Source organism: Oncorhynchus nerka, linkage group LG15, assembly GCF_034236695.1.
Source record: "Oncorhynchus nerka isolate Pitt River linkage group LG15, Oner_Uvic_2.0, whole genome shotgun sequence".
NCBI classification, from domain to species: Eukaryota; Metazoa; Chordata; class Actinopteri; order Salmoniformes; family Salmonidae; genus Oncorhynchus; species Oncorhynchus nerka.
In genome coordinates, this window is record NC_088410.1 from 35,458,183 (window position 1) to 35,960,712 (window position 502,530).

Consider the following 502,530-nt stretch of genomic DNA (forward strand, 5'->3'; position numbering starts at 1 on the left):
TCCTTTTTATCACCCTCCTAATGCATCTATGATGGCAACCTTCTCCACCACCCAGTTCTCTCTGTATACCAGCAGACCCTACGCCAATACCTTCCCTCCAGGTTGGGGTTATCCCCCTGGCCTTATGCCCCCTAGCTTTATGCCCCCTGGTATTAGGCCCCCTGGTACCATGCCCCCTGGTATTAGGCCCCCTGGTACCATGCCCCCTAGTATTATGCCCCCTAGTATTATGCCCCCTGGTATTATGCCCCCTAGTATTATGCCCCCTAGTATTATGCCCCCTGGTATTATGCCCCCTAGTATTATTTCCCCTTTTACCATGCCCCTGGTACCAAGCCTCCTTTCCCATACCCCCCCCCTGGGTATCCACCCTACCTCAGCGCCCCACCACATTACTCTAATAGCACAGCAGCCTCAAGCCAGACATACGCATACACACAGGCTGCTAGAAACCTCCAGCTCTCATCTACTCAGCCTGCCAGTAACCACCAGTTAGCATATATCCCACTCCCATACAACCAGCCCTCTGGCACCCTCCAGCAGCTAAACACCAAGTCCACTGGCAACCTGCTCCAGCTCATGAACCTCCAACTCCCAAACAGCAAGCCTGCTAGCACCCGCCAGCTTACTTACATTCAGCCAGCTAGCAACCCCCAGGTCAAATCTATCCAGCCTGGTGGGACCCGGCAGCTTACATACATTCAGCCCACTAGCAACCCCCAGGTCACATCTACCAAGCCCGCTAGCACCCGCCAGCTTACATACATCCAGCCTGCTAGCAATCCCCAGGTCACATCTACCCAGCCCGATAGCGAACTCAAGTTCACAAGCACGGCTGTACTGACGCCAGCACTGAAAGTGTTGACCCCAGGCCCCATCTCCTTGAACAAGGCCCAACAATTGAAGGAGCTGTCACCCCCCCGCTGTCTGCATTACGTTAAGACGGTGGTGCCCAAGGGCAGCAAACGCCGCATGAGACGGTCAAGATTCACGAGAAACAGGCAGGCGCTTGAAGAAAGGTGTAATAAATACAAGAAAGAGGTTCTGAGAAAGAGGAGAATATATCGAGATCTCCAAGGGAAGAGAGATGGACTGATTGCAAGAGCTGCAGCGAAAGTGGCCGCTCAGTTGGCTGCAAAGTATCCCAGGGCCCTCGCTGAAGCGGAGGCAGAGAGCGATGTTGAAGGGGAGAAAAAAACAATGCCTGAAGAAGTGATTAAGGGGAAACTAAAGAAGAAGGTTTGTAATTACTTCTGGAAGTACATTATTACCATTGGTACGATAGACCGTGGCTTACTTCTATGCTGTTCTCACTTTGTCATTGTTGCTTGTGCCTTTTTACTAATGATATTATTCACCATTCAGTCATATTTTTATTGACAATGCGAGTGTGTACCCGTTCTCAGCTTGAAGAGTTCAACCTGAAGATGAAGCGGAAATCGACGCAACAAACACCAACATAAACTCAAAGGCAGTTTGTTGTAAGTAAAAGCAGTAGAAATACTCTATTTATTTCATCAAAGAATCCGTATTCTGGCGTGTTTACTAGACTTTGGTGAAATTTGTAAAGTTGAGTTTTTTCTTAACTTAATGACCCTGGAATATTTGATTTGGGTCAGTTATGCAGTGATTCTCTTATCAAATCAAGAAAGCATGACTGTTTTTCTATAATAGCGAGTCATTTGTCTCAACTCTTCCTCTTTTCTGCAGATCTTCACTTGGCATCATGAGCTCATCTCCCACTAGAATAGAACCTGCTGCTGACCCATCCAGACCCTATGGACATTAGTTGGCTTACATTGTTACCTATCATCCATTTATTGATTTGTAATGATGCTAACAAAGGATTTGTTATCTTTGAGCCACATCCTTTAAGGCAACATATTGAAGAATCTTTTTCAGTGTATATTCAGATTGGATTTATATGTAGTAGCATGGGTACGGTCAGGGGCTTTTCTTGAAAACGTGATCTGACTTGCAAAAATGATTCCCTATATAGGCATTTAGCTTTAATTAGGGCCTGGAGATTTTCCTAGGCTGGTTATTTGGTCAGGAAAAACTCTTAACCCATTTCTGTGGATCCTCTCTCACTGTGTATATATACAAATAAAGAGTTATTTTATTTATTTATTTTTCTTAAAAAGTAACTTCAAAATGGAAGTCATGCTGATGATCTAAACTATGCTCCACACTCCGTCCTGTTGGTGGCAGTATTGGAATTTGAATCATAACAAGGTGGGAAAAAAATCTTCAGAAGCAGGTACAGCAGAAAAATAAAATAGTCTTTGTCCTTGGCTAGCTAGATCGTTGCTTTTGTACTAGGTATTATATTCATTTTTATGCAATTGCGTGGAACTTGTTTGACGCCTCAAAATCTAAAATGACATGGCGAACATAATGAGATGGTACCCTCTTTAAGGCCTAAGACGAGCGCGGGTGAGGTTGCAGACGAGGTAAACATTTTTTTTTATAGCTACTGCTTGCACTTTATTTTTAAGAATATGGTAATGTGTTTTGTTATGATAAAAACAGTTATTGGGCTATATGCTTATGTCACGCTCACAGCATGTTCTGAAAAATAGCATAGCTACAAGCTAACGTGAGCTACCTAGCTTAGTAGAAGAGGTTCCGCCTCAGATTCATGCAGCTTTAGTATTCTGATCATAGTTAGCATTTATGGCTGGCATTTGAAGCCAGCAATCGCGTTCCTCACGCGCTAGGAACGAATTTCATCAAGTTACAATGAGAAAGTGCCAGTCGGTCCCAAAACACAAGTTTAATGGAGACTTGTAGGAGGACTGCGTATGACGTCGCCCACTGTATGCGATTTCGTTAGCCTGATTGCATCCAGACTGAGAAGTCCCCAGACCACGTCCTGAAGTGTCAGCAAGATCTGAACACAATCAGCACAAAGCCACTTCTGTGCGTGTAGACCAGTCTTCTCTGTGATATCTTCATATTCTGATAGCCAGGGGCGCAACTTTGGTTTTAGAAGTGAGGGGGGACATAACCTGGAGGGGGGACTGGGGGACCTCCCTCAATTTTTTGGGGACATCAAACAAATTTCCTGCATTTGTACACAATCTAATATGACCCTTTTGGCATAATTTTGTGGTCACTTACTGTAAATAATAATATATGTTTGCAAACGCTTCTTTATGAGTGTGGATGCTACAATGATTATGGATAAACCTGAATGAATTGTGAATAATGATGAGTGAGAAAGTTATAGAGGCACACATCATACCCCTCCCCAAAAATGTCTAGCCTCCCATGTTATTGTAATGGTGAGAGGTTAGCATGTCTTGGGGGTATGATATTTGTGCGTCTAACTTTCTCTCTCATAATTATTCATGATTCATTTAGAATGATCCGTAATCATGGTAGCATCCACATTAATGTAGAAGCTTTTAGAAACTAATTATATTCTTATTTACAATAAAAGTGACTCCAAATAGACATAATACATAATTTACCATTAATTTCTATTGGGCACAAAATAATCTGAAATGCAACCAAAACAAACAGCAAATGTATCCAACAAATTTGTAGACTCGCAACCTTGATGTTGTCATTACATGCTATGAATGTGGGGACCAAATACTTCACTTTTTACTACTTTAATACACATACAAGTGAATTTTGTCCCAATACTTCGGTCCCCTAAAATGGGGACTTTGTACAAAAAGTGCTGTCATTTCTAAACAGTCCACCCGATATGGATGAAAATAAACTCAAATTAATGCTGACAGTCTGCACTTCATAGTCATTGTTTGATTTCAATTCCAAACTTTGAGGATAGAGCCAAAATAAGATTTACATTTACATTTAAGTCATTTAGCAGACGCTCTTATCCAGAGCGACTTACAAATTGGTGCGTTCCCCTTAAGACATCCAGTGGAACAGCCACTTTACAATAGTGCATCTAAATCTAGTAAGGGGGGGGGGGGGTGAAAAGGATTACTTTATCCTATCCTAGGTATTCCTGAAAGAGGTGGGGTTTCAGGTGTCTCCGGAAGGTGGTGATTGACTCCGCTGTCCTGGCGTCGTGAGGGAGTTTGTGACTGGGCTGCGCGGGAACTGTACTTCCTCAGTGGTAGGGAGGCGAGCAGGCCAGAGGTGGATGAACGCAGTGCCCTTGTTTGGGTGTAGGGCCTGATCAGAGACTGGAGGTACTGAGGTGCCGTTCCCCTCACAGCTCCGTAGGCAAGCACCATGGTCTTGTAGCGGATGCGAGCTTCAACTGGAAGCCAGTGGAGAGAGCGGAGGAGCGGGGTGACGTGAGAGAACTTGGGAAGGTTGAACACCAGACGGGCTGCGGCGTTCTGGATGAGTTGTAGGGGTTTAATGGCACAGGCAGGGAGCCCAGCCAACAGCGAGTTGCAGTAATCCAGACGGGAGATGACAAGTGCCTGGATTAGGACCTGCGCCGCTTCCTGTGTGAGGCAGGGTCGTACTCTGCGGATGTTGTAGAGCATGAACCTACAGGAACGGGCCACCGCCTTGATGTTAGTTGAGAACGACAGGGTGTTGTCCAGGATCACGCCAAGGTTCTTAGCGCTCTGGGAGGAGGACACAATGGAGTTGTCAACCGTGATGGCGAGATCATGGAACGGGCAGTCCTTCCCCGGGAGGAAGAGCAGCTCCGTCTTGCCGAGGTTCAGCTTGAGGTGGTGATCCGTCATCCACACTGATATGTCTGCCAGACATGCAGAGATGCGATTCGCCACCTGGTCATCAGAAGGGGGAAAGGAGAAGATTAATTGTGTGTCGTCTGCATAGCAATGATAGGAGAGACCATGTGAGGTTATGACAGAGCCAAGTGACTTGGTGTATAGCGAGAATAGGAGAGGGCCTAGAACAGAGCCCTGGGGGATGCCAGTGGTGAGAGCGCGTGGTGATAAAATGCTTCACTGTCCCAATAATTACTGAGGGCACTGTAATTCATATCATAGGCCTAATAGTACTGTAGAGCTCTTTTTACTTGCACACAATATAGCTGGATCGCCCCGTCTTGTCCCTAGGGGTCCAACGCCCTGCAGTGCCCCAACCCATCACACCCCACTCAGCTTTAGGATCTTAGTGAAACATTTATTATTGTTTTCAGGTGTGTTAGGCCAAGGTCAGAATGACAACCAACAATACGGCTGACCCCTGGGCCAGGACTGAGCAGCCCAGCAGCTAGGGATTGCCTAAATAGGTATCTCCCCTGACGTGGGCATGTTTTCATGCATACAGTATTCCATATAAGGCATCCAGACCTTATGAAAGTTGCACACTATACCGTTAATCTTTAAATTTCTGCCATCCTTTGTGATATTGTCGGAGGATAACCAACCTTACAATTAATAGCAATGCATTTCTTAGCCACTATAAATGCTAGGTTACATAGTTTCTTCTGATATCAGTCTCCAGTATCAACATTTCCAAGCAAACAAAAACAGGGAGAAAGGAGAATCTGTAGATATGCTGAGATAAAATAACATACTCTTTGCCAGAATTCAGCCAACCTTCACAAGAGCATAACATTTAAGTTCACCTTACCGCACCACAGACTGGTCTTCCCTGGTTTCTTGATCCTGTTGAGACCCCTGTCACAATCTGATCCTGCTCAAATGAGGCATTACAAATATTACCTTTGTGTACATTTATACATTATTATCCAAGAATAGAACCAATGGTTCAATAATTGAAATTACCATTATTCCCAGATCCTAGACTGTAGCTTTACACTTCTGTCATGTAGTTACGCCAGATCAATAACGTTACATTGCTATACGGACTCTAATAAACTCATATTGCACTGTCAAAACAAATGTCTAAATGTTGGTCTTCAATACGTTTGGCCGCTTGTTTCATCTAGTGTGATTGAGGCAAAAATAATAGCTGAAGTTAGTGAGCTAGCATCAGACAACTTTTGGCTAGCTCTAATGGTACATCAACTGGCAAAAACTAGCCAAGTTAATTTACTTCTGTTGAAACAGGACAAAACAAAGGCTACAAAACATTTCCATACACACAACAGCTGTTAAATACTGCTACCTGACAGATACTGAGATGGCTGGCTATAGCTGAACTGGCTGTGGTAACTACTAGCTAGCCACTGTAGCACTTTAGACAGAAATTCAGTTGAGAGGGGATGAAACATTAGCTAATGCAAAGTCAGTTAGCTACACTACTAGCTCAGCACTGGGAATACATATTTTTTTCCCGTTAATAAGTCAAATAGCAGTTACCTTGCATCAGTCAAATAAAGAGTAGACAGTTTCTGCTCTGCTTGCTTTTACAACTCAAAGAAAAAGCACAACACACAGCTCCTGCCTCTGTTCATGTCTCCCGTGACGGTCCTATAAGCCAGCCTTTCAGAAGCTTTTCCTTCATGCAGCCTGTCCGCACGCTCTGTGGTGTCGGCGCGGTCCTAAATCCAGCCGGCTGATACCACCAAAGAGCCTACCCGACCTCTCTGAGGCATCTGCATGGTCCTAAAGCACACTGATACTGTGTTTTGTATCACAGCAATAACAAAATTGGGGGGAGCAATGACAAAAATGCAATTTCAGAATGTCCCGCCGTCCCCAGTGGAAGTTGCACCCCTGCTGATACTATAAGTCGCATGTAAGTGTCAAGTGTAGACACGACCTGGTGTCTACACTTGATACTTACATGCAACTTCTGCTACGGTATCAGAATACGGAAATCGCATTGAAAAGACCGGTCTAGATGCACAAAAGTCGGTATGTGGTCTGATTGTGTTCAGATCTAGCCTGGTATGGCAATAGCACTGCCCTCGATCGCATGGCGCCAAAGAGGGTGGCGCGGACAGTCCAGTACATCACTGAGGCCAAGCTCCCTGCCATCCAGGACATCTACACTATATATACAGTACAGTTACATTCTAGATGATTCTGTGCTTCCAACTTAGTGGTAACAGTTTAGGGAAGGCCCTTTCCTGTTTCAGCGTGACAATGCCCCCGTGCCCAAAGTGAGGTCCATACAGAAATGGTTTGTCGAGATTGGTGCGGAAGGACTTGACTGGCCTGCACAGAGCCCTGACCTCAACCCCATCGAACACATTTGGGATGAATTGGAACGTCGACTACGAACCAGGCCTAATCGCCCAACATCAGTGTGCGACCTCACTAATGCTCTTGTGGCTGAATGGAAGGAAGTCCCCGCAGCAATGTTCCAACATCTAGTGCAGGGGTGTCAAAGTCAAATGGACGGAGGGCCAAATAAAAAAATCAGCTACAAGACGAGGGCCGGACTGTTCGAATGTTCATTGAAATTTTTTAAAATGACGCATATAGTCTAGTGAACCTAATTGAACCTACTGAAAACCTAACAAATATATTACAATATGATCAGATAAATAAAGCAATATTTTCTTATGGCTCTGTCAGTAATCTTTAATTTTCAACAGACACAAAAGACAAATTTCCTTTATATAAATATCCCCATAACATGAACATTAAATGAAAGAAACCGGTATTCAAGGCACCATCAGTAGACTATATTTTCTATTTTAGCAAAAGTGGGCTAAATTTACTTCAAAGAAAAAACAATAATAGCAATTTTCTATCATCCACTCAACTGAAATATTTTTAAAATATAATTGGATTGAAATACAAAAAAATAAAGTGCAAAAATCTATTAATCAAAAACAACACTTTGTTTAAGGAGAAGTAACATGCAGTGAAAACAAATATTAAATTTTAACTTTTAAACTTGAACTGAGTAAAAACTCTAAATATGTGATTGCACAGTAATGTTCACTTGTTTGAGGTTGAGGGTGATACTTGGTGGTGTCCCATCTTTTCCACAAGTTCATCAATGTTCGGGGTAAGGCTCTGAGCTGAAGAAATCCTCAGAATTGAGTGGAGGTGTTCAGCAGTAAGTCGACTTCTGTGTGATGTTTTGTTCAGGTTCATCAAAGAAAACAGTTGTTCACACAGGTATGTGCTGCCAAACATAGACAACGTTTGAGCAGCTGGGGCATTGTGCCGGGGAGGAAACGGGCGAACTCCGCAGCACCCACTGCCGCATATTTTGCCCTCAGTGCATCATTGCATTGGAGGTCAATCAACTCCATTTGGAGGTTTGGTGGTGAGCTTTCCACGTCAACAGCAAATGGGTTACCGAGCAGTTCCAACCTGCTTTTTTGTGCTTCAAAGTCAGCAAATCGGCGTCGAAAGTCAGCGGCAAGCATACCTATTTTATCAGCCAACTGTGTGCTCGGGAACGCACTGGTAGAGAGCTTCTCTTTCATGGTCTGGCAGCTGGGAAAGTGGCTCAAATTTTCTTTCCGCATCTGCGTCTCCCACAGAGTCAGTTTGGTTTTAAATGCCTTCACTGTACTGTACATATCAGAGATGACACGATCCCGACCCTGCAGCTGCAAGTTTATTGCATTCAGATGACTCGTAATGTCACACAGAAAAGCCATTTCACACAGAAACATTTCGTCTCGGAGTTGTGTTGTGTCTTTCCCTTTGCTGTCCAAGAACAGACAAATCTCCTCACGAAGCTCGAAACATCTTTGAAGCACCTTTCCCTGGCTTAGCCATCGCACCTCTGTGTGATAAGGCAAATCACCATGCTCCGTTTCTAACTCCGTCAGAAATGCCTTGAACTGGCGGTGATTCAAACCTTTGGCTCTGATAAAGTTAACTGTGCGCGTGATGATGCTCATTACATGCTCCATTTTCAAGGCTTTACCGCACAACGCTTCCTGGTGTATGATACAATGATAAGCTGTCAGCTCACCTGTCGCGTTTTCCTCTTGCATCTTTTCCCGTATCTTCGCCACCAGTCCGCTCCTGTGTCCACACATCGCAGGTGCTCCGTCGGTTGTCAAACCCACGAGTTTTCCCAAGGCAGCTCCATCTCATTTACACATCTTGACACCTCTTCATACAAATCATGCCCGTAGTTGTGCCATGCATAGGACGTAAAGCCAAAAACTCCTCTGTCACGCTTAGGTTGGAGTCCACTCCGCGGATGAAAATTGACAACTGGGCAATGTCAGAAATGTCGGTGCTCTCATCCACAGCCAAGGAATATGCAATAAAATCTTTTCCCTTTTTCACAAGCTGCTCTTTTAGATTGATGGACAACTGGTCTACTCTCTCGGCAATGGTGTTTCTGCTCAGACTCACATTTAAAAAGAGTTGCCTTTTTTCTGGGCAAACTTCGTCACAAACTTTAATCATGCAGTTTTTGATGAAATCCCCCTCCGTAAATGGCCGGGCTGATTTAGCGATCTCTTCTGCCAAAATAAAACTGGCCTTGACAGCAGCCTGGCCTTGTGATTTGGCTTTTTGAACAGAGCCTGTCGAGATTTGAGGCCTCGTTTTAATTCCTCTGCCTTTTGTAGCCTTTGTTCCATGTCCATATTCTTGTTTTTGTCCGCGTGTTTCGTTTCATAATGTACCTTCGTGAACATATACTCCGACTCCCACCTTGTTTGAAACCCCCGGTTCTCAGTATCCACCTTCCGTTTTGCCATTTTTGATGGGTATCTGAAAGTTAATTTTACTGTGATGCTGACGACTGCTGTGCCAATAAATATTGAAATGAAGCAGCCTACTGCTCGGTGCGTCACCTTTGCATTGTGGGAAATGTAGTATTGGTGCGTGTAAAAGATCTGCGGGCTGCCGGCTTGCTGCGGGCCGGTTCTAATAATAAATCAAGATCATCCCAGGGGCCGTAAAAAACCTTCTTGCGGGCCGGATGTGGCCCGCGGGCCTTGACTCTGACATATGTGATCTAGTGGAAAGATGTTTTCTATCTATTCCCGGGCATTATCAGCTCATTGTTATGGATGTATCCAAATGAACGTCAATAGAAAACAGCTACTTTGCTGTTATTCTGCCTGCAGAGGTAGTGACTGTGTTAGCCGCAAGAAAGTGATAGGAATGTTGCCAGAGAGCATGGCAACAGAACATAAAGAACAAACGACTGGGTCGTGTCCAAAAGATGACAAAGCATGAATTTGTTTATATAAATGAAAATATCAACCTTTTTTTCTACCTGTAAATGTGTGCTTAGTATTGTTTCTTTGGCAACTGTGGTATAAGCTGGATAAACTGCTGTTATTCTGGCAGCAGAGGTAATGAATGACTGTGTAGCTGTAGCAAGTTGGCTGGCTAGCTAGCAGCAAGCATGGGGTAAGAACAGAACATTAAGAACGAACGAGTGGGTCGCGTCTGTAAATATCAAACTAATCGAACGACTGGGTCGCATCTCTAGCAAACCAAAAGATGAGAAAGTATGAATTTGCTTATGAAAATATCAGCGAAAGATATGTATTTGTACCGGTAAATGTGTGCTTTCATATTTATTTTTTTGGCAACTGTGGTATAAGCTGGATAAACGTCTCCGTTCTGTACATTACCTTGGAAAAAGGGACCACCTCGTCCCGCTGGATCGTCCGTTATTTCCAAGGTAATTTACAGAACATCAGCGTTTATCCCTTACATGTACCACGGCTAGGACAACGCATTTATTTTTACTCTCCTAATTACATTGTTAAACAGTTTATAATAGCAATAAGGCAGGCACCTCTGGGGTTTATTCTATATGGCCAATATACCACGTCTAAGGGCTGTATCCAGGCACTCCGCATTGCATCGTGCATATAACAGCCCTTAGCCGCGGTACTGTGCATTTGGAAAGTATTCAGAACTCTTGACTTTTTCCACATTTTGTTACATTACAGCCTTACATGCTGACCATACCGCTCACGTGTGCGAGCTTTGCAAAATAAATGTACACATACATGTTATTCAATCATTGCACCCACACTGCTCGCGCGATTCAGCGAGCGTCTGCGTGGCCAGGCGCTAAAATAGAAATAGGTTCTATTTGTGACGTTCAATGCGTTGCAAAGTCCGGCCTCGCCCATCTCCTCATTGGTTTTTAGGAGCATATACCCACGTGAGTGATTGAAAGATGAACTGACATCCACACTCCAGTCGGTTATAGTAATGCACTGTAAAGTTAGTTGCCAACCACCATATAAAGTCCAAAGAAGTAAAAAAGAAGCTTGAGGAAGGAGGAGAGATGACGAGAAAGGAGTTCAGTTTACCGTTTTATCTGTGGATTAATTGTCGGAGTAGAGGACCTTGTGCATTTCAGGTAAAATAACAACCCAATGTTTATATCCCAGGACAAATGAGCTAGCAACAGCAAGCTTTGATATTTCAACCTGCGTGTCCTGATCGTGTCTGGTGTGGGGTACAAAATCAACATGCGCCCAATTGTGCATGCAGGCGCACGCGTGTGTCCGGTTTGGTCAGCATGTTATTCTAAAATTGTTAAATACAATTTCCTCATCAATGTACACACAATACCCAATAATGACAAAGCAAAAACAGGTTTTTATCAATTTTTCCAAAAAATAAATCAAATAAAAACACCTTATTTACATAAGTATTCACACCCTTTGCTATGGGACTCAAAATCGAGCTCAGGTGCATCCTTTTTCCATTGATCATCCTTGAGATGTTTCTGCAACTTGATTGGAGTCCACTTGTGGTAAATTCAATTGATTGGACATGATTTTGGAAGGCACACATCTGTCTTTGTAAGGTCCCACAGACAGTGCATGTCAGAGCAAAAACCAAGCCATGATGTTGATGGAATTTTCCGTAGAGCTCCAAGACAGGATTGAATCAAGGCACAGATCTGGGGAAGGGTGCCAAAAAATATCACCACCAAGGCCCTTCTCCAGCTCTAGGAAGAGTCTTGGTGCTTGGTGCTTCCAAACTTCTTTGAGAATGATGGAGGCTACTGTGTTCTATTCCTTCTGCCTCATGGCTTGGTTTTTGCTCTGACATGCACTGTCACTGTGGGACCTTATACAGACAGGTGTGTGCCTCTTCAAATCATGTTGAATCAATTCAATTAACCACAGGTTGTCTCCATTCAAGTTGTAGAAACACCTCAAGGATGATCAATGGAAACAGGATGCACCTGAGCTCAATGTCAATTATTTATTTATATATATTTTATACATTTGCAAAAAAAATTCTAAAAACCGGTTTTCACTTTGTCTTTATGGAATATTGTGTGTAGATTGATGATGTTTTATTTAATCAATTTTAGAATAAGGCTGTAACGTAACAAAATGTGGAAAAGGTCAAGGAGTCTGAATACTTTCCAAATGCACTGTACGTATAAAGCTATGATGATACAATTTTATAAATGCCAAAAGATAATTTGGTCGTTCGACATGGTGGGATCTTTTTATGTCAGTAAATGTATTTCACAAGAAATGGCGGTGGAAACGCTATTGATCTAATAACCATCATATTAAACTTGTAGTCACACGATGATACTGTGTGTGGTCCTGCCACTATGACTTGGGAAACCATACAGTTTATTAGACTACAGCTGAGTTATGAAGAACTGCACAGTGTGATGAAAGTGAATGGTAGTTCTGAGCAATTAGTGCTTTTTGAGGTAGGTTTCGGATTGATTAGTAAAAAATAACCGTTTTCGATTTAAGTTTTGATGATTTTTAAAATAAATTCACTATGCATTATGTGGGTTGAATGCTCTAACATAGAATAAAACAACTAATTAATCGTAGTGACTGCCAATTACTGCTTATCAGTTATTAACCAACATTTACTCATATTACTTTAATAAAATATTTCAGTTGTGTATATTACATTTGTTTTATTTGATGACTATTATTTCATTCCAAGTCATCTCATCTCTATAGAGCTGCTGCCTTTGCCGTCTGACAAAATCACTATTTTGTAGTTCAAAGTCAATAAGGAATGACTGCTGAATACCAACTATCAATCATTTAGATCATGCACTTTCAGTTAGAGATACGGTGCAAAGCAATAGCTGCTCTATATCCCCTTGCGATGGCGCATTCTTCTGCCTCTTCTGTAAAAGAAACACACCGGACCAGTAGATGCACAATGAATTGTGGTCATTGTAATTAATTGCCATGTTTTATGCGATAAACTATGATGAATATTGGCCCTGTTGGAAACTAAAACTCCCTACCGCATTGCACAGTTCAGACTGGATCTGATTTATCTCTAGAGAAACTGCTATGTGTTCATTGAGCTCACAGAAAAAAACGGAATAAAATGGAATTCAAATAATTGAACCGACATTGGTCAATTAGTTGTTGTTTAAAAAACAAAATATTGTAGTTTAAAAACAGAAAACAACAGACATTGCTCAGCACTAGTGCATGGTGATCTTGATGCTCCTTTCCAATAAATATTGAAGGTCTTATTAATAAATAAATAAATATATATATATATATTTAACTTTTATTTAACCAGGTAGGCTAGTTGAGATCAAGTTCTCATTTACAACTGCAACCGTGCCAAGATAAAGCAAAGCAGTTTGACACATACAACAACACAGAGTTACACATGGAATAAACAAACATACAATAGAAAAAAGTCTATATACAGTGAGTGCAAATGAGGTAAGATAAGGGAGGTAGGGCAATAAATAGACCATGGTGGCGAGGTAATTACAATATAGCAATTAAACACTGGAGTGATAGATGTGCAGAAGATGAATGTGCAAGTAGAGATACTGGGGTGCAAAAGAGCAAGATTAATAAATAAATACAGTATGGTGATGAGGTAGTTGGATGGGCTATTTACAGATGGGCTATGACAGCTGATGCTTAAAGTTGGGGAGGGAGATAAGAGCCTCTAGCTTCAGTGATTTTTGCAGTTCGTTCCAGTCATTGGCAGCAGAGAACTGGAAGGAAAGGCGGCCAAAGGAGGAATTGGCTTTGGGGGTGACCAGTGAAATATACCTGCTGGAGCGCGTGCTACGAATGGGTGCTGCTATGGTGACCAGTGAGCTGAGATAAGGCGGGGCTTTACCTAGTAAAGACTGGAGCCAATGGGTTTACCTAGTAAAGACTGGAGCCAATGGGTTTGGCGACGAGTATTTTATTTTTACCTTTATTTAACTAGGAAAGTCAGTTAGGAACAAATTCTTATTTTCAATGACAGCCTAGGAACAGTGGGTTAACTGCCTGTCCAGGGGCAGAACGACAGATTTGTACCTTGTCAGCTCGGGGGTTTGAACTTGCAACCTTCCGGTTCCTAGTCCAATGCTCTAACCACTAGACTACCCTGAGGGCCAGCCAACGAGAGCGTACAGGTCGCAGTGGTGGGTAGTATATGGGGCTTTGGTGACAAAACGGATGGCACTGTGATAGACTGCATCCAATTTGTTTAATAGAGTGTTGGAGGCTATTTTGTAAATGACAATGCCGAAGTCGAGGAACGGTAGGATGGTCAGTTTTACGAGGATATGTTTGGCAGCATGAGTGAAGGATACTTTTGTGAAATAGGAAGCCGATTCTAAGATGCTTAATGTGAGTCTGGAAGGAGAGTTTACAGTCTAACCAGACACCTAGGTATTTGTAGTTGTCCACATATTCTAAGTCAGAATGTCCAGAGTAGTGATGCTGGACGGGCGGGCAGGTGCGGGCAGTGATCAGTTGTAGAGCATGCATTTAGTTTTACTTGCATTTAAGAGCAGTTGGAGGCCGCGGAAGGAGAGTTGTATGGCAATGAAGCTCGTCTGGAAGTTTGTTAACACAGTGTCCAAAGAAGGGCCAGAAGTATACAGAATTGTGTCGTCTGCGTAGAGATGGATCAGAGAATCACAGGCAGCAAGAGCGACATCATTTATGTATACAGAGAAGAGAGTCAGCCCAAGAATTGAACCCTGTGGCACCCCCATAGAGACTGCCAGAGGTCTGGACAACAGGCCCTCTGATTTGACACACTGAACTCTATCAGAGAAGTAGTTGGTGAACCAGGCGAGGCAGTCATTTGAGAAACCAAGGCTGTTGAGTCTGCGGTGATTGACAGAGTCGAAAGCCTTGGCCAGGTCGATGAATACGGCTGCACAGTATTGTCTCTTATCGATGGCAGTTATAGTGGAGAAGGTGTGGTGGGATTCAAAATGGTCGGTGATCTGTTTGTTAACTTTGCTTTCGAAGACCTTAGAAAGGCAGGATAGGATAGATATAGGTCTGTAGCAGTTTGGGTCTAGAGTGTCACCCCCTTTGAAGAGGGGGATGACCGCGGCAATCTCAGATGATACGAAAGAGAGGCTGAACAAGTGACATGATGATCGATGCTTGACTGCCATTTGACAAATAACAAATATTCTTGTTCTTATCCATAATAATCTCATCATGTAGACTAGTTTACCAGCACAACCTACCTGCACTGTATCTGCGAGCTGTTAGCTGGAGCACATGTGCCAATACTAGTGTAAGCACATTTGCTATTTTACACAACAGTTTTTGTGCCAAAACTATCTGTAGAGTTGAACATGCGATAGAATTCAGTTCATGAAAACTTAGCGAAAAGGTACTTTTTGTGCACACACTGATTTCTATCACACCACTGGTGGAAAACACCACTGGTTGGAAAATGCGCATATTTTCTTTATCCAGATTCTAGAATATTTGCATAAATCTGTCTCCAAATGGATGGAAACCTAGCTAGTGACTGCCATTATTGAAGTTGTTTGTGGTGATGTCAAAATTAGGGTTGTACAAAACAGTCATCAGCGATTGGATAATTTCTAACCAGAGTATCAACGGCAATAACGAATTTTAAAAACCCAACTGATCGGTTTCTGGGACCAATCGGAACGGTTAGAATGAGATTGCGTTCTAGAAATTGTCGGGGAGGTACTCGGATCCAGACGGTTGTCACTAGTTACCACAACCACAAAGTCATAAACCCTGCCTATTTCTGAAATGTCTTTAAACCAAACCCTAACCACACTGATAATCTCATGCCTAACCTTAAATTAAGACCAAACAGCTTGTTTTTGTTTTCTTGAATGTTTACGATATAGCCAATTTTGACTTTGTGGCTGTGGTAACTAGTGTCAACCAATCCAGACTCATTGCAGATAAATGCATTCACATCCTTGGGCATAGCATTTGGCCGGAGCAAGGAGTTTGGGTAGCCAGGCAACCTAGCACGACAGTACACAACAACATGTAGCATACATTAAGCTCACCAATGTCTTCTTACATTTTTATTTTATGCTGCAGTGAACCTGAAGAGTCATCCCAGCTCAGACACGCTGGAAGATAACATGCCAAATGGAACCAGAGAGTTACAGTCTGGTGCTTCCTCTGCTATGAGCTACATTATGGATCCCTCTGCCAGAGACTGGAGCAAAGGCTCATTGAGGGGTAGCAGTGGTCCCTTCTCCCCAGACACAGATGGGGACGTTGATGGAGACCCTGTGCAGCCCAGTGTGGACCTGGAACTAGCTCGTAAGAAGAAGGAGCTGGAGGTCATAGAGGAGAAGATAGCTCGCAAGAAAGCTGTTCTTGCTACACGACAGCTTAAACACGGAGCTAAGGACATGCCTAAAAAACAGACTGCATCCACAACAGTGAAGGGCATCGCTAAACAGACCAAGATAAACAATACAATATTCAAAACATACAACCAGGTCACCGACAAGTCGTCACGCGTATGCCTACCTCTTAAACGGAGGGTGCTGGACATTCTACGTAAGTTCAGAAGAACACCGGTAAGGCACCTACTGCGTAAGGTATGTACCTATTAGTTCTGTATTTATTAATCAGGGTTGGGGTCAATTCTGAATTTAGTTGCTAATTGGTCTTTCATTTCCATAAAATGTTGGGATTTGAATTGAATGGGCCACACACCACAGGAAGCAGAATTTAATTTGAATTAAAGGGATAGTTTTGGTCAAATTCCCCTTGCTTTCAGTTGTCTGTAGAATTTAATTCAATGAAATTCAAATAGATAATTTATTCCATACATCGTTATGTTCATGTTGACATCATGTATGGTGACCAATACTGTTTGACATGTTGTAGCCCTACAAGCTCGCCGTCATGTATACAGTTAATAACGTGTAAGTACATTTATTTAACGTTCCGTCTTGGGGCATTCGGTCTTGGGGCGTTTCAAGTTAAGTCACACTGAAATGACTACCTGTTTTAGCAGCACGTGTCTGACGTTGAAGATATATCCATAGTCTGAAGATCGTTCTTATTAAATTGGCATCCCTCACATTACCTGTGCACAAGAAAGTATTCAAATCAAACATGTACACTACCATTCAAAAGTTTCGGGTCACTTAGAAATGTCCTTGTTTTTGAAAGAAAAGCACTTTTTTAAAAATCCATTTAAAATAACATCAAATTGATCAGAAATACAGTGTAGACATTGTTAATGTTGTAAATGACTATTGTAGCTGGAAACGGCTGATTTTTAATGGAATATCTACATAGGCGTACTGAGGCCCATTATCAGCAACCATCACTACTGTGGCTAATTGATCATTAGAAAACCCTTTTGAAAACCCAGCGCAAACTGGCTCTATGCAGAATAGAAAGAGGAGTTTATTGTCAGTTTCTTGCCATTTATTGGCAGTTTCTTGCTATTCTTGGAATAGCCTTCATTTCTCAGAACAAGAATATACTGACAAGTTTCAGGAAAAAGTTTTGTTTCTGGCATTTTGAGGCTGTAATCGAACCCACAAATGCTGATGCTCCAGATACTCAACTTGTCTAAAGCAGGCCAGTTTTACTGCTTCTTTAATCAGAACCACAGTTTTCAGCTGTTCTAACATAATTGCAAAAGGGTTTTCTAATGATCCCGTAGCCTTTTAAAATGATAAACTTGAATTAGCTAACACAACGTGCCATTGGAACACAGGAGTGATGGTTGCTGATGAATTGGCCTCTGTACGCCTATGTCGATATTCCATTAAAAATCAGCCATTTCCAGCTACAATAGTCATTTACAATATTAACAATGTCTACACTGTATTTCTGATCAATTCGATGTTATTTTAATGGGCAAAGGGACATTTCAAAGTGACCCCAAACTTTTGAGCTGTAGGGTATGTCAATGTTTACGCGAACAGACTCTGTTCTACTTCCTGCCTGTTGTAGCATGGCACCCTTATTGTGAGGATGATTAGCTAGGACAAACGGGTGTGAAACACAGACAGGTGTGCACGCAAAGCAATAACACAACATGGAATCCATGTTTGAGTTTGATTTGGAAGGGAAGCATCTATCAATTGAACTGAATTATTTCCCAATCAGAACCGTCTACGACCACGGAAATATCCTTCAACATGGGAAAAGTGTCACCAAACAGGCACAGTCTAGGGTTGGGAAATAAGACGCAAGGTGGGTAAGGGCTATACTGCTAAACCCCTGGGCTAAATGTTTTTTAAACATTTAATTCCTAAAACATGTTATAATTACAGTGGTCTGGAGATATTTATAGATTATTTTGTAGGTTGTCTCCCTTATACACTGAGCAAAAATATAAACAGAACATGTAAAGTGTTGGTCCCATGTTTCATGAGATGAAATAAAAGATCCCAGAAATGTTCTATATGCACAAAAATCATATTTCTCTACAATGTTGTACACACATTTGTTTACATCCCTGTTAGCGAGCATTTCCCCTTTGCCAAGATAATCCATCTACCTGACATGTGTGGCATATCAAGAAGCTGATTTAACAGCATGATCATTACACAGGTGCACCTTGTACTGGGAGCAATAAAAGGCCACTCTAAAATGTGGAGTTTTGTCACACAATGCAATGCCACAGATGTCTCATGTTTTGAGGGAGTGTGCAATTGGCATTCTGAATGCAGGAATGTCCACTAGAGTTGTTGCCAGATAATTTAATTTTAATTTCTCTACCAAATTTGAGAGAATTTGGCAGTATGTCCAACTGGCCTCACAACCACAGACAACGTGTATGGCGTTGTGTGGGCTAGCGGTTTGCTGATGTCAACATTGTGAACAGAGTGCTCCATGGTGGCGGTGGGGTTATGGTATGGGCAGGCATAAGCTACGGACAATGAACCCAATTGCATTTTATTGATGACAATTTGAATGCACAGAGATACCGTGACGAGATCCTGAGGTCCATTGTCGTGCCATTCATCCACCGCCATCACCTCTTGCTTCAGCATGAAAATGCACGGCCCATGTCGCAAGGATCTATACACAATTCCTGGAAGCTGAAAATGTCCTAGTTTTTCCATGGCCTGCATACTCACCAGACATGTCACCCAGTGAGCATGTTTGGAATGCTCTGGATCAACATGTAAGACAGCATGTTCCATTTCCCACCAATATCCAGGAACCTCACACAGTCATTGTTGACAAGTGGGACAACATTTCACAGGCCACAATCAACACCCTGATCAACTCTATGCAAAGGAGATGTGTTGAACTGCATGAAGCAAATGGTGGTCACACCAGATACTGACTGGTTATCTGATTTATGCCTCTACCTTTTTTTAAAGGGATCTGCATATCTGTATTCCCAGTTATGTGAAATTCATAGATAAGGGTATAATGAATTTATTTCAATTGACTGATTTCCTTATATGAACTGTTACTCTGTAGAATCTTTTAAATTGTTGCATGTTGTTTATATTTTTGTTCAGCACAATTCACTTTACGTGTTATTAAATGTAATTATAGAAAAACATAAATTTCTCAGAATTCATTCGATCAAACACTCCATGACAAAAATACAAACAAAATACTGTTTGACATTGAGTTATAATCAAACTAGCGTTTTAAAATGGTATCTGTTTTCTTTAGCCAGAGGTGGCAAATAATTTTGGCAAAGTATTTGTCAATGGATTGTCAATCATTTTGTCAATGATTGGCATATATTCATGTCTCAGTTGAATTTCTTTGATTTGAATTCAATTCTACTTCCTTTATTTCAAATTCTGCTTCCTGTGGGGTGTGACCAATTCAAATTTCAATGAATGTCTTGAATATAATTTTTATCCTGAATTAACCCTGTTATGAATAGATATTTCCTGATAGATCAAAAAGAAGTTGATGCTTAATAGTAAATATTTACAAAAAAGCATTTGTGCAAAAAACTTCCAGAATTAATCAAGGCGTGTTGTGGAAAAAAGTAAAACACCTTTTTTGTTTACGGCTTATGCGTAGCAAGAATATTACATAAAACGAACACTCAGGATGACTACCAGATCTTTCTTGGTGTTTGGATTCTGATGTTTCTACTACATGGACTTAATAGTTAATGTAAGAACCAGGTTTTTCTACTGCTAAGAGGTAAATAAAAACTGACCTTGGATCACAATCCAGGGGCAACTTCCTTACACATACTAAAATGGTCCTTTTAGTATGTGGTCCTTTGTAGATCAGTAGGTAGAGCGTGGCGCTTGTAACGCCAGGGTACTAGGTTTGATTCCTGGGACCACGCATATGTCAAATGTAGGCACGCATGACTGTAAATCGCTTTTGGATTAAACGTCCGCTAAATGGCATATGTTATATTAAAATATTCTCTCTCTTCCTCCGGGATACCCCTGCCAAGACGAAGAAACAAAACAAGATGCGAGCATTGGAGCTGATGATTAGCGCTCCCCTAGAAAATGAAGAGGCCCATCCTCTGAGACTGAGAGTGAAGGTTTTAATGAACCAGCGACGCTCTCCCAACAATGAGGTATGTAGCCATCGCAAAAGTATCATAAGAAGCAGGTCAAGAAAACCATGGACCCCGATTAATACAATTGATTTCTGCGATTGACACCCATCCCACATACGCTCGATATTAAGTGTCTACCTACTTGTACGATTCATAATCTCTTTTTGTGTTCTTATAGGCCTACAGTGCTGTCTAGAATGTCATGGATATATTAGTGTCCGTCAACCACCTGCGTGGAAATGTTGTTATCGTTTCAGATGCATCAATTGCTACCTCTCATGCTAACAGTCATTGAGATGGACTTGTAGCATAGCTAGTCAGATAACAGCCAATCATTGCTGAATGAGTAATTATGAGTAAAATGCAGTTGACAGAATGCAACCAAATACAGTGCCCTCCATAATTATTGGGACAGTGAAGCATTTTGATCTTACTTTGTGTCTGTCTACTCCACAGGTTTGGATTTAAAAACAAACAATTAATGGTAAATCATGTATTGTGTCATTTTGGAGTCACTTTTATTGTAAACAAGAATAGAATAAGTTTCTAAACACTTCTCCATTAATGTGGATCCTACCATGATTACAGATAATCCTGAATGAATCGTGAATAATTCTGAGTGAAAAAGTTAGATACACAAATATCATACCCACAAGACTAACCTCCCGTTATTGTAATGGTGAGAGGTTAGCATGTCTTGGGGGTATGATATATTTGTGCGTCTAACTTTCTCACTCATCATTATTCACGATTCATTCAGGATTATCCGTAATCATGGTAGGAGCCACATTAATGCAGAAGTATTTAGAAACATTTTCTATTCTTATTTTCAATAAAAGTGACTCCAAAATTACATTATTTACCATTCATTTCTATAGGGCAAAAAATTATCTGAAACAACCAAAACAAACAACAGATGAATATAGCAAGCCCATGATAACACGAAGGTAGTGTGAAATGCACACATAAACGATACGTAAATTAAGTTTGATGGGCCGTCTTGATGATGCAAGCAGATCATACACTTTTTGTTTGTTTATAGCTGAAGTGGATAGATATTCATTGATATTTCCTCATGTCTCCTGTTAGGTGGTTCCTGATGATAAACAGCATAATCCAACCATTCAGAGGCCAGTTCATTCACTCAGGACACAGGAGAAAGACATAGCAGCCACAGGCTTCCAGCGCTTCCTCAATGTCCTCAATGAAGGTGTGGACCTCAACAAGCTCTCAAAGATCGTCAACGAAGAAAATGAGCTACTCATTGTGGGCGAGGAGCTACCACAAGTTTGGCCGACTCTGCTCGAGGGTCATGTTGACTACAGCAGTAGGTCCAAGTCTTCTCCATTTGAGGAGAAGAAGGTGAGGCTTGAGGATGAGCAGCGGTACGAGCAGATGCAGACCCTGCTGGAGATCGTTGGGCTGGACTTGGGGGTTGAGGAGTTGGGTCGGCTGACAGACAGGACCAATGATAGGCTGTATGGGAAGATGGGAGACTTGAAAAGAAAGGAGAATGAGAAGGGAGAAGAGAAAAAGGAGAGCGAGCCTTCATTTAAACATCTCAGTACTTCCTCATTACCATCAGACAGTGCCAGCCCCCTTCTAAACCAGCACTCAAACATGACCGTTGAATACAGCAGCTCTAGTAACAGGGTATGTGACATAGAGAGGGACAGATCTGAGAGGGACAGATCTGAGAGGGACAGATCTGAGAGGGACAGATCTGAGAGGGACCGGCACCGACACTCTGGTACCAGAGACAAGGACAGAGACAGGGAGGAGGATATAGTCAGAGAAATGGAGATATCTGAGAGAGATGGGCACAGAGAGGACAGAGCCAGAGAAGGGGACAGTCCTACGAGAGAGAGATCCAGGCAAAGATGCTCTAGTACCAGAGACAAGGACAGAGTCAGAGAAAGGGACAGATCTGAGAGAAACCGAAAGGGAGACTGGCACAGACACTCTAGTACCAGAGAGAGAGACAATGACATACCGGTAGTCAGAGAAACAAACAGATCAGAAAGGAACAGAGATAAAGACGGGGGCAGAGACCCAGAGAAGGACTGGGACGGAGGCCAAGAGAGAGACCGGGACAGATCTAGGAGAGATGGGGGCAGATACAGATCTGAGAGAGACGGGGACAGAGACCCAGAGAAAGGCAGGGACGGAGGCCGAGAGAGAGACCGGGACAAATACAGATCTGAGAGAGACAGAAACCGAGCGATAGACAAGGATATAGAAAGGTGGCTGCAAAGGACCAAAGACGGAGACAAACGTTCTAGGACCAGTGACTGGGACAGCGAGAGCGACTGGAACAGCCACTGTAGTACTAGAGACTGGGACAGGGAGAGATCTGAGAGGGATAGGTATGGGGATGAGTCCAGGGAAAGCTCCATTGAGCTCTACTCATACTCCATGGACCCTGTATTCCCTGTTTCTCATCCCCATGCATCTATGATGGCAAACTACTCCCCCACCCAGTACTCTCAGTATATGACGTACCACAGCAGCCCCTACACCATGGCCTTCCCTCCAGGGTGGGGTTATCCCCCTGGCACCATGCCCCCTGGCACCATGCCCCCTGGCACCATGCCCCCTGGTATTATGCCCCCTGGTATTATGCCGCCTGGTAACATGCCGCCTGGTACCATGCTTCCTGGTGTTATGCTCCCTGTTACCATGCCACCTGGAATCATGCCAGCTGGTGCCATGCTGCCTATTAACAAGCCCCGCCTACCTAACCCCCCTGGGTATCCACCCAACACCAACTTCCCCCCATATTACTCTAATGGCACAACAGCCTTAAACCAGACATACACCAAGCCTGCTAGCAACCTCCAGCTCTCATCTACCCAGCCTGCTAGCAACCTCCAGCTCTCATCTACCCAGCCTGCTAGCAACCTCCAGCTCTCATCTACCAAGCCTGCTAGCAACCTCCAGCTCTCATCTACCCAGCCTGCTAGCAACCTCCAGCTCTCATCTACCCAGCCTGCTAGCAACCTCCAGCTCACATCTACCCAGCCTGCCGGCACTGCAGCAGTCTTGCCCCTCCTACGTAACCCCCCCATTTGTCACAAGAAACTAGCTCCCTGGTATAATGAAAATAACAAAGCCCTGAGGCGAGTTTCCCGACAAATGGAACGGAAATGGCGCTCCACCAATTTGGAAGTCTTCCGACTAGCTTGGGAAGACAGTAAAGCGCAATATCGAAAAGCCCTCAATGCCGCTCGATTAGCCTACTTTTCCAAACAGATTGAGGAGAATAAAAACAATCCAAAATGTATTTTTGATACTGTTGACAAGCTAACTAAAAAGCAGCATTCTCCAAGTGAGGATGGCCTTCACTTCACCTAAGCAGTTACATCCTGCCTGGTTGGCCCTGTCTGGGGGTATCTTCGGACTGGGCCACATTGTCTAAGCACTGGGTTCTGTCTAAGCCCTTTGTGACATTTACTGATGAAAAAGGGCTTTATAAATAAATTCATTTGATTGGTTGGTCTTAACTCAGAGATACACATACACCCAGCCCTCTGGCAACTGCAAGGAAAAGAGACAGAAGCATCCAGAAGCCGTAGCGAAAGTGAAAAGAATAAACATGGAAGAGACAGAAATATGCAGAAGATGTAGTGAACGTATCCTGTCAGATGGTGACAAAGAACTCCCCCTCTGAACCAGGGTGAATGAAGAAAGCAAAGGTATTTTCATGAAGAGTTATCACAATCATCAAAGGAAGCGTATGTGTAAGAGGAAGAGGCGGAATGAGGCTCACCAGCACAAAATAAAGTGATTGCTTGCAGAAGCAGCAGGGAAAGTGGCTCCTCGGGTGGCTGTAAAGGATTTCCCCTTTGGAGAGGAGCCCAAGATCCAGAAGGAGTAACAATGATCGATGGGGAGAAACTACATGCTGACACTGTAGAAGAAGTGGTCCCTAAGAAGCTAGATTTGTAATGACACTAGCAAAGGATTTGTTATAGTTTAACCTCATCCTTCAAAGTTTCATGTTGAAGCTATTTTCAGTGTAATGTTTTGTATTGTATGTGGTATGGGTAGGGCCAGTGATCTTTCTTTACTATTATATCTGCTCAGCAAACGCATTTTCTCTCCCGTTATAAACCAAATCATAAGGGCGTAGAGTTTACTTGATCTGGTCATGTGGTTAGGAAAGACCCTGGCCCTGGGCATAGTACATGTGTGTCAATGCAATGAAAAGACCATTGATGACATGCTTGCAAGTTCTCATGCCTGATAGCAAGAAAACTGCCCGTGTTTCATTCCCCCACTTCAATCTATAGATCATCTTTTACTTTGTATATATTTAATTGAATAAAAGATTGTCTAATATTGTAAGTGTGGAGTATGTCAAAGTAATTTAACCAAGGCATTAAGCTTCACATTTCTTTTCAGGCATAACTTTCATTGGTTTGGAATTAGAAAATGCCATGCTCTTCGCACTCCGTTCTATTGGTGGCAGTATAGATCCTTTGAAGCGGAAATCATAGAACAATAGACTATGTAGACAGGAAACGAGTTTGTTGGTTGACCAGTTGCCTTTATAACAAATTTAACCTAATCTATACCATTTATATGAAAGTCAAAGCACTCCGATTTTTAAGAGAGTCTGGTATGCTAGTTGTTTGACACCACAAGATCCAGAATGAGACGGTGAACACAAATACCTGCGCGAGGGTAGCATCGAGGTAAACAACCATTAGCTATAGTCAATGTTTGCAACCACTTATTGTGGAAAATGTGCAATGTGGCAATTTCATGAATTTGTCGATATTCTCACATGCTTCCATTTACAGACGTTAGCTAGCAAGGTATATGCCAGCCTGCTTTGAAAGTTACATTACAAACTAGCTAGGTAGTTAACATTTGCTAACGTTAGCTGGCTAACGCTTGCACATTTCAGCTGACATTCAGAACAATAACGTACAAGCAAGCGAAGTTATTATAGAAGACAAATGCAACTACATACAGTTGAAGTCGGAAGTTAACATTCGCCTTAGCCAAATACATTTAAACTGTGTTTTTCTCAATTCCTGACATTTAAGCCTCATAAAAAAAATCCCCGTTTTAGGCCAGTTAGGATCACCACTATTTTAAGAATGTGAAATGTCAGAATAATAGTAGCGAGTATGATTTATTTCAGCTTTTATTTATTTCATCACATTCCCAGTGGGTCAGAAGTTTACATATTACAATTAGCATTTGGTAGCATTGCCTTTAAATTGTTTAACTTGGGTCAAATGTTAATAATTTTAGGTAGCCTTCCACAAGCTTCCCCCAATAAGTTGGGTGAATTTTAGCCCATTCCTCCTGACAGCGCTGGTGTAACTGAGTCAGGTTTGTAGGCCTCCTTGCGCGTACGCGCTTTTTCAGTTCTGCCCACAAATGGTCTATAGGACTGAGATCAGAGCTTTGTGATGGCCACTCCAATACCTTAACTTTGTTGTCCTTAAGCTATTTTGCCACAACTTTGGAAGTATGCTTGGGGTCATTGTCCATTTGGAAAACCTATTTGCGACCAAGCTTTAACTTCCTGACTGATGTCTGGAGATGGTGCTTCAATATATCCACATCATTTTCTTCCTCGTGATGCAATCTACTTTGTGAAGTGTACCACGCCCTCCTGCAGCAAAGCAACCTCACAACATGATGCTGCCACCCCCGTGCTTCACAGTTGGGATGATGTTCTTTGGCTTGCAAGCCTCCCCTTTTTCCTCCAAACAGAATGATGGTGATTATGGCCAAACAGTTCTATTTTTGTTTCATCAGACCAGAGGACATTTCTCCAAAAAGTACTTTCTTTGTCCCCAGGTGCAGTTGCAAACCGTAGTCTGGTGGTTTTGTAGCAGTGGCTTCTTCCTTGCTGAGCGGCCTTTCAGGTTATGTCGATATAGGACTTGTTTTACTGTGGCTATATATACTTTTGTACCAGTTTTCTCCAGCACCTTCACACGGTCCTTTGCTGCTGTTCTGGGATTGATTTGCACTTTTCGCACCAAAGTACGTTCATCTCTAGGAGACAGGACGTGTCTCATTCCTGAGCAGTATGACGGCTGCGTGGTCCCTTGGTGTTTATACTTGCGTACTATTGTTTGTACAGATGAACATGGTGCTTTCAGGCGTTTGGAAATTGCTCCCAAGGATGAACCAGACTTGTGGATGCCTACAATTTCTTTTCTGAGGTCTTGGCTGATTTCTTTAGATTTTCCCATGATGTCAAGCAAACAGGCACTGAGTTTGAAGGTAGGCCTTGAAATACATCCACAGGTACACCTCTAATTGACTCAAATGATGTCAATTACCCTATCAGAAGCTTCTAAAGCCATGACATAATTTTCTGGAATTTTCCAAGCTGTTTAAAGGCACAGTCAATTTAGTGTATGTAAACTTCTGACCCACTGGAATTGTGATACAGTGAAATAATCTGTCTGTAAACAATTGTTGGAAAAATGACTCGTCATGCACAGAGTCGATGTCCTAACAGACGTGCCAAAACTATAGTTTATTAACAAGAAATTTGTGAGGTGGATGAAAAACGAGTTTTAATGACTCCAACCTAAGTGTAAGTAAATTTCCAACTTCAACTGTATATATTGGAACGTAACTTGTTTGTTTAGAAGCCTGTTAATTCGTTTGAGTCCTTAGTGATGTCTTGCCTTAAACGTGCATTTATGGGCAAATAACATCTAATACATCCATAATCAACAGCAAACATGTTTATATTCATCACATACTTAACGTTAGTGTTTATATAGTTGTCACCCAGACACACAGTACAGTTCACCACCTCTTTATTCTCTGCAGTGAACCTGGAGTATCAGCCCAGCTCAGGCACCTTGGCAGAATGGATCCAGAGAAGCACAGTCACCAGAGGGAGTATAGAGAACCAAAGGCATGCAGTCAGAGGGAGTATGAAGAACCAGAGAGGTACAGTCGGCGGAGGGAGTACGGAGGACCGAGCTCGGGACAATGGGACGATAGCTTTGAGAAGAGAGGCAATGGCCAAGCTATGCCCCGAGAGCCCTACAGTGAATACTCCAGCATGAGGCGAACTAGAGAAGGTGGGAAGGAGTATGGTGCTTCCTCTGCTATGAGCTACATCATGTACCCATCATCCAGAGACTGGAGCAAAGGCTCATTGAGGGGTAGCAGTGGTCCCTTCTCCCCAGACACAGATAGGGACATTGATGGAGATCCTGTGGTGCTCAGTGTGGAGGACCTGGAACTCGCTCGTAAGAAGGAGGAGTTGAAGGTCATAGAGGAAAAGATAGCTCGCAAGAAAGCTGTTCTTGCTCTGCAAAAAGTTAAACGCAGAGCTAAGGACATGCCTGAAACACAGGCTGCATCCGCAACAGCGAAGGGCATGTCTAAACAGAGGAAGGTAAACGATACAACATTCCAAAGATACAGTAATGTCGCGGACCATTCGTCACGCATATGCCTACCTCTTAAACGGAGGGTGCTGGACATTCTGAGTAAGCTCAGAAGAACACCGGTACGGTACCTACTGCATAAGGTATGTACCTATTAGTTCTGTATTTATTAATCAGGGTTGGGTTCAATTCTGAATTGGTAATTGGTCATTAATTCCCATAAGTTTTGGATTTGAATTGGTCACACCCCACAGGAAGCAGAATTAAAGGGATAGTTCATGCAAAAATCTAGATTTGGGTTGAATTCCCCTTAATTTTTTCTCTATATCGTTATGTTCATGTTGACATCATGTATGGTGACCAATACTGTTGTAGCCCTACAAGCTCGCCGTCATGTATACAGTTAATAACGTGTAAGTACATTTATTTAACGTTCCGTCTTGTGGCATTCAGTCTTCGGGCGTTCAAGTTAAGTCACGCTGAAATTACTATTAATCAAAGATGGATTTCAATGTTTGCTCAAATGTTTGCTCGCACACACTCCATTTCTACTTCCTGTCTGTTGCAGCACGTCGCCCGTTTTGCGAGGCTGATTAGTTAAGCCAAACAGGTGGGAAACACAGAGGTGTGCGTGCAAAGCAATAACAGAAATTGGAATCCATGTTTGATTTGGAAGGAAGGGGGGTAGAATCCATCAATTGAATTATTGTCTGGGCACTGCTCGGCGAATCAACCGTCTACCAACCACGGAAAGTCCCTCCGACGTGGGAAAAGTGTCACTAAACAGGCACAGTCTAGGGTCGGGAAATAAGACGCAAGGTGGGTAAGGGCTATACTGCTAGACCCCTGGGCTGAACATGTTCTTCAAACACTTCCTTTTTTTAAACTCATCCTCCTAAAACGAGTTATAATTATAGTGGTCTGGAGATATTCAAAGCTAGTTATGTAGGTTGTCTCTAATTATGAATCATTCACTTTACGTCTTATTCAATGTAATGATAGAAAAACATACATTTCTCAGAATGCATTAGATTAAACACTCCAGAATGGAAGTGAACATTTCATGACAAAAATACAAACAAAATACTGTTTGACATCATTGAGTTATAATCAAACTAACATTTAAAATGGTATCTGTATTCTTTAGTAAGAGGTCTCAGGTGATTTTGACAAAGTATTTGTCAAAGGTTTTGAGACGCATATGTCTAAGTTTAATTTATTTTAAATTCTGCTTATAAACAATTTGAATTCAAATTTCAATTAATGGGTTGAATTTCATAAAATTCTGAGTCGACCTCAACACTGTTATGAATACATTTTCCTTGATGGATCCAAAAGAAGTTGATGATGGATTGTAAACAATGCCAAAAAAGCCTTTGTGCCAATAATCAAGGTACTAGCGTGTAGCGTAAAACATTTAAAAGCCTTTATTGTTTGTCTCATGCATAGCAAAAATAAGAAATCCACCAATGCGTTGTGACTACAACAGCCTTCATCAGGATGACCGTCAGATCTTTCCTGATGTTTGGATTCTGATGATTTTCTACTACATGGACTTAGCAGCAGACCCCCTTTTCTCCAAACACAGTTCTAAGATCATTTACCCAAAGCCATTAACAGTCTGGGGTAAATAAAAACTGACCTTGGATAACTATTCAGAGACAACTGCATTACACATTTTTTATTTATTTATTTTTTATTTCACCTTTATTTAACCAGGTAAGCAAGTTGAGAAGAAGTTCTCATTTACAATTGCGACCTGGCCAAGATAAAGCAAAGCAGTTCGACACATACAACGACACAGAGTTACACATGGAGTAAAACAAACATACAGTCAATAATACAGTAAAAAAAAAACAAGTCTATATACAATGTGAGCAAATTAGGTGAGAAGGGAGGTAAAGGCAAAAAAGGCCATGGTGGCAAAGTAAATACAATATAGCAAGTAAAACACTGGAATGGTAGTTTGCTACTAAAATATTGTCTCTATTTTCCTCTAGGATACCCCTGCCAAGCTGAAGAAACAAAACAAGATGCGAGCATTGGAGCTGATGATTAGCGCTCCCCTAGAAAATGAAGAGGCCCATCCTCTGAGACTGAGAGTGAAGGGTTTAATGAACCAACGACGCTCTCCCAACAATGAGGTATGATGCCATCACAAAACATAGAGATGGGCAAAAGTATCATAAGGAAGTTAAGAAAACCATGGCCCCCGATTAATGCAATTGATTTCTCCCATTGACACCCATTCCAAATACGCAGGATATGAAGTGCCTACTTACTTGTACGCTTCATAATATTTTTTCTGTTCTTATAAGTATAGTTTTTTTCTTAAATGTCATGGCTATATTAGTGTTATCCCTGTCAGCCACCTGATGCATCAATTGCTACCTAGCATGCGAACAGTCATTTAGATGGACTTGTAGCATAGCTAGCCAGCTAAAAGCCAATCATTGCAGAATGACTCATTCTGAGTAAAATGCATTTGACAAAATGCAACCAAATACATTTGTTGTGACAATCAGATGAACATAGCAAGCCCATGATAACACAAAGGTAGTGTGAAATGCACACATAAGCGATATGTAAGTAAATGAAGCAACATTTGAAGGCGCGGTGCTGAGCGATTTAGTGCTTTTTTGGATTTTAAACATTAAATGCATTGGGGGTTGAATGCTCTAACAGAGTAAAACAATGAATAAAAGTACCATAATGGTTGTGACTGCCAATTACTGCTTATCACTTATTAACCGTTTATTCACAATACTTTAATTTAATAAAATATTTCAGTTGTGTATATTACATTTGTTTTATTTGATGACTATTTCATTCCAAGTCATCTCATCTCTATCGAGCTGCTGCCTATGCTGTCTTACAAAATCGCTATTTTGTAGTTCTTCAAAGTAAATACTTTGAATAGGCATACTTTTATGACTGCTGAATACCAACTAGATCATGTATTTTCAGGTAGAGATAGCTCACAGAGCAACAGCTGCTCTCTATATCACCTCGCAATTGTGCATTCTTCTCTCTTCAGTAGCAGGCATAAAAGAAAGACCGGACAAGTAGATGTGCAATGGATTATGGTCATTGTAGTTAATTACCACATTTTATGCGCTAAACCATGTATAATATTGGCCTGTTGGAAACTACAATTCCCTACTACATCGCACAGTTCAGGCTGGATCTGATATCTTGAGAAATTGTGCGCATTGAGAAAAAAACTGAACGAAATGGTATTCAAATAATTGAACATAATCAACATTTTGGTTAATCGCCCAGCACTAGTTTGTTAATATTTCTTCATGTTTCCTGTTAGGTGGTCGCTAATGATAAACAACATAATCCAACCATTCAGAGGCCAGTTCACTCACTCAGGACACAGGAGAAAGACATAGCAGCCACAGGCTTCCAGCGCTTCCTCAATGTCCTCAATGAAGGTGTGGACCTCAACAAGCTCTCAAAGATCGTCAACGACGAAAATGAGCAACTCATTGTGGGCGAGGAGCTACCACAAGTTTGGCCGACTCTGCTCGAGGGTCATGTTGACTACAGCAGTAGGTCCAAGTCTTCTCCATTTGAGCGGATGCAGACCCTGCTGGAGATTGTTGGGCTGGACTTGGGGGTTGAGGAGTTGGGTCGGCTGACAGACAGGACCAATGATAGGCTATATGGAAAGATGGGAGACTTGAAAAGGGACAGAGCCAGAGAAGGGGAAAGTCCTGCGAGAGAGAGATGCAGGCAAAGATGCTCTAGTACCAGAGAAAAGGACAGAGTCAGAGAAAGAGACAGATCTGAGAGAAACCGAAAGGGAGACGGGCACAGACACTCTAGTTCCAGAGAGAGAGACAAGGACACACCGGTAGTCAGAGAAACAAACAGATCAGAAAGGAACAGAGATAAAGACGGGGACAGAGACCCAGAGAAGGACTGGGACGGAGGCCGAGAGAGAGACCGGGACAGATCTAGGAGAGACTGGGGCAGATACAGATCTGAGAGAGACGGGGACAGAGACCCAGAGAAAAGCAGAGACGGAGGCCGAGAGAAAGACCGGGACAGATACAGATCTGAGAGAGACAGAAAACGAGAGATAGCCAAGGATGTAGACAGGTGGCTGCAAAGGACCAGAAACGGAGACAAACGTTCTAGGACCAGAGACTGGGACAGAGAGAGATCTGAGAGGGATAGGTATGGGGATGAGTCCAGGGAAAGCTCCATTGAGCTCTACTCATACTCCATGGACCCTGTATTCCCTGTTTCTCATCCCCATGCATCTATGATGGCTACCTACTCCACCACCCAGTACTCTCAGTATATGGCATACCACAGCAGCCCCTACACCATGGCCTTCCCTCCAGGGTGGGGTTATCCCGCTGGTACCATGCCCGCTGGTATTATGCCCCTGGTATCATGCCCCTGGTACCATGCTTCCTGGAATCATGCCAGCTGGTGCCATGCTGCCTAGTAACAAGCCCCGCCTACCTAACCCCCTGGGTATCCACCCAACACCAACTTTCCCCATATTACTCTAATGGCACAACAGCCTTAAACCAGACATACACCAAGCCTGCTAGCAACCTCCAGCTCTCATCTACCCAGCCTGCTAGCAACCTCCAGCTCTCATCTACCCAGCCTGCTAGCAACCTCCAGCTCTCATCTACCCAGCCTGCTAGCAACCTCCAGCTCTCATCTACCCAACCTACTAGCAACCTCCAGCTCTCATCTACCCAACCTACTAGCAACCTACAGCTCACATCTACCCAGCCTGCTACTAGCAACCTCCAGCTCACATCTACCCAGCCTGCCGGCACTGCAGCAGTCTTGCCCCTCCTACGTAACCCCCATTTGTCACAAGAAACTAGCTCCCTGGTATAATGAAAATAACAAAGCCCTGAGGCGAGTTTCCCGACAAATGGAACGGAAATGGCGCTCCACCAATTTGGAAGTCTTCCGACTAGCTTGGGAAGACAGTAAAGCGCAATATCGAAAAGCCCTCAATGCCACTCGATTAGCCTACTTTTCCAAACAGATTGAGGAGAATAAAAACAATCCAAAATGTATTTTTGATACTGTTGACAAGCTAACTAAAAAGCAGCATTCTCCAAGTGAGGATGGCCTTCACTTCACCTAAGCAGTTACATCCTGCCTGGTTGGCCCTGTCTGGGGGTATCTTCGGACTGGGCCACATTGTCTAAGCACTGGGTTCTGTCTAAGCCCTTTGTGACATTTACTGATGAAAAAGGGCTTTATAAATAAATTCATTTGATTGGTTGGTCTTAACTCAGAGATACACATACACCCAGCCCTCTGGCAACTGCAAGGAAAAGAGACAGAAGCATCCAGAAGCCGTAGCGAAAGTGAAAAGAATAAACATGGAAGAGACAGAAATATGCAGAAGATGTAGTGAAAGTATCCTGTCAGATGGTGACAAAGAACTCCCCCTCTGAACCAGGGTGAATGAAGAAAGCAAAGGTATTTTCATGAAGAGTTATCACAATCATCAAAGGAAGCGTATGTGTAAGAGGAATTGGCTTTTGAAGAGGCGGAATGAGGCTCACCAGCACAAAATAAAGTGATTGCTTGCAGAAGCAGCAGGGAAAGTGGCTCCTCGGGTGGCTGTAAAGGATTTCCCCTTTGGAGAGGAGCCCAAGATCCAGAAGGAGTAACAATGATCGATGGGGAGAAACTACATGCTGACACTGTAGAAGAAGTGGTCCCTAAGAAGCTAGATTTGTAATGACACTAGCAAAGGATTTGTTATAGTTTATCCTCATCCTTCAAAGTTTCATGTTGAAGCTATTTTCAGTGTAATGTTTTGTATTGTATGTGGTATGGGTAGGGCCAGTGATCTTTCTTTACTATTATATCTGCTCAGCAAACGCATTTTCTCTCCCGTTATAAACCAAATCATAAGGGCGTAGAGTTTACTTGATCTGGTCATGTGGTTAGGAAAGACCCCTGGCCCTGGGCATAGTACATGTGTGTCAATGCAATGAAAAGACCATTGATGACATGCTTGCAAGTTCTCATGCCTGATAGCAAGAAAACTGCCCGTGTTTCATTCCCCCACTTCAGTCTATAGATCATCTTTTACTTTGTATATATTTAATTGAATAAAAGATTGTCTAATATTGTAAGTGTGGAGTATGTCAAAGTAATTTAACCAAGGCATTAAGCTTCACGTTTCTTTTCAGGCATAACTTTCATTGGTTTGGAATTAGAAAATGCCATGCTCTTCGCACTCCGTTCTATTGGTGGCAGTATAGATCCTTTGAAGCGGAAATCATAGAACAATAGACTATGTAGACAGGAAACGAGTTTGTTGGTTGACCAGTTGCCTTTATAACAAATTTAACCTAATCTATACCATTTATATGAAAGTCAAAGCACTCCGATTTTTAAGAGAGTCTGGTATGCTAGTTGTTTGACACCACAAGATCCAGAATGAGACGGTGAACACAAATACCTGCGCGAGGGTAGCATCGAGGTAAACAACCATTAGCTATAGTCAATGTTTGCAACCACTTATTGTGGAAAATGTGCAATGTGGCAATTTCATGAATTTGTCGATATTCTCACATGCTTGCATTTACAGACGTTAGCTAGCAAGGTATATGCCAGCCTGCTTTGAAAGTTACATTACAAACTAGCTAGGTAGTTAACATTTGCTAACGTTAGCTGGCTAACGCTTGCACATTTCAGCTGACATTCAGAACAATAACGTACAAGCAAGCGAAGTTATTATAGAAGACAAATGCAACTACATACAGTTGAAGTCGGAAGTTAACATTCGCCTTAGCCAAATACATTTAAACTGTGTTTTTCTCAATTCCTGACATTTAAGCCTCATAAAAAAAAATCCCCGTTTTAGGCCAGTTAGGATCACCACTATTTTAAGAATGTGAAATGTCAGAATAATAGTAGCGAGTATGATTTATTTCAGCTTTTATTTATTTCATCACATTCCCAGTGGGTCAGAAGTTTACATATTACAATTAGCATTTGGTAGCATTGCCTTTAAATTGTTTAACTTGGGTCAAATGTTAATAATTTTAGGTAGCCTTCCACAAGCTTCCCCCAATAAGTTGGGTGAATTTTAGCCCATTCCTCCTGACAGCGCTGGTGTAACTGAGTCAGGTTTGTAGGCCTCCTTGCGCGCGTACGCGCTTTTTCAGTTCTGCCCACAAATGGTCTATAGGACTGAGATCAGAGCTTTGTGATGGCCACTCCAATACCTTAACTTTGTTGTCCTTAAGCTATTTTGCCACAACTTTGGAAGTATGCTTGGGGTCATTGTCCATTTGGAAAACCTATTTGCGACCAAGCTTTAACTTCCTGACTGATGTCTGGAGATGGTGCTTCAATATATCCACATCATTTTCTTCCTCGTGATGCAATCTACTTTGTGAAGTGTACCACGCCCTCCTGCAGCAAAGCAACCTCACAACATGATGCTGCCACCCCCGTGCTTCACAGTTGGGATGATGTTCTTTGGCTTGCAAGCCTCTCCCTTTTTCCTCCAAACAGAATGATGGTGATTATGGCCAAACAGTTCTATTTTTGTTTCATCAGACCAGAGGACATTTCTCCAAAAAGTACTTTCTTTGTCCCCAGGTGCAGTTGCAAACCGTAGTCTGGTGGTTTTGTAGCAGTGGCTTCTTCCTTGCTGAGCGGCCTTTCAGGTTATGTCGATATAGGACTTGTTTTACTGTGGCTATATATACTTTTGTACCAGTTTTCTCCAGCACCTTCACACGGTCCTTTGCTGCTGTTCTGGGATTGATTTGCACTTTTCGCACCAAAGTACGTTCATCTCTAGGAGACAGGACGTGTCTCATTCCTGAGCAGTATGACGGCTGCGTGGTCCCTTGGTGTTTATACTTGCGTACTATTGTTTGTACAGATGAACATGGTGCTTTCAGGCGTTTGGAAATTGCTCCCAAGGATGAACCAGACTTGTGGATGCCTACAATTTCTTTTCTGAGGTCTTGGCTGATTTCTTTAGATTTTCCCATGATGTCAAGCAAACAGGCACTGAGTTTGAAGGTAGGCCTTGAAATACATCCACAGGTACACCTCTAATTGACTCAAATGATGTCAATTACCCTATCAGAAGCTTCTAAAGCCATGACATAATTTTCTGGAATTTTCCAAGCTGTTTAAAGGCACAGTCAATTTAGTGTATGTAAACTTCTGACCCACTGGAATTGTGATACAGTGAAATAATCTGTCTGTAAACAATTGTTGGAAAAATGACTCGTCATGCACAGAGTCGATGTCCTAACAGACGTGCCAAAACTATAGTTTATTAACAAGAAATTTGTGAGGTGGATGAAAAACGAGTTTTAATGACTCCAACCTAAGTGTAAGTAAATTTCCAACTTCAACTGTATATATTGGAACGTAACTTGTTTGTTTAGAAGCCTGTTAATTCGTTTGAGTCCTTAGTGATGTCTTGCCTTAAACGTGCATTTATGGGCAAATAACATCTAATACATCCATAATCAACAGCAAACATGTTTATATTCATCACATACTTAACGTTAGTGTTTATATAGTTGACACACAGTACAGTTCACCACCTCTTTATTCTCTGCAGTGAACCTGGAGTATCAGCCCAGCTCAGGCACCTTGGCAGAATGGATCCAGAGAAGCACAGTCACCAGAGGGAGTATAGAGAACCAAAGGCATGCAGTCAGAGGGAGTATGAAGAACCAGAGAGGTACAGTCGGCGGAGGGAGTACGGAGGACCGAGCTCGGGACAATGGGACGATAGCTTTGAGAAGAGAGGCAATGGCCAAGCTATGCCCCGAGAGCCCTACAGTGAATACTCCAGCATGAGGCGAACTAGAGAAGGTGGGAAGGAGTATGGTGCTTCCTCTGCTATGAGCTACATCATGTACCCATCATCCAGAGACTGGAGCAAAGGCTCATTGAGGGTAGCAGTGGTCCCTTCTCCCCAGACACAGATAGGGACATTGATGGAGATCCTGTGGTGCTCAGTGTGGAGGACCTGGAACTCGCTCGTAAGAAGGAGGAGTTGAAGGTCATAGAGGAAAAGATAGCTCGCAAGAAAGCTGTTCTTGCTCTGCAAAAAGTTAAACGCAGAGCTAAGGACATGCCTGAAACACAGGCTGCATCCGCAACAGCGAAGGGCATGTCTAAACAGAGGAAGGTAAACGATACAACATTCCAAAGATACAGTAATGTCGCGGACCATTCGTCACGCATATGCCTACCTCTTAAACGGAGGGTGCTGGACATTCTGAGTAAGCTCAGAAGAACACCGGTACGGTACCTACTGCATAAGGTATGTACCTATTAGTTCTGTATTTATTAATCAGGGTTGGGTTCAATTCTGAATTGGTAATTGGTCATTAATTCCCATAAGTTTTGGATTTGAATTGGTCACACCCCACAGGAAGCAGAATTAAAGGGATAGTTCATGCAAAAATCTAGATTTGGGTTGAATTCCCCTTAATTTTTTCTCTATATCGTTATGTTCATGTTGACATCATGTATGGTGACCAATACTGTTGTAGCCCTACAAGCTCGCCGTCATGTATACAGTTAATAACGTGTAAGTACATTTATTTAACGTTCCGTCTTGTGGCATTCAGTCTTCGGGCGTTCAAGTTAAGTCACGCTGAAATTACTATTAATCAAAGATGGATTTCAATGTTTGCTCAAATGTTTGCTCGCACACACTCCATTTCTACTTCCTGTCTGTTGCAGCACGTCGCCCGTTTTGCGAGGCTGATTAGTTAAGCCAAACAGGTGGGAAACACAGAGGTGTGCGTGCAAAGCAATAACAGAAATTGGAATCCATGTTTGATTTGGAAGGAAGGGGGGTAGAATCCATCAATTGAATTATTGTCTGGGCACTGCTCGGCGAATCAACCGTCTACCAACCACGGAAAGTCCCTCCGACGTGGGAAAAGTGTCACTAAACAGGCACAGTCTAGGGTCGGGAAATAAGACGCAAGGTGGGTAAGGGCTATACTGCTAGACCCCTGGGCTGAACATGTTCTTCAAACACTTCCTTTTTTTAAACTCATCCTCCTAAAACGAGTTATAATTATAGTGGTCTGGAGATATTCAAAGCTAGTTATGTAGGTTGTCTCTAATTATGAATCATTCACTTTACGTCTTATTCAATGTAATGATAGAAAAACATACATTTCTCAGAATGCATTAGATTAAACACTCCAGAATGGAAGTGAACATTTCATGACAAAAATACAAACAAAATACTGTTTGACATCATTGAGTTATAATCAAACTAACATTTAAAATGGTATCTGTATTCTTTAGTAAGAGGTCTCAGGTGATTTTGACAAAGTATTTGTCAAAGGTTTTGAGATGCATATGTCTAAGTTTAATTTATTTTAAATTCTGCTTATAAACAATTTGAATTCAAATTTCAATTAATGGGTTGAATTTCATAAAATTCTGAGTCGACCTCAACACTGTTATGAATACATTTTCCTTGATGGATCCAAAAGAAGTTGATGATGGATTGTAAACAATGCCAAAAAAGCCTTTGTGCCAATAATCAAGGTACTAGCGTGTAGCGTAAAACATTTAAAAGCCTTTATTGTTTGTCTCATGCATAGCAAAAATAAGAAATCCACCAATGCGTTGTGACTACAACAGCCTTCATCAGGATGACCATCAGATCTTTCCTGATGTTTGGATTCTGATGATTTTCTACTACATGGACTTAGCAGCAGACCCCCTTTTCTCCAAACACAGTTCTAAGATCATTTACCCAAAGCCATTAAGAGTCTGGGGTAAATAAAAACTGACCTTGGATAACTATTCAGAGACAACTGCATTACACATACTAAAATATTGTCTCTATTTTCCTCTAGGATACCCCTGCCAAGCTGAAGAAACAAAACAAGATGCGAGCATTGGAGCTGATGATTAGCGCTCCCCTAGAAAATGAAGAGGCCCATCCTCTGAGACTGAGAGTGAAGGGTTTAATGAACCAACGACGCTCTCCCAACAATGAGGTATGATGCCATCACAAAACATAGAGATGGGCAAAAGTATCATAAGGAAGTTAAGAAAACCATGGCCCCCGATTAATGCAATTGATTTCTCCCATTGACACCCATTCCAAATACGCAGGATATGAAGTGCCTACTTACTTGTACGCTTCATAATATTTTTTCTGTTCTTATAAGTATAGTTTTTTTCTTAAATGTCATGGCTATATTAGTGTTATCCCTGTCAGCCACCTGATGCATCAATTGCTACCTAGCATGCGAACAGTCATTTAGATGGACTTGTAGCATAGCTAGCCAGCTAAAAGCCAATCATTGCAGAATGACTCATTCTGAGTAAAATGCATTTGACAAAATGCAACCAAATACATTTGTTGTGACAATCAGATGAACATAGCTAGCCCATGATAACACAAAGGTAGTGTGAAATGCACACATAAGCGATATGTAAGTAAATGAAGCAACATTTGAAGGCGCGGTGCTGAGCGATTTAGTGCTTTTTGGATTTTAAACATTAAATGCATTGGGGTTGAATGCTCTAACAGAGTAAAACAATGAATAAAAGTACCATAATGGTTGTGACTGCCAATTACTGCTTATCACTTATTAACCGTTTATTCACAATACTTTAATTTAATAAAATATTTCAGTTGTGTATATTACATTTGTTTTATTTGATGACTATTTCATTCCAAGTCATCTCATCTCTATCGAGCTGCTGCCTATGCTGTCTTACAAAATCGCTTATTTTGTAGTTCTTCAAAGTAAATACTTTGAATAGGCATACTTTTATGACTGCTGAATACCAACTAGATCATGTATTTTCAGGTAGAGATAGCTCACAGAGCAACAGCTGCTCTCTATATCACCTCGCAATTGTGCATTCTTCTCTCTTCAGTAGCAGGCATAAAAGAAAGACCGGACAAGTAGATGTGCAATGGATTATGGTCATTGTAGTTAATTACCACATTTTATGCGCTAAACCATGTATAATATTGGCCTGTTGGAAACTACAATTCCCTACTACATCGCACAGTTCAGGCTGGATCTGATATCTTGAGAAATTGTGCGCATTGAGAAAAAAACTGAACGAAATGGTATTCAAATAATTGAACATAATCAACATTTTGGTTAATCGCCCAGCACTAGTTTGTTAATATTTCTTCATGTTTCCTGTTAGGTGGTCGCTAATGATAAACAACATAATCCAACCATTCAGAGGCCAGTTCACTCACTCAGGACACAGGAGAAAGACATAGCAGCCACAGGCTTCCAGCGCTTCCTCAATGTCCTCAATGAAGGTGTGGACCTCAACAAGCTCTCAAAGATCGTCAACGACGAAAATGAGCAACTCATTGTGGGCGAGGAGCTACCACAAGTTTGGCCGACTCTGCTCGAGGGTCATGTTGACTACAGCAGTAGGTCCAAGTCTTCTCCATTTGAGGAGAAGAAGGTGAGGCTTGAGGATGAGCAGCGGTACGAGCGGATGCAGACCCTGCTGGAGATTGTTGGGCTGGACTTGGGGGTTGAGGAGTTGGGTCGGCTGACAGACAGGACCAATGATAGGCTATATGGAAAGATGGGAGACTTGAAAAGGGACAGAGCCAGAGAAGGGGAAAGTCCTGCGAGAGAGAGATGCAGGCAAAGATGCTCTAGTACCAGAGAAAAGGACAGAGTCAGAGAAAGAGACAGATCTGAGAGAAACCGAAAGGGAGACGGGCACAGACACTCTAGTTCCAGAGAGAGAGACAAGGACACACCGGTAGTCAGAGAAACAAACAGATCAGAAAGGAACAGAGATAAAGACTGGGACAGAGACCCAGAGAAGGACTGGGACGGAGGCCGAGAGAGAGACCGGGACAGATCTAGGAGAGACTGGGGCAGATACAGATCTGAGAGAGACGGGGACAGAGACCCAGAGAAAAGCAGAGACGGAGGCCGAGAGAAAGACCGGGACAGATACAGATCTGAGAGAGACAGAAAACGAGAGATAGCCAAGGATGTAGACAGGTGGCTGCAAAGGACCAGAAACGGAGACAAACGTTCTAGGACCAGAGACTGGGACAGAGAGAGATCTGAGAGGGATAGGTATGGGGATGAGTCCAGGGAAAGCTCCATTGAGCTCTACTCATACTCCATGGACCCTGTATTCCCTGTTTCTCATCCCCATGCATCTATGATGGCTACCTACTCCACCACCCAGTACTCTCAGTATATGGCATACCACAGCAGCCCCTACACCATGGCCTTCCCTCCAGGGTGGGGTTATCCCGCTGGTACCATGCCCGCTGGTATTATGCCCCTGGTATCATGCCCCCTGGTACCATGCTTCCTGGAATCATGCCAGCTGGTGCCATGCTGCCTAGTAACAAGCCCCGCCAACCTAACCCCCCTGGGTATCCACCCTACACCAACTTCCCCCCATATTACTCTAATGGTACCACAGCCTTAAACCAGACATACACATACACCCAGCCTGCCAGCACTCGAGCAGTCTTAAGTCAGAGATGCACATACATCCAACCCACTAGAAACCGCAGGAAAAAGACACAGAAGCATGCCCGAGGGAAAGTGTCCTGTCAGATGGTGACAAAGAAGTCCCCCACGGTTTTGACCACTCAGATAGCGACAAAGAAGTCCCCCCCCGAACAAGGGTCCAAGATTAAAGCAAAGGGGAGAAACAATATATTCTTCACAGGTATATTCATGAAGAGTTATCACAGTCATCTAAGGAAGTTCCAGTATTATTTGAAACGGCTTGCGAAGAGGAGGAATAAGGTTCACCAGCGCAAAAGAAAGCGATTGCTTGCAGAAGCAGCAGGGAAAGTGGCCCCTCAATTCCCCTTTGAACCGGAGCCCAAGAAAGACGGGGAGAAACTACATGCTGACACTTCTGAAGAAGTGGTTCCTCAGGAAGCTGCAAATAATTTGGAGACACCATCTGAAACAGGGCCTAAGAAAGAACCAGAAGGCGAGAAACTACATGCTGACACTGCTGAAGAAGTGGTCCCTCAGGAAGCTGCAAAGAATGTGGAGACACCATCTGAAACAGGGCCTAAGAAAGAACCAGAAGGTGAGAAACTACATGCTGATGCTGCAGAGAAAGTGGCTCCTCAGGTGACTGCAATGGACACTGCGGCCCCCTCTGAAATGGGCCCCAAGAAAAAAAAGTTGTATCCAGGTATCTTCATGAAGATTCTAATGAGACGTCTAAAGAGGCATCAGTGCAAGATAAAAGGGAAGAAGAAGCATTTTGCAAAAAGGAGGGAAAAGGCTTTCCAGTACAAAGGGAAGAGACCATTGGTAGACACTAAGGAAAAAGTGCCTCTTCTAGAGGCTGCAAAGGACTCTGGGAACCCCTCTGAACCACCCCTCTGGCCCAAGAAAAAGAAAAAAAAGAAAACACTAGAGGAAAAAGGAGGTATATACTACCCAGGGATATTCATAAGGGTACACAGAACCTATTTGACAAGGGGGAAACTGGCAAAGGCAAAAGCAGCTGCTGAAGGCACTGAGGCCATTTCTGAACCAGCACCCACGATTGAAGGGGGGGGAGGAATGACAGAAGGGGAGGAACTGCTTGCAGACACATTAGAGAAAGGGGTTCCTCAAGTGGCTACAAATGACTCTGGGCTTCCCCCTGAACCAGGGCCCAACAAAGAACCAGAAAGAGAGGAAGAAACTATGTTAGAAGAGGAGAAACTGCTTGCAGATCATGTGGCGAAAGTGTCTGTAAAGGGCCCTCAGGTCCTCTTGGAACCAAAGGCTGAGAAAGACCGAGAAGGAGAGGACGATGCAATTATAGATGGTGAGAAACTGCTAGCAGACCCTTTGGAGAAAGTGGCTATAACGGGCCCTGGCTTGCTCTCTGAACCAGAGGCTGAGAAGGAGACAAGGGGAGACAAGGGGAGAAACAACCAGTGGCATGAGAATTAATGAAGGTTGGTGCTTTAAAAAAAAAAATGTTTTAAACTTTTGTATTGCATTGTAATTGTTGGAATTAATGTCTTTGGTATGGAAGTGAAGTTCTCCCTTGGGTAATCTGAATGAATCTTAGTGAAAACCTGGGTATGTTGGCCTTTTGTCTATCTATAACTTAGTGTTCACCATTCATCCACATTTTTGTCCTTGTTACGGCAAAAAGCCTTTTAATGACATTGAATTTCTTAAATGTTCCTCAGCTTGAAGAGTTCAACCTGAAGATGGGCACGCCTAACACAGCCTCAAAGGATGGCTAACTGTTGTAAGTAAAAGCACCAGAAATACATCTGTTTCAAGAGAACGGTTGTATTCTATAGCGGGTCATTAGTCTCAACTATTTCTCTATTCTGCAGATCTTCACTTGGCATCATGAGCTCATCTCCCACTAGAATAGAACCTGCTGCTGACCCATCCAGACCCTATGGACATCAGTTGGCTTACATTCTTACCTATCAACCATTTAATAGATTTGTAATCACTAAAAAATGATTTGTTAAAGTTTAGCCTCATCCTTAAATGCTTCGTATTGAATTTATTTTCAGTGTAATTTATTGATATTTTGTGTGGGGTATGGGTAGGGTCTAGCACATTCATATATGCTAAGTACCTTTAGCGCCTATTGATGATAGTATCTTCTGGCCGGGGGAGTTTAATTAAGAGCCCCGACCCTTGCACTAAACGTTAACACGCATCGCTTGCGGCCTGATTTTGGAACTTAAGGAACTATCTTTCATATCAGCGTTGGACAAAAATGCACATTTATTGGGTTAGGGTTCCCACACAGCCATATTTCCATGTTACAGTGCTTGTTTACAGAAAACGGATGGAAGACTGAGTCGACTACCTTTGCTAATTACCGATCTGCATCTCCAAAACCCTGTGTGTAAACGGAAGATGGACGCCACAAACTCGTTGTCACTGAAAGATACTGTCGGCTGCAACTGTTAAAACCGGTTTTATAAACTGGGTGGTTTGAGGCCTGAATTCTGATTGGCTGAAAGCCATGGTATATCAGACCATATACCATGGGTATGACTAAACATTTAGTTTTACTGCTCTAATTACATTGGTAACCAGTTTATAATAGCAATAAGGCTCCTCTGGGGTTTGTGATGTAGGGCCAATATACCACGGCTAAGGGCTGTGTCCAGGCACTCCGTGTTGCGTCGTGCTTAAGAACAGTCCTTAGCCCTGGTATATTGGCCATATACCACAACTCCTCGGGCCTTATTGCTTAAATAACAGAGTAAGTGTACATTTTGCATATGAAAGTAGATGGCTTGATGTTTCTAGAACCGTACTGCAATTAGATGGAGTATTTGGCTGCCAGAGACAATTTACCTGTTCTAAACCAAATAAGGGTGTGGAGTTTATTTGGTCTGGTCATGTGGTCAAGAGAAATTCCTGGCCCTAGATATAGTACATGTGTATCAATCCGATGAAAATGCTATTGACGGCATTATGTTTGTAAGTTGTAAATGTAAATGTAAATGTCATGCCTGATAGCTAAAAGTAAGAACTGCCCATGTTTCATTCCCCAGTGCAGTCAGCCCTCCTATTTCTATAGATCTTTCACTTTGTAAATATGTAATTGAATAAAATATTCGGTCTATTGTAAGTGTGTAGTGTATCATATTTCAAATTAACTTCAACCCATTGAGCTTCACATTCCTTTTCAGGGACAACTTCCATTGGTTTTGTATTAGACAATTCCATGCACTTTCGCATTCTGCCCTATTGGTGGCAGTATTGGATTTTTGATCCTATGAAGCTATAATAATTTAACTAGAAGCCGGGGCCTGGAAACGAGTTTATTGTTTGATCAGTTGCCGTTCTAACAAATGTAACTATATACAATAGTATTTCCAAGTCAAAGCACTCAGAATTTTCTGACTCTGGTTGTGTGCATGCAAGTTGTTTGAACCCTCAAGATCCAGAATGAGACGGCGAACACAAAGGCCTGCGCGAGGGTAGCAGAAGGGGCAGACTGGAGGTAAACAACAATTACAAGCAATGCTTGCGCCTTAAGTGGCCACGTGACTATTTCGATTTGGCTATTTTAGATATTTGTTTATATTCCCCTACCTGTCATGCTTACATTTACACTATTTAGCTAGCAAGCTATATGTGGGCCTGCACTGAAAATTACATCACTAACTAGTGCATTTCAGCTGACATTCAAAACAATATCTTACAAGTGGGTTAGCATTATATAAGTCAAATGCAACTACCTATATATTGGAACTTGTTTGTTAGAAGCCTGTTAATTAGTTTGAGTCATTATGTCTTGCCTTGAACATGCATATCTGGGCAAAGAACATCAAATACACTGCTCAAAAAAATAAAGGGAACACTTAAACAACACAATGTAACTCCAAGTCAATCACACTTCTGTGAAATCAAACTGTCCACTTAGGAAGCAACACTGATTGACAATAAATTTCACATGCTGTTGTGCAAATGGAATAGACAACAGGTGGAAATTATAGGCAATTAGCAAGACACCCCCAATAAAGGAGTGGTTCTGCATGTGATAACCACAGACCACTTCTCAGTTCCTATGCTTTCTGGCTGATGTTTTGGTCACTTTTGAATGCTGGCGGTGCTTTCACTCTAGTGGTAGCATGAGACTGAGTCTACAACCCACACAAATGGCTCAGGTAGTGCAGCTCATCCAGGATGGCACATCAATGCGAGCAGTGGCAAGAAGGTTTGCTGTGTCTGTCAGCGTAGTGTCCAGAGCATGGAGGCGCTACCAGGAGACAGGCCAGTACATCAGGAGACGTGGAGGAGGGCAACAACCCAGCAGCAGGACCGCTACCTCCGCCTTTGTGCAAGGAGGAGCAGGAGGAGCACTGCCAGAGCCCTGCAAAATTACCTCCAGCAGGCCACAAATGTGCATGTGTCTGCTCAAACGGTCAGAAACAGACTCCATGAGGGCCCGACGTCCACAGAGAACCAGAGAACACCAATATTGGCAAATTCGCCACTGGCACCCTGTGCTCTTCACAGATGAAAGCAGGTTCACACTGAGCACATGTGACAGTCTGGAGACGCCATGGAGAACGTTCTGTTGCCTGCAACATCCTCCAGCATGACCGGTTTGGCGGTGGGTCAGTCATGGTGTGGGGTGGCATTTCTTTGGGGGGCCGCACAGCCCTCCATGTGCTCGCCAGAGGTAGCCTGACTGCCATTAGGTACCGAGATGAGATCCTCAGACCCCTTGTGAGACCATATGCTGGTGCGGTTGGCCCTGGGTTCCTCCTAATGCAAGACAATGCTAGACCTCATGTGGCTGGAGTGTGTCAGCAGTTCCTGCAAGAGGAAGGCATTGATGCTATGGACTGGCCCGCCCGTTCCCCAGACCTGAATCCAATTGAGCACATCTGGGACATCATGTCTCGCTCCATCCACCAATGCCACGTTGCACCACAGACTGTCCAGGAGTTGGCGGATGCTTTAGTCCAGGTGTGGGAGGAGATCCCTCAGGAGACCATCCGCCACCTCATCAGGAGCATGCCCAGGCATTGTAGGGAGGTCATACAGGCACGTGGAGGCCACACACACTACTAAGCCTCATTTGGACTTGTTTTAAGGACATTACATCAATGTTGGATCAGCCTGTAGTGTTGTTTTCCACTTTAATTTTGAGTGTGACTCCAAATCCAGACTTCCATGGGTTGATATATTTGATTACCATTGATAATTTTTGTGTGATTTTGTTGTCAGCACAATCAACTATGTAAAGAAAAAGTATTTAATAAGAATATTTCATTCATTCAGATCTAGGATGTGTTATTTTAGTGTTCCCTTTATTTTTTTGAGCAGTGTACATCATCAACGACAGACATGTTTATATTCATAACATACTTAATGTTATAGTTGTCACCCAGACACACAGTACAGTTCACCACCTCTATTCTCTGCAGTGAACCTGGAGTATCAGCCCAGCTCAGGCACCTTGGCAGAATGGATCCAGAGACATGCAGCCACCAGAGGGAGTATGGAGAACCAGGGACATGCAGTCACCAGAGGGAGTATGGAGAACCAGAGACATGCAGTCACCAGAGGGAGTATGGAGAACCAGAGACATGCAGTCACCAGAGGGAGTATGAAGAACCAGAGACATGCAGTCACCAGAGGGAGTATGAAGAACCAGAGACATGCAGTCACCAGAGGGAGTATGAAGAACCAGAGACATGCAGTCACCAGAGGGAGTATGAAGAACCAGAGACATGCAGTCACCAGAGGGATAATGGCGAACCAGAGACATGCAGTCACCAGAGGGATAATGGAGAACCAGAGACATGCAGTCAGCGGATGGAGTATGGAGAACCAGAGACATGCAGTCAGCGGATGGAGTATGGAGAACCAGAGACATGCAGTCACCAGAGGGATAATGGAGAACCAGAGACATGCAGTCACCAGAGGGAGAATGGAGAACCAGAGACATGCAGTCAGCAGATGGAGTATGGAGAACCAGAGGCATGCAGTCACCAGAGGGAGTATAGAGAACCAGAGACATGTAGTCAGCGGATGGAGTATGAAGAACCAGAGACATACAGTCACCAGAGGGAGTATGAAGAACCAGAGACATGCAGTCACCAGAGGGATAATGGAGAACCAGAGACATGCAGTCACCAGAGGGATAATGAAGAACCAGAGACATGCAGTCACCAGAGGGATAATGGAGAACCAGAGACATGCAGTCACCAGAGGGATAATGGAGAACCAGAGACATGCAGTCACCAGAGGGAGTATGAAGAACCAGAGACATGCAGTCACCAGAGGGATAATGGAGAACCAGAGACATGCAGTCACCAGAGGGATAATGGAGAACCAGAGACATGCAGTCACCAGAGGGATAATGAAGAACCAGAGACATGCAGTCACCAGAGGGATAATGGAGAACCAGAGACATGCAGTCACCAGAGGGAGTATGAAGAACCAGAGACATGCAGTCACCAGAGGGATAATGGAGAACCAGAGACATGCAGTCACCAGAGGGATAATGGAGAACCAGAGACATGCAGTCACCAGAGGGAGTATGAAGAACCAGAGACATGCAGTCACCAGAGGGAGTATGAAGAACCAGAGACATGCAGTCACCAGAGGGAGTATGAAGAACCAGAGACATGCAGTCACCAGAGGGAGTATGGAGAACCAGAGACATGCAGTCACCAGAGGGAGTATGAAGAACCAGAGACATGTAGTCACCAGAGGGAGTATGGAGAACCAGAGACATGCAGTCAGCGGATGGAGTATGGAGAACCAGAGACATGCAGTCACCAGAGGGATAATGGAGAACCAGAGACATGCAGTCACCAGAGGGAGAATGGAGAACCAGAGACATGCAGTCAGCAGTCACCAGAGGGAGAATGGAGAACCAGAGACATGCACAGCAGATGGAGTATGGAGAACCAGAGGCATGCAGTCACCAGAGAACCAGGGCAGTATAGAGAACCAGAGACATGTAGTCAGCGGATGGAGTATGAAGAACCAGAGACATACAGTCACCAGAGGGAGTATGAAGAACCAGAGACATGCAGTCACCAGAGGGATAATGGAGAACCAGAGACATGCAGTCACCAGAGGGATAATGAAGAACCAGAGACATGCAGTCACCAGAGGGATAATGGAGAACCAGAGACATGCAGTCACCAGAGGGATAATGGAGAACCAGAGACATGCAGTCACCAGAGGGAGTATGAAGAACCAGAGACATGCAGTCACCAGAGGGATAATGGAGAACCAGAGACATGCAGTCACCAGAGGGATAATGGAGAACCAGAGACATGCAGTCACCAGAGGGATAATGAAGAACCAGAGACATGCAGTCACCAGAGGGATAATGGAGAACCAGAGACATGCAGTCACCAGAGGGAGTATGAAGAACCAGAGACATGCAGTCACCAGAGGGATAATGGAGAACCAGAGACATGCAGTCACCAGAGGGATAATGGAGAACCAGAGACATGCAGTCACCAGAGGGATAATGGAGAACCAGAGACATGCAGTCACCAGAGGGAGTATGAAGAACCAGAGACATGCAGTCACCAGAGGGAGTATGAAGAACCAGAGACATGCAGTCACCAGAGGGAGTATGAAGAACCAGAGACATGCAGTCACCAGAGGGAGTATGGAGAACCAGAGACATGCAGTCACCAGAGGGAGTATGAAGAACCAGAGACATGCAGTCACCAGAGGGAGTATGAAGAACCAGAGACATGCAGTCACCAGAGGGATAATGGAGAACCAGAGACATGCAGTCACCAGAGGGATAATGGAGAACCAGAGACATGCAGTCACCAGAGGGATAATGGAGAACCAGAGACATGCTGTCACCAGAGGGAGTATGAAGAACCAGAGACATGCAGTCACCGGAGGGAGTATAGAGAACCAGAGACATGCAGTCAGCGGATGGAGTATGGAGAACCAGAGACATGCAGTCACCAGAGGGATAATGGAGAACCAGAGACATGCAGTCACCAGAGGGATAATGGAGAACCAGAGACATGCAGTCACCAGAGGGAGTATGAAGAACCAGAGACATGCAGTCACCAGAGGGAGTATGAAGAACCAGAGACATGCAGTCACCAGAGGGATAATGGAGAACCAGAGACATGCCAGAGGGATAATGGAGAACCAGAGACATGCAGTCACCAGAGGGATAATGGAGAACCAGAGACATGCTGTCACCAGAGGGAGTATGAAGAACCAGAGACATGCAGTCACCAGAGGGAGTATAGAGAACCAGAGACATGCAGTCAGCGGATGGAGTATGGAGAACCAGAGACATGCAGTCACCAGAGGGATAATGGAGAACCAGAGACATGCAGTCACCAGAGGGATAATGGAGAACCAGAGACATGCAGTCAGCGGATGGAGTATGGAGAACCAGAGACATGCAGTCAGCGGATGGAGTATGGAGAACCAGAGACATGCAGTCAGCGGATGGAGTATGGAGAACCAGAGACATGCAGTCACCAGAGGGAGAATGGAGAACCAGAGACATGCAGTCAGCGGATGGAGTATGGAGAACCAGAGGCATGCAGTCACCAGAGGGAGTATAGAGAACCAGAGACATGCAGTCACCAGAGGAAGAATGGAGAACCAGAGACATGCAGTCACCAGAGGGAGAATGGAGAACCAGAGACATGCAGTCAGCGGATGGAGTATGGAGAACCAGAGACATGCAGTCACCAGAGGGAGAATGGAGAACCAGAGACATGCAGTCAGCGGATGGAGTATGGAGAACCAGAGACATGCAGTCACCAGAGGGAGTATAGAGAACCAGAGACATACAGCCACCAGAGGGAGAATGGAGAACCAGAGACATGCAGTCAGAGGAGGGAGTATTTAGAACCAAGCTCAGGGCAATGGGACAATGGCCTTGAGAAGAGAGACAATGGCCAGGTTATGCCCCTAGAGCCCTACAGTGAATACTGCAGCATGAGGAGCACTAGAGAAGATGGGGAGGAGTATGGTGCTACCTCTGCTATGAGCCACATCATGGACCCATCATCCAGAGACTGGAGCGAAGGCTCATTGAGGGGTAGCAGTGGTCCCTTCTCCCCAGACACAGATGGGGACATTGATTGAGATCCTGTGGAGCTCAGTGGGGATTACCTGGAGCTCCTTCGTAAGAGGATGGAGCCGGACATCATAGAGGAACAGATTGCCGGCAAAAAAAGCTGCTCTTGCTATGGAAACGTTTGGGCCTGAATCAAAGGCCATCTGTAAACAGAAGACGAAGTACAAGGAAATGTTAACACTTTTTTCCAATAAGGATGTTACTCCTAAAGCTAGGGTGAATAGCATTTTGAGAAAGCGGGCATGGACCAATGGATGTCGCTCAAAGGTATGTGCTTGTTACATCTGTATTTATGAATAGATTTATTTCCTGAAGTTTGGATGAACTGTTCTGTTCCATTACATAGACTAAGGAGAGGCAGTAGAATAACCCTCAAGTGCAGATCTAGAATCAGTTACCCATAAACCTGTCCCATTCACCATTTAAAGGTAAAAAAAAATACTAAACTGACCTTAGATCAGTATTCAGGGACAACGTAGGCTTGATCAGCATCATACATCTTCAAATTATTTCTTAATTCTTTATTGTGTGTCCCTTTCAGGAAATGTGTCTTACATCGCAAACTCAACAGCACAACTTCACCACATATACATAAATACATTAGGAATGTGCTTATTTCCCTTTCAAGATGATTCAATAGGTGTCTAGATACATGGGCTCTGATATGATACGGGAACGATATGTTTTAGTTTGAAATGATTCGGTTTGGTTAGAGAATTAATAGATTTGGTTTGATACACTCATTTGTTGCACTGACACGTTCATTTTCCATTCTAAATTCAGATATGCTACTGATGAAGCTCATGAGCTGGGCCTCTCTGAGCTGTGTGTGTGTAAATTATATACAGTGCCTTCGGAAAGTATTCAGACCCCTTGACTTTTCCCACATTTTGTTAGTTCGATTTTTTTAAATTATTACTTTTTTTCCCCCTTATCAATCTACACATACTACCCCATAAGGACAAGCAAAAACAGGTTTTTATGCATTTGTTTTAATGCAAATTAATAATAAAAATAATAAAGAAATTATACTTGCATACAGTGGGGCAAAAAAGTATTTAGTCAGCCACCAATTGTGCAAGTTCTCCCACTTAAAAATATGAGAGAGGCCTGTAATTTTCATCATAGGTACACTTCAACTATGACAGACAAAATGAGAAAAAAAATCCAGAAAATCACATTGTAGGATTTTTAATGAATTTATTTGCAAATGATGGTGGAAAATAAGTATTTGGTCAATAACAAAAGTTTCTCAATAATTTGTTATATACCCTTTGTTGGCAATGACAGAGGTCAAAGGAATTTATCGAAAAAAAGGACCATTTGTAATGTAACTGGGACATTTTGGAGTGCCAACAGAAGATTTTCAAAGGTAAGGCATATATTATATCACTATTTATGACTTTTGTGTCGCAACTCCCTGGCTGAAAATGATTTGTTATGCATTTGTGTGCTGGGCGCTGTCCTCAGATAATAGCATGGTTTGCTTTCGCTGTAAAGCCTTCTTGAAATCTGACACCTTGGCTGGATTAACAACAAGTTAAGCTTTATTTTGATGTATTGCACTTGTGATTTCACGAAAGTTTAATATTTATAGTAATTTGAATTTGGCGCTCTGCCATTTCACTGGATGTTGGCCAGGTGGGATGCTACACTCCCACATATCCATAAGAAGTAGCTTTAACTTCCTGACTGATGTTGCTTCGAGAGGTCGACCGATTATGATTTTTCAATACCGATTATTAAAAGCCGATTTTTATTTATTTATTTAATTTGTAATAATGACAATTACAACAATACTGAATTAACACTTATTTTAACTTAATATAATACATCAATAAAATCAATTTAGCCTCAAATAAATGAAACATGTTCAATTTGGTTTAAATAATGCAAAAACAAAGTGTTGTAGTAGAAAGGAAAAGTGCAATATGTGCCTTGTAAGAAAGCTAACGTTTAAGTTCCTTGCTCAGAACATATGAAAGCTGGTGGTTCCTTTTAACATGAGTCTTCAATATTCCCAGGTAAGAAGTTTTAGGTTGTAGTTATTATAGGACTATTTCCCACTATACCATTTGTATTTCATTAACCTTTGACTATTGGATGTTCTTATAGGCACTTTAGCATTGCCAGTGTAACAGTATGGCTTCCGTCCCTCTCCTCGCTCCTCCCTGGGCTCGAACCAGGAACACAACGACAACAGCCACCCTCGAAGCAGCGTTACCCATGCAGAGCAAGGGGAACAACCACTCCAAGTCTCAGAACAAGTTACGTTTGAAACGCCTGACAGTTGTCATATAAAGAAGCTGATTAAACAGCATGATCATTACACAGGTGCATCTTGTGCAGAGGACAATGAAAGGACACTTTAAAATGTACAGTTTTGTCACACAACACAATGCCACAGATGTCTGAAGTTTTGAGGGAGCGTGCAGACTGCAGGAATGTCCACCAGAGCTGTTGCCAGAGAATTTAGCAGTACGTCCAACCGGCCTCACAACCGCAGACAACGTGGGGGGTGCTGTGGAGCATTTTTGTCTGTAATAAAGCCCTTTTGTGGGGAAAAAAATCTTTCTGATTGCCTGGGCCTGGCTGTGGGTGGGCCTGGCTGCCAAGTGGGTGGGCCTGTGCCCTCTGAGGCCCACCCATGGCTACACCCCTGCCCAGTCATGTGAAATCCATAAGTTAGGGCCTAATGAATTTATTTCAATTGACTTATTTCCTTATATGAACTCTTAGAAATTGTTGCATGGTGCTATTACATTTTTGTTCAGTATAGTAATACTACCCTAGGATTTGTCTTCTGGCCATATCCTTTGAGGATTCATATTGAAGCTTTTTTCAGTGTACTGTATGTTCAGATTGCTTTTATGTTATTATGGCATGGGCAGTACCAGGAGGTTGTTTTAGTTATAAAAGCCAGGAAACTGACTATTTTTATAGAACCTGTCCTGTTTCACTTTGTATCTCAGGACTAAGAGTGGAGTAAAGTATAATTTCTACGTAATGGGGCTAATATTTTTTTTAATCAAGAATTAAGTTATGGCGAGACAAAACACATTTGAACTTAATAGAAAATGTGTGGCAGTCATCTTTGTAAGTTCATGTACAGTATATTTGTGTGCATTCTGTGTTCCCCTGTTTTCAGGAAGAGATGCAGTCTGAAGCACATGACATTCTCAGATTTTCCACAACTCAAGAAGACAAATACAAGATTGTATTGTAAGTACATGTTTTTTTGCAGATTTAAAAAAATAAACCCAACAATTATTGCAAATATACAGCACTTGTTCTGTTAAACAAAACCAAGTAAAACACACCAAATAAATTACACAAATAGCCAAGTTGCATCTCCAGCAGTCATTTGGAGTGACGTATCCCATATAACTTGGTGAATAGGAGAGCTGTGCGTGTGTGTTGTGTGCATATATATGCGAGTGTGTGTGTATGTCTATAACCCTAATTTAAAGCTCATCCCTCTCCTCTCCTTCACAGAGGCAGGCTTCCCTCTGGCTATTCATGTAGGGCCTGCAGCCCAGAGTCCAGACTGTGTTGAACAGGGTGTCAGCTACCGTCTCACAGGCTAGAAGGTAAAGAGGGACATGGGGATGAGCGATAATTACTGGCCTATTTAAACATCTTTAGCAAAATATCAATAGGCCTGATGAAAGTGCAATAAAGTTCAGGTATAGGACTGTAGGTGTAATCTGTGGCTCTGTATGAAAGTGTACAAGCTGTCAAATCTTAGATTTTTCCTTAATTCCTTGCACCCCCTCAAAGTTCATTGGAGAAAGTTTGAGGGGAGGGACATTGGCGCCTCTTGCACTGGACTCTGAGAGGGAGTTGAGGAATCAAGGGCTTGACGGCTTCTACACTTTTCAGACTGTGGAACTTTCCATGTACACTGCATCAGGTTGACTGACCTTCGACCTTTGACATGAAGCCTAGGCTCTTCTTGAGGTCAGAGCAGATGCTGTGGAGACACCAGCGGAACTTGGAGTCGCAGCGGTACTTGTTGGAGCCGCAGGTGTCGTAACACATATCCAGCTGGTTGCAGCACTTAGTCATGGCAGGGATACCCAGATCAACCTTGATGGAACAGGACAAGTGTGGTGAGTGTGTGTGCATGCGTGCTATGATGGTGTTATACACTGAGTGTACAAAACATTAAGAAAACCTTCCTAATATTGAGTTGCACCACCTTTTGCCCTCAAAACAGCATCCATTTGTCGGGCATGGACTCCACAAGGTGTCGAAAGCGTTCCACGGGGATGCTGGCCCATGATGACTCCAATGCTCAAGTTGGCTGGATGTCCTTTGGGTGGTGGACTATTCTTGATACACACAGGAAACTGTTGAGCGTTTAAAAACCCGGCAGCATTGCAGTTCTTGACGCACTCAAACCAGTGCGCCAGGCACTTAGTACCATACCCTGTTCAAAGGCACTTAAATATTTTGTCTTGCCCATTCGCGGTCTGAATAGCACATAAACAATCCATAGCTCAATTGTCTTGAGGCACCTGTCTCTTCCCCTTCATCTACATTGATTAAAGTGGATTTAACAAGTGACAATAAGGGATCATAGCGTTCACTTGGTCAGTGTTCCTAATGTTTTGTACACTCAGTGTATGTGCACTGTTCAATCTGTATATTATTGGAGTTGTATGACCAATGTACTATTTTGATTTGCATTCTATAAAAATACTTGATTGTTGAAATGTTTCACTGAGCATTAAAGTGTGTGTGTGTGTGTGTGTGTGTGTTTCCAATCATCTATATATACATACACTATTGGGTACCGGAAGGCCTAGGAAGTAGGAGCTGCATCCGTTGGGCTCCTGCATCTGGTAGTCAGGGCGAGGAAGAGCAGCTTTACCTGAGGTAGAAAGAATGTTAGAGTTCAATTCAAGAAATGCCATGAGGAATATTTGAATTCCACTTATGTTTTTAAATTCCAAGAGGAAAATGGGAACTGGAATTTCCGTTTACTTCATAAATGGACTGAATTGACTTGAAATGGAAGGGAACCCAACCTTGATCGCCATTCACACTTGATTGACCAACTCAGCAAAGGTAGCCCACTGGGCACAGATGTCAATTCACCTCAAGTCTAATCCACATTGGTTCAACGTAATTTCATTGACATGATGTTGATTCAACCAGTGTGTGCCCAATGGTTGGATGTCCGTAAATTATGTCAGACAACAGACGTTGTTGTGGAAGATTATCAGTTCATAAATGGTGGTAACCAAAACAGGGTCCATGGTCAACACAGGTAAAGTCCATGGACATATGATATCAATGGTGAAGACTACAGCCTAGCTGTGAATCGCTGACTATTTCACACTTTACCTCAGCCAGCTATCTCTCCTTGCTCATAGTCCACTGACTAAGGTGCATTATCAGATGTGAGGTGATAAAGGTTATTAGTAATGTAAAATTAATTCCTAGTATAAACTCTCCCTAATCAGTTATACGGTATTCTTGCATTTAACAGTTTGAATGGCTTTAACATGAGGATATGTTAAGACTTCAGAAAATCTTAATGTCTATGTTTATCTCCATTGTGTACCATCTCCCTAATCTATAATGGATCTCTACCTGCTGGATAATCATTACACAATTTGAATTTAGGATCACATGGAAGCGGTCTGTACAAAACAGATTATCTCGGCTAACTAATCACAAGCCTGGTCTAGATCTAGATGGACTTGTTTAGCTAACTATTCTGACTATCGTTGGCATGCCACACATATGATACATGTATGATAGGCTAGCCAGAGGAGTTGGTCATGTTCTTACCATATCGACAGCGGTACTGGCACACTCCATCGCGTCCGCCCATAAGCTCCAGCATGGAGTCAAAGTATCCATTCACGGCTTCAAAGCCTCCCCTAACGGAGTTCAGTCCCCACTCGTCCTCATCCTCTGCCTGGGAGGGGTCGACAGGGGCCTGGCTTGGGTCCACTGGTGCAGGTTCCTCAGCGTCCTGGGAGAGGGTCCCCTGGATGGAGAGGCCCAAAACCAGAAGGAGAGCAAGGGAGGCCCAGTGTGTCATATTGAGGTTCAGAGAAGCGAAGGGACAGCTAGGGACACAGCGTTGATGATCCACAGAGTTCAGCTGGAGGAATGAGAGAAGCACAAACACACAGAGAGAGGGAACGAGACAACTCACTCTGTCACGTCAACCGGCACCCAGACCTGGACTTTGAGCTAGACACCGGGACAGCCTCCACTGTGGAGGAACGAAGGTCAGCTCCTATCTAGATTGTATTTATGTTTTAAAGGTGCCCAAGGTGTGCTATATTTATCTGTTAGTAATGTTAATGTGCTTCATTGTAATCATATTGGTCTCAGTGTTTTGACTATGGTCCTATAAAGACTGATGATCTGTCACCAATTTTGACTATAACAATAGACTGGTGATTGTGGCATGAAACAGTCAACCTACTAATTGTACTTCACACATGATGGTTAGAAAAATAATCAATGCACTGCATTACTAGACATGACTTATTCAACAAATTCAAAGATAACATAGGCAAAGCTTGGCCCAGAGACCTAATGGTGTCATGAATACGACTGATAATTATCTTTCAACATGTTCTCGTGCTGTAGAACGTGCACTTCGGTAAGTACTACTTCCGAAGGAACGCAATGGCACGTTGGCGGCGACGTAGTGCACACGTGCTCGGAAGTAAGCAAGGAAAACGTAATGTCGTTCTCTGGTGAATTGTTTGTTTGGTGATAGCACTGGTTTCGTAATCAAAATTATATTTTGGGAGTACTTGTCATGGAAACATGTTTGTGCTGTTCGCTCATCTAACAAGACGAACCGTTTGCAAGTGAAGTGCGCGAGCGTCAAGATAGAGGGGTGCAGGTGCACGTTAGCAAGCTACTGCAGTATATCACTATGACCTAGACACATTTTGTAGTGGTCATGAATGAATAACCACTCATTTTTATTTTCAGGAGACGAGTAGGCCTACCTGACACAACAGTGTATGTCAACAACATGGCATTCACCAGCCTTTTTTCAAGTCTTCCAAACAAAGAATTTGACACGGCGCCTTGTGAGCCGAGAGAGAGGTAAGCTACTATAATATACAAGTAGTCATTATTTCTACTGTCTCTCTTATACTATGCTGGATTAATGTAACTAGTTAACTAACATAGTCATGTGTTTCAGCTTTGAATTGGAGTACATAGCCAACTGTGACAATTGATTGTATCCAATTTTTCTCAGATTTCAAAGGGATGAAAGGCAACTGGAACCAGTTAAACTGGAGGTGAACGAAAGGGATGCCCAGTCCAGAAAGTGGCCATTGCAAAGGTGTCAGCAGAGTGGCCCCAGGAAGAGGAAAAAGGGGGACCAACAGGTGAATGTGTCATGTACTAAACAGATGCTGAATAGGCAAATTCAGAATGGATAAGTTTTTTGCTAAACATTGACATAAGCCTAACTAACATATGCCTATCTTGCGTTTGTGCAGTGCTTTGTACTACTAGGCGAATTGCATACCACATACCTGTGGAGCGATACTCTCCTGTAGATTTTCGCTCCTATCCCAGTTGTAACCAACCTGATTCAGTTTATCAACCAGATAATTATTAGATTGAGCTGCGCCAGATTACGGTTGAGGTGACAACCTACAGGACGGTAGCTCTCCAGGAACGTGGTTGGCGAGCCCTACTGTAGATTAAAAAGTTGGTATAGAAATAGGCCACAAACCATTACCATTTGGTATTGGCCCTTTCCTTTTGATTTTGTGTTATAACGTTACCCTTTTTGTATTTTTCTGCAGGAGCAGTGTGGTCAGGCCAAGAAAAATAAGCTCCGTAAATGCCCATCACAATCTTATAAAGACTTTGACTCTGTGGCCCGAGACTACAACATAGTGAAGTGTGATTTCGAGCAACCAGGCTTTGACTTCAGTAGAGACCTGGACTTCTACAGTGATAGCAAGGAGGGTGCATCCCCAGGTCATGCTACAGAGAAGGGTGGGTTTTTATGGATTAACTCTTTACTATTAGCAATGCATTCAGACTTTAAAAGGTGTATAGGATATTAATTTCATTTAACTGTTTCCACAGATCCTGATCAGATCAAGGATGTTCAAGGTGTAAACGAGAAGAAAGGACGGGAGCAGAAGAAGCAGCGACGGGAGCCTCAGCAGCAGAGACTTGACAACGAGGCAGAGGGGCAAACTCTGCCAGGAGGGGTGGGGATTTTACCGGAATAGGTGGACACGGAACTAACCAGCCCAGAGACTTCTCCAACAGGGGCGGCGGCGGTTCCAACAGGGGCGGCGGCGGTTCCAACAGGGGCGGCGGCGGTTCCAACAGGGGCGGCGGCGGTTCCAACAGGGGCGGAGAGTGGAGCAATAGAGGCCAGGGCTGTGACAAGAGGGGCGATTTTCTCAGAAGAAGTGATTGGTCAAAGCGAGGCACTGACCGGTCACTTCGAGGTGGACGACAGTTCCCAAATGATGTACGTTTAACACTGGTAATTCAAAATGAAATCATGCATATTTCCTTGTCAATATCCATAGAAATGTCATTTGTAGCTTTACGATGTGCTCGATTCCCAAGTCAGTGATTTCAGTCTTATGTACATTTTCACAGCTGATTCCAACATCTTCCAGGAAACTTTGACTGGAAAGGGGAAGAAGAACATGACAAAGGAATTCAAAGACCAGAATGCTTTGGAGATTGACGGAAGGTTAATCTGTCGACATTTCCTCAGGGGAAAGTGCATAAAGGCAGGTTTCTGTAATTTATGATTAGAAATTGTAACAATATTAATGGGCACTTGTCATTGAACCTAAACCCAATATATTCAAATGATAGTCAGGTATGTTTATGTTGACTTCTTTTACAGTAAATACTGTCACTGGCCTGACCATTTTTATAGAGACCCCAACTTATTTTGTTTTGCAGGGTGATGACTGCCAGCTAGAACATGCTCTGGATGTCAACTACTCGATCAACGAAGTGTGTAAATTCTACGTCCAGGGATCCTGCATGCACAATATCCTTTTCTCAGCTTATTCTAAATGTCCCTTATGTAGTGGTTGCCACTGTGTGGGTAAGGGGGGGGGAATGACTACTGTTTTTAGTACCGTTTCCTTGTGTATCTGTCCTACCTCTTGTTATATTTTGTGAAAAACTTCAAATTTGATCACAAAATACTAACTTAACAACAAAATGGCTGCCGTAGGGGTAGCTGCAGATGTTTTGTCTTTATTTCCTTAACCAAGTACCCACAGAGTTTCCCCTGCAAGTTCTTCCATACTTACGAGAAGTGCTACCAAGGAGACCAGTGCAGGTTTTCCCATGAACCCCTGACTGAGCTAACCAAACAGCTACTGGAGGCAGTCAGTAACTGTCTACCCTGAGAGACACTCCTGCTCTTACACAGACTGACATATTTGTGCTCCCTGTTACCATTATCTACTAACTAGGGCTTATGTCTCCTATGCAGGCATTGAAGAGGGACAAGGACATTGAGGAACTGGCTAAAAACGACAAGCCAATCAGCATGGAGGAGCCAGTGGCCACAAAGGAGTCGGCGACAGCTGAGGAGACAAAGCCTGTCATTGACATATTCCTGAATCCCCTAAGGTTAAGAATACGAGTGCACGCGCACATGTTTCTTTTACTGTCCTTGTGGGGACCGAAAATGTATTGTCATTCATTTTCCCTAACCCTTAATCCTAATTGTAACCCTAAACTTATAATAGCTTAAGTCCTCATCGGAACCTGAGAAATGTTCCCACGAAGGAGTATTGTCCTTCTTTTACTAGCCCACACACCACAGTAGTGTATTAGAATAGTAAGCATAGTAAGCCCCCCGCACCACAGTGGTGTATTAGAATAGTAAGCCCCCCGCACCACAGTGGTGTATTAGCATAGTAGTGTATGTATGTGGTTGAGCGTTACATTTTACACTTGATAGTAAATCAACGTTATTCACTAGTGTTTTATTGATTGGCTACATTTGTCTGGATTTCAGGCCAAACTTTTACAACAGCTCATGCACCTCTGAGCCACATGCTGAGGAAAGTACCACCGTGTATCAGAATGAAGTGTCAGCTGAGGTCGTGGAGAAGGAAATTGCCCCTCCTACAGCGTCCGTTTGGTCTCCTGATCCTCCCCCAAACTCTGGCTTTAAGGAACAGGTTTCTTATTCAGTTGAGGCTGTGCTTGGGTCCCATAGGCCCCTGGATAAACCCTTCCGTAGCTTCTTTGCAGCCTCTATCAGCCAGACCTCACAGACCCAACCAGATCCCCCCACAACTACATTAGTTCCTCCAGACTCTATCCACCCTCGTGATCCACCCCTAAACTCTACATGCAGCAAGAGAAATGTTCCTTATTCAGTCGAAGCTGTGCTTGGATTCCAGAAGCCTGAAGAAAAGCCCTTCACACTCCCCACACAGATCCAATCAGATCCCCCCCAGCACTACATTCGTTTCTCCAGACCCAATTAGTTTGTTTGATCCTCGTCTGAATAAGAGGCAGGCTTCTTATTCAGTTGAGGCTTTCTCTACGGCCCAGAAGCCAGTGAAAAACCCCTTTTGCAGTCTCTTTGCAGGGACGATTAGCCAGACCTCCACTACACCTCTCATACAGAACTCTGCTAATTCGCCCATCAACAACCCAGGATGTAAGGGACTAGCTTCTTATTCAGTTAAGGCTGTTCTAAAGTCCCACAAGCCTATGGATAACCCCGTCCGCAGCCTCGTTGCAGGCCCCATCACCCAGTTCTCTCGCCACCCTGATATACAGACCCAACTAGATCGTCCTAGCACTACATTAAATCCTCCAGACTCCATTCGGCCCCCTGATCCTCCTTCAGTCTATAAGAGGCCAGCTTACTATTCAGCTAAAGCTGTGCTTGGATCTCCTAAACCTTTGAAACCATCCTTCAGCAGCCTCTTTGCAGGCCCCATCAGCCAGACATCTCCCCAACCTCCCACACAGACCCAACCAGATTCCCCTAGCGCTACATTTGGTCCTTCAGATTCTGTTCCTCCTGCAGGCTGTAAAAGGCCGGCTTCGTATTATGTTACGGCTGTGCTTGAGCCCGAGAAGCCTGTGGAAAACCCCTTCTGCAGCCTTTTTGCAGGAATCATCAGCCAGACTACTCTCGACCCTCCCTCACACTCCCAAAACTCCCCAGGTTGTAAGGCACCAGCTTCTAACAAGCCCATGGAAAAACCCTTCCTTAGCCTCTTTGCAGGCCCCATCAGCCAGACAACCCTCCCTGACCTTCCCAGACAGATGAAACCAAATCCCCCCAGAACTGCAATTGGTCCCCCAGACCCCATTCGGTCTTCTGAGCCTCTCCCAGTCTGCAAGAGACGGACATTCTCAGTTGAGGCTGTCAGTGAGTCCCAGAAGTCCATGGAAAAACCATTCCGTAGCCTCTTTGCCGGCCCCCTCAAACAGACCTCCACTTCCGGCCATCCAACACAGACCCAACCAGATCCCCCTAGAAATTTCACTGGTTGTAATAGACCATCTTCTGATTCAGTTGAGGCTATGCTTGAGACTCAGAAGCCAGTGGGAAAACCCTTTCGCAGCCTCTTTGAAGGCCCCATCAGCCAGACAACCCTCCCTGACCCTCCAACACAGACCCGGCCTTATCCCCCAATAGTCGAGCCTAAACCGGAGGTGCCAGACCCAACACCGCTCACCGGTAAGGGCCTGCTTTACTCAATACAATACTTTAAATGTCCCTTTGCGGGAAATGCAACTATATTACTGACATTTCATCACCACTTCTTGTCCTCCAGAGCCATCCACAACCCATTCTGTTCTGAGGACCCTCTTCCTACGCCTGAGCCCATGCCGCCATGAGGGGGAGCAGGCGATCAGTAACAGCTGCAAAGATCCAGGTACAGTCGGACACATCATGCTACAAGTAGTGCATTTGTATTGTAAGTTTGCATAGTATTTTATTTCACCTTTATTTAACCAGGTAGGCCAGTTGAGAACAAGTTCTCATTTACAACTGCGACCTGGCCAAGATAAAACAAAGTGTGACACAAACAACAACACCGAGTTACACATGGGATAAACAAACGTACAGTCAATAACACAGTAGAAAACTATATGCCGCGTGTGCAAATTAGGTAAGATTAGGGAGGTAAAGGCAATAAATAGGCCGTAGTGGCGAAGTAATTACAGTTCAGCAATTCAACACGGGAGTGATAGATGTGCAGATTATGAATGTGTAAGCAGAGATACTGGGGTGCAAAGGAGCACAAAAATAACAATATGGGGATGAGGTACTTGAATGGGCTGTGTACAGGTGTAATGATCTGTAAGCTGCTCTGACAGCTGATGCCTAAAGTTAGTGAAGGAGAAATGGGTCTCCAGCTTCAGTGATTTTTGCAATTCGTTCCAGTCATTGGCAGCTGGAAGGAAAGGCGGCCAAAAGAGGAATTGGCTTTGGGGGTGACCAGTGAAATATACCTGCTGGAGCACGTGCTACGGGTGGGTGCTGCTATGGTGACCAGTGAGCTGAGATAAGGCGGGGCTTTACCTAGCGAAGACTTGTAGATGACCTGAAGCCAGTGGGTTTGGCGACAGGTCGCAGTGGTGGGTAGTATATGGGGCTTTGGTGACAAAACAGATGGCACTGTGATAGACTGCATACAATTTGCTGAGTAGAGTGTTGGAGGCTGTTTTGTAAATGACATCGCCGAAGTCAAGGATCGGTAGGATAGTCGGTTTTACGAGGGGATGCTTTGTTGAGAAATAGGAGGCCGATTCTAGATTGAATTTTGGATTGGAAATGCTTAATGTGAGTCTGGAAGGAGAGTTTACAGTCTAACTAGACACCTAGGTATTTGTAGTTGTCCACATATTCTAAGTCAGAACCGTCTAGAGTAGTGATGCTAGACGGGCGGGCAGGTGCGAGCAGCGATCGGTTGAAGAGCATGCATTTAGTTTTACTTACATTTTAAGAGCAGTTGGCGCCCGCGGAAGGAGAGTTGTATGGCAATGAAGCTCATCTGGAGGTTTGTTAACACAGTGTCCAAAGAAGGGACAGAAGTGTTCAGAATGGTGTCGTCTGAGTAGAGGTGGATCAGAGAATCATCAGCAGCAAGAGTGACATCATTGATGTATACAGAGATGAGTCGGCCCAAGAATTGAACCCTGTGGCACCCCATAGAGACTGCCAGAGGTCCGGTCAACAGGCCCTCCGATTTGACACACTGAACTCTATCTGAGAAGTGGTTGGTGAACCAGGCGAGGCAGTCATTTGAGAAACCAAGGCTGTTGAGTCTGCCGATAAGAATGTGGTGATTGACAGTCGAAAGCCTTGGCCGGGTCGACGAATACGGCTGCACAGTATTGTCTCTTATCGATGGAGGTTATGATATCGTTTAGGACCTTGAGCGTGGCTGAGGTGCACCCACGACCAGCTCTGAAACCAGATTGCATAGCGGTAAGGTACGGTGGGATTTGAAATGGTCGGTGATCTGTTTAACTTTGCTTTCAAAGACCTTAGAAAGGTAGGATAGATATAGCTCTGTAACAGTTTGGATCTAGTGTCTCCCCCTTTGAAGAGGGGGGGATGACCGCGGCAGCTTTCCAATCTTTGGGGATCTCAGACGATACGAAAAAGGTTGAACAGGCTAATAGGGGTTGCAATTGCGGTGGATAATTTTAGAGAGGGTCCAGATTGTCTAGCCCAGCTGATTTGTAGGGGTCCAGAATTTGCAGCTCTCAGAGATCTGGATTTGGGTGAAGGAGAAATTGGTGAGGCTTGGGCAAGTTGCTGTGGTGGGTGCAGAGCTGTTGACTGGGGTAGGGGTAGCCAAGTGGAAAGCATGGCCAGCTGTAGAAAAATGCTTATTGAAATTCTCAATTATCGTGGATTTATCGGTGGTGACAGTGTTTCCTAGCATCAGTGCAGTGGGCAGCTGGGAGGAGGTGCTCTTATTCGCCATGGACTTTAGTGTCCCAGAACCTTTTGGAGTTTGTGCAACAGGATGCACATTTCTGTTTGAAAAAGCTAGCCTTTGATTTCCTAACTGCCTGTGTATATTGGTTCCTAACTTCCCTGAAAAGTTGCATATGGCGGGGGCTATTCAATGCTAATGCTGTACGCCACAGGATGTTTTTGTGGTGGTTAAGGGCAGTCAGGTCTGGAGTGAGCCAAGGGCTATATCTGTTCCTGGTTCAATTTTTTTTTTAATGGGGCATGCTTATTTAAGATGGTGAGGAAAGCACTTTTAAAGAATAACCAGGCATCCTCTACTGACGGAATGAGGTCAATATCCTTCCAGGATACCCGGGCCAGGTTGATTTAGAAAGGCCTGCTCGCTGAAGTGTTTTAGGGAGTGTTTGACAGTGATGAAGGGCTCCATGCTAACTGTTGCTTGCTTCGGGACAGAGACGTTAGCCAGGAGTAGCCACTCTGATAGCAGCTAGCTAGCCGCGATGATCCAGTGTAAAGGTTCAGAGCTTGCGGTAGGAATTCCGGAGATGTGGGAGAGAATAAGCAGTCCGATATGCTCTGGGTTGAATCGCACTGTGCAGACTGGCAGGAGTTGACCGGGCTGAGGTTAGCTGATGACCGCTAGCAGTGGCTAACTGACTACTAGCTAGTAACTAGTTAACTAGCTAGCTTCTGTTGGGGGTTCTGGTTCTAAAGTATAGAAAATAGTAGATCCATACCACATTGGGTGAGGTGGGCTGCAGGAGAGTATGTTGAAATTGAGGTAAAGAAATATTTAAAATATATACAAAAATAATGTGTATATATACGTACATGACAAGACATCTGACTGCTACGCCATCTTGGATGAGACGTGATGTTTTTTATACTTATTTTCTCTCACCTACTTCTGGCTAAAATATTTAATTTTTTTAACTCTTGGTGTGAATCAAAATATATTCAGGATTGTGTCCGTTACCGTTGGAAGTGTGTCAGATCTTGTGACACCTTTCAGGAGGCGATGGCCTGTGTTCCAGTGAAGACAAAATCACCAGAGGATCTACTTCCACAGGACAGCAGAGGCAGAGCCAGGAGGTGGTTGAGGAGCCGGAGAGTGAGCGCGAGGAGTGCCTTCTGAGGGATGAGCTGTTGGTGATTCCATTAGAACCATTAGTGCCTTACGTGCCACTTGGTGACCCTTGCCAGGCTGATATCACCCTACCACGGTCCACCTTCGCCCGGGACGTGGTGTGGTCCTTTGAAGACCTTTCCCCTCTTCCTCCCCCCTCACTCAATCACCAGCCGTCTGTCCCTCTGGCCTCCCCCTCTACTGAGAGAACATCAGGTCCTGCTGTTGGACTGTCCAGCCCTGCAGGACTCAGGCCACAGCCTTCCCCACAGGACTCCAACTCTCAGGAGGCTGCAGGAGAGCATCTCATTCCCTCCAGGAATTCAGGTAGGAGTCGGGTCCAGGTGGATACCCCCGGCGTTCATAACCTTCCAATCCAAGCGATGGTACGGATCACTCAACGTAACACTGATGTACAACCACAGCGACTGTCTGGACAAATGAGGGGCAAAAGTGACAACGTGGGTGACAAAAAAACGCTGAAAGACCTTTTTAAGACTTTTGACCCCACATCTTCTCCCTTCAGACAGTAACTGCATTTGAACTATGGCTCATATTGTATGCACTGTCGGTCAATGGACTACACATCAAGACTTACACAAACACTTGACCTTCATATGAATGCTCTAGTGTATTTTCCTGCTAACAGATCAGAACAGTAATTCATTGCAAAAATGATAGTGTAAAAATGCAAGAGAACAATTACACGCGCGCGCACACAACCCTCCTTAACTCCATTTGATAAAATGTGTTCCTCCCATTGATATCATTACTTAGCAACAGCTAATGTTACTGATGAATTGTCAGCCTAGTCTGTCTTGGTGAGAATTGTTTAGGGATTTTCTTAGATGAGGCATGTTGATGTTTTTTTACAGAATAAAATTTACATTATTGATTATTTAAGGTTAAAAAAACGAATGGCATTTAATTTTTATTAAAGCAGAAAGTAACATATTGGAACAATTAGTTAACTAGTAACAACTAACCGTTGCCCTCTTCCTCCACTCTTGCTGACTACATTTCCTCTTATTTGATGAGTGAACAATGGAATGTTATTACACTCAACTGATTCTTATTCTCATGTGGAAAATGTAATTATTTAAACTAATTCTGCACCAGTTCTGCTCTGCATGTAGTGCTTCTCTTTTCTTATAGTAAGGTACAGTGCTGCGAAAAAGTACTTTGATGCATCTGGTGGACAGAAGGCATAAACTCTTTGCATTCAGGCGGAAGTCATTAATTGTTAAAGGAGCAGTCCGCAATGCTATGTTGGGGGAGCCGCACTAGGCTGCGGTGCGTTCTGTGTACCACGTGCGGTCGATATTTAACTCCTGTGTTGGTTTACCGTGCAGCGGTACAAATGGAAGTACACACATACTCCGAATAGCTAGTTGAAAAGCAAAGCGTATGCATCTGGTGGTCATTAGGCTTCTAAGGCTGAACCAGCAGAGTTGCTGTATTGTATGCACTTTAGAATTTTTTAATTACAGTATATAGCCCCCGTCACTTTATCACATTTAAGTCTCACAGCCTTGGATTTTGATGCATTTGATTGGGAACTTTTATTTGTGACTAATGTAACTCATTCAGAGTCCCAGTTGGCCTCACAGTAGCTTCCCTCAGTGCCTTTCCTGTCCGGCAGCTAAGTTTAGAGTGGGGGCCTGATCTAGGGTGTGTCGTGGTAGTTTATTTTTTCCAATCGGACTGCACTGAGCTCAAGGGACTTTCAGTGACGTTGAAATGGTTGTGTACCCTTCCCCAGATTTGTGCTTCTCTATCTCTGACTTGCTCTTTCTTTTGAAAGTCTATCATACTGTGGGACCATACAGAGAGAGGGGTATTTATCCTTACAGATGAATTTAAGGTGGGTGATCTATACATTTCTTACACAGGTGGAGTCCAACACATTGTGACTTGTTGAGGAAATGTATTGCACCAGAGCAAATTTAGGCTTTCAATTACAAAGGGTATGAATACCTTTTTTTAATCTGATTTCCACCATCTCACACATTGCACCTGGGCTGCCACCATGAAGACATTACAAAAGGCACATAACTAAAGTATTGATCATTTTGATCATCTCAAAGCACAAGTAATAAATCCAGCACAATTTATTTATTTTTTATTTGTACCTTTTATTTAACTAGGCAAGTCAGTTAAAAACACATCTTTACTATGACGGAAAAAAGAACCAAAACGTTGGCGTCCACCCCCACCCAGCCAACATGTTGTGCAATAATTTGGGAGCCTGGCGCACGGTGGCTGGACTGTCATACAGCTCTATGATTAGGATAGGACTATTCAAAACTTATTGTACACTTTTTATTTGCATTTTTTTTACACCTTCCAAAATGTCATGGATTGATTTTGGTAACTTTCAGGATGAATCAAACCACTGTTTTTATTCATCAATATATATTGTGCCTAAAGGCTCTAAAGCAGTTTTTTTATAACCCAAAAATGTCCCTAAATATACCAGTTGGTGCTGTAATAGAGATGAATATGCATATTTACATGGCTATTTTTCATTGATCCATATATTCTGAACACGTTCTCTATGTATTCTAGTCTGTCGACAAATTCTAATTAAAGCTATACTGTATTTAAAGGGATGGCTTAAGATAAATGTTTTGAAAACCCTATTGAATGACAACTCCACAAGGAAATCTGTTGGCCAGCAAGTGGGAAGGTTTTCAGCTGTTTAATTAAATTAAGTGTGCCCAAGGAAACCAGGCCTCCAAAGCCTATTGCATACCTGTATAAGTAAAGTCTGTATACCAACTACTGAGAGTTGCGTAGAAAAGGCACTCGTTTCCTAATATTTGAGTCAGGCCCCTTAGAGAATGTATGCCCTTTTCAGTATAATGGTTTGATTAATCCTGAAAGTTGCCATTCAGTAGTTCAATCCATTAAATATTAGATAAGTGTACTGAAAACCTTATTGAATGTGAATCTGTTGGCCAACAAGTGGAAGGGTTTTGGGTGGTTGAATTACATATATTCAGTGTGCATAAGGAAGCAACATAAGGTAAGTCTGAATCGCTCTTTTTTTGCTTAGACTACTACTCCTTTAGCCTGCATCTGACTGACACATCCTGTTTCTCTTTTGGTCCCTCCCCTACCCCCTCATTGCTAGTGTGGAAGCCATTTTTTTTACTGTCTGAATGTCAACAAGGAGAGGTTTTGACTCCACTCCTCCGCTCTCGGGCTTTGGCTGCTTCTCCAAAGCATTAGCATAGACATTGTTAGCCTTAGCAGCGTCATCTTGCTCACTCTATTCCCCCTCATTCTCGTCATAATCAGGGCTTTTTCTCTGGAAGCATCCCATCTGAGTGGAAAGGGAAAAACAATGTTGAACAGTTCAACAAAGGGTTGTTCCTTTACATTGCAGACACAAAGGTTCTGTCGCATCATCGCTACTCACCTTATACATGGCCATTGTGACGATGAGCAGGAGAAAGAGTCCTACTCCAACTCCTGTCCCTAGTATCAGCTCTCTTTGTGGATGAATGATGATCTCAGCCTGGACATCAATCTGGAGGAATACATTTTGAGATCATGAGTGACGATGGAACAAGCATTTTAAAAACAATTCTTATACAGTAAATCAGTTTAATTCCACAAACGGAATTACCTGTGTTTGGTGGAAGCCTGTAGAGTTATCCTAATGAGCAAAGAAATATATACAAAATTGATGCTTTTGTCAATCTTTGCTCAAGAAATATTTGTATCTTTGAAGAAAAGTTTTTGACAGGAAACTTACCCCTGGGTCACTCGCTGTCTGGGCATATCGTTTTTTGTCATAGCTGAGTTTGACTAAACTGATGAAGTTGACTGTTTCTCTGTCCCCAGTGAATTTCTTTGGCAATGACAAGCTCTGTAGAGTGAGATATTGTTAGTCAAACTACATTAAATAAAATGGTGTGCCTTGCTTAAATTCTTTAAAAGCATTTTGTGGTAATAGTAGAAGTGTTCTGATTTAAATAGCAGAGAAGTTAGACAAATGTAGAGCTTCGTCTAACTTGTTGGGAAAGTGGTCAACTCCAGATGTTTCGAAGTTCAAACTAAAAGTAGTGCTTATTAGAACAGCTGTGCGATTTCAGATTTAAATAGCAGAGACGTAGTAGACCCATATGTTTATCATGTCTAAGTTGTGGTATAAAATGCTCGGAAAGTGGTCAATGTCAATTTGTAAAAGTTGACAAACTAACAAAGCTGCATCATTTGATGTTCTGATGTTAGATTTGAAAAGCAGATAAGTAGACCAAGATGTCATACCCTATACACTTTGGGGAAAATAGCTGATTTGTCAGCTAATAAGCCAGGCAAATGACACATTCCCACGTCATACTTCCGTGTTCCTGGTCTTTTGCAGGGGCTTCAAGTTTATAATCATAAAATCAGATGCCTTTTATGACGTTTTTGCGAGGAAGACTATTGCGCTACGATTTTGCCGATTTGAAGACCAGTCAAAAACCCTACAAAAGTTCAAAAACTACTAGGCTACTTGCATGGCGTAGTCAACAGTGAGAAGTTAATGGATGAAGTTGATGCGGTTATTAAGAAATCCGAATCTAGATTTGTATAATAGAATGTTGGAATTCATGGGAGTTTAACAATGGAACCTTTAGAATGTTGAAGAAATCCCATGGAAGTGGATGGAGGACAAAAAGCTCAATAGTTTAAAAGTATAATTTTATATATATCAATAAGTCCACACTGCACATTTTAAAGTTTGAATGGCGTTTCTAGCTTTAAATGGTGTAGCGTGCTAAAGAATAACTATGACAAAGATTTAAAAGTGAGATGTTTGCTGTCTGTCTCATTCATTATTAGCATGTTACTCTGTACCATTATTTGTTGAAGTTGGCTGTATACAGACCTTTGCATGTTGATCGAGGTCCTTGAAGGAAACATTTCCAGACAGCACAAATGTAACTGTCAAAAACTTCTCCAAAAGGAAACTTTCACACTCGATGGACTTGCAGTATTTTTCTGGAGAGCAGTACTGTAAACACAGCCAGAAGCAAAATGTGTGTTTCAGTAACATGATTGGATCGGTGACCAACAATGTCAAGAGTGAGTGGCATATTTGAATACTCACCTCTGTTGTTGAATTGATAACCTTTCCACATTGAGTGTGGTTCTTCAAAGAAAAAGAAAGGAAACTTGTATTAGGCTGTTTCCTATTGAAAGAAATAGTGGCAGTGAAACGTCAGCATTTTCGTAGGAAATGTGAACAGTTTACCTGTAAGACAGATATTTCGTAGTCCTTCATTTCAAATCTGTGCTCAAGCTTAGTTGGGAAAGTGAATGTGACTGTGACTGGTACAGACTTAAATCCCAAGTTCTGCACCTGTAAACAGTGGGACATTTAATCACTCAATGATACTAACAATAACATTTGTATAGAGATTTTATACAAAGGCATTTTGTTACAAAACATAAACCTTAACTCCCAAATGAGCAAGGCTAGAGCGACAGAGACATGAAAATGTTTTTTTTTTAGTATAAAAAGATCTAGCTCATTACACCCACACCGTGTGAATCACAATTTCAAGATCAGTCACAGCAATAGCAGCTGATTGTTTACCTCATATACATTCACCAGTCTTTTAGGTGATGTGTCCTCCAGAGTAAAGTTCATGTAAGTGGTGGAGTCTTGGGGAAGGCTTCAACAACAAAGATATCTCACCTTGATTATATTCAATTCACTTGATGGAGTCATTCTCAAACAAAATGTCAAGTATAGGCTTGTAAAGACTTACGCTTTTGCTACCAGGTCAACTGCAAATTGAACAGGGATGGTCCGGGTTAGGGAACTATTGGTTGAGTTTCCATTGTCGCTGTAAATAAAGCAAAGGTAAATGCATTTTTTGTGTACATTAATGGAATGCTATGAAGTCCTTCAGCTAATTGAGAAGAAGGTATTGAGGTTGTACAAACCTAGTTCGTTTTAATCAATGTATGTTCAATACTTTGACTGCATGGGGAAATGTGTGTTTACTGGACTGATTCTCTCACACAATTCACATTGTGGAAGCATATTTTCTACCTCAGGCCAATGACGGTCATTTCCATTGTGTCGTTCCAGTTGTATGTATTCAAAATATGGAATTTACTGGTGAACACTGCCTGAAAAAGAAAATGGCATCGTTGACAGTCAGACTTGATTTGAAATTGAATCATAACTGGAAGTGGAAAGGAAGTAGAAGGCATGCCTTCAGAGAGTATTCATACCTGTTGACTTATTCCACATTTTGTTACAGCCTGAATTAAAAATGGATTAAATAAAAGCTCACCCATCTACATACAATACCCCATAATGACATAGTAAAAACATGATTTTAGGTTTATTTTTGCAAATTTATTGAAAATGAAATAGAGAGCTCATTTACATAAGTATTCACACCCCTGAGTCAATAGTTTGTAAAAGCACCTTTAGCAGTGACTACTTCCGTGAGTCTTTCTGGGTAAGTCTAAGAGATTTCCACACCTGGATTGTGCAACATTTTCCCATTTATTACAATAATCCTTCAAGCTCTGTCAAATTTATTGTTGATCATTAGTAGAAAACCACTTTCAGGTCTTGCCGTAGATTTAAATCAAAATGGTAACTCACTCAGGAATATTCACTGTCGTCTTGGTAAGCAACTCCAGTGTATATTTGGCCTTGTGTTTTAGGTTATTGTCCTGCTGACAGGTGAATTAATCTCTGTGTCTGGCGGAAAACAGACTGAACCATGTTTTCCTCTAGGACTTTTCCTGTACTTAGCTACATTTAATTTTTTTATCCTGAAAAACTCCACAGTTCTTAACGATTACAAATATACCCATAACATGATGCAGTCACTACTATGCTTTTTCTCGGTCTCTTCTTCACGCAAATGACGGATTTGGGCCTGTTCCCGGGAAAGCAGTATATCCTTCACGTCGGACTCTTTTTAAAGGAAAAAGGTTCTTCCAGTTTGTGGTGAGTAATCGCTGTTCTGAGTTTAGATACTGTGGAGTGCACCAAACACTCTGGTAGTGCAGAGACCTTGATAACGTACAGCCAGTTTGATCTCGAGGCCCACTGAGATGAAACCAAGGAAAAGGGGAATCAGGGGAGGTGTATGACTACAAAACAAGAGGAAATAATCTCTATCTCCCATCCATTATCATGGGAAACGTCCGCTCTGCTTGTAATCAAGACGGAGGAACTATCAGCAACGACTTCATATGTGAGATTACGTCGGCAAACAAGTCTGGTATGGTTTACGGAAACTTTGCTAACGGAGGTCATACCTGATTCCCATGTAGAGGTGGTTTCACAATAATCAGAGCTGACGAGCTCTGTACTTTCGGGGTCAAGTAGGGCGGAGGCGTCTGTCTGTAAACAATCAATGGTGTCACACTAACCATGTCACAGTGAAGAGGGTCTGTTTCCCTCATGTGGAGATATTAGCAGTGGGCTGCTGATCCTACTATTTACCAAGAGCGTTCCCTAGCGTCATAGTGATTGTCTACATCCCGCCGTCTGCACATTTTTAACTGACCACAAAAACTATCCACAAAGTCACCACATTACCTACTCAATCGATCACCTGACTCGGTTGTTATCTCTGGAGATTTCAACCACTGTTTGCAACACTTCCTACCTTCAAACAGTATGTTAAAGTTCCAACTCATCTGGACAAGACCATTGACATTCTCTACACCAACGTGAAAGATGCCTACTGCTAGACTGCTCTGCCTCCACTGGACAATCTGACAACTACCTCGTCCAGCTGCTACCAAAGTACCGCCCACTAGTCCAGAGGTAACGCGTCACTCAGGCGGTGATTCACGAATGGACACCTGAAACTGGAGAGGCGCTACAGAGCTGCTTTGAAGGTACAGATTAGAGTCCATTTATAGATGACTGGGAGGAGGATCTTAAAATGGGCTCTGAATGCATAACGGACTATGTTATCTTCTCTACTGACAATATTGTGCAAGGCAAAACATGAATACATACTGACATTAGAACGCAAGCAAATAACATGAAGGATATATGGTATGGTAGGAATAAAACCGTTAACAGTAACTACAGAGTGATGAGGTAAGAGTTTTTTTTAAACGTTTTATTTTTACCAGATTCAATCGATAAGTATGATTTATCAGCGGAGCAACAGCAGATAGGGGAGGTGCTGGACTCTGATCTGGGAAGCACTGAGCCCACGAGCATCTCGAAGAAACAAGTGGTGAGGCAGCTGAAGAGGATCAATCCCAGTAAGTCAGCAGGGCCTGATGGGGTTAAAGCCAGAGTACTCAAGGTGTGTGCTAATCAACTGGCTTTCATACTGCAGCATATTTTCAACCTGTCCCTAACACGCTCAGATATTCCTACTAAAATGGAAAACATCCCGCATAGAGCCCATCTCAAAAAAATGACGAGGGACTGCACTGAAAGACTTAAGACCCCAGTGGCTTGTTCTGCTATGTCTCCACTAGAGTATATGAGCACCTGAAGAAGCCTGGCTGTGTAGCGAGAACAATGTTCTTTGACTTCTCCAGTGCTTTCAATACCATACAACCCCACATTTTGTCCCAAAATGACATTCACGTAAACCCACACACAATCAAATGGATTGTGAACTACCTGACCAATAGACCACAGTTCGTTAGACTGAACCAGGCAGTATCAGATCGGATATGTACAAACATGGGGAGCCCACAGGGGACTGTCCTGTCACCTTTTGTGTTTACCCTTTACACAAATGACTTCTCACACAATGAACTGAACCATTCTCTGACTCTGCTATAGTAAACTGTGTCATGAGAGGAGGCAATGGTCTTCACAGGGATACAACTGAGTCCTTTTGAAGTGGTGTGAGGCCAATTACGTGGACCTGAATGTACTGAAGACCGAGGAGCTAGTGGTAGATTTGAGGAAAAATACATGTTTTTAAGCCCATTTCTATTAATGGTGAAGAGATTGGCACCGTTGACTCTTATAAGTACTTAGGTGTAACAGTGGACAACAAATTGAACTGGAAGGAGAATTCTCAGTGGCTACAAAAAAGCACAATCCAGAATGTACTTTATTAAGGAAGCTTTGGACTTTTAAAGTATGTGACGAAATGCTTTATGTTCTATAGCAATGTCGTGGCGAGTGTAGCGACCTATGCCATTGCGTGCTGGACAGGGAATTTAGCTAAGGAGAACACAAACAAGCTTGACAAAGTCATTAAGAAAGACAGTGCTACAATTGGCAGCAGGCTGGAATCAATGGAGGACATGTTCATAAAAAAGCTGCACGTGACACACACCCACTCCACCAGGGCTCTAATGCAACACAGGAGCAGCTTCAGTAGCAGGTTAAGCCTGCCCAGATGTTCCACAGAGGTTTAGATGGTCATTTTTACAGACAGCCATGAGGCTTTTTAATGACTAATTGGTTAACGGTTATGAGGTCTTACTTTTCCTATTGGAAAATGTTGTTGCCAGTTTTTTTTTCTCTCCCAAAGTAGGATAAAACAGCACTTGAATCAGATTATTATTTTAGGGATAGTATGGTGCATGTGCCTTTTTATGTCAATGTTTTTTTTTATCATGTTGGTCATTGTTTCTTGTCCTGTCACTTTAAGTCATTGATGCATGCTGGGATAAAACAATTTCCCAAGTTGAGATGAATAAAGTAATGCTCTACTCATCATTGCACACAGTGAGTCCATGCAATGTGTGACTTATTAAGCCCATTTTTATTTCTGAACTTATTTAAGCTTAACAAAGGGGTTCAACTGAGTCAAGAAATTTCAGCTTTTCATTTAAAAAAAATAATTTGTAAAAATGTCAAACATAATTCCACTGACATTATGGGGTATTGTGTGTAGGCCAGTGATAAACAAAAACACTCAATTTAATCTATTTTAAATTCAGGCTGTAACAACAACAGTGTGCAAAGCGTCAAGGAGTCTGAATATTTTCTGAAGGCACTGTATCGCTCAAATCAAAGCTGTCACTCAATAAGACATTGAGTTATGCTTTTAGCTCCGAGTCTTTATCATTTAAGAACATTTTAAAGCTTTACCAGTGTATTCACAGTTGAACATTATTTACTGGTATATCTAAGTAATCACTCACGGTAGTTTTACTACGGTAGACAGGTATGCTGACACTGCATGTAGTTCTGTCCATTTCACCTTCCAGACCACCACAGCTGAACACCGTTCTCCTTGTAGACTATGGAATACAGACAATATGTAAGGTGTGTAAATAATCACTGACAGTCTAAAATAAACAAGTATGCATGTTAAAAATAAACCAATTTACGGAACTAATCAATTCAACACTTAAAGATGCACTACGCATAAATCGCTATATGTATGTTTTTGGGCGACCCGACCAAATTCACATACAAATGGAGTTATAGATCTGTCACTCTCATTGAAAGCAAGTCTGAGAAGGGGTAGATCTGTTCTATGTCCTCTATTTCTGTTGGATTCAAGCTTCAAATATACTTTTTCATTTTACCATACGAGAACATATTGATTACTCTCCATACACTCTACAGGAATTTGGTGGATGGAAAGTTACTGAGTGAGACAAGGGGGAGTGCATAAATGTAATATTCTGTTCAAAGATATTGAATATCAATGTTCCTACAGAGAGAAGCAAAAGCAACAGTCTAGCTTCAATTCCTGATGAGGCAGGCCAGCTGCAGAACTAAGGAAGACTGATGAATTTGGCTCGAGGTCAAGTCAACAGATGAAGTGAGAAGAAACCTCTGGAAGGGGAGCCAAAGGGGCCGACCACAGCGACCCTCCTAATACAGTCCTATCGCACACACATACACTTCCATGCCCACGAAGGTTTGAGCATCAGGCAGGGCCATGACTACACCAGTGAGAGGAACCAATTCCTGCCTAGATGTAAAAGGGGTAGACCCTAGCTAGTAGGAGGTTATAAATATATATGATTGTGTAATCATACCGTGTCTTTGCAGCTGTATGACCCAGGGGGTTTATTTATTTTTTATTTTATTTCACCTTTATTTAACCAGGTAGGCAAGTTGAGAACAAGTTCTCATTTACAATTGCGATCTGGCCAAGATAAAGCAAAGCAGTTCGACACATACAACGACACAGAGTTACACATGGAGTAAAACAAACATACAGTCAATAATACAGTATAAACAAGTCTATATACACGATATGAGCAAATAAGGTGAGATAAGGGAGGTAAAGGGGGAAAAAAAGGCCATGGTGGCAAAGTAAATACAATATAGCAAGTAAAACACTGGAATGGTGGATTTGCAGTGGAATAATGTGCAAAGTAGAAATAAAAATAATGGGGTGCAAAGGAACAAAATAATAATAATAAATAAATACAGTAGGGAAAGAGGTAGTTCTTTGGGCTAAATTATAGGTGGGCTATGTACAGGTGCAGTAATCTGTGAGCTGCTCTGACAGTTGGTGCTTAAAGCTAGTGAGGGAGATAAGTGTTTCCAGTTTCAGAGATTTTTGTAGTTCGTTCCAGTCATTGGCAGCAGAGAACTGGAAGGAGAGGCGGCCAAAGAAAGAATTGGTTTTGGGGGTGACTGGAGAGATATACCTGCTGGAGCGCGTGCTACAGGTGGGTGATGCTATGGTGACCAGCGAGCTGAGATAAGGGGGGACTTTACCTAGCAGGGTCTTATAGATGACATGGAAACAGTGGGTTTGGCGACGAGTATGAAGCGAGGGCCAGCCAACGAGAGCGTACAGGTCGCAATGGTGGGTAGTATATGGGGCTTTGGTGACAAAACGGATTGCACTGTGATAGACTGCATCCAATTTGTTGAGTAGGGTATTGGAGGCTATTTTGGAAATGACATTGCCGAAGTCGAGGATTGGTAGGATGGTCAGTTTTACAAGGGTATGTTTGGCAGCATGAGTGAAGGATGCTTTGTTGCGAAATAGGAAGCCAATTCTAGATTTAACTTTGGATTGGAGATGTTTGATGTGGGTCTGGAAGGAGAGTTTACAGTCTAACCAGACACCTAGGTATTTGTAGTTGTCCACGTATTCTAAGTCAGAGCCGTCCAGAGTAGTGATGTTGGACAGGCGGGTTGAAGAGCATGCATTTAGTTTTACTTGTATTTAAGAGCAATTGGAGGCCACGGAAGGAGAGTTGTATGGCATTGAAGCTTGCCTGGAGGGTTGTTAACAGTGTCCAAAGAAGGGCCAGAAGTATACAGAATGGTGTCGTCTGCGTAGAGGTGGATCAGAGACTCACCAGCAGCAAGAGCGACATCATTGATGTATACAGAGAAGAGAGTCGGTCCAAGAATTGAACCCTGTGGCACCCCCATAGAGACTGCCAGAGGTCCGGACAGCAGACCCTCCGATTTGACACACTGAACTCTATCAGAGAGGTAGTTGGTGAACCACGCGAGGCAATCATTTGAGAAACCAAGGCTGTCGAGTCTGCCGATGAGGATGTGGTGATTGACAGAGTCGAAAGCCTTGGCCAGATCAATGAATACGGCTGCACAGTAATGTTTCTTATCAATGGCGGTTAAGATATCGTTTAGGAGCTCTGAAACCAGATTGCATAGCAGAGAAGGTATGGTGAGATTCGAAATGGTCGGTAATCTGTTTGTTCACTTGGCTTTCGAAGACCTTAGAAAGGCAGGGTAGGATAGATATAGGTTTGTAGCAGTTTGGGTCAAGAGTGTCCCCCCCCTTTGAAGAGGGGGATGACCGCAGCTGCTTTCCAATCTTTGGGAATCTCAGACGACACGAAAGAGAGGTTGAACAGGCTAGTAATAGGGGTGGCAACCATTTCGGCAGATAATTTGAGAAAGAAAGGGTCCAGATTGTCTAGCCCGGCTGATTTGTGGGTGAATGAACTTGGTTTATGTTTTTTTTTAGTCGTCCATATTACTTTTTACTCTGTAAGGAACCTAAAACTGCTTCCAGTTACGTTTTGTGTTTGTGTCTTACTTTCGGTTTTGTACACCAGCTTCAAACAGCTGAAAATACAATATTGTTTTGGAAAATATATTTCACAGCTGTTTAGATGGTACAATGATTCTCTACACTATACTTGCTTGTTTTGTCACAAACTTAAGCTAACTATTACAATTTTAGTAACCAGGAAAGGGTGGAGTGATTTCTGCATTGTGCACCTTTTAATATTTTATGAATAATTAGCACATGTAGGGAACATTTAAATGTTTGGCGGCAAACTGATGTTTGAATCAACGTTCTTCTATCCTGGTTCTGCAGACCCACAAGATGAGCAAGGAAAGCTTTTGTTCCAGCCCAGGAGGAACACCCCTGATTAAACTAATCATCTAACCCTTGATTGGCTGAACATGTTTTGGGTCTCCAGGTTTGAATAACACTGGTTTAGACGAGATCAAGAAGAAAACATCAGAATGAATTACACAATAGATGGAGGGGTGTCGGTATTACCTTCAGAAGATGCATCGTGGAGAATGAGAGGCCAGGAGGGTAGAGGAGGGTTAGACTGGTGTTATAGGAGTCATCCCCGTGATTGGACAGTCTTATAGTCACATTAAAGTAACTCTGGTCCACCACTAATAAAGTTGATGTGCTGATAAGAGAGACAAGACCGTACAGTCTGAAAATGTGCTTTTTTTGATGAGCAGTCAGTAATCATTATAGTTACAAACAAGTTCCTTTATATGGCCTCTGTTTATCAGACACTTACATGAAGTTGAAGTCCACCTCAAGCTCTGCCAAACAGGCTTCATTTTCTTTGCAGTTCTTTTCAAAGGGCACCTATGATGAATTCAAGACAATGTGTTTAGATGACCTGTTTTCACAGGTCTTTGGCTAAATTACAATACTCAGTCCACAGTCAATGCTAGTACTGTTGATCATTGTAAGTGAACAGGTTTTAGTCAGACCCAGAACGTATCCTCGTACCTCAACCACAGCCTTTGTAGGACTGTCAGTATTCAGAATGGCAGTACAACCCTCTTGTTGGCTTTGAGATTGAGAAAAATTAAGTTGGATGATTATGGGCGATAATGTGTCAATTACGCATTGCTGGAAGAAAAGAAAATGTGGCATTCATTTCCCTATCCATAGTCCTGAAAAACCCTCATTCTTCTCACCACTGAATACGATCAATACACAATAACAATTCAATAAGAATTCAGCAACCTAACAAGTAAATGTTACTCATTAAATCCCCTCCTTACGAGAGACATTATGGTTGTTGTATTGTTGCATAGCTACAGTTTCTCATTGATCCTACTGTCATGTAGACTGAGTGGTTGAAGCAGGTCCGCTCCTTTCTCAGCTCCACAGTAGAGAGAAGTCTTCTGGCTCCTTTGTTCGTGTCATTGTAAAAGGCTCGGCTCCTCTGTCTCACTGGATCCACATCCAGCGTGTAGGAGACGTTCATCCCTGCACTCAGCGCCCCTGGAAAAGTACACAATAAATCTTAAATGGCCTCCTTATCAGGGAGAGAAGTTCAGAACCTCATGGTTGCCTGCTGATGGGACAGCATTGAAGTAGAAAGCAGAGATGGAGTCAAGACCTTAACTCTCGAGTCCCAGATCCTCACCAAGGAACAACCTTTGGCACCTTAATTGGGGAGGACGGGCTTGTGGTAATGGCTGGAGCGGAATATGGTTTCTAAGTGTTTGATGCCATTCTGTATGCTCCGTTCCAGCCATTATTATGAGCCGTCCTCCCGTCAGCAGCCTCCACCGGTCTTCAGACTGGAAAGACACCAAGACCCACTTATTGTATAGAGTGATTTAGCTATGCAACGAGGCTCTGACCTAGACCACCAAGGCCACAATTACACTATATATACAAAAGTATGTTGACACCCCTTCAAAGTAGTGGATTCAGCTATTTCAGCCACACCCATTGCTGACAGGTGTATAAAATTGAGCACACAGCCATGCAATCTCCATAAACAAACATTGTAAGTAGAAGATGAGACTGAAAAGCTGTGACTTTCAACATACCACCTTTCCAACAAGTCATCAAATTTCTGCCCTGCTAGAGCTGCACCGGACAACTGTAAGTGCTGTTATTGTGAAGTGGAAACGTCTAAGAGCAACAACAGCTCAGCCACGAAGTGGTAGGCCACACAAACTCACAGAATGGCATCGCTGAGTGCTGAACTGCATAAAACTTGTCTGTCCTCTGTTGCAACACTCACTACAGAGTTCCAAACTGCCTCTTGAAGCAACGTCAGCACAAGAACTGTTCGTTGGGAGCTTCATAAAATGGGTTTCCATGGACGAGCAGCCAGACACAAGCCTAAGATCACCAAGCGCAATGCCAAGCATCGGCTGGAGTGGTGTAAAGCTTGCCAGGATAACACTACCGGCCTGAATGCATAGTGCCAACTGTAAAGTTTGGTGTAGGAGGAACAATGCTTTAGGGCTGTTTTTCATGGTTCAGGCTAGGCCCCTTAGTTCCAGTGCCAGAAAATCTTAACACTACAGCATACAATTACATTCTAGACAAATCTGTGCTTTCAATGTTTTGGCAACAGTTTGGGGAAGGCCCTTTCCTGTTTCAGCATGACAATGCCCCTGTGCACAAAGTGAGGTCCATACAGAAATGGTTTGTTGAGATCGGTGTGGAAGAACTTGACTGGCAGGCACAGAACCCTGACCTCAACACCATTGAACACCTTTGGGATGAATTAGAATGCCGACTGCAAGCCAGGTCTAATCGCCCATCAATGCCCATCCTCACCAATGCTCGTGGCTGAATGGAAGCAAGTCCCCGCAGCAATGTTCCAATATCTAGTGGAAAGCCTTCGCAGAAGAGTGGAGGCTATAGCAGCAAATGGAGGACCAACTTCATATTAATGCCCATGATTTTGGAAGGAGATGTTCGATGAGCAGGTGTCCACATACTTTTGATCACTCAATTTATGTTGGAAAGCACAAAGCCATCAGTATTCCAAAAGTTCTGAGAGTTCTTACCAGCTTTACTCTTTGTTGCCTCTGCCATGTTAAAGCAGGCTGTCAAAGTCACCACAGGGGAAATGGTCTCTTTTGCCAGACAGTCAAAGTTATCAGTGCTGATCTCCGAGGGATGGAAGTGGAGATGAGCAGAGATGCTGAGGACCGGTCTGGACCTGTTAGCGATCGAGGGTAAAGACAGTGATGTTAGCCTACATTGTACGATGTTGGGTAGCACCGGCCACACCTCATTGAGCGCAGCCCCCATTCAGTGCAGATCCCACACTAGTGGGATATTTTTTACTGTCCGTTTTAAACCAGCTGTCTTTTCTTATCTTTTTTTTGGACTCGTACCTCAAGACGACAACTGCGCCACGCGTTCCTACTACGATGTCAGTCAGTCCATCCTCACCCAGGTCCATCTTCCCATCAATCGTCTGGCCAAAGAACTGGAGCTTAGATCTCATCATCGCAGCTGAGATGCGCTGCAGTAAGAAGACAAACATTTCATGAAAAGGCCTTGATATTGATATCCCAGGAGGGATGTCTGTTTTCTTTGATCATGAGCCTTTTTGAACGATTTCCATCTTCGTCTGTCTCACCTGGCTGAATTCAGGGCGGATCCCCTTTAGCTTTTCACCCAGGTAGATGTACACAGCCCCCCTGTGATCATCTTCAAGTGGAGCGCCCACAGCTACATCCTTCAGCCCATCTCCATTCAGGTCTGTGAGAGAGGAGATGGAGGAGCCGAATCTACCCTGTGCCATCACTGAAACATTCATCTCCATCCTCAGTTCCTGCTAATAAACGAGAGATCACATGAAGATAAATCCATATTACATTGTCTTTTTGTGCAGTGTTATTGAAGAGGATGGATATTTATGTCCAAATGAATCAATATCGGCTTCCAGATCACTTTGTCCCTGATGAACATTTTCAACCACAAATTGCAGCATTTGAACCTGTTGTTCAGAGATTCACAGTTCAGCCCACCTTATCAGTCAGTGTGTAGACGTAGATCCTGCCCTCTCTCGGTGGTTGGTGAAACATTGGTGCACCCACCAGGAGGAAGTCTGTGTTGCCGTCTGAGTCTATGTCCACAGAACACAGCTCTGCCCCAAAGTAGGAGCCCATCTGAGAAAATCCAAACTTACATTCATACAAAAATGGTTTTGAAATGTTTTAAGAAGTCTTCTGGTTTTTGAATGGAACTCATTAGTAAACATAAAAAGTGATATCATGTGTTCCTCTATACTATCGGAGGAGTGAATCAACCGTTGAAGTAACCACAAAAAGCTGGTTTCATGCTGTCCCTATTGTATAACTTGATTGATATACAACACTGCTTACAGAAATAGCTCATGTTTACCAACCTGTTCTCCAGACAATCTTTGTGCCACAGTCCAGTTGTTGTTAACCTTGTTGAAAAGTAGGATCCGTCCCATGTGTTCAGATCTTGGTGCTCCGGTAAAATATAGAAGGTTCTCGTTCTTCTTCCCAACAGCTACAGAGTATCCTATAAGAACAATAAAGAACTGTAGGTACATTGTAACTCCACTCCCTTCTCTGAAACATCTGAACTAATGGAGCCTTGAAAAAAGTTGTTTGTTCAAATCAAATCGTATTCATCACATGCACCAAATACAACAGTGAAATGCTTACTTACGAGCCCCTAACCAACAATGCAGTTTAAAAAAAATATGGATAAGAATAAGTAATAAAAGTAACAAGTAATTAAAGAGCAGCAGTAAAATAACAATAGCGAGACTATATACAGGGGGGTACCGGTACATTCAATGTGTGGGGGCACCGGTTAGTTGAGGTAATATGTTCATGTAGGTAGAGGTATTAAAGTGACTATGCATAGATAATAACAACAGAGAGTAGCAGCGATGTAAAAGAGGGCGGAGGGGGAGGCAATGCAAATATTCTGGGTAGCCATTTGATTAGGTGATCAGGAGTCTTATGGCTTGGGGGTAGAAGCTGTTTAGAAGCCTCTTGGACCTAGACTTGGCGCTCTGGTACCGCTTGCCGTGCCGTAGCAGAGAGAACAGTCTATGATTTGGGTGGCTGGAGTCTTTGACATCTTTTAGGGCCTTCCTTGGCCCCAGTGACGTACTGGGCTGTTCGCACTACCCTCTGTACTGCCTTGCGGTCGGAGGCCAAGCAGTTGCCATACCAGGCAGTGATGCAACCAGTCATGCTCTCGATGGTGCAGCTGTTCAAATTCCCTTTTGAGCAATATTTCTTTTTTTAGCTTAAAACTTATTTTGGCTAGGCCAAATTTCCGCCTGAATGACGTGCCCAAAGTAAACTGCCTGTTGCTCAGGGCCTAAAGCCAGGATATGCATATAATTGGTACCATTGGAAAGAAAACACTTTGAAATTTGTAGAAATGTTAACATAATGTAGGAGAATATAACACAATAGATATGGTAGGAGAAAATCCAAAGAAAAACCAACCAGAATACTTTTATTTTTGAGAGTCCATGCTCTTACAATAGAAAGTATAGGGGCATACTCAATTCTAGCTCCCAGGATGCAATTCCTATAGCTTCCACAGGGTGCTAGCAGTTCAAGGTTTTAGGCTTGTAACTTCCAAAATTAATAAGAAATATCAGTTTTAGTACAGGGACAGTCTTGGAAATTCGTGTATGCGCGCTCGATGAAAACAGAACGCACATGCTAAAAAAGTTTACTATTGAACATACTTCTTTACGTAAGAAATATTATAGTTTGATTACATTTTAGGGTATCTGAGGAGTAAATAGAAACTTATTTGGGGGTAGATTTTCAGATTTCTTTCTCTACATGTGGAACGAGTGGATTACTCAAATCGATGGCGACAACTAAACTGACTTTTTGGGATGTAAAGAAGAATTTTATCTAACAAAACGACACTACATATCTGGGACCCGTTGGATGACAAATCTGAGGAAGATTTTCAAAAAGTAAGTGAATATTTATTCGCTATTTGTGAATTTATGAAACCTGTGCCGGTGGAAAAATATTTTGATGTGAGGCGCCGTCCTCAAACAATCGCATGGCATGCTTTCGCTGTAATGGCTACTGTAAATCGGACAGTGCAGTTAGATTAACAAGAATTTAAGCTTTCAACCGATATACGACACTTGTATGTACCTAAATGTTTAATATCCATAATTTTTATGATTATTTATTTGAATTGCATGCCCTCCAGTTTCACCAGAGGTTGTCTGGCTAGCGGGACACCTAGCCCTAAGTTAATGTTCCATTACCCATATAGGAGTCTTTGTCCAATGTGGGGTCCTGAATTTCCCTTTCCTCTGATCTCTGACCCTCAGTCTCAAAGAGGGATCCACGCCAGTTGTTTGATCCCACTGAGCCCAAAACCAAGGTGTCCTGTAGAAGAAATAAAACAATGGGTCATATTTTTCATAAATAAGCATTAGTTGCAATGGTGGTCAGTACATTTATTTTAAAAAACAAGATGATAAAACATACTGGACATACTATCGTGTATCTCACCTTATTAACGTAGACAGCACTGAACCCACTCTGAGACATCTCTTTCGTCAAGTTTCCAGCCAGAGCAGTCTTGGAACCTAGAATATAGGAACACTGACATTAATTGCGATACATTGATACTTCTACTGTGGAATGTTTTGAGTAAGGTGTATATTTCAGGAGGTGACCAGTATTTCCAATTCAGTTTTTTTTTAATGAATAACAACTCTCAGTTGACAGGGACTTTGCTGTAAAATAAGTCAGTACTAAGGGATTTCAACTGAATCTGGAGTTGTACCTTCAATGTTGAAGATCTTTTTTTGTAAGTTGTCTAGGATTCCTTTTAGTCCGTTGTAGTCCTGGATGAGGAAAGTGTTGTTCTCTTTTGGCTCTGATGCTAGTGACTTTAGTTTCGTCAAATCGACATTCTTGACCTGCCAAGAAATATATCACTTGAGGACAGGAATTATAGTGAAGTCTAATTTCCTTTTCAATATGCATGATATTTAAACATTCACATCGTAACTGGAAAGTTGGACTGGACTCTTGAAACTACTAATAACAATAATAATAATAATAATAATAACAGTATTTGTATAGCGCTTTTTAATACAAGTAACAAAGTGCTTCACATCATTCAAAAGAAAAGAAAAGTAATAAACAGGAGTGTCATAAGGTGAAAGCACCAATTTGTAAGTCGCTCTGGATAAGAGCGTCTGCTAAATGACTTAAATGTAAATGTAAGGAGAATAAAAATACAAATTCCACCTGGACCTTGGAATGGCCAACAGTGCCCTGTCAGAGGATCTCAGGCTGCATCCAGGCTCATAGGGAGATAAAATATCTAAGAAATGGAATGGGGCTTAACCAAGCCTTAAAGATGGAATCCTTAGTTCTCCTTCCACCAAAGGCAAACGCAAAGCCTAGACTCAAGACTAGACAATGACAGCTCTCGTGCCTGCACAAATGATGTCACAGAACACACCTGACTAACCAGAAACACCTGTCAATCCAATCCCAATACTTTTGTTACCCTGAAATATAGGAACTACAGTATGAATAGAAAGTGTTGTCATTTCTAAATGACACAGCCAATATTTACACAAAAACCCTCAAATTGAAGTTGATAATCTATACTTTAACCTCATAGTAACTGTTTCATTACAAATCCAAACTTTTGGAGTATAGAGCTAAAATTTAAAAAATGCTTCACTATCCCAATAATTACGGAAGGCAATGTATTTTGATATCGTAAAGGCGGGTCTGGACAACCTTCACATGCAGCTCGAGGTCAGGTGGGGGCCAAATAAAATAACCTCAGATTTCTTATTGTTGAGCCGGATAAATTGTCAAGCATTTGATGTCAACAAGACACTTGTGAATGGTAGCTACACTAGGTTGGTCACTGGGTCTGATTGGAAAACAAAGCTGCGTGTCATCTGCATAGCAGTGAAACTGAATGTTAGGATTGCGGATGATGTCACCAAGGGGAAGCATGTACAAGGGGTGAAAAATGGGGCCTAGAGTTGATCCCTGAGGAACACCATAGTGAATAGGTGTTGGGGATTATACTGAACCACCCATGTTCACTGAAAAATTCTACATAACTGTGAGTCACAGTAATCTCTTATGCACTCTAAGATATCTTGGTACATAATTGGTCTATAATATAAATCTGAGTTAGCCCACAATTATAGTGAATTATTATTTGATTTTGAATAGCCTAGTAATAGGGAATTTAGTATATTTTCAAAATTAACAGGCAGACACATCACCTTTAGCTACAGAATAGCTCACAGTGTGTGCAGAGAGGGGCATCAACAGTTTAATGAAATATGTTTCGTTGTGAAAACATACTATCGATGTTCAAGAACAGATTTCACTTGATTTCCAAAATTAAGTACTGGGTAGCTGCAGGAACAGGGTTAAAGAGCATACAGAGTTTGGGAGGAATATCACCTGTCGCGCAGTGAAATAGCCGAAGTAGCCTGACCAATGCCAGTGAAAAATGTACCAGCCGGAAAGTGGCCTCCATTCGCTATTCGAGTGCATTGGGATGGTTCGAGTGCATATTTTTTGTCTTGCCCTTGTTCCTGGGCCATTCTAAATCAAAACTAATTTGACATATTAGTAAATAAAATCTGTAATTGATGGAGCGAAAATATGATCATATGATAAGAGAACAGTGTGTGCAGCCTGAGACAAGGAACAGAGCGAAAGTTTGACTTTCTCGAATCATCAATAGCCTATAGTCACATCATGTAGCCCATATATCTTTTGATTTCTAAGGCATTCCAAGGTTTGTATCATTCACAACTAAAGTTACCAAATAACTATACATCTAGTTTATAGGACATGTTTCAGATGATCACTTTTAAGCTCGATATAGCCACTTCATATGTGCACTCTCACTCTGGAATGGGAAAAATATCCTTTCTATTTCATTTGCTAACTTGAATTATATTCTACTTTCCATAAAATCATATAATATAAAATAATGGCAAGGGACATAAACATATCTTGTCTGCTAAATCAGGGTAGATAAATAGTTTGATCTTGCATCTTTAATCACAACATTGTAATTTCTCATCAGATCCTTCATTATCTCATAGAATACTTGACGTTATCAGGCTTTCCTTTTACGTTCAGCATTTATTTTAAAAAACTTTTTAAGGGTAACGAGTGTGGTCATCCAACCAAGGTGAGACTCTGGCAGACAGTTTATCCTTGGTTTTAACTGGTGTCGCTGAGCCTAACGTAGCCTGACATACCGTATGTAATTGAACCTGTTCAGCAAATCATCAGTGTGATGTCACACAACAGGATCATTAGCAGAGGATTAAAAAGCATTGGTAAATTTACTAGCAATTGTAGAAGGGAACAGACACATTTTTAGATGGGGGAGAAAGCATTTTAAAACCAATACTGAGATGGTCAGAGACACACATCAATAGTTTCCAAGTTATCAATATTCAGACCATAGGACAGCAGGAGATCAAGAGTATGGCCTTTGTTGTGTGTTGGCCCTGTGGCATGTAGCACAAAGTTAAAGGATTCTAACAGGTGAAATATGCACTATGCAGAAATCGCTCTGCCATTTCTAATAGTTCGCTTCATTTCAGTTTGTGACAAAACGCGGAAGTAAAGTGTAGAGAATCATTGTACCATCCAAACCGCTGTGAAATATATTTTCCATTAACAAATATATTGTATTTTCAGCTGTTTGAAGCTGGTGTACAAAACTGAAAGTAAAAGACACTAAATCGAAACATAAAAACGGAAAGCATAAAAATAGCGCACATAGAACAGATCAACCAGATCTACCGCTTCTTAGACTTGCTTTCAATGAGAATGACAGATCTATAAACACACATTTCTATGTGAAATTGATTGGGTCGCCCAAAAAGGTACATACATTGCAGCTTTAAAAAACTCCCCAGCTTGTGTATTATTTGGGGAAAACACATGAATGTAAGCAGCATACATTGAAATCATACATTAAAAGCACTAACACTGGTAAACACTGGTGATCAACTAGTCGAAACGACCATATGCCAATATACAGTGGGGCAAAGAAGTATTTAGTCAGCCACCAATTGTGCAAGTTCTCCCACTTAAAAAGATGAGAGGCCTGTAATTTTCATCATAGGTACACTTCAACTATGACAGACAAAATGAGGAAATAAAATCCAGAAACTCACATTGTAGGATTTTTTATGAATTTATTTGCAAATTATGGTGGAAAATAAGTATTTGGTCACCTACAAACAAGCAAGATTTCCAGCTCTCACAGACCTGCAACTTCTTCTTTAAGAGGCTCCTCTGTCCTCCACTCGTTACCTGTATTAATGGCACCTATTTGAACTTGTTATCAGTATAAAAGACACCTGTCCACAACCTCAAACAGTCACACTCCAAACTCCACTATGGCCAAGACCAAAGAGCTGTCAAAGGACATCAGAAACAAGAGCCCCTCGATCTGGGGCTCCACGCAAGATCTCACCCCGTGGGGTCAAAATGATCACAAGAACGGTGAGCAAAAATCCAAGAACCACACGGGGGACCTAGTGAATGACCTGCAGAGAGCTGGGATCAAAGTAATAAAGCCTACCATCAGTAACACACTACGCCGCCAGGGACTCAAATCCTGCAGTGCCAGACGTGGACACTGCTTAAGCCAGTACATGTCCAGGCCTGTCTGAAGTTTGCTAGAGAGCATTTGGATGATCCAGAAGAACATTGGGAGAATGTCATATGGTCAGATGAAACCAAAATATAACTTTTTGGTAAAAACTCAACTCGTGTTTGGAGGAAAGAATGCTGAGTTGCATCCAAAGAACACCATACCTAATGTGAAGCATGGGGGTGGAACCATCATGCTTTGGGGCTGTTTTTCTGCAAAGGGACCAGGACGACTGATCCTTGTAAAGGAAAGAATGAATGGGGCCATGTATCGTGAGATTTTGAGTGAAAACCTCCTTCCATCAGCAAGGGCATTGAAGATGAAACGTGGCTGGGTCTTTCAGCATGACAATGATCCCAAACACACCGCCCGGGCAACGAAGGAGTGGCTTCGTAAGAAGCATTTCAAGGTCCTGGAGTGGCCTAGCCAGTCTCCAGATCTCAACCCCATAGAAAATCTTTGGAGGGAGTTGAAAGTCTGTGTTGCCCAGCAACAGCCCCTAAACATCACTGCTCTAGAGGAGATCTGCATGGAGGAATCGGCCAAAATACCAGCAAGAGTGTGTGAAAACCTTGTGAAGACTTACAGAAAACGTTTGACCTCTGTCATTGCCAACAAAGGGTATATAACAAAGTATTGAGATAAACTTTTGTTATTGACCAAATACTTATTTTCCACCATAATTTGCAAATAAATGTATTAAAAATCCTACAATGTGATTTTCTGGGATTTTGTTCCTCATTTTGTCTGTCATAGTTGAAGTGTACCTATGATGAAAATTACAGGCCTCTCTCATCTTTTTAAGTGGGAGAACTTCCACAATTGGTGGCTGACTAAATCCTTTTTTGCCCCACTGTATTTGCACCTCTGTGAACTTTAAGTGAAATGATTTGAAAATGTACCTCAATCTAGGGATGGAAGGTAAATCGAGAATTGACGGTAAATTGATCAGATAAAAACACTGCTGCTTTAGCATTAGCTAACTAGCATGAGGATGAATGAGGCAGTTTAATAAAAAACTTGCTGTATTTCAATCTTCTTCATTCACCGTAGATTGTTGTGGGATAAGTACTGTAGCACTACAGCGACATCTTCCATCCCTGGATTGAGGTACGTTTTCAAACCATTTCACTTGAAGTTCACAGAGATGCAAATATATTGGCCTTTGGTCGTTTCAACTAGGAGGAGCGCATGCCTCCTCGTCAAAATGTATTGGCTAGTGATCAACCAGCTGTAGTTATTGTAATAAAACCAGTTTCAAATTAATTTAGTCATACAATTGTGTGGTGTCGTGTTGGGGGGATACAGACTCTCCCCTTTTAAGGACTTACCCCAATAACGAAACGGATGATGTTTTTGTCATCACTTCTGTTGATAGAGTTAAACCTTTTATCAGTATCACTGGGCTCTCCATCTGTTATTATGACCAGTACTTTAGTTGCATCTGCGGTGGCGCCGGCGGCTTGGTTTTCAAAAATGTTTTTCCTGAATTAGATGTATACAAACAACAGATCAAGCTATCTTTCTTACACCACAATCCCCGTTCATCAAGTAAAACTGATTAATAATGATCAACTGTGACCTACAAAAGAAAGTCTATCGCCTGATGTGTGTTGGTTAGACTAGACATGTGCTTTTCTTTCCAAAGATTAGTCAAGGCTCTCCCCTCTTGGTAGTCATTGAAGTTGAAAACTGTCCTGGCTATTGATGAGAACTGAACCGCTGCAAACTGTGGTTTAAAAAAAGAGGAAAAGTTGACTATTACTGATTTCATTCCATACTTTCCATGCAGCGACATTCATGGGTATTGCACATACACTCTTAGAATTAGTGGTGACTTGAGGAACCCTGAAGATCCTCAAGGAACCCCTGAGGTTCTACAAGGAACCATTGCTAGTCAATGGTTCATATTTGCACCTTCAGTTAGTTGAGGGATTATTGGAGGAACGGTTAATGGTTCAATGTAGCATTGGGCTCCTGGAGGAACCCTGGAGTGGAGGCGTGGCTTAGTAGTCGTGTGGCTTTAACATATATATTTTTTGGGTCACCCGTTAGAGTAAATGTCATTCCTATTCATCTGATCTGTTGTATTGTAATCCCATGTTAAGGTTTAAGACCGACAGTTTTGTACCTTCATCAATAGAGGCATATGAGATCCTCAAGAGCCTATGCCACTCCCGAGGTTAGAATAGTTGCCACATTACTATACTGTATGTTAACATAAATGTAAATATTCTTAATATTATATTAGAATAAATATGTATAAATATTCAAGTTTATTTTTTTGCAGTGTACAAACATTTACGCTAATGGGTGGCCAAAAATAAGCATCCGAAAGCGACACCTCCAATAAGCCACTCCTACAATCTGATAGGCTGCCACCTCTACAATATATTATTAGAAAGGTTCAAAATGTAACTCCTCCCATCACAAAAAGGTTCCAGTTTGAAACTTTACACAGGGGCTCCTTGAAGACCCTTTTCAGAGGCGTTCCTCAAGGAACCTGTTTGAACTGGAAAGGTTCTGCCGGTGTGGCAACCCAGAAGCTTCTTCTAAGAGTGTAGATAAACAGATGTATGTTCAGCAACCTCACAAGCATGATTCAAGTTATTACATTTAAAGGGAAGTTTACCTTGATTGAGGAGTTTTTTAGGGTTGTCATGATATTGTTTATGAAACCTTTGTTCTTATCAAATTCCTCCGTTGTCATGCTTCCTGATCCGTCAAAGAGGAAAACGAGGTCGACTATTTTCTTAGTACATTCTGTAAGAGAAAGTGAATTACATAAATGTATATGATGGATAACACTCACAACAATCTTTACATATTCAGGAATCTAAATCTTATCATTCACAATTAATATTTTGTGACCTAATCCTAATGTAATTTAACATGACATGAATAAACAGTCAATGTATACCTAAAACCCTTGGGTTATGTTATTATTATCAACAATTGTCTTCAAGTTTCGCCGTTATACCTTGGAAGGCAGGTGTGAAGTTCGAGGTGATCTGGAGCTGGCTGTTGAACTGATAACAGATACTGTTCAGATAGGAGTTCCCATCACACTCGTGTGCCAGACCAGGGCTGCAGGCCTGAATGAGGAGAATAAATCATTGTAAATGTGATAAAATAATGGGTTGTCTGATGGACCTCAGATGTCTCCAAAGACAGTTGGATTTAAACAGGCAGCCCAATTCTGATATTTTTCACACTAATTGGTATTCTGTCCAATCACATCAGATATTTTTCAGAGCTGATCTGATTGTTCAAAATAACAATTAGTGAAATCAAGATCACAATTGGGCTGCCAATGTCAACACAGCCAAACACATGTATTACACATACTCACATTGAGTATTTGAAAACAAGAACATGGTGGTTATCTTACAGTGAATGTTGGAGGAGAAGTAGATTGTCCAGCCATAGACAGTCCAATGTACTTGATTGTGTCAGTTTCTGTTGGAAGGCAAAAGGCAGACTTGCAGAATCAACTAGTGTTTCTCATTTTCAAGACCTTGTTGACATTTCAGCAATATTTTAATACTCTGACAAATATCTATTAGCCATGGTTACCGTGAATAGGTGTTACATGTTCTAATAATTTGTAACCACCTTTCTAAATTGCAGTCCAGTAAGTACAGTATAGTGTAACATCAACTTCCATCTCTACCTTGAGGAGTGTAACAGTCTGTACAGTCTGTTCTGTCTAGAGCACATCTACAGATTCCACCAGATCCGTTCTTCTGATATGGAGCACTGACCATTACCCTGTGGGTGAGAAATAACAGTATAGATTGGTTGATTTAGATGAGCCTGTGTCACTACTTATATATACATTCAGTTTATTATGTACACCCTTTATCTCTAGAACAGCCTGAATTCTTCGAGTCATGGATTCTACAAGGTGTCGGAAACGTTTGTTACTCAATTGGTACCATGGGACCTGACGTGTGCCAGGAAACCATTCCCCACACCAGTACACCACCTCCACCAGCCTGTACAGTTGATACCAGGCAGGATGGATCCATGGACTTATGCTGCTTACGACAAATCCTGATTCTACCATCAGGATGAAGCAACAGGAACCGTGATTCATCAGACCGGGCAATGTTTTTCCACTCCTCAATTGTCCAGTGTTGGTGAGCATGTGCCCACTGGAGCCGCTTCTTCTTGTTTTTAGCTGATAGGACTGGAACCTGGTGTGGTCGTCTGCTGCAATAGCCCTTTGTCTTAATGACAGCTTTGAACACTCTTGGTATTCTCTCAACAAGAATGTTGAAAGTTTCTTCAAGTGCAGTCGCAAAACCCATCAAGCGCTATGATGAAACTGGCTCTCATGAGAACCGCCACAGGAAAGGAGAGGATAAGTTCATTAGAGGATAAGCTGCAGAGGATAAGTTCATTAGAGTTAACTGCACCTCAGATTGCAGACCAAATAAATGTTTCACTGAGTTCAAGGTGGAAATCTGTCCTTCGGTCTGATTAGTCCAAATTTGAGATGTTTAGTTCCAACCACCGTGTCTTTGTGAAGGGATGAGTAGGTGAAGGGATGATCTCTGCATGTGTGGTTCCCACTGGAAGCATGGAGGAGGAGGTGTGATGGTGTGGGGGTGCTTTGCTGGTGACACCGTTTGTGATGTATTTAGAATTCAAGGCACACTTAACCAGCATGGCTACCACAGCATTCTGCAGTGATACGCCATTCCATCTGATTTGGGCTTAGTGGGACTATCATTTGTTTTCCAACAGGATAATGACCCAAAACACACCTCCAGGCTGTGTAAGGGCTATTTGACCAAGAAGGAGAGTGATGGAGTGCTGCATCAGATGACCTGGCCTCCACAATCACCCAATCTCAACCCAATTGAGATGGCTTGGGATGAGTTGGACCGCAGAGTGAAGGAAAAGCAGCCAACAAGTGCTCAGCATGTGTGGGAACTCCTTTAAGACTGATGGAAAAGCATTCCCCATGAAGCTGGTTGAGAATGCCAAGAGTGTGCAGAGCTGTCATCAAGGCAAAGGGTGTCTACTTTGAAGAATCTAAAATCTAAAATCTTTGATTTGTTTAATACTTTTTTGGTTACTACATGATTTATGTGTTATTTCATAGTTTTAATGTCATCACTATTATTCTACATAAGGTGAATGCACCAATTTGTAAGTCGCTCTGGATAAGAGCATCTGCTAAATTACTTAAATGTAAATGTAATTCTACAATGTAGAAAATAGTTGAACAAATAAAGAAAACCCCTTGAATAAGTAGATGTGTCCAAATGTGTGATTGGTACTGTATATAGTGCATGTTTGCAGACATAGGTGCATTTTTCTGGTTATTTTTGTTTCCTCAGGTGTGTAATACTGTTTTGCAGATTAAGTTTGTAACATAATGCATTGCATTTCTCACTACTATGATAACAGTAACACTTGCCCTTTCTTCTTGCCAGATATGAATTGCAGGACTTTGTATCCAAAGAAATCCTTTTCCTCCCCCTTGTAGATTTTTGGGTTTGCTTCATCAATGTTGAAAGCCATTGAAGAGACAGCTGGCGAAGAAGGGTAGAGAAGCACAATCAGATGATTAGCTAGGTGTCCATCCAATTGGTGACAGATTTTCATGCGAATACTCTAAAACCTCCATAAAAACAATATGCACTCTTTCACACCAGAGATCAAATTGACTTGTTGAGGATAAAAGTATATGCGCAATTTTTTTTTTTTATGAGCATGTCACCAGAATAAAACCCTCGATATTTATTGGAAATGATCACCAAGCTCATCTTGCACTTTCACCACCCTGTGAAGTTCATCGTAATTTATTTATTCAGTAGACTAATAAAATGCATGCTTTCCCGGTGAGTCCTAGTGGGAGGACAACACAGCATGTTATTGCATGACTCGATATGATTATTATGTCAATATTTCTCTCATGATTAATTTTACTGAGTCGAAGAAGATCCCACCTTATCTAGTTTCCATCAGGCCTGTCATCTTAGATATCAGATCTTCCATACAACATGGGAAATTGGCATAATTTACCATGTAATATGTTAGACTTATTTTCACTGAGCATTATCTATCAACAATTGAATATATATTTATACATAATCCACACCAGTATCTACAGCAGGAGTTGCGTGAACTAATTAATTATCACTGTCTGTCCTGTAACCTAAGTTCGCAGTGTATCAGTGCAGAAATATAGACTATCAATTTATCATTAAAAAAAAAAAATTGCTCAAAATAAGTGACCAAACTTTAATGCTATTACTGGGACTCGCATTGAGCTAGGCAACTCATCTAAGAGCTATTAGGAAAAGAGAGAGCCCAGTGGAGCTGATGCCAGTGGAGATGCGTGAATTGTGCAGGACAGGAACAGTGAAGATCGAGAGATGTGTAAATGAGAAATTAGGGTAATTAATATACAAATCTACAATTCGTAGGCCTATGCTGCCATACCACCTGACCTGACCTGTGCAAGACAGAGGCAAATAATATCCATTAGAGACAGATTTTAATATCATATAGGCCTTCATAATATAGGCCTACTATCACATATTGCATTTATTTTGAGTAACAGACATGTACAACAAAATGTACAATGTGAACCCAGAGGATATCACTTGAAAGTATTAAAACGCTCGTTTCCAAAGTGATCATCAATGGTAAAAACAATAACACATATAATGAATAAAAGGCCAGATAAAATTACAAACAACAATATATACATTCATTTATATTGACATCCTAAAAACTGTCACTATTAACTGCAGTTTTCCTTAGCCTTAAGAATCATACCATATTCATTTCTACATTAAAACATTGCATTGCACATCATAACTATCATTGAAATAAATACACCTGACCAGCAGTAGGGGGCACAAGGGGCAGTGGAGGGGTTTCTCTTACTTAGACAACCTCGTCCAAATGAAAACCTTTTCCTGCTTTTTAAAGCTATTTCTACTTTTTTTTTGCTTGATCTCCAAGGGGAGGCTATTCCATAGACAAATGCCTGTATAAAAAAGTGTTCCTCGCAGTACTGTTTACTCTTGGGATTTTACAAGACATAACACTAGCTCTGTTATTATAACTGTGCTGTTAAAGACCATATCAATGTTTTTTTTTCATATAACCTGGTGCAATCATTTAAGATGTCAAACATATGATTAATTTTAAATTGGTCCACTCTGGACTCCAAAGGCAACAAGCCCACCTCCTGGAACTCCTGTACCCCTATGTGGGTCCTAGGGTGGACATTCAGCATATACCTGATAACATTATTTTGCATGACCTGCATTCTCTTTTTTGTTTTTATTGATAGCCCACTATACCAAGCAGAGCAGGCACAATTAAAATGACACTGAATCAAGATTGGGACAAGCAGCTTCTTAACTTTGATCCTAAAATATCTGGTGTTACGATATAAAAATGTCAATTTGTTCACCATTTTAGAAATATTTTTGCAGAAATCAGGTCTCCGGAAAGGGATTGATCTAGTTTAAGATTCAATCTTCTTGACCTTTATCTCGTCAGCCCTAAGCTGTCTACGTTTTGTTCCAAACAAAATCGATAAAGTTTTTCCCAAATGTAGCAACAATTTGTTGTCAGTCAACCAATCTCTAACGAAATGCAATTCCTTACTCAGGGTCTCCTCTATGTAAACTGTATCCTTCCTTGATACAACTATTGCTGTCATCAATCAGCGTAAAAGCATGAGTTTCCACTTTACAGTATCTGGCATATCATTAACGTATGTAAGAAATAAGAGAGGCCCTAAAATTGATCTCTGCGGTACAGGATATTTCTTTGGCCTTTGACAGAACATCACCAACATTGCATACTTGTGTTCTGTTGGTCAGATAAGACCTAAATGAATTCACTGCTACATCATTTAGACCCATGAATTTCAGTTTCATCAGAATATCATGGTCCACGGTGTCACCTGAATGTCTAAGGGGAGAATTGATGGGCGAGGGAGCGGCCGACCTGTGATCCCCTGGCTCTTCGCCCAGTGCCTCAGGCCCCATGTGACTTGCTGGGGTTCTGTCTTTTGTCATGCGACCCCTTTGGCCATCAGGGTTCTGAGTAGGTGCTGGCTCAGCAATCCGAAGGTCAACCCTGTTACGACGGTACAGTGATCCATTCACTTCGACCAAGTAGGAGCGTGGTGCCACTTTCTGTACACAGGATCCGAGTCTCCAGAGGCCTGTCCGGTCCCCTGTTAGTGGCTTCATTCGCACCGTTTCACCCACCCTGAGCTCAGGTAAGTCTTTTGCTGATTTGTCGTAGATGAACTTGGAGACCTGTCTTCTGTGACGTAGCTTCACCGGCACGTCTGTCACCACACATGGCTCCAGGAGAGTGCTGGCTACTGGCAGAGCTGCTTTTAAGCGCCGTTCCATGAGGCGCTGTGCCGGACTGCTATCCATGCCTTCTGTCGGGGTATTGCGCCACTGAAGGATTGCTTTCCAGGCATCTTTGCCCTCTCGCAGAGCCTTTTTGCAGAGGTTCCCTGCGATCTTTACTGCAGACTCCGCCTTCCCATTAGCTTTTGGGTGTCGTGGTGATGAAGTGACGTGCTCGAATTCCCATCCTGCAGCAAATTTTCGGAACTCAACTCCGGAGAATTGAGGTCCATTGTCTGAAATCTGGCTGGCCATAGCGGGCAAACTGAGCCTTGCAGCGTTTGATCGTTGTCTCTGCTGAGAGGTCGGGGAGGAGGTCAATCTCCCAAAAGTCTGAGTAATGATCGACTACCAGCAGAAAGTCTTTGCCACTGTGCTGGAAGAGATCTAGACTTACTATCTGCCAGGGGCACATCGGTAGCTCGTGGGACATCATCGTCTCTCTCTGTTGCTCAATGGCATATTCATTGCAGATTGTGCATTTACTGACATAGTCTTTGATTTCACTCTGCATTCCTGGCCAATACAGTGTGTCACGTGCTTGTCTGTAACAGGCCTCACCTCCTATGTGACTTGAGTGCACACGTGCCAACATCTCAGGGCGCAGAGACCGGGGAATAACGACTCTCTGACTCTTGAATATTACTACGTTTTGAACACTGAGCTCCTCTTTGACTGGCCAATATTCTCTGACGGCTAAAGCAGTTTCTTCCCTGCAGTCGGGCCAGCCCATCAGAATCACAGACCTCAATGCCTGGAGTTGCCCTTCCCCGTCTGTGTGCTGTCTGATTTGTATAAGGCGCTGGTCCGTAACATTGAGGTAGTCAGCTTGGTTGATGTGTTCAACATCCACTTGCTCTGTTTGTAAGCTGCACACTGCGTGTTGTTCATGCATGGAGTGTGTGTGAGTGCCTGATGCAGTAGCCCTGCTGAGCGTGTCACTCACATAAATCTCTGGCCCTGGCTTATACACCACCTTGAGGTTGTAGTTTTGTAGGGCCAGTAGCATGCTCTGCAGTTGTTTTGGGGCATTCAGGAGAGGCTTGCTGAATATAGCAATAAGGGGCTTGTGATCTGTCTCTGCGGTAATATTGTCGCGCCTGTACAGGTAGTGGTGGAAGCGTTGGCATGCAAACACAATGCTGAGGCACTCCTTCTCTATTTGGGCATAGTTCTGCTCTGTTGGGGTGAGTGCCCTAGAGGCGAATGCCACAGGCTGGCCCTCCTACATGAGGCAACAGCCAAGTCCATACTGGCTTGAGTCACTCTGAATCGTGACAGGTTTTGACACATTGTAGTATGGCAGTACAGGTGTCTGGGTGACCAGTTGTTTTATTTCCCTCACCGCTGCGTCATGTTTTGGGAGCCAATGCCAGATGGTGCCCTTGTCCATGAGCCTCCTCAGTGGCTCACACACTTCAGAGAGCCGCGGTAGGAATTTGGCCAGGTAGGTGACGAATACGACGAAGCACTGCACTCCCTTCACGTCAGATGGGTGGGGCATTTCCAAGACAGCCTTCACTTTTTCAGGATCCGCCTTCAATCCGGTGGAGGACAAGATGTGCCCATGAAAGCAGACCTCTGGCACTTTAAACTGAAGCTTTTTTATGCTTAGCCTTAGCTTGACCTGTCTGCATCTGACCATCAGGGCCAGCAGCTTGGCGTCATGGTCACATTCTGCCTCCTCATCACTGTCCCCACAGCCCACTACGAGGATGTCATCTTCTATGGGTTCCACGCCACTGAGTCCCATCAACAGCTCATGCTGTTTCCGCTGATACACCTCTGGAGCCACGGAGACACCAAACGGAAGCTTCAACCACCTCTTCCTGCCCCAGGGTGTCCAAAAGGTGGTCATGTAGCTGCTGGGCTCGTCGAGCTTGCACTGCAGGAAGGCATCTCTGGCATCCACAAGCGTGAAGACTCTGGCCTTTGGGAGCTTGTAAAGAGCATCCTCCAACGTGGGCATAATGTAATGTGAACGTCGCAGAGCCCGGTTGAGGTATTTAGGATCAATGCATATCCGTAGTGTGTCTGGTTTCTTGACGATAACCATATCCAGTCTGTAGGCTCGGTGACGGATATGATGTGGCCATCTGCTTCATATTTGTCAAGCTGAGCCTTCGTAGCTGCTTTCATGGCTACTGGTACATTGCGGGGTGCACACTGGACAGGCTGGATTGCTGCGTCCAACTCAAGGTGGACTTCACCGGGGCATGTAGAACCTGACAATAATGGCTGTTGACTAGCCTCAACTATTTCAAACTCAAGGGTGTATTTCTGGCCACGTAAAACACACTCTGTCACAAACAGGCCTAAAGAGGTCATGAACTGGCCTGAATACAGTTTCAGCTTGGTGCTACTCTGTGTGAGTTTGTCTCTGGGCGCGAGCCTCCTTTTGTCTTTAAGGCTCATAACGTTGCATGTGGCCCCTGAATCTAGCTGGCATTGCTGTGGTTTATTATTATGTAGCAGAGTGACAAACCACTTTTGTCCTTTTGCCCTCACTGCCCCTATGCACTCGCTAGCATATACATCCTCTGTGCTGTCGTTCCCTTCATCTGTGTTTGTTTCCATGGAGTGCACTTTACCCTCCTTTCTCTTGCTTTTCATGCAGACCCTTGCGAAGTGATTAGCTGTACCACAGGATTTGCATATTTTTCCATAGGCTGGGCAGTGTTCTTTTCCTAGTCCATGAGAAATGCCACAATATCGGCATGTATTGGGGTTGTCTACTGCAGAGTTGGCTGTAGTATTAGCATTAGCTGTGGCAAAGGGGAATTTCTTTACTGGCTGCCTGAATGTAGCATTGACATTGTCCATATGTTGCCTTTCTAGCTCCATGGACCTTGTCATATATCAGTAAGCTCTGCTGCACGGCATGTCTCCACTGCCAAGGCCAGCGTCAGGTCACGTTCTCTCAGCAAACGTCTGCGGGTGCCCTCATCAGTTATGCCAAGCACAATCGTATCTCTGATCAGTTCATCTCTTAAAGCACCATAGTCACACGTAGCTGCCTTTTCCCTTAACCTAGTGACAAAGCTGTCAATGGACTCCCCGTCCTCCTGTTTGCAACGACCGAAAACATAACGCTCGTAGATGACGTTCTTTGCTGGCTTAAAGTAATGTTCAAGAGCATCAAGAATAGCTATAGCGTTACCTTGCTGAGCTGCTGTTAGGTGCAGGTTGTGTTTGTATACGTGTCGGCATTCAGTTCCTATTGTAGTCCTCAAAGTGGCAGCCACTACCTCATCTTCCTTTTCCAGAAGTCCCGTTGCTAGCGCATAGTCCTCCCATTCACCTCTAAACGTATCCCAGTTCGTGCTCCAATCCCCGCTGAGCTTCATAACGGCGGGAGGGGGAATGTTCGCTGCCATGTCTAACCGGTGCTAACAACACTGAAGCGAACTACCAAACTCACTCTAAGCTAAGGCCAATTCCGGGCGAAATTTTACACAAATAAGCATTTGTTTGTAAACCAGAGTAGGTGACTCTAATTTGCGGAAAGCATGGTTAGTTATCCCACTTCTGACACCATGTTTGAATGTTAAATGACGAGACAGAGGCTTTGATGTGAGTAACCAGTCTTGTTCAGGACATCACAACACATCCGGGTATCTCAAGCACCCCGGTAAAACACAAGAGTTGCAGTAATGAACATTTACCAACAGATGGCATCACTGTGCCATCTTACACCCATAACAGTATTCCTAAAGTTGATTAAAAACGAATCTCTCAACAACTTTGGATAACGTGCTGTGAATCGACACAGGCCTGTAGTTTCCTACATTTGTTTTACTGCTCTTCTTGTGGAGCGGAACACACGGGCTGTTTCGAGATCATTGGAAAATGTACCACTACTAATATAAAGGTTTACAATATGCGTTATCATTTTAGCAGTGACACAAGCACTATGCTTTATGAATCTTGCAGGAAGGTTGTCCAGCTCAGTTGCTTTGTCTGTGCTCATTAAGCATAGTAGATTGGAAACAAGCTAAGTGTTACTTTGAGAGTTTACAGCTTAATCATGTGACAAGGGTTGGATATCTCCACACTTTATGTGAACAAAGCAAATAACGAATGTCTCAAGCCACCGCTTTTGAATTCTTCCTTACCTCAGTTTGGCCATAGTTTTGTTTAGCTTGCTTTGTGGTGTTTGGGCCACGCGATGTGTGTACTTCGCCACAGAGTAACAGATTGAAAGTAAAAAGCAGCTTGTTGGTGTTGACAGCGGTTATGGTTTTCAACAATGCCTAGGTTTTTATTAGCCAACATGTTTAGGAAAGGAGAAGTGTGATTTGCTCGTGTGTTTGAAATGCACTGGTGGCATTAAATGCTGGGTCCTTTTGACGGGTATGTTTGTGAGTTTGCTTATTCTCTCTATGTTCATTCTGAACGTTTCCTAAAGTAAATTCATGCATTTCTGTTGTTGTGCATTGTGATAAGACTGTTATCAACTTGGCTGAGCGCTTGGTCTCTGGCCATGGGACTGATATTGTCACTCCCACCGCGGAGACGCACAAAACAGCTAATCGCTGGGCTGGCACATCATCTGGATGACACAGGTGAGCATTAACGTGTCTCCATTTTACCCGGGTTTCTCCCAAATCGTTACAAGATACAATATCGGTGGCGCCGATGTGTTCTGAATTACATTTAGGCTAACAGTTGGTTAAAGACGTTCTTGCCCTGGGCCCCATCATTGTTTAATCCAGCCCAAATAAATGGCGCTGGTCCAGTGTGTGTTGAAACCATTGTTAATGCTTTGCTTATTGGTTATGTGGTACATTGCCACAGAACCATGTTGGTGGATGATTTGTTGCATATATTATATATATGCTAACTAGAAATATAGCATCAAAAACAGTGCCCTCCTTTGAAGAAAAAAAATGACCCGCAGCTGATCATAGTCTGGTGCAGGCGTTGGTGTAAACAAGGTTCAGTCTGTAATATGTGCACATGGCTGAGAAGGTGCACAAACGTATTTTGAGGAATCCTAATTTCAACATTCTTGACTGAACATAGGTTATAGGCTACTGTTGTTCAGCCAGAACTGCCATCAAAAGTGAATGTAGCTGTAACATTGTAAGTAACTTCTTTATGACTTTTTCACCATGAAAAATGTGTGATAAATGGCCAATAGTAAATGCTTATCATTGACTCTCTCAAAAACATGAATGCATTATAAAGTGTTATCTCGGTTTAAAAAATGAAGTGGTTCCAACCAACTATTGTTCCAACCAACTATTGCCTCAAAACCAAAAAAAGCTTTTTGGTGGAAGTGGGTTACCGTTATTGACGTAAAAGCACAAATAAAGATATGACAAGTTCTGTGTATTAAATTTAGAGCGTTATATTTTATTGGGAGCCCCATTAGCCCATGCAAATGACTACATTAGGCACCTTCCTTTCACATAAATGATCCCTGTGCAAGTTAAGTATCCATCTTGAAAACATATCCTCCACTACTTCAACTATACTTATTGATTACAATGGTGTGAAAGGTTCAACATATTTCACACTGAGGAAAAGCTCACATTTTTTTTTACTGTAATAATAAATATATAGTAATGAAAGTAATTGACTTGTTTTTACTAGTTGAGCTGATGATAATATTAAGCTGAGTGAAATCCTGTTAGTCAGTACTTACCTATGGCTCCCATCCAGGTGAGCAGGGAGAGGGGTCCCTGCCTGGACATCTTCTCCTTCACTTTGTTCACTAGCATGCAGTGAGGAAAATATTGCAACACTCAACCTTTGCAAATGAAAGTGACTTGTCTTCCTGTACTTTGTTTCCTGTGTGCCTCTTCTTATAAGAGGTGTCTCCACCCCCAAAAGTATCTGCGGTAGTTCATTATCATTTGGTTGAGAATGGGGATTTTTTAATTTTTTATTTCACCTTTATTTAACCAGGTAGACTAGTTGAGAACAAGTTCTCATGTGCAACTGCGACCTGGCCAAGATAAAGCAAAGCAGTGTGGCACAGACAACAACGCAGAGTTACACATGGAGTAAACAATAAACAAGCCAATAACACAATAAACAAGTCAATGACACAGTACAAAAAAAGAAAGTATATATACAGTGTGTGCAAAAGGCATGAGGAGGTAGGCAGTAAATAGGCCATAGGAGCGAATAATTACAATTTAGCAGATTAACACTGGAGTGATAAATGAGCAGATGATGATGGTGGATGTACATTGCCTTCAGAAATTATTAACCCCCCTGGACTTTTTTCACATTTTATTGAACAGCCTGTATTTAAAATGTATTAAATAGAGTTTGTTTTTTTCACTGGCCTACACACAATACTCCATAATGAGTATGGTTACATGTACACAATCATCTGATTACTGTGGATATTCAGATTAAAATAATAGTTTGATGAAAACATTTACATGCTTTGCAAGAATAAGAATTTCCTAATAATCATGTTAAAATAGACGCATCTGAAATCAGGCTTCCTGATGGCACTCTGATAAATGCAGAATATTGCCAATCCAAATAAATTTTCTTCCACAGCGACCATGTTATTTTTGGGAAGCATATTTGATTATGAATTCGAACATATAAAGTTAATGAGAAAATGTATTAAAAAGGAAAAGATTAAATGTCTTGAGTCAATAAGTATTCAACCCCTTTGTTATGGCAAGCCTACTCCCAGTCACAACAACGATACAAGCGTCATTCCTAACTCAGTTGCCGGAGAAGAAAGAAACTGCTCAGGGATTTCAGCACAACTTTAAAACAGTTACAGAGTTTAATGGCTGTGATTCCAAAACATGCATCCTGTTTGCAACACGGCACTAAAGTAATACCTCAAAAGATGTGGCAAATCAATTAACTTTTTGTCCTGAATACAAAGTGCTATATTTGGGGCAAATCTAATACAACACATTACTGCGTACCACTCTCCATATTTTCAAGCATAGTGGTGGCTGCATCATGTTATGGTTATGTTTGTAATCATTAAGGTCTGGGGAATTTTTCAGTATAAAAGAAATGTACAAATTGGAGCAAGTACGGGCAAAATCCTAGATGAAAACCTGGTTCAGTCTGCTTTCCATCAGACACTGGGAGATGGATTCACCTTTCAGCAGGACAATAACCTAAAACACAAGGCCACATCTACACTGGAGTTGCTTACCAAGAAGACAGTGAATGTTCCTGAGTGGCTGGGTTACTGTTTTGACTTAAAAGATCCGAAAATGGTTGTTGATCATTGGTAGACAACCAATTTGACAGAGCTTGAAGAATTTACAAAAGAATAATGGGAAAATTTTGCACAATCCAGGTGTGGAAAGCTCTTTAGAAACATACCCAGAAAGACTCACAGTTGTAATCACTACCAAAGGTTATTCTAACATGTATTGACTCAGAATTGAATACTTTTCTAATCAAGATATATTAGTGTTTACATTTTCCATTCATGTTTTACAAATGTTCAAATTTCCCTTCCACTTTGACATTATAATGTATATTGTTGTAGATCGTTGACAACAAATGACAGTTAAAACCATTTGAATCCCACTTTGTAACAATGAAATGTGGAAAAAGTCATGGGGTGTTAACACTTTCTGAAGGCACTGTACATGTTTTTTGCTCATTCCTCTTTTGCATGATTGGTATTGGTACATTCCCCCAGCTCCTTCTTTTACACTTCCCCAGTGAGAATACCTAAGTATCAAATGTGAGAAAACTGAGAAGAAAAGCAGCACAGACTACATACTACACCCAATCTATAACAATGTCTTATTTGAGTCAGAACAGGTGGCTGGAAGGGATGTTTTGAATGAGGCAACAACAAACATATGAGAAAGATTAGAGACACAGGACAGGAGTGCTTCTGTGGTTTATAATTCATCCACAAGGTGCTCTTTGATCATGGGATAAAATACTATAGAACAAAAATAAGTTGACGCTAGATAGTAAACAATACCCGAGAAGCATTTGTCCAAACAAACTTCCAAAAGGCACTCATGTCGTGGAAAATGTTTAAAGCCTTGTGGCTTATGCATGGCAAGAATTTTACATTTGTTTGACACTGACACGTACAGTGTGAACTGTTGCTGCGTTTCTATACCCTCATGTTGCTCTAATCAGTTAAGTAGAGCATGATAGCTCAGCACACAAATAGCCTGTGAGAAGATGAGTTTAGGTACCTTTTTAACCACAATGCTCTTTGGCTATGTAGAGACATCCGTTTGATACTGTACTGTGTGAACTGTTGCTGCATTTCAATACCCTCATGTTTGCTGTTTGTGCAGTTTTGTAATTTGTATTTGATGTGTCTGTCTTTGTAATTACAGGCCTCATTAAGGTTAAATATAAAATACAAGGAATAATACAAGAAATCTTACATAAGTGTTGATAAACCCGTTGTGTGTTTGATCTGTCAGCGCACAGCTTATTGCAGTGTGTTGATAAACCCGTTGTGTGTTTGATCTGTCAGCGCACAGCTTATTGCAGTGTGTTGATAAACCCGTTGTGTGTTTGATCTGTCAGCGCACAGCTTATTGCAGTGTGTTGATAAACCCGTTGTGTGTTTGATCTGTCAGCGCACAGCTTATTGCAGTGTGTTGATAAACCCGTTGTGTGTTTGATCTGTCAGTGCACAGCTTATTGCAGTGTGTTGATAAACCCGTTGTGTGTTTGATCTGTCAGTGCACAGCTTATTGCAGTGTGTTGCATAGTGAAAAATTTATGATAACGTCTGTTGATTGCAACATTCCCCTTCTGGTTGCGTCTACACACCATCTAGATGTTTTGTTTGTGTCGTCTCTTTCTTCCTGCCTCCTCTTCGACCCAAGCCCAGGTAATTTGTTGCTATTTTTGTGTTGGTTTTCCTCATAGTTGCTTATTTTAACATCTTTGTGTTTTTAGAAAAGTGCTATAAAATCTTACGTATTAAACTAAAAGCCTCATTTCTGCAATTGCAGAACTGTAGTTTCATTTCATTTCATTTCGCCCTACATTTCTACTGATCTGGTTATAAATAACAGAACTAAGTAGTGCCACTCTGTATCTGTTACTTCTGTATTCTTTATGGGATCCAGACACTTAAGGTATAGTCTATTTCCTGTCATTTCTAGTCTTTTGGTTTCATAATTGATATCAAAAACAGGTTTTCTCTTATAGGTCAAGCAGCCTGTAGACCATAGAATTTGATCAAGGTGATCTGGCCACCGAATGAAACCACCATTCTACCCAACATTTGATCACTGAACTTTACTCAAAACTTTCCCTTTACCCGTTGCTATTTGTGGCAAGTTTCATCATAATAACAGTACAAAAAACATTATAGTCTCTGAACCAGCTTGGAATATTGTTTTGATTGGTTGATTTTTATCCTGTCTTTCCTGTGGCCTGTTGGGTTAAAGGCTAATTATCTGTGCAACTTTAAGCTAGCTTATTAGCGTAAAGGAAAAAAAAATCAATGCCAATAACATTTGAATTTACAATGAGCGTCCTTTTGTGCAAATCAATGAATATCAGTACTTCATTGTTTGTGTTGATTTATTTCCCCCCTCCACCCCCCACTCTTTCCCCTGTTTGAAGGAGAACTTTTTGTTGCTGCGCCACATCCACTCCAACTTAATGTGATACAGAAATACTACTGCATTGACAGACACTAGTTTGACAATGAGACAAGATGCTGAGGACACACAAATATTTACAAACAAATAAACAGCATATCAACCCATCTGAGGAGATTTACATCCAATGAAGGGAGTAGTACACAGTGTTGTATGAGATCTTCAGTTTCTTGGTCATTTCTCGCGTGGAATAGACTTCAATTCTCAGAACAAGAATAGGCTGACGAGTTTCAGAAGGAAGTGCATTGTTTCTGGACATTTTGAGCCTGTAATCAAACCCACAAATGCTGATGCTCCAGATACTCAACTATTCTAAAGAAGGCCAGTTTTATTACTTCTTTAATCAGGACAACAGTTTTCAGCTGTGCTAACATAATTGCAAAAGGGTTTTCTAATGATCAATTAGCCTTTTAAAATAAACCTGGATTAGCTAACACATCATGCCATTAGAACACGGTTGCTGATAATGGGCCTATGTAGATATAACATTAAATCAGCCATTTCTAGCTACAATAGTCATTTACAATATTAACAATGTCTACACTGTATTTCTGATCAATTTTATGTTATTTTAATGGATAAAAATGTGTTTCTTTCAAAGACAAGGACATTTCTAAGTGACCCCAACTTTTGAACGGTATTGTACATTTATAATAACAAATCCATCACAGATGGGACTTGCACAGACTAGGCTGCCGATCATACATCCTCGATTTTGCACTTCTTGATGTGTTGTTTTCTTTTTGGTGTTGTTGCCAGGGCTACAATGACAGCTGTGTCCATGGTAACAACAGAAACAATTAATTTAGACCCAAAACAGGTGTCTATTTGCTGAAATGTGCGCCATTGCCCGGCTATTAAAAGGGACTGGGGCTTTTTTGAGGTTTACTTTAAATATAAGTACTGTAATTAAGTGCATGTATTGTCAAAAGTGGATCACTTCAATAAATGGATCACTAATCATTTTAAACAATGCCACTTTAAATAATGGCACTTTAATAATGTTTACATATCTTACATTACTCATATCACATATATATATATAGTGTATTTTATACCATCTACTGCACCTTGCCTATGCCACTCGGCCATCGCTCATCCATATATTTACATGTACATATTCTCATTCACCCTTTAGATTAGTGTGTATTAGGTAGTTGTTGGGGAATTGTTAGATTACTTGTTAGATTTGTGTGTATTAAGTAGTTGTTGGGAATTGTTAGAAGTAAACAGCGGCTTTGAGAATGATGATTGCATGCAATGATGACGCAAAAAATGACTAGGTATCCCCCCCCCTTACCCGCGTCACTGTCCATTTCTTGTTTTTAAAGGATGAGAGAAGTGCTACACCTGGTGGAGAGATTGTAAGACAGAAATAGTTGCTTTATGCATGCTGTACGTTACGACATGACACGTCACGATGTAATGGAGGGTCCGTTTTTTTCAACTTTTCCCCAATACTATAGAGCCATTACCATGTCGATCAACGCTTGAATAGAAACCTAGTTCACACCCCCGATTTTGAAGTCAACACAGTCGCTACAGTCCCATTATTTTTTTTTGTCGCCTCGTTTGAATGTGGCAGTTGCGCACATTTGTATGGAATGGGGTGAGTTTACGTTACCCCAGTTATCACTCCTTTCATCAGCGCCCTTTTGAGAGCGAAACAATGAGCTTTTCTTGCCCCCATTTGTTTTACTCTTTTGGTGTTTCATACTGGAGAGGGAATGCAAAACAACGACGCTGGACAGAGTGGAATCAGGTGTATCAAAAAGGCAGTTTATTGGTCAAAGTTATCTTGTCCTGCCGTTTATCGTGCACGGACCTAAGGAATGTGACTCTTGTGAGGAGTCAGAATAATTAGGCTGCTCAGCCAGAGTTTACAGCAGAATGTATACACAGAATAGTGTAGGTGGAGTCTCGTCGTGTTGGTCTTCTGACTGGTCCTGAAGAGTTGGAGGCGGGCCTTGCTCTAGCCAGAGCGGGCCCCATTGGTGCACAGAAAAGTCCTTTGCTCTTGGCACCCGACCAGTAGGGGGGGATATAGTGTGTGTGTACATTGCTCATGAAATGTATGTGTGTCAAGGAAACGTGGATATTGGTAATGTCTGCTTTAGGCCCAGGTGTTTCCTGTCTTTGCAGGAGTGCATGCAGGGTTCAATGTCAGTGAGATAGCTTGGCACTTCTAAACTCGTTAGTGTTGCAGGCTGCTCTTTGTAGTTTACAGGGGAGTATATTTGCGTGATGGCAGCTGTGTGTCCTTCGGATAATCATGTTATTGCACACGGGCTCTAGACTTGACTGAGGACACTGGGCCCAGAGTTATCTGAGGGCATCCGGTTTAACCAGAGCTTTGGTCTGCTAGTAACGCTTCATATTAGATTATTTATATAACAAATCCCCCTCTTCACATCTTATTAGATGTGAACAATAGAAATAAAACATGAAGCAACCAAACAATTTGGTAGGAACCAAATTTTTTGAGTCCCCCTCTTCACGTCTTTTAAGACGCGAAAACTATAGAATTAGAATATGAAGCAAAACAAATTAACCATGTGAGAGTCCTAGGGTTACTCCAAATATCAGTAGGAATATCACAAATAAGGGACCAGATATCCCCAGCCTCACCCAGAGAGGGAGAAATGTCCCTCTAACTGGGCGAGGTTCCTTTTTCAGGGGAGGCGGAGTTTGATTCCGCATCACCTGAGTAAGGAGTGTCTTCATTTGGAATCGAATTTAGGCCGCTCAAATCAGCTCTGATTTCAGTCAGTGTTCTAGAAGGAATTGGGGCTGGAGTGCAATGTGTAAGGTGGTGCCAAGGTGCGCCTGATTTACCTTTGACCTGGACTGAGTGTGAAGTAACCTCCTTCACTTCGTACGGTCCAGTCCACCTGGGTTCCAGCCACTTTCTCTTGTGGACTTTAACCCTCACCCAGTCACCAACCTTTACCTTCAGTGGTGGCGTGTCCCCCGGCAGCTTTCCCTCCTGGACCTTGTGAACCTGGGTAGAGAGTGCTGCAGAGAGAACCGTCAGTTTTTTCACATAATTAGACATTATAATTTGTTGTACATCAAGGGCGGGCATTTGACCTCCCTCCCTTGGTGGACCAGGCATGACTCTACCAGTCATTATCTCATGAGGAGAGAGATGGGTGCCTGCTCCTGGTGAGGCTCTCATGGCCATCAACACCAGAGGCAGGACTTCAACCCATGTCAACTTCGTACCTGCACATACTTTAGCTATCTTAGCTTTCAGCTTTTGGTTTAACATTCCACCAGATTTTGGGACCGGGAGTAGTACACAGAACCAAATCTGTGTGTTATGCCAAATCTTGTGAGCCATTTGTCAAATATGATTTGTCTTGGGATGCCATACCTGGGTATTAGTTTGGTTTGTAGCCACTTAACGACTGACCTAGCATCCTCCTTCGCTGTTGGTATTGCTTCTACCCATTTGGAGAACCTATCTATCATAACTAGGAGATAGCGTTTATCTTTAGAATACATTGTCGGGCCCATGTCGGTGTAATCTATACTAATATCCTGAAAACATGCATTATGTAATGGGTATGAGCCCATTGGTGTTTTGATATGGTTTCTTTAGGTTGTGGCTGCCACATATGTTGCATTCGTTACAAAATAAATCATCGTCATAAAATAAGTCAGTCATATTTTTTATGTGAGGGTGCCACGAGATGTGCGAGGCCTTTTGGAGGGTCTTTAGTTTGCCTTCGTGTGTGGGGCCATGCGCTTCTCGTAAAAGTTCTGGGTCCATCAGTGTGGACTGCTTCATGGGCATAGGCTGAGTCTGTATAGATATTCACAGTCTTTCCTTTTCCTCTGATGAGGGCCTGCGTCAATCCGATGATTTCAGCTAATTGGGCAGGTGCTGGTTGAGGGATGATGGCTGATTCAAGGGTAACGTGTGATCTTGCTGTTGCTACTGCATGTGGTTAGATCCTGGGTGGTTGTATGCTGGCTGTTGCTGAGGTGCTGGTTGGTTGTAGTGTGGAGGAGGGGGGTCCTCCTCTTCCTCTCCCTCTTCCTGGTGCTCCTGCACGTCCTCTTCCTCTCCATTGTTGTTGCTGCGGGGAGAGTGGTTTCCTGCAATCTCTGGCAAAGTGACCGGGAATTCCGCAGTTATAACACTGGTAGTTTCCCCCTCTGTATGGTTCAGTGTAGGGGCCCCGTTGAGCCTGTTGTTGCTGTTGCAGGGTATACTGCTGTGGGGGAGGGTATTAGGGTGGTGGGGCCCGCCATCCAAGGTCAGCTGCTGTCATGAGGGCTTACATAGTTCCGTGTTCCGTGGCTCTTGCTAGAAGTGCTTTCATGTCTCCTAGGCAGAGTTGCAGGCCTGACGTAAGTGTCTGCAGTTGAAGTAGCCCCGCTGAGGCTCCTCCATGTAGGCTAGGCATCTGTTCCATCAGGGTTGTTAAATCGGTCATTTTCCAGGGCTGGTCCTGCATCTTAGTCACGTTTGGACCTCCCCTTGGAGCTGGGGTGAGCACCATGTCCATTTCTTCTTCATTTTCGGTATCCATGCTCTTATGACTGTCCTCTCTTGCCGTCTGATGGAAGTGGTTAGAATCCAATCCTGTGAGGTGTTCAGTGGTTTCAGAGGTGAGAGAGTTCACAGAGGAGCATTGCGGTCTCCGTTCCTGGGGGAGGCCTCCTGCGCCTGGAGTCCCGGTTTCGAGCTGTTCACATACAATATGGCCACCCGTTATCCCCAGTGTCATTTCCCCTTTTAGCTCCCCTTGTCGTACTCTCAGAACTGGAGCCTGTATTGCGGGAGGTGCCCTGGGTAGGAGTGGGTTGTTACCGTGGAGTGGGTTGTGTGACGGGCTCCGGTGATTTTGTCTCTTTGAGTATGGCGGGGGCTGAACTGCCTCCATTGACAATTTTGGATGTAGTGAGGGAGAAGCGGCACAAAATAATTACGTAAACTGCTAAGGTAATTATTAACGCGGTTAGGCAAGATGTAACTGAGGCAGTGATTATCTGAAAAAGGTCTTATATGGCTTCCTAATTCCTGTTCTAGCTCATCTGGTAATGTCTGAAATGTGTCCTTTAGGTTTCAATCATTCCTGTACTACGTCCTGTGTAATATGTGTTTATTTCTGTCTTTGTATACTTAGCCCGTCCTTGGTCGAAACCAAGGATGTATTCGCGGTGCCGGGACAGACTCAACTCTTGTACCCCACCCTCGTATTCAAAGGTTCTATCGGTATGTGATTATAAATACGTGTGTGTTCTTTTTTTCTTTTTTTTATGTGTTCAGTGTTTTATTCAGGTTTTATCTAGAAATGATTCACTGATTTCCATTTGGAACGATGTATCAGTGAATTAGGCAATTCTATAACAATTGTCGGAATAATTCTAGTACTTTAGGAAATATGAAAAGATAGACAACTAAAAACATTGTTCAGCGAATTATTTAAATACTTTCTGTAAATAATTCAGTAACTTCCTTTATGAACTTATATCAGTAAATTTGAGCGATTCTATAGCAATTGTCAGAATAATTCTATCTCTTTAGGAAATATGGATAGAATAGAAAAACTAAAAATCAGTGTGTATAGCTCGGCGGCTTGTCAATCAAAGTCTGTACCCAGCTCGGCGGCTTATTTAAATACTTTCTAGAAACAATTCAGTAATTTCCTTTTGGAACAATATATTAGCGCATTTAGGCGATTCTATAACAATTGTCAGAATAATTTTATCTCCTGGGGAATACCAACAGCAGAAGAGGGAAAAAAGAAACCATCAATATTTTAGCACCGAGGCTGGGTTAATTCACCGCTCGGCGACTGATCAGTATTTTGGCTCACCGACCTTCAATATTACACCGTTTATGTATTCAGAGTATGGCAATCATTCCCCAACAAATGTTTTCTCTGAATTGGGCACAACAAAATCGCGGAACGTCAAAACTGGTTATATTATGTTATAGTGTTATGTGCAATGGGCTCATCATTCCCGATCTCTGTCTTGTGGAACGCTAAACTTACATATACTATGTCTATTCAACTACACCTCTAACATAACCAATTAAACAGTCTACAACTTATTCAATAGGATCTTTTACATGCATTAACTACACCTCTAAACACAACCAATTAAACAGTATAGCACTTATTTATTAGGATCTTTTACATGCATTAACTACACCTCTAAACACAACCAATTAAACAGTATAGCACTTATTTAATAGGATCTTTTACATGCATTAACTACACCTCTAAACACAACCAATTAAACAGTATAGCACTTATTTATTAGGATCTTTTACATGCATTAACTACACCTCTAAACACAACCAATTAAACAGTATAGCACTTATTTAATAGGATCTTTTACATGCAGATTCAGTCGATCTCACAATAGGCCAATTAATAAAATAATAAAAATAAAAATAATTTAAACGAGCAAAACAAGATCTCCTCGACCAATGCCTTAGGTTCTTATGTAAAAAAAAAAAATTGGCAACGATTCATACTCACGTCAGTACTTTCTGATCAAAATTTGGTTTAGACTATAATACAATATGCAGATTTCGATTTAACAGGCTCTGCTCAACTTTTAAGTAGAGCGCTCCGATCAGATTTCCTGAGGCAAGACGAATGGCTGATTGTCTCTTGGACAGGTCACACTTCCGTCTGATTTTGAGCCGTCATCAGTTTCGTCCTCTCACACCAATTTATCATAGATCGAATCCAGGAATAACCATCCTCATGCTACCATTTTGTTGGTGTTTCATACTGGAGAGGGAATGCAAAACAACGACGCTGGACAGAGTGGAATCAGGTGTATCAAAAAGGCAGTTTATTGGTCAAAGTTATCTTGTCCTGCCGTTTATCGTGCACGGACCTAAGGAATGTGACTCTTGTGAGGAGTCAGAATAATTAGGCTGCTCAGCCAGAGTTTACAGCAGAATGTATACACAGAATAATGTAGGTGGAGTCTCGTCGTGTTGGTCTTCTGACTGGTCCTGAAGAGTTGGAGGCGGGCCTTGCTCTAGCCAGAGCGGGCCCCATTGGTGCACAGAAAAGTCCTTTGCTCTTGGCACCCGACCAGTAGGGGGGGATAGAGTGTGTGTGTACAGTGCTCATGAAATGTATGTGTGTCAAGGAAACGTGGATATTGGTAATGTCTGCTTTAGGCCCAGGTGTTTCCTGTCTTTGCAGGAGTGCATGCAGGGTTCAATGTCAGTGAGATAGCTTGGCACTTCTAAGCTCGTTATTGTTGCAGGCTGCTCTTTGTAGTTTACAGGGGAGTATATTTGCGTGATGGCAGCTGTGTGTCCTTCGGATAATCATGTTATTGCACACAGGCTCTAGACTTGACTGAGGACACTGGGCCCAGAGTTATCTGAGGGCATCCGGTTTAACCAGAGCTTTGGTCTGCTAGTAACGCTTCATATTAGATTATTTATATAACAACTCTGAGCGCCTTCTCCCTCTGACCAGCAGAAACACAAACCATTATCACTAGCCCACTTCTGGTTACCTTCACCGATTCCACATTACCCAACTATTGTTTCACCCACAGTGAAACCACAAATGGATCAGCCATAAGGCAAGAGTCAATTGTTTTCCATAAACTTCACTCCTACTGTCACAGACTCATCTTTATCCTGATCCTAGGTGCATACCTCGGTCTCCGATACCTACCACCTCCGATAATTCACCCTCATTCACTTCAATTTCTCGTCCTTCAGCTTCCTCTGCTTACACATTTTTCCCTTCTTTAACAAACCATTTCCCTTTTTTACACCATTCTTATCCGACTCAAGCTCACCCTCTTCTTCCCTCTCTCTCTTAGACCTTCTCTCCCTCTCCATTTCCCTCCACTCCTCCTCCGTTTTCCAAGTACACCTCTCCTATTGATAATACTGCACTACTCCTAACCACCATCTCGTTCCCGCCTTGTCCAGTGACTCCATTTCCGTCCTCTCCCTCTGCTAGGCTGCGGTTGCGTTGCTAGCCCACGGGCTCGTCTCAGGTCTACATGGGTGCGTTCCAGGTGGTCTTCATTGCTTCATCATTTCTGTTTCTATTATAATGGATCGTTAACATAACAGATTAGCATAATTGGTTCAGATTATTTGATGATTTATTGGCCTCTACTTTTATATTTTACAAATCCCAAATCACTATTGCAGGGCTGACCAACTCTGTTCCTGTTCCTGGAGAGCTACCATCCTGTAGGTTTTCGCTCCAAACCCAGCAGGTTTTCGTTCCAAACCCAACTAACGTGATTCAGTTTATCAACCAGTTAGTTAGGCGTGCTAGATAAGGGTCTGAACAAAAATCTACACTCCCATTCAAACACAAAATCCTATACTGGATTTCTTCAGACTGCCAAGACAAGATTTGGATGGATGGCCACGTGAGGCTAGTGTTGAACATATCACCTAACCACAAACTGGTGGTGTTCCTGCCTGATTACGTTGAAGACGTTGCATTGCATCAACCAATGGTTGTGCCACGTCATCGACTATCGGGCATTACATTCCTATATCATAAGATGTGGTTAGCTGATATGTTAAACATCTATCCAAGCTTCCGGACGTCCTAGACGACCAATTCTCATAGCTTTTAGCCGTACCCTTATCCTACTCCTCCTCTGTTCCTCTGGTGATGTAGAGGTGAATCCAGGCCCTGCAGTGCCTAGCTCCACTCCTATTCCCCAGGCGTTCTCTTTTGATGACTTCTGTAACCGTAATAGCCTTGGTTTCACGCATGTTAACATTAGAAGCCTCCTCCCTAAGCTTGTTTTATTCACTGCTTTAGCACACTCTGCCAACCTGGATGTCCTAGCCGTGTCTGAATCCTGGCTTAGGAAGACCACCAAAAACTCTGAAACCTCCATCCCTAACTACAACATTTTCAGACAAGATAGAACTGCCACAGGGGGCGGTGTTGCAATCTACTGCAGAGATCTGTCCTACTATCCAGGTCTGTACCCAAACAATTTGAACTTCTACTTTTAAAAATCCAACTCTCTAAAAACAAGTCTCTCACCGTTGCCACCTGCTATAGACCACCCTCTGCCCCCAGCTGTGCTCTGGACACCATATGTGAACTGATTGCCCCCCCCATCTATCTTCAGAGCTCGTGCTGCTAGGTGACCTAAACTGGAACATGCTTAACACCCCAGCCATCCTACAATCTAAGCTTGATGCCCTCAATCTCACACAAATTATCAATGAACCTACCAGGTACCACCCCAAAGCTGTAAACACGGGCACCCTCATAGATAATAGATATCATCCTAACCAACTTGCCCTCTAAATCCACCTCTGCTGTTTTCAACCAAGATCTCAGCAATCACTGCCTCATGGCCTGCATCCATAATGGGTCAGCGGTCAAGCGACCTGCACTCATCACTGTCAAACGCTCCCTGAAACACTTCAGCGAGCAGGCCTTTCTAATCGACCTGGCCCGGGTATCCTGGAAGGATATTGACCTCATCCCTTCAGTAGAGGATGCCTGGTTGTTCTTTAAAAGTGCTTTCCTCACCATCTTAAATAAGCATGCTAAGAACAAGATAGAGCACACAAAAACACTTTCAAGCATTCATAGATGACCAGCAGGCATTAGAGGGTGCAAACATTTCAAGACTCTAGGGTCAGATGGCTTTCATGTTTCTGTTTACCTTCCCACCCATGGGCCAGACTACACTCAATCATAGGACTGACAGAAGAGAAAAGTCTTGAAGGTTGAGGCTGAGTCTGATTCTCTCACTTCGGCAAACCATTCCATAAAGAGGAGCTCTGTAGAAGAAAGCCTTGTCTCCAGCTATTGAAGCCCTGCTTCCAATTCATCTGATTGAATTAGCATACCTGGTACCATCAGTGACCTGAAATGTAAAGTACAATCAGAAACCATAATGAGCATTACAATGGGTGATGATGATTAATTAAGGGACTAGGACAAAAAAAACTGTTTCTTAATACTATTAGGGCCACTATATGCAACTACAAAGAATACTTTTTTAACAGAATAAATTATAAAGAAAAAAATGTATTCATTACCTGACAGTCAGCATCATGGGCATAGGCATGAACGGCTGGCACTGCAAATGTGGTGTTTACCATCAGATCGGGACTGTTTTTCTAAATGTCCAAATAATTTAGTGTAGGAGCAGTTAATTTTGTGCATTTTTGTGTAAAATACTACCTATGATTACAAAGCAGGTATGGAGCAATCCGTTTCAAGCCATTCATAAAACCGTATCAAGCCGTTCATAAAACCGTATCAAGCCGTTCATAAAAACCGTATCAATTAATGTTAAATTAATTTGATTAAAGCAGAAAGTAACATACTAGAACACTTAGCCAGTAAACTAGTAACAACTTACCCTTTCTCTCTACCTCCACTCTTGCTGACTACATTTCCTGTTATTCGATGAGTGAACAATGGAATGTTATTACACTCAACTGGTTCTTGTTCCCATGTGTAAAATTATATACAAAAAAATAGCATGTTTTTGTTCTCCCTCCTTATAGTAAGGTATATTATGTTGAGCCGTTTCAGGATTTGGCTGTGATTAGTATTAAACGTTAGTTCATAGTTTTTGTTTCTTTTGCATGTTAATTGATTTTATCATATGATCATGAATTTTTCTCAAATAGGTATTTAAAGTAACTCAAAAGTACATTGGTGTGCAATTCACAAATACACTAGATCTTGACTATACAGTACTTCCTCTGTATACCCTACCCACTTAAATTTTAAATAAAACAAGTCAAATGTACAACTGAAAGTAGAGGTTTTTTTGCCTTCAGAAAGTATTCACACCCCTTTACTTTTTCCACGTGTTACATAATGGTGTAAAAATGTGCTTAACAAATCTCATAATAAGTTGTATGGACTCATTCTGTGTTCAACCACAAAGACCAGGGAGATTTTTCAATGACTCATAATGAAGGGCACCGATTGGTACATGTGTAAAAATGATAAAAGCAGACGCTGAATTTCCCTTTGAGCATGGTGAAGTTTTTAATTAGGCTTTGGATGGTGTATCAAGTCACTACAAAGACACATGCGTCCTTCCTAACTCAGTTGCCGTAGAGGAAGGAAACTGCTCAGGGATTTCATCATGAGGGCAATGGTGATTTTAAAACAGTTACAGTTTAATTATTAATGGTTGTGATATGAGGGAATTGAGGATGGATCAACAATATTTTAGTTACTCCACAATACTAACCTAAATGACAGAGTGAAAAGAAGGAAGCCTGTACAGAAAAAAAATATCAAAACATGCATCCTGTTTGAAATATAATGCAGATAAGTAATACTGCAAAAAATCCAACAACATCACTGACTACCACTCGTAATATTTTCAAGAAATGGTGGTGGCTGCATCATGTTATGGGTATGCATTACTGAGCTCTCCGGTTATGCCATTTTACTGCCAATGTTTGTCTATGGAGATTGCATGGCGGTGGGTTTGATTTTATACACCTGTCAGCACCGGGTGTGACTGAAATAGCCGAATCCACTCATTTGAAGGGGTGTGCATATACTTTTGTAAATATAGTGTACATCTTACAGAATAATGTGAAACGCATGAAACAATAAAGCTCTTTGCCAATGTACATTTCTCTAGTAAGAACATAGCACTTTAAATAATGACATTACAGCAATAATACAAAGATAAATTATTTTTTACCTTGACATGAACATTGAAAAAGTATATAATATGTATAATACTGAATCACTTTGGTCACGTCTAATCAAACATCAATGTCCATGAAACATCTACACTACCGTTCAAAGTTTGGGGTCACTTAGAAATGTCCTTGTTTTTGAAGGCCAGCATCCCGGACTCGCCTCTTCACTGTTGACGTTGAGACTGGTGTTTTGCGGGTACTATTTAATGAAGCTGCCAGTTGAGGACTTCTGTTTCTCAAATTAGACACTCTAATGTACTTGTCCTCTTGCTCAGTTGTGCACTGGGGCCTCCCACTCTTAATATTCTGGTTAGAGACAGTTTGCGCTGTTCTGTGAAGGGAGTACTACACAGCGCTGTACGAGATCTTCAGTTTCTTGGCAATTTCTCACATGGAATAGCCTTAATTTCTCAGAACAAGAATAGACTGACAAGTTTCAGAAGAAAGTTATTTGTTTCTGGCCATTTTGAGCCTGTAATCGAACTCACAAATGCTGATGCTCCAGATACTCAACTACTCTAAAGAAGGACAGTTTTAATGCTTCTTTAATTAGCACAACAGTTTTCAGCTGTTCTAACATAATTGCAAAAGGGTTTTCTAATGATCAATTAGCCTTTTAAAATGACAAACTTGGATTAGCTAACACAAACGTGCCATTGGAACACAGGGCTGACGGTTGCTGATAATGGGCCTCTGTACGCCTATGTAGATATTCCATAAACAATCTGTTGTTTCCAGCTACAATAGTAATTTACAACATTAACAATGTCTACACTGAATTTCTGATCAATTTGATGTTATTTTAATGGACAAAAAATTTGGTTTTCTTTCAAAACTAGGACATTTCTAAGTGACCCCAAACTTTTGAACGGTAATGTATTTTTTAAAAAAAAATGTATTTCAAACTTAATCACATATTGAGTGATATGCGTGGTTCTGTGGTCAAGACAGACTATATTAATCTAACAATTATTCTCTGAGTTTTTTTTTGCTTGGACCTCTACTCCTTTCTCTAACCTGCTACGCCAATTATCTTAACCTGCTGCGTAAGTTCTCCTAACCTGCTATGAAATAGTCCCTTGCATATGGAAGTGGCATTAAGAGTTTCTCTACTCCATCAGCCTGCTTCTGACTCTGACACATCCTGTTCTTCTTTTGGTCCCTCCCCTACCGCCTCACAAGTGGGGAAGCCATTGTTTTCTGTTTGACTGTCGTCAAGGAGAGAATTTGACTCCACTGCTCTACTCTCAGGCTCACTCTCAGGCTCTAGCTTTTTCTCTGTTATAGGCTGAACAGCGTCATCTTGCTCCCTCTGTTCCCCTTCATTCTCATCTTCCAGTGCATTATCAACAAGCCTTTTTCTCTTGAAACATCCCAGCTGAGTAGAAAGGAAAAACAATGTGAAGAATATGAATCAAAGTGTTGGTCCTTTACAATGCAGAAGTAAAGGTTCCGTCGCATCATTGAAACTCACCATATACATGGCCATTGTGATGATGATCAGGAGAAAGAGTCCTACTCCAACTCCTGTCCCTAGTATCAGCTCTATTTGTGGATGAATGATGATCTCAGCCTGGACATCAATCTGGAGGAATACATTTTGAGATCATGAGTGACGATGGAACAAGCATTTTAAAAACAATTCTTATACAGTAAATCAGTTTAATTCCACAAACGGAATTACCTGTGTTTGGTGGAAGCCTGTAGAGTTATCCTAATGAGCAAAGAAATATATACAAAATTGATGCTTTTGTCAATCTTTGCTCAAGAAATATTTGTATCTTTGTTGAAGAAAAGTTTTCGACAGGAAACTTACCCCTGGGTCACTCGCTGTCTGGGCATATCGTTTTTTGTCATAGCTGAGTTTGACTAAACTGATGAAGTTGACTGTTTCTCTGTCCCCAGTGAATTTCTTTGGCAATGACAAGCTCTGTAGAGTGAGATATTGTTAGTCAAACTACATTAAATAAAATGGTGTGCCTTGCTTCAATTCTTTAAAAGCATTTTGTGGTAGTAGAAGAAGTGTTCTGATTTCAGATTTAAATAGCAGAGAAGTTAGACAAAAACATAGAGCTTCGTCTAACTAGTTGGGAAAGTGGTCAAAACGGCAGATGTGTCAAAGTTCAAACTAAAAGTAGTGCTTATTAGAACAGCTGTGTGTTTTCAGATTTAAATAGCAGAGAAGTAGTAGACCCATAGGTAATAATGTCTAAGTTGTGGTATAAAATGCTCGGAAAATGGTCAAAATGTCAGTTGTTTGTAAAAGTGTGTGCAGTCAATGCAGTAACTAACAAAGCTGCATCATTTGATAGGTAGATATCTGTTCTGATTATAGATTTGAAAAGCAGAGAAGTAGACCAAGATGTCACACCCTCTTAAGTGTTTGTCTAAGTTGTTGGGAAAGTAGCCGATTTGTCAGTTAATAAGCCAGGCAAGTGACGCGTTCCTACGTCATACTTCCGTGTTCCTGGTCTTTTGCAGGGGGCTTCAAGTTTATATCATAAAATCAGATGCCTTTTATGATGTTTTTGCGATGAAGACTATTGCAGTATGATTTTGCACATTGAAGACCACTGAAAAGCCTTCAGAAGTTCAACAACTACTAGGCTACTTGCCACGTCTCTTGCATTGCGTAGTCAACAGTGGGAAGTTAACTTAACGAATGAAGTTGATGCGGTTATTAAGATATCTGTATCTCTCGATTTGTGTAATAAAGTCTTGGAATTCATGGGAGTCTAACAATGGAACCTTTAGAATGTTGAAGAAATCCCATGGAAGTGGATGGAGGACAAAAAGCTCAATAGTTTAAAAAGTATAATATGTATCAATAGGTTGTATGCAAGCACATTGGTCCTTACCACTCTGCACCTTTAAAAGTTTGAATGGCGTTTCAAGCTTAAATGGTGTAGCGTGCTAAAGAATAACTATGACAAAGATTTAAAAGTGAGATGTTTGCTGTCTGTCTCATTCATTATTAGCATGTTACTCTGTACCATTATTTGTTGAAGTTGGCTGTATACAGACCTTTGCATGTTGATCGAGGTCCTTGAAGGAAACATTTCCAGACAGCACAAATGTAACTGTCAAAAACTTCTCCAAAAGGAAACTTTCACACTCGATGGACTTGCAGTATTTTTCTGGAGAGCAGTACTGTAAACACAGCCAGAAGCTAAATGTGTGTTTCAGTAACATTATTTACTACACTGAGTTGTAACCTGATTGGATCGGTGACCAACAATGTCAAGAGTGAGTGCCATATTTGAATACTCACCTCTGTTGTTGAATTGATAACCTTTCCACATTGAGTGTGGTTCTTCAAAGAAAAAGAAAGGAAACTTGTATTAGGCTGTTTCCTATTGAAAGAAATAGTGGCAGTGAAACGTCAGCATTTTCGTAGGAAATGTGAACAGTTTTACCTGTAAGACAGATATTTCGTAGTCCTTCATTTCAAATCTGTGCTCAAGCTTAGTTGGGAAAGTGAAGGTGACTGTGACTGGTACAGACTTAAATCCCAAGTTCTGCACCTGTAAACAGTGACACAATTCAATCAACCAACCTAACAATAACATTTATATTGAGATTTTATACAAAGGCATTTGTCACAGAACATGTAACAAAACATATACCTAAGCCCCCAAAAGAGCAAGCCTTGGGCAACAGAGACAGTGGAGGCGACTGAGTGGATGGCTCATAATATCGTCTGGAACGGAGCAAATGGAATGGCATCGAAGACATGGAAACCATGTGTTTGACGTATTTGATACCATTCCACTGATTCCGCTCCAGCCAATAGCCACAAGCCCGTCCTCCCCAATTAAGGTGCCACCATCCTCCAGTGGACAGAGAATATGTTTATATGCACACTAATAATTCAATATTAAACTAACAATGGCAATGCTCAGTTTAGCATTAGTCATGTGAACACCTTTCTCTGATGATCTTACTAGGTGTAAGGTCATGAGCAAATTAAGCATGAGCAAGGTCATAAGCAACAACAAACAAATGTGCATACAAACTTTATACTCTGAGTGTACAAAACATTAAGGACACCTGCTCTTTCCATGATATAGACTGACCAGGTGAATCCAGGTGACAGCTATGATCCCTTATTGATGTCACTTGTTAAATCCACTTCAATCAGTGTAGATGAACGGGAGGAGACAGGTTAAAGGATTTTTAAACCTTGAGACAATTGAGATATGGATTGTGTATGTGCCATTCAGAGAGTGAATAGGCAAGACAAAAGATTAAAGTGCCTTTGAATGGGGTATTGTAGTAGGTGTCACGTGCACCGGTTTGTGTCAAGAACGGCAAGACTGCTGGGTTTTTCACACACTACAGGTTTCTGTGTGTATCAAAAATGGTCCACCACCCAAAGGACATCCATCTAACTTGACACAACTGCGGGAAGCATTAGAGTCAACATGGGCCAGCATCCCTGTGGAATGCTTTCGACACCTTGTAGAGTCCATGCCATAACGAATTGAGGAAGGTGTCTCTCATATTTTGCACACGCAGAATAAATGTTTAAATTTTAAATTTTATTTCACCTTTATTTAACCAGGTAGGCAAGTTGAGAACAAGTTCTCATTTACAATTGCGACCTGGCCAAGATAAAGCAAAGCAGTTTGACACATACAACGACACAGAGTTACACATGGAGTAAAACAAACATACAGTCAATAATACAGTAGAAACAAGTCTATATACGATGTGAGCAAATGAGGTGAGATAAGGGAGGTAAAGGCAAAAAAGGCCATGGTGGCGAAGTAAATACAATATAGCAAGTAAAACACTGGAATGGTAGATTTGCAGTGGAATAATGTGCAAAGTAGAAATAAAAATAATGGGGTGCAAAGGAGCAAAATAAATAAATAAATAAAATAAATACAGTAGGGAAAGAGGTAGTTGTTTGGGCTAAATTATAGGTGGGCTATGTACAGGTGCCGTAATCTGTGAGCTGCTCTGACAGCTGGTGCTTAAAGCTAGTGAGGGAGATAAGTGTTTCCAGTTTCAGATATTTTTGTAGTTCGTTCCGGTCATTGGCAGCAGAGAACTGGAAGGAGAGGCGGCCACAGAAAGAATTGGTTTTGGGTGTGACCAGAGAGATATACCTGCTGGAGCGCGTGCTACAGGTGGGTGATGCTATGGTGACCAGCGAGCTGAGATAAGGGGGGACTTTACCTAGCAGGGTCTTGTAGATGACATGGAGCCAGTGGGTTTGGCGACGAGTATGAAGCGAGGGCCAGCCAACGAGAGCGTACAGGTCGCAATGGTGGGTAGTATATGGGGCTTTGGTGACAAAACAGATGGCACTGTGATAGACTGCATCCAATTTGTTGAGTAGGGTATTGGAGGCTATTTTGTAAATGACATCGCCAAAGTCGAGAATTGGTAGGATGGTCAGTTTTACAAGGGTATGTTTGGCAGCATGAGTGAAGGATGCTTTGTTTTTGCGAAATAGGAAGCCAATTCTAGATTTAACTTTGGATTGGAGATGTTTGATGTGGGTCTGGAAGGAGAGTCTAACCAGACACCTAGGTATTTGTAGTTGTCCACGTATTCTAAGTCAGAGCAGTCCAGAGTAGTGATGTTGGACAGGAGGACAGGTGCAGGCAGCGATCAGTTGAAGAGCATGCATTTAGTTTTACTTGTATTTAAGAGCAATTGGAGGCCACGGAAGGAGAGTTGTATGGCATTGAAGCTTGCCTGGAGGGTGAACCAGGCGAGGCAATCATTTGAGAAACCAAGGCTGTCGAGTCTGCCGATGAGGATGTGGTGATTGACAGAGTCGAAAGCCTTGGCCAGATCAATGAATACGGCTGCACAGTAATGTTTCTTATCGATGGCGGTTAAGATATCGTTTAGGACCTTGAGCGTGGCTGAGGTGCACCCATGACCAGCTCTGAAACCAGATTGCATAGCAGAGAGGGTATGGTGAGATTCAAAATGGTCGGTAATCTGTTTGTTGACTTGGCTTTCAAAGGGTAGGATATATATAGGTCTGTAGCACTTTGGGTCAAGAGTATCCCCCCCTTTGAAGAGGGAGATGACCGCAGCGGCTTTCCAATCTTTGGGAATCTCAGACGACACGAAAGAGAGGTTGAACAGGCTAGTAATAGGGGTGGCAACAATTTTGGCAGATAATTTTTAGTAAGAAAGGGTCCAGATTGTCTAGCCCGGCTGATTTGTAGGGGTCCAGATTTTGCAGCTCTTTCAGAACATCAGCTGACTGGATTTGGGAGAAGGAGAAATGGGGAAGGCTTGGGCGAGTTGCTGTGGGGGGTGCAGTGCTGTTGACCGGGGTAGGGGTAGCCAGGTGGAAAGCATGGCCAGCCGTAGAAAAATGCTTATTGCTTATGCTTCCCAAACATGATATGATCACTGGGATAGAACGTATTTGTGACAGAAGTCCCACCAGGTAGCCTTATATTCAGCTGTCCATGTAAAATGGATTGTAAGGGAAATTGTTATTTTTGCAATGCATTTAAACGTTTTAATCAAACTATTATATTAATCAGAGTATTCACACTAATTGGATTATTGAATGTATTTAAAACGGCTTGAGTAACAGTAAAAGTATGTTTTGTTTTTAGAGTGTAAAGCATCAGAAAAAATGTCCCTCACGTAGAGTGAATCACAATTTCAAGATCAGTCACAGCAATAGCAGCTGATTGTTTACCTCATATACATTCACCAGTCTTTTAGGTGATGTGTCCTCCAGAGTAAAGTTCATGTAAGTGGTGGAGTCTTGGGGAAGGCTTCAACAACAACAAAAAGATATATAAGTCACCTTGATTATATTCAATTAACTTGATGGAGTCATTCTCAAACAAAATGTCAAGTATAGGCTTGTAAAGACTTACGCTTTTGCTACCAGGTCAACTGCAAATTGAACAGGGATGGTCCGGGTTAGGGAACTATTGGTTGAGTTTCCATTGTCGCTGTAAACAAAAGCAAAGGTAAATGCATTTTTTGTGTACATTAATGGAATGCTATGAAGTCCTTCAGCTAATTGAGTAGAAGGTATTGCGGTTGTATTAAACTAGATCTTAGTTTTAAGCAATGTTTTGTTCAATACTTCGACAACATGGGGAAATGAAGGGCGTTTCCTGGACTGATTCTAATCTCTCGTCTAGCTGCTGCTCTAACATGTTCACACTGAAAGCAGATTTCTACCTCAGTCCAATGACGGTCATCTCCATTGTGTCCTTCCAGTCGTATGTATTCAAAATATGGAATTTACTGGTGAACACAGCCTGAAAAGGAAGATGGCATCGTTGAGAAGAAAAAATAAAGACGTTACTGATTTGTCACATCTTTATCATCTAAGGACAACATTTTAAAAGCTTTAGCAGTGTAGTCACAGTTGAGCATTATTTACTGGTATATACATTAAGTAATCACTCACTGTAGTTTTACTACGGTAGACAGGGAGGCTGACACTGCATGTAGTTCTGTCCATTTCATCTTCCAGACCACCACAGCTGAACACCGTTCTCCTTGTGGACTATGGAATACAGACACCATTTCAAGTGTGTAAATAATTCCAGTTTGTACATCTGAGTCACTGACATAGTGTAAAATAAACAAACAAGCTTGTTAACAGCTTAAGGAATTAATACATTCAACACTTAATATGTTGCAAAATTGTATGAATAATTAGCACATGTAGGGAACATTTAAATGTTTGGCGGGCAAACTGATGTTTGAATCAACGTTCTTCTATCCTGGTTCTGCAGACCCACAAGATGAGCAAGGAAAGCTTTGGTTCCAGCCCAGGAGGAACACCCCTGATTAAACTAATCATCTAACCCTTGATTGGCTGAACATGTTTTGGGTCTCCAGGTTTGAATAACACTGGTTTAGACGAGATCAAGAAGAAAACATCAGAATGAATTACACAATAGATGGAGGGGTGTCGGTATTACCTTCAGAAGATGCATCATGGAGAATGAGAGGCCAGGAGGGTAGAGGAGGGTTAGACTGGTGTTATAGGAGTCATCCCCGTGATTGGACAGTCTTATAGTCACATTAAAGTAACTCTGGTCCTCCACTAATAAAGTTGATGTGCTGATAAGAGAGACAAGACCGTACAGTCAGAAAACATGCTTTTTTTGATGAGCAGTCAGTAATTATTATAGTTACAAACAAGTTACTTTATATGGCCTCTGTTTATCAGACACTTACATGAAGTTGAAGTCCACCTCAAGCTCTGCCAAACAGGCTTCATTTTCTTTGCAGTTCTTTTCAAAGGGCACCTATGATGAATTCAAGACAATGTGTTTAGATGACCTGTTTTCACAGGTCTTTGGCTAAATTACAATACTCAGTACGTATCCTCGTACCTCAACCACAGCCTTTGTAGGACTGTCAGTATTCAGAATGGCAGTACAACCCTCTTGTTGGCTTTGAGATTGAAAAAATGTAAGTTGGATGATTATGGGCGATAATGTGTCAATCACGCATTGCTGGAAGAAAAGAAAATGTGGCATTCATTTCCCTATCCATAGTCCTGAACAACCCTTATTCTTTTCATCACTGAATAAGACAATAACAATTCAATAAGAATTCAGCAACCTAACAAGTTAATGTTACTTATTAAATCCCCTCCTTACGAGAGACATTATGGTTGTTGTATTGTTGCATAGCTACAGTTTCTCATTGATCCTACTGTCATGTAGACTGAGTGGTTGAAGCAGGTCCGCTCCTTTCTCAGCTCCACAGTAGAGAGAAGTCTTCTGGCTCCTTTGTTCGTGTCATTGTAAAAGGCCCGGCTCCTCTGTCTCACTGGATCCACATCCAGCGTGTAGGAGACGTTCATCCCTGCACTCAGCACCACTGGAAAGGTACACAAGAGTCTGAAATGGCTTCCTTATCAGGGAGAGAAGTTCTGAACCTCATGGTTGCCTGCTTATGAACACCATTAAAGTAGAAGGCAGAGATGGAGTCAAGACCTTAACTCTTGTGACCCAGATCCAGACCGAGGTCCAACCTTTCGATACACTTGAACTTCATCTGGGTCTTCACCACAGGACGGTGGCACCTTAATTTGGGAGGACGGGCTTGTGGTAATGCCTGGAGCGGAATGGGTGGAATGGTATCAAACATGGTTTCTATGTGTTTGATGCCATTCCATTTGCTCTGTTCCAGACATTATTATGAGCCGCCCTTCCCTCAGCAGCCTCCACTAGTCTTCAGACTAGGAAGAGACCCAGACCCACGTATTGAGGTCAGTAATTTAGCTATGCACCGAGGCTCCGGCCTAGACCACCAAGGCCATTATGTGGTCTCAGATCATGATTTATGTTGGAAAGCACAAAGCCATCAGTGTTCCTAATGTGCTGAGATTTCTTACCAGCTTTACTCTTTGTTGCCTCTGCCATGTTAAAGCAGGCTGTCAGAGTCACCACAGGGGAAATGGTCTCTTTTGCCAGACAGTCAAAGTTATCAGTGCTGACCTCCGAGGGATGGAAGTGGAGATGAGCAGAGACGCTGAGGACCGGTCGGGACCTGTGAGGGATTGAGATAAAGACAGTGATATTAGCCTACATTGTACGATGTTGGGTAGCACCGCCCACACCTCATTGAGCGCAGTCCCCATTCAGTGCAGATCCCACACTAGTGGGATATTTTTTTCTGTTCTTTTAAATCAGCTGTCTTTTCTTATCCTTTTTTTGGACTCGTACCTCAAGACGACAACTGCGCCACGCGTTCCTACTACGATATCAGTCAGTCCATCCTCACCCAGGTCCATCTTCCCATCAATCGTCTGGCCAAAGAACTGGAGCTTAGATCTCATCATCGCAGCTGAGATGCGCTGCAGTAAGAAGACAAACATTTCATGAAAAGGCCTTGATATTGATATCCCAGGAGGGATGTCTGTTTTCTTTGATCATGAGCCTTTTTGAACGATTTCAATCTTCGTCTGTCTCACCTGGCTGAATTCAGGGCGGATCCCCTTTAGCTTTTCACCCAGGTAGATGTACACAGCCCCCTGTGATCATCTTCAAGTGGAGCGCCCACAGCTACATCCTTCAGCCCATCTCCATTCAGGTCTGTGAGAGAGGAGATGGAGGAGCCGAATCTACCCTGTGCCATCACTGAAACATTCATCTCCATCCTCAGTTCCAGCTAATAAAGGAGAGATCACATGAAGATAAATCCATATTACATTGTCTTTTTGTGCAGTGTTATTGAAGAGGATGGATATTTATGTCCAAATGAATCAATATCGGCCTCCAGATCACGTTGTCCCTGATGAACATTTTCAACCACAAATTGCAGCATTTGAACCTGTTGTTCAGAGATTCACAGTTCAGCCCACCTTATCAGTCAGTGTGTAGACGTAGATCCTGCCCTCTCTCGGTGGTTGGTGAAACATTGGTGCACCCACCAGGAGGAAGTCTGTGTTGCCGTCTGAGTCTATGTCCACAGAACACAGCTCTGCCCCAAAGTAGGAGCCCATCTGAGAAAATCCAAACTTACATTCATACAAAAATGGTTTTGAAATGTTTTAAGAAGTCTTCTGGTTTTTGAATGGAACTCATTAGTAAACATAAAAAGTGATATCATGTGTTCCTCTATACTATCGGAGGAGTGAATCAACTGTTGAAGTAACCACAAAAAGCTGGTTTCATGCTGTCCCTATTGTATAACTTGATTGATATACAACACTGCTTACAGAAATAGCTAATGTTTACCAACCTGTTCTCCAGACAAGCTTTGTGCCACAGTCCAGTTGTTGTTAACCTTGTTGAAAAGTAGGATCCGTCCCATGTGTTCAGATCTTGGTGCTCCGGTAAAATATAGAAGGTTCTCGTTCTTCTTCCCAACAGCTACAGAGTATCCTATAAGAACAATAAAGAACTGTAGGTACATTGTAACTCCACTCCCTTCTCTGAAACATCTGAACTAATGGAGCCTTGAAAAAAGTTGTTTGTTCAAATTCACTTTTGAGCAATATATTTTTTTGAGCTTAATGTTCCATTACCCATATAGGAATCTTTGTCCAATGTGGGGTCCTGAATTTCCCTTTCCTCGGATCTCAGACCCTCAGTCTCAAAGAGAGATCCACGCCAGTCGTTTGACCCCACTGAGCCCAGAACCAAGGTATCCTGTAGAGGAAATAAAACATTGGGTCATATTGTATGACATTTTTTAAATAAGCATTCATTAACTATATATTGTGTCTTCAAACTAGTTGCAATGGTGGTCATTACATTTATAAATGAGTATTTAAGCATTTACAAGGATTTGTAGTAAAACGTTGTCGTAAACATTTTAAAACAATTTATACATATTACAAATGAACATTTAAGATGATAAAACATACTGGACATACTATCGTGTATCTCACCTTATTAACGTAGACAGCACTGAACCCACTCTGAGACATCTCTTTCGTCAAGTTTCCAGCCAGAGCAGTCTTGGAACCTAGAATATAGGAACACTGATATAACTAGCGATACATTAATACTTCTACTGTGAAATGTATTGAGTAAGGTGTTATAACCAGAAATAAATACCATCAGGAGGTGACCAGTATTTCCACTTCAGTTTTTTTAATATATATTTTTTTACAAATAGCAAATCTCGATTGACAGCTACTTTTTATTTGACCTTTGTCCAGACCTGTAAAGTTAGGTCCGCTTGGGGATTTGAACTTGCAACCTTCCAGGTACTAGTCCAACGCTCTAACCACTAGGCTACCCTGCCACCCCACTTTGCTGTAAAATAAGTCAGTACTAAGGGATTTCAACTGAATCTGGAGTTGTACCTTCAATGTTGAAGATCTTTTTTTGTAAGTTGTCTAGGATTCCTTTTAGTCCGTTGTAGTCCTGGATGAGGAAAGTGTTGTTCTCTTTTGGCTCTGATGCTAGTGACTTTAGTTTCGTCAAATCGACATTCTTGACCTGCCAAGAAATATATCACTTGAGGACAGGAATTATAGTGAAGTCTAATTTCCTTTTCAATATGCATGATATTTAAACATTCACATCGTAACTGGAAAGTTGGACTGGACTCTTGAAACTACTAATAACAATAATAATAATAATAATAAACAGTATTTGTATAGCGCTTTTTAATACAAGTAACAAAGTGCTTCACATCATTCAAAAGAAAAGAAAAGTAATAAACAGGAGGAAGGAGAATAAAAATACAAATTCCACCTGGACCTTGGAATGGCCAACAGTGCCCTGTCAGAGGATCTCAGGCTGCATCCAGGCTCATAGGGAGATAAAATATCTAAGAAATGGAATGGGGCTTAACCAAGCCTTAAAGATGGAATCCTTAGTTCTCCTTCCACCAAAGGCAAACGCAAAGCCTAGACTCAAGACTAGACAATGACAGCTCTCTTGTGCCTGCACAAATGATGTCACAGAACACACCTGACTAACCAGAAACACCTGTCAATCCAATCCCAATACTTTTGTTACCCTGAAATATAGGAACTACAGTATGTATAGAAAGTGTTGTCATTTCTAAATGACACAGCCAATATTTACACAAAAACCCTCAAATTGAAGTTGATAATCTATACTTTAACCTCATAGTAACTGTTTCATTACAAATCCAAACTTTTGGAGTATAGAGTTAAACTTTAAAAAATGCTTCACTATCCCAATAATTACGGAAAGCAATGTATTTCTTAGATGATATCGTAAAGGCGGGTCTGGACAACCTTCACATGCAGCTCGAGGTCAGGTGGGGGCCAAATAAAATAACCTCAGATTTCTTATTGTTGAGCCGGATAAATTGGATGTTGTTTCCAAGTCTAACACAACGAAATGGACAGCACTTTCTAAGGTGATGATTAATTGTCTGCTAAATCAGGGTAGAGAAGTAGTTTGCTCTTGCATCTTTAACCACAACATTGTAATTTCTCATCAGATCCTTCATTATCTCAAAGAATACTTGAGGCTTTCCTTTTACGTTCAGCATTTATTTTTTTAAACTTTTTACATTTAAGATATAAAACTTTTTGAATAACCTTTTAAGGGTAACGAGTGTGGTCATCTAACCAAGGTGAGACTCTGGCAGACACTTTATCCTTGGTTTTAACTGGTGTCGCTGAGCCTAACGTAGCCTGACATACCGTATGTAATTGAACCTGTTCAGCAAATCATCAGTGTGATGTCACACAACAGGATCATTAGCAGAGGATTAAAAAGCATTGGTAAATTTACTAGCAGTTGTAGAGGTATTGATGGGAGTGGGAACAGACACATTTTTAGATGGGGGAGAAAGCATTTTAAAACCAATACTGAGATGGTCAGAGACACATCAATAGTTTCCAAGTTATCAATATTCAGACCATAGGACAGCAGGAGATCAAGAGTATGGCCTTTGTTGTGTGTTGGCCCTGTGGCATGTAGCACAAAGTTAAAGGATTCTAACAGGTGAAATATGCACTATGCAGAAATCGCTCTGCCATTTCTAATAGTTCGCTTCATTTCAGTTTGTGACAAAACGTGGAAGTAAAGTGTAGAGAATCATTGTACCATCCAAACCACTGTGAAATATATTTTCCATTAACAAATATATTGTATTTTCAGCTGTTTGAAGCTGGTGTACAAAACTGAAAGTAAAAGACACTAAATCGAAACATAAAAACGGGAAGCATAAAAATAGCGCACATAGAACAGATCAACCAGATCTACCGCTTCTTAGACTTGCTTTCAATGAGAATGACAGATCTATAAACACACATTTCTATGTGAAATTGATTGGGTCGCCCAAAAAGGTACATACATTGCAGCTTTAAAAAACTCCCCAGCTTGTGTATTATTTGGGGAAAACACATGAATGTAAGCAGCATACATTGAAATCATACATTAAAAGCACCAACACTGGTGATCAACTAGTCGAAACGACCATTTGCCAATATATTTGCACCTCTGTGAACTTTAAGTGAAATGATTTGAAAATGTACCTCAATCTAGGGATGGAAGGTAAATCGAGAAATGACGGTAAATTGATCAGATAAAAACACTGCTGCTTTAGCATTAGCTAACTAGCATGAGGATGAATGAGGCAGTTTAATAAAAAACTTGCTGTATTTCAATCTTCTTCATTCACCGTAGATTGTTGTGGGATAAGTACTGTAGCACTACAGCGACATCTTCCATCCCTCGATTGAGGTGCGTTTTCAAACCATTTCACTTGAAGTTCACAGAGATGCAAATATATTGGCCTTTGGTCGTTTCAACTAGGAGGAGCGCATGCCTCCTCGTCAAAATGTATTGGCTAGTGATCAACCAGCTGTAGTTATTGTAATAAAACCAGTTTCAAATTCATTTAGTCATACAATTGTGTGGTGTCGTGTTGGGGGGATACAGACTCTCCCCTTTTAAGGACTTACCCCAATAACGAAACGGATGATGTTTTTGTCATCACTTCTGTTGATAGAGTTAAACCTTTTATCAGTATCACTGGGATCTCCATCTGTTATTATGACCAGTACTTTAGTTGCATCTGCGGTGGCGCCGGCGGCTTGGTTTTCAAAAATGTTTTTCCTGAATTAGATGTATACAAACAACAGATCAAGCTATCTTTCTTACACCACAATCCCCGTTCATCAAGTAAAACTGATTAATAATGTTCAATTGTGACCTACAAAAGAAAGTCTATCGCCTGATGTGTGTTGGTTAGATTAGACATGTGCTTTTCTTTCCAAAGATTAGTCAAGGCTCTCCCCTCTTGGTAGTCATTGAAGTTGAAAACTGTCCTGGCTATTGATGAGAACTGAACCGCTGCAAACTGTGGTTTAAAAAAAGAGGAAAAGTTGACTATTACTGATTTCATTCCATGCAGCGACATTCATGGGTATTGCACATACACTCTTAGAATTAGTGGTGACTCGAGGAACCCTGAAGATCCTCAAGGAACCCCTGAGGTTCTACAAGGAACCATTGCTAGTCAATAGTTCATATTTACACCTTTGGTTAGTTGAGGGCTTCTTGGAGGAACGGTTAATGGTTCAATGTAGCATTGGGCTCCTGGAGGAACCCAGGAGTGGAGGCGTGGCTTAGTAATTGTGTGGCATTAAGATAATGTATATATTTTTTAGGCCACCCATTATTAGAGTAAATTTCACTCCTGTTTATCTGTTCTGCTGTATTATCATCACTTGTGATGATGAAACCCAAATATCTTTGTAGCATCAATGAGGCTTACAGAGGTGTTCCTCAAGAGCCTATGCTCTTCCAAAGTGGGAATAGTTGCCACTTCATTACTATATGTAAACAGAATAGATAATATTATTTACATTATATTCAAATATATAATATGTATAATTATTCAAGAATTTAGGTTTGCATTGTGAAACTTAACATGATGAACAGGAATGACATTTATGCTTACGGGTGGTCAAAAAGTCTGAAAGTCACACCTCTAATAAGCCATGCCTCCAATCTGATTGGAGGCATGGAGGTTCCTCAAGGAACCTGTTTGAACTGGAAAGGTTCTGCCGGGGTGGCAACCCAAAAGCTTCTTCTAGGCACCTTTACTTCTAAGAGTGTAGATAAACAGATGTATGTTCAGCAACCTCACAAGCATGATTCAAGTTATTACATTTAAAGGGAAGTTTACCTTGATTGAGGAGTTTTTTAGGGTTGTCATGATATTGTCTATGAAACCTTTGTTCTTATCAAATTCCTCCGTTGTCATGCTTCCTGATCCGTCAAAGAGGAAAACGAGGTCGACTATTTTCTTAGTACATTCTGTAAGAGAAAGTGAATTACATAAATGTATATGATGGATAACACTCACAACAATCTTTACATATTCAGGAATCCAAATCTTATCATTCACAATTAATATTTTGTGACCTAATCCTAATGTAATTTAACATGACATGAATAAACAGTCAATGTATACCTAAAACCCTTGGGTTATGTTATTATTATCAACAATTGTCTTCAAGTTTCGCCGTTATACCTTGGAAGGCAGGTGTGAAGTTCGAGGTGATCTGGAGCTGGCTGTTGAACTGATAACAGATACTGTTCAGATAGGAGTTCCCATCACACTCGTGTGCCAGACCAGGGCTGCAGGCCTGAATGAGGAGAATAAATCATTGTAAATGTGATAAAATAATGGGTTGTCTGATGGACCTCAGATGTCTCCAAAGACAGTTACAGGAATTTGCCATGATCATTTTTAGATAGCTGAGGTATTGTTTTATGACTCAAGTGAAGCAAGTCATTCAAGTTTATACAGGCAGCCCAATTCTGATATGTTTTTTTACACTAATTGGTGGAGCTGATCTGATTGGTCAACAGACCAATTAGTAAAGAAAAATTCCGAAATAGACTGCCTATGTAAATGCTGCCAAACATACAGTATATATTACATATATACAGTACACTCACATGGAGTATTTGAAAACAAGAACATGGTGGTTATCTTACAGTGAATGTTGGAGGAGAAGTAGATTGTCCAGCCATAGACAGTCCAATGTACTTGATTGTGTCAGTTTCTGTTGGAAGGCAAAAGGCAGACTTGCAGAATCAACTAGTGTTTCTCATTTTCAGGACCTTGTTGACATTTCAGCAATATTTTAATACTCTGACAAATATCGATTAGCCATGGTTACCGTGAATAGGTGTTACATGTTCTAATAATTCGTATAATTAATCATTTTGTTAAGGTAACCACCTTTCTAAATTGCAGTCCAGTAAGTACAGTATAGTGTATCATCAACTTCCATCTCTACCTTGAGGAGTGTAACAGTCTGTACAGTCTGTTCTGTCTAGAGCACATCTACAGATTCCACCAGATCCGTTCTTCTGATATGGAGCACTGACCATTACCCTGTGGGTGAAAGGTTAGTTTTGTCGATTTAGATGAGACTGTATCCACTTCTTGTATATATGACAAACATTAGATCAAGAATGGTTGCATAACGTTTCTGACAATGTGGTAAATGACTTTTGTATATCTGCTTTCGTTTGGTTACTAAGGTCAGAGTAGCAGCTGCATGTTGAAGGAGGAAAGCAGGATGTTGTCAGAGGTGTGATATGATGAAACACAAGTCAGAATTTCCATTCCATCAACGTATGCATAACTAATTCACTGATGCACTTTAGTCGTGGGCATTGGATGCAGCTCACATCATTTAAGAAACTAAATAAGAATAGAATATGTTTCTAAACACTTCCACATTCATGTGGATGCTACCATGATAACGGATAATCCTCAATGAATCTTGAATAATAATGAGTGAGAAAGTTACAGAGGCATAAATATCATAACCCCTAAACAATGCTAACCTGGTGAGAGTTAAGCATGTCTTGGGGTATGATATTTGTACGTATAACTTTCTCATTATTCACGATTCATTGAGGATTATCTCTTATCATGGTAGCATACACATTAATGTAGAAGTGTTTAGAAACATATTCTATTCTCATTTACAATAAAAGTGACTCCAAAATGACACAATACATTATTGACCATTAATTTCTATTGGACACAAAATAATCTGAAACACAACCAAAACAAACAGCAAATGCATCCAACAAGTTTGTAGAGTCACAGCTTGATGAAATCCTTGTGTTCTAGGAATATGGGACCAAGTACTAACATTTTTACTACTTTAATACACATACGGTGCATTCGGAAAGTATTCAGACCCCTTGACTTTTTCCACATTTTGTTACGTTACAGCTCCCGAGTGGCGCAGCAGTCTAGGCCACTGCATCTCAGTGCTAGAGGCGTCACTACAGACACCCTGGCTCAAATCCAGACTGTATCACAACCGGCCGTGATTGGGAGTTCCATAGGGCGGCGCACAATTGGCAGTGTCGTCCAGTAGGCCGGTGTAGGCCGTCATTGTAAATATGAATTTGTTCTTAACTGACTTGCCTAGTTAAATACATATATTTTTAAAGCCTTATTCTAAAATGGATGAAATCAATTTTTCCCCTCATCAATCTACTCACAATTCCCATAATGACAATGCAAAAACAGGTTTTTAGAAAAGTTTGCCAATTTATTAAAAATATAAAATGTAAAGATCACATTTTACATATGTATTCAGACCCTTTACTCATTACTGTGTTGAAGCACCTTTGGCAGCAATTACAACCTTGAGTCTTCTTGGGTATGATGCTGCAAGCTTGGCACACCCGTATTCAAGTTTTTCCCATTCTTCTCTGAAGAGCCAATCGGTTGAGATGGGTTGGGGAGTGTCGCTGCACAGCTATTTTCAGGTCTCTCCAGAGATATTAGATCAAATTCAAGTCCGGGCTCTGGCTGCGCCACTCAAGGACATTCAGAGACTTGTCCCAAAGCTACTCCTGTGTTGTCTTGGCTGTGTTCTTAGGGTTGTTGTCCTGTTGGATGGTGAACCTTCACCACAGTCTGAGGTCCTGAGCACTCTGGAGCAGGTTTTCTTCAAGGATCTCTCTGTACTTTTCTCCGTTCATCTTCCCCTCGAATCTGAGTCTCTCGGTCCCTGCAGCTGAAAAACATCCCCATTGCATGATGCTGCTGCTGCCACCAAGCTTTGCCGTAGGGATGGTGCCAGATTTCCTCCAGACGCGAGGCTTGGCATTCAGGCCAAAGAGTTCAATCTTGGTTTCATCAGACCAGAGAATCTTGTTTCTCATGGTCTTGAGAGTCTTTAGCTGCCTTTTGGCAAACTCCATGTGCTGTCATGTGCCTTTTACTGAGGAGTGGCTTCAGTCTAGCCACTCTAATATAAAGGCCTGATTGGTGGAGTGCTGCAGAGATGAAACTCTAAAGCTCTGTCAGAGTGACCATTGGGTTCTTGGTCACCTCCCTGACCAAGGCCCTTCTCCCCCGATTGGTCAGTTTGGCCTGGCAGCCAGGTCTAGGAAGAGTATTGGTGGTTCCAAACTTCTTCCATTTAAGAATGATGAAGGCCACTGTGTTCTTGGGGACCTTTAATGCTGCATAATTCTTTGGTAACCTTCCCCAGATCTGTGCCTCGACACAATCCTGTCTCAGAGCTATACGGACAATTCCTTCAACCTCATGGCTTGGTTTTTGCTCTGAAATGCACTGTCAACTGTAGTACCTTATATAGACAGGTGTGTGCCTTTCCAAATCATGTCCAATCGATTGAATTTACCACAGGTGGACCACAATCAAGTTCTCGAAACATCTGAAGGATGATCAATGGAAACACGATGCACCTGAGCTACATTTTGAGTGTCATAGCAAAGGGTCTGAATACTAACGTAAATAAGGTATTCCTGTTTTTTATTTTTAATAAATGTGCAAAAATGTCTAAAAACCTGTTTGTCTTTGTCATTATGGGGTATTGTGTGCAGATTGATGAAGAGTATTTTTTTTAATCCATTTTAGAATAAAGCTGTAACGTAGCAAAATGTGTAAAAATGCATTGCAAATGCATTGAATAAGTGAATTTGTCGCAACATTTTTGGTCCCCTAAAAAGGCGGGACTATGTACAAAAAGTGCTGTAGTTTCTAATTGCTTCCCCAGACATGGACGAAGATACACTCAAATTAAAGCTGCCGGTCTGTACACTAACCCCATAGTCATTGTATAATGACAGAGCTAAAACAACAAAAAATGTGTGACTGTCCCAAAACTTTTGGAGCTTACAGAGACATTTATATTTCTAAATACATTGCTATGGATATACAGTTGTAGTCTGAAGTTTACAAACACTTAGCTTGAAGTCATTAAAACTCGTTTTTCAACCACTCCACAAATTTCTTGTTAACAAACTATAGTTTTGGCAAGTCGGTTAGGACATCTACTTTGTGCATGACAAGTAATTTGACCAACAATTGTTTACAGACAGATTATTTCACTTATTTACATTTACATTTAAGTCATTTAGCAGATGCTCTTATCCAGAGCGACTTACAAATTGGTGCGTTCACCTTAAGACATCCAGTGGAACAGCCACTTTACAATAGTGCATCTAAATCTTTTAAGGGGGGTGAGAAGGATTACTTTATCCTATCCTAGGTAAACTCCATACACTAACTTATAATTCATTGTATCACAATTCCAGTGGGTTAGAAGTTTACATACACTAAGTTGACTGTGCTTTTAAACAGCTTGTAAAATTACAGAAAATGATGTCATGGCTTTGGAAACTTCTGATAGGCTAATTGCCATCATTTGAGTCAACTGGAGGTGTACATGTGGATGTATTTCAAGGCCTACCTTCAAACTCAGTGCCTCTTTGCTTGACATCATGGGAAAATCAATAGAAATTAGCCAAGACCTCAGATTTATTTTTTTTGACCTCCACAAGTCTGGTTCATCCATGGGAGCAATTTGCAAATGCCTGAAGGTACCACGTTCATCTGTACAAACAATAGTACGCAAGTATAAACACCATGGGACCATGCAGCCGTCATACCGCTCAGGAAGGAGATGCGTTCTGTCTCCTAGAGATGAACGTACTTTGGTAAGAAAGGTGCAAATCAATCCCAGAACAACAACAAAGAACCCTGTGAAGATGCTGGAGGAAACAGGTACAAAAGTATCTATATCCACAGTAAAACAAGTACTAGATCGGCATAACCTGAAAGGTCACTCAGCAAGGAAGAAGCCACTGCTCCAAAACCGCCATAAAAAAGCCAGACTACGGTTTGCAACTGCACATAGGGACTAAGATCGTACTTTTTGGGGAAATGTCCTCTGGTCTGATGAAACAAAAATAGAACTGTTTGGCCATAATGAACATCGTTATGTTTGGAGGAAAAAGGGGAGACTTGCAGCCGAAGAACACCATCCCAACCGTGAAGCACGGGGGTGGCAGCATCATGTTGTGGGGGTGCTTTGCTGCAGGAGGGACCGCTGCACTTCACAAAATAGATGGCATCATGAGAAGGAAAATTATGTGGATATATTGAAGCAACATCTCAAGACATCAGTCAGGAAGTTCAAGCTTGGTCGCAGATGGTTTTTCCAAATGAACAATGACCCCAAGCATACTTCCAAAAGTTGTGGCAAAATGGCTTAAGGACAACAGAGTCAAGGTATTGGAGTGGCCATCACAAAGACCTGACCTCAATCATATAGAAAATGTGTGGGCAGAACTGAAAAAGTGTGTGTGAGCAAGGAAGCCTACAAACCTGACTCCGTTACACCAGCTCTGTCAGGAAGAATGGGCCAAAATTCACCTAACTTATTGTGGGAAGCTTGTGGAAGATTACCTGAAATATTTGACCCAAGTTAAACAATTTAAAGGCAATGCTACCAAATACTCATTGAGTGTATGTAAACTTCTGACCCATTGGGAATGTGATGAAAGAAATAAAAGCTGAAATAAATCATTCTCTCTGCTATTATTCTGACATTTCACATTCTTAAAATAAAGAGGTGATCCTAACTGACCTAAGACAGGGACATTTTACTAGGATTAAATGTCAGGAATTGTGAAAAACTGAGTTTAAATGTATTTGGCTAAGGTGTATGTAAACTTCTGACTTCAACTGTATATAGTGCATCTTTGCAGACACAGGTGCATTTTTCTGGTCATTTTTGTTTCCTCAGGTGTGTGATACTGTTTTGCAGATGAAGTTTGTAACATAATATTTAGCATTTTTCACTATGATGATAACAATAACACTTGCCCTTTGTCTTGGCCAGATATGAATTGCAGGACTTTGTAACCAAAGAAATCCTTTTCCTCCCCCTTGTAGATTTTGGGGTTTGCTTCATCGATGTTGAAAGCCATTGAAGAGACAGCTGGCGAAGAAAAGAAAGAAGGGTACAATCGGATGACAGACACAACTATTAGGGTTAGATGCATAAAAATGATATTCGTAAATATGAACTGTTTAGTAGGCCTAATTCACGGTGTACAATAAAATACATCATTTAAAACAGCATTTCACACAAATCGTAGATATCCAATCTTCCCTACAACACAGGAAATTGGCATTATTTCATATTTTAGATTGTGGTCAATGAAAACCAGTGCTGGCGCTATGTGGGCAAGATTTGGATACAGATTTGGACACAGATTTGGATACAGTTATTTATTGATATAAATATTACTGCACCAGAGCTACATGCTCTAGCCAGTCAAACTTCCCGCCAGTTCATTGCCAACCCTGTAGCTTATTTTATCCTCAGGAAGCAAGAGCAAGCTGCTTCTCCATATTAGCTCAAAAAATTGCTCAAAAATAAGTCACCAAACTATATATTGCTATTCCTGGGACTTGCATTGAGCTAGGCAACTCGTACAAGAGCTATTATCAATAGACAGAGGGAGGGGAAGAGGGAAAGGCCAGTGGAGCTGATGCCAGCGGAGAAGTGTGAATTGTGAAAGATGGGAACAGTGATGACAGAGATGTGTTACAAATTCGGGTAATTCATATATTAATCAATCATTCGCAGGCCTATGCTGTCATACCCCCTGACCTGTGCTATGCAATACCGGGTCATAGAATATCCACCAGAGACAGATTTAAATATCATATATGCCTTCACAATAAAGGTCTACTATCACATAGCTGTATCTCTCCCCCTTCAAACTTTCCTTGTCAATTAATTTGGTAGGCTACATTGTTTTAGCATTATCTAAGGCCTAGGTTTTTAATAGCCAACGTTGTTAGGAAAGGAGAAGTGTGATTTGCTTGTGTGTTTGAAATGCACTGGTGGCTTTAAATGTTGGGTCCTTTTGACGGGTATGTTTGTGAGTTTGCTTATTCTCTCTATGTCCATTCAGAACTTTTCCTAACGTAAATTCATGCATTTCTGTTGTTGTGCATTGTGACGAGACTGTAGTTATCAATTTGGCCGAGCGCTTGGCCTCTGGCCATGGTCCTGTTGTTGTCGCTCCCACCGCGGAGACGCACAAAACAGCTAATCGCTGGGCTGGCACATCATCTGGATGACACAGGTGAGCATTAACGAGTCTCCATTTTACCTGGGCTTCTCCCAATCGTTACAACATACCACTACATGTGGCTCCACTGTGTTCTGAATTACATTTAGGCTAACAGTTGGTTAAAGATGTTCTTGCCCATCATTGTTTAATCCAGCCCAAATAAATGGCGCTGGTCCAGTGTATGTTGAAACCTATATTGTTAATGCTTTGCTTATTGGTTATGTGGTGCATTGCCACAGAACCATGTTGGTGGATGATTTGTTGCATATATTATATATATGCTAACTAGAAATATAGCATCAAAAACAGTGCCCCCAGCTGATCATAGTCTGGTGTAGACGTTGGTGTAAACAAGGTTCAGTCTGTAATATGTGCACATGGCTGAGAAGGTGCACAAACGTATTTTGAGGAATCCTAATTTCAACATTCTTGACTGAACATAGGTTATAGGCTACTGTTGTTCAGCCAGAACTGCCATCATCAAACGTGAATGTTTGTAAATAACTTCTTTGACTTTTTCACCATGAAAAATGTGTGATAAATGGCCAATAGTTCATGCTTATCATTGACTGTCTCAAAACCATGAATCGACAATAAAGTTGTATCTAGGTTTAAAAGATTAAGTGACCTACAGTTCCAACCAACTACTGCCTCGAATTGAAAAATGGGGAAGTCGGTTACCGTTATTGACGTGAAACCACAAATACAGATACTGTATGACTAGTTCTACTTTCTAAAAAGCCCCCAAAATAATGACAATGGAGCATCTAACAAGTAAATAACATTTAGAGCATTAGATTTGATTGGGATCCCCATTAGCCGATGGAAATGGCAACATTAGGCACTTTTCTTTTACATAAATGATCCTTGTGCAAGTTAAGCATCCACTTTGAAAACATATCCTCCTCTACAATACTTCAAGTGTGTCTATTGATTACAATGGCGTGAACAGTTCAACATGGTAAGACTAAGATTGAGTCAGGAATAGCAAATCTAAAACTAAACTACAATTTAAAACGTGTAGTATTGAAAGTAATTGACTTGTTTTTACTAGTTGAGCTGATGATAATATTAAGCTGAGTGAAATCCTGTTAGTCAGTACTTACCTATGGCTCCCATCCAGGTGAGCAGGGAGAGGGGTCCCTGCCTGGACATCTTTTCTCCTTCACTTTGTTCACTAGCATGCAGTGAGGAAAATATTGCAACACTCAACCTTTGCAAATGAAAGTGACTTGTCTTCCTGTACTTTGTTTCATGCGTGCCTCTTCTTATACGAGGCGTCTCCACCCTCCAAAAGGAGCTGCGGTGGATCACTATCTTCTTATACGAGGCGTCTCCACCCCCAAAAGGAGCTGCGGTGGATCACTATCTTCTTATACGAGGCGTCTCCACCCTCCAAAAGGAGCTGCGGTGGATCACTATCTTCTTATACGAGGCGTCTCCACCCCCAAAAGGAGCTGCGGTGGATCACTATCATTTGGGTGAGAAAGTGGATGTACATTTTTTTTTGCAATTTGCTATTTTGGATGGTTGGTATTGGTACTTTGCCCTGTCCCCTTCTTTTATACTTCCCCAGTGAGAATAACTTCTAAGTATCAAAATGTGAGAACCCTGTCAAGGAAACCGGTATCGAGTACATACTACAGAGGCAACAACAAACACATGAGAAAGCTTATTTGGCAATTCAGATGAGTTTCATTTTATTTCACATATGATTCTAGTTAGAGTTTTATTGATTGTGTTTGAAATCACATAGGCCTAGTAACAGAACCAGAAAGGTTACTTTGTCAAACCTCAGACACTCTTGGATACCAGTTTGATTGAGATTCTCCTTGCTTCAATTTCACATAATAATTTGAATCAAATGTTGTCCCAATTGCCACATGTACATTTGCTCTAATACAATAAATAGTTAGTTAGTTTCTAAAAGTCTGTCAGAGGAAGGGTGTTGGTAATTGTTCTAACCACAGTGCTCTTCGGCTTTGCAGTGACGTCAGTTTGACACTTGCACTTACAGTGTGAAATGTTTCAACTCCCTCATGTTTGCTGTTTGTGCTGTTTTGCATGTCATCATATATTTGATGTGTGTATCTTTGTAATCACAGGCCTCATTTGCAAAAGAGACATTGGTCACAATATGACTCCCTGTCAAAATAAGGTTAAATATAAGAAATATGATACAAGAAATCTTACATTAGTGTTGGGAACCCCCTACAGTGAGGGAAAAAAGTATTTGATCCCCTGCTGATTTTGTACGTTTGCCCACTGACAAAGAAATGATCAGTCTATAATTTTAATGGTAGGTTTATTTGAACAGTGAGAGACAGAATGACAACAAAAACATCCAGAAAACGCATGTCAAAAAAGTTATAAATTGATTTGCATTTTAATGAGGGAAATACGTATTTGACCCCCTCTCAATCAGAAAGATGTCTGGCTCCCAGGTGTCTTTTATACAGGTAATGAGCTGAGATTAGGAGCACACTCTTAAAGGGTGTGCTCCTAATCTCAGTTTGTTGATTGCTTCTGTCCACAGAAGCAATCAATCAGATTCCAAACTCTCCACCACAGCCAAGAACAAAGAGCAGTGTTTGGACTGTCAGTGCATGACTTATTGCAGTGTGTTGTAGAGTGCAAAGGTCAGAGGATGTCCTCTGGGGATTTCAACATTTCACTTCCGTTTTGAACTATCTACACACCATCTAGAAGTTTTAGTTTGTGTCGTCTCTTTCTTCCCACCTCCTCTTCCACCCTATCCCAGGTGACTTGTTGCTTTTTTTGTGTTGGTTTTCCTTATAGTTGCTTATTGTAGCGTCTTTGGGTTTTAGAAAAGCGATATAAAATCATATGGATTAAACGAAAAGCCTAATTTCTGCAAATTATTAATTGCAGATCTGCCTAGATCCTGGCTTAAAACCCTCTAGAGTCTATTGACACCCCGAAGAGTCAATCTATGTAACATAATACAAAAATCTCCATTAAAATCAGTCAGTTTAAGCTAGAGATATCTGTTTTCTTTTGCATGGGCTGTGTATAAATCCACCGCAATTGCTTATGGCGGCCTTCTGCATCTGTGGTGGAAGGTGGCCGAGCTACAACAGCTCTTGTAAGACCATGAAACATCCTGAAAGTTGGTCTTGTCACAAAAACGACTGTAGCATTCAGATGGTTTGGCTTGTATGACCACTTTATGGAAAGATAGTGTTCTCCGTTTTACTCTATGAGCCCCACAAGTGTCAGGAGACTCATCTGAAAGAACCAGTACCCGTTTAAAAGATGAATAGAAGTATGGAGGTAGTTTAGTGCATATCCCAAAAAAAGAGGTTCAATATGTGTAAAAAAAAAAACACACAACAACAACTAGAGCTTTCTCATACAGTATCTCCTAGATCTAGGACAGACATTTTAAAACCTTATTCGTTTTTTTACTGTTTTAATTGCCATTCGGCTTAGACTCTAAAGTATTATTAACAGCTCTACTGATCTGGTTAGAAACTGTAACGTCCGGGGTGTAGTGGGTGAGAAGTCAGGCGCAGGAAGCAGAGAGTTCAGGGTAGTGCTAAACTTTTTACTGCCCAAAAACGGTGAACATACGCCATCCCCACAAACACAGGGCGCACACCAAAACAAATACCCCAAACACGGGGGACTTAAACAGTCCAGCAAAACCCAAGAACATGGGAAAACCGTGACACACAGACGTGTACACCAAACAATCCCGCACAACCAGCAGGCGGGCCTGCTGGTAAATAAAGCCCGGTCAATCAGCCTAAACTAAACACAGGTGAAACCAATAAACAGAAAAGGGGAAAAAGGGATCAGTGGCAGCTAGTAGGCCGGTGACGACGAGCACCACCCGAACAGGAAGGGGAGCTACCTTCGGTAGGAGTCGTGACAGAAACAAGAAAAATAAGATGTGCTTTTCTATTTATGGAACTTTTGCATTTTCTGTGTGATCCAGACACCTGTCAGTCTATTCTATTCCTAGTTCTTTGGTATCCTTATCCCAATATGTCTTCTCTTATAGGTTAAGAAGCATGTAGACAATATAATTTAATCAACGTTGATGTGGCCACCGAATAAAACCACCATGCTACCCAACATTGCATAACTTTCTCTTCCAGTTGAATTGATACTAGTGGCAACTTTAATCCTCTCTTTCTGTTATAAGCCTGTGTGTAGCTGGTGTAGAGGAGTCAGGTGCAAGACAGCAGATATGAGTTATAAACGTAATTTACTCAAACAATCAATAATACAACGCAATAATCTAGGCCACAATAACGGACTGTATCACATACAAACAATCACTCACAAACAAACATGGGGGAACAGAGGGTTAAATAATGAAAAAGTCATTGGGGGAATGAAGTCAGGTGTGTAAGACAAGGACAAAACAAATGAAAAGTGGAACAGCGATGGCTAGAAGGCCGGTGACGTCGACCGCCGAACGCCGCCCGAACAAGGAGAGGGACCGACTTCGGTAGAAGTCGCGACACTTTCCACTTTATTTTTATGCTTTTTGTGTTTTTGTTTTGCTTAAAATTGTGTTTTGTTCCCTGTGGTGCTTTTATGCTATACTGCATATCACGTGTTATGACTGGGCGAGATTCTTCTTTTTGTAACGGGATCCACCAGAATTCTGACAAGTGGAGTAATTCTGTACTACCTTCGCTTTTTTTGCTCTACATAAATTACATGGATTCTGCCTGTTCATGTCCTCTGTTCCAGAATGCGGATGACTGGTTTCACATAAGAATAAGGAGACCATTGAAAAGACTCTAAGCAGTGAACTGACTAAAGTCAGTAAGTGGTTATCCGACAACAAACTGCCTCTGCTTTTAGGCAAGACAGAATGTATCCTGTTTGGTTCCAAACACAAAGTTAGAAACTTCCAACTTCTCGGTCAAGTGTAATGGTCTAGCGGTGAAGGAGATATGCTGCATTACATATTTGGGAGGTAATCTGGACCAACACATGACAGGTGAAATCATGGTTCTGAAGGTCATTGTTCTGAAGGTTCACTACAGGACAAAGTTCCTGGCAAGAGTCACCAAGTTCCTGGATACAGAGACTGAGGACCCTGACAACATTTCTGATCCAGTGCCACTTGATGTGGAAAATGACATAATTAGTCACGCCGTTTTTACGACCAAAATAACGGTCTCATGTTATATGCTAGGGTTTTTTCTAAACGGATACAAACTTGTCTTTCTGTGACTGAGCTTACAGCTAAGAGCCGTTTGGGTGCTCTACAAGAGGTCACATGTATGTACATTTGCAGAAAATAGCACATTATAGTGTTTGCTGTTGTGAATGCAGTTAGACGGTTGAGCCCTCGGGCTGTGAACCTCATGCTTTCTTAAATCTGCACAGACAACTAATTGCCTTTTACACACTATCTGCTGGCTGCCACGTATACAGAAAGGGGTTGTATTTTTTTCCTATAAAAGCAGAGTTTGTTAAGCATTCAACTCTGAAACATTCCTGGTAATGGTTGATTGATTCCTTTTTGCAAATCTTATAATAAAGTTCCTGTAAGAGGAATCTACAGTCTCTCTCTTCTTATAGAATTATAGAGAGTTGGGGAGTAACGGATTCTCCTTGCTTCAATGTTACATAATCATTTTAATGCAATCTGTTCTACGTAACGGATTATTAAAAAATGAACTGTAATCTGTTATGTTACCAGCTAAAATATTGAAATCAGATTAGAGATGCTTTTGAAAAACTAGATGATTACTTCTAGGATTACTTTTAAATTCAGAAATGATGTTTGCAAAAACAAATTATATTTGACACCTTTCTGCTTTCTCAATGACATTCAAATCATCATTGAAAAAGGCACACATTTAAGTTTGTTCTGCCTAAAGTCTGACCACAAGTCAGCAGAAGCTGTAGACACCAGGTACATGACTTGACTTGGACTCGAGTCTGACTAGTCACAAATTTGATGACTTGATACTTGACTTGATAGATTCAGGCTCCCGATTTGGGCTCCCGAGTGGCGCAGCAGTCTAAGGCACTGCATCTCAACCGGCCGTGATTGGGAGTCCCATTGGGCGCTGCACAATTGGCCCAACGTCGTTATGGTTAGACCATCATTGTAAATAAGAATTGTTCTTAACTGACTTGCCTAGTTAAATGTAAAAAATGTAATAACTTGAGACTTGACTTGAAGCCTCAAGATCCAGGACTTGACTTTGATTTAAGACTTGAAATGATCTGGCCATGTTTTGTCACTTGTTTTGAGTCCGTGGATTACTCCACACTACAGAGACAGTAGCTGCAACATCGCAGCTACATCGCATTGCAATAAAAAGTGCAACAGATTGGCTTGTGAAACGCACACTCAGCCCTCTGATTGGACCAGCAAACTGTGAATCAACACAGGTCAGGTGAGCTACCGAACACATTGCTGATTTTCTGTACAACTATAGAATTGGGTGCAGTGCAAACATCAAATTGTGGGGAGAGAATTGACATAATAAATAATATTCAGCTCCAAAAATGTAGTGATCAACAATATTAACCTCGGGTGGTTGTGATATATGGCCAATAAACCACAGCTAAGGGCTCCGCGTTGCGTCGTGCCTAAGAACAGCCCGTGGCCGTGGTATATTGGCCATATACCACACTCCCTCGGGCCTTATTGCTTAATGATATTTTGCTTTCGGCATTGGATCACCAAGACCAGTAAATAAATCTACACTCTGAGCAAGTCAACCCGCCTTTCCTTCTGCTGATTTCATGCCCTTGTGTATTCTTACTGTTATCTGTAACTGTACTCTATCGGTAAAGTACAGGGGACTTTTCACTACGTTAGGTCTCGTGTTTGACATGCATAAATGTTTTTTTGTTTGTTGTGCAGGTGAGCAAAGATGAGCTGGACTGGAGCACCAATGAGCTGAGGAACTGTCTCAGAGCCATAGGCTGTCTGGTAGCCTATGCTCAATAAATCTTTTTTTTTTTTGACTACTTGACTTGAGACTTGACTTGAAAAAAAAACATGTCTTGACTGGAGACCCCTTCTAGTACTACTTGGGCTCGACTTGAGACTCGGACCTTATGACTTGAGACTTGCTTGTGGCTCAAATAATAGTGATTTGGTCCCACCTCTGCAAGACAGAGACCACTATGATGACACACCAAATGCCTTTGATGGTCAATCCGAAATCTGCAGTGACCGTACAGCATTTACTGTGATATAGCCTCAGCAGAAGTCAAGGCATTCATGCTTCTTGCATAGCTGAGCAGAAGGAAGTTGTCAAGGAAGTGAGTTTGTGTTTATACATGCTTCAGTAGGCTCCGCAATTGGGTTACACCCTCAATACAGACCCTAATAGGCTGACCACACCGCTCGCGTTGCATGCGCAAGCTTTACAAAATATATTTAGAACTCTATGTTCTTAAATTATTCCACCCACACTGCTCGCACGTACCAACGAGCGTCTGCATTGCCAAGAGCTAAAATAAATGCAGGTGTAGAAGCACGGTGGATATGAAAAACTCCCTAGAAAGGCCAAGACCTAGGAAGAAACCTAGAGAGGAACCAGGCTATGAGGGGTGGCCAGTCCTCTTCTGGCTGTGCCGGGTGGAGATTATAACAGAACATGGCCAAGATGTTCAAATGTTCATAAATGACCAGCATGGTCAAATAATAATAATAATCACAGTAGTTGTTGAGGGTGCAACAAGCCAGCACCTCAGGAGTAAATGTCAGTTGGCTTTTCATAGCCGATCATTAAGAGTATCTCTACCGCTCTTGCTGTCTCTAGAGAGTTGAAAACAGCAGGTCTGGGACAGGTAGCACGTCCGGTGAACAGGTCAGGGTTCCATAGCCATAGGCAGAACAGTTGAAACTGAAGCAGCAGCATGGTCAGGTGGACTGGGGACAGCAAGGAGTCATCATGCCAGGTAGTCCTGAGGTATGGTCCTAGGGTTCAGGTCCTCCGAGAGAGAGAAAGAAAGAAAGAGAGCATACTTAAATGTACACAGGACACCGGATAACAGACTGACCCTAGCCCCCCGACACATGCAGCATAAATACTGGAGGCTGAGACAGGAGGGGTCAGGAGACACTGTGGCAAACAGGCAGGTACTCACGTGCCATATAGAAGCAGGTACCCACGTGCCATCTCCTCATTGGTTATACCCACATGGGTGATTGAAAGACTAAATGTTTTGCCGGTTATCGTGGTAATACTATGAAAGTGTAGATGCCAATCACCATATAAGTTCAAAGATGATAAAGCCAGGAAGGAGGAGAGATGACTAGGAACGATTTGGTTGGCCGTTTTATGTGTGGATTAATTGTGAGAGTAGAGGACCTTGTGCATTTCAGGTAAAATAACAACTCAATGTTTATGTCCCAGGACAAATTAGGTAGCAACAGCAAGCTAGCTAAATAGGACAAATTAGCTAGCAAGTGCAAGCTAGCTAGCTAAATTGCCATACATGTTTAATGCTTTTCGACCTGTCCCCAAATAAATGTCATTTGTTCAGAGTTTGTTTTGATATTTTAACCTGCATGTCGTGATCACATGCGCACGCGCAGCCGGTTTGTGTTCCGTGTATAAGACCACATTTTCAGATCAAGCATAAATTGGCTTATAGGCTTTTGTAGGCTACAGTCCAAGCTATGTTTTCCAATGGTGCGACCGCTGTCAGCATCCAAAGATGATCCAACTTGAATAAACGCTTGGAGGTAAGGACGACAGCAATGATGTAGCCTACGGGCGACACGGATATAACTTATTATTGATATCTACATAGCGCATTGATGTGAATCACACTAATGCTCTCTCAATTAGCTATGTGTGACAGTGGCGACCCGTCATTCAGTGCAGGTAGGCCAGAGCCCCACATTTTTAGCCCACATTGTTTTTTACAAATCTGGAGCGTAGGGGTTGGTAATGTTCTCTAGTTGCCTGATATTGGCTCAGTGTTCTGTCACTCATGGGGACACTACGTCTCGGCCAAATCTAACGGTAGAGCTTGACAATTCAAGCCCCTTGGGTGCTGCCATAAGTGCCCATCCAAGAAGGCTCAAGGTCATTTGCCACAGATAAAATGATGCCAAATCACGTTATATGTACAGTAGCTTTGATTAGACTGATCATGTCAACATCACACTTTCAAAATCTTAACTAGCACTCATCATCATGAATCAAGTTGACAATCTACTGGCAAATCCTTTTTATTTGTTGTCATGTGAAGAGAATTAATGAAGAGAAATTATAGATAAAACGTATTGGTGCTCATCGGCCATTGGATATAAACATTACACAAGTTGGAAATCGCAAATTCAACAATGAGTGGTTTGGAAGGAATCAGTGGCTATCTGCAAGCAATGCAAAGCAATCACTAGCCTGCTATTCAGTGGAGTGAGTGTGGACCCAATTCTCTGTTTAAGGGTCTCTTTTCCAAGCTTAAAATGATTAACATTCAACATTGGCCATGCTGTCAATACAGCATGATTTCTGAAGCTCTCAAAACAACTGTTCCCTCAGAATTGGGAAATCTGACTTTAGTGAGTTCGAGACAACTGGTAACTCAGGAAAAAACGAGCTCCGACTGGGAAAATACATTTTGAACGGTCATCCAACTCGGAATTGTAAGTGGGGAACTCTAGAGCTACGACCTGAAGATCACTGACTTCATCATGATTCTACCTTGTTTTTTCCAGAGTTCCCAGTTGTCTTGAAAGCACCATAAATCCAGAGAATGCCAGACTTTGATGACAAAATTTGCCCACAAAGGACCGCCACTCCACCTTCCTGTACAAGTAAACACAGTACAACAAGGTGAGTCCAAAAATGTCTTGAATGTTGCTGCATAAATGATGTAATATGCCAGGGATATACAGTACCAGTCATAAATGATGTAATATGCCAGGGATATACAGTATCAGTCATAAATGATGTAATATGCCAGGGATATACAGTACCAGTCATAAATGATGTAATATGCCAGGGATATACAGTACTAGTCATAAATGATGTAATATGCCAGGGATCAACTTCCGGGTTGGAGCGAGCCGGTCGCATCCGCGCTTCGGTCTGCAGGTTGTATAACTTTTTCATTACATTTCATTATAGTACAACGGTCTGATTTGTCTAATCTTAGCAATTTCTTCTTAGCTAGCTACATAGTCGTCGTTGTATCAAAGATAATTGCGTAATTATCGTATTTCGTCGTCTCCTACCTGCCCAACACGTTCACCGTCTACCGTAGCACTGTAGTAACTATCACACTCAACTGAACGACTTGATTAGTGTAGTGTTAGCTAGCTACATAGTTGTCTTTGCTGTCTTCGTATCCAAGATAATTGTGTAGTTTAGAGTGTGGAGTCTTAGAGTGATAATTGCGTTATTATCGTATTTCGTCGTCCTCCTATCTGCCTAGCAGCTAGCCAGCTAGCATACGTTCACCGGCTACCGTAGCACTGTAGTAACTATCACACTCAACTGAACGACTTGATTAGTGTAGTATTAGCTAGCTACATAGTTGTCTTTGCTGTCTTCGTATCCAAGATAATTGTGTAGTTAGAGTGTGTAGTCTTAGAGTGATTATCTTAATTTACCGAGGTTAGCTAGCCAGCTATTTTGTCGTCCTTAACGTAGGAGACACTCCTAGCTAGCCAACAGCCAGCCAACGTCTACTGAATAGAACTTTCGCATTCCGGTCGCATTCCGCTTCGCTCCACAGGTAGTATCACATTTTCATTTCATTACAGTCCCAACGGTGTGATTTGTTTGATCGTAGCTAGCTACATAGCTAGCTACATAGCCGTCTTTGTTTCAAAGATAATTGTGTAGTCTAGAGCGATTTTCTAGGTTAGCTAGCCAGCTATTGTCGTTCTCCTAACGCAACGTAACGTAACCAACACTGCTAGCTAGCCAGCTAGCCCCGGAAAGCAGCATTGTAGAAACTTCACACTCAACGGAACGACTTGACTAGGGTAGTGTCAACAACGCAGCTAGCCTACCTCAGCAGTACTGTATCATTTTAATCATTTTAGTCAATTAGATTCTTGCTACGTAAGCTTAACTTTCTGAACATTCGAGACGTGTAGTCCACTTGTCATTCCAATCTCCTCTGCATTAGCGTAGCCTCTTCTCTAGCCTGTCAACTATGTGTCTGTCTATCCCTGTTCTCTCCTCTCTGCACAGACCATACAAACGCTCCACACCGCATGGCCGCGGCCACCCTAATCTGGTGGTCCCAGCGCGCACGACCCACGTGGAGTTCCAGGTCTCCGGTAGCCTCTGGAACTGCCGATCTGCGGCCAACAAGGCAGAGTTCATCTCAGCCTATGCCTCCCTCCAGTCCCTCGACTTCTTGGCTCTGACAGAAACATGGATCACCACAGACAACACCGCTACTCCTACTGCTCTCTCTTCGTCCGCCCACGTGCTCTCGCACACCCCGAGAGCTTCTGGTCAGCGGGGTGGTGGCACCAGGTTCCTCATCTCTCCCAAGTGGTCATTCTCTCTTTCTCCCCTTACCCATCTGTCTATCGCCTCCTTTGAATTCCATGCTGTCACAGTTACCAGCCCTTTCAAGCTTAATATCCTTATCATTTATCGCCCTCCAGGTTCCCTCGGAGAGTTCATCAATGAGCTTGATGCCTTGATAAGCTCCTTTCCTGAGGACGGCTCACCTCTCACAGTTCTGGGCGACTTTAACCTCCCCACGTCTACCTTTGACTCATTCCTCTCTGCCTCCTTCTTTCCACTCCTCTCCTCTTTTGACCTCACCCTCTCACCTTCCCCCTACTCACAAGGCAGGCAATACGCTCGACCTCATCTTTACTAGATGCTGTTCCTCCACTAACCTCATTGCAACTCCCCTCCAAGTCTCCGACCACTACCTTGTATCCTTTTCCCTCTCGCTCTCATCCAACACTTCCCACACTGCCCCTACTCGGATGGTATCGCGCCGTCCCAACCTTCGCTCTCTCTCCCCCGCTACTCTCTCCTCTTCCATCCTATCATCTCTTCCCTCTGCTCAAACCTTCTCCAACCTATCTCCTGATTCTGCCTCCTCAACCCTCCTCTCCTCCCTTTCTGCATCCTTTGACTCTCTATGTCCCCTATCCTCCAGGCCGGCTCGGTCCTCCCCTCCCGCTCCGTGGCTCGACGACTCATTGCGAGCTCACAGAACAGGGCTCCGGGCAGCCGAGCGGAAATGGAGGAAAACTCGCCTCCCTGCGGACCTGGCATCCTTTCACTCCCTCCTCTCTACATTTTCCTCCTCTGTCTCTGCTGCTAAAGCCACTTTCTACCACTCTAAATTCCAAGCATCTGCCTCTAACCCTAGGAAGCTCTTTGCCACCTTCTCCTCCCTCTTGAATCCTCCTCCCCCTCCCCCTCCTCCCTCTCTGCAGATGACTTCGTCAACCATTTTGAAAAGAAGGTCGACGACATCCGATCCTCGTTTGCTAAGTCAAACGACACCGCTGGTTCTGCTCACACTGCCCTACCCTGTGCTCTGACCTCTTTCTCCCCTCTCTCTCCAGATGACATCTCGCGTCTTGTGACGGCCGGCCGCCCAACAACCTGCCCGCTTGACCCTATCCCCTCCTCTCTTCTCCAGACCATCTCCGGTGACCTTCTCCCTTACCTCACCTCGCTCATCAACTCATCCCTGACCGCTGGCTACGTCCCTCCCGTCTTCAAGAGAGCGAGAGTTGCACCCCTTCTGAAAAAACCTACACTCGATCCCTCCGATGTCAATAACTACAGACCAGTATCCCTTCTTTCTTTTCTCTCCAAAACTCTTGAACGTGCCGTCCTTGGCCAGCTCTCCCGCTATCTCTCTCAGAATGACCTTCTTGATCCAAATCAGTCAGGTTTCAAGACTAGTCATTCAACTGAGACTGCTCTTCTCTGTATCACGGAGGCGCTCCGCACTGCTAAAGCTAACTCTCTCTCCTCTGCTCTCATCCTTCTAGACCTATCGGCTGCCTTCGATACTGTGAACCATCAGATCCTCCTCTCCACCCTCTCCGAGTTGGGCATCTCCGGCGCGGCCCACGCTTGGATTGCGTCCTACCTGACAGGTCGCTCCTACCAGGTGGCGTGGCGAGAATCCGTCTCCTCACCACGTGCTCTCACCACTGGTGTCCCCCAGGGCTCTGTTCTAGGCCCTCTCCTATTCTCGCTATACACCAAGTCACTTGGCTCTGTCATAACCTCACATGGTCTCTCCTATCATTGCTATGCAGACGACACACAATTAATCTTCTCCTTTCCCCCTTCTGATGACCAGGTGGCGAATCGCATCTCTGCATGTCTGGCAGACATATCAGTGTGGATGACGGATCATCACCTCAAGCTGAACCTCGGCAAGACGGAGCTGCTCTTCCTCCCGGGGAAGGACTGCCCGTTCCATGATCTCGCCATCACGGTTGACAACTCCATTGTGTCCTCGTCCCAGAGCGCTAAGAACCTTGGCGTGATCCTGGACAACACCCTGTCGTTCTCAAATAACATCAAGGCGGTGGCCCGTTCCTGTAGGTTCATGCTCTACAACATCCGCAGAGTACGACCCTGCCTCACACAGGAAGCGGCGCAGGTCCTAATCCAGGCACTTGTCATCTCCCGTCTGGATTACTGCAACTCGCTGTTGGCTGGGCTCCCTGCCTGTGCCATTAAACCCCTACAACTCATCCAGAACGCCGCAGCCCGTCTGGTGTTCAACCTTCCCAAGTTCTCTCACGTCACCCCGCTCCTCCGCTCTCTCCACTGGCTTCCAGTTGAAGCTCGCATCCGCTACAAGACCATGGTGCTTGCCTACGGAGCTGTGAGGGGAACGGCACCTCAGTACCTCCAGGCTCTGATCAGGCCCTACACCCAAACAAGGGCACTGCGTTCATCCACCTCTGGCCTGCTCGCCTCCCTACCACTGAGGAAGTACAGTTCCCGCTCAGCCCAGTCAAAACTGTTCGCTGCTCTGGCCCCCCAATGGTGGAACAAACTCCCTCACGACGCCAGGACAGCGGAGTCAATCACCACCTTCCGGAGACACCTGAAACCCCACCTCTTTAAGGAATACCTAGGATAGGATAAAGTAATCCTTCTCACCCCCCCTTAAAAGACCTAGAGGCGCTATTGTAAAGTGGCTGTTCCACTGGATGTCATAAGGTGAAAGCACCAATTTGTAAGTCGCTCTGGATAAGAGCGTCTGCTAAATGACGTAAATGTAAATGTAAATGTAAACATCAACTGTTCAGAGGAGACTGCGTTGATCAGGCCTTCATGGTTGAATTGTTGCAAATAAACCACTACTAAAGGACACTAATAAAAAGAAGAGACTTGCTTGGGCCAAGAAACACAAGCAATAGACATTAGGTCGGTGTAAATCTGAGTCCAAATGAGACGCAGAGTAGGTGTTTCCCACTGTGAGGCATGGAATAGGAGGTGTGATGGTGTGGGGTGCTTTGCTGGTGACACTGTCTGTGATTTATTTAGAATACAAGGCACACTAACCAACATGGCTACCACAGCATTCTGCAGCAATACGCCATCCCATCTGGTTTGTGCTTAGTGGGACTATAATTTGTTCTTCAACAGGATAATTACACAATACACCTCCAGGCTGTGTAAGGGCTATTTGACCACGAAGGAGAGTGATGGAGTGCTGCATCACCTGACCTCAACCCAATTGAGATGGTTTGGAATGAGTTGGACCGCAGAGTGAAGGAAAAGCAGCCAACAAGTGCTCAGCATATGTGGGAACTCCATCAAAACTGTTGGAAAAGCATTCCAGAGTACGACCCTGCCTCACACAGGAAGCGGCGCAGGTCCTAATCCAGGCACTTGTCATCTCCCGTCTGGATTACTGCAACTCGCTGTTGGCTGGGCTCCCTGCCTGTGCCATTAAACCCCTACAACTCATCCAGAACGCCGCAGCCCGTCTGGTGTTCAACCTTCCCAAGTTCTCTCACGTCACCCCGCTCCTCCGCTCTCTCCACTGGCTTCCAGTTGAAGCTCGCATCCGCTACAAGACCATGGTGCTTGCCTACGGAGCTGTGAGGGGAACGGCACCTCAGTACCTCCAGGCTCTGATCAGGCCCTACACCCAAACAAGGGCACTGCGTTCATCCACCTCTGGCCTGCTCGCCTCCCTACCACTGAGGAAGTACAGTTCCCGCTCAGCCCAGTCAAAACTGTTCGCTGCTCTGGCCCCCCAATGGTGGAACAAACTCCCTCACGACGCCAGGACAGCGGAGTCAATCACCACCTTCCGGAGACACCTGAAACCCCACCTCTTTAAGGAATACCTAGGATAGGATAAAGTAATCCTTCTCACCCCCCCTTAAAAGATTTAGATGCACTATTGTAAAGTGGCTGCTCCACTGGATGTCATAAGGTGAATGCACCAATTTGTAAGTCGCTCTGGATAAGAGCGTCTGCTAAATGACTTAAATGTAATGTAAATGTATATACAGTACCAGTCATAAATGATGTAATATGCCAGGGATATACAGTACCAGTCAAAAATGTGAACTACTCATCCAAGGGTTTTTCTTAACTTTTTATATTTTCTACATTGTAGAATGATAGCGAAGATATCAAAACTATGAAATAACCCATGTGGAATCATGTAGTAACCAAAAAAGTGTTAAACAAATCAAAGTATATTTTATATTTGAGATTGTTCAAAGTAGCCACCCTTTGCCTTTGATGACAGCTTTGGAAACTATTGGCATTCTCTCAACCAGCTTCATGACCTAGTCACCTGGAATGTGGTACTTGAGTGTGGTACTTGAGGCACACTCAGTGAAACAATTAACTCATGTGTCTAATCTTCAGACCAAGTCTGCAAAACTACAAGAACATTATTTGCTTTACACTCAGTTTGCAATTATAAAACACACTTTTTGCAAACTACTAAACACAGTTCTCTACAGTAGACACATCATTCAAAACTAACAGGTCTTGTGTTTCGTTTGGAAAACACTGCCATTCCAAATGCCACACTCATTTACTGATTACCTACACCCAGTGCTCACATGTGAAAACACTTCTAGTTCATTTCTTCGCTTAGAAATCAGAGCTTGAGCACAATAAATAGGCTTCAGGTTGGCTTTCTTGGTTTGGACATCAATGGAGGCCAATTTTGGAGAGAGAGTTAGAGGAAGAAGAGTGAGCATAAGAGGGGGACAAGGAGGAGGACGAGAAGGACAAGCCTATTTGTTTATCTTCTACTGTATTTGTTTTGTCTGTTACTGTTTATCCCAAAATCTGGATGAAAATACAATTTTTTGAGAAATAAATACATTTTATTCCCCCCCCCCTTGCATTTCTGTTGATAGTGTAAATATATACTGAATTTGCATACATATTTGTGCACATACATGTACGTGTGAGTGCTATGACAAACTGCCGTGGACTCCACTGAACTTGCAAAAGACACAAGCTAGAAGTGCTTTACATTTGTCACATCTGTGTGTAGTTGACGTGTCTAAGAGCTAATCATTTGATGGTTTGTGTGTAGAGGTTTTATACAAAAACACAATTTTGAGAAGAGTTCAAATAGTTTTGAATTAAGTGTTTGGTTTTGCAAGAGATGTGTGACGTTTTGGTGTTTTGTTTGTAGAGTCTAGAGAAAAGGAGCCCTAGTTTCAGAAATCATGTGTAAGCAATTGTCAAAAACTTTTTAGAGGTGTGCCTTGTTAAAAGTTGATTTGTGGAATTTCTTTCCTTCTTAATGTGTTTGAGGAATCAGTTGGGTTGTGACAAGGTAGGGGTGGTATACAGAAGATAGCTTTATTTTATTTTTATTTTATTTCACCTAGTTGAGAACAAGTTCTCATTTACAACTGCGACCTGGCCAAGATAAAGCATAGCAGTGATTACCGCCCCGTAGCACCCACATCGGTAGCTGTGAAGTGCTTTGAAAGGCTGGTCATGGCTCACATCAACAGCATCCTCCCTGATACCCTAGACCCACTCCAATTCGCATACTGCCCCAACAGATCCACAAATGACGCAATCTCAATTCCTCTCCATGCTGCCCTTTCCCACCTGGACAATAGGAGCACCTATGTGAGAATGCTGTTCATTGACTACAGCTCAGCGTTCAACACCATAGTGCCCACAAAGCTCATCATTAAGCTAAGGACCCTGGGACTAAACGCCTCCTTCTGCAACTGATTCCTGGACTTCCTGACGGGCCACCCCCAGGTGGTAAAGGTAGGCAACAACACATCTGCCATGCTGATCCTCAACACGGGGGCCCCTCAGGGGTGTGTACTCCATCCCCTCCTGTACTCCCTGTTCACCCATGACTGCGTGGCCAAACACAACTCCAACACCATCATTAAGTTTGCTGACGACACAACAGTGGTAGGCCTGATCAACAACAACAATGAGACAGTCTATAGGGAGGAGATCAGAAAACTGGCAGTGTGGTGCCAGGACAACAACCTCTACCTCAATGTGAGCAAGACGAAGGAGCTGATTGTGGACATTAGGAAAAGGTGGGCCAAACAGGCTCTCATTAACATCGACGAGGCTGTAGTGGAATGGGTTGAGAGTTTCAAGTTCCTTGGTGTCCACATCACCAACGAACTATCATGGTTCAAACACACCAAGACAGTCATGAAGATGGCACAACAAAACATTTTCCCCCTCAGGAGACTGAAAAGATTTGGCATGGGTCCCCAGATCCCCAAAAAGTTATACAGCTGCACCATCGAGAGCATCCTGACCGGTTGCATCACCAGCTGGTATGGCAACTGCTCGGCATCTGACCGTAAGGCACTATAGAGGGTAGTGCGAACAGCCCAGTCCATCACTGGGACCAAGCTTCCTGCCATCCAGAACCTATATAATAGGCGGTGTCAGAGGAAAGACCATAATATTACCAGAGACTCCTGTCGCCCAAGTCATAGACTGTTTTCTCTGCTACCGCATGGCAAGCGGTACCGGAGCGCCAAGTCTAGGACCAAAATGCTCCTTAACAGCTACCCCCAAGTCATAAGACTGCTGAACAATTAATCAAATGGCCACTGGACTATTTACATTGAACCCCCCCTCCCCCTCCCCCCATTGGTTTTGTACACTGCTGATACTCACTGTTTGTCATTGCATAGTCGCTTCACCCCTACCTACATGAACAAATTAGCTCAACCAATCTGCGTGTGCATGTGACCAATCTGCAGCGCATGTGACAAATACAGTTTGATTTGACAATGACCCAAAACACACCTCCAGGCTGTGTAAAGGTTATTTGACCAAGAAGGAGAGTGATGGAGTGCTGCATCAGATGACCTGTCCTCCACAATCCCCCGACCTCAACCAAATTGAGATGGTTTGGGATGAGTCGGACTGCAGAATGAAGGAAAATCAGCCAACAAGTTCTCAGCATATGTGGGAAGTAGTTCAAGAGTGTTGGAAAAGCATTCCAGGTGAATCTGGTTGAGAGAATGCCAAGAATGTGAAAAGCTGTCATCAAGGCAAAGGGTGGCTATATGAAGAATCTCAAATATAAAATACATTTTGATTTGTTTAACACTTTTTTGGTTACTACATGATTCCATATATGTTATTTCATAGTTTTGATGTCTTCCCTATTATTCTACAATGTAGAAAATAGTAAGACATAATGAAAAACCCTTGAATGAGTAGGTGTTCTAAAACTTTTGACCGGTAGTGTCCATTTTTGTATTATTCTAATGGCTCTTAAGGGGAAAGTAATGAGATTACGTTACACTGAGTTTGGGTAAACCAAAAATTACGTTGCTGATTACAATTTAGGACAGGTAATTAGTATCTGTAACTGATTACATTTAGAAAGTAACCTACCCAAACCTGCAGATTAATTATACTTAAACTCAGCCCTAGGATGAACATTGGTCCTAATAATTTCAGGGAACTGAACGGGCTTCCAGTTGATTTCTGGGAGGTGCAGATCAAACTGTTTGTTTTTTAAAATTATACATGACCTTGCCACAGTTACCTGTAAGGTTATCTTAATTTCATTGGAGACTCTGTCATCACACCAGAGCCATTTTTGTCCCCCCCCCCCCCAAGTTATTTCCTTAACACTTGTGCAGAGGAACTGAATGGTGTACCAAACTACACTACCATTCAACAGTTTGGGGTCACTTAGAAATGTCCTTGTTTTTGAAAGCAAAGCAATTTTTTTGTCAATTAAAATAACATCAAATTGATCAGAAATACAGTGTTGACGTTGTTAAATCTGTAAATGACTATTGTAGCTGGAAACGGGTCATTTTTTTTAATGGAATATCTACATAGGCGTACAGAGGCCCATTCCATTATCAGCAACCGTCACTCCTGTGTTCCAATGGCACGGTGTGTTAGCGAATCCAAGGTTATCATTTTTAGAAAACCCTTTTGCAATTATGTCAGCTGAAAACTGTTGTTCTGATTAAAGAAGCAATAAAACTGTCCTTCTTTAGACTAGTTGAGTATCTGGAGCATCAGCATTTGTGAGTTCGATTACAACCTCAAAATGGCCAGAAACAAATAACTTTCTTCTGAAACTCGTCAGTCTATTCTTGTTCTGAGAAATGGAGGCTATTCCATGCGAGAAGTTGCCAAGAAACTGAAGATCTCGTACAACGAAAACAAGGACATTTCTAAGAGGCCCCAAACTTTTGAACGGTAGTGTATATAAAATCCGTCCTATGCTAGTTTTAAGATAAACCTTAATAGTTTATGGGCAATATGCTTTAAAACTGCACATGCTAAAAGAAAGTATAATTGTAGTAATGAATGCTACTTGATCATCTATTTTATTTATTTGACTGTTTCCTCCTTACTGATGAGGTGTATTTTATATACGCTATAATCTTGTGTTTATTTTGTTTTAGTGTATTTCCAAGAGCACCACAGTGGTTGCATTGTTGAAAATTGTCAAATAAAATCAACAAAAAATCAATGCCAATAAGAATGTAATTTACAGTCTGAGTCGTTTTATGCACATCATTGAATATCAGTACTTCATAGTTTGTTGATTTATTTGACCCCTTCGATCCCACTAGGCACCACCCTTTCCCTGTTCGAAGGATAACTTCATGTGATACAGATATACAACTAAATTGACAGACACTCATTTGACAAGGAGACAAGACACTGAACACATGAATATTGACAAACAAATAGACAGTAGATGTACTTTTTTGAGGAGAATTAGCTACACAAAAATAAATCCAAGGACTAATGGGAAGAGTGAATGTTGTGGGGTAATATATACACTGTGTACAAAACATTAGGGACACATTCCAAATATTCCCTCCCCTTTTTGCCCTCAGAACACAGAATATTAAATAGGCCAACAAATGACAGATGAGTGAGAAAATAAATAGATACTCAACATATTTACATATCAATCTAGATTGTATAACCATATATCCTACTGTACAGTATTTACAAAACCCTACGAATGTACCAATGCCATATTTAGGCTACAGTGGCCTAGTTCACGCTGAGGTGATACAACAGATCTTTACACAACTATTGCCAATTTGTTTGCATGCAGACAAACCCATTGAAAGGATCCTTAAATTGTATCACAGCTGATGTGTGAGATGCGTTGTACAACAGGAGTGTGAACTAGGCCAATGTTTTGATGACCAAGCCACCCAACAGATGGGTAGTTAATGAAGATTTTTAAAAGGCTGTCTTCATTTAAAGGCTGTCTTCCTCATCTTTTCTTTCTCTCCAGATGCAGAAGCTGGGATTTCTTGAGGTGATCTGTAAAGACACCCAGATGAGTGTTTGCACCATATGTTTGCGCAAATATTTTAAGAAGTGAGTGAGTGTCCCCAAAGCTGTTAGTGCAAGTTCTACAAATGTACAGACACGTGACGTACAGTATAAACCCCTTCAGCTCTGACATTCTTGACATAGGAGGATCAGTGACATTCTTCTCGATCTTAGTTGTCAATGGTTTAAACGGTAGTTTAGCATGTTTTCCCTTTTTCACAAAGGGCTTTTCCATTACTGACACACAAAATGAATTCATGATATTGATAACAGAAATTGTACGTCGTCATACCCATTCCATTTCCTCATTGTGCTCCTCTTCCTGATCAGCCTGTTTAGACAGACAAGACAACAACGACTCGTCATATAGTTTCCATGACCACACCCTTTGGCGCGTGTGTGTGTGTGTGTCATGTGTACACCCAGTGAAGAATAATCAAACCACGTACCCATTCCATCTTCTCATCTCCAGACATGTTCAGGTGGTAGAAGTTTTTGATGAGATCTGTCAAATCCTGGATGATGAGAAAATATCCAAAATCTGAAAATCTTCGCTGCTTCACTTGAACGTGGTATTACTTTTTTAATATGACAGATTTATCTGGTCCGACATGGCCTACTCAAAGGCAAAGAAATTACTGTTCATTTTGAACTAGTGTTGAGTGTAGTTCTTGTTGGCTTTAAACTGTAAATGTTCAGATGGAGAAAGCATACTGATGTGGACAGAGCCACGATGAAAAGATGTGTATGACATATTACTGTATACAACTTACTCCATCCACATTGTCCTTTGCTGCAGGGGAAAACTCATCTGTCGCTTCATAATTCTGGGGAAATTATTCATAATAGTTAGTAATTGACTTTCGCCCTCAACTGTTTACATACATAACTTATATAAAGGAAACATTTGATGTCTTATCAATTAAATTAAATTGTAGAATGTTACTTGATTTTACAAACACAAGGTAGTAGCCTAATTTATGAATAGATATACAATTTCTTGCAATAAGTGCACAAAACGTATGTGTAATTTATAGGAGAAGACGGAAGAGAAGAGAAAGCTGACTGTTGTTGACATGGGCCGCGTCACTGACCCACGACTAGCGTTGACTGTCATTGACCATGGGCCGCGTCACTGACCCACGGATTAGATCGATGGCATCACCCATCAGTTTTGGTTTGTATGTTATAAGGCAACATACAGCCTGTTCGCTCCCTTTCGGCCAGAGGTGAGTGAGAGACACTCAAAAAGAAGAGGAGAAGAGTCATATAAACATTAGTGTAACTCAATACATCATCAACTATATAGTTTTCACTTGAAGAGTTTTTTTTTTTTTTTTTACATTCGTTTAAGCAAAATCAGAAAATCGAAATAACTCCCTGAAAATTCATGAATATTGAATTGATCTTTCTCCAACGGTGAACTGCCTCAGATTACCATCGTGATTTAGCTGCAAATGGTGTTATTTTCTTCAAGGTGTTGTAGGAGCTTCTTGATGTTGTCCACTGAAGCTGCAATATAGAGAAAGTGCCATTCTCATCAAAACCTAATATATTATTTTGTTATTTTTTTCTCCCCCTTTTTTTCAAACAACTCAACGGTGCAGACATTAAAGTAACTGTCCAGTGAAAATCTCACTTTTAAAAGTTAATATTCTGTTAAATTATACCCAAATAATGTTGTTGACTCATCCTATACTCTTATTTGTGTCCAAAGCATAAATTGGAGAGAAAAAAAAGGCTTCAAAAACCCCACCTCAAACTTGCATCTCAAACAGACATTGCAAAAATAATTGCTTTCATCGTAGAGGATGATGTCATCCTCCTGAGGAGAATGAACTGGCCAATCAGTGGTCTACTGCTTTTCAATATAGTTACATTTTTTTATTAATTGGAAGGAAGAATGTTTCACTCATATTGTAATTAATATAGATCTGAACGGTCATGGCTGCGGTGCCACTCCCTTTCTGTTTTCTAGCGCCTGGGGGGAGGAGAGTGCCTTGCTCTTCCCTTTCTGGTTACACAGTAATGTTGTCTGTGTCAGTTGTCTAACCAAATACATATTTTGTTTGTGTATATCCTCCTCTCTAGCACCACTCTGTAGAGCATATAACATTTTACATGTCAAATGTTAGTCATTTAGCAGACTCTCTTATCCAGACACTCTTTGATATATTTTATTGAGCCATATCCATTTAATTGTCTAGAATCCATAAGCAATGTAAGCAACATGACTTTACAGATCACATTTGTATAATTTGACATAATGCAAGAAACAAGCTAAGCCAGTAAAAAATGTTTACTTACCAGTGACAATAAGGAGATCGCCTGCTCAAAATTGTAGTGCACAGGTATTTATGCTCCAGCCAGCACAGACTGTACATAAGCCAGCCACGTCATATGAGGAAAATACTGCCTACTTACAAGAATTGAAAGTGAAACTTAATTCCCATGGTTATGTACAAATAATCATATTAAATGCAGACACTCCTCTCTTCGACGGGGACGAGACGACGAAGCTTCCAAAGCCGTGTTTTTCCGCAATTGCATTTTGAAATGTTATAGAATGAGAACATTTTTCTAGCGCTTGAGGGGAGGAGAGTGCCTTGCTCTTAACATCAGCAGGCCTCAGAGAAACAGGCACAAGGCAGGGCAGACTCTTTCATTACAGCAATCGTGATGGTAATGCATTTTCAGTGGTGTGTACTCATGATTACCAAGTCACTCCAGGGTTTTTCTTTATTTTTTACTATTTTCTACATTGTAGAATAATAGTTAAGACATCAACACTATGAAATAACACATATGGAATCATGTAGTAAGCAAAAAAAAGTTGCCACCCTTTGCCTTGATGACAGCTTTGCACACTCTTGGCATTCTCTCAACCAGCTTCACAAGGTAGTCACCTGGAAGGTATTTCAATTAACAGGTGTGCCTGTTAATTTGTGGAATTTCTTTCCTTCTTAATGCATTTGAGACAATTAGTTGTGTTGTGACAAGGTAGGGGTGGTATACAGAAGATAGCCCTACACACACCAGTACCATGGAAAACCACAAATACTTTTGGTATATTTTAGTTGTCACTCTATTAAGCTAAGCATAAGTGATTTGATGATGTTGAAATGGTTGTGGAATAGTGGCGGCAGCTCCAGTTTTCTTTGTGACTTGTAGTAACTCTCCGTGGTTCTAAATCAATGGTTGTTTAGTAGTCTGAAAATGTCAGAAACATTAACTTGCTTGACCATGCTGTAGGTCATGTAACTGTTTTGTGTCATGTAAATGCTTTGTGGACTTCACCGGACAGATGTTGCTCTCCTATTTCTTGACGAAACAAAGGCGTGGTTGAATTTATTCTGCCACTGTCTTCTTATTGTGTCGGGCTCAGCCTTAGGCCTATATGTCACGGTGGCAAGGCATTTGAACTAACAGGTTATAGAGCAAACAACACAATTATCACATCATACAGGTTGTTGCACTCCATTTCGCCCTCAAAACAGCCTCAATTCTTCGGGCATGGACTCTACAAGGTGTTGAAAGCGTTCCACAGGGATGCTGGCCCATATTGACGCCAATGCTTCCCACGGCTATGTCAAGTTAGCTGGATGTCATTTGGTTGGGGACCACTCTTAATACACACGAGAAACTGTTGAGCCTGAAAAATACAGCAGCATTGCAGTTCTTGACACACTCAAACCGAGGCACCTGGCACTTACTACCATACCCCGTTCATACACAATCCATGTCTCATTTGTCTCAAGACTTAAAAATCCTTCTTTAAGATGTCTCCTCCCCTTCATCTACACTGATTGAAGTGGATTTAACAAGTGACATCAATAAGGGATCATAGTTTTCACCTGGTCAGTCTATGTCATGGAAAGAGCAGGTGTTCCTAATGTTTTAGGTGTCTCCTGACCCCTCCTGTCTCAGCCTCCAGTATTTATGCTGCAGTAGTTTATGTGTCGGGGGGCTGGGGTCAGTTTGTTATATCTGGAGTACTTCTCCTGTCCTATTCGGTGTCCTGTGTGAATCTAAGTGTGCGTTCTCTAATTCTCTCCTTCTCTCTTTCTTTCTCTCTCTCGGAGGACCTGAGCCCTAGGACCATGCCCCAGGACTACCTGACATGATGACTCCTTGCTGTCCCCAGTCCACCTGGCCATGCTGCTGCTCCAGTTTCAACTTCCACCTGACTGTGCTGCTGCTCCAGTTTCAACTGTTCTGCCTTATTATTATTCGACCATGCTGGTAATTTATGAACATTTGAACATCTTGGCCATGTTCTGTTATAATCTCCACCCGGCACAGCCAGAAGAGGACTGGCCACCCCACATAGCCTGGTTCCTCTCTAGGTTTCTTCCTAGGTTTTGGCCTTTCTAGGGAGTTTTTCCTAGCCACCGTGCTTCTACACCTGCATTGCTTGCTGTTTGGGGTTTTAGGCTGGGTTTCTGTACAACACTTTGAGATATCAGCTGATGTACGAAGGGCTATATAAATACATTTGATTTGATTTGATTTTGTACACTAAATATATATTATAATTGCCATGTCACTTTTTACCTTTTTTTTTTTTTTTAAATGTATATTTTCAAGTGTGTCAATTTTGGCTAGCCCACCTAACTAAAAAAATGGTCCAGCCCATCTGGCATCTGACAGGATTGCCAGATGGCCAATCCACCCCTGTACACCTTTATGTAAAGTTTCACTTGAATGCATGTTTCAGCTAGCTCAAACCAGTTCTCTCTTAAACTATACCCTGAGGAGGACTTATTTCAATGCTTATTTGTTTCTTCTCAGGTTACAAAGTGAAAACTAACCAGTCCACTGATAGAGCCAAGGCTACCGTAATAAACCTAAACCAAGATCGTGGGGCCAAAATACTGGACTGAGTAAAGTAGTGTGCAAGCTGCCACCACCTTTAAATGAATCGCTATGGTCCGTCAGTGGTCAAGACACAACCATGGTATGAAAAATAAAAAATAAATATATATTTTTTAATTATACAATCTTTTAAATGAATGCAGAGTTCACCTTTTGGTTAGAAATCAAGTAACAGAGTACTTGGCAAATTTTCCAGATGAGCTTCAAACATAAATTAGGGGAGAGGGCTAGTACTCCTAACACCATGTCCCTATCTAATCTCATTCCCTTGCTCCCCCTCTCTACCAATCTTCATCGCCGGCGGCCCTAAACAGCCACGAATTACATTCCTCCCACCATAAGAAATTAGTGCAGTAAAGGTGGCTCAAATGGGCAACAAGACAACATTTTCAACAATGCACCAGCTCCTCCAGTGTTCACTTGTGCTCTCGGCCAATAAACCATAGATGAGTGGAAAAATAAAACAAAACAACATATTTCTACATTTCAATGTGACCGCCAAAGACCTTGGAAGAATCATAGTATACGCTATCGACACCTGACTTGAAGTCAGTGTGCATCCATCAAATACATTTTATAAAGCCCTTTTTACATTAGGAGTTGTCACAAAGTACTTTACAGATACTCAGCCTAAAACCCCAAAGAGCAAGCAATGCACAAGCACGTACAATGGCTAGGAAAAATTCCCTAGAAGGCAGGGACCTAGGAAGAAACCTAGAAGGGAACCAGGCTCCGAGGGGTGGCCAGTCCTCTTCTGGCTGTACTGGGTGGAGGTGCAAAATGCAGCTGCGTTGTGCACCAATTTCCTGGCCTTAAAATACTAAGATGTTTTGATGACCATCCATCCAGTTGACACCTTTTAGGCCTCATCATCTTCTCTTTCTCTCCAGACGCAAAAGTTTGGATTGCTTGATGAGATCTGTGAAGACACGCAAATTGACTATTTTCTGCAACATGTTAGCCCATTGGAGATAAAAGACAAGTACTGGAAACACTAGAACACTATGAAATATCTGGGAAATCAGGCCTGGTATTCATATCAGACTTTGAAAAGGCCTTTAATAAAGTACTACTGGAATTTATATATAAATGCCTGGACTATTTAATTTAGGAGAATCTCTTATACAATGGGTTACAGTTATGTATAGTAACCCCAGGTGTAAAATAGTAAATAATGGCTACTTCTAAGAAAGTATTCAACTGTCAAGAGGAGTAAAACAAGGTTGTCCACTATCGCCATATCTATTTATTATGGAGATCTAAATGTTAGCTATTCAAATCAGATTTAACAATAATATCAAGGGGCTAGAAATCCAGGGTTTAAAATCAAAGGTGTCATTATATGCTGAACCTTCATGTTTTCTTTTAAGTTCGCAATTTGGATCGCTACATGGCCTCAGAGGATCTAGATAATTTTTCTAACCTCTCTGGATCACAACAGAATTATGATAAATGCACCATATTACTTATTGGATCGCTAAGAAATACAACTTTACATTGCTGTGTAGTTTACCAATGAAATGGTTGCTATTGCTATTTTAAAACAAACCACAGAAAGCTGGTTGCAATTTCAGTTTAATCTACCAGAAAATACAACAAATATGGCAACATTATGGTTATTTCAAATATACTAATGGTTTAAGAAAACAAAATTATTTTAAAAAAATAAGAAAACAGCATAACCTTGTAAAATATCACAAATAGGACTGGTGGAGTTGTCACACCCAACAAAATAGTTGGGACAAAACTATCGATGTACCGATTCCATGGCACATTGTTTATGAACTGATACACAAAACAACGCCAGATTCAAAACTCTTTCTTGCAAAATTCTTGCAACTAATACAATGTTAGAAATATGGAGGATTCAACCATCCCAGCTCTGCAGATTTTGCTGCGAAGAGACAGAATCATTAGATCACTTGTTTTGTTACTGTCCATGTGTAGCTTGATTTTGGTCACAGGTTCAGGAATGGCTGAAGAATTGCAACATTTATCTGGAGCTAACTCTGCAATAATTTGGGTGATTTGAAAAGTCATAGTCAATCGATAAATAATATAATAATATTCTTAGATTTTTTTGTTTGTTTTAACAATCTGTTGAAACTATGAGAATAGAAAGGTTCAGAAATTTTGTGAAACTTCACAGCTAAGTTGAAAAATATATGACAATTAGATATCAAAACTAGATAGACTTCAGAGATAGATGGGAGGGATTGAGTGTAGCTGAAGGGTGGTACACACAAAAAGCTTATTTTACTCACATTTTGCGCACAAATGTGTTTCCTCCCTGTTTGTGGGCATTTCCCCTTTGCCAAGATAATCCATCCACCTGACAGGTGTGGCATAACAAGAAGCTGTTTAAACAGCATGATCATTACATAGGTGCATCTTGTGCTGGGGACAATAAAAAGCCACTCTAAAATGCAGAGTTTTGTCACGCAACACAATGCCACCTCTGTTGTTTTAGAGAATTTGGCAGTACTTCTAACCGGCCTCACAAGCGCAGACCACGTGTATGGCGTCATGTGGGCGAGCGGTTTACTTTCGTCAATGTTGTGAACAGAGTGCCACATGGTGGCAGTTTGGTTATGGTATGGGCAGGCATAAGATAATTGTATTTAATCGACGGGAATTTGAATGCACAGAGATACTGTGACGAGATCCTGAAGCCTATTGTCGTGCCATTCATCCGCCGCCATCACCTCATGTTTCAGCATGATAACGTATGACCCCATGTCACAAGGATCTGTACACAATTCCTCGAAGCTGCACACTCACCAGACATGTCACCCATTGAACATGTTTGGAAAGCTCTGGATCGACGTGTACGACCGCGTGTTCCAGTTCCCGCCAATATCCAGCAACTTCGCACAGCCATTGAAGAGGTGCGGAGCAACATTCCACAAGCAACAGCCTGATCAATTCTATGAAACGGAAAAGTGTTGCGCTACATGTGGCAAATGGTGGTCACACCAGATACTGACTGGTTTTCTGATCCACGGCCCTACCTTTTTTTTAAGGTATCTGTGACCAACAGATGCATATCTGTATTCTCGGTCATGTGAAATCCATAAATTAGGGCCTAATGAATTTATGTCAATTGACTGATTTTCTTATATTAACTGTAACTCAGTAAAATCTTAGAAATTGTTGCATGTTGCGTTTATATGTTTGTTTAGTATAGTATGTATAAGCTGGAAGCAGACGCCTAAGTATTGTTGTCCATTAGTTTACTCCAATTAGGGAAGGGGTGGTACAGATAAGGGCAAATAATAAAGGAAAACATATTTTTTTATTAAGATATATACAGTTCAAGTCGTAGGTTTACATACACCTTGGCCAAATACATTTAAACTCAGTTTTTCACCATTTCTGACATTTAATCCTAGTAAAAAATGCCCTGTCTTAGATCAGTTAGGATCCCCACTTTATTTTAAGAATGTGAAATGTCAGAATAATAGTAGAGACAATTATTTTTCAGCTTTTATGTCTTTCATCACATTGCCAGTGGGTCATAAGTTTACATATACTCAATTAGTCTTCGGTAGCATTGTCTTTAAATTCTTTAACTTGGGTCAAACATTTCAGGTAGCCTTCCACAAGCTTCCCACAATAAGTTGTTCCATTCCTCCAGACAGAGCTGGTGTTTGGTGTGTAGGCCTCCTTGCTCGCACGCGCTTTTTCAGTTCTGCCAACAAATTTCCTATAGGATTGAGGTCAGGGCTTTGTGATGGCCACTCCAATACCTTGACTTTGTTGTTCTTAAGCCATTTTGCCACAACTTTGGAAGTATGATTGGGGTCATTGTCCATTTGGAAGACCCATTTGTGACCAAGCTTTAACTGATGTCTTGAGATTTTGCTTCAATATATCCACATAATTTTCCTTCTCATGATGCCATCTATTTTGTGAAGTGCACCTGTCCCTCCTGTAGCAAAGCACCCCCACAACATGATGCTGCCACCCCCGTGCTTCACGGTTGGGATGGTGTTCTTCACCTTGCAAAAACGAGTTAATGACTCCAACCTAAGTGTATGCAAACCTCCGACTTCAACTGTAGTACCAATCAAAAGTTGACACACCTACTCATTCAAGGGGTTTTCTTAATTTTTTACATTGTAGAATAATAGTGAAGACATCAAAACTATGAAATAACACACATGGAATCATGTTAAACAAATCCAAATACATTTTACAAAGTAGCCACCCTTTGCCTTGAGGACCGCCACAGGAAAGGAAGACCCAGAGTTACCTCTGCAATCTCAGGATAAGTTCATAAGCCCAGCCTCAGAAATTGGCAATTAACTGCACCTCACAGAGTTAAAGTAACAGACACATCTCAACATCAACTGTTCAGAGTAGACTGCGTGAATCAGGCCTTCGTGGTCGAATTGCTGCAAAGAAACCACTACTAAAACGACACCAATAAGAAGAAGAGACTTGCTTGGGCCAGGAAACACAAGCAATGGACATTAGACCGGTGAAAATCTGTCCTTTGTTATGATGAGTCCAAAATTGAGATTTTTGGTTCCAACTGCCGCGTCTTTGTGAGACACAGAGTAGGTGAACGGATGATCTCCTCATGTGTGGTTCCCTCCGTGAAGCAAGAAGGAGGAGGTGGGGATGCTTTACTGGTGACACTGTCAGTGATTTATTTAGAATTCAAAGTACACTTAACCAACATGGCTACCACAGCATTCTGCAGCAATACGCCATCACATCTGGTTTGCGCTTAGTGGGACTATGATTTGTTTTTCAACAGGACAATGACCCAAAACACACCTCCAGGCTGTGTAAGGACTATTTGACCAAGAAGGAGAGTGATGGAGTGCTGCATCAGATGACCTGGCCTCCACAATCACCCAACCTCAACCCAATTGAGATGGTTTGGGATGAGTTGGACCGCAGAGTGAACGAAAAGCAGCCGTCAATTGCTCAGCATATGTGGGAACTCATTCAAGACTGTTGGAAAAGCATTCTTCGTGAAGCTGGTTTAGTGAATGCCAACAGTGGGCAAAGCTGTCATCAAGGCAAAGGTTGGCTACTTTGAAGAATCTCAAATATAAAATATATTTTGGTTTAACACTTTTTTGGTTACTACATGATTCCATGTGTTATTTCATAGTTTTGATGTCTTCAATATTATTCTACAATGTAGAAAATAGTAAAAATAAAGAAAAACCCTGGAATGAGTAGGTGTTTCCAAACGTTTGACTGGTGCTGTATATATTTACAAAAAATATATACTGAACAAAAATATGGCTGCGCCCCTGCCCAGTCGTGAAATCCATAGATTATGGCCTAATGAATGCATTTCAAGTTACTGATTTCCTTCCATTAACTTTAACTCATTAAAATCTTTGAAATTGTTGCGTTTATATATTTGTGTTCAGTATATATGGGGGATTGGAAATGATGCAGACAAATGTGTCATCATCATACCCAGTCCATTTCCTCATTGCGTTCCTCTTCCTGGCAGCAGGAAGTTCTTGATCAATCTGTTTTAACAGAAAAAAACATTTCATGTCCTGTCCATTCCACCCTGTGTGTGTATACACACTTCTGGTGACTGCCCATACCCAGTCCATCTCCTCTCCCTCACCACAGGTGTAGATGTTGGAATTTTGCGATGAGATCGATAAGGTCATGCATGAAAAAGATGGCCAAGACCAGCCTTTATACTAGCTGATTTACAAATATGTCTGTACTGTCTCTTTCATGTTGTATTGAATGCTAGGGTAACAACCAGGGACCATGCTATTTTGAATGACTAGTCTGGGTGATTTTAATGTAGTTGTTGAATAGGCTAGGGTCAGTTGATACGGTGAAGAGGTGTATCATGACCTAGTCTGTAATTTACCCTGTTCCTCTTCTCCATTGTCCCTGGGAAAGTGTTGTCTCTTCTCATAATCCTGGGGACATGGTTTCTCAAATTAATTGGTTGTAGACTTTTGGCCCAAATGTTTTGATGCATGAAGTTATCCTGTCATTAACATTAAATGACTGATTATGACTGTCTGACATAAAAGCACCATCATCTTTGTGTGAAAATTAATGAAAGTATACTTGACAGAAGATTACTTATCTGACAGTGGCACTCGAGCCGGTCGGTCGTATGTGGCATTTCAGCCGGTCAGTGTCATTTCAATCCCTATCGCGTAAATTCAGTGTTACATCAAATTTAAAAGCATTGTTCCCGTGTTGGCGTAGACTGCATTTATGGTAAATGCTGCAGATGCCATCACAATAGGAAATTACTCTATTTGTAACACTTCAGCGATACAGATTGACTAGAACCTTGAGTATTATTCACATAACACTTCCTGTATTTTCGTTTTGAACCGTTAATTTTACATCTGCTAGCTGTCTCAGATTACCATAGCACGCTTTCCTCTAGGTCTAGTCAATTGGAGCTTCTTGGTGTTTCTGTAATGAAGCTGGCTGCAATAGAGGAGAAAAATAATCTATAATCAGTTTAAGGAATAAATGCAGCTCTCCTTTATGGTCCTGCATGTCATGCCACTCCTGGTGGTTAGGAACCAGAAAAGCACCACCTTTAGATAGACTGAGCCCAAAATATCTTCCTGTTTGCAAAATGTATCAACCTATTTAGCACCTCACCATAGATAAATACAAACCACGTTTGACATTTATGGAGCCAAAATCAACTTTGAGTTTCTAAAGTCAAAAGCAGATTGAAGCAATGTTTAAAATTTACAGATTTTCTTGCCCTCATGAACTCCACATAAATGTACAGTTCTATATACCAAGATGTATGGTTACTTCATAGTTTGTTACTTTAATAATGACAAATGTGAGAAAAAGCAACAAACAGCTAACAAAATGGTAGCCACCCACGTCATATCAGGGAAATGGTACACGTTAACCATAATCAAAACTGAAACTTGTTTTAGTTACATGCTGACCACCCCGCGTTGCAAAATAAATTGACATGCATGTTACTCAATCATTGCGCCAACGAGCGTCTTCGTTGCCAAACGTTAAAATAGAAATCCGTTCTATTAGTGACGCTGAACACGATGTAAGTCCTACCTCTCCCATCTCCTCATTGGTTTATAGAAGCAGAAATCCACGTGCCACCTCATTGGTTATATCCACGTGGGTGATTGAAAGATGACCTGAGGTCAGTTGGTCAGTCAGCTGTGGTAATACACCTTATGAAAGTTAGATGCCAATTGCCATATAAAGTCCAAAGAAAAAGAAGCCTGGAAGGAGGAGAGATGACTAGAAATGAGTCAGTTGACCGTTTTATCTGTGGATTAATTGTCAGAGTAGAGGACCTTGTGCATTTCAGGTAAAACAACCCAGGACAAATTAGCTAGCAACAGAAAGCCATCTACCTAAATTGCCATAAATGTTTAATGCTTTTTGACCTGTCGCCAAATTAAAATAATTTGTTCAGAGTTTGTTTGTATACTTCAACCTGCATATCGTGATTGCGTTTGGTGTGGGGGGACAAAATCAATTTGAGGACGCGGTTTGGGCATGATATTATTAGGCCTAAATAATGTCAACTCAAAGATGGTGATTTTATGCATGTTTAACTTCAGTGTTTTGAATACGGATATCCGATTTATTCATTTAACAGGTGATGGACTTTTAGTGGTGGAAGTGCAGTGTGTTTTAATCCATATGAAGCTTTAACAGTATAGTGACTTAGTTACTAATTTGTCATCTTTTCTCCTGGTGGATCACAAAGATTAAGGATTTGAAAGAATATCCCATATAATAGATGATCACTATGGGACAAAAGAAACTGAGGGAACTGTCTTCACAGTTTTAATAAGGATTTCTAAATGAGTTGTACACAGCATAGACATACAGTCACCTCTGAATGTCATAATGGATTTTTTTTTCTCTTGATCATCTCCTGGATGAAAAGTGAGGAAATTGACCGTTGCTTTTTATTTTCACTTTATTAACAAAAATCCTGAATTGCCACAGTTACTTTGATTGGAAAATAATTGGAAAGGGAACAGGCTTTTGAACCTTGAGGGAGAAGTCTACCACTGGGCAGCCCTGGGTGATGCAGCCCAGAGAGATGATGTCCACATGGGGGGAGAGATACTGGGGCAGGGAGTCTGGGGTCACCCCTCCACTGGCCTCGATTAGCACAGAAGGGAACTCCTCCTTCAGAAGCTTGGCTGCCGCATGGAGTTCCTGAGAGAGAGGAAGGGACAGAGGAATCGAGGATGGAAGAAACGAGTGCGGGAAGAGACCGTGAAGGAAAGAGATTGAACGAAATGTACAGCACTGGAGGAAGAAGAATATTACATTGATAGTCCAATGTACATGAATGTCCAACGGAATCATGTCTTCTGCTTTATCACAAGCCCTCCAGTACATCTCTACCTCTTCTACTTTACTTCCCTGATGCCTTTGGGAAGTCCATCAGTCTCACCTGTGGCTTAAAGTTGTCCAGCATGACGATGTCGGCGCCTGCCGTGGCCGCCTCACTGCCCTCCTCCCGGCTGCCGCACTCCACCTCAATCTTACTGCTGAAGCCACACACCGAGCGGGCGTCCCTCACCGCCTGGAAGACCCACAGGTAGGAATTACATCAAATCAGTTCTCTATCAGAATACAACATTAATTTATATTCAAAATGCACAGACTGAAAACTTCAGCTCTCATATTAGAAAAAGGACAGATCTAATGGTACATCTTGGAATATGAAAGACGTACATGTATTCTTGCCCTCTGATTTTCATGCATTTCAGAGGAATCGACAACCACAACATAGTATAGGTTGATGTCAAATGTACAGTTTGAGACATCCACCCTTGCCTACCTGTGTGATACTCCCTGATGCCCATATATGATTGTCTTTCAGCATCACCATCCCACTCAGGTCCTGTCTGTGTATGGACACGCCGCCCACCAGCATGGCATACTTCTCCACCAGCCGGAACCCAGGGGTGGTTTTACGCGTGCCAGCCACATGGCCATGCCAGCCTGCCTCCCTGGCGATGCTCTGTAGCTGGGAGCAGCGGGTGGCTATCCCCGAGGCCCGGGCCAGGCAGTTGAGGGCCGGTCTCTCCCCGAGGAGGATACACCTTGCTGGGCCTCTGACCACAGCAGTCTGGGTCACCGCATTTGGACCTGGTGGAGGTGAGGTCAAAGAAGAGTTTACCTAAAAACACGTGAGTGATCTGTATCTAAAATGGTTAGATGGTCATCAGTTGGAATCTATTCCAATGGAATTTTGTGAATGCCAAACTCAAAGCTTGTTTCCACAATACCTTCTCCAAATGAATTTGGCAGTGTGATCAGAGTTGGTGTATTGTCATCACATTTGTGAGGCATCTCATAAACCTCCAGCATGCTTTTGACCAGGTTCATAGTTGGTCTCTTACCGAGCTGTGCTCCCTCTTTGTGTGCCCATTCCACAGTGCAGCTGAGCTCAGTGAAGACTGCAGTGAAGAAAGGCCTGCCTGCCAGCATGCTGCACGGCGTTTTACACAACAACCTGGCCTCGACCTCATGTGACCCCACACACAGCCCTGCAGGGTCAAAGTTTGGTGTGTCCTCTGCCAGCCACTCCCGTGCCAGCCGGGTCAGTGTGTGGGGAGGGAGCGTGTTTGACAGGTCATACTGAGGAGTCGTCATCTTGAGAGGGGAGGTAAAACGTGATGCCGGAAAGTTGTTCTGTTAAGAATGGAGAGAGGGGTTAGTTCCAGTGCTTTAAATCTGGCTATCCACTGATAGTTAAGTTTGTAGTTTAAATTGTACCCTACAAAATGTCCTGAGTTCTGGTATGAATGAATCCCTGCTCTCAATGTGCTTTTTTGACCTCAAGCTTTGTAACAGTGTCAGTCTTCAGGTTAAGATTCACCACAAACAAAGAACGCTGGTGTGGTGACCTCAAGGGGGCCAATGAGTTAGAAATGGCAGAGACGATTTCTGATCCCAGTCTGCTCCTGCGGGTTTGGTAATTTACATTTACATTTAAGTCATTTAGCAGACGCTCTTATCCAGAGCGACTTACAAATTGGTGCGTTCACCTTAAGACATCCAGTGGAACAGCCACTTTACAATAGTGCATCTAAATCTTTTAAGGGGGGTGAGAAGGATTACTTTATCCTATCCTAGGTATTCCTGAAAGAGGTGGGGTTTCAGGTGTCTCCGGAAGGTGGTGATTGACTCCGCTGTCCTGGCGTCGTGAGGGAGTTTGTTCCACCATTGGGGGCCAGAGCAGCGAACAGTTTTGACTGGGCTGCGCGGGAACTGTACTTCCTCAGTGGTAGGGAGGCGAGCAGGCCAGAGGTGGATGAACGCAGTGCCCTTGTTTGGGTGTAGGGCCTGATCAGAGCCTGGAGGTACTGAGGTGCCGTTCCCCTCACAGCTCCGTAGGCAAGCACCATGGTCTTGTAGCGGATGCGAGCTTCAACTGGAAGCCAGTGGGGAGAGCGGAGGAGCGGGGTGACGTGAGAGAACTTGGGAAGGTTGAACACCAGACGGGCTGCGGCGTTCTGGATGAGTTGTAGGGGTTTAATGGCACAGGCAGGGAGCCCAGCCAACAGCGAGTTGCAGTAATCCAGACGGGAGATGACAAGTGCCTGGATTAGGACCTGCGCTGCTTCCTGTGTGAGGCAGGGTCGTACTCTGCGGATGTTGTAGAGCATGAACCTACAAGAACGGGCCACCGCCTTGATGTTAGTTGAGAACGACAGGGTGTTGTCCAGGATCACGCCAAGGTTCTTAGCGCTCTGAGAGGAGGACACAATGGAGTTGTCAACCGTGATGGCGAGATCATGGAACGGGCAGTCCTTCCCCGGGAGGAAGAGCAGCTCCGTCTTGCCGAGGTTCAGCTTGAGGTGGTGATCCGTCATCCACACTGATATGTCTGCCAGACATGCAGAGATGCGATTCGCCATCTGGTCATCAGAAGGGGGAAAGGAGAAGATTAATTGTGTGTCGTCTGCATAGCAATGATAGGAGAGACCATGTGAGGTTATGACAGAGCCAAGTGACTTGGTGTATAGCGAGAATAGGAGAGGGCCTAGAACAGAGCCCTGGGGGACGCCAGTGGTGAGAGCGCGTGGTGAGGAGACAGATTCTCGCCACGCCACCTGGTAGGAGCGACCTGTCAGGTAGGACGCAATCCAAGCGTGGGCCGCGCCGGAGATGCCCAACTCGGAGAGGGTGGAGAGGAGGATCTAATATAATAATAATAATAATAGTAATATAACTGGAGTACAAGTAACGAGTGCAGATTGCAAAGAGCGCTCTGTAAGCCACACCCTAGTGGGCGGAGCAAGGCATGTTGTTCGTGCACTTGGACACATTGTAGTAAGGATATATCATACGGAGATAGAATCTAATTTTACAATGGGTCTGCGGTGGTTCTGTGTAGTTATGCGAATATATATATATATATATATATATTCGCATTAGTCAAGTACATTGCAGTCAATTTTATCTATGACCTAATAAGTAAGATCTTAGGGATGCGCTCACTAAACCCTCTTTTCTATTTCTCTGTATCTCCCAGGACAACGGCTGAGGGCACTCTGGCCGACACATGGACGTTGCTAATAATTGAATGACAATTCAGCCCAGTGGATCTTTATATTCTACAGATTCTGAATAGTCATGTAACAATTGGAAGTGTTTTTGTTGCCATGTAGGCCTAGTATTTAGTCTTTGTTGGGGTTAATCAAGGGGACTGTAATTCCTTAGGTGGTGGTAGCTGAAGATGTGTTAGCTCCCAGGTGATGAGGCAATGAGTGAGAGACTCTGGACACAGACATGTACACTGTGTTCAACACAAAGTGTCAATAAAATAGATACTTGTAGTATTTATGAATTCTGATACTTTAAGTCAACTGTGATTCCACGGTCTAGCATCTGTGCAGTCCCATGTGGCTCACTTGCAGCGTTGTGGATCTGATTGTCATGGGTGGACCAGTATGAAAAGGTATGCACTCACTACGTCGTTCCCATAGCTCCCCCCAACAGACTGGGTAAAGGGGTCAAGCATGCTTCGGTTCGGCTTGCTCCTAGCTGCACAGAACGTGTGTGATTGCATACTCCCTTAAAAGCTTGAAAAACAAGAAAAAAAAACCTGCAAGAGTACTGTTTGTCCATTTTGAGATGCCGTAGCCAGTATACACTTCCTCAGAATTAATCTAAAATAACTCAAAATCGGTCAGATTCAGTCAAAAAAAGTCACAATTTTGCATGTAACTAATATGCTTGGTGCAGTATTTCTCAATGAAAAATGCATTGTTGAATGACAGACTGTGAATAATCCTTATTGTTGACCTATCACCGATAAAGGGGCGTAGACGTCGGTGAGGGTTTTCAGCTGTTCGGGCACACAAAACCGATGTCCAAAACAAACGTCACAAAATGCCATCATAATATACGCACAAACTCTTCCGGCTGGGAAGCATGTGGACGCCTTAAGGCACATCGCTGATATCAAGAGATCTCAACCTTTAGTCACACTTCCAGTTCACAATTTCAGTTTACATAGTCTTTATTTTACTTGCTCTACAACAGAGAACAAAATGTCAAAATCAGACTGTACAAAACATACAATGAAATCACAATGGGTCTTTTATGTTGTGAAAAAGTACAGTGTGTCTATAACAAGGGTCAATTTACAATAATGTGAATTTCATGTCAACCAGGTCTGTTTTGTGAACAAGCAATTTATTCCGAGCACTGGTGGTCATTAGATAATCCAAAGAATTGTTAAACAGCGCCCCCTGAGGCAGAACATTTTCTATTGAGAAGTGTTTGGGACTTGTTTCCGTTTGCTACTCAAAAGACAAAATTAACTGCAATACATATGTTCTGAAATATTAGATTAACTAAACAGAACCACCGCAGACCTATCTCAGTAATACAATGTGTCCCAGTGTAAAATCAACATGCCTAGCTCTGCCCACTGGGGCGTGGTTTACAGAGGACTCTTGGCAATGGCAGTGTTCGATTAACGATTAAACTGAAGCGAGGTGCACCAGTCTATGGCCTGCGCGGTGAAAAAAAAGTGGTGAGGGAGGAGCGCTCTTCTCAAATCGAATCGTAATCTGCGCTGTTCTGGTCATGTCAACAAGGCAGCATGGTCTATCGTTCAGAAATATACATCTCTTTTACATAAAAGGCAGATAAAGCGTTTATCAAAAGCAATAACTTTTGCACGTGAAAACCCAGAATCCTAATCATTACAGGGCTGCCAACATTTGAACAAAGTTTGGAATGAGATTTGCCATTTGAATTTCATTGCCACAACCCCTAGATGGGGGTTGGTACTCTTGATGTGGTTCTCTGCACTCTCAATGTGCTTTTTTGACGCGTTGTGTTTAAGTGTCCTTCAGGTGAGGATTCCCCACCACAAACGAAGAAAGCTTGCCTGCAAGTTGTGGTTCGGACTTGCAAAACATAACATTTCCTTCAAAATGCAACCACGGGAAAGCTTTGTATTTGTATTGTTTCCCACCGGCAGTGGTTGGCGAAACGGGGGCAAAGCCGGTGGCAGTGTTAAGGCTACTGCTAGCCGAATCTTCATCTTGTGTTGCTGGTGGCTCGGCAAAATCAATAGACAAAATCACTGGCCTCCTCCGGACCCTGTTGACCTTGTCGCCTAAAATGTAATTGGATGCTCTTCATTCTCCTTTACAGTCACGAGCCAAAACGGGCGCACCGTAGCTACTCGTTTCAAAGGCTCGCGGTTCCAGCTTAGGCTATGATTGGCGCGTTCAGATACGCAACATTTAACTCGTCTACTATTGGCTTGTTGAGCTGTTCGTACTGTTTATTAAATGGTCTTCAAGCTTATATCACAGAACAATGACATATCTTACCGGATGTATCAATATGAAGCATCCGCTTTGCGTTTCCATTCAGAGGAAGCCCAGTGGGAGAAGATGGAACGAGATGGATTTGTTTTAACCGAAATTCTGCAAACTTTCATCGATTAAACATTTTTTATTTGATTTATTTCACCTTTATTTAACCAGGTAGGCAAGTTGATAACAAGTTCTCATTTACAATTGCGACCTGGCCAAGATAAAGCAAAGCAGTTCGACAGATACAACGACACAGAGTTACACATGGAGTAAAACAAACATACAGTCAATAATACAGTATAAACAAGTCTATATACGATGTGAGCAAATGAGGTGAGAAGGGAGGTAAAGGCAAAAAAGGCCATGGTGGCAAAGTAAATACAATATAGCAAGTAAAACACTGGAATGGTAGTTTTGCAATGGAAGAATGTGCAAAGTAGAAATAAAAATAATGGGGTGCAAAGGAGCAAAATAAATAAATAAATAAAATACAGTTGGGAAAGAGGTAGTTGTTTGGGCTAAATTATAGGTGGGCTATGTACAGGTGCAGTAATCTGTGAGCTGCTCTGACAGTTGGTGCTTAAAGCTAGTGAGGGAAATAAGTGTTTCCAGTTTCAGAGATTTTTGTAGTTCGTTCCAGTCATTGGCAGCAGAGAACTGGAAGGAGAGGCGGCCAAAGAAAGAATTGGTTTTGGGGGTGACTAGAGAGATATACCTGCTGGAGCGTGTGCTACAGGTGGGTGCTGCTATGGTGCCCAGCGAGCTGAGATAAGGGGGGACTTTACCTAGCAGGGTCTTGTAGATGACCTGGAGCCAGTGGGTTTGGCGACGAGTATGAAGCGAGGGCCAGCCAACGAGAGCGTACAGGTCGCAATGGTGGGTAGTATATGGGGCTTTGGTGACAAAACGGATTGCACTGTGATAGACTGCATCCAATTTGTTGAGTAGGGTATTGGAGGTTATTTTGTAAATGACATCGCCAAAGTCGAGGATTGGTAGGATGGTCAGTTTTACAAGGGTATGTTTGGCAGCATGAGTGAAGGATGCTTTGTTGCGAAATAGGAAGCCAATTCTAGATTTAACTTTGGATTGGAGATGTTTGATATGGGTCTGGAAGGAGAGTTTACAGTCTAACCAGACACCTAAGTATTTGTAGTTGTCCACGTATTCTAAGTCAGAGCCGTCCAGAGTAGTGATGTTGGACAGGCGGGTAGGTGCAGGTAGCGATCGGTTGAAGAGCATGCATTTAGTTTTACTTGTATTTAAGAGCAATTGGAGGCCACGGAAGGAGAGTTGTATGGCATTGAAGCTTGCCTGGAGGGTTGTAAACACAGTGTCAAAGAAGGGCCAGAAGTATACAGAATGTGTCGTCTGCGTAGAGGTGGATCAGAGACTCACCAGCAGCAAGAGCGACCTCATTGATGTATACAGAGAAGAGAGTCGGTCCAAGAATTGAACCCTGTGGCACCCCCATAGAGACTGCCAGAGGTCCGGACAGCAGACCATCCGATTTGACACACCGAACTCTATCAGAGAAGTAGTTGGTGAACCAGGCGAGGCAATCATTTGAGAAACTAAGGCTGTCGAGTCTGCCGATGATTGACAGAGTCGAAAACCTTGGCCAGATCAATGAATACGGCTGCACAGTAATGTTTCTTATCGATGGCGGTTAAGATATCGTTTAGGACCTTGAGCGTGGCTGAGGTGCACCCATGACCAGCTCTGAAAACAGATTGCATAGCAGAGAAGGTATGGTGAGATTCGAAATGGTCGGTAATCTGTTTGTTGACTTGGCTTTCGAAGACCTTAGAAAGGCATGGTAGGATAGATTTAGGTCTGTAGCAGTTTGGGTCATGAGTGTCCCCCCCCTTTGAAGAGGGGGATGACCGCAGCTGCTTTCCAATCTTTGGGAATCTCAGACGACACGAAAGAGAAGTTGAACAGGCTAGTAATAGGGGTGGCAACAATTTCGGCAGATCATTTTTAGAAAGAAAGGGTCCAGATTGTCTAGCCCGGCTGATTTGTAGGGGTCCAGATTTTGCAGCTCTTTCAGAACATCAGCTGAACGGATTTGGGAGAAGGAGAAATGGGGAAGGCTTGGGCGAGTTGCTGTTGGGGGTGCAGTGCTGTTGACCGGGGTAGAAGTAGCCAGGCGGAAAGCATGGCCAGCCGTAGAAAAATGCTTATTGAAATTCTCAATTATGGTGGATTTATCAGTGGTGACAGTGTTTCCTATCTTCAGTGCAGTGGGCAGCTGGGAGGAGGTGTTCTTATTCTCCATGGACTTTACAGTGTCCCAGAACTTTTTTGAGTTAGTGTTGCAGGAAGCAAATTTCTGCTTGAAAAAGCTTGAGCTTCAAAATTTGATCTCAATATAGTTCGGTTCACAAAACTAAACATCTGTTATGAACAGAGTGGACTAAGTTTTGTAGACTTTACCCTTTGCCAAAGGTTTTTATTTAAAGTGCGTCGTTTAGGAGTGCAAAGGCGAATTTAATTGCACAGCGCTCTTCAGAATAGGCAATATGCAAATATGCTAGAATGCATCAATAGGTACTCACTAGCTCGTGCTTGCTTGACACGTCATTGCTTTACTGCCAAAATACTTAATTGTTCCCATTTGAAAAGACAGGCTGTGGTCTATCTTGGTTTAGTTAAAAAATCTTTGATTATCAAATTAATTTAAACGTCCTTTAAGATATGTACATTTATTTACTTCTACCTGAGCGTTTTCTCCCCTTCATATTTTAAAACATTCATAAAAGGAATTGGTTAAAGGTAAATTAACCCATGAACACATTTAACATTTCTTAAAAATGACCCAATTTTCATCAATTTTATTATATTTGATTATATAAGCTGAAAGCCCATTCAAAAACAGTACTGGACTTAGACCAGGAAGTAGGCGGGTATGTGCTCATGACCTTTCAGTTCGCACACATTTTGTTGCATATGCGAGTAAAATGGTTGCACTGTAGAGCCCTGCAAGTGTCAAAATATGAAGTGTTAAGCATTTGCATAATGGATCAGCAGGGGCAATAAGAACATGGAAAAGTCTAGTGGTGCATTCAAAGCTAGTGGGAACTAGGAACGCCAAAATGTCCGACTTGCTAACTGGTTGCACATACTGGCTGTTTTGTCCCGCCTACTTCCTGGTCCAAGTCCTGTATAACAACCCCCAGTTAGTAAGTCGGAAATGTCCGTTTCCAAGATCAGACTAATACGTGTAGGTTAAAGGTTAGGTTACTCTTAGCTATTTTACACAGTTCAATACAGCCAAGGGTGCCTCCATCCAACGAAATTACACTTCCCGAGTTAAGCTTACACAAGTGTTCGCAGTTGTGTAAAGTACTTAAGTAAAAATACTTTAAAGTACTACTTCAGTAGGTTAAGTATCTGTACTTTACTATTTATATTTTTGACAACTTTTAGAAAATGTACTTACATTTTCCCCAGACACCCAAAAGTACATTTTGAATGCTTAGCAGGACAGGAAAACTGTCCAATTCACACACTTAAAGAGAACATCCCTGGTCATCGACTGCCTCTGATCTGACAGAGTCACTAAACACAAATGCTTTGTTTGTAAATGATATGAGTGTTGAAGTGTGCCCCTGGCTATCCATTTTTTTTAAAAATGGTGCTGTCTGGTTTGCTTAATAAGGAATTTTCAATAATTTATACTTTTGATACTTAAGTATACTTAAAAACCAAATACTTTTACTGAAGTAGTATTTTACTGGGTGACTTTCACTTTTGAGTAATTTTCTATTAAAAAAGGTATCTTTACTTTTACTCAAGTACAAGAATGGAGTACTTTTTCCACAACTGGGTGTTCGGAGCAACTGGGTGTTCCTAGTCTTCGGTCTGTTTTCGTAAACAAGCCCTGTAACATTGAGATATGGCCATGTGGGAACATTAACCCTATCAAGGTGTGTATCAATTTAACCTTTAATATATATATATATTTCACTGATATGAAAGATAAGGTCCTTATAATTCCAAAACAGTACCAAAAGCGATGCATGTTAAGGTTCAGACCGAGCATCTTGGATCTTAAATCCCCGCCCCATGATCAAGAGTTAGGTTATTCTGAACCACAGCGGTTTGCATCCTATTGCACCTGTTGCATCCTCAAATGGCAGCTATGATGTACTTATCAACTGAAGACTATTTTAGAGACTTGCAAAAATGATTTTGATAAAAAGTATTGTACAGTAAAAAGTCATTTGGTCTGCAGAGATTATCCATTGTAATACCATTTGGGCCACAGCAATGGTTGTGTATAACAGTGGTTCGCAAACCTTGGAGTTATTGTATCTCCAATCTCATTTAACTCCGATCCAAAATACCCCCTTATGTGCAAGTTCTTACGCATCTCAGGACCTACCGCAACAAATGTTATAGTAATGTCTACAATTTGTGTACTTAAACACTAGTCAACAATACAAATACAATAAATCAAATATCCAAATGAAATTATTAATATGGATACACAATGGGCTACAGAGGAATGTTTACTCACCAAAAAAGTAACAATGTTCCTCTTTTTTTTATTGATTTGATTCATCGATTGTTTGACATTCAAAGCCGACAACACCAGAAAAGTGGAATCTGCTCCTTTGCTCATGATGTAATGTTTACAAGCTAAGCGAAGAATGTGAAAATCAGTCACATTGAGTTACAGCTTTGAAATAACTATTATTCTTCTTGTTTTTTGTTTTTTTAACCAGACAATCTGCGCAACACAACAGTTCTGACATTTCAAGTTTGGGATGTCAAAGTCAAACAAAAATAATACAAAAAGTAATGTTAATTTACTGATATATATATATATAAAATTCTGTTGGAATACTTTTGATTCAGACAAAGATCTTCACTGACATCTTCACTGAGTCCAACTTATTGGTCCCAAAGCCTTAAAAAGTTGCAATCTTACTTCTGGAACTATAAGTTATTCTAAAGCACAGCAGATGTCACTTTCCTAAATGCAAAGTGGTGGTTTGGTTTCGGACATATTCACCAGTGTAGTGCAATATGCCGTTCTGACAAGAAGTGAAAGGGATGCAGGGCTGCCTTAAACCTACAACTTATAACACTGCACAATATAAACAGAGATCGTTTATGATGATGTCAGACACCTCTTGTGCAGCACTGCACAGACGGGATGGTAGGTTCACTAGAGATGGAAGAGCCAGTAAAACATCTCACTCGCTCCATTTTTTTCCTGTTTCATATGCTGTATAGTCAATTAACTTGCTGAGCAGACCAGACCATCTTGGCACTCCCCCACCATTGTAAAAAATATTTGGGAACCAATAGAAATTCATTAATGCCTACATTTGTTTTGCCAAGTTTATTCTATTACAGACACCTTAATGCACTTTTCAATTATATTATCTGAGCTACATAAATGTAATTCTGTCCTTGAACCATTTAATTCAAAACTGCTTCTTCTGAGGTGTGCCATTATTGCTGACCGGTGCTTTCAAAGCCTCTCATTGGCCAATACATAGCATCAGCCCTTGATCATGATTCTCAGTTCCATACAATACCCATACCAACTGGGATCTCAGACTTACAACTTCAGTGTGTTCAAGACAGCTGGGAAGTTGAGAAAAAATAAACTAGCTCTGACTGGGAAAAATCATTTTGAACAGAAATCCAACTCGGAATTCCAACTCAAGATCTCTGGCCTCTTTCTAGAGCTTGGACTTTGACCTGAAGATCACTGACGTCATGATTTCATCTTGTATTTTTCAGAGTTCCCAGTTGTCTTGAACGCACTATAATGCATTGGGCTACAATAGTATGAGTCATAATACCCATAAAACCTAGCGGTCAAAACACAGAAATGGTTGCAATCATTTTTACACCATTCAGTCATAAATAAGGTTACATAACATTGCCCATACGAATGATCTGCAGTCCAGAGGGTAACAGCAAACACTGTTTTCCCGCAGTAAACACACTTGACTCGAGAAGATGAATCAGTCCATCTCTGAAACCTCAAAGCCAGACTAAAATAATTCAGCTAGCTAGGGTAGCTACAAGTCAAGTAGTCATTGAAGTAGGCTACCCACCCCTCATCCACAGACGCAAACATTACGAGTCAAGGATCATATCACCTCCACCTTACCGGCAACCCTAGACCCACTTCAGTTTGCATACCATCCCAACAGGTCCACAGACGACGCAATCGCCTGCACACTGCCCTATCCCATCTGGACAAAAGGAATACCTATGTAAGAATGCTGTTCATTGACTACAGCTCAGCTTTCAACACCATAGTACCCTCCAAGCTCATCATCAAGCTGGAGGCCCTGGGTCTCCAGCTTGGGTCCTGGACTTTGACGGGCCACCCCCAGGTGGTGAAGGTAGGAAACAACATCTCCACTTTGCTGACCCTCAACACTGGGGTGGGTGCTCAGCCCGCTCCTGTACTCCCTGTTCACCCACGACTGTGTGGCCATTCACAGCCCCAACTCAACCATAAAGTTTGCAGACAACAACAGTAGTGGGCTTGATTACCAACAACAACGAGACAGCCTACAGGGAGGAGGTGAGGGCACTGTGTGTGGTGTCAGGAAAACAACCTCACACAACGTCAACAAAACAAAGGAGATGATCGTGGACTTCAGGAAACAGACCCCTATCCACATTGAAGGGACAGCAGTGGAGAAGATGGAAAGTTTTAAGTTCCTCTGCGTACACAGGGGGCGGCAGGGTAGCCTAGTGGTTCGAGCGTTGGACTAGTAACCGGAAGGTTGCAAGTTCAAACCCCTGAGCTGACAAGGTACAAATTGTCGTTCTGCCCCTGAACAGGCAGTTAACCCACTGTTCCTAGGCCGTCATTGAAAATAAGAATCTGTTCTTAACTGACTTGCCTGTGTATATTTGTAATTTTTAAACACATCAAACAAACTGAAATGGTCCACCCACACAGATAGTGTGGTGAAGGCACAACAGTGCCTCTTCAACTTCAGGAGGGTGAAGAAATAAGGCTTGTCACCCAAAACCCTGACAAACGTTTACAGATTCACAATTGAGAGCATTCTGTCAGGCTGCATCACAGCCTGGTACGCCAACTGCACCACCCTCAACCGCAAGGTTCTCCAGAGGGTGGTGCAGTCTGCACAACGCATCACCGGGGGCAAACTACCTGCCCTCCATGACACCTACAGCACCCGATGTCACAGTAAGGCCAAAAAGATAATTAAGGACATCAACCACCCGAGCCACTGCCTGTTCACACCGCTACCATCCAGAAGGCGAGGTCAGTACAGGTGCATCAAAGCTGGGACCGAGAGACTGAAGAACAGCTTCTATCTCAAGGTCATCAGACTGCTAAACAGCAATCACTAACTCAGAGGCCGCTGCCTACATAGAGACCCAATCACTGGCCCCTTTAATAAATGGATCACTAGTCACTTCATACAATCCACTCTAAATAATGCAATTTTAATCATGTTTACATATCTTACATTACTCATCACATGTATATACTATATTTTATACCATCTATTGCACCTTGCCTATGCCACTTGTCCATCACTCATCCATATACATATTCTCCCCTGTAGATTTGTGTGTATTAGGTAGTTGTTGCGGAATTGTTAGATATTACTGCACTGTCGGAACTAGAAGCACAAGCATTTCGCTACACTCGCATTAACATCTGCTAAACACGTGTATGTGACAAATAAAATAGTTTTTGATTATCAAGAATACCTAGCCATAGCTTCCAAGTTAGCTACCATGATAGACTGTTGGTTTATAAAAGCCAAAGAAAGAAACTTGTTTTTATGAATTTCTCATGCATTTAAATGGCTAGGCAAATAGCCTGGCTAAATGGCGAATAGCAGTCTAATGTTGCTAACTGACCAACCATGAGCTACCTAGCTAGAGAACAGGCATTTTTAATTAAAAACTTGTCCAAGACCGTTCACAGAATTGTCCATTTAAACAACTTGAACCAATTTATGAATTACTAAATTTAGCAGTTAATCCAGAGATTCTTAACTTTGCCTCAATTCTACAGTCTCCTCCAGATCATCATGGCCCTGGTGAGATGTGAAGCTTGAGACAGACATTTGTAGTTCTGTATGATTACAGATTAGCATTTCATTTTTGACAAGTCACATTGTCCAAAAGAGATTTGAACTGTTTAAAACATCACGCCAGTGTAAGTCTACACGAAACAGACCTTTTTTGAAGAGTTTCTAAAATCCACAATGGTTTTATGGGTATAATGACACATCCACTGTGGGGCACAGTGGAGTTGTCATAATACCCATAAAACCTAGTGGTCACACAGGGAAATCCATTGTGGATTTTCATGAGTAAAGTTTGATTTGATTGATGACATTACAGCTGTAGAATATTTAACTGTCATTTTCACATGCCGACAAGTGCAGTTTTTCATTAAACATTGAATTGATAACACTTGACACACTAATCAAATAGTGGGAAGGATCCTATAAATCAAGACTGTGAATGCATGTACCACTCCGAATAAATAAAGCCTTTCAAGATTGGTTATGAAACTACAATACACACTACACTGGATGTCTAAACAATTCAATTCTGGATGTCAATAGATTTTTAGATTCAGTCTCATGACAACATTCTAGGACAGAGTAATCACTCACTCATCGAAGTCTTTCATCCGGGGTAATCTGATGAGTGATACAGTGCATTCAGAACGTATTCAGAGCCCGTGATCTCCCCCCACATTTTGTTACATTATAGCCTTATTATAAAATGTCCTCTCATCCTCTCTCTTCCTCTCATCAAGCTATACCTCATAATGACAAAGCAAAAACACATTTTCTGCAAGTGTATATTAAAAGAAAAACACATTCAGACCCTTTACTTAGTACTTTGTTGAAGCACCTTTGGCAGCGATTACAGTCTCAAGTGTTCTTGAGTTTGATGCTACAATCTTGGCACGCCTGTATTTTGAGTTTCTCCCATTCTTCTCTGCAGGTCCTCTCAAGCTCTGTCAGGTTGGATGGGGAGCGTCGCTGCACAGCTTTTTTCAGGTCTCTCCAGAGATGTTTGATAGGGTTCAAGGCCAGACTCTGGCTAGGCCACTCAAGGACATTCAGAGACTTGTCCCGAAGCCACTCCTGCGCCGTCTTGGCAGGGTCGTTGTTTTGTTGGAAGGTGAACCTGAGCGCTTTGGAGCAGGTTTTCATCAAGAATCTCTCTGTACTTTACTCTGTTCATCTTTCCCTCGATCCTGACTAGTCTCCCAGTCCCTGCCGCTGAAAACCATCCCCACAGCATGATCCCGCCACCACACTTCACCCTAGCGATGCTGCCAGGTTTCCTTCAGACATGACACTTGGCATTCAGGCTAAAGAGTCCAATCTTGGTTTCATCCGACTAGAGAATCTTGTTTCTTGTGATCAGTCTTTAGGCGCCTTTTGGCAAACTCCAAGCGGGCTGCCATGTGCCTTTTACTGAGGAGTGACTTCCGTCTGGCCACTACCATAAAGACCTGATTGGTGGAGTGTTGCAGAGATGGTTGTCCTTCTGGAAGGTTCTCCCATCACCACAGAGGAACTCTGAAGCTCTGTCAGAGTGACCATTGGGTTCTTGCTCACCTCCTTGACCAAGGCCCTTCTCACCCGATTGCTCAGCTTGGCCTGGGCGGCCAGCTCTAGGACATGCACTGGCAACTGTGGGACCTTATAGACAGGCGTGTACCTTTCCAAATCATGTCCAATCAATTTATCACAGGTGGACTCCAATCAAGTTGAAGAAACATGTCAAAGATGATCAATGGAACAGGATGCACCGGAGATACATTTCTAGTCTCTTAGCAAAGGGTCTGAATACTTATGTAAATAAGGTTTCTGTTTTATAAATGTCCCAAAATGTCTAAACCTGTTTTCACTTTGTCATTATGGGGTAGTGTGTAGATTGATGAGGAAAAACATGGATTCAATTCATTTTAGAATAAGGCTGTAATGTTACAAAATGTGGAAAAAGTCTAGAGGTCTGAATACTTTCCGAATGCACTGTGTAATTGATAAAGTAGCTCTTCTCTGTAGAATGTTGACAGCAGTAGAAAACATGGTATTTTTTTTTAACTCACTGACACAGGATAAACTTTATCCCGCATGGCCCTGACCAAACCGGTAAATTGCCCGTCACTCTGGCTGTACTTCTCCACATGGCCAGGCTTATAGTGGTCTTCTCCCTTTTTAATTCTCTTATGCTTATCCTTTAAAAATGCCATAAAGGTCTGAAATAGACACCACAGTCGACATACTGTACAGACAATTATCTAGGCTAAGTAATACAAAATGATTGTATGATCTACTGCTCTGCTAGCTGAACAATTATCTAGGCAAAGTAATACAAACATATGTTCGAATCTACTGCTTTGCTAACTAGCTAGCTAAAGTGTAGTCAGTGGTTAACTAAGACAGAGAAAGGGGACAGAAGAATGTCTACACTTTATTAAATTAATTTAAATACAGCACATGGAATCATCTTGGATTGGATACATGTCTCTGATTGCGCTTGCTGAGGTCTTCTATGTTGGTAATTAGCGTTTCGAATGTGAGAGTAAATTGAGGCAAATATATTGATAAAACTCACCTTGTCTGAGAGAGAATTAAACGTTTGTCAAAACCGTCACAGCAAGGCAAGCCTACACCAAACACACACTTAATTTAAAGTGTTTGTAAAATTCCCAACGTGAAAAATGTATGGAATTATTTCCATGTTTTACCGCTAGGTTTTATAGGTGTTATGACCCGCCCACTGTGGCTGATTATTGGGCAAAACAGACAGGGTTGGCTTTGATTGTGGACAACATGTAAACTATATTTTGTCTCCAATGTTTATTGAAAACATAAATACATTTGCACAATGAGCACTTGTCTCTCAAATACATAGTTACATTGTTCGTTAATTAGCTAGTAAATTTTTGTCACATTAGCATAGACATTGCATCAGTCTAAACACCCCAACACAATACATGGTATCAATAACAAGATTAAACTAGCTGAAATGAGCCACCTACGATGCCCCAACATGGCAGCTTCTTGTCATTGTTGCTATCTGGCCATCCAGAATCACAACAACACACAGACTTCTGCCTCCATTGAAACGTGCGCATCGTTTTCGTTGCCAGCTGAGCCACTCCTTAAGCAGACCGGAACTGTGACACATTTTTTCAATGGTTAACGGTCTGAGTGGGACATCTTCATTTATGCACCATCTTTGGCTTCACACCCAGTGTTTTGAATAAGGAAGTGAAACTATACACATGGAGGGTGTGTCTTTTCTATCGAATATATATTTTATTGAATAAAGTCCTTGTCGGATAATAATGGGGGACACAGCAAAGGATAAACGGCAGGAACAATTGAAGCGCTGGTCCGGTTCAAGCACCGAAAGAGAACCGGCTGTGCCCAGGCGAAGGTGGCGGGGCGATGTCGAGGATGTAGGCGGCTCGGAGGCCGTGAACAACGCCGTTTCAAAGGACCATCCTCAGGATGTGGAGGGAAGCGGATCGACCACCGGGGAAGCCCATAGTATTCTACTCAAACGAAGGTACCGTATTGTCAAATTGATGCATTACTACATAGCCAGCTAGCTAGGTTCTCGATAGCTAGCTAGTACTATACCGGATGCTATTCAGGAATGCTGTGCGTGGGCTAGGCACTTGCTAGCTAGCTTTACTGATACTTGAATATTTATCTCGCTAACTAGCTATGTCTGTAATCACAACAATGGCACATTCGTGTGTGCTTGTCTACTAGTCTAGTCGATTTAGAACAGTTCTCTACAGTATTCGACGGGATACTATGTAGCTAACACACCTACATTAGCTGGCTAGTCATTTTGGAAAGCTAGCAGGCAGTTAACTAGTCAGCCAGCGACATAGTTAAGTTAGCTAACTACATATCTAGTTATCTACAGACCGCCACTGTTGTTGACAACCTCTGGCTTTAACATGGACTATTTGGAGGAGGGGAATATGATCTGCCTTTCATGTATGCAAATAATGAGGTTTGAGTAGCTGCCATGGAGTGCTGGTAAAATATTAACTTTTTAATATCCTGAGTATTGTCACTAAATGATGACCTCGACTGTAGGAGGCGAGTGCGGTTTGATACTGCTGCAGAGTTCCTGGCAGCTTGTGCCAGTGGTGACACAGATGAGGCCCAGGAGATGCTGAAAGATGCAAGAGAGACGGAAGGCAAAAATGGAGACTATCAGGGAGAGGTTGTGAATTGTGCCAATGCTGACGGAATCACAGCTCTTCACCAGGTAAGGACTTGTGGTAAATGAGTAGAATCTAGTGTCTGTGTATTGACTCTACAACCTATAGTCATACTGGAGCTCTCTCCTCATTCACTGTAGGCTTGTATAGATGGGAGCATGGAGGTGATGGTCTTTCTCCTGGCTCAGGGTGCCAACATAAACCAGGTGGACAGTGAGGGCTGGACTCCGCTGCATGTGGCAGCCACCTGTGGGAATCTGGAGATTACTGAGTATGTACAGTGTAGTATATCACTTCAACATCAGGCAATAGAATAGGGGCTACATATGAAAGCTTTCTACATTCCTCTGTTATAATGTTGGGCAGTTGTTGCAATTGAGTTAACCCGATTTGGTAGCCTTAGCCTCCCTGTGCCAATGTTTCTCCATTCAACAATGCTGTATTGTTGTCTGGTACAGCAGGGCCTGTAATGCTGGCCAACTGCATTTTGTTTACTCTTGGTTATGTGGCCTGTTTCTCTCTTGTGGATGGTTTCAAACTCTCTTTCTATATCTCAGTTTCCTTTTGCAGCAGGGTGCGTCTCTCACTGCTGTGAACTGCGATGGCGACGTCCCCCTAGATATAGCTGAAGACGAGGCCACTGAGTCGCTCCTGCACCAATACACAGTGAGACAAGGTGAGTACTGTACTACCAACACAGGGAGGAAACAAAGGAGAGATTCAGGGTGATAAGTGTTGTGGTGTCTGATTTATAAAGACTTACTTAGGTACAGAGAAGGAAGCGAAGCCAGGGCACACTCTTAGCCAATTTTTGGCTTGTGATGCTATCACTTTTTATATCGAGCTAAACAAGAATAAGGCTCCCCCTTTTTCAATGGAGTTGAGAGAGGAAAAAGCTTCACGACTACCACTTTTTCAACATTCTTGTTCAGTTGTTGATTATACATTTAATTCCCGTCTCAGGTGTGGACGTAGAGGCAGCTAAGCGGGTGGAGGAGGAGCAGATCATGAAAGATGCCAGAGCCTGGCTGACAGAGGGGCTTCCCTCAGAACTACGGCATCCCAAAACTGGGGCCACTCCCCTGCATGTGGCTGCAGCCAAGGGCTACCTGGAAGCCATCAAGTGAGTGTCCATGACCGTGTCCCAATTCTCTCAAAACCCCTATTTTTCTTGTGTCTCCCTCACAGCCACTGACAAGCTCAATAACTCTTGAGTTTATGGAAAAGCAGGGCATTGTTAAAAAACGAAGAGACAAAATGAATTAACTCAATTGCATAGGCTTTCTGCTTTGCTCTCTGTGCTAAGCAACTCTGTGTTGTTATGGTTCAGACTGCTATGCCAGTGTGGTCTGGACGTGTCAGAGATGGACTGTGATGGCTGGACGCCTCTCCACGCAGCGTCACACTGGGGCAGGGAGATGCCTGCAGGATACTGGCTGAACAGCTCTGCGACATGGAGGCCTGCAGCAATGGGGTGAGACCGACAGACCGACTAGAGCCATACACATGTATACCAGTGGAGGCTGGTGGGAGGAGCTATAGGAGGACGAGCTCATTGTAATGAATGGAATTAATGGAACGGAGACCAACGTGATTTCAATATGTTTGATGTGTTTGATTACTGTTCCATTTATTATATTCCAGCTAATTACAGTGAGCCCGTCCTCCTCAAGACACTCAATGTACTGGGAAATATTGTCGACTGCTTGTATACCAGGTCTCTGTAGTATTTGTTACCACTTTATGAAATGCTAGGCTAATATAGCTTCGCCATGTGTTAGGAAGTGTGATACCACATAATGTCTTTGTGCTCTATTTTCATTTTTGTAACGTCAACCCTGCAGGGTCAGACTCCGTTTGATGTCGCTGATGAGAGTGTTGTGTCACTGCTGGAGGAGCTGTCACAGAAACAAGCCAACGTGAGACTTCCCTTTTTTGTCACTGTTCATGTGTGCAAAATATTTATCTAGATGACCAATACAAAACTGCCTGATTTGAGGAATATTAATTGTAGATTTCACATCTTTTCAGAATAGTATTATAATTTGACTTGTTGCCATATTTGCCTTGTAATATTAGGCTGTTCTGCAAAAGGCAGTCTTCCTATGTTTCTCTTACTGATGAGTGATGCTGTCATGACTCTTGCTACTATATTTGCCTTGCAATATTATTATTATTATGTGCGTTATCTAATGACAGTGGTCATATTTTTGTCACTGATGACCGAGTGTCCCTCCACAGTGGCGTAATGAGCAGTCCATAATGGACAGACAGAACCCTGCAGGCTCTACTGCTGCGAAAGCTGATAACAAACGACGGAGGTCAGTATATGCCTTATTATTACTGCATCTGATAACAAACAACGGAGGTCAGTATATGCCTTATTATTACTGCATCTGAAAACAAACGACGGAGGTCAGTATATGCCTTATTATTACTGCATCTGATAACAAACGACGGAGGTCAGTATATGCCTTATTATTACTGCAGCTGATAACAAACGACGGAGGTCAGTATATGCCTTATTATTACTGCATCTGATAACAAACGACGGAGGTCAGTATATGCCTTATTATTACTGCAGCTGATAACAAACGACGGAGGTCAGTATATGCCTTATTATTACTGCATCTGATAACAAACGACGGAGGTCAGTATATGCCTTATTATTACTGCATCTGATAACAAACGACGGAGGTCAGTATATGCCTTATTATTACTGCAGCTGATAACAAACGACGGAGGTCAGTATATGCCTTATTATTACTGCAGCTGATAACAAACGACGGAGGTCAGTATATGCCTTATTATTACTGCATCTGATAACAAACAACGGAGGTTTTCCTCTTCTGATCTGTAGTAGTTATTTTGCAGTTAGGTTGTAGTTGGAGTAAATGTGGTGGGCTTGGCCTCATGCAGAAAGATGGTTTTGTCTTCCTTAGAAATGTAGATGAGATACAATTGGATAGTTCTTCACTTGACTGTTATTTTACAAAGATGGCTGACTATGAAAAAGCCGTCTTCCTTGTTTTTTTACCTTTTAACTAGGCAAGTCAGTTAAGAACAAATTCTTATTTTCAATGACGGCCTAGGAACAACCCCTGTTCAGGGGCAGAACGACAGATTTGTACCTTGTCAGCTCGGGGATTTGAACTTGCAACCTTCCGGTTACTAGGCCAATGCTTTAACCACTAGGCTACCCTGCCGCCCCAGGGCAGCCTAAATAATAGCAGGGAGGATTGTGTTGGACAGTGTCAGAACTGGATGCGTTCCTGCAATGAATTTCATGGCTACATTCCGATCATTATCTCCTCCCATGTATGCACCAATCCAAAGCTTTTCAATGCACGGAGGGGAGTGAACGAGAGCACACTTTAGGAGAAGGGTAAAGAATATGAATGCAGCCTATTTCTGTGAAATGCTGATAGTAATCATCTCCGTGTGTTTCAGGACCTCCGTGTGCAGGATGAGCAGTAGGGAGAAGATGAACGTGCAGGACCAGTCTAAAGAGAGGAGGTCTGAAGGCCTGGAGCTCAGCGAGGAGAAAGAGAGCAGCCCTGGTATAAAATATGGCTGATCTCTCTCTCTCACACACACACAGACATTTTGAATACCCATTCAGGATTACCCACTGATCAGAGTACACCTCCTGTCTGTCTTTCTTAGAAGGCTCCACTCTATCCAGCCCAGACACAGAGAGTGCCACCTCCACCGTCAGCCCCGCTGAAAAGGTAAGACATGTCTCAATGCATCTTAAGCTGTACTGTAGATGTTGTGTAGTCTACCTGGGCCTGTTGTGCTTTACACACAGAAAAATGTGAATCATCAGCCTAGCAACAGTGACTCGATTACTGTCAAGAGGAATGTTATTATTTCTCTGTATCAACGTGGTCCTGTCTTGCCTGTGGTTCAGCAGACTCCAGAGGAGAAGGATGTGGAGGAGCGGGACCAGGACAGAGCCAGTCGTACAGCCCGGGTCCAGCCCACCCCCCAGAGGAAAGACCCCCTGGCTGATAGTCCCAACAACACCAACCCAGACAGACGGAAGTAAGAGCCACATGACACACAGTAAACACATATTAAAGCTTAGTGGCCTGGCACAACTACCGGAAAGATACGTGAATAGTTGGTGTAGCAGGAGGCAGGGTGTGGCACATAAGAAGGAAGTGATGATGAGAGCTAATGAATGAAAGACTCAACACACAGGCAGTTGTTCAAGCACTATCAATGTGTTTTAGTAGAGGAGTGAGTGTCTTCTGCTGTAAATTAAGGGGATGTGCTTTTATGGAGGTGTTCTTATGGAGCATTATGAATATACATCTTCTACTGGAGCTGTGTGGATGTGTTGGAGCATTCTGAATATACATCTTCTACTGGAGCTGTGTGGATGTGTTGGAACATTCTGAATATACATCTTCTACTGGAGCTGTGTGGATGTGTTGGAGCATTATGAATATACATCTTCTACTGGAGCTGTGTGGATGTGTTGGAGCATTCTGAATATACATCTTCTACTGGAGCTGTGTGGATGTGTTGGAACATTCTGAATATACATCTTCTACTGGAGCTGTGTGGATGTGTTGGAGCATTCTGAATATACATCTTCTACTGGAGCTGTGTGGATGTGTTGGAGCATTCTGAATATACATCTTCTACTGGAGCTGTGTAGATGTGTTGGATCATTCTGAATATACATCTTCTACTGGAGCTGTGTGGATGTGTTGGAGCATTATGAATATACATCTTCTACTGGAGCTGTGTGGATGTGTTGGAGCATTATGAATATACATCTTCTACTGGAGCTGTGTGGATGTGTTGGAGCATTCTGAATATACATCTTCTACTGGAGCTGTGTGGATGTGTTGGAGCATTCTGAATATACATCTTCTAGTGGAGCTGTGTGGATGTGTTGGAGCATTCTGAATATACATCTTCTAGTGGAGCTGTGTGGATGTGTTGGAGCATTCTGAATATACATCTTCTAGTGGAGCTGTGTGGATGTGTTGGAGCATTCTGAATATACATCTTCTAGTGGAGCTGTGTGGATGTGTTGGAGCATTCTGAATATACATCTTCTAGTGGAGCTGTGTGGATGTGTTGGAGCATTCTGAATATACATCTTCTTGTGGAGCTGTGTGGATGTGTTGGAGTATTCTGAATATACATCTTCTTGTGGAGCTGTGTGGATGTGTTGGAGCATTCTGAATATACATCTTCTAGTGGAGCTGTGTGGATGTGTTGGAGCATTCTGAATATACATCTTCTACTGGAGCTGTGTGGATGTGTTGGAGCATTCTGAATATACATTTTCTACTGGAGCTGTGTGGATGTGTTGGAGCATTCTGAATATACATCTTCTAGTGGAGCTGTGTGGATGTGTTGGAGCATTCTGAATATACATCTTCTAGTGGAGCTGTGTGGATGTGTTGGAGCATTCTGAATATACATCTTCTTGTGGAGCTGTGTGGATGTGTTGGAGTATTCTGAATATACATCTTCTTGTGGAGCTGTGTGGATGTGTTGGAGCATTCTGAATATACATCTTCTAGTGGAGCTGTGTGGATGTGTTGGAGCATTCTGAATATACATCTTCTACTGGAGCTGTGTGGATGTGTTGGAGCATTCTGAATATACATCTTCTACTGGAGCTGTGTGGATGTGTTGGAGCATTCTGAATATACATCTTCTACTGGAGCTGTGTGGATGTGTTGGAGCATTCTGAATATACATCTTCTAGTGGAGCTGTGTGGATGTGTTGGAGCATTCTGAATATACATCTTCTAGTGCAGCTGTGTGGATGTGTTGGAGCATTCTGAATTTAAGGGTTCAAATGGAGCTGTGTGGATCTGTTCATCGAACCAGCGACATTTCGGTTACTGACCCAACTCTCTTGTTAGTCTTGATCGCCCACTGGAGTTTATAGTTTACCCATTAGCCACCTTTTTTACCACTACATCACTGATGTTAATACAGAATCGTAAGTTAATATGCTAATAATTCATGTGAATATGATAAAACGATCATCTGTGTGCTCCATTGATGTCTGTTTGTGCAGAGCTTGATTAGTAATGCCTTGGAAAATAAATGTGAACGCACACTAACATACTCGTTAGTGTGGATCATTTCTGATAATTCCCCCTGTCAGGGGTATAACATTACAATTGTGTATAGCTAATAGGCTTTGTGTTTGTAGATTGACTGAGGTGAATGAACCTAGAGCAGCCAAGGTGATAATGGCTGGGGTCGTTTTTGCTATTCTCCAAATAGCATTTTAAAGTTGATTTAATTGTATATAAATGCGAGAGAAAAAAATCCTCACTAAAACCCCAACCCTGGTTTACTGCTCTGAATCTAAGAGTTCTAATAGAGCTGAATGGATGTGTTCTTTTGGAGCATTGTGAATCTAAGGGATCTAATGGAGCTGTGTGGATGGATTATTTTTGGGAGCATTGTGAATCTAAGGGTTCTAATGGAGCTGTGTGGATAGGTTATTTTTGGGAGCATTGTGAATCTAAGGGTTCTAATGGAGCTGTGTGGATAGGTTATTTTTGGGAGCATTGTGAATCTAAGGGTTCTAATGGAGCTGTGTGGATAGGTTATTTTTGGGAGCAGGGTTCTAATGGAGCTGTGGATTGCATTGTGAATCTAAGGGTTCTAATGGAGCTGTGTGGATAGGTTATTTTTGGGAGCATTGTGAATCTAAGGGTTCTAATGGAGCTGTGTGGATAGGTTATTTTTGGGAGCATTGTGAATCTAGGGTTCTAATTTGTGGATGGATTATTTTGGGAGCATTGTGAATCTAAGGGTTCTAATGGAGCTGTGTGGATAGGTTATTTTTGGGAGCATTGTGAATCTAAGGGTTCTAATGGAGCTGTGTGGATAGGTTATTTTTGGGAGCATTGTGAATCTAAGGGTTCTAATGGAGCTGTGTGGATGGATTATTTTTGGGAGCATTGTGAATCTAAGGGTTCTAATGGAGCTGTGTGGATGTTTGCCCCTCAGGTTCCAGGCCCCTGTAAGAGACGAGGAGTCTGAGTCTCAGAGGAAAGCACGATCACGCCTCATGCGCCAGTCTCGCCGCTCCACACAGGTACTGGTCACAATAAACCATCTCTTTACGTCTCTTACAGAGGACTTAAAATGGATCTTGTCACCTTAACTGCCCACCTTTCAGCATAAATAATAAACATGATTTCTTTGCTTGTTTCCTGTGACAGGGTGTGACGCTCACTGACTTGAAGGAGGCAGAGAAGAGCGTAGCCAAACCGGCCGATCCACCACCTAGCAACATCCTGCATGTCAGCCCTATAGTCACCATAACACCTGCTGAGAGAGGTGAGTGGGACTGTGGTGGGTAAAAATGTGCTGTTTTCATGTATTAATAGTAATGCCATTCAGGAAGACAGGATTATGAATCCTAGTTTTAAAAGTATTTTCGTGTCAGGAAAACATAAAGTTGGCTTCTTTTTTTTTCACGTTACTTTTTGGTTCACAATTTTTAGCTTTTTAAAAATGTATTATAAAGGTATGCAACAATGGGTATGCAGACCAGGTATTCATAAAGTTTGTCCCGAAGTCTTGGTTTAATCTTTGCAAAGCAAAATTCAGTCATGGGCTGTTTGAATGAACATTCCTAAAGGCTTTCCCCCAAAAACTTGCCAATTAAATACCTGGCTGAATGATATCTTGATGATTTGTAACAATTGCAAGGCATTTGTTTATCAAACTGTGCCATCACATGTAGCCTACATTGTACAGTACCACCGGTGGAAAAAGTTAGTTTAGAGCCGTGCTGTTGAATGCCTTTTGATCTATCAATGTCGTTCTGTTCCAATTGTATTGTAGACACAGACCCAGTGAAGGAGGTCGGGTCCGAGGGAGAGACGCGGTTAGGAGTGAGGGACCGACGGAAGGGAAGGAGAGAGAGACGCTCCACCGGGGTGGTTCAACTAGGGGTAAGCAGAGGAACCCCTTCATACATATTCATAGTATTCGTGCTGGAGCTATTGATGTCTTTGTTCTAATCGTTTGACCATTTCCTCTTTGTATAAAATGATTGAACTTTAATTTGACTATCAACCAATATCACTCTTTCTTGTCCACTTCCAACATGCCACAAGTACAACGTAAATGTTATGTCCTACAAAGACAAAGAGGAAATGCAACAGTATGTTGTAACCTTGTACTCAGAACAGGAACTCCATACCTCCCCCCCTTTTTCAGTTGTGTAATTGCTACATTTCTGTATTTTGACTGCTTTATAGTGTAGACCTGAAATATAGGACTCCCCCTCCCCCCCAAAATGTTGGAATCTGATGGTTTGTCACAAAAGTGGTCTTGTATTACAATGCCTGGTCAAATCTTAGTGGTCAATGTCAAACGTGCCATTGTCAACGTGGTCTTTTTTACACTGTTCATTATACACTGTATCTATTTATCTTACAAGAATGAACATTTGGATGCAATGGATGAAGCCCAACAGGATGAAAACCATCGTCATAGTTCACCCAGGTAACTGTTTTTTAATTTCTATACTACAGTATACTGAATTACTAAATCTCTTTTGTATTGCATAAATCATGTACTCTATGTCTATCTTTGCAGTGAGCCTCAGTTGGGAGATTCTTCACCAGAGTACAAAATGGTATTGTTGACAACTCCCAGTGATTTTTAAATACACACATTCTTCAGGCACTTGAAAGATGGAAGCTAAGGTTTTAATAAGTGAGAGAATAACATGCTCTGTTGGGAATGAATGGATGCAGCTGACTAGCTGGGAAATAGGAGTTTAAACAGCTTAAACGGAATGTATTTAGAACTGCAGAGGCTATGACCGAATCCCTGTATGTGTGTCGCCCCCTAGCTGTACATGTCGGTGCTGCAGGAGAACAGCCTGCTCAGAGACAAGCTGCAGGAGACGGCGCTGCTGCTCAGCCAGAGCAAAGTGGAGCTGGAGAGACTCCGACAGGTGAGAATATGATCCGGTCTGGATTTTGATGACCATGGTTCAAGATCCATGGTGTATAGCAAAGCCATGTGCCATGGCTCTTTTCCTTGTCTTCTCTCGCTCATAACTACAGATAGGGAACTACAGATAAGTCTGGATATGATTATCAGGTATTCCATTTCAATATATTAGATCCACATAGCAGTGGAAAGGAGGGAGACTAAGAGTATTGGGACACTGTCAGGGAGGCAGATCCTAGAAGTGCTGTCGCTGGTCATGTGGCGGGACCTGACGGTGTTCTGTGCCCGTCACTGACAATGTGGAGAGAAGTTACGTTGTGTAAGACAAACAGTACACAGTATTGTTAGGAACACAAAGATGGATTCCAGATAGCACACAGAATGTGTTGGAATTTATCCTGCTCGGCTTCTGTGTTGAGCTGTGCATGTCAATCAATGGCCCTGTTGTAACTGTCTCCGTGTCTCCATTGCAGAGTCAAGAGAGCAACACCGAGAGGCCGGCCCTGCTGGAACTGGAGAGATTTGTGAGTCCCCTCTTAAACTGTCTGTGTTCATGTTTTAGGGTCCATTTCACTGTTAGCTTCCCAATTCAGGAAATGATTTATTTATTGGATCAATTGAGGTCAAATGGAATATAACCTAATGTCATTAGCTGTAAAGGCTGCATACCTATGTGGGAGTGAGTTAAAAAATCAGTGTCTGTTTTACTCGCAGGAGAAGAGAGCACTCCAGAGAAAAGCAGTGGAACTGGAGGATGAGCTGAAGGTATAAGGGAATTGTTCAGTCACCGGGGCTAGCCTATTCAACTTGTCTGTTCAGACTTGAATTAACCTGCATACTTGTTAGCATTGATTATGTGCTTTGGGATCCTACTGACTACCCAAAACAACCTCAAACAACCCAACATACTGACCCCCCCCCCAAAAAAAAAGAAAACTGAAAACATTAACCACATAAACGTACTCAAACCAACTCCAAATTACACAAACATTAATGACAATCTACCCCAAACACTATGTAAAACAACCCAAAAACTGTGTTCTGAGAATATGGTTTTATTCTGTACTGTTCTACATTGCATTATCTCTAACATACAATAACCAATAGATTTCCATCAACTGATCACGATGATAAAAAAACCATTTATTTGTCCCTGATGTTGTCTGTCCTCCCTGGTTATCGTGTATTTCCAGGTGCTGGTGGATCTCCGAGCAGACAACCAGAGGCTAAAGGATGAGAATGCCGCTCTCATCCGTGTCATCAGCAAACTTTCCAAATGATCCTCATCTCCCAAACCTCTAGATGGAGAAAAGTGTTCAAAGTTCCTGTCTCTTGCCCAACTCACAAGGCACATACCGGGAACAAAACCCAGCATCAAGGAAGACTGTGTTCTGCTCTGATAGAAGACCAACGATGCATTTGTTAAATGACATTTTTGGATTTATAACTGGAAAGAATAGTTTTTGCAGGGTTATTATTCGCCTTTGGTTTGTCTTCACTCATGACTCGATCTACTGTATAACAAGCTGAACTGCACCTCCTATGGATTCACAGGGTACTGTACGGTGTTCCTGTTCAAATTCTTTCAACATTTTTTTTTTCTGACCTAAATATTTTGTGCTTTGCTTCTGAATTACCATGTTTAAGGATACATGTGTTTTTAAGATATTTTAATAACCATGCAAAGTGAGCGCTTACAATAACGACATGATCTTACTTCAGAGTACATACCACTAGACACCTAAACAGGACTGGGAGAGCGATGCAAACGGAAGGTGCTTCAGTTCTGAGGAGAGGCGGAGAAGGTTATTAGGTTTTGACATGCATATTCCACAAAAATGTGCCAAAAACACACAACCCCCCCCATTTAAGGCTTGTTTGGGGAAAGGTGAAGTGATTGGTTTGTCTCTCTCAGGACGAGTCTGGGTCAATACTGTACTTGAGCTGACTACTGTTAAAGTTGGACCAAACTGTATGTGCATGTTAAGTTTTTTTGTGAATGTATATTTATGTGTATATTTATGTACAGGGGCCCTCTCCTCTTCCAGTGATGTAGTAGTAATGGTCTCTTTGATTTAGGAAAGGACGGAGATGCTGGGTGCTCATACTGTGACGGAGACCTGTTTGTTAGTAGACAGGCAAGATGGGTCAAGTCTTTTGAATGTTTACTCCATTTTAAATGCATGCCAAATTGTATTTTGACAATGTGCCTTTCTATATATATTTGTAATTAATATTTACACAACGTCAAATAAAATACAGTATGGTAAATTAAGCTCGCCATCTCCCGCCACAGTTCCTGTGTGGCGAAGAGAATCAAACTCATGATCAACACCTTACCTAATGGAGACATTAGGGAAGCACTGCATGTGGAAGTCGATGCTCATTTTATTTATATTGTGCTTTTCATTAAAGGTCCAATGCAGCTGTTTTTATCTCAATATCAAATTATTTTTGGGTAACAATTTAAGTACCTTACTGTGATTGTTTTCAATTAAAATGGTAAAGAAACATCTTAGTAAAGAGCAATAATCAAGCAATAATTTTGCTAGGACTGTCTGGGAGTGTGGAGAGGGCAACTGAACTAAATGTTTAGAACTCTCTTTCTTGTTGGTATATTAACTAATTGAACCACCTGGTGACGCCACCAGGCAGACCAAAACTCCATCCCACCAAAACAGGTTGCAATTTTAGGCGGTCTTTTCAAACAGCTCTTACACTAAAAGGGCATTATCATATTTGCAATTTCACTGTATTATTCCAACCTCAGTGTGGAGATATAACACAGGAAAATCACGTTTTTGACTGCACTGGGCTTTTCAAGAGGAATCTTAGTAGGTAAAATTACAAAGTCAAGACCAATATACATGAATAATTACATACAATCAGTAATGACTCCACAGCTGAGTTCTGAGTTTCCTCTTTTTCTGCAACACTTGCAAGTGTACCATTTTACAACAGACAAAATATCCACTAGATCAAGGCTCTCCAACCCTGTTCCTGGAGAGCTACAGTCCTGTAGGTTTTCACTCCAACCCTAATCTAAGCGCACCTGATTTTAATTAGCTAGTTGATAAGTTCAATCAGGTTAGTTACAACTGAGGAAAACCTACAGGCGGAGTAGCTTGGTCGGAGAGTCCTGCACTAGATCAACATATCCACTTTCATAAAGTAGTCACATATCCACTATACAGCTTCACATGGAATAAAGCATATAGAGCTTAATTTTATAGAACATTTTGCTTGAATGTGTTACCAAATCTAAGTTCTTAACTAAAGTAACTGTTAAAGGGATTATTTGAAATAAATAATGATTAACAAATAAACAGTTTCTTATAATACCCTTCGGTTCTTTCATTTATATCATGGTACTTTCACTTATACCATGGAAATGTACCATGGTTTTAGCCTTGAAGTACGAGGGTCTACCATGGTACTTCACAAACTGTCAGAATTTCTGCACAAATTGTCAGAAACTGTCTCAGGGAAGCTCATCTGCGTGCTCGTCCTCACCAGGGTCTTGACATGACTGCGGTTCGGCATTGTAACCGACTTGTGGGCCAATGCTCAGCTTCGATGGCCGCATGCTGGAGAAGTATACTCTTCATGGATGAATCTTGGCTACAAATGTACCGGGCAGATGGCAGTCAGCGTGTAGGGCGTTGTCTAGGCTAGCAGTTTGCTCATGTCAACGTGGCGGTGGGGTTATGGAATAGGCAGGCATAAGCTACGAACAGAGAAAACAATTGCATTTTATTGATGGAAATTTGAATGCACAGAGATACCGTGACAAGATCCTGAGGTCCACTGTCGTGCCATTCATCCTCCACCATCACCTCATGTTTCAGCATGATAACGCAGAGCCATGTCGCAAGGATCTGTACACAATTCCTGGAAGCTGAAATGACCTGCATACTCACCAGACATGTCACCCATTGAACATGTTTTGGGGTGCTCTGGATTGACGTGTACGACAGCGTGTACCAGTTCCCGACAATATCGGGTAACTTCACAAAGCCATTGAAGAGGCGTGGGACATCATTCCACAACATTCCACATGCTTACAAGCAACAGCCTGATCAACTCTATGCGAAGGAGATGTGTGGTCACACAGATACTGATACTCCTGTCATGACATTGCCCTCTTTGGGTACAGCAGGCTCATCCCCCTCTCTCTGTCTCCTACACTCAGGCTGCTGCGACCCCAGGTCGTAAATTCCTGGAGGAAATTATCTCCTCATGGCCACAGTATAAAGAGAGAGTGACGTTTTCATAGAGAGAACAAAGGGATGTCTTCCACCTCACAGAACTTGAGGTCCGAACAACATTTATGTTCTGGAGAAGGTATAAAAGTTCGGTGAAGAATCCAGCTACGAACTGGTCCGTTTGGTACAATTTTGTGAAACTCATGAGAGGCAATATGGTCACATTACCATAACGCTGTTTATATAATAGCCTCAGTTATGAGGCTTGCATCTAATTGCTGTACAGGATGAATGAGGAAAGATTACACTATTTGTGAAATTATGGGATGCGATGTAATGATGTAATGTGAGAGAATTGTATTTCTGTGTAAAGTTTCACTTAAGTCACTGGTACACCCCCATGAACACAGCCAGAACTTGGCGTCATGAGACAGCCTTTTTCTGCTCTTACGAATAAAACCCCCACCTTGAGAATTTCTCAACAGACCATGTTTCTCTCAATTACGAGAGGACAAAGGTTGCAGACCAGCTTACCTCGATAACGAGAGGGCCAAGGTTTGAGACGATTGCGGAATTTTTTTATCATCCCACGTGGTTAAACTCTTAGACTATCGATACCGACAGAATAAGAACAAGTCTTTGATATTAATTACTAGTCTGCAGCTAGGAATTCGGTATCATTGAATGCGAAGACCGACAACCGCCGAAACCACTATTCTATAACGACATGAATGAATGTCACTCTGAAGTACCCATTCTAACCACGACAGAGAGAGCGGACAGACAGACTCTCCAACAGAAACAAACTTTTCAACAGGGATCCCGACGACACACTGAGCGTAAATATATATATTGATTGCAATTATTCGCGAAAGAGTGAGCGTTCATGTGCGAAGGATTAGCATTTAAATTGTTATACTTATCAACTGTGTGTTGTCTTATCTCAGTCGACCCCCACTTCCCGTTTGTACACCAAGCCGCGATACCGGTTTATCCTACTAGGGAAACTCTATTATCATTTCCTTGTACAGTCGTATGAAAAAGTTTGGGCACCCCTCTGAGGCTGCATAATAATTTACTCTGTCGTCACAGAAAATGATCACAGTGGCATGCCATTCATTTTCTAATAAAAGTACTGGGGTATTGTCCAGACAAGGATTTTTAGTGTAGCAATATGAAGTTGTATGAAATTAAATCAGATGTGAAAAATAGGCTATGCAAAAATGTGGGCACCCTTGTCATTCTGTTGATTTGAATACCTGTAACTTCTTAGCACTGATGAATTGGAACACACAATTGGTTTGGTGAGCTAATTAAGCCTTGAACTTCATAGACAAGTGCATCCAATCATGAGAAAAGGTATTTAAGGCCAATTGCAAGTTGTTGTTCTCTTTGACTCTCCTCTGAAGAGTGGCAACATGGGGGCCTCAAAACAACTCTCAAATGACCTGAAAACAAAGGTTGTTCAGCATTATGGTTTAGAGGAAGGCTACAAAAAGCTATCGAAGAGATTTTAAGCTGTCAGTGTCCACTGTGAGGAACATAGTGAGGAAATGGAAGACCACAGGCACAGTTCTTGTTAAGGCCCGAAGTGGCAGGCCAAGTAAAATATCGGAGAGGCAAAGGCGAAGGATGGTGACAACGGTCAAAAACAGCTCACAGACCACCTCCAAAGACCTACAAAATCATCTTGCTGCAGATGGTGTCACTGTGCATCGTTCAACAATTCAGCGCACTTTGCACAAGGAGAAGCTGTATGGGAGAGTGATGCGGAAGAAGCCTTTTCTGCACACACGCCACAAACAGAGTCACTTGAGGTATGCAAACGCACATTTGGAAAAGCCAGCTTCATTTTGGAATAAGGTGCTGTGGACTGATGAAACAAAGATTGAGTTATTTGGTCATAACAAGGGACGTTATTGCATGGCGGCAAAAGAACACAGCGTTCCAAGAAAAACACCTGCTACCCACAGTGAAATGCTACCCCCATGATGGTGGGGGTTCCATCATGCTGTGTGGCCAGTGCCAGTACTGGGAATCTTGTTAAAGTTGAGGGTCACATGGATTCCACTCAATATCAGCAGATTCTTGGGAATAATGTTGAAAAATCAGTCACAAAGTTGAAGTTACGCCGGGGCTGGATATTTCAACAAGACAACGACCCAAAACACTGCTCAAGATCTCCCCGGGCATTTATGCAGAGGAACAAGTACAATGTTCTGGAATGGCCATCCCAGTCCCCAGACCTGAATATCATTGAGAATCTGTGGGATGATTTGAAGCGGGCTGTCCATGCTCGGCAACCATCAAACCTAACTGAACTGGAGATGTTTTGTAAGGAGGAATGGTCCAAAATACCTTCATCCAGAATCCAGACACTCATTAGAGGTTATGGGAAGTGTCTAAAGGCTGTTATTTTGGCAAAAGGAGGCTCTACCAAATATTGATGTGATTTTTCTATTGGGGTGCCCAAATTTATGCACCTGTCTCATTTTGTTTTGATGCATATTGCACATTTTCTGTTAATCCAATAAACCTAATTTCACTACTGAAATATTACTGTGTCCATCAGTTATTTGATAGATCAAAATGAAATTGCTGATCCAAACACCCAATTATTTATAAATTGTCAGGGGTGCCCAAACTTTTTCATACGACTGTAACTATCTACTGTTTGTTTATGCATTTCTGTGAATTACTTAGTTAGTAAATAAATGATTTCAGACAATTGATGTATGGATGACTCATAGTGAATGAAGACTGGGTTCGTGCAGAACACCAACAATTTACGGCGTTTGGAATGAGACTAACGTGAGGTAAAGAAGAATTCATTAATCAGACTATTGATCAGATATGAAAATGAAAATAAGTTATATTAGAAAAATTATAACTTTAATTTTAATATTTTCCTTGGTGCCCCGACTTCCTAGTTAATTACAGTTACATGATTAATCAGTTTAATGATGCCAAAGACACGACACTCCCTACCTTTTTTTTTATGGTATTTGTGACCAAGTCATGTGAAATCCATAGATTAGCACATATTGCATTTATTTCAATTGACTGATTTCCTTATATGACTGATTTCCTTTTATTAAAATTGTTGCATGTTGTGTTCATATTTTCCATCAGCTTATGGTCCATTTACACACGCTTAACTCAGGTCAGAATTTGGCCCTTTTTATTTGTATGTATAAATAACTAGGCGACTACTTTCAGGATTTAGTTTGCATCATTTTGGTAAGACAGCTGTGTGTATGGCTCCAGTCACATAGGCGGTTTATAATAGGTGAATCTCCCTATCTATCTTGTAGCCTATATTCATTACTACCCCCCCCCTCCCCCCAAAGAAACAAACCTGGCACCGGGTCTGTAAAGGGGTGACTTAAGAGCTCAATCCTGGAGGGGCAAGTTATACCACAGTGAGGGAAAGTTGTAGGGATAGAGAGAGGTTGTTAGAGTCCAGGATTCTCTTTCCTTTAGTTGGAGCCTCCCAAATGCCTCATTGATCCCCAAAGAGGCTCATGACTTGGAATACTTTGTGTTGCCATGACAAGCAGTCTGCTGCCTTTAAAAAATATATATACACCCCTCAAAAAAATAAAGGGAACACTTAAAGAACACAATGTAACTACAAGTCAATCACACTTCTGTGAAATCAAACTGTCCACGTAGGAAGCAACACTGATTGACAATAAACTTCACATGCTGTTGTGCAAATGGAATAGACAACAGGTGGAAATTATAGGCAATTAGCAAGACACCCCCAATAAAGGAGTGGTTCTGCAGGTGGTGACCACAGACCCCTTCTCAGTTCCTATGCTTCCTGGCTGATGTTTTGGTCACTTCTGAATGCTGGCGGTGCTTTCACTCTAGTGGTAGCATGAGACGGAGTCTACAACCCACACAAGTGGCTCAGGTAGTGCAGCTCATCCAGGATGGCACATCAATGTGAGCTGTGGCAAGAAGGTTTGCTGTCATATCTAGGGGGACCCCCCCTAACGTAATTGCAAGAGTAGTGGCTAAACATGTGAAATTCACAGAGGGACCTTTGACTGGAAATAAATACAGTTTTTAGTGTCTGGCCACTATACATTTTTGTCAGACTGTACCATACAGAACTGAATGACAGCAAATTTGACATGTAAAGTTGTTTGAACAGCTACCAGAAAAGTGAAGTTTAATCATCATATTCATGATTGACATGTCGCCCTATTGTATCTGTGTGCTTACAGGTCTATTTCCTACATGCTTTAAGATATCCTAATGCTCTTGATGTGTCTATGTAGAGCAGACCATTGATTACGTGTATACCAAATTATAGCAATATCAGAGCTTGCAATTTTGGGTTACATGAGCTTAGGTGGCTCACTCCCCCTCCAGCCAGGCATTATTCTGCACTGTTTGAGTTAAGGGTGTGTGTCACCATATCTTTCAATTTAACCACTTTTGCAATAGGATTATTGTATACAACCATCCATATATGGGATAACTTAAGAGACATGGAAAAACATGGTTGTGCTTTGTTATACCTCAGGTAGCGTTCTCTAAAAAATGTAAGCCTGTTTTTGATGATTGGCAACTAGCCTAAAAATATCATGTGACTAGTACAAATATTTTGAGACATTGTCAAATGTGATTGCTGAATAGATCAATACTGGAAATAATGGTTTCATTTATTTTACCCACAAATCAACTTTGTTACTTTGAAAACCAGAGACACTCTGTACACAACAGGCCAAGTTGAGCAACATCTTTATTGTCCAAGAAGAGCAATCACAAATGATCAAATATTTATACAACCCCACCAGCATGCCAGCATCTTCATTGAAACTGTACAATGTGTGAAGGAATGTATGGGAAAGCATAAGATCATTCACAATATCTGAAACACTTTTACATCCATATGCTTAGGGTACAGTACATGTCAATTCCACTTTCTGATCCAAAATCCCTCCCTCTTAACATACTCAAACAGTATCACGTATGTTCTGCTAGCACATCCTACTCTGTGCAAATGCTACAATTTTTCCATCAACGTCTCTTTCCGTCAATATGTCATTGGGCAAAGGCTGGGGCCTGACTGTGGAGGTGTATATCTTAACCCTACCAGCTCCTGTTCCTAATGAGAGCTGAAACACCGTCAATGTCTCCAGCAGCAGACGGTGAGTCATTCTCTACTCCTGTGCTTTCTCTGGTACTTGTCATCTCATTTGACCTCCGACAGCAGGCTCTAAGGGTCGTAACAAAATGTGAGTGAGGGGGGAGGTGGGAAATTGGATTTTTGATGTACATTAAGGCAAAACAAAATACAAAATCGTGGTCTTTCTTTTTCACGCGACCAAAGTCGACGATAAGGCCTCATGGCTAAGGAACACAAGTGTGTTAATAATGATGACGTGGCCTGCTGGGGTGGGCAAGGAAAAAACACATGGGTAAATTCTAGGTGGTGTATTCTATTCTCATTCTAACTACCATGTTTACTTGTGTTTAGCGGAGGTTGAGTTTAGACAAAACAGGCCAGGAGCAGCATGTGTGTAAACTTTACAGGGAGAATCACAACTAGCAGAGATTAAGATGGTGAACAGTTGATAGTACAATATGCCCTTGAGTGAGTCTACCTGATGGCAAGCACCACATGAAATATACAACATACAGCCCAAGTCATGCACCATCTGTTAGTGCACCACCATGATAACTGCACAAGAGTAGTAAACTGATTATTGGTGAGCTACTGATTATTTTGATATTTCGGTATAAGGCAGCACTGGGGCATACGCCCCTTTTTTTCATCCAATGTTATGATATCTTTCACTTCCTTGGCCCTAGCCTCTGCCGAGTCCCCAACAACTGGAAGTTCCTGTTTTCAGGGTAAATGGACTTCCGCTTTTGGACATTAACAAGGCGACACGCCTCCTCCACATACAACAGAAAACCAGCAGGCTGCGGACCTCGTAGGGTAAGAGTTGAATACCTCTTATGTAGGAGATCTAGTTTCAGATGTTTTTTTTTTACACCTGCTACATTAGGTGACCGTGGCCCCAATCCCCATGTAAGAGGAAAGGGTTAATACATTTAAGGGGGGTGGGAGGAGCTGAAGTAAAGCAGCTCATTATTAATTCACTGTATGTTTAAAAGACATGCTCCAGAACTTTTTTCCCTATATTCACCCCCACTTGGGCAAGCCCCTTAGTAATTCAAGTTTCAGCCAATGAGCTTCAGCCCCTCACCAGTGACGGCTAGCAAGACCCACACACAATAGAGCGAGAGAGAGCAATGACGTGCTGCACATATCTGCACATTTGTGACACATGCAATTTTGGGGACTACTTTTGGCTCATGGGTGCTACTTTCAGAACCACTGGCAAAAAATAATACAAAAGTTCAGGAGAATATCTTTAACAAGGCAGGTCTTGGTAAAATATATTAAAAAACAACTAGCAAGGAGGCAAGCAAAGGAATGCTAAAAGGGGGCAGAACAAGATGGCGGGGAAGGAATGACCATAAAAGCTGATTAATATCAACAGTGACATGAACAAAGCCACAGTATACTAGTATTCATATATATATAAAAAAAAGGCAAAATGAAAAGTTGATTGTACACTTGCTTTTCCACGTGTACTTCTTACTGACAGGAAGACCATTTAGGGAGCAAAGTGGGGTTTAATCTCTTCAAGCAGGACAAACATTAAGGGGTGGGGGGTTGGAGGACAGATCCTGCACAGTACAGCTATGACTTAAAAAGGTCCAATGCAGCCGTTTTTATATATCTATTCATTTCTGGGTAACAATTAAGTACCTTACAGTGATTTTAATTGAAAACTATGGCCAAAAAAACTAAAATAGCTTCTTAGCAAAGAGCAATTTCTCAAGCAAGAATTTGGCTAGGACTGTCTGGGAGTGGCCTCAGTGGGGAAGGGAAAACTAGCTGTTATTGGCAGAGAGGTTTGGAACTATTCTTTATTGGTCTATTAACTAATTTACTGACTGGTGAAGTCACCAGGGGGCCAAAACTCCATCCCACCAAGGCAGTCTTTTCAAACAGCTCCAACACTGAAAGGGCATTATCATCATTTTAACAATATTATTCCAAACTCATAGTGTGGATATATATGTATATACAAAACACGGCAAAATCACATTATTGACTGCACTGGCAGGTTGAGGACAGTGAATCAATTATGGTGGACTTTGTGCAACCAATGAAAGCAGAGGGGGGATGGACGGACAGAGGGGGCCGTTGCTTCTGCTGCTGCTACTAATGCAGACGGATAAATGGGGAGAAACGTGGGAGAGACGAGAGAGGGATGGAAGGGTCGGAATGAAGATTGAAGACATGAGGATGGGATGAAGTAGAAGAAAATAAACTTGTGGAGAAATGGGGACATGGTTGTGGGGTTTGGTTTTGAAGGCCTCTTTCTTAGTCTTTCCAGTCTTTCTTGATGTTGAGGTTCCACTCCCAGGAAAGGTGGTCGTGCTTATCGTCGTCGGTGAACTTGGACTTGATGTTGTAGGTGCCGCGGGCCAGCATGCCTTTAGGAGCCTCCTCCAGCGGGGTCAGGAAGTCGTACTCATTTGGCCTCGGCCCATAGCTCCCCACCATGTAGTCTGACTTGTCAACTACAGAGACAAGAGAGAAAAGAAGGGCTGTTTGAATCACCAGGGAGGACAAAAAAAAATACAGGGTGGTGTTCATTAGGCACTAAACAGAAAACTGAATGAAACAAGGAGTAACTAGTAACTACTATACTAGCTCTCTGGGAAGAAAGTTAGCAATAAACAAGACTAATGAAAAACATGACTAATGACTGTTTTGCGACAACTTATTGATTTTTTTGTACTTTTACCCCCCTTTCTCCCCCAAAAAACCAATTGGTAGTTACAGTCCTGCCCCATCGCTGCAACTCCCCTACAGACTCGGGAGAGGTGAAGGTCGAGAGCCATGCATCCTCCGAAACACGACCCTGCCAAGCCGCACTGCTTCTTGACACAGCTCGCTTAACCCGGAAGCCAGCCGCACCAATGTGTCGGAGGACACACTGTCCAGCTGGGGACTAAAAGTCAGCTTGCAGGTGCCCGGCCCACCAGAAGGAGTCGCTAGAGCACAATGGGATAATGGAATCCCAGTCGGCCAAACCCTTCCCTAACAACATAGGGCCAATTTTGCGCCGCCTCATGGGTCTCCTGGTCACGGCCGGCTGTGACATAGCCTTGGATTGACCCCGGGTCTGTAGTGACGCCTCAAGCACTGCATAGCAGTGCCATAGACCGCTGCGCCACTCAGGAGGTCTGCTCTAATTTATTTTTCATCTGTTGATTTCTCAATAAGCCTCACAAACACGACTCACTAATAAAGCAATTGACACAACAGGCTGTTTTGTGCCTAAACTTGCATCCAGTTTCAAACAAACCTGCCCTTTTCTGCTCAGGAAAAATCTAAACAATCTCTCAATAATATCCCTATTGACAGTGTTGAGTCTGTTTTTCAGCCTTGACTTGTGCATCCGGTTTGAAACAATATCTCAATTTCAGTCCCTGGCCCTTCTGCCGGTTTCTCTTGGCAGATTAAAAAGGGAAGGCAGTGTGTGGGCCGGGGCCGTCTGTCAACGTCATTAAACAATGGTAGTCTCCACAGGCCATAAGTGTTTACAGCTCTTCATTGAACTAATTCATTTAAACTGATTCCCTTATTGTCTAAAGAAAAGGTGTTGATGTGGCATTATGCCACTTATCTCTTCAATTCTGTTAGGACCAACATTTGGAAACCATGACAATGTATCACCTAGTACATTCCCATAACAGAGAAATCTGCAGAAACTGATGGCGGTGGGAAACTGGAGTCTAGGGCATAATTTCCCACATTTAGTATGGGAGGAAGGCCTGTGAGGTTGAGATGGAGGTCAGGAGGGAACAAACAAGAGGGATAGGAAGCAGCAAGCACTCACTTCTCACTCCTTTCCTGTGGGTCTGCTGGACATACTTGAGTCCCGAAACAATCTCCTTGTTCACCTGCAGAGAACGAGACATTGTTAGTGGAAAATCAATCTAGCTTATCGCAAGCACATCTGACAGAAATAGGCCATTTAAAGACCTATTGAACCATGAAATCTGAAAAATACAATACCTACAGGTAAGACAAGTTCATTAACAGCACAATCTGAGTGTTTGATTTCTAGTGGGGGAGAAAAGTATAGCCACCGCCTTTTTATGGGGAAAGTGAAAGGAGGATACCGGGCCAGTTGAACAACAATGCATTCAACTGAAATGTGTCTTCTGCATTTATTAACTGATGGGGTCTTCATACAAACAGCTTTCATTCAAATAAATCTAACTACATCGATTCCCCTTTGAGAGAATCAATGTAGTTCAATTTAATTGTTTTGTGCAATATCTTACATATTGTACAGGTAACTGCCAAAATAATGGAAACACTTCAGTAAATGAGGGATACAAAGTATATTGAAAGCAGGTGCTTACACGCAGGTGTGGCTCCTGGTTTCAATAAGAAATGAACATCCCATCATGCTTCGAGTCTTGCATAAAAATGCTGGGCGGCGATTATTTTGGCTACCTTGGCTATGCCCCTATAGGATGACAATGCCCCCCCATCCACAGGCCACGAGTGGTCACTGAATGGTTTGATGAGCATGAAAACAATGTAAACTATTTGCCATGGCAGTCTCAGTCACCAGATCTCAAACCAATTGAACACTTATGGGAGATTCAGGCGCGGCGCTTGAGACAGCGTTTTCCTTCACCATCAACAAAACATAAAATTATGGAATTTCTCATGGAAGATTGGTGTCACATCCCTCCAACAGAGTTCCAGACATTTGTAGAATCTATGCAAAGGTGCATTGAAGCTGTTCTGCCCCGTGGTGGCCCAACGCCCTATTAAGGCACTTTATGTTGGTGCTTCCTTTATTTTGGCTGTGCTCTCACTTTGAAGCTGATCTTTATTCTGTACTCCACTCCCTCCTTCAGGATAAAGGACTGCTTCTTAAAGGCCTCCAGATCTCCTGTTAGAAAGACAACGAGGGGAAAAAAACAGTAAGGTTTCTCCAACACACACACACTAACTAACTAGGGCATGCAGCAGGGGACTGCCATCCACAAGGCCCCAGTGTGGAGTGTGAAAGCAGGATGTCTTTAACAGTCATGTAGAGTCCTAGGCAGCTCTGACAACTCAGCGAGGGTCATTATCTCAGCCCAGCGGTGGCACTGCCTCATTAGCACACTTAATCAGGGGTTTTAATACTGCCTTCTAGCTGTGCTGCAGCACTCTCGCTCAACATCTAGCAGTGTAACAAACTGGACTGGGGAAACAGAAGCAATACAGTATTCTCTTTATTCCCCCCACGAGGAATGCGTCAAACCAGTTTTTACCCCAGAATTTTCCATGTGCTGTACATGGAAAGACCATGAGGTAAGGCTTTGAAATGTTCAAAAGACACCCAATTTATTCCTATTCATTCACCGTTTAGTGCATGTTACCGCTGACACGAGTGTCTGTGTTATACTGTTCCTCAGGAACCCTTTTTCTGTGTTAGTTTATGACCGACCAATCATCACTACAAGTACATACGAGTATGATGCACGCATTTTTTTTACTGGCACTGGCCTGCGTCATTCAGGATGACTCAGGTCATTCTGTTCAGCAGCACAAGGTCTCCTGCTCACCTCAAGAGAGTCAGGTGACAGTAGCAGGTCTTTTCTTAGAACACGGGCTAACAGATCAGTTTGTCAGCGCCAGTTAGTTACACACGGAACCATTTCCCCCATGCTTTGAGACGCTCGTACGATAAGATGTCAATTTCTGGGGATTACAGTAAACAAAGTACTACAGCATTATAGCTCACCTTGAAGGTCCAGGGTCAGTGGGTTCGGGGCAGTCTCACACATCAGTGTCAACCGTGTCACCTGGACGTTGGGAACGCTGGGATCTGTAACAAGACCAGACAAAGAACATCCATAAGGATCACGTAACTGACCCACAGCAACCTCACACCCTACTTACTTAACCATAGGTTTGTATGATATGTAATGTTTGTAAATGGTTGGTTTCAGACCTTTAGACTTAATAGGTCATTCAGTGTGAAAATACATCAAACATATTTTATAATCTGACATTTAGCACAAAGACATCACTTAAATGTATTTTTATATAATTCTGCATTTGTGTCTGAATGACAACTGAATTGAATACATCCAATTTTTGATATATGTGAACTTCTGGCCCTTACCTAGGCTTCCATTTAAACATTACAACTTCTAATCGATTGTACAGACCAAGACTTCTTAGAGGCCCTTTTCTTAGAGGCAACATTGAGGAACGAGGACTGCATGTATACTATCAGTAATAACCAGCTGTCCAAAGGTCTCACCCAGATGAGAGCTGAAATCATGACAGCTATCCATTATTTGGAAGGGCCCCAACATTAAAGAAGCATTTGTTTATTCTGAGATAAACAGTCTCTGGGCATTAGCTATAGCCTTTTCCCAGATCTAAGCAGTGTCTTATTGACCCGTTAAGATACTAAGCAGACGCCAGGCAGACAAACACAAGTATTGAGAGAGAAATGACACACACACACTCACCAGCGACAGCAGCAGCGCCGGCTCCTAGCAGAACCTCCTTGTACTTCCGGAGGCTCTCGTCATCCTGGTCCAGCTCCTGGATCTCCTGCAGGGTCTTCTGGGCCGGGGGCTTGTAGTTGACCGTCTCGCCCACGTCATTTTCCGCAGCGATGGCTGCGAGCTGCTCCGGAGTCAAATCGTCCTCAGCCATGTCTGTGGCGAGAGAGAGAGGGGAAGAGGAAGAAGAGAGGGAGAGAGAGGAGGAATGGTACAACCAATATTGTTGGCAAATAAATAGTTCCGTTAAATCGCTACTCCTCGCATGTTGTTTCTTCTCAGATGTAGTATATTCTACTCAAATAAAAGGATGACAGCATCTCATCAATTACTATGAAATGCTGCTATGACATCACACAAGGCAACAAACAATGAACTAAAATGCAGAAAGGTTCCCTGATCGGAAGAACCAAAAAAATCACCTTTTTAAATATTTTTAAATAAAGTGTTGATCATTGAGTGAGAAGTCTTCTTTTACTACCAATGACTTAATCCTGGGACAAATGTGAAAAATCTGGGCACACTGAAACAGCGTCAGCACTGGTGGGAGACCATCACCATCGAATGAGGTCATGTGTGAAAAGTCGCATGACACGGGCCCCTAACACACACACACACACGATTGAGGTCAGAGGAGCAGGGGCTGTGTTCCTTAGCATTGAGGGAACCACCAGAGGGGTTGTTCTAAATATACAGACCAATCAAACACAGTCAGTTTCTCAGAACCATTGGTTCCAGTAGAGGTCGACCGATTATGATTTTTCAACGCCGATACCGATTATTGGAGGACCAAAACAGCCGATACCAATTGATCGGACGATTTTTTAAATTTTTAATTTCTAATAATGACAATTACAACAATACTGAATTATTTTAACCTAATATAATAGATCAATAAAATCAATTTAGCCTCAAGTAAATAATGAAACATGTTCAATTTGGTTTAAATAATGCAAAAACAAAGTGTTGGAGAAGAAAGTAAAAGTGCAATATGTGCTATGTAAGAAAGCTAACGTTTCAGTTCCTTGCCTAGAACATGAGAACATATGAAAGCTGGTGGTTCCTTTTAACATGAGTCTTCAATATTCCCAGGTAAGAAGTTTTAGGTGGTAGTTATTATAGGACTATTTCCCTCTATACCATTTGTATTTCACTAACCTTTTTTTTTTTTTTTTACCTTTATTTAACTAGGCAAGTCAGTTAAGAACAAATTCTTATTTTCAATGACGGCCTAGGAACAGTGGGTTAACTGCCTGTTCAGGGGCAGAATGACAGATTTGTACCTTGTCAGCTCGGGGATTTGAACTTGCAACCTTTCGGTTACTAGTCCAATGCTCTAACCACTAGGCTACACTGCCGCCCTTTGACTATTGGATGTTCTTATAGGCACTTTAGTATTGCCAGTGTAACAGTATAGCTTCCGTCCGTCTCCACCCTGGGCTCGAACCAGCAACACAACGACAACAGCCACCATCGAAGCAGCGTTACCCATGCAGAGCAAGCGGAACAACTACTAGAAGGCTCAGAGCGAGTGACGTTTGAAACTCTATTAGCGCGCGCTAACTAGCTAGCCATTTAACTTCGGTTACACCAGCCTCATCTCGGGAGTTGGTAGGCTTGAAGTCATAAACAGCGCAATGCTTGACACACAACGAAGAGTTGCTGGCAAAACGCACAAAAGTGCTGTTTGAAATAATGTTTACGCGCCTGCTTCTTCCTACCATCGCTCAGTCAGATACTTAGATACTTGTATGCTTGCTCAGTCAGATAATATGCAACGCAGGACACGCTAGATAATATCTAGTAATATCATCAACCATGTGTAGTTAACTAGTGATTATGATTAATTGTTTTTTATAAGATAAGTTTAATGCTAGCTAGCAACTTACCTTGGCTTTCTGCATTCGCGTAACAGGCAGTCTCTGTGTGGGGTGCAACGAGAGAGAGGCAGGTCGTTATAGCGTTAGACTAGTTAACTGTAAGGTTGCAAGATTGGATCTCCCAAGCTGACAAGGTGAAAATCTGTCGTTCTGCCCCTGAACGAGGCAGTTAACCCACCGTTTCTAGGCCCTCATTGAAAATAAGAATGTGTTCTTAACTGACTTGCCTAGTTAAATAAAGGTATAATAAATAAATAAAAACCGTCAAATCGGCGCCCAAAAATACAGATTTTCGATTGTTATGAAAACTTGAACTCATCCCCGAATTAATCGGCCATTCCGATTAATCTGTCGACCTCTAGTCTCCAGGGGCCTCTTAGCCTGACTTATCAAAACAAGCTCACACCAATCTACTTACCTGTCATATGTTAAAGAATGAAAGCAAGACGTCACTGTATCAAGTGAGTTCAACTACGCTGACAGATGTGGTCAAAAGAATGTTGACATACAGAATTCACATGCTCCTAAAATAGACCACATGTAGGCTACATTCTTTAGATCAATGCAATCAATGAACATGGTCCTTAGATGTTGTTTTTGCCTGTTTGACACAGATCTGTAATGGCCAACTCCTAAGGTGGTTGTAATGACAAAACTTATGTTTGGATCTGGGACAACTTCCAGGCTTAATTTGTGGGGCTTTCCTCAAGGGGCGGCAGGGTAGCCTAGTGGTTAGGGTGTTGGACTAGTAACCGGAAGGTTGCAAGTTCAAATCGCCGAGCTGACAAGGTACAAATCTGTCGTTCTGCCCCTGAACAGGCATTAACCCACTGTTCCTAGGCCGTCATTGAAAATAAGAATTTGTTCTTAACTGACTTGCCTAGTTAAATAAAGGTAAATAAAAATAAAATCTGAATGAAACAGTTCTTGAAATTGCTTCTCAAAACTCAACCTGTCCACCTCTGTCCTTTGAACTCATGCCGACTTCATTTGATGCTAACTAAAAACCGTTTGACAGCAAGCCTAATGGCATTCACAACAAACAAGATGGCCAATAAAACACACTCCAGATGAGTCATCGCTATCCAGGGGTTATAATTGGAATGAGAGGCCTCTCCTCAAAATACTCGAGTCACGACAACTGGAGGGGCTCACAAAAGCAGGAAGAGCTGTGTTTATGCCAAGAAGAGTCCAACATTCCCAATAAGGCGTTCTCTCCCACAATAGCCTAATCATGAATCCTCTGTCTGTGTCTGCCACTACTACTGCAAAGCCAGCGCTCGGAATGGAGTTTCAGTTCCATCAACGTCCATGTGTTTTAGGCTAATAAAGTTATTTTCCACTTGATGTTGTTGACCTATCATTCTTTGCTGGGGCTTGGGAGAGGGAAAGTATTTCAATGTTGGCGTTTAGTCTTAAGAGTTAAATGCACACCTGTATCCTTGTTAATCAAAGAGTGTAAGACTTAAAAATCTGACTAGCAGCCTGGTGTGGGACTTTGATTTGGAGGAAAATGGAGCAGAGAGAAAGAATGATGCAGTTCGTTTTGGAGTTTTGTATGGTGTACAGTGCATAGTACAAGTATTAGGAAACTAATCCCTCACTAAAGCCAATCTACAGGGGAACAAAGATAAGGACAAAAAATACACCATAAAACAAAAGAAAAATGGGAAATAAATAAGTACTGCTGCGTCAGGGTTTCCGGCTTTTGGGAAATACGTGTTAAAAAAAAAAAAAGCCAATGAATACAATTGGCACTGGCCAATTGTCCGGAAGGAGGAAATAAAATCCCATTGCGAAATAATGCTTTTTAACCTATTCATTGATGGAAATACCATGGATTGATGGAAATACCATATCGGTCAAAAGGTTCATTTACATTTTCTGTTAAAATGAATTACCATAATGGGATTTGTGTCTTACTGAGTACCGTGGGTGGACGCCCTAATTAGGTTACGCACCCGATGCATATGCGTCCAGTAAATCAAAATACATTTTCCTAACGGAAACTGTGTGCTGAATTGAGTTGTTTCTAATGTGTTTATGTGAGCTGGCCTCAAGAGTTTCACAGAAGCCCACCCTCCGTGTGACAGCGTCATAGTTCCACCATTGACCTAATGCCAGTACTTAACCACCAACCATACACAAGAGCCAAACAACAAGCTGTTAGAAGAGGCTTAAGGGCCGGTACGACGGCCGAGTCTGCAAGTATGATTCAGGCCTAATATGAAAGGCGGGTCATCTCATCTTGACGACAACTTGGAACCTTGACGGCAAACACTCCAACTAATTGGACGAATGCATTCTACTTTTGTATTTGAAAAAAAGCCCTTCCACGCATCTATATTAACGATCTATTTGATGATAGATTACTGTCAGAGTTTGTAACATGAAAACTGTAGCCTATTTCACAAAGGGCTAGTTTGCCTTGGAAACAACTGCTCACAAAACATCTCTCATTGTGCTAGGGGCAATTAAAGGCACCTAAAATGTGCAGTGTTGTCACAACACAGATGTCTCAAGTTGAGGGAGCGTGCAATTGGCATGCTGACTGCAGGAATGTCCAACAGAGCGGTTGCCAGATAAGAGAAATAGACATTAAATTATCATAAGCCACCCCCAACGTTGTTTGGCAGTACGTCCAACCGGCCTCACAAACGCAGACCACATGTAACCACGCCAGCCCAGGACCTCCACATCCAGCTTCTTCGCCTGCGGGATGGTCCGAGACGAGCCACCCGGACAGCTAATGAAACTGTGGGTTTGCACAAGTGAAGAATGTCTGCATTAACTGTCAGAAACCGTCTCAGGGAAGCTCATCTGCGTGCTCGTCGTCCTCACCAGGGTCTTGACCGGACTGCAATACGGCATTGTGACTGGCTTCAGTGGGAAAACGCTCAACTTCTCTAGCGTGCCAGTGGCCATCGAAGTGTGCTCTTCAAGGATGAATCCCGGTTTCAACTGTACCAGGCAGATGGCGTTGTGTGGGCAAGCAGTTTGCTGATGTAAATGTTGTTAACAGAGTGCCCCATGGTGGGCAGGCATAAGCCACGGACAAAGAACATAATTGCATTTTATCAATGGCAATTTGAATGCACAGAAATACTGTGACGAGATCCTGAGGTCCATTGTCGTGCCATTCATATTTACCAGACATTCCTGTATATTTACCAGACATGTCCCCCATTGAGCATGTTTGGGATGCTCTGGATCTGCATTTACGACAGTGTGTCCAGCTCCTGCCAATAACCAGCAACTTCACACAGCCATTGAAGAGGAGTGGGACAACATTCCACAGGCAACAATCAACAGTCTGATCAACTCTAAGTGAAGGAGATGTGTCGAACTGCATGAAGCAAATGGTGGTCACACCAGATACCAGATACTTACTGCCAATAAAAAGAAAAGATTAAGATGGGCAAAATAACACAGACACTGGACAGAGGAACTCAGAGGAAGGCCAGCATCCCGGAGTCGCCTCTTCACTGTTGACGTTGAGACTGGTGTTTTTTGCAGGTACTATTTGATGTAGCTGCCAGTTGAGGACTTGTGACATTAATGTACTGGACATTAATGTACTGGTCCTCTTGCTCAGTTGTGCACCCGGGCCTCCCACCCACTTCTCTATTCTGGTTAGATACAGTTTGCGCTGTTCTGTGAAGAGAGTAGTACACAGCATCTTCTTGGCAATAGCCTTCATCTCTCAGAACAAGAATAGACTGACGAGTTTCAGAAGAAAGTTATTTGTTTCTGGCCATTTTGAGCCTGTAATCGAACCCACAAATGCTGATGCTCCTGATACTCAACTAGTCTAAAGGCCAGTTTTATTGCTTCTTTAAATCGGGACAACAGTTTTCAGCTGTGCTAATATAATTGCAATAAGGTTTTCTAATGATCAATTAGCCTTTTAAAATGATAACCTTGGATTAGCTAGCACAACGTGCTATTGGAACATAGGAGTGATGGTTGCTGATAATGGGACTGTATGCCTATGTAGATACTTCATAAAAAATCTGCCGTTTCCAGCTACAATAGTCATTTCCAACATTACAATGTTTACATTGTATTTCTGATCAATTTGATGCTATTTTAATGGACAAAAAATATATATATTTAAAAAACAAGGACATTTCTAAGTGACCGCAAACTGTTGAACAGTAGTGTAACGAGGGATTGTTTATTCATTGACAAATAATGAGAATTTAAAGCAATTTCCAAGTAAATGCTAACTTTATGGATGCTCTATTTAATGAGCCGTGATGTTCCACCGTACAGGGCTCAATCAATGTTATCCTGGCTTCCAGTCTGAAGGGTCCACAACACCCCGCCCAGTCTAAGATGAAGATGTCAAATCTTTCTAGCAGACAGAATGTGGTACTTAAAATTCAGGTTGACAGAAGAAACTCAAATCTAACTACGCTAATGAATTTCCTTTCTCACATTCACCAACTAGAATTTGCATCAATAAACATCAATGGATGAAATTGATTGTAATTGAAATAATGACTAATAATTCATTCAAACTTGCGAACAAAATGTATTGTACTCTACTCGGCACAGGTGCAGAACAGTCTCCTTCCCCTGTGCAATCACTGACAATACTGTACACAGCCACCAGCTGTAAAATTATAATTTGTGCTGCAATGAAACTGGGTATGCAGTGTGCACTACAGATCAATATAGTACGCAAATACAATTGTTATCCTATCAACATCGCGTTATGCACCTGTGTTACTTCCTGGAAGATAAACAGCTAACAAAGAAATCTCATGTCCATTCTTTTGTTGTCTGTAGGTGGCTAAATAGCTTGAGCTTTAGCGTTAGCTTGCTGCAAAGAAAGACTGGCCGGTTACTGTAGTTACTGACAGGGACAGGTGCCGACTTGGGAGAATCCCAACGAATAGCTAAATAATAAGCTAAACATGTGTTAAACTATCTAAGAACAAAGGTTGCCTAATCGTCGAATTTAGCACTGTTTCAGGCGACAACGTAACCAAACGTCAAAGACAGCCAGCTAGCTAATGTGTTAGCTAGTCTCTGACCGGCTAGACACTGCCGCAAGTCATCAAGCTGCACGAGGATTGCTAGCTGGCTAATTAGCAACATGGGTGTTGGACTCCCTAGCTACCTGCCAGCCAGCCAATTAAACTAAACTATTCTTTTACATAATATGTTGCTCTGCTGCAGTGGAACTTAACAGTAGACCAACGTTTATTTCACGTTTCCCTGGCGACAAATGGGCACTGCTGCAGCCAGGGTGTGAAGTATGTAGATACGTTGGCAGGCTAACGTTACCGTGGTTGACATACTAGCACAACTCAGCAAATTGCTAGCAAAGTTGGGAGGAAATGACACCAGATACAAAGTAAGTCTAAACATAATGAACCGTCATATGCTTGATTGGTAACTATTGTATAGGTTGTGAAAGCATGCCTTTACCGTTTTCCTGCTGTTTTTTCCCCAGGCGCTTGAAGAATAAGTGCTTCTGTCGCTCTTCTCTGTGCAAGTATGGCGAACAAGAAACGGCGCCGCCCCATACAACTCGTTTCCGGAAACTATGCCGCGGCGCGCACGCTCAATGCAGGTGGCGTGCAATTGCTGGTGCCGCGCGCACTGAATTGATTTTAGGTGGGGCTAGTTTGAAGTCTTGAACAAGTAGTGCTAGTGTATCATTTTAATAGTGAAAATTATATTTTATTAGGTCCCCATCCTTCATTGCTAACAGAAGACTAATCAACTGGTCCGTCTAGTTCTTTGACCATTTCAAATAATAATCTAACAAGTCAGTGATGTTAATTTGAAAATTAATACCTTACATTTTAGTAACCACAATAGTATGAAAAGTTATTACACATTGTGTTTGACAATCTCACAAGTGTTGAGCATGTTATAAATGGCTTTAGCTTTTTACAAGCATTTGATATAGCAGTAGTGAACTACCATTGGAAATTCAATCATTTCCACACATTTTACACAATACCCCTTGAGGTCAATTAATGCGCGAGGTGAAAATGTGGTCTGAGGCACCATGTGAATGGTGTGACATAATTGGAGCCTCTAGAGGCACGCGGAGGCCAAATTGAGCTCCACACCACATCACCATCCGCCTCAAATATAGTATTTGACATGATTGGCGGAAGGCCCTGTAAAAAAAAAAAAAACTCACTTCACAAGAGGTCTGCGCCACAAAGCACAAGTAGTATGAATGCCCCAACTTCTGCAGAGGCTGTATCACCATAAATGATGCACGGCCAATGCAGACGTCATATTGACCATAGGCTTTTAGGACCGGTTTCCTGGACACAGATAAAGCATAGTCCAGGACTAACATAAGCTCTTTGGAGAATATACACCAAAATAGTTTTAGCCCATGACTAAGCTTAATGTGTGGGAAACCAGCCCATAGTGTTGTACAGACCTTCAACGAGAGGCAGATGCACTGAAACATTTTGTTTTGTAGGTTTATTACAACTATGCACAAGGAGAAGGGGAGGCAAAGGGCAAAAAAAACAACCTCCCCCTCAAACCTACAATTGTCCCAAAAAGGTACAAAAAGTGTTCATAATATTAAAAAGGGAGTAAAGCAAGATCCAGCCACACATTAAAATGATGCCAAATAACAGTAAGTGTAAAAGATCTGGTCCATTTCAGGTCCAAGTCCACAATATCAAGCTTCAGATCCGACAGGATGAAGATGAGGGATTCAAATGAGTGCTTCTGGGAATTCTAACTGGTCTCCATCTGCAATAAAAAGCAAGTGAAAATTAGGACTGTATTCCAGCTACAAAGCTCAAGCCACTTACATTGAAGAATTTATATTTCTATACTTTCCTGCCTTTGTCAATGTAAATAAGAATTTGTTCTTAATTGACTTGCCTAGTTAAAAATACAAAAAATACGTACCTTAGCATTGTAAGCATCCAACTGGGCATCCAGCTCTTCAGCAGACAACTGCTGCGGTTTGCCTCCACCACCACGTCCGCCTCTACCCCTCCCCCTGGAGCCTCTGCCGGCCCGCCTGTCTCCACCTCCCCGCCTGTCTGAGAAATTGGGGCGTCCAATTCTGTCTCTGTTGAATCCACCACTGCCTCCGTTTGAACTGCAAACAGATTCAAAGACAATCAATGAGCTACAACTGGGATTAACTAGATTTAAATATATATCACATATCATACATGACAAAATAAAGAAAGCTTATAGAATCACATACCTCTGTGATGGTCGTCTCTGGTTATCGTCTCGAATTTGTGACGTGACATGCTGAATGCTCATGGCGCGGCCTGTGAGCAAAAGGAAAACAAGATTAGGCATCTTTGTTCAGAAGTCAATTACTACATTTCATGACGAACAAGCTTCAAAATAATAGCAATCAACTAATTCAAATTAAAGCTCACCATCGAGTGGTACATTGTTGTACTGTTTCATGGCTTTGAGTGCATCAGCCCTCCTCTCAAAGTGGACGTCAGCGGTTCCCTGGCTGCGGCCAGACCGGTCATAGTGCACAGCCGCTTTCTTCAACGTACCGAATTCCGCAAACAACTCCTGGAAAAAACATTACAAACGCATTAAGAAACATGACCGGTACAATTCATGTATAACGTCAAAACAGTTTGGCGAAAAGGCCGACATCTTTGTAGCAATTGACTGTAGAAATTACCTGGATATCAGCGTCAGACACACCGAAGTCAAGGTTTGAGACAAGGAGCTTGCCACCAGTCTCCACACCGCCACCTCCTGCTCCCCCACCACCGCCAGCATTACTGCCGAAGCCACCTTCGAACATGTCGTGTTGCCATTTGTCCGGCAGCTCTCTGGGCTGTAAAGGTACAATGAGAAAAATGCAGCTGCTGACTTCTGGTTCCCCTGCTCCTGCTGATCAGACTGAGCACATTTGAGTCAGTTGCTTAGGCAGGCAGGGGAATCTTGCTTCATCACTACCATTAGACACATTGGTCTATGGTGGATTCATGGTCAGTGTAACAGCACACATGATTTAATAAAACAATTATATTAATATAGGAAAGAACCAAAACTAAGCTAGTAGGACAGATGGCAGGACTTCCAACTCAAAATGGCTCCTGCCCTACAGGTGGTTTGAAGAATGTGTAGGTAATTAGAATGGCAGTGCAGGGGGGAAAAAACTGACTTGAGCTCGATGGCAAGGACAGCATCCAGATTCTGCTTCAACTCCAAGTGTAGAAAAAGTCCATCCAAAGAAAAATCCTTTATTCAAAAGTTGTGAAAGTCATTTCGACATGCTCCCTTAACCGACCATGGAAAGTTCAATAATGTTCTTTGGGGTGCTTTGCAGTCTGGATCAAAATATGAAACAAAGAAAATAAAAAAAACTCAGTTGACTGAACATCCATTTTGAGTGTCGCCATTTTGTTAGCTTCGTTGCATAAAAAGTCCAATTTTTGATAATTAGACTAATCTGGAACTTAATTTAGGGCCAACGATGCGCCAGTCGACAAATTATTAAGAATTTGTGGACTACTAAAAAACCCACGAGGTTCATGTTTTACAGACCAAATGTGAATATCTGGAACAGCTCACATTCACACTACACAAACAAGTGTTAACTAGCTAGTTTATGAATGCGGATCAGCTCCGTTTTGAAGCGGCCCACGAGGGTGAACATGTTAGCTAGCTAGTTAACGTTCACTCCCAGAAACGTGGGACATGACCAGTAAAATTCAATAGTGCTGGCTAGTAACTGTTTGACCTGAAGCGGGGAAATGCAATGTAGACCATGGGCCCACAAACACGACGTTGTACGCCATTAAAAGGAATACACGTTTCCGAACAGTGGTTTCTTCTTTGAGTTGTGCCCTATAGCGCACTTCCCGTTGATAAATCCACATCCATCAGCAACTTTGTGAACTACCTGGTACGTGTCGCAGCACATTTAACAAGATCAGCTAAACTATTTAACATTCGTCGTCGTCGCCTCTGCCATTCCTCCTTTTTCTGTGATCCTCCGTGTTCCTACCCTGCTGTATGGCGTGGGTCTGCTGTCGCTTCTGTCTCCACTGAAGTTCTGTCGACTCCTCATGGGCCCGGATCCGCCGGTCCGGCCTCCAGAGGCAGCTCCACCGGGTCGGCCTCCACTCCCACCTCGACCCGATGATCCTCGGCTGCGGCCTCCTCGATTTCCGCGGCCACCTCCGCCTTTCTTACTTTGTTGAATAATGTCGTCCAAAGACATATCCATCTTATCAGCCATGGTGGCACTTGTCGTATTAAAGATCAACAAATAAATGGAAAATTTACTTTAAGAATGACGCTTTTGGTAGCAAAATCTAGCCGCTTTCCTCGGTGCTGATCAATGGCGAATAGCTTGAGTGACGTGAGTGGGCTTCAAAATAATTGTAGTAAGTGACGTGAGTGTATTCTTACAACCATTTCCGTTGGATTTTGCGCTTCTTTCACCACCAACGTCCTCTCTGCTGCTGTCTAGTGCCTCTATCCAGCATTGCAATCACAAAGGTACCGTTGCAAATAAACCAAAGGAAAATACGAGACAGGCTCCCGAGTGGCGCAGCGGTCTAAGGAACTGCACCTCAGTGCTAGAGGCGTCACTACATACTCTGGTTCGATTCCAGGCTGTATCACAGCCGGCCGTGATTGGGAGTCCCATAGGGCGGCGCACAATTAGCCCAGCGTCGTCCGGGTTAGGCTGTCATTGTACATAATAATTTGTTCTTAACTGACTTGACTAGTTAAATAAAGGTTCAATTAACAAATAAACACCTCTCTGGATGAGACATGTCGAATATTGTATCCCTTTTGAAATACCTATTTGTATCCTCCACAGGCATGGGTGGCGATATTTTCCCCGATTCGAGGATGTGACGTTAAATGTGTCGGACCTCTCAGGAAATGTGTTGTGTCTTCATTTTAAAATCCAAGGTAGGATTTTAGAATTGCAATACATTTGCCATGTTACTTACTAGCTAGTTATTATGAATGTCAACAGCGAAGTAACATCATGTGGTGCACCAGCTTTCTAGACGAGCAAAGATTACGTTAACTACTGTGTATTGCTAGCTAGCTACTAAGCTAATGTGTGCCTATCAGGTACACGGGAGATGAAGGTTAAAATCAAGCAGTGGAACGGCGTGGCATCCTGGCTGTGGATGGCCAATGATGAGAACTGTGGGATCTGCAGAATGTCTTTTAATGGCTGTTGCCCAGATTGTGAGTTTATATAAAAAGCTGCTTACTAACTAACAACTGAGTTATTCGACATGTCTCATCACCATTTGACCAACTCCCTGAAATGAATGTATGCACAAACTCAATATGCTTCTTAGTGCATGTACATTCGTGAAGTTTCCAGACCCATTGACTTTTTCCTTATTTTGGTCAATTACAGCCTTATTCTAAAATGGGTAAAAACATGTCAAAAAAGGACCCTCAGCAATCTACACACAATACCCCATAATGACAAAGTGAAAACTGGTATAAAAAAAACGAATGCCTTATTTACATAAGTATTCAGACTCTTTGCTATGAGACTCGAAATTTAGCTCAGGTGTCCACCTGTGCTAAATTCAATTGATTGGACATGATTTGGAAAGGCACACGCCTGTCCATATAAGGTCCCACAGTTGACAGTGCATGTCAGAGCAAAAACCAAGCCATGAGGTCGAAGGAATTGTCCGTATAGCTCCGAGACAGGATTGTGTCGAGGCACAGATCTGGGGAAGGGTACCAAAAAATGTCTGCAGCATTGAACGTCCCCAACAACACAGTGGACTCCATCATTCTTGAATGGAAAAAGTTTGGAACCACCAAGACTCTTCATAGAGCTGGCCGCCCGGCCAAACTGAGCAATCAGGGGAGAGGGGCCTTGGTCAGGGAGGTGACCAAGGCAGGGGGAAAAAAGCATTCAGTTCTTCTGTCGAGACTGGACAACCATTTCTGCAGCATTCCACCAATCAGGCCTTTATGGTAGTGGCCAGACTGGAGCCACTCCTCAGTAAAAGGCACAGCACGCTTGGAATTTGCCAAAAGGCACCAAAAGGACTCTGACTGTGGGAAACCAGATTCTCTGGTCAGATGAAACAAAGATTGAGCTCTTTAGCCTGAATGCCAAGCGCCACGTCTGGAGGAAACCTGGCACCATCCCTACGGTGAAGCATGGTGGTGGCAGCATCATGTGGTGGGGATGTTTTTCAGCGGCAGGGACTGAGAGACTATTCAGGATCGAGGCAAATATGAACGTAGCAAAGTACAGAGAGATCCTTGATGAAAACCTGCTCCAGAGCGCTCAGGACCTCAGACCGGGGCGAAGGTTCACCTTCCAACAGGACAACACAGGAGTGGGACAAATCTCTGAGTGTCCTTGAGTGGCCCAGCCAGAACCCCGGACTTGAACATCTCTGGAGAGACCTGAAAATAGCTGTGCAGCAATGCTCCCCATCCAACCTGACAGAGCTTGAGACGATCTGCAGAGAAGAATGGTGTGCCAAGCTTGTAGCATCAAACCCAAGAAGACTCGGGGCTGTAATCGCCGCCAAAGGTGCTTCAACAAAGTACTGAGTAAAGGGTCTGAATACTTATGTCAATGTGATATTTCCATTAAAATTTTTTAAATAAATTAGCAAAAATGCATAACCTGTTTTTGCTTTGTCACTATGGGGTTTTGTGTGTAGATTTTAGAATGACTGTAATGTAACAAAATGTGGATAAAGTCAAGGGGTCTGAATAATTTCTGAATGCACTGTATGTCTATCGATGCCTTCATATCTTAACGGTTATGCATAAATTGTCCTTTGATAATCATGACGTGTTCAACATTGTGACAGCGTGGACACTTCTCCTCCATTGAGGGGAGACCTTTCAGCAACAATGTCTACTTTCCAGGTAAGGTTCCTGGAGATGACTGCCCATTGGTCTGGGGCCAGTGCTCCCACTGCTTCCACATGCACTGCATCCTCAAATGGCTCAACTCCCAGCAGGTCCAGCAGCAGTGCCCCATGTGTCGCCAGGAGTGGAAGTTCAAAGAATGAGCTCATCCGGAGAACGTCACTTGAATGCCTTTCAAATACTGAAACTGATGCGTCACAGAGGATTGTAGGGTTTCGGAATACATATGCTTCTCTTTTTTGTTGTACATTTACAGATACTTTGTTTTTCTCTGAGGCTGTCAAAGTTTGTTTTCTATGGAGGGGGGTGTGAATAAATGTGATTAGGATTTAAGCTTGAGCTGCTACCGATTTACATTTCATATAGTGGTTTTCTCAAACTCAGAATTTACATTGAATGAGAGTAACTCTCCTCTTTAACAAGCTAACCAATGATTCATCAATGCAAATTCATTGACTTGGTATCAATAACCCCTGAGATTTACAGAGTGGACAAAACATTAGGAACACCTGCTCCTTCCATGACAGACTGACCAGGTGAAAGCTATGATCCCTCACCGATGTCACTAGTTAAATCCACTTCAATCAGTGTAGATGAAGGGGAGGAGAACAGGTTAAAGGATGTCTAAGCGTGTCAAGAACTGCAGTGCTGCTGAGTTTTTCACGCTCAGTAGTTTCCCGTGTGTATCAAGAATGGTCCACCTCCCATAGGACATCCAGCCAACCTGACAACTGTGGGAATCATCGGAGTCAATGTAGGCCAGCATCCCTGTGGAGTCCATGCCTGACAAATTTAAGCATTTGAGGGATAAAGAGGGTGCAACTCATTATTAGTAAGGTGTTCCTAATGTTTTGACAGTCAGGACCACACAGAACCAAAAATGGAGCCCCACCCAAAGTACATAGTACTTGACACTCAACAGTATCAGCTTCATACAGCCCACTAATGTTAGGGGTTTGATGCTAGACGTGGTGTACGGGGAAACTTCCACTCTTAATACTGATGGGTATTTTCTTGTGGCTAAAGCACAACCCTGACTTGGCTTTAGATTTCCTCAGCCGCCCTTTCCCAAACTCTTGTCTCTCTTAATCCATCAGAAACCAGCACCTCAGCCAATACTGTACAGGCATGGATAATCACCTTCCTGCAGAGAGCTGGTCCAATTAACAAGCATTAAGTTGATCCCCGGCCAGAGCCACCTTACTTGGAAAGCCTACTGGGAACTGTACCTTGCTTCAATGTTGGTAATGCTTCTCAGTCCACCAAGGTTAATTGGAACCAAGATTGGTTACTGTAGTTTGAAATGAAAGTAAAAATAATATATTTTATTTCCATTCAAACAGTTGTCAAGTTGATGAAGACCAAATAGATCACCACTAAGTTGTTTTTGTATGAAACAATTTTAATGAAAAAATGTATAAAAAGGCAATTATTTACAAAGCAGTGTAACCACAATTGATTGCACACAGTTTGTTACAAATGATTGTAAAAGCAATTGTAAACACACAATTAGCCATTCCAGTGGTGTTTGCAAAAGTATAGAATAAAAAAAAAAGTATAGAGGTAAAGTGTTAGACTAACAACATTCATGTGGTACATTTTAGAGTACATACAGTATGCAGGGTCTTTGTTTCAAATTGAAAAGCTGTAGGGTGTAAATTACAAATCTTGAACTATAAATGTCAGTAGGTAGAGTTGACCCTACGAGTCAGAGGACAACCACAGATCCATGTTTCACAACTTCCAAAAAAGCTTTCACACATCAACTATAAAGTAATTATAAAAGCTCATTACCATGCTGTTATCTAATTCATTCCAGTGCTGTTCACCCTCTATTAAAAAAAAAGGTACAAAAGCTCAAACTAACTTCTGCACCTGCAAACAGCATTACAAAGCGATGCCTGCTGAGATTGCCTGGGAGGAGCCCCTTTCCAGCAACAGTTCAGTTCACTCTCAAAGGCAACCTGTTGGCTGGCAGCCTTCATCCCACCAGACCAGATATGTCTCCAGGACGTCTACAATGAGGGCGCAGAATGACGATGTTCTGCTGTTCTGCCCATTTCATTCCATTGTGGAGGGTCAACCGGGAGGCCTGGGCGAGGAAGGTGACTTAAGTTTCAGTGACGTTTTAAGGTTAGATGAGAGCTCCGTCGTCCTCCACCCCAAGCAGCCCCTGCAGCTCACGAACCCCGGTGCACTCTGGGTCGATGAGATCGGCGGGTGTCTCCCCACACTCGTTCTCCGCCTGAGGGTCTGCGCCAATAGAAAGCAGGTACCTAGTGGGAGAAGCAGGGGGAAAAAGCATTCAGTCAAAGAAAGTATCCAAATGGTATGTGCCGCGCAGAGATAGTGAACCGTGAGATTCTTCAGGAGGGTTAGAGGAATATGGCGGATCCTCAGTGTAGCTTACTGCTATTGGCGTATGAGTGCTACTCAAAATTCAGCCAAAGCGTGTTTTGGTTTGTCTTCCTTGCAAGCACTTGACACTGTAAACCGGCAGTGTGAACTGCAGCCTAGTGACATTCAAAATCTGAATCTTCCCCTATCCTGAAGTGCATTGAATTCCTGAACTTCAGGGATGCTGCATTGACATGGTATGGACAGCAGCATAAATACGAGTTAGTCAGAGCAGTCAAGGCTTCAAGTTGATGTTAATAGTACATCGGCTCAAGTCCCACTTGTGCGAGAGACCACTGACCTATCTTAATGTGTGTGGATAAAAAACTAAAAGCTAGTGACTGTAGATGTTGTGGGTATGCTAGGTGCGTTAACTCACTTGGCAATGTCAGGGAATCCGTCACTGCAGGCCATGTGGAGAGGTGTCCAGCCCTCCTCGTCTCTCTGGTGGACGTCTGCTCCGTGCTTCACCAGCAGCTTCACACACTCCAGGTTCCCAGAGAGGACAGCCTCATGGATCGCTGCCATACCTGCAGAGCAGTCAATGGGAATGGATGGCAAATAGCATCTGTACAGGTTCATTTTAGGGACATTGAAAGGAACACTCAATGATCAGTTTATACTGAGGTATTATTCCATTACTGCACGTGCCACAGAGACAAGTCATTGCATCAGTACCAGAGGGATTATAAATTAAAGTTTTTGGAACTACCCAGTTGAAATCTAACCAGAGTCTGAAGACATTTCTGATGCTTCAAAGTCTTGAATGGATTAAAATGGTTTTCATGTTCTGATTTCACGGTGACTCACCAGAGTGGTAGATGGTTTCCAAGCTGATCCTCCTCTTTCTGATGAAGAGTCCGATCCTGTCCAGCTCGCCCTGCCGGACGTAGTCCTGGAACACAATGTCGTTGGGGAAGTGGACGCTGCGGACTGGTTTGATCTGTGGAGAAGAGTGGGCGCAAGAGGAGCTGCTGGACTCCTTGGGGCCATAAGCCTGGATGCCCATGGACTGGCAGACTGGGTCCTGGTAGTACTTCATCCTAATAAAAGTTCAGTCTTGCTCAAAGAAAAAAAATCTGTTGAAAATCTTCAAGCCTTTTTCAATGGTAAAATTATAAAGCAAAAGGCAGTGAAATTATTGAATTAAGAGATGTCCTTCAAAAAAGGCCTTTCCTCTTGTCAATGGCTCTCGTGGTGCAGTGAGTGTCCTGTATGTTTCAGACAGCGGGGCAAGTCCTGTTCTGAACCACAGGGCCTGCGTATAGACCTCTATACTCTCTGCAGGGCTATTTTTGGTTCAGTCACCTGACAGGTCAAGTTCTAGAATTGGATGAGTGACCCTAAGAGGCGGGACCCTCCTACCATCCTGTCACAAGCACTGGACACAGCTCATGCCAGCCATGACAGTAGCAGTAACCACAGATTATGTTTTCACCCACAGCCTATTAGACCCCCCCCCCCACACTTTTGAACTTAACCCCTCCAGCTCCCAGATGCTCACCATTCAAGATGCATGACAGCCACTGGTCACGCACCACTGAAGGGGGAGAACCTTCTCGTAAACAGGACATGGAAGGGGGGGGGGTCAAGTGTAATGACTGGGCTGTTGAAAATAGCAATGTTGATAAAGCGTTTCAATTAGACTTCAGCAAATTAATCTGTCATATACTATGCATACCTTAAACGTTACAGAAGTGTAAATCAGTCAATATGGCTTTAGTTTAGTTGTCGTGGGAAATTTACTGCAAGAGACTAATCCAGTAAGAATGACTTAAATTGGTACTTTCTTCATTGAATCATAGTTCCAGACAGGAGCACTGACTGTCCATGTTTTTATTGGTTACATACATTATTGCGGGTGTAGCGAAATACATGTGGGAGCTGGAAGCACCGCTGCCCGGTCTGTCAGCGCCATCTTAATAGCATAAGTACTATTTACTGGCATACGCATGTTATCATGGTAGGCAATCCAGTTGATAGTCTCCCTTTAAAACTCCACAGTATTAATATATTGAAACAATGTGCTAAAAAGTGCAAGAAAAAAAGCTAAGTTACTTTTTCATATTTTTATTTATTTGGCCACCAGTTTTCACTTTTCCACATCAAATTCTATGTGATGGAATGAGTTTGTTTCCAAGTCATTTCCCCCCACCCTCTTGAAGAGCTGCTGTTGAACCTCACAACCCTCACCCCGGTCTGCCCTACTCAACCCTCCCATCCCAGCCAAACATTCACAACCTTGTCCCTGGACTTAGAAGAAAAAAGCAGATGCACTCACACACCACCAGGCACACAAACATCTCCATGGGGACAAGAGCGTCAGTTAGAGCCGAAGCCAGAGGGATGGGGCAGTACAGGTACGGTGGGGCTGTTGCACTGTTCCCCACCTCCCCAAAGACAACCAGGACAGAGACCGCTCTAAAGAGTCGCAAAACACAGTTCCTTTTAAGTATCCAACCCCTCATACAGTAACCATGTGGAATCTGACAGCATAAACACAGTAGCCTGGTCTCAGATCTGTGTGTGTCATCTGGTCAAGACTATAGGAGTTGGAGAGACTGCACAAACAGATCTGGGACCAGGCTATTAACACAGTGATACAAACAGAAACAGTCCTGGGCCTCCCCACAAATCCCAGGTCAAACAGAGTCAGAGGGCCAACTCTACCCCAGCTTAAAACTTTAGCTGGGCATTACTGGTATACACACATTATTTAATGACAGATTTTAAAAAATATATATTGAATGAAAATACATTTAAATAAAACAAGCTAATTCCAAAGTATCTTTTTTCTTTCTTTAAAAAAAATTAAGTCAGTAGCCATGCTGAAATGAGGGAAACTGAACTGAAAAACATGATTTGCAGACTTAGAGGGAATGAAGGCAGAGAGAGAGAGAGGAATAGTGACCCTCAAGATTGGTCTCAGCTACAGATGCATATATTGCTTTCCAGGGGCCTCTGCTACACGGAACACGTTGCTTCTTTATTTTGTTACTCTTTACAAAAAGAAAATAGGATGGCCCCAAGTCCCCTGAGAGATCAGTCCATACATCCCACCATATAACACCTCTGGCCCTCAGAAAGCCTAGTAGAGGAACAAGGACATTAGCAGCCCCCATCCCTAAAAACCAGCTACACCACAAAACTGCACCATCCTCACACTGAAGCAGACTGGGGGAAAGTAATTTGACAAGAACTGACAGGTACATAACCCAATTTGTGGATCCAACTGGAGATGTCAAGCACAGTATCTTAATGCCATTTAACATTTTGGCAATACAACTCCATGGTTTGATTGATGAGGAACGTTGGTAATGGAAAAAGCCGTTAAGACCATGAGGTGACGTTCTGCTCTGTTGAGTTCCCATGACAAGGGGACAGACGAGTCCATCTGGTCCAGCGGGAGGGAGAAAGGGGATAGAGGTTGTCAAGGTGGCTTCAGGAGGGGGGCTGGCCGAGGGTCCTGCCACATCTGACAACAGACTGACTGAGGAGCAGTTAAAGGAGAAGTATTAGTGTTCACAGAACAGGGGTGGAAGTGATGGTGGGTGGTTGGTAAAAGGGGTGGGGGTTCGTCTCTCCTCTCTCCTTCGCCGGGTCTTATAACTCGTCGTGGTCGCCACCGTCGGCGTCAGAGTCACTGTCCTGTTCGTCCAGGTCCACCATATCCTAGGAGGAGGAGAGAGGAGATGGTCTTTAACACCTGCCTGGAGGAAGCCGCTCTGAGTCTGCCCTGACTGGGCATGCAGGTCTTGGGAGTAGAAAGCTTGGATGCTATACGGAACATTGTGGTGGGAGGATACTACGCAGCTCATTGTGTGGCTGTCCTGACACGTTAAACCATATGCTCAAATGTTTTTTATTTTTTTTTAAATGGGCAACATGACATGCTTGAAAGGTTGTTGAAAAAAACGTGACCTGGAGAAACCCATGTCCATCTATGGCAAAACATATGTACATAAGAAAATGTAAGGACAAGACGTGTGGAGCACTGAGGTTTAACTGAAAGGCCCTCCATGCCCATTCATCACTGTTGTCAGCCTGCATGAACAAATACAGCATGGTAACCCAAACAGTATGTCATTAATAATGAATAACACTGTTTTACTAACTTCGTATGTATATACTGCATTGTAGACCAGGCATATCCTATTTAACTAGTGCTGTACATATACTATTCTTCACATATCCATCCATACACAGTGCATTCAGAAATTATTCAAACCCCTTTAACTATATTTTGTTACATTAGCCTTATTCTAAAATTGATTAAATTATTCTTTTTTTTCAACAAAGAACTGAGTAAAGGGTCTGAATACTTACATAAATGGGATTTCAGTTTATTTTTAATTAACTTGTTTTTTGCTTTGTCATTATGGGGGGGGGATTATGTAATCTATTTTAGAATATGGCAGTGACATAAAATGTGGAAAAGTCAATGGGTTTGAATTCTTTCCGAATGCACTGCACATTCTATCCACGTTGTCTAATCACAAACACTTCGGACTCAGACATTGCTCGTCCTAATATTTATAGATCCCTTAAATACATCTATTTTAAAATAGATGCATCTATTGTTAAATATTACTCCACTGTTGGAGCTAGGAACAAGCATTTTACTACATTCGCAATAACATCTGTTAAATGTGTATGCAACCCAAAGAAATTTGAAATGACAGTCTTGCAAAGAGGCCATTCAGTCACAGCTGCCGGGGGGAGGGACACTTAACTGAGGATGTGGGGGTGAGGAAGTTGGGGTTGAGGATATTGACTTGCATGTTCGGACAGGAGGTCTGGTCCCAAGGGACAGCCTGGTAAACAGCAGCGACAGCTGCAGTTGGCATTAGCGACCGCAGTCGGGGAATGGTCTGCAATTAGACTTCTGAGAAGGGAGTGTGGTAGGTGGGGTGTGTGGTAGTGGGATGAGGGCCTTCAACTAGTTTGAGCTGGATCTCCAGTGGGATTTGGATACAGGCCCTGGTCTTAGCACCCAGTTCGGTGCCAGGGAAGGAGCAAAACCCCACCCGCATCTCAAAAAGCCACCAGGCTTTTTTTATAGAAGCATTAGAGAGATGTGCAAGAAGTCTTGGATGACGACATCATAAGGAACATGATTCAATTTCTCAAAATGTTTTACTCCATTTCGTGCATTACCCCATACACCTGGGCATTAGGGAATATCCTGGTATAAATTCTATTAGTCAGAATTACAATCTTAGGTCAGGATTTTGAGTGGGTAAGGTTTGTCATCTCCTTCATTGATGACAGACATGGGCTGCTGGACTAATGACTGTCTATGCCTTAATGGGTCATGTATTGAGCGTGCCTGTCTGGCTGCTTGCTGTGCTTGAAGACTGAGTTCATGGAAGTCTTTGTCAGCTTGACCTACATCTCCACTAGAGCCCGTTTCCTCCAGGTTGGATTGGAAAGTGAGATGGGGAAAGACACCAGACTTCAACACTGACAAATAAATAACCATGCAAATACTCATTACAACGGTTTCTGCATTGTCCTGAGGCAAAGAGTAGGCTTCACTTCTATTTATTTTATTTAACCTTTATTTTACTAGGCATCTCAGTTAAGAACAAATTCTTATTTACAATGACGGCCTAGGAACAAAAGGTTTACTGCCTTGTCCAGGAGCAGAACGACAGATTTAGACCTCGTCAGCTCGGGGATTCGATCTAGCAACCTTTCAGTTACTGGCCCAAAACTCTAACCACTAGGCTACCAGACTTAAAATCGACTTAAAAAAATAGGTAGGCATGTGACCCAAATTCAAGTTAACCAAATCTTCAGGAGAGGTGGTCCTGTGGGTCTATTCTGGGTGACCTACAGGATACTGAACATCCCCCCCCAAAAAACACCTGGTGTGATAAGACACCTTGCTTGCACATGCACAAATCTTGGGCCAGTTTCTAGGGAGAATTCAATTGATCAGGATGCGTTGCACCAAAAGTTACACCTTCTCCAACATTGCTGTATTCTCCTGCCCATCAATGCATTACTCTTACTGGATAAGGTTTGGCTGTAACTCAAACACATTTTTTGACAGTTTGAAAGCAGCCTTGAGCAACATTCACATTTCAGCGTGTACTCAGCATATGACCGTGTAAAAAAAAAAGTCATCACGATTTCATTTTGACCGCATAGCAATGCCTTGCGGTTTAATGCAAATCTGTCATGCAAACATAATTGTAGTGTCTGCTTAAGCATGAAGACAAACCGTTTTTCATACCAATCCAAGGGGTGTACTTACATCAATCCCATCATCCTCCTCCCCTTCCTCTCCAGCCGGTGCTCCGCCATCCTTGCCTCCGCTCTCCAGGAACTTGGTGAAGCCCTCCAGTGTCCTCTCACCATTGTAGTCGACCACCTGCATGGAAGAAAATCACATGCATCAAATTTCTATAGCGATTCAAATTGATATATTTCCATTGCTTTTCCATTAGAAGAAAATGCTCTAACCAAGCCAGACTGCATGCACCACCAACTATCAAATGGGGCATAATTGGAGCTAGAAAACCCCAAGAAACTCCAGTGGTCCATTTGTCAAATAACTACTGAAATCTTATCCAAATGTCTAATTTTTCAAATCAGCCTGTGGGGTCCCTCAACAACACGTGCTAATTTGAATCTGGAGCCAAAAACCTTTGCCTCCAGCCATCTTCAGATCTGTGCCAATGAGCAGTCAAGAGGAGATACCCAACTATTGATGGATGAGAGAAGGCCAAAGGTGTTGTTTATGGCTCTTCTCAGTTACTATAGGACTGCCCTTGAGATCGGTCTTGAGTACAGTCGCAGAGCTCTGCCTCCAGACCCATGTAGTCTTAGCCAGTCAGTTAATACAGAGCATAGCGAACCAACAGACAGAGGCGGAGCCTGGGGCTACTCGTGCAGCTGCCTCCTTCCCTAGCCATCTCTGGCTCTGTCACAAGGAGGAATGGCTCAGGGTCAGGGTAAACCCCAGGGCTCTTCGCAAGGGGAATCCCAACACAAAGCTCCCAGTTGAGGCTGCCAACCTCTTCCAGGAGGCTTTCTGTAGTTGACCGCTATGGGCTATAGTTCAGCAGGGTGGTTGGCATGCCCCTGGGGGGGTTGAGTGCCAGGTTGGTCTTTAAGAGCAAATGTGCACTTAGTCATCTTGAATCTTGTTCTGAAGTGGTAAAATCCTAACCACACTGCTAAACCTATTGCCTAACCTGAAATTAAAAAGCATTTTTTTAAATATGCTGGCCTATCTAAGGGGAAATGCTCAGCTCTGCCTCTAAGACAAGACTCATGACAATAAATGCCAATCTGCTCTTTAAGAGCTGGGGTGAGGGTCTCAAGAGGATCCCAAGAGGGTGAGGGCATTATCGGGCAGCCATTAAAAGAGGGGTTGTGTTTGGTAGAAGTGGTAAACACCACCACAATGGCAGAGTCACTCAGAGGGCCAGCAGGCTTGGGTTTCTGCATGTGTGGCTGGCGCTGCTAAATCAACCCTCCTTGTGAGTGCGACAGCTACTTAACCTGACCATAATATCCGCACACCCACCTATAATGCTGTGAAATGAAAGATGATATTTCAGTAGGGTGGATGGATGGGTGTGGGTGGATGGTGGGTGGCCAAAAGCCATACTTCTGAGATGTTTACCGAAAGAGTCAAAGCCCAGAATGGTTTGTGTTACTAACCGACAGGGGATTCAATATTTCTTGCGAGGGCTTGGGTTTCAAGTGTGAGACCCGTGCTCAAATGCCAGGAAACGTAACGCTGGCTATGTTGGGGAAATGAGCCAATTAAAAAAAACATGTTGTCATGTTATCCAAAAGTGGAATTAGACCTTGGCCATTCCAAAATGGGGTTGTAGTGATGCAATAATCTCATCACATTTGGGTATATAGCAGAGCCCCTCCGTCTCACCTCAAACTCCATCCCCTAGTGTGGGACAGAGGAACTGATCCATGTCAATGAAACAGTCAAGATATACATTTGGGAGTCAACTGCCAACAGTTACAAATGGCTGCTAACACTGACAGACATTCCACCTCGTTTCAGTACTGACCTTGTGCTCGTCGCCTGCGGGGAAGAACTTGAGCGTGGGGAAGCTGTGTACTTTCACTGTCTCGATCTCGTTGGCTGTGGAGTCCATCTTGGCCACGACGATATCGGCGCTGTCCAGGTACTTCTCGCCCAGTTTGGTCCAGATGGGGTCAAGCTGTTTACAGTGGCCGCACCAGGGTGCATCTGCAGTGGGGAGAGCAGAGGAGCAGTCAGGGACAAGAACATTTTCATGACCCATACAAGCTCGTTGATCATCACCTGAATGCTTAGGCTGGTTATTGTATTGCATGATGTTACTTTGCCCTCCATTTGTATCCACAGTAGAAGTATCGCGACATTGCATCAGCATGGATATATACACTCACTGATGCACAGATACACATGCGTGGAAAACATAATGCACAGCTTTATCGGATCATTTAAACAATGGAAAGTGACTGGAATAGGGGAATGGCTTGCCAAGGGCCCATTAATTCAAGCCGGTGGGCTGTAGTTGCCAAGGTTGGCAGTTAGGTTTACGACAGCTGTGCCTCTACAATGCCATCCTGCCCCGGCAACCCAGACACTGGGACACTTCACGCAGAGAGCATAGCACGTGCGCCCCCAGCTAATCGCCCTCGCTCCCCTCAACCGACTAGGAAATACCCTCCACAGTCGTATGAGAACCTGACCCCCCTGTCAGTGACCGTAAGACCCTTTACATTAAAGCCCAGGGATGGAAAATTCCTCACTCTGGCTCACCACAACAGTGGAGGAAAGTTTAGTAGTTGTGAGCTATAAAAATCTCCTCCCGAGACTAAATTTATCCCAATGTTTCCTTATTCAGTCTTGGGTTACACGTCGATTCGTGTGGAGGGCTGATAGAATGATCTTACGTCCCGGTCTCTTGTACATCTGCTGGGGCTTAGCACAAAGGTGCAGGGGGCATCGCCAGGGCTAGGAGAAAGACTCCTGTTTCAGACTCAGGATAGATTCCCACCTCCACGTGGGCGGTGTAATCAAAAGAGCACACCTCAAAATATATCAGGGCCATCGACCCCTGAAAAGTGAGCCTGTTGACCACCTGGGGCTTACATATGGTATTGATGAGAGGGGTTAGTACTTACAAAACTCAACGAAGACGTTCTTTTTGGGGTCGAAGACGACCTCCTCAAAGTTCTTGCCGACCAGGACTCTGACTGGGTTCTTGTCCCAGTCTTCAGGGATGTCCTGGCTCATGAGGTGGGGCTGTGGGGGGAGGAGACACGAAGAGGAGAGATTTACGATGGATTACATGACTTTTGCAAAACTACGAATGAGCAGAATTATGTTAGTTCCAAACGAAGCAACACTAGAATTATGGGTCAATTCTCTGCCGAATGGTACAGAAAAATGATTCCCAAGTCATGAGGCAAACTCTTATAGAATGGGAATGATGCAAAACCTGCACAGCGCAGACACTCAAACCACAAAAATAAAATATGGAGTCTAACCAATACTTGCTAGTTCAGGTTTGTGATACAGGCCCACAATTAGTTGTCTCCCTAAAAGTCCTAACAACTGGCACTAAACCTTATGACCTGACAATTGTCATTTGTAACACTTTCTGGCACAGCATGTCAGCCTACATCTGCACTTTCAAGCCACTGCCATTGACGCCCAGCCATCGAGGTATGACGACTGCACTGACTGGTTCATCAATGTCTACAGTAGGGCTCAGCTGTTCTCACCGTCTAGGCTGGGCTGTGGCCTACTGTACTGTACTTAGCAGTCAGGGGCACCCCAATGATCTAGAAACCCTAGTAACAGCCTAACCCTGTAATCTGAGGAACACTATGTCCTAAAACACACACACGGAGCATGTACACTTGGAAAGTCTGTAGTCATTGTTAGGCCAACACACACACCTTGAGTTTTCCCTCTGTGAAGAGTGTGCAGAAGGCGACGATGTTGTCGGCAGTGATGGCCTCGCTCTCGGGCCTGTACTTGGTCATCTCGTCCTCCAGCGTGATGAGGCGGATGGCAGGACACTCTTCTTTCTTCAGCCCAAAGAACTCCAGGATGCGCTGGTTGTCATCCACCTCGCTGTCGATGAAGATGAACAGGATCTGGGGGAGGCGAGGAAGAGGATGAAATACAAGGCGTATGTATCTAGCTTTTAGTCTAGGTTGGTATTCTATATACCACTCCAGTACAGTCTCAATGGTACATACCGACAGTGCTGCACATGCAGTAAATTACTTTAAAGGCGCTGGATGAAAAATAACTCCCTTTCTAATAATAAATAAATCGGGAATAACGAGCAAACTGCCTTTACTGGAGATCGGGTACAATGAATGGTCGTCACTTTCAGTCTGGTCCACCCACCTTGCCCTTGAATCCCTCTGATGCCTTCTTGAACTCGACCATTTTGTCGTCGAAGTCAGAGGCAGCCTTGGGCACGAACATGAGGATGTGAGACTTGATTTCTCCTCCGAAGATCTTGGGGGCGGTCTGCAGAGAAAACACAATGTCATGAAGCACGAATGTCAGACACGGGGAACAAAGCTTGGGATATAACCGCTTGTATTAAAGTTGTGGGAACGGCACTGAAGGTTCTCGTGACAACCGTCATAGGACCTTGGTGGGGATGAGGCTGTCAATAGAATCTGTAGCTTAGTGTGACAGAGGAGAGAGAGTTCATCTGGAAAAAAAGGTGTATTTTCTGAGTGCGTGAGTCAGTGGATATTTGAGAGCACATGGGTTTCAGCGGTACAAAGCACGGCCATTACCTGTTCGGTAAACTCGATGACCAGAGGCAGCTGGTTGGCCTTGATGAAGGCCAGCAGGTCAGTCTTGCTCAGCTCTCCGTCAAAGGTGTTACGACCCTCATCGAACTGTAGAGGAGAAGACAGATGGAAACATTAGTTGGAAGCCAAACCTGTTAATATGTCACCAACTTTTCAGTTAAGTCCTATTTTATTATATTCTGCCTGTGAACTCCACACAACACAGATTTACCAAACAAGCTCATTTAAATCCCTTTGGTAACCCCAGCTGAAGAAGTCAACATCAGGCTAAAATGGGTTTTTATTGAGTGTTAAGAATAGCAGTACAGTGCCGGTCAGCCCTTACTGGTACACAAAGGGAAAGTTGGGAGACCACAGGAGTGTGTGTGTCAAGGTTGAATCACACAGACACACAGAGAAAGCAGACAATAGTGGGGTAGTATGATGACTGATGAGTAGGGGGCTTACCGGGCGATAAGATGGAGGGATCCCATCCATGTCTCATTAGAGGTGGAGGCTTAAGCCTTTAAAATGACAGGCAGAAATCTAATGAATTGTGACATGTAACGGCCTGCCGTTAAGCTGGCCTTCCCTGACCACTAAAGGGCAATGATATAAAAAAGTAGGATTAAAAAAAGATTCTCAGCAGATAGAGAGATGGAAACAGGTTTACAAGTGTGGTCTGATCTAGTCTCGTCCAGCCATGAATATCCAAAGGCTTATGGGTGACATCTGTTTTTAAATGTCAGATGGGAATCTTACTTCTGCTGAATAGGAACCAAATCCTAACTTGAGATCTAACACACATTTTCTCCCACAGACATCAGTGCCTTATTTCTCAAGTTTGATATTCAGCCATATGCCTCATACCGGAAGACTTTCAGACCATGTTTACAACTACTCAACCCAAACCCGCACTAGCAGCTGGCTTCTTTCCTTGTTGACCCAGTGATGACTTATCATGTGAAAGGAAGACTTCATAGATAATCAGACATTATGTCAAATGCAAAGGCAGGAATGTGGCCATAACATGTCACATAACAACTAATGGAAAGTCCATGTGGACTGTGACCTAGTTCAGCCCAGGTCCGTTTAATCTGACAAGATTTGGCTTCGAAATACAGATATCCAATTACCACATCTGGTCTTTTTAAGTATCATTGTCATTTGAGGGAGGGGAGAGGGTATGACCATTACATGTCGGAGCCAAATTTAATGACCAGTTAACCTTCCCTGTAAAATCTGAATGAAGAGGAATCCCTCATCTTGCTATTAACTGGGAAATGCTTGTTGAAATGAGTGAATTACTCAGAGACTTGAGTATGAAGGAAGAATCTCAGGGGGGCAATATCAAAGATCGCTTTCCCCTTCTTTTGAACTGTAAAGCACTGCACTTTACTTTAGAGACCAGCCAATGAGACTAGCAGGGGAACCCTATGATCAATTGCAGTCGCTGCCAGTAACCCATCAGTGATCATCTAGGCGTGTCTAGCTCAATGATCATGGTTACACCATGATCAGGGTAGTAATTTTGAAAGAGATGAAACCATTTGCGTGATTACGTCATACTGAATCTAGGTATTCACTCCGTACCTTCTTGAAGAGGACTACGCCATCCTTAGACACCTCGAACTTGGAGTAGACGGCGTCGTTGGAGGTGATGCCGAACGGAACATCATCGACGGCCTCTGCAGCATTCAGGAAAGCCTTGGCTCCCTCAGACTCGACATCCTGGAGGACAAAGAGACGCTTAGATGCAGTCATACATGAACCGTAAGACTAATTAATGATGAACACATGCCCATCTATACATTGATGACTCATTTGAACTGTGAAAATTATTTGTATGTATTTTTATTGAAAATAAGCCAACCATTTGATCAGTACTGAAAAAGTGTGAAACTAGCTGTCTAGTGGGAAATGGGACTTAGTTGGCACTAAACTGTCCTTCAAAGAATCCCTAGAGATTGACCTTGTAGTAGCACAGTGACCCTGCGCAGCTAGGACAGAGTAGTAGGTCAGAAGTCATCGTCTCACCTTGAAGAAGCCGATGACTGCTACCTCGTTGAGGGCAATCATGGACTCCGCCTCGGCGACCTCCCCCAGGGTGGTGGCTGCTGGTCCAGTGCGCTTCTTCAGCCAGTTGACGATGTCATCAGCCTGTCTGCCAGCTGCAGGAAGGGAACAACAGTTCTAGTAAGTCACTATGGCAGCGTTCAAACATTAATAATGTATGAGATTGATTCCCTACTTCCTTTGTTTGTTGTACTGTAATGTATTCACTGAGCAGACAAGGTTGGCCATGGTAAACAATACAAGAGAATGGCAAGCCTACCTTCATGTTTTCTAAATCATGTACAGATCAGAGATGACGGCAAGGGCGGACGCAAGGATGCATTTTGAATATTGGAACAGGGCCCAGGTCACATGACCAGGGCTGGCTGAATAGAGACTAATGGTACGGGCCGACACGGACAGATCAAACAAAGCTTCAGGCAGAAAAGCTCATTCACTCTGCCACGACTGTGGTGTACTTGAGTAAACACAGCTCCAAGTATTGCTGCCATTATTCTACTTATGAGGGACAAAAGACAGTTTAAGATCTCATTTAATAAAGTATTTCTTATTTGGTCACACCAGCACTGTTACTGGCAGACAAAGGAAAAAGGTAGCAACATTCCTCTGCGAGACTTAAGCTCTCTAAGAACCAACGTGTCCCAATTAAGTAGACTGACTCATGATTAACCTGCATGTTATTCTAAAAAGAGCCAATGACACAACAGCGAAGCAACACCGCTGAGCGACGCTGCAGCCAGGCCAGACAGACAACTGGAGAAGGGATACTGCTGCCTGTGGCCTTGAGTGCTCCGCTTTTAGTCCAGAGAGAACAAGTGCTGGAAGTTAGGGCTGTCCTCTCCCTCCCCCCCTTTAAAAAATGAAAACAGCCAGTCAGTGAGCAAACGTGAGGAACTGCACATTGCCTGGCTGGGGGGATGGGCGGGAGAGAGAGCATGGATAGAATGTGTGGAGGAGGGAGGGGCCCCTTCATTTAGTCATAGTTATATGGGGAAGAGTGAATGTGCCATTGGCTAACACACTTGGCTGATAAGATCACATGACCAGCATAAGAAAAGGCAGTACTTTGTGTCTGAGCCATCCTTCAGAAAATAATTACCTGATTATACAAATGATCTACGGCAGATGATCATAACCAGACTACATGACACAGCTTATCACTTTGTTGGTAATAGTTGTCCCAGTCCCTGAGGTACTTAGACATTGAGTAATTAGGTTGTTCCAGATTTAGTCATTGAGATCAATCATTTACAACAGAATAATTTGGCAGTTGATAATCTTATTTGATATAATTGGATATTTGAAAACAGGGTAGATCCTTGTCCAATTGACTTGTGAAAGTGAAAAACGGGGCCAAATTTGTAACGGCTATCCACACAGAAATAGCCCAGTTCTGCTTATGGACTCAGTCCACGATCATGTCAAGCGCGTTATATGCTGCATCTAGGGCTGTGACAATTATGGAATTTAAGGTTACGATTAATTGTCATGCAAAGACACGGTTATCATAATTTAAACGTTTGTATTTGTTTTTAAGTGTAGCTTATAGACCAATGCATTATAGGAAAAGTAATTACAACATACCTAATGAAAACACAGCTTTGGAGAACCCCCAGTCTGAAAAACAAGTGGTTTTGACCACTTGGAACTTCTGGAAATAAAGCTTTGCATCCCGCATGTGACATTCTGCTCATAAAATGATGAAACTTTAACCACTTCATGTAAAAATGAACTGCTATTGGGTGAACTGTATCTCCTTAAATATGAAGTTGAACCCCCCCCCTCCCCCCTGAAATTATCGGGGTACGACGATTCTGATTGGTACTTTCTTTAGTTCAGTTATACGACAATCGTGCCAGCCCACGCTGTAACATAAATCTCTTCACCACACACCAGAGTACTCTTTGGGCGACTCCTTGTCTCCCCCCTTGAAGAACTTGATGGTAGGGTACCCCCGGACACCGTACTCCTGGGCCAGGTCTGCCTCCTCTGTGGCGTCCACCTTGGCCAGGCGGATCTCTGAGCCCTCTGCCTTCAGCATGCTGGCAGCTTTGGCATACTCCGGGACCAGGGCTTTGCAGTGGCCGCACCACGGGGCATCTGGAGCAAGAAAGAAATCGTAGAAATAGATTAATTAAACCACACAGCTTCAGAGTTGAGAGATTCACACCGACGGGTGAAGTAGATGCAAATACTGTATTGACTGTTGATATACTACATTAACATTTGAGTGTTGCTACATGTTTGGGCCAAAGGGATGCTTTCTAATTACTAAACAAACACCAATATTGGTACAATGTTTGTATGGAGGGAGACGTCAATATTTAGAGTTTCCAGTTAAGTGAGCAAAACATTTACATATAGTAGGCTATTTAGAGGGTGTGGGAAAGTTAGTTTTCAATGAGCTCACTGAAAAGACTAGTCTTGGGCTATAACTAAAATAGTGAAAAAGTTGCCTGAGAAGAGAGGTGGATTTCTATTCTGACTTCTTATGGAGGACATAGAATGGCTTGTAAAGGTTCTGAATTGCATGAAACCTATGAAAAAACCCATGAAAGTTTGAACAAACTTAACCTATTGACTGCCTGTGATGGTGTGATTAATGGGCCTTGAGATGTCAAGATATCACCATAAGCTTGACAAGTCCATTAAGCTTGGTTGTAAGTTCAAAGTCCAAACAATACTTCCTCAAATTATAAAACAGTCCTACAGCAATTATTTTAACTAAATATGTTTATCGTTTCAAAATTTCAATAAAAAAAATGAGTTGGTGCGTTTTCATTGCAGTGTTTCTTAGTTTCAGTGGAGAAAACCCCCAAGTTCAATCAGCCAGGAGAGTTAAACTAAAGTTGAACAGATGATTGAACTTTGAAGTACACGTCAACTGAGCATCTCATGCAACCCTTCAGGTCCAGCCAGTCCGTGAGATACGTGAGCAAAGAGTTCAGCCCTCCCCCACGTCGCTCATTGGAATGTCCGAGTCGTGGAGTCCTCCGATTGGTCTGCAGGCTTGTCAGCTAAAAGTTAAGAATACCCCAGAGTTTGACAGTTGTAGCAGAACCTGCCTGCTGGTAACGTCAAAACTATTTATTAAAGAAACCCATTGTACTTAAGAAAAAGTGGAAACCACCAAGTTCACAAGTTACTAAGCATTTATCAAATGTGTCTCAAAACCACTGCAGCAACTTATGTGAATGTCAGTAAACCTAAATCAAAACAGCTTCTAACTGAACCCGGAGTAGAAAGTGTGCATGAACAGGAAACGATATCGAGCAATCGAAACTCAAGTGGTGAATGAATCAAACCATACACGTCACTATTGCAACTAATGGAGTCTGCTTGATGCATTCACACGACTGAATGGTGTTATCATCACTCAAGAGATGCTTTGCCGGCAGTGTTGCACATAACTAGAGTATTCTAAATCGTGCATTAAGTATTCTCTCAAGGGTACACAGAAGCACAAGCCATCCCTTGTAAGCTAAACAAACAATAAGCGGTAGTCACGTTTATAAACTTCTAGATCTATGAAACAACCAAGGCTGGTAAAGTAACCGGCACTTTCACAAACAAGAGAGGTCACAGACGAATGTGACTCTTCAGTTTTTCACTTCTCAGTCCTGTGACTGCTAGATCGGGATTCACTGAATGCTCAATTTGCCATTGTGCCAGGTATTCTACCTAGATAGTTAGCTAAATGCAACAAAGTCCCGTACTAGTAAGGGTAATCAAATGTGCAGTAACTAGTTAACGTGATCTAACTGGGAATGACATTGCCTTAGATTCCGTCAAAATATATAGTACGGTACTGCTTGAAATACAATGGCCAGCAGTGCAATCAACAGTTAATGTATGACACGGGCCTAACGTTAGTGAAATTGGTCGCAAACTAGCTAACGTTTGCCCAGAAAACCAATCAGGAAAGCTAGCTAGCTGACGTTGGAATGCCATTCCACCTTTGCGGTAGCTGAAGTGAAGCTGATAACACAACACGACAAGCGAACTCCGCTAGCATAAATGCGTGAACAAATTAGCAGGCAAGCAAACAATTTAAGTTGTCTCAGACTTTATATGACCAGGTAGTTTACTTACAGAATTCAACTAGGATGTTTGGGTGAGCTTTCAAAGCCTCCTCGAAATTACTTTTCTTCAGCACCAGAACATCATCTTCTTCGCCGATATCAGCCCGGCTTAAAACCGCCAGTGTGCATAGTAGGAACAACTTCAACATAGTTGCTGTAGACTGCGGTTGCTAACAGAAAATGTGTACGTGCTACAAGTGAATGGGCTAACGACTGAAAGTGGTGTATTTATGTATTTTCTCGTTTTACAGTTAGAACTGTATCTTGTATGTTGTGTCTACCGCTACTAATGTCGTGGCATTACGCGCAGGAACCAGAAGGGTCAGCCGTAGTGCGCAGGCGCATTTATGAGCTTGAAAGCTGCTCGTGTTGAATTGTGACTGGACCACAGCTGAAGGTACCTGGAAGTGAATCCAATTTGTCAATGGATGTGTATTGAAATCGATTGAAATTCTTTGCGGTCAGATTCTTGCTGATATTTCAGATTTGTTGACAAAAATAACTAAAATGCCTAAGAATGAAAGCTTAAGGTTTTATGCAGAAAAGGTGTTGAAACAGTATAATATTCTGGGAGGAGATGGCAGATGGAATGGCGAATTATACCTTATTATTCAAGACTGCAGTAAATGTGTTTTCAGTTTGCATATTGTTTTCATATTCGGGGGTTTGCTCGACAATACCTCATCAACATAAGGTCCTATGATGATTAGGGTGATATATAGCAAGGTACAGACTTTATTTCTTAAATGGGGGAATATTAAGGGCGCTATATGGTCAATTTGTCAGCTGCATTTGCCATGCAGCATTTACGGTGATACGGCCTCTGCAAACGTTCAGGACATTCATACTTCTTCCGCTTTGCAGAGCAGCATGGAGCTGTTGTGAAGGAAGTACTCGAGGAAGTGATTTTGTTTTTATACAGGACCTCCCGCCCCCACCTACAGTCAACCAATCATGTCAATGCAGAGCTGTTTGGCTCCCTTGGCATTGTTGAAACATTTGAGAGGCGTAATTTGTAGCTCAATTTGGCTTCTGCTTGCCTTTGTAGGCTCCGAATTGCGTCTCACCCTCCACATGGAGCCTCCAACCACATTTTTTCAGATCAAGCATAAATTGGCTTTAAGAATTCCCTGAACTCGACAGAGGCTGTATCCCCTTAATAATGCAGATGTCAGGTTGAGCATGGAGCGACTTTAAAGAGCCGTCTTAAAACTGCAATCAGCCAAACTTGGTGTTTACAGAAACACTTAATTGTATCAAATGATCTAGAGATCTTAAACAGACTTAGTTTTCCCCCCACAACAATTAGATTTTAAAATAATTGTACATTAATATGTCTTGTGATAGGTCTAAATTTCAATTGCTCACTGTCCATATGAGCTATAGCTCTAGACACATGTGGTGGGTTCCTTGGCACCTTCTATTTTTTCCCAAAGTTCCTCCCCTTTGATTTCACTCAATGCACTCTGGGTGCAGGACAAGCCATTCCATCAGAATGTGTTATCGGACAGCTAAATATGCTTACATATAACTAATAAATCGCATTTAGTTAAAAGATGACATAATACTTGTAATCAGAAGATACTATTAAAGTAAATATTATCGGTAACAGAATAAACCCAATGTAGGCTGCTGGCCCTTTAAGAGACATTTTGTACCCTATGTTGTGATTCCCACCAAATATGTAATCTTCTCACACTATTGAAAGCCCACAATTGAATAAACAGTTTACGAAGCTCTCAGCCTATCGATCACATATTTCAAACAAATAATCTGAAATAAAAACTCCACACATATTTTTTACATTTCTGTGCATCCTTAACAATCACTACTCAATATCCAATAACAGCACACGTTTTTTTTCGGCAAACCTGGATTATGTCAGGGGAAACGGTGTTGCAGTAGTCTAGTGTGTGGTGCGGGAATAATGAAAAGCAAACCTAGGGAGCTTTGTATTCACACTGCCCTAAAAAAGGTAACCAGACAGTTCGCTTCAGGGGCTCTTTTGAGGGGTATGAGTTCCTTTGGAGTGTTTACGTTGCACAAAAAAACATTATGCAAATTTCACAGAGTACAGAGAAAATGGCTGAAAGGGACCAAGTGTAGAAACACCCTTAGACAGTTCCTCCATACAGAATCTTTCCATATCCTTGATATCCTTCATCTGCGCTTCAATTCAAACCACAAGTTTTCAATGAGGTTCAAGTCCGGAGACTTAGATGGCCATTGCAAAATGTTTATTTTGTGGTCAATTTACCATATATTTGTGGATGTTGATGCGTGCTTGGGATTATTTTCTTGTTGGAAGATCCACTTCCGGCCAAGTTTCAGCCTCCTGGCAGAGGCAACCAGGTTTTCGGCTAAAATGTCCTGGTACTTGGCAAAGTTCATGATGCCGTTGACCTTAACAAGGGCTCCAGGACCAGAGGAAGCTAAATAGCTCCAAAATATCAAAGATCCACACTATATTTTACAGTAGGTAGGAGGTACTTGTCTGACCATAGCACCAGTTCCAATTCAAGTGCCAATGCCGTTTAGCATACTCCAGCCGGTGCTATGGTCCGATGACAGAAATAGAGCTCTTTGGTTACACACACCAGTGATGACCTCATACCTACTGTAAAATATGGTGGTGGATCTTTGATGTTTATGGGGATATTTTTCTTGCACTGGTCCTGGGACTCTTGTTGAAGGGGAACTGCACATGCTGATTTGGCCCTGTTTTTTTGGCTTGCTCCTCAAGAAATCCTGGCGGCCATGACCAGTGGTGTAGTGCAATTAAACAATGTAACCTTTATTTAACTAGTCAAATCAGTTTAAGAACAAATTCTTATTTACAATGACGGCCTACACCGGCCAAACCCGGACGATGCTGGGCCAGTTGTGCGCCGTTCTTGGGACTCCCAATCACGGCCAGTTGTGATGCAGCCCGGACTCGAACCGGGGTGTCTGCAGTGACGCATGCATCTAGTACTGAGATGCAGTGACTTAGACCACTACGCTACTCAGGAGCCTAAATGAAAGCAATATTTTTTTGAATGACCTCATAATTTCTCAAAGTTTGTATCGACAGTGGCAAGAAAAGGTATGTGAACCCTTTGAAATTACCTGTATTTCTGCATAAATTTGATCTTCATCTAAGTCACAACAATAGACAAACTCAGTGTGCTTAAACTAATAAGACAAATTATTGTGTTTTTATTGTCTTATTGAATACATAATTTAAACATTCACAGTGGAGGTTGGAAAAAGTATGTGAACCCCTAGGCTACTGACTTCTCCAAAAGCTAATTGGAGTCAGGAGTCAAATCAATGACACGAGTTTGGAGATTTTGGTTTGAGCTGCCCTGCCCCATAAAAAAAACACTCACAAAATTTGAGTTGGTTATTCACAAGAAGCATTGCCTGATGTGAACCATGCCTCGAACAAAAGAGATCTCAGAAGACCTAAGATTAAGAATTGTTGTCTTCCATAAAGCTGGAAAGAGTTACAAAAGTAACCTCAACCCAATTGAGATGCTGTGGCATGACCTCAAGAGAGCGGTTCACACCAGACATCCCAAGAATATTGTGGAACTGAAACAGTTTTGTAAAGAGGAATGGTCCAAAATTGCTCCTGACCGTTGTGCAGGTCTGATCCGCAACTACAGAAAACGTTTGTTTGAAGTTATTGCTGCCAAGGAGGGTCATCCGGTTATTAAATCCAAGGGTTCACATACTTTTCCAACCCTGCACTGTGAATGTTTACACCGTGCGTTCAATAAAGAAATAAAAAGTAATTGTTTGTGTTATTAGTTTAAGCAGACTGTTTGTCTATTGTTGTGGCTTAGATGAAGATCAGACAACATTTTATGACCAATTTATTCAGAAATCCAGGTAATTCTAAAGGGTCCACATACTTTGTCTTCCCACTGTACCTCATTTCAAAATAGGTCATCCCCCCCACATCAACAACAGTCATCCACGAAGCATCGTTACCCATCGCTCCACAAAAGCCACGGCCCTTTCAGAGCAAGGGGAACTACTACTTCAAGGTCTCAGAGCAAGTGACGTCACCGGTTGAAACGCTATTTAGCGCGCAGCACCGCTAACTAACTAGCTATTTCACATCCGTTACACTACCATGTTGTGTTGTTGTCATGTTGTTGCTACCATGCTGTGTTGTCATGTGTTGATGCTTTGCTATATTGTCGTCTTAGGTCTCTCTTTGTGTAGTGTTGTCTCTCGTTGTGATGTGTGTTTTGTCCTATATTTATATTGTATTTATTTTTAGTCCCCGCCTTTTGGTAGGCAGTCATTGTAAATAAGAATTTGTTCTGAACTGACTTGCCAAGTTAAATAAAGGTTCAATTAAATGACTAAATGAGCACCATTGTGAGAAGTGAATCTATTTCTAATAATAATTATAACAATAATAATAATAATAATAAGTGATGAGTAGAATATTATTAGTAGGCAACAGAATTGCAGCACTGAAAGGACAGCACCCTAATCAAGTGGTCACATACTGTACGGTTCTGGCTTCCACTGGCAAGAGGGGTCCATGCATGGCCGCGGGAAGTAGGGGTGCTGAGGGTGCTGTAGCACCCCCTGGAACAAAAAATATATATATTTACATTTTAATTGAATTTTTCACAAAATTTGTGCACTGGGCCTTCAATATTCCTGTATTAGCAGACTGATATAGCCATCTACAGTGATGACATAGCACCCCCAAACTACTTTCCGAGGCTATGGGTCCGTAGTGTACTATGAACATCAAGGCAAACACGCAGTGATTTTATTTTCTTATATTTTTGTTGTTGTACTTTTACCATTTTTTCATCCCAATTTTGTGATATCCAATTGGTAGTTACAGTCTTGTCCCATCACTGCAACTCCCCTATGGACTCGGGAGAGAGCCATGCGTCCTCCAAAACACGTCCCTGCCAAGCCGCACTGCTTCTTGACACACTGCTCGCTTAACCCGGAAGTCAGCCGCACAAATGTGTCGGAGGAAACACCGTACAGCTGGCGACCGAAGTCTGCTTGCAGGCGCCCGGCCCGCCACAAGGAGTCACTAGAGCGCGATGGGAAAAGGAAATCCCTGCCGGCCAAACCCTCCCCTAACCTGGACCAAATGTGCTCTGCCTCATGGCTCTCCTAGTCACAGCTGGCTGCGACACAGCCTGGGACACTCGGGAGGCCCACACGGGGTGGATTTGGGATCCTAGATCTTGCTGGTGTGATAAGGTTCATGCAGTGTATCAGTTTGTTTCTGTAGCACTCTGACAGTAGGGTTAAAGTGCATCGTACATGTGCCCTAAGTCCATAAACTGTTTTGAGGACAGCCATTCTAGCAACCCCTGGTATATTTTTATGTCTGTGGCTGTTCTTATTACGTTGGATTTGGACAGCTCAAAGTGACCAAGCCTCCGACCTCTGCACACACGCCTACAGTTATTCATAATTCGCGCCACCACCAGAGAGAGAAGACAAGGAAGAAACCACCATTTACCTACCTAGAGGCTGCTTTTTCCTACATATGTATTTAGTTTGTCATTCTACTGTGGAATATTTATGGTAATTAAATATCATTTATTTAGAATTGATCAGAATACATTTTACAACAACATCCCTGGCCATGACAGAAGCCAAACCTGAGTTGGATTGGGGGTGTGGTTTGATGTGGGTGTTTCATGGGTGTGTCCTTGGTACCACCAAGACACACCCATCTGTCAGAAGCTTGCCCGCAGGTGTTTTCCCCCACTCAGTCACAAACAAACCTCCTTCAGGTTGAATTCAATAACTAACTACAGGCAGATGTGTGGTGAGATGCCAGAAGAGGCTTTGAATAGATCAGTAGCTTACAGAGTAATATGAGAAGAATGCAATTACTGAATTTATGTAGATATTCTAAACTAAGTGTTTTGATAACTTTCAAACATTGTAACAGGTCCATGTAAAATAGACAACCATTTACATCTGGGGTGTCAAACATATTCCACGGAAGCCAGTGTCTGCGGGTTTTAGTTTTTTTTAAAGACTTTCACAACCAGGTGAGGGGAGTTCCTCAGTCAACTACAAGGGTGGAACGAAAACCCGCAGACACTCGGCCCGATGAGCTTGACACCTCCTTTACATAATACCATAGAAGCTGTGTTCTGATAATATAACAATGTGCAGCTTTCACCTTTCATTGTCATTCCCAGCCAATACAGACAATGTGCCTGTTAGCATTTTGCCTGGTGGTAATGGGGCTACTTTGGCAAACATATCAGAGAGGTCATACCTTCCTGTGCAGTGTGTCCCCTATCAGTTATTCCCTGATCCTGATGCAGAAGAACAGAGTTTCTTCCTCCCCATTTCATTCTATAATAAGAAAGACAATACAAGTATAAGTTTTGTCTAGAAAAATGTTTATTCCGAGTGCCAGGTCTCTCTCCATTCAGAGACATCAGTATCAAGCCCGTCTGGACTTCATCACAGTCCATACACACAGACAAAGGATATCAAGGATCTAGAAAGATTCTGTATGGAGTAAAGGTCTATTGGGAAATAGCCATGACAACTGGTTATTCAACGTATTCAGTGCAGTGTCAGCATAGTGATAACCCTGAATTGGACAAAATAATTATGATGGATGCTGATGGCTCCTTATTTGGGATGAGCTACTAGCTCCTGTGGGATGAGCTACTAGCTCCTGTGGGATGAGCTACTAGCTCCTGTGGGATGAGCTAGCAGCTCCTGTGGGATGAGCTACTAGCTCCTGTGGGATGAGCTACTAGCTCCTGTGGGATGAGCTACTAGCTCCTGTGGGATGAGCTACTAGCTCCTGTGGGATGAGCTACTAGCTCCTGTGGGATGAGCTACTAGCTCCTGTGGGATGAGCTACTAGCTCCTGTGGGATGAGCTACTAGCTCCTGTGGGATGAGCTACTAGCTCCTGTGGGATGAGCTACTAGCTCCTGTGGGATGAGCTACTAGCTCCTGTGGGATGAGCTACTAGCTCCTGTGGGATGAGCTACTAGCTTCTGTGGGATGAGCTACTAGCTCCTGTGGGATGAGCTACTAGCTCCTGTGGGATGAGCTACTAGCTCCTGTGGGATGAGCTACTAGCTCCTGTGACCTAACCATCGCAGACTTTGTACAGTACTTCCTGAACACGTCACACAACACTTACTCATACCAGGTTGTTATTATGGCCAGCAATGTTGTAATTAACGCAATTCAACACTCAAGTCAATTTAATGAATTGAAAATAATGAACATATTTCAAATTCATACATGGTGTTTCCATTCAGTAACCCTGACATTTGATGTTATACAGTACAATATAAAATTAGGTAACAAATAATATAGTATTATATTGTTTACATTTACAGTTAGCTAGCATAAAAACTTTTACACAATGTTTGATACTGTCATTGTAAACATATTTCTTAGACTTCAAATCAAAGTTTATTTGTTGTCTACACAGATTTGCAGATGGTAAAGCAGGTGCAGCGAAATGCTTGTGTTTCTAGCTCCAACAGTGCAGTAATACCTAGTAATAAACCAAAAAAACAACACTTTTTTTTCAAATTAAGAAATATCAGAACGAACAATGTCAGAGACCAGAATATCAATATTTTTAGTGCTACATTATATTCATTACTACATTGCTGGGTTTGGTGCTTGCAAGAAAAGCATTTCACTGTACTTGTGCACGTGACATTCAAACTTGAAACTTGAAAAGGTGTACACAGCAGTAGTTATACATGTTGTGTGTTCCGAGACGCGTCCCTCATCCATAGTAGGCTATTAGAATTGAAATGTTTTATTAAACTGATTTTGGATGACTATTTCCTGTGATAGGTCAAATGTTCTATATCTACAGACAAGTGTTGTGTGTTCCGAGACCTCTTATCAAAGGGACACCTTTCATTTATTTTTCATTCCTCACCTTTGATTTTCGACAAATACACTACTCTACACTGAGCCTTTTTATAAAATGATTTATGACATTGGAGAACACATTGGGAGGGATCTTAGACCTAGATTGTCTTGTGATCTTTTAGGCATGATTGTGACCGTGTGCTGGTGATGACTAACAAAACCTCTTGCAGCTAATTGGCTATGTATTGCCCTTGAGTGCACTGAAAGCTAGTCACAGTATTGGTCAATACTGAAACTTCTTTCAGACAGGGCACTTCTTTCAGACAGGGCACTTCTTTCAAACAGGGCACTTCTTTCAAACAGGGCACTTCTTTCAAACAGGGCACTTCTTTCAAACAGGGCAGACGGGGCACTTCTTTCAGACAGGGCACTTCTTTCAGACAGGGAACTTCTTTCAGACAGGGCAGACAGGGCACTTCTTTCAGACAGGGCACTTCTTTCAGACAGGGCACTTCTTTCAGACAGGGCACTTCTTTCAGACAGGGCACTTCTTTCAGACAGGGCACTTCTTTTAGACAGGGCAGACAGGGCACTTCTTTCAGACAGGGCACTTCTTTCAGACAGGGCAGACAGGACACTTCTTTCAGACAGGGCACTTCTTTCAGACAGGGCACTTCTTTCAGACAGGGCAGACAGGGCACTTCTTTCAGACAGGGCACTTCTTTCAGACAGGGCACTTCTTTCAGACAGGGCAGACAGGACACTTCTTTCAGACAGGGCAGACAGGGCACTTCTTTCAGACAGGGCAGACAGGACACTTCTTTCAGACAGGGCAGACAGGACACTTCTTTCAGACAGGGCACTTCTTTCAGACAGGTTGCAGCCTTTGTTATGTTCTTGTATTCATTGCTTTTGCCCACAATTTTATTTTGAACCCAGATGACAATACTTTTCATCTACCTTTCAAAGAAATAACGTGCATGGATCTAAGAGGTGTAATTCACACCTGTCTATTAGTTACAGTGCACGATAGTCCGTTTAATTGAATTCCCTTGCTTCATTTCAGATAACAGAATTCTTAAATGTTTGGCACCGTAATGCCATTTACATAAATGTCTATTCCTTCCAAACAAAGACAGATAACACAAATTCACAACTTTTCTGCTTATGTGCAAATATTAGCAGGTGTCATGACTAACATCGCATTAAAGGGTGCCAGCTCTTCTCACAGTCATCTAATCTGTCACACGATTGGCTGACAAACTGATTTGACAGTTGCTCTGCTCACACTTGGTTTGTCCACACCATCTCAACTACCATCATGCGAGTTAATTCTTTTCTGCCCTGTTTTCACAGTCATTCCAATCTACTTCCATTAATGCAAACACACTGTAAGTACTAAGTAGGCTACTCTAATGACAGATAGACAAAACAAATATACATGTTTCTCTCCACACCCATTCACCACATGCCAGTATTAGCAACACTCACAGTGCTTACAGGGCAGGAACAATAGTATTGGGCGTGAAGGGTGGCAAGATGTTTATCTATTGTTTTATTTGGTCTGTAAGTCAATATGCAAATTATATTTCAAATAGAAGGATGCATGAGCACTGTGACTGTCACCCTGGTCCCTGCCATTTCATTGGGCCAATGATGTTATATGTTTGAGCTAGAAAACAATGCTACTTGGTACATAAGTCCATATTACTGTCATATTCTAGGCTACTCTCATCTTGTCTGACCCAGCAAAACATATTATTCCACTTCCCATTCTAGATGTGAAAAATGGTGCGCACAAATTAACCGAATTTATTCATCCAAAAGCACAGCGCCATGATTACATTAACACAAGGCCTGCTATCGAAGCATTCAAGCGATGTTATGGCCATTCTGCTAATGTCCTTGAATTAGTCTAACAGGCTTCTGACCACGATGACAGACAGACAGAGAGAGAGAGACCGAGAGAGAGCTGGGGACATTATGTAAATGGTCCTAAGATCGAAGAGCGTTTATTTGTGGTTGCCATGCCAATTTTGTAATTGCAGTTCCACAATGGCCTTGAGGTTATCAAAGAGAGGAAATTACGATTTAGATAGATAATTGACTGTAGGTTATGTTGTCGAGACAATGAGAGATGATTACGAGAGTATGTCTCGGTGTTAGCTGACATGTTCGTAAACAACACAGAATAGACATCATGCACCGTACTCGAGGAAGCAAAACTCAATGGAGGGCTACGAAGACGTCACAGTTGTATGGACGCGTTTTTAAGGTGTGAAAATGGTGTTTATCTGTTTCTATGAAGACAGTTACTCTGCAAGAGCTCTAAGTTTAAGATGGCATAGGCCTAAATATTTTATAGTTTCACAAAAACAACCAAATAGGATTCTCCTCTCCAAAATAAACAAAAACCGAATCAGGGCTATGTATTTGACACACGTCTCAGAGTAGGTGTGCTGTCTGAGCTAGTTTCAGTTTCAGTGCCTTAGACTGCTGCGCCACTTGGGAGCCCTTACAATATTGTAATTGTTGTAATGTTGCAATTTACAGGACGATTGTAACCATTGTCTATTAATATAACGTATTGCATAACACATCGTAATAACGTAACATACGATACTCAAAAAAAAAAAAGATAGATTTTTTTTTTTTTTTAACATTACCTTGACTTTACTTGGATCATTTTGTGTGTGATCTTACAAAAACAGTAACCGCAGTAAGAAGGTCATTTAAAACCATGTACAATTCTGTATGTCTGAGTCACTTCAGGCCTGACACGGTTCTCCCTCCAACTTTCGACACACTTGGACACAGCCTGGCAGGATGTGACATCACAAACACCATATACCATCAGGCTGAGCAGCTGGAGACATGCAGATTGTTTTAGCCATCATGACAGTGCATAACTGTCATGCTGTCCATTTAGGAGATCAAAGAGAACTGCATTCTGGAGGTCATAAGGTGAATGCACCAATTTGTAAGTCGCTCTGGATAAGAGCGTCTGCTAAATGACTTAAATGTAATGTAATGTAATGCATTCGAGGGAGTGGCCAGGCTAACTGAACTCTGTACCAACCTCTATGGTTATGAGACATGATGAAAAGGTAAACAAAGAGTCTATAAGGTATGATAGAACTACACAGTAAGTCCTAATTAGGATGTGATTTTATTTGGCTATAAAATTCTGCAAAATATCTACAGCTTACATGAGTCAACAATTTTCCTTATAGGGAAAATGTACAGAATACAAGAACAATATGGAAATAAGGACTGTGGTTAAAGTTGGAGGCAGAGGTGGGGATCATTTAGTTTGTGGTCCTAGTGTGAGGGGTCGCGAGGGATCAGAGGTAACCTTTACTCCAGGTCACGGTGGTCCTGGTGATTGACCTCCAGCAGGTCCTGGTTGACCTCCGGTTGGTCACCGTTGAGATCGGCGTACCCTGCTGAGACAACAGAGATCCCACTGAATAATGACACACTGCACTGCTCAACAGTGTCAATTATGTCAACACGGTCACAATGAAAGTCAACACCGTAACTAACCTCAACACCATCACACACAGAAAAGTCTACACCGTAACACAAACCAAATCAAAACTGTTACAGCACGACTCTATACCGTCACATTGGAACACAATCCGATTCTCTCAAGGCAGGTGAAAAATCCATCAACAACTGTTGAAAGTGGTCCTCACAGAATACTACACTGTATTTCACCAAGGCTCCACAGAATACCAAACTGTATTTTAGCAAGGCTTCGCAGAAAACGAAACGATATTTCTCCAGGGGTAGCTGCACACATAAAAAAAAAAACACAATGAAATTCCTTTATCACTAAAAACCACCTCCCCACAATCATGGCTGCTCCTCCATTTCCATCAAGGAGTGAATTAACTGTCTTAAGTTTAGACCATGTCGTATCCTGACTCATTATGTCAAAGGGAAGGAGGGAGGGAAGGAGGGAGAGGGAGAAGGAGGTGGTGTGCCCTGTGGCCTTGATTCTGTCACTCCTCACCCTTTTTGTCAGCTGGAGGAAAGGTCAGCAGTTGTTACTGAGTGTGAGTGTGTTAGCCGTGTGCGTTTGTTTTCACAGTGCCTCAGTCACAGACAGTCAAATGTAAGACACGGAGACTCAAAATGTACTTACATAGTGGTAATGGTCACCGGGTGCACCTGGGAAAACAGGACACAGGATCAGGGAAGAAGGACAACCTCTAGACCATTACAGAGATGACATAGTGTATAACCTGTGTCTCTGTGTGTGTACTCCTTCATTTGATAAAGGAATGAGGGACTACTCCTCCCCAGTGTGTTAGAGGGCCTCCCATTCCTTTACATTTATTATTTATTATCCCAGCACCAGTATTCTCAAGTTCAGGATGTGCGTATCACCCTCCCTTTCCTCTTTCATTAGAACACATTCGGAGGGGCATTGAATAATAATCATTCTCTGAATGAATTCATCATGATGACTCATTTGACAGTTATGACGCCCAGGCCCAGTTGCTGACTCATTGGTTCCCTTGAAACAGAGCCCATAGTTATACCCCTGCTGTGATAAAACAATGCCAAAAAGCAACAAGTGCAGTCCCTGCCCTCATCCTATACGCTCACCCTCATCCTATACGCTCACCCTCATCCTATACGCTCACCCTCATCCTATACGCTCACCCTCATCCTATACGCTCACCCTCATCCTATACGCTCACCCTCATCCTATACGCTCACCCTCATCCTATACGCTCACCCTCATCCTATACGCTCACCCTCATCCTATACACTCACCCTCATCCTATACACTCACCCTCATCCTATACACTCACCCTCATCCTATACACTCACCCTCATCCTATACACTCACCCTCATCCTAAACACTCACCCTCATCCTAAACACTCACCCTCATCCTAAACACTCACCCTCATCCTAAACACTCACCCTCATCCTAAACACTCACCCTCATCCTAAACACTCACCCTCATCCTAAACACTCACCCTCATCCTAAACACTCTCTAATTCAGCAGAGATGAGAGAGTTACAAACAAAAGGGTATGTTAAGTGTTTTATGTTAAATTTGGGTTGATAAAAGGTACATTTCCACATGGACTGCTTCACTGACAAATTCAACTTGGATCGTGTCTAAAAACAGTAACTTCCTGCGAGCAGCGAGAGGAAATAGTCACCTTCATACAGACCCCGCTGGTCGAGCAGGTCTGGATACAATAATGAATACCTCACCTTCTACCTCCTTTTACTCACTACTGGTGGATGAGGTGAGTTATCACCATGGCAACATCACGTGTTTTGAGACAAACTTTAAAGCACTTTATAAATGTAACCCATATTTACAGGGTGTTGGACTCACTGGTTGGGGAGTTCTGGACTTCACTGCACACTGTTTCTGTCCCTTTTCTCAGGGGAACTGCAGAACAAAAAAACAACAAAATAATGTAACAATGTCTAATTGTTACATAATTGTACCACTTAATCATTGCTCATGGGCACACACACACACATTAGATAACCATCATCACATATCACTTCATTACAACTGTTACACATTTACTTGTTTGTCTCTTAGCAGATGCTCCCCATCTCTTGGCAAATTATTGTACTGGATACTTAAGGACAGGGGCGTAACTTTCACTGGGGACGGGAGGGGACATGCCCGCCCGCCCGCCTGCCCCCCTTTCATCATTGGTATGTGATACAAAAAGGAGGCAACGGTGTGCTTTAGGACCATGCGGACGTCTCCGACTGGTCACGTAGGCTGTTTAGTGTTTATCCAACTGGATAATAATAAAGTAAATATTATGCCCGCCCCCCACTTCTAAAACCAAAGTTGCGCCCCTGCTTAATGATAAGCCCAACCAACTGCCATAGCAAACCCATTGGGGCCAACAGAGTATACTAATTGAGGGGGGTTGGTACCATAGAGAGTAGCCTGGCAATTAGTTCAGCTTCCTTCCTGTTTATTCGCCAGAAGATGTTTCTGGAAGCCTGATCACCATGGTTATCACAGGTTACTGCAGAGACGGCTTAATTGTGGCCAATTAGACCCCTCCCCCAGGAAATGAGTCTTATGAGCTGAAATAATGACAGCAAAGCAAACCCTCTTGTGATGATTCGATATGAGTGAAGGGACAGAATGAGAGAGGGAAGAGGTAGAAAAAGCACTATGAGCGGGAGAAACGGGGAGCAAGATAAAGGGAATAAGAGGGAGAGGTAGCCAGAGTGAAAAACTGGTGTGTGTGTGGTCACCTCTGGCAGGGTCCACAGGTTGGCAGTGTACCACTTCAGTGTACTCCACATCAGGCTCATTATTAGACACTGCACTGCTCCCCCCCCACTGCCTGCACTAGGACAAGATACACATACATTCCATCACAAAAAACAGCCCAAGACAGAGGCAGACTTTAGACAACACAGCTTGAAATCTATATGCAACTATAACCCTCTTTATGAATCCTCTATGAATGTACTCTGTGGGTCTCACCTGGGCATCCACTCCAACGACAAGACACAAGCACATAGATGCACAGACATAAAGCAATGCTCCCCAACACAAGCTAGGAGATCTAATGATCCAAGATTCCCAGTTAAGTTACTGCCCACTGAAGCTAAGTGACTGTTAGGTGTAATAGGAAATTGAGACTTAAGGTCCTATTAAATTAAAACCGCCAACCAGAAAGTTATGGGGGGAGGTAAAACAATAGTTATGTCTATTGTTTCACAAGTTGAATATTATTCCAACGCTTGAATGAATTCTAATTCCCCCACAAATGTTTTATTGAATTGATTGGAGCCTTCAGTTGTGACATTTTAACAGGCTGCTGAGCGATTATAACACCGCAAGAGAACATACTGTAACAAACGATAAGTGGATATCAGGCCTCCATTTTGATTTACAGAGCTGTTCCGTTGCCTTATGCACTCTGGCTACTGTTTGGTAAACAACAGGAACACAATAGCTCCCTGCAAAAACAACTTCCCATTCGTTTATGCGATCCCAGATTCTATTGAACCTCAGCGGGCCCAAGCGATTAATTTCCTCCACCTGCTGCCTGCGTTCAAACTCGACTGGCCTGAAACAAACAGTCTGCCCCCAAGTCCACTATTTAACAAACCCCCTTTTATAAATGTTTTTTTTGCCAACATAAGAAATGAACGCATACGCTATCGTTTCATTATTCCTTCAAGGCAGCCTTAGCTAGTAAACTCCTTTAAGGATGTTGTGTCTTAAAAGTACTTTAGCCAACATATTAAGATGGTTGACAAAGTATCAAACATGGCTTACATATATTGGCTAAGTGTACAAAACATTAAGAGCTCTCTAATATTGAGTTGCATTCCCCCTTTTGCCCTCAGAACAGCCTCAATTCATCCAGGCACAAGGTGTCGAATGCATGCCACAGTTATGCGTGGCCCATGTCGACTCGCGCAAGTTGGCTTGTGGGAAGAAGGTGGACCATTCTTCACACACACAGGAAACTGTTGAGCATGAAAAACCCAGCAGCGTTGCAGTTCTTGACTCAAACCGGTGCGCTAGGCACCTTAAACAATACCCCGTTCAGAGGCAGTTAAATATTTTATCTTGCCCATTCCACCTCTGAATGGCACACATACACAATCCATGTATTATCTCAAGGCTTAAACATCCTTCTTTAACCTGCCTCCTCCCCTTCATCTACACCCGCCTTTCTTAAAGTATGGGACGCAACACACTGTTAATGGTGGGTCGCGATGTGTGAGTGTACATTTATAATTGTTTTATTAATTACTGGAATTGATTTGGCCAAGTGCAACTGCGCTTTCTGCTCAGTTTGGCAGCTGCGCGAGTGTGAGAGGGAGGTGCCCGTGTCCTTCGCGGTTTACCGGATCTTTCTCTGATTCTCTGATCTTTCGCTGTCGTTCAGGCAGCAGATGACGCGCTGTCAGCCACTGACTTGTTATTCCCACTCGCCATCACTCACCGTTGTCATCAAACGGACTCATGCCAGCCACTAGTTCTGACTGAGCTCAATTGTCATGAAACGCAAATAAAGCGTTGAGTTTCTTTCTCTTTCATACAAACGTATAACGAGGAGCGCCCACAATGTGTTTTGTGTGGAAGTGCTTAGTAATGAGACTCGCATAATGAACAAATTCATAAAACGACACGTCCTGACCAAACATCCACAACATGACTGTAAACCCAGGGAGTTCTTTCAGAACAGGGCAGAATGCTGCAGGAAACAGTGTTTCCACAGTGGAAGTTAGCCAGCAAGGCATTGTTGTCATTTTATAACAGGCGATAATAAGTAATAAGGGAGTACTAACTAACTCATAGTAGTGGATGTGAGTTTCTTTCAAACAATCCCCTGGCCTTGTACACAGCCAATAGCTAACATTCTCCAAAGCAGGCTAGCTACTGATAGTGCAAATCTAAGTAACAGTACAGATGAAGATGACAAAATGCAGGCCTACTGTACATCCTACTGTATAAATTATTTTTGAAAACTAGTCTAGGTTGGAAGTGTTGCTGTTAAAATACAATAATAATTGTTATTCTTAACTGGAATAAACGTTGAAAAAAGATGCTTTTTAGGGCAAACACACTGTTCTGGGTTGCTCATCTACAGCAGGAAGTGGTCTTCAAGCCTGACGGAGAAAGCAGTAGATGTTCTGATCCAGTTTGTCACCACATACCTATGTGAGTCAGGGTTCTCAACTCTGACATACTTAAAAAAACAAGTCCAGAAACAGTTTCAAGGCTGAGCTTGACCTCAGTGTTGTACTGTCAAAAACAGAGCCCAGAACAGATCTGCTCTCATTAGGACTGTGTGTGTTTTCTGGTCTACAGATGTGATCAATCACTTTATTCCAGTTCAGAATAAAAAATATGTATTGTATTTTAACAGAAACAGTTCCAACCTTGACTTTCTTTCAACAATAATTTCTACAGTAATGTACAGTAGGCCTGATCATTTTTCATCTGTACTGTTGCTTAGGGTTGCACGATCAAAAAGCCTGTGTGTGTGTGTTCTGATATTCGTCTGTGTGATGTGATCAATCCGTTTATTCCAGTTCAGAATGAAAATTAATTCATTATTGTATTTGAACAAGCAACAGTTCCAACCTAGACAGGTATGTAAGAGTGTTTTAATGGGGGGGAAATAAACATTAATACATATTTATATGTATATTTCGTTTAATTGTTATTTGTTTTAGGCATAAGGGCAGACAGACACAGTGAGGTGAGAACACAGGACAAAGACAGTATGTTGATAATGACAGGAAAGTACATCTCTTCCAGACAGCAGCAGGAGAGGCAGCAATGGGGCCAGTTCAACTGTCTGTCACTGGGACTGATGTTGACAACAAGCCCCTTGGTGTCAACCATAGTGTACACTACACCTGTACCTTCTGAAATTACATCTACAACACATAAAAAAAGTAGTAATATTTTCTCAAAGGAACACATTTTGGCCATTTTCCCCTCTAAAATGTCTTTGGGGATTTTTTTGTTTGAGCCATTGAGCCAATTGTTGTCATCCTTGGTTTTCCTCCCACATATCCCTTTATTGAACCAAGTGGTGCAAAATGTTTGTTCTTTTTTGGTTCAAACCAAAAATGTCCCTCCCTCTGTGGTGTTTCTCTACACTGTTGCTGGGAGACTGTAGCTGATGATTGTTGCGGATGCCAGCAGGAAGTGATGCCACACGCTTGCGTCCCATTGATCGCTCTTCCCTCCATGCCGTCAAAGGGTGGCGCTGCGTCTGTAATAAGATGATATGGCCACTCTCAACACCACAATCACTACTGAAAACAGCTGCCCTGTAGCTAGTTACATCTTGCAAACCACTGCAGAATCTGCACATCTAATGAGGCATGTTTGTTGAAGTAAAACATCAATTGTTAAGACCCGTATCGATTTGTATATTAGGAACTAAGCTAAATACACACACACACTAAGCCTCTCTGCCATGTCCTCTCTCATTCATTCTAAGTTGCACAGGATGTCTACAGCTGGACGTTAAGACAATGCATCTTTGTTCCTCTAACAGGAAAATATGAGAGGAGATGCAGAGAGTTAAGAAGTCACCTAAGGTCACCTCAGAGACCCCTATATGCACACCGTATGGGTGTCATGATATGGACGGACGTTAGGATGACAACTTCTGACACCAACATGCTACAAGCAGCTTGCATGCTAATGGCTAGCATGAAATGGAACACACATATCCCCATATGGAACACATTTTGAGACAGACGTGGGCAGTTGAATGTCGGTTATGGTTCGAAGCATGACGATAGGTCAAGATGGAACACACAGGATCGAGTAGGAAAACGGGCTACCTTCGGGCAGGTTATAAACCTCCACTGTGCTGTGGGTAAGACTCACTGTTAGAGAGTCATCTGATTTAGGGCTCGAAGGCTTTCTGAGAAATGGTGAACATAAAGTCAATGTTGGCAGTGACACAACAAGAGATCATTTCTTAATTCTAGGACCCTTAAAGCGCATTAAAGGGACAGTTAATTCAATATGAAATCAAAGGGTGTTAAATGTCTTCAGATCACACCTAAAATGAAATGGTGCTTATCGTTCACATTTATTTGGGATTGAGGCATATGGCCGGATCTACATAACAGATACCATGGGACATGGTTGAATCTCGTCAACAGACCACTTTCAAGATCTGAAAACATCTGACAAGCTTTTCATTTTGGAGTGAACTATCCCTTTAAGGCCCATTGGCTGTGCTGTGTGTGGCAACATGGTGCTAGGCACTGACCAAAACCATTGGCGCCAGCTAATGCTATCATCCTAGATAGCCACTGTCACAGAAAACTACTTAGGAAATAAGCATTCCAACTCACACTGACAGTTCAGTTGCGTTCTCTCTTTTACCTATACAATAAAGAGAAGGAGATGAGAGAGAGAGAAGAGGCTATTCATACAAAGTCAGACACCAGCAAAGGCCTGTATTTCTGGGGGACTCTAGGTCTCTCTACCTCTCTTGGAATTGTAGCACAGCACGCAGGCGAGGACCAGGACAGCCACCACTAGCAGACAGCAGGCCACGATAAAACATTTCTTCCACATGGCCATCTTCACTGTAGAGAGAGAGAGGAAGGAAGAGTGGGAGAGGTAGGGAGAGAGATGCAGGGAGAGGGGGGAGGTAGGCAGGGTGTTTGTGAGAGGAAAAGGGTAAAGGTTGAAAGACAGTTAGGGTGGGTGGAGATGAGGACAGGGTGGAGAGAGGGGACAGAGGATGGTTGAAAGAGAGAGAAAGTCAATCTTAAAGTTCAGAGTCAAATGTCCATCTGCTTCCTCCTCTTGGGGTCTGAACTTAAGTGTTCCCTTCATTCCCCCTCTCCTCCTCATCCCCCTATCTTCTGCCTTGCCACTGGAGCTGCCGTAGTGCCAATATGGGGGGAAGCAGGCTGGGTCTAATTGCTCTGGATAATGAGTGCTGGCCACGTCGTGCTGAGGAGTCACAACCCATGGGAGCCTAGCGCGTTGCCGCTAGCATCCGGATTGACTGTGCTGTCGCGTTAGCCGTCGGCACTAACCACACCACAGGACAGAAGGCAGAGTGGCTGCGGGGAATTTAGCGTGGCTCATGCTAATCAACGCCACAGCAGAGGAGCTCATTGGGGTTCGTTAATAGTGGGGTTAGATAACCTTGCTGGCAGGCACTGGGGTGGAGGGATCAGATCAGACGGAAGTAAACTTGTCAGTTGTCACTGAAGCAGCCCCTGAACAGTGTTGTGAGAAGAGCAAAACTGTCGCTGCTGGTCCAAAGAGGAGTCTTTCGTTTCTACACAAGTGGTGCTGTGAAAGCAAATGAATCTAGACTGGTGCATCCAGTAAGAGCAGTAAATAAATGCGTGTCTATGGTGGAGTGTGTGGACACCCGCTGTGTGTGCTGTTTGCCTGTCTCTCAACCTATTGTGATAAGTAAAGCAGGGCCTTGCTCTATCTTCTCAGAGTGTGTGTGTGTGTGTGTACCTCTCACCATCTACGGTGACAGGCTGACTCTGGACCATGGTAGTGTAGTTGATGGCCTTGCAGTAGTAGGTGCCACTGTGCTCATTCCCCCCTCCCTTGATCTGGTGGGACGCGCTGGATTGGGTTGAGGTGGTGAACAGCGGCCATGTTCCCACTTCGGTACCACTTAGAGGTGACGGGCGGGGAACCTTCCACCCCATAGATCAGGTACATCTCATCTCCCTCTGTGACCCCAGACAGGTCTGGGGTGATGATGACTCCTGGATTGGACAGAGGCACTGGGAGAGGGGTATTTCTGATGGTTAAATAAGAAGTGTGCAATAATGCTACAATCCAATGAAGCATGGACGTGTTTAACGTTGTATACCATTCCACACTTCAACAGGCTCAGCTATGACTGCGGTGGTGTTTGTTGCTGACCAACGCGTCGACTTTGGGGTTGTTCTGTGCCTCGCATTTATAGTCCACTGTGTCGCTGTAGTGCTGGACGGTGATAGGGAAGATGGCCTGATGGTGCGGCTGCTGCACGGTGGTCGAGTTACCCTCAGAATACTTGTTCCACAAGGTGTCGTCGATGGGTAGGCTGCCTCGGTCTGAGTGACAGCGCACCTGAAGGGCTTTCCCACGATCACTCTGCCAATAGCCGTTATCTCCGGTTTACTGTCAAGAACTGGGGAATGAATAGAACAAGTGATTGAAATTACAAAATGGACTGTTCATGTGGAGAGGTCATTGGAAGCAGGGATGATTAGGTGACCGTGATGGTATGAGGGCCAGATTGGTAATTTAGCCAGAACACCGGGGTTAACACCCCTACTCTTATGATAAGTGCCATGGGATCTAATGACCACAGAGAGTCAGGACACCCTTTTAATGTCCCATCCGAAAGACGGCACCATACACAGGACAATGTCCCCAATCACTGGCCTGGAGCATTGGGATATTTTTTTTTTTGACCAGAGGAAAGAGTGCCTCCTACTGTCCCTCAAACACCACTTCCAGCAGCATCTGATCTCCCATCCAGGGACCGATCAGGACCAACCCTGCTTAGCTTTAGAGGCAAACCAGCAGTGGATTGTAGAGTGTTATGCTGCTGGTGATTAACTAAATGAATTTATTCAAAGACAAGTGAGATTGACTTACTTTGGGTCACACATAAAAGCCTTATGGGCTGTAGTAGTGCCTTTTGCTTGGACAGGCAGCTTTGCACTGTACTTGGAGATCATCCTGGCGTCTGCTTTAGATGAGTAATTCCCATTCGTGCGCCGTACCCCTGCGGCGACATATATACCATTGAAGCTGCCTGGCGTCAGTGTGTAATTGTCCTTGTAAATGGAGTATTTCACATCCGAAGCGCTGATTCTGTCAGAGGAGTCGTTGGTACTCTTGCAGGTTAACGTGAATTTTCAAACACCTCTGTCGGATACATGGTCAGAACTGGCTGTGAAAACAGTTCTGTTTGGTGGATAAAAACAACAATTGATTCCTCAACACTCTTGGAGGCTGAGTACATGTAAGAACATCCACGAGGAATGTTGATGAACATTGATAAGGTAATAGATGTGAATAGGGTTGCCCAGGTTTTTCAGAAATCCTGGTTGGAGGATTCTGGATTTCCTGTTTATTCGCTCCTAATTCCAGGAAACTTCCAACCACGATTTCTGGAAAACCTAGGAATTTAAGGAAAGCTCACCAGAATTTTAACCCTAGCTGCGACTTGGTTATACACTGATAGAACAGATAGCTGTTGAAAAAAGCGTATCAAGAAAGCTAACACCACATTCTACAGTACATTTCAGATTCCTTACAAATCCAGTCACTCACCTGTAATCGTCACGTTTTCCGTTGCTTGCTTGACAACATTTCCCATCTCCAAACTGGACTCAAACTACCCAGAGCGCTCAGCCAGGGCTCTCATGCTGTGGTTGGCTTTACTTTGACCAGTACTCAGCAGAATCAGTCCCTTGCTCAGGTAGACTTTGAGCCCAGAGCTGTTCTGGAGGTTACTAATGACACTGCAGATGTCCAGATCTTCCCCTTCGATGATCGTTGGACAGAGATGACAGGTGTGATGAACAGCTCTGGAGGACAAAACGAGGAAAATTGGTCTGGAAGCTGAAGGTTGAAACCAAGAGACTTTTCCCCAGACACATTCTATTAAGTTTCGGACATGGTTAAAATGATTAGAGATGAATTGAAATTGAGAACAACAGTAGGGTCCTGGACTAAAAAGGTATTTCAACTGAGAACCTCCACTGAATGTGTGTTTCAGTCCAAGACTAGGTTTAACCTGTGTCTTGGAAACCGGCCCTAGATGTTCACCGCCATGTTCTGTTTTTGGGCTCCACTCACCTTTTACAGTGACCACCACATTGTTGCTGGCATTGGACGGGACCGAGTCTGTCAGCAGTAAGACCCTGTAGTCACAGTGTAGCTTGTGGGCGCCAGCGTTGTTGAATCACAAGCCTAGTCTCCACCTGGTTGGTCATAATAATATAACAATGTTAACTAGAAAAGTAAACGTGTGTGTGCTTGCTACTTGAAGTGTTGATGTTTGTGAAATAAGTTGTAGTGGGGGTAAAAAAAAACTTAGCAAGCACAGCCAATATTAACACACATGGTTGGCGTTGACCATCTCCTCATAAAGGTCCTTGTAGAAGTAGAAGACGATAGCGCCGGACTCCTCGGGGGCCTTACACCAAACGGTCACCTCCTCTCCCTTGCTGAACACACGCTTGTCGACGCTGAGGACTGGCGTCTGCAGGCCTGGATGGACACGAGTGCGAGTGAAAGCACGCGGTCACACAGATAAAAAAAAATCACATGCCATAGACAGAGTTATGCTTAACTTGCAAGCTTTTCAGTCCACAACAGAGAAGAGTTGACAGAGTACTAACCTGTCACAGTCAGTTTCTCAGAGTTGCTGCTTAGCTCCTTTGCCCTGTATGTTCACCTTGCATTCGTACTTCCCAGTGTTTGCCACACTGGCCATGCGCAGAGAGTAGAGGAGGTCCTCTGTGGTGGTGGTGCTCCTCGTGTACACCACGGTGTTGTCCTTGTAGATGGTGTATTCACAGTTCAGGAGTCAAGAGCTGCTGACTAAGGCCTGGCAGCGTACCATCACATTGGTACCTTGGGAGATGGCGTTGCTGGGCTCGAGAGTCAGATTGACACTTCGGATTGTGAACACTGGAGAAATAACTCAAAGTCAATGCTCTGACCGATCAAATGTAATGTATAACAAAAGTTCTAGAAAACAAGCCTTTGTGATCTTATACCAAAGCACATTATTTAGTGAATTCACACTTGGTAGTGACATTAATCTTTTCACTGAGGCCCAAAAAGATATCCCCATAGTAAGAGAACAGTGCAATAAAACACAGTGCTATATAGCTAGTCATCTTCCAGCTCCAAGATACTCAGGAGATGAAATCACTCACACCAATGAATTGGATATAAACACAGACCCTCAACAAAAACAACATAAGTCCTTTGATTCAGTGCATGCTGATAGCGAACTGTTTTCCCACATTTGTCCTCCACAGAGTACTTCTTTAGATAAAGGGGCCTCCCAGTGGGGTCTAGTGCGGAGCGGACATTCCTCTGCCAGGCCCCCCCCCCCTCCATCCTAACAGGAGGAGGCGGCGTGTGACACTGCTAACACGAGTTTCCAAAGCCTTCCACAACTTATCCATTGTCTCATACTCCAAAAGTGTGAAAACACTGATAAGACAAGATCCAGGAACCACTCTCATAGGATTTCCAGTGTGTCAATTCAGTTTTAGCTGTGTTAATACTATGATTAGGGTATATCAGTCACCTCTCAGTATAAGATATGTTTCAGTAAAACAAGTCCATAGTATTAGAAAGTAGATCAGCAAGAACGTCCAGTCCCAAAGCACACAATCTATGAATACACAAAACAAGAACGTCCAGTCCCAAAGCACACAATCTATGAATACACAAACCTTCACAGAGAACCAAAACAATAGCTGAATACATACCACTCCAAAAGAAAAACCTGAAATACAGAGTTCCCCGGTTCTGCAAACTGCATTCACTGCACTCTTAACTATCCTATTTTAAGAATCTCTTCAAGAACACTTTAATACATACATGCCTGCGATTCCGCCACTTGGCCTGGATGGAACAGGAGGGGGAAAAAAACACACTACATCAACGTAAAGAAAATCCATACTTCCTTATTTCCCCACCCAACCCAAAACCCTCCCAGAGGGAGATTATCATCAAACTTGATAAGAGCGTCTGCTAAATGACTTAAATGTAAATGTAAACTTCCTTACAGGTGGGGAGGAGAACAGAGGTTAGCAGTAGTAGTTGGGTGATCATCCTGAGTGAGGGCTGTTGGGGCTCCCACATCGGTGGTGGTTGTCCTGGGCTGATGCGACTGGGGGATAGTAGTGGGATGGGAGGAGAGGACAGGGGAGGTGCTCTACCTCGGCCACAGAGTGGGCCGCTGGTTATCACAGCGAGCAGAGCCCTCGACTTGGCTTCATTTTCCAGGAAGTGACTGTTTCCTCAGGATGTGGGAGCTGCTGGAACTTTGCTGTTTTGGAATGTTCTCTTTCTGGGCTGTGTGTGTAGTCATAGACACTGCTCAGCATGCTTAGGGTACAGTAGGAAGGAGCTAACCTTTGCCCCCCCAAGTGTCTGGGCCTCTACAGGTACTATGGGGTAACATGAAGTGGGGCACCCTTGCTTCTGTGCTCAGGAGAGCCTGTTTCCTGAGGGTAGGATATCACATTGTGCTCGTTCGTTACAGTTTACACTGTCGTAAATCCCAGCATGCCCTTCAAAGCTGTCAAACTACTGTTAGCTTAAGCTCCTAGTTACGATTTTGTTTGTTTTAACTTCTACTGAGCTACCTACCGCCAGACAAAATAAACAGTTTTACTATGATATACCACTCTTACCTTTGTACCAATATGAAATAAAAATTAATATGAAAATGTTTGCACTCACTACTGTAAGTCACTTTGGTTAAGAGTATCTGCTAAATGACAAAAATGTAAATGTACATTTCTTAAGGGCAGGGTAAGTTACTTTCTAAATGTAATCCGTTATGGTTACCTGTCCAAAATTGTAAAAAGTAACTACATTTTTGGTTTACCATAACTCCAACGTAATCGTATTACTTACTTTTGGATTAGTTTCCCTTTAAGAGGCATAAACTTGAATGTCATTGAGAAAACAGAAAGGGGTCCATGTATTTTTTTCAATCAAGAACCAGCAACCTCTTTATACCCCCTTAAGCAGGGTTGGGGACTAACTGATTACATGTAATTTGATTACAAAACAAACAAATATTTTACACTACCAGCAAAATAATAAGATTACAGACACTTTTGAAAAACTAGATTACTTATTGGATTACTTTTAAATTCACTTTACAATTTTTGCCTGAGATTCAGTTGGGTAAGACAGTGCGAGACTGGATTTATCCTAGCTCCTGCCCTGCCTCCAGTTAAGGCACACTTATCTGTACCTCCAGACCAGTAGGATTCTATTCCATGTCTAAACTCAGATAGGGGACTGCTAGTTGGCAAGTATCATTGGTTGTTATCAATTAAACTGTCTCTCTTTATAATGAGGCTTTCTTGACCTTTAACCATAGACAAACCAATGTCACGGCAAACAGAGAAACAGTTAACAAAGTTAAGGCCTCTATTCAATGAGTCTCGCTGAAGTGTTACAGATTGTACGATAGACATGTGAAGGTCATATCCCATTGAGCCGAGATATGCAGCATTTATGGTGAATGCAGTGTCAGCTAAAGTAGAAACATTGCCATATAATTTCAATCGCTCTGTAACTTCCACGATAGGGATTGAATAAAGCCCTAAATCTGATTTTATTCAGAACATTCATGAAATACCAAACAAATAAATACAAGGATTCAGAATGAAAAACAAAAACAAAATGTAGCAAGCAGCACCTCGAATCTCAGGCTTAATTAAGTCCATGAAAAATATTTGAATCATCTCTTTGCTATGAAATTCATACCAGGACTGATTTTCACAGACAATCACTCCTCAGAGGATTTTTCTTAAGCGGTCTGGTGAGAAGGAAAATATGCCTAATAAAAAAGTAATATACATTTTTTTTTTTTAAACATTCCTAATCAACCGATATGGTAATGACACGAATATTGTGACACAATATCAGATACATTTGTCTTACACAATACATGTAGAACTTCATAATGAGAGCATGAACATTAACACAAACATGAAAACACACACCAACAACAAAAAACACCAGGAAAACTAGTGTTGTTGTGTATTTGGTTTATTTTACTGACTTCATCTCCTGTCCTATAAACCAGTCAGCAAAGCCGTCTTCCGTCACAGAGAAACACCCGATTGCTTTCATTTCTCCTAAAGTATTCAAAGTTTATTTTTGTTTCCATATCTAAAATGTTAAAACTCAAAGCAGGATATCTAGAGATGTGATTCTGAGCATGGCTGAAAGACAGCGCTGTGGGGTTTTGCTGTAGGTGTCAGTGAAAGCAGTGGAGGCTGCAGTACCTCCTCCGTACCCTAGAGGGTGAGCTACTGAGCGTAGTGGGGCTTGGTTATGACCGCGAGCGCAGCCGCTTCTACAGAATGCATGGCATGTGTTACCGGTTACCCTGCCCGATTCAGTCCACAGGGAAAGCATTATTGTCCATTCCTTTCTAGGGTGATAGCCAAGCTGAGGACTTTAGAGGCAAAAAGGTGACGGTAGCATCCATGGGGGAGTACTGTATGAGAGACACCGTGTGGGTGAGAGCGTCTGTGAAAGGGGGAGAAACAGTCCTCTCTCATTTCTCCATCCCACTGAGGTCCAAGGCAAACAAACACCAGCAAATTAAAAATATAAAATCACAAAAAACGGAGCAAAAAATAAATAAAAAATTCAAAGAAAAACAGGAAGGTAATACAGAGCAAACCCAAAAAGCGACCCCTAATAGAGGCACATTAATTGCGATACCGCACTTGGAGCGAGTGTTGACCAGAGGGGTAACCCTTGTTTAAAAAAAGAAAGGCACCTCAGGACTCACTGAACTGATTTTGACCTTCTTAGTTCGTCACATCAAGAGTAACACCAGACCTTGTGGCAGTCAAACCTCCGTGCGTCTACCATGCAGAGACGTCGTGGTATTATGTGGCTCATGAGGTACCTGAGCTAGTGTTGGAGGTTGACAGAAGGAGCTGTGGCTTTTGACAACAAGGACACTGAACTGAAGAAGTGCTATGGATCGTTACTGTGTATTTACCAGTGGTGTGCAAGTCTGAAGTCACTCCTCTTTTTCGACCCAACTTCTATCACAATCTTCTTGAAACTCTTTTCCTGCTAAAGAACCCAAATACGGCTGGCAAATAAAACCAAGGTTAAAAGAAAAAAAACTAAGATAGAAGAAAATTGCCGTAGACATTTCTCCAAAAAGGGTAGCGGATAGCAGGGTGGAGGTTGGTAGTTGGCACACAGGGCAAAGGGCTGCCTAGGGCTGGTGTGTGTGTTTCTGGGGACAGTCCATACACAGTTTATAAAGTCCTCATAAGCCTGTGTGCGAGAATACAGCAAAGTAGCAGCAGAACCCCATTCCCTCATCCCCATTGGTGTCAATGGGGACGAGGGGATGCAGTGGGCGCTGTGTTTCTTCTCGTCCAGCGCGGGGTGCTTCTGGCTGGGGTCTGTAGGAAAGACTGTGGATGGGCATGGGTCAAGCGGGCCTCAGCCAGAGCTCTGGAACTGATACTTCAGGACCCCAGCAAACTGCTCCGTGTCTCCCAGTGCTGGGGCTCCTCAGGCGGGTATGGCTCAACTGATGAGTGGGGGGGGTCTGGAGCTAGAGCAGCAGAAGCTTGGAGGCTGTAGAGAGCTCCTAGCTAATTCCTTATTGCTTTGCAGGTAGGGCAGACAAGAAGCATCTTGGGATTAGAGCTGAGCAGTAGTCACCCATTGCGCTATGGACATGGGGTCAGCCTTTGGGCATAGGACAATGGAAATGAATGGCAAAGGTTGGTGAGGTTAGCACAATTGGGTGAGGGTGCATGGATGCAAGGTCTGATTAGTCCTACAGTATAGCATGGTAGTGGACATCTGTATGGGCATCGGTTTGTGTCCAAGGCTGTGGGCCGGCCCACTTTGGGATCATCTGTGCTCTGTTCTACATTTCACTTTCTCTCAGATGTGCCCCGTCTGTCAAAGTGCCTGGCTGTTTCAGAGGAAAAGCCTGTAGTTCAACATCTTGTACACGAACAGTGAGAGAACGTCTATTAGCTACAGCGGGGGGCTATCAATAAGGGTTGTGCGGGCGTCCGTGAGCCACGCCTTTCAGGTCCAGAGTCGTGTGTGAGAGAGGGAATTGTCCATCTCTCGATAGCCTCTTGACCCCGATGCATAGAGGTCAAAGAAAGGTAATGTAGAGGTCACTCAGAGTTCAATCAGGTAGCGACACCGCCTGTCTCCCCCAGCCAAGGCTGGAACCTTTAAAATAGACCTATTATTCATCTCTGTATACACGCAATTAAATATACACACTCCTCAGCACTGCCAAGTCTACAATCAATAGCTTCATAATGAGAATATGAATAAAACGATCAAGAATAATCAGATAATCAGTCAACATCATAACACGAGTTTGTCAGCAGCCATCACTATAGAACATTCAGGGGTGGTAACAATGGCATATGTACATTAGAAGTCATTTACATCCTGGCTCACGAGGGGAGAGAGGTCAGGGGTCAAAGGTAAAGTTCAAGGGGGGGTTGACGCTGAGGGGTTATCTGAGCCTCTTCTCCGCTGAGTAGATTGACATGTAGTAGTCGTTGCTGCCCACCGCCAGGTGGGGCTGTTGGGACACAGGGAGAGAGAAAGAGAGAATATAATGGACTCAAAGACAGGTGTAAAAACATTCATTTTCCAAACCATTTAGTGTAGTTAGGTGTGATGAAAAGACAGGTTTTGCAGAGTATAGTTTAAGAGACATTGTGATAACTCCTTGTACCCACGCAACCTATTCACCCAAATCGTAGTTCCCATGTTACGTTATCTAGTTGAGATTCAGACTACTATGAAGAAAGTAAGAATGGCATAGTACCCAGTAGGGATGGAAGGCCAAACAGCTGATGGCCCCGATCCTTTGGCCCATGAAACCATCATAATACTTGATGTTGCTGATCACGTCACCGTTGGAGTTGTACACGGCTATGAACTGGTTCATCGATCCACTGGGAGAGGATGGAGAGAACGAGAGAATGAAGGAAGGAGTGAGAAATTAGTTTCATAGCTGCGGTACCAAATGTAGCAAACATTGAAATCGTCAGACCGTCTCCCACCTTTCATCCGTTGATATAGTATTGACCACATTTAATTCCTCAAAGTGAGTTTAGACCATAGAGTTTGATAGAGGGTTACAAAAAATGGGTTATATCCATCTGGAGTCCTCTATCGAACTCTATGGTTTAGACCATTTATGAAGGCCCTTCCTGCCGCGTGCCGTAAACCTGTGAACTGACCAGGCAAACAGGTTGGCCTGTGGATGGATGTCCAGCGCCGTTAACCCCTTCACCGTCTGCAGCACGTTCACAGAGTCCGGCGACCGCAGCTCGAAGAACCGCACGTCTCCATCGACACTGGGGAGAAGGATGAAGGAGTCCAAACAGTACATGACATGTCATCACATCCATTTAGATCTACAGGAAGTAGGGCCGCTGGTCTTGGACCGAGCCACAGACAGCGAGAGAACTAGAGCGTGTGAGAGAGTCAAGAATAGTAGTATGACCAAATCTGGACACCCGACCGTCACAGAAATATTCCATCAACCAACCATTCAATCACTCATCAACGAGCACTACCTGACACTAATGATTTTGCCGTCCGTCTGCTTCTGCAGGTGGGCCTTGACCACCCAGGATGAGTGTTCCCTGTATGTCATCACACGACTGTGGGGAGACACAGAGGAAAAGCATCATCAACTTCAGTCCACCTACAACCATGTTGTTCACAGGAGAGACAGAGGCAGATGTGCAAAGTAAGCAGTGTGAGTGGATGGACTCCAACATAGTTCATCAACATGCAAGACGCCACACAGTGTAAAAGTGAAGGGTGTATGAGAATTTAAAGCAGTGCCGTTGTGTTGATCTGAGTTATCAATCAATCAAATGTATTTATAAAGCCCCACTTTGTGACATCAGCAGATGTCACAAAGTGCTATACAGAAACTCAGCCTAAAACCCCCAAACATTAAGCAAGGCTGTATTGTATGTATATGGCCACTGGGTGTCACCATAAATACATGGGTATAAGCAATATTGGACATCCCATCTCCATGGTAACAGCATCCTTGAGTGACAAGACACTGTGATTGAAGATTGAGGAGGTAGTTGCCCCTAAGCACAGATCTAGGCTCCAGATGACCTAACCTCAAATCCTAGCTTTAAGAAGCAGAAAACAAATCTGACTCTGGGCCAGCACTAAGAAGCAATCAGAAAGCCAAAGTGAGGACCAAAACCTATCCCTGTTCCCTTGGCAAAAATAGTTACAAACTCTGTAAGAGTGTGCATCATTGTGTGTTCGCCTGAGTGTGTATGCGATGTGTGTGTTTGCTTGGCCCTCTACTGGTTTTAAAGGAGAGCACAAAGGGAAAGGGTTCGACAGTCTCAGTGCCTGAGGGGAAGCTCTTAAATTAACATTAGTTAAAGATTTATGGGACACTATGGCTTAATTGCCCTGTTTTCTCTTTGGGGATGAACGAAAATAATGTTTGGCTGAAGATGCGCACGACCGTGTGGACACAGGATGTGGCAGGAGAGCTGGGAGCTTCCAGGTGAGAATACAGCAGAAATCAGTGATATGAGTCTTCAAATAAAGCGGAAGTTTATTAGGTACACCACACCGTTCATGAAACTAGATCGCTCCTACAGAGTCAGTCAGTCAAGTGGCTGTGACTCGCTATATAAAGCAGGCAGACAGGCATCAAGACATTCAGTTACTGTTTGGCTGAACGTCAGAATGGGGAAAAACAAGTGACCTAAGCGACTCTAAGCATGTTATGATCGTCGGTGCCAGACGCTCCCGTATCTCAGAAACGGCCGCCTTCCTGAGTTTTTCACGCACAACAGTGTCTCGGGTTTACTGAGAATGGAGCGACAAACAAAAAACACCCATTCTGTGGCAGTCCTGTTGGCGAAAACAGCTTGTTGATGAGTTCGAATGAGAATGGCAAGAACCGTGCAAACTAACAGGCGGACCATAGACAGACAAATAAATAATGGCGCAGTACAGCAGTGGTGTGCCAAACAGCATCTCAGAACGTACAACTCGTCGATCCTTGTCACGGATGGGCTATTGCAGCAGACGGCCACACCGGGTTCCACTCCTATCAGCTAAAAACAAGAAGAAGTGGGCACGTGACCAAGACTAGACAATCGAGGAGTGGAAAAACATTGTCTGGAGCATGACAGCAAGTTCAGTTTACTTGAGTGGCCTGTGTAGTCCCCAGATCTCAACCCAATACAGCATCAGAACGTACTGACGTCCAATCTGCGTGTGGAGCGTTTTCCGACGTCTTGGAGAATGCCCCGAAGAATTTAGGTTGTTTTGGTGTCAAAGGAGAGTCCGACCCAGTACTAGATTGGTGTACCTAATAAACTGTCCGGTAATGTATATGAGATCACGTGAGAAAAAAAATGATTAACAGCATTACCTATTTTGCTTTGCACATACGATTTTACATTGTGTCTGATGATAATTTAAGGGGATAAAATATATCTGATGCTAATGAGAGTTTCATAAAACATTAAGACACACAGCTTATCTTTGCTCTACTGGGAATAAGAAGCCCTATGATTAGAAATGAATTAGGAAGAATAGAAGCCCATTCACATTTATCTCAAGTCACATTTTAGACAGAATAATGTGACCAGGTTCGTGTGCATGCAGGGATGATTCTCATTGTTGAAGCGATTATGCAAGTCAAAGTGTGGAGGTAGCATTAAAAGTGTGCGTCTTGTGTTTGCGAGTGAGAACACTCACCACTCGTTGGCGCCCATTCTCCTGTCATAGAGGCGGACCGAGCCGTCGCCCAGCCCCGCTGCGATGAGAGACCGCTGTGAGTCACATGATAGGCAAGTCACACAGCTGTCTGCCCCTGTTGGGATGTCCTGGTAGACACACACACACACACACACACAATTAGTTCAAGCAATGTGGGGGGAAAAAAACATAATTACATAGTCGTTGCCGTGACATAACAAACGTTGTGGTTGTCACGGCGCTCATTAAACATTGAGTAACTGGCTAACAACTCGATCAATCACGTCTACAGCTGACTGATGGAGAATGCCGTTTAGGCTCTGCCATCAATACAGCCAGAGACAGGGCAGGGCTCGCATACCTACCATACTACTGTCTCTCAAATAAAGGGTTAACAAGTTGAATGGAAATACAACCGATAATGTTGAGCCAGGTGCTGAATACCAGGATGCATTCAGTGCCTTCAGAAAGTATTCATACCCCTGGACTTATTGCGCATTTTGTTATGTTACCGCCTGAATTCAAACTGGATTAAATACATATTTTTCTCACCCATTATTCTGTACAGGCTTCCTTCTTTTCACTTTCATTTATGTTGGTATTGTGGAGTAACTACAATGTTGTTGATCCATTCTCAGTTTTCTACTATCACAACTATTCAACTAACTGTTTTAAAGTCACCATTGGACTCACGGTGAAATCCCTGTGCGGTTTCCTTCCTCTCCGGCAGCTGAGTTAGGAAGTTAGCCTGTATCTTTGTAGTGACTAAGTTTATTGATACACCATCCAAAGTGTAATTAATAATTTCACCATAATCAAAGGGATAGGTCTGCTTTTTTTTTTTTTACCCATCTACCAATAGGTGCCCTTCTTTGCGAGGCATTGGAAAACTTCCCTGGTCTTAGTGGTTGAATATGTGTTTGAAATTCACTGCTCGACTGATAATTGTATGTGTGGGGTACAGAGAACGCAGTCATTCAAAAATCATGTAAAACACTATTGCACACAGAGTCTACGCAACTTATTATTTGACTTGTTGAGCACATTTGTACTCCTGAACTTATTTAGGCTTGCCACAACAAAGTACCCACACTTCCACAGATTGTCATAATGCTCCCAATGGACCTATTGGTCAAAACTTGTAGAAAGGATTTGAGATTTGTCACCTGAGAAATCATGTGCAGAGGCACCTGTGACATTTCAAAACAACGTTGTTGATAAACGGGTTATGTTCAGTGTGTTTCCCTTCACCTGAACCTTCATCTCCCTCTCCGTGTCCCAGATCCTGATGACCCTCACGTCTCCAGACGTCATCAGCAGCCCCGTCTCCTGCTCCCAGTCCACCACCATGCCTGCACCTAAGAGAGGACTCTGGTTAGTAACACACACAGACAGAAAGATACAAGGGAACACACACAGGCGGAAACACCATTGACAAAGACCCAGCTGTCAATGCCCGGGACACGGGGGCATGATCTACCAGCTGAGCATGGGTCATGATGTAATCTGCCAAAAGTTCTGACACACTCAGACTGGTGGATGTAAACAGGAAACACACCATCTGAGTCAATTGTGGGTCTAATGAAGAGTCACTGTCATCAGACGTCAGGATATCACCAACACCTTTCCAACCCTAAGGTTAGGGGGCTAGGGGTCGATTTGGAAGAAGCCACAAAACTTTGAGGCGGCTGCCAACCCTGCGACTCACAACGGGCTGAGGTTAAAAGACCTACTCCTCTTGGGGGGGCTTTACTTGGCTCATTGCACGCTATCGTCTCCTTGTGGCAGGCCGGGCGCCTGCAGGCTTGACCTTGGTCGTCAGGTGAACGGTGTTTCCTCCAACACATTGGTGCGGCTGGCTTTCGGGTTTAGCAGGCGGGTGTTAAGGAGCACGGTTTGGTGAGTCAGGTTTCGGAGGACGCATGACTCCACCTTCGCCTCCTGAGCCCGATGGGCAGTTTCAGCGATGAGACAAGATCCAAAATTGGGAGGCAAAAATAGGGGGTCAAAAAACAAAAACAAAAAGACCAACTGCTCTACCAGATGTTACTACTGGCAGGCTGCAGTGACAGGGTGTCACACCCGGAGAGAGAGTGAGAGAGCGACAGAGATGAGAAAGGGAGAAAGACAGTGAGATGAGAAAGACCGAGAGAAAGACAGAGAGAAAGACAGATTGGCGAGAGAGAGATGAGAGAGAAAGACAGCGAGAGATTAGAGAGAGAAAGACGGCGAGAGAGAGAGATGAGAGAAAGAAAGACAGCGAGAGATTAGAGAGAGAAAGACAGCGAGAGAGAAAGAGATGAGAGAGAGAAAGACAGAGAGAGATGAGAGAGAGCGAGAGATGAGAAAGAGCGAGATGAGAGAGAGCGAGAGATGAGAAAGAGCGAGAGATGAGAGAGAACGAGAGATGAGAGAGAACGAGAGATGAGAGAGAACGAGAGATGAGAGAGAACGAGAGATGAGAGAAAGACAGCGAGAGAGATTAGAGAGAATAAAACAGAGATTAGAAAGAGAAATACAAAAATAGATTAGCGAGAGAGAGCGAACGAGAGAGAAAGACAGTGAGAGATTAGAGTGAAGAGAGAAAGACAGATTAGAGAGATGAGAGAGCGAGAGATTAGAGAGCGAAAGAGAGAGCGAGAAAGATTAGAGAGATGAGAGAGAAAGACAGAAAGAGAAAGAGAGAAAGACAGAGAGAAAAACAGCGAGAGAGAATTTAGAGAGAGAGATGAGAGAGAGAGAGAGAGAGAATAAGACAGAGCGAGATTAGAAAGACAGATGAGATAAAGAGAGAAAGACAGAAAGACAGATTAGAGCGAGCGAGAGATGAGTTTGAGAGATTAGAGCATGAAAGATTAGAGAGAGCACGTGAGAGAGAGCACGTGAGAGAGAGCACGTGAGAGAGAGCGGGAGAATCCCTCGGCACCTCCATATGCTGCTACTGAGAGTGGGAGTCACAGAGCTAAACTGTGGTTGCGTCTCAACCGTACTTGATAAGCCGCTCTGTGACACCTGGCAGAGGGCCGGGGGCATAGCCTAACCTTGAGGCTAAGCCCCAGCGTGGCTAGCTCTGGAGTCACAGCTACGCGGGCTGTTAGCTAGCTCTGGCGTCACAGCTACGCGGGCTGTTAGCTAGCTCTGGCGTCACAGCTACGCGGGCTGTTAGCTAGCTCTGGCGTCACAGCTACGCGGGCTGTTAGCTAGCTCTGGCGTCACAGCTACGCGGGCTGTTAGCTAGCTCTGGCGTCACAGCTACGCGGGCTGTTAGCTAGCTCTGGCTCACATGCAGACGAGTGGGGGAACACTTCAGATTGTACTCAGCCACCCACAGAGCTGGGACCCTCACACACACACACGAACATCTGTGATTCCCCCATTACACACACGCGTGCACACACACATTCAAACACACGCGTGCACACAAACAGAACGACTGGCCCCATTCAGAGACCAGAGACTGAGGGAGATGAGGCATTCCTTTGAAGTCTGGAGCTCTGTGTTAGTGAGAAATTCCCATCTCTCGTTGATGAGGAAAGAGGGAGAGGAAGAGAGTGCAGTAGAGAAACCCTAATATTGTTTATTATAAAATTAACTATTCCAGGCAGATAGTACTAAAGTCAATGCTCACAAGCAAGGGTTGGAAACTCCAAATATTTCCAATCGTTTCGTTATGAACATAAGCACATTTTGTTTTGCTCCGTCCCAATGTTCTGACCAGCATAATAAAGTTCGGAACTGGTTCAAACCAGAAGAAAGTACCATTTTCGAGAATTTGGCAGTAAGTCCAACCGGCCGGCCTCACAACCTTACCTAGAAAACTAGCTGGCAGACAAAAAAAAGAGAATGTTGTTAACCAGTTCCCATGCTTTTAAAATAATGCTTATGTTCCTGAACACTAGAGATCACTTTCGTTCCGGGTTCTGTTTCCGTCCCTCAAAAAAGCGTAATTCTTTCGAGTTTTCGGATTTGTTCCCTGAACCGGTTCCATCCCCTGCTTTACAAGCCAACACACTGACTGAACCCAATGTCAGGAAAATAAGGGAACAAAACGGTCCACCCCATCTCTCATTCTTCCCATCCCATCTTTATTCTCCTCCCACTCCGACACCTCTCTTTTCTCTTCACTCCCTCCATACAGTTCAACCGTAACCAACTCCAATCAAAAACATCTCTCAGGCGCTGAAAGGTCACATCAGGGTCAACGCATTGAGTTCTTACACAGACTATGTCTCAACTTCCCTAAAATGAGAGAATCAGCAGCATAACCAGGGATCTTAGAAGTCCACACATATATCAATAGCAACATTATAGATGGAGATGCCTGACTGAGGGAGTGGATGTGAGGTAGTGCTGGAGGCCCATTGTTCTCCTTAATAACGACTACAAAGGCGGCTAATGATTTAGTTAGCATTAGCATACTCTATAATGGAATGGATATTCCGGGGCTGCCTGTGCGTGGGTGTTGCTGGTGCATATAGATGCTAGCTGCAAGCGCAATTAGGTTATCCCTACAGCTAGCGTTCGCATAAACTAGCGTTAGCAGTCTCCAGTGGCTACGATAGCCCCATTCCACTACTCATTCTGCCCCTGGCTCTCTTCCCTAATACCCTTCTCTATAGCTCTCCTTACATATCCCTCAGTCTCACTTCATATTCCCATCACTCATTATTTCTCTCTAGGAGACTAGCACTGCCTCTGCATTCTCAATCCACACCATTATCACCTGTTGATGGACTGGCTCTCACACACGCCGCAGTTTATTAAAGACTGCGCCCCGACTTCAACTTCCCTCCTCTCTCTCTTTTATTCCCTTAATCGTGTTTGCTTTGAAAGTGTCCTCCAGGACCCCGGTGATGGAATTAACTAGGACTACGCTGCACAAGCCTGTAGTTAACGATGAGGGCGTCACCACGGATGGGGTTGATTTGATGGACACGGGCACTGGTAGTTGATTAGGCTTCTGGCGCTAGGCTAGTTGACCTGTGAGCTGACGAGAGACATACAACTCTAGAGTGGAGCCTGTTTTGAACCTCTATTACAGGCTAAGGGAGTCTGAGTATTAGAGCAGTGATGACTAAAAACTTTGGGTCCAGAGTCACTGAGACATCTGAGCCTTCTCTCATATTCAGCCTCTGTTTTAGTTTGTCCCTCTCCCAGTCCCTCTCTCCGTCTATCTGTCCGCCCCCCTCTGTTCCTCTCGCTCTGTGGACGTATCCTCTTTTAGTCCTACATCTCCCAGCCACGAGCTCCCAGAGGCCTTTTTAACAAGCCTCCAGCCATCCAGTGTATGTGGAGTAGGACAGCCCCAGGACTGCCCTACTTTCACTCAAAGTTCCCCAGTCTAGTCAGAGAAAAAGAAAACTTCCTCAAGCTGCTGCAGGAGAATGAGAGTTGAGGGGAGCGATAGACGAGAGAGAGAGAGAGAATGAGAGAGGGGGGAGAGCGCAAGATGTTATAAACGACATTTGCATGAGAACTTAATTAGGTCTGCGCTCTGTCTGTGTGGACAGGAAGTCGATGTGTGTCTCCCTCTCCGGAATGCTAAACAAACACTAATGATAACTCCATAGGGTGTAATGAGGGCTGAGAGGGAGACGGCGCTGCTCCACAACAGATAGAAAATAAACAGCACCCAAACAGGCAGGCAGGCTCTCCCTCTCTCTTCCCCCCTTTCTCATATCTCGCTCTCGGTCAATCCATCACTTTCTCACCTCTCTCTCACTATCCCTTCCATTTCTCGCTCTTTCTCTCTACCCTCCTTCCCAATCTCTATGGTCTTCTCTCTGACACACATTACATGCCAATTCAGCTGCAGAGGAAAAACCCAAGTCTGGATGAAGACAGTTTTAAGGCCCCTTGCTTGGCTGTGGAGGGAACTAATCATTGGTACTGTAGAGTCTGGAGTAAGGGCCTCAGGGCTAGAGGAAGGAGGTCCATTATTTCTACTATCAACATCCCACATTACCAGCAGGCCTCTAATTATACACTGTAGATTATTTTTCAGGGCATCCTCAATCATGTTATAACCCATATGGGGGTGCCGTGATGACAGTTGTAAGACTAATGTGGCTTCCCTGATTAGTACACTACTCCCACTGGAACTCCTGTAATTCCAACCCTGCAACGATACCGAGGCCGATCGAACCAGAAACGGCACATTCACATCGGAGCTGAAGCATTGCTCTAACTACGTCGACACACACGTTTTATTATCAGGGTAAAACAAGCACACAATTCATAAAAACTAAAAAGACAAATCTGAGTTGTTAATATACCTGCGTGTAAAAGCTTACAGTTAATACTAGAGTCGTCTGGGCAGAGTTCAACCCCCTTCATGTCTGTTTTGTACATGACCACTGGTAGGAAGACACGATACCAGCTTTAGCCTGTGGAGAGAGGGATACTGACGAAAGGGAGGCCTGGGAGGGGGGCGGATCAGGCTACAGGAGGAAGTAGTAGTGCAGGGGCAGACTGCTGGGGTTTGTGCAGCACACTGAGTCAGACGAGAGGAAAAGACAGCACTCACCTCCCTGTCCCTTACTCCTGTCCAGACAGATGGAGACCCGCCTGGCCAGACCTGCGAGGGGAGGAGCAGAAAGGAGGAGGCAGGGAGATGGGGGAAGGAGAGTCAGAAGCACATCAGCCCCAGCACCTCACACTGTTAGCAAGGACCCCCGCATGCACAGACACACACGCACGCTCTCTGTGTTTTTGTTTGTGCGAGTTTGAATCCCACACAGACAGACACACAGATAGATAGACACATAAGCGCACACAGCCACACACACAATGAGAAGCGGAACAACAAGGCTGCAGTTTACCCAACATGACATCTTCCAAATGAATACCGCTGATACACACCGATCAAAAACTATGAGAGAGAGATATTCCACTACTCAACTACTGGCTGTGCATTTAAAAACAGGCTCCAGATAGCTACACTCCATCTTAAATTATATATGCACCCTACAGCCTTGGCCAAAAGTAGTGCACTATATAGGGAATAGGGTTCCATTTGGGATGAAGGAGGAGGGCAGAGGAGTCTAAATCCCCTGTACCACAGGGAAGACGAGTGTTTGAGCACACCTCGTTGAATGCATGTGTGTGTACGTACGCATGTGTGTAAACCGAGTGTACAAAACATTAGGAACACCTTCCAAATATTGAGTTTCACTCCCTTTCACCCTCAGAACAGCCTAAATTCGTTGGGGCATGGACTCTACAAGGTGTTGGAAGCGTTCAACAGGGATGGTTGCCCATGTTGACTCTAATGCTTCCCACAGTTGTGTCAAGTTGGCTGGATGTCCTTTGGGTGGTGGACCATTCTTGATACACACTGGAAACTTATGTGAAAAACCCAGCAGCATCTCTCAATTCTCTCAAGGTTTGAAAATCCTTCTTTAACCTGCCTCCTCCCCTTCATCTACACTGATTGAAGTGGATTTAACAAGTGACATCAATAAGGGATCTTAGCTTTCACCTGGACTCACCTGGTCAGTCTGTTGTGGAAAGAGCATGTTTTGAACACAGTTTATAAGTGTGAATGTGTGTGTTCTGCAATACAACAGGACTAACTGCATATAGCATAGTGATAAAATTAACACCAACTATTACAGTGTAGGGGAGCTGGCAGCCTTGTTCTGCTAGAGGAAGATGAACATAAAACCAACCAAAGTCAACGTAGCAGCAAAGTAGCAAGACAGAGTTGGAGGATCTCAATGAAATGAGACAAAATGAGGAGGAATAGCGACCGACAAGTCGTTACTGGATGGAGGGGAGAGCGCGTGTTATGGAGATGGGGGAGATTTGGAATGTGTGTGTGTGCGTGCTTCTGAAGCAGTTACAATCGGTGCCAACGATGATCTCACGATGGCATCTGTTCATTGCAAGTGCGCCAGCTGTATCAACGCAAGCTTGAGCTGTGCAAACCATCTCTACCCCCCTCTACCTCCAAGGTGAAGTGGTGGTTAGTTACCCTGCGAAATCCTGATTGTTGAATACCTTGTTGTTGACTGTGATATCTGCCCTACTCTGAAATCTTCAGGGATGTGTGTGTATGACAGCTAGTTAACTGTGTCACCTCTCAGCAGGCACCCTGAGCAGGGACGCTGCTCATCTTTGTTAAGGTGGGACACACACAGCTGGTGGTCCGCTGTACTGTCAGTCAGAGCACACATGCACTCATTAGAATAGAATGAGTGTGTCTCATATTCCATGATTCGACACAGAGCTGTCAGAGCTAACGTCCTGCTAGCTAGCTCCCTTGCCTGTCCTCCTTCACACCCAGCACAGATAATAATGGAATGTGATTCAGCTATGTATTGAATGTCAGACAACAGCTCCTTGACCTGTATATAGTCACACACTTTTCTTCTACCGTACATTTCAGTTACACTGTTTATACTCAGCACATATTTATTTATATACTGGATACCTGGCATAGCACACTCTTAATATATCTAGTGCTGTACATAGCCTTCTTCATATATCTGGTGTAAATTCATCTGGTGTACATACGTATAGATTGCATTTGGATTACTGTTACAGTGCTTTGTGGGTTAATTAGATTCATCCCGACGTGTCTTCATTTCTTTCTTTAGATTTTACTGCATTGTTAGGAGCTAGTAACCATAAGCCTTTCACAGCACCCGCTATTTTTATTTATTTTACCTTTATTTAACTAGGCAAGTCAGTTAAGAACAAATTCTTATTTTCAATGACGGCCTAGGAACAGTGGGTTAACTAGCTTGTTCAGGGGCAGAATGACAGATTTGTACCTTGTCAGCTCGGGGATTTGAACTTGCAACCTTTCGGTTACTAGTCCAGCACTCTAACCACTAGGCTACCCTGCTGCCCCATAACATCTGCTAAACTGTATATATGACCAATAAGCGTTGATTTGATACAATCTCAAATGAATGAATGAATTCAGTAGTCAATTTCCTGCACCTGCCATCCATAAGCCTCTGAACCGTCACACGTCAGAGAAGTACAGGAGAGGAACATAGACAAGCAAATGGCAGATGTAGAGTGGGAAATATGCGGGGGTTGGAGAGTTGGTGGAAAGGGGACGTGGGGAGATGGGGGTCTGAATTCTGAGCGGGTGGGGAGGAGGGGGGACTTGAATGATTGTGGACACTAGAACTAGGTGGATTGAGGGTTTGGGATAGAGTGGTGGATGGGAATGGGGTAAAGGTTGTATTGTGTGGTGGTGGTGGTGATGGTACGGGGGGTAAAACTGAAGCCGACGGGGAGGTACACTGAGGGTCTAGGCTGATAAACGGAGGGGGTCTAGGGGGGTTAAATAGCGTGGTCTTTACTGTGGGCGCTGGAGGAGGGCTGACCTCGGGTGGTGGGGAGCATGTCGGACAGGCCCTGCCACGCCGTCACCATCTCGGGGTTCCGCTGGTCTGCAAAGTTCTTCCAGATACGCAACGCCCCGTCATCTAGAGGGAGGGAGGGGGGAGAGGATGTTTGGAGAAAGGAAGGAAGGGGGGTGACAAAGAAGGAAGGAAAAGTAAAGAGAAAAAAAACAAACAGATATCATACAAGGTTAGAGGTCGCAAACAACTTCCATATTTACACTTGCAGAAACACGTCCCCCCTCTGTGCCCATGAGAGACGAAGCGCGTGCACATGGATTTACATTAACCGCTATGGCCTCGAGCGCGTACGTGACCTAAGAGTGCTGAAAGAACACAACAGGAGCACAGTCTATGGTTGTATCCCAAACGGCACCCTATTCCCTACATAGTGCACTACTTTTGACCAGAGCCCTATGGGCGCACTATACAGGGAATAGGGTGCTATTTGGGAGGCAACCTATCCTTTAACATGCATCTCTGAACAAAAGAGATAACGGACAAGTTCTTACGTCGGGTCGACACAAAGCAACTGTCAAGCAATTTGACCTCGTCTCTACAGCCTCAGGCTTTACAAACTCATATGTACAATGCGCCTCTCCTTCTTGCCTGGTACCTTCCCACTGCTTTCAAGCCTACACACACAAATATAATACCATGCTCCCTGCCACTCATTGTACAAAGGCACCGCAAACTAAACTGAAACTAAGTTCAAGGTCGTGTTATCAGGGTCTTGTTTCTCTAGTCCTCCTGAACAGACTGCCAAAGAATCCCAGAACGTTCAGTAATGAACCACTTATGTACACTCTTCTCTTCCTAGAAGCAATGACTGATTCGTGCTCAATACTTCATGTCAAGGTAGGGAAGAACTTCAAATACAGATGCATTTTGAAAGTATTCAGACAGGGCTGCAAACCAGGGTGAATGAATGACCATGTTTAAAATTACAGACAAAACCACGACTGTATATGACTTTGGAGCCACAAAGCATTTTAACACAGCCCTGCGATAATTGGTTTCACATGAGAAATAAAGTGAACAGAATGGCGCTCTCCAGCAATTCAACCTAATTCTACCGACTTAATTCCTTTTATAATTATTTAAGACAGCATTTTTCACCCAGGGAACAATGTGTGCGTGTGTGTTCCTGTCTGAGGATGTGAGTCAGGCTTTTGAGGCTTGCTTATAAGACTTCAAGGTCCAGGAGAGAGAAAACATGCACATTTATTTACTGCAAAATGATGGTGTCCTTGAATTGAGGCAACTGGGGTCTATTTAGTTTCTGCATTTAGTTTGATTGGGTGATGCTGAAGTGATTGACTGCTTGGGAGTTGGTTCTATTTTTTTTTACGTGTGTGTGCTTGCATATGTTTGTACAAGATAATTGAGATGATCGCATGTGTGTGTGTTTATATTATACGTAATATAATAAACGGCGGCAGATTTCCGGCTCGGTGATTCAAACCGGTGACTCTTTGGTTACTGGCCCAACACTCTTTAACCGCTAGGCTACCTGCCTGTGTGTACAGTGTATAGGTGTGTGTGTGTCTGACCTGTAGCAGTGAGCAGCAGGGAGTAGTCATGTCCGTTTAGGTACTCCATAGCTGTGATGCGGGTGTAGCGAGGGTTCCCGTTGTAGAAATAGTCCAACCTCTCTGCCTTCTCCCAGTCCCAGAAACTACAGAACACACTTACACTTCAGTCACTTCCAGCCACTATACATCAAACCAAGTGTCTGTAGCACTGCCAGCTATGTTCTGTGTGTCACTGGACTGTCATGGCCCTGATAGGGGACAGACTTTTCTCAGGGCTGCCACTACAGCATGTGTCTGAATGACCTGGTTCTGATGACTTTCAACTCTTTTCACAGAGATGAACATAAATAACCCACACCATATGGCTTGTTTCCACATATTCAGTCCTCTCAGATCAGCAAACAAACACAGTCAATGGCCACATCTCAAAATGGCTTCCCATTTCTCATATACTGTGGTGCACCTTGTGTGAATAGTTTCTGAAGGCACTGTTTGTCTCTGGCCAAAGTAGAGCATTATTTACAGGGACAGAATCATATGAGACAGTCAATAATGTGTTTCAAATATAGCTGAGGCGTTGCGCATAGGTCTCTCACCAGATGCTGTCTTTGTCTGCCACGGCGATGCAGGGGTTGAAGGGGTGGAACTTGACCACGGAGGGAACGCCAGGGTTACGGTTGATGAAGATCTGGTCGTCCAGACGTGTCACGCCTAGAGGGGGAGAAGACACCAGTCACCTGACACAAGTCATCAAACAAGAATCAAACACCACACAATCCATATATATTATTTGGCTTCATCAATTAATGAAAATAAGTCTAAAGGAGTATATTTACATGGGTGTGTGACTGTGGTATCACGATAGTAAAGATACGTTTGGATGAAAACACTCATGTAACTCCCATAAAGACTGGAACATTTGATAGCGAGAGCCCTATTCAATAGTCCTACAGTCACATTACAATCCTTGTCTAAAGGTCTAGCTCTCGCTATGTAGCCATGACAACCATCACTTGTGTCGTCAAGGTGTCCTTCGGCTATCTGGAATGTCTCTAAGTGGACCGTCAGGAATTTCAGAGAAGAAATGCTAATTGAAAAAAAATTCATAAAGGCGTAACAAAAGAAATACTGGAAGAAAATGTTTTTAATCTAGCCTAGCGAGACCTTGGCAAGACCTTCGCCTCTGGACTTGATCAAAAGCTGAAAAGGGGTTCATTAAAAGCTAGTCTTGTCTGTGTCGTTTTCTCTACCATGCAAAATTCAATACCACGAGTGGGAAACCTTGTATTGTTGCTTTCAGCAAACTCATCACGTATTTCATCACAAATAAAACAGAAAAAAACAGACTTCAATCAGTGTTCCCAGTCTCTGTTCCCCGGCTCTCTTCTTTCCCCGGCTCTCTTCTTTCCCCGGCTCTCTTCTTTCCCCGGCTCTCTTCTTCCCCCGGCTCTCTTCTTTCCCGGGCTCTTCTTTCTCTTTCATGTTCTCTGTTCCCGGCTCCCTCTTTCTGTTCTGTTCCCGGCTCTCTTCTTCCCCGGCTCTCTTCTTCCCGGCTCTCTTCTTCCCGGCTCTCTTCTTCCCCGGCTCTCTTCTTCCCCGGCTCTCTTCTTCCCCGGCTCTCTTCTTCCCCGGCTCTCTTCTTCCCCGGCTCTCTTCTTTCCCCGGCTCTCTTCTTTCCCCGGCTCTCTTCTTTCCCCGGCTCTCTTCTTTCCCCGGCTCTCTTCTTTCCCCGGCTCTCTTCTTTCCCCGGCTCTCTTCTTCCCCGGCTCTCTTCTTCGCTGTTCCCGGCTCTCTGTTCCCGGGCTCCCTTCTTTCATGTCTCTGTTCCCCGGCTCTCTTCTTCCCCGGCTCTCTTCTTCCCCGGCTCTCTTCTTCCCCGGCTCTCTTCTTCCCCGGCTCTCTTCTTTCCCGGCTCTCTTCTTTCCCCGGCTCTCTTCTTTCCCCGGCTCTCTTCTTTCCCCGGCTCTCTTCTTTCCCCGGCTCTCTTCTTTCCCCGGCTCTCTTCTTTCTTCTTCCCGGCTCTCTTCTTCCCGGCTCTCTTCTTCCCGGCTCTCTTCTTTCGCTGTTCCCGGCTCTGTTCTTCTTTCCCGGGCTCCCTCTTTCTTCTTTCCCGGCTCTCTTCTTCCCCGGCTCTCTTCTTTCCCCGGCTCTCTTCTTCCCCGGCTCTCTTCTTCCCCGGCTCTCTTCTTCCCCGGCTCTCTTCTTCCCAGTCTCTGTTCCCCGGCTCTCTTCTTTCCCAGTCTCTGTTCCCCGGCTCTCTTCTTTCCCAGTCTCTGTTCCCCGGCTCTCTTCTTTCCCAGTCTCTGTTCCCCGGCTCTCTTCTTCCCAGTCTCTGTTCCCCGGCTCTCTTCTTCCCCGTCTCTGTTCCCCGGCTCTCTTCTTCCCCGTCTCTGTTCCCCGGCTCTCTTCTTTCCAGTCTCTGTTCCCCGGCTCTCTTCTTTCCCGTCTCTGTTCCCCGGCTCTCTTCTTTCCCGTCTCTGTTCCCCGGCTCTCTTCTTCCCCGTCTCTGTTCCCCGGCGCTCTTCTTCCCAGTCTCTGTTCCCCGGCGCTCTTCTTCCCCGGCTCTCTTCTTCCCAGTCTCTGTTCCCCGGCTCTCTTCTTCCCTGTCTTTGTTGTCCTCCCTCTCTTCTCTCCACCACTCTCAACCCTCTATCATTTTTACTCCTCTGTTTCTTTACTCTCCTTTCTCACTCCCTCAGTCTCACTCTCCACCCTCATACTCCTCCCGCTCTAACCTACCGGTCTCTCTTGCACTCTAACGTACCCCCTACCTCCCCTTCTCTCAGTCTGTCCATCTCCCCAGAGGCAGGAGAATGAATGAGGGCAGCCCTGATCTTTTAGTCTCTCAACTTAAGAGGATGGCAGAATGGGATGTTTAAAAGGGGAGAGAGCGTTGCATGCGTATGTGAGCCTCAGCTCTGACGCCAATGGACTCGTAAGCGCGCGCGTGCGTGTGTGTTGTAGGAGCTGCAGTGACGTAGGAGTGTTAGCCATTCTGTTTGAGCGGGCTCTTGACTTCACAGGGGGAGCTGCGCTGAAGCCTGGGGTCTTTAATGTGTGTGTAGTGTGTGTGTATCATGTATATAATGTGTGTGTGGGTCAGAGACCCGTCTGGCAGAGATTTTGGAACGAGGGGGGTTTCCAATAGATCCTCGCTCCCCCTCTAGCCTCATATGCATACTCACGTTCCCCTCACTGGTGTGTGTTTCACTCTTCAAATATCCCCCTGCCGGTATGTGTGACCGAGTGCAAGAGCACATTTGTTTTTCTTCTATACTGTGAGTAAGTGTCTATACAACAGTGAGCAAATCTACATAGTGTTTGTGTGTATTTATGTGTAGCTATACATAGTGTTTGTGTGTATTTATGTGTAGCTATACATAGTGTTTGTGTGTATTTATGTGTAGCTATACATAGTGTTTGTGTGTATTTATGTGTAGCTATACATAGTGTGTGTGTATTTATGTGTAGCTATACAGTGTGTGTGTATTTATGTGTAGCTATACATAGTGTTGGTGTGTATTTATGAGTAGCTATACATAGTGTTGGTGTGTATTTATGAGTAGCTATACATAGTGTTGGTGTGTATTTATGTGTAGCTATACATAGTGTTTGTGTGTATTTATGTGTAGCTATACATAGTGTTTGTGTGTATTTATGTGTAGCTATACATAGTGTTTGTGTGTATTTATGTGTAGCTATACATAGTGTTTGTGTGTATTTATGTGTAGCTATACATAGTGTTTGTGTGCTTTAGTGTGTATTTATGTGTAGCTATACATAGTGTTTTGTATTTATGTGTAGCTATACATAGTGTTTGTTGTATTTATGTGTAGCTATACATAGTGTTTGTGTGTATTTATGTGTAGCTATACATAGTGTTTGTGTGTATTTATGTGTAGCTATACATAGTGTTTGTGTGTATTTATGTGTAGCTATACATAGTGTTTGTGTGTAGCTATACATAGTGTTTGTGTGTATTTATGTGTAGCTATACATAGTGTTGGTGTGTATTTATGTGTAGCTATACATAGTGTTGGTGTGTATATATGTGTAGCTATACATAGTATTTGCGTGTATTTATGAGTAGCTATACATAGTGTCTGTGTGTATTTATGAGTAGCTATACATAGTGTGTGTGTGTATTTATGAGTAGCTATACATAGAGTTTGTGTGTATTTATGAGTAGCTATACATAGTGTTTGTGTGCATTTATGTGTAGCTATACATAGTGTTTGTGTGTATTTATGTGTAGCTATACATAGTGTTTGTGTGTATTTATGTGTAGCTATACATAGTGTTTGTGTGTATTTATGTGTAGCTATACATAGTGTTTGTGTGTATTTATGTGTAGCTATACATAGTGTTTGTGTGTATTTATGAGTAGCTATACATAGTGTTTGTGTATTTATGAGTAGCTATACATAGTGTTTGTGTATTTATGAGTAGCTATACATAGTGTTTGTGTATTTATGAGTAGCTATACATAGTGTTGGTGTGTATTTATGTGTAGCTATACATAGTGTTGGTGTGTATATATGTGTAGCTATACATAGTATTTGCGTGTATTTATGAGTAGCTATACATAGTGTTTGTGTGTATTTATGTGTAGCTATACATAGTGTTTGTGTGTATTTATGTGAACCTATACATGGTGTTTGTGTGTATTTATGTGTAGCTATACATAGTGGGGTGACAGGGTAGCCTAGTGGTTAGAGCGTTGGACTAGTAACCGAAAGGTTGCAAGTTCGAATCCCCGAGCTGACAAGGTACAAATCTGTCGTTCTGCCCCTGAACGGGCAGCAAATAAGAATTTGTGTAAAAATAAAAAATAAAATAAAAGTGTTTGTGTGTATTTAAATAAGTTCGAATAAATTTGTTCTTAACAAACTCTGCCCCTAGTAAAATAAACTTGCCTAGTAAAATAAAAAATAAAATAAATAGTGTTTGTGTGTATTTATGTGTAGCTATACATAGTGTTTGTGTGTATTTATGTGTAGCTATACATAGTGTTTGTGTGTATTTATGTGTATCTATACATAGTGTTTGTGTGTATTTATGTGTAGCTATACATAGTGTTTGTGTGTATTTATGTGAACCTATACATAGTGTTTGTGTGTATTTATGAGTAGCTATACATAGTGTTTGTGTGTATTTATGTGAACCTATACATAGTGTTTGTGTGTATTTATGAGTAGCTATACATAGTGTTTGTGTGTATTTATGTGTAGCTATACATAGTGTTTGTGTGTATTTATGTGTAGCTATACATAGTGTTTGTGTGTATTTATGTGAACCTATACATAGTGTTTGTGTGTATTTATTACATAGTGTTTGTGTGTATTTATGTGTAGCTATACATAGTGTTTGTGTGTATTTATGTGTAGCTATACATAGTGTTTGTGTGTATTTATGTGTAGCTATACATGGTGTTTGTGTGTATTTATGTGTAGCTATACATAGTGTTTGTGTGTATTTATGTGTAGCTATACATAGTGTTTGTGTGTATTTATGAGTAGCTATACATAGTGTTTGTGTGTATTTATGTGTAGCTATACATAGTGTTTGTGTGTATTTATGTGTAGCTATACATGGTGTTTGTGTGTATTTATGTGTAGCTATACATAGTGTTTGTGTGTATTTATGTGTAGCTATAGATAGTGTTTGTGTGTATTTATGTGTAGCTATACATAGTGTTGGTGTGTATTTATGTGTAGCTATACATAGTGTATGTGTGTATTTATGTGTAGCTATACATGGTGTTTGTGTGCGTCACCTCTCTGCGTGATACGTTGACTCTGTTTTCGAACGCGGGCATTCCTCAGGAACCTCCACTCCCTCTCTTTCCTCACCTGGCTCTCCACATCATGCTCTTCTGGGATCTAGAGAGAGAGACATGTTTTATTTCTATTAGATTGAATGTCTAAACTGGAAGTGATTACAGAACTAAGAGAATAAGACACTTGCTTCCCTTCCCCTCTCTCTCCTCCAGTCATACTCCTTCATGGTATAAAGACAAGAGCTTTGTGCTACTGGGCTAAACGAAGAGGGTTGCTTCTCAGGCTGCTAAGTGTTCCCTCCCACGTTTCAACACTCCCTCATCCTCTTCCTGCCCATCTAACGCTCTTATCTCACCCTCTCCTCTCCTTCTGTCATCCCATTCTTTGGAATGATGGGTTAATGAGCTAAATGAAGAGGATCCCCTCTTAGGCTCCAACTGTTAAAAGCTCTTTCCTTGCTTGTCCTCTCATCTCTCCCCCCCCTCTCTCCATCCATCCATTATCCCCTCCTTCTCCCTCTCCATCCATCGCCCCTCTTTGAGGGCTGCCTCTCAGGCTGTGTTGAGGGGTTTTCTCCTCCCTCACACCACCCTCTTTCTCTCCATCCATTCATCCCTTTATTTCTGAGGGCTGCCTCTCAGGCTGTTTTGATGGTTTTCTCCATCCCTCAGTCCCTGACAGGGAGAGAATCATTAGTGAGCGTCAATGGCGGTCCTCGGGTGTAACTGCAGAGGGCAATGAAGGGATTGAGTTTGAGTGTTTTGGTGTGTGTCTGCATGTGTGCATTTCTGTGTAGATGTGTGTTTCTGTGCGTCTGATGTGCGCACAGACATTTCTATGTAAATGTGTGTGTGTGTGTGCGCGTGTCCCTGTGTGTATAGCTGTAACCATTAGCATTATGGACAGGGATGGTAATGTACAGAGAAAGACTGTAATGGAGTGTAATGGTGGAGTGTTGTGAGGCCAGAGTGTTGCTGCTTATTAAGTACATGCCCCACCAGGCTCCCTGCTCTGCCCTCCGAATACTTAACACTAACAGAGCAGCCACACACTGACTGGATCCCAAACGGCACCCTATACCCTACGCAGCGCCCTACATTTGACCAGGGCCCATAGTGCGTTTTATATGGAATAGGGAGCCATTAACTGCTACCGCATGTAGATTCATATGCTGTGGTAATAACCACCAAGCACTCAGTGACAAAACATAGAGAGAGGTGGAGGGAGGGACAGATGGAGAGGGTGAAGCGAGACAGGGAGAAAAAGGAATGGAAGGGGGGAAGGGAGAGTGGAGAGAGCGAGTAGAAGGGTGGAGAGAGCGAGTAGAAGGGTGGAGAGAGCGAGTAGAAGGGTGGAGAGAGAGAGAGTGATTAACTAAAGGACTCAAGGAAATAGTGTGTGCAAGTCACTGTTTGCTTGTACATCTCTACAGCGCTAAGACATTAAGGCCTGCCTCAGTCAGCGCTGATGAGTGTGTGTGTGTGTGTGTGTGTGTGTGTGTGTGTGTGTGTCAAGGTGAGAGGCTGTCATGATGCTGGGTCTCAGCTTGGGCTGCAGGACATGGGCAAATAATTTAATTGGCATGACAACGAATGAAAAAAGCCAGGTAGAGTAGAAGTTGTTGTGACAGAGTAGGAACCAAAGTGTTGGTCAGTTTCCCAGGGGACCCTTATCACATATGAATGTTACATTCATGGTAAAAACATTCTTTTTAAATGCAGCCTCTTGGATATGGATATCTCAGCCACTAATGTGGGACATTACACACTGACTGTACAATGAACCTGGCTGACAAAGGACGGAAACACACACACACCAAAGGTCTGCTAATGGTTATATATACACACACACACCTCGTACTGCTGACACATTGATATGATAACCTGTGTACAGACTTTCAGACACAACGGCTCTTTATGGGAGCGTTCCAGAAATTGCAAACGCAGCTTTCTCATTTGTACTTCTGCAAAGTGGATACCTCTCCCTCTCTCTTCCCGCTCTCGTTTTCCTCTCGCTCTCATCAGTCTCATCTCACCCCATCACCCCTTGTTTTTCTTTCCTTCTATACCATGCCCCCACTTTGTTCCTCCCTCTCTCTCTCTCTCTCCTGTTTCTCAAGCCACTTCTCTGCTTCTCTCTTATCCACCTAGTGTCTCTCTCAATCCTTTTCTCTCTCTCACCTCCAGACCAGCAGCAGTTTGGCAAAGTCAAGACGAGCTGACAACGTTTCTTTTTCTCTTTCAGAGGATGGAGAGATGAAAGGCGGGTTTTAGAAAGTGTTGGAGGGAGTTTGCGGTTCCCCTAACGGCATTGCCAAGGTGCGTGTGTGTGAGAATGGGAGTGTGTGCGTGCGTGTGAGGACGTTTGTGTGTCGGAGTGAGTGAGTGTGTGGAGACAGCCATACACATGACTCAGCTGCTTCCTCTGACCATCAAAGGAAGGTCAGGTGCTGTAACAGCCTAAACAGCTTCCTTGAACAGGTACTGAGACACACTACAGTATTGTGTGTGTGTGTGTGTCTGTTTAAGAGAGGCGGCGAGAGAGAGTGTGTGACAGAAAGAGGGATGAAAATAGGGGAGAGAAGTGTAGTACAGTACCTTCATAACAGGCTGAGCAAAGTACTTGGCGCTCCAGTCACACAGCCCTGTAGACAGGTTGGCATTCATGTAGGCCTTGTGACCTCCTGGGTCATCTGCATCATCCCCGGCCTGACACACACACACACACACGCAGATAATTACAAAATATTCACATTTTAACACAGTAACACTAATACACACCACCACACTCTCAGAATTCATTATGAAAGATGATCCAAAAATACGTGTCTGGGAGTTCTTTCATAATGAATCAAACAGACTAAATGGACTAAAATGAAGCATCTTAATCAAGTTGGATAAAAACATTTCTCCAGAAGCCTTAATTGAGCAATAGAGGTAATTAGCATAAACGTATTGTTTAAATGAGATTTCTTCTCAACTACCTTCCTTTACTATAGACTTCGGAAGTCAGTTAAGGAAAGTTGCTATCACTCTAAATGTTCTTAGGTTATTTCTTATTTTTCTCCTTAAGAAACAAGTCAACCAGAAATGAGATTCTAGAAAATGAAGATGTCAGGCTACCTGTTCAGAGCCGGAGGGCCCCTTGTCGAACATCTTGCGCGTGCGGGGGAACTGGTGGGAGTGGGGGGCCTGTCCGCCCAGCGTGGGGGTGTAGGGGGTCGCGTGGGGGGCTGTTCACCTCCGCGTGTCGGGGTTTGGGCACCTCGTTAGTCAGACTGGAGCTGCTGGCACTGGGCATGGGGGGAGAACCACTGGGGGAAGAGGGAGGTTAGTGTAGGGGGCAGGAAAGCATTGGTGAGAAAATGATGGTGGGTGTAAAGTGATGTGTGTGTTTGTGTGTCTGCTACACCAATAATCCTGGTAGGGTTAAGAATATGAAGATTGTGTGTAATATGAGTTGAGTGTGTGTGTGTGTGTGTGTGTGTGTGTGTGTGTGTGTGTGTGTGTGTATGTGTATATCCTCACCCTGCCTGGTGGATGTGTGCCCCCTTGCTGGTGGGGCTGGCAGGGGCCGACTGGGTGAGAGAGCCAGAGTCCAGGATCCTCTGGGGCCGAGCGTTCATAGTGGCCTGGGGAGACAGAGATAGAGACAGGGCCTGAGAGACCGGCGACAGGAGGAGAAGAAGAGAGACGGAGGGAAAAGAGAGAGCAGGAGTACAAAAAGTGAGAAATGATAGCCATTTAGAGCCTAATGTAATATCAAACATAAGTAGGCGAAAACATACTTTGTAAGGAAACCTACTGTACTGTGTTCTGTAACTGTTGGGTGAACTTCGACTGTATTTCAACATATTACCCTTTGACAAATGATCTATACAACAACACCAGCAACAGCCAGACACCTTGAAATCCTCCCGGTACCGCACCCATCAAGAACAGAATCAACGCCAGTATACACTAACAGCTATTCACCAGAGGAGAGTAAAACTCAATGAGGGAAACCTGATGAATAACTGAGTTGTTTACAAAAGCCAGAGCAGAGAGAAAAACCTGGTTGGCTTTAGGAGATCCAGTTAACACCAGCAAACAAACACATTTTGCCATCTGGAATTGCCTTTTGATTTGATTTCTATGCTAATTGCCAGTAGTAGTGTGTGTGTGTGTGTGTGTGTGTGTGTGTGTGTGTGTGTGTGTTTAAGAGTTTGCTACTATAACACGTGTGTGTGTGGGTTGCGGCAGCATCAATTACTCGTGTTCGCAGGCGAGCGCTTCACTAAAACGAAGCATAGAAATGACAGTCGTTAGGGATGAGCTGCCACTAATCTGAGAGGCTTCACAAACTGCAGTAGTAAAAGATGAATTAGGTGGGAGAGACCAAGCAATTATCACACCACCACAACAAATAATACACTGCAATGTTCGCAGTGCTAATTACCAGACAAACACAGAAAGCATTTTGGCAAAAATCTCTTAACACACACACATAAACAAACACCATCACATCGAGAGAGAGCTGAGAAGCAGTACTTCTTAGACAGAAATCTTCAAAGGGTAAAATTGATCTCATCTCACACTGGGAGTTTTCGCTAACTTAAATCAACACGCTCATATCAACTAAGGAACAATGGAGATATCTGGATTCTCTGCAGAGGGGGAAAGCTTTCATTATTAAACAACACAGCAAGAGGAAGAAGAGGGGAGAGAATAGCAAAAGGAGGAAGACGTGAAACTTGTCATTTTATCACAATCAGTAAGAGCTGGTGAAGTCAGTCTGACAGCGTAAGAAATGAAATAACCGGTATGTCATTTCCCATGCAACACACAATCATCAGGATTATTGCATGGTAGACAATAGGTTATCATTACCCCACAGACTAAGCTTCCTGCTTAGTGCAACACATACAATTGTTGAGTAATTGTGTCCCATAATTGAATGGTATAAAGTGCTTGGTTCGAACCGGCGCGTTCCACCATTGGTGCATAGTCATCATCGACGCATGGAAAACATGCGTATTGTTCTCCAATAGGCAACGTTTCCCAGCATAATGGACGCAGAACATTAAATACAATTGTTGCGTAATTGTGTCCCATCATTGCATGGCATTAAGTGCCTGGCTGGTTCAAACCAACTCGTTCCACCACCAGTGGGTACATAGTCATCTTCTCCATAGACAACGCCTCCTAACGTAATGTATGCAAAACATGACATATTGTGGCATAATTGTATTCTGTTGAGTTCTTCGTTCGAACAGACTCGTCCAGTTTCGTCACCGGTGCGCTTAACGGAGACGCCAACGAGGTGCTGTGTAACATCCTGTCACCCCCCCCCTACTTACTTACTTCCCTTAATTATTCATCACTTCCTAAAACCATGCTAACAAAATACACAAAGCAAGAGAGATACTGAAGAGTATATAAACCCTGTTGTCACAACGGGCTTCCCGGCGGGCAGGAGATCTGAAACCCAACTGCTTCTGCAGCAGACAAAGGTAACAGCATCTAGGTCCCAAATGGCACCCTATCCCCTATTTGGTGCACTACTGGGCCCTGGTGAAAAGTAGTGCACTGTGTAGGGTATTATTTGGGACACACCGCCAGCCAGTATCTCTACACTTGTTAGTGTTGAATTATTCAAAGGGGGGATTTAAATGGTCTGTGGGCGCACAAGAACAGAACACCTCCCTGATCAACGATAATAGCCCAATGAAGCAGCCTCAAAGTGAGGTGTGATTGGTTGGAAGGGGTGGTGGTCTGATGCAAGAAGCAATCTGATTGGAGGCAGTACCGAGGGGGAGGGATTGTGGAAGTGAGAGCGGTGATTTTCTGCTGAGTAAGGCAGTAAGGCCCAGAGATTGTGGGTTGAGAAGAGTGATCATGATCTCATGCAGTTGGTTTTAGAGCTTTTTCTACCAGTGTCTCCCCGAATGTGCAAAGCCTGGTCCCAGATCAGTTTGTGCTCGCTTTCTAACTCGTACTGTTGGTCCGTAGAAGTTGGCACAAGAGAAAACCAAAAAGGGGCATTCACTAGGAACCAAACAGAAGCAAACGGGCTGAAACGGGAAGGGACCTACCTGAACTTGTGCAATAAGAAACCCTGCTGCAAGCTAACATTCACCCACAACACCCCGGGACAACGGATGTTAGAATGTGAGAGAATAGCACAGACTCGCTTACAAATCCTAAATCCTACAATCTTATCACCACAAAGTATGGACCACATACAAAAATATAACAAGTTAACCTTTAGGCTTAAAGCTCTTATTAAGGGGTGGCAGGTAGCCTAGTGGTTAGAGTGTTGGGCCAGTAACCGAATGGTTGCTGGATCAAATCCCCGAGGTGACAAGGTAAAAATCTGTCGTTCTGCCCCTGAGCAAGGCAGTTAACCCACTGTTCCCTGGGCGCCGAAGATGTGGATGTCGATAAAGGCAGCCCTCCACACCTCTCTGATTCAGAGGGGTTGGTTTAAATGCGGAAGACACATTTCAGTTGAAGGCATTCAGTTGTACCACTGACTAGGTATCCTCCTTTCCCCCCATGAAAAATGCATTAAAATGTTAATTTGGAGAACAAAGAAGCTGCATGTGTTTCACACTTCCATCCTCCTTGGCACCTGGCAACTACGCGCTAAAAATCCTAATTAAAACAATTGGATTTGTTCGGTTGGACACTTAAACCAATGAGAGCATTTCTCTGCTTGTCAAGGGAAGGCTGTCGAGAGCTCTGGCTTTAACAGACGTGGGCTGCACCAAACTGTTACACACTCCAGTCAAGATTGCGTTTAGAGCGAGACACAATACCTAGATTGACACTTGTTTTTAAGTGTGAGAGTGTGTGTGTGTGTGTGAAGGTGTGGGTAGACCCTCTTTGTTCTTTCCTTTGAAGTGTTGCCAGGCTGAAGAGTGTGAGGACTTGGTAAGTGACTAGTACATAATCACGGCATCCGTGTGAGATGTGGGTTTTTTCTTGTTGAGGGGAGTAAGGGTTGAGGTTTCACGTTTTATTAGTCGCATGAACAGGATACACATGGTAATACAGCGTCCAATGGAATGCCCACTTGCAGGTTCTGTCTCGACAATGCAACAATAAGAAAAAATGACGATAAGAATATGAACATAAAGTCAACGTCTCAGTGGAATAGAATGTGCTGCGTAAGCACAATACAGGAAGGCACAATTTACTGTCCAATATTTGTTTGTGTCTAAACATCGCAGACACCGTTTAAGTCTCCATCTCATTTGCTTGTTCATTAACTTTCTTTTCACCAGGTAAGATGTTAGAGAAAACCAACTCTACGGCAACAATCATTTACAGGTTAAATCAGTCAAATTGAATCTGGGGCAGAATGTATTGTGAGGGAGCGATGGTGGTGGTGATGGTGGGGGGGAGCTGATAAAAGAAAATCCTTCTAAAATCATCTTGCAGTAGGAAAGAAAACCTTTGGGAGATGAAACACCACTGCAATAGAGAGATGATGCTAGAGAGATGATAGTTCCTCCCAAGCTCATCTACAGATGGATCAAAAGAGCAGGAAACAGAGAGTTGTGCATCCCCAATGGCACCCTATTCCCTACGTCGTGCACTACTTCAAATCGGGGGTCATTTTGGGACACATCCAGAGATTCATAGGGATTTCCACCTGGGCTTCACCTGTCTCTGTCTCAGAGAAGAGTTGCACATGACTGTGGATTGTGTTGAAGAGAAATAGTACACCGGAGATGATAAATGTACAAGCCACGATGTTATCATGGTCAAATGCCCTTTCCTGAGACTGCAGCAGTGGCCCATATTGTATATATTTTATTTTTTAAATACTGCGGCATCATACATTAGTCTATTGCAATGTTTCATACATTAGAGTCTGTTGCAGTGCCTCAAACATTAGAGTCTATTGAAATGTAATATCTAATAAGTCCTGTTGTTTTTTTACGGGGCTTCAGTGGGAAGCCCTAAAGCTGAGATGAACAGCTCTGGGGACTGCGAGGAACTGAGACTGCAGCAGTGACCCATAATGTATATTTAAAAAAATACTGCGGCATCATACATTAGAGTCTATTGCAATGTTTCATACATTAGAGTCTATTGCAATGTTTCATACATTAGAGTCATTGCAACGTTTCATACATTAGAGTCTATTGCAACGTTTCATACATTAGAGTCTATTGCAACGTTTCATACATTAGAGTCATTGCAATGTTTCATACATTAGAGTCATTGCAATGTTTCATACATTATTCTATTGCAACGTTTCATACATTAGAGTCATTGCAATGTTTCATACATTATTCTATTGCAAAGTTTCATACATTAGAGTCATTGCAACGTTTCATACATTAGAGTCATTGCAATGTTTCATACATTACTCTATTGCAACGTTTCATACATTAGTCATTGCAACGTTTCATACAGAGTCATTGCAATGTTTCATACAGAGTCATTGCAATGTTTCATACATTATTCTATTGCAATGTTTCATACATTTTTCTCTTGCAATGTTTCATACATTTTTCTCTTGCAATGTTTCATACATTTTTCTCTTGCAATGTTTCATACATTTTTCTCTTGCAATGTTTCATACATTTTTCTCTTGCAATGTTTCATACATTAGAGTCTATTGCAATGTTTCATACATTAGAGTCATTGCAACGTTTCATACATTATTCTCTTGCAATGTTTCTTACAAAAGTCTGTTGCAGTGCCTCATACATTAGAGTCTGTTGCAATGTAATATCTAATAAGTCCTGTTGTTTTTTTACGGGGCTTCAGTGGGAAGCCCTAAAGCTGAGATGAACAGCTCTGGGGACTGCGAGGAACTGATGGTGTCAGCAGCAGGAAATACAAGGGCTCTCTCCAGCGCCAGGGGCCAACAGTGGTTATTACACCTTCTTAAGTAACAGCAGGCTTCTCCTCTGCAGTGGCTGGCCTGGGGGAGTCGTTTCGCCTTAATTGCATTTGCACAAAAGTAATGGTCTCGAGGTGGGGAAAATGCCAGGGAAGAGGGAGAGTGTATGTGAGTGTGTGTGTGTAAGAACAAGAGAGTGTGTGTGTATGAAACTACATGACCTTTTCAACGCATAAACGCATAAAACGCATAAAACCAAACAGACACAGCAGAAGGAGAGAGAACAGTGTGTATGTTTAGTACCTTGTAGGCGATGCTGTTGAGGACCTTCATGGCCAAGTCGGACACCTCTGGGAACGGGTCGGCCGCCAGGTGCAGGAGAACCCTCCAGATCTGTGTGTAAACGCTGTTGAACGACACCCCTGCAACGACACACAGCATGATTAACCATATACATAATTATCCAGCATTCACAGACGTGACTTACCGTTAATACACACAGGCACACAGCATCAATTACAATCAATACACACACACACACACACTGAATGATCATTTCACATAATGACCCAACAGTGTGAACACCATCAATATACATTAGCGAACATCTACATTCTGTCTCCCATTCTCAACAAGCACGTAAACACAGCATGATTAGTATCAATATTTGATTAGCAACCATCAATAAGAGAGCCAACCTTCTCACCATCTAATTTTCTCACGTACACAGCATGATTTCCATAAACACTCAATCTCTCTCTCTCTCGCACAAACACAACATGCTTAGCGATCACACTCAACCACTGAATTCTCCATCATCATCATCATCATCATCGCATACAAACACTAACATCCAATTGATGCTAATCACCTGTCATCTAACATCCAAAAACATCCACACTGACTGGCCGTTGTCTCACTTCCCCTTCACTCAGTCATCTGCTGAGGTGCTGGAGCCAACATGGCCGCCGTGTCAGGTAATGCAACTCATTAATCAACACACACAATGAAGGCAGCTGGCTTCTGCAACATTGCTGATTGTGAGAGGAACATGACTGCCAATTGTCATCATCATGCGGAATATGAATGAGCAAGTGCTCTGCTATTGTCTTTTTTACCTACCGAGGGCGACAGGTCTGTGTGTTTGTGTATCAGAGAAAGTGTGTGTGTTCACTTTGGTGATTATTCCCTCCCTTCCCACCCAGGACCATCTCCCATCTCCAACTTTTATTTATCCATTTTCTTTCTCTCCTGTCGTCCTCTCTGCGGTGTCATCCCTCATTCCAAGCTGTCACTCAACCTGACAGAACACTGCAGTGCCGCTGAGCTGAGTTCGAGAGAGACGGTCACTCACCGGGTTTGGCCACGGAGGCGCTGTCAACATCAGTTTGTTTTGCTCCGGGCCTAAACCTGCCTGTCACCTTTCTCTTTGTATTAGGAGTGCCCCCATCATCTTGTAGTTCATTATTTTGGCACATTGACTCTCACTTTGCAAGGAACACAGCACTCCCTCTATCTAGTTTCCATGCTTTCTCCCTCTGTCTGATGCAATCTTCTGTTTCGCCTCGACGGCTGGCAGTGAAGGTATCCAGCTGTTAATGCCCTTCTCCCTCTCCCCAGCACTTCACACTTGTAGACAGAGAACAGAATGAAAAGTGTCCTTAGGGAGTTGCCACTTCATACTGAGGGTAAGAGAGGACACTGTCTTAACCCCTAGACAGGACACACTCATCCAGAGGCTGTAGGATGAGGGACATGTGAGGGGAGGCGTGGCAGGCTATCACAAACTGTTGCGGCTAGCCAGTGCATTTCATAGACACACTGTGTGAAAATGCGTGGAGGCACATGTCGCAGCAAAAATCGGGAGCTCTGGTTAATAGTACTGCAGCAGATTGTAGTGTAGGCCGAGAGGGGGGTGAGAGCTGGAGCGGGAGAGCGGGGAGAGACAGGAAAGAGTACATGCGAGAGAGATAGCAAAGGGGGGTAAGCAAGAGCGGAAGCATGAGAGAGAGAGAGAAAGAGCACGGGGAAAGAGGGAGCGAGAAAGCAAGCCAGCAATCAGGCAAGAGAGAGAGAGCAAGGGAAAAAGCGAGTGTGTGTAAGCGAGAGCGGGTAAGCGAGGTAAAGAGGTGATTAGGTTCTAGCCCGGGGGCATGAATGTGATTAGGTGCTGCGGTAAACAGCCCTGGTGATGAATGTGAAATACCGTTTCCCCTCCATTTAAACAGGGAAATACTTCAGTTTTCACTGGCATAGACACATTATCACCACAGCACCCTACACAGTTCAACATGAGAGAGTGTGACTACAGATCATTCCCAGGCTGAATTGTCTTCAGCTAGGCCTGGTATGAGGACCTTTGCAACATCTGCACAATTTTACAACCATGTTAAATCCTAAACGATATTTCTCACGACAACAGCTACATTTGGAGCTTCCCCTGCAGTATCCTGACAAGACAGAAAAATGTCTCAATGCATATTTAACACCCAATCCAATATAAGTCTTGGTCAGCCTCTGTAAGCTACATTTCCTTCATTCAAACACGAGCATCTTAAATGCACTGCCACAGGGAGAAACTGAGCCAAGTCCTTGCTGTGGCCAAACAGAAATGTCAGGGAGGATATCAGAACGCCTTAGAGTAGGTAGGTGTGCTCTGGGTGGTATTTTGCTGTGTAAGACATTATCATTTTTAAGGCCAGATTCACTAAGCGTTTCAAACTTATTTTCTGGAGGGAATAGAATCTCCTGTTTCTGTAGCGTGAGGCAGCTTGCTGTACAAGTACACTCCTTGGACAGGAAGCTAGTCTCTCTCAGGGCCTTAAGGAGGTAGATCACCCAAAATTCAAAGTCCATATTCTGTGTCATCTGTTGTGTTGATTTGGGAGTGAACTGTCCCTTTACGAAGAGCACTTCTATCAACAACCAGGTAATGCCCAATCAATTCTATATTGTGTGTGACTGACCAGTGTTAGCTAACGCAACCCAATTGTGCTCCTGCAACATGGCTAGGCTCCCAAACAAGTAACATATGTAAATGTTTAGGCATCGAGTCAGCACTATTGCTAAACCCTCTATGGTACAGCCCCATGGTGTTTGTTTATGTATGCCATGTCATGAGCTGCTAGCTGGGTCAGAATCAAGCACATAGGGAGGTAAGGACAATGGAAATAGAATGACTAATACTATTCTATGGCAAGAAGCTAAACTGGACACAGCATAGTGGGCGAGGGGCCAATTTCATACTCAACCTGTTTAGAATGAATCAGACCCCTTGGCGGTGTTCGAGACCCCAGTGCAGCTTGGGAAGGGTTTAGATAGAGGCTGAATGAACGCAAAACGTACCGGTTAAAAGGGTAGCGACAGAAACATCTACCAGAATGTGAATTTTTTATATTATATACAAAAATATATTTGATATCCATTTCCTGGTAGTTTATTCGTCAGACTTGGTAAAGTGCATGCCACTGTGTCCTGAAAAGACCCATAGATGTGGCTGTGTTGGACTTGGCCAATCAGGGCTTCCTGTGGGAGTTGATTAATACGGGATTATTTGATGAATCTGAGTTAACGTAGCAGTGTGTTCCCATGGGTAAGTGGTGCACTGGAGGGATTTATGGAAGTGGGGAAGCGTGTGTAGTGTACTTAGTGCTCGTCTCACGCCACCCCTCTGTGTGTGTGTGTGTGTGTGTGCGTTGTAGCTGTGTCCTCATATTTTGGAGCAGTGTTTCCCAACTCTGGTCCTCCTGTACCCCCAACAGTACACATTTTCATTGTAGCCCAGACAACACACCTGACTCAACTTGTCGACTAATCATCAGGCCCTTAATGAGTTGAATCAGGCGAGTTTGACCGGGGCTACAACAAAAATATGTACTTTTGGGGGGGGCTGGAGTTGGGAACCACTGTTTTGGAGTACTTGGTCAAACACAATGGCAGTTGGTGTGTGAAGTGGGCATTTCTCAAACTGGCAACAGAAGGTAGGGAATCCCCATCTCTCTCCTTCGTGTTGCTGGTAAGTTAATGCTTTTTCTCCACACACGCAAACTGAGTGTCAGGACGCATCAAGGCTTCTGCCAATCACCACAGCATAGGGGAAACAGAGCGGGGCCAGCCCTCAGTGAGACCAGGAAAAGCACTCAGTCTTTTGGAGCCAGGGGCACCCTCGTGAGTTGAACAGTAGAGGATGGTAGGTTGAGAACAAGTCCTACCTACAGGTAAGAGGGCATTGAAGCAGGAGAAAGGGAAAAGTATAGGAAGGCAGGGCTCCAGACTGTGACCGCTTAGTCACATTTTGACTTGGCTGTGCAAGTTTAAAAAATGTATTATTTGCATCGGCACAAGCTGAACATTCATTACAAGGTCAACTCACTCAAGGTTCAAAATGTCCTATTTTTCTGGCGGCTAAAGCCATGATTTGGTCAAACAGTAGAGTGCATTATCCTCAAGATTCGTGTAATGAAAGTGTCTTGCCCAGCCCCTGTAACTGCTTCGCTGGTGCCTCCTGTGACACGCGAGCCACACGCTCTCCCCCCTCTGATTGTATAACATTTAAAAAATACAACAACTGTTGAAGAGAGGACGTTCTCAGCTTTCTGGGGTATACTCTTTATATTGAGGTCAATAGCAAATACTTCACAACCAAGATATTTTATACTAAACAAAAATATAATCTCAACATGTAAAGCGTTGATCTCATGTTTCATGAGCTGAAATAAAAGATCCCAGAAATGTTCCATACACACAAGAAGCGCGTATCTCTCAAATGTTGTGCACACATTTGTTTACATCCCTGTCAGTGAGTATTTCTCCTTTGCCAAGATCATCCATCCACCTGACAGGTGTGGCATATCAAGAAGATGATTAAACAGCATGATCATTCCACATTACACATAGACGTCTCAAGTTGAGGGAGCGTGCAATTGTCATGCTGACTGCAGGAATGTCCACCATAGCTGTTCCCAGATAATTGAATGTTTGTTTCTCTACCATAAGCAGTCTCCAACTTTGTTTTAGAGAATTTGGCAGTACGTCCAATAGGCCTCACAACTGCAGACTACGTGTAACCACTCCAGCCCAGGACCTCCACATCCGGCTTCTTCACCTGGGGGATTATCTGAGACTAGCCACCGGGACAGCTGATGACACCGAGGATCATTTCTGTCTGCAATAAAGCACTTTCGTGTGGAAAAAATCATTCTGATTGGCTGGGCCTGGATCCCAAGTGGGTGGGCCTATGCAGGGACACCCATGGCTGTGTCCCTGCCCTGTCGTGTGAAATCCATAGATTTGGGCCTAATACATTTATTTTAATTGACTGATTTCCTTATATGAACTAACTCAGTAAAATAGTTGAAATTGTTGCATGTTGCGTTTATATTATTGTTCAGTATATGGCTTTGAGATATACAGAGTGCTTGAAATATGCATCAGCCATTGCTCGTGCATAGGGTAGTAGGCTACAAACTGCAACGTTTCTTTAGGATATTACATTCAGATTAATGCATGACTACGAGCAGTGAGTATTATATATAGTGTTACCAATCTAGCTAATGTTTTTTGAGTTTTAGCCCCAAATAAATTTGCCTTTGATATTAATGCAAAAAAAGGATTCCGGCAAATGAATCTCTATTGAACAAAAGAAGTCAGAACATTCTGGAGCCCTATTTTAACAGTAACAGATAAGGTGATTACTATTTCTGTTATATTGCTTGAAGCCTTGGAAAGGAATGGTGCGACCAAATCATGGGCTTGTTCCACCAACAGAAAAAGAGATTATCACCAGACTAAAATGTTAGCCCTGAAAGAGGCCAATTGTAACGTCCACTTAAGTAAAATGTTTAGTCTCCCATTGACATAAATACATGACTAAGTGAACATTTGACTTAAGTGGTAGTTACTACAACCCCTTACTACTGAGAGGAACAAGAGGTGATTTGGAATAAAGGAGAGGAGTAGAACTGTAAGACTAGGGTGGTAAGGGTAGTTAGTGTAGGTTAGTGGTAAGGGTAGTGTAAGCTCAGTGGTAAGGGTAGTGTAAGCTCAGTGGTAAGGGTAGTGTAAGCTCAGTAGTAAGGGTAGTGTAAGCTCAGTAGTAAGGATAGTGTAAGCTCAGTAGTAAGGATAGTGTAAGCTCAGTAGTAAGGATAGTGTAAGCTCAGTAGTAAGGATAGTGTAAGCTCAGTAGTAAGGGTAGTGTAGGTCAGTAGTTTTCCTACCTATGAGGGAGTTGAGGGAAGAGTAGGAGGAGACTCGTCTCATCTTGTCGATGGTCTCAAAGGAGAGGATGTACTCGTCGTTGTCAGGGCTACCAAGGGTGCTGCTGGCACTGCTGCTGGTGCTCAGGTTACCTGGTGAGAACGTCACCGGACCACCTAGACATACAAATGACAGAATAGTAGTTACACAACAAGATCACTATACCCTGAAATTACCCATATTATACCAGAATAACAATACCCCAAAATATACCATATTATACCAGAATAACAATACCCCGAAATATCCCACATTATACCAGAATAACTATACCACATTATACCAGAATAACAATACCATGAAATATACCATATTATACCTGAATAACTATACCATGAAATATACCACATTATACCAGAATAACTATACCTTGAAGTAACCGTATCAAATGGAGCGTGAAAATAAAGTACTTGTTCTGCTCTGATTGTTTGATTTTGTGTGTCTGAAGGTAAAGTGAAGTGTCAACGTATTACTAGCCCCCCTCTCCCATCTCCCTCTAGCTAGAAAACTAGAAACTACAAGCTATTGACTGGACCTTCCATTCAATCTCCCCAGCCTATTCTAACTGTCCGCCCGAGTCATCACACTCTATAACTCTACACAACTTCCCATTATCATCGGCTGACTCACACAAAATGGCCGCCATATATCCCTGTAACAGAGTGCATATTGAGATGGGGATTGGGAGTAGGCAAGGCAGGCTAAAAGGTTTGTCATGGCTGTTGGTGACAAGCATCGCTGCCAGTTAGAATGAGTGGACGATGTGGATTCAGAGAGGCTGTAAGCGGTAAGCTAACGTGCTAGAGGCTAGTATTACTCAGCGTGGCTATATTGCCTTTCGGCTTCAGCAAGAATGAGCTGACACCTGAGTCAGTCAGTACTGCGGGGGCTGAGAGGGGGTCAAGAGTGTAATCCTCCATTAATGCTGTGGGTGTATGATGGACATAGGCTCTCAAACTGTGAGTGTGTTTCGTGTGTGCAAGCAGAGCAAGACAGCCCCCCCCCACCCCACCCACGCTAAACCCTAGCGTCAGTGTGGTAAGCCCGAGGAGAATTATCTTCTCTGTTGTGACTTTGCCATCATGACTATGATGACGATTCTTCAAATCCCCTCAAGTAATTCTTTGGGAGAGGCAGTCAGAGGGAAGAGAAAAGTCTACCCTTAAGTCGCTTTCATTCTCTCCATCTCCCCCTTCACAGTATATAACCACAATCTCTCCATGTCTCTTTTTTTCAGTTCTCTCTCTCGCCTGCCTCAATGTCATCCTCCCCATCGCTCTCCTACCCTCTTCGTTGAGGTTGAGGTTCTGCAGGCTCTTGTTGAGGTTGCGTGCGGTGGTGGCAGCTCTGATGTTGGTGTAGGAGTTGACTGAACGCAGCCGCGGGATGGCCGGGCTGTCGCGCACTGGAGTCAGGTTACAGGGCTCTGTACACAGGCACATACAGGGGAAGGTCAATTAACCCATTCATTTGGCACTACATGGAATACAGTAGCGACATGACAGTCAATATGAGAATCGGTAATAAAGGCCATTTTAAATATTGATGTGCTCTATCAAAACATGCTGCATATTCCATTCAAACTCCCCCAGAACCCTAAACCCCATTTCACATGTACAGTAGTTAGTGTCTGGGACAAGTCTAAGTGGACCAGTGTGCTTTAAAACAATACACATCAATGACTTCCTATTGTAATGATTATGACAGAGGTTAGAAGTGAGTGTATGTGATGTGTGTGTGTGTGTGTACCTAAGGTGTTGGCAGGTGAGGGTACAGGGTAGTTCTTCTCCTCCTCCATGAACTGCAGGGCCACGGTGCAGAAGTTACTCTCGTACTGAACCACCAGGTGACTCAGAGCCACCACCAGCTCCTGAAGAACACACCGCCACCACACAGTCAACCAGAACCCAACACACACACGGTCAAAACCTAGTCAACCACAGCAAAAGACCTAACACAGTCCATCGCCCCACAGTACAAATCAGTCAACGACGTCAGCAAGACGTAGTGAAATAGTGAGGTGAGAAAAACTTGTGTGTGTGTGTGTGTGTGTGTGTGTGTGTGTGTGTGTGTGTGTGTACGGGCCCACCTTGCGGACCACAGGGCTGCCGTCGTTGATGAGCTGTGCCAGCATCATGGCCACGTTGTGGTCGATGGTCGTAGAATGGTCCGTCCGCTCGGCCGAGTTCCCCACAAACGTCCCCAGGGCAAACACCGCCGCACAGCGCACCTGAGGAGACCAGGGATAGTTTGGTACCAAGAGAACTCACTCCCTAGTCCCTTCCTGGTTGGATCCAGACCAAGTCATTGGTCCGTCATTGGTTAGAATGCTTTGGTGCTGCTTAAAAAAAAAGGGGGGAATCAATACTAATACTCCCTCCTTAATCCTCTCATTTCTAATGCAGCCATATTTACTGAGAAGATCAATGGTATCTGAAAATAATAATTTACCATTGGTCACGCAATACCGCCCATCACACTAATTGACTGTGTACGCTAAATAACAATAACTCCTACTTCTAAATTGTTATCAATAATCGCCCCAAGAAGCCACAAAGGAAGTGCAGGTCCACATAATATATTGTTTATTCCTTAAGTATCTCTCCATGCACTGCCTGTCATACGCAAAACTAACTCAAACCTGGCCCAGTGTGTGTGTGTGTGTGTGTGTGTGTGTGTGTGTGTGTGTATATTGCAGAGAGTAAATATGCATCTCCTCTTGAGAAATCCCCCCAACAGGCCTCAGCTGAAAATTCATTAAAAACTCACCGTAGTCACTGATCTACATTCCTCAGTCTGCCTCTCTCTGTTCTCTCCATCCATCTCTCGCACTCCATCCATCTCTCGCACTCCATCCATCTCTCGCACTCCATCCATCTCTCGCACTCCATCCATCTCTCGCACTCCATCCATCTCTCGCACTATCCATCTCTCTCACTCTCTGCCTGCATTATATGAGGTACTTGACACACACACACCATTTTAAAGAGGGGAACTGGGCCCAGATTCACCAAACACTTCTTACGCAAAAAAAAAAGTTCATAAGACAGTTCGTAAGTGCTATTCCGCCACAATGTCTTAGGATTTTACGATTTTTACCAGCTTCTCAAATATCTTCTAACAAATCTTCTTAAGATGTTGCTAGGCAACCGATTCCACAAGCTATCTAGCTAGCAACGGCAATGGTGTTAGCATATTTCCTACTGAGATTACTGTTCTAAAACATGTCCTTGGGTTTAAATAATCAATACAGAAACTTTCAGATGAAGTGTGTGAGTGAATAAAACAAGTTCAATTGCGTTCATGAGTTTCTTCTCTCACTGCCCTGAGTTTAAGACAAGGGTTTGGCTTTCTTGGAATTAACAACATTTCCAATAACATTATGTTCAAGAATCTAATTTCTTCTTAACTTCTTGCTTCAGGAGAAACATAAGAAAAAGCAGAAGAACATTTCCAAGAACCCTTGAGGAATAGCAACTTCGCTTAACTTTCTCCTTAAGTCTAGTTAAGGACAAAATGGAAGTTAAGAAGAAATGTCTTAAGGTTTTGTGAATCTGGGCCCTGAAGAGGAGGGAGCTGATCAAACTAGCCGAGTAATAAATATACATTTTTAAATTGTGGTTTGTGTGTGTCTGGGTTCTCCAAAGTTCCTGGTGAAGCGCTCAAATACCCAATTCTCTTCGGGCATTGTGAGTGTGTACATAAGGTTGTGTGAGATCAATGTGTGTGTGTGTTTACACCAGAGTGGATGCGGACCCTGGTCTCACCACTCAGTCACAGCAGCTGCCTGGCCCCTAGAGAGAGAGGATGCCAAGCTAGGCTGCTGGCAACAGATGTTCTGACCCCGTGTGTGTGTGCCTTGCATGTCACCCATGTGAGGTGGGTGAAATACAGCGCAAACTGACTTCACTGTCCCTCAGGTCCTCAAAATCCTAAAGGAGCCGCTGAACCCTCAATCTGCTAGGTGTGACACACACACAGCCACCGAGTGTATGTCCCAAAGGCCTGCGTGTGTGTACGTCTGAAAGGTGTGTGTACGTCCGAAAGGTGTGTGTGTACGTCCGAAAGGTGTGTGTGTACGTCCGAAAGGTGTGTGTGTGTGTACGTCCGAAAGGTGTGTGTGTGTGTACGTCCCAAAGGTGTGTGTGTGTGTGTGTACGTCCCAAAGGTGTGTGTGTGTGTGTGTACGTCCCAAAGGTGTGTGTGTGTGTGTGTACGTCCCAAAGGTGTGTGTGTGTGTGTGTACGTCCCAAAGGTGTGTGTGTGTGTACGTCCCAAAGGTGTGTGTGTGTGTACGTCCCAAAGGTGTGTGTGTGTGTGTGTGTACGTCCCAAAGGTGTGTGTGTGTACGTCCCAAAGGTGTGTGTGTGTGTGTGTGTACGTCCCAAAGGTGTGTGTGTGTGTGTGTGTGTGTACGTCCCAAAGGTGTGTGTGTACGTCCCAAAGGTGTGTGTCTGTACGTCCCAAAGGTGTGTATTCCTTCCCTCTCACCTCAGGTATGGGGTCGGACAGCAGGCTGTAGAGCTTCTCGTGGGCACTGTCCCTGACACCACACCAGCGGGCCGAGTCAAAGTTCTGCCAGATGCGTCCCAGGCAGATGGCCACCCACTGACGGAGCAGGGGATGAGGGTCAGAGAGCTGCTCCAGGCAGATGGCTATCAGGTTCCCCTGCAGACAGGCCTCCTGGGGGGGGGTTGAGGAGGATGAGAAAGGAGTTGGAAGGCAGGCAGGGAGGAGAGAGTGTGTTAGAGGGGCCATGTCAGTAATTCACACACGCACGTCCAAGGCCTTTATGACTTGGCTTTAGGCTGAGCTTCCCGTCTGGAAGTCTATGGGCAAACCCAACAGGGATCTAACCTCTGCCTCTCACTGTGAACCTGAAGGGTCGACGTCCAATACTTGACTGTTAAGAGTTCGTCACCTTTAATGTGGGGTTGTATTGGTTCCTGTGGCTATGAAAAGCCACCATTTGAAAGCCTATACCTATTTTGGCAGACTCTCTGCCTTGTGGCAGTATTAAACCCCCCTCCATCAGACAACTAGAGCAGTACAGGGATTCAGTGTACATGTTTTAACTTGATCACACCGGAGCTGAACCCTACCAGTAGGAGTACTATCACTCCTAACCCCTGAAGTTTAGGCCACGTGTTCCAACCAATCCAACAAACGGAAGGAATGATGAAGTGCTGGTTAAAAGGAAGGCAGAGAGGTATAAATACAAGGCGGCGAGAACTTTGAATGAGCGGCACGTCTCTGTAATGTTGGAGCTCATCTATTATTAACACAGAGCCAATGGGAGACGGAGAACATTAAGTAAACAGAGAGAGGAGGGAGGGGGAGAGAGAGAGGAGTGTGCAAAAAAATATGAAGAGCAAGATTAATAGATAGATAGAAAGACAGAGAGCCCGAGCGACAGAGCAAGAGAGCAAGAGAGCCCGAGCGACAGAGCAAGAGAGCAAGAGAGCCCGAGCGACAGAGCAAGAGAGCCCGAGCGGCAGAGCCCGAGAGACAGAGCCCGAGAGACAGAGCCCGAGAGACAGAGCCCGAGAGACAGAGCCCGAGAGACAGAGCCCGAGAGACAGAGCCCGAGAGACAGAGCCCGAGAGACAGAGCCCGAGAGAGAGCGAGCAGGCGAGAGCGACCCGGCAGAGCGCGCAGGCGAGAGCGACCCGGCAGAGCGAGCAGGCGAGAGCGACCCGGCAGAGCGAGCAGGCGAGAGCGACCCGGCAGAGCGAGCAGGCGAGAGCGACCCGGCAGAGCGAGCAGGCGAGAGCGACCCGGCAGAGCGAGCAGGCGAGAGCGACCCGGCAGAGCGAGCAGGCGAGAGCGACCCGGCAGAGCGAGCAGGCGAGAGCGACCCGGCAGAGCGAGCAGGCGAGAGCGACCCGGCAGAGCGCGCAGGCGAGAGCGACCCGGCAGAGCGCGCAGGCGAGAGCGACCCGGCAGAGCGCGCAGGCGAGAGCGACCCGGCAGAGCGCGCAGGCGAGAGCGACCCGGCAGAGCGCGCAGGCGAGAGCGACCCGGCAGAGCGCGCAGGCGAGAGCGACCCGGCAGAGCGCGCAGGCGAGAGCGCGCAGGCGAGAGCGACACACACACACACACACACACACACACACACACACACACACACACACACACACACACACCTGGCCTGTGGTGTAGCTGTTGACAATCACAGCCAGGATAAAGACAGCCATGGTGCGGTGCTCAGCCTGAAACAGGAAACACAAGAAACACAGTCAACTGCCATGTATCAACTCCGTTCACCAACACCTCATTCATTACTGGGAGCTATGGATCATAGCACACATGTTTGAGTAGGTAGAAGTCAACACTAACCACTGATACAGGGTCAGATATATTCTCAGCTAGAATGGAAAAGGTTATGATCGGAGGGAAGGGCAATGATTCTGATTCTAGATCTATGGTTAAGGGTAACCCACGGGCGCCTTGTGTCGCTTTCGGTTTTCTCATGCTCTGATTGGGTGATACTCACAGGCATGTAGGGGTCGGCCAGGACAGACAGGAAGTACTTGTGTCCGTTGTCCTTTACCAGGTCTGCCTGACATGACTAGAGAGAGAGCGAGAGAGAAAAACAATCCAGTACGTCAGTCTAGTCACCTTGTCATTAATCTGCTGTTATTACACGAGTAATGAACAAAACACGACTCAGACACTTCACTGACAGTCTCCTGCCATCCTTACAGTAGAATCAACTCAGCCTAAATAATATATTTCTTCTATTTAAGTAGATGACTTTATTGTGCTCCTTGAGGAAAAGTGTCATATGTTGCAGAGCGACAAATATGCAACTACTCAACATATTATTTATAACCAAGGTTAAAGACATAGCCTAGACATTATTGAATAACGCAACTCAATACCTGAGTCACACTACTAATTTGACAGAGGGGGGGGGAAATGACTTCTCTTCCTGTCCTTTCATCTCAAAGTCCTTTGATTATTCTTCAGCATTGACAAACACTGTGATGACTACTCTCGGGTGTCTGGATGCTAAAGGATCACTAGAATAATACAGACTGTCCTACTACCTTAGGGTTATACGGTAAGTTCTACCATGTATGTAAAAAAAGGCAATATGCTTTGTGTAAGTGAGTTTTAGGGCCACCATTTTATTCAACAGCTAAAACGTGCCAAAAGAACAATGTTCTTTGTGTTACAGATAGCCATGTTTATAGTGCACACTCGCTTCGTAGGTTATCACGTACTTATGGCCTCGACGAACATTACCCATTATTGATATCCAATATCTAGCTAAATGCTTAAATTGGGTGAGGAATCAGTAAAATAAGTAGCACAAATCAAATCTTATTGGTTACACACACATGGTCAGCATATGTTAATGCAAATGTAGAGAAATGCTTGTGCTTCTAGTTCCGACAGTGCAGCAATATCTAACATTTTCACAACGACTACCTAATACACACACATCTAAGTAAAAGAATGGAATTAAGAATATATAAATATTTGGACAAGCAATAGAGCGGCATAGACCAAGACACAGTAGAATAGAATACAGTATATACATAGATGAGTAATGCAAGATATGTAAACATTATTAAAGTGGCATTATTAAAGTGACTAGTGATCCATTTATTAAAGTGGCCAATGATTTCAAGCCTGTATGTAGGCAGCCGCCTCTCACAACTCAATCTCCTGATGATGATTACTCTACATTAATGTCAACTGACGTTAAACTGATCGACTGACATTAACTGACTGAATGGGTTCATTTTCTGCTTTTATCTGGGACTGTTATTGACTTCATGGCAATAATTTCTCTGTACAGCTACACAGAGCTGCTCCATGTGACAGATACGACTTGACTGTCCCTATATAGACACATATCAACTATTCTGTAGGGAGAGTGAAATTGGTTTAAAATAAAGTGCAACAATTAAAATGTAGCTTGCTATGACGGTAGAAGTCTGGTATGGTTTGGTTATTGTAATGGGTACACTGAATGTGTACACTGACTAAGATCAGGGCTTTGTGATGGCCACTCCAATACCTTGAATTTGTTGTCCTTAAGCCATTTTGACACAACTTTGGAAGTATGCTTGGGGTCATTGTCCTCATAATGCCATCTATTTTGTGAAGTGCACCAGTCCGTCCCTCTTGCAGCAAAGCACCCCCACAACACAATGCTGCCACGCCTGTGCTTCACAGTTGGGATGGTGTTCTTTGGCTTGCAAGCCTCCCCTTTTTCCTCCAAGCATAACGATGGTCATTATGGCCAAACAGTTCTATTTTGTTTAATCAGAGCAGGGGACATTTCTCCAAAAAGTACGATCTTTGTCCCCATGTGCAGTTGCAAACCGTAGTCTGCTTTTTTTTATGGCGGTTTGGAGCAGTGGCTTCTTCCTTGCTGAGCGGCCTTTCAGGCTGTATCGATATATAGGATACTTTTGTACCCGTTTCCTCCAGCTTCTTCACAAAGTCCTTTGCTGTTGTTCTGGGATTGATTTGCACTTTTCGCACCAAAGTACGTTCTTCTCTAGGAGACAGAACGCGTCTCCTTCCCGAGCGGTATGACGGCTGCGTGGTCCCATGGTGTTTATACTTGCGTACTATTTGTTTGTACAGATGAACGTGGTACCTCAGGCGTTTGGAAATTGATCCCAAAGATGAACCAGACTTGTGGAAGCCTACAATTCTTTTGCTGGGGTCTTGGCTGATTTCTTTAAATTTTCCCATGATGTCAAGCAAAGAGGTACTGAGTTTGAAGGTAGGTCTTGAAATACATCCACTAGTAAACCAATGGACTCAAACTATGTCAATTAGCCTATCAGAAGCTTCTAAAGCCATCATTTTCTGGAATTTTCCAAGCACAGTCTACATACACTAAGTTAACTTCTGACCCACAAATTGTGATAGATTATTTCACTAATAATTCACTGTCTGTAAACAATTGTTGGAAAAATTACTTGTGTCATGCACAAAGTAGATGTCCTAACCGACTTGCCAAAACTATAGTTTGTTAACAAGAAATTTGTGGAGTGGTTGAAAAACGAGTTTAATGACTCCAACCTAAGTGTGTGTAAACCTCCGACATCAACTGTATGTGCTAGTGTGTATGTGTGTGCCTTAGTACTCACGCTGTCCACAGCCAGGATCTTAGCCCAGATGAAGACTAGCAGGGGTCGGAGCTCCCGCGCAGAGCTCTGTAGCAGCTTCAACACGTAGGGGAAGATCCCTACGGAGAGGGCCTGAAAACACACATGAGATATTATTCACTTTAAAGTTCCAACCTAAAGAAATCAGAACTGGCTTTAACTATTGTGTCTTTCTAGCAACACCTCTATAATAATGAGAAGAATAAGAGGCCCCTAAGGCCCTAAATCTGTGTCTATTTATTTTAAAATAAATATACCAAATACACCTTCCCTAAATGGAGTAAACTAATGGATGACAACACTTTAGCTTCTACTTCCAGCTCATACATACAGTACTATATACATTTTACAGACATTATATTTTCCATGAGTTCTTATTTGTAGTGTCTACCAGTTGATATAGATTGTTTCAGACCTGACAGTAGATGAGAGCTTGTATATCTACAATAATCATCTATCTGTGCTAGCTAAACTTGTATTTTGGCCATGTGTTCGTGTATTGGTAGACCAGAATGCTGCATAGTTTCTCACCAGACTGACGGCCCAGGGACCCAGGTCCAGGAAGCGGCCGAGCAGGTCCAGCGCTCTCAGCCTGTGAACCTGACTCAAGAGGACCTGAAGGAGACCAGGGAGGGGGCCGAGGTCAATACCGTGGTGTGTTCAACGTGTTTAGTTGCATCGTGAGCAAAAGGAGAGCGGGAGAGGTGGAACAGGTGGCTCACACCACTAACCAATATGCTGGCACTGGCAGTTGTTTGTCTCTCTGTGTGTGTGTGTGTGTGTGTGTGTGTGTGTGTGTGTTTTGGCTGCTTCAGGTGTACATACCATATTAGCATAAGAGTAATGAGGTGAATATGAATACATGTGCATGGGTGTGTTCCCATCAGTGGAGGCTGGTGGGAGGAGCTATAGGAGGACGGGCGCATTGTAATGTCTGGAATGGAATCAATGGAACGGTATCAAACAGATCAAACATCTAGAAACCGCTTGACTCCATTCCATTCCAGCCATTACAATGAGCCCGTCCTCCTATAGCTCCTCCCACCAGCCTCCACTGGTTCCCTGCGGTATATGACATTGCATTTGTGTGCATGTGGGTGGGGTGTAATGTTAACAGATTGTGCGTGTTTTTGGCACCACCAGGTCCGGACGTTGGCGTGTCCCAAGCGACCGTGTGCCGTGGGCGCGAGGACATGCGCGCACGTGGGGGGGGAGCGGATTCCACCCCCCGATCAACCTATACACACTGCTATTTCTAGCATAGTTTTGTGTATTATTAGAGCAGTGTGACCTCAACCCAGCAGCTGTGAGCGAACGCAGGAGGACACCGGGGTTGGACCGTGCCAGGGCTACCCCTCAACCCTTCAGGGGAACGTGAGAAAGGAGAGCCTGGGAATTTGTGGTCTGTCTGTTATACAAGAGGAGGAATATTCAGCGATTGAAGAGCGGTTGGAAGCGGAGGGATGAAAAAGTATACTTCTGAACGATGGGATTATATAAGCAGCCACTAATGACACACACAGAATAGCAAAGTCGCTCATCAATTTTGTCCCAACTGCTGAGACAAGTGACAGTGACAAATCAGAATCAGTGGGCACATGCACACACACACAACTAAAGCGAACAGACCAAGACCAGCTCAAATGACAGGAAAACGAAAGAGCATTTTAATCTCTCATAGCATGTGGGTGATCATCAGTAACACGCGTTACAAGTCATCGGGGAGTGAGTCAACCAGTACAGATGTTCAATCTGCAGCCACCCACTGACTCACTAGACTGTCGTAATGATTGAATGGGCTTTGTGAGAACGTGTCTCCCCTAGAATTCCAACCCTTCTGAGCTAGCAGTCGTAGGACATCACAATTTAATGACAGTCATCTTTCCCAATCCTTTTGTTTCAATGGGAAGTATGTTACTATGACGACATCAAAAGGCATTCTCTCTTTCTGACCCCTCTCTTTTACCCATTTCCCCAAAGCTCCTCATTAATAGATCACACACAATCACCCGCTATGTCTCGGAGAACGCAATGTCATAGCTTTATATATTAGAGATCAACATACGATTGTCTGTTCTTACGTGGGTGTGTACAACGCTCTACATGCGCACACCCACACAAAAATCACACCCGCTCCGCTCCCCACCCATCAAAAGAAAACCGCTCCACACTATCCCTCCCCGATGGTTCTCCCAGACAGCCTCCTGGTTTTTATTTGCCTTTCTTTCCCCAGTGGACGTGTGAGGGAAAGCTGCAGCTCTCAGCTCTGCTGAGTCAGGGGAAATGATCACGCCGAGTACAGAATGGAGCCGGACAGCATAGGGGCTAGGCCAGCACAACAACACATGGGGCCACTGCTGCTGTGAAGTGCCACTTTCAAGAAAACATAGCCTGACGTAAAGGGGCTTAAGGGAGAGAGTGGGGGAAGGTGAGAAAGAGCAGCAAGAACCAGAGAGCGAGAGAGAGAGAGAGAGAGAGGGGGGGGGGTGCCTGGAGGAGCTAGCAAAGCAGATAAATGCATTATTTGTGCAGTTAGAGAGCAGACCATGATTTAACTGAGCCAGGCTTACAGACAGCATGCAACTGCTTGACATTTAAAGGGTAACTCCGCCACGCCACTTTAAACATTTGAAATGTTATTATAATTATGTATTTTTTTGTGTAGTGGCCACGATTTAGCAGCGGTGGCTTAATACATATAGGGTAATTACTGGGGGAAACTAAATGTTCCCAAACAGTATCCTCCTGGAATATCGACCCCACCACTCGCCATCGTACAGAGCTAGGTCCTGGCTGCGCCTCACAACAGGACAGGTTGAAATGCGCCTATTAGGATGTTGATTACAATGTGGGCATACCCTCTAGTAGTTTTAACAGAATAGCCTGAATGTTTTGTCAGATCAAATTTACTCAAGGAGTAGTTTAAAAACAATGATTTTATTTGTATGTATCCACTCAGGTTCACAGTGCAGACAGAACCAAGGTTCCCCTACCGAACAGTTTGAAAACCTACACCCGTATTATGAAGTACACAGTTTGTGTAATTTTATGACTTCATGTCTATTGACTCCTCTGTGATGTTTTCAAGTAGGATTCCTGAGATGACTAATACATTTCATTAAATCATATTCAGCTTTCCTACCGTCTGTAGTTTTCTGATCATATTGGAACTTCCTGCTGTATGTTGCTCTGGTTATCTGTGTCTTATAACATCTAGAAATACTTTAAATGGACGCTCAAAAATCTACAATGACATTTAGTCAGCTTATGACAATACTTTTCTCTTGGTCAAAAAGCTCAAACTCCCACCGTCCCGATTAAGTTGCAGCGCCGAAGCGTTGTTTCCAATTAAACACAGCCCACCAAACGCTGCAGAGCTAGGACAACCGCAAGTGGCAAATGGGCAAAAGGAGTCACTCGCACAAGATGTCACAACAAGATGGAATTCCACTCTGGAAATGGGGAAGCGTGTCCACAGAAGTCAACAACCACTGAGATTCTCTGGCCCAGCTGAACTGGAGAAACTGCCGAATCTGCAGGCACTACTGGAGCCCTGCAGGTAATCTGTGTGTGTGTGTGTGTGTGTGTGTGTGTGTGTGTGTGTGTGTGTGTGAGTGAGTGTGAGAGAGAGAGTGTAAATTGTGAGTGTGTGAGTGAGAGCGAGCGAGAGAAAGCGTGATAGAGAGTATGTGTCTGTGTGAATGAGGGAATATGTCTGTGTATAACAAATCTCTCATAAATGACTGAAGTGATTATGTCATCTTCCACTGCAGGTACATGACTGACTGTTCAGTAGGAGAGAAGTACATTTCCTGCTCAGTGGTGTAGCCTGTCTTGTGCCACTTCCTCTGGGTGATGGAGAGCTCCGATGACGACCCTGCCTACGTGGTAAGATTCAAGCTGACGCTCACAACAGACCTGGAGAAACGCAAGGAAAACACCAACCTCACATGGTCACAGCACTAACCTAAGGACCTGAAGTGCTTTCCCAGACCTGAGAGGGGTGAGGTGTGGGCTTTGGTCAGCTTGCTGAAAAAAGTGAGGCCTGCACAGCAACCTGATGAAGCAACACAGTCAGAGCCACCAAAGAAAGCTGCCCTCTTGTTGAGGTCTTCTGAGTCTGATGAAGAGGAGTCGTCCATTGAAAAATGTGTGGAGCGTTACAAAGCAGAGCCCAGCATCAGCATGGAGGACTGTCCACTACAGTGGTGGTCACAGCATGCAGGGGCACACCAGTTGGCCTGCACTGTGCGAAGGTCCCTGGCAACGCCTGCCACATCAGTCCCTTGTGAGAGGTTGTTTTCACTCTCTGGGCATATCGTACAGAAGAAGAGAGTAGCTTTATCATCTCAAAATGTCAACAGGCTTGTTTGTCTCTTAGCAACTGGCTCAGTGAAAGGAAATAGGAGGATGACTGAAGTGTATGGTCACAGGTTTATGTTCTGTGGAATTTATGGCATTGTGGGATAGGTTTATGCGGTTTGTTCTTTGTATCCATAGAGCAAGTTATTTTTTCTTATAGCCAATCATTAATTGGGAGAACAATAATTTTGAATGGCTAAAGCTTTAACTGTGTGTGTGTGTGTTTGGGGGCGCGTGCCTACTGGGAGGCATTAGTAAGTTACAGGAATTTTGTACTGCTTAACTTGTTTATGTTGAATATGCCATTAAGATGTTTTTTTTGTGTTTCAGTCCCTACACACCTACAACTCAATACACAGCTTTTGTTTTTAAATGGAAAAATCTTTATTTAGCACCAAATTTGAGCAAATACAACATTTGCGAATAATCGCGATTAACTACAGAATTTAATGTGATTAATTAATTAATTGCAATTAATTATTTTAATAGTTTGACAGCTCTAGTCGAAATTTAGTTCTCTTTAGTCCATGTCATTGCGAATCACATACAATGATATCACCTTAATATGCTTACTGATTAAATAAGAATATTCGTTTGTTGGAACCGTTGCTAGTTTATATCTCCCATATTTCGGCATTGGGAGGTGGTAAGATTAGGAGGCGTTTCCACACTTCGGACCAATCAGATTCAACTCGATACCCTTGTTATTTTCATCTCCAGATCTGTGACTTTCTATTCCTCGAAACCCAGTCAATCAAAGTTGAAAGGGGATGTTGCCATGGCGATTTAAAGGGAAAGACTCCGAAAACGGAAAGATATTTTTCGGGTAGGGTAGATATTTTATGCCCGTGTGTGTGTGTGTGTTTGTGTACCTGCAGTACGATGGGGAGCTGTTCGGGGGGGTTCCTGTTCTCCACTCCCATGGTCAGCCACACTTGGAACGCTGTCAGCTGCTCTGCAAAGAACGGACTGTGCTATTGGGATGAAACAAATACAATCGTTTTAATACATCTATGATGAATATACATCTAAATACATACAGTACATTGATACGGAGCTCACTCACAGAGTACATACACTATATATACAAAAGTATGTGAACACCCCTTCAAATGAGTGGATTCGGCTATTTCAGCCACACCCATTACTGATAGGGATATAAAATCGAGCACACAGCCATGCAATCTCCGTAGACAAACAGTGGCAGTAGAATGGACTTACTGAAGAGCTCAGTGACTTTCAATGTGGCACCGTCATAGGATGCCACCTTTCCAACAAGTCAGTTTGTCAAATTTCTGCCCTGCTAGAGCTGGCCAGATCAACTGCAAGTACTTTTATTGTGAAATGGAAAAGTCTAGGTGCAACAGCTCAGCCGCAAAGTGGTAGGCCACACAAGCTGTCCCTGGTTGCAACACTCACTACCGAGCTCCAAACGGACACTGGAAGCAACGTCAGCACAAGAACTGTTCGTCGGGAGCTTCATGAAATGGGTTTCCATTGCCGATCAGCCGCACACAAGATCACAATGTGCAATGCCAAGCGTCGGCTGGAGTGGTGTAAAGCTCGCCGCCATTGGACTCTGGAGCGATGAATTACGCTTCACCATCTGGCAAGCCAATAGACAAATCTGGGTTTGGCGGATGCCAAGAGAATTTGACCTCCCCTGATGCATAGTGCCAACTAAAGTTTGGTGGAGGAGGAATAATTGTCTGGGGCTGTTTTTCATGGTTTGGTCTAGGCCCCTTAGTTCCAGCAAAAGGAAATCTTAAAGCTACAGCACACAATTACATTCTAGATGATTCTGTGCTTCCAATTGCTTCTGTGCTTCCGACTGCTTCCAACTTTGTGGCAAGGAAGGACCTTTCCTGTTTCAGCATGACAATGCCCCTGTGCACAAAGCAGGGTCCATACAGAAATGGTTTGTCGAGATCAGTGTGGAAGAACTTGAATGGCCTTCACAGAGCCCTGACTTCAACCCCATCAAACACCTTTGGGATGAATTGGAACTGCGACTGCGAGCAAGGCCTAATTTCCCAACCTAACTAATACTCTTGTGGCTGAATGGAAGTAAGTGCCCACAGCAACATTCCCACATCTAGTGGAAAACCTTCCCAGAAGAGAGGATGCTGTTATAGCTGTAAAGGCGAGACAAACTTCATATTAATGCCCATGATTTTGAAATGAGATGTTCGACGAGCAAGTGTCTACATACACTGAATGACCAAAAGTATCTTGACCTGCATACAAACACAGCTGTAACCTCTCAAACACACAACTCAACAATAGCATTATCCATTTAATAGTTTGATCTAGAACACCATTATCTAACACACACAAATTAGGCTTAATGCATCGATAATGAACTGTACACACAATACCATACATCTCATTGTAGAACGAGCTTTGTAACAATGTTTTATTTATTTAGCTTGTGTGTGTGTCAGTTATATAAGCATGTGCACGGCAACTCAGCACATCTACAACGCAACACACAGATACTAATCTTTATACAATCGGCAACACACAGTAATCATGAAACTAATGCAGCACACCTCTGTCACACACACACACACACACCCAACCGAACAGAGTCAATTCTTACACCGATCTGTCTATTACATAACACCCTTACATAAGGAAGCCTCCATTGTAGCCTTGACGACCAGCTGCAGTAGTGTGTGAGAACATGTGTCACTTCATAATGTACCACCCCTCTCTTCCCTGCTTCCCTTCAGCCCAACATAGAGCAGGGCTGTCATGACGATGTGTCTGCCGCTATTAACTGCGCCATGAGCAGTTTCATCATCGTCGTCCCATTAATATAGCAGAGGGAATTACAACAGAGACTCTCCCGCTGCTGAGAGTAGAGGGAATTATTACCACTAGTTGAGGAAGTGAATTTGTGAATAATCAAAGCAACCACCGCGATGCTCTCTCAACACTCACACGCTCAAACACGAGGAACGAACACGCGCACATACACACTAGAGGTTGACTGATTAATCGGAATGGCCGATTAATTAGGGACGATTTCAAGTTTTCATAACAATCGGAAATTTATTTATTTTGGGGCGCCGATTTGACGATTTTTAAATATATATTTTTTATACCTTCATTTTACTGGGCAAGTCAGTTAAGAACACATTCTTATTTTCAATGACGGCCTAGGAACGGTGGGTTAACTGCCTTGTTCAGGGGCAGAACGACAGATTTTCACCTTGTCAGCTCGGGGGAGGCAATCTTGCAACCTTATAGTTAACTAGTCCAACGCAATAACGACCTGCCTCTCTCTCGTTGCACTCCACAAGGAGACTGCCTGTTACGAGAATGCAGTAAGAAGCCAAGGTAAGTTGCTAGCTAGCATTAAACTTATCTTATAAAAAAACAATCAATCATAATCACTAGTTAACTACACATGGTTGATGATATTACTAGATATTATCGTGAGAGCGCGAAAGAGAGAGAACGAGTCTCTTATCTCTCAAAAGGCAGAGAAAGGGGGGAACATTTGTAGAGGACCCAGGTGGGTCAATTATAGTTCCATTTAGCATGCAGGGTTGAAGGAAGAGAGGGAAGAGAATAGAGAGAGAGAGAGAGAGAGGGAAGAGGGATGTTCTCTCAGAAGTGGTAGAGAAGAGGCACACCTCAACAGGCCAGGTGGAGAACTGATAGGACTCAGAGGAAGGGAGTCACGATCTGTAGAGATTCATTCAACTTTTTGCATACAAACTTTTGCAATGGCAGTGCATTGCTCTCTGCTAGATATGGTGCCTGAAATTAATTTCATAGCTAATTTAGCCTGCGGGCTGCATTCTGTCTTCACCGGGGTCGGGAGGGCTGCACTGAAATGTTAGATTTTCTTGCCATGGGCTGTACGTTTGACACCCCTGAAGTAAGAGTTCGAGGGAGAGCGGAAAATAGATCGAGGGAAGTAAAGACGGCATAGATAGAGTGAGGAAAAGAGAGATGGAGAGTTCAGAAGTTGACAGTAGACTGCTTAAGGAGCCCTTACACAACCCCTGGTAATCTGATGATGTCACAATCAGCTTTTCTTTTCTACCCCTGCCTGGCCCAGGGTTTTCCCCCAGAGAGATTGGGAATTCAATATTACAATCGCGGTGGATTATTACACCATAACGGGATGCTAAACTTTTGTAGCTAGTCTGGACAGACCGACTCTATTTCTACAGGGAGCTGCAACAATGCATCATTAATGACCATCTCAATCTCTATATTTTTGTAGAAAAGCACAGAGGCGGCGGTATATGGCAGGGCAGCATGTACTGTACTACACCACCCAAACTGACCCCAAAGATGATGGTTTAGCACTGACTATCACAGTGGGAAACTTTCAAGTGAGTGTGTTGAAAATATCTTATAATGAATGATTGAGTTGCACTGACTGGACAAGTAGTCCCAGACTAGTTTAACAGGATGGAGTGATACACTGACTGGACAAGTAGCCCCAGACTGGTTTAACAGGATGGAGTGATGCACTGACTGGAAAAATAGCCCCAGACTAGTTTAACAGGATGGAGTGATACACTGACTGGACAAGTAGTCCCAGACTGGTTTAACAGGATGGAGTGATGCACTGACTGGACAAGTAGTCCTAGACTGGTTTAACAGGATGGAGTGATACACTGACTGGACAAGTAGCTCCAGACTGGTTTAACAGGATGGAGTGATACACTGACTGGACAAGTAGCCCCAGACTGGTTTAACAGGATGGAGTGATACACTGACTGGACAAGTAGCTCCAGACTGGTTTAACAGGATGGAGTGATACACTGACCACAGCTACTATCACTGCTATTGACTCAGTGGAAATAAAATAGTATTTTAACTCATAGAAGTGCCAGGGTCAAAGTTACCAGGGTCAATACAATGGAAATGAACGCGTCAGACTAGTCAACCTGAAGTGACAGACAGCCATCCATCCGTCAGCTAGTGGGGTTATTTCTCAGTGAGGTGTCAAACACACAGAAACTGTATCCACTTCATACAGGGCAATATATCTTAACGCCTGAGGGCTAATCGAATGAAGGGGAAAAAAGCCTTTGGCAGTGTGGCCCCGCAGGACCTTGGTGAAGACAGAATTTGGACACCAGGCAAAATGAGTTTGAGACCCCTGACATAGACAGACACACGCCATGACTAAGTCCCAAAGGTACTGATAAATGGAAAAAAAACACACACACTCACCCTGAAGGCGGTGCCCTCCTCAATGATGGTAGGCAGCTGAGAGAGACAGATGTCCACAGCCAGGTCCCATGCCTGCCTGTAGAGGAACGGTGCACACACACACACACACACACACACACACACACACACACACACACACACACAAGGCATCAACAACCCAAATGTCCAACACACACACACACACAGTCCTAGAGAGGGCAGCATTGAGGCTTTGATCCATCCCAAACTCTGTTCTACCTGGTCATCATGTTTAATTCACACTGTTACATTCCACACATCAAACCCCCTTCCCCCGCTCTTCCCCTATCCACCAACCCCCTTCCCCCAACCCCCGCTCTTCCCCTATCCACCAACCCCCCGCTCTTCCCCTATCCACCAACCCCTTTCCCCGCTCTTCCCCTATCTACCAACCCCTTTCCCCGCTCTTCCCCTATTCACCAACCCCTTCCCCTCTTTCCCCGCTCTTCCCCTATCCACCAACCCCTCTTTCCCCGCTCTTCCCCTATCCACCAACCCCCCTTCCCCTCTTTCCCCCGCTCTTCCCCTATCCACCAACCCCCTTCCCCTCTTTCTCCCGCTCTTCCCCTATCCACCAACCCCCTTCCCCTCTTTCCCCGCTCTTCCCCTATCCACCAACTCCCCTTCCTCCCTATTTGCTCTGAGGCAGCACTTGGGGTCTGCAGCTAGGGGGTTTGTCCTCTGATTAGAAAGTGCATGCAGGAATTGGGTATTTGGTTGACGAATGCAACAATACGCAACGTTACAGATTTGTTCCAGTCATTGACCGCAACTCTAAGAACACTGCTTTTGCCTATTCCATCCAGGTAATAGAGGAATCCAAGATAAATGACTAGAATACAATTCTCTATGGAGAAAGACATTTCCCTAGTCAAAGGATCCTAGATGCTAGTTATAATCTATGTAAATACAAATCATCATATCATTCACATAACACAGTGTGCATTCAATATTCATATCAGGTATAAATATCTGTAATCCCAGTGCATGAATATATCAAATATATGAAACATCTGGAATCAGTCGAAACAAGCAGACAAACATTTGTTTGGCGACAACAACAAAAAACATGTCTCTCTTGTTGTTAGTATCAGTTTGGGAAGTGAGTGAAAAGTGACATGAAACGTGATTGGGATTTGATAGGAGTGAGGGGTGTGTGATGGCCACATGTAGCCTAGCGGTTAAGAGCGTTTGGGCAAGTAACCCAAAGGTCACTGGTTCGAATCCCCTGTTAATTCGTTCAGAATTCTGACGCAGTTGTCAAGTCAACACATCTGTCATTGCTGCTGTGAACCCCATCACAAGAGCGATGCCAAAGAAAGGATGTATAAAACATTTGACATCATTGATGCAACTTCAATGTTGTTTGAGCTGCATTGTGTATCACTAAATTAGCTTGAGATGATTTTACCGCATCCAAGTTGCTTGACATAGGCGTTTCAAAGAGCTGTCAGTCAAGGTGAGCTCATGAATAATAAACTCCCCGCCCACAAAGCCTGTCTTTTCAAACTTCCTGAGATAAACATACTTTTTCACACATTTTGAGCATTTCTATCCAAAACAAATATTATGGGTGATATTTTAGTCACTCAAAAGGCTATTTTACATGGGAATCAGAATGACAGTTCGGGACCTTGAAGTGTGTATGAGGGAATTTGTATCTAGTTGCTGACACTGCTATAGCTTCTACCTGCAGCAGAGCTTGGTGCAGCCATAGCGCCATACACCCCCATCACACTCGTTCGTGCACACCTGTCCCCAGCCAATTTATATCCCAATAATGACCCACTAATAAAGACAACAAGAGCATTTTAATAACACTTGCTGGTTGTGTATGGCCACCATCATCAATCAAAATATTTCCCCAAACCCTCACTCTCTCTCTCTCTACACCTCCAACCTTACACATTTTTCTTATTTTCTGCATCTCCTACACACTTTCTATTAGTCGCTCTCTTCTTTACTGCTATCTAGCTACCTCAACACTTCCTATCAGTCTCTCTCCTCCACTCTCTTCCTTCCTTCTTTACTGTTAACTAGCTACCTCAACAATTCCTATCAGTCTCTCTCCTCTACTCTCCCTTCCTTCTTTACTGCTATCCAGCTACCTCAACACTTCCTATCAGTCTCTCTCCTCTACTCTCCCTTCCTTCTTTACTGCTATCCAGCTACCTCAACACTTCCTATCAGTCTCTCTCCTCCACTCTCTTCCTTCCTTCTTTACTGCTATCCAGCTTGTCCTTTGACCTCCGTCCACATTCTCTCTCTCGCTCTGTGCTTCCTTTCTTGCTGGCTCAAGCATCTCTTTAGAGCTGTGATGGGGTGTAGTAACAAAGGGAAAGTGCACCCCAGATTATTCAGTGCTATTTAATGTCTTCTTAAGAAGAGATAATGGAGGCAATAAGAGAGGAAAACAGGCGATCGCTCACTCAAGAGGCTTTCAGCAAAAACACTCTCCCCCAACTAATGCTTTTAGCAACTGATGGTGGAAAAACACACAAAAGGATTTTGCAGACAGTTTTCAGCATGAATCTAATGAATGGACAGACAGATAATATTTAATAGAAAAGGCCAACAGAGAGAGAGTGTGTGTGTGTGTGTGTGTGTGTCTTACCACATGGCGTGCATGTATGTAGGTGGCAGGCGCGGACTGCTGACAGGGGTGCAGTTGTATGACCTCATTATCCTCTCGGCCAACAGGAAGTTGCGGAATAAACTGGCCACCAACAGGTCCTGACGAAAGAGCTTCTGGAACAGATCTAGAGAGAGGGAGGATGAGTAAGAGGAGAGAGAAAAAAGGAAGAAAAGAACGGACATGACGGAATGGAAAGAAAGAAAGCGATAGGGGCATGGGAGCATGGTTGATGGAAAATAAGACAGCATCAAAGAAAGAGATATTCTATTGTTTTTTCTCCCTCAATCTGCCCACAATAACAGAGCAAAAACATGATTTTATAATTTATCAAATTTATTACAAATAACATTTTAATATTTACATAAGTATTCAGACCCTTTACTCAGTACTTTGTTTAATCATTTTTGGCAGTGATTACAGTCTCGAGTCTTCTTCAGTAAAATGCTAAAAGCTTTGACACACCGGTATTTGGGGAGTTTCTCCCATTCTTCTCTGCAGATCCTCTCAAGCTCTGTCACGTTGGATGGGGAAAGTTGCCGCACAGCTATTTTCAGGTCTCTCTAGAGATGTTCGATCGGGATCAAGTCCGGGCTCTGGCTGGGCCACTCAAGGACATTCAGAGACTTGTCCCAAAGCCACTCCTGCGTTGTCTTGGCTGTGTGCTTAGGGTCATTGTCCTGTTGGAAGGTGAACTTTCACCCCAGTCTGAGGTCCTGAGCGCTCTGGAGCTGGTTTTCATCTAGTATCTCGCTATACTTTGCTCCATGCATCTTTCCCTCAATCCTGACTAGTCTCCCAGACCCTGCCACTGAAAAACATCCCATCAGCATGATGGTGCCAGGTTTCCTCCAGACGTGACGCTTGGCATTCAGGCCAAAGAGTCCAATCTTGATTCTCATGGCCAGAGTCCTTTAGGTGCCTTTTGGCAAACTCCAAGCAGGCTGTCATGTGCCTTTTACTGTGGAGTGGCTTCCGTCTGGCCACTCTACCATAACGGCCTGATTGGTGGAGTGCTGCAGAGATAGTTGTCTTTCTGGAAGGTTCTCCCATCTCCACAGAGGAACTCTGGAGCTCTGTCAGAGTGACCATCGAGTTCTTGGTCACCTCCCTGACATAGGCCCTTCTCCGCCGATTACGCAAGCTCTAGGAAGAGTCTTGGTGGTTCCAAACTTCTTTCATTTAAGAATGATGAGGCCACAGTGTTCTTGGGGACCTTCAATGCTGCAGACATTTTCTGGTACCCTTCCCCAGATCTGTGCATCGACACAATCTTGTCTCGGACCTCTACGGACAATTCCTTCGAAATCATGGCTTGGTTTTGCTCTGACATGCACTATCATATGTGGCACATTATATAGAAAGGTGTGTGCCTTTCCAAATCATGTCCAATCAATTGAATTTACTACAGGTGGAATCCAATCAAGTTGTAGAAATATCAAGGATGATCAATGGAAACAGGATGCACCTGGGCTCAATTTCAAGACTCATATGAGACTCACTTATGTAAATAAGGCATGTTTTTAATTTTTAATACACTAGCAACAATTTCTAAAAACCTGTTTTCATTTTGTCATTATGGGGTATATTGTGTAGATTGATGAGATTAAGGCTGTAATGTAACAAAATGAGGAAAAGTCAAGGGATCAATGCTTACCGAATGCCCTGTAGGTGTGCATGTATTGTGCATTGAATGCACTGTATGTGTGTATGTATCTATTGTGTGTGTGTATTGAATGTGGACAGACAGGCAGAGTGCAGTAGCAGCGCCAGATAGATCAAGGCAGGGGGCGGTAGTGACATTTTCAACTCGTATTATTAATTCATGCATTCTCATTTAGTTTAATGGGGCCAGGTTTCTTCAGTGTTTATCCCCAACTAATGATAATTGGTGTGTGTGTGTGTGTGTGAGAGAGAGGGATTGAGTCTGTCTGTGCATAAGTGTTTTGATTGTGGCGTGATTGGAGTGCGCGTGTTCACGTGCTTTTGTGTGTGAGTATGTCTGTGTGAGTGTAGTTTGTGAGAGTGAGGTGCGTGGTGAGGTTGGATTAGGTGTGCCGTGCCTTCATGAAGGAGATTCACTGTGATGGAGGCTGATTAATGAATGGCAGTGCTGTATGGTTTCTGGGGCTTATCAGCACATTACCACTGTTCTCCTCTCACATCACGACTCACATGAGTGTTTGTGTGTGAGTGAGTGACTTTCTACTTGTCTGGCCAGCCCAGGTAGACACAGGGGTATGAGTGTGTGCGCATGCATATATGCTCCCAAGCTCGTGTGTGTGTGTGTGTACGTACCTCTGGGCAGCACGTTCCAGGCGATAGTGTCAGTGATAGCAGTGAAGATCCAGTTGAGCTCTCCCAGAGGGGTGCGTCTGTCATTCAGTCTCCCAGGTATCCTACACAACACCATAGGTTTGTCAGTAACATTAACATACCAGTAACTGTCAAAATAAAGGAAACCCCAACGTAATGTCTTAATGGCGTTGGGCCACTATGAGTCAGAACAGCTTCAATGCACCTTGGTATAGATTCTACAAGTCTCTGGAACTCTGTTGGAGGAATGCGACCATAGATATAAAGCAGTGTTCTATTTATATATACGGAGGCAACACGATTCTTCCGCAAGAAAATTCATTTGGTGTTTTGTTGATGGTGGTGGAAAATGCTGTCTCAGGCACCGCTCAAGAATCTCCCATAAGTGTTAAACTGGGTTGAGATTGTAACAGACTGCCATGGCATCATACATCACTTTCATGCTCATCAAACCATTCAGTGGACACTCGTGCCCTGATGAAGGGGGCATTGTCATCCTATGGAGGCATAGCCATGGTAACCAATATAATGGCCTGCCCAGCATTCTATACATCTGTAAATGTCTTAAGTCAGGAACCAAACCTGTGTGGAAGCACCTGTTTTTAATATACTTTGTATCCCTCATTTACTCAAGCGTTTCCATTATTTTGGCAGTTACCTGTATATTCCATAAAGAATACACTGAGCGCACAAACATTAAGAACACCTTCCTAATATTGTGTTGCACCCCCCCTTTGCCTTCAGAACAGCCTCAATTTGTCAGGGAATGGACTCTAAAAGGCGCCGAAAGCGTTCCACAGGGATGCTGGCCCATGTTGACTCCAATGCTTCCCACAGTTTTGTCAAGTTGGCTGGATGTTCTTGGTGGTGGACCATTCTTGATACACACAGGAAACTGTTGTGTGAAAAACCCAGCAGCGATGCAGTTCTTGACAAAGCACCTACAACCATACCCCATTCAAAGGCACTGAAATATTTTGTCTTGCCCATTCACCCTCTGAATGGCACACATACACAATCCATGTCTCAATTGTTTCAAGGCTTAAAAATCCTTCTTTAACCTGTCTCCTCCCCTTCATCCACACTGATTGAAGTGGATTTAACAAGTGACATCAGTAAGGGATCATAGCTTTCACCTGGTCAGTTTTTTCCCACACCTATTCCAAACTTAACCCACCAAGTCAATGTGCTGTAGGACATTGGTACCCACCCAGGTGATAATGCGACTCTCTCCTCACTAAATTAATGACAAATGGATGAATGGGCAAAAACTGTGCACCTTAATTCAGAATTAAATTCATATTAGGCCTAACTGACTGATGAGGGTGAAGAGGTTGATTTAATTTAGAAAGACAATAGTGTAATGATGAGTTGGTGTTATGCCTATTTATCAGCAGCAAGTCACCGTCGGGGCTGATACCGTTCTCTTTTAAGTTTTACTTTGTGAACAGAAGCTGTTATGGAACTGTTTTATTTACTGTAAGGGAAACTAAAAACATGCTACATGGTGCAGTAGGCCTTCAGAATAATGAAAAATATATCCTTGACTCCATCTCAGTTGATGTGCGGGAAACAACAATACCAGTCAGCCTGCCCATCGAAACTACACCTAAACTATACCCAAACTAATTTCACACAGATTAAGAGTTAGACTACAGACAAGATTCAATTGACTATAATCCGATGAGTGATAATTTAAGACCTATCAGTTGGCAAACTGCACATGCAGGGAAAGGAGCATCACTTTATCATATCCTCCTTCAGAGTCACATGCAAGTAAAACATTTACATTTGTAAATAGTATCAGAAAGAGCATATTCTGCAGTTTCTATTACACATACCTTTGTCAAAAAACTCTCATATAATTCAAGAGGTGCAGCTCTATTTCCAAATGTCACTTTTTCCAAGAACATCTCTGCTGTCCATGAATTCAGCACATGATCACTTACGCGGCAGCATTGCTATGCCTACTACGTAAAAACGAGTAACATAATACAATTAAAATATGCTATTCTGTCATCAATGGATGAATAGGCAATAGAAACTGATAATGGTGCATGTGACTTAAAACCTCTTTGGGCTGCAATCCCATTAACGGGATGATATGACAACAGCCAGTGAAAGTGCAGGGCGCCAAATTCAAAACAACAAATCTCATAATTAAAATTCCTCAAACATACATGTATCTTATACAGTTTTAAAGGTAGTCTTGTTGTTAATCCCACCACAGTGTCCGAATTCAAATATGCTTTTCAGCGAAAGCACCAAACGATTATGTTAGGTCACCACCAAACCACAATACAAACAGCCATTTTTCCAGCCAAAGAGAGGAGTCGCAGAAAGCACAAATAGAGATTAAATGAATTAATCTTCATCAGATGACACTCATAGGACTTCATGTTACACAATACATGTATGTTTTCTTTGATAAAGTTCATATTTATATATTTTTTAAAATCAGTTTACATTGGCGCATTAAATTCACTAGTTCCAAAAACATCCAGTGATTTTGCATAGCCACATCAATTCAACAGAAATACTCATCATAAAGGTAGATGATAATACAAGTTATACACATGGAATTATAGATATACCTCTCCTTAATGCAACCGCTGTGTCAGATTTCAAAAAAACTTTATGGAAAAAGCAAACCATGCAATAATCTAAGATGGCGCTCAGAACAGTAGTCAAATTAGCCGCCATGTTGGAGTCAACATAAACCATAAATTACATGCTAAATATTCCCTTACCTTTGATGATCATCAGAATGCACTCCCAGGAATCCCAGGTCCACAATAAATACTTGATTTGTTCGATAATGTCCGTTATTTATGTCCAATTAGCTACTTTTCTTAGTGCGTTTGGTACACCTATCCAAACGCTGGTGCTGGTCGACCATTTTTTCGGACACAATATCCAAAAAGTTATATTACAGGTCGAAGAAACATTTCAAACTAAGTACAGAATCAATCATTAGGATGTTTTTATCATAAATCTTCAATAAAGTTCCAACTGGAGAATTCCTTTGTGTCTTGAGGAGGAACAGAACGCAGGAAGATATCATGCGTTATGCACGTGACCTAGAACTGGCTCTCTGCCAGTAGTCTGATTCCCACAACACAGTAGAAGCCTCATTCAAATTTCTATAGACGGTTGACATCTAGTGGAACTATATTGTAATTTTGATGAAGAATTGTGGGCGGTCTATTTTATTATGAGAGGCTGGAAATGGTATATAATTTCCCCTCTGTGACAGTCAAATTAGACACCGAGTACAACATACAGTGTGTAGTTCAATGGCAAGACGAACCAAAAGAATGGACACACTAACAGTATTGCAAATGCTGCAGAATTTAGATGAGTTCGAGTTGGATGGAGGATCATATATTGAGCTTGAACTCAACATTGCTGATGAAGAGTCTTCATCTGATTCAGATGTTGACTTCCGCCTCTGATGCCTGAGCTTCGCCACAGAAAAAACTCAGAGCCAACAGACGGCGAGGCAGGAGTCTGGGAGGGACGGCACGGCGAGGCAGGAGTCTGGGAGGGACGGCACGGGGACGGCACGGCGAGGCAGGAGTCTGGGAGGGACGGCACGGCGAGGCAGGAGTCTGGGAGGGACGGCACGGCGAGGCAGGAGTCTGGGAGGGACGGCACGGCGAGGCAGGAGTCTGGGAGGGACGGCACGGCGAGGCAGGAGTCTGGGAGGGACGGCACGGCGAGGCAGGAGTCTGGGAGGGACGGCACGGCACGAGTCTGGGAGGGACGGCACGGCAGGAGTCTGGGAGGGACGGCACGGCAGGAGTCTGGGAGGGACGGCACGGCAGGAGTCTGGGAGGGACGGCACGGTTTGGGTAGAAAAGAGGGAGGAGTTTGTGTGACATGCAGATGTTGAAGCACATCAGAGATGGTACTGTTGCTCATGTGCATAGAAAAGGAAACAGTAGGTGGAACATGTCTTTGGATGAACTCTAAGCATTTATTGAACTCGTGTACGTCCGCGGGGCGTACGGCGGAAAGAGCATGACGTGGAGTCATTTTGGTCTGATCGGTATGGGGCGGACATTTTCAAATTGATTACACTGGGCTGGCTGCCGCAAACTGATTACACTGGGTTGGATGGTGTCCAACTCTGAGGTGATACTGCGGCAGGTGCATATGAAGCAAGGCCCATGAAAACTGTGTGCAGTGCAACCGATTTGTTTGTGGGGCTTGCTCATACAAAGCCCCGAAGCTGTGCGCTGACTGTGGACCCCCCAAAAAAGAAGAGGAAATTGATTAATGTGTAAAGACACTCGCATAAGGGAACAATACAGTGTCCGATATAAAACAGTAATTTGTTGATTGTATCTTGTCATGAATATATATTTACGCAATTCACCCTTTACAATTGCTGATGCACTGGTGACTGTTTAGGAATACAGCAAATGTTATTCTATTTTTACTTGCTGTCAGAAGTTGTAACTGGACTTAATTACTATAACTCTACAAATTAAGTTGATCAAATGGATTATACTGAATATTTCTTCACGCAATTAATCATTTACAATAGTTTATGCACTATTTATCAAGCATGTTTGCGCACCTTACAGGTTGATATGCATCTGATGCATATGCTAAAGAGTATGCCCGGCAACGTTCTTTAGCGGGTACTGATAGGCTGAAAGGCCAGGCGGTTCTACCAATACAAACTTTGCCAGTAATCTAGATTAGGATCCATCTTCCCCTTGTGCCCTAAACAATAGCCTACACTAGTTAGTTCCCTGGTGGCACTAGTTGGTCAGATAGGACTTCCTGTTGATGTCAAATAAGGAGTTTCCTTTTGCCCAGTCATCTGTCATGGCCTTGGCCTGGGGGTAGGTTCATGACAGTCATAAATACCTCTTTCCCCCTTTTTCCTCTCTCTACCCTACTGATGTTACATTTGCAAAACCCTTGGTTAACATAGAGATTCTGGGAATATCAGAAGGTGGGGGGAAATTAACTATATTCTGGCAATCCGACCAATTGAACATATGCGGTGGTACTTAATGAATATGATGTCAGTTCGGTTGTCATCTGAGACATTCTCAATGATAAAATGGCAAACTCTACAGTGGAAAGTCTACACATCAGAGTTATCGGATTCACATGGAATTGTTCAATTTAAATGTTTGAATATGAAATTATTGGTGATGGGATGTGTGTGATGGAATGTGATTTTAGCTTCTAAAATGTGAGATTTGGGTTTTCATAAGGTAGGGCTCTGCTCAATCAGTGGCCCGCCCGTGTGAAGGGACATGGGCTATAAAACATTTCAAACACGCCCTCCTCTCCCTTCCTATATAAAGCCTTGACGACAATATAACCTCCGGTTCCGAGGATGTGAGGACGACGGTCGGATGTCAGAATGGTTCAGATAATAACTACAGAACAAGGTCAACATCAGCGTGAGCTTTGGTTGCGAATCGTATGAACTTTGAACTCTTATTCACCACAGAAGTGATGCCTCCTAGCCGTTGAGTTTGCAACAAGCCGCTGCAAACGAGGGTTAGGAAGGAACAGACAGAGTATCCCGTCTATCACACAACGACGTTACTACAACGTATCCAATTGACCACCAGAGACATTCTTCAAAGGACAAATGACTCGGTTTGGCAACACAGGCTTCCATCTACCACCAACCTACCGAAGCGCAGCTCAGAGTAAATATTTATTGCATTTTCCTTTTCCAAATGGGCGGTAATTTAGAATGCATAAGATACTGTATTTACAATAGCACAGCTTCGCCCTTTGTTACCCAGTCTTCCTGCTATTTCACTCAAACCCAGCCCTTTTCTTTTGTGTAACCAGCTGTCATATCTGTTCCGCCCGCTAGGGACGTTTAGCTATGACGTCATTTGTAATCAAGTTATGATTTAATTATGTGTATGTGTAATTCTGTGTGATTAGTTAGGTATTTAGTAAATAAATAATTAAACCCAATTTTGTATTGCTGATTCAACTTGTTAGCCAGGGTTTGTGCAGATAACCAAGAATTTACAACTTTCAGATGAGACTGAATTAAGATGAAGATTAATATTGACTGCTATTGATGTAAAATATTACTAGGTCTTTAAGAGTTTATTCGGAAGATAACTGCTCTATCAATATTATTTCGTGGTGCCCCGACTCTCTAGTTAATTACATTTACATGATTAGCTCAATCAGGTAATATTAATTACGGAGAAATTATTTTATAGAATAGCATGTCATATCACTTAATCCGGCATAGCCAAAGACACGATACATCACAATGTCATCTATTCTTATTTCAATAAATCAATTACAATTGTATTTATTACAGATTTTGTTGTTGATGTTTTCATCTGGTCTCTAGGCTGTCAGAAAAGTGGTGTCCCCAGAATGTGGTGCCAGAACAGGTGTCCCCAGTAGGTAGCATGTGTGTGGCCTAGTCTGTGGGGCGACAGGCAGCCTAGCAGTTAAGAGTGTTGGGCAAGTAAAGGTTGCTGGTTCGAATCCCTGAGGCAACTACGTGGAATAATTGGTCACATTTGCCCTTGAGCAAGGCACCTTAACCCTAATCGCTCCTGTAAGTCACTCTGGATAAGAGCATCTGCTAAAGTAACTAAATGTAAAACAATGTACAGTATGTGTGCGCGCGCATGTGGTGTGTGTGTGGTCGAATGATGACTCCTGAAAGCCCCAGTGTGTGTAGTGTAGATCAATAGAGGCCTGGCTGTGTTGATGGTGATGTGTTGACCAGGCCACCCCCCCAATGATGCTTTATGACCCCCTCAGTGGGGGAGAGAAGTACAAGGAGGAACGGGGACAAAATGGCTTCCCCCATCTCCCTAGGTATATCCTGAGACACATGGAGAAAGCACACACACATACTAAAGAAAGCTCACACACACACAGTGCCCAGAGAGGACGCTGAGGGGCTGCACTGAACCAACAAGGCATCGCTCATGTGAAAGAGCAGCGTGTCACAACATCAAAGAGACACCATTTCTCTTTCCCATTCAGACCTGCTAAACCCCACCCACCGCTCCCATTCATCTGGCCTAACACACATGAGCAGTCAGTACAGACAACACATGCTCACTCAGCTAAATGTATTAGAATGGAGGAAAAACATTACAACCTATAACATCCTATTACTGTTTAGATGAAAGGCTGGTGGCTTTGTGGAGTAAAATCACTGAGTACTGGGTGTTCCGGTCAACAATGATTGGCAACACCATGAAGCACCAAAGAGGAAACATTTATCATTCCGGACAGGACAACCTGTGTCCCAGAAAAGTGGCGAGGTAAATTGGTTTCCCTCTTTGTTCAAGGATTAAGAGCGGATACAGAGGTAATGGAAGGATGGATGGATATCCTGGTCAAAGTATAATATCCCTGGCCAACCCTAATTGTTACCCGTCACACAAGTGTTTCCCATTTATTGATGGATTCGTTTTCATGTATTTATTTCCCAGAAGGTAGAGTGCGCCAGTGTCACTGCTGAGTTTCCAAGTCTCTCAGGTGACTATGTCACATGAAATAATGACCCATAAGCCAAGTGACGAGGCATGATGAGCACAGCCCTTCCCAACTCAGAGACCACTGCACCCCTCCAGGGGGTCTGGAAGACACCGTTTCAATAGGCTGCGGGATTAGAATTGGAATCCAAGCTCAAAGCTCATGTTATTATCCCATGTTATTCCCATGCAGTAGGAAAACAGTTCAGGGGAGATGAAAAGAAAAAAGACCTGTGTTTCTTGATAAGAAAGGATCATCCTTGTTCAGGAGGCAGGGCTTGGCGGTTGTAGGAGTGAAGTCAAAAGAGAAAATAAACAACATCCATTATATTGCATCTGAGTGAAGTAGAGTATTAGTCATGATAACTGACATGGTTTAGAATCGTGACTCGAAATCTCTTATCTAAGATCCTTTTGCAATACGTGTGCGTGCGTGTAGGAGGTAGAGAAGAAGTAAATCATGTAATTACTGGTTGGTCCAAGTTCTTTGCAGTGACTTAGTCTTATGTAATGGGGGTCGGCTGTTGATATGTAACACCTTGGCCCTCTGAGCAGAAAGTGTGTGTGTCTCTCCATTATGGCCGGTTAACACTGAACACACGGAGGGAGTCATGGCCATGTGCTGACTGAGTCACAAACTCAGCTGGGAGGTAAATGTCACCATCTCCTGGGGCCGAGCGCTGAAACACACACTGACACAGCTCAGCCTTCCGGAAGCTAACGCTTCAGCACCACTCCTTATTGTAGCTGTCTAAAACCCCGGTCCTGGAGAACCACACAGGGTGTGTGTTCAGGGTTTTGGTCCAACTCAGCACTAATACACCTGGGGCCTGTTCAGGAGGTTGCAACATTATAGCATTCAGATATAATTTTTAAAAAACAGTAACCAGTAACCATTTTAGAGACAGCCACCAAAACTAGCTGTGTTTAAAGTTCCAGACAGAGGTAAATGAGAAGGTCCTATAAATGAGTGTTGTGACAAGGTATGAACTCTGCTATGGACAGGTTCTTATGAGACCCAACAGAACTGGCCTGTCAGTCCGGTCTAAAAACCTTCTGTCACACTGAAAGGGGTATTTCTGCCATTGCAGCACATTGGAAACCACACACGTGAAGGTGTTGGGTGATTCTGTAGGAACGGCTACACTACATGATGAATTAGCGCTTCTGTTGCTGCACTGATCTCCAGTACTTAGCGGGTGAAGTCCAACTGTGAGGTGATTTTGAACTAGTTAAGGGCGCTGTACTGCAGCCCCAGTACAGCTCTGAAAAACCAGAGCTTTGAGTGGTGTACAGAGCTTTGGTCTGCATCTGGGTCAGATCTGAACGTCGTCACTTAAACACACTCCGAAGGGAAGCCTTTCCCAGCACAAACTTTGTTGTTTTTTTTGTTGCTGAATTTTAGCCCTTTTTCTCCCCAATTTCGTGGTATCCAATTGTTAGTAGCTACTATCTTGTCTCATCGCTACAACAGACGAAGGTTGAAAGTCATGCTTCCTCCGATACACAACCCAACCAAGCCGCACTGCTTCTTAACACAGCGCGTATCGAACCCAACCAATGTGTCGGAGGAAACACCGTGCACCTGGCAACCTTGGTTAGCGTGCACTGCGCCCGGCCCGCCACAGGAGTCGCTGGTGCGCGATGAGACAAGGATATCCCTACCGGCTAGGCCCTCCCTAACCCGGACGACGCTAGGCCAATTGTGCGTCGCCCCACGGACCTCCCGGTCGCGGCCGGTTACGACAGAGCCTGAGAGTCTCTGGTGGCACAGCTGGAGGCTGCAGTACAGCGCCCTTAACCACTGCGCCACCCGGGAGGCCCTACCCAGCACGAACTTTGACCCAAACTGATTACACTGGGTCGGCTGGTGTCCAACTCTCGAGGCGATACCGAACGAGTCCACTGCGGAATACACTCTACACATTCAGTTGAGACGAAGACTCCCAAAAACATCCTCTCACTTGCAAAGCTCTCAAACGCAAACTGCATTTTGATTTATTTTGGGTCTGTATCAAGTCGGAATGCCGTCACTTTAAAACACTAGGAAGGTAGCTCCGTTTCCAGAGGGGAGCCTTTTCCCAGCACGACCTCAACCTCTGACGCAAACCCACGATAAGACTGACGCCCGTATGAGCCTCCTGACGTGCCTTTACATGTCTTCTCGCCGCAGCCCTCACTCCAGTGAGAGATGTAAGGAGGGAGGGAGATGTGCCAAAGCTGTCAAAACCGGCCCGTGATGTACTGATATGGCAGAAGGAGAATATGTATGTATGCGCGCGTGTGTGTGTGTGTGTGTGTGTGTGTGTGAGTGTGAGAGATCTCGCTCTGATTGTTAGTTGAAAGGTTCTCTCTTCCACCTGGTTATTTCTCAAGCAGTTTTTATCCTCCACAGAGGCATCTCCAAACGTCAGAGAGAGAGAGATGAAGAGAAGAGAACGCTAGAGACGGTGGGAAGAGAGCTAGACATGATGCCAAAGGGAGAGAGAGAGATAGATAGTGAGCATGAGAGAAGAACCTTATCCACCTGAAGAGAGAGACACTTCTTGTATCCTCTCCTTTGGAACAGGGGATTGTTTGAAAGAGGAATAGGCTGCGGTTCGGCAGAGGTACCTGAGCAGTTATGGGGCACAGGGGAGGCAACTCTGGGGTTTGGATCCAATCCTAAACCCACTTCCAGTCTTGGAGAGGGGCAGAGTAGGCAGAGATAGGAGTGAGACGTGACTATCAGGAGAGGGGTAGAGTAGGCAGAGAGAGGAATGAAACGTGACTATCTGGGAGGTGTAGAGTAGGCAGAGAGAGGAGTGAAACGTGACTATCTGGAGAGGGGCAGAGTAGAGAGGAGTGACTATCTGGAGAGGGGTAGAGTAGGCAGAGAGAGGAGTGAAACGTGACTATCTGGGAGGTGTAGAGTAGGCAGAGAGAGGAGTGAAACGTGACTATGTGGGGGGTGTAGAGTAGGCAGAGAGGAGAGTGAAACGTGACTATCTGCGTCACACTGGAAAGAGTTCTAGATGAACTTTGAGCCCCGACGTGCACAAACTCACGTGCACAGACACACGTTCAGTGAGTGTGCACCATGACACCCTCAGCCTCTACTAGCCCTAAGCCAAACACACTAATTAACCTCTAGAGGACTAGACTCGTGTGTGTGTGTGTGTGTGTGTGTGTGTGTGTGTGTGTGTGTGTGTGTGTGTGTGTGTGCGCACCATTTTGGCCTGGTTAACACTGAGGGAATCATGGCCATGTGCTGACTGAGTCACAATTAGCTGGAGGCAAAGTCATGTGTGCGTTTACACGTCAGCATGTGTGTTTGGAGGGAAAGCGAGAACGTCTGAGTCAGACAAAGACTAGGCAAGAGGGCCAAATCTAAAGTATAGAAAAGTTTGTATCCGTCTTGTTTTCCTGCTGTTTGAGCGTGTGAACATAGTCTCTCTGTCTTGTTTTTCTGTTATGTGAGTGTGTCAATGTAGTCTGTCTGTCTGTCTTCCTGTTATGTGAGCGCATGAACGTAGTCAGTCTTGTTTTCCTGTTGTGTGAGTGTGTGAACGTAGTCTCCGTCTTGTTTTCCTGTTATGTGAGCGTGTGAACGTAGTCTCTGTCTTGTTTTCCTGTTATGTGAGTGTGTCAATGTAGTCTGTCTGTGTCTGTCTGTCTTCCTGTTATGTGAGCGTGTGAACGTAGTCTCTCTGTCTTGTTTTTCTGTTATGTGAGCGTGTGAACGTAGTCTCTCTGTCTTGTTTTTCTGTTATGTGAGCGTGTGAACGTAGTCTCTCTGTCTTGTTTTTCTGTTATGTGAGCGTGTGAACGTAGTCTCTCTGTCTTGTTTTTCTGTTATGTGAGCGTGTGAACGTAGTCTCTCTGTCTTGTTTTTCTGTTATGTGAGCGTGTGAACGTAGTCTCTCTGTCGTGTTTTTCTGTTATGTGAGCGTGTGAACGTAGTCTCTCTGTCTTGTTTTTCTGTTATGTGAGCGTGTGAACGTAGTCTCTCTGTCTTGTTTTTCTGTTATGTGAGCGTGTGAACGTAGTCTCTCTGTCTTGTTTTTCTGTTATGTGAGCGTGTGAACGTAGTCTCTCTGTCTTGTTTTTCTGTTATGTGAGCGTGTGAACGTAGTCTCTCTGTCTTGTTTTTCTGTTATGTGAGCGTGTGAACGTAGTCTCTCTGTCTTGTTTTTCTGTTATGTGAGCGTGTGAACGTAGTCTCTCTGTCTTGTTTTCTGTTATGTGAGCGTGTGAACGTAGTCTCTCTGTCTTGTTTTTCTGTTATGTGAGCGTGTGAACGTAGTCTCTCTGTCGTGTTTTTCTGTTATGTGAGCGTGTGAACGTAGTCTCTCTGTCGTGTTTTTCTGTTATGTGAGCGTGTGAACGTAGTCTGTTGTTTTTCTGTTATGTGAGCGTGTGAACGTAGTCTCTTGGTCTTGTTTTTCTGTTATGTGAGCATGTGAACATAGTCTCTCTGTCTTGTTTAGTCTCTCTGTCTTATTTTTCTGTTATGCGAGCGTGTGAACGTAGTCTCGGTCTTATTTTTCTGTTATGCGAGCGTGTGAACGTAGTTTCTCTGTCTTGTTTTCCTGTTGTGAGCGTGTGAACGTAGTCTCCGTCTTGTTTTTCTGTTATGTGAGCGTGTGAAAGTAGTCTGTTGTTTTTCTGTTATGTGAGCGTGTGAAAGTAGTCTGTTGTTTTTCTGTTATGTGAGCGTGTGAACGTAGTCTCTCTGTCTTGTTTTTCTGTTATGTGAGCGTGTGAACAGTCTCTCTGTCTTGTTTTTCTGTTATGTGAGCGTGTGAACGTAGTCTCTCTGTCTTGTTTTTCTGTTATGTGAGCGTGTGAACGTAGTCTCTCGGTCTTGTTTTTCTGTTATGTGAGCGTGTGAACGTAGTCTCTCGGTCTTGTTTTCCTGTTATGTGAGCGTGTGAACGTAGTCTGTTGTTTTCCTGTTGTGAGCGTGTGAACGTAGTCTCTCTGTCTTGTTTTCCTGTTATGTGAGCGTGTGAACGTAGTCTGTTGTTTTCCTGTTATGTGAGCGTGTGAAAGTAGTCTGTTGTTTTCCTGTTATGTGAGCGTGTGAACGTAGTCTGTTGTTTTCCTGTTATGTGAGCGTGTGAACGTAGTCTCTCTGTCTTGTTTTCCTGTTATGTGAGCGTGTGAACGTAGTCTGTTGTTTTCCTGTTATGTGAGCGTGTGAACGTAGTCTCTCTGTGTAGTTGGGGTAGAGAGAGCTCTAGGTGCTGTAAGCTGCCTTGTGTTCTCAAAACGAGTGGAATTGAATCTGTACGTCCTTTTATCTGGCATATTTGTATCACTCACAACAAGAACATACTCAAATCCATCCATAAAAAAACAACAGATCTTTACAAAAGAAAAAGTAGGGCTTTAAATTGGTCCAAACTACACTACTCGCTGAAAGAACAAAAGAAAAGCAATATAAAGTAAAGAAAGCAGAAATGAAAGCGGGAGAGTTACCACAGCAGTACTTACTTCTCAATGAGGTCCAACGTCACTCCTGGCACCAGCTTGGCACTTTTCTGCATGCAAAACCTGGGGGCACAAACAGAGATCCAGACCAATCAGGGCAGCAAGAAAGCAAACAAAAGTGCTATAAAAATGTTTCATCTGTAAAACGCTGAACGTTTCCAGACAGTATGTGTGGAAGCACAGCAGTGTCAACCACAAAGAAATATGTTTGTTTTCACAGTGAATTTTGTTTTTGCTGTCACAGAAACAATAAGTAACTTTCAATTACATTGCATAAGGTGAGGGTCAGGTCACAAAGGGATACACGCAGGGTACATCCAGGTCTATTTGGACCGCACTGTGACTCCCACAGTGAAGAGGGTATTATCGTGCTTGGACAGGCCCGGCTGGTAGCAGGTCCAGTGCGTTCCCAGCAGGGTGATGTTTAAAGGTAGAGGAGAGGCAAGGCACGATATAGCACTGCTGAGGCAGCAAATATAGCAGCTGGTTTGAGATCTCAGATAGGGCTTAGTCATTATTATCAAGGGGAACACAGGTGTGGGGATTGTGTGTGTGTGGGGGGGTGTGTGTGTGTATTCTGTGAGCGTGCACTCGGGCGCGCATGCGTTACACAAATCCAATGCTTGAATTAGGCAGAACCTCACCACCAGCTGTCCAGCACACGTGTTCTCATCTGGACATTCAAGCATGTACCCAGACAAAGTCCAAACTAACACAGTGTAATAACTCCCCACAACAAACCTCAGGTGGCCATTACATTCAGATCTCCCTCTGTGTTTGTTGTGGTAATGAACTTTTAGGACAGATGTCAAAGTGGCACACGAGAGTCTTCTCAAACAGGACATGGAACATGAATAGAGACAAGGCCATGTAGACAGAACGAGAGATAGAGAAGCAGGAGGAGACATTGATCCACAGCCAAAACAAACAGAGAAGAGATGGAGAAGGGTGTCAGAGGACATACTGTACTAGAGAGAGAAGTGGAGCAGAGAGAACTTGTGGAGTGGTACTGGGGATCCATGTGACTGTCTGTGCCTAAGTGCTTGGGAGAGAGAGAGAGAACGAGAGAGAGTGAGGAATGTGTGTGGGGTCTTGTGTGCGCGACGGCTACCTCTCGGTGGGAGCACAAACTTGGTCGTAGAGGGAGGAGCGGAGCTTCTCTGTTGGTCCCCTTGGAGCCGACTGTCTGCTACAGCTCATTACATCCCCCAATGAGTCCTCCCCAGACTCCCTCTGTCTCCATCTTTCCCTCTATGCGGCTCTCTCCTTCAATTTCAATTCTCTTGCTCCCTCTCCCCTATCATTCTGAATGTGCATGTCTCCCAACTCCCTCAGTCTGCCCTCCACTCCCACTCTCCATTTGACACGTTTCCCAACACCAAGTCCTCATCGTGTACCAAGTTTCCAATTCTCTATATCCCCCTATTTTTTGGCTCTCCTTCACCGTCTGCTTCCCTTCTCCTGTCCTTTTCTCCTTCTATCCTCTAATTCCTTCCTCTCTTCCGTCTCCCCGCTCCATCCTTCCGTCTCTCCGCTCCATCCTTTCCCTCTTCCGTCTCTCCGCTCCATCCTTTCCCTCTTCCGTCTCTCCGCTCCATCCTTCCGTCTCTCCGCTCCATCCTTTCCCTCTTCCGTCTCTCCGCTCCATCCTTTCCCTCTTCCGTCTCTCCGCTCCATCCTTTCCCTCTTCCGTCTCTCCGCTCCATCCTTTCCCTCTTCCGTCTCTCCGCTCCATCCTTTCCCTCTTCCGTCTCTCCGCGCCATCCTTTCCCTCTTCCGTCTCTCCGCGCCATCCTTTCCCTCTTCCGTCTCTCCGCGCCATCCTTTCCCTCTTCCGTCTCTCCCTCCATCCTTTCCCTCTTCCGTCTCTCCGCTCCATCCTTTCCCTCTTCCGTCTCTCCGCTCCATCCTTTCCCTCTTCCGTCTCTCCGCTCCATCCTTTCCTCTTCCTTCCGCTCCATCCTTTCCCTCTTCCGTCTCTCCGCTCCATCCTTTCCCTCTTCCGTCTCTCCGCTCCATCCTTTCCCTCTTCCGTCTCTCCGCTCCATCCTTTCCCTCTTCCGTCTCTCCGCTCCATCCTTTCCCTCTTCCGTCTCTCCGCTCCGTCTCTCCGCTCCATCCTTTCCCTCTTCCGTCTCTCCGCTCCATCCTTTCCCTCTTCAGTCTCTCCGCTCCATCCTTTCCCTCTTCCGTCTCTCCGCTCCATCCTTTCCCTCTTCCGTCTCTCCGCTCCATCCTCTTCCGTCTCTCCGCTCCATCCTTTCCCTCTTCAGTCTCTCCGCTCCATCCTTTCCCTCTTCCGTCTCTCCGCTCCATCCTTTCCCTCTTCCGTCTCTCCGCTCCATCCTTTCCCTCTTCAGTCTCTCCGCGCCATCCTTTCCCTCTTCCGTCTCTCCGCTCCATCCTTTCCCTCTTCCGTCTCTCCGCTCCATCCTTTCCCTCTTCCGTCTCTCCGCTCCATCCTTTCCCTCTTCCGTCTCTCCACTCCATCCTTTCTCTTCAGTCTCTCCGCTCCATCCTTTCTCTTCCGTCTCTCCGCTCCATCCTTTCCCTTCCGTCTCTCCGCTCCATCTTCCGTCTCCCCGCTCCATCCTTTCTTCTGTCTCCCAACTCCATCCTTTCTCTCAGTCTTCCCGCTCCATCCTTTCCCTTGCTCTCCCTCATCGATACACTGACATTAGCAGCAATAATTAACAAAACACTAATTAGCTGACTGTTGGCTCCTTGCTATTGCTGTATAATATACTGCTAAAATAAAGGAAACCCCAACATAAAGTGTCTTAATAGGGCGTTGGGCCACCACGAGTCAGAACAGCTTCAATGCACCATGGCATAGATTCTACATGTTTCTGCAACTTTCAGAGGGATGCATGCAACACCATTCTTTCACAAAAAAAATACATAATTTGGTGTTTTGCTGATGGTGGTGGAAAGCGCAGTCTCAAGCGCCGCTCCAGAATCTCACATTAGTGTTCAATTGGGTTGAGATCTGGTGACACTTCCGGGTTGGAGCGAGCCGGTCGCATCCGCGCTTCGGTCTGCAGGTTGTATAACTTTTTCATTACATTTCATTATAGTACAACGGTCTGATTTGTCTAATCTTAGCAATTTCTTCTTAGCTAGCTACATAGTCGTCGTTGTATCAAAGATAATTGCGTAATTATCGTATTTCGTCGTCTCCTATCTGCCCAACACGTTCACCGTCTACCGTAGCACTGTAGTAACTATCACACTCAACTGAACGACTTGATTAGTGTAGTATTAGCTAGCTACATAGTTGTCTTTGCTGTCTTCGTATCCAAGATAATTGTGTAGTTTAGAGTGTGTAGTCTTAGAGTGATTATCTTAATTCACCGAGGTTAGCTAGCCAGCTATTTTGTCGTCCTTAACGTAGGAGACACTCCTAGCTAGCCAATAGCCAGCCAACGTCTACTGAATAGAACTTTCGCATTCCGGTCGCATTCCGCTCGCTCCACAGGTAGTATCACATTTTCATTTCATTTCATTACAGTCCCAACGGTGTGATTTGTTTGATCGTAGCTAGCTACATAGCTAGCTACATAGCCGTCTTTGTTTCAAAGATAATTGTGTAGTCTAGAGCGATTTTCTAGGTTAGCTAGCCAGCTATTGTCGTTCTCCTAACGCAACGTAACGTAACCAACACTGCTAGCTAGCCAGCTAGCTCCCGAAAAGCAGCATTGTAGAAACTTCACACTCAACGGTACGACTTGATTAGGGTAGTGTCAACAACGCAGCTAGCCTACCCCAGCAGTACTGTATCATTTTAATCATTTTAGTCAATTAGATTCTTGCTACGTAAGCTTAACTTTCAGAACATTCGAGACGTGTAGTCCACTTGTCATTCCAATCTCCTCTGCATTAGCGTAGCCTCTTCTCTAGCCTGTCAACTATGTGTCTGTCTATCCCTGTTCTCTCCTCTCTGCACAGACCATACAAACGCTCCACACCGCATGGCCGCGGCCACCTAATCTGGTGGTCCCAGCGCGCACGACCCACGTGGAGTTCCAGGTCTCCGGTAGCCTCTGGAACTGCCGATCTGCGGCCAACAAGGCAGAGTTCATCTCAGCCTATGCCTCCCTCCAGTCCCTCGACTTCTTGGCTCTGACGGAAACATGGATCACCACAGACAACACCGCTACTCCTACTGCTCTCTCTTCGTCCGCCCACGTGCTCTCGCACACCCCGAGAGCTTCTGGTCAGCGGGGTGGTGGCACCGGGATCCTCATCTCTCCCAAGTGGTCATTCTCTCTTTCTCCCTTACCCATCTGTCTATCGCCTCCTTTGAATTCCATGCTGTCACAGTTACCAGCCCTTTCAAGCTTAACATCCTTATCATTTATCGCCCTCCAGGTTCCTCGGAGAGTTCATCAATGAGCTTGATGCCTTGATAAGCTCCTTTCCTGAGGACGGCTCACCTCTCACAGTTCTGGGCGACTTTAACCTCCCCACGTCTACCTTTGACTCATTCCTCTCTGCCTCCTTCTTTCCCTCCTCTCCTCTTTTGACCTCACCCTCTCACCTTCCCCCCTACTCACAAGGCAGGCAATACGCTCGACCTCATCTTTACTAGATGCTGTTCTTCTACTAACCTCATTGCAACTCCCCTCCAAGTCTCCGACCACTACCTTGTATCCTTTTCCCTCTCGCTCTCATCCAACACTTCCCACACTGCCCCTACTCAGATGGTATCGCGCCGTCCCAACCTTCGCTCTCTCTCCCCCGCTACTCTCTCCTCTTCCATCCTATCATCTCTTCCCTCTGCTCAAACCTTCAACCTATCTCCTGATTCTGCCTCCTCAACCCTCCTCTCCTCCCTTTCTGCATCCTTTGACTCTCTATGTCCCCTATCCTCCAGGCCGGCTCGGTCCTCCCCTCCCGCTCCGTGGCTCGACGACTCATTGCGAGCTCACAGAACAGGGCTCCGGGCAGCCGAGCGGAAATGGAGGAAAACTCGCCTCCCTGCGGACCTGGCATCCTTTCACTCCCTCTCTACATTTTCCTCCTCTGTCTCTGCTGCTAAAGCCACTTTCTACCACTCTAAATTCCAAGCATCTGCCTCTAACCCTAGGAAGCTCTTTGCCACCTTCTCCTCCCTCTTGAATCATCCTCCCCCCCCCCCTCCTCCCTCTCTGCAGATGACTTCGTCAACCATTTTGAAAAGAAGGTCGACGACATCCGATCCTCGTTTGCTAAGTCAAACGACACCGCTGGTTCTGCTCACACTGCCCTACCCTGTGCTCTGACCTCTTTCTCCCCTCTCTCTCCAGATGACATCTCGCGTCTTGTGACGGCCGGCCGCCCAACAACCTGCCCGCTTGACCCTATCCCCTCCTCTCTTCTCCAGACCATCTCCGGTGACCTTCTCCCTTACCTCACCTCGCTCATCAACTCATCCCTGACCGCTGGCTACGTCCCTCCCGTCTTCAAGAGAGCGAGAGTTGCACCCCTTCTGAAAAACCTACACTCGATCCCTCCGATGTCAACAACTACAGACCAGTATCCCTTCTTTCTTTTCTCTTCAAAACTCTTGAACGTGCCGTCCTTGGCCAGCTCTCCCGCTATCTCTCTCAGAATGACCTTCTTGATCCAAATCAGTCAGGTTTCAAGACTAGTCATTCAACTGAGACTGCTCTTCTCTGTATCACGGAGGCGCTCCGCACTGCTAAAGCTAACTCTCTCTCCTCTGCTCTCATCCTTCTAGACCTATCGGCTGCCTTCGATACTGTGAACCATCAGATCCTCCTCTCCACCCTCTCCGAGTTGGGCATCTCCGGCGCGGCCCACGCTTGGATTGCGTCCTACCTGACAGGTCGCTCCTACCAGGTGGCGTGGCGAGAATCCGTCTCCTCACCACGTGCTCTCACCACTGGTGTCCCCCAGGGCTCTGTTCTAGGCCCTCTCCTATTCTCGCTATACACCAAGTCACTTGGCTCTGTCATAACCTCACATGGTCTCTCCTATCATTGCTATGCAGACGACACACAATTAATCTTCTCCTTTCCCCCTTCTGACGACCAGGTGGCGAATCGCATCTCTGCATGTCTGGCAGACATATCAGTGTGGATGACGGATCATCACCTCAAGCTGAACCTCGGCAAGACGGAGCTGCTCTTCCTCCCGGGAAGGACTGCCCGTTCCATGATCTCGCCATCACGGTTGACAACTCCATCGTGTCCTCGTCCCAGAGCGCTAAGAACCTTGGCGTGATCCTGGACAACACCCTGTCGTTCTCAAATAACATCAAGGCGGTGGCCCGTTCCTGTAGGTTCATGCTCTACAACATCCGCAGAGTACGACCCTGCCTCACACAGGAAGCGGCGCAGGTCCTAATCCAGGCACTTGTCATCTCCCGTCTGGATTACTGCAACTCGCTGTTGGCTGGGCTCCCTGCCTGTGCCATTAAACCCCTACAACTCATCCAGAACGCCGCAGCCCGTCTGGTGTTCAACCTTCCCAAGTTCTCTCACGTCACCCCGCTCCTCCGCTCTCTCCACTGGCTTCCAGTTGAAGCTCGCATCCGCTACAAGACCATGGTGCTTGCCTACGGAGCTGTGAGGGGAACGGCACCTCAGTACCTCCAGGCTCTGATCAGGCCCTACACCCAAACAAGGGCACTGCGTTCATCCACCTCTGGCCTGCTCGCCTCCCTACCACTGAGGAAGTACAGTTCCCGCTCAGCCCAGTCAAAACTGTTCGCTGCTCTGGCCCCCCAATGGTGGAACAAACTCCCTCACGACGCCAGGACAGCGGAGTCAATCACCACCTTCCGGAGACACCTGAAACCCCACCTCTTTAAGGAATACCTAGGATAGGATAAAGTAATCCTTCTCACCCCCCTAAAAGACCTAGATGCACTATTGTAAAGTGGCTGTTCCACTGGATGTCATAAGGTGAAAGCACCAATTTGTAAGTCGCTCTGGATAAGAGCGTCTGCTAAATGACTTAAATGTTAAATGTAAATGTAAACCCCCTACGCTCCTTTAAGACCCCTCTTTCAAAGTCACTGATCTCTTATTCTAGCCATGGTAGCCAAAATAATGGGCAACTGGGCATTTTTATACATGACCCTAAGAATGATGACATGTTAATTGCTTAATTAACACAGGAATTCCATCTGTGTGGAAGCCTGCTTTCAATATACTTATATCCCTCATTTACTCAAGTGTTTCCTTTATTTTGGCGGTTACCTGTATATAATGTTCTACTCTGCTGCCCTAAGCTGTGGATTCCTCTTAATGTTTGAGATCTACACTATTAGAAGCTAGGTGGTTATTCAGACAGAGAAACAGTCACAGTAGGTTCAGAGCTTACGTCTCAAGGATGTTCAAGGCATAACCTATCTTCATTCATTTCTATGGTTCGAGGGCAGAGCCGTATATGTATATTAACGGATCTGGTTCAAGGCACTCGGGTTGGAAGAAAATATATGTAATTTATTTCAAAAGGTCTATGCATTGCTATAGAACTTATAAAACGCAGAGATGTATTCAGAACGGCGATGTGTTTTAGCACAGGGCCTTCAAGGTAGTCTGAGGCAGTTAAAGTATTCTGCTGTATTAGGTTTTATGGGGTAAAACTTATTCCTGTGCCCATTACATTCCTGTTTAGGTGTGTTGAAACAACGCGGAATGTACAATAGTACCAAAGGGAAATAGAACATGAGGTTAACTTCTCTAGGGTAGGGGGCAGCATTTGGAATTTTGGATGAAAAGCGTGCCCAAATTAAACTGTCTTCTACTCAGGCCCAGAAGATAGGATATGCATATAATTGGTAGATTTTGATAGAAAACACTCAAGTTTCCAAATCTGTTAAAATAGTGTCTGAATATAACAGAATTTATTTGGCAGGCGAGCAGGTGTGCAACCATATGAAGATCAAAGGTAAGTGATTAATTTTATCTCTATTTCTGACTTGTGTAACTCTTCTACTTGGCTGGTTACTGTTTGTAATGATTTGTCTGCTGGGCTATGTTTTAAAATAATCGTAAGGTATGCTTTCGCCGTAAAGCATTTTTGAAATCTGACACAGTGGTTGGATTCACAAGAAGTTCATCTTTAAACCTATGTAAAATAGTTGCATCTTTCCTGATTTATTATAATGAGTATTTCTGTATTTGACACTCTGCAATCTTTGCAATCTCACTGGATGTTGGCCAGGTGGGACACTAGCGTTGTGTCCACGCTCCAGCGATCGTACAGGAAGTGTGTGTGTGTTACACCCTCCTCACATGTTTCCTCCTTCCCCCTATAGGCTAAGGAGATGTGAGAACCGAGAGAATGAGCTGTTTTAGCTTTAAACATTGGTGTGTCATGGGATATCTTGGCAAACGAAAGGAATCTAAGACAGGATAATGCAGCTCCGTGCTGACACATTTTCATTCAGAATTTATCAGCGTTTTGCCTCTTGAAGGTGTACCGTAATGCAAAGCATCATAGATGATGAGAAGATACTTGAGGTTACTGGAAAGGCTGTCCCAAGTTTTCAAGAGGGAAGCTAAGGTCTCACGTGCACACACACATTTTTGTGCTTTCTTTTTCTGTTATTTGTGTGTGTGACTGAGTATGTCGGTGTGTGCTTGGTGAGAGTGAGACCTTAGCTAAAACACACACACAATGCCCAGGGGGTGGGGTTGGCATGAGTAGAGTGTGCGGAATCTCCAAAGTTCCAGGATATTGAGGCAGTCACCTGTCACGGTGTTGGCAGCAGAACAGGAGTCCTGATTAAAGATTCAGGAATATGGTGCTTCTCAGCTCCTCACAGTCACACGAGGCTGGCTCCTAACTATCTGATAAGCATGCTGAGTCCCTCAAGAATCACTATCGTAATTTCCTTTCCTTGTTTAACCCTCTTCTCCCCTTCTTTCCAAGCTCATCAAATCTTTCGTCTCCTCTCTCCTTTCCCTTTCTTTTTATCCCCTCTTGTTCCATCCTTTCCTCTCTTCTCACCATCTCTGCTCTTATCCTTTCCCCCTCCATTACCATAGCCACCCTCTATCTGAACATCGGGGAAATCCCTTGAAGACAGTGCTCTATCAGAGATGATTTTCTGCTCTAGTGAGCAAGGAAACCCTCTTTCTGCCTCTCTCACTCTTCCTATATTAGTTTTTTCTCACCTCCCTCTCATTCTCTTCCCTCTGTGCTTTTTTTTGTGTTGCCGGTTTGGAATCCGAGGTAAGCCATCACATCTTAGTGAACCTGCAGGGCTGAATGCGATTAGCTAAGGAGAGAAGCACATGTCTCTTTCAGCGTGGAAGGGGGAGAGAGCGAGCGAGATAGAGTGGCAGAGTTCACTGCAGTCTCGAGACAGGGATGATAATGGATATTTCTAGCATTGGAAATCATTTTGTTATGACCCATCTAATACCTTTACTATAAGACTATCAAATCTTTAAGCAATTTGAGACTTGGCTGTAGAAATATTATCTACTGTTATATTACTTCATCATTAACCTTTATTTAAAAAAATAAGTTAAGTCAAATGAGCCAATTGGGAACAAATGATTAGGTGGCCATGATCATTTCAAACCCAACATCTAATATTTATCCAAGACAATATACTTGCAACAAATGCCAAGAGATGTATAATGAAAGGAAAACGTACCACTGAGACCCCAATTTAATGTCTTTAACCAAAGAATGAAGATTGCAAAGAAATGTGAATTATATGCCTATCAAATGTCTTCCTACCCCAATGGTATTATTGTACGCTAATGCGTCGCACTCACTATAATGGATCCTTTGAGCATGAAAAAAAAAATTGACAAAGGAAACATCTACTCCAGTCTCACAGCCTCAGAAACTGCGATTTGACGTACCCATTAGCTATATTACACTATTGATAGAAAAAAACGTGAGACTGACATGTCTGTACGTCATGTGTGCGCGTGAGAAACCTTGCCAATACTTTCGATTAACACTAGAACTGTGCAAGAATTGTCACTGTCTGAACTCCGAACAATGCCAAACACTAATAGAAAAAAACTAAACACACCCAAATATCCCCTCAAACTACAACACTACTACTTTAGCAGGAGATGAAAAGGGGTAAGCTGGGTATTGTAGTTCCCAGAATAAGAGATCAGATAATGAAGTGGTCTTTCAGTACCGATCTCTTCCTGATTGGTAGCCCTTTCCCGTATATGTGTAAAAAAAAATGCAGATTTTGTAATTGATAAGCACCTAAATTGGAACGCAGTGACTGTACTGTAACATGCTATATGATTTACAGCCCTGTAACATGCTTCAGAGCGCTGTATGGTATTTGAATGACAGCTGTTAGAAACTATGCAGAAATTGCACCGCCATTTCCTGGTTGCAAAACGTCAAATGGTTCACCTCATTCCAGTTTACGTGACAAAAAAAGCATGTGTAGTGTAGATAATCATTGCGTCACTAATAAACCACTGAAATATATTTTCCATAACCAAAAATATTGCATTTTCTTTCAGCTGTTTGAAGCTGGCGTACAAAACCGAAAGTAAAATCCAAAAATGTAACTTACAAATTGGAAGTATAGATATAGCGCACATAGATCTACCCATTCTTGGACTTGCTTTCAATGACAATAATAGATCTATAACACACATTTCTATGTAAATTTGGTCGGGTCGCCCGAAGTTACATATTGCAGCTCCCTCCCAAGTAAATTTCCTGCAATTCTATGCATTTTGCTCAAACATAAAACCAACACTGCTAAATTCATTGTTTGGTGAATGTTCAATTCTCCCTGACTGTCTAGCTTTTATTTTGGTAATTGGTAGTTCTCAAAGATGATATTATTTTAAAATATATAGGTCCATTATCTTTTCGACATACTTTATATCTGGTTTTTGTCATTACGGTTTACACTGAAAGTAAATTTGGTGTCCGAAGGCCATTCATTTAACATAAAAAGATATGCATAGAAATAATACTAAATCATTCAACTCTTTCCATTCTTTTGACCCAGAAATATTTGTGTTGCAAACTATTAAATTAAGAGAGTTATTGAGCTTTAAAGTGTCAAAATGTCCTTCAATGTAACTGTTCGGGTAAAAATTCTAATGACAAAAGTGATTTAAAAATATAAATGAAGACCCATGGCAAAATTGTGTTAGTGTTTGCAACAATATATAGAATGGGCGACATACTGCATCTACAAATTATTTAATAACTTTTTTCAGGACTTCTGCGCTTCATCAATGTCATTCAGTATAACAAAGGTAAAAAGCATATCACATGATGGTAATCTCTAAAATATTTGATGATTTCACCTTTTCACCCTCTAGTAAACTTTGTAACAAAAATGCCTGTTCTTCGCACAACACAGAAAACATACTTTTAATGTTATATATAAATGTTATATATAAAAGCTATATTAAATATGAAAAGGATCATCTTCATAGGTCAAGGTTACTTTATATAGGTGGCCGAGGAACTGCCTGTTAAATATGTTTATGTATGAAATCCATATCACGCTTTTTTCCTTCAGCACAACAAAAGTTGTTATACCACAATGTCACCCGTTATGCTGAAGGACAGTAGCTTTGTTATCCCATGTTTTCACTAGTTTACAACATTTAATCATGCAATTCAAATTTACTTGTATGAATACAGAATATTATCATTTTAAAACTATTTTATGGCATTTCAAGGTACATTATCTTTATACTGTAGATGCGGTTGTCTAATAAGGAGAGGGCTGTACGGCACAAACAAAACATTAACGCAGATCCAGTTGCTATGGAGGAAAGACAATCCAGAAGAAAAGCGAGGTATTGTTTTCATGGTTTCAAGTTACTGTCAGCAACAGAATAAGATATAATAGGAAATAAAGCTGGGTGAATAACACTTAACATTAAGTTGTACAATACACTGTAGTTAATGTTTTATTGCACTGCAGTTAAGGTATAACTGATGGATTATATTAGTTAATATAATATTACACAATTATGGATTAAAAATGGATTATGAATTATATTAGTTAATAGCTGGGGCACTTTATGAAAAATCCACTGTACAAGTTTGAATTGAAGTAGTCTGATGGGCATTTTATATAGCTATTTTGTTTATCTTGAAATTGCTTTTGTCTACCTGCATTGAATAGAAATTTACCAGTTTGTGTAGCAATGCATAATTACAACATTAACTAGCATGTAATAATTGTGTAATAATGCAACGCAAAGTGTTGCCGCAGGTGCAAATAATAGTAATGTCATCATTATTAACATTAACAATGTAAATGTAACAAAACATGTTTGAGAAAGGCAGAGGGAGTTGATTTAACTTTTATACTTTGATGAAGTATTATCATTGTATAGCCTACTATTAAGAGACTACTAATAACATTTAATGGATGGGAATCCTATTCTGTGCCAGTGTCATAACTATTACATTTTCGTTTTTAAGCTATCAGAGAAGATCATTCCCCGTCATCCACCGATCCATACAATGACACACTGATGCTGAAAAAAAGGGAAACAGTTGTATTAAATAAGAGGCGGCGCCGTGAAAAAAAATCAAACAAATGAATGTGGTGATGAACTTACCTCCAGTATCCACTGAAGGAAACTCTTTTGAGCAGCACCCTGAACAACTTCCACAAGTACAACATGAACCTGCACCTCCAGAGCTGGAGCAACCATCTGAGTCCTGGACTCCAGAACTAGAGTAATCCCTTGAGCCTCAATCTCAAACACCGAATCAACCACTTGCTTCCTCCACTCGGGGAAAAAAAGTCAAGGGTGTATCAAAGCATTGCAATATAACTTTGAGAAAGACATCCAGTGTTTCATGCTGACTTTTAGCAAAACTACAGTTTTTTGCACAATGTTTATGGAATGTTTATTAATGAATGCTTTGTTGGGAATGTTCCATGCTGATTTAATCCTATGTGAAGTAAATTGTACCTCACGTGCCAGTTAAACTATGTTGCATAGTAAAACCCATGTTCTTTATGTGTGTGGAGTATGGGTCCACACACACACACATACGGAAGTTAAGTTCAGATAGCCTGCACATTTTAAAACATCTTATCCTGTTTTTTTACAGTTTTACACTTAAAATAGCTCAAAGAAAAATACTATTGCTGCTACTAATAATAGTTCATTAGATTCAATGATCAATGATCATTAGTTTTATTGCTGAAGGAATCACATTTAATTCAAATTTGTGGGCCATAGTGATAAGTGTCATTCAGGGTAACAAAATTGTGATACAGTATAAAACCAGTATTTTATATTAAAAATACAAAAACTGTTTTGTTGACTCAGACAAAAACAAATCTCAAAGGATGAAGTTCAAGATATTTAAATAGGTTTTTGAAAAAATGTCAGTGTAAGGCAGGACATTTTTGTAAAAAGAAAAAACATGAAACAAAATTTGAGTTGTTGTGACCCCGTGACACATCAAATATGTGTTATTAAAAATAAAATGCAATTTTTTCTGGGTAGTTATTTCTGCCAGTCTATGCATGGATATACAGTGGGGAGAACAAGTATTTGATAACCTGCAAAATCGGCAGTGTTTCCTACTTACAAAGCATGTAGTGGTCTGACATTTTTATCATAGGTACACTTCAACTGTGAGACGGAATCTAAAACAAAAATCCAGAAAATCACATTGCATGATTTTAAAATAAATGAGCTTTCCGGGCGCTGTAATTTACGTTTTAATTCATTATTGCTACTTTAACAACTTTATACGTCTTTGACATACATACATAGAGACGCACACACATACAGTTGAAGTCGGAAGTTTACATGCACATTAGCCAAGTACATTTAAAATCAGTTTTTCACAATTCCTGACATTTAATCCTCGTAACAATTCCCTGTCAGTTAGGATCACCACTTTTTTTAAAGAATGTAAATTGTCAGAATAATTTATTTCAGCTTTTATTTCTTTCATCACATTCCCAGTGGGTCAGAAGTTTACATAATCTCAATTAGTATTTGTTAGCATTGCCTTTAAAAAATTGTATAACTTCAGTCAAACGTTTCAGGTAGCCTTCCACAAGCTTCCCACAATAAGTTGGGTGAATTTGGGACCATTCCTCCTGACAGAGCTAGTGTAACTGAGTCAGGTTTGTAGATCTCCTTGTTCGCACACACTTTCAGTTCTGCCCACACATTTCCTATAGGCTTGAGGTCAGGGCTTTGTGATGGCCACTCCAATAACTTCAATTTGTTGTCCTTAAGCCATTTTGCCACAACTTTGGAAGTATGCTTGGGGTCATTGTCCATTTGGAAGACCCATTTGTGACCAAGCTTTAACTTCCTGACTGATGTCTTGAGATGTTGCTTCAATATATCCACAATTTCCCACCCTCACGTTGCCATCTATTTTGTGAGGTGCACCAGTCCCTCCTGCAGCAAAGCACCCACACAACATGATGCTGCCACTCCTGTGCTTCACGGTTGGGATGGTGTTCTTCAGCTTGCAAGCATCCCCCTTTTTCCTCCAAACATAACGATGGTCATTATGGCCAAACAGTTTTACTTTTGTTTCATCAGACCAGAGGACATTTCTCCAAAAAGTACAATCTTTGTCCCCATGTGCAGTTGCAAACCGTAGTCTGTTTTTTTTATGGCGGTTTGGAGCAGTGGCTTCTTTGCTAAGCGGCCAAGTTATGTCGATATAGGACTCGTTTTACTGTAGATATACTGTAGATATAAATACTTTTGAACCTGTTTCCTCCAGCATCTTCACAAGGTCCTTTGCTGTTGTTCTGGAATTGATTTGCACTTTTTGCACCAAAGTATGTTCATCACTAGGAGACAAAAATGTGTTTCCTTCCTGAGCAGTATGACGGCTGCGCGGTCCCATGGTGTTTATACTTGCGTACTATTGTTTGTACAGATGAACGTGGTACCTTCAGGCGTTTGGAAATTGCTCCCAAGGATGAACCAGAATTGTGGAGGTCTACAAGGTCTTGGCTGATTTCTTTTGATTTTCCCATGATGTCAAGAAAAGATGCACTGAGTTTGAAGGTAGGCCTTGATATACATCCACAGGCGCACCTCCAATTGACTGAAATTATGTCAATTAGCCTATCAGAAGCTTCTAAAGCCATGACATAATTTTCTGGAATTTTCCAAGTTGTTTAAAGGCACAGTCAACTTGGTGTATGTGAACTTCTGACCCACTGGAATTTTTATACAGTGAATTATAAGTTAAATAATCTGTCTGTAAACAATTGTTGGAAGAATGACATGTCATGCAAAGTAGATGTCCTAACCGACTTGCCAAAACTATAGTTTGTTAACCTGTCGAGCGGAACCCCTCGCCAACAGCCAATGAAATTGCAGGGCGCCAAATACAAATCAGAAATCTCATAATTCAAATTTCTCAAACATACAAGTATTAGTCACCATTTTGAAGATACAATTCTCGTTAATCCAGCCACAGTGTCGGATTTCAAAAATGCTTTACAGCGAAAGCTCCACAAACGACTATGCTAGGTCACCACCAACTCACAGAAAAACACAGCCATTTTTCCAGCCAAAAATGAATCACCATTTTTCCATGTTACACAATACATGTTTTGTTTGGTAAAGTTCATATTCAGGTAAGGCAATTTGGAAGCAAAACATATAGCTAGATAGAGAACAGCAATGCTGAATGTACTTACCCTCTACTGAGTAGAACTTAAAATGGATAAATACAAATCATTCAAAAATCTTATTTTACATTGGCGTGTTATGTTCAGTTGTTCCAAAACATGCAGTGATATTGCAGAGAGCCACGTGAATTCACAGAAATTCTCATTATAAATGTTGATGAAAATTTAAGTGTTATGCATGGAAATATAGATAAACTTATATAGCAGCAAGGGGGGGGGGGGGACTCCATATTAACCAGTTATGCATTCGGGGGCGCTATTAACATTTTTGGATGAGAAACGTTCCCGTTTTAAACAAGATATTTTGTCACGAAAAGATGCTTGACTATGCATATAATTGACAGATTTGGGGAAAAAAACGCTGACGTTTCCAAATCTGCAAATATATTATCTGTGAGTGCCACAGAACTGATGCTACAGGTGAAACCAAGATTACATTTCAAACAGGAAATGCCCCAGATTTTGGAGGCGCTTTGTTCCAATGTCTCCTTATATGGCTGTGAATGCGCAAGAAATGGGCCTACACTGTCGTTTCCCCAAGGTGTCTGCAGCATTGTGACGTATTTGTAGGCATATCATTGGAAGATTGACCATAAGAGACTACATTTACCAGGTGTCCGCTCGGTGTCCTCCGTCGAAACTATTGCGTAATCTCCAGGTGCGTGCATGTTTCCATTTTGAAGAGAGGAGAAACTAAAACTGCCACGAGTGACTTATCATCAAATAGATATGTGAAAAACACCTTGCGGATTGATTCTAAACAACGTTTGCCATGTTTCTGTCGATATTATGGAGTTAATTTGGAAAGAAGTTCGCATTTTAATGACTGAATTTTCGGGGGGTTTTCTCAGCCAAACGTGATGAACAAAACGGAGCGATTTCTCCTACACAAATAATCTTTTTGGAAAAACTGAACATTTGCTATCTAACTGAGAGTCTCCTCATTGAAAACATTAGAAGTTCTTCAAAGGTAAATTATTTTATTTGAATGCTTTTCTTGTTTTTGTGAAAATGTTGCCTGTTGAATGCTAGGCTTAATGCTATATGCTAGCTATCAATACTCTTACACAAATGTTTGTTTTGCTATGGTTGAAAAGCATATTTTGAAAATCTGAGATGACAGTGTTGTTAACAAAAGGCTAAGCTTGAGAGCCAATATATTTATTTCATTTCATTTGCGATTTTCATGAATAGTTAGCGTTGCGTTATGCTAATGAGCTTGAGGCTATACTTAAGATCCCGGATACGGGATTGCTTGTCGCAACAGGTTAATGCCCATGATTTTGGAATGAGATGTTCGACGAGCATATCCATATACTTTTGGTCATGTAGTGTAGGCTGTATCCTCTTTCAAAATGTAGCAAGTGTTGTCATCATTCTTGCTGCTTCCACACACACACACCTGCGAGATCAGGTGTGCGTGTGGTCTCAATTTAATAGAGTAGGCAATAGCCTATGCACGGGCGGAGAACCACGGGGCAGTTATCTTTCCAAGGAAATGTACTTCCTAAATATGATTAGGCTATAGTTTACTACATTTCGTAGAAATAAATATTGATCGTCCATATTTCTGTCTGAAAATCTTCACACTCCTAAAAGGTAGGCTAAGGAAGGCACAACCTAGATTGGAGCCAATGGCTTAAGTAGATGACCATGTTATTTATACAATCTCGTGAAAGTGACAAACTGACACGTTTCCATTTTTGTCAAAAACAACTTTTCAAAGGAGTGACTGGTTTGACAGCCTGCACATGAGCAGTTCAGCGCAAGACGACCGTTAGACCCGACGAGGAGTTTCTGTGCTTATCTAGGCAACGTCACCATGACATTGGAGAAGCAGTCTCTGCGAAATACACTTGATTGATTGAACATGTGAGGTTACACAATGCTTTGCTTCCCCATTGTGAAGTCACCACAGAGACGGGACAACAGCTACATTTACATTATACTCCGTGTGTGTTACACCCTCCTCCCATGTTTCCTCCTTCCCCCTATTGACAAAGGAGATGTGAGGACAGAGAGAATTAGTTAGTTTGCTGACACATTTTCATTCAGAATTTATCAGTGATGTGCCTTTTGAAGGTGTAGTGTCACTCACAACATCATAGATAATGACAAGCTACTAGAGGTGACAGGAAAGGCTGTCTCAGTTTCCAGGAGGGAAGGGCTCTCTCTCACACACACACGCTTTATTTTTCTGTTATATGTGTGTGTGTCTGTGTTTACATGTGTGAGAACTTAGCTTCCTTAGCAAAAAAACACACGATGCCCAAGTGGCATGATATTGAGGCAGTCACCTGTCAAGGAGTTGGCAGCAGAATAGGAGTCTTGCTTAAAGATTCACCTAACCATCTGATAAACATGCTGAGTCCCTCAAGAATCACTATCGTAATTTCCTTTCCTTGTTTAACCCTCTTCTCCCCTTCTTTCCAAGCTCATCAAATCTTTCGTCTCCTCTCTCCTTTCCCTTTCTTTTTATCCCCTCTTGTTCCATCCTTTCCTTTCTTCTCACCATCTCTGCTCTTCTCCTTTCCCCCTCCATTACCATAGCCACCCTCTATCTGAACATGGGGAAAATCCCTTGAAGACAGTGCTCTATCAGTGATGATCTTCTGCTCTGGTGAGCAAGGAATCTCTCTCCCTCTATATTCGTACTCACTATCTCATCCCCATCTTTCATCATCTTCCCTTGGTGCATTTTATGCAGGTTTGGAAGCCGAGGTAAGCCTGTCTTAGTGAGCTTTCACATCTGTTTTTCTCACTGCGGCGCTGAATGCAAATAGCTAAGGGGAGAAGCACATGCCTCTTTCAGCATGGAACGGAGAAAGAGAAAGAGGCAGAGTTCACTAAAATCGAGACAGGGCTGATAATGGATATTTCTAGCATTGGAAATCATTCTTTGTTATGGCCCATCTAATACCTTTACTATAAGACTATCAAATCCTTAAGCAATTTGAGACTAGGCTGTAGAAATATCTACATTTATTTTTTCCAGATAAGTTGTGGCCCAATGAGCCAATTGGCAAATAAGGATTAGGTGGCCATGATAATATAACATGTTGGGTTTGAAATTTACACAAGACACAATATACTTGCAACCAATACCAAGAGCTGTATAGTGACCACTTCAAAAACAGTTTAATGTATCAACCAAAGAATGAGTATTGCTAGTTTTCTGGAATGATATGCCTATTAATGTCCTTGTTCCCCCAATGGTAATATTATACACCAATGCATCCCACTATTACGAATATTTATTTAACCTTTAACTAGGCAAGTCAGTTAAGAACAAAACCTTATTTACAATGACGGCCAACCCTGGCCAAACCCGGACAATGCTGGGCCTATTGTGCGCCGCCCTACGGGACTCCCAATCACAGCCGGATGTGATGCAGCCTGGATTCGAACCAGGGACTGCAGTGACGCCTTTTGCACTGAGATTCAGTGCCTTAGACCGCTGCACCACTTGGGAGCCCTGAGCATGAAAAGATAGTTGAAAAGGAAATGGCTACTCCAATCTTACACTTTTTTATCAGAAACGGACATTTGAAATACCCATTAGCCTATACCGCATCCTTAGAAAAAAACATGCGAGCGACAAATGCCTGTCTGTACAGCATGTGTGAGACCTTGCAGAGTTCTTGCCAATACTTTCGATTTGTAATAGAATTGCTGTCACATACCGCAAAACTTCAATTAATAGCCTGGGCGTTTGTTTGCTTAAATCACTGACCAAAGCAGGCGCTCATGAGAGACAGGTATCTATTTCCTTAATGCACACAGCTTTTTCTCATTTGCATAATGAATTGTTTAATTCCAGCATTTACTTCCAAAATATTAATCAATTTCTTAATTTCCTGCGTGAATGTGTTATCATTTACACAGAGTCACATTTCTTATGCCTCTATAAAAACAAAGACAATTATTATGTCAAGAAAGTATTATTCTCTGACTGCATTTTCCACCGTTCTTACCTTCTCTACTAGAGGGCATGTCAGAGCAATTTCTATTTATTTTTTATACATTTCCAACATTTCTATAAAAAAAAAATGTTTTTGCTTTGTCATAATGGGGTATTGTGTATAGATTGATCAGGGGGGAAAACAAGCAACTTTAGAATAAGGCTGTAACAAAATGTGGAAAAAGTCAAGGGGTCTGAATACTTTCCGAATGCACTGTAAATGGCAGAAAAGTTCCCGGAGAGGAGTTGATCTGTTCTGAAAGATATGTTGAGGAAGTGAATAAATACCGCTTTGATGTCATTAGGGGTGTGAACGTTTAAATATTTAAACCTTTAACCTTCAAAGGAAATTGGAATCAAAAAATATATATTCATTAGAAATATACTTTTTACTAAATTAAAAATCGCATTGCAGCTTGCTCTTCATCTTCACTAGTGATGCGTTCAGGATTCAGTTTTGCATATAGAATATCCTAGCCTATTCATTGATGATATGCCTTATCTTACTGAAGTCGCAAGACATTGCAAGCAGAGAAATGTCAAAAAACAGCATTCTGTAGTGAGATACAGCATTTGATTGCTGATAGACAGGCCTAGTGCATGGTTCTGACTCAGTCTGCCTGGTGGCCGACCTGCCTATACTGTAACCCTCCCCTTTCTCTCCGTCCCTCGCAAGCTCGCTATGAAAGATACAAATGTTTGTAGTGCGGCAACTAAGTCCACTCGGTTTAAAAAATACTGAATCTTAGGAGTCGTTTCCTAGTGGAAGATGTGTTTTCTTTCTACTAAAAGTCTTGGCAAGTCACGTTATTTAACACATTCAAATGTACTTTTTTAGGAGAGTGATCTGCGCGCAGGCAGCATACAGACAGCTCAGAGATGATTTCATTGACAGTTCTGGTTGCCAAGTGATGGTCCAGATTCAGAAGCCGCATTCTACTGCATTGTGAGTTCACGTGATATTTTTCTTATTGTTTGAATGGAACTGATTTTTAAATTTTTTATTAAATGGCAGTTTAAACAGTAAGCTACATTTTCAATTTGTCACATTCCTATATGTCATGCAAGCAAACCACACACAAAATGTGCACTGCATATTTCTATATGTGAAAATGAGTGTCATTTACAGTATCAACATTTATTTATGATCGCTATTCTTGATTTAGTTACAAGGATGACATGCGTTTTACCCTGGGTTGTCCTGAACAGAATGAGCCTGTTAGTTGTACAGTCATGGCCAAAAGTTTTAATGACAAATGTTAATTTTCACAAAGTTTGCTGCTTCAGTGTGTTTAGATTTTTGTCAGATGTTATTATGGAATACTGTAGTATAATTACAAGCATTTCATAAGTGTCAAAGGCTTTCATTGACAATTACATGAAGTTGATGCAAAGACTCAATATTTGCAGTGTTGACCCTTCTTTTTCAAGACCTCTGCAATCCGCCCTGGCGTGCTGTCAATTAACTTCTGAGCCACATCCTGACTGATGGCAGCCCATTCTTGCATAATCAATGCTTGGAGTTTGTCAGAATTTGTGGGTTTTTGTTTGTCCACCCGACTCTTGAGGATTGACCACAAGTTCTCAATGGGATTCATGTCTGGGGAGTTTCCTGGCCGTGGACCCAAAATATCGATGTTTTGTTCCCTGAGCCACTTTAGTTAACACTTTTGCCTTATGGCAGGAGAAGTTGCTCTCGGAGGATGTGCTGGTACCATTCTTTATTCATAGCTGTGTTCTTAAGCAAAATTGTGAGTGAGCCCACTCCCTTGGCTGAGAAGCAACCCCACACATGAATGGTCTCAGGATGCTTTACTGTTTGCATGACACAGGACTGATGGTAGCGCTCACCTTGTCTTCTACGGACAAGCTTTTTTTTCCCGGATGCCCCAAACAATCGGAAAGGGGATTCAGAGAAAATGACTTTACCCCAGTGCTCAGCAGTCCAATCCCTGTACATGTTTTTCCTGGAGAGAAGTGGCTTCTTTGCTGCCCTTTTTGACACCAGGCCATCCTCCAAAAGTATTCGCCTCACTGTGCATGCAGATGCACTCACACCTGCCTGCTGCCATTCCCGAGCAAGTTCTGTACTGGTGGTGTCCCAATCCCGCAGTTGAATCAACTTTAGGAGACTGTCCTGGCGCTTGCTGGACTTTCTTGGGCGCCCTGAAGCCTTCTTCACAACAATTGAACCGCTCTCCTTGAAGTTCTTGATGATACGATAAATTGATGATTTAGGTGCAATCTTACTGGCAGCAATATCCTTGCCTGTGAAGCACTTTTTGTGCAAAGCAATGATGACGGCACGTGTTTCCTTGCAGGTAACCATGGTTGACAGAGGAAGAACAATGATTCCAAGCACCACCCTCCTTTTGAAGCTTCCAGTCTGTTATTCGAACTCAATCAGCATGACAGAGTGATCTCCAGCCTTGTCCTCGTCAACACTCACACCTGTGTTAACGAGAGAATCACTAACATGTCAGCTGGTCCTTTTGCGGCAGGGCTGAAATGCAGTGGAAATGTTTTTTGGGGAATCAGTTCATTTGCATGGCAAAGAGGGACTTTGCAATTAATTGCAATTCATCTGATCACTCTTCATAACATTCTGGAGTATATGCAAATTGGCATCATACAAACTGAGGCAGCAGACTGAAAATTAATATTTGTGTCATTCTCAAAACTTTTTGCCACGACTGTATATTATAATAACCAAATATAGCCTATTAACAGCTGAATATAGAGAAAGCATGCCAACTGTGCCAGTGAGAAATGTTTAACGTTAAACCCTGCACATGCATGCATGCCTGTGTATATGTGCACGTGTGTGTGCACGCTTGCTTATGTTTGTGCAAGTGCGTGTATGTGAGACCTTCCTTAGTGAAAACACACACGATGCCCAGGTGGCAGGGTTGGCATGAGGAGTGTGGTCGGAAGTACCAACGTTCCAGGAGATTGAGGCAGTGACCTGCCAAGGAGCAGCAGAACAGCAGTGTACTTGGAAGATGGAGCTACAGTCACACAAGGCCATATGTTGCTCCCAACTAACTGGTAAGCAAATGGCCACTGGAATGTTTTCTCCCCATTCTGCTGACAAGTATTTATTTTCCGCTCATACACAAGTAATAAAGGCTCAAATAAATAAAGGATAAAAAAATCTCTCCCTCTCCCCCTGCCAGCCTCTTTCCCTACCTGCCAGCCTCTTTCCCTACCTGCCAGCCTCTTTCCCTACCTGCCAGCCGCCTCAGTCTTTCCCTCCTTCCCGCCTGCCTGCCTCATACCTACTTTCTTTATCCCCTCTTTTCCACACTTCTTTCCCCCCTCCATCACCTTAGCCTCCCCCCGCATCGGGGAAATCAGAAATGGTTTTCTTGCTCTGGTAAGCAAGGAAGCCCTCTCTCACTCTTCCTATATTAATTTCTCTCCTGCTCACCACCCCCCTCCCTCTTTCGTTCACTTTCCTCCATGCAATTCTTTTTTTGCAGGTTTGGAAGCAGAGGCCTTGGCGTCTTTGTGAGCCTTCGTCTGTTTTTTTCACTCCGGGCTGAATGCAATTAGCTAAGGAGAGAAGCACGTCTCTTTCAGCATGGAAGGGAGACAGGGTGAGAGTGAGGGAGAGAAAGAGTGCCAGAGAGCGAAAGAGGCAGATTTCACTGCAGTCTCGAGATAGGGCTGATAATAGATATTTCTAGAATTGGAAAACATTGTTATGACCAATCCAATGATGTTCACTCTAAGACTATCAAATCCTTAAGTAATAAGACTTGGCTGTAGAAATATTATCTACCATTATATTACTTCATCATGAACCTTTATTTTTACCAGAAGTTGAGTGGTCAAATGAGTCAATTGGGAAATAAGGATTAGGTGGCCATGATAATATTAGATGTTGGGTTTGAAATTTAGGCAAGACACAATATTCTTGCAACAAATGTCAAGAGATGTATAATGAAAGGGAAACAGAAAACCTACCACTGAGACCTTTAATGTCTCAACCAAAAGAATGAGAGTTGACACTTTTTGGGAATTACATGCCTATAAAATGTCCTTCCCCAATGGTAATATTGGTACGCCAATGCATCCCACTATAACGGATCTTTGGAGCATGAAATGATAGTTGAAAAAGAAAATGGCTACTCACTTTCCTCATAAACTGCCATTTGAAGTACCCATTAGCCTATACTTCATCCTTTGATAGAAAAACCATGAGTGACGTGTGTCTGTACGTCATGTGCACGTACACATCTGAGACCTTGACGAGTTCTTGCTAATACCTTCGAGTTGTACTAGAATTGGCCCTGTTTGAACCCAGAACAGTGCCAAACGCTAAGATGCATATCCCCTCAAACTACAACACTAGGGCATAAAGAGAGCGGGTGTGCTGGGTATTGTTGTTCACAGGATAAGAGATCAGATTCTGCAGTGTTTTTTCAGTACCAATCTATTCCCGATTGTCCAGAAATTGCCATTTTAAAAGTCATTAATATTTATGACACTATATAGACCTCATTAAAACTGAAGGTCAAAATAGGGCCCCCATAGGGCTCTGGTCTAAAGTAGTCTACTATATAGGGAATATGGTGCCATTTGGGATGCAGTGTAAGTATTATGTTGACCTTCAGTAGAAATAGAATAGAGAAAGGGGAAAATTGAAATCCATGGTGTTTATGACAAAAACAACTACTTTTTAAAATGTCCTATGAGTACATCTTGAAGTTTGCCCATCCTCCTCACCCACATATCTCAGCGTCATTTGTCAACAATATTTCCAAAGGGTTCGCAACCTGCTAAAGCATTTATAATGTTAGAATCTGGCAAACAGTGCTTTGCAAATACAATGTCTACTCTGAAAAACTTCAAACTGGCATGACCTTGTCATTTCTAAGGAGTCAAATGGAGAACGGCAACTACCATAAGAACAATTTATTCTATCAATCGGAACATTGTGACAGCCATTCTGGATCGAGGAACTCAAGTTCCATTTGAGGGCTTGACATGACATTTTTTTGCCATTTATCTTTCGGACAAGTTGGACAGAAAGCTCAAATCACTTTCACTTTTCTCACACAATCGTTTATGTTCGAGCAGGGCTAAATCAAAAGCCTGCACACCCAGTAGCTCTCCTGGAGGATGGTTGGCCACCCTGCAACATTACAATTACAACCAAATACTTGCTAAAATAATTCCCTCCATGAACCAGGGATCAAATGGCTAAGGAAGGCGAGGTAGCTAAGATGTTAATCTATTTGTAAGCTTAAAATATTCCATGTTCAGGGGAGATCTTGGCAGCATAGGAGTTACTTGTCAATAAGGCCATTCTAAGAATATTTGTTTTACTTTTTCAGAATTACATGGCCAGTATTGAACAGAGGACAATCCTAACTCATTTTGAGCACGTGAGAGACGTAGGGGTTTTCAACCAGAGTACGCAGCATTGGTTTCATCAACTATGAACCCGTATGACCTGCGTGTCGGCCATTTGCGGTTATACACGAGTGCCTGTGGCAAGTTATTTTAGGACATGACAATGACATTAATACACACTGATAAATAGTTAACTAGTGAATTTAAAACATTGTGTAGTTTGGCTGGTTATGTAGATAGACTGTAGTATATCATTGTTTTACAAGTAGCACAAATCTCTCCCTCGGTAACAGCCCACTGACAAACGCAGGTGATGCACACACCATGACTTTTCCAGGATTTATTGCTGACCAAAGAATTTGCTATAACTAGGCAAATAACTCACTAACTAGCAACAAATATCAACAAATGTGCACTCGCGGCTAGTGTCGCTTTGATCTCAAAAACGCATTTGGCAACTGCATGATTGAAAGACTGTCTATGCAGGCCTACAATAATTACACTCAGATGTGTTCTGCAGAGATTGGGAGGAGAGCGTGCAACAAATTGCTTCCGGAGGACACGGATCCAATTCTGATCTGAGTAGCCTCATTGTTTGATAGTGATTTCTGGGTGATTTGGTCAATTAAAACAACTTAAATCTATATTTTCTTGTCTGACATTTTTTTTTTTTACTTGCCCGGACAAGCAGACAGTCCCTTTTCAGCAAACAAACGCTTGTTTCAAATAAACACTGGGTCTAAATGAATTGTTTATGAGGTTACCATGGACACAGCTCTGATATTCCCATGGTTATGTGCATTAAACTTCATTATTTTTAAATTCATAAAGCAAAATTCCGGCGAGGCAACAGCCAGGCATTTTAGAATTGATCCAAAACGGTTGCGAGGATGGCAAGTCAAAAAGTCAAAGTTCAAGGGCGAGACTATGAGGTGGATCAGAAGAGGGCGAGACTGCGAGGTGGGGAGAGGAAAAAGGAAAGGGAAAAGACAGGACAGGCTCTAATAAATGCTGGTTGTGATCGGTGATGAAGCAAATAAATGCCTGGTCTACTAATTGAAGTTATGGTATTCAAAGACATTCAACCTGACATGAAAGGGCCTGGCCTGCATGTTGCCACTCCGAGAGAGCTTTTATCCAGCAGAGTTCCTCCCCCACCCAAATGCAGAGGCCTCTTGGCCCCCCCTGCTCCATGGCTTCCCTCTGTGCAGAGGTCACCACAGTACAGTACCCCTTCGATATTAAAAATGACAAGGCACGGAAAGAGAAAGAAAAGCTCCTCATGGACAATCCAGACACTATTTGCTGACTGCTATACAAATGTGAACGTAAGCAACCTAATCTTCCACACAGACCATCCCTGGGCATGGCACACAGCTATAAGAGCCCACTACCCTGCTTTTAAGAGAGAGGGTATTGGCAGAGGGTGGAAAATGAGGACCCTGAGACAGACACCCTCTGTCAACCTGTACAAGAATGGAACAGTGGTGTTGCAGGGCGGGGTCATACATTTCCAAAAGGACTGAATCACATTGAGAGCACAGCAGGAGAAGCTTTCTCTGGGTGACGTCTCCACCCACCTCGAGCGAGTCTGATCACACCTCTTCAAACTGTCCTGCAGACAAGGATAGTCACACTGTACCCCCCCAGCACATAACACCCAGGTCCCACAACTGCACTGCTCCTCCATCACAGAGGGATACACTCACTGAGCTGGAGAGAGACATGGTGGCACTCAGGGAGAGAGCTAGTCCACATACTCTCCAGATAGCACAGACACACAAATTAGACCAGCACAACACCACCCCCCTACAGTACCCAGAGGGCTGAAGGTGGAGATAGACTGCTGTCTGAGAGAGCTGGCTGTACTCCGGTCTGAGGTGAGAGACCCGAAGGAGGAGAGAGGAACACATGGCACAGCACTGCAGGAGGAGGTGCGACAAACAACCAGTCATGAGAGCTAGCCCTTACACACCCCCTACCCGGGAGGACCTGCACCAAGAGGATCCACAGCAAGAGGACCTACACCCAGACCACAGCACCAACAGTTACATCCCCACCCCAACCAGTCAACAACTCTAGCCACACCCTATATAGGCACCCCCAGATCAGTCTTATGCCCTTTCTACACTTTCCTGCATTTGCCAGCAGCTCTTCGCTGTGCTTCAAGCATTGCGCTGTTTATGACTTCAAGCCTGGTTAAATAAAAGGTGAAATAAATAAAAAGTCAATCAACTCCCGAGATTAGGTTGGCATAGTGCCTATAAGAACATCCAATAGTCAAAGGTATATGAATTACAATTGGTAGAGAGAGAAATGGTCCTATAATAACTACAACCTAAAACTTCTTAACTGGGAATATTGAAGACTCATGTTAAAAGGAACCACCAGCTTTCAAATTGTAATGAAACAGCAGGGAGCAGGTCTCGAACCCTCGACCTTCTAAGCCCAAAGTCCAGCGTGCTATCGACTGTGCCGCAAAAACATGCTCGTGCGGCAGAGTCGATATCCGCACGTAAAAAACCAAGGGTCGTTACAATACCTTCTCATGTTCTGAGCAAGGAACTTAAACGTTGGCTTTTTTACATGGTACATGTTGCACTTTGACTTTCTTCTCCAACACTGTGTTTTTGCATTATTTAAACCAAATTGAACATGTTTCATTATTTATTTGGGACTAAATAGATTTTATTTATGTATTATATTAAGTTAAAATAAGTGTTCATTCAGTATAGTTGTCATTGTCATCATTACAAATATATATATTTTTTAATTAAAGAATTGGCCAATTAATCGGCATGGGAATTTTTTGGTCCTCTATAAAATCGGTATCGAAAAATCATAATCGGTCGACCTCTAATTTCCACATCGTTCCAACACTGTATATATCCATAATATGACATTCGAGATGTCTATTCCTTTGGAACTTCAGTGAGTGTAATAATGTTCATTTATTTCATTTTGGTTAATTAGCCATTTCACTTGCGTTGGCAATGTAAACATATGTTTCCCATGCCAGTAAAGCCCTTTGAATTGATAGACAGTGAGGATAGAGGAGAGAGATGTTCCGGCTTATGAAGCATCATGTTTAATATGCACAGATTGGATAGATTTGGGTCCGTGGCCTAATCCCATTGTGAATATGAAACTGGGCAATCACACGGGAAATCACACACACACACACACAGAAAATACACTGATGGTTGGATAGATAGAAACGTCTGAGGTCTCCACTCATGAGTAACAGAGAAACACACTACAGAGAACACCGCAATGCCAGAGTCATGTTCATTAGGGAAAAAAACCACGCCATGAAGTTGAACACTGATGACCACCTAATTCAATGTCCATTTTCTCCCCTTTATAAACTGACCGTGGCCCTTTTCCAAGAGGATTCCTGTGCTAGCGTCCCAGTTGAATCACCTCTCTGCCAGACATCAACCCAGTAAAGCTGGCAAACACCATACTATATTGTTGAAATCACCTTTGGTTGGTAAGCAAGACCTCCCTCAGGGTGATCTACATGCTAAATCGGCTGTACCACAGAGACAGACAGCACTAGAGGCCGAAAAAACAACACTAGGGAACATGGAATGATATCCAATTATATTAGTATGTCAAATGAAGGCTATGCCGATGTATTCCCCCGAAGTACAGTATGTTCAAATATGTTCAAAACTAATAACGTATCAACGCTTTAGAGAGCAGGGATGTCAACGGTTGGATTCTGGGTAAACTCTTAACATTGAGATATTAAAGACATGATGGATCAGATGCATAGTGTATAAAGGAGTGCGAAGTTAATGGTTCTCTGAAGTAAGACAATAAGCTTGGAATGTGCTGAGTGCAGGGAAAACAAATGGCATGTGACAGTACTGATAAGGGGAGAAACCGTTGAAGGCTCATATCACTTAGTTCCCTGCTTAGTAAGAAGGATGCAATGTTTAGAGATACGGAGGAGACTGGGGTATGAATACCACCACGGGGGAAGCCATGTCTTTTGTCTGAATACAGCCGACCCTTTGAGAAGAATTCAACTTGGTTAAGCTTCTCTAGTGTCCGTGAGTTATTTACTCTGAAAAATTTGACCCTAACACTACTAATGACCATACTTATGTGGAAAATATATATCGAAATCGTTTTCATTTGGCGTACTAATATCAATATCAGTGGATATAATTGAACAAGGAAAGTATGCCATTTAGACAGGTTGTCTGAGAATAAGGAGTTTTAAGTTGGAGTGATCAATCTTTTGGCTGGTCCACTGTGGCTCTTACCAGCGCAGGGCGATCTTGATGGGCGTGGTGAGGCAGGAGGTGAAGAGGTCAGCGGGGAGGTCAGGGTTCATGGGCAGTAGCTCTGAAGCCTCGCAGGCAGCCAGCTGGATACAGTTCTTCATGGAGGGGGGAGAGGCATCTGGGCCAGGGGGTGGTTGGGGTTAATGGCTGCCACCTGGAAGAGGACAAAAAGACTTGGATTGGAGATGAGGCTAATAGAGGAACAGGCTATACAGAGACACAGGTCTAACAGATAAGCTGCACAGACGGACACACCAGTGTCATGCCATCCCCGTCTGAATGAAATACGTTTTTATTCAAAAATCAAATAAAAAGGGTATAGACAGAGAACACCAGGGAATAATAGAAAATAGAGAAAATATGTAATACTGAACTCGCACTTGACTGTTTTCCCCCCCTTACTGGCTCTGACATTGCTGATAGCTACTTTATTGAGGAGAAATGTACTTACTATGACTGTGATATGTGGCCGTCCCACCAAGCCATCTTAAGATGGACGCGCTAACTAAGTCGCTCTGGATAAGAGCGTCCGCTAAATGACTCAAATGTAAGTAAAGTCAAAGAGAAAAGAGAGGTGGAAGGAAAGAGAAATAACAGTCGACAAAGAACAAGATGACAGAAGAAGAGAGAAGGGAAAACCAACCAAGATGGTAACGCCAAGCAAGAGAAAGGACCAGATAAAAGAACAAGAACAGAACCGACAGAAAAGAGGAGACCGATAACAGGCCAGAGGGGCGTGCAGGTCAGAGAAAGGGAGTGAAAACCTTTAGGTCATTGGATTCTCTCACTGCTCTAAACTTCTGCTATCATGCGGTAATGAGATGTGGAATAGAGCTTTTGAAGTTCAGGGCGGCGGCCGTGTTCGACAGTGTGCTCTGAACAAACAGCCTCTGGAACAGATATTGGCTAATGTGATATTATCATTCTGGGGAAATGGACCGCCTGTAAAATGCCATGAATACAAAAGGTGTGAGAGACACTGAGTGTGTGTGGAATGCACAGGTGTTTATGTCTGAGTGCATGCGTGTACACGCACGCGCGTCTCCTCCTGTCTGGGTGTATAGATTCACCCAGAACTGGTTTAATGTCAGCCTGCCTCTAGGCAGCTTGTGGAGGTGAGCTCCACATTTCATTTGATGACCTCGGAGCGCTCCCTTCCCCTCCTTATCCAAGGCTGTGTACCATGGACTCCCTATGCTTATAAATACTTCAGACGTATGACTGAAGCGCTTGTACTTTTGAGCTTCAAAATGTGAGTTCTGCCATAATTCTACAGTTCTGGTGCAGCCTAAATCTCCCAATGACGAGCAATACGTGACGTACGGCCGAGTTTCAGGCAAGGATCTGGAGATTTGATCTGGCCCTTGGGGGTCATTTTGTACTGATGGCCTAGCTGATGCATATGATGGAAGGGTGCAATACAATTTAAAGCACTATGTCTAGCATTATGATAGCAAGCATCACGGTAGATGGATGGTACCGTGTGTTGAAGAGTGGGACTCTTCATTGCACCCAGGAGACTGAGATTTACCTACCACTCCTAGTACCATCCCATCCATGAGAGAAGAGGGAAATTCTGCTTTAAGTGTTAAAAACACTTCCTGTTTTAAAAAAAAAAATCACTGTCAAGCTGGCTATAACTGCTGTGCAGGGAGGAAGTGAAAGATCTTCTCCAAAGTGTCAACCCAAACACTTACATACAGTGCAGTAGACCAGGGACACATGCCCAGTCGATCAGACTGTGACGACCCTCCCACTCTGTCTGCCGTATTCTCTCTGTTATTTCCTTATTAGGATGCTGGTGGGCGGAGTTGGGAGGGTCGTCAGCTACATGGGAAACACCTGGGCCCGGTGTCTCCCAGGATAAATACACCACTTCCCCATTCATGGAGGAGACTCTCTCCATGCAGACACCCTCTGTAGATTGTGTTGTGGTTCTTGATGGCCGTTTGTTTGTTTGTTTTGGCATCTTTCATCACCCTGCATTATCACATTCACGCATGCAAAACACTCACACTACTGATTACTGATTACACACACCATTGTATATTATATTTATTTGCTTTAGGTAATAAATATATATCTTTCTACTCATTATCTCCACGTTGTCTCCCTTTGTTACGGGCTTTGAGCCGGTTCGTGACAAGACACAGAACTTCTGCTCTCTGTCCTCACATCTACTTAGTCTATAGGGAGAAAAGGGAACGTGGGATGCACACACACGCACACACATGCACTCAAAGACAAGTGTCACACACACAGCACACACAATCTGGGAATTGTGAGGTGAAAATAGCTCAATTCTCCCCACAGTCAACTCCTCAACATCTGATGCAAGGCATGGTAAACCTAGGCTTATTAACGCCACTTAGGGCAGAGTGCAGATGATGGAAGACTGGTCATATTTTACTAAGGGCTAGCTGGTAGACACACACACACTCTGAAATGCAACCAGAAAGACCAGCATTTTCTCCATATTTTTCCCCTTGGTGAGGAGCAAATGCAACATTCCAAAACGTTCAATTGAAATCAACAGAGGCATGAAAAGTGTGTGTGTGTGTGTGTGTGTGTGTGTGTTTCAATGTGTTGTACGATTATACCTCTCAGTTCAGGGTGCAACAGAGCCATGGGCAGAAGAGCCACTCCACCTAAACAGATACACTGAAACAACAAGCAACCTCAACACTACATGATGAGACAGCATGAGTCCTCCCAGCTCTAGAAACACACCGGGAATAAGTCACTTCTAATCAGTAGAACCACAGTGAAACCCCTTATGGATATAGAGCCTTCCTCTCTAATTGTAGCTTGTTATAATGAGGAGACTCCAGAGAAAGGAAACTAAAAGCAGGACCTGCAGCAAGCCAACATCTCAGTGTGAGATCCATGTGTCTCTTCATTGCTTTTCATAAATACCACTATTAAACCTGCAGCTCTGCTCAGACTGGTCTGGATTAATAGGGACATGTGCGCTTGTGTTTGTACACTGTGCATGTCCGTGTCTCGTACAATTACATCTTCTCTGTCACTTCTTAATGATGAAATGGGGAATGTTACACTAACCAACGCAACATGTATATTTGAACTAGTCCGTAACACATGATGATGGATCAACGATGGCGGAACAATATTGTTACACAAGTCATTCTGGATATTGTGATACAATACACCTTATGGTAAATACCACATTACTGCCCAAACCCGGCTGCTTTTCAGTAATTAACATATTAGCATATCATAATCTCAGAAATGTGCACTACAATCAGTATGGAAGGATTTTATTTTCATCACACTGGGTATGTGATTTTCTTTTTACTGACACTAATTCACAGAACTAATTGCACTGTATGGGGAGCGGGGTGTATACACACACACAGCAAGGAGTCAACAAACACATTCAAAGCACAGCCTTTACAATACACATATGCACAGACACACACGGGAGTGTGCATTGGCTGAGAACAGATATACCAACAGACAAATGCACAACAATCAGACTCCTTCCACCCAAAAGACAAGAGCACGGACACACAAACACACAGTCAATGCAGTGAGCATCATATTGCTGACTCCATAGAGTAAGTCTGAAATATTTAGCAGGAAGCGGACTTCTCATAACAGAGCACTCAGACACCACACCCCTGACTGATGGTTGCGTGCATGTGTGCACGCGAGTGAGTGAGCGAGACAGAACACCTCCCCGTCCTTCCGCACCACTCCCCCTATTTCCCAGTAAAAAAATATATATATATATTTATTTATTTTAAAGGCCCCTAGTGGGATCAAGTCTGTCCGTGTGTGTTTATGAATACATGCATATAAGGGTTGTGAGCGTGTGAGAAGGCGTGGGTGTGAACTAGGGCCACCCTCTACGTGCACTCTGCTGCAGAGCGTTATGCTGTAGCGGAAACAGGGATGGAGAGGAGGTGGAGAGTACAGGGACTCCCTGCCTGGGTACTATCATGCATCTTTAATAGTCTTCCGGAACTACCTCCCTCTCTCCACCTCTCTCCTTCGTCTCTTTCCCTACCTCCCTCCTCATCCCATTTCAATATTCCTCTTTCATCTATCCCTCTCTCCCTTTCCTCTCCCTCCCAACTACCATTCATCTTTCCATCCCCGTCCTCCAACTCTCTCGTTCTCCATTACTCCCCCCATTCCTCTCTTCCTGTTGCTGTGCAGGCGGGGGAGAGTTGCACCAAGGTGTAAAGTGGAGCCATTTTGCCTTCCGCCATTATTTAACTTGGCCTAGTACTAACACAGAGGGCTATGAAGCTGAAAGCAGTGTGGTCTAACACAGTAGTAAACCCAACTGTTCTGTGCCGTGACCCAGAAAAACAACATTTTCAATACAAACTGACTGAAGACATCGGCCTTAAACTGACCCACTAAAAAGGACCCACTCCAAACAGAGCATAAATTCCTTTTGCATATTGGCACATTCTTTTCTGATGAATAAGGTTTGTTTAAGATATCACGTTTACTTTCAACCAAGGCACATACAATGGAATTTAATGTGGCATAACCTAAGTATCACATGGCCCATGTTGTTATATGGCCCATTTTTAAATACTTTGTTCAAACTCACTGGTCAGTGGCTACAACCTTACACTTGAGTGGATAGCTAGGCTAGCACGGAAGAGTGGTGTTTCTCAACAGTTCCAGCTGGCTGCAGCTAAGAGCTTTACCCCACAGTGACCCAAAGAGAACCCAGAGTGGTCAATTACACCAACACTTTTAACAGCTGAGAAACAAAGGCTACTCTCTATCCCTCTCCATCTCGCTCTAGACCTCTGTTGATCCATTTCTCCTCTCACTTTTTTTCGCTCCTTCCCTGCTCCCTCTCTCGCACTGACAGCTTTAAGTGTTATTGATGGGCCGTCGGGCCTTCTCTCGCTCCTTCCTCTATCTGGGCCGTGACCCCTGCTATCTCAGCCTGGTAAGAGTTGGACACATAGGGAGCATGGTAGAGGGAGCCTGAATGGACGGATGGGGAGGAAAGGAGAAACGGTGTGTTGCTGGTATTGAAGTTAGCGTGACTTTATGGTGAAGGATGAATCTCCTCACAGTATCTCTGTCTTTTTCTCAGCCTCTCTAGACTGCATTGTAACACTGTTTTTGTCCATTGCCTCGCTGCCATCCCTTCCTCTCCCACCTCTCTTTTCCCCTCTTCCTCGCCCTTTCTATTTCTCACCCTCTTCTCCACCTCTCTGCCCCCTTTCTCCACACCCCATCAACCCTCCTTGTCCTTCTCTCGCTCGTCCTCTTTCTTTCTGCTGTATTCAATATAATCTGAAGTGCGCTCAAACTCCTCCATGAATAATTTAACTGCGTGTTGTAAATTCACTTGAGATGCCACGGCCGGGAAGAAGAAAACAGTGGAATAAAGGGGATAGAGGGATGGTAGGGAGGGGGAGGGGAGATCCTGACCAAACCAAAACACTATCATTAATTCATTTAGCTCCAGCTGCCTATTTGCTGGCTGGGATCACAGAGAGGAGATTGTGAAACGCTTCTTTCATTCAAAAGAATTAGCTGGCTTGCGATTCGGAATTCAAGGCACATTATACACACACATACCTTGGTCTCGCTGAGGGAGTGGTTGTGTGTGTATGTGTACGTCTGTGTGTGTGTGTACAGAGCATTCATAAATCATTCAGACCACTTGACCTTTTCCATATTTTGTTACGTTACAGCCTTATTCAAAAAAAACGAATAAATAGTTTTTTTCCCCCTTCAATCTACACACAATAACCAATAATGACAACAAAAAATGTGCACTTTATTTTTATAAATGAAATACATTCACATAAATATTCAGACCCTTTACTCAGTACTTTCTTGAAGCACCTTCGGCAGCAATTACAGCCTCGAATCTTCTTGGGTACGACACTAAAAGCACGGCACACGTGATTTTGGGGAGTTTCTCCCATTATTCTCTGCAGATCTTTTTAAGCTCAGGTTGGATGGGGAGCATTGCTGCACAGCTATTTTCAGTTCACACCAGAGACGTTCGATGGGTTCAAGTCCGGGCTCCGGCTGGGCCACTAGGACATTGAGACTTGTCCTGAAGCCACTCCTGCGTAGTCTTGCCTGTGTGCTTAGGGTTGTTTTCCCCATTCTGAGGTCCTGAGTTCTCTGGAATAGGTTTTCATCAAGGATCTCTGTATTTAAAAAACATAATAATGTCCTGACTAGTCCCAGTACCTGCCATTGAAAAACATCCTCACAGCATGATGCTGCCACCACCATACTTCACCGTAGGGATGGTCCCAGGTTTCCTCCAGATTTGAGTCTTGGCATTCAGACTACAGAGTTCAATCTTGGTTTCATCAGACCAGAGAATCTTGTTTCTCATGGTCTGAGTCCTTTAGGTGTCTTTTGGCAAAATCCATGTAGGCTGTCATGTGTCTTTTACTTAGGAGGGGCTTCCGTCTGGCCACTACCAAAAAGGCCTGATTGGTGGAATGCTGCAGAGACGGTTGTACTTCTGGAAGGTTCTTCCATCTCCAAAGAGGAACTCTGGAGCTCTGTCAGTATGACCATCGGTTTCTGGTCACCTCCCTGACCAAGGCCCTTCTCCTCTGATTGATCAGTTTTGCCGGCTCTAGGAAGAGTTTGTGGTTCCAAACGTCTTCCATTTAAGAAAGACAAAGGCCACTGTGTTCTTGGGGACCTTCAATGCTGCAGACATTTTTTGGTACCCTTCCCCAGATCTGTGCATGGACACAATCCTGTCTTGGAGCTCTACGGACAATTCCTTCGACCTCATTGCTTGGTTTTTGCTCTGACATGCACTGTCAACTGTGGGACCTTATATAGACAGCCGTGTGCCTTTCCAAAACATGTCCAATTAATTGAATTTACCATAGGTGGACTCCAATCAAGTTGTAGAAACATCTCAAAGGCGATCAATGGAAACAGGATGCACCTGGGCTCAATTTCGAGTCTCATGGCAAATGGTATGAATACTTATGTAAATAAGTATTAATTTAATTTAAATGTATACATTTGCAAATATTTCTAAAAAGCTGTTTTCGCTTTGTCACTATGAGGTATTGTGTGTAGATTCATGAGGAAAAAGGTATGTTTTATCCATTTTAGAATAAGGCTGCAACGTAACAAAATGTGGAAAAAGTCCAGTCCTCAATACTTTCCGAATGCAGTGTATATCTCTGCCACCCACCTCCAACTCCTGCTCTCTCTGCAGGGCGAACTGTTTGAAAGACTTGACGATGATGCCAGCGTTGGAGCAGTCGTAAACGAAGATAGAGGGGCTGCCCATCCACGTCTGGAGGTCGTACACAGACAGAGGGATGTACTGGGTGTAGTTCTACAGGACAAACAGGATGGGGGTTATTAAACATTTTGGTAGACAACATTAGATGCCATGTTATAGCCACCTACAAGCCAGCAAATAGAAATGTTCTGTACTACTAGCAATTATTTGTTCAAAATTAGTTTAAGATGTTGCCAGATCCTTCAATCCTCTTTCAATACTAACAATGAAAGAAAGAGGGGGGGGGTTAACTGTACATCTGCGTCCCAATTCACTTTTTGGATTGGATGTGGGGAAGCAATGAAAGTCCTGGTGCTGTTTCTGACTACTGTACTGGGAGATACTCTGTGCTGGTGGTTTTAGGAGGTGGACCAGAGGGATCAATGGGGCCTTGGCACACCGTAGCAGAGAGTCGGCAGCAGGGCTAGTTTTATAGGACTCATCATTAAGGGTTACAAAGAGAGGAAGAGAAGAGGAAAGGAGGAGGCGCTCTGGGGTGTACTGGGCAGAGGCAGCGCCCAAACCAAGACAGGAGCCGTGTGTCATTTAGAGTGGGTGTTCTTTGTGTGAGTTGTCCATAAAATAATGTATTTCTGTAATAACTATTTTTGTTGTTGGTGCGGGGGTGTGTGTGGGATAACTTGTTTAAGTCTAAAATCAGTGGAGCCAATGGACCTGTTCGTGTGTATTCAACGATTGGACTTTTTGTGAGTCTTAGTGTGATTGTAGAGGCAGAAGTGGAAGTCATCGTTGTACGTGCATACATACATATATACATACATATATACATACATACATATATACATACACATATATACATACATATATATATACATACATACATACATACATACATACATACATACATACATACATACATACATACATATACATACATACATACATACATACATACATACATACATACATACATACATACATACATACATACATACATACATACATACATACATACATACATACATACATACATACACATATACATACATACATATATACATACATACATACATACATACATACATACATACATACATACATACATATACATACATACATACATACATACATACATACATACATACATACATACATACATACATACATACATACATACATACATACATACATATATACACATATACACATATACACATATATACATACATATACATATATATATATATTTCTGCATGCGTGTGTTTCTCTCACCTTGTTGAAGACCCAGATCTCTCCGTTGACGGTGGGTCGGGGGACCCCGTGTCCATTGTAGTGGAAGAGGACACGCTCCTCCTTGGCATTGCGTCTCAAGGATGTGCACAGCTTCTTCACCTCGTCTACGGTGGGGTCCAGACTCTGCTTGTAACGTGCCTGAGCGAGAGACGGAGAAACCGAGAGAAAGAGTGGAAGAGCGTTAACATAATTTGATATTGTGTTCTGTTATCACGTTGCTACAACTACCTGCCCCTCATTTGATCTGACAACACGCATTTGATGAGAGGAGAGAGAGAAGGAAAGAGACGCATTTCAGTTTGAAAGTGTGGACAGAGACATACACCATAGTTTAAAGTGTATCGATTAATAGACAGACGCGAGTGTAGAAATATGAAAAGGGGGTGAAACAAGAAGCAGGCCAAACACAGGTCTTTTCAATTCAACTCCCTCTTTCATTCATCATTAAACAACTTTGGAGAAACAGAGAGCATGTGGATTGACCGTCCTTACAGGCCAATGCCTAGAGGACTAGAAATAACTAGATACAACTCAATAGCGGTGCTGAAAGTAGGTTAGGGCTACGGTTGATGTCTTTTTTGTTGTTTATGTCTATTTGAATAATATTTTTCTATGAGAAAGGAGGTGCATTTGCGTCATTGCTATCCTACCTGGGGAGAATAGAATAGACTATTGTGTTTGCTGTAATAGGCTTCAGTGGCATATTTAAATAATGCTCCTGCTGCTTTTAATTAGTGAAACAGGCCTCGAGGTCATTTAACAATGAGAGCATTGTGGCCTGCTTTGTGTGTACACGTCGTCATACAAATTTAGACGGTGTACATTGTATGATTCCCACGTGCGTACTAACAGTTAAACACAGGTTCTCTCAAACAAGACACACAAAACATGGAAACGTCAGTCACCTGCCCGCATCCTGTACAGTGGATTAAAGTGAGCAATAAGAAATCAATGTTTTTTGTTTTTTTTGAGTGCTCCAACTTTGTTTCACCTCAAGAGTCCTTTAGAAAGTTTGTGGTAAGCCCTTCTCATAACCGCACAATATTACATCAACCTAGAACGTTCCCATTCAACCTAGAACAAACCCGTTCCCATTCATCCTAGAACGAACCCGTTCCCATTCATCCTAGAACGAACCCGTTCCCATTCATCCTAGAACGAACCCGTTCCCATTCATCCTAGAACGAACCCGTTCCCATTCATCCTAGAACGAACCCGTTCCCATTCAACCTAGAACGAACCCATTCAACCTAGAACGAACCCATTCAACCTAGAACGAACCCATTCAACCTAGAACGAACCCATTCAACCTAGAACGAACCCATTCAACCTAGAACGAACCCATTCCCATTCAACCTAGAACGAACCCATTCCCATTCAACCTAGAACGAACCCGTTCCCATTCATCCTAGAACGAACCCGTTCCCATTCATCCTAGAACGAACCCGTTCCCATTCATCCTAGAACGAACCCGTTCCCATTCATCCTAGAACGAACCCGTTCCCATTCAACCTAGAACGAACCCGTTCCCATTCAACCTAGAACGAACCCGTTCCCATTCAACCTAGAACGAACCCGTTCCCATTCAACCTAGAACGAACCCGTTCCCATTCAACCTAGAACGAACCCGTTCCCATTCAACCTAGAACGAACCCATTCCCATTCAACCTAGAACGAACCCATTCCCATTCAACCTAGAACGAACCCATTCCCATTCAACCTAGAACGAACCCGTTCCCATTCAACCTAGAACGAACCCGTTCCCATTCAACCTAGAACGAACCAGTTCCCATTCAACCTAGAATAAACCAGTTCCCATTCAACCTAGAATAAACCAGTTCCCATTCAACCTAGTATGAACCATACTAACTTTTTTAATCCATCAGTTCCCATTCAAGGACTTCAGCATTTAACCCACACAATCATTACAAACACCAAGCTAATTAGCAATGAACCAATCAGTCCAATATGTATTTGTATTCAACAACGTCATCCAGTCTCCTCATTCGGTTTCAGAACACAGTGAGCATGCCTTGAAAGCTAAAGTTGCTGATTGAGTTTGGTGCAATCAGATAGGACCGCAGTCTGAACACTGCCTGGCGGATAGACACTTTCAACGATCCAATGTTAGTCCTTATGAGATTAAGTGTTATAAGCAGCTGCTAATTGTGTTAGAGTTGGGATTTCACAAATGGGATGTACACTGAAATGTGAGTGGGGAGAGATGGGGCGGTAACTTGATCAGTTTAGGCTGACTAAACTTTCTTCAAGCGAGTGTGTTCGATGGAGAGAGAAAAGGAGAGGAAGAGGAGAGAGAGAAAGGAAAAAAATGAATGAAAGTGAGAGTAAAAGCTTGTTTGTGTACATGTGCCCATCACACACTCAAATGCTGTTCCCCATCGTTCCCTGAAGGGGGAGCCCTGGTACCCCACTGGGACTCTCCTTGCAGGTAAGTCAAGACTCCCAGGAAGTCCTCCTCCCATCCTACATCTCTGCAGCTAGCTCCCAATGTCCAGCAGTGTCTGAGCAGTCCCATTGGCACTGAGCTGGGAATTTGACGTGCGTCTGCCCTTTCAGTTTCTGTCCGTCTCTGTTTAGTTGGCTCTATCGAGGTGTCCATGAATTGATCCATCACTCCTTACAAAAAAATCTGACTGACTCCATTGGTGCATGAAGTGGTTCTGTTGTTTCTGTCAATGTCAGGACAGATATGGTGCCTGGCGCACGTCAACCTGTACCGAGCTAAACCCTGCCCTGTCTGCTTCAAGGAACAGGTACCAGGGAAGGATACAGATAACCAAGAACACAAAAAGACAGACTTACAATCTCAGACATACTGATACCGTAAGCTACTCAAATACTTGCTCTCGCTCTCACACACACATACAGGCATAGCCTACACGGGCACACAGGAACACACACAGGCAGTTGGGGACAAACACAGAAACATTTTCCACTGATGGTGGACCTGTGGGACTGGGGATAATCCCTGTACTAGAACAAGGAAAAGCAGAGCGTAACCAACCTCTCATCCCTGATCTGCTCCATAACAATAAGAGCATATGTCTCAAATGACACCCTATTCCCCATGTAGTGCACTACCTTTGACCAGAGCAAGCTCCAAAGTGGTGCGCGACATACAGAATAGGGTGCCATTTGGGACAGAACCAGAGTGAAGGGGGAAAAGCGCCACATCATTAACACACTAAACCTTTCCTAAAGCCATTCTCAACACTGAGGGGTGCAGGATGGTAAGCCCACAGGAACATTAGAGACTAAACTCACTCTGATTACAAAGGAAAAGATGGATGGTATTATCAGCCTTCCATAAATGTTGTGTAACAAAAATACATGACACAGAGAAAGATGAGATTGAGAATGAGGAGATACAATCTGCCTATAGTAGTAAGCTTGTCACCAGTCTGATTTAACCAGAAAGACTGAAAGCTGATAATCTAACAGACTGAAGTTGCAGACCAAAAGCATGCATGCAAAATAAAATATGCAAAATCAAATTGTGCTTGCATACTTTTTACAGATACATTTGTTTCTACAAGCTCCAAAGAACAAGCAAGGATAGACAATGTCTGAAGACAGTTTGTATAGTTGACAGCAGCAGTGGCACCCCAACTTGTCGTCAATGAATGCAAATCTGTTGAGTGCTGTGCCGTTTCCTGTCATTGGGAGGGCTATGTTAACATTTCAGCACAAATACTGGGATTGTTTGGCTGAGAAGGAGAACCACAAATCTAATAGGCAGAGCGAGAAAGAGAAAGAGTAAGAGAAATAGAGTCATTTCTCAAGCACTGTATCATCTTCCTGCTTTCAGATCAATACCGCTGATGAGAAATGATGCCAATGGTTTGATGGTGCGCGCACACACACACACACACACACACACACACACACACACACTGAGCAGGCCTGTGTTTCTGATCACTTTTGTTGCACGTTCAAAAACACACACACACATTCTTTCATAGATCTGTCAGTGATGACGTGTGTCGATGCGAAGTCAGCCAAGGGGCTCCTTTACTTTAGATCAATTGTCTTCTTCCAATTCACTCCTCAGGAAATTGAAGAGACCCTTATGTTACTCCTGTTAATAGACACTCAGTCGGAAACATTCTAGTCACAGTAAAGGTTATAACCATGTAAAAAGCCATTCCATTTCTATGGAGGGTACTGTCCTTGCCAGACTGAGTAACATGATGCAAGTGTTATGACAGAATCGTATCACCTTGTAAAATGATTTTAAAGAGATTCTCCGGAACTTCTGTATACTTTTTTGCCAGTAGTTCTGAAAGTAGTGCTCACGAGCCAAAAGTGGCCCCTGAAAATTGTGTCATATGTACAGATACATTTTGTGCACAACTTTTTGCTCGCTCTCTCTTTGCTGTCTGTGTATCTTGCTAGCTGTCACTCAAATAGTGAAGGGTCTGAACCTCATTGGCTGGACCTCGAATTGCTAGCGCAGCACAGATTTCAGTAAACAGTCACTTTCAAACTAGGGATTTCGTGTCTAATTGTGGTAAGACAATAGTTCTCTTCATAGATAATGCATGAATGAACTACACATTGGCACATCCAGCCCAAAGTGAGAGGTATAAAAATACTTATTAGTCAAAGTTCTGGATCACATCTTTAATCAAGAGTGAGCTGTAAATAGCGAGGTGGACTAGAATAGCTTTTTACAGTTTTTTTTATTTTTTATTAAAAGGAATCAGTTTTCCTTGTCATATCAGTCATTGCATCCCTTTAGAGAGCTATTAATAACTTGCAAGAAATGTCCAGATCAACCAACCCATGTCAGCTAACGTTTTAGTAAGGTTTTTTTAGCCCATAGATTGTTGTACCGTTGGAGTCACTCAAATATCACATTAATACAGACATGGCAACATGTATAGATGCCCTGTGGGCTGTAATCTGCAGCTGCTCAGTCGTGTGTGTGTGTGTACCACTCAGGGTGAAAATGAACGATAACAGGTCACTAGGATCCACAGACATACCCTGCAGCCCTTTGAACTCAAGTCAATCTAGTGAGCAAACACTGGGCTTTGCCTGTAATGCATTTCAGACACAAGGCCCAATTCCCTAGAGTAAACACACAGGCAATTTGTGAGGGTCCATTTCTGTGTCAGTTGCAATGTGTAGTGGGGGAAGATAGTTCAAAGTGTGTATAGCGTGTTGACCTGAAAATAATTGATATAATAAAATGATTGTTGTTTGTGTGGGTAGGTGTGGGATTGCATGTCTAAGCAGACTGATCCATTGTGGAGGCTGTGGGAATGGCACCACCCGTCACTAAGACATGTGCTACTGAAATTGTATATGGATATATTATGTAAGAGCAATGGTGGAACACTAATACAAATGATACTATAACAAATTAGTTCTCCCGCATTAGATAGCAGTCGGTGTCCGCGGTTCAGAAACACATCAGTGCACTGTTGAATTGACGCCTTTTCCTAGACCATGTTGCTATGTGCATAATAGCAAAGTTAACCAGCATATTGCGGCAGAGTTAGATGAGCAAACAGCCCTTGCCTTAATTGTCTAAGAAAAGTGAGGAGAGGAAACCAACTTAATTAGCTCTATAAATCAATAGCCTAACTTTCATAAATCATCCAACCATCTACAGTACCAGTCAAAAACGTGGACACACCTACTCATTCAAGGGTTTTTCTTTCCTTGTTCCCTTTTTTCCTACCCAATTTCGTGGTATCCAATTGGTTGTTACAGTCTTGTCTCATCGCTGCAACTCCCCTACAGACTCGGGAGAGGTGAAGGTCGAGAGCAGTGCGTCCTCAGAAACATGACAGTCAAGCCCCACTGCTTCTTGACACAAAGCCCGCCGAACCAATGTGTCGGAGGAAACACCGTACACCTGGCGACCATCTCAGCATGTACGCGCCCAGCCTGGACTCGAAACAGGATCTCTAGTGGCACAGCGAGTACTGAGATGCAGTGCCTTAGACCACTATACCACTTAATGCGTGCTGCTTGTGCTGTTACAGACTGAGCTGATGTAGTAGGGGTGGCCAGCAGAATGAGCTGTGGAAACCTCCGTCCACCAGTGGTGTGTGTCAGCCACAGGGGCCACAGGCCACCATGTAATCACCACATAACTCTGTTGGCAGCGTACATTATGCAGCTGGCACCGTTAGCACCACATAACTCTTCTGTTTTGCCGTGAAGGCCAGCATCACATAACTCTACCATGGCCACTGGGCTAAATACAACTAGACGCTACCATATATCTCTACCTTCGCCGTTGTATGCTATAAAGCTAGCGCCTCAGGACCAATGACGCTACAGCTAAGCCCTTTGGCATCACATAACTCTACCTCAGACACGAGGACACAAATAACCCATCAATATACCATAGCCAGCTCCAGTCTAAATACAGCTAGTTGGACCAGGAAGCCATTTGAGAATTTTGGTACATAGCTCCAGTGAACAATTCAGAACAGAGGTCCAGTCAAGCTCTCTCTCTTCATACGGGCTCAGCTGTCAGCTGCCCAATGCACCGCTTTTCTCTCGTTCTCCTCTAATCGTCTCTGATCCCAATTTCCAGCTACAGCCGCTGGAATTACAATGGAAATTGTTTGAGGAGTGGTTGGAGTGGCAGCAATGCCAGAGTCCATTCCTAAAGACCGAGTCTGACAGGGGCTTGGGGACTTCCGATGTGAGTTGGGGGATTGAAGTGGGAATTCTGTCCGGATACGCCAGGAAGAGAGAGGAGAAAAGTGGGGTGTGGTTATGGGAAGGAGAGAGTTGTGTTTCAGGGTTAAATGTAGAATGTGGGGCGAACAAGGGGGAATGAGGACACACACTGACACTAATCTGAGTGTGTGTAATTAATCCTCCTCCATTCGGAAATAGCCTCTAATGCAGGGGTCTACCGGGCACACCTGTAGGTAGGTAGCTAGGTAGGTTGGTCGTGCACTCGCACCTCTTAGGTTATTTTTGTCACAAAGCGGATGTTTGTGGTAGAACCCCACCCCCTGGTTATGGTAAATGATGGGTCTTCAACATCCCAAGGGGTGTGATATGGGGTGTGATATGTGAGCCTGTACAGGTATCCAGGTCAGGTGTCTCCTGGCTACTTCAGATCTTTCCATCTGATTTAGGGGTCCATTGATCAGGTAATAAATATGTCTCATTCTGCTCCTCAGGGATCACTGGGTTATTATAAAGGTACTGATCAATAAAGCCTCAAATGAGGGGAAGAGACCCTACAGGTTTTATAGTCCAGTGAGTGTTTACTGGAAAGGTGTGTGTTTTCAGAAGTGTAGTTCTAGTGTGTGTCTGTGTACGTGTATGTCAGTGAGTGAGTGCAGTGAATGGAAGAGAACCAGTGGTTACCGTATTTTACTATATACACCGGTATTGATGCACGGGCCAGTTTGGGGTTTTACTTTACCTAAAACAGTACTTCAAGGTTTGGTTTGTTAAATGTGTTAGGCCACTCCTCTGCGTGTAATGTCGTTTTTTATAATTTACTCTGTTTGCTATTTGAGTCGTCTCTCTCCTTTGACACATACCAAACCCTGTATCATGTCACTCAAGGAGAGCAGTTGCAGATGCAACAAGATGTTGATGAAAACGATGCTGCTTTCCACTTTGTTTCTTAATACAAATCCACAAGCGTTCTATATTTCTACTATTCGTTTGTGTATCTTACTGTCTGCAAACAGCTAGCTAGTTTTGTCCTTTCTTAGCAAGTTGTGATTCAAAGATATCAATGCTAATCGCTAGTTAGTTGGCTAGTTAGCTAGCTAAATGTACTGGGTCAGAGCAAATGTAGCTAGTTAATACAGCCTGCTACCAGTGCTGGTGAAGGCCTAGATCGGCATGTTGTTTGTGCAACGATATATCATCAATCAGAGAGGAACAAGCTACGCATTAATATTTTAGCTACATCGAAGTTATATCAAGTCAGAGAAAACATGTTTGTTTTTTTGTTTTTCCCCTCTTTTTCTCCCCAATTTCGTGGTATCCAATTGTTAGTAGTTACTGTCTTGTCTCATCGCTACAACTCAGCACGGACGCGGGAGAGGTGAAAATCGAGAGCCATGCGTCCTCCGAAAAACAACCCAACCAAGCCTCACTCTTTCTAAAGCGCACATCCAACCCGGAAGCCAGCCGTACCAATGTGTCGGAGGAAACACCGTACACCTAGCGGCCTGGTCAGCGTGCACTGCGCCTGGCTAGTGCTAGTGTGCGATGAGACAAGGATATCCCTGCCGGCCAAACCTTCCCTTACCCAGACGATGTTAGGCCAATTGTACGCCGCCCCATAGGCCTCCCGGTCACAGCCGGCTGCGACAGAGCCTGGGCTCCAACGCAGAGTCTCTGGTGGCACAGCTAACACTGTGATGCAGTGCCTTAGACCACTGCACCACCCGGGAGGCACGTAAGAGAAAACATTTAATGTAACATCTAATTAGAGTCCACTGAGAAACACTGACCAGAACTTTGGTTCAAACCCTGTCACAATAACCCCTCTCTGGCTTCTTCATTTGCTGTAATGCTATATTCAAAGTGTCTAACATATTCCAAGTTTTGGTTGATATTGAATTGAACAGTATAAAACAAGTTCCCACACTAGGGTCATGCACTACTCAAAGCATATCATTAGTAAAAAATCTCAAATATCGTCAAAAACGTTAACAATATTGTGGCCATATCGCCCAGCCCCATCAGTGACTAGCTATGAGCTAAATCAAATGTAACACCTCCACACTTCCAGGAACACGGTTAAGATTTCCTCCTAATGGAAGCGCACACATTTGTGTATGTGAGTGGAAGTGGTTGTTAAAGTGTTCTCCTCTCTAGAGTGTGTTTGAAGAGTTGGCTAAGTTGAGTGTGTACAGTGTTTGTTACGTTTGGCGCATGGGTCTGTGTGTGCTTGTGCGTCTACTGACTGGGGCAACTAATGAAGGCACTGTGGAGTGTTGTCAGCAGTACAGCTGGCACCTCAACCTGAAGAACAGGGTTCTGGCCAAATCACTGCTATGCTATACTTGTACACACACCCCCCTCTCTTATTTGCAGACAACATCTGACAAACAGCCAGCTGGTTCTACAACAGAATAGAATGCACATTACAATGCCATCAGCTTTTTTTCCTGCACCTAGTGAAGTGGGTGAGAGTGTGTATGCAGGTGTGCATGTGATAGAGTGCAATTATACACAGTATGCACTTTGCAGTCTCAATGTAAGACACAGCCCCTAGGTTTGTAGTATAACCATCAGCAAATCCATATGAAATACTGGGTCAGGGGGGCTTAAATTATGCCTCTAATTGTAATGCCTAGAAACTGCTTAGTGAATAGTGTGTGTGTCAGGTGAGCTCTGTGTACACCCAAGTGTGTGTCAATGACTATGTTCTACTCCCTTGCGCTAAACACACACGTCCACCCCGGCATCCCTTGGGCTAGCTGCATTGGTAAACGGCAGAGAGCATTCTCCTACCCTTCCGCCCCATGCCAGGAAAAGCAGGAAAAGCCTGAATCTCCTAGAAGTGGTATCTACCCTGCTGATATTGAGACAGACATCTTGAGATTGACACCAAGGACAAAAGTTCTGTATGAGAGGCTTAACACACCAAATCAGATTTAATTCACTTCACAGGCATTAAATCTAATTCAGAGAAACTAAAGATTGCATTATTACACTTAAGTTTCACGAGGTGCAAAAGAAGAAGCTTAAAATAGCAGTGTAAGATGCTCTTGCCATGTGATGGGGATGGTGAGCAGGCAGACCTAATCACATTACAAGTTACAACACATTGCCACAGTGGTTCTGTTTTTAGGCCCTCAGTAAAATACACCATGACGGGATCATCTCTGTCTACATCTCACCAGCGTGTCCGCCTCTCGTGTGTGTACCTTTTCCTCTCCTCTATCTGCCCGCTCTCTCTCCCTCTCTGGGACATGGTGTCAGTGCTGCATGCTTCAGTAATATTTACCCAGTAATTCAGTCTGGGGCAGAGCGATTGTGTGTCTGGAAAAGAGGCCCTTAAGCTCAGCCTGCTGCCCTCAGACGTCCGAAATAGGGCCAGTACAGGGCAGGGTATGTATCATTCATTTCTCATCTACACACATGAAAAATATGCATGTAGAGTGGAGAGAAGGGATGGACAGAAAGCTAGTAAAAAGGTAGGAGTGGGTGAGAGACACTGGGTGGGGAGAGTGAGACAGGAGAGAAAACAGGAAGACCTGGTGAGAAAGAGGGGGAGCTGGCTCCAGAGGAAAGAAGATGCAGTCTAGGTGGTACAGGATGGAGGGATGAACACAATTAAAGAAGACGATGAGGAGACAGGTCAAGAAATAAACCATTAACGGAAAATGGAAAGGTAGGCTCAACCTTCAGAGAAGGTCGGGTTTCAAAAACCAAAATGGTATTTCTGTAGCAAAGCAATGTTCAAAGCAAACCACTTGACCTTAACTTCCTATGTAACTAAATGAGATGCAATTCAAACCACTGCATGAATGGGTTAACTAGGCTAACAGATTAATATAATGTCAAAAGATTAAAGTAGGTTAAAGTAGTCTCAAGTGGACCAGGAGGAGGACCAAAGGACCAACTCAGTCTAACACTTAGAGATCCAATCTATACTGAACAAAAATATAAAAACGCAATATGTAAAGCATTGGTCCCATCATTCATGAGCTGAAATAAAAGAACCCTGAAATTTTCCATATGCACAAAAATCGTATTTCTCTCAAATTTTGTGCACAGATTTCTCCTTTGCCAAGATAATCCATCCACTTGATAGGTGTGGCATATCACGAAGCTGATTAAACAGCATGATCATTACACAGGTGCACCTAAAATATGCAGTTTTATCACAACAGTTTTGAGGAGCGTGCAATTGGCATGCTGACTGCAGGAAAGTCCACCCTAGCTGTTGCCAGAGAATTGAATATCAATTTCTCTACCAGAGAGAATTTTGCAGTACGTACAACCGGACTAAAAACCGCAGACCACATAAACCTAGGACCATCGCCATCTTCACCTGCGGGGTCGTCTGAGACCAGCCACCCGAACAGCTGATGAAACAGGCGTTTTTCTGTCTGTAATAAAGCCCTTTTGTGGGGAAAACTCATTCTGATTGGCTGGGCCTTGCTCCCCACTGAGTCCCTGCCCAGTCATATGAATTCCATAGATAATGTCCTAATGAATTCATTTCAATTGACTCATTTCCTTATATGAACTGTAAAATCGTAAATTGTTGCATGTTCCGTTTATATCTTTGTTCAGTATATTTAAATGAAAACCACTGCATCATGATCAAGAATGGACTAACAAGGCTGAATATGGCTCAATTGGACCATCCAGAAAGAGGGCCAAAGGGCCAACTACATACGGAGCAGAAGTGTCGACCATCTAATGGTCCGAATCCCTGTCATACCATGGACGGTACATAGGTTGCCTTCCTAACGATATGCGTGCTTAATACAGAGATAACCTACTCATCTATCCTGCTCCAGTAGCTATCGGTCTTCATTAGACTGGCTTTAGTCACAGAGTGGCTGTGATGAATGGCATCCTCTCTACTAGGCTACCTAGCTTCAGAGAGAGAGAGGGTTAGTGTTCCAAATGGGAGCCTGTTCCCTTTCTAGTGCACTACTTTTGACCAGAGCTCATAGGGCTCTGGTCAAAAGTAGTGCACTTCATAGAGAATAGGTTGTCATTTGGGACACACCGGGAGTAGACAAGCTCAACACCTTCAGTCTGCCTCGCCGTCTCTTCCTCAGTCTCCCTGCATCTGTCCTTTCTTTCACCCTTCTGCTTTGTTCAGACTGCAGGCTCAAATCACTTTTGTCCAAAAAGCAATTTACAAGTGACCAAATGGCATTCATGTGTGTTCAGACAGCAGTCATTTGCTGACTGACACGTCTACCACTAGTTGTGAAAGTAAAGACAGGTGTCTGTGTAGTAGTGTAGGCTGATTGGTGGAGGTGCTTCCCATCACTCAGAAGTTGTGCAGCTAGCTAAGGTGACAGTGCCTGCCATGGTAGTTTCCCAGTCACGTCAAAAGATGATCCACCTTTTAAAATGGGTCCTTTTTTGGCTAGCCACAAGTCAATAACCGAGCTAGCTGTTTAGCTTGTAGGCACACTAACCAATGCTTGAATAACCAATTAACAAGTTGGTTAGCTAGCATATTGTCAAATTTTCAGAGTAGCTAGCAAGACACAAATGATTCCAAATAACAGACAAATAAATAAATAAACTCTTGATGGCAAAAAAAATCTAATTTGTACTGAATTAACACTTATTTTAACTTAATATAATACATCAATAAAATATATTTAGCCTCAAATAATGAAACATGTTCAATTTGGTTTAAATAATGCAAAAACAAAGTGTTGGAGAAGAAAGTAATATGTGCCATGTAAAAATGTGTGCCATGTAAAAAAGCTAACGTTTAAGTTCCTTGCTCAAAACATGAGAACATATGAAAGTTGGTGGTTCCTTTTAACATGAGACTTCAATATTCCAAGGTAAGAGGTTTTAGGTTGTAGTTAATATAGTATTTATAGGACTATTTCTCTCTATACCATTTGTATTTCATACACCTTTGACTATTGGATGTTCTTATAGGCACTATAGTATTGCCAGTGTAACAGTATAGCTTCCGTCCCCCTCCTCGCCCCTACCTGGGCTCGAACCAGGAACACATCAACAACAACCACACTCAAAGCATCATCAAGGGGAATAACTACTCCAAACGGTATTAGCGCACACCCAGCTAACTAGCTAGCCATTTCACATTGGTTACACCAGCCATTAGGCTGATAGGCTTGAAGTCATAAACAGCGCTGTTTTTGCGAAGAGCTGCTGGCAAAACGCACTAAAGTGCAGTTTGAATGAATGATTACGGGCCTGCTGCTGCTCGGTCAGACTGTCCTATCAAATCAGACTTAATTGTAACATAACACACAGAAATACGAGCCTTTGGTCATTAATATGGTCGAATCCGGAAACTATCATTTCGAAAACATTTATTATTTCAGTAAAATACGGAACCGTTCGGTATTTTATCTAACGGGTTACATTGTTCTTGTTATATTGCACAACCTTCAATGTTATGTCAGAATTACGTAAAATTCTGGCAAATTAGTTCGCAATGAGCAAGGCAACACAAACTGTTGCATATACCCTGACTCTGCGTGCAATGAACGCAAGAAAAATGACAATTTCATCTGGTTAATATTGCCTGCTAAACTGGATTAGTAGTTATAACTAGTGATTATGATTGAATATTTTTTACATTTACATTTAAGTCATTTAGCAGATGCTCTTAACCAGAGCGACTTACAAATTGGTGCGTTCACCTTAAGACATCCAGTGGAACAGCCACTTTACAATAGTGCATCTAAATCTTTTAAGGGGGGGTGAGAAGGATTACTTTATCCTATCCTAGGTATTCCTTAAAGAGGTGGGGTTTCAGGTGTCTCCGGAAGGTGGTGATTGACTCCGCTGTCCTGGCGTCGTGAGGGAGTTTGTTCCACCATTGGGGGGCCAGAGCAGCGAACAGTTTTGACTGGGCTGAGCGGGAACTGTACTTCCTCAGTGGTAGGGAGGCGAGCAGGCCAGAGGTGGATGAACGCAGTGCCCTTGTTTGGGTGTAGGGCCTGATCAGAGCCTGGAGGTACTGAGGTGCCGTTCCCCTCACAGCTCAGAAGTTTAATGCTAGCTAGCAATTTACCTTGGCTTCTACTGCATTCGCGTAACAGGCAGGCTACTCGTGGAGTGCAATGCGTTGGACTAGTTAACTGTAAGGTTGCGAGATTGAATCCCCGAGCTGACAAGGTGAAAATCTGTCGTTCTGCCCCTGAACAAGGCAGTTAGCCCACCGTTCCTAGGCCGTCATTGAAAATAAGAATGTGTTCTGAACTGACTTGCCTAGTTAAATAAAGGTATTTTAAAAATATATATTTTTTTATTAAATCGGAAATCGGCGCCCAAAAATACAGATTTCCGATTGTTATGAAAACTTGAAATCGGCCCTGATTAATCGGTCGACCTCTAGTCCTAAGATGCATGAAGTTTAATTAATATGACAAACTTGGGAGTCCAAGGAAAGGTCGCAAATTATCGAGTGCACTACCACAAACACCAAAAGAGATTTGGAAGCTCAGCTCATAAAAAGTGATGTCCAGTCAGCCAGTACAGAAATGGCGTACTTCTCCTCCTCCTCCCCACCCAGCTGCCCCTTGCTCTGTCCCGCCTATTGATTCACAGTGCCAGCCCTGCTACGCCCCAGTCAGTGTCCTGAGCCCACCTCGGCAAGCACACACACCTCTCCTTTCCTCTTACATATGTGGCCACCGAAGCCTTCAGTGACAGGGGATTATGGTCAGCCACACACACCTCCGCCACGCTCCCACATATTGCCCTGTGTACGACGGCCACCGAAGCTTTCAGTGACAGGGAACAAAACAATTCCCCGTCTGACCAGAGGACCGAAATATAACAGTTTGAGGAGACAGACTGAATCCTAAGCAGTGTGGCAACAGCGTGCTGATGTATGAGATTATGTGAGAGTCATGAACAAAGAGTGAATCCTCAGCGGTTTGTGCGTAAATCACACCTGCCACGTCAAACGTCGGCGAGGGCTCTCTCAGTCCTTTCACAGGACAGACACTCCCTCTAGTACTTTTATTACGACCCCACCGTGGGGTTTACTGGAGGGCTCAGATGGAATCTGGCTTCACATTTTAATTAAAGCCTTGCTCTGCGTGAAGCTTCCGAGAGGAGACCGAAGATGGAATGAGAAAGAAGAGGCTCTAATGATCAGCTATAAGGCCGCAGTCACATTTCCCTGTAGCAGTGAAAAGCAGATAATCCCGTGTGGCTCTCTCTCAACTACTAATTGTGTCACAGGCACACGGCATGGAAGGCAGTGAAAAGAGTGAGTAAAGTAGAGCGCAAAAGCCTGACACAGTCCTCAGAATCTGAAGATAATCTACCAATTCTGAGACCTGGGTCTGCGGGTTTCTAGTCTCTTTAGTCTCTTATCGATGCACATCAACTGTTAGTCTGAGGAGTGTGTGAAGAATAGGATACATTGCAACCTCATTGTGAAACACACACGGAGGCACGGATGGACACACACAGCTCCGCATAATAGACTGAGAAGGAGAGTCACGCTGCACCCAAGGGGCATGCTGCTGTAGAAGGAAGGATGCTGTAGCTAAGTAAGCAGCTTTGAGGGCAGGCAGGCCCCAGACCTGAACCTCCTTAGATCAGCTCTAACAAGGCCAAGGCCAGACACTCACATCCCTACATTACAATGGGATCAGTCTTACCAGTGTGATCAAATACAGGGTGTTTTAAAACGCACCTTTGAATCAAACAAACACACCGGGTGTTTCTCAAAATCCAAATTGGAGCACAGGAGGGTCGGCGTGAGTCCAAATAAAAGTTTGCGAAACAGAACACGGAGGGAACTTCTCTAATGCGTACCCGAATGCACAGGAATATAAGAACGGCCATTTTATTTTATTTCTATCAATGGTGGCCATTATCTTCACTGTAGCGAGTAAAAATACACATTCAATGTTGCCTATTCACATCTCAAATATTGCCTGACTACCATATTTTAACTTGATACTTTAATAAATGCATATTGAAAAATGCCCACAGATCTCAATGACGCAATACACTTGTCAGTGGCAAAGAGAATGGCAAGGACAAGACTGGGTGGCAGGTCGCTTAACGTTGAAAAACACAGGGCCAGAAGCAGCTTTCTGGTTCAAATCCCTGAGGCAACTAGGTAAAAAGTATGTCGATGTACCCTTGAGAAAGGCACTTACATTCAACCTAATTGCTGCTGTCAGTGGCTCTGGATAAGAGCGTTGGCTAAATGAAGCAATAAAAGCTATTTCGACAGCTTAGAAATCCTATACAAGAGGGTAGCTTTTTGTACTATTCAACATTCATTTCACAGAAATCTGTCAAACTGTCAGTTACAATGTCATCTTATGGCAATGAGCTGTAACTGAATTGTCAATACATAAAACCAGTGTCTTTCCGGCACTTTGGAATAAAGTGCACAGAAGTAAAGGCAGCCAAGTGGAACTGTTACTACAAGCCCTGTGAGAAAGTGGCTTATTCAGACATTCACACGCCGAACCTTCAGACAGGAGACAAGGGACCATTAGCTAGGCGATGGACACACACAAACACTAGGGATCCCTTAGCACGGAAGTCCCCAAAGTCGCTAAGCCAAGGTCCCCAGGTTCAAAAGCAATCAAAGCACCAACTGGAAGAAGGAGCTGGTTGAGTGACAAATTGTGGACGGAAAACGTGTGTGAAGTAGGAGTGTGTGCGCACAAATGACCAAGTGCATGTGTCTGATGAAGACTGCTGATTGAGTAGTCGTGCAGAGGTATACCAAGCTATGCGTATGCCTCGTGCTCTTCACTTTGACAACCCAGAGCAGGAGAATGTAGATGGATATTTAGGATTCGGTCACAGGATAATTGGAATATGACACTTAATATGCACTGGGAGCTCGTCTGAAAAAAACGAGGCATTCTAGAAGCTCTGTTCCTTGACAAAAGACAAGGGAATAGACTGATTCTCTACATTATCAGAACATCGAACAAAGAACAAGTGCACTGATCCAAGACCAAGGTTGTGCATTCTTGTACAGTAACAAAGACGGCAACATCTGGAGGGTAGAATACATGCCTCAAGTAATCAACGGCAACACAAACTACGTGGATAACTACAAATACCTAGGTGTCTGGCTAGACTGTAAACTCTCCTTCCAGACCCACATCAAACATCTCCAATCCAAAATGAAATCTAGAATCGGCTTCCTATTTCGCAACAAAGCTTCCTTCACTCCTGCTGCCAAACATACCCTCGTAAAACTGACCCTCCTACCAATCCTTGACTTCGGCGATGTCATCTATAAAATATACCGCACTCTACTCAGCAAACTGGATGTAGTCTAACACAGTGCCATCCGTTTTGCCACCAAAGCCCCATACACTACTCACCACTGCGACCTATAAACTCTCGTTGGCTGGCCCTCGCTTCATACTTGTCGCCAAACCCACTGGCTACAGGTTATCTACAAGTCTCTGCTAGGTAAAGTCCCCCCTTATCTCAGCTCACTGGTCACCATAGCAGCATCCACTCGTAACACACGCTCCAGCAGGAATATCTCACTAGTTACCCCCAAAGCCAATTCCTCCTTTGGTCGCCTTTCCTTACAGTTCTCTGCTGCCACTGACTGGAACGAACTGCAAAAATCACTGAAGCTGGAGATTCCCATCTCCATCACTAGCTTTAAGAACCAGCAGAACAGCTCACTGCACCTGTTCATAGCACATATCTATACTGCCCATCTATCTACCTCATCCGCATAGTGTATTTATTTTTGCTCCTCTTGCAACACAGTATATCTACTTGCACATCTACCATTCCAGTGTTTAATTGCCATATTGTAATTACTTCGCCACCATAGCCTATTTATTGCCTTAACTCCCTTATTTGACCTAATTTGCACTCACTGTATATAGACTTTCTTTTTTTCTACTGTATTATTGACTATGTTTTTGTTCAGTCCATGTGTAACTCTGTTGTTGTATCTGTCGAATTGCTATGCTTTATCTTGGCAAGGTCGCCGTTTCAAATGAGAACATGTTCTCAACTAGCTTAACTGGTTAAATAAAGGTGAAATTTAAAATTTAACTAAGACCAAACGGTAAAACAGCTTGGCTCACACGTAACCCTTTGCGTTACGATACACATGCAACTTTACAGATAGCCATTAAAGAGGCCTCGACTGAGCTGTTCTGGGCGCAACAGAAAAACCATCACACCAGTCTAGACAAACTCTTCGGGCATTGTGAGAGCCTACATCTTATGATGAAACCTGACTGGAAAATGGATAGAGAAGATTGCTTTGTCCAATGTAAACAGAAGCCTGGTCATTCAGCAGTACTGTAGCTTGACTGTAAAGCATCTTAGTTGTGCACCTCAATTAAATCTAGAATCTGCTTCCTATTTCGCAACAAACCATCCTTCACTCATGCTGCCAAACATACCCTCGTAAAACTGACTATCCTACCGATCCTTGACTTCGGCGATGTCATTTACAAAATAACCAACACTCTACTCAGCAAACTGGATGTAGTCCATCATAGTGCCATCCGCTGTAACCAAAACCCCATATACTATCCACCACTGTGACCTTTATGCTCTCGTTGGCTGGCCCTCGCAACATTTGTCGCCAAACCCACTGGCTCCAGGCCATCTATAAGTCTTTGCTAGGTAAAGCCCAGCCTTGTGTCAGCTCACTGGTCACCATAGCAACACCCACCCGTAGCACTCCAACAGGTGTATTGGAACAAATTGCAAAAATCACTGAAGCTGGTGACATCTCCCTCTCTATCTTTAAGCATCAGCTGTCAGAGCAGCGTGCCGATCACTGAACCTGAACACAGCCCATCTGTAAATAGCACACCCAACTACCTCATCCCCATATTGTTATTTATCCTGTTGCTATTTTGCACCCCAGTATCTACTTGCACATCATCTGCACATCTATCACTCCAGTGTTAATGCTAAATAGTAATTATTTTGCCTCTATGGCCTATTTATTGCCTTACCTCCCTACTCTACATTTGCACGCATTGTACATAGTTTTTTTATTGTGTTATTGACTATACGTGTGCACATTCTTCCATTGCAAAACTACCATTCCAGTGTTTTACTTGCTATATTGTATTTACTTTGCCACCATGGCCTTTTTTGCCTTTACCTCCCTTCTCACCTCATTTGCTCACATTGTATATAGACTTGTTTATACTGTATTATTGACTGTATGTTTGTTTTACTCCATGTGTAACTCTGTGTCGTTGTATCTGTCGAACTGCTTTGCTTTATCTTGGCCAGGTCGCAATTGTAAATGAGAACTTGTTCTCAACTTGCCTACCTGGTTAAATAAAAGGTGAAATAAATCAATTATGTGTAACTGTTGTTTTTGCCGCACTGCTTTGCTTCGTCTTGGCCAGGTCACTGTGGTAAAATGAGAACTTGTTCTCAACTGGCCTACCTGGTTAAATAAAAGGTGGGGGAAAATGTATTCAATAGCCCTTCAAACCATCCTTACATTTGACTTGATCCTTCTTGAATACTGAATGGACATCATGATGTTACAGACTATTGTAACGTGTGATATTGAAGGTTGCTTAGTACAATGTAAAAAACAAAACAAGAGAGGCCTCGTCATTCAGCAGTAGCTTGACTGTAAAGCATCAATAACAATGTCCCTCAGAGGATGAAGTAATTGCTTTAGGTTTGTGTTTATTTTTCTTGCTCGTCAATGGATCAGTAGGAAGACTTCAGCGTCTGTTAGCGCAAGGATCCTTAGCAATACAAACAATGTAGCGACTAGCGCTCCCGGACACACAGACATCGGCGGAAGACTTACAGCTATTGAAACAACTGCAGAATGTGTGTGTGTGTAGCTATTCAAACAGCTCCATTTCGTAATTAGAGTGAGTCATGAGTGTGCGCACACACGTTGCTGTGTTTACCATGGGCTCCGGGCGCCAGTGACATGTGGATAAGCCCAGATGCTCACTCAGATTGCGGCGCCCGTCGCAGCCACCACCTCAAGGACATCCAATGAGGAGCTGTCAAAAAGTGTTGTCGATGGAGAGAGCGGAGAGTGGAATCCGAAGGCGGATAAACTCATTCCTGTAGGGCTAAACTATTCTTTGTGTAAATAAACATTGGTTTTCTGAGAAAAGACGACAAGGGCTTTTGTAATCTTCAGACAGTGAATAGGCTGAGGGGACATCAAAGTGAGTTTGACTCCTGCTGTAGAATAGTGTATGGGGAAAATGTAAAGGCCTTCTGCAGAAAGGCATTGCATGTTTGTGCAGACGTGTTCGATAATTTTATAACCGATGCTGTGAAATGTTGTGCGAGTCATGATGGCATCGGTGTCGAAGAAAGGAATCGTGACTCAACTGAGTTGAGAAGCACGCCATTTGTTTGTTTTTTTGTGGGTTTTTTAAAAGCACGCCATTTGTTTCTGAACACGACTTGAGATGAGGACCTTGAGTTGAATGTCACACAGTATTAACGGCAACTTCTTGCTCACGTCAGGTAAGAGTTGTATCTAAGTACAGATTAAGGATAGATTTGCCCTATTCAAATTCTTAGAATCTATTAAAAAGGTGCTACACCTAGCATTTCTCCCTAGGGAAGCTAGGTGAATTGCAACAGCACTAGGCTGTCCTGCATCCCTGCATCCCATTTCCCTGTAACATGGCGGAGACTTGGGCTTGAGCCTTTTACTTTCAGTTTTGGTCAACCAGCTTCAAACTGCTGTAAAAACAATATTTGTTGTTATTGAAAGGATTTCACGGTGATTTAGATGGTACATTGATGCCCTACACTATTCAGTCCTTGTTTTCTCACAAACTGAAACTGAGCGAACAGTGTAGAAATTTTGCAACCAGGAAAAGACAGATTGATTTCTACATTAGCCACTAGACCTGATTTCCACTAGATAAACACAGCCAAATTCAAAACAGGTTTCCCATTTTGACATAAGACGCCGTTCCGGCGGGAGAAATCATTAGGTAAATATCACAATCCCAACTTTTTCAGGCAAGTGATACTGTGAAATACTATCATTCCACTATTACTGGAAATATATTGTGGACATTGTCTGAAAATAACATGCAAAAATTCCTAACAATCCTATTTGTAGCGCTTTAACCAATACAGACTAATGCTTGCATTTTAAGAGGCTGGTTTAGAAGCAGTGTACACGGACTTAGCCTAAGTGTAGTGAGGGCTGTGGTGGAGTTATTGTAATCAAATAGACTTTACGATTTCTTCAAAACAATCCAACTTTATTATTTAATTAGTGCAGTAATGGAGCTGGTCAGTAACCACCCCTGGAGGTGATCACTGAGAACTCAACCAGCTGGTTTGAGCCACAGCATTTTATAGCAAAGTCCATCCACCTTCAGTCTATGTGACAAACAGATATATGGAATGGGTCACAAGGTTAAGATTTGTATGAAAGATATTTATGGAATGGGTCACAAGGTTAAGATTTGTATGAAAGATATTTATAATTTCACAACAGTTGTGTAGACCACCGAGGTCTCTCCCTGGTACCTTATTTAAAGAACAAAAACAGTAACTCCTGCTCTGGAATGCAGTATCAGCCAAAGACATCGTACATATTCCAGAGGCCCATGCTCAGTAGAACACACACACAGATGAGCGTTCCAACAACCTCTTATTCTGTTGCATAAAACCACCATTTGATGCAATTACAGCATTATTACATAATCTTGCAATTTTGCTCTCACAGGGCCAGACTTAAAACAGCTCAGGACAGGCATGTTTGGCGCTGTTCACAGTTCAGTATAGGACATAATACAGAAGTAGTCAGGGAAAGTTAATCCACTTGGTTGTAGTGGGTCAGAGGCCTACAAGCCCTGACATGTTACTCACTCGTGGGTCAAGAGCTTACACACAAGTAAAAAACAACAGACACGACATGTTTTGACACAACAGTGAACACAGATAGGAAGAGAAGATGGACACGTGAAAATTAGAACCAAGAGCCCAGTAAAACATGCATATGGGAACCCAAACAACTGTTTCAGAGAAAATTGATTATGGAAATGTCATGATTCCAGTAAAGCAAAATCCCCTCAAACCCAAAACGAGACCCCATCTAGTATCAGATGGCATGACGGTAAAACCCGCATTAGTGTAGCAGGGGTGGTAATTCCAGTAAACATGACAACAGCTTTCCAAACAACATGTAGTCTAATGCACAAACACTCAATAATAAACCCCGCCACACAATAAATGAATCCACGTTTTTAGATCACACAGAAATCCCATGTATTACTAATGCCCAATACACGATGCATGCCTCCATACGGTGTATAGTGAAGACACAGCAGAGATGAGCTACAGTGTGGGACTGGCACATTGGGAGGCTGAGAATTGGATGGAACACAACCCAATTCGTAGTTGCAGACCAGCTTAGCAGACAGAGTGAATGGGTAGAGTGGGCCAGACAGACATAGTTTGACATTAAGAACAGTGGAGGGTGTTGAAAAGTTGCGAGACTACCAAATTGTTTGTACCATCTCTAGGCAAATGCTAACAGGCAACTATGCATAAAGTAGCTACATGTTCATGCCATTTCCAGGCAGACAGAGTTGAAGCGAGGGCTGAGGGTGCCGAGAGGAATGGAGAGGCTGATGGCCAGGTAGAGGAGAGTGGGAGGAGAGGGGGCAGCAGAGAAAGAGGCTTGGAAACGAGAGGCGTTGAGACTTGGAGAGTTGTGGTGAACGGTGGAGGACTTTGGCCTTCAGTCTGAATGGGATGGGAAAGGCCAAACGGGGCAACGATAGTTTTAGCCGTCATCCTTCGAATGCATGACTCACATTAACTTGCATAAATGTACGTAAATAATTAGCCTACACTACAAAAGTGATAAGCACATTGCCTGCGGCAAACAATAACATTGTGTTAAGGCTTGATCATGTCCACATACTAGTTCAGATCAAATGGCCAATGGTTGTTGTGCATCACACATCACCAATCTGAGTAACCAAATATCCAACTATTTATGTTTGAAATATGAATGTTTTACTTCATATTATGAGGCAGGTTTTACCTTCCCATTTAATGCATTTTGTTACATTTACAGACCTTATTCTAAAGTGGATTAAATTAAATGTTTTCCTCATCAATCTACACACAATAGCCCATAATAACAAAGTGAACAGCTATTTATAAAGAAATAACTAATTTACACAAGTATTCAGACCCTTAGCTATGAGACTCGAAATTAAGCTAAGGTGCATCCAGTTTCCATTCATCAGCCTCTAAATGTTTCTTCAACTTGATTAGAGTCCACCTGTGGTAAATTCAATTGATTGGACATGAAAAGGCACACACCTGTCTAAAAGGTACCACAGTTGACAGTGCACGTCAGAACAAAAACCAGAGTTCCTCTGTGGAGATGGGAGAACCTTCCAGAAGGACAACCAATTCTGCAGCACTCCACCAATCAAGCCTTTATGGTAGTGACCAGACAGAAGCCACTCCTAAGTAAAAGGCACGACAGCCCGCTTGGAGTTTCCCAAAAGGCACCTAGACTCGCAGACCATGAGAAACAAGATTCTTTGGACTGATGAAACCAAGATTGAACTCTTTGGCCTGAATGCCAAGTGTCACATCTAGACCTTAACAAGGACCCAAGCCCTAACCAGTTTCAGAATTCCCGCCTGACTGATGTGCCCAAAGTAAACTGCCTGTTACTCAGGCCCAGATGCCAGGATATGCATATAATTGGTACCATTGTATAGAAAACACTGAAGTTTGTAGAAATGTTAAAATTATGTTTGAGTCTATAAGAATTGATATGGTAGGAGAAAATCCAACCGGAAATTATTTCTTTTTGAGATCCCATGCTCTTTCAATGGAAAGTTATGGTCCCTATGCAACTTCAGCTCACAGATTGCAATTCCTATGGCTTCCACTAGATGTCAACAGTCTTAAGTTTCAGGCTGGTTTCTTCCAACCGAGGAAGAGTGGAGTTTTGGTACTGGGAGTCACAGTTGGAAATCAGTCTGAGGATGCGAACTTGCTAATTTTACTTTTCTATAGGAACATACTTCTTTCCGTATTAAATATTATATTTTAATTACATTTTAGGGTACCTGAGGATGAAATAAAAACGTAGTTTGACTTGTTTTAACAAAGTTTGGCGGTAGCTTTTTGTATTCCTTTGTCTGCATGTTGAACTCAAATCGATGGCGCCAACCAACTTCTTGGGATTATAAAGAAGGATTTTATCTAACAAAAGGACCATGCATGTTGTACCCGAGACCCTTTGGATTGCAAATCAGAAGGAGATTTTCAAAAAGTACGTGATTATTTAATCGCTATGTGTGATTTTATGTAGCCTGTGCTGGTTGAAAAATGTGTTGATCTGGGGCGCCATCCTCAAACAATCACATGGCATGCTTTCGGTGTAAAGCCTATTGTAAATCGGACAATGCAGTCAGATTAACAAGAATTTAAGCTTTTAACCGATATAAGAAACTTGTATGTACCTAGATGTTTAATATCCTACATTTTTACGATTATTTGTTTGAATTGCGCGCCCTCCAATTTCCCCGGAAATTGTCGACGGGTGACGGGAAGCCTAGCCCTAGGAAGTTTGTTTTAACTAGCTGTGCAGCGACGCTCCCCATCCAACCTGACAGAACTTGAGGATCTCCCGCGAAGAATGGGAGAAACTTCCCAAATACAGGTGTGCCAAGCTTGTAGCATCATACCCAAGAAGCCTCGAAGCTGTAATCGCTGCCAAAGGTCCTTCAACAAAGTACTGAGTCGAGGGTCTGAATACTTATGTAAATGTAATTTAAGTTTTTTTATTTGTAAAACATTTGCAAAAATTTCTAAAACCCTGCTTTTGCTTTGTCAAAAGGGGTAGTGTGTGTAGTTTGAGGGGAAACCGATTTATTCCATTTTAGAATAAGCCTGTAACGTAAAATGTGGGAAAGGTCAAGGGGTTTGAATACTTTCCAAATGCACTGTATTAACATTAGATCCATCGTCCCAGTCTGTTTTGAACATTTTAAAAAATGCGTCTCATGTTTCCTGGGACGACAGGACACCCTTAATTTCAAGTTAGGCCCAATTACGGTATAAGCTTGTATCCGACGGTTATGTGTAACCGGTGTGAAATGGCTAGCTAGCTAGTTAGCGGGGTGCGCGCTAAAAGCGTTTCAACTCGATGACGTCACTCGCTCTGAGACCTTGAAGTAGTGGTTTCCCTTGCTCTGCAAGGGCCACGGCTTTTGTGGAGCGATAGGTAATGATGCTTCGAGGGTGTCAGTTGTTGATGTGTGCAAAGGGTCCCTGGTTCGAGCCCAGGTTGGGGAGATGAGAGGGACGGAAGCTAAACTGTGACATGTGGATTACATTTTATTTAAACGTCATAGCCGGGAAAAATATATACACTCACAGATAGGCCAGTTTTTTTTTTAGGTACACTACTCCAGTCACAAAAATGGATTGCGCCTACAGACAGTGAGTCACGAGGACATGGCTTGCTATATAAAGCAGAGAGTTATGCAGTTAGTGTTGGAATGAATGTTAGAATGGGCAAAACAAGTGAACTAAGCGAATGAGCTTAAACCTGTTTTCGCTATGTCATTATGGGGTACTGTGTGTAGATTGCTTAGGTATTTTTAGAATAAGGCTGTAACGTAACAAAACTTGGAAAAAGGTCAAGGGGTCTGAACACTTTCTGAAGGCACTGGAGAGTATTGCATGTATGGTAGAAGTCGGAAGTTTACATACACTTAGGTTGGAGTCATTAAAACTCGTTTTTCAACCACTCCACAAATTTCTTGTTAACAAACTACAGTTATGGCAAGATGGTTAGGACATCTACTTTGTGCATGACAAGTCATTTTTCCAGCAATTGTTTACAGACAGATTATTTCACTATATCACAATTCCAGTGGGTCAGAAGTTTACATACAATAAATTAACTTTTCCTTTAAACAGTTTGGAAGACTCCCGAAAATGATGTCATGGCTTTACACGCTTCTGATTTCAAGGCCTACCTTCAAACTCAGTGCCTCTGTTTGACATCATGGGAATATCAAAAGAAATCAGCCAAGACCTCAGAAAAGAAATGTAGACCTCCACAAAGTCTGGTTCATCCTACAGATAAACATACTTTTGTGCGAAAAGTGCAAATCAATCCCAGAACAACGGCAAAGGGCCTTGTGAAGATGCTGGAGGAAAACAGGTACAAAAGTATCTATATCCACATAACCTGAAAGGCCGCTCAGCAAGTAAGAAGCCACTGCTCCAAAAGCGCAATAAAAAAGCCAGACTACTACAGACTACTTGAAACTGCACATGGGGACAAAGATCGTACTTTTTGTCCTCTGCTCTGATTAAACAAAAATAGAACAGTTTGGCCATAATGACCTTTGTTATGTTTGGAGGAAAAAGGGGGAAGCTTGCAAGCCGAAGAACACCATCCCAACCGTGAAGCACAGGTGTGGCAGCATCATGCTGTGGGGGTGCTTTGCTGCAGGAGGGACTGGTGCACTTCACAAAATAGATGGCAACATGAGGAAAGAATATTATGTGGCTATATTGAAGCAACATCCAGACATCAGTCAGGAAGTTAAAGCTTGGTCTTAAATGGGTCTTCCAAATGGACAATGACCCCAAGCATACTTCCAAAGTTCTGGCAAAATGGCTTAAAGAAAACAAAGTCAAGGTTTTGGAGTGGCCATCACAAAGCCCCGACCTCAATCCTGTAGAAAATGTGTGGCCAGAACTGAAAAAGCGTGTGCGAGCAAGGAGGCCTACAAACCTGACTCAGTTACACCAGCTCTGTCAGGAGGAATGGGCCAAAATTCACCCAACTTATTGTGGGAAGCTCGTGGAAGGCTGCCCAAAACATTTGACCCAAGTTAAACAATTTAAAGACAATGCTACCAAATACTAATAGAGTGTATGTAAATAAAAAATAATGTTAAAGACTAGCGAAGGGTTGCAAAAAATGTATATATAGATTTTTTGCTTTTGAACTGCTATTACAGTGACTCCAGTCATTTGGCAGGCTAATTAGAGTAATCCAAAATTCCATAACCGTCACAGTCCTATTCAAGCCTTGCCTAACACACAAATCACTTTTTTGCACATGCAAAGTTAGAGCCCAGACAGATCCATCCACAGTCATTTACACATAGATAGAATAACTTTACATTAAGTTAAGCGTAGGAAGTGAAGCAGCATTCATTTCTTTGTCCCTGGTCCCATCCTGTCTTCCTGTGAGTCTCTCCTCCTGCTCTGTAGTCTGTATCCTCTCCATGGCTGGGCTCCAATGGGTCTTGCCAAATGACACACACAAGACAGACACGGGATCGCTCACACACGCACGCGGCCGGCATATTTTAATAATAGTGCCACACTGGCCATTTGTCCCTGAACATCGCTGACACAGAAACATGACTAGAGCAGCAGCTGAGAGATGAGTCACTGAAACTGTGGAGAGCAGCAGGACACAGCCAACAATCATTACACAAACACACAATTACCATCTTCTGCCTACCACACACACAAAATCAGGCAGCGGACGCACACAAACTCACTCTTACCTATCCCCCCCCCCCCCCTGCCAGTTCTGTCATAGAAATCTGTAATAACCCAATCCACTTTCATTTGTTCTGTCAAACTATTCAGCCTGTTCAACACTTTTATGACATGGAGCGAGCAGTCTGAAACCCCTCCCACACAGTCACACACAGTCACACACACACTGCAATGGTGTCACACAGCCCTCACTCACTCTATTTACTGAGATGATGTGAGGTCTTACTAACAATTGTCACTCGCGGTCAACTCACATGACACGATCTCCATCTCACGCCTGCCTACACAGGAGAATACACTGCCACTCACTCTCAATCATTATTAACAGGCAATACAATCAAGACATCGACCATCATATGTCTAATGTATTTGCTCAAGGCTATTGACCAGTCCAACAGTACACAGAAAAATCCATGCTCCGTCTCTTCAATGTCAGCCCTGGGGGGCCCAAACACTTCCGGTTTTCTTAATCTCCTTCGAACCAGGGACTTATTCAGACCTGGGACACCAGGTGAGTGCAATTAACTACCAAGTACGAAAAGAAAAAAAAACAGAAGGACCAGAATTGAACAGCCCTGGTCGATAGGAATGTGATGAAAGAAAATTTAAAAAAAACAGTGCCTTTGAGAAGACCACTGATGGACAACCTGGATTCTATATAAATCTTTGCGTTTGACTATTGTTTGTATTGTTTTTCTATAGCTCACAAATATACAGAGACCAAAACAGTAAGAACATCTGTGCATTCCATGACAGACTTACTAAGTGAATCCAGATGAAAGCTATGATCCCTTATTGACGTCACTAGTTAAATCCACTTCAATCAGTGTGGATGAAGGGGAGGAGGCAGGTTAAAGGATTTTTAAGCCTTGAGACATGGATTGTGTGTGTGTGCCATTCAGAGGGTGAACGGCAAGACAAAAGATTTAAGCACATTAAACGAGGTATGGTAGTAGGTGCCAGGCGCACCGGTTTGAGTGTGTCAAGAACTGCAACGCTGCTGGGCTTTTCACACTCAACAGTTCCCTGTGTGTACCTAGAAAGGTACAACACCCAAAGGACATCCAGCCAACTTGACAACTGTGGGAAGCATTGGAGTAACCATGGGCCAGAATCCCCGTGGAACGCTTGACACCTTGTAGAGTCCATGCCCCGACGAATTGAAGCTGTTCCGAGGGCAAAAAAGCGTGCAACTCAATATTAGGAAGGTGATCCTATTGTTTTGTTCACTAAGTTTACATTTCAAAAGGGGATCAATGTACTGTACTAGAACATACAAATCGACACTTGATCTGTACTAAACGTTTGCGACCACCACCACCAGATCATCTATAGATTTCTAGTCGTCTTTCCTATGATATTTATGAAGGTGATCAGCAAGGCAGAGAGCTGATCGATACTGCTCTGAACTGGCTCCTCTCTCTCCCATAGGGATCCCATTGCCTTGACCGGAGCCTCAGCTCATTACCACGTTGTTTATAGAGACGATCTATGGATCGGCCACTGACCAAGGGAAGTAGACAACCATACATCTTCCTGTGTGCCAAATGGTCCCCCCACCCCACCCCAATCCAGAGGGGCTGGTAGGAAATCTCCACATGTTATATGCTAGTTTCCCCTAGCTTGAATACTTTGTGATGTCCTGCCTAAAGGGGTAGGCAAATCATTGAGCATTGGGAGAGGGAACACCATCTCTGCATGTGAAGATGTGAATTCCACTTTGTTCTGAAGATATTAGCATTCCAAATTTTAACTCCTCTCTGTATTTGGCCAGACAATCATCCACACCATAAACTATGGACGTGAGATAGAATGTCAAGATCACGTGAGCTCAGTCGCCCAACACCTCATCCCTTTCACGCGCTGTTCTCTCTCTCCCGCTGAGATCTCAACACAGTCCGGGTAATAAAAGAGACTCTAAAACCCAATCATGAACAGTGTTTTAGAACACTGATAAATAATGTAGAAGGCGTTCTACTGGACAGCAGGGACTCAGATCTACAGCCAGTGCCAGTGATCGCAGAAAAAAAACTGCTCAAAGATAGAAAGAGAAAGTTACGGGGGAGACAGATGGGGAGTTAGAGAAAGGGTGAGAGAGAGCGGAAGAGTAATTCAGGCATGCAGAGAAGTCATACCGGCTCTGCTCAGCCAGTCTTCTCTGCCACAGGGCTGTTAAAAAGGTAATGGCATTCTGACAATGTTGCTGCTTTTAAAAACAGGAGCTTTCATCTCAGCCAGTGGAGAGGAGAGGGGAGAATCTCCACTATGACATGTGGCACAAATCAATAATTCTAACCAACTGTCTCGTGAGAAAGAAAAGGGGGAAGAGGAATGCATGATATGAAAGAGGGTGAAAGAGGGTGAGAAAGTGCCATGGGAAAAAAATAAAGGAACATGAAAGAGACAGGAAGGGTAGGAATAAGGCAAACGGGGACAGAAAGAGAGAACAGAGCAAAGAGTGGCTTCAACACAGATGAGACAGTCATGAAACTGAATGCGGTGCTAGCTCTCAGTTGAATCCACATCCACAGTATAACGGAACTGGTAACTCCTTTAAGTCAAAAGACTGGTGAGCAAACCACAAGTGAGCAATTGTAATCTGCACTGACTAATCTGTCATGTTTTACCCTTCAAAGCCAAGAGTTAAGCAAGGCCTGGCAGTTGTTATGCAAGCTGTCACATTTTGACGGCAATACAACGTTGATACAAACATGTAGGCTACATCATTATCGATTGCATAGGAGTCGTGCAGCGCCAGCACAAATCGAGCTACAGCAGCAACCGCCTACTATGCACATAGCTGTGGGAGTGTGGGGAGTTGCACTTCTCCCTTCTCTGCCATTAGCGGTGGTTGGTTTGTGTATAGCAGTGAAGAAGAAATAATAAAATATTAACGAGGGCCCATTAGGAAGCGGGGAGCGGGTTAGCTAGGTGAGGATGAGCTCTAGAGGAGAGGAGACTAGTACAGCAATGCACCCACTGAACCCAATCAGAGGCAGAGCAGAGGCCCAACACCGGGTTAGTGTGGAGGCGAAATATCGAGGAGAACTTTGAAGATGATTAGACGAGATTCGATGAAAGTGTCAATCCCAGTTCACCACAGATGGTCGTCTTTGTGTGTCACGTGCGAGTGGGCTTGTGAGCATGTGTATATTTGTCTGTACGTATGCATCACAGGAGGTTGGTGGCACCCTAATTGGAGAGGACGGGCCCGTGGTACTGGCTGGAGCAGAATGGTATTAAATACATCAAAACACATGGTTTGATGCCATTCCATTCGCTCCGTTCAAGCCATTATTATGAGCTGCCCTCCCCTGAGCAGCCTCCACTGATATGTGTGTGTATCGCTGTGCAAAGTATTGAATAGGAAAGGAATAGCATATAGGTAGGACATGTACAGGTATAGAAACTGCCAACGGTTTTGGCCCAGGCCTCCCAGCGTCTGTGAGTGTCTATTTTGGGCCTGTGTAGCAGTCAGTCAGCGTGGGCTGGCGGGGTGATAGATCATGATGAGATTAGCCCCTTGTCCCTCTGCAGTGCCGCCGTGCCAGGAGTCTGGTGTCACTTTCACTCAGACTCTTTATCAATAATGAGCAACTGGCAGCATGCTTCGCTAGCACTAGGTCAGGCTATGCTAGGCTGCTCTTGGATATGCCATGATAGCCAAGGGGACCAAATAGGCCTAAAGTACAGCCATTACGAAGTATTGTAGTTTAACATGTTGGGCTAAATTAGCAATGTAACGCTAGGCTAATGTAATACCCAAGCAAGGGTTTAACACAGCCATGAATGTATAGCTAAATAGATAGATACACTGGTGGGACATATGTGGCTAAATCTGTTACAGTGCACTAGCTACATTCCAAGGGAACCAGAGACAAAAATAGTCCACGTGAATCATTTACAGACCAGAGGGACAAATGTGGGATAATGTGCCATAGCTGGGCACGCTACGGACTCCAAGTCAGGAAAGTGTATAGTCCATAACACAGTAGTCCATCAAACCATGCTCTTGTCCAACTGTAACACTCCCTGAGAGAGTGACAGAGTAAAGACTGGGCTCTGGGCAGCAGCCAGGTCAGTATTTTGCCTTCTCTCAGTGTTCTGTGACAGTGGCCAGGAGGGTCAATGAGCAAACAGAGAGAGAGACATGACAGGTTAGGCTGGCACTGGAGAAAGTCCCTCCAAACATGGGCAGTACAGGCCCTGGGGTTGGAAGTAACTGATTAAGTACCAACGAGGTGCCCATTCTAGTTTTCAGAACACGGGAAGGAAGACAGTTGATTTTGTACAACAGGGTTGTACTCACATTGTGGTTCAGGTAATCATTGACAGTCGAAAGTGAAGGCTATTAGTTACAATGGCTACATGTACAGTTGAAGTCGGAAGCTTACACACACCTTAGCCAAATACATTTAAACTCAGTTTCACAATTCCTGACATTTAATCCTATTAAAAATGAGCTGTCTTAGGTCAGTTAGGATCACCACTTTATTTTAAGAATGTGAAATGTCAGAATAATAGGAGAGAACATTTTATTTCAGCTTTTATTTCTTTCCAAAAAATGTAAATTTTTTGCAACCCTTCGGTAGTCTAACATACTTTTTATTTACATACACTCAATTAGTATTTGGTAGCATTGCCTTTAAATTGTTGAACTTGGGTCAAATGTTTCAGGTAGCCTTCCACAAGCTTCCCACAATAAGCTGGGTGAATTTTGGCCCATTCCTTCTGAGAGCTGGTGTAACTGAGGCATTTTGCTTGGGGTCAATTGTCCATTTGGAAGACCCATTTGAGATCAAGTTTTAACTTCCTGACTGATGTCTTGAGATGTTGCTTCAATATATCCACAATTCTCCATCCTCATGATGCCATCTATTTTGTGAAGTGCACCAGTCCCTCCTGCAACAAAGCACACCCACAACATGATCAAATCAAATTTTATTTGTCACATACTCATGGTTAGCAGATGTTAATGCGAGTGTAGAGAAATGCTTGTGATAGGAACGCGAAGCGAGGCGGCCATCTCTGTCGGCACCGAAAGGTGCCACCCCCGTGTTTCACAGTTGGGATGGTGTTCTTCGGCTTGCAAGCTTCCCCCTTTTTCCTCCAAACATAAGGATGGTCATTATGGCCAAACAGTTCTATTTTTTATAGTTTCATCAGACCAGAGAACATTACTCCAAAAAGTACGATCTTTGTCCAAATGTGCAGTTGCAAACCGTAGTCCGGCTTTTTTATGGCGGTCTTGGAGCAGTGGATTCTTCCTTGCTGAGCGGCATTTCAGGTTATGTCAATATAGGACTCGTTTTACTGTGGATATAGATACTTTTGTACCTGTTTCCTCCAGCATCTTCACAAGGTCCTTTGATGTTGTTCTGGGATTGATTTGCACTTTTGCACCAAAGTACGTTCATCTGTAGGAGACAGAACGCGTCTCCTTCCTGAGCGGTATGACGGCTACGTGGTCCCATGGTGTAAATACTTGTGTACTGTTGTTTATACTTGTGTACAGATGAACGTGGTATCCTCAGGCGTTTAGAAATTGCTCCAAAGATGAACCAGACTTGTGGAGGTCTACAAAAAAAAAATCTGAGGTCTTGGCTGATTTCTTTTGATTTTCCCATGGTCAAGCAAAGAGGTACTGAGTTTGAAGGTAGGCCTTCAAATACATCCACAGGTACACCTCCAATTGACTAATACTGTGTCAATTAGCCTATCAGAAGCTTCTAAAACCATGACATAATTTTCTGGAGTTTCCCAAGCTGTTTAAAAGGCACAATCAACTTAGTGTATGTAAACTTCTGGCCCACTGGAATTGTGATAGTGAAATAATGTCTAAACAATTGTTGGAAAAATTACTTGTGTCATGCACAAAGTAGATGTCCTAACTGACTTGCCAAAACTACAGTTTATTGACAAGACATTTGTGGAGTGATTGAAAAACAAGTTTTAATGACTCCAACCAAAGTGTGTGTAAATATCCAACTTCAACTGTAAATGATACTGTATCTTGTATATTTAGATGTATTTAACACACAAGAAGGTTATTTTAGGTCCAATTTCATTTTCATTAACAAACAGTGGTTTTGACATGAACCCAGAGTCAGAGCGTGACAGGTAAGAGGGTAAGTTCAGCTCAGTGCTGGTATTATTAGTTACAGCATACAGAGAGGTCTGTGGCCAGAAGTGGTCTCTGGTCTGTGGCCTAGCAGTAGGCATAAGTCCTGAGGCTGAAAGAGACTGAATGCTTTCACACTCCCCCACTCCTTCTCTCTCCCACCATCTGGTTCTGACCTCTGGCTCACTCAGCCCACACTCAGCTGGTCTGTTTCTCTCTCTCCCTCTTCACGCTCTCCTTCTCCTTTCTACTTACTGTCCTTCCCACGCTCAAATCTCCTTTCCATTCCATACTTCTCACATACTCATGCTCTCCCCCCCTGTGTCAGTGGGTGTTTAGGAGATACAGGTGAGGGTAGCCCCAGCCATCTGCTCCAGCTCTGAGCTCTTAGCCACAGACAGGTTACAGATATGAGGAGAGGCCCTTGCTCACCGCTGGGGAAGGATAGCGTTAGCCGCCAGTACACACGCTCGCTCTCACATACACACAAACTTTGAACTCACACGCACACTGTACACAGAATGCCAGTACACTCCATACACACACAATATCCTAACTATACTAAGTTTGCTGTAAGTGTCTAACATATCAACACTAAGGGTACTAAGTTAGTTATGGGCTTACACAGCCAACGCAACTTCACTTCAGAGAGAACAGATCCAACTACTCAGAGAGCCCATACCGACACTGAGAACAGGGACACACAGGTGGGGGTGGGACGGTGTGTGTAGTGGGGGGGTGGGACTGTGTGTGTGTGAGAGAGAGAGAGAGAGATGGTATGTGTTAGTGTGTTTAAGTGCATTTGCTTATGTGCACGCGTGGGACACTGGCTCCTATATGGCTTGGAGCTATGTCTAGAGACTAGCGAGACAGGGATCCACAACACAGTACGTACAGGTACAGACTGGTGTGTGTGGGTGGAAGGTCACTGAGGTGGGAGAGGAGGGAGAACATGGGGGCCATGTGAACTCACTCACCCGGGGCTGCCAGTTCTCGTACTGCTTCTGTAGGTTGGCTCCGATGGTCTCCAGGGCTTTCTGTGGACTCATGGACAGAGGGTCTGGAGGAGAGGAAACACAGACACCTCATTATCATAGACAGACAACACTAGACGTAGGTACAACCAGCACAGCACAGGGTGAAATGTACTGTCCACAAAACATTAGTGAAATGCAGAAAAATGACCACATTGCTCATAATACTTGATCTGATATTTACCGAGAAACATTGCTTTTCAAATCAAAGTTTGTCATGTGTGCCGAATACAACAGGTGTAAACCTTAGTGAAATGCTTACTTACAGGCTCTAACCAATGGTGCCAAAAAGTGTGTGTGTGTGTGTGTGTGTGTGTGTGTGTGTGTGTGTAGGTAAGTAAAGAAATAAAACAGTAGAAAGACATTTGAAAAAAGAGTAGCTATATACAGACACCTGTTAGTCAGGCTTATTGAGGTAGTTTGTACATGTAGGTATTAAAGTGACTGTGCATATATGATGAACAGAGAGTAGCAGAAGCGTAAAAAGAGGGGTTGGTGGCTGGGAAACAATGCAGATAGCTCGGTTAGCCAATGTGCGGGAGCACTGGTTGGTCGGGCCAATTTAGGTAGTATGTACATGAATGTATAGTTTAAGTGACTAAGCATATAAGATAAACAGAGAGTAGCAGCAGCATAAAAGAGGGGTTGGGGGCACACAATGCAAATAGTCCGGGTAACCATTGGTTACCTGTTCAGGCTTGGGGGTAAAAACTGTTGAGACGCCTTTTTGTCCTAGACTTGGAACTCCGGTACCGCTTGCCATGCGGCAGTAGAGAGAACAGTCTATGACCGGGATGGCTGGGGTCTTTTAGGGCCTTCCTCTGAAACCGCCTGGTGTAGAGGCGGTGGATGGCAGGCAGCTTTGCCCCAGTGATGTACTGGGCCGTACGCACTACCCTCTGAAGTGCCTTGCGGTCAGAGGCCGAGCAATTGCCGTACCAGGCAGTGATGCACCCGGTCAGGATGCTCTCGATGATGCAGCTGTAGAACCTTGAGGATCTCAGGACCCATGCAAATATTTTAGATTCCTGAGGGGGAATAGGCTTTGTCGTGCCCTCCTCACAACTGTCTTGGTGTGTTTGGACCAATCTAGTTTGTTGTTGATGTGGACAACCAAGGAATTTGAAGCTCTCAACCTGCTCCACTACAGCCCCGTCGATGAGAATGGGGACGTACTCGGTGCTTTTACACTGTTCATGAGGTGGGAAGGTAAAAGTCAAGAAGATCCGAAGTAACAGATCAGATAGATCCCAATAGTGCCATCACAATGAAGCAGAGATTCAGTTGAGACAGTTAACCCAATAGAGAACCAGTATCACATTCACTTGCCATTTGTTTAGTAGGGCTGTTTCTCTTATCAAATTAAACTACATAACACGGAGAAATCTCCCCAGCGCTTTGGATTGAAATATTGACAAGAAGAAATCAAATTGTATAAAGCACAGCGCGCATTATAGATTGAGATATCAAATTCTGCCCACAATGCAGACAATAACATTATTGATTTAGAAATCACCGGATGTATTGACAATATGCATATTCAGGGACAGACCATTTTTTGGGAGAAAAGTATATTTATTGATAGATATATTTCCAGTAGTCAGCCAGTTAAGGAAATAATAAATGTATATTGTGCAGTGTAATGCAACTGCAGTGAGCAAACTTTAGACGACCCTAAAGTGGGATGACACATTCATTTCTCTGCAAATGGGATCTGTAAAACGAAGGAATGAAGAAGAGGGTGGGCTGAGGAGGAAGAGGGTGGGGTGAGGAGGGTCAGAGAAGAAGGATAGCTAATGATTGTGCATTTAGGGTTATTCTACACAGTTATCTTTAAATAAACCGTGATCTAGACCGATGATTGACAGGTTGCATTGTCCCCAGTAAAAGTCTACAATGAAACAGGAGCAGCCTGTCAGACGCGTCTGATTTTTTGAATGTGTTAAATGGTTCCTTTCATAAAACGCTACCATCCAACGGTCTGGAGTTTTCCCACCGAGTTTCATGTGGTTTCAGTTTGTCAAACAATTCTATGGAGGCGTATTGTTTAATTATTACTGTCATTTTGTCTGTCTGGTTTCTTCTCAGTCTTATATGCTGTTATGAGATTACTTACAAAACTTGGATGTAGAGCTGGGCAATACGTTCATAATATTATATCACTATATATTTCTAAGACAGGATAACTGTATTTAATGTTTTGGAATAACAAAAGCTCTAAATATGCTTCAGGAGGAGTGCATGATCCTAGTGTGGCAACAAATACATTCTAAGTGGTTTTAAAATGGAGCTCTCGCTTTTCTGATTTTTTTGTTGTTGCATTTTCATACATTTCTGAATTCCCTTCACTAATTTGTTATAATTTACACAATGTTAAACATTTGTATGGTTCTGTTTTGTCAAAAGGTCACTTTTTCTTTTTTATTATTCTCTAACCAGGTTTCAATCCAACCTTTTTATGACAGTTAAGTACATGTCGGATAAAAAAGATTCACGACAGGCCTGATGGAAACAGCAAATGTCGGTAAACTTTCCAAATGTCGACAAAACATAAAAATAGACAAGTTAGGATCTTTTCGTGTCTGTAAAATTAATTATGCGAGAAATGGTGGTGGAAACGCTTTTTTTGTGCAAATATTGATATAATAACCATCATATTTTCTTGACTGCTACCGCAAGAACTGGTACCAAACCCAACTGCAGTCCCGCAATGTTATTTTAGGCGTATGTGACACAGATCACTTGCCAGCCATGATCCCCGCAAGGCAATATCAAACGCACAAAAATTGCTTAGGAAATAGGTGAGATTTCCAGAGATTCTCACATGGCCCTTATATTGTATTACTTGGCTATATCAGCCAATATGCTAGATGTTGTTTGAAGAGAGCAGAGTTGGAGAAGCACTTTCTCTTGAGCTATTTCTATAGCCTACATTTTAGAAGTGGGAAAATGTTATTATCCACCAGCATTGTTGCAAACCCTATTACTAGCCTGTTCAACCTATTTCGTATCATCCGAGATTCCTAAAGGTTGGAAAGCTGCCGCGGTCATCCCCCTCTTCAAAGGGGGAGACACTAGACCAAAAGTGTTACAGACCTATATCCATCCTGCCCTGCCTTTCTAAAGTCTTCAAAAGCCAAGTTAACAAACAGGTCACCAACCATTTAGAATCCCACCGTACCTTCTCCGCTGTGCAATCCGGTTTCCGAGCCGGTCACGGGTGCAAATCAGCCACGCTCAAGATAGTAAACGATATCATAACCGCCATCGAAAAAAGACATTACTGTGCAGCAGTCTTCATCGACCTGGCCAAGGCTTTCGACTCCGTCAATCACCGTATTCTTATCGGCAGACTCAATAGCCTTGGTTTTTCTAATGACTGCTTCGCCTGGTTCACCAACTCAATTCTCGGGCCGACTCTTTTCTCTGTATATATCAATGATGTCGCTCTTGCTGCGGGTGATTCCTTGATTCAACTCTCCACAGCTGACACCATTCTGTATACAGCTGGCCCGTCTTAGGACACTTAACAAACCTCCAGACGAGCTTCAATGCCATACAACACTCCTTCCGTGGCCTCCAACTGCTCTTAAACGCTAGTAAAACTTAGACTTAGGTATTTGTAGTTGTCCACATATTCTAGGTGTCTGGCTAGATTGTAAACAGACTCATTAAGCATCTCCAATCCAAAATAAAATCTAGAATCGGCTTCCAATTTCGCAACAAAGCTTCCTTCACTCACGCTGCCAAACGATATCCTCGTAAAACCGATCCTTGACTTCAGCGATGTCATTTACAAAATAGCCTCCAACACTACTCAGCAAACTGGATGCAGTCTATCACATTGCCATCCGTTTTGTCACCACAACCCCATATACCATCCACCACAGAAACCTGTATACTCTCGTCGGCTGGCCCTCGCTACATATTCATTGACAAACCCACTGGCTCCAGGTCATCTACAAGTCTCTTCTAGGTAAAGCCCCACCTTATCTCAGCTCACTGGTCACCATAACACCCACCCGTAGCACACGCTCCAGCAGGTATATCTCACTGGTCATCCCCAAAGCCAACACCTGCTTTGCCCACCTTTCCTTCCAGTTCTCTGCTGCCAATGACTGGAAAGAATTGCAACAACAAAAAAAAAATCACTGAAGCTGGAGTCTATTATCTCCCTCACTAACTTCAAGCATCAGCTATCTCAGCAACTAACCGGTCGCTGCAGCTGTACACAGCCCATCTGTAAATAGCCCACCGAACTACCTACCTCATCCCCATATTGTTTTTATTAACTTTTTTGCACACCAGTATTTCTACTTGCACACTCATCTGCACATCTATCACTTCAGTGTTCATTTGCTTGTCCTTGGCCTACCTGGTTAACCTCATAGTCCACCAATACCGGATCCGGGTTCGTGACTAGGGCTCAAGCTCATTAGCATAACGCACAATGCGAAAAAATATTCCTAAAAATATTTAACCTCCACACATTAACAAGTAAAATAGCTCAAATGAAAGATAAACAAGTTGTTTATCTACCCAGCAAGTCAGATTTCTAAAATGTTTTACGGCGAAAACATAGCACATATTTATGTCAAACCACCACCGCAGACATAGCTCATTAGCATAGCCAAGTAGGGGAAAAAATGCAATCAACAAACGCAGGATTAAAATCATTTCACTAACCTTTTGAAATCTTCATCAGATGACAGTAATATAACATGTTACACAGTACATTCATTTTTTTTTCAATAATCTGCAATATATATCCATAAATCTCTGTTTACAATGATGCATCGTTCAAAAAATGCTACTAAAATGTCAGGAGAAATGCCGATAGCTCCGGCAGATAACGTCAGCTAACAAGGAATACACATCATAAACTTTGACTAAATATGCATGTTTTACATATGTATAGGAAGATACACTTCTAAATGCAATCGCTGTATTACATTTATTTTTAACGTTACAGGTTGCGTTCACTAGGCTATACTAGGAGTCGGCGCTCCAAAGGTATCATTATGGCTCCTCTATCTTGGAGTCGACAGAAACCCAAAATTACCACATAAATATTCCCTTACCTTTGCTGTTCTTCCATCAGAAGACCTGGAAGGGATTATACTTACCAAACCAGCATTTAGTTTTCAAGTCTGTCTTTCGGTTCTCAAAATAGCCACATTTCGGTCGAAATGTAGGCAAAATTCAAGTGGATGCGCACCAAAACGTCGAAATTATATATTATATGTCGAGTAAACTTGTCAAACTATGTTCATAATTAAGCTTTAACATGTTATAAAGGTGCACAGAAATCGTGAGGACGAACAGAAACACACACGTCGTTTAATCGATCCTGAATGAAAGACATCACCCGGCCAGAGCGCGCGTAACAGTCACCTTTTTTTTCGCTTGGCCGAGAGGTTTTGGCTCGCTCAAACTCCCGTGAGCGCGCGATTCTCACAATGAGAAGCCCCATTGAAAGCAGGCTTCGCGCTGAACACGTACAGACTGTTCCCAGAGCGGTAGCTGTTTGGGAAGTGCGTGTGAGATGACGTCAAAGTTGGGCCAACTTTTTCCATGACAAGATAGCATTTGGGAGAATGCATGCCCTGAGAGTTCTGCTTTACATAGAGACAAAATTTAAACGGTTTTAGAAGCTTTAGAGTGTTTTCTATTCGATAATATTTTTTATATGCATATATTAGCAATTTTGGGGAAAAATATTTTCAGTTTACTATGGGCACGCACTTTCTCCAACAGGGGCAGTATAGAGCAAGAGTTCTAAGAGGTTAAACAAAAGTGAAATACTTTTTTTTTTATATATATATTTAAAGAAATAAATATGGATGATCAATATTCCAGACAATGTAGTAAACTATAGCCTAATCATATGCCTATTTAGGAAGTACATGTCCTTGGAAAGACAACTGCCCCATGCTCGTCATCCCATGCATAGGCTATAGCCTACTATTTAAATGAGACCACACGGGCACCTGATCTCACAGGTATGGCTACAGAACTGGAAGCAGCAGGAATGATGACAGCGACACCTGCTACGTTTTGCGTAGCTCTATAGGATGTAGCCTACCTTCTAGGACGATTTGCAGGCAGAGACAAATAAAACGGGTAATCAATACTCGCTCAGCATAGTTTGAAGATTAAATGTGTTGATTGCACTTCGACTCACGTTGGTTGAGAGCCCTCCACTTCTTTCCATTATCAATATGTATTTAGATACTGTAATAAACAAGTCTAATCATATTTAAGTTCATTTCATATTCAATTTAACCGCCAAGTGATTCTCTGCGCATGTAGGCGGCCTACTCTATATCAATGAGCCCACATACTACGCACGGTTGAACTCACGCCCAACTAGGCGAGGTAGGCTACTGAGGTTGAAGCAGAAAATTCAGTGTGTGTGTGAATAATGCGAAAAATATGTGCTGTTAATACAATAGGTAGACTAATGCATACAAAGCAGAAAGAGGCCGTTTCCAAATAATCTGTGGGACAACAAAAATATTTGCATCCTAGTCGTCAGTCTGACCACCCACAGCATGAAAAATGCCAACAGCGCTGCAATGATCTCTGTCGGGACCCGCAGGAATGCAGCCTGGTTGCAGTCAGTACACAACACTATGCTCGACATGTCTAAGCAGGATCAGATGGTGACATGGGCCCCAGCAGGGTCAGACAGCCAGGGAAGACCAGTCTATGGAACTCAGGTGAATTTTGCAGTATATTAGCAATATCAGTGAATGATACAAAGTTCCATATTGAATTGATGGTAGAACTACAGTAGCTACATGACAGCAGTTTAACATCAAAGCTACAGTCTGGGATGTGGGAATAATGGTCACTTCTATTATTGAACCATATTTTATATTCTTAGGTAATATAATGTATAAATGTACACCAAGGTAATTCTTTGTCATCCCTCATTTTTAGGAGGATCAGATGGTGACATGGATCTCAGCAGGCAGCCAGGGAAGACCAGTCTGACGCAGGTGAGGAACATTTCTGCAGATACAATCCTTTATTCTCTCTATGCAGCAAACACTGGACAAGCCAGATGCTATTTTAAGGCAGTCTGACGAACATCCAAAGTTGATTTCCAAACTGTATCAAGGGTTGGAGGAATTTTCCAATGACAAAACATGTAAAACAAAAATGTGAGGAAAACCTGGTAGAAGCTATTGATGATATGAACATGACTGGGCATTCCTCATCTCAGACATAAATTACTGCAGTTTAAGAACATACTATATGCCACTGAAACTGAATTACATGCACTCAGAAATGTAATTCCACTGCTGGATGTGTAAAACACAAAAGGGGACATATTTGCATGTTGCAGCGCATTCGGAAAGTATTCAGGCCCCTTGAATTTTTCCACGTTGTTACTTTACAGCCTTATTCTAAAATGGATAACGTTTCTCTCCCCCTAACCAATCTATACACACTACCTCATAATGACAAAGAAAAAAAACAGGTTTGTAGACAATGTAAATGTATATTTAAAAAATAATCTCATTTGCATATGTATTCAGAACCTTTACTCAGTACTTTGACCTTTGGCAGCAAGTACAGACGGAAGCCACTCTTCAATAAAAGGCACACGACAGCCCGCTTGGAGTTTTCCAAAAGGACCTAAAGGACTCAGACCATGAGAAACGAGATTCTCTGATCTGATGAAACCAAGAGTGAACTCTTTGGCCTGAATGCCAAGCATCATGTCTGGCACCATCCCTACGGTGAAGCACAGTGGTGGCAGCATCATGCTGTGGGGATGTTTTTCAGTGGGACCGGGAGACTAGTCAGGATCGAGGGAAAGATGAACGGAGCCAAGTACAGAGAAATTATTGATGAAAACCTGCTCCAGAGTGCTCAGGACCTCAGACTGGGACGAAGGTTCACCTTACAACAGGACAACAACCCTAAGCACACAGCAAAGACAACGCAGGAGTGGCTTCGGGACAAGTCCCTGAATGTCCTAGAGTGGCTAAGCCAGAGCCCAGACTTGAACCCGATCGAACCTCTGGAGAGACCTTAAAATAGCTGTGCAGCGACGCTCCTCGTCCAACCTTGACAGAGCTTGAGAGAATCTGCAGAGAAGAATGGGAGAAACTTCCCAAATACACTTGTGCCAAGCTTGTAGCATCATACCCAAGAAGACTCAAGGCTTTGTGGCCACTCCACCATAAAGGCCTGATTTGTGGATTGCCGCAGAGATGGTTGTACTTCTGGAAGGTTCTCCCATCTCCACAGAGGAACTTTGGACCTCTGTCAGGTTTCTTGGTCACCTCCCTGACCAAGGCCCTTCTCCTCCGATTGCTTAGTTTGGCTGGGTGGCCAGCTCTAGGAAGAGTCATGGTGGTTCCAAATGTCATCCCTTTGAGAATGATGGAAGCCACTGTGTTCTTGGGGACCTTCAATGCTGCAGAAATGTTTTGGTACCCTTCCCCCAGATCTGTTCAGCGACAAAAATCATGTCTCAGAGCTTGACCGAAAATTCCTTCGACCTTTCCAAATCATGCCCAATCAATTGAATTCACCACAGGTGGACTCTAATAAAGTTGTAGAACCATCCCAAGGTTGATCAATGGAAACAGGATGCACCTGAGCTCAATTTTAAGTCTCATATCAAAGGGTTTGAAACTTCTCTTTTTTAAGTACATAACTTGTGCAAATATATAAACTAGCAAACATTTCTAAAAACCTGTTTTCGCTTTGTGATTATGGGGTATTGTGTGTAGATTCATGAGGAAAACATCTTATTTAATCCATTTTAGAATATGGCTGTAATGTAACAAAATGTGGAAAAAGTCAAGGGGTCTGAATACTTTCTGAATGCACTGTATGGTCTTGTGAAGGTTGGCTGAATTCTGAGAGTATGTTCTTTTATCTCAGCATGTCTAAAGATTCTCCCTCCTCCCCGGTTTGTTTGCTTGGAAATATTGATACTTAAACTTAAGAAACTGTGTAACCAAGCATTTATAGGGGCTAAGAAATGCATTGCCATTAATTGGAAGGTTGGTTATCCTCCGACAATGTCAAGTTAAGTATCACTAGATGTGATTTATTACAAGACTAAGGCTACACTGAATAACTTTTACAAGGTCTGGATGCCTTATATGGAATACAGTTCGACTAAAGGAGTCTGAAAAACATGCCCACATCAGGGGAGATACCTATTTAGGCAATCCCTGGTTGCCGTCCTGTGAGTTGTCACTCGGTCCTTGGCCTAACACACCTGAAATCAACACTGAATGTTTCACTAAGATCCTAAAACTGAGCGGGGTGTGACTGAACAGGGAATAAAAAAATATAGGTATGACTGAACGGGGAAGAAATTGTGTTGGGAAAGTTGAGTTATTGACTAGACTGGTGGGGGTCGGGGTGAAGGCGGTTCAGGCTGGCTGAAATTTGATTAAGTGGATGTCTTAATAAAATACATCAAGTCTTTATATTTTAGTCACGAGTTGCTCATTTGTTAGGCTATTGGTTAAAGGTGAAACAATATTTATTATTGAATTACCTTTGATTTAGTTCAGTCTTATTAATCACTTACCTAGCTTGATGACGGAGGGCATTTTGGCTTACTTTCTGTTCTAAAGAGACAGCACATTGGATTGTGTAAAAAATGTGGGAATTAATCTTTAGATGCCCGGCCCACTTCTAAAATCAAAGTAGAGCCCCTGGATTATTTTATTAAAGTGAAACAACGTGTCGGTTTGCTGCTTTCGTTAAATCATGCATAGCTGATCTTTATATGGCCTAAAACCAATGTGTTCATATGGGCAGAATATTAGGCTATAGCACACTGAACTTTCATCAGTCATGAAATTAGAACATTCCAATGAAACAAAATTACCTTGGTGAAAGAGCGACATTTGGACGTTTCAATTAAAAATGACTGTCACATGAATATAAAAAAGTAAAACATTGTGATTTTAGAGACAAAGTAACAGCCTATGATTAGGCTCAGAGGAAGACCCAAACAATTGCCAAGGACTCCAGCCACCCTCATCATAGACTGTTCTCTCTGCTACCGCACAATATACACAGACTAAAGACCTACCCGAGATTCAACTTGTAGGCAAGGGCATATTTTAAAACTATTTTGATACTCGCCTCATGTCTTGACAATATGAATGAGAAAGTAGTCCATTTAGTTTTGAAATCAGTAGTGATCTCTCCCATTTCCAATAAAAAGAATATGCTTGAGAGATTCACAAGGCTATAACAGTGCTGCCCTAACCTGGCCGGCAAGGAATAATAGGCACAAACTTAATAAAATACTTAAAATAGAGTTCTTAACTTAAGATTCTCACCAAGACAGTCAAGACAGACAAACAGTACACAAGAATAATATAGGCTATTTTAAGAGATTTAAGAGACTGAATGCAAATGTATGCTGTAAATGAACAATAACTAGGCCCAATCTATCAACTACCAGATATGAATAAATGGGTTGGATGGATGGCTTTGATTGTTCAGCAATCTAATTGCAAATCATTCATATGCTATTAATACAAATATTCTTCTTAAAAAGATCTTGCTACCCTCAGCATTCATCATTCTTGGAAGAGGTCAGAACAAGCAACAGGGAAGTCACCAGAGAATCATAACCAGGGGCTCAGCCCTGAAAACCAGGGACTAACGGGGTACCGGCAAATCATTGTATTTGTGGGTCTGAGAAAACGACCCATGTCTTAAATGCAAGAGTGGATGAATACACAGATAGTAAGCCTGCAATAGGAGGAGGAAATTCTAGTCCACCAACTTTCCAGGAGCACTCACTTATCCAAAGTCCTGGTGATGTCCCTGACAAGCAATGGAAACCGAATTCATCCTCTTCGTGCTTCCCAAAAATACCCTGGCGCATGAAGGCTTCATCTACTGACGGAAATGACACTGCAAATAAGTCCTTCTGGAAGTGCATCGAATATAATGTTTTCGAATGCAGAGGTCGCGTTATGCTCACTGACGGGGTTATCTCCAAGTTATAATGGATACGCAGTTCTTTCAGCGCCCGGAACATCAACTAGATGAGCTCAGGACTTTCAAGGTAACATGGGTTGGGGAGAAGGTTGGACACATAAGAAAGCCAATATTTCCCATAGGTATGTCTTGTTTAAGATAATAATGGCTTTATTATGTGTGTGTGTTTTTTGAATATGGAATAGGTTATGCAAGTGTGTGTGTGTGTGTGTGTGTGTGTGTGTGTGTGTGTGTGTTCTTACCGATCCAGCACTCCAGTCTAGCGCAGGGTGACGTCTTGACCACGTCAGGAGGGTCCACCCCCACGTTGAGACACAACACCAGGGCCACACTCACTGTCTTCATCTGGGGGGGAGACAGAGAAGTCAATACACATGCCTCTGAACACACTTTATTGGGATTATTTCTCAGATAAACCCATGCACTCATATACAGAGTGAAGAGACCCTGTTTATTTACATTATTTGGGTGAAGGATGTTCACATTTCACAGAGGCGCTCAGACTTGACTCCTCATACACACACTACACAGCTCTGGGGCAGGCATCTGACAACAATGTCAGCCCCTTGATTGTACTTCAATTTAATATCAGATATGCATCTTTTCCTTTCAAGACGAATCAACGCGTATCGAGGGGCAACGTAGCCTACGTTTTTTGTTCTCCCACTTTCCTCTGGTAGTGGACTTTTATTCCGGTAAAACATCATTTTCAACAGCGCATAGATAACCTAGCAAATGACATTGGTTGTCACTCTACTAACAGCATAATATCACACAAGCTATTTTAGCATTTGAATGCTGAAGGTGCAAGATCAGGAACAGGCCGCCTACCTGGCGAAGCTGGACAAGGTGCTCAGTTTGACTAGGCTACTGACATTGCCTTGGGTTGTTCGGCATACAAAATGACTCAGTTACAGGCTTAGTTCCACACTGAAGGAGGGGACGCATCAGTTGTCCCAATAGGAGGTATTTTCGGAAGGTAGAAAGAATGTAATGTGAGACAAAAAAGTGAAATGGCGATTGAATCGATTTTCTGGCCGATGCATGCTACATTTCTTCAAAAAAAATCTTTAATTAATATCAATTAATTTTTGCAATAATGATACCGTCAGCCCAGCAGTCTTGACCGACTGTTAGGCTGAGAGTCTAGCCTTTACAGACGATGTACAGTTTTTATATAGCTGATACCAAGATTGCCTAGTCAGTCACTTCTAACCTTCCCATAAGCCACCTTGGTTATCTACACAGGATGGTCTTTTACTGTCTCATCTTCCTGGCATCTGGGAAACTATGAGGCATTGTTCTTAACTCTTCCAGGCTCTCTATCGAGTCACGCACACCACATCTTGTCTACAGAATGCTAGCTTTAAATCACCAACACAAATCAATTGTCAGCTTCAAGCTATCTCTAGTAGAACCCATATCCTAAACACCCAGACTAGCTGCAGGGTGCTAGAGTGGAGACCATAAAACACAGCATTAGCAGGACAGAAATATCTTACTGTTCGTTAAGTAAATAATTGTTACATAGCCAACAAATAAGGTGAAAACGTAATTTTTCCCTCACAGGTCCAACTCGTATAGTTGAATTGTTACCTCCCTATCCAGCACCATATTTTACAGTAGGGATGAGGTATTTCTCCATATTAATTGTTCTTTCAAAGGCTAAACCCACCGCTGGTGTGCGTGGCCAAAGACCTTTATGTTCGTGTCATATGACCATAGCACCGGTGCCAATCTAAGTGCCAATGCCGTTTAGCATACTCCAGGCGGTGCCATGGTCAGATGACATGGAAATGGAGCTCTTTGGCCACGCACACCATTGGTGGGTTTGGCCTTCTATTTGTACACACACAAACTCCCGCAGGCGTCCAACACGGCAAAACTTCAGCCCCTTGTTTGTCCTTCAAATATTGGGAAAAAGTGCTCTTGCGATAATTAGTATTTTTCATTACTTGAGGTGTCCTGAGGTAAGATCGTTTTTTTGGACAGCCATACACACTATTTTGACCTTGCCCTCTGGCATGGATGGATCCATTGGCACGTCTGTATAGTTGGCATAGCCTGACGTGACTTTGCAATTCTGAACCACTGAGTGCTGCTGACCTGATCTGGAGAGTGAAGTGCCATGTTGTCTATCAACAAGACTGAGGCTGGGTCCAACACTATGCCAAGCACTAGACTATAGAGAACACACCAAAAGAGTTCTGCTTGGAAAGGAGGGAAGAACTTAAACTTCTCTTTGAAGTCTGTAGACTGTCACGACTCCGATACAAGTCACAATTCAGTGTATATGTGCTTTCTGTAATAAAAATAGATGTTTTAAAATATTTTTTTTTAAACAGTCACAACTTTGTATATAAAACTTGCCCAGATATCGCTTAATGATACAGTAGAAAGACCACATTTACAGGTGATTGATATGTCTCCCAAGGACTTTCCAAGAAAGGTCTATTGAAATGAATTTAATTGAATGTGTGCCTGGATAACTGAAGTTAATGGAACTCTGTAGCTGACAAACAGAAAGGCCGAAGCTCATTGCAGACAGAAGGGTATTGAATTCAATATGTGCCTGATCTATGGTGGTTAGCAGAGTTCTGTAGCTACTGCTCCTACCAGGCAGTTTACTGTAGTGTAGACTGGTCTGATCGAGAAGAAGTCCAGGGGGACAGGAAACAGGGTCAGGTAAACATGTGCACCTGAACACAGATTAATCCATTGGGGCACACATGGACATACACAAACAGAGAGGGAACGAGAGAACAGAGAGGGCAGTCTGAAACCCTGCACTGATTACTAGCCGTGTTACACAAACAGAGAGGGAACGAGAGAACAGAGAGGGCAGTCTGAAACCCTGCACTGATTACTAACCGTGTTACACAAACAGAGAGGGAACGAGAGAACAGAGAGGGCAGTCTGAAACCCTGTGTTACTAGCCTTGTGCATCTTTTCTCAACGCCTGAGTAATAGTCTAAATGAGCAAGCTCACGTCAGTGACCACGTTTACATGCACATAGTATCCGGAATAATAGCCCAATCCCGATTAAGGTATCATTTCAGGATAAGCCGTTTACATGCAGCTTTGTCATTCCACTCACGAGTATCTCTGTATCCATGAATTTAAAAAAGAACATTCCTAATTTGCCCCGGGACATCAGTTTATTTTTTTAGCGGGATGCGGGACAAGAAAAAAAAAAAAAAAATATGCCTCATTTAGATATTTCTTCTGCTTAGAATTTCTGACATTAGGTAGGTTATTTGTTGGTCAACTTAAATAAAATTACATATATGCAGCTTCTCTTCTGTCATTACTTGATGCTCTAGAATACTAAATAAAGCCTTGATCACCAGAATGTCAGGAAATGATAGAATGAATACATACATCTAGTTGACATATGTAAAGTTCTATCATTTCTGCTTCTCTCATGGCGAGAAGACATTTAGGGGCCGGGGAGAATTTCCATGCAAATTTCCCAATGACATGAACCGTGAGATTTGCGTTTTTTAAATAACTCTAAAAAATGAGTAAAAAAATTAAAAGGCAGGTTTAAGGTTCTGAATGAAAGATGAAGACGTATTTCCTGGACGTTTTGGTCATTCAGCAGAGGATCCAGACCGACTGACAGTCAGTGCATGCATTCAACTAAGGTAGATAAACAACATATCAGTCATAGTAAGAAAAAAACATTCCTGTAACCATTACTGAGAATGTTGTTGAAGTGGTCAGTTGGTTGGACTCCTTTCAAAGTCACTGCCAATTTAAGCGTTTTTGAACTTAAAGTGCATGGGACAGATGGGAGCAACAATACATATTCTGTTGCAATCTTTAGTTGGCGCCTCTTTCCTTTCCTATATTGAATAGATTTAAAATGTATTATTGTGATAGATTCTAAATGTATTTGGCATTCTATGTGCAGTTGAAATTTGGGTATAGAATTAATTACCCAAAAAATATGTACTTTCAACAAATGTAAAATTACGTCTTTTCAACTTTTCAGAAGCAAAAATGTACCCGATTTCAACGTCAGGAAAAGACGTAATTTCATCCCCCGGAAATTTCTATGACCAGATTTCAACTGCACGTACTTTCTCAACGAAGCAAGCACTCGATCAAAATAATAATTATTCACTGAAGATGACAACATAGAATCGAACAAGATATTTTTGTTTAGGTCGGGACAGCCCTAACACACACACACACACAAAGCAGAGACAGGAGTAGAGGTCAAGATACAGGAGACAATAAAAGATGCAGGTAAGTCTCAGATGAATCTCATACAAGTGCAGGAGATTGCGGAGTGAGCAAAGCTGAGAGGGGGAAAGAAACTCATGGCATTTCATTTCCCACAACGTTGTGGTTCCAACTCTAATATCTTCTTTCCTATTTTTATACACAATAGTTAGGGCCGCAATTGGGAAAGAGTGCACTAACTGACTGACTGAAAACAGCTGTGAGCATTTGTGACTGCAATTATTCTTCCGGTGTCTTTGCGTCGTTTGGTCAAACTGAAGATGGCATAGCTACCCACAAAAGCACCCACACGGAGCAGGTCCTGGTTTTAAAAGGGTCTACCAATACCCATCCACACACACACCCCCACCCACAAATCATCACCTGTAGATCAGTTTTAGAGGTGAGGTACGTTCATGCCAGACGTTCTGTCCTGACTTGGCATTGTTCAGCACCACACTAATTCACCAGCAACATTACTGCAGCCTGGCACAGGAAACTAAGGTGATTACCATCACAATAAAACAACCCTAATGAAATGATTTGTTTCCCAAAAACGACATATGCGAGCGACTAATAAAACACAGAAATTAGCATGAAATAAAAAAAGACAATTGAGACAAATGGGGAGGTACAATGTCTGTCGGATTCATAATAGGCTAACGTGGCATTTAGGTTTGACAGCAGCCAGATGTTGGCTCCCATTGATTGAATCCCATTAATTTCTCACGTCAGAGGAGAAGTCTATTGTCTCCCTATTGAGATCATACATTCCAATTGGAGGAGACATAAGGGCTGCAACCCTAAGGGCCCTGGTCAAAAGTAGTGCACTAAAGATGAAATTGGGACAACTTGGGACAAATCCAAGATGCTTGCCTTGTGCAGAGAAACATGTTTGGCTTGTGACAGGTTCTTTAATATTCTAGTGGTTTGGTAGGCAGTTATTTTGCAGCGGTTTTTAGCCACTGAAATAATGAAATGACTATTGGATTTGGGTAAGCTCATTAAGTATCAGAGGGCTACAAGCCAGCACAGAAACCACAAATGAAGAGAATCGGCACTAGAATCTGTACGTGTTGCAGCAAGCTCAGTACAAAAAAGTGTGATGCTTTAAAACACTTGAAGCTTTTGTGTTTAAAAATATAGAAGATGAACACTGAACATGGCGAGAAAAGGGAGGGACAAAGGGAATGAAAAGGTGGAGGCTAAGTCTTGCCCCCCAGGGGACAGGCTCTGATCCTCCATAACAACGGTCTCCTTCTGAAGATGGTGGTCCTCCATAATTGTTAACATTAATCTGAAGGAAACAAAATTACATTTTAATACACGTCTCCTGGACTTCATGGATTTCCAATAATCCCATAAATCCTGTTCGGAGCAGCGCAGAGGGGGGGGGGGGGGGGGGGATAACAAGGGAGGAGTAGGGTGAAAGCTGAAGCAGACTTTGGTTCAATCTGTTTTTTTTTTTTAATTACTTGTTCACAATGTTCACTATCATACAGGTGAATGGCACCGGCACTTAACTATTGGAGAGCCAAATGGAAAACACAGAAACTTCAAGACCGATTCCAAGGGTTTGTGATTATGTACGTGTATCAGAGTGTGACTGTGCCCTAATGTGTGTCCGGCTGGCGATAAAGTGAGTGGCCCACGCTGATGCTGCAATCTCCAAGGCCGTCCAGCCTGCAAGGCCTTGCCCTGGCACTGGGGAGATCGATGCCCCCTCTGTTTAAATAGCCTTAATTTATAGCAGGCCTAGCAAATGGAATAGTCACTGGCCATTGATCCGTATGGGCTGAGGTACTGGGTCAGAGGGAGGGAGGGAATGGCTCAAAGTTCCCAGGAGTCCCATGCATGGTTATTCATGAGAGGGGGAGTTACCAAACCCAATTACCAGTTTAAAAAGACAACACACTCCGCGTTCGCGTCCACAGACACTCCGCGTTCGCGTCCACAGACACTCCGCGTTCGCGTCCACAGACGATCTACAGTATCTGGATTTACTGCTCTCCTAAAGAGGATACAGTGGTTATCATGGCGATTATATAGTAATTTTACATGGTGAACTGAGATATGTTTAAAAGGATGAAAATAATGGCAAAGATGGAGGAAGCCAGCCCAGCAGAAAGCTAAGAAATGCAATTAGTGGGCTTGATATTGCAGCGTGCTTTTGAGGGTATGGAAATCATTGTTGGAAAGCCAGTACTTTAGAGTAAGCAGAGGTGGTTGGTTCATTGAAGCGCTCATCTGCATGGATTTCAAATGACTAGCTCTGATTTTGACAGAACCCAGACATCCTTTTTAGAGGTCAATGGTCGCATGTCTAATTGGCCTAGCTAATTTCCTGTGTGCATTTAATTAATTCATGATGGATTACTGATTTAGACCGCAAAGCATTCTAAATAGCACACCTGCCTCATTTCGCTCCTGCTACAATGGTGCGGTTGTCAATTTAGTATTGATTTATTGTATTGTAAGATGGGCTAATTATATTCCTCTCTCTCCATCTCGTGTCACGTGTGTGTGTCCATGCGTGCGGCCTCCACGTCCCTCTTACGAGGAAGTGAGACAGGACAGGGGTGCGGTCTCGCGTGCTGAATCAACAGCTGTGTGGGCACATGGGTCAGGGATCATCTGATACACAGACAGACATCAGCCCTCACCATCACATGTCATTGGTGGAACATCGCTTATGAACGGTGTCATGGAGAAAGAGCTTGGAAAAGAATGCAGTGTTTTGCTGTCAAGCTTACCCGCTTAACCACACCACAGTGATATCATAAACACAGACGATTGATATTCTGTCTTAAACATACCATGGAGGTCAGGCCATGCAGCTGAGTAGGGTTAGCTCTTTCTGGGGGGGGCATGGCAAATCTCAACTTGCTTCCTGGAAACATTTGAAATGGGCATCCCTTCTAGGTTTTCATATCTGAGGAATGTATCAAATGTTCTGCTTTTATCCACAGTAATCCCTGGACTATCAGGATAAAAAACAGAAGAGATGAAGTGCATCTCGCTGGTGGGTCTGGGTCGGACCTCTTGTACTAACTAGTCTTTCTAAACAAACGTGTTGCCTCCCATAACGTAGGCCTATCAATGTTCTGGCTAACACGTCTGTACTTATACATCATTTTGGCATAGAGGAAAGGGCAGAGTTGGGACATTCTGCTTTCCTAGATCACTTTATCCACTTGTTGACAGTGTTAAACATCACCAGGACACAAAATAGTATCGAGTAAAATGGAGATCACAGAGGTTATTTTTAATGAGTGCATTTCGCAAGTGGCTAGTTTGCGTCAACCACCTTCACTTAAACCACCACAAAAGGTTGCGCCTGCAAACTATGGTTTTGAATTACAACGTTCTGGCATGTCTGCCTTGTGATTTGTTGGGAGAATCAGCCTGAAGAGAAACATCAATATTTTTTTTTTGCCATTAATCCTAGACAGTGCTGTTGCTCTTAGCTCTGGGTTTCCGATACTACTCTTACACAAGCCATACTGATGTTTAACTCCAGGGGCCACATCTAGAGAAGGGTTTCCTAAACTTGGTCCTGTGGGCCCCACTAGGTGTTTGCCCTAGCACCACACAGCTGATTCAAATGATCAAATATTGCTGAGGAGTTGGTTGTTTAAAATGAGCTGTGTATTGCTAAGGCAAAAACGTTCACCCAGATGGGGCCCCAGGACCGAGTTTGGGAAACGCTGGTCTAGAGTGTCACATCAGGGTCAAGCCCTGGACATGGCATAACTCCTCAAATGGATCTGCTATTGTGTGCTTATGTATTGGACACGGATATGAACAAGAGTCTCGCTCTCTCTGGTATAGTAGATTGTCTGGCTGTTCTGCACAGGGTGCTATCCGACCTGGTTTACTCTATCTAGCTTCTCTCTCCAGTGAGCCACTGCTCATCCACTAACAGCTCACTCTATTGTCCCAGTTCAGGCCGGGGGGTGAGCGAGCCATAAACATCTAATAAGGAACCGTTGGGGTTCTCTTCAATGAGTCAGGTCTACTAACTGTGTACTTTGGGGTTAGGGTTGGTTTGTCTCGCACTGCTCCATGTCACAGCGCCTGAATGTCATTCAGTGTTACAATGTATCCTTTCAGAAGACTCTAGCCCGGCCTCTATCCATGGCATTGACATATATAGGACAGAGGCAAACCCATTACTATTTTGGGTACCATAAATAACATAGCTCTCCCATAAAGCCCAATACCACAAACACAGCCATATTGCAAACAGAAGCAGCCATAGACAAGCCCAACAGGGAGGCAGAGTTCGTGGGATTCGGAGCAGCAACTAGGTCGACCATGATAGAGTTTCTGCAGGCCTATCGTGAATGATTCCAATGCACACACTTGCAGGTGTACATACACACACACACGCCGCTTTGCTTCATGAGCGCTCCACACATCGACATGGTCACAACTCAATTACAGACATCTCCACAGGGACCGGACTCCACCTTGACCAATGGGCCTTGTAATTGGGCAGCCTGCCACCTCTCATCCTGAGATAGCCCATCAGTGACTGTAGTGTAGTAGCTAGCTGGCCATGATCCTGCTGATTTCCCACGATGCAGCACATAATTTACGGGCCACTCGATAGCCCCTTCACAACACACTCCTCTCAACAGCTTTAACGCTTAAAATACACAACCAATGGGGACCCTAGTACCACACCTAACATTATCATCCATCACTGTCAATCAATCTACAGTGCTCTCCTGAATTGTTATTTATTTAACTAGGCAAGTCAGTTAAGAACAAATTCTTATTTACAATGACGGCCTAGGTACAGTGGGTTAACTGCCTTGTTCAGGGGAAGAACGACAGATTTTTACCTTGTCAGCTCAGGGATTCGATCTAGCAACCTCTCGGTTACTGACCACTAGGCTACCTGCCACCCCGACCCATGACCTTGGTGTTATCAGGACCATGATTGGCACCCTATGTAAATATGAACAAAAATGACTGAAAAAATGTAATTGCTGTTTATCAGCTTGATCTTACACTCAAAATATCATATGAATCTAACCTTTGAGTTAAAATTGTTCAAAGAAAGATAGTAAATAATTTTATTTTAAAACATGGGTCACAGTTATTAGAACCCCTAGAAATTATTATGAACAAAGTTGATGTATATCCGATTAAGATATTACTTTTTAAAGTTAAATGTGAATCTTTTTTCACTGGGGTATACATATGAGGTGACAGGCTAAACTCCCTTAGTCATCCATCAACATCAGAAAGGCCAAAGAAAACACTAATTAAATTAAACAAAAAGGTTGTTGACCGTCACAAATCAGGCAAAGGCTATGAAAAGATAGCTACACGTGTGAAAATACTCATCACCACTATGAGGGCAATAATTAAGAAATGTTTAACAACTGGAGCTGTGATGAACCTGCCTGGAAGAAGACGCAAGTGTATTTTGCCCCCATGCACCGTGAGAAGGATGGCTCAAGTGGAATTGTTTTTGCCCAAGGAACACAGATGGAGAATTGCAGAAGTTGGTTACATCAAGTCTCCAAAGCTAAAACACCACCTCCATGCCAACAAGTTATTTGGAAGGGTTGCCAGAAGAAAGCCTCTGCTGTCACCAAACCACAAACGTAAGCCCCTGGAGTTTGCTAAATGTCATTGGAACCAGGTTTGGTTGGAACCATGTTCTATGGTCTGATGACACTAAAATAGAGCTTTTTTTGGCAACAAACACCAGAGCTGGGTTTGGCATAAAATAGCTGTGCAGAAAATAACCTAATCCCCACTGTGAAGTATGGTGGTGGAGCTGTGATGTTGTGGCGCTGTTTTACTTCCAAAGGCCCTGGGAACCTTGTTAGGATACCTGGCATCATGGACTCAAAGTACCAGGAGATTTTGCGTCAAACTGAGTGGCTGTTGGATCTTCCAGCAGAACAATGATCCAAAGCATACCTCCAAATCCACAAATAAAATGGTTCACTGACTTTTGAATCAAACTTTTGCAATGGCCATCCCAGTCTTCTGACCTAAAACAAATTGAAAACCCATGGGGTGAGTTGAAGAGGAGAGTCCACAAGCGAGGAACCAAGGACTCCGAAGGATCTGGAGAGTTTCTTAAATGGAGGAATGGTCTCAAATCCCTTCCTATGTGTTCTCTCACCTCATCAAACATTATAGGAGACGACTCAGAACTGTTATCTTGGAAAAGGGAGGGTGCACAAAGTACTAAACGCAGGATTGCCAATAATTGTGAGATGCATGTTTTTTAATAAAATAATTATTTCTTGCTGACGATTTACAATTTTAACTCAGAAAGGTTAGACTGATATGATATTTTGAGTGTCAGATCAAGCAGATAAACAATTACAATTTGTTCACAGCATTTTTGTTCATATTTACATAGGGTGCCAATAATACAGGAGTGCTCTGAAAATCACCCTGTAGTAAATAACAGTAGACCAGGGAACATTAAGCAGATGTATTTCTTGAGCGGATGGTCAGGGGGCCGGAACATAATTACAAATTATTTGTAGACTGCATATTGACCGTAAGCCCAAAGATATTTGAATAAAACAATATCAAACCTTGCTTACATTTGCATATGGTCATATAGTTATATTATGTGTGGGAATAGTTTGTAACAGATTGTTGTTGTTTTTATTACAGTATTATGTCCTACAATATAAAATAAATAAAAATGTTTTGCAAAAATTCTAATAAAAAAATGTCAATCGCCCATGGGGGAGGCCGGCAGTTGAGGAACGCTGCCATACACAATCAAAACGGGTACAGTAATTAAATGAATTGATGCAAAACAATGTATTCTTTGTAGAACATCAACTAGCCTAAATTATTTTGGCATATTTTCTATCAGTGTTAGAGAAAGAATGTCCCTTTGTCTTACCCCAAAGAATCTCTCCTGTTTTGGAATGAATATATGAATTAAATGTTTATCGTTACAATATAATTCAGAACCTGAAGCACAGTGTATGAGCCTAATTTCTATGTCATATTAGCAGAAGTGTGTTAATGTCATTTGGGTGATTGTCTTGCCAATAGGGATACTAAGTCACCCGGCGAAGAGTACGGCAATGTGACACTTGGCATTATTGCCGCCATAGCTCTCCATAACAGACTATGAAACAAAGCTAGTGCTACAGGGATCTAACAACACCTTTCATATAAGCCCTGGCAGGTGTAATAGAAACAGAAATCCCACTGTCACCATTTACTAGAGAAAAGCATTAAAATTCCACTGTCAAAGCGCCTAGGGTTGGCCTGAAGCAGAGTTATAATGAATTTCTGCAAATGGGGAACAATATAGACGAAGGCTAACCTTAACAAGGTTGAATGTGGAAGTCTCGCTGCAGAACGAATTGTCTCTCCTAAAGCAGTAGACTGTGATGACGGTAATGTTATATCAAGATGTTCCTGCCATACAGATTGCAAGAGATTTTTGATATACCGATTCCATTGCACAAGATGTATGAGTTGATATATAAAAACGACTGTCTATATCAGCTAAAACTATTGTACAGAATTCTTGCACACCAACAAAAAGTTGAATATTTAGGGCATACAATCATCGCAGCTCTGTAGATTCTTTTGTGAGGATACAAAATCAATAGACCATTTGTTCTGGTATTGCCCTTATGTAGCCTGTTTCGAGTCTCAGGTTCAGGAATGGCTGAAAAAAACATAACATTCATCTAAAATTTGCCCTAGAAATAGCATTGTTGGGAGATCTGGATAGACCTGGTCAGTCAATTACTAATATACTCTTGATAGCATCACCACCCTGGATGGTTCCGACCTAGAATACGTGGACAACTACAAATACTTAGGTGTCTGGCTAGACTGTAAACTCTCCTTCCAGACTCATATCAAACATCTCCAATCTAAAATCAAATCTAGTGTCGGCTTTCTATTCCCCAACAAAGCCTCCTTCACTCACGCCGCCAAACTTACCCTAGTAAAACTGACTATCCTACCGATCCTCGACTTCGGCGATGTCATCTACAAATTAGCTTCCAATACTCTACTCAGAAAACTGGATGCAGTTTATCACAGTGCCATCCGTTTTGTTACTAAAGCACCTTATACCACCCACCACTGCGACCTGTATGCTCTAGTCGGCTGGTCCTCGCTACAAGTCCACATCTACAAGTCCATGCTAGGTAAAGCTCCGCCTTATCTCAGTTCACTGGTCACGATGGCAACACCCACCCGTAGCACGCGCTCCAGCAGGTGTATCTCACTGATCATCCCTAAAGCCAACACCTCATTTGGCCGCCTTTCCTTCCAGTTCTCTGCTGCCTGTGACTGGAACGAATGGCAAAAATCGCTGAAGTTGGACACTTTTATCTCCCTAAACATCTGCTATCCGAGCAGCTAACCGATCGCTGCAGCTGTACATAGTCGGTAAATAGCCCACCCAATTTACCTACCTCATCCCCATACTGTTTTTATTTATTTACTTTTTCTGCTCTTTTGCACACCAGTATCTCTACCTGCACATGACCATCTGATCATGTATCTCTCCAGTGTTAATCTGCTAAATTGTAATTATTCACCTACCTCCTCATGCCTTTTGCACACAATGTATATTGACTCTTTTTTTACTGTGTTATTGACTTGTTTATTGTTTACTCCATGTGTAACTCTGTTGTTGTCTGTTCACACTGCTATGCTTTCTTGGCCAGGTCTCAGTTGTAAATGAGAACTTGTTCTCAACCAGGCTACCTGGTTAAATAAAGGTGAAATAAAAATACAATTAAAATTAAAGTATTTTTCTTCAACTTGCAAGGTGCAGATTCTATTCGATAGATTCAAATTGTATGTTATACATCACAGCATAATTGAAAGACATGGCACGCAGAAATCCGATGAGGGTGGCCAGCAGAGAAAGGAAGGACAGACTGAGGGAAACTGAAGTTTGGGCCGTGGAACTGGAGACAAGTGGGAGAGGAGTTGCTGGGCGGGGGGATAGAATGACGGTCAAAGATTTTTTTTAAGTACCTAATAAACACACAAAAAAGGCAGTTTGAATGACACTGATGGGCAACGCTGTTACATCCATTGACTGTTTGCCTGAGGCTGAGGCCGAGGACTCACAGATGCTCGCATGTACAGTACCAGTTCAAAGTTTGGACACACCTACCCATTTAAGGGTTTTTCTTTATTCTTAATATTTTCTACATTGTATAATAATAGTGAATACATCAAACCTATGAAATAAAACATATAGAATCATGTAGTAACCAATAAAGTGTTAAACAACTCAAAATATATTTTACATTTGAGATTCTTCAAATAGCCACCCTTTGCACACTTGTCATTCTCTCAACCAGCTTCATGAGGTAGCCACCTGGCATGCATTTCAATGAAAAGGTGTGCCTTGTTAAAAGTTGATTTGTGAAATTTCCTTCTTAATGCATTTGAGACAATCAGCTGTGATGTGATAAGGTAGGGGTGGTATACAGAAGATAGCCCTATTTGGTAAAAGACCAAGTCCATATAATAGCTCACTTTAAGCTTATTTTAAGACATGGTCAGTCAATACGGTACATTTCAAGAACTTTGAAAGTTTCTTCAAGTGAAGTCGCAAAAACCATCAAGCGCTATGATGAAACTGGCTCTAATGAGGACCGCCACAGGAAAGGAATACCCAGAGCTACCTTTGCTGCAGAGGATAAGTCCATTACAGTTACCGGCCTCAGAAAATGCAGCCCAAATAAATGCTCCAGAGTTCAAGTAACAAGACATGTCAACATCAACTGTTCAGAGGAGACTATGTGAATCAGGCCTTCATGGTCTAATTGCTGCAAAGAAACCACTACTGAAAGGACACCAATAAGAAGAAGAGACTCGCTTGGGCCGAGAAACACGACCAATGAACATTAGACCGGTGGAAATATCCTGCTGGTGACACTGTCAGTGATTTATTTAGAATTCAAGGCACACTTCACCAGCATGGCTATCACAGCATTCTGCAGCGATACACCATCCCATCTGATTTGGGCTTAGTGGGAATATAATTTGTTTTTCAACAGGACAATGACACAACACACCTCCAAGCAGTATAAGGGCTATTTGACAAAGAAGCAGAGTGATGGAGTGTTGCATCAGATGACCTAACCTCCACAATCACCCGACCTCAACCCAATTGAGATGGTTTGGGATGAGTTGGACTGCAGAGTGAAGGAAAAGCAGCCAACAAGTGCTCAGCATTTGCGGGAACTCCTTCAAGACATTTTTGGTTACTGCATGATTCCATTTGTTTTTTCATAGTTGATCTTCACTATGTAGAAAATAGTACAAATAAAGAAAAACCCTTGAATGAGTAGGTGTCCAAACTTTTGACCGGTACTGTAAATACACGCACTCAGATTCAACAAGCACACACAAATAGTGCCACACATGTACTGAAATGTGTGGCCTTGCTGTTCAGTTGGCCTTGCTGTTTAGATTTTGTGTCCTTGATGTCTTTTATTTTCGCATTGTTGTTTTCTGTTGTTTTCCCCGTTTTGACGTGTTGGGAGATATGTCGACGTGCTTGACCCTGATTGCTCCTGTGGGTCACTCTGGATGGGAGACGGTTAGATGACTGAATGTAATGTAAATCTTGAGTGGCTTCACCGCAGGTAGATTGTATGTTTTAATTTTAAAAATTAAGTATTAAATACAAAAATACAAAATAAAGCAAACTGGATTTTAAAAAATGATATGCTAGTTCAAAAGCCACCTTTCTTTGATGGACGTATGCAAGTCAAATGAAATGATCAAGTAGACATACTCCAGTCAAAAGTGATAATGAAGTTAACATTGTTTAATGAGAACTTAAAATAATCTGGAAAAGCAGCTGTTTAAAACGGGAGATTTTAAGATCTGCACAGCTGTGGAACCTAACCATAGTTTCTGGATATTAAACCTACACAGTGGTCTCCAATTAAAAAGTCTCCCTGGTTTCAGTTCATCATTCATGAGCTACTTTCAAAGATTGAACAAGACTAACCTTATAATGAGAACCAAGAGCAACTGCACAATATGAGCAACTCGGTAGGGCCTTTATCCGTTCACCATTAAAAAGCCCTAGTTCAGCAGAACAGTGTAGAGACTTAGGTGCAACAGGACCATAAGGACGTCTCTTACCCGGTCCTTCATCCTCCAGCTCTGGGCCAGGGCCTTGGAGCCCTCGATCTTCTCTGAGTGGCGTTTCTTCATGAAGGCCAGCGGCAGGTTCCAGTCGCTCGTGTCCGCCTCCTCCTCCTCAGCCAGACACACGGCCGGCGAGTGCAGCAGTTCCGAATCCATTTTCATCAGGGCCCTGAGGGAGAGATGGAGAGGAGGTCAGGTCGGGGTCAGTGATAAAACAAAGGTTTCTTCATTCAATAATAGGATATAGCTGTACAGTATGTTTTTGTGTAACATTGAGGAATATGATAAATATTTAACATGCATCCATCAGATGCAATCTACTCTTGACCCAAACTATTCAACCATTTTAAGTTCTGCTTCCTAATGACTAGGAAAGTTTGGGCAGCGTTGGGTTAGCCATAGACCAGCTGACAATACCGGTCAGTTGAGGAGCAGCTCTGGGATAAAAACTACCACCACCTAGCTTTGGAACTCAACGTCAGAAGTCTGTATTGGTTGGACTCCCTGAGTTGTTAATCGTTCTGGTGGGTGGCAACGTTAAATAACCCTACCACAATATAGCTGCCCATACCAAAAAAGCATTTCCTGTCAACAAAGGCATTTGTATAATCTCTAGCTCTACTTACAAGACATATAGTGAAATGTGACCCTAGCTATCAAATAAACGTCTGAATCCAACTTGTCTGAACCGCACCATATTCCGGCTGTGTAGACAGCAGTACATTTTGTGCAAGGAAGTCTCCCTCGAACTGCATGGTCTAATAGCTTCCTGCTGTCTAACTCAACATGAATATGGTGCTGTTCAGGCTAGAGTTGGATTCAGACGTTAATTTGATAGCAAGACATTTAACTTCTGGTAAGTACAGTTTCTCAAGATTATACATATGCCTCACATCCCTAAACCCCATACACCACAGCTGGCCCTGGTGAGTGGGATAAGAACTCAACAGCTTTAGCTTCAAAACAACCACGCAAGACTCGTTTGTCATGTGCGGTAGTGAGCATATTCTCGTTCTAATAAGTACATAACTAGTAGCTACTGTATTTGCATTTGACACGGTTAACATTAGCTGTGTAAAAATGTTTAAGTCTGAGAATGACGTCTCACCAGTGAATTCCCTTTGAAATGAACTTAACCGTCAAATGGTAGATAATACGCAGAATGGATAGGCTAACGGTAACTTACATGGACATGTTCTTTTCTAAGGGGATAGTACATATTGTAGAATGTACATAACAGAATTGGAAATCGATAGAACGTTATCAATCTGCAGAGGTTGACCCCATGCTCGCGCGTGGCTGTTCTAGAGTTCGGGGTCGAGTTTGACAGGTTAGCTTGTGGCTAACTAGCAGACCCGGGGTCGAGTTTGACAGGTTAGCTTGTGGCTAACTAGCAGACCCGGGGTCGAGTTTGACAGGTTAGCTGGTGGCTAACTAGCAGACCCTTAGCCGACTGGCTGACAACTAGTTAGTATCGTTTTCACAGGTTTGTACTTCATGCTTGTAAAACTGTGCATGCTTCATGTTACTTGTGGAATTGCTAGGTACAGTAGTTAGATAGACGTTTTCGAAAATAATGACTGGCAAGTGAAGCAAATGTGCAGAAATGGCATTTTTCACAGGGTGGCGAGCAGCGTACAGACCTTGGCACGGTAGAATCCTTTTCGATACGGGGTGGGATACCTCTCCGTCTCCTGACTATTATAGACGCGGTCGAACAGATAATTCTTGAAAGAAAATTGTACGGTAGCGTCCACAATTTGTAAACGATGTCGAACCCGACAGGTCCAAGTTCGACCGGTATGTGTTTGCAGGGAAATCTGCGGTTTCTCTCCCCACGGCTGCTCTTTGCTATGGGAAGGGGCTCGAGACGAGGCCCATCTTCACACGGACACTCTGCCACAACCACGCCACGCGCTGTCAGGCTCGAGCTGTCAATGACGCTTGTCGTGTGGTCTTCTGACACAAATGTGCGTCGACGTTGTAAGCTAGTTGCCGTGAAATTAACAAACAATTCCAACTATTTCTCTAGAGACACTTCTTCAGCACTTCTGCAAGGGCGCCGCCATCTTGGGAAAGACCCACAATGCACTGTAGCACCCAGGGCTGGACTGAAGATGTCATTAAAAACGTCATCATGGTCAGTGAATGTCCCTTTCATCAAAATAAAAGTTAAATAGTCAAATCAAGTCCTAAATATTCCATAAAGTTCAGTTGTGATGTCTCAATGCGATCCAAAAATATACGTTTATTATTGCATCCTGTACATTTTGAGAGATTGATGTTGTTGAAAATCTTACTTTTTATTAAGCTTGTCCCACTATAATCATATTTGGGACTACATAGGCCCATGATAGTGCAAGTAGTGCCTTATCCCAAGGTCACTGCGCAATTATAGACATCGTGTTTTAAAGATACTGTATTATAATCCAAACAAACATAAAATACCTTAAATGGGCAATAACAAAGCACCCTCCCGCCCCTAATTCGGTAAAAAGCTAAAAGATGGAGCTGGAGAAATGTAATTACTCTCAAATTCATAGACAGGACTGACCATCCATGATATCAGAATTATAGTTTTAACCATATTTTGGGGCTATATAGTGTTTGTTAACATTTACTTTGTTTACAAACATTGGAGTAAAACAAGCTTATATTTTGGATCCTAATCAGGTAAGACAGTTGAACTAAGCTAATGAGGCATGTATAAGTTATATTCACCAAAGAATCAGTGGGTACATATAATTCATTCCAAAAATGGATGAAGCAACTGCAGATTGCTTCTTCAAACATTTAAAATGTACTTCTTTAACTTATAACATTCAAAGGTTGCCCTTTCCTACCTAATTAGATTTTCTCTAGAAAAGAAGCACATGCAATTCTTTAGCCAGAGAAAAGTAATGGGGGAGGGGAGGCAGGGTGGTGCTCAAAGACATTTCCAGCATATTTTTGGTTGTCTGTTACATTCCTTCTGACCCGATTTTTACCTCAGGGTTACTCGGCCGCAGGAATGTTTGCTGAATTGCACCTTGCAATTCTCACTGCCTGTTTCCACTGAACAAGTGAATTCACACAGAAAGCAGCTGCCTCTATTTTTCCTCGTATCCACTGCTGTCTGCCTTTTGTGCTCATTCCTCACTCAGTGGGGGGGTTTAAGGTTTTAGAAGAAACACTGGAGAGAAAAAAAACACATCCATCTGTCCCTGTGACAAAAATGAAACCCACGTTCTGTTTACTCTCTACTAAGAGATTGAAAAAGTTCATCCATCATGTAGAGGAGGTGATTACAGCAACAAATTACTCCAAAGAAGCCATGTGGAGATACAATGCATTCGGAAAGTATTCAGAGCCCTTGACTTCTCCCACATTTTGTTACGTTACAGCCTTATTCTAAAAATGTATTAAATTGTTTTTTTTCTTCATCGGGAAAACACACAATACCCCATAATGACAAAGCAAATAAAGGTTTTAGAAATGTTTGCAAATAAAATAAACTGAAATATCACATTTGCATACGTATTCAGACCCTTTACTCAGTACTTTGTTGAAGCACCTTTGGCAGCGTTTACAGCCTCAAGTCTTTTTCGGTATGACGCTACAAGCTTGGCAAATCTGTATTTGGGGAGTTTCTCCCATTCTTCTCTGCAGATCAGCTCAAGCTCTGTCAGGTTGGATGGGGAGCATCGCTGCACAGCTATTTTCAGGTCTCTCCAGAGATGTTTGATCGAGTTCAAGTCCAGGCTATGGATGGGCCACTCAAGGACATTCAAATAGTTAAAATCAAGTCAAACTTTGTCACATGTGCCGAATACAACCTTACCGTAAAGTGCTTACTTAAAAGCCCTTAAAAACCAACCATGCAGTTCAAGAAAAAGTTAAGAAAATATTTACCAAATAAACTAAATAAAAAAATAATACAAATTAACACAATAAAATAACAATAACGAGGCTATATACAGGGGGTAACGGTACCGAATCAATGTGCTGGGGTACAGGTTAATGGAGGTCATTTGTACATGTAGGTAGGGGTAAAGTGACTGCGCATAGATAATTAACAGCGAGTAGCAAATGGGGGGGGTCCGGATGGCCAATTGATTAATTGTTCAACAGTCTTATGGCTTGGGGGTAGAAGCTGTTAAGGAGCCTTTTGGTCCTAGACTTGGCGCTCCGGTACCGCTTGCCGTGCAGTAGCAGAGGGAAGAGTCTATGACTTGGGTGATTGGAGTCTTTCACAATTTTGGGATCTTTCCTCTGACACCGCCTAGTATATAGGTCCTGGATGACAGGAAGCTTGGCCCCAGTGATGTACTGGGCCATACACACTACCCTCTGTAGCGCCTTACTGTCACATGCCGAGCAGTTGCTATACCAGGTGCTGATGCATCCGGTCAGGATGCTCTCAGTGGTGCAGCTTTAGAACGTTTTGAGGATCTCGGGACCCATGCCAAATCTTTTCAGTCTCCTGAGGGGAAACGGTGTTGTCGTGCCCTCTTCACAACTGTCTTTATGTGCTTGGACCATGATAGTACATTGCTGATGTGGACACCAAGGAACTTGAAACTCTCAACCCGCTCCACTACAAATTGTGAAAGACTCCAGTCACCCAAGACACAGAAATATGCTTTACTACTGTGTCGTATTGCAACGGAAAATGAAAATCATTCTTTCTTAAGGGACAAGAGAACCCTTCCTGTTTCCATCCATTTTCTTGGTTGGTTCATAGGAGACAGGACATAGGGGATGCAGTGGAGATGAGCTATGGTAGATGGGAAGTAGAGGCTCTTCCAATGTCTCAGCCACGTCCCTGTTAAATCAGACAAAAATATCACTCTCTCATCTTCTTGGTGATGAGCACACCACAATACAGCTCAGATCATATATATGCATCACCACAAGGCGGTCATCTCAGCTCATGAGAAAACATGAAAACAGCATGGCAGATGGACAGCAGGATTTTCTCCCTCTCACTGCATTGGCCAGTGCAGTAATCAATATGCTGGCTATTTGAGTTAGCCAGCAGCAACACTATGGTACAGCAATCTAGAGATGTGTAAGAAACTCATAACTGTATCAGGCTGAATCTATCCCTCCTGTCTCAGTGTCCATTGTGAATGAGAAACCAATCCAATCTCTTAAGAGTGTGATGGAGGTTGAGACCCTGGGATAGTGGGGAGGGGAAGATTACTCACTCACTCACTCACTCACTCAGACATACACAGACAAACAAAGAGTTCTCCTCCCAGATTGGGAGCATGGTGACAAGGTGATCAACGGGGCTCAATCTGGAAACTGGAGCTGTTCCCAGAGCCAAATCAGACAAGGGTGAAGAAAAGCCAACGTGTCACCTCCCTGAGGACTGATTACAACAACCCTGGCAAGACGACAGAGCCAAGGAACCATGCAAGAAGAGAGAGAGCAGAGAATGGCAGAGAGATGGATCGGAGAGGTTTCCAATCGGATGTGGAGAGGTTTGTTTTACCAGGAAGCTTGTATATAATAATCATGTGATCCTCTAAGTGGACGATAATAGTGTGTCCTCTCAGACGGGAAACTGGAGACGGAAGAGCCGTAATGAGGCATTAACTCGCCCCACCCAGTTCTTCTCAGTCACATAAAGGTACATACTGTATGGGCGACATTATGGGGATCAGAGTTCAAATCATGGTTTGCTGACTCAGCATGATTTATTTTATGCATCTACGAACCATTGGTGTCTTAAATCACAATACAGCTAAAGCCACCATTACAAGTCATGCAGCATCTAATTTCACCTTATTTGAAGAAGTTAAGGAATTAAAGAAAGGTTGCACATTAAACTTTGTTTGGGAGGACGAAACAACACCAGCTTCTGGGTCCAGTTTTAATTATGCATGTTGGTGCCGTTCGTCTGCCAAGCTCACAGACCATCACTAAAAACAGAGGAGTCATGATTAATGCTTTGCATTCTTCAGCATTGATATCATCGTCATCAGTATTTTCTCCAAGTGCGACCATTTTCCTTGACAGTCTCGCGCCAGCTTCGGGCTCATAACTCACATTAAAGGTTGATATCGCCTTAAATCAAATGCAAAGTTTCCATCTCAAAACTTCAAACTATAATGGTCGCTGTGTTTATACCGGGTCTTCGTCAGAGTTTGTCCTCAAAAGAGACAACAAAGCATTTCTTTCTGAAGTGAATTACACTGAGATCTCTCTTTCTCTCTCCCCTTTCTCTCCCTCTTTATCTCTCTCTCTCTCCATTGAGGTGGGAGGTTAAATAAGGTTAGAGAGAGGTAGGAATCAAAAGGTAGCGTTAACATTCTCACAACGTTTGAAGTGACAAAGACCATCAGAGTGGCTGCTGTGAGACCCTGATATAAATGACAGCACAGAAACCTGATATTTTTTATAACCAAAGAAAGACCAATACCAATAATTAGCTTTGAAAGATATGCTGATCACCCTAACATGAATGTAATTCCACCATCATCTGTAATGGCCTCAACAGAAACATTAATCAATAACCGCTTAGACAGGTGTCCATTAATTCATGATCAACAACGCAGCTATCACAGATCACACTCCCAGACGCAGTCCCCGTTTACGCATGATCAATGTATTAATATGAGATGTTCTACCAATCAATGGGAGTGTAGGACCAGGAGAATGCTCCATGTGTGTGTGTGTGTGTGTGTGTGTGTGTGTAAAGTCCTACCAAGGATAGTAAAACAATAAATATTAGGCTTTGGGGGTTAGGGTTACACTTAGGGTCAGGGGTTAGGCATTTGGGGTTAAGATTAGGGAAAATAGGATTTTGAATGGGAATCAATTGTTTGGTCCCCACAAGGATAGTAAGACAAATGTGTGTGTGTGTGTGTGTGTGTGTGTGTGTCAGATGAATGGGTGTGAAACACACGCCCCATAGATTACCTTTCACTTATCATCACTAGGTTACTCAAGCCTTTCGATGGAAAGGATGATGATGAATGGCGAACAGAGGATTTGAAAGAGCTGGTGGGAGTGAGACAAAGAGGAGGAGAGGAGGGGGAGAAAGGAGGGCAGGCTGACCTTGAATTTAAGAGCACTTCAATGGTTGTGAAGTCATTTGTCATTTGACAAAAGGAGGAGAAGGTCCTAGAGGGGATTTTTGTAACTCAGGTTATAATGGTGTGATGTCACCATTGCTGAGCCAAAGGGCTATTTTTAGGTACGTGCGCACACACACGCCCAAACACACACATTTGAAGCCAGTGGACGAGCAGGCAGCCTATTCTCAGGTTTCATTCCCACTGGACAGGAGGACAGCGAGCCACGTGTTCGCACTCATTCACAGAAGGTCCCCGACGATACCCACCCTGTGAACATGAGGACCCATTTACCGCAGAGAAACAGCTGCTGCTCTTCTCCACTCTCACACGCACACACTCTTTCGCCCTCTCGCTCTCACACACAAACACGCACGTCACACACACACACACTGAAGAGGTGTGGGCAGCCGAGAGAGGTTTGTCCGTACAGGCACCTTCAACCAGAAAAGGTTCAATGTTCTGAGCACAAGGTCATGGTAAGACATAATTGCCTCCTGTGTAATAGACTTAAAATTGAGTTATGTCATCATTTTGAGGGTTATAATCGAGTTGAACATAAAATGACTGGATTCAGTCTATGATATTGTAAAAAAGACATTCGAAATGCATTTGATATGGGTGGGTGGGTTGTATCCAGCCAAATTGAGAGACAAATTTGAATCAGCATCTCTGAAATTGAGCTGACAGTCATTTATCTGCAGTGGCGTGTACTCATGGATGCCAAGGGAAGTCAGGCTATATTGAATAATATATATTTTGTCTCTCAGTGTTTCATAATTTCCCTTCAATTCACAAGAGGCTGAATGTATATCACCGGAGAAAGCATCCGAGTGAGCGCAACAGCGCCCCTCTGTCTCTGTATGTGAAGCCCATCTACTTTATGCTGTCTGGTCAAAAATAATATGATATTGTTGCCGCCCGTACTATTGAATACAAGGGAAGCCAGCGAGCATTTGGCCTCCATTGATAAAAATAAATACAAATAATAGCCGGTCAGCATTGAGCTAAACTGTGAATGGTCCTGGTGCACCAAAAAAAAGTTGAGGGAAGTCAGTTTGGATTTGGCTTCACACCAATCATATCACACCAAAAGCCAAACATAATTTACAGAACATGTTTTATTGTTGCAACTAGTTGTGTTGTCTTCTGGTGGCCAGCTAGCTAAAATTGCCCCTTTCTTAAATTAACCATGGATGGAGATAGGGATTTAGACTTGTGGTTTTACTTCATTCTCCGTACTGGCCATTGATTATAATGCCGAATCTGATCCAATCATAAATTCATACATTGTGCCCATGGCCTGAAAGGATGGAAGTTCAACATGTAGGTAGATGTAATAAGCTAATGTTAACTTACTGGCCTGGCATTTTAGCCAGGTAGTCTGGGATGACAAAAACTCAGTGTGTACTGTATGACTGTTTAGGCAACATGAAAGAGAAGGTTGGCATTGGCACTTCTCTACAAGTAGGGTGAGCTAACTGGATTTCACCAGACAGAGCTTGCTCTCCGGTTTTGTGATGAAACAAAGGTGTGGTTGAATTTATTCTGCCACTGTGTCTTCTTATTGTCTCGGCTTTAGGCCTATATATCACAGTCGCAAGGCATATGAACTAACAGGTTGTAGAGCAAACAACACAAGTATCACAACACATATATATATAATATAACATTATTTTCCTGGCTTGTCATCCCCAGTGAGTTTACCCATACAGCGCTACTGTTTACCTTAGTGAAACGACAGCCGCGTGATGGAGTACACACTTCATCTGATAACAATCCAGCTTAATGTGATGTGTGTACAGAAAAGCCACTCCCATGAGTTGTCAGCTCCGTCTGCATACTGTAGTGTTACGCCTCATGTCCACCAGATGCATCAAACTCACTGCGTTCGGGCAGAAGTCATTCATTGTCAATGGAGCAGTCTGCAACGCTACGCTGGGGGGTACCGCATGCGTTCAATATTTTCAACTCCTGCGTTACTTAACCGTGCGGTGGTACAAACAGAAGCACAGTCACAGACTCCAACTAGCTAGCTTTTAGCTAGTTGAAAAGTGAAGCACATGTGCGTCAAGTATGGAAAATGCGGGTTGACATTCGGCAAAACAAAACATATATGCATCTGGTGGACATCTGGCATTATAGACCAAGCTCCTTGTAAAGAGAGGGGAGAATGTCAAGTGGCCTTTCACGTCAAAACTACATGACAGAAGAGGTATTTCAAACTGATACAAAAGAGGGCTTTTTATATTCAAAATAGCTCTCTGACAGCATGTCTATCAAGGTCTTTAATGTAGCTAGGCACATGTTGCGAGAACACACTTATGCGCACCAAAAGCAGCATCCTGTCGCAATGTGTTAAGGATCAATCAAATTCCACTTCAGAGGGAGGTGTGAAGCATTAGACCTGACAAACGTTTAAGTGTCGCAAGTTACTCAAGCGTAATGTCACTATCATATATGCAGTACGCCCATATATCAGGGCTGTTCAAATCCCCGGAAGGCCAAAACGCCGCTGTTTTTTTGTTCCTAACTGCTAGTTAATTGCACTCACCTGGTGTCCCAGGTCTGACTAAGTCCCTGATTAGAAGGAGAGGATGAAAACCAGACGTGTTTTGGCCCTCCAGGACCAACAGTGAACAGCCTTGCCATATATGAACTGAATGATATCAATTGAGCCTTTGATAAAGTATACTGCATCATGTGAGGTCCTCAGAACATTGACATACCCCACAGTGTAGAGTTAGAGCTATTCTATTTTAAGAGCAGACCAATGACAGGTGGACACTGAAGACTTAAGACACCATCGAATGATGTACTATCGTAATCTAAGATGGCTGTTACGCAAGAAGGAAACGAATCATACATAAAACACACAGGACAGGAGTAAGAACCTGGGTATCTGCAAACTCAGCCCAAAGCTGAAGGATGCCTTGGTGGAGAATGTGGACCCACTTTAATTAACGCTACTTGGGTGATTTTTCATCTTTCGTTATATAGACACAGTGGAGTGTGTCGAGTGAGTCCTCGCAAACCACCTTGGAGTGAGTCCTCACAAAACACATTGGAGTGTGCAGAGTCCCCACAAACCACCTTGGAGTTGAAGTAGGCCAAGTCCCCGCAAACCCCCTGAAGCTGGCCAACTCCCCATAAATCACACAAGAAGGTTCTGGTGACCTCGACAACTGCTGTGGGGCTCCCACCGCCGTCTGGTGAAGTGCATGATGGGAGCTGGTCTCCTGCTTGGGAGACAGCAGGCTCCTTTTAATTGGGTTTGTCCTTGATAAAGAGATTCAAATCCAAGCAGAGGAAAGTAAACTGCCGCCAACCGCCAACATTACCACAATGTTGACTCCAGCTATGGGGAGCAACCTGAAATGCCCCAGCCCACAGAATGTGAGCCATTTAAAGCAAATTCTTTGTTCTCTGTTGAGGTATTAAAGATCTTTTAAACTTCATAATCCCCCCCAGATAGGGTATCCTCAGCTTGCCTTTTAAGAGTGCTGCGTCTGTTGAAACAGTGACGTATTGTAAAAGCATTGTTAAAGCGTCCAACTAAAACGTCCAAATTGGCTTGGCAGTTGGCACATAACACAATTTATCTCTTTGCACCGTGTGCTTTCTTGCTGTAAAGTGTTGCGCTATAGCGAGGTGCTAAATGGTTATGATTCTGTGCATTGTAGGGTTTCATATCTTTGGAAACACATGCAGTGATGTTTCGATGATGAGCTAAGGAGAGCGCCCTTGGTACACGGACACTCGGACGGAAAATGCACAGAGTTTGTGGAGGGTCAAAGGGCCTGGGAGAATTTCCGTCGACCGTGTTCATGCAAAGTGTGGCGATGTGAGGAAATAGCAATGCATCTCTAAGAATATAAAAGGCCTTCAGAAAACGTTGCAGTGCAATAATTGAAGAGGGTTTTTTCATCCATCCACTAAGCTCCTCCCCATACACAGAAAACTCTCCTTGAGTGCAAAAAGTCCTTGATCTGAAAACTTAAAGAACAGTAATTGGGTAAAGCAGATTGGATGTGTGTATGTGTATGCGTGCGTGCATGCGGCCTGGTGAGTCGTGGCTGCTACCAGACTGGTGCCACTCGGTGCTGTGACACCCCAAGGGAGTGGGGACGGTCCAGACTCACAAGGTGAACTGTGTTCATCTGTAGTCCCCATCCTGCAGTAACAATATGTTATATATTTAAGCCCAGAGGGGGTGATCTATGGCCAATATACCACGGCTAAGGGCTGATCTTACGCACGACGCAACGATGAGTGCCTGGATACAGCCCTTAGCCGTGGTATATTGGCCATATATTACAAACCTCAGAGGTGCTAGGGCCTCCCGAGTGGTGCAGCGGTCTAAGGCATCACAGTGTTGAGGCGTCACTACAGCCTAGGGTTTAACCCAGGCTGTGTCACGGCTGGCCGTGACTGGGTGTCCCATAGGGCGGTGCACAATTGGCCCAGTGTTGTTGTCCGGGGGGGGGGGGGACTTTCCTTGGCTCATTGCGCTCTAACAACTCCTTGTGGCAGACCGGGTGCTTGCAAGCTGACTAAGGTTGTCAGTTGAACAGTGCTTCCTCTGACACATTGGTGCAACTGGCTTCTGAGTTAAGCAAGCGGGTGTTAAGAAGCAGCATTGCGTGTCATGTTTCGGAGGACGCATGACTTGACCTTGGCCGAGCCTGTTGGGTAATTGCAGCGATGAGACAAGATTGTAATCACCTGGTTTATGTCTCATATACCATGGCTTTCCGACAATCAGCATCTAGGATTCAAATTACCAGCTTTATATTATATAATTTATATTATCAGTGTGCACAGTGTTCCATATCATTGGAAACACATACAATGACATTTTGATGATGAGCTAAGGTGACGCGCTTGGTACACTACAGTGGTGTAAAGTACTTAAGTAAAAATACTTTAAAGTACTACTTAAGTCTTTTTTTATTGTATCTGTTCTTCACTTTACTAGTTATATTATTGACAACTTTTACTTCACTACATTCCTAAAGAAAATAATGGACATTTTACTCCATAAATTTTCCCTGACACCCCCAAAAAAGTACTTGTTACATTTTGAATGCTTAGCGGGAAAGGAACATTTTCAAATTCACACACTTATCAAGGGAACATCCCTGATCATCCCTACTGCCTCTGATCTGGTTCACTAAACACAAATGCTGCATTTGTAATGATGTCTGAGTGTTGGTGTGCCCCTGGCTATCCGTAAATTTAAGAAAACAAGAAAATGATGCCTTATGGTTTGCTTAATATAAGGAATTTGACATTATTTATACTTTTACCTTGACGTACCTTGAAGTATATTTTAGCAATTACATTTACTTAAGTATATTCAAAAACCAAATACTTTTAGACTTTTACTCAAGTCGTATTTTACTAGGTGACTTTCTCTCGAGTCATTTTCTATTAAGGTATCTATACTTTTACTCATATCACGTTTTAAGGCATGACCCAGGTGCAGACAGTGTTGAAGAAACAAATGTTTATTCTTTAAACAGGGGCAAGCAAATGACAGGTCAAGGCAGGCAGGGGTCAATAATCCAGAGAGGGTGTAAGGCACTGGAACAGCAGGCGGGGTCAGGTCAGGCAGAGGTCAAAACCAGGAAACAGGGACTTTAGCAAAGACAGGAGCAAGAGAAACCACTGGTAGGTTGAACGAACAAAACGATCTGGCACAGACAGACAGAAAACACAGGTTTAAGCACCCAGGGGATAATGGGGAAGATGAGAAACACCTGGAGGGGGGTGGAGACAAGCACAAGGACAGGTGAAACAGATCAGGGCGTGACAACTCAAGTAAAACAATTAGGTACTTTTTCCACCACTGGTACACTGATACTCAAACTTGAAACGCAATGAGTTTGTACAGTGTCAAAGAACCTGGGAGAATCTCCATTGACAGACCTCATGCATAGTGTGGTGTATCAGGCATCTCTAAAATTATAAAAAGCCTTCAGATTATTGTTTTTTTAATAGGGTTCATCATCCATATGCCAATTGAGCTCCTCCCCATATACTGAAAACACTCCTTGAAGACTTAGCAAAAGAGTCTTTGATAGGTAATTGGGGAAGGCAGACTGTCAAGAGACATTGCGGGGTCAAACATCTCTCTCCAATGTAGCTGTTGATCTTGTTAGAGTGAATAGAGCCTACAACAGGCATGAGGCTCCCAGACACAACCAAAGAGGAGCTTCGTCCTTCCTGTGTGTGTTCCTTCCTCTCCCCACACTTTCACCTGCAGAGAGAGACAGGCTTGCGTCCCAAAATGGCACCCTATCCCCTATGTAGTGTGCTACTTTTGACCAGGGTCCATAGTAGTGCACTATATAGTGAATGGGGTACCATTTGAGACACAACCTGACTAACACACCACCAATTACACATCTGCTGGGGCTGTCCACTCATTAGAACCACCAACTGTTAACACTGTGGCATGCTTCCAAACAGTCATTTGTTATGGTTACTACAGTATGTACGAGGAACTGGCACGTAACAGTCATTAAAATCTTACGGCAAGTTAAGGGAAAATCTGTCTCCCCATCTGAACACGTTTTCCGACCACACACTTGTCGTAGGTGAAGAGCTATATCAGGAAGTGTGGGAGGCTGTTTGTTTTGGACGAGGCCCAAGAAGCCCAGTAGTGTAGGTAGTTTGATAAACAGCGCTGTCTTTGCGAAAGCGCTAATATGCAGACTGAGGAGAATTATTACCTATAAAGTTAGCTTAGTGCCTGCAGAACAAAGAGTGCCTGGTATTTGTTTTTGTCACTTTGGGTTTTAATGTGTGGGGAATAAGTCACAGGATGGCAGTGCTTTGTGTGCAGTGGCAAGTCTTGTGCTGGGCTTAAAGCAATAGTTTAGTTTGAGTATATTTTGTTATGGCATATATTATCCTAACATTAGTTTAAAGAGATAGTTCAAACAAACTTGATGATTAGTTATGTTAGCATAATTACCTGTAGAAATGTATTGTCTATTTATACCATGGCATTGTTGAATACTTGTTTCTGATAGGCTTGAAGGACATTCTAGAGTGTGCATTATTTAAGTAATAAGGCCCGAGGAGGTGTGGTACATGGCCAATATACCACGGCTAAGGGCTGTTCTTATGCACGACGCAACACAGAGTGCCTGAACACATCCCTTAACCATGGTATATTTAAGCAATAAGGCCCGAGGAGGTGTGGTATATGGCTAAGATACCACGGCTAAGGGCTGTTCTTATGCACAATGCAACGCAGAGCGCCTGGATACAGCCCTTAGCCATGGTATATTGGCCATATCCCACAAACCCCCAAGGTGCCTTACTGCTATTATAAAATGGTTACCAAAGTAATTAGAGCAGTAAAAATACATGTTTGTCACACCCATGGTATACAGTTTGATATACCATGGCGGTCAGCCAATCAGCATTCAGGGCTCAAACCACCCAGTTTATAATTCCCTATAACGCACGGTACATTTGCACAGTAGAACTCAATGGCGATAGTTCATTCTTCCATGTTCGAGCTACTTCAGTGGATGTTGAACACATTTCTACTGGCAAATAAACACATTTCTAGAGGCAAATGTGTTAAATGATAGCAGTGGTATAAAATGGTTATCAACTCAGGGCGCTATGTGTTCTCTAGTGCGTCATAGAACACACCTTCCACGTAGTTCATTCTTTTCCAAAGAACGCATAGCCCCTCGTTGATTATCCCTTCCATACTGAATATTTCTACAGGTTATTGATGCTAACATAACTAATCATAAAGTATGGGTGAACTCTCTCTTCAAGGTGATGTTAAGATAACTGAGACTGTACTAGACTGAGAGCTGTGTGCCATTGACAATGGGGCTGCAGAGCTGTTATTAGTGGCTGTATCATTCCCTGCATGTCTAACCTACACACATGGACACCCTTGGGAAAGAATGGGTCAGACATAGACCTCTAGACAGAACCATTCACCATGTCTGGCTCACCCCATCCTGTCTCTGTCTGTTATCCCTATTCCCTACCTCCCCAGCCATACTCCCCATGGGAAACCACCCACGGTGAGCTTGACAGACAGACAGGCAGACATACAGACTCCTATGGCATGATGGGAAGGGAGATAACAAGACTGGAAGAACAGGGGAGCGTCCAGAGTTACAGTATTAAGCAGGAAAACGTATAGGGCTAAACTCACAGTAGCATATAAACTTACTGTGTTTAAACACCATTTTTTTCCCAGCCAAGCAGTACTGGACAGTAAACAAATACACTGCATAAACATTGCTAAAACTGGTGTTCTCTCTGAACCATTCCATATAGCTGTGAGCCAACCTTTTCTTGGGGAGCGTCTGAAATGGCACCCTATTACCTATGGTGCACACAACATACAGAAGACATAAACATTTCAGACACAGGTATGCATCCCAAATGGCACCCTATACTCTATATAGTGCACTACTTTTTATCAGAGCCTTATGGGTCCATGGGTACACTAAATAGGGAATATATAAATAGGGAATATAGTGCCATTTGGGAAGCACCCATAGCCTTGGTTTGTTTGTGCTTGTTCGCTGCCCCCTCCTCCTCCCCGCCATTGCAGATGCCGGTCATATAAAGGAGTAGTGGTGCAGAGTGTTAAAAAGTATTTCTCTATCTGTGCTCTTAGATATTGGGTTTTGTTATAAAGGCCTTGCATTATTCAGTAGGCACAGGGAGACTGATTATTACCGATCGCAGTCCATTCTCCCATTTTTGCATCTCAAATTGAATCCTATTCCCTTTTTAGTGCACTACTTTCTTGACCAAGATCGTGGGCTCTGGTCAAAAGTGTTGCACTATAAAGAGAAAACGGTGCCGTTTGGGACGTGTCCAGCTATGCTATATTATCTAAACTAGAGCTAGCGTATACAGCCTCTGAACGGACTTGGTGCTATTAACAAGACCCGTTGTTCCCCTAGGTTTTTGCTCAGGCGAGATGCACAGGGGCCAAAATGACCATTGAGAGTTGTGAACAGCGACATTTTCGATTGAATTTAAAACAATTTTGGAGGGATGCAGCTAGGTAGAGACAAACCGCAATCAACTCACAGGGTTGGTGCAGTGGAACAGTGAACCATCACAGGGTCATTACATTTGTCCACATTTAATTGATCCTAAGTTCTGGCATGTAAACGGCTGTCGTCTTAGTGGAAAGTGCTCCAAACGTTCCGATAAGACTACAAATCAGCTTACTAATTAAAAATTACAAAATATGCCCAGAGTCCTCAGTCACAACTCTGTTCGTTTATGCAACTTCTCCTGTCTAAAAAAATAGGAAAGACTGGCAGAGATATCAAATAGGGGAGAGGAAGCGTTTGGCTGAGCATATGGCGCTACTCTTTCTTATGCAACAGATATGAAGGATAAATATGAATATATATCCGAGGCAAGCTGCTGGGCCGACTCTGGTCTCCCAGTAGGATTGTCCTACATCCCAGCAGGGTTAGAGTTCAGCTTGATCGTTTACAGTACTGTGGATCTAATGCATAGAACACTGGCTAATTTGCTCCCATATGGTAAACAGCTATTGTATTGCCTGTTGGGGCTGGGCGATAGATAATGAACGTTAACGTGTTGACCTATGCATAGGTGCGCCCTAATGGCAAAGGCTGAACATTTTTGTTTTCCAAACGGCACCCTTTTCTCTGTATAGTGCACTACTTTTGACCAAAGTCCTGCCTTACTACCTGCCACTACCCAGTACGCGGGGCGGCAGGTAGCCTAGTGACAAGAGAATTGGACTACAGCACTTGGAATTCTGTACAGCACTTTGAGATATCAGCTGATGTACGAAGGGCTATATAAATACATTTGATTTGATTTGATTTGATTTGACTAGTAACCGAAAGATTGCAAGGTCAAGTCCCTGACAAGGTAAAAATCTATCCTTCTGCCCCTGAACAACCCACTGTTCCTAAGCTCTCATTGAAAATGAGAAGTTGGTCTTAACTGACTTGCAAAGTAAAAAAATAAAAAGTTTTTAAAAAAGGAGTGCACTGTAGAATAGGGTGCAATTTGAGACGTAGAAGCGCCTTGTTTATGTGCTGAGATAAGGGGGATTTTCAACATGAGCTCTTGCAGGCGCAATTAGACTTAGCCATTAACCGTTTGTTATCTTGACTTTTTCCCACCATAGGCTTGGCACCTTGCTGATTACAACGCACGCGATCGATAATTAAACCAATTAAACTCGACAGATGAGTCTGTCGAATTTCTGCCATTGTTTTTTACCGAGACCGCTTCCGTGTCACAGTCTTATACAACTATATGTTCAGTTGATAAAACAATGGTAAGCTTCTTTATTAAGTCTAGGGTTTGAGTGGCCATTTGTTTCACAAGAGGACCGAGTCTATAGGCTAACAACTTGTGCTGTATTGATGCAGTGCTGATGCTTTCATAGGCCTACTGGTTGAGAGAAAAAGAGCTATGCTGTCGTGTAGTAAGTAGCCTTCCGCTGGGCACATACGTCAGTTCAACGTTTTGATTTACATTTGGTTGAGTTGTCAACTAAGTGAATTCAACGAAAAAAAAGGTCACCATGTCATTGGATTTAAATCAAAAGTTGGGTTAAAAAAATACCAAATTCCCTTCAGTTTTCCACCTCATCGCATTACATTTGTTGGTTGTAATTACGGTGATTCAACCGGTTTTGGCCCAGTTGGCTAGGACAACTAGACTCACCAAAGACACTATATATTGGCTGTCGCTATATTAAAATCCGTTTCCCGATCATTCCCAGCAGCTCAGTAATGAGGGGGGAAATTCTCTCACCTTTCACCAAAAGGGAAATCAAATATTTCCAGTGACATCTGTGAAATGGCGCGTTTTCCCTCCCTGTATTTAATAAATATTCATGTGCTAGCCTCTGTGCTTGTTACGCAACAACATGTTACATTGATTTCATATCCTTTTAGCACCCCTCGGATGAATGGTGAGGGTTTGAAAAACGGTACTTCAGCGTTCCTTTTTGTTTGACTCCGCATTTTTGAGGAGGACGTTTGCTCTGTGAGGAAATGTAGCCTACATGGACTCAATCACTGACTAATTATCTATTTGCTTAGCCTAAGATAATTTCATGATTTATGCATTTACTTTGACTAACGTTTTTTTGTGGGTTGCTGAATTGGGTGACAAGATATTGTCTATTATTGCATGGACGAGCACACATGAGAAACTTGATGCCAACTGGTCTGATGAAGGTATAGTGCAGACAATTAATTATCGTTTCATTTGAATAAAGTGAATAAAGTTACTCCTTGCAATGAATATGCCAGAGACACATTTGAACCAGAATCCTCTGTAGCCTACCTCACACATGAAAAAAAAAAATTCCATAAGCAGAATTTCAAGTTTTTTATGGCATCCAGGAGTTCAGACCAAGGAGTCCAGACTATGGGCAAAATATTAATAGCCTAATGCAATACTTTTAATGTGAATGTATGTCATGCATATTATATTGTGTGATGAACATACAGGCAGGTAGATTCATTGTATGAGTGACATCTCGTCCCCACGTGGGAAATAAAACATGACACTGCACCGAGATTGCATCAGATAAACCCATGTCTGTGGGGAAATATGGGGATGAATGAGACAACTCGTGGAAGGTGAGAGTGAGAGACAGAGCGAGAGAAATCATTTACATTTAAGTCATTTAGCAGACGCTCTTATCCAGAGCGACTTACAAATTGGTGCATTCACCTTATGACATCCAGTGGAACAGTAGTGCATCTAAATATTTTAAGGGGGGGGGGGGGTGAGAGGGATTACTTTATCCTATCCTAGGTATTCCTTAAAGAGGTGGGGTTTCAGGTGTCTCCGGAAGGTGGTGATTGACTCCGCTGTCCTGGCGTCGTGAGGGAGTTTGTTCCACCATTGGGGGGCCAGAGCTCTCTTGGAGAGCAAGAGAGATGGAGAGAGAGAGAGACAGAGCGAGAGAGATGGACAGAGAGAGAAAGAAAGAAAAATAAAGAGAGAGAGAGAGAGAGAGAATACTCTGTTGGATCGTCAGCGAGAGGGACTCTGCCAGGATCCTCACTCTAGGGGCATGGGGAGTGGATCCTCACTCTAGGGGCATGGGGAGTGGCTTCCTTTAAGGTGGAACTTCAGACACATAGGCTATACTTGGCCTAATGCAATACACGAGTTCGTTCAAATTCAATCACTTCAATGCACTGTACTGATATATGACTTCGAAACGACTGTAGTTGAATCTAATAAAACATGTTTTTTGGGATGGATTTAAATGCCAGTTGAACTTCAGAATGTAAAGAATGTAAAGCAGACTGCCATCTATAATATATTTACTCCTGGTAAAACAAGTTCATATTCTCCTATTCTCACTTCTGTATTTGTAAATGTGAATTGCAGACCATAATAATAGCAGCCTAAGAAACTCATTCCTAAAATAGTAGAGCAGTGCTTTATCTTACTTGGTCCTGCATTTCCTGACTGACAACATAATAGTACACGACTCACGTCATGCAGTGGTGTAAAACATATACAATATGCTTCTAATCGCCTCGGTCCACCTTAAATAAAAGTCTGGACGTGATTAAGCAGCACAACCTGCTTCCTCCCCACTGTGCTGCAGAGAACCTGCCTCAACGCTGCACTCATCCCGGCTGTGGCTAGCCTATAAAATCTAGGACGAGCAGAACTGAAACCTCACAGCTACAGACAGGGGACAGCTCCGTGGTGCTGAAACCAACTGCCCGAAAACAAACTCCGCGGCTGCAACACCACACACATGTCAGGAAACATGCCTGGAATCATTGAGGGACACTCTTGGCAACTTTTCCTACTTTCATTCTTGGTTTTGGAGGGGTCAACGCAAGATTTCGGACAGACCCAGTTTATTTGCACGTCTGTGCCCAAGGATATGGACTTGTGCGCGGCTACGATGCAGAACAGCGGTCCGGCAGAGGATTTGAAGACGACGGTGATGCAATTGAGGGAGACCGTGTTACAGCAAAAGGAGACCATTATGAACCAAAAGGAGACAATCAGGGAACTAACGTCCAAGTTGAGCCGGTGTGAGAGCCAGAGTCTGCCCGAGGCGGGAGCGGGAGGCCGGAGAATAGTACCGGGCGCCAAGAACACTATGGGGGACGTATCAAGGGGTCCTCAGGACACTCTCGCTCAACTAGGACAGACTTTACAGACTCTCAAACAGAGGCTGGAGAATCTTGAGGTATGCGTTGGATATTTTGACCTAGTAATTTGGAATGCAGTTTGAGCTTTCAATCCACTTTTAATCCATTCTACGCGTTTCCAATCGGCTCGGTTGGTTGTATAGCACGTAGAGCTCAATGTGCTAGTTATAAGTGCTCTATATAGTTGTGAATTGCTTACTATAGGGTTATTTCAGTCCAGTCACTAATGCTATAGACCTATTTAAAGCTCTTTTCCGCATCCAGTCGTAAAGTGATTACTCTAGAGCACTACATAAAGCCGCACCACACTCCTGATAAGGACAGACAGACGCCTCATCTTTGGACCAATTTAGGCATTTGATGCAAATTGCCGAGGCAGTAAGCCCTCCACAAACGAGCTAAGCACCAGAGCTTTACCCACGACGAGCCCCGCCTCGTGCATGTAGGAGTGATTATTTAAACCCAAAGTTATTTTAATCGTCCCATCTTATCTGTTCCTATGTCCTTGTTCCTATGTCCTTGTTCCATGGTACAGCAATACAGCCGAAACAACGGTACGGCCCAGGCGAATAGTCTGAAAGATCTGCTTCAGAACAAGATTGACGATATGGAGAAGCAGGTGCTGTCCCGGGTCAACACCCTGGAGGAGACCAAACCGGGTCAGAAAAACGATACGGACCAGCGGAACCGAGTGGAGTCCACGCTGACTTCCATGCATCACCGGATAACGGACCTAGAGAAAGGTGAGTGAGATATGAGGCAAAGAGATCATGTCCAAATGTACACAGTCATTATAATAGTTATGTTCATGTGAATGCTTGCTTATAGAAACGACTAAATGTATTTCATTATTTTGATAATAATTTGTGCATAAAGTTTTAATAGTAAAAAAAAAAATCATCCAAATAATGGTGGAATTGCCTCACTCAATTGTTTATATGTCTAAAACAATGCCAATTTCTAAAAACAACACTGCATTTCACTTGGTTAATTACCTGGTGCACATGAAGTATCACTACAACCCGCAGACCACAGTAGCTTGTCAATACAGACTGTGCCGCAGCACAGTTCTCACCACAGTGCGTAATGGGATATGGGCGATGGAGAGAGGGAGGTAGCTGCATTGCTTTGCATATCTCATATTAACACAGTGATGCCACGCTGGGATAATAATTAACGTGGCATGGAGCAACAGCCAATGATCGCTTTATTTCCAGTGACTGTGAACGAGAGTCGTTGGTTTTGTAGGGGACAGAGCCACGCAGGAACTTTACCAGAGGGTTTTTAACGATGTGCGCAGTGCTTGATAAAGCGCGCACAGTGTTGGAGACCGATAGGCACATTTTGGAACATCAATCAAGGTTTAGTTCCTTACTGACAACCCGAAAGTGATGGGGAGAATGAGGGGGTTGGAGGTTAGGAAGGGGTGGCGCGTGTGTGTGAGTGAGAGAGAGAGAGAGAGAGCAATTCCCTGTTTGCCCTGCTCACGTGGTCACATCATACCGCAGATAATAGGTTAGGAGAGAGATGCACAGTCTGTTCTAAGCCAATTATATAAATCATAGCATCGTCAAAAAACTAAAAAGAAAGGAGAAAACCTTTAGTTGGGGATCGAACATCTCTACTGGTGGAGCAAACCACGTATACGAATAAATCAATCAATCACATGATATGACATAACTGACTATAACATAGGCCTATGAGTGCAATGTAAATGATAGAAATCACTGAAAGGTAAACAAGTAGGCCTACGTTTCGTCCGCAGGTGGGAAAGACAACAGACCACTGGACAAGTTCCAGCTGACATTCCCGTTGAGAACCAACTACATGTACGCCAAAGCCAAGAGAACCCTGCCGGAGATGTATGCCTTCACCGTGTGTCTGTGGATTAAATCTAACGCGTCGCCCGGAGTGGGCACACCTTTCTCCTACGCTGTCCCAGGGCAGGCCAACGAGCTGGTGCTGATTGAGTGGGGAAATAACCCGATGGAGATACTCATCAATGATAAGGTAATGATCGCTGACGGCAATGGCATATTCTACACAGAATTTGGTTATAGGCAAAATGGTCAGATCGCCATGCGTAAATGTGGTGTGCCAGACTAGCAAATTAAACTACGCAGCATTCATTATGCAATGTCTGGGAAAATTATGGAGACGTGACAAGCAACTTAACTATACAAATATTGCATTTACAGCCAGTTCTATGTCTGAAAAAATAAAAAACCGTAGCAATCATTAGTTCTAGACCAGGCCTATTTGAACATTCAGTAATGGGTGCGCTGTCCATGCTGCAGGTGGCCAAGTTGCCGTTCATCATCAACGACGGGAAGTGGCATCACATCTGCATCACCTGGACCACGCGCGACGGGATGTGGGAGGCGTTTCAGGACGGAGTGCTGCGGGGCAGTGGAGAGAATCTGGCGCCATACCATCCCATCAAGCCGCAGGGGGTCCTCGTACTGGGACAAGAGCAGGTAAGAGGGTTCACTAAATGAGGATGAACTAACTTTGTATTACATTGGTATGCAGGTCGTGATATATTGAGATAAATGGCCTGGGGGAAATAATTATATCCATTAGTAATGAAAATATTAGAGCACGTTCTCTCTCTAATGATCAAAGGAATATTCAAGTTAATGGGAAAGTTGAGAGACCTTGACGAAATTGTCAATTAAGACGTAGCCATCTAATTAAGGCCCTCGAGTTAGATATCGTAGAATAATCCCTCAATTGGGACAATGCACAATCCATTTCAGATAGAAAAGTGGCAAATCTGTAGCAATTAAAGAGTAAAAGGCATATCTTGTCATGAAAAGCACATAACGTGTGTAAATGGTTCAATTTGGGCTTCGGTTGTGATGGACCTGTCACGAAGAGTAGCTGCTTTTTATTATAGTTTTATGATAGTTAGAAATAGAAATCAATGCATTTCCATGGTACAGGACAATTGTATTCCTTCCTAATACAGTACAGGATGATTAGCTTATTACACACATTTGTAATAGATTGGCCATGCGTAAAAGAAAGGCCACGCGCGTAACCACAATTCGCGCCACTAACCTTGAACTTGTCATCTTGTTGCTCCGCAGGACACGCTGGGGGGAGGTTTCGACGCCACACAAGCATACGTGGGTGAGCTAGCAAATCTCAACATGTGGGATAGGAAGCTTTCCATCGGGGATATTTATAACCTGGCAACCTGCAACAGTAAAGCGCAAACTGGCAACGTATTCTCTTGGTCGGAGTCCAACATTGAAGTATTCGGTGGAGCTACCAAGTGGACATTCGAGCCGTGCCGTGTGCTCAACTGAACTGCATTCCGACATGAGACCAAGGCCAATCCGATTTATCTGTATTTCTTTTGAGCTTCTGTCGTTCTTGTCTTCATTTTGACGTTCGTTACAGACTATTTGGTATTTATTTAATGATAAGCTTATACCTGGGATTTCTATTAGATATTTATGTACGAAACCATTTTTTTTGATCTTGTGAAAAATCTAATTCGTCTTGGAAACCTCAGTTGGACAGTGTTGGTATCTGTTTGTTTGGTTTTCTATTGGAGTTTTGTTGCAAGCGCACTTTAGCTTTTTTGATTCGCTTATTTTGTCTTGGACTGGCAGCTGGGCAATCCACGCCTTATGTTAGACAATTCACAGCACAGTGCGGCATTTATGGAGCCAGCCTCTAGAGTGGAACTCACGCTGTCTGTCCAAGTATTGTCAGTATTTGACGCCGTGAAATGATACAGCGCCCTCCAAATCCCTCAACCCCCCACCCCCCCGGATCTTGCACTGTGAATGACGAGAGCCATGTAGAGAGAGGGCGCCGACGGTACGTTGAAGGACACTGCAAGTCGGACTGTAAAAATCATTTGTAATTGTCGTTCGCTTCAAAGTGTCTCCTGTAAACCCTGTAAACGAATGTCGTTAATTGCCAACATGCAACAAAGCCTGGGTGCCTTGGGCTAGTGCAAATATTCAGCGCATACGTTTTATGTTGCAAATTATATGTGTTGTTTGTTTTGTATTTATTTGGAGGGAGGGTGGGAGCGTTTCTTGTTATTATTCTGATAAATGTAATTGAATTGAGGTTTGTTCACGGAAATGGTCACGTGTTTGGGCAGGTGTTTGTACTACCGGTGTCTGTATTCGGAATGTGACGGTGTCTGTATAGTAACAGCATGACTGAGTGACAAAACGCTGCCACATCTGCTTGTCTATCCTTTCTGGGACTGGGTCGTTTTCTACTGGATTGTTATATGCTCCAAGCATGGCAACATTGAAAGATATAAAAAAAGATATAATTTTTGTAATAAAATTGTGATACATAAGAGTTAAAAGTTTATTCATGGGCTGGCATTAATCGTAGGCAGCAAAAAAAGTGTGGATGAGAAGTGAGAAAGAGAGAGTGGGAAAATGTGGGGGGAGAGAGAGAGAATCATAATTGCTGGTTAAATCTGCTTTAATCTTGTCACATGGTGTAGGTGAAAGACGTTAGTGCTGGATAAGTGAAAAACGCCTGAACTCAGACTGAAGGTCAGAGAGGTGCTGGGAACAAGTGAAACAGTGTGTGTGCTGTGTCTTTTTAGCTGACTGCAGAAGACAACACTCCCAAATGCTTTGTGGTGTGTGCGTGCGTTTGAGGCGCGCGCAGTCCGCCCTAATGAAAGCGAGGCTGTCGAAAGAAGAAAACGCCTAGTCATATTACTCCCCTTTGCCATAGTCAATACAATTGGTTGCGATGAAATCTGATCCAAACCTACAGAAAGCGCCATGCTATACTGTAGCCTATACTGCTGCTCTATTTCATTCTGTATCCGTTTACAGTGTTGTGTTAAGTGCCATCCTCTCCCATCAACATGCATCATGTAACAAAACACTGCAGTCCTGGATGCTGGTGGTCTTGTACTTTGACAGTTACTGCATTGAGCTGAGTCAGTTATTATTCGTCATCACCCACGTATCAGATGGTGTCACAAACATCTCAGAGAAGCACCCACATTTAACTCTTAACCTCTTGCAGCATGGCTTTTGGAGAAATGGTGCAGCCTGCACCATCATGCTTGGCTTCCTGTTACCATAGAAATCTATGGCCGTTACTCATAAATCACTTGGGTAGTTAGTTATCCAGAGGGAGAACTGGGAGGGAAGGTCTCTTGAAAGACCAGTTAGAAAAGCGATCTTCCCTGAGAGCCAACATTGATCAGATAGCGAGCAATGAGCAGCTGTAGGCCTTAGTTAGTAGGTAGCCAGGGGGAGAGATGGGAGATGTAGTCCCTGACAGAAAGAGAAAGAGGTCCCTTGAGGGGACAGACCCTCATTAGCTCGGACAGAACATTCACACACAGCCTCACTGACCCAGAGACTCATTCTCCCAAGGTGCACTACCTCTTACCCAAGGTCAAGAGCCCAGTGACAAAGTAATGAGGTCGGATCTCTCCCTTAGAGAACAGGCGTCCTTACTCTTCTCACTATCATCATTTCGCCCTCATACAGAACACACACCAAACTGGACTGGTTACACTCGAGGCCTGTTTCTGAAGGGTTGAGAGAGTACATTGGACTGGTAGACGATGCTGGAGAAGGGTTGGAATTGCACAATGAGTCTAGGGGTGGTTTAAAACTAGTGGGTTGAACCAACAGTAATTCAAAAACTTATGGGGGAGCTCGTTTTACACGTTCAACACAAGGAGCCAGGGGTGTCATCCATCCATTATTTTAGAGGGGGCGCATAGTTAGGAAGGGGGGGGGGGGGGGTGAAGAGGGGTGCTGATAAATCTGAGAATTGAGCATTTTTGGAACACCCGAAGCAGCTTTTAACTGGCATCTACAGCCACAATCATTATGCCTATTTCTATGTCACAAATATTTGCATTTTTCTGCATCGGTTATATAATCATACCTCTTTACCTGTTCAATTTGAATTTTAATTAAAGATGCACATGTATTCTTTAAGAACCTTTATGCCTTAGGAGATTAGTACAACACTGGTATATAGCATCATAGCCCAAGAATTAAAGCAATTTTAGTATTTTCTAAAGTCTACTGTAGCAAACTTTCCAGCAGGCATGCCAGCTAAGATAGTTTGACAAGCTACTCTAACTTGATTGATAGCCTGAAATGGCTTTGCAGCTAGTTAAGAGGTTGGGATATTGGGAAGCTATCTAACTGGATAGCTAAAGCAAAATTCATAAATTTGCTACAGTAGGAGACTAGTATTATAGAGAAACAAAACATTTTCCTTTTATTTATTTATCAAGAAGGAATCAATAGGCTACATAGCTTACGAGTGCCCATCACTGGCAGCTGAAATAAAATCAAACGCTCTGTGTGGTCACTCAACACTCTCTTTCCTCCACTAATGATACTGTCTGCACTAGAGCCCTCAAACTCAACTCTGGACTTCGAAGCCAGTTCCACTGTGTTCTTTCATTTCCCCCCTCTAATCAGGGACTGAATTCGACCTGGGACACCAGGTGTGTGCAATTAATGATCAGGTAGAACAGAAAACCAACAGGCTCCGGCCCTCGTAGGGTCAGAGTTGAGAACCCCTGCACTAAAGCATCTAGCATCCTGCCTAGCATATCTTTTCTCAATGGTACACCTTGGAAGGAACCACTTACTAGGGAGAATGGGGGGAGGGGGTACTCTATGCCTGGTCCAGGAAGTGTGCCCCCTCTACAAAATGCCACTGACAGATATTTTTTTATCTATAATTATGATAAAACATGGTCTTAAAAATGACATTTTGTAATCAATTTAACCTCAGAACACTTTTAAACAGGACAAATCTGAGGGGGCACTTGGCCTTGTGCCCCATATGGGAATGACACCTCTGCAGGGAGCTCCCCCTGCTTTGATATGGGAGTGCCCAGCCCTCTTGAAGACCCCTGTCAATACTCTGCTATGTTTCACTCAATATATTTATTTAGTCCAGGACTAGGACATGCTACACACTCAATCCACTAGTCAACAAATCGCCAAGCCTGTGATTAGTTTAAGCAGGTGTGCTACTACTGAAATAGATTAGAAGTGGAAGTGGCTGGGTGGCATGAGGACAGGGTTGAGAATCACACAAACATCACGTTGACAAGGAATGAGGCTCCACTATACTGTCCAAAACAACAGCAGGATCAAAGGAGAGGAGAGGAGGGAGGGTGATCTACAGTACTGCCACAGTAGCGGTTTATAGCCAGCCTCTCAGTTGACGTCACCAGAAAGCACCCGTCAATGGCCGACTGGCCATGCCATCATAATCACTGGGACTACTGCTTACTACGCTGCTCACTAATTCCCTGCTAGCGTAAGGCTGCTAGGCTGTAGTGCATTGCTAGAGTACGACCGTGCATTTGTGAAGTGGTCATCTGAATATTCTCTGCGCCAGGAGACATCATCAATTGTACCAGGCAGACATTCCCTTGAAAAATGTAAATAAATGATCTTAAAACTGATTTTTATTTCACCTTTATTTAAATAAGCAAGTCAGTTAAGAACAAATTCTTATTTACAATGACGGCCTAGGAACAGTGGGTTAACTGCCTTGTTCAGGGGCAAAACGACAGATTTTTACCTTGTCAGTTCAGGGATTTGATCTTGCAACCTTTCGGTTACTAGTCCAACGATTTAACTACCAGGCTACCTGCCGCCCCCGATAGAAATCAGTCAAAGGATCAACCTATGAAACCTATGAAATCTCATATATAACACGATAACTTTCCTGTCAAACTGACCTAGACTTGAATTGATCCGGACAACTGTAATTTCAGATCCCAATTTAAGTCATTATTAATTAACCAGTCCATAAATCAAAGCCCTCAATCTTAATTCAAACAGACAAACCATTAAATTAAATAAACTCTACGAGGACAATGTAAAAACAGTAAGACTTTAGTGTAAGGATTTCTGCCAAAGGGTTGTTACATATGCTGCTTTTTAAATGCTGAGTTTACATGAGCTGACGTTTTCCAGGGCACCTCTCTTGCCTATATGTAAACATCTGTTTTCTCTCATACCATAGAGGGCACCATAAGGTGCCCTACTTCACAATTCAGGCTCCAACCCACTTTATAGAGCTACGTTTTGTAATCAGAATCCACAGTGCAATTGATCTCCAGTCCACCGCCCATAAATAACTATCTGGAATGAAAGAGTCAGCCTGAGAAATATTCACACACACATTTTCTCTCAGTATTAAGCACTGACCTGGAAAGCTCCTGGAATGCTATTTTCGCTTTACACTGCAGTGCTGCTATAAATACAAATGGGCAATGATAGCAATTGTATTTCAAGGATAATGGAACATACGTTATGAAGGAAAGAGCATGATTTATGTCATTCTCCAACAAAGACACAACTTTTTAGATGCAACGATACACAAAAGGTGACACGGCATGTTGTGTCAGTTCACCACAAAACCAGTGATCCCTGTCAACCAATGTACGCCACAGCCGTAAACGCCACCATATCAAGATTGATCGGGACGATTTGAACAATATTTCAATGTAATGTTCGGTTCCACCTCACCACAAAACCAATCATCTCTGTCCACCAATATTGCCATATCCGTCACCATATCCATCGACAATACCAATAAGATTCATGGTGCCTCCCCAGCAATGCAAATCTTTCCGAGGGAGGAGTTTTTTTTTGTCAGATTGAGTGGATAAAGAGATGACGTTTCAGCTGTCTCATTAATTCCTAACCTGTCCCAGGTGGCACTAGTCTCTGGGAGGAAGATGAATAATGCTTTCGTCCAGAGGAGCAGTCATACCGCTTGTTGACGCAGGGAGCACAAACTTGCACAACACCGTGCACCATAACGAGAGCCTGGGGTCGATGAGTTAAAACGTGCAAATGCAAAAATGAAAGGAAAATCTGGATATTCCATTCCATCCCAACCAACCCCCCCCCCTACATCTGTATGCAGGGCTGTCAGCATGTTATTTCAGCCCATGCAACATGCAGGCAACAGTTCCCTCTTCTATCATAACTGCACTGAACAGACACTCTGGGTGAAGGGGGATTCTACTAACAGCTGAGGACTAAAAGTGGACCATCCAACTCAGCCGAGTCTTTAAAGAGAGATAAAGAGAGAAAGCCACACCTCCCTCCTCCCTCCCTCCCTCCTCCTCTCATCTCTCCTCTCCTCCTCTGGTCCTCTCGCCATGGAGAGGCAATCACAGAAGGGAGCACGAGCTTGGCTCGTGGCATTTAACGAGCAGCGGAGTCTTCCGGACTGGATGCAGGCAGGGATAATGAGCCCGCTCACAGGTAAGGTCAGGATCCATGTGGTGTCTTCCTTCGTTATAGGGAGTCCTCTGACGGCACAGCTCCACTACAGTTGGACGGAGACTGGAGAAAGCAAGAGAGAGAGCGAGAAAGAGCGAGAGAGAGCGAGTGGGAGATTCTCTGGCTTCCTATTCCAACCCAAAAGGTAGACTAGAAGAAACATTACTGGCCTTCTGTGTCCATTGCCCTCTTTTCTGATTCCTCAGACAGACATCCTTCCATCAGAGGTAAGACCAATGTCAATGTTGGGTGTGAGTCAACCCAGAGACAAGCAGAAGAAGCATATCTATCCTGAATGAGATCCTTTCGTTGCAGACTTTGTCCACTACGAGTTTGACCCACTCGAATGCTGTATTCACTCGAATGCAGGGTGGATGGTATCAGTGTCAGTCAGTAAAGGCTGAGTTATAGGTCCACAGATGGAGGATCTCTATGCCTGCGGCTCTCTGACCTCTCAGGTGAATTCACAGTTCAGACAGGTCCAGCCCAGTGGTTCTGACCAGCTGTTATTGGCTGTGTACCAGACAACACTGCCCAGACACTGGGCAACGTGGTCAGTCGGATAGCTGTGGAAGGCTGGCTAAAAGACGGTACACAGGCCAATATAACCTCTCCAGCTCCCATCGCGCCACCTCCATCTGTCCTGAAACATTGATGAGTAGCCTAGCCTAGCTTAGCATTAGCACCCCTGCGTTCTTATCCCCCTTACCGGCACCAGCATGAAAAATGCACGAGTGACGCACATCAACATGAAGTTGAAGAGGAACGGGGAAGAGGCAGCAAGGGGATGAGGAAACACATACGGATTTCCACTTTAGCGAGCCATGACTTGTTAAAAAGGGGGAGTTTCTGGTAGCAGCTCTCTGAGGCAGAGTGATGAGATGGAGATCGGATTCAGGAAGGGGAAGAGAGTTTAGGGGGTAGCAGGCATGACAGCAGTTAACAAGGAAGAGGACTGGTGCAGTGGGACGTTCTGTTAACACCGAGAGCACACAGTACAGCACGACACACACTGTACAGAGAGCGAGACACTGTCACTGATACCTTCCCCACCTATCTTTCTCTATCGTGCTCTCTCTTTCTCCTTATCAATCTGCTCTCTCTTTCTCCTTATCAATCTGCTCTCTCTTTCTCCTTATCAATCTGCTCTCTCTTTCTCCTTATCAATCCTCTCTCTCTCCCCCTCTCTCCCTCCCAGGGGAGCCAGTTACACAGCATATCTCACAGAAACAGGTCATCCACCAGAGGCGAGTGATTTCCATAATAGAAAAAAGCCGACATTGAACTGATCCTTGCATTGACTAAACAGTGTTGAGAGAAGAGGAGAGGAGGGGAGAGGGGGGGAGAGGATGGGAGAGGAGAAAAGAGGCCAGGAGAGGGGAGGAGGAGAAATCACAGGCAGGTTGAGATCATAGGAATCTAAGGGGGCGTGAACGCATGTGTATAGAAGACCCCAGGAGAAGGCTAGGTGGGACGAATGTGGTCTGTCACCAATGCTGACCACCTAGAGCTGGAAAGAGGGAGGGTGTAAAGTGAGCTATGTCATCTCCCTAAGGTCCCTCAATTATGCGCTTTCACATATTCAAGGGCCCTTGGCTGTGGCATTAAGGGCATTTGATAACACCTTCTTTACCACAGCTCCCTCTTGAGTAATCACAGCGCTAATGGCAGAGCTTGCCTGTGTGTGACCAGGACTCAGCGGGAGAAAGGGGAAGAGAGGTGGAGCGAGAGGTAGACAGGTAGAGAGAGACAGGAAGTGCAAGGTAAAGAGAGAGAGAGTTAGAGAAAGCATGTTATGGAGGGAGCGGTAGAGTGAGTGCTGTGGGACGGGGGTCTGATAACGGGGGAACGGAATATGATAGATGCCGTCGGGCCGGTAGGCACATGCTGTACATATTCCATCTCACAGCCAGGTCGGGGAATGCCGATGATGCCAGTACCCCCCCCCCGAGCGCCGCAATAGCAGCATGAATAATTGAACATTCAACGAGCCCGATTCGGGGATTGGAGAATTTCTGTTGCGGATATCTTGCTGGTGAGGCAGCAGTCGTAGAGACAGCAATAACTTTTCCCAAACACCCCCTGCCACAGACCACCCGGGATTCAACATTTTGTGTGGAGGAGAAGGGTTATCTCCTTGGGAATACACACACGAAAACAACAAACACATAAATCCTCGCCCGGAAGGAGATCTGCTAGCTAACTGACGGAGCTGGCACTTCTATTCATCTCTACAGTACAGTACCTGCAATCTGATTAGAGCACTGGGATGTAATCATCTGTGTGGACTGGAGACCTGTTGTTTACCTGTGGGGAACATTTAGCTACAACGGTAGTTGAGGATACTTGTGACACACAGTAATTAAGGAGAAGGTAACCACACTCAAACACGCATGCACACACACACACACACACACACACACACACAATCTGGGCGCCGCACCCCAGCAGGCCTGCCATAATTAGGTCAGTCGCAGGCTGTGCCAGCCGCTCATATGGACGCACGTACGACACTCGTGCGCACACACACACACACTTGAGCATACGTATATACTCATGCACGCATCTCCTTAAAAAGTTACTTCTCCAAGAAGAAATGCGATGTCACCTGTCTGTAGTGTGAGCAGGCATACTGAGTCAGTGAGTCAGAGAGAGTGTGTCTGTGTCTGTAGTATGAGCAGGCATACTGAGTCAGTGAGTCAGAGAGAGTGTGTCTGTGTCTGTAGTATGAGCAGGCATACTGAGTCAGTGAGTCAGAGAGAGAGTGTCTGTGTCTGTAGTGTGAGCAGGCATACTGAGTCAGTGAGTCAGAGAGAGAGTGTGTGTCAGTATGCCTGCTCACACTACAGAGTCAGTGAGTCAGAGAGAGAGTGTGTCTGTAGTGTGAGCAGGCATACTGAGTCAGTGAGTCAGAGAGAGAGTGTCTGTGTGAGAGAGAAAGACAAAGAAGAGTGTGTGTGTGTGTGTGTGTATCTGTGTGTGTATGTGTGTGTCCATGCGTGTGTATCTGTGTGTGTATGTGTGTGTTTGTGTGTGTATGTGTGTTTGTCTGTGTGAGTGCCTGCCAACCTGTATCTCGGGCTTGATGTAAATTCCAATTTGGGCTGCAGATAGACCAGACAGAAGTGCTTTTTAGGTAAAAGGGCTGTAATCAAATAGCAGCAGGTGTAACCTCCTTAATTAAGCATCTGCTATTTTAAAGGTCACGGCTGTTGGGCACAACTGGTGAATAGGGAAATACAGGCAGAACTTGCATTCTCAATGATTAGCAGTCTAATGGACTTAGCCTAAAACAGGCGGACCACATGCTAGCACACTAAACCCCGGAAAATGAGACAGAGAGGGGGTTAGCTACTAAGCTACTACATTGCAACTATGGTACTTAGTATATACACACACAGTTCTGGCTGGCACAATATCAGTGTCTAGACTTTTCAATTCAGTAAAGCTTTTTTTGGTAGAAACCACAGTAGATGTGTAGATATTCCCAAAGCAGATGAGTTTTGGAAAATAAATGATAATAACTTTGGATCACATGTTCTGGAGTGCAGAATTCTATCAACAGAATTTACCCTTTCTATTTCTTTACACTATATAATATTTTGGGACTGAGGCCTGGCCGACAAGAGAAGGAGAGACAGTATCAAAGAACAACAGGGGACTGCAGCACAGACTGACACTATAAAATGTCTCCGTACATACCTTTCAAACAGATAGCGAGAGAGACAAAGAGAGACAAAGACAGATAATAATACAACACACATACAGTCTTGAAGACATCACAGACAAAATGCTTACGGACTGATGCAGGGAGGAATCAGAAGGAATACAACGAAGAGAGAAAGATGAAGAAAATAGAGAGAGACCTGAGGAAGCCCTGAGAGAGAGAGAGAGACCTGAGGAAGCCCTGAGAGAGAGAGAGAGAGGAGAGAGAGAGAGACCTGAGGAAGCCCTGAGAGAGAGAGAGACCTGAGGAAGCCCTGAGAGAGAGAGAGAGAGAGACCTGAGGAAGCCCTGAGAGAGAGAGAGAGAGAGAGAGACCTGAGGAAGCCCTGAGAGAGAGAGAGAGAGAGAGAGAGAGACCTGAGGAAGCCCTGAGAGAGAGAGAGAGAGACCTGAGGAAGCCCTGAGAGAGAGAGAGAGAGAGAGACTTGAGAAAAAACTGAGGGAGAGCAAGAAAGAGAGCAAAGAGAAAGAGAGCAAAGAGAAAGAGAGCAAAGAGAAAGGTACTGGAGCACTTGTTCTTGCACATCTGGTGATTACGGTTGAAAACATCAGGTTTGACATGAGTTGGAACCATGGAACCATGGCGTGGTGGAGGAACCATCCCCTCCCTTTACACTAATTACTTCCACAGTGTTGTCCCTGTGAAAGGAAACCTAAGCCCTCTGCACACCGAAATAAATCCCTTCACATACTGGCACTGGAGATTAGTTAAAACACATTTTGTCCTAGTTGCACGTGTGTGTGGGAGGGAGTGGTGTGAGTATGTATGTACGAGTGTGTGTAGTCCCGTGTAGCTCAGTTGGTAGAGCATGGCGCTTGCAGTGCCAGTGTTGTGGGTTCCATTCCCAAGGGGGACCAGTACAAAGAAAGTATTAAAATGCACTACTGTGAGTTGCTCTGGATGGGCCCCATCTTAACAGACCTATGAGAGGTCACAAACAACATGGTGGCGGTTCTAGCTTGTATAGCTCCCTGGGCAAACCCCACCTTCAGCCTCCTGCCAACAGCAAAAAACTAACTATTTTTATTCAGACATTTGGAACAACACAAATAAATAATCATAAACGATGTGCACAAACACACCTGAAGAATCCTGCTGGGGAGAAGTTGAAGCAAATGGGTCTTCATCCTCATCCTCAGACAATATTTGTGAAGACACCTGTGTGGCTGAGGAGGTGGATGGCTCCGAGATCATTTCTGAAGAGGTCTGTGTGGCTGAGGAGCTAGATGGCTCCTCATCCTGGCCAGTACCAGAGGCTGCTCCAAAATAATTCAGAAGTTCCCCTGAATTTGCATTGAAATACAGTATATGAGTCTAACACCCTAAATTCATTTGTTGTACTATTAAATATAGATGTCATTATGCACTAATTTATCAAACTTTCAGAATAGGAACCAAATGAACCATACAGCCTCCTTGGTTACTTCTGAGTGGGAGACCTTCCCAGGCAGTAGCCTGCCTAGCTCACAAACTAGAATCAGGGCACCTACTCCGACAAGGGTCATGATATCATTGACGTGACATGCAAATGAGCAATAGAAAACCGATTGCGCAAATGTCACCATTCTAAATGTTTTTGTCCGGGCTGCCGCCTCCCATGCCCCGCTCCCTGCCCGGCAAGATGCAGCCCTGGGCGGCCTCCCAAGATGCAGTGGCGGCCGCCTCCGGCAAGATGCAGCCCTGGGCGGCTCCCCGTGCCGCCTCCGGCAAGATGCAGCCCTGGGCGGCTCCCCGTGCCGCCTCCGGCAAGATGCAGCCCTGGGCGGCTCCCCGTGCCGCCTCCGGCAAGATGCAGCCCTGGGCGGCTCCCGTGTCGCCTCCGGCAAGATGCAGCCCTGGGAGGCTCCCCGTGCTGCCTCCGGCAAGATGCAGCCCTGGGCGGCTGCTCGTGTCGCTTATACCTAAATCCTCCACTGCATGGTAGACACACATATTTGTAAACAAACAGGTGGAGAGGTGACTCAGGGTTTGACAAACAACATAAACACACATACCTGTAAACAAACAGGTGGAGAGGTGACTCAGGGTTTGACAAACAACATGATAAACACACATACCTGTAAACAAACAGGTGGAGAGGTGACTCAGGGTTTGACAAACAACATGATAAACACACATACCTGTAAACAAACAGGTGGAGAGGTGACTCAGGGTTTGACAAACAAACAGGTGGAGAGGTGACTCAGGTTTGACAAACAACATACCTGTAAACAAACAGGTGGAGAGGTGACTCAGGGTTTGACAAACAACATGATAAACACACATACCTGTAAACAAACAGGTGGAGAGGTGACTCAGGGTTTGACAAACAACAAACACACATACCTGTAAACAAACAGGTGGAGAGGTGACTCAGGGTTTGACAAAAACTCAGGGTTTGACAAACAACATAAACACACATACCTGTAAACAAACAGGTGGAGAGGTGACTCAGGGTTTGACAAACAAACAGGGTTTAAACACACATACCTGTAAACAAACAGGTGGAGAGGTGACTCAGGGTTTGACAAACAACATGATAAACACACATACCTGTAAACAAACAGGTGGAGGGTTTGACAAACAACATGATAAACACACTTACCTGTAAACAAACAGGTGACTCAGGGTTTGACAAACAACATGATAAACACACATACCTGTAAACAAACAGGTGGAGAGGTGACTCAGGGTTTGACAAACAACATGATAAACACACATACCTGTAAACAAACAGGTGGAGAGGTGACTCAGGGTTTGACAAACAACATGATAAACACACATACCTGTAAACAAACAGGTGGAGAGGTGACTCAGGGTTTGACAAACAACATAAACACACATACCTGTAAACAAACAGGTGGAGAGGTGACTCAGGGTTTGACAAACAAACACACATACCTGTAAACAAACAGGTGGAGAGGTGACTCAGGGTTTGACAAACAACATGATAAACACACATACCTGTAAACAAACAGGTGGAGAGGTGACTCAGGGTTTGACAAACAACATGATAAACACACATACCTGTAAACAAACAGGTGGAGAGGTGACTCAGGTTTGTTTGACAAAAACAGGGTTTGAACAAAACACACATACCTGTAAACAAACAGGTGGAGAGGTGACTCAGGGTTTGACAAACAACATGATAAACACACATACCTGTAAACAAACAGGTGGAGAGGTGACTCAGGGTTTGACAAACAACATGATAAACACACATACCTGTAAACAAACAGGTGGAGAGGTGACTCAGGGTTTGACAAACAACATGATAAACACACATACCTGTAAACAAACAGGTGGAGGGGTGACTCAGGGTTTGACAAACAACATGATAAACATACATACCTGTAAACAAACAGGTGGAGGGGTGACTCAGGGTTTGACAAACAACATGATAAACATACATACCTGTAAACAAACAGGTGGAGGGGTGACTCAGGGTTTGACAAACAACATGATAAACATACATACCTGTAAACAAACAGGTGGAGAGGTGACTCAGGGTTTGACAAACAACATGATAGGGTTTGACAAACAACATACCTGTAAACAAACAGGTGGAGAGGTGACTCAGGGTTTGACAAACAACATGATAAACACACATACCTGTAAACAAACAGGTGGAGAGGTGACTCAGGGTTTGACAAACAACATGATAAACACACATACCTGTAAACAAACAGGTGGAGAGGTGACTCAGGGTTTGACAAACAACATGATAAACACACATACCTGTAAACAAACAGGTGGAGAGGTGACTCAGGGTTTGACAAACAACAAACACACATACCTGTAAACAAACAGGTGGAGAGGTGACTCAGGGTTTGACAAACAACATGATAAACACACATACCTGTAAACAAACAGGTGGAGGGGTGACTCAGGGTTTGACAAACAACAAACACACATACCTGTAAACAAACAGGTGGAGAGGTGACTCAGGGTTTGACAAACAACATGATAAACACACATACCTGTAAACAAACAGGTGGAGAGGTGACTCAGGGTTTGACAAACAACATGATAAACACACATACCTGTAAACAAACAGGTGGAGAGGTGACTCAGGGTTTGACAAACAACATGATAAACACATACAGTTGAAGTCGGAACTTTACATACACCTTAGCCAAATGCATTTAAACTCAGTTTTTCACAATTCCTGACATTTAATCCTCGTAAAATTCCCTGTCTTTAGTCAGCTAGGATCACCACTTTATTTTAAGAATGTGAAATGTCAGAATAATAGTAGAGAGAATGATTTATTTAAGATGTTATTTCTTTAATCACATTCCCAGTGGGTCAGAAGTTTGCATACACTCAATTAGTATTTGGTAGCATTGCCTTTAAATTGTCTAACTTAGGTCAAACGTTTCAGGTAGCCTTGCACAAGCTTTCCACAATAAGTTAGGTGAATTTTGGCCCATTCCTCTTGACAGAGCTGGTGCAACTGAGTCAGGTTTGTAGGCCTCCTTGTTCGCACACACTTTTTCAGTTCTGCCCACAAATTGTCTATAGGATTGAGGTCAGGGCTTTGTGACCGCCACTCCAATACCTTGACTTTGTTGTCCTTAAGCCATTTTGCCACAACTTTGTTTGGAAGACAACTTCCATTTGGAAGACCCATTTGTGACCAAGCTTTAACTTGAGATGTTGCTTCAATATATCCAAATAATTTCCCTTCCTCGTGGATGCCATCTATTTTGTTAAGTGCACCAGTCCCTCCTGTAGCAAAGCACCCCTACAACATGATGCTGCCACCCCCGTTCTTCAGGGTTGGGATGGTGTTCTTCGGCTTGCAAGCCTCCCCCTTTTCCTCTAACCATAATGATGGTCATTATGGCAAAACAGTTATATTTTTGTTTCATCAGATCAGAGGACATTTCTCCAAAAGAGTACGATCTTCGTCCCCATGTGCAGTTGAAAACCGTAGTCTGGCTTTTTTATGGCGGTTTTGGAGCAGTGGCTTCTTCCTTGCTGAGCGGCCTTTCAGGATATGCCGATATAGGACTCGTTTTACTGTGGATATAGATACTTTAGTACCTGTTTCTTCCAGCATCTTCACAAGGTCCTTTGCTGTTGTTCTGGGATTGATTTGCACATTTCACACCAAAGTACCTTCATCTCTAGGAGACAGATTGCATCTCCTTCCTGAGCGGTATGACGGCTGCGTGGTCCCATGGTGTTTATTCTCATGTACTATTGTTTGTACAGATGAATGTGGTACCTTCAGGCATTTGGAAATTGCTCCCAAGGATGAACCAGACTTGTGGAGGTCTACAATTTTTTTTCTGAGGACTTGGCTGATTTCTTTTGATTTTCCCATGATATCAAGCAAAGAGGCACTGAGTTTGAAGGTAGGCCTTGAAATACATCCACAGTTACACCTCCAATTGACTCAAATTATGTCAATTAGCCTATCAGAAGCTTCTAAAGCCATGACATTTTCTGGAATTTTCCAAGCTGTTTAATGTAAACTTTTGAACCACTGGAATTGTGAAACAGTGAATTTTAAGTGAAATAATCTGTCTATAAACAATTGAAGGAAAAATGACTTGTAGATGTCCTAACCGACTTGCCAAAACTATAGTTTGTTAGCAAGAAATTTGTGGTGGTTGAAAAACGAGTTTTAATGACATGGTAAACATGGTAAAAAAAACAGATATACAGTAGAAAGTGGAGGGGAAAGAGAGATGAGAGGAATAAAAGAGGATGAAGAATGAAAGCCAAGGGGTTGAACGATCATTAAACGATCATTGAACGATCATTGAACGATCATTGAACGATAGCACAACAAAAAAACGTAATTGCGTCATAACAGTCAAGAGCCATCATCTACATCCCAAATATTCGAAAAGTGAGTACAGTACTTTTATGAGTCCTTGCTTTGTACTGGAAGTTTTTTTATGAAGGTCAAATGTCTTGCATCGGTGCGACTCGTACAATAGCCCAGCTACCATTTCACATCTCTCTAGTTCTTTATCATTGCATGTCTGGCTGGAATATCGTGGGTCGTGAAAAATGTTCTGTTCACAGCAGTAATTGCCTGGCATTGAGGAAGAAAGGTCGTCTAGGTTTGAGTGGCCAACCTTTTTGATTCTCTTCCTTGGTACACATGAAGATATGAATGTGGAAAGTTATCATTCTTTGACTTGAGGACACAGAGAGAGAGAGAGAGAGAGAGAGAGAGAGAGAGAGAGAATTTGTGTTTGGCCTTCTTATTATGGCATGTTTTGTTCCTCATCTCCTGGCAACTGAATGACTGATGTTTCAAAGTTCATTCTACCCAGTTTGACAAATCACAAGCTCAGGAGGCTGAAGAAATTGTCTTGTCACCTAAAACCCTGTCGGGCTGTATCACCGCCTGGTACGGCAGTTGCACCACCCACAGCCGCAAGGCTCTCCAGAGGGTGGTGCGGTCTGCACAACGTATCACCGGGCGCAATCTACCTGCCCTCCAGGACACCTACACCACCAGATGTCACAGGAAGGCCAAAAAGATCATCAAGGACAACAACCACCCGAGCCACTGCCTATTCACCCCGCTATCATCCAGAAGGCGAGGTCAGTACAGGTGCATCAAAGCTGGGAATGAGACTGAAAAACAGCTTCTATCTCATAACAGCTAACACTAACACACACTAACACAGATATGCTGCTGCCTACATACAGACTTGAAATCATTGGCCACTAAATAAATGGATCACTAGTCACTTTAATAATGCCACTTTAATAATGTTCACATATCTTGCATCACTCATCTCTGTATTTTATACCATCTATTGCATCTTGCCTATGCCGCTCTGTCATTGCTCATCCATATCTTTAGATGTATATATTCTTATTCCATTCTTTTACTTAGATGTGTGTGCATAAGGTAGTTGCTGAGGAATTGTTAGATTACATGTTAGATATTGCCGCACTGTCTGAACTAGAAGCACAAGCATTTCGCTACACTCGCAAAACCATGTGTATGTGACCAATAAAATTTGATTTGATTTAACATAAAATTTTAAATGACATTTAGTGTAATAAGTCAAGCAGTTTTATCCAGAGTGACTTACATCAAGTGCAAGTGTATGCTGAAACAATCCTGCAATAACGGATTTCAAACCCAGGAACAACCGCATAGTACAAGCATCCTAAGGTGTCAAACCCAAGTTCTCCTGACGGCTGGATTCAATCTGTATGGCTGAAGTTCAGCGCTGTAGCGCGCTTGAAATGTAAAGGTCATTTCCGATTGAGCCGAAATGGGCAGCTTTACCGTGAATGCAGTCTGCGCTAACTTAGGAACATTGCCAATACATTTCTATTTGGCTGTACCGCAGCTCTTCAGCGCTAGGGTTCAAGCTACCCCCTCAAAGAGAGACAATGAGAAGGCACTCTGTCCCAGCCGACCACCTACAGATAAGAGGATGCACCAGTAGAGGGTCTCTGACAAGGACACCCATGTTAGCAAATTACAGATGGGTTTCACATAGTGCTGTGAGCTTCGACGAACACTTTCACATACGCCGTCTCCACAAACACATCAAAGAGCTTGTTCACTTCAATCGAGCAGAGACATGAGAGGAGTGTAGTCAGAATACTCTCCCTGTGTCCTCTCACATCCTCTCTGTCTGCCTGACTGTCTGTCTGCCTGTTTGTCTGCGTCTGTCTACGTCCGCCTGTCTGTCTACGTCCGCCTGTCTCTCCGTCTGTCTACGTCCGCCTGTCTCTCCGTCCGTCTACGTCCGCCTGTCTCTCCGTCCGTCTACGTCCGCCTGTCTCTCCGTCCGTCTACGCCTGTCTACGTCTGCCTGTCTCGTCTCCGCCTGTCTCTCCGTCCGTCTACGTCCGCCTGTCTCTCCGTCCGTCTACGTCCGCCTGTCTCTCCGTCCGTCTACGTCCGCCTGTCTCTCCGTCCGTCTACGTCCGCCTGTCTCTCCGTCCGTCTACGTCCGCCTGTCTCTCCGTCTCCGTCTGCCTGTCTCCGTCCGCCTGTCTCTCCGTCCTGTCTACGTCTGCCTGTCTCTCCGTCTGTCCGCCTGTCTCTCCGTCTACGTCTGCCTGTCTCTACGTCCGCCTGTCTCTCCGTCCTGTCTACGTCTGCCTGTCTCTCCGCCTGTCTCTCCGTGCCTGTCTACGTCTGCCTGTCGTCCGCCCTGTCTCTCCGTCTGTCTACGCCTGTCTCTCCGCCGCCTGTCTCTCCGTCTGTCTCAACGTCTGCCCTGTCTCTCCGTCTGTCTACGTCCGCCTGTCTCTCCGTCTGTCTACGTCTGCCGTCTCTCCGCCTGTCTCTCCGTCTGTCTACGTCCGCCTGTCTCTCCGTCTGTCTACGTCCGCCTGTCTCTCCGTCTGTCTACGTCCGCCTGTCTCTCCGTCTGTCTACGTCCGCCTGTCTCTCCGTCTGTCTACGTCCGCCTGTCTCTCCGTCTGTCTACGTCCGCCTGTCTCTCCGTCTGTCTACGTCCGCCTGTCTCTCCGTCTGTCTCTACGTGCCGCCTGTGCCTCTCTCCGTCTGTCTACGTCTGCCTGTCTCTCCGTCTGTCTACGTCTGCCTGTCTCTCCGTCTGTCTACGTCTGCCTGTCTCTCCGTCTGTCTACGTCTGCCTGTCTCTCCGTCTGTCAACGTCTGCCTGTCTCTCCGTCTGTCTACGTCTGCCTGTCTGCCTGTCTCTCTACGTCTGCCTGTCTCTCCGTCTGTCTACGTCTGCCTGTCTCTCCGTCTGTCTCGTCTGCCTGTCTCTCCGTCTGTCTACGTCTGCCTGTCTCTCTGTCTCGTCTGCCTGTCTCTCTCTACGTCTGCCTGTCTCTCTACGTCTGCCTGTCTCTCTACGTCTGCCTGTCTCTCTACGTCTGCCTGTCTCTACGTCTGCCTGTCTGTCTATGTCTGCCTGTCTCTCTGTCTGTCTACGTCTGCCTGTCTCTCTGTCTGTCTACGTCTGCCTGTCGGTCTGTCTGTCTACGTTTGCCTGTCTCTGTCTGTCTACATCTGCCTGTCTGTCTGTATCAGCATGTCTCTCTCCCTCTCTTTCTCTGTGCTGAGTATGAGTGAGACTGTCTGGTACTGTCTCTTCACTAGACTTGATAAGACTACAGTTACATTTTTCATCTGTTCTGAGAATGCCTGATTGCACCTCCCTTGGAGACTGGGACCACATGAAACACTGTTTGAAGATTAAATCAGGCTAGGAAATCAAATCAACTGCAAAAACTACAGGATGAAAGATGTTTATTTTTCTTCTGGTGAAAATGGATCTTCTGAGAGCTGTTGAGCTTATAATGAGAGAACAAGAAGAAGGAAAACTACACAGTCTGGGCAGTGATGCCTGTCTGTGTGTGTGTGTGTGTGTGTGTGAAAGAGTGCGAGTGAGTGACAGAGAGATGAATGTGTGTGTGAGTGAGTGGCAGAGCGAGAGAGATGAATGTGTGTGAGTGGCAGAGAGAGATGAATGTGTGTGTGAGCTGCTGAGATGAGTGAGACTGTCTGGTACTGTCTCTTTCTCTACAGGCAGAGAGATGAATGTGTGTGTGTGTGACAGAGAGAGAGAGAGAAATGTGTGTGTGTGTGTGTGTGAGAGAGTGAGAGAGTGAGAGAGTGAGTGAGTGAGTGAGTGAGTGAGTGAGTGAGATGAATGTATGTGTGAGTGAGTGAGTGAGTGAGTGAGTGAGTGAGTGAGTGAGAGAGAGAGAGAGAGAGAGATATGTGTGTGTGTGCTGCAATGCCAAGAGAGACTATGCAGAGAATGCCATCACTTTCAGAGCTTACGTAACCACAGTGATGAAAGAGGCAAGACTGTCAGCCCTAGTGACATGTTGTTGAACCCACCACCCTGGCAGTGCAGCGTCATGCTCTACCAACTGATCTGTACACACATCAAACACGTACTGCAGGCATGTACCCGCATGTATAGTGTACATACGTTATGCACAATGTGAGCGTCGCTTGCAACCAAAGACTGAGTAAGGTGGAATGTTCTGGAAGGAAGTGGAGGGCGCTCAACCAATGTGAGTTGAGGTGCAACCAAACTATTTTATCATCATTGAAACGGAAAAGGTGCAACACTTGCTCACCAATACAAATGTATCGTTTCATTTAAGTAACTATTAAAAGCTTGGCCTTAATCATTAGCCTTCATCAGAATGTGGAATGTTCTCTCAGCACATGTCTTATCGGTCAATTCTATTCAGTTTAATATCAGCGGTGTTGTTGTTTTTTAAAATTTCAAAACGTACATTTGACACATTTTGAGGAAGTCGAATCTCCAATACCATCCCTACTTTAATTATAAGCAACAGGGCTCAAACTAACTATGACAATGAATTATTGGTTCTCTGTTCATTCTTCACACCGGATCAAAACACCAAATACCAAGACACATTACACCACTGTTGTTGATTCTTCTCAATCTTTATTTTTTAATTGTTGATATAAATGAAAATATATATTTTTTGAGGATCAATATAATGGAAAATAGGCAGCTTGATGTACAAGTTATTTTATTTAACTAGGCAAGTCAGTTAAGAACTAATTCTTATTTACAATGACGGCCTACCCCAGCCAAACCCTAACCCGGACGACACAAGTACACACCCTGGACAGGACACTTCCAATCTCAGGATGGACACTGAGTTGGCAACATGTAAATGTTCTTTGTCTAAGGCCCGGAGGGTCTGCTGGAAAGTGTTCAGGTCTCTCTGGCTGGCCATGATCCTCATCTCCATATCTTCTTTCTCATTCACTTGCTCTTTTTTGATTTCCAGGTGCTTCTCCAGGAGAACATTCAGCAACTGCTGGCCGGCCATCTCTCTCTCCTCTGCCTCTCTGATCCTTCTCTCAAGATCTCTCTTCTCCTCCCTCCAGCTCCTCTGAGAGGCAGAGAGGGCTTAAGGTGCATGGTGGCCTTGGTCATTTTGTCCAGCTCTTCAGTGTCTCTCTCTCTCTCTCTGCATTTCTCCCTGCTTGACCGTCCACCATTCTTTCTTGGTGATGGCAGTTTCCACCTGCTTCCCCAAAGCCTGGAGGGTCTCCTGGAGCTCTGTCTGCATGACCATCCACTGGTCTTCCCTGGCCTGGAGGGTCTTCTGAAGCTCGTTCTGACTGGCCACTTTTCTTCCTTGGCCTGGAGGCTCTCCTGGAGAGCATTTATCTGGTTCTGACTGGACATCTCTCTTTTCTGCCTGACTCAGTCTGCTCTCCAGCTCGATTTTATCCTGCCTGAAAGTGGAGAGGTCTCTAGTTTTGAACATGGTGACCCCCCTCCTCTTGAGCTCTTCCACACCCAGAGCCTTGGACCACACCCAGAGCCGTGGACCACACCCAGAAAGGTGGACCACACCCTGAGGCATGGATCACACCTCCTCCTCACTGGTCTTCTCAGGGTTGACTTTTTTTGGTTTCCCCATTCTCCTGGCTGTAAAATAAACAACATCAGCTGTTTTACAAATTGATTTTTTTTTCTCTTTGTCAAAGATACTGGGCCGTTGTCACGACAACCAGGTCTGTGTCATTCTAGAGTTAACAATGCACTGTAAATCTATTCCTAGGCCTATTAGATTGAATTAGAATACCTTTATTTTCCCTATGTAAAAATGATTTAACACAATTCTGAATGATATTATTTGTCAACTTGACACTAGTATAGGCCTAAGCCTAATTGTCCATATTTGAAATACTAGGTTAGCGTTTTACTGTGAAAGGTGACACACGCCAATCACACAAATCTGGACAACGTGACAGACTCTGATAGAGGCTACAAGGCCTATTATAAAATATACGGCCTAAACTGTAATATTGCGTAAAAAGTTCAAACTGCTGGGGAATAGGCTGCATTGTAAATGGTAGCATAAGCTCATTCTAAGTATTGATGTGTTGAAGGTACTGAACTGTCTGTTCAAGCAGTTGGTACACAGTTTGGACACTCAACGGTACCACACAAGACATGCAGCCAGAGGTCTCTTCACAGTCCTCAGGTCCAGAACAGAGGCTGGGAAACACACAGTATTAAATAGAGCCATGACTACGTGGAACTCTGCCATCCCAGGCAATTCAATCTAGCAATAAAACCAGATTCAAAAAAGATAAAAGAAGACCTTATGGCACAATGCGGACTGTGAAGAGACACATACATTTTGATATATTATGTATTGTTACGTATATTATATATTGTATTTTGTGCGTTTTGTTTACTTTTTGGACCCCCGAATGAGTAGCAGTGGCTAATTAGGGATCCTAATAAAATACTAAATACCAAGGGCAAAAATCAACATAAGAAAAACTATTCAAGCTTATATCTTGTTCTAAATTTAAGGGTGAATGAATAATGACTATCTGTGGAGCCTGTCTTGGAACAAATCATTCTTTGTTAGTTTACGGATTAATATTTTTTATGTTCATGGGAATCTGAAACAGACAAGCACAATATGCCAACTCAACGCCTGCTAAAGCGCAGACTCAGCACCAACAAAAATAGACACCCTTATGTACACATGCCCCCCTCTACAAACTACAAAAATGAACACTTACCACACACGCACACACAGTCTGTTCCCCTCCTCCTCAACCTGGCCCGTGGCCAACTCTTGGGGCTGCTGCCCTCTGACGTGTGTGTGTGTGTGTGTGTGTGTACAGTAAGAAATTCAGGGACAGGCACACACACCCACACCCCCCGCACAGAGATGTGATGTAAGAAGTGTGTGAGTCACTCCTAAGTCTATAATGACTTACAACAACCCCTCTCACCTCACCCCAAACAGAGCCATAGATGCTGGAAATCAATGGGGGAAAAGTTCATGTTTGCGTCACTCCTCTCACTAAATAGCATGTAGGAGTGGAGTGTAACAGCTTCCAAACCCCACTCACTTAAACCCCACAGAGAGACATATCTACTGTACAACTCAGCTTGCTAACAAGGGGAAAAGTTTGGGGAAAAATCTTTGGCGCTGACCACCAAAATGGAAATAACGAGCAGGGTAAATACAGGGCTCAGTTGGGATTTATTTACAGGATCAAAAACATCTCTGTGTAAAAAAGAGCCCAAAACATGAGTACAGGATATACAAATATTCTGATATAAAAAATACCCATAGAATATACTGTAGATATCGGGGAGGCAGGTAGCCTAGTGGTTAGAGCGTTGGACAGTAAAAATACCCATAGAATATACTGTAGATATCGGGGAGGCAGGTAGCCTAGTGGTTAGAGCGTTGGACAGTCAAATTCTGTCCTTCTGCCCCTGAACAAGGCAGTTAACCCACTGTTCCTCGGCTGTCATTGAAAATAAGAATTTGTTCTTTAACTGACTTGCCTAGTTAAATAAAATACTGTAAAGATAATGCATAAAAACACTGTAAATCTCATTTCAACCGTCTCTCACGCACCCACTCACTCTCGCATGCTGAAGGCTCTTCGGTTATCTCCTTGTTAGGCATCACTGTTGTGTCTTGCATTTCATGATGTGTACACTTCCCAGCACTGAGGAGAGAGAAAGAGTTGACATCAGTATTTAAGCTTTGCATAACACAACACATACTACAACAGACAACATCCCCATATACAGTGCCTTGCGAAAGTATTCGGCCCCCTTGAACTTTGCGACCTTTTGCCACATTTCAGGCTTCAAACATAGATATAAAACTGTATTTTTTTGTGAAGAATCAACAACAAGTGGGACACAATCATGAAGTGGAACGACATTTATTGGATATTTCAAACTTTTTTAACAAATCAAAAACTGAAAAATTGGGCGTGCAAAATTATTCAGCCCCCTTAAGTTAATACTTTGTAGCGCCACCTTTTGCTGCGATTACAGCTGTAAGTCGCTTGGGGTACGTCTGTCAGTTTTGCACATCGAGAGACTGACATTTTTTCCCATTCCTCCTTGCAAAACAGCTCAAGCTCAGTGAGGTTGGATGGAGAGCATTTGTGAACAGCAGTTTTCAGTTCTTTCCACAGATTCTCGATTGGATTCAGGTCTGGACTTCGACTTGGCCATTCTAACACCTGGATATGTTTATTTTTGAACCATTCCATTGTAGATTTTGCTTTATGTTTTGGATCATTGTCTTGTTGGAAGACAAATCTCCGTCCCAGTCTCAGGTCTTTTGCAGACTCCATCAGGTTTTCTTCCAGAATGGTCCTGTATTTGGCTCCATCCATCTTCCCATCAATTTTAACCATCTTCCCTGTCCCTGCTGAAGAAAAGCAGGCCCAAACCATGATGCTGCCACCACCATGTTTGACAGTGGGGATGGTGTGTTCAGGGTGATGAGCTGTGTTGCTTTTACGCCAAACATAACGTTTGCATTGTTGCCAAAAAGTTCAATTTTGGTTTCATCTGACCAGAGCACCTTCTTCCACGTTTGGTGTGTCTCCCAGGTGGCTTGTGGCAAACTTTAAACGACACTTTTTATGGATATCTTTAAGAAATGGCTTTCTTCTTGCCACTCTTCCATAAAGGCCAGATTTGTGCAATATACGACTGATTGTTGTCCTATGGACAGAGTCTCCCACCTCAGCTGTAGACCTCTGCAGTTCATCCAGAGTGATCATGGGCCTCTTGGCTGCATCTCTGATCAGTCTTCTCCTTGTATGAGCTGAAAGTGTAGAGGGACGGCCAGGTCTTGGTAGATTTGCAGTGGTCTGATACTCCTTCCATTTCAATATTATCGCTTGCACAGTGCTCCTTGGGATGTTTAAAGCTTGGGAAATCTTTTTGTATCCAAATCCGGCTTTAGACTTCTTCACAACAGTATCTCGGACCTGCCTGGTGTGTTCCTTGTTCTTCATGATGCTCTCTGCGCTTTTAACGGACCTCTGAGACTATCACAGTGCAGGTGCATTTATACGGAGACTTGATTACACACAGGTGGATTGTATTTATCATCATTAGTCATTTAGGTCAACATTGGATCATTCAGAGATCCTCACTGAACTTCTGGAGAGAGTTTGCTGCACTGAAAGTAAAGGGGCTGAGTCATTTTGCACGCCCAATTTTTCAGTTTTTGATTTGTTAAAAAAGTTTGAAATATCCAATAAATGTCATTCCACTTCATGATTGTGTTCCACTTGTTGTTGATTCTTCACAAAAAAATACAGTTTTATATCTTTATGTTTGAAGCCTGAAATGTGGCAAAAGGTCGCAAAGTTCAAGGGGGCCAAATACTTTCGCAAGGCACTGTACCAGCTATCATAACCTTCAATAGTATCAGGAGCTGGCCTGGTATACCAGCTATCATAACCTTCATTAGTATCAGGAGCTGGCCTGGTATACCAGCTGTCATAATCTTCAATAGTATCAGGAGCTGGCCTGGTATACCAGCTATTATAACCTTCAAAAGTATCCGCTAGGGTTTACAGTGACCTAATATGCAATGGGCACTGGTAGCGCCTGAGAAGACATTTCCATTAAACTGGAGAGGAGGGGGGGACGGGCACGAAGGAGGAGAAAGGGAAAATGAATGGGATCAGGGTTGCTGTCTATTACAATCAGACACTGTAAGGGGTCAATGTGCTGACCAGATGATAACAGACAGAGCATAAGAGATAATGGACCTATAATGGGAGACAGAGAGGAGACATCACATAAAGCTGACCCCAGGTAGACAGACGGAGAGGAGACCCTGCTGTGTCTCCTGAAGGGAGAGGCAGCACTCAGATCAGTGGAAGAAGTGGTACCTGAGTACTAGAAGGCATATTAGCTATTGTAACATGTGCCAAAGGGCACGTAAGCTATTAGAAGTAGACATGGTCAGTGATGAGAAAGGGATGTGTTCGTATGGCTGGTGCTAAAGGAGGGTTCGATGGGGATTGACTAATGTATACACACACACACACACACACACACACAGTGACAAATCAAATTTTATTGGTCACATACACATGGTTAGCAGATGTTATTGGGATTGTAGCGAAATGCTTGTGCTTCTTGCTCAGACAGTGCAGCAATATATAACATGTAATCTAACAATTCCCCAACAACTACCTAATACACACACATCTAAGTAGTGTAACGGAATACATATATGGATGAGCAATGACAGAGCGGCATAGGCAAGATGCAATAGATGGTATAAAATACAGTATATACATATGAGATGAGTAATGCAAGGTATGTGAACATTATTAAAGTGGCATTATTAAAGTGACTAGTGATCCATTTATTAAAGTGGCCAATGATTTCAAGTCTGTATGTAGCCAGCAGCTTATCTGTGTTAGTGTGTGTGTTAGTGTGAGGGCGTCATAGAGTAGCGCTGACTGATTAGTGTCAGGAGGGTAATCAGATGTGGCAGAACAAGTCTCTCTTTGGTAAAGATAAGTTAATCTTCTGGTAAAGAGGGGGGGCGGGGGGGGAGTGGCGTTGGCGAAAACTTCAATGGGATGTGTGTGTGACTGAGTAATCATAACAAAAAAACAATCCTACATAGGAACATTGACAAGAACAACCCCACCGCTTCACTTATTGAGGCAGTTTGCCATGCTGATCTGTCCCCTCTTCCTCTGCGAGACTGTTGGTCACTTCCCCCAATCATTCTGATTGTCGTTTGCCACGGCCTTTCCTCCTCACCAGTGGCACACAGCTTTAGATCACTTTTGAGGTGTGGAAACACATTTTGGAGGTTTAGCTTCCCCCTTTCAAATTTGGTCTTAGCTTGTTAACCCCATCATAAAACGAAATAAAAAATGGTGTTTATTGGTACGTGGACCATGACGTCTTCCATTGAAAATAGAAGACTGCTTTGCCAGCAAATTACACTCAAAAACCTATTAGAGAAAAGTATCTTTTCAAAAGTGAACAAAAGCATCCAACGCATCCTTTGATATAGTTTTCAAAGTCAGCATAACACACGGGGCTCAATGGCAGACAGAGATGGAGGTGTCACAGGGACAGATAACTCACTGGAGAGAGAGGGAGACAATGAGATGGCCCGTTGTCACACATGCACAGGTACACACACACACTCAATCACACAAAACACACATATGCCTACAGTGCACTCACATCTGCCAGATGGGAGTTTACAACTTGCTGCACTCACAACTCACACGATGTCAATGACAGAATAAACACACACATATGGAATGTCAACAAAAAAAGTGTGCATTAGCACATAAATTCACCCATAAGCCCCCCCCCATCCTGTCCCCACCCCTCGACCACACACACAAACATCCCCCCCAAGACACACAGACAACCCACCCCCTTACACACACACACACCTACTGCTGGAGTCAGCACATCTTCTCCCCAGTAAATGAGGTGCTGTTTATCCATGCTCAGACATTACCAGACTACACAGCAGGCTGGCCCAGAATCACAAATATGAGAATTCCCCCCCAATAAACATTTGCAATATTTTCCAATTTCCAGGCAGTCAGGGCGGGCGACGGTTCATCTTATAGGGAGCTCTACCCTTCAGTATTAATAATCTCCTAGTCACACCTCACCTCGTTGGGGGATGAATCATGTTGTATTGGGGCCTGGCGGGGGGAGGGGGAGTGCAGTGATGCACGACATAATGGCTGGCCTTTGTGTAGGGGAGGAGGGGGGAGAGAAAGAGGGTGGAGAGTGGGGTAAAGGCCACGGCCCAGAGATCTCGATGTCCATGGCATATACTAGATATGCACACACAAAACGACACACACACACACACACACGACTGGATGACTGAGCAGAAGGTGGTACGTGTCCATGCAACACTGTTGAACATTGCCGATGGCATTGCATCACCACCTGGGTCCTTTCATTTTAATCCAATCAAAACCTTGTATACAAACACCTGAGACACTTAAGGTCCCAAACATCAAAACAGGAGAGCAAAGTGATTTCGAAAATATGCAACAAGGAACCAGCTTGGTGTGTTGATCTCAATTTCACTTCACTTTCATAATTTGTTTTGGTCACAGACCGTATCCTTGCTGAGGGAGTTGTATAATGAGGCTTTGAATGGAGTTTCCCCGTACATGTTCTCCCAGTAAACATACTGAACAAGTTATGCCCTCATTTCTCCTGCTGTCCCTGTAATAAACACTTGAGATCAATAACAACTAGCTAGATGGATCACGACCGAGGTAAAGGATCATTCATACAGCTAGATGTGAATCGTAATATAACAAGTGCTCAGGGAAAATGGGTGTACACCTAAGTGTCAACAAAATAGCTAGAAGTGGTGTGTTTCTGCGGGTGTTGTGAATATGGTGGTGTGCCGTTTATGGCTTCGCTTGTGTGTGTGCACTGTGTGTGTGTACCTGCATAATATGTGTGTGCGTGTGTGTATATGATAATCCTTGTGTGTGTGTATATGATCATCCTCGTGTGTGTGCGCGCCCTGGGGCTGGTCTGACGCTAACTGTGACATGATTGATGATGTGGTGGTGTGACAAGAACAACTGGGCTCTCTGCAACCGGTCCTGAGCTACAGTACTCACACACACACACACACACACCTTCAGCTGTTCCCGTGGGCCCATGCTCTCTCGCGAAGTGTGTGAATCTGTGTGTGAGAGCGCGGGTAGGTGTGTGTGTGTCAATGTCCTTTTATCGTTGCAAGGGTAGCGAGGAGATGCTCGACGCATAAAACTGAACAGGGACAAGTGGAGTTAAGATGTTCAGCTCTAGTGTTTGACGTGTCTGAGTTCAGCTTTAGCGTTGTTCACTCAGCACAACGCTTTTGAGGAGCGGTGCTCGTGTTCAATTCTGATTGGGTAGCGGAGAGGCGTTAAGATTCACTGCAGACCTGTACTGACGGACCGATCGTGAGAAAAGGGGGTGAGAGGGGAAGAGAGGAGTGAAAGAGACATGGGGGGGATAGAGAGGAGAACAAGGTGAGCGGAGCGCGAGACAGAGCGGGAGAGAGAGGGAAAACAGAGCGAGAGGGATAGTGAGAAGGAGTGAAAGCGTAGGGAGGAGGCAAAAGACAGCAGGGACAGAAAGATGAGTGAAAGAGAGCCAGGCGGGAGGGCAGGAACAAAAGGGCAGAGAGAGGTAAAGAAAAGCTGTGTGCAAGCGAGAGAAGGAGAGCTCTGCTCAGTGGGGCCGTTTGAAACAGCCTGTCTGACATGAAAGCGCTAGGCACTGTGACCCTGGAGGGCATCATATTACATTACAGCAGCAGGAGAGAGGGAGAGAAGGAGAACGTAATAAAATGATAG

At 43.2% G+C, this 502,530-nt stretch overlaps 17 protein-coding genes, 1 long non-coding RNA gene and 1 pseudogene across 29 annotated transcripts; 9 read left to right on the forward strand and 10 right to left on the reverse strand.

Annotated features, from left to right (window-relative positions):
- Positions 1-498: 498 nt before the first annotated feature.
- Positions 499-24,863, forward strand: LOC115142564 (peptidyl-prolyl cis-trans isomerase G-like). 3 transcript variants are annotated; one of them, XM_065001546.1, is made up of 6 exons: positions 499-1,239; positions 1,407-1,481; positions 1,711-2,453; positions 16,079-16,590; positions 20,406-20,534; positions 21,606-24,863. In XM_065001546.1, the coding sequence occupies exons 4-6, from the start codon at positions 16,123-16,125 to the stop codon at positions 23,868-23,870; spliced, it is 2,862 nt and encodes a 953-aa protein (XP_064857618.1). In that variant the 5' UTR covers positions 499-1,239; positions 1,407-1,481; positions 1,711-2,453; positions 16,079-16,122; the 3' UTR covers positions 23,871-24,863. The 3 variants fall into 3 exon arrangements, with proteins under 3 accessions (XP_064857618.1, XP_064857616.1, XP_064857617.1); XM_065001544.1 differs by having other exon boundaries at positions 1,711-2,260; XM_065001545.1 differs by having other exon boundaries at positions 1,711-2,260; positions 16,079-16,569.
- A 1,399-nt stretch (positions 24,864-26,262) lies between these two features.
- Positions 26,263-32,363, forward strand: LOC135559820 (nipped-B-like protein B). The gene is made up of 4 exons (XM_065000698.1): positions 26,263-27,087; positions 27,330-28,041; positions 29,899-30,042; positions 31,218-32,363. Exons 2-4 carry the CDS (start codon positions 27,370-27,372, stop codon positions 32,361-32,363), a joined length of 1,962 nt encoding a protein of 653 aa, XP_064856770.1. The 5' UTR covers positions 26,263-27,087; positions 27,330-27,369.
- Positions 32,364-34,072: 1,709 nt separating this feature from the next.
- LOC135559534 (TRAF3-interacting protein 1-like) lies at positions 34,073-44,509 on the forward strand. Of its 3 annotated transcripts, none has more exons than XM_029682107.2 (6): positions 34,073-34,385; positions 36,498-37,208; positions 38,773-38,916; positions 40,091-42,851; positions 43,092-43,153; positions 43,245-44,509. In XM_029682107.2, the coding sequence occupies exons 2-4, from the start codon at positions 37,017-37,019 to the stop codon at positions 41,360-41,362; spliced, it is 1,608 nt and encodes a 535-aa protein (XP_029537967.2). In that variant the 5' UTR covers positions 34,073-34,385; positions 36,498-37,016; the 3' UTR covers positions 41,363-42,851; positions 43,092-43,153; positions 43,245-44,509. The 3 variants fall into 3 exon arrangements, with proteins under 3 accessions (XP_029537967.2, XP_064857620.1, XP_064857619.1); XM_065001548.1 differs by having other exon boundaries at positions 36,498-36,754; XM_065001547.1 differs by lacking the exon at positions 34,073-34,385 and adding an exon at positions 34,413-36,263.
- A 9,171-nt stretch (positions 44,510-53,680) lies between these two features.
- LOC115142570 (group XIIB secretory phospholipase A2-like protein) lies at positions 53,681-56,543 on the reverse strand. Its single transcript, XM_029682129.2, has 4 exons — positions 56,288-56,543; positions 55,273-55,361; positions 54,409-54,574; positions 53,681-54,068 (listed from the first exon to the last, which is right to left on the reverse strand). Exons 1-4 carry the CDS (start codon positions 56,541-56,543, stop codon positions 53,950-53,952), a joined length of 630 nt encoding a protein of 209 aa, XP_029537989.1. The 3' UTR covers positions 53,681-53,949.
- On the forward strand, positions 54,444-58,991 carry LOC115142568 (uncharacterized). Of its 3 annotated transcripts, none has more exons than XM_029682128.2 (5): positions 54,444-54,597; positions 57,458-57,574; positions 57,732-57,864; positions 58,291-58,486; positions 58,580-58,991. In XM_029682128.2, the coding sequence occupies exons 2-5, from the start codon at positions 57,501-57,503 to the stop codon at positions 58,726-58,728; spliced, it is 552 nt and encodes a 183-aa protein (XP_029537988.1). In that variant the 5' UTR covers positions 54,444-54,597; positions 57,458-57,500; the 3' UTR covers positions 58,729-58,991. The 3 variants fall into 3 exon arrangements, with proteins under 3 accessions (XP_029537988.1, XP_029537986.1, XP_029537987.1); XM_029682126.2 differs by lacking the exon at positions 54,444-54,597 and adding an exon at positions 56,615-56,736; XM_029682127.2 differs by lacking the exon at positions 54,444-54,597 and adding an exon at positions 57,161-57,365.
- A 1,774-nt stretch (positions 58,992-60,765) lies between these two features.
- On the forward strand, positions 60,766-66,689 carry LOC135559451 (zinc finger CCCH domain-containing protein 6-like). Of its 2 annotated transcripts, none has more exons than XM_029682119.2 (3): positions 60,766-62,189; positions 62,287-62,388; positions 65,458-66,689. In XM_029682119.2, exons 1-3 carry the CDS (start codon positions 60,854-60,856, stop codon positions 66,102-66,104), a joined length of 2,085 nt encoding a protein of 694 aa, XP_029537979.1. In that variant the 5' UTR covers positions 60,766-60,853; the 3' UTR covers positions 66,105-66,689. The 2 variants fall into 2 exon arrangements, with proteins under 2 accessions (XP_029537979.1, XP_029537981.1); XM_029682121.2 differs by having other exon boundaries at positions 65,515-66,689.
- Positions 66,690-68,682: 1,993 nt separating this feature from the next.
- Positions 68,683-103,347, reverse strand: LOC115142565 (integrin alpha-X-like). Of its 5 annotated transcripts, none has more exons than XM_029682114.2 (31): positions 103,209-103,347; positions 94,585-94,699; positions 92,827-92,924; positions 92,545-92,612; positions 92,134-92,248; positions 91,786-91,916; positions 90,740-90,882; positions 90,485-90,638; positions 85,269-85,404; positions 84,992-85,068; positions 84,742-84,865; positions 82,858-83,000; positions 82,478-82,618; positions 82,087-82,284; positions 81,839-81,969; positions 81,506-81,660; positions 79,807-79,973; positions 79,473-79,595; positions 79,255-79,325; positions 78,996-79,137; positions 75,679-75,777; positions 71,627-71,706; positions 71,340-71,417; positions 71,165-71,243; positions 70,820-70,927; positions 70,676-70,717; positions 70,454-70,579; positions 69,335-69,448; positions 69,206-69,235; positions 68,996-69,106; positions 68,683-68,899 (listed from the first exon to the last, which is right to left on the reverse strand). In XM_029682114.2, exons 1-31 carry the CDS (start codon positions 103,282-103,284, stop codon positions 68,846-68,848), a joined length of 3,429 nt encoding a protein of 1,142 aa, XP_029537974.1. In that variant the 5' UTR covers positions 103,285-103,347; the 3' UTR covers positions 68,683-68,845. The 5 variants fall into 5 exon arrangements, with proteins under 5 accessions (XP_029537974.1, XP_029537975.1, XP_029537972.1 ...); XM_029682115.2 differs by lacking the exon at positions 103,209-103,347 and adding an exon at positions 101,674-101,737; XM_029682112.2 differs by lacking the exon at positions 103,209-103,347 and adding an exon at positions 100,719-101,116 and having other exon boundaries at positions 82,087-82,281.
- A 14,794-nt stretch (positions 103,348-118,141) lies between these two features.
- On the reverse strand, positions 118,142-142,883 carry LOC115142567 (integrin alpha-X-like). Its single transcript, XM_029682118.2, is given in 33 exon segments — positions 118,142-120,212; positions 120,309-120,419; positions 120,519-120,548; positions 120,651-120,764; positions 121,859-121,984; positions 122,106-122,147; positions 122,251-122,358; positions 125,517-125,595; positions 125,701-125,778; positions 126,014-126,093; positions 126,246-126,344; positions 126,766-126,907; positions 127,025-127,095; positions 127,183-127,305; positions 127,509-127,675; positions 128,193-128,347; positions 128,524-128,654; positions 128,772-128,827; positions 128,830-128,968; positions 129,162-129,302; positions 129,542-129,684; positions 129,828-129,951; positions 130,194-130,270; positions 130,614-130,749; positions 133,200-133,353; positions 133,455-133,597; positions 134,429-134,559; positions 134,777-134,891; positions 135,247-135,314; positions 135,552-135,649; positions 140,423-140,537; positions 142,791-142,845; positions 142,848-142,883. Coding segments are annotated over 33 exon segments (3,633 nt in total). The 5' UTR covers positions 142,869-142,883; the 3' UTR covers positions 118,142-119,951.
- Positions 142,884-175,093: 32,210 nt separating this feature from the next.
- Positions 175,094-176,936, reverse strand: LOC115142574 (nicotinate-nucleotide pyrophosphorylase [carboxylating]-like). The gene is made up of 4 exons (XM_029682133.2): positions 176,684-176,936; positions 176,119-176,429; positions 175,729-175,860; positions 175,094-175,487 (listed from the first exon to the last, which is right to left on the reverse strand). The coding sequence occupies exons 1-4, from the start codon at positions 176,934-176,936 to the stop codon at positions 175,272-175,274; spliced, it is 912 nt and encodes a 303-aa protein (XP_029537993.1). The 3' UTR covers positions 175,094-175,271.
- Positions 176,861-179,128, forward strand: LOC115142575 (uncharacterized). The gene is made up of 2 exons (XR_003865524.2): positions 176,861-176,949; positions 178,822-179,128. It is a non-coding gene; the product is annotated as an uncharacterized LOC115142575 (long non-coding RNA).
- Positions 179,129-192,382: 13,254 nt separating this feature from the next.
- On the forward strand, positions 192,383-204,770 carry LOC115142573 (protein phosphatase 1 regulatory subunit 12C-like). The gene is given in 21 exon segments (XM_029682131.2): positions 192,383-192,700; positions 193,246-193,420; positions 193,514-193,644; positions 193,931-194,049; positions 194,337-194,496; positions 194,704-194,789; positions 194,792-194,847; positions 195,218-195,292; positions 195,615-195,694; positions 196,824-196,933; positions 197,040-197,104; positions 197,287-197,420; positions 200,376-200,463; positions 200,591-200,708; positions 201,219-201,328; positions 201,820-201,884; positions 201,978-202,017; positions 202,237-202,341; positions 202,814-202,864; positions 203,055-203,105; positions 203,534-204,770. Coding segments are annotated over 21 exon segments (2,130 nt in total). The 5' UTR covers positions 192,383-192,476; the 3' UTR covers positions 203,621-204,770.
- Positions 204,771-211,283: 6,513 nt separating this feature from the next.
- Positions 211,284-225,574, reverse strand: LOC115142576 (rho GDP-dissociation inhibitor 1-like). Its single transcript, XM_029682135.2, has 7 exons — positions 225,499-225,574; positions 220,069-220,101; positions 218,144-218,335; positions 217,405-217,488; positions 216,488-216,564; positions 215,491-215,554; positions 211,284-214,165 (listed from the first exon to the last, which is right to left on the reverse strand). The coding sequence occupies exons 3-7, from the start codon at positions 218,331-218,333 to the stop codon at positions 213,966-213,968; spliced, it is 615 nt and encodes a 204-aa protein (XP_029537995.1). The 5' UTR covers positions 218,334-218,335; positions 220,069-220,101; positions 225,499-225,574; the 3' UTR covers positions 211,284-213,965.
- Positions 225,575-226,506: 932 nt separating this feature from the next.
- Positions 226,507-229,433, reverse strand: LOC115142578 (THO complex subunit 4-like). The gene is made up of 6 exons (XM_029682138.2): positions 229,052-229,433; positions 227,717-227,875; positions 227,454-227,601; positions 227,270-227,339; positions 226,963-227,158; positions 226,507-226,800 (listed from the first exon to the last, which is right to left on the reverse strand). Exons 1-6 carry the CDS (start codon positions 229,283-229,285, stop codon positions 226,786-226,788), a joined length of 822 nt encoding a protein of 273 aa, XP_029537998.1. The 5' UTR covers positions 229,286-229,433; the 3' UTR covers positions 226,507-226,785.
- Positions 229,434-229,876: 443 nt separating this feature from the next.
- On the forward strand, positions 229,877-232,272 carry LOC115142580 (anaphase-promoting complex subunit 11). Its single transcript, XM_029682140.2, has 3 exons — positions 229,877-229,971; positions 230,140-230,259; positions 231,931-232,272. The coding sequence occupies exons 2-3, from the start codon at positions 230,151-230,153 to the stop codon at positions 232,074-232,076; spliced, it is 255 nt and encodes an 84-aa protein (XP_029538000.1). The 5' UTR covers positions 229,877-229,971; positions 230,140-230,150; the 3' UTR covers positions 232,077-232,272.
- A 1,042-nt stretch (positions 232,273-233,314) lies between these two features.
- On the reverse strand, positions 233,315-236,050 carry ppp1r27b (protein phosphatase 1, regulatory subunit 27b). The gene is made up of 3 exons (XM_029682139.2): positions 235,141-236,050; positions 234,710-234,860; positions 233,315-234,209 (listed from the first exon to the last, which is right to left on the reverse strand). Exons 1-3 carry the CDS (start codon positions 235,370-235,372, stop codon positions 234,068-234,070), a joined length of 525 nt encoding a protein of 174 aa, XP_029537999.1. The 5' UTR covers positions 235,373-236,050; the 3' UTR covers positions 233,315-234,067.
- Positions 236,051-236,384: 334 nt separating this feature from the next.
- Positions 236,385-251,609, reverse strand: LOC115142577 (protein disulfide-isomerase-like). Its single transcript, XM_029682137.2, has 11 exons — positions 251,293-251,609; positions 249,094-249,300; positions 247,162-247,295; positions 246,718-246,855; positions 245,128-245,232; positions 244,724-244,849; positions 244,264-244,464; positions 243,484-243,604; positions 242,379-242,560; positions 240,593-240,709; positions 236,385-238,002 (listed from the first exon to the last, which is right to left on the reverse strand). Exons 1-11 carry the CDS (start codon positions 251,429-251,431, stop codon positions 237,934-237,936), a joined length of 1,539 nt encoding a protein of 512 aa, XP_029537997.1. The 5' UTR covers positions 251,432-251,609; the 3' UTR covers positions 236,385-237,933.
- Positions 251,610-269,494: 17,885 nt separating this feature from the next.
- LOC115142581 (platelet endothelial cell adhesion molecule-like) lies at positions 269,495-275,600 on the reverse strand (annotated as a pseudogene).
- A 3,833-nt stretch (positions 275,601-279,433) lies between these two features.
- On the reverse strand, positions 279,434-452,213 carry LOC115142582 (regulatory-associated protein of mTOR). Its single transcript, XM_029682143.2, is given in 38 exon segments — positions 279,434-279,993; positions 280,243-280,372; positions 280,661-280,777; positions 281,000-281,086; positions 283,179-283,306; positions 284,430-284,536; positions 289,705-289,755; positions 292,499-292,624; positions 294,094-294,218; positions 294,672-294,786; positions 299,852-299,957; positions 302,453-302,563; positions 302,978-303,080; positions 303,082-303,168; positions 303,383-303,486; positions 309,000-309,118; positions 314,915-315,070; positions 316,240-316,380; positions 316,704-316,824; positions 317,044-317,184; positions 319,446-319,637; positions 321,101-321,166; positions 321,451-321,525; positions 324,074-324,184; positions 324,623-324,706; positions 329,326-329,427; positions 333,659-333,734; positions 336,291-336,435; positions 338,607-338,707; positions 351,608-351,667; positions 380,826-380,958; positions 380,961-381,000; positions 388,033-388,179; positions 389,359-389,517; positions 423,700-423,782; positions 435,000-435,102; positions 450,131-450,305; positions 451,780-452,213. Coding segments are annotated over 37 exon segments (4,089 nt in total). The 5' UTR covers positions 450,299-450,305; positions 451,780-452,213; the 3' UTR covers positions 279,434-279,924.
- A 17,610-nt stretch (positions 452,214-469,823) lies between these two features.
- LOC115142584 (neuronal pentraxin-1-like) lies at positions 469,824-474,733 on the forward strand. The gene is made up of 5 exons (XM_029682147.2): positions 469,824-470,434; positions 470,932-471,139; positions 472,162-472,406; positions 472,694-472,873; positions 473,489-474,733. Exons 1-5 carry the CDS (start codon positions 469,991-469,993, stop codon positions 473,708-473,710), a joined length of 1,299 nt encoding a protein of 432 aa, XP_029538007.1. The 5' UTR covers positions 469,824-469,990; the 3' UTR covers positions 473,711-474,733.
- Positions 474,734-502,530: the final 27,797 nt, after the last annotated feature.

Bases quoted from the DNA above. Each gene is read 5' to 3' on its own strand.
- LOC135559534 (XM_029682107.2), top strand. From the start codon at position 37,017: ATGCCTGAAACACAGGCTGCATCCGCAACAGCGAAGGGCATGTCTAAA. The intron at 37,209-38,772 runs GTATGTACCTAT...ATTTTCCTCTAG, and splicing joins TACGGTACCTACTGCATAAG to GATACCCCTGCCAAGCTGAA. The intron at 38,917-40,090 runs GTATGATGCCAT...GTTTCCTGTTAG, and splicing joins GACGCTCTCCCAACAATGAG to GTGGTCGCTAATGATAAACA.
- LOC115142570 (XM_029682129.2), bottom strand. From the start codon at position 56,543: ATGACACACTGGGCCTCCCTTGCTCTCCTTCTGGTTTTGGGCCTCTCC. The intron at 55,362-56,287 runs GTAAGAACATGA...TTTCTACCTCAG, and splicing joins CCAGTACCGCTGTCGATATG to GTAAAGCTGCTCTTCCTCGC. The intron at 54,575-55,272 runs GTATGTATATAT...TGTTCCATCAAG, and splicing joins GCCTTCCGGTACCCAATAGT to GTTGATCTGGGTATCCCTGC.
- LOC115142568 (XM_029682126.2), top strand. From the start codon at position 56,615: ATGAGAGAAGCACAAACACACAGAGAGAGGGAACGAGACAACTCACTC. The intron at 56,737-57,457 runs GTCAGCTCCTAT...TTTTATTTTCAG, and splicing joins TCCACTGTGGAGGAACGAAG to GAGACGAGTAGGCCTACCTG. The intron at 58,487-58,579 runs GTGGGTTTTTAT...CTGTTTCCACAG, and splicing joins AGGTCATGCTACAGAGAAGG to ATCCTGATCAGATCAAGGAT.
- LOC115142580 (XM_029682140.2), top strand. From the start codon at position 230,151: ATGAAGGTTAAAATCAAGCAGTGGAACGGCGTGGCATCCTGGCTGTGG. The intron at 230,260-231,930 runs GTGAGTTTATAT...TCTACTTTCCAG, and splicing joins TAATGGCTGTTGCCCAGATT to GTAAGGTTCCTGGAGATGAC.
- LOC115142565 (XM_029682111.2), bottom strand. From the start codon at position 100,935: ATGGCAGCGAACATTCCCCCTCCCGCCGTTATGAAGCTCAGCGGGGAT. The intron at 83,001-84,741 runs GTAATGGAACAT...TTGTTCTTATAG, and splicing joins GGACAAAGACTCCTATATGG to GATACTCTGTAGCTGTTGGG. The intron at 68,900-68,995 runs GTGAGTAGCGAT...CTTTCCACTCAG, and splicing joins TCACAATGGCCATGTATAAG to ATGGGATGCTTCCAGAGAAA.
- LOC115142584 (XM_029682147.2), top strand. From the start codon at position 469,991: ATGTCAGGAAACATGCCTGGAATCATTGAGGGACACTCTTGGCAACTT. The intron at 472,407-472,693 runs GTAATGATCGCT...TCCATGCTGCAG, and splicing joins AGATACTCATCAATGATAAG to GTGGCCAAGTTGCCGTTCAT. The intron at 472,874-473,488 runs GTAAGAGGGTTC...GTTGCTCCGCAG, and splicing joins TCGTACTGGGACAAGAGCAG to GACACGCTGGGGGGAGGTTT.
- LOC135559451 (XM_029682119.2), top strand. From the start codon at position 60,854: ATGTTCCTTATTCAGTCGAAGCTGTGCTTGGATTCCAGAAGCCTGAAG. The intron at 62,190-62,286 runs GTAAGGGCCTGC...CTTGTCCTCCAG, and splicing joins AGACCCAACACCGCTCACCG to AGCCATCCACAACCCATTCT. The intron at 62,389-65,457 runs GTACAGTCGGAC...GACACCTTTCAG, and splicing joins TAACAGCTGCAAAGATCCAG to GAGGCGATGGCCTGTGTTCC.
- LOC115142564 (XM_065001544.1), top strand. From the start codon at position 2,182: ATGCTCCACACTCCGTCCTGTTGGTGGCAGTATTGGAATTTGAATCAT. The intron at 2,261-16,078 runs GTACAGCAGAAA...TTTATGCTGCAG, and splicing joins AAAAAAATCTTCAGAAGCAG to TGAACCTGAAGAGTCATCCC. The intron at 20,535-21,605 runs GTATGTAGCCAT...GTCTCCTGTTAG, and splicing joins GACGCTCTCCCAACAATGAG to GTGGTTCCTGATGATAAACA.
- LOC115142578 (XM_029682138.2), bottom strand. From the start codon at position 229,285: ATGGCTGATAAGATGGATATGTCTTTGGACGACATTATTCAACAAAGT. The intron at 227,602-227,716 runs GTAATTTCTACA...TGTTTTTTCCAG, and splicing joins TGTCTGACGCTGATATCCAG to GAGTTGTTTGCGGAATTCGG. The intron at 227,340-227,453 runs GTGAGCTTTAAT...TTTTGCTCACAG, and splicing joins CAACAATGTACCACTCGATG to GCCGCGCCATGAGCATTCAG.
- LOC115142574 (XM_029682133.2), bottom strand. From the start codon at position 176,936: ATGACGACTCCTCAGTATGACCTGTCAAACACGCTCCCTCCCCACACA. The intron at 175,861-176,118 runs GTAGGCAAGGGT...TGGGTCTTCCAG, and splicing joins CATCAGGGAGTATCACACAG to GCGGTGAGGGACGCCCGCTC. The intron at 175,488-175,728 runs GTGAGACTGATG...CCTCTCTCTCAG, and splicing joins TGGACAACTTTAAGCCACAG to GAACTCCATGCGGCAGCCAA.
- ppp1r27b (XM_029682139.2), bottom strand. From the start codon at position 235,372: ATGAAGTACTACCAGGACCCAGTCTGCCAGTCCATGGGCATCCAGGCT. The intron at 234,861-235,140 runs GTGAGTCACCGT...ACTGCTCTGCAG, and splicing joins GGAAACCATCTACCACTCTG to GTATGGCAGCGATCCATGAG. The intron at 234,210-234,709 runs GTGAGTTAACGC...TTCTCCCACTAG, and splicing joins GGATTCCCTGACATTGCCAA to GTACCTGCTTTCTATTGGCG.
- LOC135559820 (XM_065000698.1), top strand. From the start codon at position 27,370: ATGGATCCAGAGAAGCACAGTCACCAGAGGGAGTATAGAGAACCAAAG. The intron at 28,042-29,898 runs GTATGTACCTAT...ATTTTCCTCTAG, and splicing joins TACGGTACCTACTGCATAAG to GATACCCCTGCCAAGCTGAA. The intron at 30,043-31,217 runs GTATGATGCCAT...GTTTCCTGTTAG, and splicing joins GACGCTCTCCCAACAATGAG to GTGGTCGCTAATGATAAACA.
- LOC115142576 (XM_029682135.2), bottom strand. From the start codon at position 218,333: ATGGCTGAGGACGATTTGACTCCGGAGCAGCTCGCAGCCATCGCTGCG. The intron at 216,565-217,404 runs GTGAGCTATAAT...TCTTTCTAACAG, and splicing joins ACTGACCCTGGACCTTCAAG to GAGATCTGGAGGCCTTTAAG. The intron at 215,555-216,487 runs GTGAGAGCACAG...CGTTCTCTGCAG, and splicing joins GAATAAAGATCAGCTTCAAA to GTGAACAAGGAGATTGTTTC.
- LOC115142577 (XM_029682137.2), bottom strand. From the start codon at position 251,431: ATGTTGAAGTTGTTCCTACTATGCACACTGGCGGTTTTAAGCCGGGCT. The intron at 244,465-244,723 runs GTGGGTGGACCA...CGCCTCCCCCAG, and splicing joins CAGAGGGATTCAAGGGCAAG to ATCCTGTTCATCTTCATCGA. The intron at 242,561-243,483 runs GTAAGTACTAAC...TCCCCACTGCAG, and splicing joins GAACGTCTTCGTTGAGTTTT to ATGCACCCTGGTGCGGCCAC.